We start from the raw sequence: 559,638 nt of genomic DNA on the forward strand, positions 1-559,638 counted from the left end.
TTTTCCTCTTGATCTCATCAATCACCATTTTTCCACATTGCAAGAACATCGAAAATGTGGCCTTTATCCACTGATTAGAACATATCTTCAACAATACCCATGCATTCCATAGTCCCCAATACAACATAATCAACTTCTCTTTACAAAACTCCTACTCCTAAAAGAGAATATCAGCCCAAAGGGTTGCATTACTAAGTAGTATCATTTTTCTCTTTAATGGAGGAATACAAATTCATCTGATTCTGTGTGAAGTGATTCTTCCTTTTCACTTCAATCCACTCTTGGCCATCTTAATTGTTGCACCTTTCCACTACACAACCTACCTCATCTATTTTATCAACAACCTCCAAACGTTCAAGGGTACTCTCCAATTCAAGTACCCTCTGGGATGGATTCGTTATCAAACAAAGGAGCTTCACAATAAATGCCTACTTTGACTAGGATTTCGGGAGATGTTAATGGCTCTTAATAGGAGGAGAAGAAACCTTCTTTACCTTTGAAGAAACATGAATTTGATCTGGATATTTGAGAGTATTAGGAGGAATGATGTAGTGCTGAGCTTCAACACCAATCCACCAAGTTGTCTTGCTAGTGGTTTGAGCCCTCCTAGAACACCATTTATGACAATGTGAAGTTGAATGTTCCATAGAGAAACACACCCTACATATGAAAGGAATTCCTTTCATAATCCACAGGTTGCTTCCTACTCCTAGAACCCACCTTTAGTAAAATTTCAGCAGGAAGGCCATTAGCTAAGTCCATTTCCACATAGATGTGGGTACATGTGAAATTTTGATAGCTAATAGTTTCTATGGAGGAGCAGTGATACCTTCTAAGACCATTCCCAAAGGCCTTTAGACAATCTAGTTTTGAAAATTGAATAGGAAGATATGGAAGCCTCACCAACAAGAATGCAGTAGTGAAAATTTTTACGCATGGGTCAAAATATGGAAATGAAGGCTTCATACATAGAAAATTGTTGGACGTATGTGTTGTTGTGGTTGTCATTGATATCAAACTTGTTGTTTTAGATAGTCGTTGGTCCAGAATACATGCGGTGTAAAGATATATTGATGTGTTAGTGTTGCAGTTGTTCTATTGGTTATTCTGGAAGTGTTTGGGTCCAGAATGTGTTACTGATGCTATTTGATGTTGTTATCTTCTTTGGTTATGTTTTTGGTATTATGGAAGAGTTGGTTTCGTGGTCCAGAAATGTCTTTGTGTTCTCACTATGTTGTGTCATTATTCACAATCAGTTGTGATATTCTATGTTAAACCTATCTTTGGGTCTGAATATGATTTGTGGAACATTATTTTAAATGTTATGAGTCTCATTGTAGTGTGTGGAGATCCAAATAAGAGTTATTTGCATTGGAGGATATGTTTTGACCATTAATAGATTATATGGATGCTTTGCATGTTGGTATGTAGTTGGTTATGTTCTGGTGATTTTAGATCAATGGATTGATTATTGGAAGATCTATTTTGGTCCCCTCTTTCTCCTGGTGTGGATCAACATGTGTGCTTTTGGTTCAAAAGGTATATTTTTGGTTTAGGCTAACTTGGTTCAAGATTTGATGATCTATAAGATTGTATATAAAGGATGTATGTGATTAATTTGTAGGGATGGGAATGTGTGAAAGAGAGAGGAAGTATGTGATGTGAAGATAGTAAAAGAAATTCAGTGAAGAGAAGAGAAGAAGAGTTGTGATTGAATGATATGTGAGTTGTTTGAGACTGTGACAGAGGTATGAGATAGAGTGTTGATAATTTTGGTCAAAGTTGTCTGAGTTGACATTTGGTCGCTTGATGCAGAGTTCAAGGACAACTTCATGATTAGGAGATCCTTCTTTTCAAATAATTTTTGTATCTTTCCCTATTGCAGTTAGCTTCAAGTTTGCAAGTCCTCTTTTTGTATTTTTCCCCAAAAGTAGTTAGCCTTGGTTTGCAAGTCCGGAGCAATGAGCTCATTCATTGTAATCAAATATTCATAGTAGATTTTGTGGGCAATTGCTCATCGTGGTTTTTTCCTATTTGGGTTTTACATGTAGAAAATTTTGGTGCTCAATTGTTCGATATGTGTTGTTGATTAATTATTTATGTGTTGCATTGATTTTTGTTTAAGATTGATTCACCCCTCTTTGTCTTGCCTTGGGTTCAACAATTGGTATTAGAGAAAGGTTCCTCTTGAGTAAGCTTAACCGCTTGCTCGGTAGATTCGGTATGGCGCAAGACGTGCATTACAAGGTTCTGATCTTTGATGGTACAAACTTTATGTACTGGAAGGAGATAATGGAATCATATTTGGAGACATTGTGGAAGAGAGTATGGGAAATCATTCAGATTGGATATGCACCCCCATAGGGTGGTCCTCAAACTTCAGATGAGATAAAGTTGAAGGAGACTAATGCAAAAGTGAGATCTGTAATTTTTTAGTTTTATAAGTGACTCGGTATTTGGAAGAATAAAAGGATTGAAAGAAGCTAAAGTTGTGTGGAACAAGTTGTGTTTGGCATTTGAAGGAGATATGAAGACAAAACAAGCTAGGTTGATGAATTTGAAGCAGACGTATGAATATCTAAGAATGCTTGAAGATGAAGGTGTTGAGAACTATATTAATAGTTGACTGGTCTTGTTGATGGTAGTAGAGCTACCGGTGGACATTTGGATGAATGTGATGTTGTTCAGAAGATCTTGCTAACCCTATCGAAATCCTACAAAGCAACAAGGTGTGCCATTCAAGAAAGCAATGACTTGAGAAAGTATACTATTGACCAGTTTACCAGTACCTTAGTAGCCTTCAAAATTCTAGAAATGGAGGAAGAGAAAAGAGAAAAGAAAGAAGCAACATTTAATGTTTCAAAACATGATGATCTAGAATGCACTGGAGATTTGGATGAAGCTGAAGAAAAATTTGTGAGAAGATTGCAGCAAGGCACTCGAAAGTAAAAAGGCAAGTTACCTCTAAAATATTTTTCTTATGGTAGAATTGGACATTATTCTTCTCGCTGCACTTACAAGGAAGATTATAAGAGACTGGATGATGATGAGAAGAGAAACAAAACTAGGAAGCACAACTTTAATAGAAGAGAGAAGAAGGGCTTATGTTCTATAGAGGAACATACATTTGAAGATGATATTAATGATGACTTGAATGAAGAATCTTTGTTTTTAGCAATTAAAAAAAAGGAGATTGCTTTGGAGAAATCAGAAGAGGAGAAGACAATCAAAACTGCATTGCATGCCAAGGGGCAAAAGCATAGACCTGTCTCACCCTTTGGGCTAACTGGGCGCAGTCTGACCGAACTGAGTTCAACTAAACTGAGTTTGGCTGAACTGAGTTTGACTGAACTAAGTTCGGCCAAATGATATTTACGCCGTGTGGCACCTATATGGTGCCAATAGGTTGGTTGAACTATTTTTGATATAAACATAGTTTGGCCGAAGTATCCTAAGTGTCAGATGATGTGGTAGCAAAATGACCATTTTGTCTGCATTTCTAAAACTTTTCACATCCGCTCTATTTTTTGTTAGGCATAATTTTTTTTTTCAAAAATCTGAAAATACTTTTTTGTAGAGCTCAAAGTTAGGAATTTGGACATATAATTTTTTTCTTATTTTGATCAATTTTAATATTTTTTATTTTTTAAACATTGCAAGTAGGTTTTTAAAGTTCAAAAAGAGGCTAATTTGAAATTTAAAAAAAATATTAATTAATATTAAAAATAATTAAAAATATATATTTTTCAGTAGATGAGAGAATCTTCTCCAAAAGGGTATATTTTTTTTTTGATAATGATAAATTTAGTAAACAAAAGGTGATGTCGAATGAAAACTACCAAATTCAGCTATGTTGGACTTTAAAATATTATTACGAAAAAAATATACATCAAAATTTAATTTAATTTTTTCAACACTGCATATATATGTCCTCTATTTGAAAAATTAAAATAATTAAAAAAAAATTCGTTTTCATTTTTTTTGGTGACACCGACTAGAATCCCTAGTTTTTCAACAATAAAAAATATGTCTTTGAATATATTAAAAAAATATCATTTTTTTTTCAAAATTGATAAAATAACAGACATAAATTTCATTAATATTTATACATTTGATTACTTGACATCATTTTTAAATTCAATTTAGAAATGTCACTTTTATGTGGTCGAAGTTAAACAATTTTAGTTCTATTGGTCACTTCCTTTATAAAAGGGTGAGACAACATTGTGCTTTTACCCCAAGTTAGAACCAAATACATGGATTATTGACTCTGGATGTTCAAATCATATGATCGGTGATAAAGATAGGTTTATTAATCTCAAGAAATATGATGGTGGATCAATGAAATTTTCTAGAGCAAATGGTGCAACTATTCGAGCTATTAATAGTGTTCTTATTAATGGTAAGCATAAAACTGATGATGTTTATTATGTTGAAGGATTAAGACATAGTCTATTAAGTGTTAGTCAGATGTGTAGAAAAGGTTGTGAATTTTTGTTTAGTGGCACCGAATGTGTGATTAGAAAAGAGAAGATTGGTAAAAGGGTTGCAGAAGGAGTTAGAACAGGTAGAAATGTATACTACACCAAGGATAAGAGAGAAAGAAAATATCTTCTACCACAGAAGGTGGAGATTGTTTCAGTGATTTCAAAGAAGATAAGTGAACCAAAAGAGAGAAAGGAAAAGGAATCAAATGAAGAAGAAGAAGAAGATGAAGACTCAACAAAAGTTCCTGCTAAGTATGTCCAGAAGCATCATTCAAAAAATCAGATAATTAGAGACAAGACAAAATATGTTTAGACAAGAAGGAAGACTACAGAAGCTCAAGAACAAGCCAATTACTATTTTCTATTAATGACTAAGCCAAATAATTATGAAGAAGCGAGTAGAGATGAGAATTGGGCAAAAGTAATGGAATAAGAACTAAATTAGATACAAAATAACAAGACTTGGGAACTAGTACCTAGACCAATGGACAAGACTGTAATAGGAACTAAATGGTTATTTAGGAACAAGATAAATGAGCAAGGACAAGTTACAAGGAATAAAGAAATACTGGTATGTAAAGGATATTCTTAGGTTGAAGACATAGACTTTGAATAAACTTTTTCTCTAGTAGCAAGGATGTAAGCTATACATATGTTTCTTACATTTTTTGCTTACAAGAACTTTAGAGTTTATCAAATGGATGTCAAATCAACATTTTTAAATGGAGATATAGAAGAAGAGGTATACATTGAGCAACCAGATAGGTTCAGACTGACATAAGACTCAGATATGTTGCACAGACTAAAGAAAGCATTGTATGGACTCAAATAGACACCCAGGGTCTATTATGCAAGAATAGATAGGTATTTGTTTCAACAGAATTTCGGGAAAGGTACATTAGATAGTAATCTTTATTTCAAGATTGATGGAGATAAGTTATTGATTGTTATAGTTTATGTTGATGACATTATATTTGGAGGAAATGATAGCTTATGTAAAGAGTTTGCTAAAGAGACATAGATAGAATTTGAGATGCCAATGATTGGTGAGTTATGCTTCTTTTTTGGGTTGCAAGTTATTCAATCTGAAGAAGAAATTTTTATTTCACAAAGCAAGTATGCGAAAAAGATGTTGAAAAAGTTTGGTTTTGATGATTGTAAACCGGTTACAACTCCTTTAACTATTGGATGCAAGCCGAGAAAAGATGACAAGTCTCGAGAGGTTGAACACAAGAAGTACAGGTTGATGATTAGTGGATTGTTGTATTTGACTATGTTCAAAATAAATATCATGCAAGTTGTTTGTCTGGTAGCTAGGTTTTAGACAAATCTAAAGGTGACACGTGAGAAAGTTGTGAAAAGAATTTTAGATATTTGAAAGGTATTATGGATTTTGGACTTTGGTACATAAAAGGTGGAGATTTTATGTTGAAAGTTTATATCGATGCAGATTGGGCTAGAAAGTGTTTATGAACGAAAGAGTACTAGTGGTGGTGCTTTCTTTTTAGGAGACAAATTAGTCTCATGGTTCAATAAGAAATAGGATTTAGTTCTCCTATCTACAGTTGAAGTAGAGTATATTGCAGCAACATCTTATTGTACTCAAGTAATATGAATGAGACAGACTCTTAAAGATATCAAGGTAATATACGATGAAGCAATTCCTATTATGCGTGACCATACAAGTGCAATAAACATTTCGAAGAATGCATTCAAGAACAAAAAACATTTCAGTCAAATATCAATACTTAAGGGAGAAGGTTGCTGAGAAGGAAGTTCAATTGGAATACAATTCTACAAAGGAACGGGTTGCAGATATTCTCCATAAGGTATTGGCAAATGATAGATTTGAGTTTCTTCGGGAGAAGCTTGGGGTTATTGCCCCTCCTTCTAGCTAGGTGCATTTTGGAGATGAATCTCTCCAGGGGGAGCCTTCATGCCGATTTCTTTTCCTCGATTGATGTTGTGACTACTCTCAGGGGGAGTAGTGGAGTGTGTCGTAGTGTTGTGGCCTTTGTCTTTGATGGTAAAGTGGGGGAGATTGAGCAGTTTTGGGGAGAGATTGTTGGAGCAGTTATGGTAGAGATTGAGCAGTTTTGAGAGATATAGTAGTTTTTGTAGTGTTTCATATAGAGCAATATTGTTTTAAAGGTTGGTTGTATGTTGAGTTTAGTCAAGTGTTGCCATTAATGACAAAGTGAGAGATTGTTGGAAGTATGTGTTGTTGTGGTTGTCATTGATGTCAAACTTGTTGTTCCAGATAGTTTTTGGTCAGGAATGTCTATGGTGCAAAGATATCTTGTTGTGTTTGTGTTGTAGTTGTTCTATTGGTTATTCCAAAAGTGTTCGGGTCTAGAATGTGTTGCTTCAATGTTGTTATCTTCTTTGGTTATGTTTCTGGTATTATGGATGAGTTGGTTTTGTGGTCCAAAAATATCTTTGTGTTCTTTGGATGACGTGGCATTACTCATACAGATACCCAGTTGTGATATTCTATGTAAAACCTATCTTTGGGTTCAGATATGATTTGTGGAAGGTTAGTTAATATGTTATGGGCCTCACCGTAGCATGTGGAGATTTAGATAAGAGTTATTTGCATTAGAGGATATGTTTTGATTGTTAATTGCTTCTATGGATGCATTGCATGTTGGTATGCTATTGGTTATGTTCCAGTGATTGTGGATCGATGGATTGATCATTGGAAGATGTGTTTTGGTCCCCTCTTTCTCTTGGAGTGGATCAACATGTGTGTTTTTGGTCCGGAAGATATATTTTTGGTTCAGGCCAACTTGGCTCAAGCTTTGATGATCTATCTTGTATATAAAGGATGTATGTGATTAAGTTGTAGGGATGAGGATGTGTGGAAGAGAGAGGAAGTATGTGATGTGAAGATAGTCAGAGAAATTCGGTGAAGACCAGAGAAGAAGAGTTATGATTGAATGATATGCGAGCTGTTTGAGACTGTGGAAGATGTATGAGACAAAGTGTTGACAGTTGTGCGAGTTGATGTTGGTCACTTGATGCAGAGTTCAAGGACAACTTCATGATTAGGAGATCCTTCTTTTCAAATCATTTTTGTATCTTGCCTTGTTGCAGTTAGCTTCAAGTTTGCAAGTCCTCTTTTTGTATCTTGCCCCAAGAGCAGTTGGCCTTGGTCTACAAGTCTGAAGCAGTGAGCTCATTCATCGTAATCTCATATTCATAGTGGATATATTTTGTGGGTAAGTTCTCACTGTGGTTTTTCCCTGTTTGGGTTTTCCACATAGAAAATATTGGTGTTCAATTGTTGGATATGTGCTGCTGATTAATTGTTTAAATGTGCTACATTAATTTTTGTTTGAACTGATTCACCCCACCCTCTCAGTCTTGCTTTGGGTTCAACAAAAATCCACTTGAAAGATCCAAGGGCCATTCTCCAACACCATCTCCATTTCTTCCTAAGAATCAAACTCCACAATAAAGAATCCTTTGACACATGGAAATATAATGACTTCCACTAGCAGAAATTATTTCCAACTCTCCATGACCCATGCATGCAAATCACATAGCTTTGGCCATGTCTTTGTGAAGCGACATGTCAAGGCATGGTCCATTAAAAATTCCTCCCTATCCATAGCTAAATCATCTAGACAAACTTCTAGGATTGATAAAGTAGGACAAATAGGAAAATGGGAATTGTGCTTACTAGTTGTATCAAAGTGCCTATTTGAAGGAGCCGTGTCCACCATGCTCAAATCTTGGGATCCACACACAGAGGCTCTTTAAATTTTTTTTCTAGGGTTTGACTTATGGGTCAAATTAGGATAATCTTCCTTCACCAAAGACTGCTTCTCCTTATCCACTAAAGCCCTGTTCGCTTGTCCCTCAATGGGCCTACAAACCCCTGTCGAAGAATGTGCAAAAGTGCAAGGCAATATCATCTATTCCCAGTCCCGGAAGGGGCAAAGCCAAACATCTCCCTCCAAGCCCTTGTCTCGTCTTGCACCACCATTAAACCAAGACTTGATCCTTGAAAACCTTGAATTTTCATGCTTGATTGACATCCACGCCTTAGTAGAAGAAGACAGTAGGGCATTCCAAACACTATTAGATTCAACTCTATTGCAAACAAAGGAGCGCATGAAAGGAGAGGAGCAATAGCAAACCATCAGGCAATTTACTTTGGGAAAATATTTATTGGGAAAGTAGTTATGGATTTAGATTGTCTAGCCTTGGATTATGATTGGTTTGGCAAAGATTGTTTGTTGTGTGAGAAAGAAATAATTGTTTCTTCTTCATAAATGTAATACCATCTTGAATGCATGTCCAAATAGCAATAAATAAACAAATACATTTGTTATAGATAATTTTTGCAAGGTTATGTGAGGTGTTACATAAAAAGAGGAAATGTTATCTTAATGAATTTAATCACACGTATGATCATCATCAAAAGGATTATATAGCACATATATTACTTGGAAAGGATTATATAGCACATATATTACTTGGAGAATAAAAGAACTTGTAACCTAATTAAGAACTAATTCACATAATCTTTTTCATAACTAAAGTAATTGAATTAAGAAACATTTTATTTTAAAATATAAAATTTAGAATGACATTTAAACTAGTATATAAATACTTTAACAACAATTTCTTTACAAAATTTATTTAAAAAAAAAAAATAAAAATAAAAAGATTCATCATTAAAGTAAATAACAAAAAAAAATTACATTATAATGAGTATAATGAATCAATTCATATAATTTTTTTTTTCACTGCTACATTTTTCTTCTTTCTGTAATAGATCACTAAATATGTTAATTGAATTAAAAAATTGATAGTATATGAAACTGTAGAAAACGCTTGAAACATGAAAACTCTTCTCATTATTCATTCATTTCTAAGGTAAATTCTTAATACAAACCCATGTATGTATGGTGGAATTTGAATGGCTCAGGAAGTTCTATATCATTGCAAACCTGACGTATCATATTACCTTACGTGTTGCTAGGTGGTTATTTGGAGACCAAACATTGCTTTCGCTACTTGCGCACCACTATTTTGGAAATCATTTATCGTCTCGACTCAACCATATTCAATATTCCTTTTGGACGCTCTAACAGTCTTAACAGAAATGTTTATTCCATATCATACGGGAGGAGCTTCATTTTAGCCAGGGAATCTTTATCTTCGATAGCATTACAAATTTCAACACGATAACATTGTTTCTACCCAGCATTTCAAAAATTCAGAGTGCAATTTTATATTTTATTCGTTAAGTTGCATCAAATTTTACCTGTGGTGGAGAATTTGCCACAAAATATAATGAAAATTGGCGGTACTTGCTCCCTGGGGCTTACCTGCATTAATTGACGGAAAAACTTTACACAGATGCGGAAAGAATTGGAGAAAACCTTCAATTATTTGCTGGATTGAAGGATGTCTGTATTATGTAGAATACAGCTGCCCTTTGTAGGTCCAGGTCAGTTCATGACGCCGCTAAATCCTATGGTAATTCGGGGTTCGAAACCTGGAAAGTGCAATTTTTGTTTTCAGGGGTTGCATAAGAATGGAATGATGAGAAGCAGGGTTGAAGTGAGAGGACCTCTGGAGAAAATTGCAGTTCAGAGGTTGCCTCTTGTGTCGATTAAGTGTGTTATGACTGCGGGGACTGCTCTTGCAGCGGCTGCAACAAGCGGATATTTACATGCTGCGGTCACTTCTACAATAACAAACGTGGCGATTACAGCGGTTGCGATTGCTTCTGGTGCATGCCTTTCCACAAAGATCGATTGCCTGTGGCCACGAGGGGAGCAGGGACCAGGTATTTTTTAGCCTTCAAATTGAAGGCCTGCAAGTAAATCTTAAGGTATTGAAGATTTAATAAAGTTTAATAAGGTGTAAAATTTTCTTGAAGCTAATAATAGCTGATTAATTCGGTGTGAAAATTGCCTGGTCGGGGCGTTAAGCATTCTCTTTTTCTTTCCGTGTAGAAGAGATTGTTCAAAAGTAAACAGCCAGCATTGGTTTGTAGAAGATATTGTTTAAAATCAAACAACCAGCATGTTGTTTTTAGAAGAAATTGGGTTGTTTGTTGTTTTGAGGTTGGATATTTTAGATATTTAATAATATTTTTAGATAATAATGGAGCACAATCGGGCAGCATTTTTCTCCCAACATTCGTTTTCTTTAGATATTAGGCATGATAGAAAGATATTTGGGAAGCTATGTGAAAAATTATATTTTATCTTGTTAGCATTTTAATTTGTCACTTTCATAATAACACAAAATGGAATAATGTGTGAGGAAATTCTCTCTTCAAATTAGCAAGAGAAGCTCTTTGATTTAATTTACTCATAAATTCCGAAACAAATAAACTAGATTGCTACTTATGCACAATATACAGATCATTTTTTAGAGGTTTTGCATGAAAATACAATGATTGAAAACGATATAGACCTATGCTTTCGATCTTGGAGGTAAGAGGACAAGATTGAGAATAGTACTTATCTCACCACAAGGTTTTCTGTTTTAGAGTTGAATTAAATAAACAAAACACTAGTCAATGGTTAAAGCAGAGGCCAATAAGTTAGCATTAACAATAGAATTGATTTGACAAAAGAAATGTTCTATTAACAATAAGCAACACGATGTGGGATCAAGGACAATAGTTCTTGTAAGCATACAAAGGTACTGATAAAGACCAGAGGACAAATGTCAGGCAAAGTTGAATACGATCTTTTTATCACTGCCTTCTCGAATCTCAATACAATAAACCAACTTTAAAGCTGATTGGGAATTCCTACAGCATAAGCTTCCCTAAAACTTCCCCATTCTATGTGCACAAGGAACTTATTTATAAGATCTCTAAAAAAGCCGCTAGGGAAAAATAATAATAAGATAATGTTTGAAAGCTACTTTTTAAAGCAAAGCTCGTCCTTATCTTCTATACTAAAGAATTAATACACTTTTTAAGACAACTAATTTTAGAATAATTAAATATTTATGTTTTGCCGAAATTATGCTCTCATCTTTCCTCAAAATAAATATGGATAAAAAATAGAAGAGTTACAAATAACTATTCTACATCATCAACTTCTATCTTTGTATCTAAATTTGAATCATTTGAATGTTCTCAAGAATTTGATAATTGTATATTATACCTTTATTTTGTTTTGAGTGACTTGGCACTTAAGGAGTCATTTCCCCGATAGAATTTAATCTAGGAACTCTCTAATTTCGGTGATTGGAGGTTTTTGAGCTGAATCTTCCTTATTCAACTGCTAGTGCAAGCTCATGTACAATATTTGATACACTGGCAACTTTAGCCTGTCTGTTTTAATTCTCAATCAAGTCATCATTGATTTATCCATAATGCTGATAGTGAAGGTTGATCCTCCTAACTGAATTAGGACTAACTGTTCAAAATTGATATTCATTGCATCTTGTTCATCCTCAACAAATGCAAAAGGCAAATGTGTAAAAAAAGATAAAAGATCTTGTGCTCCAAGCTTTAACTTCTCTACATTCTTCTTAACTATTCCCAAAGTAGCTTCTTTCTACTCAAATAACACTTGACAATCAGCAATCCATTTTGGAATTTGATTATTTTCTATATCAACTAACACCTTCAGTTTCATCAACTTATTGATACCTCAAAATTCCATGGGCTCTAAGTAGGTCAAACACCGTTACATGCTGAAATATTGATTGTTATAGAACATTCTAACTCGGTAGACCTTCAAATGGTGCCTCAAATCTCTTTCCATGAGTTGAACAAATCATCAACTATAGTCAAGTCATCAGCATATAAGTTTCCAATCCATTGCTGAATTATTCTCCCATGTGACACCAATTCATTAAGTTGTTGCCTTTGCTGTCCCCCTTCCAGTCTTGGTGGTGAGCTCATTCCTGCTTTTGACAGTATTCACAGCATGAGCAATGTATGCTTTCAATACCCTATTTCCTGCCTTCAATTTTGATTTCACATCATCATATTGTTCGATCATTTCCTTTACATTTTTAACGACCAAATGTAATAAACCAATCTCCCTCATCTGTTGGCAAGACTAAGATTAGTCCCAGAAAACTGAAAATCAACGACCTGCATTTCATGAATATTTTTATCAACAAAGGGTATGGTAGTCTGGAAATTATATGTTTTTTCATCCTTTGTGAACCTTAACAAACTCATCATTAGTTTCCTTTTTATTAAAAGGGTTATTAGAACTCTGACCTTTATCAAGATCCAAGCCTGATTTGTTCTCATCTAACATGTTAGAACTTTTAACAAACTTTGCTTTTCTATCTGACTCACTTTTATATTGTTCTAAATCATGTTGTAAAGTCACTAATTTATCTTCTAAAACCATACATTCTTCAGATTTAGACAAAAAATTCGAATGCATTGCCTCTTCCCTTTTCTTGCCTTCTTCAATTTCACTTTTTAGATTGATGATCTTTTGGTTGCTTCATCAAGTTCCCATTTCAAAGTCTCATGTTCTTCCAATGCTGAAGTCTTTTGCTGTAACGTCCTTCCTCAATTTCTTAATTTCTTCTAAGGCACATAGAAGTTCTGCCTCAAGATTTACTTCTTCTTCAATATCCTGCAAAAGCTCTTCATCACTGAAATCTGAGTTAGTAGGTCCAATTGCCATGAATAAAATCTCAGAATTAGATTCTTCACTACCCTCTGGGTGTGACATTTCCTCCTTGGTACATAAACTCTTTTTCTTCTTTGAAAGCTCCATTTGGTATTGTATGATCGATCTTTACCTTTCCTCGTCTTGCTCATCTTCTTGATCATCTTTGGTGTAAGGACACTTGGCAGCAAAGTGTCCAGTTTTCCCACAGTTAAAGCATTTTAGAGATTGTTTCCTTCTTGTTCTTTTGAAACTCTTTTTTAGCTTCTTTACAAGCTCTGCAAGCTCTTCATCTGCATCACGTTTTGACTCTGAAGTTTCTTCCTTTGCCTTCTTGGTTGCTTTGAATGTAGTTTCCCTTTTGGTAATTTTTTCATCAACAGTTCTTGTAATGTCCCCTTCTTAGTTCTAGACTGATGGATGGAGTCTTCGCCTATTTTGGAAACCTGTAGGCTAACCAGAGACTAAATTAGGGTTTCTGTCTTCAAGAAGATTTTCGAAGCAGTGTTTGCAAGATTTTTACAGTTTGCTCTCTGGATTCTTTCTGGGTTTTTCATGAGCTTCAGGATGGTATAACATGCATTCCAATCAGAGAAGATTCCTGAATTTACTATTTTTAGTAAATTGCGATGGCTGTCTGCTTTATAGGGTTTTCTTGGGTTTTTTGAGAGCTCTAGCATGGGTTGACATGCAAATTCATCGAAGATGATTTTTGGACTTACTATTTTTAGGAAGTCAAGGCGGCTGCTTAGAATGTGTTCTAATGAAGTTTGGAAACACTTACTATTTTTAGCAGTATGCTAATTTAGTCAGTGCTATTTTTAGTAATCCTGTTGCTGGTGGTTCTTTCTGACAATTTAGTTCAGTATTATTTCTTTGGGAATTTTAAAATGGGTAAGGTTTTTATTTATTATTTTTCATCTAAGTTATCGGTTCTGGTTCGGATTCAAGTTCAGATTCGGGTACGGATTTGCGGATTTGACAATTTTTTTTTTTTGGTACGGGTATGGGTTTGTCCGTACATATATATATATTTAAATTTTTTTTTTTTTTATATATATATGTTCAAACTTCAAACATCAAAATTATATATGTTCACAGTTCAAACATACAAATATGAAACATACAATGTAACTTTCCCATACAATGATACATGAATGATAACAGATAAATCATAAATCATAAATCTATAATTGCCAATGCCAATAAATATTCTGACATTGATATATCGTAAATCATAAATGTAATATCATATTCATAATTTCAATTTGCAAAAAAGATAATATTCAAGTTTCAAGTTTCAAAATGTGAAAATGTCATGACACAATAAAGTATAAAGTTAAACATTCAAACTACAAGCCATCTATGGGATTTAAATTCCATATTCATCTTCATCTGAAGCACCCAACCCAAGCCCAAGATCATCAAGTGGTTCAAATTCAGCATCAATTGAACCAATATCAAATGGAATGCCACTCCCACTAGCTACGTCTCTCTCAAATTCCATAACTGCCTCGTCTATAGAGACTTGGCAAAGTTGTGCAACTATAGCATCTAAATCAGCACACTCAGGGGCTAGATCCCAATTCCTTGTTACACCCTCACTATATCCAAGGTCCTTATGTGACAACAAACGAAGGTTGGAGTGTACGTAGACCAAATCCTCAACTTTCTTTGCACCCAAACAATTACGTTTGACTGAGTGGATGAAGGAGTATGTACTCCAATTCCGCTCAGCTGAAGATGAACTTGCAACCTGTTAAAAGTTAAAACATAATTAGAAATTTATAAATTAAAATTATAAAATAAAAATATGATAGCATCAAATGGAATTGGAAAACTATAAAAATAAAAAATAAAAAGATACATACTTGGGAGTTAAGTTTAATTGCAAGAGGTTGCAAGTAAACGGAGCCTTGACCATGTACATACCACCACTCATCAACATCCATCCCATATCTAGCATTAAGAGCTACAACATCATGATTTTTTGCAGATACAAATTGGCCAAACTCCCTCAAGACAATATTTCTTGTCTCCTCATCTTGATATATCTTTTTAAAGGCAGCCCTATAGCCAGAAGCAACCTCTGCATCTCTATATGGTGGCACCCTCCTTGGTGTTGCAAGCATCTCTGCACTATAAAATTTTGGCATCAAAGCAAATGCTAAGAGATGTCAGGGGGTGGTCATCTTGTTCCAACGGTCAACAACAATTTTCTGCACAACTTTGAAAAATGTTTCCGTTGGGTCATTTTCTTTTCTATTTATTACTTCTTTTATTTTTTCCACCATGCAATCCATGCCATCATAAATCTCACCCAAACATGGGCGATTAGTATTAGCATACCTGATCATGCTCATGATGGGCTCAGTGAAATTCAAAACATATTCCACATCATCCCACCATTTCTCACTAAGGATCAATGCTCTTACTTTTAGAGCTCTTTCTGCGTGGGACTGCTTCCATACACTCCACAAGCTGTTGATGACCATAGAACTCAAGGCGTCTCGCACCTTCAGAAGTTGTCTTAAGACGAGCGTGTGAGATGCAAATTGTGTTTCAGCAACCTAACATGACATAACAAAATACCCAACATATATAAAATGTATGTCTATAAAAAATACAAATTTAAAACTAAAAAATTAAAAAATAAAATTTAAAATTAGTAATTATAAATTACCTTCAACTCCAACTTAGAGAAGGTCCTGAAAATGGCTTGTGACATATGATGATTAGTAACAAACATTTGAATCTCCTCGCCCTCCGCATATAGTTTTTTCACCCAATCAATTTGTGTGCCAAGCTTTTGCATGATTAAATTGACTGAGTGTACTGCACATGGTGTCCAAAAGATGTGGCCATATGTAGCCTCCACTATAGTCCTTGTTGCCCTACAATTTTGAGCATTGTCAGTGACAACTTGGACAACATTTTGAGGCCCCACCATGTCAATGCATTCTATCAAGATATTGGCAATGAAACTTGCATCTTTCACTTGCCCCTCACAATCCACTGCTTTCAAAAACATTGCCCCTTTAGGACACACTGCTATAACATTGATCAATGGCCTATTTTTACAATCTTTCCATCCATCAGAAACAATGGTCACACCTGTTTCTTGCCATGTATCTTTGATGACCTTCAACTGTGACTCTACGGATGATTTCTCCTTTGCCAATAAGGTGGTTTTGACCTTTTCATACCCTGGACAAACATAACCAGAAGGTGTATTGCAAAGAGTATGCACCATGTCCCGAAAGTAAGGTGATCTAACAAGGTTGAAAGGAAGCCCATTGCCATAAAGGCAACGTCCAATTTTGGAATCTGCAATCTCTCTCAGTTCATTTTTGAAGGCAAAATCCAATGGGCCTCTTTTCTGTGAAGCTACAACATTCTAATTCTCTACTGCATCAACTGGTGGGTTTTGCATGAAAGGATGTGAACCAGCTGGTCTTGTGGAGCCAATGCTACTAGAAGGCCTCTTAGACATTGAGCTTGGATGGACAAGAGGATGATCAGTCTTTGCTTTGCTACTTCTCCTATCAGCTTCCTCTTGTTCTCTAATATATCCCAAAACTAGAGCTTTTGACAGCCCCCTGCCATCTGATCCCTTACAAAATTTTATTCCACGCCTAGGGATGAAACAAAGGTGGCCTTTCACTCGAAAGTATGAGCTGGTATACTCAGTGCCACAATGGTTGCACTGCCAAACAAAACCCCCACCACCAGACACTGGCTTGATCATTGTTGTATAATGCCAAAGTGGTGAATCTTGATCAATTTTAAAGGGGGTATTTTTAGTTCGGACATTTGCAACTGAACTAGAGCTTGCACTTACACTTTCAGTTCCAGCCATTATGTATGACTATATGAATAATGCACCTAAAATGAAAAGAGAAAGCACAACATTATTGAAAAAAATTATTAAAATTTCGGTATTATAACCCCATACTATGCATACAAAGTGTAAAAAAATATACAATACTTCTTTAAAATTTTTTTAAAAAACTTAAAAAACTTTAAAAAACTTTAAAAAACATTTAAAAATTTGAAAAAAACTTGGAAAAATTCTTGAAAACTTGAAAAAAATTTAGATTCACTTACCTATAATGGCCGAATCTTCCTTCTCCAGTGATTCCTATGCCTTTGATGCGTGTCTCATACCTTCGTAGTTGTCACCTTTGAAGAAAAATACAAAAACTAAGAAACCTGATTGTAGAGAAAAAATCTTCAAAAATGCAAGTAGAACGGGTTGAATGCATGAAATGCATCATAAAGGGGCGGATTAGGGTTTAGATGCTAAAATAAGATTAAAAAATTTGTTTTGTAATTGTTTTTATTTGTTTTTAAACCCGTGGGCCCCGTTTTTTGGAACCCACGGGCTTGGGTTCACCCGGGTCCTCCTGGGCAGGACCCAGGTGGGACCCAGGTTGAACTAGGCTCGGACCAGGATCGGGCATGGACCAGGACTAGGACCCGGCCATTTTTGGCAAGAACTGGTAACTGAGTTTTTCATAAGGCATTTTGGGCAAATATTTTATTAGCCTTATGCAAAAATAATACATTTAATATTTTTGGCGTCCAAGCTAGACTTGGAAAAGGTAACTCATTTTGATGCCAAGATGGGGGGGTTGTGGTTCATTAAAAAGTTAGTTTTTATTTTACCCAACTGTGGCACCCAAGTTGGAGGGAAAATAAGTTTGAATTTCTGGGGGCTCAAGTCTATAAATAAGACCCTTCTCTCCATTTGGTTGTGCTGGATTTTGATAACGAAGTGCTGCGGAAATGTTTGTAGAATCTTGGCTTCAGGGTTGCGTGCCCTCCTAGCTTTATCACAGTTTCAAGTTTGAAAGACAACTCCTAGCTGTTTGAGGAATTTCATACAAATATTTCCAGTGGTTTTCAGAGAAGATGTAAAATTCCTTACTAGAAACTGGCTATGTATAAATGTGTATATCCAGATTATGCAGAAGAGTATTTTTAATTTAACCAGATATTGTAATGCCTATGAATTTCATTAGTACAACCCGTGCATACCCAAATTAACCTTCATAGCATTGATTGAACAATCATCATCCACATTCAATGATATTAGATTAGTGTTTCATGGGATTAAGTGTTTCATGGTGCACCTGTTAGTTTGCAGAGTTGTCAGTGTCAAACTTTGCTGTTGTAATCCTCCAGAAATGTCATCGTATGCTCTTTGGTTGGCAGCGTGAAAGACTTCTGCCACGCGATGATCACTGTATGCTGTTCGCAATCCTCCCATGAACGGTATTGTATTTGCTATTGGCCCTCGTAACCACGGTGCACAAGACGATAGAGTCGCTTCCTTTGCGTTTGGAGATCACTCCCATCATGGCATAGGATATGTATAGTGCGTTAGACAATCACCCCCGTCACGACACATAATATGTATAGTGCGTTGGACAATCACCCCCGTCACGACATAGAATATGTATGGTCTGAGACTCATGCCGTTGTAGCACTCCCCAACCCATACCAACTCGACTCCACTCTACTGCTTACGCAGCCTCCACCAATACTCGCAAAGAATGACAGCACACACAACACCCATATACTTGCGGGGTCACGATGATCGTGTTCTGCAAGAGTCTGAGGAAGAATGTAGCCTGCGTGTCGTATTAACCCGTATCTTCCACCAATGCCGTTAATCTTCCACCGGTGTGTAAGACACACACGTCTCTGCAATTTCCTTCCCAAAGCCCACGCTAATACATTACACCTTGATTCACCATTTCAATTCCAATAGGCCAGTAATGGCTGGCGAAAGGAATGATTCAACAAGTGTTGATATCATGTAGTTATCCAACCTTTACTTCCAGGTCTTCTGTTTATTAAAAATCTCATGCCTCTCCTTATTTGCCAATCCTTATTTAAAGTACAAAAGCGGGTAAAATTCCCGTAGGAAAACCAACTCCCGCAAGATTAAATAATTAAATAATAGTTAAGCAAAGTATTTAGGCAAACTAATATTTAACTTTAATCTTTATTGAAAAATCAAAGAACTCTCATTATAATATATTAGTCAACATTAGAACTAATATAAAATAAGGGAAGTTCACTTTATTCATAATTAATACCAAATAGTATTAATTTGACGGGGACATCACAGTCTCCCCTGCCTCGTGTTGCTTGCCCTCAAGCAACTCCAAAACTTTTTCATTTTCCCAGGTGGCATCATCCTGAGGCAGATTTTTCCATTTGATGAGATATTCCCTGATAGTTTTGTTCCGCAATTGCTTGTCCCGTGTGTCCAAAATTACTTCTGGAATCATTTCTAGCTTTCCTTCATCATTCAAAGGAGGTAAATCTTCGGAAACTGACGCCTTCTGCCCCAAAGCTTTCTTGAGACAAGATACATGAAATACATTGTGTATCTTGCTATCCACTGGTAAATCAAGTTCATAGGCTATTGCACCAATCTTCTGAACTACTTGATATGGACCATAAAACCGAGGTTTTAATTTTTCCGACCCACTACGTTTGAGAGAAGATTGCCGATAAGGTTGCAACCTGAGAAATACCAAATCTCCCACTTCGAAATGGCGTTCAACTCGCTTTTTATCTGCATAGAGTTTCTGTTGATTCTGAGCACATTTCAAATTCTCCTTAAGAGCTGATAGAATTTCTTGGTTTTCTTGAAACCAATCACGAGATTTGGGTACATTGCTCTGCTCAAAAGCAAGGTCAAGAAAAGAGAGTACATCATAGCCATATAACGCTTTGAAAGGAGACATACCAATTGACATATGAAAGGTAGTGTTATAGCAATATTCACCCAAATATAACCATCGAACCCAAGCCTTCTGATGACTGGCTACATAGTTACGAAGGTAACCTTCGATCCATTTGTTCACTATTTCCGTCTGTCCATCGGTTTGTGGATGATAGCTGGTACTATGATTCAACTCTGTACCTGTCAATCTGAAAAGCTCCCCCCAAAATATACTCAAAAATCTGCTATCCCTATCATTGATTATAGTCTTTGGTAAACCATGTAAATGGAAGATCTCTCTGAAAAATAACTCTGCAATCTGAACTGCTGTAAATTCTGTAGTGATAGAAAAGAAGTGCGCAAATTTAGTTAATCTATCAACCACAACAAAAATACAATCTTTACCTTGGGATCTCGGTAAACCTGTGATAAAATCCATTTATATACTTTCCCATTTTTGATCTGGTGTAGATAGTGGCTGTAATAACCCTGCAGGGTAAGTTTGCTCTGCTTTATTTTGCTGACAAGTGGTGCATTCCTTGATATAGCGTAAAACATCATTTTTTAATCCTTTCCAAGTGAACCTTTCTCTTACCTGTCGATACGTTTTGAAGTATCCAGGATGCCCTGCTAGAGGTATATCATGCATAGCTTGGAGGATTTTTGCTTTCAACTTCGAACTTGGAATTAAATAAATCCTGTTCTTGTAATAGATAACATCATTAACAACTTTATATTTGTCATCTTGTATATTACCATCTAGCAAATCATATGCAAAAGAATCCTTTGAATATTCAACTAGCAATAAAGATTTCCAATCAGATGTTACTATAGAGAACGCATTGATTTCAAGCCTTCTAGATAAAACATTTGCAACAATATTATTTTTACCCTTTACATATTCAATCTCAAAATCATAAGCTTGGATCTTACTGATCCATTTTTGTTGCTTGTCATTTAAATCTTTTTGTCCCAAGGAATACCTCAGACTGTTATGGTTTTCACCACAAATCTGCTACCAACCAAATATTGTCTAAATTTTGTTAATGCATGCATGATTGCCAACATTTCTTTATCATAGATAGACTACAATTTCTCAAGTTTATTAAGTTTTCTACTTTCATAGACTATAGGATGTTTGTTTTGCATTAAAACTGCCCCTATTCCATCACCAGAAGCATCACATTCCAACACAAAAGGCTGATTAAAATCTGGAAGAGCAAGTACTGGGCAAGAACTCATTACCTCTTTGAGTTTCTCAAATACCTGTTGAGCTTCCTCAGTCCATCGGAAAGCCCCCTTTTTGGTAAGATCTGTCAAGGGTGCCCCAAGTTGTGAAAAACCTCTGACAAATCTCCTGTAATAACTACATAAACCAAAGAATCCTCTTAATTTTGTAAGATTCCGTGGTGGTGGCCATTCCAAGATGGCTTTTATCTTTTCTTGATGAACCTGTACCCTTGTTGCATTAATCATATGCCCTAAATACAAAATTTCAATCATTCCAAATTCACATTTAGAAGCCTTTGCATATAGTGATTGAGATTCCATAATACCAAGAACTATGTCAATATGTTTCAAATGCTCTTCCCAAATTTTGCTATAAATCAATATATCATCAAAGAACACTAGCAAAAATTTCCTTAGTTGTTTGTTAAAGATATGATTCATACAGGACTGAAATGTTGCCGGAGCATTTGTTAGACCAAACAGCATAACCAAGAATTCATAATGACCATAATGACAGCGGAAAGCAGTTTTATGAATGTCTTGTTCTCTTAACTTAATCTGATGATACCCTGATCTCAAATCAATTTTAGAAAAATAAACAGCACCATGGAATTCATCTATCAATTCATTAATTAGAGGAATTGGATACTTGTTTTTGATTGTTTTCTTGTTAAGAGCTCTATAATCAATACACATACGAAGAGTTCCATTCTTCTTTTTGACCAACACTACAGATGATGCAAAAGGACTAGAACTAGGTCTGATATGCCCCATATCCAATAATTCCTTAATTGTTTTTTCTATTTCATCCCTGAATGTTTTAGGGTGACTATAAAGAGTTGTGATAACTGGTGATAACTGGTTTAGCACCCCCTTCTAATTCAATAGTATGTTCAAATCCTCTATCAGGTGGGACTCCTGGAGGAATATCACTAAAAACCAGATGATGTGAATCTAATACTTTTAATAAATCATCTTGATAAGATTTAGATTCATGTTGACGTGTTTTTTAGGACAGCGTCTAACACAGAATAAAGTTGCCTAACGGTCACTTCACTCTCTCTTGATCAAAGTACGATTGCATGCTAAGATTGCAAGAAGTTCAAACAATCGACTCCAAGGTTCCTTTATGCTATGGACGTGACTCAATTGGCTGATGTGATTGCTGGTAATCCAAGGGGCCTTACGTTTGCATCTTTCTTTCACTTCTTTGCTGTGGCTGGAACTCCATCATCGGATATGACAATTTTGCGATGCTGCTGCTTCTTCGGGACTAAAATGAACTGAAAGTAAAGGGGAAAGGGTTTAGGAGGATCTAAATCTACTCCTAAGGGCAGTGATAACAATGAATAGTGCTTTGGTGGACAAATTCCAAATAAACCAAGCTCTGCTTCGCGAAGATCAACTACAGCTCCACAAGAACCGGTGCAATCTTTTGGAGATGGTAGAGGATTTTCAAATCGAGAAAGTACATTTGAATACCCAAAAACGACGCAATCCAAACGACTATCCACAATCAAACTCAACACAAATTTAGGGGCTTAGACTAACTTTACACTGCAACTTACAATCAGCAAGATGCAAAAAGTATGAACCATGGAAATTCATCAGACACCATTACATTCTCCATTGAAATCAAAGCACTTCACTATTTCAATCTAAGTGAGGAAGGTGAAACCATGCAAGCTTTGAAAAAATAATTTAAGTGGACACCATCAGAGAACAATGTTTCACTGTTATTATCTCAAAACTTATCACAACAATTTCATACAAGGCTCCCTCCTCCATTACAAATGAGGGGGTCACCCCCTTATATAGGCCTCAAGCTATGATTACATGCAAAAACCCTAATTAGGGTTTACCCTAAAAGATTCTCCACTCAAGATGCAACAAGGTGGGAATTTCCAATTAATAACCCATCATGCCCATATACAATTAATTCAAAAGTACCCAAAATAGCATCCATTGCGCATTAAATACACCACCTCCTTCAAATTCGCCCAACATGCGTTGAACATTCATCCATGCAAAAATCACCCCATTATGTCATAAATGATCCATCATTTCCACATGCGGCCGCTGCATGCAAAAGGAATCTGCCATAAATTCAACATGCAATGATCGGGTCGCCATTTGGTCAAATATTCTGGTAATGAATGCGCCACTCTACTGCCACGTGTTCAATAGATCCTTGCCATGCAAGTGGACCCCGCCGTTGTATATCCGCTCCAGCGCATCTGGAATTGTTGGAGAGGGAAAATTCGATTTAGGAAGAATTTTCCTGAAGTCTCTTCAACTTTCCTTGCTCAGAGAAGGTTTTTCATCAATTCTGCACATTTCCTATTTTTTAGGAAAATTTCCAAATTAGGGTTCCACGGTCCAGGAGAGAGAAAATTCTCCTACGAATCCAAATCTGTAAAAAGTTTTGAAATTTGGATGTGATTTGATGCCCGGGAATGGATTTTTAAAAACTTTTCCTGGGGGAAATTTCTTGTTTAGTTCATCCCTGATTCCTTCCTTGCCTTGGAAATTTTATCTTCAATTCATCCTTGGATGTGATTTCTTGTTGTGGAGGAATTATCCTTTGGAAAGAAATTTGTTCCTTACCCTGAGGAAGGAAATTCTTCATACCTTAGCCAATTTTCATGATTTCCAAGAACTCTGTCCTTTCTTGGAATTTCTTCTCCTTGGGTGCAATTCTTCCTTGATGAAGGAATTCATCTCTCTGTGCACTGTCCATGAGAAGATCATTTTAGCGCATTCCTGTGTTCCTAGGCGACATTTTACACTTGGTGGGGAATTCTTTCAATTCCATGGATTCATTGCATCCCTCTATCTGGCGCTCCTTCTCTCACTTGGGCGCTAAAACGCCTTGGTCAAGAACTCTTGCAATTTGCCTCTTTCCCCATGCACTCTTCATTTTGGCGCCCTCCACAAGGTTGGGGCGGAAATTCCTCCTGAGGAAGGAATTCATTGTTTTGTGAATTGTCCATGTCTTCTTTTCAACATCCCTATTTTTTAGGGATCTTCCTAAAATTTAGGAGTCAGGTTCATTGGATGGAGAATTTCACCCCGATTTCGAATCTATAAAATTTTCCACACTTGGTCGAGATTTGGTGTCTAAAAATAGCAAATTCGAAAATTCGCTCGAGGGGAATTTTGCTTTTTATTCCTCCTTGACTCCTTGGATTCCATGCCTTTGGCAAAATTTCAATTTTTTAGCTTGGGTAGAATTTTCGCCATCCCAAGGATTCATGGATTTTTCCTCTCTCCTTGGAAATCTCATTTCAGTGCCCGACTCCAGACTTGGGCACATTTTCACTCTGTCCATGGACTCGTGGATTTTTCCACCTGTGAATGCCTTTTCCATTTTGGCGCCTTAGTCCAGTCTTGGGCGCATTTTCACTTTGTCCATGGACTCGCGGATTTTTCCACCGGTGAATGCCTTTTCCATTTTGGCGCCCCAGTCCAGTCTTGGGCGCATTTTCACTTTGTCCATGGACTCGCGGATTTTTCCACCTGTGAATGCCTTTTCCATTTTGGCGCCCCAGTCCAGTCTTGGGCGCATTTTCACCATGTCCATGGATTCATGGATTTTTCCTCCTGTGAATGCCTTTTCCATTTTGGGCACAGACTCTCAGTACTTGACCCATTTCTAGGTTTCTCTGTTTGCTGTCTGACTTTCCGGAATTAGAATTGTCTGTGAATGCCTGATCCTTGTCGCCTTGGCTGACTGACCCTGCCAGTAATAACTTTCCAAAAATAGAAACCTTCAAGGTGTCAGCGTTAGATCCCTATTCAGGGTGCAGGAATGACTTACTATAAATAGAAACTTACTAAAAATAGAAATTACTAAAAATAGTAAGTTTGATTTTTTGCAAAATGACGACATTCTAAGACTCGAAAAAATCCCTAAAAAATAGGGACTTTCTAAAAATAGAAAGTTGCTCCGTTTGGGCTCAAATTTTACTGGGAGGTTCCTTGAAGGGTCTTGATTCCAGTTGTATGTTCAGTTTCTTCAAAACCCTAATAGAAACCCCTAAATTCTAGGACAAAAGGCATAAACCCTCAAACAAGACAAAACAGGCCCTAGACTTAGCCGAATTTGCTCAAACGAAAGGCAAGCTTGACCAATATGACCCCCAAACACTTGCAAAGCAGAGAGATTGACGAGATTGCTGCGAAAAGACCCCAAAAACACAAGCCAAAAGACCAAGAGGGCCTAAAAAGTAGGGGGTCCCCATTTGCAATGGGGCAATGTGTGAAAACGTCACAACAATTCAAAGCCTGATACCTTGTTGGAGATTAAACATTTTGCTGACCATGCCACATCTCCATGTCTGAAATAGCCTCCATTCTTTTAGCACTTACGATCCTGGGACCACTGTTAGACATACCACGAAGGACTACCTTCTTATCATCAATTTTAAAAGAGAATTCCATTCTTTTAAAACTCTTTGTATATTCATCTAATGTTTCCAACCACTGTATGGCCAAAACAACATTAGTGTCAGCCAAATCAATCACATAAAAATCATCAGTAACAGTGTAATTGCCAAGGGTAATATTCAATTTAGGAACTTTATGAGTACTAGATAAATTAGTTCCACTTGCTACTCTAACATCAAATCCCTCATGTTTTTCGGTCTACAAACCACGTCTTTCCACACGTGCTGCATCTATAAAATTATGTGTAGAACCACTATCAAGCATAACAATCACACGTTGTCCATTCAAAACTCCTCTAACTCTGAAAATATTATAATGGGGAGTTCCTGTCATAGTTGCTATTACTCCTCCTTGTTTAGTACTTGTTTCTGTCTCTGTGTTCTGTGATGCCTGTTCTATGTTAGGATCAACATTCTCTTCATCCTCGTTGTCAGACATAACCTCAATATAATGAATTTTCCCCTTCCCTAAACATCTATGTCCAGGCTGCCATGCTTCCCTACAACTGAAACATAGTTTTTTCCTTTTGAGCTCTTCCCTTTCTTCTTTATCTAACCTATTTTTAGGGAAATTACTTTATTAAAAGGTTGTTTGTCTTTTTCTGGTTTGGGAGGTGGTCCTTTATTAAAAGTTTTTCCTTTTGAAGATGGTTCTAATTCTCTTGCTCTTTTGATAGTTGTTTGTAAGGTAAGAGGGTTTAAGGACTTAACCCAACCTTTGAGGGAATCAGACAATCCATCTATAAATATTACAATCTTGTGTCTTTTTGAAATTTCAGTAACTAAGACTGCCAATTTTTCAAATTCAGAAATATATTGCTCAACAGTTCTAGTTTGCTTAAGCTGAGTCAAATCCTTAAGATGTAATTTAGGATCTTTAGAATCAAACCTATCAATAAGTTTCTTAGTGAACTCAACATAAGTACCTATCAAATTATGACCCAAGGTTATTTGCCCATGATGCCACCATTCATGTGCTACACCGTTAAGATGTAATGCAGCATATTTAATTGCCTCCTCTTCCAACATAGGGTTTAATTGGAAGTATGTGTCTAATTTTTGCACCCATGCCCGAGCAGTTGTTTTACCTGTTCCATCAAAATAAGGAATGGACATTTTTCCAATTTTCCTTTGCAATTCACTGTTGTTTCCTCGCTGTCCTCTTGGCCTATGTTTCATTCTGACATCTAAATATTCTCTAAATGTCATTGTTGATTGGAATTCTTCTCCAGAACCTAACCAATCCTGATGTATTTCCTCCTGTATTTCTCTTATTGTAGGTTCATTTTCAGGCGGCTGGTTTCTAGCAGTAAATGTAGGCATAAATGGTCTAGCTGTTCCTGTTCTTTTTGGCTGATTATTGACAGACTGTTCATCTCTACCCCCATTGTTTCCCCCATTATTTTGATGTTGATTATTTTGTCTTCCATTATTTTGGTGTTGATTTATATTATTAGCCATAAATTGGGTCGTCAAGTTGGTCATTATGTTAACATTATCTTGCATATCTTGCTGACTTATGATTAATGCAGCCAATAGGTCCCTATTGTTATCCGGATCCCCCATGTTGGTTTCAAAAATAAACTCCTCGTCAGTTTCGGTGTGGCTATCCTCAATTTCAAACGGAATAGATGAACTACTCTGTGCTAAAGGATAGTTTTGAAATCTGTTTTGACGGGCCCTAGTGCTTCGGAAATTATAATTTCCCTGGTGCATACTCAACTGTGCATTAAGTTTTCATGAAGTTTCAACACCCTACAACCTGGCAAGATTCAAGTGCTCTGATACCACTGTAAAATTCCTTACTAGAAACTGGCTATGTATAAATGTGTATATCTAGATTATGCAGAAGAGTATTTTTAATTTAACCAGATGATCATTGTAATGCCTATGAATTTCATTAGTACAACCCGTGCAGACGCAAATTAACCTTCATAGCATTGATTGAACAGTCATCATACACATTCAATAATATTGGATTAGTGTTTCATGGGATCAAGTGTTTCATGGTGCACTTGTTAGTTCGCAGAGTTGTCAGTGTCAAACTTTGCTGTTGTAATCCTCCGGAAATGTCATCGTATGCTCTTTGGTTGGCAATGTGAAAGAGTCCTACCACGCGATGATCACTGTATGCTCTTCGCTATCCTCCCGCGAACAGTATTGTATCTACTATTGGCCCTCGTAACCACAGTGCACAAGATGATAGAGTCGCTTCCTTTGCGTTTGGAGATCACTCCCATCATGACATAGGATATGTATAGTGCGTTAGACAATCACCCCCGTCAAGACACATAATATGTATAGTGCGTTGGACAATCACCCCCGTCATGGCATAGAATATGTATGGTCTGAGACTCACGCTATTGTAGCACTCCCCAACCCATACCAACCCGACTCCACTCTACTGCTTATGTAGCCTCCACCAATACTCGCAAAGAATGACAGCACACACAACACCCATATACTTGCGGGGTCACGATGATCGTGTTCTGCAAGAGTCCGAGGAAGAATGTAGCCTGCGTGTCGTATTAACCCGTATCTTCCACCAATGCCGTTAATCTTCCACCGGTGTGTAAGACACACATGTCTCTACAATTTCCTTCCCAAAGCCCACGCTAATACATTACACCTTGATTCACCATTTCAATTCCAATAGGCCAGTAATGGCTGGCAAAAGGAATGATTCAACAAGTGTTGATATCACGTAGATATCCAACCTTTACTTCCAGGTCTTCTGTTTATGAAAAATCTCATGCCTCTCCTTATTTGCCAATCCTTATTTAAAGTACAAAAGCGGGTAAAATTCCCGTAGGAAAACCAACTGTCGCAAGATTAAATAATTAAATAATAGTTAAGCAAAGTATTTATGCAAACTAATATTTATCTTTAATCTTTATTGAAAAATCAAAGAACTCTCATTATAATATATTAGTCAACATTAGAACTAATATAAAATAAGGGAAGTTCACTTTATTCATAATTAATACCAAATATTATTAATTTGACGGTGACATCACAGAAGATTGGTGTGTTCTTTCCGGAGCAAAACAAACCCTACAACTGAAGTATGTTTCTATTCATCTTGGTTGGAGTTGTTATTTGATTTTTGTGGGTACGGACTCAAATTTCTCGTATGCTCTGGGCGCCTATTTGCTTGTACTCTGGTGTATTTTGGTGGAGAGATTGATTTATGGTTTCAAATCGAACTTGTTGTTGATCACCCTAGCCCATTTTCAGCATTGGAATGCATGCCCTTGCTTTGTTTCTGTTTGGTGGCGAGTTTCTCGTCCTATCTTGGTTGCCCAGCTCTCATACTTCATTTGCATTCTACTTGAGCTTATTTGGAGGTGTCACGAGTGAGTTGTGAGCATCTTGATGATTCTACAGCTGCTGGTTTTTCTGAATATCAGAATTCATTCTTCATACTTCAGGGTTGGTAACATGGTCTTTGATCTTCTAACTTCAGTTATCATTTCTCTTCAAAGTTAGCTTATGTAATAACTTGTTTAGTAGTACTAAACAATCTTTTGTTCTCATTTTTGGAAGTTAACTTCATCCCACTGAGCAAGTGGAAGTGGCTGGTTATACCGTCAAGTTTGTTATTTTCAATTCTTTTCAGTTTACTAGAATCCCCCGCTGAAAAGTAGAAGTGGCTAGTTATACCGCCAAGTTTGATTGTTAAGTTTTTCAGTAATTTTTTAATTCCCACTTGATAAGTGGAAGTGGCTGTTTATACCGCCAAGTTTTTGGATTGTTAAGCTTTCCATATTTTGTAATTTCCCACTAAAAATCAGTGGAAGTGGCTGGTCAAACCGCCAACATGTAATTCTTTCATTGTTTATGTTTCCCTCCCACTGCATAAGTGGTCGAGATGAATGTTTGCTAATGCTAATGGGTGCTGAATGTTGTGTTTGAAAATTGAAAAAAATTAAGTGGGTATATTTCAGTTCTTATCTCATAAGTAGTTAGTATTCCATGTAAATCATCAATAGTAAGTATTTTAACATCCCTAGCTTCTTCTATTGTAGAAATCTTAGCATTATACCTTGAGGGAAGTGATCTTAATACCTTTTGGACAACTTCTTTGCCCTTCATTGTTTCTCCAAGGCCTTTAATAGCATTTACTATCTCCTCCACTCTTAACAAATATTCTGCGATTTGTTCTTCATCCTTCATCTTTAAACTTTCAAATCGAACTTTGTAGGAAGCTTGGCTTGTTTCACCTTGTCATCTCCTTCATAAATGCTCTTCAACTTCTCCCAAATCTCCTTGGCTGTTTTACAATGCATAACTATAACAAACTCAGTGTTAGACAAACCACATAAAATAGCATTTTTCTTTAGGATCAGTTAAAGGAAGCTTAGGTATAGTATAACCATTTTCTACTACCATCCAAACATCAAATCCTAAGGAAGAAATATAGCTTTCCATTGTAATGCTCCAAAACCCATAATTGGTGCCATCAAATAGTGATGCCTTGTTAGAAGCTGAACCTTCTTGACAAGCCATGTGTTCTAATACCAGAATCTACTTAGACTGATTAGGTCTTTATACAAGTACCGGCTCTGATTCCAATTATAGAACACAAAAGTACTACTGAGAGGGGAGTGGGGGGGGTGGGGAGGGGGGTGAATTAGTAGTAGACAAAACTTTAATCTTTCTTAACAATTTTAAACTTTTACCAAGCTTTAACCTGAAAACTGAAAGACATAAAAGATGCAACAACTAAAACTGAGAAAGATGCAACAGCAAGAACACTAAGCACAAGATTTTACGTGGAAACCCAATGTGGGAAAACTATGGTGAGAAATGCCACTAGGATGTACTGTCCTAATCCAGCCTCACAGTGTACACTCCAATTACAATGTTTTAAGGGCACCGACCCTAAGGAGTCACCAAACCCGTCTATAAGTGCACCAACACTTTCAACCCAAAACGTTTGAGCACAAACTGAAGTTTTTGTGGCATCAACCACACAGTACATTGCAGAAGTTCAACTTCAGAACAATTGCAGAATTACAAATAACAATCCTTGAGACTTTCAAGTTTCAACAATATATTATATGAAAGATTTATTAGTCTCCTAATTTCTGATTTTCTGTATATTTAGAAGGCATCCAATATAAATGGCATTCTGTAGTCAGCACATCTATACAGATCTGTTTGTCATTCAATCAGCACATAACTTATTCTTCCAGTGATTCAACTCAGAACATATGTTAAACAAATTGTATTTCATGTGTGAACAGAAAACATTATCTGCACTTCCAGAGGAGAAACACAAACTTCTGAATTCAACTCTGTATATTATCCCCTAGACAAAAACTGATCAAGGATACAGAAATCTGAATATCTGAACAACACCCTTATTATGTGAGAAAAGATACCTTAGTCACAGGTTTTATGATCTTCAATGTGCAAACTAACTTTCCCTGACTCAATCAACACCTTTGAATGATGCTCACTGTGTATGTACAGAAAACACAGTGCCAATTTAACAGTTCACCAATCTGATGACTGCATGTCTTCTTCAATCTTTCAGCATAATATGTATCGGATCACAATATATGTTCTTCAAACTTATAACACAGTAACCTTCTCCTTGAATGAGCACTGGAACAAATTCTTACATCACAATGTGGATTGATTTCTCATTAACACACCTCTATCTTCGAAATCAACAGCATATATAGAGATGCATTTGGAATTGGATCAGTTAACAGTTGCCCACGGTTTATAACTGTATAATATTATTTTAGAGTTTGTTTGTCAACAAAACACATATTACTATTCAAAACTGTTTATAAACAGTTAAGCCCGTAAAATCCATCTTCAGCTATTTATAACATCACAAACATTATGCCAATTTCATTAGCACGCATTATACAGTTCACCCTTATTCTTTAGTCATTACACAGATTTTTAAGATGAATATATCTCTGAATATTTTTGCTGTTCTGAACGCATATAGTCTGGCAGAACCATAATACTAGAGATCATCACATGACAGATTGGTATCCAGTTGTTTTTACTAAAATGTTCCATGTGAATATATCTGCTGTCATTTACTGTATTTGTGTTCTGATTTGAGTGCACTGTATTGTTACAGATGACAGAAAAGGAGAAACATCAACAACTTAAAACGTGATTCAAATGAATCAGGGTCTATCGGGATGAATCAAAGTCTATCAGGCATCCATTAATACATTTCCATGTGTTTGCATCCAAACCCTAAGCATCAAAACACTGTGTATGCATTGAAAATATATGAAGAACCTGTAACATTTGACATCAATGACAACCTGCAACTAACTGTTTGTCTTTTCACATTCTTTATCTTCTCTTCTGCAATAAGGTTTGAAACTACTTTCAAGGTAGTGCTATTAGCATTCTTCTCTTCCTATTCAGAGTTTCTTGAACCCACTTTGTATTGCTTGTACTTAATGCTAGAAATTCTACCTCCATGGCTATAATTTCTTCAATGGGCTACTTTGTAGGAGGAGAGGTATGCACAAGAGGTTTAAGAACTGCTTTTGGCTAAATTGGAGTTGGAGCAAGGAGAGAAACTGCTACTACTTAAGGGATTGGAGAGTTCTAATGTGAATAAGTTGTAGAAATTTCACTTTCTTCTTTGGCACCAGTTTCAACCTCTTATGTCAGGAAGTTCCTTCAGCACCACTTGAAACTTTTATCTCCCCTTTCTGATCTTCACTACCAACCATGGGACATTGGAAGCTACCCCTTGACTTCTTTCAGGTATCCTTGCCCTTTGTGTGTTCTGCTAATTTCATCCCATTGTCCCCACTTTTTGGCTTCTATTGATGTATTGTTTTCTATTTCACCTTGGAGCTTTCAAGCGTCAAAAGCTTAGAGTCATCATAACTTGCCATTCCATCCATGAATGATTTGTAAATACAGTTAGTAGACATCCTAAGCCATGACCTTATAACTCGAGAATCACCACATGACGAACTTTACAAGGATATTGACTATAAATCTGACATAAAATGCAAAGTTTCAGGGCTAACATATCTCTTTGACATCTTTAGCACGGTTACCATCCTCCTACTGAATAGTAAATATTTAATAGCAGAATTTCCATCTTCAGCTAGCTGAAACAAGTTGGAATCCATAACATTGGATTCTGTGTGTTTTGCTGGTATTAAGCCTAGAACCTCTGGTATTATATTCTTCTGCTCATTACAGAGAATGTTCATCAGTAACATTCTCCTTGTGAAGAATGAGCTTTTTCTGAGTCTATTAAAAAGTTAAGATTTGAAGGCTGGAAAAGGATGGTATGTTAGTGGTCAAGAGTGTCATGCATTGTGTCTTAAAATTTGTAGTTTTAGGGCTTCAAAGCTATGATAAAATATCTTGTGTATTAGTTCTTTTGATTTTATTATTAACTGTTTCTTTATCTGCAGATTCTGTTGAGTTGGATGGAGTGGACATTACAGGCTATACAATATTCAATGAGCCAAAGGTAATCGTATCTTCAACATGGAGTCATCTGAGAAGAAGTCTAATGCTTTCACTTTTCAAATGATGTTTTGATGTATGAATATGTGCTACACTGCAGGTGCAGAAAGCAGTAACATTTGCTAGAAAAGCACATAGTGGTCAGACAAGAAAAACAGGGGAGCCGTATTTGACTCATTGTATCCACACAGGGAAAATTCTCGCTGCATTAGTCCCATCTAGTGGGCAAAGGGTAAATTTAGTTTGAGAATTATGTTTCCCTTGAACTTACATTTGTATACTAGATTTCTCTTGAAAATGCATCTGAGATACATTTAAATGCCTGTTGCACTCCATTTGTAATCTTTTACTTTTTAATTTAGACTGAACTCTTTGTAGGCTGTCAATACCGTAGTTGCAGGCATACTTCATGATGTCATAGATGATACTGGGGAAAATTTGAAAAATGTAGAACAGAATTTTGGTGATGATGTTGCAAGGCTAGTTGCTGGTGTCTCAAAGTTAAGCTACATCAATCAGGTATGTATTGAGAAAGGTCTTGTCCATTGTGCACACTTATTTATTTAAAAACATTTTCTTTCATGGACCCGCATATGTGATAGTCAATTAAAGTCATTGAGAATCTACAATCTTATTTGAACTGAACTCATGCTTTTCAATGAAATTATTGACATCCGTCTCCATATTTTTTATATATGTAAATTACTAATATGATTTTTTGAGATTTTTAGTTGTTCCTATGTGATTATTGTTTTCCATTGATTGATTCACCCCAAAATGATTATACTTCTTCTGATTTTCCTCCAATGTTGCCAAATATAACTCAAGGCGCTACCAATTTGTAAAGATCCTTACAAGATCTCCCTTAAAATTTACAAACTTCCAGTTCTGATTATTGAATGAGTTAAGTTTCAATTTTCAAATTAAATGCACAGGATCATACAAATGAATAACCAGAAACAAGTTACATTAATATACCAACTTCATTATATCTGATTACAAGTTTATTCGGAGATGGATAACAAAGTAACCAAACAAGCACCTGGACCAATCTGCATAGCAGCAATAGGGGACCTCCCTTACTATGATTGCTGATATGAGTCGATATGGCCTGCATTGGAAGTCGCAGGCATAAATGATCACCCAACAATCACCCTCAGCTAGTTGAAAGCACTCACAGAATGTAACCCCCCAGCCTTGCCTTCACCTAAGACTCACACTGGAAAGAATGAGCCAATAATCTGGAACTCATGCCACTCATAGGTCAATGGTTAAGAAATCCCGATGAATAATAGAAGTCCTGCCGTCAATAATGAAGTTGTCCAGATCAAGTAATTGTGCCGACAAATAAATTCAATCCCAATCATGCCAAGGCTATGCGTTGAAGGGGAAATCCCGTTCAACTAATACTGCTCACAATACTAGCAAATCGCACTTGCAATGTAATGAAATACAATCACACTTATAAAGCCCTTTTGCTAAGTCGGCCTCCCTAATACAAGCATTATTAATTCTAAGCAATATCAATCACCACGACTTCATTACAAAATATATGTTTGGCCCCAAATGCATCAAAACACGGTTGTATCAAAATTGCTAGAAATTGGAATCATTAAAGTTTTTGATAAAGCCTTAAGACTACACCCGATTTACAATCATTGGAATATTCCTTATTTGAACCGGCCCTTGTATGATATTTGCAATACTTTCACAAAACCACAGTTTCAATACTTATCCCAATATAACAACAAACTTCACCCAGCTGCAATAATAATTTTTAGAATAAAATACCTTTATTTACCAGAATGTATATAGATGTAAAATGCCTCATCATAGGGGGTTCACCCCGCAACGTGAGGGTTCGTCACAAGCCTAATTATCAGGCTGCCTCGAGTTCAAGACCCATACTTTGCAGGCACTCTCGCGGGCACTGTTTGCGCGAATGACCGGTTCGTTGGTGTTAATACCAAGGCAAAGAAGTCCACGGTGGAGTCTCGGTGGTAGGGAGGATGTTGACAGTGAATGAGGTGTTAATGCCTCAATCTAGTGGACGACAGTCGCAACACTCGACAGGAAGGAGATCAATGCAGAGCGGAGTGATAAGGTGGCAGAGGAGAGGTGGAAGGCGCAAGGACTACAGAGAGATAAGGTGGATGGCTTAGTGCAGTGGAGAGATAAGGGTGGTGCACGAGCACATAGATATAAGGAGATTGGAGGGATAAGGTGCATGGAGAGATAAGGAGTATGAATTCTACAAGAGCCAAACCTAGGAGGTGTTAATACCTCAGCAAAAATTGTAACCACAGGGATGGGGTCCCCCAATGTGATTCCATTGGTTCAAAGCTCTAGTCAAAAGTGTAAGAGACCCAATTACTAATATAAAAAAAAGCCTCATCATAGGAAATATCTTTATTACTAGCATTGATATGCAAATTTGTCTCCAATGGAGACTTCACAAATTTGGCACAGCTGTAGACTCCGTCACGAATCCACCCCTCTGGAAGAACTAGGTTTTCATCCAGCCCTTCTCAACTCTTGAAGGTTTTCATCTCCAGAAATCATAAAACTGTTTATCGAATTCAAGCATGCATTACAACTCCCAACAAGCCTCCTTATAAATACCTGCGGGAACCTTCTAGAAGATAAGGCCGACTTGAACGTTGGAAACTTTATTTAATAAAGTAATTATAATATTGTATTATTTAATTAAATTAATTAATATTAAGTCATCATATGAATATTTTATTTATATTTTATTAACTTAATAAGAATCTATTTAACTAAATGTCACCTTAAAAATCGGGGACATTGCACAACTATAAAAATTCTAGAATTCACAAAGCATTTATAATTTTATACCACCATTAAACTCCATATGAGCCATCGTCAATATATTATTCACAAGATAACAGAGGTCTGGGAGTGTTGTCAACAAGGGATAGGACCACTTAAGCAATTTTGGAAATCTTGCTATTCAACCTGTTGGTTCCCTGTTGACGTGCATTTTGTACACTATCAAACACAGAATAAAATACCCAAGGGTACCTTATCCTCTCTTGAGTAAAGCCTCTGAATGCTGAAGATATCGCGAAAAAGGATCAATTAGGATGACTTAAAGGTTCTTCGTTGTAGGATCTCTACATGTGGATAAGCACCAGTGGTTGTTGTAAATGCTGTTTCTTCAAGGGGCCTTACGTTTTCGATTTGTAGGAACAGGATTTTCCTAAAGCTAACAGGTTCTCAAAAAAGATCAAAAGATAGGGTTTGCAAGAGATGAATTCTAATCTAATCCTAAGAATGACTCAATGTAGGCTAGATTTGGTAAGATTCTACCAATTTCAGTATTGCCAAGGAATTACAACTCTATTGGAATTGATGCGATCTTCTAAGGTGATTAGTGATGTTTCAAATCTTCAAGAATTATAGATACTACCATAAAGATACATATCAATAGTTCAATAATGATTGAAGGTTCAAGCAATCCAAATATCTCCAGTTGACCACACAAGGCGTCCTTACAATCAGTAAGAAGCTAGTGGTTTGGAACGTGAATCTCACCAAAGATCAAGCCCAACACTTAGTCCTTCGAACTTAAATACTACTTTGACTGAGAATGATTCAAGAAAGTAAACAACCATGAAGATAGCCACAAGAATTGCAATAAAACACCATAACTTCAATATTTCATTGATCTCAAAGCCAAAATAGACAACAATTGTTTGAAATTCTTTCTTCAATACTCAATCTTGCTACAAAATAACTTTCTTCTCTCCAAAAGCTCTCTTGCTACAAAATAACTTTCTTCTCTCCAAAAGCTCGAACTATCTATCTCCTTAATATCTAATCTCTAATCTTCTAATTTCTAATTTTCTAATGACAAAATGAAAATGAGTGAGGGTATATATAGCATCCTCAATTACAATGAACGGCCCAGATCAAAAGAAGATCAACGGTTGAGATTTTGACACATAAACCCTAATCAGGGTTTGTTACAAAAAGTTCCCTTTTTAGTTGAACATTATTAAATGCATAGCCAAATATTTAATTGGCACAAAAGTCGAGGAAACATAGACCAATGATAATTAAGATGCCACATCATTTTATAACAACCTCTCTTCTAGAACCTTATTCCCCTTCCAATGTTCTTTCTTAGCATATGCAACGAATCTGGACACAATTCTTTCAATCTCAGCAATAGGAATCTTGGGAAGATTCCTCATTCGCTCCTCCAAGTGGATAACTTGATCAAAGGCTTTGAGAAGAGCCGTATCCCATCCAGGTTCGAGTTCTTTGATCTTCTCAATCAGGAGCATAGTAGTGAACATTAGATCCCGTTGCTCATCTGTGATGACATTCTCATCTTTGCAAAAGATGACCTTGACTCTTTCTTCCAACTCTTGAAGGTCCACATCTGTCTCAACTTCGATCCTCCTGCCAAGAATGGTACACAACACTTCAAACACCTTGTCCTGAATTGGATGGATGACACCTTCAACTTGATTGCATTTGGTGCTGATATCTTCGAAAAGAACCTCTTTCATTTGGAGTAGAGTTGACCACTGAAGTAAATTATGAGCTCCTCCATCCATTATCTTTTCTTGTGCTAGGATCTTCCTTGATGTTTGCCTGATTACTTGCAGAACAGGAATGATAACATCTCTAGTGTGAGCGAAAGCGGCTACAGTTATCATTAGGTTGTGGACGATCTCAAGGACCTGGATAGCTCGATGGATTGTCTGCATCATTCTTGTTGTAAATTCAACGGCTACTGTGTGGGATTTGTCAATCCAAGAGCTCATAAGCTGAACCAAGCTCTTGACTCTTTCTGCCTCGCCAACTGATTCAAGGGGAAGTGCTTGCACAGGAGACACTGCTGGATCCTGACGTCCCAGGGGCTGATTGAGGTGGCTAAAGTAACCTCTCCAAGCATCGACTTCTCTCTCAAGCTTTCTATTCTTTTCCATTTCTTCCTTAAGCTTGTCCTTAAGTGCTTCAAACGAATCGGTTGCCTCATCCAGTGCCTGTTCAGCAGTGAGTGGACCAAGCTCAAATGTTTCTACATCATACTCTTTTGCAAGAATTTCACCTTCATACTTGTCCACTACTGGTGTAGCTATCTGCAACTTCCTAGATCCTGCCTCATTTGTGATCATCTTGGACATCTTGGTGGCCCTCTTCTTCTCCGTTGCTTCCCGAGAATTTCCTATAAGACTCTCCAAGTCAATCACATCCTCTTCATCTTCAATCACAATCACCCTTGTCAATCTCTCCTTCAACCAATCCGGAATGGCGGATCTCGTCTCTCTAACTTGTATTTCTTTAAGCAATGGTTCATCTTCTCGGAGAGGGGATGTCACTTCATCATCATTCTTTTCTTCATGTAGCTCATCAACTTGGAGAGATTGACTTGATGAATGCTGAGGTGCCTGTCCCTTCTCAGGTTTATCATTTTGTACCATCGACTCCATAGATTCATCAACCTCAGGCACCATCTTCTCTTGTCCTTCAACTTGACTTGTCCTTTTTTCATGTCGAGAAGATGTGCCTGATGAGCGATCTCGATTGGCCTCATGCTTCTTTTTGGAGGGCTCTCTTTTCTTAGGTCTTTCTTTCCTCTTCGCGCCTCTAGGATGAGAATTGCCTTCACTTGCGCTTGCTCCTCCTCCTTCTGGTCTTTCCTCCAAAGTAAAAGTCATTGATATGTTCTGTTCTCTTAACTTTTGATGTTGTACATCCACCCATTTGCGAGTACATGACAAAACTGGAGCCATCAAAGCTCTCAAGTCTGAAATCTCAGGCTCGCTCCAATCTATCTTCACTGCTTTGTCTTCTCTGTCATAGGATGACTGGAGATGTCTGCCACTATCTTGAGCTTGATCGGCCACTCTGTAAACTTTGCATTTCCTGATGAAATCTAAAGGTAATCTGGAATGCATCTTTCTTTTCACTTCTAAATCACTTGAGAGATTCATCCAAAAGTCCTCTACCTGAAATTCGTGCTTGTACTTCTTGCCAGCTGTCTCTTCCATATAACCATGAGGATCGAAATTCTCCCTCGAGGCAAAGAACGTGAATGAATATAAGGCCAACTCCTTCTCTGCATCTTCCGAGGCTTGAGTATTAGGACATACCTCAACCGAATTCCCCAATATGATGGGCATGGGAACTCCATTTCCATGCTTGCGTCTGAATGCCTTTGCATAAGCTGCCAACTGTCTGGTCACCTCAAGTAGCACTATCCTGTCAGTCGGATAGCTTGGCAACATTTAGGGAGGTGAAGGACACCCATGAACTCTGATATATGTAAACTTTTGAAACTGGATGAAACAAGCACCATACCTCTTCACAAGCTCTTGTGCATCCAGAGATAGTCGATTGTGAATCCCACCTTGCAATATCCTAGTGATGTTCATCGTGAAGGTGTCGTTGACTAACTTGTAGTCACCTCTAGGAGGATGATGCAAATGAACATAAGAGTCACAAACTCTCACTTCTCCGGGTCCTCTTCCGATCACTCCTCTGTGAGGTAGCCTTGCATATTCAAAACTCCTGATCAAGGTATATATGACGTATGAGCTCATGTGGAATGACTTGGTAGGCTTTAGTCTTCTCAACTGCACATCCAGGCAATGGCTAATAATTCTAGCCCAATGAATCGTTCCTTTTCCTTGGACTATCACTTGGATGGAGTAGAACATCCACTTCTCGAAGTAGAAGGCTTGAGGAGCCCCTGTAACTCGATTGAGAAAAGTTATCAAATCTCTGTACTCCTCCTGGAATTCGATCCTATGTGGTGTGTTGGGAATCTTGCTCAGGCGAGGATGACTTTTGAGTAACCAATTCTTATTGATGATATTCAAACAAGTGTCGGAATCATCTTCGTACATTGACCTGGCTCCTTCTAGGCTTTTGTAAATCATATCTTTATGCTCTGGAAGATGGAGAGCCTCACTTATAGCCTCCTCTGAGAGGTAAGACAAAGTGTTCCCTTCCTTGGATACGATCGATCTTGATTGAGTCATAATGGCGGGCACACTTGATCATCAGCTCATGGCATTGGATTGCTGGAGGGAAACCGGCCGCCTTGATGATGCCACTTTCAATTATTCTCTTTGCAACAGGTGATGGCTTGCCAATGTAAGGGACCTCTCGAAACTTCTTCACACTGAAGTTTCCCAAGTTGGTATCTCCGATATTGCTCCACTTGGACACGATCTTGGTCTCCAACTCTTCATTCCTCTGATCTTCTTTCATGAGAGCTGGATGACTAGTAGATGCTCCCGCCTTTGGAGTCGCCATCTTGACACCTACACAACATTTCATAATGAGCGATATATTTTGAAGAGTAGCAAGGAAGATTCAAAAGGAAGATAAAAGACATCAATTAGGAAACTTCACGATAAATCTTGAGTTATCATTTCCTAATTAACTATGCAATTTTCAAAAACCAAAGTTCAAAATTCAAAACTTCAACATTGGGACTAGGATGATCTCGCCATACCTCCACTTGAGTATTAATTCTAAGAAATGATGCAAAGATAAGATGAATTTTGGCTAGGCAAAATGTAGATCAAAGCTCTCCCTTTAGCAAAATGCACCTCCCTTTAGTCTTCACAAGAATCAACTCCACCTCTTAATCTCCAACACTTGAGGTAAATTTGCTCCAAATAGACCAGATTTCGCACTTCCTTCTTGCTTTCGAAATTCGCACTTGAAGCAATGAGTGAATGATTTGAATGATAAAAAAAAAAAAAACACACCCCCAATATATAGAGCGCTCACCACCCTACTCCTCCTAGGCCGACTTGGCAAAATAGGCCTAAAAAATAAATAAAATTGCAAAAAGGAGAGGCCGACTTGGCAAAATAAATAAAAATAAGACCTCAAGCGCTCCATTTTTAATTTTCAATTAATAAAAAATTAATTTTAAATGCCTTTATAATAAAAATTTGATTTTTGAGGCTCAAAATTAATTTATTAAATGCCAATGTGTCTTTTATTAAATGCCAATTTAATTTAATTTTTTCAAATATTTCGAAGTTAGCAATTTGGCATCTAATGCAATTTTGGAGGATATTAACGCTCAAATATGGTAAAAGTGAAGAATGCCATTAATTTCGCCCTGGACCCTTGGAGAGGGACAAGAGTGAACTTTCAATTTAGGCCTTGCATTCCTCATTTTCTTGTCCAAAACTTCATCTAGGCATTTAAAATGGCGTTTTTAATTGGAGTTTTGAGTTTAATTCCACTTGATCTCTAGGAGGAAAGTGCCTTTAGGACTTTTTCGCCCTGGACCCTCAGAGAGGGACAGGAGCGATTTGTCACTTTTGGTCTTAATCCTTCACCTTTTATTTGTCAACTCTCCTTGTGGGATAAGCGATGATCTCTTTCATCCATTCCATACATGTTTAACTTGTTTTTGCAAGGCAAAATAGGTGCTCCAAAGATTTTCGCCCTGGGCCTCCAGTGAAGGACAGGAGCGACTTTTGCATTTTAGCCTAGGATTATCAAGTTTTGAAGTCAAATCTTTGTTCACCATGCTTTAGAAGACCTTTTCCATCCTTGCACAACCTTGCCTTAGCATAATCTTGGAGGGAAGTTATTGGTTTTGTAAAAATCGCCCTGGTCCTTCAGTGAGGGACACGAGCGCTTTTGAGTCCTTTGTACAAATTCTTGATCGCTTCAATCTTCAAATTACTCTAAGGCGTAGAACATCATTCCCCACTCCCTTTTGAGTCTTGGAAACAAAAAAGTTATCTCGAAATGCAAGGAAAGTGGGCACACTTAGAAATTTCGCCCTGGACCCTTGGAGAGGGACAGGAGCGAATTTGCAAATTGTCATTAAAATTTGTAATCCTTGCATCTCAATTCCACCTCAAGGCATTTTAAACATCATTTCAAACTTGTGCCTTGGCTTAGATTTGGCGAGAAAGGCTGGATATTAGGTTTTTCGCCCTGGTCCCTCAGAGAGGGACAGGAGCGATTTTGCACATTCAAGCTTATCCGTCCTTTGTTAGCCCTCCAAATTATCTTCAACGGGCTAAACACACCTTCTTCCATTCATTTCAATCACAAAACTTGCCTTGTCTTTGCAAGAAAATTGTACTTTTTAGAAAATCACTCTGGACCTTTAGTGAGGGTCAGGAGCGCCTTTTGTCATTTGGGTTGATTTCCTCCTTTGTGGACCATTCAAATTATATTCAACGGACAAATCATGCTTTCCTTGATCTCTTCCAATCATAAAATCACTTTGATCTTGCAAAAATAGTGCAAATTTGAAAATCAAGCTCCGGACCTTCAGTGAGGGACAGGAGCGAACTTTGCCTTCTAGGCCAAAATGCTTCACCTTTCATCATGAAATGTCTTTGCTAGGGAAGATTTCATCTTGTTACACGCCATGAATAAGAGTTCTAGTCCAAAGAAGGTCTAAAAATGTGTATATGAAGAATTTCGCCCTAGACCTCCAGTGAAGGACAGGAGCGAAATTACCCTTCTAGGCAAAACTCCATCATTTCATTGTCTTTAATCAAATCTGGATGCTTTATCACGTTCATTTCGTCCTCCACCATGCCTTTGATGTCTCAATTTGACCAAACGAGGTCAGGAATGACTCCAATAAGCTTTTTCGCCCTAGACCCTTGGAGAGGGACAGGAGCGATTTTGATGATTCCAACAAAATCCTTCATCATCTCGAGCTAAAACTCCCTCAAGCGGGTGGAGAAAGTCACTTGTTTTCCAATCATATCCAACACTTGGTCCTTTTTCACTGCCAGATGAGGGAAATCAAGATTTCGCCCTGGGCCCTCAGTGAGGGATAGGAGCGATTTTTCCCTTAACCTCCAAAATTCATCATTTTTTATGCCTTCAAATCTTCAAAAGCATCAAGTCACGTCCAATCATCTCTCCTGGAGACTCTGCACAAAACAAAATAGAAAAGTCAGTGATAAATATGCATTAAATAACATTTTCGCCCTGGACCTTCAGCAAGGGACAGGAGCGATTCTATCCTTTCTGGCTAATCCATCCAAAATTTAAGTCTCCAATCACTTCACAAGGCAGAGTTAGGTCATTTTCAAGGCCAGGAACCAGTTAGCAAGCCTTCTCAAAAACAAGGAATTGCACTTAGAATGAATTTCGCCCTGGGCCCTTAGCAAGGGACAGGAGCCATTTCTCTGTTTCAGGCATCATCTTACCTCCAAAATTTGATCAAAATTGACTTAGGCAAGAATACACAATTTCACCTTCAAAATGCTAACACTTAGACAAAATTTGGATTTTACCCCAAAAACCCTGAATAGACTTAACCTGAGACCTATCTGACTCTCCTGACCGGCTTATCTTACTTCAACAATCTCAATCCTAGGGAGGATGCTTAACAACCTTCAAAATTTGACTGGACTTAGCTTGAAAAATATTCAAAAGAAACCCTTAAGGTTTAGCCCTAGCCCAGACAGACAACTCACTCACCCAAAACCCTAAAAGCAGAGAGAAGGACAGGCAAAGCGAAAGCGAAAAAGAGGGGGTCCCCATTCTAATGGGGCGATGTGTGAAATGGTCACAACATTCCCCAACTTGTACTTGAGTAACTCTTAAAGATTAACCTGATCTTATATTCAAAGCTGCTGAAAGTTAGGCCAATGAACATGAAACACTTTTAGTTGTGTTTTCCTCTATACATCGGGTTTTGAAAAACCTAGGTGGGTTTCCCTTTATGACATTTACTATGAATAAACAACAAATCTATAACTCAGTGCTTTGTGGATTAACTCTCATATACCTATGACAAGGATTTGTGAATTATACCATAAAACATGTAAGCTCCTTGTAATCACTTTGATTTCAGATATGAGAATAACAAACAAATATATAAAATTTATTTAAGATCTATTATATTAAAATCAATCTTGAGGCTATGGGGGAAACAAATACCGATTGATGCCAATTCAATTTAGGGTCATAGAGTCACTATGTCACACATTTTCATTTCATAACACATCAATATGCTTCAATGATCATTCAAGAATTATCACCTTGTGATAATTAGACCTAGGATGGGCTAACAATGTGATCCTTCTTCAAAATCCATTCTGTGATAGCAACATTCTTATTATTTTTAATGAAAGAAATTATAGTGCTCTGCGAACAAAGATTAACAATGAAAATAACACAGATGCAGCAAATGTGCATTGAAGGACTTTACAATCCTTGATTTTTCTGTCCAAAGAAACACCTTGTCACAAACTTGAGGCGATACACATTGAAGCATAGTTGAACTACTCACCAAAACCAAAAACTCGCCAAGGCTTGAAAAAAAACTCGGGAAAAACTCGACAACTTAAAATTGCTTAAATTTAATTAGAAATGCATTTTTTTTGCAAAATTTAATGAGAAGATGCATCCAATGAGGCAATAAATGAGAACACAAAAGAACAAGCTGAGTTTAGATATATTTAAACGCGAAGTGAGTACAAAATCACATCCTCACGAGGAATGCTGATGGTTGAAAGCAAAATAGTAAATAGTTTTTGTAAACTAAAAGTAAATACATCATTACAATCACATCTTCCTCTTCTTAGCTCTAGTAAAAACTAGGGGAGAGGTAGAACTAGAGGGTCTAGTCCTAGTGGTCTGCTGTGGGCATGACTGTGCCTTGCTTGGTATGTCTGGCTCGGGTTGTGGCTCGTCCTCCATCCTGGATGTAGCTCCATTGCTAGCTACTCCTGGCACTGGCAATGACTCCTCATCCTCCTCAATCTCATTCGGTGTGAAACCAAATCCACCCCCCTCCTCCTCCATAGCCTGCCTCTCCAAATCATTGACATCATGCTCTATAAACAGTGGAGGCTACTCCTGTGATGTCCAATCATCATAAGGATGTATATCATCCAAACCAATTGGACCAGCTGCTGCTTCGTCTACCTTCCTTATGCACAACCGAAGATTATATTGCACAAAGACAAGGTCATTGAGGTGTTTTTGAGCTAACTTGCTCCTCTTCTTCGTGTGGATGGCCTCAAACAAGCTCTAGTTGCGCCCACAACTAGATGAACTACAAGGTTAACATAAGATTCTGAGAGCAATGTTTTTGAGATTTGGGGTATTTCGACCCCAACTTTGCCACCAAGCATTTGCAAAATAAAATTAGGTTGAGGGTAGCACCCCGCATTGGGGTTTGAGGGTGAAAAATAGAGGGGTAGAGAGATAGGTCTAGATCTTGGGGAAGATAGGAGAGAGTGAGATGGAGAGTGGTAGAGAGGGGGATAGAGGAAGAGTGATAGGGAGATAGATAGGTCTGAAATTTAGGGCAAATAAAGTGAGTGAGATTGAGAGAGCGAGAGAATGTTGATAGGAGCATACTAATCACCAAAATTTGACTGTTTGAAAATTCAAAAGATCTTCTAAAACCTAGAATTTGCATTATAACTCCTAGAGATCTGAAACCACTCTCAAACATCTTGCCAATATATACATGAAATATAACTTAAAGTATAAGTCACTTATACTTAAATGTTATATTTCATGTATATATTCTGATGAAGAGAATGAGACTGACTCGAAAAAAAAAAAGATAATTTTTTGACGTGTTTGGGCCTCTTTTTTTAATGCAGCCGAGTTTTTGTGAAAAACTCGCCAAAAACTCGCCAAAAACTCGCCAAATAAAAGTTGTAAAAACTCGCCCTGAAGAAAAACTTGCGAGTTTTTATCTCCTTGACGAGTTTTTGGCGAGTAGTCCAACTTGAAGCATGTATTCATATGTGCCTTAAATGAAAGTATGTGTGTGTTGTACAAAAAATGCATAAATTATGGACAACTATTTCTCCCAAAATAGACATAGTCATAAAACAATATTATCTCTGCCCAAAGTATTTTCAGACGACTCAAGACTATTCCCGAACCCTTACAAATGATTTTGCCTCCACTTTTTAAGGCAAAAATGAAACTACATGTTGATATGAAGGAGAAGTGTGCCTTGGGTTTGATGAATAGTGCACTAAATGCAACCTCGTGTGACATTTGGGAGTGCCCATCATCAACATGTCACAATTCAAATCTGTGTCAACTTGGAGATATTTGCTCTTGGAACTCCTTATGTAGCGGATTTTCAATCACAATTGAAGATTTCCCTTTGATTGGCAAAAATGACACAAAAACGGTGTGGTAGATACTTTTGTCAGCAATCTGGCACGTTCCTAGCATTTTGTCAACAGTTTGCAGTTGACTAGGAACACAATGTGGGGCTCTAAGGATTCCTGGAATACCCAAAACCTCTAACGCTTCTTTTCACTTTCTTCTTTTTCTTTATTACCTTCGTAGCTAGCCATTGGGGCTTGGCCATTACTTAGGAACTAATTGATAGTTTCAAGGGTTCTTGGAACACCTGGATCCTTAAATGCTTCATTGTCTTCTTCACCACTTCCTTTTTGCTCCGTTAGGGGTTCATTGGGAATCAAGAACTCTGTCGAGGGTTCTCAAGGTTCTAGGAACCACTCCTAAATATGTTTGGATCTATACTTAACCATTTCTCTCTAAAATTTACCAAATTGAAAATAGAAGTGCCTTTTTAATCCCTCTTGAGGGTGAATTTAAGATTTACAAACATTGCTCGCTTTTGCCTTGTTAGGGTTTTGACCCCATTAGGAACCATGACTTGTACAATTTGGCTCTTTGTGGTTGCTAGGGATGGTTCTAGGAATAGATGTCAGCATCAATGGTTGTTCCATGAACGTTTGGAACTTGCTGATAACTTTGTTGAAAGCCTTCATTGTAACTTGGGCCTAAATTGGAAATAGTCGAGGTTCATAGAGTTCTTGGAACACTTGATCCTTTGATTCACAAAGAGTGTTCCATTTTCATTTTTCACTAGCAACACTCACCCTATCAAGGATTGTCAGAGAGTTGGTGATCGGGGAAGTGTTGACGTGTATTTTATACACCATCATACACAGAATAAAATACCAATAGGCATCTTATCCTCTCTTGAGAAAATAGTCTCTAACTGCTGAAGATCTGCATAAAGGATCAGTTAGGTAGACTCCAAGGTTCTTTTAGTAGGGTCTCTACGTGTGGACAAGCTTTTTAGTGGTATGATGTGATTTGCTGTTTCCTCCAAGGGGCCTTACGTATTCCAAAAGTTCAAAAATTTTCTAAACTAAAGAAACTTTCAAAAATAGCAAAAGGAGTAGGGTTTAAAAGAGGTCTAATCTAGCCTAACCCTATGAATGACTTAGTATGGATGAGACTTGGCAAGATTCAACCAACTTCAATTTTGCCATAAGATAACAACTCAATTGAAATTAGTGCGATCTTCTAAGGTAATAAAATGATACTCAATACATCAAAGATCAAGGACACTACTACGAAGGTACATATCCAAGATACAATAATGATTGAAGATTAAAGGACTCAATGTATTCTCCAGTCGACCACGCAAGGCGTTCCTACAATCAGCAAGAAGCTAGTGGTTTGGATTACGAATTCTACCAAATATCAAATCTCACACTTAGTCTTTCAAATTAACAAACTACTTTGATTGAGCACGATTCAAGTAGATCAAACAACCATGAAGATAACTCAAGAAATTTGCAACAAAACACCATAACTTCAATATTTTATTGATTTCCAAGTCATCATATACAACAATTGCTTGAATTTCTTTCTTCAAAACTCAATCTTGCTACAAAATAAAATTGCTTCTAACTCTAATCTCTCTTACATCAACTATTGACTATTACTCTATTCCTCTATTACACTATTATCCAATGAAATGAAAAATGGGGGTATAAATAGCATCCCCGATTACAATGAAAGGTCCAGATTGAAAGTAAATCAACGGACAAGATCATGACACCTAAACCCTTATTAGGGTTTGTTACAAATGACCTCCTTTTTACTGAACAATATTAAATACATAGCCAAATATTAAATTTGGCACAAAAACCTAGGAGGTATCAACCAATGAGAAATAAGATGTCATGTCATCTGTAACAACCTTTCATCTAGAATCTTATTCCCTTTCCAATTCTCTTTCTTAGCATATGCAATGAATTTTGTCACGATTCCTTCAATTTCTGTGATTGGAATCTCGGGAAGATTCTTCATACTCTCTTCTAAGTGGATGACCTGATCGAATGCATCTAGAAGAGTTGCGTCCCATGAAGGTTCAAGTTCCTTCGTTCTGTCAATCAGGAGCATGGTGGAAAACATCTGATCATACTGCTCATCTGTAACATCTGCGTCCTTGCAAAAGATGATCTTGATTCTATCCTCAAATTCCTGCATATCCACATCTGTCTCGACCTCGATCCTTCTGCCAAGAATGGTACGAAGTACCTCAAATACTCTGTCCTGGATCGGATTAATCACCTCCTCAACTTGACCACATCTAACACTGATGTCTTCAAAGAAAACATTCTTCATATGGAGTAAGGTTGACCACTGAAACAAACTGTGAGAATCACCTTCCAAGATCTTCTCCTGCGCTAAAATTCTCCTTGATGTATGTCTTATAACTTTCAAGACAGGAATGATAACGTCCTTGGTATGGGCAAATGCAGCTACTGTTATCATCAATTTGTGGATTATCTCAAGAACTTGGATGGCCTGATGAATGATCTTCATCATCCTTGTAACAAACTCTATAGCCACTGTATGAGATCTATCCATCCAACTACATGTACGTTGAACCAGGTTCCTGAATCTTTCTACTTCGTTGATTGATTGAAGTGGCAATGCTTGTACTGGTGATCTAACTGGATCCTGACGTCCCAAAGGTTCATTGATGTGACTGAAATACGTCCTCCATGCACCGACCTCTCTCTCAAGCTTTCTATTTTTTTCTACTTCTTCTCTAAGCTTGTCCTTCAATGCCTCAAATGTGTCGGTGGCATCATCCATTGTCTGCTCTGCAGTGGATGGTCCTAACTCAATTGTCTGAATATCATAATCCTCTGCTAGGATCTCACCCTCATATTTGTCTGCTGCCGGTGTAGCTATCTGCAGTTTTCTGGATCCAGTCTCATCTCGAATCATCTTGGACATCTTTGTAGCCTTCTTCTTCCCTGTTACTTCATGTGAACATCCAACAAGGCTCTCTAAATCAATTGCGTTGTCTTCGTCCTCTACTACGATCACCTTAGTCAATCTTTCCTTCAACCAATCTGGGATATTCGATCTTGTCTCTTGAACTTGAATCTCTTTATGTACCATTTCTTCTTCTCTGGGAGGAGATGTCATTTCATTATCTTCTTCTAACTCATAGTCCTGGAGAGATCCATCTGACGAACCATGCTGTGCCTGTCCTTCCTCCTGCCTGTCATTTTGTACCATAGACTCCATGGACTCTTCCACTTGAATTGTTCTATTCTCTGGTCTAGAAGAAGTACCTGGTGTTCGATCTTTGTTGGCACTTTGCTTTTTCTTGGAAGACTCTTTCTTTTCTGACCTTTCTTTTCTCTTCGAACCTCTTGGATGGAGATTGCCTTCACTGGCACATCGAAGGTTACCTTCACCTGAATTCCTAGGATTAGGATTGCCTTCACTCACACTAGCTCCACCTTCGGCTGATTTCTCTTCCAAAGTAAAAGACATAGCTATGCCTTGCTCTCTCAACTTCTGATGCTGAACGTCTACCCATCTGCGAGTACAAGACAAGACTGGTGCCATCAAAGCATCTAAATCCACGACCTCAGGCTCATTCCAATCCAACCTTATTGTTTTGCTTTCTCTATCATAGGAAGACTGGATATGTCTGCCGTTGTCCTGAGCTTGGTCGGCCACTCTGTAAATCCTGCATTTCCTGATGAAATCCAAAGGCAATCTAGAATGCATCTTTCGTTTCACTTCAAGATCATCTAGGAGGTTCATCATAAAATCTTCAATCTGGTGCTCATGTCTAAATCTTTTGCCGACTGTCTCCTCTAAATGTCCATGTGGATCAAAGCTTTCTCTCCAAGCAAAAGATGAAAAAGAATACAAGGCTAACTCCTTCTCTGCGTTATCCATGGTTAAAACATTAGGACAAACCTCAACTGAATTACCCAAAATAATAGGTACTTGGACTCCATTCTAATGTCTGTGTCTGAATGCCTTCGCATATGCTGCTAACTGCCTTGTTACTTCAAGTAACACAATTCTGTCTGTCGGATACCTCGGCAACATGTATGGAGGTAAAGGACATCCATGCACTCTAATGTAAGTGAACTTGGGAAACTGAATGAACCAAGCACCGTACCTCTTGATGAATTCCTGGGCATCCTGGGATAATCTGTTGTGAATTCCACCTTGCAACGTCCTCGTGATGTTCATCGTGAAGGTATCATTAACTAACTTGTAGTTTTTCCCTGGCGGATGATGCAAGTAGGCATAAGAATCACAAGCTCTGACCTCGCCGGGTCCTCTTCCAATCACTCCTCTGTGAGGTAGTCCTGCGTACTCAACACTCCTGATCAAAGCATAGATGACATATGAACTCATGTGGAAAGACTTAGTAGCCCTGAGTCTCCTCAACTGTACGTCTAAACAATGGCTAATCATCCTAGCCCAATGTATCGTACCTTTACCCTGAACAATTACCTGGATGAAGTAAAACATCCACTTCTCAAAATAGAAGGCATGAGGTGCTCCTGTAACTCGGTTGAGCATGGTAATCAAATCTCTGTACTCCTCCTAGAAATCAATCCTGTGCGGTGTGTTCGGGATCTTGCTTAAACGGGGACGACTCTTGAGTAGCCAGTTCTTGTTGATTATGCTTAGGCAAGCATCTGGATCATCATCGTACATTGATCTGGCTCCTTCTATGCTCTTGTATATCATGTCCCTGTGCTCTGGAAGATGGAAAGCTTCACTTATAGCTTCCTCTGAAAGGTACGCCAAAGTGTTTCCCTCATTGGACACGATCGTCCTGGACTGTGGATTATAGTGACGGGCACACTCGATCATCAACTCGTGGCATTGAACAGCTGGAGGAAAACCGGCCGCCTTAATGATGCCACTCTCTATTATTCTTCGGGCGACAGGTGATGGCTTGCCGATGTAAGGGACCTCTCGAAACTTCTTTGTGCTAAAGTTCCCCAAGTTGGTATCTCCAATGTTGCTCCATTTTGACACGATCTTGGTCTCCACTTCTTCGGTCTTCTGATCTTCTTTCATGAGAGCTGAGCGACTGGTGGATGCTCCCGCCTTTGGGGTCGCCATACCTACACAACATTTCATTATGAGAATAGATTTTGCAATGAATAACGTAGATTAGAGAGATAAATTTTTAGGAAACCTTATGATAAGTCTCTAGAGTTATCATTTCCTAAAAATAACGATTGAGCTAAGGAAATTCAAAATTCAAAATTCAAAATATGACGATCAACAAATAAAGCAATAAAAATCAAATCGCCATACCTCAATAGAGAGCTAACTCTAGAATGCAAAAAGAATAAAATTGCCTAGGCAAAATCGAGGTATAAATGATCTTCAACGTTATCTCCTCAAGAAATCAATTTCGCCACCTTTGTCTTCAACGTAATCTTTCAAGTTCGCCTTTGGCGTGACCCTCAAGTCTTGGCAAATTCGCTCTAATGAAGATCTTCAAATATCGCACCACCTTGGAAGTATTAGCGCCACCTTTGGATTGAATGGAAATTCGCACTTCTTCAAACACACTTCGCACTTTCTTTGTCTTCCTCAATATCGCATGTAAGATAAGTAAAATGATTATGTGAAAATGACAATTTCACCCTCCATATATAGCGCTTGCACCTCTCCATTTATCAAGGCCGACTTGGAAAATATAGCAATTTTAAAATGATTTTTTAATTAAATAATAAGACCGACCTCCATATCAAAGCGCCCCAATCGATTTTTTTTTTTTTATGATTAATTAATAATTAATTAAATGCCTTTCGTTTTTTAATTAATAAATTTCGATTTTTAAACCAAGGCAAAATAATTAATAAATGCAAAACGCCATATTAAATGCCAATTAAATAGGATTTTAAATTTTATCGAACTTCAGCATTAAAATGAATTCAAAGAGGTTAATTTGGCACCAAAATTTTGAAAATGAAGTGGACGTACCTCATTGCCCTGGTCCCTTGGAGAGGGACAGGGGCGATTCACCATTTTTGTCATGATTCTTGCGTTTTCAACGTTCAACTCCTTCATTTCCATGTTCAAAATCGATCATCTTGTTGGGTTCTTCGAATTAGATTGCCTCGCATGTGTGCATGAGTGTCTTTAGATGTATCATCGCCCTTGTCCCTTGGAGAGGGACAGGAGCGATCCTAAAGTTTTCGCTTGAAATTCTTGCATCTTTGATCTTCGAACTTCCATTGCTAGGCGAATAACATCGTTGCTAGTCCATTCCACGCACGTCCCACTTGCTTTCATGAGGTGTTTGGATGTTATAAGGATCATCGCCCTTGTCCCTTGGAGAGGGACAGGAGCGGTCCATGTTTTTTCTCCGTTTTGAGCTCAAGTTGGTAACATTTAACCTTGGTTCATCGTTTATTGCCTTCGAAATAACGTCTTTTATCTCGTCCATCCTCGCCTTGCCTTGACTTTGAAGGAGTATAGAGTGTTGTTGATGAAATCGCTTTGGTCCTTGTCCAAAGGACAGGAGCGATATGGACTCCTTAGCTTGATTGATAACGTTTGGACGTTCAAAACTCTTGCATGTCATTCTCAAAAGACGTCTTGAACCCTTTACAACCTTGTGAAGCCTTGACTTGGCATGAACTTGAAGCAAAATGAAGAGTCTTAAGTAAATCGCCCTGGTCCCTTGGAGAGGGACAGGAGCGATATGGTCTCTGTGTTCAATTTGATGATCATTTTACGTTCGAAATCCTTGTATATCACCCTCCGATCATACCATGGACCCTCTACGATCTTGCAAAACCTTGACCCTACGTGATTCTTGCATGAGTTGGCCAATATACCTAATATCGCCTTGGTCCCTTCCTGCAGGACAGGAGCGAACTGGGTCTTAGAGTGCAAATTTCTTCAATGTGATGACCTTGGTAACTTGTGCTCGATGAAGATGCCTTGAAACGTTCTTGCCACCCTTCGTCTTGACTTGGATCGGTTTTAAACTTGAGTGAGAAGCAATATAACCACTGTATCGCCCTGGTCCCTTGGAGAGGGACAGGAGCGATCTCGCTCTTGTGGTCTTCATTCCACTTCGTTAGCTTCCAAATTTATATTCAACGGATTAGTCATGCTCCACTCCATTCATTCATGCCCTGGGATCGATTGAAACTGGACAAGAAAATCATTTATAACAAAAATCGCTCTGGTCCCTTGGAGAGGGACAGGAGCGAACTAGGCATTTCGGGACCCTTATGGACGTTTCAAAATCTTCAATTTATATTCAATGAGTTCATTTCACTGTCTTCCTTGCCACCAAACATGAACTTGACTTGATCTTGGCCTGGATTTTGCCCAATGAAGAATATCGCTCTGGTCCCTGGGAGAGGGACAGGAGCTATAACATACTTCGCCCTGGTCCCTTCCGGAGGGACAGGAGCGATTTTAGCATTCTGGGTCATTCTTCTTCATATTTGCACTTCAAATTATATTCATCTGATAAAACATCTCCCTTTGGACCTCTTCAAATCGTCAAGTCGTCGAAATCTCGCAAGGACAAAGCAAAATTGGGTTTGTAGCTCCGGTCCTTCACTGAGGGACAGGAGCGATTTTGCTCCTACAGGCCAAAATAACATGATTTTTCACATTTTAACACTTCACAAGGCGAAAACAAATCATTTCCAATGCCTAGGATCAAAATCAAAAAGGGTCAAAATTTGGCCAAAAATATTCAATCAGACAAAAATTCACATTTCATCTTCAACACTTAGACAAATTAAAGCTCTGCATCAACATTCCAATTGAAAATTAGACCATTCTGGCGAATTCATTGCATTCAAAATTTGCATCCTTCGAAAGGAAGCTCAAAAAGCTCTCAAAATGACTGGATTTTGGCCTGAAAAGACAGAAGTTAAAACCCTAAGGCTCGACCCTAAATCCAGACGACTGACTGACTAACAAAATCCTAAAAACGAAAGCGAAAACAAACGAAAAAAACGAGCAAAAAGAGGGGGTCCCCATTTGCGATGGGGCGATGTGTGAAATGGTCACAACAGGAAGCAAGGCAACTCATGCCCAAAATAGTGAAAGAGAAGGATGGCCATGAAAACGCCAAAAGGTTCGCACTTATTTGGCAATAAAATTTGGCAAGAGATCGATGATTGGGGAAGCCATATACCTTATGCTTGGAATGGTAAGTAAGTTAGGTGAAGTTCAAAATGTTGAAAGGCTAAGTTGCTAGTTTTGGTATAGGATTAGGTATAGGTACATGGTTTTGGTATATTGGTATAATAAAATTCATTTTTTCTTGGGTATGATTGTACATATTATGTGTAAAAAATTTAAAAAACATATAGAATTGTAAATACATTTGATAGTATGATACTTTATTATTGATCAATGGTAGCGATAAAGATGATAAAGATAAATGCCAATTGATCAAAATTTCAATATTATGTGGCATGTTAATGGGCTTGTTTGGGTTTATCTGGATTCCTGCAACGTGAAGGTGGTAGAGTGCTCCAAACCAAGGGAAGGATGGTATAAAATAAACTCTGATGGGGCTTCAAAGGGCAATCCAGGACTGTTGGGGCCTGGATATGTGGCGTGGGATTGGGAGGGTAATGTTGTAGCAATTAGAGCCTCAAAACTATCAGAGGGAATGAATAATGAAGTTGAGGCACGAACAACTATTGAAGCATTAAAAATGGTAAAAAAATTGGGCCTTTCGAAAATACAACTTGAAGGAGACTCTTTGATTATCATAAATGCCATTAAAAAGGGTGAATTCATGCTTGAAATTTAAACAAATATGTATTCGTTGCCAAGCATTTAATACAAACTTTCGATGAATTTGAAATTGGGCATATGATGAGGTCAAGAAATGATGTGGCTGACAGGTTGTTTAAGTGGGCATTGTCACTAAATGAGTTGAATGGTACGGTGGAGGTTTTTGAGATCTCAAGCTCGATCTTTGAATTGGTATAGTACGTTGGCATCTTCAGAATGCATTAATGAAAGGGTGTGGTGGCGGGGTGATGTGACACGGGTTGCCAGGGTGATAAATAAATCCTGTAGAGATTGCACTTGGTGTTCACAAACAAAGATAGGTGGCAATTGCAAATGCAATACAACATGGAGGCCACCTTTTCATTGATAACATCAAAGCAACTCACGTTTTTGGGTAAAATCACAAAGAAGAGAATGAAAAATCTCTTCAAATTTGAAGAGGACATTTTCATATAGATCATGGAGATACTTCTCGGTGAAGAATTCTTGATGATAGAACATAGATACAAAACATTGTGTCAATGGTGGCGGCGTGGGGGTTGGAGGTTGGCTAGAAAGAAGTCGAGTGGGTTTTGAAGGGTTGTGTGGAGAATAACTGGTTGTATGGCTTGCAATTGGTGCTAGAGCGAGTGATTTCGCGAGTAGGATTTATGCCTACGAAGGTGGCTAAGGGCACAGATGAGGAGACTCCTCAACAGTTGATGTCGTTTATTCCTTGGGCGAAGGGGACTAATAAGGATGAATGCTAGGTATAGGCATACATTGGATGAGATTCGCTGAAGCACTTCCTATGGGAGAACGAGAGCAAGCAAAAGGCAAGAGGAAGGCGGGGGTGATGGAGGAACCAGATAAAGGGTTTGAGTTGAAAGATCAATGGGTGAATGTGCCACTCAAAGTGTTGAGGACGAAATGAAATGTTAATCTCTGTATTTTTTGTTTAAAGCTGGCTTTTGGTAGTTTCATTATTGATTGTTATATGTTTTAACTGTTAAAGATATTAATGGGTGTATAGGGCAGGATACTGGGTAGGTGGTGGTAGGTTTTGGGCTCCATTTTCGGAGCAATTTTGGTGCTGTTTTTTGATGATGGAAAGTTGAGACTTTAACTTCTGTACTTTTGTTTTGAATATTAATAAAATGCATATTATTACCGACCAAAAAAATTAATTTCAATTCTATGTCATATATCATAATATTGAAATTTTGAACTATCAATTGGCATTTATCCTTCTTTCCATTCTTGTCACAGATTAAATCTTTGCCATAGTATTCTTTTGTCATTAGTTTGCAACCCACCCACCTGTAAAAAGATTCAACCTCTGCAAGGCTTACTACATAGCTTCTTCAACCACTTTAGTCCAATGCTTGGTTGAATCAAGGCCATGGATGTAATACTCATTGCCCACCAAAGACCATGTTGCTGGATGGACAAATCCATTCTTAGAGAAGAAGTTGTAATCCTCCCATTTTTAGAGGCTCTCGATTTTATAGCTAATCCTTGATAGAAATAGGTCTTGTAGCTACAAGAAATCGCTTAGAAACTTTTGTATGGAATGTTGGTCTTTCATTGTCGCATATGAATGTAGATTTATCACATGGGTTTTGCCTTAAAGTGACATCTCCAGGATCAATGGATATATTTGGTTTGGAAATTTTGTGCAAGAGGAAGTTAGAAAACATGTCTTTTTGTGGTTTGTTAATAGCTACTTCTGTTTTGTTCTCAAATGAGTTTTTCCTGCCTAGGACTATTGTGTAGGTTAGGGTTTCTTAATACATTCTTTCATGCTTAATTGCCAGGGAAGAAGCCCCAGTATCCAATTTTCTCTTTGCAACCTCATTCTGTATCCATATTCTTGTTTTTCTCACATACAATCATACTCAATCACAACTTCCTTTAAGGGCCATGTTGAGGGTATAACTGGATGGCTGTGGCACTATAAAATACCAATCCAAAATTTCTCCAAAATTTTTCTCGTCTTTCATGCCAAAACATAACCTGGAGGGTATTAATGCAAAAGCATGAGGACACATTCAGAAGACTCATTCTACTTTGGGACAAGACACCAAGTTTGTCACGAAAATAAGGCATGGAAGAAAGGTAGGATTACCAAACCACTAAAACTCCCTCCTAATATCTCTCTAAACCACTCTCCAACTTTCACTAAACTATGACAACCAATAGGGCCAAAACCGTCATTTTGGACTTCTAGCAAGAACTTGTGTTGACTTGGTGGTCAACACCTCCTTGGGGACTTGTGACATGGTTTAATCGTCTCCCATGGGTTGGGTTAAATTTGGCATTTGTATCAAGTGTTGATAGTTAGAGCTTTTGGCACAACAACAAACGATTCCAACAATTGGTATCAGAGCCTTGGGTCATGGGTCGATTCTCCCGTTAGTGAGTGTTGAAGGCTCAGTCAGTGCTGAGGGGGAGATTGTTGACTTGGTGGTCAACACCTCCTTGGGGACTCATGACATGGATTAACCACCTCCCATGGGTTGGGTTAAATCCGGTGTTTGTATTGGGCGTTGATAGTTGGAGCTTTTGGTGCAATGGCAAACGATTCCAACAACTTGTAGGTGGGTTAGACTTTGGATTAAAAATACAATTTGCATCATTTGTGGGTTAGACTTTGAACCTTGAATGCATCTTGCACAAGGCATATTGGTTGGGTTTAGACCTTGGAGTGCAATCACAAATTGCAATCTTGTGTTGCTCGACACCCATTGACAATTTACAACTTGCAAAGACATGCCAAACCTTGAACTTTAGCCTTCAAACTACATTGGACTTGGAAGACATCCCAAAATTGTAAACTTACAATGTGTGAATGACATTGGGTCCTGGACAAGAAGAGGTTCGTACCTTGGGATCCTTTTGCATTTTACATATCTACAAAATGCAATTGGACCATAGGCCTTGAACCAGTTGCTCATTGGACCTTGGAATGCATTTGCACTTTGCACGTCTGCAACTAGAAATGCTTTTTGAATGCTGGTTCCACAAGAGTTCGAACCTTGGGGAATGCTTGACATTGACAGTTGTGCAAGCATAGTCGATTCCGTGACGTTGATGCATGACCTACCTTGGACTTCAAAATATTGATATAGCTCATAAGTGCCATGTTTGATGGGTTTTTGAACTCTAGCCTTGCTACACATTGAACTTTGAGATTCGATTGCAACTTGTAGCCTTGAATGTTGAGATCCAATTGCAACTTGAAACTATGGAGTGTCAAGCCTAGTTTGTAATTTTGGATGGTGTAAGCAACTTTGTAAACAAAGCCAAAAATGCACACCAAGCCGAAAACCAACAACTTTTTCCCATGAGACAAAGCATAACTTCCTCATTTTCTGAGCTATTTGTGAGTGGTCTTGGGGATATGTTCATGAGGATGTGGGATCCAACTTGGCTATATGAAAACCTCTTGAAGTACACAAATCCTAAGATAAGTGAAATTCAACAAAGATCACTTTGAAAGTTTGAAACCAAGGAAAATGAAAATGTAAGTCAAACAAGAGAAAAGCAACTTAGAAGGCCACTTCCAATCAACATCAACATTGAGATGGGCTTAAAGCAATAACGAGACTCTTCAACTACAATAATGCAATGTAAATACAAACACAAAAACATAAAGCAAGATTAATGATGTCCATTAATAAGATAATGCTACCACATGAACGAATTCCATTATTTCCAAACCAACAATCACTTATACAATCACATGATAGAGGCCACTTCCCAACATGGAAGGATCACATTTTATAACAATTATATATATGATATTGCATTGTTGTTGAGCCACAAAATGATCCAAATACACAAGATGAGCAAGGAAATCCACCAACTACCATGCTATCTTCATGGAAGGACCAATAGGGGAATGTTATTGGCCACTCAATTGTATTGCCATTTTTGAGTGCAATAGATGCCTATACCACTCTAGGCAACCCCTGAGCTGTGGAGAAGAAGATCATGGATGTTTAATAAGATGGATTGCACTTAAACCCTAAAATAGATGATCATGCCTTTGCTTGTGCATGTATTAATAAGACGGAGGGAGAGGATGGTTTGTAAAAATGATGAACAATAATGGTGAAAGCATAGTTTTGTCATTTGTAACCTTTATATTTTTACTACAACACAATATTTTTGGCACATTTTGGAAATGACCTCCATATTAAAAAAAATTGGTCAAACCAACCTTGCGCAAATGAATTATGTTACTCTAGTTGACTCCTTGCAAGGTAGGAATGTTTTCTCGTACATGGAATTTGAATACTCCCTAAAAAGGAGGATTTCAACTCTGTGAAAGTACTAGTTGATATGCAAAATTGTTTTATGCATTTGACTTTTGTGTTATATTTACCTTCAATTTGTAGTGTATTTGTTTCTATCCATGCTTAGTACTTTTCAGGGCCATAGCAATGCAGCATTACAAAACATTGTTGAATATGGAAATCACAATGGTTCTTAATATGCTTTTTATATATAGTTTTAATAATTCAGTATTATTCCAGTCTGATTAACCAAATGCTAAAACTTAGGTTATAAAACTACAAAAAGTAAGGGTTGGTTGTTTACATCAAACTTTTTAAGGTTTTAATAAATTTAATTTTTGAAAATTCTTTTAGAGTAAGGGCTTCTCACTTATTTCCTTTATCTCTTCATTTATTTTTTATCTGCAGATCTGATTCTCACCAGCAACTCCATTTCTCAGATTAGCCTTTTTCACTATTCCTTGAGTTCTCATATACATCACATTGTACATGATATATTAATTTTGGCATTAGATATGCAATTTTTGTTTTCTTTGGTGCAAATCTGTGAATTCCATCTTTATAATTTTTTCTCATCACATTCAAGCTCATTGTGGTGTATTCAGATCCTTTTGGAATGACCCAAGGAACTCTAATCTTCGTCAGTAGAAGCTTTAGATGCAAATTGCAACATAATATAGTTGAATTCAGCAGCACGAAAGTAGAAACTATGAGGAAACTTAAATAGTGGTGTGGTTGTTAACAGTTAAACTACAAAGTATTCTGAAATTTACTTGGAAAATCCTGTAAATTTTTAGGCAGGCAAGCTAAAAAATCTTGTCAAACTAATCTGAATCCATATGCACTTAAATTGCAAATGTGGTTTCCTCAAATAAGCTAAAAAATATTACCAACGTTGAAGAAAATTTCTCAATACAAGGTCATAATCCAAGAAGCAATATTGGAAAAATAAATCTATTTGGTTATTATTGTTAATACACTTCAAAGCTTCTTAGAAAAAACTGATGAAACTTTACAAAATTCTCATATTTGCAGTTGCTACGCAGACATCGGAGGACAAATGCCAAAGAAAATGCTTCAGAAAATGGTTATCTAGCCCTTGCTGAGGTGGTTGTTCTTGGATTCATTCCTTTATGTTTCTGTTTTAAAAATAATTATTGATAATTTTGTCTTTTGGGGTATGTTTTGTCATTATTTATATGTTTTCTGAATATTAGGGTTCCATGTCTGAAATTAGGCTTAATACATGGATTACTTTGAACTTAAGAAGCTAAATCATATAGATGCTTCTAAATGTTCACTCAGATTAATGAAAGTAATCAGATTTAAAGGTGTTAGGACTATAATTTAGTCATGATTGTACTGTGGTCCTGTAATCTAAAGCCTCCCATGTCTTCTGCTAGCTGATATTGACAACTATTAATAACTATTGCAGATAGGTGTTATTGAGTGTCTAAGATTTGTGAAGGATAAGGTGTTATTGAGTATTTGAGAATTGCTGGCTTCTTCTTGTTGATTTTGATTCTGTTTCTCAGTTACATTATTTCCATTGTGCTTTTGTGTGGGTTGTTTAAAGTTGTTTTAGGTTAATGAATCTCGATTTCTAATGAAATAAATGAAAAGTACATTGCTTGGCTGTAAGAAGTGAAAGTATGGAAATCCATAACATTATAATTATGGCGTGTATCTGTTGGCTCTGCGTTTCTTGCATACTATTGATTCACACACAGATGAAGGTGTGTTGGTGAGGCAACATTCCAATTTACATTCTATTGCTAGAGCACCCTAACTCCCTTCTCTCTCACCAAATGTGGTATGACCATTGTTCATTGTTATGAAGGATCAGACACTCCTTGACTGCATTCCATGAGATGTGCACAGGGGCATACCACAATTTTCCTTTCTACTCTTTTAAAGTTGTTTTAGGTTAATGAATATCAATTTCTAATGAAATAAATGAAAAGTACATTGCTTGGCTGTAAGAAGTGAAAGTATGGAAATCCATAACATTATAATTATGGCGTGTATCTGATGGGTCTGCGTTTCTTGCATGCTATTGATTCACACACATATGAAAGTATGTTGGGGAGGCAACATTCCAATTTACATTCTATTGCTAGAGAACCCTAACTCCCTTCTCTCTCACCAAATGTGGTATAACCATTGTTCATTGGTATGAAGGATCAGACACTCCTTGACTACATTCCATGAGATGTGCACAGGGGCATATTACAATTTTCCTCTCTACTATAGGAGGCTTTCTAATCATGGATAGTAGGATGTAAGGTTCGCAAACCTTAACTATCTCACGAAATAAAATAAACGCTCAATTTCACATAAATATGGAAAAATAATGAAACATCCTCAATATATATATATATATCATGTGTGAAAGTAAATGTTTTATCCAGGATCTGAAGTACATGTATATGATCATACAAGAAATATGACTTGGCTCTCATGCCAACTAGTCACCGCAATACAAGGATATAAAAGTACAAGAAATGATATGAGAGTACAAATGACATAATCACTGGAGTCTCTAGCCACCATCAACCCAACAATCATCTGCAGACCAAGAGTTGAGAACATGGTTTAGGTGCTCTTCCACCCAAACACAAAGCATACACTTCCCCGGAGTTCTTCTTACTTGAAGAACACCCGAACCTGCACAAACAACCTAGAAAGGGCAGGTAGGATGGGATCCAGTGCATTCTTGATATATCTACATGCATATCATACAAGAATATGCTTTGATGTAATATTGGAATATGGCAGAGAGAACAAATATAAAATGACATCCATCTATTTCGATGGTCCACATAGATTGGCCAAGCATATAAACCGTAAACAATAGGTAGATTTGGAATATTATATCTACTTCCCATTGTTATACCATATTCAACAATCATCCTGGAAGGTAAATGCAAAAGACACACACAGAAAACAAATCTACTTTCCTTAATAAACATAGCATTCGCATGCCAAAACATAGACAAATCTCTTATTCTTGTTCATCTACAAAAGTTTTTGATGATTTTTTGACAAAATCGCGGCTGTTTTTCTAAAGCAGTGGAGGGTTTGACGATTTTTCCTCAAAATCGTGTTTTCAATTTGAGAAGCTGATCTAGGTGTCTCTAGCTGTAGGGAGGGATAGCTTTGTTACCCAACATTAGGTTGGAAGGATTGTGGTTATCTTGGTCATATCTAGAAGTTTTGCAGAACTAGGGAGCGTTTCAGCAGTAGGCTCATGTTGTAGAGTGTTTTGAAGAGAAGGGGGCTGCCTTCTATGCATTCGTGACCAAAAGACCTGCAGATTATGTCTTTTGTAGGGTAGTTAGAATGATGACCATTAATGGAGGGTATTAAAATAATATTGTAATGTTTCTGTAATGGTGATCTTAGTTGGTTTAATAAGTTTCCTTTCGTGTTGTTTACGATTGTTTCTTTTTAGAAACATCGTCTTGTAATCTTTTATAAATAGAGCCTTTTGTCTCTATTGTATATATCGAAATATCATTTCAATATTATGGTTTAATATTGTTTAAATTTTTTAAATGTATATATTTTTATTATTATATAAAATTTTAAATGTAAATATGTTCAATATTGTTTAAAATTTTAAATGTAAATATGTTTAATTTTTTTTAATATTGTTTAAAATTTCAAATGTATATAATAATGTAAATATTGATTAAAATTTATATATTAATATTGATTATTAAATTATTTATTGTTTTTAGACTCATTTGATACATTTTGTAATTGAATTTTGCAAAAAAGGGTGTTTTATATAAGAAATTTTAGTACTTTTAAGTTGCAGAGTGTTTGCTGAGTCAAAAAAATTGGGCTTTCTGAGTAATCCCCTAGTCTGAGTCTGCAAACTATGCATACATGTATGTACACAGGTATATACATGTATATATGCATATATATACCCAAAAGAAATTTGCATATGGGTAGCAAATTAAACTCAGAAATTACTTGTAAATACACATGTTTTTCATTCCACATGCAATCATGGCAAATAATTATCAAAGAAGAACCCACATACTGGATTTAAACAGTGAAGAAGAGCTAGAAATGATCTTAGTTGCTCCAAAACAAGCTGCTCCAAAAACCCTCAAAGCCACTGCTAAAAACCCCTCCAAAATCAATGAATTTTCTGCTCAAAATGGTGTTAGATCTGCTGGTAAAATTATTGATCAATCTGCTGTGTGTATTGCCAATAAATCTCAGAAAATCACCAGCTAAACATAGCTCAGAAGCTGCCGTCAATAATAATTAATCTGCTGTCTAAACCGTTGAAGAAGGCAACCAAAATGATAAGATTCTCGCTGTTTTTTCTTTGTCAAGAATCTGCATCAACTGGCGTCCACGTCTCTGAGAAATCATGCCAAAATTGTTGCTCAACTGCTGTGTTTCCCTTCCAAGAAACTGCTGTGTTTTTTCTTTCCAAGAAGCTGAGTGTGAAGATAAGAAAGATGCGTGGATTTTTATGAATAGGTGCTTGCCTTTTTTTCATTATTTTTGCTTTGATTTTTCTCAAAAAAATAAAAAATAAAAAATAAAAAATACAATCTTTTTATTTTCTAACTAAATATATTTTCAAAAACATAAGAAAACAATGATCATAAGCATCATTTAAAGCATAACGCACAATTTAAACTACGTATCCATGATAACACAAAATGCATAAGGAAACCATTCATAATGTAGTATGAATACAACTAAGTGAGTGTGTGAATCAGATTTGCATCATGCCAGCTATTGCCAGGCAACTAGGTCATCTCTGCCTCAACCATGTTCTTGTCTTTGACATGTTCCTGCACTCATTCACACTCATATTTGTCTTAATATGTTAGTCCATAAAGCCATAACTGTAATCAAAAGAATTTGCAACATATAATAATACATCATTATTTCAATTTCAATCCATGCATTTTTAGAGAATAACTAATTACCATTCACGCACATACTGTTATTCGTAAATTAAACAACATAAGATAAATGTCCATTAGTCCCATCCAATTATAGAATTATCGCTGCAAGCACAAGGTCGAGATGTGACATAGGAGAGTTTCCAAGAGATGTTCTTTGCACCCCTCTTGAATTGTTCAACTAGGCTCACTTAGTTTGGGCCCTTCTCTTATGGATATTATCATATCTTGTATTGACTCTTTCACAATGGTTGATGATGAATGCATCGGTCCTTTCTCATGAGATTAATATTAGGGGATTCTTTTTATCTCTATCCATATTCTTCATAAGTTGTATATTCTTTCGCAACAGGTCTTCTATTTTGATGGTTTATCTTTAATGTTTGTAATCCATGTATTTTTTTGTTCTTGCCTTTTGGTTCACCCACATTGTAGCTAGGCTTGCTTTGTGCTTTAAATTCTCTTTTGGCATATAGTTCCTTGTTGATGCTTCCTTTTCCTCCATCCACTTATCTATTTTGTTCATCCATCAACTTTAATATTATTCCTCTAGTTTAACCGAAATGATCCTCTTTTGCCACCTCATGCTCACCACTAATGTATTTATAATCTTTCTTGCAATGTTCTAGGTTCAATTTAATCAATGATTTATACAGGGGACTCCCCTAACACACCCAAAACACATGCTCGTTTACACTATATGAGGGTTACTCCACCCAAGATTCATGCATAGCATAACAAAGAAAATTGCATAGAATTTGCAAAAATAAAAACAATTGATTTTCTTATTATTCTAGAACTTTGAAACACAAATATTCAGAAATTACACTGTTTAGCCTCTTGGGCTTTACCAATCTTGCAAGAAAAACTACAACTCAACTCTAAAATGAAGCAGAATTCTTCTCAACTTCAAATTATCACTCCACTTTGAATGATCCATACCACTCTAGATGATCCACTCAACCTTGGATTGACTCTCAATGATCCACCCAACTCTGGATGCGTAAACACTAGCCCAAGCCTCCCTTTTATAGCATTCTTGTGCCTCTTGGAAATCCCACTCCCACTCTTGATGAACAACACATAGCAGTCAAGAAATGCAACACATAACCAATAGATGGCTCTTCAACTTCCCTAGGAGGGCTCCTAAGAGGTCTCTTTTGAATTTTCCAAAGTGGGTGCCTCAAATGGTGTCTTTACCCATTTTTTATGGAACCATTCAATAAATATGAGTGCATGATGCTTCCCCTTCCTTGTTCCCATGTCCAAAATGGTATTTTTTATGATTTTAGCATTATAAATGATAGAAAAAGGTCTCCTTTTTTGAAAATTACAGCTGTCTTTACACATAGGCCACAAAATATTGAATATTTTCAACCCCCTATGTCCCCTTGACACTTTCTTATAGGTACATGGAGACCTATATATGCTTGCATTTATTATTAACCATTTAAGCATAATAGAAAATAAAAATAACAATATTTTTTGGGAGATGTAGGATTGTCGTACACCCCTGGATGCTCTTGTATCAGACACCCAAGGTAGGAAAATTTTGTGAGCTTGGTCTCACAAAATGAAGTTGGATGGTAGGCTACCCTTTCAGATTGCCAACAATCTTAACAAACTCCATCACTATGATAGGTACCTCTGATTGGTTCTTCTTTCTCCTTTTCCAACACCTAGTCGGAATAAGCATCCTTTGAAAACTCTATTTTTCTCTATCTTCCTTGATTGGAATTAGCTCCACCATAAGCCAACCGCCATCGTTTTTCTTTGCACTCCTCTTCATTAATGTGGAATCTGTTCCACCATCATCTGACCTCCTCCTTCAAATATTACTGCACTTAGCATCCCTCATCTCACAACTCGACATTCCTCTTCTCTTCTTTGTGGGTTTTAACCCACCCAAGTCCAATCACATCCACCAAATGCACTCTGTAATTTCCTCTGCACTTACCATCTCAACATATACCTTTCTAACATCCTCTTGCTTTACAACCAATCTCTCTTTGTTTGGCTGTTCCATGCTCTCCATCATCCTCATGCCCTCTAAAGGACATTTCTCAACTTCTATTACATCTTCATCTACTACTACACCACCCATAGGTGCAACCTCTTTCTTTTCTTCTTTCATGCCTTCGCAAAGACATGCTCCTTTATCTTCAATTGATGCAAGCCATTTTGCCTCGACTACTGCAACCATGTCCACTGCTGCAACATTTTATCCACCTGCAATAAGTTTATCCCATTCTTCTTCAATTTGAACTAGTAAATCATCCTCCTTAGCATCATATATGTCCTCTAAAGAAATCTCTTTTTCTGCTACAATCTCTATAACCTCGTTCTCCATGCCTTTCAATAGACCTGTCCTTGCCACAAACTCTTCTTCATCTCCATCGAATATTGGACCTTCCAAGTCCTCTAGCAACCTCTCCTTTTGTGTCACATGCAAGGCACTCTACTACATCATCCTTTCTTGCAATCAAAACATAGTTAGAAAGAAAATAATCCACACCTCTATTCTTCTTTGCTTTTCTCTTTTTTGGTATCTTTTCAATCTCTTCTCTTATTCATTCACTTGCTATTGTAACTTTATAAATTCAACTCTCATTCTATCTCTTAATTTCCTCTCTCGTCTCAAGAACATGAATCCTCAGAATCCATCCAATGACGAATGCCATTTTCTTCTTCCTCTTTTCTAATCTTCAACTTCTAAAATCCTCAATACAATCAAATCCTAGTGTAAATTGCCTCACCTTCGGCGATTTGTTTACACACTCAGGGAAACTTACTCCACAACTTCTTTATGTAGTTCCTCTTGCAACTTGCACATACATTTGCGACAGACTAACATACATCTACCCTCTACCCAGCAAAGATTTTTGGAAGATACCTCTCACTTCCTCTTCCCACTCTCTCTTATTGGAGGAACTATGTGCACCTTCTACCCAGCTTCAACCTTTGTTGGAGGATAGTAACAAACTCACACACTCCACTTTCAAGTCCTTGTGCAAGATTGTCTCATGTTTGACGCTTTGTCTGCACGCTTAGGAAATTCTTCTTTGATACTAGACTTGATGCAGGGGACTCCCCTAAAACACCCAAAACACATGCTTTTTTACATTATATGAGGGTTACTCCACCCAAGGTTCATGCATAGAATAACAAAGAAAATTGCATAGAATTTGCAAAAATAAAAACAACTGATTTTCTTGTTACTCCAAAACTTTGAAACAGAAATATTCAAAAATTTCAATGCTTGGCCTCATGGGCTTACCAATCTTGCAAGAAAAACTACAACTCAACTCTCAAATGAAGGATAATTCTTCTCAAATTCAAATTATCACACTCACTTTTCAACGATTCACACCACTCTAGATGATCCACTCAACCTTGGATCAATTCTCAGTGATCCACTCAACTTTGGATCTGCTCTCAGTAATTGACTCAACTCTAGATGCTTAAACACTAGCCAAAGCCTCCCTTTTATAGCATTCTTGTGCCTCTTGGAAATACCACTCCCACTATTGATGAACAACACATGTCAATCAAGAAATACAACACATAGCCAATAGATGACTCTTCAACTTCCCCAGGAGGCCTCATAAGAGGTGTCTTTTCAATTTTTCTAAAGTGGGTGCCTAAAAAGTTGTCTTTTCCCTTTTTTTATGAAACTAGTCAATAAATATGAGTGCATGACTCTTCCCCTTCCTTGTTCCCACATCCAAAAGGGTATTTTTTATGATTTTAGCATTATAAATGATAGAAAAAGGTGTCCCTTATTGAAAATTACATTTGTCTTTACATAGGCCACAAATATTGAATCTTTTCAACACTCTATGTTCCCTTGGGCACTTTCCTAGGTACATGAAGACCTATATATGCTTGCATTTATTTTTAATCACCTAATGTAATGTCCCCTACCTGATCTATTTCAATATATTAAAATTGATTGATATTCTTCAATTAGTTATTAACAAGTGCTTATCTATTTTCCTCATTAGTTGATCTCATTCTTAGCATCTGAGGTGATTTTGTTCAAGAGAGGGTAAATTACCTTGGTATTTTATTTTGAAATGTTTTGTGCATAAAAAAAACATCAACACGTACGGAAGCCGAAAATAACATAATTGGACAAGTACTGCAGATGGAAGCGCCGATAAGGGTGAAGGACCTTCTAGAGACAATGCCACAGCTGAGAACCGCCATTTTTAGTTCCATACAAACCACTGTGCAGGCACCTTCGGGTGCGACACGGGCGGAAGTTTCGGTCAGCCGCTCTGCTGAGCCAATGTTGTTGGCCTTAAATAGTGGTCGGCATCTTGGGGTAGTAGAGATGGGAATTCTCGGGACTATCCTCAAAGACACCATTGTGGATGAAGGTTCAGGGGTGAATGTGCTGCCGGAGGATACGTGGCCACCCACATTCAACTTGGTAGGTGCAGACCAGCACGACATCAAGCCATTCGGCACCCTGATGGCCCAACCGGTGACCATCGGCACACAATCCTTCCTACTAGATTTTGTGGTACTCCCACTCAAGAAGAAGGGGTATGACGCCATCTTAGGGAGAGGGTGGCTGGTTACAACAAAGGTGAACCACGACTGGAAGAAGAACACCCTTTTCCATGGAGAAAGGGGGGCGGAAGTACACCATTGATTTGAGGACCCAGGTTGTCGGCGAGGAACTTGCGTCATTTGACTTAGATTCAGAGGATTCAAACAGATGGGAGTGGGACTCCTATGAAGGTAAAGACAAGAGGGAACCAAACGAGGAAGGAGTGCTTGAACTCGGTGGATGTTCAGAAGATGACACTTCCTCATTGAATGGACTCTTCCACTGGCAAATGGAAGACTATGAAGTGTTTCACCTTGCTTGTCACATGCTACAGATTGAGGATGAGCCAGGCGAGGAGGAGGAGGTCTTGCCATAGTACACGAAGTATAAGGAGGGAGACGCCAAAGTGAATGATGTTTCGGCGTACGAATTCTCAAAGGATAGACCAATGCGGAATGAAGACCCCACTGTGAAGGAGACAAACTTAGGAGACATTGCCAACCCCCGAAATGTTTGGGTAGGCGACAATTGGAGCCCGGTGCTGAAGGCCGCAACATTCAAAATATTCTTGGAATACAAGGACGTATTCGCGTGGTCCTACAAGGATCTGAAGGGGGTCCTGCTAGAAATGTGTGTCCATCGGATACCATTGGTCCCGGGAGCCCAACTGGTATGGAAGAGGCCACACCGAATGAATAAGAACTATGCTACCAAAGTGAATGAAGAGATCAAACGGATGCTGGAGGCCGGCATCATATTTCGGGTGGAGACAAGTGAGTGGGTCTCGCCGATTGTGATCTCACTCAAGAAGGAGGCCAATCAGATCCGCATCTGCGTGGATTTTCAGTGCCTCAACGTAGTCACCATCAAGGACCCGTTTCCTATACCCTTCACAGACAACATCCTGGAGGAGGTGGCTGGCCATGAAATGTACTCATTTCTCAATGGCTTCTCAGGATACAACCAGATTTCGATAGCTAAGGAGGACAATTTGAAGACCACCTTTGTGGTGGAAGATGGAGTCTATGCGTACAATCGGATGCCATTCGGGTTGTGCAATGCTCCTGCAACCTTCTAGAGGATAGTCCTTCACATTTTCGATAAGATGTCGGTGGGAAATTTAAAGCCTTTTTGGATGATTGGTCAATTTTTAGTAGCGAAGACCTTCACTTGGTAGTGCTAAGAGAGTGCATGGAGAGATGCCGAAGGGCCAGGCTCGCCTTAAATCCACAGAAATGCAAATTCATGGTACCACAAGGAAAGTTGTTGGGCCATATCGTTTGTAAAGCTGGACTGAAAACTGACCCGGATAAGGTACCGGTAATTGTAGAAATGGAGTCACCCATTGATGTGATGGGAGTCAAGTCATTCTTGGGACACATCGGATATTACCGGAAGTTCATTAAGAACTTTGCCCAACTTTCATTTCCATTGGACAAACTGACAAGGAAGGGCGAACTGTACATATGGGAATCGGCACAAGGGGAAGCATTCGAGGAACTCAAGAGGAGACTGGTGGTAGCACCCATTCTGGCCTATCCAAACTGGGACCGAGAATTCCATGTACACGTGGATGCCTCAAACTATGCCATTGGGGCTACACTGGCGCAAGAAGGGGGACATGGGTTGGATCATCCCATCTACTTTGCCAGTTGGTTGATGTCGAAAGCCAAGAAGAACTACAGTACCACCGAGAGGGAAGCCCTCGGAATGGTCTATGCCGTACAAAAATTTCGGCACTACTTGCTGGCGACACCCTTCACTTTCTATGTGGAACACCAGGCTTTGATGTACCTGGTAAACAAACCCATCATCCAAGGCAGGATAAGCAGGTGGCTACTGCTCCTTCAGGAGTTCATGTTCACAATAATTGTACGGCCAAGCAAGAGCCATGTCATTGCTGACCAGTTGTCCCGGATTAGGTCTGGAGAGTCGCCAGAGGGGGTGAATGATGACTTTCTAGATGCTCACCTATTCAAGATCGCAATACTGCCACCATGGTATATTGCCATCGGGGAATATCTTTCTACCTCCATATTCCCCCAAGGTATGCCACCGGGAGAATGAAGAAAACTCGTGTTGAGAAGCCGCACGTTTCAGTTGATTAATGGATTGTTGTATAAAATGGGACCCGACCAGGTGTTACGTCGATGTGTGATGGAGGAAGAGGTGCCAAGCGTTCTGAGGGAGGCACATGAGGGGCTAGCGGGAGGCCATATGGGACCAGACACTACGTCAAGAAAGGTGTTGCTAGTAGGCCTGTGGTGGCCCACATTGTATAATGATGCCAGAGAATGGGTAGTAGGTTGTGATACGTTTCAGAGAGTGGGGAAGCCGCTAAAGAGGGATTTCATGCCCCTCAACCCTTCGCATGCTCAGGAACTGTTTGAGCGCTGGGGGTTGGATTTTATCGGGCCACTCATGGCCAGCGGCGCTAGGAGGTGTTGCTACATTGTGGTAGCCACAGAATATTTAACCAAGTGGGTTGAAGCGCGGGCCCTACCTGACAACTCAGCCGTAAGTACATCAAGATTTATTTATGAGCAAATCATCACATGGTATTGTATCCCTATGCATTTGACCAACGACAGGGGTGGACATTTTGTGAACCATGTTATTAAACTCCTCACTATTGAATTAAAATTTTTTCATTCATTGGCTAGTCCCTATTACCTGCGAGCCAATGGGCAGGCCGAGGCTACCAACAAGATTCTCATGGGGGTAATCTACAAGTCGTGCGGTGTCAAGGGAGAAGACTAGGAAGAAAAATTACCTTTGGCCTTGTGGGCCTATCGCACAACCTACAAGGTGACCACCGACTAGACTCCGTTCCAACTTATGTACGGGCAGAAAGCTGTTGTGCCAGCGGAATTCATGGTGCCAAGCCTCCGCATTGCAATCGAGAACAAACTAGGGGACATGGAGAGCCTAAGGGAGAGATTCTATGTCTTGAACAAGCTGGACGAGAAAAGAATGATGGCCTAGTGGGCTACAGAGGCAGCCCAACAAAGGAGGAAGCTATGGCACGACAAGCACTTGAAACGAATGAGGTTTGCTCCAGGACAACTAGTACTGAAATATAATGGGCATAATGAGATTAAATTAGGCAAATTCAAGGTACGATGGTTAGGACCATATAAAGTCCGCGAGGTGGCAGAGAACGGGGCAGTGAAGTTGTGGACACTGGATGGACGAGTGGTTGCAGGTAGTACCAATGGGTCGAAATTAAAACTGTATCACGAGCAGAGGCAATGGACCGACCCCGAATCCTCCCTAAGAAATAATAATTAAAAAAAAATTGTACGATAGGTGGTCGTACGGGGTTAAAAAAAATAAAAATAAAAATGAAAAAATGAAAAAAGCACCATACGACGGAACGCGTTGGTGGCACCACGGACCCACCGTATGGTGGAGCCCCGCGTGCCCACTGTGCGGTGGTACGGCGTGCTCACCGTGCGGTGGCACGACGTGTCCACCGTGCGGTGGAGCCCGCGTGCTCCCGTGCAGTGGCACGACGTGCTCCCGTGCGGTGGAGCCACATGCTCACCATACGGTGGAGCCCGTGCTCCCACCGTAGGGGGAGTTATATTACCCTGCAACAGAACAATTAAAACAAAGGAAATTTTTTTCGAGGGGCAGTAGCAATTGGAGGAAAAGTTCTTGGAGGGAAATAGGCACGTGAAGCTCGTTATTCTAACCCTATTTTTTTTTAAAGAGGGCACAAAAGACAAAGGCATAATTATTTAATGGACGCCAGTGGTGGGGAAAATTGGCAAAAGCAGTTACAACAGTTATCTGCACAGTGCCGTCAACCTTTGGGAATACGAACGCTGTTTGGATCTTTCCTTCGGGTGTGAAGGTCAAGGGCGACATGGTGGACAACAACAAAAGTAAAGGGAAAAAGGTACAACCTAAAGTGCAGCAGCAGATGGCAACAAAGAATGATGTGACGATGGACACCATTACCTTCGAGGGTTTGACTGGAACAGATTGCAGGAAATGGTGGAACGAGACCCCACATGATGACCCCATGAAGACATAGCTGCGATAGACACAGGTACAGTGGGGCATCCAGATGCCCATTTTTTGTATTAAGGACTTTGAGGTGGTGTTGCAGGCCATGATTGGGCCTATGACCCACACAGGCAATAGTCTGTAATTGATTACGAGCACCGATAGATTACAGCATCCTTCGTCTCGACAAAATTTACAAGAGGTTTTTCTATTCCGGGGGTGCAAGGAAAGAAAGTGGACAAGGCCCACAAAATATCCTTGGATCTAAAAGATAAACTTCTCAAGCTCATGTGCCGTGACGACCTCACACAAACAGAACTTGATAGTCTCCAGCATGCAAGCAAAGGAAGAGGTCTGAAGAAGTCGTTCTTGAGAGAGGGGATCTGGCGGTGCCTTGTGGATGTATCGAATAGCCGCCTGATGGGAGCGAGTAGGGCCTCAAATATTTCCATGGCACAGGTACTGCTGGTGAATGGCATCCATAATGGTGTAGTATATGATTGGGCATTAGTACTAGCAGATAGGATGGAGGAATTCATGACCCTCCAACACAGGACCTTCTACATGCCCTACCACATGATTGGACTCTTCTTGGATGCGGTACGCCTTCAGGGCTCATCGGACGCACAACACTTGGCACCACACAGTTGCATACACCCTGGGCAGCCCCCTATATTTTATTGGATTCACTTGGATACCATGGCAATGAGCAGAGATACACACTCAGCCAAGAAACGAAAGCGGCAAGTGGTGGTGTCGGAGGTGGAGACAGAGTCGGAGTCCCCGTCTAGTGACCTGATTGAGGAGGTAGAAGACAAGAGCGACACATCATAGGCCACTGGGGGTAGTTTCAGATTGGTGGGTAGAGGCGCACAACAGGTGGAGGAGGAGACGGGGACAACATCTTCTACAGTAGCACAGATGGCCACACTTCCACCTCTCTCAGTTGTGCCAGCAACAGCCACACGACCCTCAGGTGAGCTACCCGAGCAGACGACTCTTTCTGGAGCGGCACTATTGGTAGTGCCGGTTCCTGGTTTTGGGTAGGGCAGGACACCCATGATTATAGTCCCCCCACAAGTAGTTGCAACAGTGGTAGCCTTACTAGAGCATCACGTGGTTGACGACAGGAGTCTCACGGCAACAGTAGAGGTTGGGGAAAGTAGTGGGAAGGTAGAAAGGGAGGCCATATGAGCAAAGCAGCTTGGAGGGAGTGGTATGCCTTCCCAGATGGATACGCCTTCCTAGATGGATATGCCTTCCCAAATGGACATGAGTGCGTGGCTGAGTCGGTACAAAATGACGCCACTAGCACCAGTTGGAGTAGCGGTCCTCTCCCCACGGCGGGAGCCAAGTCTGCACGAGATTGTGGACCTGGTCGAAGATAGTCCACCAACACGGATTGTGCAGAGTGACCACTCACCCATTCATGAGTTCGTGCTGAGTCCTAGACAGGAAGAGGAGTTGATTCCCAGGCCCCTGCATGAGGAGCCATTCCAAAGTCCTCACAGAGATGGTGTCCTAGCATCTCCGAGAGTGGAGGGCGATAGGGAATTGGAGCAGTTCCTTGTTGATATGGTTGTGGAAGCCTGATGGATGGTAGCCTCTGCGCGGTCTCATGGAGATACTCGGACAAAGGAGGAGTTGTAGCAGCTACTTGGGTTTATGAGGGGAAGTTGCACAGCACACTTCACACAATGTTTTGAGTTTGGTGGATGGCTTGCTATGGAGACCTTACAGATGTTGGAGGATTGGGGCCTCCGCGAACAGGTTGGTGAGACCAGTAGACAGTCCTTGTTGCAGCGGATAGAGCAGGTTTTCCGAGAGATCTACTATGAGTTGCGGAGGACACAGTTTATTGCCGAGAGTATCGAGACCCAGCGCCAGGAGACTTTGTTGGCACGAGACGAGTTGGTTGCTCGATCCCAGCAGTTGGAGGAGTCGCACAGAGAGCAATTGGCTTGGGAGAAGCCCTCATGCAAGGCAGAGCGCGCTACCTTGGACTTAGTGCTAGCCGAGGAGAGGTCGGCGAAGTGTGCCTTGGAGGTAGAGTTGGCAGACGCTCGCGAGGACAGGGCTTTGTTGGAGAGTCGCCTAGGTAGTGCCTTGGAGATGGTAGAGCAGAAAGATAAAGAGGTCTTGGAGGCGGCAATGATGGTGAAGATAGTGATGGAACGCCAGATGGTTGCAGAGTTGGACCTCAAGCTGCGGACTGAGCAGGTCTATGAGCTACGGGCTTGCTTGACAGCCGCACCCCGCACATTGGCACCCTCTTCATCAGGGACGCCCTTTGCACCCCCTAGTTTTTGTGTTTTGTTGTAACTTGTAACAATGTATTCCCCATTTTGTTTGTAAGTTGTCCGGAGACGACCTTGTTTTTTTGGGGGGGATGATGTTAGCGGTAATATAGTACGAGAATAAAACCATAGTTAATTAAGTAGTACTTGTCTTTGTTAGTATGGTAACCAAGGGATGGTAGTTACGGGTGCGACAGTTGCGCCTCGCACCCCCTCGGTTCCTTTATATACCATGGAAGGTCACTTGTAAAGACATGCATGATTACGAATGGAATAGTATCTCTTATATTTGCTTGATCTTATCTGGTATCTATGGCATAATTTTTTTGCATTGAGTATTCTATTTGTATGTTTTAAACTGTTCACCCAGAGGGTAAACAGACGCGAAGGGTAAATCTTTGCAGATTTGGAGCATTTCCACCTTAGTTTCTCCACCAAGACTCTACAAAATAAAATATTGAAGAGTTAGAAAGAAAAGTCAAAACATATATTATCAAATTATCAATAGTTGTAGACTTGTAAATTTGAAATTTGTAGCTTGTTAGATGCATGTGAAAGACTCCAAATATTATACCTGGTGTTTGAGTAGTTCTTTCTCTCTTAGCTAGATCTAAAGAGAAAAGATTACCCTTTTTTTCCATATAATCATCCAATTCAACCACAATGCGGTCTATCACCTCAACATTGGATGTCAACGTTTGAATGCATGTAGCGAGGCCCTTTATAACCTCTCCACTAGGACTTGAGAAGGAATCTGAGTAGAAAAAAGTAGGGTTGAGGAAGTATCCTATTGCATGGATGGGTTGGTGGAGTTGATTGTTCCACCTCCCATTAATAATTTTCCATAAGGGATCAAATTTGAGGCGGTCCCCCCTTAATAATGTTTGGTAGACTCCTTGGCCCTATCCATGGCCTCATATAGATACCCCATTGGTGTTTTTCCCCATCTACCAAGCGGATTACTCTAACCAAGGGCTTTGACACCTACAATTTAAAAATATAAAAAAGATTAAAGTTACACATTTATAATGAAAGACTTGAATTAAAAAAGTTAAATATACTATTTGAACTTTTGAAGTTACCTTCACAATCTCTATAGCTCTTTGTGCGAATAGGTTGTTGAAGCTAATGCATGCAACACTTTCTTCTTCAAGCTTCTTTGAATAAGCTGAGTCTAGCCATGCTTGACTCACAAACATTTGTTTCAAAGCCGACAATGAACCAAGAATGCTTTGCAACATTAAGAAAACTGTTGCAAGCCTTTAAACACTCGATCTTACCAATTTTTTTCCCTTGGGTGTGTTCTCTCATCATGTGAAGAACCCAAGGGTGATTGTAGATATATTTTGTAATCCTCCTTGCATCCTCTACAACTGGTGTCACCGAATCAAGTTTGGCTATTTCCTCCAAAAGAAGGTCAAGGACATGTGTTGCACAAGGTGTCCAAAAAGGTGTGCTATGTTTCTCTTGGAGGATTCTACTAGTTGTCACATTTTGCTGTATTATCAGTTACTATTTGCACTACATTTTCAACTGCCACCTCCATGACAACTTGCTCCAACATTAGAGCCAAATTGTTTGCATTTGTCATTTTGGTGGAGGCATCCACTGATTTCAAGAATCCCACATTATTTTTGCGAGCAACCAAAAAATTGATTGTAGTGTGTTTTTTCGCATCCATCCAACCATTAGAAAGAATAGTGTAGCCGTATTTTTTCCAATCATTTCTTTTCTCTTCCTCCACTTCTCTTGCCCTATTAGTTGCATTCATGAGCAACCTACAAGTACGAAATAAAATTAAGTACACAATTTTAACTTTTAAAGAAATAATTTAAATTCAACATAAATTATCATAAATTGAGTCCAAATTTTAAAACTCAACATAAGTTATCAAAAAATTTAAGTCAACTGAACTAACCTCCCACTCAAGTTTGTGTGAGAAGGCACCTTGTAGCCTTTTCCTGCAACTACCAATGGAGTAACCAAATTATGCCAATAAGGATTATTTGGCACATTGAAAGGTATGCTATTAAAGTACCAAAAATCAGCACATGCAATGTCTACATGCTCATGTGCCTCCCTATTCCTCCCAGTTGCCTCCAATGATGGCTGTGCTTCAGGTGTGTTTTTGGGCACAAAATAATAATGTATAAGAGACGGTGTTATTGGTGGTACTGATGTTGATGCTCTACTAGAAGAAGCTGAAGTGGTGCCTATGGTGGTGGTGGAGTTGCGGATATGTGGGCCACGAAGAGAGTCCACCATGCTCTGAAGTGCTTCTTCATCTGCTTCAAGGTTGACTGGGGCACCTTGAGAAGCAACTATGGCTTCTTGCATGGCTAGCTCTGACCTCTCCCTTCGCAATTTTTTCTCTTCCGTGGCTGCAAGTATGACATTCATTTCTCTTTTTATTTCCTTAGTGGTCTTAGGACAACCCCTGACATCATGCTTATTGATGCCTGCGAGATGGTATTTAAGGCAGTTTATGCCTCCATGAAATATTCTTTCTCATTGTATGCAAAAAATTGAACCAGGTTTTGGTCCTTGATAGGCATACTCCTAAACAAGATCCCTAGCTCCTTTAGGACGAGTGCCTACAAATGATGGTGGAGGCACCGACCTTGATGGGACAGACCTTGAAGCTAAACCAGATGCAGTTCACCTTATCTATTTGCCATTATATATTGACCTACACAAACAAAGTGAAAGCACAAGTTAATATTTTAATAAAAAAATTAACAAATAAATTAAATTAGTTTAAATGATTATAGATTAGTTGAAATTAGTAAAAATTTAATCTAATCTAAGATTCAAAATAAAAAGGATTCAAACTATAAAACATTGGTAGGGTTTGAAAAAATTGTGAAAACAATGACAAAATTGTCAAAAAATGGTGAAAAATCATGTTCTTGGCATTGATGTTTTTTTTCAAACCTAGAACTAGCAAAACAAAGCAAAATTAAAAAAAGAAAAGAAAACGAAAATAAGAAAACCAACCTGGAAATCCAATTTGCTTTTCAAATTCACTCAAAATCCTATTCAAATCTCCAATCTTTGGTGCAAAATAGCTACAATCAGGGTTCAAACACATCCCAAGGGTTTTTCTTGGTTGGAGGAGCAAAGAGGATGAAAAAAACTTGCCAAAAACTCTGCGATTTTTGGCCAAAAATTCGGGTGAGTCTTTGTGTGAGTAGTTAGGAGAAAAAATCGCTGAGCAAAAAAGCTTGATAGTTTTTCGCGACAGCACGAGTTTTCTACGAGTCTTGCATCTTTGCCCCTAGGTACAAAACAACTAGCTGTATGACTAGATCTAACGTTGAGTGAGGTTTTGGTTTTGATTCTTAGCTTTTCATTCTCTCTTGAAAAGAGCTATTTTTCTTGTGCAAGCATTGGATAGAGGAATTGATGATTGTTGTGGGTAGAGTTAATATAGAGTTGGACTTGTAATGTATACATATTTTAAACTTTCTAATTCAAGGATCAAGTCAAGGTAAATACCAAATGGAACAATTTTTCCCTCTTTCTTTCTTTCTTTTCTTTTTCTTCTTCATTTTTCATGTTTTCTATTTTTATTTTATTGATTCTAAATTCAAAATTCCAAAAAGAAGAAAGATAAAATCCTAGGTTTTTTGTCATCCTTTAAATTTTTTTGATTTTTATTGTATTTTCCTTAGATTCTTTCTTGAATTTTTTCTTAGTTTTTAGAATCTAGATTCAAGCTATCTCTACCAATATTTTTTTTGAAGTTACTAAGAGACTTATACCTTGATCCTTGTACTCGTTCTAAAATTGATTGAGTTCCAGAAAGGTGGTTATTGTGGGACTTGCCATGGTTGAATGTCTCTAGGAGTGCACTTTTGTGTTTGCCAAAGCAACAATGGAAAATTAAAAGTCATGAAAAGTGATAAGGACCTGGAAAGCCTGCACTTTTCTAGTTAGAACCAAAGTGTTATTTGGTAAAGATATTTGGCACATGGTTTTTCTCAGCAAGCCACCTACAGATGAGTGCTTTTGCAAAATTGGATCAAGTACAGGTGGTAGAGGGTCCTAAGGCACATGCTTTTCATATCATGAGCAGAAGTGAGTGGTGAAGTCTTGCGAAGGGTGTGCTTCTCCATCTATTGTTAGTGAAGACTCCAAAAGTGTGTTTCTGCTTCTTTTGTCAAGAACAAATCTTCCCTCGGTGTGTGCCTAGTGTTGACAGCAATATTGTACAGGAAAATAAAACTAGTTAATTAAGTTGTAATTGTCTTGGTTAGTTGGCAACCATGGGGTGGTAGTTGCGGTGCGACGGTTGGTGCTCGCACCACCTCGGTATTTTTATATACTTCCGAATGTAACTTGTGACGGACAACAATTATGAATGGAATAACATCTCTTATATTGCATTTGATATCTATGGCATTATTATTTTGCATTACGTGTTTTATCTGTGCGCTTTAAGTTATTCACCCGAGAGGGTAAACATTTGGCGCCGTTGCCTAGACGTACTTGGGAACAGAAGACGCGGATGGCGCACGGACACGATGGGCCCACCCGTTGGTGAGATAAACCCAGAGGCCGATGACGGACAAACTGAGCTCTACAATGGAGAAGACATTGCGACGAGGGAATTTTCAATTCTGCTCCAGGTGGCCATCGAGACATATGTCCGACGAGAAGCCACAGAGGTGGAAATCCCACCAAGTGCCGTGTGGACAGCGCTGGAGGCTAGCCCGGCAGTAAATCGGTTGATGAACCATCTTCCTTGGTTGCTTGCACAGGCATCGCTGGCACAACAAGCTCGCCTGGAGGAGATTGCCCAGGAAGAGTGACGCCAACAGATCCTTCAATAGTACGAAGATAGCAGCCAACGGGAAGCGGAACGGGATGGCGCCGGGCTAGGAAGGAATTGAACCTTGAACCTTCTATATTCAAATAAAAGTGTCATTGACACGAGTTGTATCTGACGAAATGAATTAATAAAGATGTGTTTTGGTTTATGTATTGTGAATTATGGAAATGTACGGCAATTAATGCCCAACCTATTGAATAAAGATAGAAATAAAAAAGCAAAAATAGACGAGTGGGATGCCGCACAGAGGGCCTTGATTCTGGAATAGCAAATAGAACATAGACAGAGGCTGAGGCAACTTGCCGAAGGACGACTTGTCGAAGGGTCGCCCGAAGGGAACCAAGGAGGTGTCACGGAGGGTGCAGAAGTTGAGGGAAATTTCTACGCGTCGCCAGAACACCGTAGGGTGAGAAGCCACAGAGTTTCTGGAGGAAACAAGGTTACGGAGGAATCTAGTCGAAGAGACTCGGGATCAGTTTAGAAACTTATCCCTTACGCCACGAAGTGAGGATCACCAAAGCGAGCCAGGAGTGGGTGCAGGTCAGAACGGAGGGGAGGACAACCGTACGGTTGTAGGTGCTACACACAGTAGGCAAAACACCGTACCTCCAGTCACCCACGTAGGACACACCACCAACGCCGGAGGGAGCGGCGCACAGACGCAGCGACAACCACCTCTAGGAAGACGACCCCCATCGATGGCGGGCAAACAAAAGTTGCCTAAATTCAACGGAGATGGCAATGATGACCCCGTATGACACTGTTGTACATGTGAGACAATATGGTCAGCCAACGGGGTAGTTGACAAAGCGGATTGGGTGGTGCAGTTCCCTGCCACCCTAAGAGGAGTAGCCATTGATTGGTACTCTGATGTGGACAAAACAAAGGTGGGAACATGGGATGACCTACATAAATCTTTTTAGAAGGTGTTTCGACTCCTTCGAGATGATAATGAGATCGTGGCAGAGATACTAAGCACAAAACAGGGAAAGCACGAAACAGTGTGAACATACAACCGACGGTTAAAAGAGTTACTGGGGAGGATGGAGAACCAGTCGACTGACGAACTAAAGAAAAGATGGTTCGTGGAAGGGTGTTGTGCATTGCACACGCTCCTTGTCGCCGACAGGGTCCCCCTTCCCGTTTTGAGCTTTTCGTCATTGTCCTGCCAGGTTCCGAGCAGAGTTTCTCGCGTCTCTTCGAGCGAGTTCGTGACCGATCCGTAAACTGATTGACGTTGAAGTAATGAACCGATGAGTCCTCCTGACTAGTCTAGCTCTCGGGCGTGAACGCCAAGAGCTTTGTTTGAAGTTTTAAGAATCGCCTTAGATAGGCGTAAGGTGGTAGGAATTGGCAGATCCCGCCAAGCAAGAGCAGTGCGCCTAAAGGTCACACGAAGACCAAAGTCAACATTTTTTTTTCGCACCAGAGCTGTAAGGCCGATTGCATAAGGTTTGTCACCCGACCTTTGTAAGGTTTGGGTGAGAGATGATTTTCGCCTGCTGATGAAAGATCGAATTGCCTGGCCAAGTGCCTTAGTATTCTGATGCCTCCTAAATCCAGATTTGTGGAACCTGGCAAAAACCTAGTAGGAGGTTCGACGTTTCATGCAAGTTTTCAAAATTGTCTAAGGGGCAGATTTCGGACCCAGAGGCCCGAAGGGGGGTCAGAATTTCACTAAGCTAATCTTGCCAAAATCGCCCAGGGGATTGAATCTTAGACCCTGGGACGAAAATTTCAAAAATGGATGCTCCCTACTTGGTCCGAAAACAATGCAAAAGTTCTTTTAAAATGTTGCAAAGATAGCTCTAGGTCCGAAAATCACTTTAAGTTCCAAATTCGGACCTTGGGGCGAAACTAGAGCCTGTAAGAGGCATGTTTTGATCCGAAAGTCGCTTCAAATGTCCATTTTTGGACCTTGGGGCGAAATGTTTAAAAACACGATTTTGCAAAAAATGCTTGAAAGCTCGGAAATCGCGAGAGTGTTCCCAAATTCGGACCTTGGGATAAAAGATTAAAATGCGAAAGTTCCAAATTCGGACCTTGGAGCAAGTTGTTTTTTTTTAAAGATGATAGAAAGGGTGCGAAATGTTCCAAGGGCTCTCCTAGCCCCGAAAATCGCTTAAGTTCCAAATTCGGATCTGGAGTAAAAAGGGCGTCGAGTAAAAAGAAAGAAGCGCGTTTGAGCTCCGAAACTCGCCAAAGCGCTTCAACCCTCCGAAAACCTTTAGGCGTCTATTTTCGGACCCTAGGATAAAACGAAAAAAAATCGTAAAAAGAATGGCTAAAGTGCTTTAGCCTCCGAAAACCTTTAAGTTCTTTTTTTCGGACCCTAGCTCAAAGATGTGAGATAATAAAAGTCACAAAAGCGCGTTTAGGTCCGAAATCGCTCGAAATCACTTAAGTCCTTTTTTCTCGGACCCTTGGAAGCAAGTGAGGAAAACGCGAAAAAAGATTAAAATGCCTCCAGCTCTGAAAACGCGAAACACTTAAAGGGACGCATTTAGTTCGAAAGATGCAAGAACGCCCCCATCCTTTGAAGTTTTTTTTTTTACAAATAAAGGCGCCGCGACTCTTGAAGTTGCGAAAGTCGTAAGGAATGGCATAGTTTAAAGGTTCGCGCAGCTTGCAAATTCGTTCAAATCCTCCGAAGTCATCGCAAAAACTCTCCAGGAAGCCTGAAGCCGCCAAAGGGTTAAAATCACCAAGTATACCAAAAACCTCTAAGCTTCGAAATACAGAGGCGCGTTGAGGTCCGAGGTTAGTCTGAAGCCATCAATAACGAGTTGAGAATCCGTAGTTTTGGCGAAGCTGTTGAAGTCCGAGAATATCTCCAAAGCGGCGAGAGCACCCCCAGCTCAGAAAGTTGCAAGATCGTTTTTCAAGTCCGAGGTTTTACCTCCCAAATAGTGTCGGTGCTCTGAAACCCGCCAAGCGCCCAGGACCCCCAGCAGGTGGAGGTCGCAAAGTTTCCAAGTTTGCAAAAGAGGAAGCGAAAGGTCTGAAATTCACCAAAGTGGGTCAGACCTCCGAAATTCGCCAGAGGTGTGCAAATCGCGAAGTGGAAGACGCGAAATTTGCAAGACTCGCAAGGAGGAAAGCGCAGTTCTGAATTTGAAAACCATCCAAAGTCCGAAAGCAAGAAGGAGCGTCCGTTCATTTCCCGCGACAAGGTTGGCTAATCTTTCGCCGTCCGCTCCCATCAGGTAAGTGCGCTTTGTTGCATATGATCATTTAGAAAATGTTTAAATCGAATGGACAAATCGTAAAATTTGATCGCAATACTTGAATTCTTGAAATTTGCATCTCTTGTGCTCATAAACATTGTTCAATCACTCGAAATTTAGAAATGCACTCTTAAGGCTTCGCTAGAAATTGCACCTCTTTTCAAACTTAGGAAAATTTTCATGTCGTCTCTGTTGAAAGTTAATCCAAAATCCAGAAGTGATAAGTATAAATGCGTAGTCAAAAATCTTCAAGAATATGCTGCGGTTAAAGTTGATCAAGCTGTTAGCTAGAAATATTGCTCCATGTCCAGACTAAACTTTAAATTAATCTTGGCCTGCTGGAGCATTATTTATTTATTTATTTTTTATCTAACACGCATTACCTTTCTTGTATCACCTCGTAATCTGCATCTGGCTGTGCAGAATAGATGCCTAAATCAGCGGTGGAATCATCAAAAACGCCCGCTGCAGCCGAAACCTCACGAGCATCCAAATCAAACATCCCGCGTAAGGTTGAAAATATGAAGTACCAGTATCAAAGGGGAGGATTGAGGGAGTCGAAGGTTCAGAGCGTCTGGGACAACATTAGTGACACTGACCTTGGCCATATTGATATTCAGGACTTCAGGAATCGGGTCTTCTCACCCAACGCATATGGCAGGCCTAGGCAGATGGTGGAAAGTGGCATCACCCAAGCAGCAGGTTTTCCTCCAGCAATCCAGAAGTATGAATTAGTAGTGGAGGCTGCTCGGCATTACGAACCAAAGTCCAGATTAGTGCTTCTGGAGAATATGACTATCGCCGACTTCTCCCCTGAGGCTATTGGTGATGCATTTGATATCCCCTTTCCAAATAATCCCACAGCTACAACCATAGACGAAGCACAAGGGGCATATGATATGAATCCAGCCCGATGCAAAGCATTGATTAACGAGGAATGGTTCAAGGAGAAAAGGCCTTCGGGCACTAGGATTGTGAAAAAGACCCCCAGGAGTGATTTTCATAATGAACATGGGGATATGGTCACCTTACTCAGCCGAGTCATGGGACTTCCTAAGTCCAGCTACTTTGAAGAGTGGATGTTCTATTTTACAGAGCAGGTCTTCGCCGGAAAGTCTAAGTTTGACTGGGCCCAGATCATAAGCGATAACATCCACACTCAGCTGATTGAGCTCGAAACGAAGAAGTACTTCACCATGGCCTCCTATTTGGTCTATATGTTCGCAAAGAACCAGCCATTGCTAGGATTGATAATGAAAGGTGAGATCGGGAATGGGCCCGGAAAGTCTATGATTGTTACCCGCAGCTGCACTACCAGGATATAGCTCAAAGGGAAAAGAACAGCCTGGCTTACGCGGTTGGTCAGTATGAACGCGTCAATGACGCCTTCACGATGTGCTTGGTTAGGCTAATGCAGGGCGGGTTGCACATAAGGCTCTCGGAGAAAGCTACTACTTTAGTGCAGAGGTATGGAGCCTGGTTCATTCAGTTCCCAAGGTTTTCCTACATCCGAATAGCTGGCTTCGATGGTGCCCCCCTTCGACTTCCACGGTATCCAACCGACAAAGTAATCCTTATGGAGGTGGCAAGGCAGTCGCGCCCCGCCGACATCTTACTTCGAGAAAGCAAGCAGGCTGGATTCGCATTTCCTATGATCATAGGCAGCCATGATGTCCATTTGAAGACCCCTACCCTAGTAGAAGAGTCCCTTGCAGAGTTGGCCTCTTATGGCCTACAGGACCATTTCCCAAGAAAATACTTCGATCATGATAATCTGGCAAAAAGGGCCTATGGTCGAAGATACAGAGCAAAGGAGTCAGTTGAAGACTATTGGAAAAATTGCTCTGATGACTACGAAGTCAGGCGATGGGAATATTCTAGGTTGAGTGTGCAGCAGATGCGACTCTTTGAATACTGTCGGGTCCCAGATCAGCTCACGGACTCAGGAAATTGCCTCCAGGTCCGAGAATTCGAAGCAGTAAGACACCTCTTGCCAGGCGTTGATTGGTCTCAGGACCCAATCATAGATTTCGAAGCAGTTATGGTAGCCCCAACAAGGTACACAGATCAGTGGTTACATCATCAGATCGAGAGGCTAGTCCATGAGGGGGTCCAGTTCACTTACCATTTGATGGGCAGTCTTGATTCTCAGTCTTCCAAAGATGAAGGGACATCTAGTACACGCCGGGAAAGAACTGAGAAACCAGAGAAAAGAAAGAAAGCTAAGGCTTGCAGAGGAACTCGGACGTCCAAAAGAACAAGAAGGGAGAAGATTCCTATAAAGAGGCCAGAGGTCACTTCATCTTCAAAAGATCCCAGTTCGTCCGACGATGCCATAGAATTGGATTGCATACCTGCTCTGCCTTCCTAGAGCGACATCGATGCATTTGAGGCCAATGATCCTCCTGCGCTTGATGTACTGGACACTGAGCTAAAAGCCCTCGAGTTGACCGAACTGGGTAACCAAATAGAAGAAGGAGAAATCCCATCCACCCAGGGGGTCAAAGTGCATGAACCTACCCAGCAGAGTCATCACGAGTTGCTACTCCTCAATACAGCCAAGGACGACTCCACCGTCGAGGGAGAACAAAGGATAGACGAAACTCATGAGCCCGAGAGAACTAAAGAGCAACCTTCACAAGAGGATGTCAGACAGTTGTTCAGTGAAATAGGGGAGAACTCAGCTGCAAGCAAAGAGCTTCCTCCCTCTTTCACTCCTCCGATGGCAGGGCAGCTACGAATTTGTGGTCAGTCGGTTGAGAACGTGGGAGAACAGAATGCTGACTTGACCCTATCATCGACTCAGACAGTGCCTCAAGAGTGGCTGATCGCCAGAGCTTAGCGTAGGGCCACCACCAAAGCACCCATCGATCTAGAGGATATCTTCTCGCGAATGGATCAAGCAAAAGCTTAAGAGAAGAAGAAACCAAGGGCATATTCTAGAGTAACCCAGGGCGAGCAAAGGAACCGCACTCTTCATATTGCCACCCTGCCCGTAGACAAGCCAGCAGATCAAATAACACTGGCAGATTATAGCATCACGACTGTCCCCATCGGACAAGCTACCAAAGAGCAAGAAAAGGAAGAATTTAAGGATTTAGTGCAGAACATACTCAGACAACTCGAGGAGATCACAGCGGAAAAGGATATGTATCGGGCCCGTGCTGAACAAGCCGAGGGATACATCGATCAGCTCCTACGGCCATTGCACAATCCCTCCGAATCTCATATTCCCCCAACGGCATTGGCACAAAGGACCACGACTGAATTTGAAGGAATTCGGGATACTGCAAAGGCCGTCAAGGAATGGATGCAAGACATCAAGAAGAGGGGAGAATAGATCCTTAAAGAGGTGAAAGAAATGGCCCTCCATCGAGAGCTCACTCTAGTCAAGTTGTTGGAGGTAAAGAGGGAATCCCTTCACATGCACAAAGTGGCAGCCTCTACCCTTCCCCTCATGAGAGCTCTTTTTTGGACACATGCGCAAATTCCCACATTGTTTGACATCCTAGATCCTCATGGCATCAGTGTTCTCAAAGAATGGTACTAGACCATCACCATGAAAAACGACGCCAAGGAAATTATTGACAAAGAAAGTGACGCATGTGAGGTAATTCTGGGGAACATTGAAGAACTAGGTAAGACCATCCTCCGATCAATGGTTTCAGGATGGATGAATGACTTGTCCGACAGTGTAATCTGGCCGGACTGGGAAGAAAGGTTGGGGACAGATAAGGTTTCTTATTCCACTGGAGACTTGAGTTTTGCTGGTCAGTTCCATTCGGACATATTGTGCTTTGAGCGCAATCGCTCCAACTGGAAGGATGGTTTAAAGCACGTGGACCAGTATCTCGAGGGCATGCAGTACAAAATTCGCCACCCTCCCATGCCTCCATTCAGTCTACTATTCCAGTTATGTATCAAATTCCAGGAATATGTTCGCAAGGAACGAGCAGCAGGTCGTGATCTATGGCAGGAATACCTGCATGGCGAGGACCAGTTTCTAGAGAAAGAGTGTGAAGTCGAAATAGAGAAAGTAGTTTCTCAAAAGTGCTTTTTTCCCCCCAAATCTTAAAATGCACTTTTTTCCAAAAAGGGTGACAGTTGACTTTTAGTCAACAAATTGTAAAACCTTTTGTGCACCTTTTTTTGTTTTGTTCCAAATTGTTGTAATTATCCCTTTTTGGGTAGTTATTGCCCATTTTGGGGTAGTTGTTGATATTTGCCTCCCATTTATGGGTATGGGCAGCAATGCTTTATGGATGAATCTGGGCCACTTATTTAGATTAAATCTAGGCCATTCATCCTTTTTGAAATCTATTTAAGGGACTGGTTTTCCCTCTTTTTTGAAAGAAGTTCTTGGATTGTTGCGAAAGCTCTGAAGAAATTTGCAGGAATTAATACAATGAATTAAGACTATTTTCAAGTTTCCTTGTGAGTGCATGGTCTCCTTCTTCACTTAATTTTGAAAGCTTTTAGTTATGTCTATTTATTTTGCATAGTAGTTTTTCAATCAAGCATCTGATGGAATCTTCACTGTCCATACCATTAGTGAATAGCTGATTGCTTTTCTTTCCGCATGGTTAATCTGGACCATTTCATGCTTAGTTCGATTATCAAATACATACTATGAATGTAGAAATTCTAATATCGTACTTGGTAATATGAAAATCTGGTTTCTCCTTTGAAGATTGCACTGAGTTTGTGCAAGCATTGTGTCTAAATGGCTGATGATGTCTAATCTAGTTTCCTGGAGGTGTCTGTCTGCTTGACTGAATTTGCTGTCTTAGTTAGAACTTACAGTTCATGTCTCTCTCTCTCTCCCTCTCTATCCTTCCTTTCTTTTCTCCCTTTTTTTTTATTTGGAAAATCTGTAGTCCTACTAAAACAGCGTCGAATTAACCAATATCATCTGATGGAAAGATCGTAAAAGTTCCGGGGAACTTATCCATAAAATTGCCAGTCAAACGTAAGTCCCCCTTTGTGTTTCCAGCATAAACACATCAAGCCACTGAGAGATCCCGCAGCCAAGACCTGACAAAAGAAACCTTGAGGTAGTCTCCTTTGATAAAACTTAGAAAATAGCATTAGAGACTTCCTTATCTCAAGAGAGAGTAGGATAATCAGTCAGCTATTCTATTCTGCGTTGGCCGTATGGAGTTTGCAGCAATGCGATTTTAGACACGTCAACAAAGGGTTGCGGTCATCCTTGAGGAGAAAGATGAAAATTGTACCGCCCACCTCATACGATGACGCGTACAACCGCGCAATGGATTTGGAAAGTGAAGGCAAAACATCGCGGAAGAAAAAGGACAAGTACTCTACAGAAGAGGAGTCCTCGGGAGAAAGCAGCAATGACGAATCATCAAGTAAGAAGGTGCAAGATCTTCAAAAGGATATGCACCGAATGTTGAAGGAATTTAAGAACATGAAAGGAAGCACGAGCGAAAATGAAGATGTGTGGTGCACTGATTGTAAGGAAGATGGCCACACAAAAGGCACCTGCCCGAAGAATGCCTTTTGTGAGATTTGTCAAGTGATGGGACACTCCATCAAGGAATGCCCATACAACATGAAAACCCGAAGTATGCAAATGAGCCAAGTGTTGTTCATTGAGCAGGCCACAACATCCACACCAGCGGGTACGGCCCAACAAACCAACACAACGACATCATCTGGAGGTTACCGGGACAACAGACGCGGCGGTGGAAGGAATAACAACAATAACAATTACGGAAGCCGTATCCAGTATGATGCCAAGGGTTGGCCAATGATCCAATGTAGGGCCTGTAATCAGAGGGGGCACTTCGCCCGTGATTGCACGAAGGAAGCCACCCCTCAGCACCTCTGCCGATGGTGTGGGCCAGGCGACCATGAGGACGCAAATTGCCCAAAGGCAGGGGTTAATCTCCTCAACATTGAGAAGGCTGAGAAGATGGGTGAGAAAGAAGTACTGGCGGTCACCCGCGCTCAGACGAAAAAGGCCACTTATCCCGACCCCCGTACGGAGGAGAGATTACGGGAGGCAAAGGCCAATATTGAACGTGAGATGACGGCCGAACAACGGAACAACGAGGTGGTGAGTACATCATCCCGTACGGAAGCTGAAAATAACATCATTGGGCAAGTATTGCAGATGGAAGTACCTATAAGGGTAAAGGACCTTGTAGAAACAATGCCACAGTTAAGAACCACCATTTTTAGTTCCATACAAACCACTGCGCAGGCACCTTTGCATGCCACACGGGCGGAAGTTCCGATCAGCCCCTCGGCTGACCCAATGTTGTTGGCCTTAAATAGCAGTCAGCATCCTGCTGTAGTAGAGATGGGAATTCTCGGGGCCATCCTCAAAGACACCATCGTGGACAGAGGTTCGGGGGTGAATGTACTGCTAGAGGATAGGTGGAAGAAGCTGGGGAAGCCAACACTATGGCCACCCACGTTCAACTTGGTAGGTGCAGACCAGCACGACATCAAGCCACTCGGCACCCTGATGGCCCAGCCGGTCACCATCGGCATGCAACCCTTCATACTAGATTTTGTGGTAATCCTACTCAAGAAGAAGGGGTACGACACCATCTTAGGCAGAGGGTGGCTGGTTACAGCAAATGTGAACCACGACTGGAAAAAGAACACCCTTTCTATGGAGAAAGGGGGGCGGAAGTATACCATTGATCTGAGGACCTAGGTTGTCGGCGAGGAACTGGCATCATCTTCGGAATCAGAGGGTGAAGGAAAAGGTGACCTGAGGGACGAAGGACGGGGTTGCAATGAGCCCAACGACGAAGGGATTCTCAAACTAGGAGAGTGCCTCGAGGATGAGACAGGGTCATGGAACGGGCTCTTCCAGTGGCAGATGGAGGATTACAAAATGTTCTAGAGCTACAGGCTCGAAGTAGAGGAACCAGAGCAAGTAACAGAGGAGGTGTACCTGCCAGAATATAGAGAATATTGGAAGGGAGACGCCCCAAACCTCGGTGACGTAGATAATCCCAAGATCATTTGCGTCGGCAACAATTGGAACCCTGCGTGGAAGGCCGCAGCCTTCAAAATCTTTATTCTTCTTCTTCTTCTTATGTACGGGAAGGAGACCGTGGTCCCTGTAGAATTTGTGGTTCTAGGTCTTCGGATGGCCATTGAAAATAGACTTGCCACCAACGGGTCCAAATTGAAACCCTACCACAAGAAGCGCATAGGGGACCTGAGAGGCCGGAAGGACACCCGAGAGTCCGGAGGGGAACCCGATAGGATGGAAGGGGACCTGAGAGGTCGAGCAGGTGACTCGAGAGGCACGGGACCAAAGCGGGAGACTCTCGGGTGAGGCAAACCGAGAAAGGGCAATCCCAGAGGCATGAAACCTGAGCCGAATCTGGACACTTAGAAAAGAAAAAAAAAAAAAGAAAAAAAAGAAAAAAAACTGTGCGGTCGTACGGGTCTGTATGACAGTTGACCGTACGGTCGATTTTAAAAATTTAAAAAAAAATTTAAAAAAATGAAGATGCCACGGTGGTAACACCGACGGTGGGACCACCGTGCGGTGGGACCACCGTGCGGTGGGACCACCGTGCGGTGGGACCACCATGCGGTGGCAACACCGACGGTGGACCACCGTGCGGTGGATACATTGCCCATGCAAAGAATAAGACACGCAGCCGCACAACGACGCAACTGCACAAACACACATGCAGCCGCTCCGTCGTCAGTGGTTCACTGTACGGTTGAATTGCGTTGGGCGTGCAGAAGGAGGACCGTATGGTGTGCACGGTTGACCACGTTGTCCATACGCTGGAGGTGTGTCCGTACGGTAAGGAGGGTGTTGACCGCATGGGAAGGTGGCTGTAATATCCCTTGGCTAGTCTGACCCTGTTTTGCTTATATGAACACCAAGGAATATTGTCAAACATTTGGCATACAATGTTTGAAGCCGCTGTAGTGAATTCTTTCTTTGTCTTCTTTGGGTTTGTAGGCTGCAAATGAAGTTATGGAAAGCTTCTAACAATGTAAAGTTGTTATAGAAATGATATACTAGCTGTTTTAGACCTTTCCACACATATGTAATGACTGAAATTAACTAGTACAACTAGTTGACATTAAGACAAACACTTGTCATGCATCCCAAAGTACACCTACAGCCATTAGGCATTTAAGCAAACAATTGGCATGAAAGCTAAATGGCTGATCAATGTTGAATGTTACCATGAATGTGGAATATGCAAATTGTATCTCCATTAAACATATGCAACCTCCAAATATTTCATGATATAATCATAATAGAAAATGATGCAATGAAGTAATGATTTTCTAATACAATGACCATAGATAGAAAACCTGGTATTTCAATGGCTGCCTTGGTATATTGGTTTGATTCTCTTCATATGCAAATCCCTTGTCAAATATATATAGCTGTTCAACCTTTCTAAATCCCCTTCTATAGAACTCCAACTACTGTAGCGCACTGTTCACGGCACTGTTCACGCGCACTGTTCACGGCACTGTAGCGCACTGTTCATAGCAATGTTCATGCGCATTGTTCACGGCATTGTAGCGCACTGTTCATAGCAATGTTCATGCGCATTGTTCACGGCACTGTAGCGCACTGTTCATGCGCACTGTAGCAGCAAGAACAAACTTGCAATCTGCTCTTAAAACCTTGAATAATTTGTTGCCAAATAAGGATGATTCACAACCAACTATAAATGTTCTTCAACAATAAACTTCAAACCCTTGTAGAAAACTTCACCAATTTGCACAAATGAAAGAACTGAAGTATTCTTTCCCACAACTGCAATAATTCAGGTGTTATTTCACACCTTCAAAATTGCTATCAATAGGAAGTTTTCGTTTCCTATGATCAAAGAAGAAAATTGCGAAAGCCCTAGGCTCCACAATAAAAATCAATCAAAATACTATTCATCAACTGGATGCTGAGAATGAACTCTTGCCTTTCCTTTTATTCTTTCCTTAAGAGAGCTCAAACACCTTCCTGGCCAATGTGGGATAAAAGATTTATTCCCACATTAAATTATTCACTTAACGCACTTTATTATATTAAAGTGACTTTATTATTATAAAGTTACTTTAGAACTTTATAATAATATTAAAATATTAAATAAATCACTTAAGTCACTTAAACTTTAATATCTCTTGATGTACTTGTCTGATTGCTAAGCCGTCTGAGCCAGGAGTTGACTCTCCCTGTTCTCCATGCGATTGGATGCTTGTCTAAAAATAGAAACCCTGAATAGTAACTTACTATAAATAGTAAGTGTGCCAATCTGAGTCAAAAAACTTGTGCAAAGGCCAAAACCTGAATCCAGATGAAGAGTAATGTCTCTAATCACCAAGTAACTGCCACACGAGGCCCTCTATCAATAATTGTTAGCCTACGAGGGTCAAATGATAGGCTAATTCTTACAAACTCTGATGCTCGCAAAATGGGGACATTACAGTGGCCGTACAATTGGAGGTGTCAGTGTTGTTGTTAATCGTACGGGGAGGTTGTATGGCCGGGGTGCCATCGGGGACATTACAGAGGAAACAAATTAAAAAAAAAAAAAAAGAAACGACGACGACCAGATTGAAAAATCATTTGATGACATGTGGAGCCAGGACGCTGAAAATATTAGAGTGGAGAAGAAGGGTTTTGACATCTTAAAATATCACAGAAATGATGTGCTGCCCCCGGACCCCGCGAGGGGTGCTGCCCCAGACCCCCAGTTTATTTTTGAGCTACAATACACTTTTTGAGTCTGGCGAAGGGCATCAGAGAAGGCATGGTAAGTGTTGGGTTGTCCCGTACTGTGAGAAAGAAGCCTGCAGCTAAGCATTGGCGGGGAAGCCATAAGCCGTAGAGGGAGATGGATTTGGAGGTTGTGAACAAACAGAGTTTGAGGGAAGGCATTGCAAGAACACGAAGTCATACAGCACCAGAGAGTTATTGAGTTCAGTTATCAACCTTTGGGGAGTGTGATGGAGGATTTGAGGTATCTCCTAGCCTTTGTGCTAGAAGGTTGTGGCCACTTCCAGGCATGAATGGTACGCTTTGAGGAACTCGGAGTATGTCTCGGCTGGACGTGAGGTTGCCTTGGTAGATGCACAGAGGGCTCGGGAGGAGCTGACCACCAGGTCGGAGGCAGTACTAGCATGAGACTTAGCTTAGTGTACCTAGGAGTTGGATGCTGAGAGGGCAGCGTAGGTGGCTATCGAGGACAAATTGGCTAGGGAGACAATATCATTTGAGTAGCAGTTGGTGGAGGCTGAGACTAAAACGCGTGTTTTGTAGACAAGTTTGGTTTAGGCACAGGAGGACTGTGATGTCGAAGGAAGCAATAATGGTGAAATCTGCACTTGAGCATTGGATGGTAGCAGAAAAGGGTTTTTAAGTGAGGACGCAGCAGGTCTATAAGTTCTGGGCTCGATTGGCGTCAGCAGTTCTGTTTAATGTCATCTCTATTTTGTATTAAGTCGTCTAGAGAGGACTTCTTTTCTTTTGGGGGGGATGATGTTGGCGGCAATATTGTACTGGAAAATAAAACTAGTTAATTAAGTTGTAATTGTCTTGGTTAGTTGGCAATTGCGGGGTGGTAGTTGCGGTGCGACGGTTGGCGCTCGCACCCCCTTGGTATTTTTATATACTTCCGAATGTAACTTGTGACGGACAACAATTATGAATGGAATAACATCTCTTATATTGCATCTGATATCTATGGCATTATTATTCTGCATTACGTGTTTTATCTGTGTGCTTTAAGTTATTCACCCGAGAGGGTAAACACCTAGCACTGCTTTACCACTTGAAAGCACAAAAAAAAAGGGAAAAGCATACATATGGAAGAAAATGATTTCCAAAAGTAAGTGTGACCCAAAGGAAGTTATAAATTTGGAAAAGGTATGTTTTTGCCATTCTTTGAGGTGCTTGAGTGGAAAGGCCGTGTTCACTGTGGATAGTTGGAAACGAAGAATTGAAGATTGCAAGGTTTTCCAAAGACTTGAAGGGGCTGCAACAGCTGATTTCAGCAGCTTTTAACGTTTCCGTTGGAGGCGTTAACGGTTAGAATCCATTGTGAAATAGTTCATCCAATCTTAGTGAAAATTGCTAGGATTAGAGGTGTTTAAGTGCAGAAATTTCAGACATTTGTTACAGATTTTTTAATGTTCGAACTCTTCTTGGGTTTGCCTAAAACAATAGATTCATATTCCTATATGATTTGTGAAGTTGTTTATCCAATTTTAATGAAAATTACTAGGATTTGAGGTGTTTAAGTGCAGATATTCCAGAAGTTTCATATCCCTATTTGAATAAGGCAGCTAGGATTTTTGTTTGTAGAATAATTTTACATGATTAGGTTGAGCATGAGTGTTGGTAAATAAGTACCCTTATTTCAAGGGTACCTTGTTCATGTGAATGTTCTTGATTTTGCACCTAGGTGAGACAATAAAGCATGGTAGTAAATTTGCTAAGTGATTGGGAGACAGTGGGCTAATGCAAGTAGCCCCTTTTTTGGATTCCATTCAGTGTAAAGAATTGGTAATAGCACTTGTACATCATAATGACCTAGAGAGAAGGGAAATCCACCATGCTTATGACCAAGTGGTATCTAAGTTTGATCACGATTTCTTTGAAGTTACCCTTGGATCGCAACCATTTGAAGAGATCCGAATTGTTGAGATGGAAGCATGCAAAAAGAAACAAAATAATAAGTTGGAGGAATTCTAGACAAAACTGGGAACAATTCAGATGTCTAAAACAATTTTCCTAATGAATATGTAATGGTTACTTGAGTTCAGATGTCAATGAATAGAACACTCATTACTGAATTTTTTATATTATTTTGACATTTTCTAATCAGTTACTAATAATACATAACTGAATGATAATTTTTTTGTTAACCCTCAACCAAATCATCTACTCATTGAATTACATATTATACAATAGTTGTTACATTTCTTTTACTATTCTTATTGAGTTGTTTGGATGCTATGCCAATTTTTTCATGTAAAAGTGAACTAAAAATTGTGTTAAAATTCAGAATGCAATCTAGGGTTTTTCAATGGTCAATGCAACATAAGTTTTAATGCAATTTGCTATGTTTCTAGTGTAGTGTTGAAAATATTCATCGCCCGTGAGAAGGTTTTGTGTATCGATAAAAACATTACTGGTGTTGTGTGTAAACTAGTGACAGAAAGGTGGAAATTGCTGGGAAATGATTTTTTATTATGCTAACATACACCATTATATATTAACTGGTGCTACATGATCTATATCAAGAAACCCTTTAGAAGAATAGTCATAATTTTATGACATGAATTGCACTCAGTCATGTGATTGTGGGTATCAATGGCATATGGTCCACATCCTTTATATTACATTTATAAAATGGTTATGGAGATATAAACATGTGCACAAGAAAATTGATCTCTTTTCCAAAGATGATAATATTTAGTCAGTATTAAAAGAAAATGTGCCATTTATTGAGCTATGAATTGGGCAAAAGTACCATATTTTAGCCTTTGGTATTTAGGTGCTTGCCATCTGACTAAAACTGTGCTTAGTGGGCTCAATTTTATGACAGATGGTGCTCAAATGGCCTACTAGCCCTCATACTTGTATCACTTATTTTTTCTGCTGGTTTTGGTATTGCAGGTGGACAATCTACGAGTTATGCTTCTTGGTATGGTCAATGATCCTCGTGTGGTCCTTATAAAGCTAGCTGACCGTTTGCACAATATGCGAACAATGTAATACTTTAAAACATATTTTAGTGGTTAAAAATTCCATGCACATATTGTCATTTGGTTTATTAGGTTATATCTTGATAAATATTAATGACATTTTTGCTGTATGCATATTTTGTTTTAGCAAGGCAATTATGTATTTGTATAAATGTATAAAATGTTAAAACTTTTGACAGACTGCGAGCTTTGATTGTGATATGCCAACCTGTTGAATTTCATGCTACATTATATAACTTACAAAATGTGCAGAATTGATGCCAACATAAGATTACATGTCTTCATAGTTCAATATGCATTTTATTTTTAATTGCATAGAATAATTTTGGTATTACCTATTGTATGCCTTGTATACATGTGTAGATATCAGTCAAGCATGTTTTTGAAAGGATCTTTTGTTGTGATCGTAATGTATTCATGACCTTTGTTTTAACATTTGAGATTGGTAGTGGTTATTGTAAGTCTCCAAACAAACTGTTTGTGGTCAACCATCACAACTACCATATTGTTTTCTATATGTAGAGTTAGGTCCACACATTCAAAGATCACCAAATCAGACCTGAGTATGCTGAAAACAATATGCATTGCATGTGGAAAATGGTCACATTTTCATATCTAATTTTTTGTAAAATTCTTTTCTATAGCAGTTGTTTCTATCATTTGTATACTAGACTACTTGAACTTATGTAATATTTTTCTTATTCAAGTATATTATACCAGGTGCAATGTATTCATGACCTTCATTTTATTTTTTGAGACTTTTAGTGGTCATCAAAAGGTTATAAACAAACTGTTCATGGTCAACCACTGTGACTAGAATATTGGTTTCTATATATACAGTTGGGTCATTCCATTCAAAAATCTCCAAGTCAGACCTGAGTATTTTTAAAACAATGCACATTGCATATATGAAAAATATCACTTTATTAATCTGTTTTTTAGTAAAATTCTTTTCTGTGGTAATTGTTTCTATCTTTTCTATATAAGAATACTTAAAAATATGTCTGTATTGTTTCTTATTCAATAGATAAAATGTTCTGGGCGTATGTATTCATGACTTTTGTTTAATTTTTTTGAGACTGGTAGTGGTTATCTGTTTATGATCAACCATTGCAATTACCATTATGTTTTCTATATGTACAGCTGGGTCAATACATTAAAAAATCTTCGTGTAAGAGCTATAAGTATTTATAAAAAACTTGTATTTTCTTATTGAAGAATGATTACAGTTTATATCTGATTCTGTATAAAATTCTTTCCTATGGCAATTGTTTCTATCTTTTATAGATTAGACTACTTGAAAATATGCTTGTAATGTTTCTTAAATTAGACAACTACATTTCTGGCATTTCTATTGATAGTTGAAGTGAGGATTCTATTTGGACTTTTGCCTGTCAAATTTTAAAGCAAGAATGGTAGTTACATAAAGCAGCATATGATGTAATTTTTAATAGATTTCCTATGCCATTGCTGACAGTAAGTTTACAATATGCACTAAAAAATATTAAAGTCCTTACAGACTGGCTTTACATAATCAACAAACACCAGACTCAAACAGAAACAACCTTTCAATTGATTTGCATGTACCTGTCAGAGACAGTGTGAGGGGGAAACCATATGATTCCACATGGTCTGAAGGAAAAGAAAAACTTGGAGCAGAAGCAATGGCCATTATGGTGCAGAAGAAAAGGTTGACTGGATGCTTCTTAGATGGGGTGGGACTGTAGGGTAAAGGTCAAGAGAGTGTCTGTACTTGCAACTCCAAGAATCCCATTATGGTGCACCACTCAAAGGCTTTGGATGAAATTTATCAGACCTAGAACCAATTCCTTAACCTTCTCCATATTCTATGCATAAGCTTCTTGACCTCCCTTTGAAGGGCATTCAGGTGCTTGACCAAGAACAACATTTTTTCCCTCCTAGCTGCCATTGTTGGGCTTTGAAGGTTGTTTCATTTTTTTGAAGGTGAGGGCTATGGGGGAGTAAGACCTACACCAACAGGTTAGAAATCACTGCACAAGGAAGATTTAGCTCTCAAAGATTAGTAAATCTTTCATTTTTTTTCAAGTTTTCAATAATCTTTTTGAAGATTTTTTAAGTTTTCTTAAGATTTTGTTAGTATTTTTGAAAATTCTTTTGAACTTTTTATACATATTAAGGGGTTAATAATGCCGATTTTTAATTTTTTTTTCAATTCTAGTGTTGTTAATTTGTAATATTTTTTATTTTAGGTTCATTCAAAATGGCTGGAAGTTCAAGTTCGATTTCTCAAAATGTAGAGTTCTTTTAAATTTGATGTATCATCACCTCTTTGGTGACATACAACAATAATTCAAATACTTCTTGGTGGTGGGAGTAATTTTTGGCATTGTAGCCAATGTGGAAAGGATTATAGGAGCTCATATTTTCAATTGAAAGCTCACTTTTGTGCTATTCCTTTATAGGGAAAAACAAGTTTGTCTTGGGCAAAAATAAAAAGGGGTTGTCAAAGTAACAACTATTGGCTTATATTAAACAACAAGAGGATGTCGACATGACAAGTAATAGATCAAAGGCTTTTTGCACATCCTTTTGCCAAGAGAAGCTTCTAGAAACCTAGTGGTGTCTCACAACTGTCTGTCTTGCATCCTTTCATGCCAATGCCACCATCTTTTGAAGAAAAGAATGTTTTGGTTTCATGAAAATGAGGCCCATTGTAGAAGGCCTTAAAAATTGAAGTGAGGCAGATGCAGATCAGAGCATTGCATGTTGCATTTATATTTATAACAATGGGCTTCCTTTCAATATTGTTAGATCACCTTTATTGGCAGGATATGGTAATGAGCCTTTGCAATGCACCTCCTGATTATGTTGGTCCTAGGTACGAAAAGGTGTGAACCACCTTATTGGCAAAAGAGAAAGTTTCAATAGAGATATCATTGAGAGTAATCAAGGATACATGGCCCAAAACAAGTTTGTCCATTAGTTTTGATGGATGGAAATATTGCAAAAATAGGCCATTGATCAATTTATAATAGTGTCCTCTAAAGGGGTCATGTTTTTGAAGGTAGTGGATTGTGAGGGGCATGCAAAAGATGCAAATTTCATTGCTAATATCCCTATAGAATCCATTGAAATGGTGGGGTTTGAAAATTTTGTCCAAGTTGCAATAGACAACGTTAAAATTTGTAAGGTAGGTGAGTCTATAGTGGAGGGTACATATGGTAACATTTTTGGAGACCATGCGTAGTTGACTCACACAATTTGTTATTGCAAAATATTAGCACACAAATTGGGTGGTTCAAACAAATCTACATTGAGGATGATGAGATCCAAGTGTTGGTGACTAATCATTATATGTCACAAGGCATCTTTAGGACCTTCTCTATTTTAGAGTTGTTGAAGGTAATTAAACTTTTATTTTTCAATATTTATTTTATTTTATTCTTGTTGATATGTACATGTATTTTTTAACATATATCTCACACAATTGTCTTAAGATGACTTGTGAAGGTGTGAGAGGCCTTGAGCACTATTTTCATCAATAGCTTGTGGAGTGTATGGAAGTGGTCAAGGACAAAAAGAGCCCAAAAAGTAAAAGCATTGATCCTAGATGATGAGTGGTGCGCTTGTGTGGAATATGTTTTCAATTTCACTTATCCCATCCTCAACATGATTAAGTATGCTAATATTGATTGCCCATGTTTGGGCGAAACCTATGATGGCATAGACTCCATGGTGGAGAAAATAAGAAAAATAATAGAAGCCAAGGAACATGACCCAATGGAAACTTTTTTTCAAAATTGTGCAAAATATTATCATTGACCATTGGAACAAGATGACCATCCCCTTACATCTTGTAGTGTTTTCTTTGTTGTCAAAGTATTATGGCAAGTAAATAATTATATTGCCAAGGAGGGTGCCACCATATAGGGATGAGGAGGTTGCTGCTGGCTATAGGGCTTCAATTAGACATATATTTCTAGATGAGGATATCCAAAGTATTATCTTGAGCGAGTTTGGCTACTTCACATCTTCAAATAATCATCATGTTTTCACTTTTCAAAATATATATAGGAAAGATGCTCATTATTGTTGGTATCTACATGGTCAAGGATCCATTTACCTGTAGCTCTTGTAATCAAAATTCTCTCCCAATTATTTATCTTTTCATTTTTTATTTTTTTCATTTTTTGTTTGATGCTATTATTCTATATATAATATTTAAAAATAAGATAATTTAATAATTTATGTTTTGAATTAATAAAATTACATACCAAATGTTGCATGCAAATTCAACATGTTGCAAGTTCTTCTTTAGCTGAGAAGAATTAGAATACAATTGTTCAAGCGCAACCATTTGGGTGCAAAAAAGAAGAGCATTTGGTCTATGTACACTACAACCTTTGTCCGTTGTCATATAAGACACCTAATACAATGAGGGCTTGACAAAAATCTAGGATCTAATCCCTCAATGTGCTGATTTAGATGCTATAGTTACATAGCTTGCCAAAGTCTCTATAGATGAGGCATCTTTTGCACGTTACATAGCTAGTGGGAGGAGTGGCACTCCATTGATTGTGGTTCAAATGAAATTGAATCAAATGCTGACCTTGATGCTTTTGATGAAGACATATATGAAGACTTAAATATTGATTTTTAACATTTTCATTGTGTAATGACATTTTGAGACTCGAGTATTTTCATATTTGGAAATTTTGAATATGATTACAAGGTATTTAAATATTCTATTTATTGGCAATAATGAGTAGTAGTGTTCTTATAATATAGATGTATTTGTATGCATGCATACATATACACATGCTTGAAAAACTCGGGAAGAAATTATCGGACGCACGAGTACTTGTGAAAAAACTTGCCAAAGATTTTTTGTTTAAACTTGCGTGATTTTTTTCAAATAAATGGCAAAAATTCATCAGAAATTGCCAAAAAACTCTTTAGGAAAAGTCATAAAAGTAATTTTAAAAACCTAATTTTTTAAAGTATTTGTTCACTGCGATGGAGGCATTGTTCACAAAGACAGAGGACATTTTTCCTATGCGTGACCTAGGGCACCAGTAGAATTGTGAATCGAAGCTGCTAGTGCTCATATTCATTGTGAATTGAAGCTACCAATATTCATTGTTTTTCAAGCTGCTGTGACTCTGTTAGGTTTTTATATTTTTATAAGATATTCATTTTAATTTTTTCTTACATATCTATATTAGATTTATAGGCTATCACATAAATGAAGAGAAGTTAGTTTAAAACTTTTAATATAATGACGAGGGATTAAAAATGGATAAAGTATATGAAAGCTATTTATTATATCAAATTCAAAATAAAATTTAAGATTTATTATATCAAATATTTAAAAATATGACAGCTAATTTTTTATTATGGATAAAATATATATGAAAGCTAGTTATTTATATTTTTATAAGCTAGGAATTAAACTTTCTAGCAATTCTCTTTAAAATGGGTAGGAATTAGGATATAGAAATCAAAGTTTACCAATATATGCCCAACAAATTTTAGAGATAAGATGTAAGATATAAAAGAAATAGAGTAATACATAAATGTTTAATACAAAGGCGATAAATAAATGAGAAGACATAATAGTGACATCCAAATTGAAAGAAGTTTGAGAAATGGCTAAAATGGCCCTTAAAACATGACCAACAATACTCATCAAACTCTCTGTGCAATGATGTAGAGAACCCAAATTTATTTAAAGGTTGCACTTGTTTATTGGTCTATGATATGTATTTACTCAAATTTTGATTTATATATGATGGAAAACAGTAATATGTTCTACAAATTCAGTGTATATGTGTGTTTTTAAGAATATTTTAAGAAATTATATATTTTCCAATGTTTGTTAAATTTGCCAAGTTATTGCTGAGTCCGAGTTTTTCAACTATACATATACATCAAATTCAGTGAATATGTGTGCTTTTTAAGAATAATTTAAGAAATTGTATATTTTCAAATGTTCGATAATTTGCCTAGTTATTGCCCATTTTTTTCCTGAGTTTTTGCTGATTCCTGAGTTTTAAAAAAATTTGGGCCACAAGAGTTATTGCCGAGTCCAAGTTTTTCAACTACATATACATATACATATAGTCTTGTACCCATAACCAAGGAATTTTTTTTCCTATACCATCATATTGGGTTTTGATACCCATACCCACACCTGTACCTGAATTGGTAACTTAGGTCTACTTCGATGGAAAATGAGCAAACGTTAAGTAGGGAGATTGAGTTTGGTATTGACAAACTGAGTCATTGTGTAGAAGATCAAGAAACAATTATTTAGGGTTCTTTAATTTGTTTCTGGTTAGGAATATTAGATCTATGCGAGTTTTAATTTTCAGATGAAAGCTATTGAAAATCAAAATTAATTTTTGAAGATATAATAATACACTTTTATATCAGTGCTGCTTGTGAACTTTTCAAATATCAATCAATGGCTAATAAAATCAGCAGGAATCCACTCTTTATTGGAGCATTGAAGGTCAGTTGTTGATGGTTCCCTGTGATTATAACATCCATGAAATTGCTGGTTCTTAATATATAAAATAATGAAGAGAAAGGAAAGAGGACTTTTTGGCAGCTTAAAAACATGCCTGTTCTAGAAGACTTGTTCAATTTCTAGTTGCATCCTGCTTTCCCATTTGTAAATGCGCATACATACTTACATATGTTTGTGTATATGTGCGCACATGCGTGTGTGTAGGTATGTATGCATTTTTTGTGTCAGGTGTCCTTGAGGTTGTGGAAGTTTGATTATTTTTACTGGAACTTTCACTCTACAGAAGTCTAGTTTTATCATACTTAATCTCAACTTCCTTGCTAGGATTCAAGGTTTTGTACTAGTTTTGGTGGAATGAATTAAGAATAAAGGATTTGGTATATATCTTTTTGAACGATATCATGTTCACATGTTTGATCAATTAATGGAGTATATTCATTAGTGATCTTGGTTGTGTCATTTTACTCCATCACAATGTTCTGTAATAAGAGCATGCCTTTTTTTACAATGGGTAGGTTTGGTTCACAGTTTTAATAAATTTGCTTGCATCTTCATAAGAATTACCTTGGGATAAAATTTCCTTTTTCTACTAATGGGATATCTTCATCTCTGTTCTTCTGATATCTGAACTTTTCCTTTTTTGTCCTTCTTTCTATACCTTTAAAGCACTATTGAAATGCCAAAAACATTTATTTACTGCTTTTACCTTGTACATTAGTAAATATAATTTGACAAGCATTATTCGATGGAATAGTATCAACATTTTAGTTTAGGTTTCACAAGAACTACTCCACTTCAGAATTTTAGGCAGACTACACTATAAATTTCCACCATTCTTCAAATTTGTGCCACTTGAAATGTCAATACTGTCTTTTGATGTATTGTATAGGATGTGTTCAGCAGTCCGATTGATGTTATAATGTTACTGTTTGTCTGCCTTTCTTGTTATATCTTGTTGTAGATATCTATAATTATGATTTTATTCTTGTCCATTTTTATTGCCAGTTATGCACTACCACCATCAAAAGCTCGAGCTGTTGCTCAAGAGACTTTAGCTATATGGTGCTCACTTGCTTCTAGGTTGGGACTTTGGGCTATGAAATCTGAGTTAGAAGATCTTTGTTTCGCAGTCCTCCAAGTGAGTAGCATTACTTATTGATAATGTCCTCTCATATGTGCAAGCAAACATCATTCTCATATTTTCTGTATTCTTTCAGTAAATTAATTGACTCTAATTTTCAGTTTTTTCATTGAAAATTGAAATCATAATACTAATTTAGGAACATGACTTCCTTTTTCTGTATTCCTTCAATAAATAGTTGAATTTAATTTTCAGTTTTTCTATTAAATTGTCATAAATAAAAGAAATGGTGTGAATTTTAATCACAATTACAAGACTTGGACATGGCAAGTTGATTTTTGACTTGGTCTTGGATTTGGCACTTAGACTTGGTAAAGACCCAGCAGATTCAAAAAGCATGAAATATAGAGATTAAATGAAGTATTTTAAGCTTTTACTAGGCATCCTCAATAAATCAACTTTAAAGGCATAATAAGTTTGTTAAATAAGTCTGTTAATTAGAAGCTACTTTGATCATATACACAAGTATACATCAATTAAATGAGTACAAAATTGGATTTAAGTTGAAGGAAACACATTTTAATTAAGTTGTTAGTTCTAGTATGGGATTGGGTACGGATAAGGGGTTTTGATAGGTAGGTACAACACTTATTTTGGTATAGTACTATTGGGTATGGCTGTATAATATATATGCATACAATTTTAAAAATATATAGAAATGAAAATTCATGTAATATATTATATTTTAATAATGACATTTGATTCTTTGATAGTATGATACTTCATCATTAATCAATAATAGTGGTAAAGATAATATTAATTTTCAATTGATAGTTCAAAATTTCAATATTATGTCATATCTCATAAATTTCAAAAAAATCCTAAGTTGAAATTCAAATGAAAATCATTATGATTACAAAATTTGAAAATAATGTAATGAAGCATTTGTATCTTGATCTTCAATCTTTATCAAGAGCATCTAGATTGAATTCATCACTTGGTTCAATATCATTTGAACCACAAGCTAATGGAATGCTACTCTCATTAGGTACATCATGTGTAAGAGCCTTGCCATCATCTACATTGTCTCTCACAAGCTCTAAAATAGATGCATCCAAGTTGCTATGCTCAGGGGTTGTATTCCAATTTTTTATTTTCTCTTATAGTCAACTGCCTTGTTGATAGGAGATGCAAGTTGAAATAGACATAGACCAAATCTTTTGCTTTTTTGCAGCCAAACTCTTATGCTTCATTGAGTGAATAAAGGAGTATGTACTCCAATTCTGTTTAGTCAAAGAAGAATTTGCAACCTATTGAAATTGGAGAGAAAGTCAATACAACTTAAAAGTAAAAATTACAAAAGAGTGGTAAAGAATGTTAAAAACTAAAAAGTATGCACTTGTGATAGAAATTTGATTGCAAGAAGTTGGAGGAAAAAATAATTTTCCTTATGGAGGTACCACCATGTATGAGCATCTTCCTTGTATTAATCTTAAAGAGCATAAATATTATGATCTCATTCTGAGATGAACTTGCAAAATTCTTTCCTAACATTATCAACCACTTCTAGATTTGAGAGGATTATTTGGAATGTCAACTTGTATGCATTAGTAAGTTCACTATCTCTATATTGTGCAATTCTTCTTGGCAAAGAAAGTATCCCTATGTTGTAATACTTAGGGGATAATGCATATTGCAAGGAGAGGCAAGGGTATGTTCATCTTGTTTTAGTGGTGATGCACGATTTTTTTCACACTTTTGAAAATTGTTTCTTTGGGGTCATTCTACTTTTATGGTATTATGACTTTTATTTTTTCTATCATGGAGTTGATGCCATCATAGATTTCCCCCAAACATGGCTGATCTATGTCAAAAAACCTTATCATAATCATGACAGGCTTGGTCAAACTTGAGATATAGTCCGCATGTGCCCACCAATCATCATCCATGATCAATGACTTGACCTTTTGGTCCCTGTTTGAATTTGATTGCTTCCAAATACTCCATTCATGGCTAATGACCATGGCACCCAATGCTTGTCACACCTTCACAAGTTGCCTCAAAATGATTGTGTGATGCTAATTGGGTATCAATGACTTAATCTTGTGTAAAATAAATTAGTACCACACGAAAATGTGAGTAATTATGGCATAATTTAAATTTACCTTCAACAATAGATTTGAGAAAGTTTTGAAGAGACCTTGTGACATATGATGGTTTGTCACAAATATTTGCATCTCCTCTCCCTTAGTGTATATAGCTTTTACTTACTCTATTTGAATGCCAATTGTTTGCATCACCAAGTTAACGGAGTGTTTAGTACATGGTGTCCAAAAAATGTGTCTGTACCTTTCTTCAACCAAAGCATCTGTAATGCCCCCTTCTCAGCTCTAGACTGTTAGGTGGATCTTTAGCCTATTTTGGAAACCCATAGGCTAATCAGAGACTAAATTAGGGTTTCCATCTTCAAGGTGGATTTTAAAGGGGTGTTTGTAGGAGTTTGGCAGTTTGCTTCTTGGGTCTTTTTGAGTTTTCAGAGAGCTTTAGAATAGTGTGACATGCATTTCCATCAAAGGAGATTTTGTAACTTACTATTTTTAGTAAGTTACGACGGTTACCCGGATTGTACTTAAAAGTTGTTTGAAGTTACTTACTATTTTTAGTAAGTGCTATTTTAGTAGTATGATGCAACACTTGGTTTCAATTTCTTACAGTCCAGTTTGAGGGGTGGTTTATTCAAGTTTCTTGGAGTTTGTTTTTGGAAGGTAATAAATGAAGTGATTTTATAATTTCAAGTTGTTTTTTGACCCCCACGCCTAGGCTCAATGACTTTAAGTTATTCTTAAAAGATGTTCCCATGTGGTCGTCCAAGTTGAGAATTATTAATAATTTTTATTAAGTTATTGGTGCACATGAAAAAGGGAAATAAAATAAAGTAAAACTTTTAAATTTTTAATCCCACATTGCCTGGAGAAGAGGGTCGATTCCTTGAGAAAAGCTGTAAAAGCAAGTTTGAGAGGCTCTTTTGGGGACGCTATTATTTGATAATGAAGTGCTGCTGAAATATTTTCAGAGACTCTTGCTTCAAGGTTGTGTGCTTCCTAGCTTCTTCTAGTTTCGAGTTTGAAAGATAACTCCTAGCTGAGTGTGGTGCAGCTTCATCCAGAGGTTGCCAGGGTATTCCAATGGAGATTTCAGTTTTGAGTGGATTTGATGTTTTCTAGTTGGTGTGGAGTGGTGTTGTTTGTTTTTGGAGTGTAAAAACCCTATTTGCTGATTCAAGTTTATTCTCATACTGTTTGGAGGTTTGGTTCAATTTTTGTGGGTACTGGCTCTTTCTTTCCCAGAGATTTGGGTGCTCCTATGCCCAAGGTTTCATGATTTTTGATGAGGACATTGATTTTTTTGCTGGTCTTATCATCTTTATTGGGATGCATTGGGATTTGTGCCATCTCCCTAGTTGCTGGTTGGTACTTGGGATTGGATGTGGAGGTTCCTAGCCTTTATGGTGTTTTTTCTTTTAGTTTGAGCTATTTCGGAGAAGAATCAAGGGAGATAAGATCATTTGAAGCTTTCTTGGGTTGCTGGTTGAAAAGATCAGTTTGCAGCTGTTGCATATCAGATTGGGTATCGCTGTTCTAAACTCTTGTTTTTCATCGTAATTTATCAGCATTGAGTTTGGAATTGTTTCTCCAACTTCTTGTATCATAGTAGTAGTGTTTTCTCATGATGCTTCAATGTTAGTCTTATTGTAATTCGCTAATTTAGTAGTACTAAACAATGTTCCTTAATTTTCAGATTTTGAAGTTAAATCTTATTACCCACTGAAAAAGTGGAAGTGGCTGGTTCACCGCCAATTTCTTATTTCATTACTTTCCAGCATTTGATATTAGCACTCTCGTTGAATAAGTGGTTGAGTTTAGTTTTTGTATTGCCCGCTAAGAAGTGGAAGTGGCTGGTTACACTGCCAAGTTGTATCCCCTTTCATTTTCAGTATGTTTTTCCAAGTTGCTATCTAATACTCCCACTAAACAAGTGGTTGAGTTTGCTGGATTTTCTTATGCTAACGTTAACGGGTGCAAATCCTTGTGTTTTAAAATGAAAAAAAATTAAAGAGATATTTCAGTGGTATCAGAGTTGGTTTTCCTACTATCCCGTGAGTTGAGTTGATAAATTTCTCTATGAGTGGTAAAGAAATTGGATGTTACAAATTAATTTACAATAGAGAGTAGAAGAGGAAACAGTTTTAGATTCCCCTTGTTCCAGTTGAAGAGACATTCTCAAAAATTCTTATAAACAGAGAAGCGACAGTTGGAAATATGTTCGAAAAGGGGACAGACTCAAATGAGACTCCTGAAGCTAGAGTAGAAAGAAATTTTGATACTCTGTTAGATATGATGTCACAATTGCTAGCCAAGCTTAGCCAAAATCAAAATATGATTCCTAATGAACCAACCAACGGAGCCAAAGTAAGCACTTCCAATAGCAATGGCGGAAATGGAAGTATCAATGGAGGGAATGTAGGATCAAATGTGGTAATGCTTGGAGGATCAACTCCTAGACCCTTGCAATTTATCTTCCTACCCAAGAAAGCACCATCGTTTGAAATTGAAATACCAATGGTTGATGAAGTGAGAAGTAGCTAGATGGAATATGTTTCTCTTCCTACGGAGATTCAAGACATTCTCACCTTGGAATATGTTTCTCTTCCTACGGAGATTCGAGACATTCTCACCTTGGAATATGTTTCTCTTCCTACGGAGATTCGAGACATTCTCACCTTGGATCACTATACGAGTCAAAAGAAAAGAAAAGGAGGTGGAAAACATGAGAATCGCTCTCCTATTCCAAGAGACTATCGGCGAGCCCTTGGAAAAGTCACCCCTACTCACTTTGATGGAAGTGACAAATGTTTTGCTAGATCGTGGGTTTAGAAGCTAGACAATTACCTGTCCTTGAGGCTGATGCCTGAAGAAGATGCTATCAAGTTTGCCACTTTGCATCTAGATGGAGCTGCTCATGAATGGTGGTATCACAGTTTGGTCACTCTTGGCCATAACCTCATTGTCACCTATAATGAGTTTACCAATAAACTCATTGAAAGATTTGACACTAGGGATCTCGAGGTGAGGTTTTGTGAACTTGCACTGTTAAAACAACAAGGTTCACTTGATGCCTACATAACTGAATTTCATAAACTTGCTGTGATGGTACCTAACATCACTAAAAAGAGGCTTGTAGCCCTTTTTTCTGAAGGGATAGAGGAACCATCGAAAGGTTGGGTGAAGGCATTCAATCCACCAACTTTGACTGAAGCAATCAGAAAATCCATAAGTATGGAGTTGGCTGCCCCAAAGTCGAAATTTCAGTCCAAGCCCTTTCCTTATAAAAAGGACAAGAATAAGTTTTCAAATCAGACCAAGAAGTTTTCTTCTAAGATGGATAATGAGCTTCGAAAAGAGATCCAAAGGAATAATTTGTGTTACACTTGCAAGGAACCATGGGCCCCGGGTCATAAGTGCTATGGAAAATGCAGTGGACACCATATGGAGGCTTATTTTGCTGATGGATCAAAATCTGAAAATTCAGAACAGCAGACTGATATGGGGGAAAGTGAGTATGAAGAGATTTTGGAGGAGGCAGAAGAAAACCAAGAAGGTGGGGGTGTAGTTGCCCAACTTTCTAGTCTACATAAGAATGAATCGTTTAGAGTCCATGAAGTGCTTGGAGAGCACCGAGTCATTGCTCTTATTGACACTGGAGCAACTCATAACTTCAATAGATGAGAAAGTTGTTGCAAAGGGATGCCTTACAACCGACGAAGTTAAAGATTTCAAAGTAATGGTAGTTGATGGTTCTACTATCTCTTGCAACCGAATGGTCTCCATTATGTCTATGCGGTTGGGAAATTTCGAAGTCAAGGATGACTTCTATGTTGCTAGCATTGGAGGCACTGATGATGCAATACTTTGCATACAATGGTTGTGATCTCTTGGAGAGATCACTCTAAATCTGCAAAATATGGAGTTGAAATTTACATCAGAAGGGAGGAAAGTAGTGTTGAGAGGGATGTCAAATGGAAGCCCTCATATTGTGTCTTTGAAGAGGATAGAAAAGCTGGTTCGTCATGGTCAAGTTGAATGGGTAGCAAAATGTTTGGTCATGCCATCCAATCCTACAAAAGGAAAGAGGCTTTACCAACTAGATATTCAAGAATTGATCAGCAAGAGGAGCAAAGTTTTTGGTATTCTACCCCCTAGGAGACCTGTAGAGAGAGGGACCGAGCACATCATTAAAATTGAAGGAGCCAAACCAGTCATCACTACTCCATACCGATATCCAAAGAAGCAAAAGGATGAAAGAGAATGCCATCAATGAACTCTTGGATATGGGGTACATCCGCCCAAGCAAGAGCCCCTTTGCTTTTGCAATAGTTCTAGTCAAGAAGGATGGGACTATGCAAATGTGCATAGATTACCGAGCTCTAAACCAGAAAACCATTAAAAATGGGTATCCCATACCCAGGATCGATGAGCTACATTAGGCTGTCTACTTCTCCAAGATTTATCTCAGATCAAGGTACCATTAGATCAGAATGAGGGAGTCAGACATTGAGAAGATAGCCTTTAGATGCCATTTTGGGCATTTTGAGTTTCTAGTCATGCCCTTTGGGTTGACTAATGCACCTGCAACCTTCCAATCTTGTATGAAAAGGATGTTCCAAAAACAATTGAGGAAGTTTGTGCTTATGTTCTTTGATGACATCCTCATTTACAGTAAGTCATGGGGGGAGCATGTCAAGCACTTGAAGGGAGTGCTTAGCATTTTGGAGTCAGAATCCTTGTTCACAAAGGAGTCCAAGTGTGTGGAATGAACGAGCTACTTTACCTTGGACATGTGATCAGCTCTAAGGGAGGTGGTGTTGATCCTGAGAAGATTAAGGCAATCTTTGATTGGCCCCCTCTAGAGAACCTTACTTAGTTGAAAGGTTTTCTCGGCTTGTGTGGATTTTACAGAAGATTTGTGAAAGGTTATTCCTAGATGGCTGCCCCTCTCACCGATCTTATAAAAAAGGGTGCATTTGCATGGTCAGAGAGAGCACAAACGGTTTTTGATAAGTTCAAATAGCTCATGAGTTCATGTCCCATGTTGGCAACCCCAAATTTCTCCCGACCCTTTGAGTTGCAGTGTAATGCTTCAGGGGAAGGAGTTGGAGCTATGTTAATGCAAGACAAGAATCTGATTGTTTTCAAAAGTAGAAAGTTGAGAGGAGCTGAATAAACATATTCAATTTATGATAAAGAGATGCTTGTAATCATGCACGCCTTGGCCAAGTTCCAGCAATATCTAGTTGGGAGTAAATTTGTGGTGAAGACTGATCACAATAGTCTTAGACACTTTATGCGTCAGAAGGATTTGAACGAGAGACAACAATAATGGGTGAGTAAGCTCCAAGCTTACGATTTTGATATTGAGTATGTCAAGGGGAAGCTGAAGAACAACATTGTGGCTAATGATTTGTCTAGAACACCACATTTGAACTCATTGGTTGAGATCACTGCTGATTGGAAACAACAGATTATTGCAGAGTGCTAAAAATCAGTTTGTTACTAGTCTAGTGGAGGGCACTTTGCATGATGAAAGGTATCAAATGGTTGATGATTTGATACACTATAAAGGTAGAATCTTCCTAGTACCTGATTCCAAGTTCAAGAAGAAGATTCTTCAATAATTTCATGACATCCCCTTGGCTGGTCATCATGGGTATTTCAAGACATATCGACAAATCCGAGAAAGATTTTCTTGGAAGGGACTCAAGGATGATGTCCTTCGCTACATTATAGTGTCCGATCTGCCAACAAAACAAGAATGAGCACACTTTTCCAGCTGGTTTGTTGCAGCCCCTACCTATTCCCGATCAGAAGTGGGAAAGTATATCAATGTATTTCATCACTGGGTTGCCAAGAGTGCAAGGGAAAGATTGCATATATGTAGTTGTGGATAGATTGACTAAGTTGCACACTTTGCCATTACCAGCTCATTTACAGTGGCTCAGGTTGTTGATCTCTTCTTCAGAGAAGTGTTTAGATTGTATGGTTTTCCGAAAACCATTGTGAGTGATAGGGATAGGAAGTTCCTAAGCATCTTTTGGTAGGAGATCTTCAGATTGAGTGACATAGTACTCACTCCTAGCACCAATTTTCACCCTCTGACTGATGGACAAACTGAGGTTGTGAACAAGTGGTTAGAAGGTTATCTCATAAATTATGTGTCAAGGCAGCAAAAGGCTTGGGTGAGATGGCTTCATTTGAGAGAGTATTGTTACAACTCTTCCTATCACATGTCGATTAGGATGTCTCCTTTCATAGCCCTGTATGGATATGAGGCACCTAGCTTTGCTGATTTGACTTTTGGAGATAGTAGAGCCCCTCAAGCGAGGCATATGTTGTAGAAAAGTCAAGACATTCTGAGATCTTTGAAGGACAACCTTCAACATGCATAGAACCAACAAAAGATGTATGGTGATCGATAACGAGTAGAGTGCACTTTTGAGGTTGGAGATATGGTCTACTTGAGGCTCCAACCTTACCAACAGTCCACTCTCAAGAAGAGTGGAGCAGAGAAGCTCAAGCCCCATTTTTATGGACCATTCAAAGTCACCAAGAGGGTTGGGGAAGTGGCTTATGAGTTGGAGTTACCTGAGATTGATAAGGTGTACAATGTTTTCCATGTGTCACGCCTCAAGAAGGCACTTGGGCACAATGTGGTATCTTCATTAGATTTACCTCCTTTGGATGAGGAGGGATAGTTGGTTATGATTCCAGAGGCCATCATTGACTCTTGGGAATGCTCTTTGAGGAGGACTCTTAAAGAGTACTTGGTTAAATGGAATAACTTATCGATTGAGGATGCGACTTGGGAGAATGATCAGATTTTGCAACATCCGGCCTTGCGATTGCTTGAGGACAAGCAATTTTTGGGAGGGTCGACTGTAATGTCCCCTTCTCAGCTCTAGATTGTTAGATGGATCTTTGGCCTATTTTGGAAACTCGTAGGCTAATCAGAGACTAAATTAGGGTTTCCATGTTTAGGGTGGATTTCAGAGGGGTGTTCGTAGGAGTTTGATAGTTTTCTCTTTGGGGTCTTTCTGGGTTTTGAGAGAGCTTCAGAATGGTGTGACATGCATTTCCATCTAAGGAGATTTTTGAACTTACTATTTTTAGCAAGTTACGACGACTACTTGGATTGTGCTTAAATGGTGTTTGAAGTCACTTACTATTTTTAGCAGTGTGATATTTTTAGTAAGTACTATTTTTAGTAATATGGTATAGCACTTGGTTTCTAATTCTGGCAGTCTAGTTTGAGGGGTGGTTTATTCAAGTTTCTTGAAGTTCGATTTTGGAAGTTAATAACTGAAGTGATTTTATAATTTCAAGTTTCTTTTTGACCCCCACGCCTAGGCTCAATGACTGTAAGTTGCTCTTCAAAGATGTTCCCATGTGGTCGTCCAAGTTGGGAATTATTAACAATTTTTATTAAGTTAGCGGTGCACATGAAAAAGGGAAATAAAATAAAGTAAAACTTTTAATCCCACATTGCCTGGAGAAGAGGGTTGATTTCGTGAGAAAAGCTATAAAAGCAAGTTTGAGAGGTTCTTTTGGGGATGCTATTATTTGATAACGAAGTGCTACTGAAATATTTTCTGAGACTCTTGCTTCGGGGTTGTGTGCCTCCTAGCTTCTTCCAGTTTCAAGTTTGAAAGATAACTCCTAGCTAAGTGTGGTGCAGCTTCATTGAGAGGTTGCCAGGGTATTCCAATGGAGATTTCAGTTTTGAGTGGATTTGATGTTTTCTAGTTGGTGTGTGAGTGGTTTGTTTTTTGGAGTGTAAAACTTAATAGTTGCTGATTCAAGTTTATACTCATATTGTTTGGAGGTTTGGTCCGATTTTAGTGGGTTCTAACTCTTTCTTTCCTAGAGATTTGGGCGCTCCTATGCCCAAGGTTTCATATTTTTGATGAGGACACTGAATTTTGCTGGTGGTCGTACCTTTTAGTTGGTCGTATCATCTTGCTTGGGCTGCATTGGGATTTGTGCCATCTCCCTAGTTGTTGGTTGGGACTTCGGAGTGGATGGAGGTTGGATGCCTAGGCTTTATGTTGTCTTTGCTTTCAATTTGAGCTATTTCGGAGAAGAATCAAGGGAGATATGATCATTTGAAGCTTTCTTGGGTTGCTAGTTGAAAAGATCATTTTTGCAGTAGTTGCATATCAGATTGGGTATCGCTGTTCTAAACTCTTGTTTTTCATCATAATTTATCAGCATTGAGTTTGGATTTGTTTCTCTAACTGTTTGAATCATAGTAGCAGTGTTTTCTCATGATGCTTCAATGTTAGCCTTATTATAATTCGCTGATTTAGTAGTACTAAACAACGTTCATTGATTTTCAGATTTTGAAGCTAATTTGTTACCCATTGAACAAGTGGAAGTGGCTGGTTCACCTCCAAGTTCTTATTTCATTACTTTCCAGCATTTGATATTATCACTCCTGCTGAATAAGTGGTTTTGTTTTTGTATTGTCCGCTGAGAAGTGGAAGTGGCTGGTTACACTGCCAAGTTGTATTGCCTTTCATTTTGAGTATGTTTTTCCAAGTTTCTATCTAATTCTCCCGCTGAACAAGTGGTTGAGTTTGCTGGATTTTCTTATGCTAACATTAACGGGTGCAAATCCTTGTGTCTAATGACTTTGACAATTTAATAAGCACCCACCATCTTTATGGAATCAATAAAGATTTTGAAAATAAATTCTAAATCGTTGAGTTGCCCATGTAACTAGCTTGGCAAAGCACCTAAATGCTCTTAAAAAGGGAGGTGAGGAAGTTTATGCATACAATATGGAGGAGCTTAATGAATTTGTTCTAGGTCTAAAAAATTTCATCCAAGGCCTTTGAGTGGCGCACCATAATGGGAATATTTGAGCTGCAAGTATAGAAACTCTCCCAACCTTTACCCTACAGTCTCACTCCATCTAAGAAGCATCCAATCATGAAATGGCCATTGCTTCTACTCCAATTTTTCTTCTCCTTTAGACCATGTGGATTCTTCTAGTTCCTCCTTCACTTTGTCCCTGATAGGTTCATGCAAATCATTCGAAAGGTTGTTTTTGTTTTAGTCTGTTTTTTGTTGATCATGTAAAGCTAGTTTGTATTAGGTTTTTTCTATAAAGCCAGTTGATTATGTACCTATTCACAACTTTTATAGTATTTTTTGGGTGATTTTGAGTATGCAATACAAACATAATAAAAATCTATCCTTTTGATTTTTTATTATAGAACATGAGGCTATTCGAGACACCATCATTTAATAAGAGATTTTTGGTCTTTTTGACTAAAAGAAATTTAGAAATCCCTACAACAACATGCTTGTTTTGTTTAGCAAAATGCAGAGATTGAACAATATGAGTACACATACATATTGAAATGACTAATATATAAAAGCATGATGGATTTGGTAAAGTAAATGGACTCGGGACAAAGCTACAATATTCAACTTTGAAAAGACTTGTAGTATGGAACTTGGAAATTTGATAGAAGATATTTAAGATACCTTAGAACACATCTTGTTAATGCATGGTAGCTTCGGTAAGATAAATGATTGAATGGGAGATAAATGAAGTCTCTCATTCAATCATGTATCCTATCGATAAACTATCAAGAAAACTTCAAGCTATTTCATTTGATAATCATTCCTCATTTATATATCAAATCTACTTAGTCGATCAATATCGATAATCATATTATAGCATGGCATATTGGTTTGCATTATAATTGTGATCACCGATGATTATCGGGTTAACCATGTATCCCGATTTATATCGGATATGTTCTTAGCAATAAACAAATAATGATTATCGAGTTGTTATCTGGTGGCAAAGTATGCACCGCTTGATATATATAACCATTAGTTAGTGATCGATATCGGTTAACTTAGACACCGATTGACATCGGTTAATATGCCACACAAACACCGACTGGCATACCACGTGAATACCAATTGGCATGAACACTAAGTTACGTAGACCCTGATTAGTATTGGGATGGTGATTAATATAAACACCGATTGATAGTATATATCAAAGGGTGCGATCAAGTAGTGTCTTGATCGGTCATGTCCATAAGACATGACCGGTCAAGGCACTGCTTGATCCTCCCCTCTTGCATATATATATCAATTGATATTTGTGAAGAGGATATTGAAATCCATAAATACTCCTCTCACCTGCCAAACAAAGAAGATAGTCAGATTTATAATAGAGATAGATAATACATAGATATAGAGAATACAAATTAGAATACATCTTGCATATTGAATTGTAAACTGAATATCATTTACACATCTCAATATACACTTAGAGGCAAGATAGATGTAATAAATTCTATTGAGTGAATAAACATTGAATTTTGGATTAACAATCACAAATACTTGGTGGGGAACAATTTCAATAATATGTAGGCTTGACAATCATCATTTGAAATATAGGTGCAAAATAACACTTTATAATGTTGTTGACGTGTATTTTGTACACAATCATACACAGAATAAAATACCCAAAGGCATCTTATCCTCTCTTGAATAAAGTCTCTAACTGCTGAAGATATCGCAAGAAGGATCAGTTAGGGTGACTCCAATGTTCTTGTAAGTAGGGTCTCTACGTGTGGATAAGCACTAGTGGTCGTTGTGATTGCTGTGTCATCAAGGGGCCTTACGTTTCCGAAGTAGAATTTCCTAAACTAACAGGTTCTTTAAAAAAGATCAAAAGAGTAGGGTTCACAAGAGATCTAGTCTAGCCTAACCCTAAGAACGACTCAATGTGGACGAGATTTGGCAAGATTCTACCAACTTCAATATTGCCATAAAATAACAACTCAATTGAAATTGATGCGATCTTCTAAGGTAACAAATGATTTTTTCAATTCATCAAAGATCAAAGACACTACCACAAAGGCACATATCCAAGATACAACAATGATTGAAGGTTTAAGTGATTCAAATTTCTCCAGTTGACCACACAAGGCGTTCCTACAATCAGCAAGAAGCTAGTGGTTTGAAAAGTGAATCCCACCAAAGATCAAGTCCAACACTTTGTCCTTCAAACTAAAACTACTTTGATTGAGAATGATTCAAGAAAATGAACAACCATGAAGATAACCACAAGAATTGCAATAAAACACCATAACTTCAATATTTTATTGATCTCAAAGCCATCATGTACAACAATTGTTTGAAATTCCTTCCTCAAAGTTCAATCTTGCTACAAGTCAAATTGCTAATCTCTAATCTCTCTCTAATTCTCTAATACATCATTATGACAAAATGAAAGAAGTGAGGGTATAAATAGCATCCTCAATTACAATGAACGGTCCAGATCGAAAGAAGATCAATGGCCAAGATTATGACACCTAAACCCTAATTAGGGTTTATTACAAATAGCCCCCTTTTTACTGAACAATATTAAATGCATAGCCAAATATTAAATTTGGCACAAAAATCTAGGAGACATAGACCAATGACAATTAAGGTGCCATGTCATCTATAACAACCTCTCATCTAGAATCTTATTCCCTTTCCAATGCTCCTTTTTAGCATATGCAATGAATCTAGATACGATTCCTTCGATCTCAGCAATTGGAATCTCGGGAAGATTCCTCATTCTTTCTTCTAAGTGGATGACCTGATCAAATGCCTTGAGAAGAGCAGCGTCCCATCCAGGTTCAAGTTCTTTGGTCTTCTCAATTAGGAGCATGGTAGCAAACATGTGGTCCCGTTGCTCATCAGTGATAACATTAGCATCCTTGCAAAAGATGACCTTAACTCTTTCCTCCAATTCCTGCAAATCCACATCTGTCTCAACTTCGATCCTCCTGCCAAGAATGGTACGTAGTACCTCAAACACTCTGTCCTGGATCAGGTGGATAACCTCCTCAACATGATTGCATCTAGTACTGATGTCGTCGAAGAGAACTTCCTTCATCCGGAGTAAGGTTGACCACTGAAGTAAACTATGAGGTCCTCCATTCATTATCTTTTCCTGCACTAGGACCTTTCTTGATGTTTGTCTGATTACTTGCAAGACAGGAATGATAACATCTTTAGTATGAGCAAAGGCAGCTATCGTTATCATCAAATTGTGAATGATCTCAAGAACCTGGATAGCCCTATGAATAGTCTGCATCATCCTCGTTGCAAATTCCATGGCAACTGTATGAGATTTGTCAATCCATGAGCTGATCAGCTGGACCAAACTCCTGACTCTCTGCCTCACCAATTGATTGAAGGGGAAGTGCCTGTACGGGTGATCTTGCGGGATCCTGACGTCCCAAAGGCTGATTGAGATGGCTGAAATATGTTCTCCATGCACCGATCTCTCTCTCAAGCTTTCTATTTTTCTCCATTTCTTCCCTAAGCTTGTCTTTCAATGCCTCAAATGAATCGGTGGCCTCATCTAGTGTCTGCTCGGCTGTAAGTGGACCAAGCTCAAATGTTTCTACATCATATTCCTCTGCGAGGATCTCACCTTCATACTTGTCCACTGCCGGTGTAGCTATCTGCAATTTCCTGGATCCAGTCTCATCTCTGATCATCTTGGACATCTTAGTGGCCTTCCTCTTCTCTGTCACATCCTGAGAATTCCCAACAAGGCTCTCTAAATCAATCACATTGTCTTCGTCTTCGATCACAATCACCCTTGTTAGTCTTTCCTTTAACCAATCTGGGATGGCAGATCTTGTTTCTTTAACCTGTATCTCCTTAGGCAATTCTTCTTCTCTGGGAGGAGATGTTACTTCGTTATCTTCTTTATCTTCATGCAACTCATTATCTTGGAGAGATCCACCTGGTGACCTTCGAGGTGCCTGTCCTTCTGTATCGTTTTGTACCATTGATTCCATAGACTCCTCTATCTCAAATGTCCTCTTCTCTTGTCGAGAAGATGTGCCGGATGAACGATCTCGGTTGGCCTCTTGCTTCTTCTTGGAAGATTCTCTTTTTTTAGGTCTCTCTTTCCTCTTCGAGCCTCTAGGATGGAGATTGCCTTCGCTTACACTTCGAAGGTTGCCTTCACTTGCATTTCTGGGATTAGGATTACCTTCGCTTACACTTGCTCCACCTTTAGCTGGTCTCTCCTCCAAGGTGAAAGTCATAGCTATGCCTTGCTCTCTCAACTTCTGATGTTGCACATCAACCCATCTGCGAGTACAAGACAAAACTGGAGCCATCAAAGCATCTAGATCCACAACTTCGGGCTCATTCCAATCTAACCTCACTGATTTGCTTTCTCGATCATAAGATGATTGGAGATGTCTGCCACTGTCCTGAGCTTGGTCGGCCACTCTGTAAATCTTGCATTTCCTGATGAAATTCAAAGGTAATCTGGAATGCATCTTTCTTTTCACTTCAAGATCATCTGAGAGATTCATCACAAATTCTTCTATCTGAAACTCATGCTTATATTTTCTACCGACTGTCTCCTCTATATACCCATAAGGATCAAAGCTCTCTCTCAAGGCAAAGAATGAAAAAGAATACAAAGCTAACTCCTTTGCATCGTCCATGGCTAGAGCATTAGGACACACCTCAACTGAATTCCCTAATATGATAGGCACAGGAACTCCATTTCCATGTCTGTGTCTGAATGCCTTCGCATAAGCTGCCAACTGTCTTGTTACCTCAAGTAACACAATTCTGTCTGTCGGATATCTCGGCAACATGTATGGAGGTGAAGGACATCCATGAACTCTAATATAAGTAAATTTTGGGAATTGGATAAACCAAGCACCGTACCTCTTTACTAGCTCTTGTGCATCCTGAGATAGCCTATTGTGAATTCCGCCTTGCAACGTCTTGGTGATGTTCATCGTGAAGGTATCATTGACTAACTTGTAGTTACTTCCTGGCGGATGATGCAAGTGAACATAGGAATCACAAACTCTGACCTCGCTGGGTCCTCTTCCAATCACTCCTCTGTGAGGTAGTCCTGCGTACTCAAAGCTCCTAATCAAGGCATATATGACGTATGAACTCATGTGGAAGGACTTGGTAGCCTTTAATCTCCTTAACTGTATGTCCAAGCAATGGCTAATCATTCTAGCCCAATGAATTGTTCCTTTTCCCTGAACTATCACTTGGATGAAGTAGAACATCCACTTCTCAAAATAGAAGGCTTGAGGGGCTCCTGTGACTCGGTTGAGCATTGTTATCGAATCTCTGTACTCCTCCTGGAAATCGATCCTATGTGGTGTATTCTGAATCTTGCTCAGGCGAGGACGACTCTTGAGTAACCAGTTCTTGTTGATGATGCTTAGGCAAGCATCTGGATCATCTTCGTACATGGACCTGGCTCCTTCTATGCTTTTGTAGACCATATCTTTGTGCTCTGGAAGATGAAAAGCCTCACTTATAGCTTCCTCTGAAAGATAGGCTAAAGTGTTTCCCTCCCTGGACACGATCGTTCTGGATTGTGGATCATAATGGCGAGCACACTCGATCATCAACTCATGGCATTGGACTGCTGGAGGGAAGCCGGCCACCTTAATGATGCCACTTTCAATTATCCTCCTGGCGACAGGTGATGGCTTGCCAATGTAAGGGACCTCTCGAAACTTCTTCGTACTGAAGTTGCCCAAGTTGGTATCTCCAATGTTGCTCCACTTAGACACGATCTTGGTCTCCAATTCTTCGTTCTTTTGATCTTCCTTCATGAGAGCTGGACGACTGGTGGATGCTCCCGCCTTCGGGGTCGCCATTGTAACACCTACACAACATTTCATAATAAGTAATAGATTTTGCAATGTATAACTATAGATTAGAGATTAAATTTAGGAAACTTCATGATAAGTCTTTGAGTTATCATTTCCTCAATACGATCGAGCTACTGAAATTTCAAAATTTCAAGATTAAGACTATGACGATCAAAATTTCAAAAATTCAAGATTAAGGAAGACTTCGCCATACCTCACTTGATAGGTAACTCTAAAAAGCAAAATAAGGAAATTCGCCTAGGCAAAAATCGAAGTTTGAAGTATCAATGTGGTCCTCCTCTAGCAAAGGCGTCTTCCTTATCAACTTCGCCAACTTTTGGGGGCCTCCAACGTCTTGATAAAGGGAATCGCACCTCTTCAAACCAAATTCGCACTCTCCTTGTCTTCTTGATGGAATTCGCACCTTGTAATTGTCTTCTCCAAATCGCATGCAAAGGATGATTGAATGATGTTTTAAAAACCATATCACACCCCCTTTATATAAGCGCTTACCTCTTCAATCCCCATAGGCCGACTTTTTTAAATAATATGAAAATAAAACCCAAGCACTCCAATTTTTATTTAAATTAATAATTAATTAATTTAATGCCTTCGTAATTAATTAATTCGATTTTTTAAAAGGCAAAATTAATTAATTAAATGTTTCATGCGCAATTTTAAATGCTAATTTTAATTAAATATTTCAAGGTTTATCGAATTTTAGCATTTAATATAATTTGAAAATTTTATTGACGCCAAAACATGGGAGATGTAAGGGGTACAAACCACATCGCCCTGGTCCCTGACTGAGGGACAGGAGCGAACTTTGCACTTTGCTCTTGAATTTCTCGCCTTTTACGTTTAAAATCACTTCCTCTACGTTGAAACTGGCATCTTCATTGGGAATCCTGAGCTTGATCGATCAATTTTGTAGATGAATGCCTCTTAAGATCATTATCGCCCTGGTCCCTGGCTGAGGGACAGGAGCGAACTTTGCATTTACTCCTTGGCCTTTGTCTTCCAAGTTGCCAAATTGATTCGTGAGGTAGGCAATGATCCCCTTGTTTGTTTCACACACGCCAAACTTCATTTTTGCAAAGCAAACTTGTCATTCAAGTGATTTTCGCCCTGGTCCTTGACTGAAGGACAGGAGCGATCTTTGAATTCTAACTCAAATTTGTCATCTTTTAACCTTCATTTCTCATTCATCACCTTTCAAATGACATTTCGGATCTTGTGTAACCTTGCTTTGATGTGATCTAGAAAAAAAAATGATGGATTTTGTGAATATCGCCCTGGTCCTTGACTGAAGGACAGGAGCGAATTTTAGTCTATGGTGCAAATCCTCCATCATATTGATATCAAATTGTCTTCAAGGCGTAAAATGATGTCCTTTATTCCTTCTTGAACATTTGAAACGAACGTGTCCTTCAAAGTTTAAGTATATTTGACTATTTCGCTCTGGTCCCTAGGAAAGGGACAGGAGCGAACTTGGGCATTTCCATCACCTTTCGCGATCTTTGCAACTTTGTTTCTCCTTGAGGCGTTCCAAACATCATTGCCCCCTTGTACTTTGGCTTGTCGTGTTTTAAACTTGGAGTTGAATATTAAATAGTCTTGATTTCGCCCTGGTCCCTGGCTGAGGGACAGGAGTGAACTTGCACTTGTAGGCTCATTCTTGCTTTGCCAACTTTCAAACTTGTTTTCAATGGACTCATTATGTTCTCCTTCATTCACCTTTGACATGGAATTCATTTCAACTTGGTGAGAAATTCTCCTTAGGAAGAAATCGCTCTGGTCCCTGGCTGAGGGACAGGAGCGCCTAGGACAACATGGACCTCACTTGGCGTTTTGTAATCTTCAAATTATCTTCAATAGATTCGTTACGCCTCCTTTGCTTGCCTCAAACTTAACACTCACTTGATCTTCGCCCAAAACTTGTCCTATAAAGAAAATCGCTCTGGTCCCTGGGAGAGGGACGGGAGCTATCACTAAAATTCGCCCTAGTCCCTGGCTGAGGGACAGGAGCGATTTTGCTTCTAGGGCCAATTTTCCTTATGATGGCATTTTCAAGTTATATTCAACTGATAAAATGTACCTCCTTTGTTCTTCTCAAATCGCGAAATCGTTCAAATCTTTCAAGGACAAGGCAATTTTGGATTTTAAGCTCTAGTCCTTCAGTGAGGGACAGGAGCGATTTTTGCTCCTGGCACATTTCCTTGTTTGCAAATTTCTTCAAATTATATTCAATGGACAGAACATGCCCTCTTTTATCTTTTCCAATTCGAAAATCATCTTGATCCTGCAAGGACAATGAAATTTTGAGAAACAAGCTCCGGTCCTTCAGTGAGGGACAGGAGCGGTTTGTCTTCAAACTTTAAAAAATTTGCCATTTTGAATCTCAAAACTCATCTAAACTTTCGATTCGCGTTCAACTGCATCTCCTGGCGACCCTGCACAAGACAAATGAAACAAATTAACAACCAAGATGCATAAAATTATGATTTTCGCCCTGGTCCCTGGCTGAGGGACAGGAGCGAACTTGTTTCCACAGGCCAAAATATCAAGATTTTAAGGCTTCAGTCACTTCACAAGGCAAAAATAAGACTTTTCCAATGCCTAGGATCAATTATCAAAATTTTCAAAATTTGGTGAAAAATTCACTCGGACAAAATTCACAATTCCATCATTAACACTTAGGCAAAATTTGGACTTGCATTCAAAATTCCGACTGAACCTAGATAAACTTTCTTGATCCCTGACAAATTCACCCTATTTCAAAATTGCATCTTACGGGAGGAAGCTCAACAATTCTTCAAAATGGACTGGACTCTGGCCTGAAAATACTAAAATGGAAACCCTAAGGCTTGTCCCTAGTCCAAACGACTGACTCACTAACCCAAAACCCTAAAAAAAGCAGAGAGAAGGACGAGCAAAACGAGCAAAAAGAGGGGGTCCCCATTTTAATGGGGCGATGTGTGAAATGGTCACAACAAATGTCTAGAAAGCTATTGCACAAATAAAAATAGAAAGCTGATTGCTACTTCTACTTTAAGAATAACTAATTGGATGAAATGTAACTGTTATTGCAAAATCTTATTCTCTAATGCTAAAACTAACACTATGCAATGTCTAATTAAGCTATAGATTGAATTTATTATAAACTGGCTTAATGCCCACGTGTCTTATGTGACAAGAGATGTAAGAGTAGTTGTTCTAGGATAAAAGTAGAGTATTCTAGAAATAGCAGAAGACTAAATAGTATAGTCTCTTTATGCTAAAAGTACAGACCACTAAAAATATGATGGGCTATAAATAGTTTCAACTAAAAATAGAAAATCTTAAAATATGCTTTAGCCTTTTTTCTTTGAAAAAGGTAACAGCTAAATATAGCACAAGCTATTTTTAACTCCTGCTGCATTGTAAACTCCTTGATCTTCCAAATTGTTCACTTTGAAGAGCACACGCTAATAACCTAACTTGTAGGTTTTCAAACCTTCTTTGCTCATCTTTCTTTGCAGAGCACACTCCATAGCATGCTTTGCCATCTTTTTTTTCCAAAAGCAAGTTGCTGATATAGGGCATGCACCTCTGGTATATTTTGTAGACTTGGAGGTTTGACATTATGTTTCTATTGTCATGATTTTGAAGTTTGAAATTCATTTCTTTATCCAAGGCATATGCTCTGATGTGTAAATGCAAGTTTTGGACTTGGGAAAAGTATCCTCACTGCTTGTAGGCGTGTACCAAAACACTAGCCTGCATATTTTTGAACTTCAATTTGTTCCCTTCTTTCTTGTGTGTACTTGACTATTAGCCTGCAAATTTGAATTTGAAGTTCCTTGCTCCACTATATGGTGCATGCCTAATGCACACTTTTTGTCTAAATTCTGTTCTCTTCAAGGAAGGCATGTGTGCATAGGTGGTGATGTGCATTCTTATGTCTTAGAAAAATTTTCAATTCTTTATTGATCTTCTTCTATTCTTTGCTATGTCAGATGTATTTGAAAGCTTTGACAGTTGACCCTGCAAAGATATGAAGGGAACTTGATGAAACAATAAAGACAAACTAAACAAATACATGACTGCTTAATTCGATGATATGGCTATGATTCAGCTTGAAATTTGACCTTACAAAACAAAAATTGTATGGTACAAGATGGCATACTGTCACATATGCCACCTTTTGTCTCACTAAAATCTGCACAATGCAATTGCAGAAACAAATTTGATTCGTTCGTCATGGTCCTGAAACTTATTTACGAGCTTTTTCCCTTTTATTTTCTACATGATTTTTATAGTCCTTGATTATACTATTAATTCACTCAATAACTAAACATTTAACCATCAAGGATTAGACTTTAGAGTGAGCTAATTCACAACGTGTTCCATACTAGGTTGCTTTAGTCTGACTTGAGACAATGCATCGATGCCCAAGAATTTTCCTATGAGGATAAAAATGTTGTCTCCTTAAGGTTTTTTCTTTCGCCACTAGGCCATGTAGCATTCTTCCTTGCATTGAATTTGTCATCAACCCTACAACTAGCTAGGAGTTTCGGACTGCTATTTTATATGCCTAGTTTGTTTATCCTTGGAATTAGGTTAACAGACTGTGCAAACCAATAACCCTACAAACTCATATAGTGCCCTTGCATTCAGTTTAAGATCATCTACAAAATTATCCCATGGTTTTAAAGAGATTAGACAAAGTTACCGGGTTCTTCCCCTTGACCCCCTGGTCTTGGTCTGGTTCGATTTGGGTCTGGGTTTGAAGCCGATATGCCTTTGGGTTTAGTCAATCTGTCAATCTGGCATGGAAATTTCTCTTGCTCCGTCGCGGTTTGGAAAAGCTTACATTTTTAGGGTTTTTGTTTTAACTTTTCTCTTTATTTTACCGCCAAATGCTTGCGATTTTCTGCTGTTACACTAGCTGCGAGCTAGTTCATATCTCGTCAAAATATTTCATATATCTCGACCGTCTGAAGTTAATATTTTTATATTTAATATTAGTATATGTATCCCGATTGTCCGAAGTTAATATATTTATATTTCTTATAGTTTATGTATCCCAACTGAAGTTAATATTTTTATTATATTTCATATAGTATATTCCTATATTTTATATTAATAATTTTTATATTTCATATATTATGTTGAATATTCATATTTTTTTTTAATATAATAATATATATTATAATATATTATTACAATATATATTATTATATCATATATGTTTTATTATTATATATTATTTATTAATATAATATTATATATAATATATATTTTTATATTGTTTTTGTACTAACGAACCCAAACCCCTTTTCAAAATTTTGTCAGACCAGCAAATTGGGTTCTCGAACTTGAACCCGAACCGGCAACTTAGAGATTAGAATACCAACTTTCATGTGAGACAACACGCCTTGGTATTAGCAATTTACTAGACATAACCTAGGAACTATAATAATCCTGGAGAAAGCTTTCAAAATCACAGCAACAAGTTAAGGATATCAACCCATGTAGTTTTTCCAAAATCTTTTATTTATTAAAACATCTAATGTAGGGTTCCATTCAAAGGCTGTAAACAAAGACTTCAGAAAATGCTTTTTGAACTTTGTTTGACATCTCAGGACATTTGAAAACAACCATGAAGTAACCCTATGTTTTAATCACTCTGAAAAGTTTGATGTGAATTTCAAATTGACCTATGTTTTCTGCACCCATTCATCTAAAACTTTTCTAGAGAATTAAACCCATAATGGACAAATAATATGCTTTAAATCCTAAAAACAAGTTTGAATACTTTAAATATTTTTTCTTGCTCCATTTGGAGACACGAAATAGAAACAGAATAGAAACCCATCTTTATTTGAGGTTTATCTGATGACTTTTTCTGCCTTTTGCATCTATCTATTATTTTCAATTTTGAACCTTTGTTTCATGGATGCGCTTGCATCTTCTTTGATAGGCTCCAAGAAAAAGTTGCTTTATAATATTTCAAAGCTATGATGATTTCTATTTTTTCTCAGCAGGATATTTATCACTTCTGAGAAACCCAAATGATTCTGTAATGATTTTCCATTCCCATCTTCCCACTAATAATAGTACTATTCCCATCCTGTGTACTTTCCCCACTATCAATTTTCATGTCTCATTCTAATGATCTTTGAAAGGGATTCGAAGCACTATAAAATTGAACTATTATAGCAGTCTTTACATATTGATTTTTTAGTTATTCATCAATTTCTTCCTTATCTTGTAAATATTATGATCACTTTCTAACTATGTATATGTCTTCCAACTCCCCAAATCTAATAGGGAGAGTGATTAAACACATTTTCAACACCTGATTGCATCATATTGAATTTTTTTACTGTTTATTTCATATTTTGTTTAATATGAATAAGTTAGACTGCATAGATATCTATAATAGAACATCCAGATGCAATACTAATTATCTTTTATTTCTTTTTACTTAACTTGTATCCTATACATCAAGATTTCTCTCTTAAACTGCATATTTGGACCTAACATGGCCTGCTAAGTTGATTAACTCAAATGATTGTTGCAGCCTCAGGTATTTCGTAATTTACGTGCTGAACTAGCAGCAATTTGGATGCCTAGTAGAGAACAGAGATATCTCAGGAGGATCATGCAAAGCACCAGGCATAGGAGATCTTTGCATGACAGTAAAGATGAGTCTAATTTGGTAAAGCGAGATGACTTCCATACTGATGATGGACATATAATTAAGGTAACAGCCTTACTGAGAAGTTTGCATTTGAGTGGAAATTTTGGACTTCCACATTTGCAGTTTCTTTTTATTTCTATTGGATCAATATTATATCCACATCCAAAACTAAAATAAAATTAAAAAAATATCATTCCCTTCATAACAGCATATTTGTGAAACTTGCAAATTTATACAATGGGAGATTTATATATCGAAAGTGAATGATGAGATAGCATATACTATAGTTTGTTTTAATGGATGAAATCATATGAATATTTTAGACTATTCCATCGATAAAATGAGGTGAGACAAAAGCAGTTTCGTTTGTATGTAATATTCTTTGCATGCTTTATTATATTGGAGTGCATTAGTTGAGTGATTATTTCAGACAAACTTTAAGAATTTGCAATTTTGGAGTATTTTGTCTTTAGTAGAATACATCAATAAATAAAATCATAAGTAATCTCCTTTTACTACAAGTTAAAGGGATACTAATTTATTTTTCTTAACTATTGAAAAGTCTTATGCTTGAATTTTTATCATCTCAATAAAAATCCAGAGGTACCCAGCTATATTGAAGGGCAATAACTAGATCAACTGCCCCTAGCATGGTTGAAAATCTCTGCAAGTTACTCGCAGGGTCGTCAGTAAAAAATAGTTGGCAAGCTACTTGCCTGAAAACTAACTGGTGAGTGCTTGGGAAAACTGAAAAATTTACCTGCACTTATTGGTGATTCCGACACAAAAAGTTGGCAACTTGCATGTGAGACAGGCCCACAGACATAAAAGTGCTGAAACATCATTTTTCTTTCCTTTATGACACTTGTGTGCTCTTGAATCTTTGATTTTGTTGCACCATTTTCAATTGATTTGAACTTGTTCTGAATTATCTTCAACCGTTTGGTAAATTTAATGATTGGATTGGAAAGGTTTGTAATTCTATTGTCATGTCCCCTCCTTGATGGTTATATATATAATCTAAACGAAGCAATTATTATATTAGTTACCAACAAATGATTATTTGAAATTATTAAATATTTATTTTATAATTAATATTTATATATCAATAATAATATTCTTGAAGTACTTAAATTAATATTATATTACACATTTAGAGTGGTGAAGGAAGTAATAACAATTAAAGATAGATTCATTATGTAGCGATCATATTAGTGGTCAGCATTAATCAGTATTAATCGTATATATTCCAGACTGATGTGCAGTACTGGGACTATTAAGTACAGCGATCCATGTGCATCATCCTACATGCTGACAGAATAGTATGAAGGTCGAATAAATTATTAGAAGGCACATATGATACGATTCATACAAAAGCTCAATTAATATATAGTGGCTGAAATGCAAGGCAAGTCGGTGATTATTCATTACGATGCAGTTAGTAATAAAAAGAAGACAAATCTGCCTTAGTCAAAAGACAAGTCAGACCCATTCATAAATAATGTAGAGATTAATAAAGAGTCTGATTAGTTCATAATAATCATAAGTCGTATTAGAAATAGAAGGGTGTGAATTATTGTAAAACTACTACTAATTATCGAAAGTCGCGATGAGATTACTATTAGTAATGTCTCCTCATAAAGGTGGTGTCTTAATTGTTGACCGATTCATTTAAAAAGAAACAATAATAAATAAACAAAATGGAAGTAAAGGGGTGTGACTGATAAAGGATACCGTTCAATAAAGTATTAAAGGAGATAGGAATTGCAATTCATAAGGAACGGAGACTACTGGGGTGGAAAAAGACTGTCTGCGTCAGAGATTGTCCCCCAACATCAGACAATGATCATACTCCCAAATTAACTAATACGGAAATAATTTAAAGTAGCATCGTATCATATAATCCTATAGAGATAATAATTGAGGTATAAAGGAAATCTTTCTAGAAATAGGAAGAAAAAGGAATGCCACGACAGGAAAGGAGAAACACAAGAGGGAGTTTGAAGGCCTTGGGAAGGCATTCACACAGGCCATGAGAGGTAACTCCCTACCCGTAAGGGAGACAGCAGGTATGCACCACTATGCTGTATGTTTACAGTATAAAGATAATAACTTTAATTAAATTCATAGTATTAATATGTGTTCACAGCATGATAATGATAACTTTAATCACTGTATGTTCACAGCACTAAAATAATAACTCTAATCAGATTTACAGAATCACAGCAAATTAATAAAACATGGTAAGATATGGGACTGAGCGCAGTCTAAACATTGGGAACAATTAATCAGAATATAGATACAGATTAATTCTGATTCATTGAAATTTCATTCATTAAGTATGCTTCATAAATGAGGCCCGATAATGTTTGTATATAGAATTTAATTACAATATTAACATGGACTGTATAATAGCAATATTTAATTCCATAACAGTGGCAGACCAGATCTGTTATGCATCAGATCTGTCTGCCCTCTTACCAGCCCCCAGATATATTAATAACTAATATTTTCAAGTAGGGGTAGTAATTAATAATTTATAGAATTGGCAATTAATAAATACATAAATTATTGGTAACATTATTTAATTCATTTAGTATTATGTATACATATACTCATATCAGAATTAGGAATAATATTTGGGTTATAAATATAAGACATCATGAACATCTTCACTTGGAAACTTTAAGGAGTGCTTGTGTATGGTAGCATTAAATAATGTGCTTGTTGAAATTAGGTTTTACCTTGGGACTATAGTTGACCTTGGTCTTTTTTGGACCCCTTAGTTTTTGGGCTATATATATGTTGGATGGAAGGGGAATTGTGAGGCCAGAAGGGTTTGAAAATATGCTCCTAAGAGACATGTCCCTTGCCAAAAGTAACCTTGTGCCCCCATAGGGGGATTTTTTGGGATGTGGATACAGGTAGGAAATGTCCCCAACTCACCCCCTTTTTTCAAATTTTTAAGAAACATCCCTATTGTGAGGTACTCACACATCGCCTCATTGCAAATGGGGACCCCACTTTTTGCTTTCTAGGGTTAGCTCTTTTAGTTTTGTTGTCGGTCGTTTTGGTGTCTTAGCCTTTGCATTGAAGGGATTGAGTTTCTCAAAGGTCATCAAGTCAGGTGGATCTCCTCAAGGTGGAGTGAAGGAGGTTAGGTCAGTTGAGTGATTAGGGGTTATTTAGATCATTCCTAGGGTTTTTGTGTACTATTTGGTCACGCTTCAAGTTGCTAAATCAAACCCTGGTTGAATGCATAGTGTCCTCCTGGGTCCTGTCCTTTACATCAAGGTCAGAGTGAACTCGCCTTAGAAGTTTGGAATGTCATCCTGATCCTGAAATGGCATAAAATTTGACTGTCTGGAAATTTGAAAGATCCTCCAAAAACTAGATTTTGCATTATAACTCATGGACGTCTTGTTTTTTTTTGTTTTTTGCAAGTCAAAACATTGACTTGCCTGGCGCGAGTCCTGGAGCTTGGACTCGGCGAGTTTTTCCATAACTCGCTTGACTCGTGAGTCAGGCGAGTTATGAGAAAAATTCACCGAGTCTGAGTCACGAGTTGTCAAAACTCACCGAGTCCGAGTCACGAGTTGTCAAAAATCGTCGAGCTTGGCTCGACTCGCCAACTCGGCAAACTTGTGGCGAGTCTGGGAACTCTGGTGATGGTAAGGCTAGGGACCTATTGATGTGTTTTTCATGCACATGCGAACATAGAATAAAATACCAAGGTATCTTATCCTCTCTTGAACAAAGTTTCCTCGAATGCTGAAGATTTCACCTAAGGATCATTCGAGAAGACTCAAGGTTCTTATATGTAGGGTCTCTATGTGTGGATAAGCTCTTGTGGTATGATATGATTATGCTAGAATCACAAGGGGACTTACATTTGACTGCCTTGAATCCTATCTGCTAGCTAGAAGATAAAGAAATGGCAAAAGATACAGGGTTTGGAGAATTTAATCTAAGACCTAGAATGCAAGAAGATGGATGAACGACTAGGTGGAGTCCTATTGGGCTAGGTCTCACCATCAAATTGAACAATTCAACACCAGCTCAATGCGATCTTCTAGGGTAGTTTTGAAGATGTTCAAATCATTACTATTAAACACTGATCATCATTCAAGTTAATGCATGAACAATAAATGCGTAACGACTTGAGATTAAGCTCATTCTATGCCAGATGACCATGCAGGGTGCACTTACAATCAACAAGAGGCTAGTGGTTTGGACTAGGCGGATTCCACGCGAGTGCATTCAACAATTTTTCTCCATTCAATCTAATTATCTACCATCTAAAATTAAAGATTCAATAAGAAACCATGCATATTGCAAGAAAGAACACATTTCACCTTAACGTCAATGAAAATGGAGTTCATTTACAATTTAGGCAACAATTTCTTGCCTTCTCCTAATCTACTCTAATTGCTATTCTATTTGCTATTAATCATTAGCTATTCTAACCTCTATGAACTAACTATTAACCTTTACAAATGAAGAGCTAGAGCTTTATATAGAGAGCTCCTTACATTTCAATGGCTCTGATTGATTTACAATCAATGGCTAGGATTACAAGATGGAAACCCTAATTAGGGTTTGTTATAACAAACTCCTTTAGCCAATGATAAAATTACATTTCATGAGAATGGACCAATAGATGTCAAGGGTAGGTGCCTCGAAGTTTGTGTTATCACTAGTGAATCGGGTACATTGAATCTGGACATGCTGAGGTGGAGCTATCTGACTGGAGGAACAGTGACTGTGATGCCACCTTGTCTTGCGTTTGTGCGTGGTCAAGGAACATTGTATTTTTTTGATATTCAATGTGATGATGATGAGAAGCTAACTTTGATTAGCTCTTCTAAAACTATTTGCTTCTTCAATGTACCTTTGCATTAATTTTGGTTGATCCTCCTTCGTTCTTGATGTACCTGATGAATAGCGTACCTCCTTGAGTCCCATGTGTTTGATGAGGCCTCCTCACGGTCGAGTCACTCCTTCTCTGGTAACATACTTCGCCTTAAGTGCTTGTAAGATCCTTCTTCTCTATCATCCTGTGATTTTTCCATGTGGTAAAATGAAGATCTTGAGGATAGCTTGCAACTCCTTGAACACTTGAAGTCTTCCAACACTTTAGAAGCACGTTGATTCCTCCACGCATTTGAGGTGTCTTTAATGATGATGGAACTTGAATAGGTCGCCGTTGTCTGTTCTTCCTTCTAGCCCGGTCTTGTTGATCTTCAAAACAAACAAAAGATGATTAAGAATACATGATATATATTCATTCTAACATGGCATTTCTTACCTTAAATCATCAATAAGAAGATATTTGAATCAATTTCCCTTGAAGCTAGGAGGAAAAGACACTTTTAGAAGAAATTCGCTTCTATACCTTAGAGAGGGTCAGGAGCGAATTTGACATTTGTGTTCAAATTCATCAACTTTACTCATTTCTACTAGCTCAAACCATGATTATAGGTCCTTAAGGCTTGGATGAGGTCATTCTTCCTTATGCAAGGTTCTTGAACCAAGGATTCCACCCAAACTGGAGGTGAGATGTAGATTTTGAAAGAATTTGCTCCTGTATCTTTGGAAAGGTCAGGAGCGAATTTGATCCTCTAAGCTCAATTCATACTTCTTTTCACTCAACCTTGTCTTAGACTTGACCTTTCAATCCCTCTCTCCTGAAGACATCATTGATTTGACCCCCAAAAAGGCCTAAAAGAAGGATTTTGCTTTGGACCTTGGCCAAGGATAGGACCTATAATGAAATTCGCTCTGGACCTTTTGGAAGGGTCATAAGCGAAATTGGTATTTTTGGATAAATTCTTCACATTTTGTGACCACAACTCACTCAAATGCATGTCTAAGGATGCTTCTAAGTTCAATCCACCTCAATCAAAGCTAGGCTTGACACAAAATTGGGAGCAAAAGAGGTTTCAAGAAAATTCGCTTTGGACCCTTTGGAAAGGTCAGGAGCGAAATTTGTGATTTAGCCTCAATTCTATCATTTCCTTTGCTCCAAATCACTTCTCAAGGCAAGACTTAACAATTATCTCCCAACAATGCCTTAGGAATCAAGATCTTGATCTCAACAAGGAGCAAAATATAGTTTTTAGGAAATTTTGCTTTGGACCCTTTGGAAGGGTCAAGAGCGAAAATTGACATGTTAGTCTCTCCGTCAGGATTCATATATGGAATATAACATTTAAATATAAGAATTCTTATACTTTAAGTTATATTCCATATATATTGTCAGGATGTTTGAGAGTGGTTTTGGACCTCCATGAGTTATAATGCAAAATCTAGTTTTTGGAGGTTTCTTTAATTTTCCAGACTTAGTCAAATTTCAATATCAGGATGACATTCCAAACTTAGCCAAATTTCAGGACATTTTGAGGATTAGGATAACATTTGAGACTCCTTAAGGCGAATTCGCTCGGTCCTTGATGTAAGGGATGGGACCAAGGAGGACATTATGCATTCAACCAAGGTTTGATTTAGCAACTTGAAGTGCGACCAGATAGTACACAAAAAAACCCTAGGAATGATCTAAATAACCCCTAATCACTCAATTGACCTGACCTCTTGAGGAGATCCACTTGACTCAATCCCTTCAATGCAAAGGCTAAGAGACTAAAACGACTAACAACAAAACCAAAAGGGCTAACCCTAGAAAGCAAAAAGTGGGGGTCCCCATTTGCAATGGGGCGATGTGTGAATACGTCACAACAGGACCTCACTTGTAAGCATGACACATTGGGTTTGCAAGAATGGTGGTTTGCAATTTTTGTGGCTTGAGGTTGAGAGAAGACATTATTTGCTTCCAATATCACCTTGCACAATTCCTTGGCTTAGATGTGTAAGTTGGTGGAAGTGAAGAGTATATGAGAGATGAAGGTTGTCCTTGCCTTGCAAAAGGAGAAGACATCTAAGGCAATTGCAGCTGTGTTAAATATTCTCCTTAAATTAGATTTCGATGTAGAAGGTTCACTTATTGGCACCCAAGTTTGAGGCTCATCTACTAGATAGATTTCTGGTTATGTTTGGTCATAAAGGGTTCATTGTTTCTCTTATTACTTTTGGTTTTGACCCTTTGCTTGAAGAAACTGCATGAAACCAAGAGAAGCATCGTAAGGTGATGATAGCAGTTAATTTTTTTTTTTTGCAAGATAATGCGCAACTAGATTACGGTAATTATATTAATATTAACAAAGTTACATAGGTGATATAGATCCAACTTCTTAGATGTTCCCTAGGAACCAATAAGACATAAAGTAGAACAGCCCAAAACCACCTCCCACCACCCACAAACCTAAACCCACAAGGCTACTATCCCAAAAAACTCAACCATACATAGTCAAGAAGGGCTGGCCACATAGAGGAACCAAGCAATGTTCAAACTGGAAACAAGCCACCAAAAAAAACTTTCAGATCCATCCGTGAGAGCCCAAGTGTGATGTTGAACCAAAATCCTCCACCTCTAGCACGCAGAGAGAATGCAAGTAAGACAAAAAGCCAGGATCCCAGGCCATCACACTCCATCATAGATTTTGTTTGAGATCACCACTTGGGGGAACCTCTGCATTCATTGATTGTTTGCTTCCACATCAATGCCCGCTAGCCTACGAAAGAAGTCTTTGCCCACTGACAGTGCTGCTCCAAACCCCAAACATCCAAATTCAAAAGAAAAGGATGTCTAGCTACTTGATCCCCTAGCTAGAAGAGTTTGGGGATGTCATCTAGCCATGGGATTCCAACTCTCGGTTTTGCAACATCAGTCTCATCTAGGAGAAATGGTGGCTTGAAGATATCATGCAATACAAGCAAACATTGGACCTTCACCTCCCTAAGATTCAACAGAGTTGCCAGAAAATAGGATGTGATGTCCGTATTGACTCAATGTCTTTTGGTTGTGGTAAGAAATGCTTAACCCAAAATCTTTCTAATCACTTCCAACGCTAACAACCCCGACTTCTAGCATACCATCAACAAACGTTGATCATAAATGTAGCTAAGAAAGACATCTCTTGACTCTAATTGGTGTGTCCATCGTTTTTACATCGACACTCTTGTCTTGGCCATCCCATTTATAGAAAGGCATCAACCTCCCACATGTTTAGACTGCTCGAAGATGGGACTTGTAGAACTATTTGTTGAGCAAAATAAATGTGAGGTCTAGTCTGTATGTGAGGGAGATATGTAACTCCTCATTAATCCTCATTAATTCTTAACACATTTGCTAAGATCCCCTCCGATCTCAAATATGCCACCAATGTATTGTCAAAGCCTCGAGCAAAGAGTTCTTACCCAACTCCTCAAAAGACATGATTCCAACCCAAAGGAAAGGACAATTTGGAAATAGGAATTAAGTTGATCTCTAATGAGCCTATTGACCTCAACTTGATGCCATTTGTTGCCACGTTGGCCCAGGCATCAACATCCATATTGGCTTCCCCGTATGTGTGTGAGATGGTAAAGGCATCAAAGAAATTGAGGAGAGCAACCACCTTGTCCAACATGCCACTTAATTTCTAATTTGGAGTGCCCCTGGTTCTGACTGCATTCACCACTAAAGCTGAATCTCCTTCCGGCTCCATCTTTGAGATGCCAAGATCTTTGCAAAAAATCAATTCTTGTGTTAATGTAGAGAATTCCACCACATTGTTGGTGCATTTTTCTAGGGGCAAAGCTAGGTGCCCTACAATCGAGCCATCCCATAATCTAACAATGCAACTTGCCCCCGATGGCCTCGGGTGACCCTTGGATGCGCCATCAAAATTAAGCTTAAACTAACCCCATTTTGGAGGCTTCCAAACAACTTGAGCTCTCAAAATTTAATCACCTTTCCCACCAATCCCTACAAACTATGGTACCCCAAGCCCCAACCATGCAAACCTCATCTTACTATCCTAGTCTGTGAAGGAAGATTGCTGATTTAGATGCAAAGTTGATCAACTGTTCACAATATTCACTAACACCGCTTCCAATTTGTTTAAAAAGGAGGTAATTATCATTTCCTTTTCTTGGAAAATATAGTCGTTTCTTTCTTTCCATACTTTGCAAACAATTAGTGAAGGACTTCCAATCTACAAACAACCAAAAAGGGTAGTCTTGTGAAGAAAAGGTCATCCCTTAAAGAAACTAAGAATGTCATTGGGCAGTGCTGTTACCCATCGCAATTTCGCACAAAGCCACTTCCAACATTCTTGCGAGAATGGGCAGCCTAAGAGCAAGTCATTCATCAATTCTTCATTATTCCAATAGAGGACACATCTCAAGGGGCCCTTATAGCCTAGGTGCTCAAATTTATCTGCAATCAAGATCTTCTCTTGAAGAGCAACCCAATAGAACACCTCTGCTTTAGGAATGCAATATTTACTCCAACATATGTGAGTGGAATCTCGGATCTGACCATTGTTCCAAGCCTACCTGCCACCTTAGACCCCTCTTTGGCGTTGTATTGTCCATTGTTGGACCTGACCCAGATCAACCTATCACACCCTTGTTGGAACACTAGAGACCTTTCGGCTAAAATGGATTTAATCTGATGCAAGATACAACACCTCTTGTTTCCAAACACTCAACGCAATCAACAGTAGTATATATTTTCTGCACTTTGATTAAACTTTTAGTCAACATAAAGAAAAATTACATACATACATTCTGAAAACAAAACAACTCTGAACTTTATTGCAAAACTGGCCCTCTCATTGGCCTCTCTTCCTCTTCACAGCCACACCATAACTTAAATCTGCACTCACTCTCATCCGAAGCCCACCTCTGCTTAGAAACTCTCTTGACTACAACCCCTTAATTGATGCCCACACTCTATATCTCCCTCGGGTTGCTACTACTCTATCCTTAACAACCCTAGCTCTATCATCAAAGCCCTCTTTTCTACTCACCACTTTGCAGCTCCACACCTCACTCTTTTTGGGTCGCTGCCTTCTCCTCTGGCCACACAAACCACACTTTTTCTTCTTCTCTTTATAAACAGTTCAATGGTTATTGTCTTTGGACCAATATCTATTCGATTTCCTTTCTTTTCTTGAATCAATGCCCTTTCCAATTCCTGGTCACTTCTATTCCATGAGGTCTCCTTTCTTCTTAAATTGTATTTGACAATTTGCAAAGGTTTTTCCTTCTAGCTGCCACCTTTTCACTTTCTCTATTAGCAAATAGTCCCATGAATTTGAATCTACCCATGCCCTCACCTTCTTCATTGTTGCTCTTGTTGTTTAACACAGATTTTTTTCTTTCTTTTCACTGCTTGATGTTTTGGAAGCTGAATTGGCTTTTACTTGTCAAATGGATTTTGTTTGTAAGTTCAAAAGATTTATGTCTCATTGGAAATACATAGCCTGCTCCAAGACTTTATATAGATTGCAAGAATACTAACAAAGGTTGTGGATTTTGTCTCTATGACTGCCAATATATTTGCTTGAAAGTTTCTTAAGTCTTTTTGAAAATCCATTTTGTGCAAATCCTGCATTTAGAGACGATGTTTCCAAGAGGCATTCGGTCAAATAGTTTATTGCTTTGTCCATTCTCCCACAAATTGCAAATGTGTCTACCAAGACACTTAAAAGGAAACAAGAACCATACGCTTTGATGGATGCTGCACCTTGCTCCAAAACATCTATCACAACCTGTAAGCAAAGGTTGAAGAATTTGGCTTTACACCTGTTGCCTAAAGTTTGCTCGACAAATCCATTTGATTCGTTCTGTGCTTCAACAGTAGTTGCCTTTGCTACTTCAATCCTTCCAAGTTGTATTGTAAGATCAAATTTATAGTCTGAGTCTTTAGACACTTCAAGTGCTTCCTCTAACATGCCTCACAACACAGTATGTCATTGAAATGTGAGCTTGGATTCAATGCAAGGTTTTTTGATCCATTTTGCTTCAATTCACACAATGAATCATGAAGATAAAAACTGGAGTAGATCATTCATTAATATCCACTCTAATGATGACAGATAACTGTGCTCAAATTATAGTGAGGGTTGAGACTACTAATTGGATAGAGAGATGCCAAAACCAAAACTGACCAAACCAAAACTAAAGAAAACAAACCAACATTTTTTTGGTCGGTGCTGATCGCCTATCCACCTGTGTGCTCCTGCACCATAATCCTATTCAGTTCTTCCTCCGGAAAACAATCAAATTTGATATCCTTCCAAAATCAACCAAGAGAGTAGTCATTGTTGATAATTACCACATAATCTTTGACGAAGCAACTCCATCGTTGTTTCAACAACGCTTTGGTTTGTTTAGCCAAAAGGATGCTATCAATACTTGGATAACCTCCCCATGAATCCTCCTAAAACAACACCGATCCACCATCATAAATATCCTACAATAGGTGATCTGAAATCATCGTTCTACATTTTTTGTAGAAAATTTCACACCCTAGACCATGAAGAAGGGTTAGATATTCTAAAAATTCTCTCATGATTTGCTCCATCTGACCCATTTCAATTATGACTCGTTATATATCTTGTAGACTAACTTTGCACCCAAAGCTTTATTTTGCCACAATTGATTGTACAAACCAACCCCTCCATGTTCGTTTAGCATACAAATTTTCTCCCAAGAGATCAGCACAATCTTCTTCTCTACAAGGCCTTGACAAAAAAATTCCTCATCTTTTGGATCATTTGCTGATTGAGTCCAACAGATGGGGTTAAGAAAGAAATTAGATAGATAGGTAAGGTTGAAATCACTTATTTCAGCATTATAATTCTCTCGAATGAGAGCCACCTTCCTTTTCATGATGTCATCTTCTTCAGATTATCCCCCAGGGGATCCCACAATTTGGTTGACCTCAACCCCTTAGCCAAGGGAAGGTCAAGGTATATTCAAGGAAGCTGACCAATCTTAAACTCTAGGTTTCTAGCAATTTCTGCCATCTCGCTTGGAGGGCTAAAGAAGAAAATCTCAAACTTATCCCAACTAACCTCTTGACCAAAAGCCCTTGCATAGGAATCTAGAATTCTTTGCATATTTATGGCCTCTCTTCTTTGTGTTCTTGAAAAGCATGGTGTCATTAGCAAATTGTTGATGAGTGATGGTTGGAACAACACTAGTCACCTGAATTTCTGTCAATAGATCATGCTCTTGGTAGCATTTGAAAGTTCTACCAAACACCTCAGCTATGATGATGAATAGGAAGGTCTATAGGGGCTCGCCCTACCTCAACCCTCTTGAGGCTTCAAAAAACCACTCCAGAGATCTATTGACTAGAACCAAGAACCTTGGGCTTGAGATACAACAAAAAACCCAATCTATCCACTATCTATTGAATCCAAAGGCTTCCAAAACTTTACATAGGAAACGAAAGTCCACTTTGTCATAAGCCTTCTTGATTAGCTTGATCAGCATGCTTGGGTCTTTATTATGATGGATGGAGTGAATGGATTCTTGAGCAATAATGACCCCATCCATAATGGACCTCCTTGGGACAAACCCTGTTTGCTTGTTTGAGATGATGTGTGGGAAGATTTTCTTGAGTTTGTTAGCCATAACTTTTGCCATTATCGTGTAAGTGGAGTTATAGAGGGATATAGGTCAAAACTCCTCTAGAGTGATGGCCTTTTCCTTCTTTGGTATCAAAGCAATGTAAGTGTTATTGATCTCCCTCAATATTCTCCCTGAGTTTCTTGACACCTTGAGAGTATCCACTAACTCCTCTCCCATTGTATGCCAACAATTTTGGAAGAAACCGACAAGGAACCCATTAGGACCAGGTGCCTTGTCCAGGTGAAATTGTTTCAAAGCTAGTTACCTCCTCAAAGGTGAATCGATCATTCAACATCCTATTTTGCTCCTCACTAACTAATTTGGGGATGTGGTTGGTGGGGGAAGCCTATGCCAACAAGTCTGACCCCTCCTTGTTATTCAACAGATTGTGGAAAAAGGAAACTACTTCATATGCCACCATCTTTGGGTCATCAATGACTAAACTGTCCGCCTTCTTTAGAGTAGATATTCTGTTAAAATCTCTTCACTGCCTTGTCACATTGTGGAAGAATTTCAAGTTCTTATTTCCCTCAACGATCTAGTTTTCCCTCAACTTCTGCCTTCAAAATAACTCCTCCGTGCCAAGAATGCCTTCATAATCTTTAAGAAGCTCTTTTCCTTTTAAGAAACTGTTTTTGTCCATGCCCTCCTTTAGCATTACATCATTCAAATCCGCCATCTTTTCTTCCAACTCCAACTTGGTCTTGAAAACCTTTTTGAAGTGTTCCTTATTCCATTGCTACAACTTAAAATTAATTGATTTAAGATTTGAGACAAAGAAAAATGGCTTTGACTCCAAACAGTGCTCCTTACCCCACCATTCTGTTATAAGGTCGAAGAAAGCTAGATCCTTCATCCACATATTCTCAAATTTAAATGGGTGTCTACATGGATTTCTGTCTCCCAATATTTCCAGTCGAATAGTATAATGATCCGACCCCAAGCAAGGGAGGATGGATGCTTCCAATCTGAAAGGAAAGGACGCAAGATCACCATGGAAGAGAAACCTGTCCTGCTTCTCTACAAAGTTCCTAAACTCAGCCTTTTGTTATTCCAAGTGTAGGTCCCATTCCTAAGCCAATTTCTATGACATTATTCTTAGCAACCCAACTACTGAAGTCTCTATGAGACTGATTGAATTTCTAAACACCACCCCTCTTGTCCTAAATAGGGAGGATGGCATCGAAATCACGACCAAAAATACAATTGGCGGAAGGGTAAGTAGTGATGAACCCATCCAACTCACCCTAAAGCTCCCTCTTCTTCATACAAGCAATGGGCCTGTTGATGTGTTTTTTATGCACCTCATACATAGAATAAAATACTGAGTATTTTATCCTCTCTTGAACAAAATACTCTCGAATGCTAAGCTATGTGATCATACGAGGTGACTCCAAGGTTTGTATTGCCCGGTCTTGACATGTGGATAAACTCGATGGTTTGATGTGATATGATGGAATCACAAGGTGGACTTACGTTGTACATGAGGCTTGAATGCTGCTAGAATGTAGGAATTTACTTAACTTGGAAATAAATAGTAAAAGGAATTAAGGGTTAAGAAAGCTAATCTAATCCTAAGAATGTAGGAGACGATGAATGACATGGTGAAACTCAAACATGCTTTGTTTCACCATGCAAGGAACAACTAGGGAAAGCTGGTGCAATCTTCTAAGGAGAGCTAATGATGTTCAAATTACTACCAACAACATAGACACCATCAATGTAATGCATATTTGTGAGTGAAAAGCAATCGAAGTTAAGCTTACGTAAAGAGTTCAGTTGATTGTGCAAAGTATTTAGCAATCAACAAAATACAAGTAGCATGAACATCCAAATTTCACCATTAATCATCCATAATAACTTCCATCCATTTAATTAACATTGAAACAAATGAAAAGCAGAAACCATGCAAATATGTTGAATCAGCACATGAAATTCACCATATCTTCAACGAAAATAACATGTTTTTTTGCAACAAAGTCTTGGCAAGAATCTCCTTTTCTCCTACTCTACTCTATTTCTAACTGCTTTCTAATGTTTATTCACTAACTATTCTCTATTAACCCCTTACAAATGAGGAGAGCAAGCCTTATATAGAGAGCCCTTTTCAAATGAACGGCTAGGATCGAATCCACTTCTATGGCCAAGATTACAAGATAGAAACCCTAATTAGGGTTTGTTACACCCATTATATAACATTTAATGCTTGACTAATGATAGAATCACAATTTTAGGACACATGACCATTGAATTCCGACCAATGAATGATGAGGTTTGGTACATACAAACTTCGAAGCACTGCCATGTGTCACTTGCTCCATCTTTGAATGAATTAGGTTTAATGTATTTGGACGTGTTGACCTTGATTGTTGAATGAAAGTGAGTTGTTGCCACCTCAGCCTGTTCCTTGAAATTCATCACAAGTGTTTGTGATTGAACAATATCTCTTGATACTCAACATTTTCAAGCGCTTGAGGTGATGATGGTGGAAGATATTCCCGAATTGCATCATCTTAATCAATTTGATCACCTTCACCTACCCTTGATCCTGAATCCCTTCACTTGAAGCCTTCATCTTGGATTACTCTCTTGTTGTATTGGTAATGATTCTTGGATTTCTGGAGGAAATTCAAGATTGTCCAACTTCCTCCTCATTGTGAATGCCTGATCCTCTTTGTATGTCTTGGTTCTTGCAACCACCTCTTGTATATCTTGACATTCTTGAATGCCTTAATGATGGGTAGATCTTTCTTCTTTGAAGGATAAATGTAATCCACCTCTGCCTTGTTGTCTTCTTCATATTCACTTTCAGGTTGGTGTTGTGTTATATCCTGGATAGTTTTTTTTTGGATTAAGAGCAATAAGAATTACCAACCAACACATAACTCGTTAAGGTTAGAAAACATATACTCAAAGCTTGCTGAAAATGCAACCCTTCTACTTTCTGATCACCAAGTGCACAATGTGGGAAGGTGAGAGCATACGGTGATAAGGGGTTTGTTAGCTCACAAATCTGTTGGAAATGATAAAGTAAATACAATACTGGGCGGCAAGCCAACCCCTTCCGCTTATCCAGCGGGAAAGCAAGAAACTTAGCGGTGAACTGGCCAAGAGAACAATACTACAGACACAAATCACTCTACCGCAATATTTCAGCGAGAGGACTGAATTACAAATTACTCAACTCAACCGCTTATGCAGCGGGAGGACCATTACAACCAACATCACTCGACCACTTATGCAGTTGGAGGACTGAATTACAATCTATCCGATGTAGGCAGCAAGCCAGCCTCTTCCACTTTTCAGCGGGATAAGAGATTACAATCTAGAATTGGTTCGTAGTACTACTACTTAACCTTACAATAAAAAGGAAAGTGAGAGTAGAAGAATAATGTTGAACATAAAAGGTAATGATCATGATACTCTTCCAGCATTAAAAACAATAGGCTGAAAATGCATAATCATCAACCTATAAACCCACTAAATTACTCATATCTCTCTGAATTCTCACTCAATTCCCCCCAAATCATTCCCAAACCAACATTAGACCAGCAACGACTAAGACAAACCAGAAGGAAGCTACCAAAACACCCCAAATTACTTGGCACACGTCCCAATGCACCCTCTAAAGCCCACGCCTAGCTAGGTATTTTTGATTTGCATTATTAAATTCAATACTCAATGAAAAGTTCCACAAACTTACAGTATGAATCGCCAGCAGCAAGAAGGATGATTGAACCAGTAACCAAAATGACCAGACACTCAGGCAAAGAGGTGTGATAAACAACGTGCTTCAGCCACAGGGAAACCAACAACTCCAGAAATCACTCCAAACTCCAAAAACATTGAAATATGCAATGAAAGTATCATAGATTACAACACGCAGCTAGGTACTATATCTCAAGTACGAAACTGGAAAGCACTAGGGAGCCGCACTACGAAGCTTCAAAGTTCTGACGCCAATCCGGAGCATAACAATGCAAATTTTCGAGATAGCCCAAATGAGAGCCCAAGGCTCATATTTATAACTTCACGCCTTCCCAAATGCAAATGCAAATGGCCCCAAACTCCATTCAAATTCACTTTCATTTCGCCTTATGTCTCCCCACCAACATGGCGCCCACTTACCTTTCCTAGGCAAGTTTGAACTTTCCTTATGGTGGCATCTTTTTGCAATATTAAACATTAAACAAAAGATGTTTAATCCTCCTATATGGCCACAAACAAATTCGCCCTTTGATTTAGGAAATAATCATATGAATATTAATTAATTATTTTTTCCCTAAGTTATCCTCAACAATTAATCAGTAACTGCAAATATTTAAATATTAAACCTTTGACAAGGAAATAATATTTAATTAAATTACTTATGACTCCACTACTGATCATTAACAGAAACCAGGATGAAGCAGAGTAAAGAAGACCAAATAACTGCTGCAAGACCAGGACCCTGTCCACTGCCAAAAATAGAAATACTCCATACTGCCACTTACTAAAAATAGTAAGTCATGAATTACTGCTCCGAAAAGCATGATCCTTGCACCCACTGACAGAGCATGGAAAGCTCAGTAGGACAACATCATCCAAACAACCAACCCCTAACTTACTAAAAATAGTAAGTTCTTGCCTCACCAACGTTTGAAACCCTAATTCTTCATTCCACATAGCCTACGGGTCTGAGGGATAGGCCAATGGACCACTAAAAGTACATCATCGAGAAGGGGACATTACAGTCTGCCCTCCCCAAAATTGCTTGTCCTCAAGCAACTGTAAGGCTAGATGTAGTAAATTCTCCTCATTTTCCCATGTAGCATCCTTTGATAGCAAATTTTTCAATTTGATCAAGTATTCCTTGATCACCCTTCTCCTCAAGGATAGCTTCACGGACCAAAACTAGCTCTCCCCCCTCATCAAGCGGGGGTAACTCAGCTGAAGCAACAACATTGTGTCCCTTCTTGAGGCGAGAGACATGAAATACATTATGAATCCTGCTGCTTGCCGGTAATTCCAGCTCATATGCCACTTCTCTAATTCTCCTGTTGACTCTGAAAGGTGCATAGAATCGTGGCTTCAATTTCTCAACTCCACTCTTCTTGAGAGTAGACTTTCTGTAGGGTTGGAGCCTCAAGTAAACCATGTCACCCACCTCAAAGATGCGCTCTTTTCGCTTTTGATCAACACACAACTTCTGTTGATTCTGTGCATGCTGGAGATTGTCCCTCAGAATCCTCGGAATCTCTGAACTCTGTTGCATCATATCCTTCGCCTAAGGGGTTCTGCTATCACCAAATACTAAGTCAGCGAAGCTAGGAGCTTCATAACCATATTGTGTCATGAATGGTGACATCCAGATGGACATGTGATAGGAGGAATTGTAGCAATACTCTCCTAGGTGAAGCCATCTCACCCATGCATTCTGCTGCTCTGAGACAAAGTTTCTAAGATATCCTTCCAACCACTTATTCACTATCTCGATCTGCCCATCAGTTTGTGGGTGATAGCTTGTGCTTGGAGTGAGCACAATACCACATAATCTGAAAATCCTTGCCAAAAAGCACTTAGGAACTTGCTGTCCCTATCACTCACAATGTTCTTCGGTAACCCATGTAATCTGAACACCTCACGAAAGAACACTTCAGCAACCTGAGTTGTTGTAAAAGAGCTGGTGATGGCGAAAAAATGAGCAAACTTCAGAGACATGTTAGAAATCATTTGGTTGCAGGATACAGTGGAGCCATCTGCTACCATGACTTTGAAGCCCTCTACTTCCTCTGCCACTAGCCCCCTCTTTGCAACAATCCTCTCATCAATGAAATTATGAGTCGCTCCTGTGTCAATGAGAGCAATGACATGATGCTTTCCAATCACACCTCGAACTCTAAAGGACTCATTCTTGTGAATGCTCGAGAGTTGAGCAACCACTCCTGTGTCTTCTAACCCAATTTCAGGCCCTTCAGGAGCCTCTTCATACTCGTTGTCCTCAACTTCAGTTTGCTGTTCTGAAATTTCAGAATCTGACCCATCCACAAAATAGCTCTCCATTTGATGCAAATTGCCCATTCCATGACACTTATGTCCTGGGGCCCAAGGTTCTTTGCAAGAATAACAAAGATTCTTCCTTCGAAGGTCTTGACGAAGCTCATCATCCATTCACGAAGGAAACCTCTTGGTCTGATTTGTAAATTTCTTATTATCCTTTCGGAAAGGAAAAGGCTTGGACTGAGTTTTGTTCCTTGGGGCAGCCAACTCCGTGCTTTGAGATTTCTTAATATCTTCTGCCAAGGTGGGCGGATCAAATGCTTTGACCCAACCTTTCAAAGGTCCTCAAGTTCTTCAGTGAAAAGGACAACTAACCGCTTCAAAGAGATGCTACTTACCATAACATAGATTTTGAAATTCAGTTACGTAAGTGTCCAACGAACTTTGTTGTTTGGGTTGAGCAAGTTCTCTAAATTTCACCTCTGGATCCTTGGTGTCAAATCTCTCAATCAGCTTGTTGGTGAAATCAGCATAGGTGGTGATCAAGTTATGACCAAGGGTGATCAACCCATGGTACCACCATTCGTGGGCCACTCCATTCAAGTGCAAGGTAGCGAACTTGATGACGTCTTCTTCCGGCATAGACCTCAAGGAGAAGTAATTGTCCAACTTCTGCACCCATGCTCTAGTTGTGCTCTTCGTGGTCCCATCAAAATGTGCCAAAGTCACTCTTCCAAGAGCTTGTTGATAATCTCTTGGGGCAGCAAATCTATTGTCGTTCCTCCTTCCTTGCTTCATTTTCTGATTCATAAATTGATCCAAAGTGAGGATATCTCGGATTTTTCCAGGGAGAGAAGCATACTCCATATAGTTGTTCCTTATTTCATCAGCTGTAGGTGTCTCCATTTTAGCTTGCTGTGCTTCTCTTGGCAGTAATACAGGTTGTAGAGGTTTTGGGACTGAACCTCCACTATTGCTCCTGTTGTTACTCCCATTTCCATTTCCTACAAGAGCATTAGAAGTGCTGGCTTCCGGTCCATTGTTGGGTTGGCTAGGGGTCCCAGCAACATTCTGGTTAAGTTTGGCCAGCAATAGAGACATCATGTCCATCATGGCATTGAATTGTCTCTCAGCCTTCTTATCAAGTGCCTCATTCTGTTCTGTAGCCTTGTCTGCCATTGAATCCACTGAATCTGCGGAATCCAAATCCTTCCCTCTGTTTCTCAATACCTCTAAAAATGTATCCTCTTGCGACACTACCGGAATCTGAAACTGTTCTCTTCTGTTCTCTGTTTTAGTATCGGATGTCTCTGTTACTCATGGAGAATTCAAACTCCTCTGAAACTCACAGGCTGGCAGGAAAACCAACTCTGATACCACTGTAATATCTCGAATAATTTTTTTTTTGTTTAAGAGAAATAAGAATTACCAACCAACATATAACCCGTTAAGGTTAGAAAACATAAACTCAAAGCTTGCTGAAAATGCAACCCTTCCACTTTCTGATCATCAAGTGCCCAATGTGGGAAGGTGAGAGCATACGGTGATAAGGGGTTCGTTAGCTCACAAATTTGCTAGAAATTATAAAGCAGATACAATACTGGGCGGCAAGCCAGCCCCTTCCATTTATCCAGTGGGAAAGGCAAGAAACTTAGCAGTGAACCAACCAAGAGAACAATACTACAGACACAAATCACTCTATCACAATATTTCTGCGGGAGGACTGAATTACAAATTACTCAACTCAACCGCTTATGTAGCAGGAGGACCATTACAATCAACATCACTCAACTGCTTATGCAACGGGAGGACTGAATTACAATTTATCAGATGTAGGCGGCAAGCCAGCCCTTCCACTTTTCAGCGGGATAAGAGATTACAATCCAGAATGGGTTAGTAGTACTACTACTTAACCTTACAATAAAAAGGAAAGTGAGAGTAGAAGAATAATGCTGAAAATAAAAGATAATGATCATGAAACTCTTCCAACATCAAAAATAGCAGGCTGAAAATGCATAACCAACAACCTATAAACCCACTAAATTACTCATATCTCTCTGAATTTTCACTCAATTCCTCCCAAATCACTCTCAAACCAACATTAGACCAGTAGCGACTAAGACAAACCAAAAGGAAGCTACCAAAACACCCCAAATTACTTGGCATGCATCCCAATGCACCCTCTAAAACCCACGCCTAGCTAGGTATTTTCAATTTGCATTATTAAATTCAATACTCAATGAAAAGTTCCACAAACTTACAATATGAATTGCTAGCAGCAAGAAGGATGATTGAACCAGTACCCAGAATGACCAGACACTTAGGCAGAGAGGTGTGATAAAAAACGTGCTTCAGCCACAGGGAAACCAACAACTCCAGAAATCACTCCAAACTCCAAGAACATTGAAATATGCAATGAAAGTATCATAGATTACAATACGTAGCTAGGTACTATATCTCAAGTACAAAACTAGAAAGCACTAGGGAGCCGCACTCCGAAGCTTCAAAGTTCTGATGCCAATCCAGTAGCATAACAATGCAAATTTTCAAGATAGCCCAAATGAGAGCCCAAGGCTCATATTTATAACTTCACGCCTTCCCAAATGCAAATGCAAATGGTGCCAAACTCCATTCAATTTCACTTTCATTTTGCCTTATGTCTCCCCACCAACATGGCGCCCACTTACCTTTCCTAGGCAAGTTCGAACTCTCCTTATGGTGGCATCTTTTTGCAATATTAAACATTAAACAAAAGATGTTTAATCCTCCTAAATGGCCACCAACAAATTCGCCCTTTGACTTAGGAAATAATCATATGAATATTAATTAATTATTTTTTCCCTAAGTCATCCTCAACAATTAATCAGTAACTGCAAATATTTAAATATTAAACCTTTGACAAGGAAATAATATTTAATTAAATTACTTATGACTCCCATATTGATCATTAACAGAAACCAGGATGAAGCGGAGTAAAGAAGACCAAAGAACTGCTGCAAGACCAGGACCCTGTCCACTGCCAAAAATAGAAATGCTCCATACTGCCACTTACTAAAAATAGTAAGTCATAAATTACTGCTTCGAAAAGCATGATCTTTGCACCCAGTGATAGAGCATGGAAAGCTCAGTAGGACAGCATCATCGAAACAGCCAACCCCTAACTTACTAAAAATAGTAAGTTCTCGCCTCACCAACGTTTGAAACCTTAATTCTTCATTGCACATAGCGTACGGGTCTGAGGAATAGGTCAATGGACCACTGAAAGCACATCATCGAGAAGGGGACATTACATGTTGAGTCCTCATGTGTCCTGATTTTGAGATGCTTGTTGTCTTGAAGTGTCATAGAGAGAACCTTGGTGAAGTCGTTCCCTTGAAGTGCATCCCTGCCTTGATGTTGCTCACAGCCAGCTGCTTTATTCTCTTCCTTAATCACCTGCGAAAACAAACAAGATACCATCAAATATACCTGATATGTACTGATTTCACACATTTTTCAAACTTTCTAATTTGATATGCATTACTAATGGGGGTGGAATGATGTTCTAATTTCTGTTTGCATTTCTGATTTCACTCACTTCAAGTCTGATTAGGGTTTTAAGTCTGAGATTTTAACAGTCTGATCGTGGATTCTTCCAAGTAATAGACAAACTTCACCATCTGTCTCAAGGTTGTGGATTTAGGCTGATCGTGGATTTCTCATGGGCAGGGATTCTTGAAGGTTATGGATTTTCTCCACCCAAGGATAGATTTGCTTGCCTCTCTCAAGTCATGGTTGCCTTAATCTCTTTCACCCTTCATCAAACTTATTCATTTGCTTGATCAAATATCATAATGTTGCACTTACCATTGCCAAGTCGTGGATTTTATCAACCGAAGGATGAATTCTTCCGTTGTGGATTTCTTCAACCCAACGTTAAATTTCTCCTTAGTCGTGGATCTTGGTGATCCAAGGAAAAATTTCACCTATGGCGTGGATATTGGTAAGTGAGGAATAATCTTGTTAACTTGTTCAATCTTGCCAACTTCAAGTGCCTAACCAATTAATTCACCCTCAATATGATATTATCCTCATTCAAATTCACTCCAAGTCAAGGATTGAGCAAGTTGAACATTTCATCTTCACTTCAAGGATCAATCTTTCCATCTCCATTCTTGAGGCATGGATTTTGGTAACTCAAGATAAAATGTCATCACTCACCACTGAAGTCGTGGATTTGAGCAAATCAAGGAAAAATGTCACCATGGTCATGGATTTGAGCAAGTCAAAGAAAAATGTCACCATGGTTGTGGATTTGAGCAAGTCAAGGGAAAATGCCTCTTTGGTCATGGATTTTAGCAACCCAAGGATAAGCATTGCAAGTGCGATCTCCACCCCGACTTAATCTTCATTTCACTTCACTTACTTCTTGTTGATTTCCTCACTCAACTCAATCCAAGGTATTCTCTTCATCGCCTATCAAGACATTTGGAAAGCGTAACTTACTTTCATCATTGCCAACTATGACCCTAAAGCCGTGGATTTTCATGACCCAAGGATAAACTCATTGACCTTTACTCCAAGTTGATTGCTTCATCATTTGACTATGTTGATCATTTCACTGTCTTTGCTTTCAAACTTGAAGGATTCAAGGGGTAAACTTATTCATTATCATCTCCATTTAGCATCTTCACTAAGTCGTTCAAGATTGTGGATTTTGTTGAGTCATGGATAACTCACCTCGACTACCGTTTGCTTTTTGATTTTACCAAGTGTTGGGTAACTTGTTTGTGGGGTTGACTTATTGTATTTGTTCTCTTCATCATCACTTAGACCTTGAATCGTCTTCATCAATTGGCTCATCTTAGATTGATCATCACCTTTGTGCTCCAACCTAAGGGTGTCCAACTGCTTGCTTGAATAAGGCTCATCACACCTAAAACCCACCTGACTTGACCTAGAGATTGCATTGTGAACCATCATTCATTGACTACCTTGACTCTCAGCTATCACTTGAGTGCATAGAGCTAAGAAGACTACAAACTAGTCTAAAGGGGAACTTGATTGTTGCTAGATTGCTTGACTTGATCACATCCTGACGATAAAGGCATTGCATCCCCTCACACGCAAAAGGTTAAAGAATAAATAAACTACTACCAAGCAAAGCAACTAAGCTAAGACAAGTATGCTACTAAGCAAAAAAGTGGGGGTCCCCATTTGCAATGGGGCGCTATGTGAAAACATCACAATAGGGCCCATAGATATTTACGGTAATGAATTGTAGACAAGAGGAAAAGCTCTTGACTTGACATCCTTGCCACAGTTTTCCCTTTGCCAACTTCTGCACTGCAACTGAGGCAAGGTTCCAAAAAATGGCCAAACCTCTCAATGCGCCTTTAGATTGAATTGAAAAAATCTTGATTTCCCTGTTGGTCAATTTGGTTTCCTATAGAATAATAAGATTTGCCTTCTCAAACTGTACCCTACGCTTGACCACGCATTTTTTGTTAGGGGCATTTAAGCCTCTAACATTCCACGATAGGAGCCTCATGGCCCTTGGGGAAGGGGGCCTTTGATCCTTGATCTTAGCAACATGGTCATTTTGATCCGCCCCTCTGCCTTTCCATCCTTGCATCTCAATTCTTGTAGTGTCATTTGTCCTTTGCCCTTGTATTTCCACAATTTGGGACAAATTTACCAGACATATTCTGTTTTATACCTAGTTTGGACTAGGAGCCCTACTGCCCCTCTTTTGCTTCTTGTTCCTGATCACAAAGATTACCAAGCAATAAATCTTGGTGCTCATCTACTAAGATTCCTTCCATGACCTCCTCTATCCCTGGATCTTTTAAGAGATTTGGAATAAATGGGCAATATATTCTACACTTGGTGAATTCTGACTTGTTGAAGCTTCCTTTTTCCCACGCCTTGGCTTTGTAGCAAACTTCAACTCTTGCAATTCTTTCATTCCCAGAGTGGATCTTGGAATTCTTTGGTGCCTCTTTATGAGAATGAGTTGATACCATAGAAACAAGACTTAAATTCGACGCGGACTCGGCAAGGCTGACTCGACATGGGACTCGGCAAAAAAATCGGTAGGACTCGGCAAGACAAGGCAAATTACCAGTTTCTAGTGAGTCTCGCCTAAAGCAAGTCCTTGGAGAGTCTCGAATTGTAATGCCCCCTTCTCAGTAAGGAGAAACCAGTGGTCCATTAGCCTATTCAGGAGACTCGTAGGTTGCCTGGAATCAGGAATTAGGGTTTCCTATTTTTGTGGAATATTGTGTGAGCCAATTGATGCTTGTCTGGTGGGGATTCTTTGATTTTGACTGTGGATTCCTTCTAGGTTTTTTGAGGGCTTTGTTAATGCGTAGTAGCTTCGGTAAGATAAATGATTGAATGAGAGATAAATGAAGTCTCTCATTCAATCATTTATCATATCGATAATTATGATGAATAACTTCAAGCCCTCATTTGATAAACCATTCTTTATTTGTATATGATCAATCAACTTAGTTCGATCAAAATGCTTAACTGTCAATTATCATTCTATAGCATAGAATCCCGATTTAATATCGGTTACACTATTTGTGTTCATCGATAATTAAATCGGGTTAACCATTGCAATCCGAGTTATTTTGGTTAACTCATTTAATGATAAAACAAACAATTATCGGGTAGACCAAACATCGATTAGTATCGATGTTAACTTATGTTTGCACCGATTGATATCGGGTGGTAGAATAAATACACACCGATTGTTATCGGGTGTTAAGGCAAGCATTCACCAATTGGCATACACCGATTGTTATCGGGTGTTAATATAAGCATACACCATTTGGTAAATAAACGCCATGTAAGGCATTGCTTGACCGTACCTAGTCTGCTATATATATATATATATATCAAATGGCATTTGTGAGAAAGGACATCAAAATTCATAAATGCTCCTCTCACCTGCCATACAAAAGAAGATAGTCAGATTTAAAATTTTAAATCAGTAATACATAGAACAAGATAATATCAAATAGAATATAACTTGCATATTGAATGTAAATTGAACATCATTTGCATGGTATCAGAGCTATAGTTAAATCGAACCTGAGGCTGTTCAATTTTATGTAAAATTCAAATCAGGCATATATTCAACATCACAATCCTATCAATGGCTAGCATTATTAGATTTGAAGACAGACTTGGAGGAGGTGATGACTTCTCCACATGGAAATTCAGAATTCAAATGATTCTAAAAGAAAATAAAGTCGAATCATTTGTAAAGACTGAAACTGAAGAACCTGAGACTGAACCTGATAAAGTAATTTGGAGAGAAGGAAATGATAAGGCTATCAAAATCATAGTTGATGGGGTAAGGAACAACATTATGCCCATTAGAAGGAAACATGAAACAACCTTCAACATGTTCAAAGCACTTGAAGATGCTTTTGAGATATCTAATGCTAGTAGAACCTTGGCTCTAAAAAGAGAAATAAATCACATAGTCATGATAAAAGGAGAATCAGTCAATGCCTACTTCATGCAAATATCTGCCCTAAGGGATGAACTGGCAACCCTTGGATATGAGATCCAAAGCAAAGAATTAACCCTCATTGCTCTAGATGGGTTGCCTAGCATATGGGAAACATTCTTCCAAGGCATCAGTGCAAGGGATAAGTTCCCAAAATTCGATAGGCTAAAGGCTGACTATGTCCAAGAGGAATCAAAGCAAAATAAGAAAGGGATCAAACAGAAGAATATAGATGAAGATCTTCATGTTCTAAATACGAACTCAAACAAGAAAGGCAAGCAGAAGCAATTCAGGAAGAGAAAAGGTCGTCACGGCAAGAACTCCTTCAAGAAGGACCTCTCTCAGATTCAGTGTTACAGATGTGACAAATTTGGGCACTATGTTGCCAAATGTCTAGAAAGAGCTAAACAAGCCACATTTGCCAAAACAGGAAAATCCAAAAGGGAAGAGGACTCCGAGAAGTATGTACTCTATTCAACACTCACAAATCAAGCATCAAACAAAGTGAACTCCTGGGTGATCGACAGTGGCTCATCTAGACACATCACAGGATTCAGAGAAGTACTAGACTCCATCAAAGAAGAGAATGGTGAGGATGTAACTATCGAAGATGATTCTACACACCCTGTGAAAGGAGTTTGAACCTGCACCATCAAACTAAAGTCGGGTGTATCATTACAACTTAGAGGAGTGCTATATGTTCCAGGCATCAAGAGAAATCTAGTCTCAATATCAACACTGGAGGACAATGGATACAGAGTAACCTTCATGGACAACAAAGTATTGGCTTGGCCAAAGAACTTAGCCATTAAGAAAGCTAAAACAATTGGTCAAAGACAAGGCTATTTGTATGAGCTATGTACAGAGCCCAACTTAGCCCTAATTCATGAGACTACAGATACCAACGAAATCTAGCATAGAAGACTAGGCCACCTAAATTTTAGAGCTTTATCATCAATGGGAGACCTTGTCACAGGTCTACCTAAGTTAAAGCAATATCATTTAGGGGCATGCACAAGATGTGCCCTAGGTAAAAATACTAAGGGTGCTTTTCAGAATAGTACTAGGAAAACAAGTAAAATTTTAGAGTTAGTTCATTCTGATGTATGTGGACCTATGTCCGTACCTTCATTGGGGAGATTTCTGTATTATGTAATATTTGTTGATGACTACTCTAGGAAAACTTGGATGTACTTTCTAAAATGTAAAGAATCAGAAGAGATCCTTAATAGGTTTAAAGAATTCAAATCAATAACAGAGAACTACTCAGGAAATAAAATTAAAACCCTAAGAACTAACAATGGGGGAGAATACACATCATAATTATTTAAAGAGTTTTGTAAAAATTTAGGGATTAAGAGGGAGTTAACAAGACCTTATAACCCTGAACAAAATGGGATAGCTGAAAGGAAAAATAGGACAATCGTTGAAGCTGCCAAAGCTATGATTCTTGATCAGAATCTAAATATCAATCTTTGGGCAGAAGCAACTAGCACTGTTGTATATATTCAAAACAGATGTCTCCACTCTCATCTTGAAGATAAGATCCCTGAGGAAGTCTTTACTAAATCAAAACCTGATATTAGCCACCTTAGGATATTTGGATGCCCTGTCTATATTCATGTACCTAAGGAGAAAAGATTAAAATTACAGCCTTCTGGAAAAAAGGGGAATCTTTGTAGGATATAGTGAAACCTCCAAGGCTTACAGGATCTATATACCTGGTCAAAAGAATATTGAACTAAGCAGGGATGTTATCTTTGAAGAAGACTTAGCTTTCAAAAGAGCCCAAAGCTCTCTAGACCCTGAAGTCTATATCCCCACCCCTAGCATAGATAGAGATCCTACTCCTGAGCTTCAGAGGGGGAATCCTGAGGAAACCATAAGTGAAACTCAAAGTCCACCTAGAGAAAACCTCAAGAAAAGACCACTATGGGCCACCAAAACTGCAGCAGAAGCTCAAAAGTTTGTTGCTCTTTCAAGAACTTTCAGGGAAAGCAAAAGGCCTAACAAATTCACTAGCTATGTTGCCCTTATGAATGATCTCTCCAAAGCCGAACCAAACAATGTATCAGAGGCTCTTGAACATCAAGTATGGAAGGATGCCATGTCTGAAGAAGTATCAGTCCATTATGAAAAATGATGTTTGGGAGATTGTTCCTAGGCCAACTAAGAAATCTGTTGTTTCATCTAAATGGCTTTTTAAGATCAAACATGCTGCAGACAGTAGTATTGAAAAACATGAGGCTAGATTTGTAGCTAGAGGTTTCTCTCAAAGGGAAGGAATAGATTATGAAGAAACTTTTGCACCTGTTGCTAGATATACATCAATAAGAGTTGTATTATCCATTGCAGCAGCTAAGGGGTGGAAGGTACACCAGATGGATGTTATGACATCATTTTTAAATGGTGAGATCTCAAAAGAAGTCTACCTAGAGTAACCTGAAGGGTTTGAAATTTATGATGCAGAGTCTCATGTGTGCAGACTCAAGAAAGCTTTCTATGGGCTTAAACAGGCTCCCAGGGCCTGGTATGAAAGAATTGACACCTATCTCTCAGGACTAGGCTTCTCTAAAAATGATGCAGATCCTAATCTCTACTACAAAAGAAATAAAGGTGATATGCTAATGTTAATTTTATATGTTGATGACTTATTAATCACAGGAAATGATCATCTTATAGATCAATGCAAGAAAGATCTATCCAAAGAATTTGATATGAAGGACTTAGGACTCCTTCATTACTTCCTAGGATTGGAAGTATGGCAGAATTCTGACAACTTTATACTAAACCAAGGAAAGTATACCTTGGATATATTGAAGAGATTCAGAATGCTAAACTGTAGGCCCATGACCTCTCCTATGGAAACCAATTTACATAAACTTAAAGAAGCAGCAACAGAGTCACAACCCACTGACTCTACTCAATACAGACAGATGATTGGGTCCCTGATGTACCTGGTGAATACAAGGCCAGATATCTGTTATGCAGTTAATGCCTTAAGCCAGTTCATGTGTGAACCTAAGGAGATACACCTGGTTGCAGTAAAGCACATCATGAGATACCTACAAGGTACTCTAAACCTTGGTCTCAAATATGAGAAAGTTGACATAAACCTACATGGATTTACAGATTCAAATTGGGTTGGAAGTGTAACTGACAGAAAAAGCACCTCAGGGTGTTGCTTAGTCTGGGTTCAGCCATGGATCAGTAGGAAACAGTCCTCTATAGCTCAAAGCTCCATCGAGGCAGAATACATTGCAGCTTCTATGGCTGCTCGAGAGGCAGTATGGCTTAGAAAGTTGCTTGTGGGGTTGTTTGGATAACCTATGCAACCCACTATTATACACTATGACAATCAGAGCTGCATGAAACTTTCAGTTAACCCAGTGTTCCATGACAGATCCAAGCATATTGAGATCCCCTAATACTATGTGCGAGATATGGTAGACAGAAATGTAATTCAATTAGAATATGTTTGTATAGGAGATCAAATGACAGATATTCTAACCAAACCTCTTTCCAAGGTGAAGGTTGATCACTTCAGAAAAGGTTTAGGTATGATAGAAAGGTAATTTGCTTTGTAATCTGTATTTACATATCAATAAGATGTTTAATGTGTAAACTTCTTTGTCATGATAGGACATTTTGGATTTTTATCCCTTGAGTTCATATCTAAGAGGTGACAATCTCTCAAGATAATGAACACTTGTATGGAGACATTATAAGGTGACGATCTTATAATGTCCAAACCAGTTATCATGTTGGATCTCTGGTGTATCATGGATGAGCCATGAGTGTGTTGTGGTAAAACATTTATATGAAATGTTAGTTCACCTACCACAACTTGGATAAAGATGAGAATTGAATATTTTCTCATATGATTATCCTTAAGTATTGCGTGCTTAGGCAATACTGATATCACGTGTTAAGGTGATATCCTGTCATCACAAGATTGATGTGATAGACACTTTGTATCACGTGTTTAGGTGATACTTCATATCATGTGATTAGGTGATATGATCTCCTAGAAGGTTAGATTGTGTAAAAGAATGCTAAATATCATTTGAATTGTGATGCTTGATACACTGCTCTCATTTATCTTACCTAGCTAAGAGGGAGTGTTAATGCATAGTAGCTTCGGTAAGATAAATGATTGAATGAGAGATAAATGAAGTCTCTCATTCAATCATCTATCATATCGATAATTATGATGAATAACTTCAAGCCCTCATTTGATAAACCATTCTTTATTTGTATATGATCAATCAAATTAGTTCGATCAAAATGCTTAACTGTCAATTATCATTCTATAGCATAGAATCCCGATTTAATATTGGTTACACTATTTGTGTTCACCGATTATTAAATCGGGTTAACCATTGCAATCCGAGTTAATTCGGTTAACTCATTTAATGATAAAACAAACAATTATCGGGTATACCAAACATCGATTAGTATCGATGTTAACTTATGTTTGCACCGATTGATATCGGGTGGTAGAATAAATATACACCGATTGTTATCGGGTGTTAAGGCAAGCATTCACCGATTGGCATACATCAATTGTTATCGGGTGTTAATATAAGCATACACCGTTTAACGCCATGTATTATTATTATAGCGAAGGGGCACGATCAAGTAATGTCTTGATTGGCCATGTCTAAAAAGACATGGCCGGTCAAGGCATTGCTTGACCGTACCCAGTCTGCTATATATATATCAAATGGCATTTGTGAGAAAGGACATCGGAATTCATAAATGCTCCTCTCACCTGCCATACAAAAGAAGATAGTCAGATTTAAAATTTTAAATCAGTAATACATAGAACAAGATAATATCAAATAGAATATAACTTGCATATTGAATGTAAATTGAACATCATTTACAGGCTTCACAGAGGTATAACATGCATCTTGTTCAGAAGTGATTTCTGAACTTACTATTTTTAGTAAGTTGGTGGTAGCTGACTGGATTTTGAGGTTTTTTTGGGTTTTCTGAGCTCATTCACGAGGTTCTACGAGCATGTTTTTCGGAGTTGTTTTCATGACTTACTATTTTTTGTAAGTGTCATCTTAGGCAGTACTATTTTTGGCAGTCTTGGGCAGAGCTCCAATCCAGTTCAGATTAGTGATTTCCTGCACTTTAGTTCACAGTTTGATTTGGCAGTGATCAGTAGTTGATTTATAATTGATTAATTAAATATTATTAATTTATCCTAAAGTTTGATATTTAATTATTTTTACTGATCAATTTTGGAGGAATGACTTAGGAAGGAAAAAATTATATCATTTATCCTAAGTCACATTTTATTTCCTAAGTCAAGAGGGTGCCCAAAATGAAGTCATTTCACACTTTATAATGTTTTCTCATGTTCGAACTTGTGTACCTTGGTAAAGTTCGACTAGGAGGCCTGAAATGGGACGCCATGTCTTGAGGGGGTCATGTAATGAGATGCAAATGAAATTAAACCGAATTTGGTGCCATGTTCATTTGAATTTGAGATTCAAAAATCTATAAATACAAGGTTGTACGCCTCATTTTGATCATCTTGGTGAATTTATATCTTTATGCTGCCCAAATGGTGATTGAATCCGAGCTTCAAAGTTGTGGCTTCCTAGCTTGCACAATTTCGTACTTGAAATACAGTACCTAGCTGATTCAGTGTGTTGTTGGAGTCATTTGAGAGTGTGTTTTCAGTTTTCAGTGTGTGTTCAGTGTTTTCTGTGTTGCTGGTTTGGTGTGGCTGAAGCGAAGTTTTGTTCATATCTCCCTACCTGTGCGACAGATCATTCTGGGTAACGGCTCATCGGAAGCATATTGGTTGGGTGATTATTCTTCTATTTTGGTGTGGCTTTTGGAGTGAGTTTGAATTTTTAGCAGCAAGTCAAACTTCTAGTGCTGGCTGCACCTATTTGGAGGTGCCTCAGGTTGCGTTCTTGCTCTTTGTTGGCATTTTTGGTGCTGGTTTATGCTCTTATATTGGTCACCTTGGTCATATCTTCCATTTGCCTGTGTTCGTGTGTGATTTGGAGCTGTTTTGAGGAAGTTGTGTCTCTCTCAGTGTTGCTGGTCCATTTCTGGAGTTGCTGGTATTTTACATCAGATTTGGTTATTTGTGTTTTAGCTTGTATTTCTCTGAGTTCCATTGTTATGTTTCCTAGTACTTCATTGTAATCATCATTGTAATCGGGTAAGGGGGCCCTTGGGCAGAAACAGAATTTATTTGATGTTTGAAGAGGTCAATTTAATTTAATACTGCACCCTTCAGTCAATGCGTGGTAAAAGAAGCCTTATCAGGAGGTAGTTGAATCTGTTTTGGTGCTAGCCACAGCCTTAGAAGACTTGATAATTCCTATTGCTGCCTTGGTGAAGTTGTGGGCTCTCCAAATTCAATACCAGCAGTCTAGAATTCAGTAAGGTAATTGAAGCTAAGTCTCAAGTAAAGGCAGAGTTTGGACCTTTCAGATAAATCGATTGAGACAAGTAATCAACATACAAGACAAGGAGTCAGCAGATAAGACAAACACATGGGCCACTTATTCTTTGGTGCTATAGAATTGGAGTTGATTCGATGGAGCTAAGACAATTTTTTTGGAAAAAAGACAAGCAGTGACCATATTTGTCTTTGCTAAATACGTTGACTCTTACCAAAGGGTTGATTGACACTCTTCTCTACCAGCAGCAAGTCTTTCAAGGCTGAACATGGTTAATTAAACTGATTGATGCTGGTCAATTGATTTGACCCTTTGCTGGATGCCTTCCTTCCTCCTGATAGTTATTGGTTTTGAGTGTAGTTGCAAGCTGGAGTGTAAGTTTATCAAATCATTGTGGTCGTGGGAGTTCTCTGGGACATTTGAGAAGGGCCTTAAAATGGTCTGTAGCAGCAGGTGTTGCAATTTTCAGTATGTACCTGTGCAACCTTCGTGGTGTGCAGGCTTGACATAGCTACAAGTGACTTATGAGAAGAATTACAAGTGCAGATATATCAACAAGAGTTGTTTGGAGTCTAATGAATGTTGTGAAGGGCTATTCCTTAAGCCAATCTGTACAAACTCTTATGTCATTAGTGTACAATGTATTCATACGAGTCAGAAAATTCTTTTGCAAACTTAATTGAATATCCATAAATTCCTATGCATTAAACATTAAGACAACTATACACATTGCATAGTGGCAACTGAAACCAATAAACCTCAATCATGCAAACTGTTTGACATCATTCCAGTAAACTGAATCAAGGAGAAAGGTGCAAAAGTTTGCCCTTTCTCCGAGTTATCATCTAGAGGAAATTATTAGCCTATTTTATTCCTATGGGCTAATTAGATTGATGCAAGGGAATAAATTAATTAATTAAATGTTAAATAGTCCTAAGTCCTTGGGATTATTTATACTTAATTAATTAGTAGTTGGTCATACTTTATTTTATAAAGTGACTTTATGATAATGTCAATGACAAATTATAAAGTAAAGTCACTTTTGGAGGGAAAAGAAAAAAAAGAGAAAGAAATAAAATAGAGTATCACTTTTGAAAAGGAAAAGCATTATAAAAGGAGGAAAAAGTGAAATGAGGATTCATTCTTGAGTGTTATTTTCAAACAAACTTTTCCTTGAGAGCTTGAGAGCTTTAGCTTGCAGGTTTAGTAAACCCTAGGACAGAAACCCTAGAGGTTTTGGCTATTTGGACGGAAACCTAGATCAGCCCACTTGGTGAATTCATATCAAGATTCACAGTTGCACATCATTGATCAGTTTTCATCGAGATTTGATGATCTATCTCACAGATTTTTAGAGGGTTTGTTATTTTATGTATGGAGGCATTCCGGGTATGTGTTACTTGATGGCATTAGCGATTTTCTGATTTGTAACAGCAGCATGTGTTTGTAAACAGCAATACTTTTATATATCAAAAGAATACCATTGGCTTATTTAGATTCTTTGTATTTCATTGATTGATTTCCTTGAAAATCTATATTGTTCATCTTGCATATTCAATCTGCATGTTTGCATGTCGTAACATTACATTATGATGAAACAATACATGAGTAAAAACGAAAACCCAAATCAGATTTGAAGCATTATCCAAGTCCGGGATATTTCATGCCATTAAATTGAATCAAGGAGAAAGGTGCAAAAATTTGGATCAAATCAGAGGTAGCATCTTACATTATAGTCAGAAATATCGAATGAAATTGCTATAGCTTATATTCATGGTTAATTGTTTATTTGTATAAAACTGGATGGTTCTTTGCCACTTTAGAATAGATTTGTAACTTTAGAAGGTTATGTTGCCAAGCCATTAGTAATTTGTTTCAATCTTGCATTTTCATTCATTGGAGAGTTGTGCAGCTTCCTGCCAATTAGTTAGTGTCTCAATCACTATATACTTTCACCTTGCTCACATTGGGATCTTGGTGATTTGAAAGTATACAATTTATTCATAAATTTGTAGAAATAGAAAACTCAGTTTGGGGACATAATAGGACACCTTGAAGTCACCCTGGTTGACTGGGGGATGCTAGCAAACCCCAAAAAGAGGATACATCCTCAAAATTGCCAGAAAGAAGGGACAGGAAGGGACATTGCCTTGGAGCTCCCAAGTCCAATGGATGTCTAGGACATCACGTAGACTCTCAGAAGACTTTGGTGAATGAAAATTCATGGCCAGCAGCCAGTATCTAATCACCAGCAAACAAAACTGGCAAAAGTTAATTTAAATAGCTGGCCAAAGGTTGCAAGCCATTGCATCAAGATTTGATTGTTTGGTCTAACTCAATTCAAGAAAGACAGGCTGAGAATTTTCTGATGATACAATGAAATGATTCTCCTTGAAAGTGTAGGTCCTTTAGCAGGTTAGTTTGCAGATGGATTCTACTTGGGTGGCAGTTCAATCTACCCCAACTTGACTAGTTGCAATGCATAGAAAGTAGCATGGGCTATCCTAGAAAAACCAACAAAGTGATGGGAAAGGCCTTGTCATGGACCACTTTAAGGAAACTCTCATGGTGCAGGGTTCTATGGTCTGCTAAAAAGACGTGGTGGAGAGCAGTTTTTTTGTTACAGTTTGTGGTGATTATGAATACGAACAATGCATATGGTGTTTTTGATCTCCTGCAGGCACTGGTCACCGTCAACATTTTGAAGAAAATTCACTAGATATTAAATGGTTGGCTTTTCTTTTAAAGTTTTTCAGTTGTTCTAAGTGGAACCAATTTGGGCTACTTTAAATATATCCTACCACATCTTTGCTAGAATCTGTGGTGACATTCAAATTAATTATTATATATATTCTGTAGTTGGTGTGCTATTACTAATCTATGATCAATGTAAAAGCTGGCTTATCCAGTAGCTTTTTCTGCTGCTTTGCATTTCTCTAAATGCATGAGCCGGATTTGATGTATTTTACTCTATCTTTTTAACAGAATGCCTTTGACCTTAAAAGAAAAATCTTGACAAAGAGAACTATGTCATATGCAACATAATCTTTCTTCTGTTCAATTTAAGTTATGCCTGGTTTCCAAAGGAGTAAGGATAATAGGAAATTTAAACCTAAATCTTTGGATTAATTTCTCTGTGTAAACATTGACACATATGTTCTGATTGTTTAGTGTTAAGTATTATGCCAACAACCCAGAGGTTTATTGTATATATTTTATTTCTTAAATTTGATTTTTTATTAATGAACTTAATTTTCTTTTGTGATCTGCAGGAACTTATACAAGCAGTTCCACCTTTTGAATTATTACTTGATCGAGGAAAGCGGAGTCACATCCTAAGTAACTTTGCAAAGAATTCTAATGCTGAAAGCCAGAAGCCTAAAATTGTCCGTGATGCTGAAATTGCCATTGCATCTCTTACTGCTTGTGAGGAGGCCATTGAGAAAGAACTGGTTTTATCAACATCGTATGCTTAGAATCTGGACTACACTTTTTCTAGAGTATAATGATGAACTTATGCTTCTAGTTAAAATGACAAATATTCAGCTGGATATACAGAAATAGATTTCAGCAGTCTGTATTTTCTTTTCTCCTTTTCTGGGCATAAATTTGAAAGAAAACATCGTGCGGGGGAAACAAATTGAATAGTTTATTGGCCTCTTCTTTTGTTGTAGGTACATTCCAGGAATGGAGGTAACACTCTCCGGACGTTTGAAGAGCCTCTATAGCACATATTGCAAGGTGTATCCTTTTGAATGTTTTATTCATTGCAAGTTTTAGTGAGTACTTTGAACTTAAGTTGAACTTTATAAGATCTTATTTTAGAGTCTATAATATTCAATAGCCACACATGGATAAGTCATGCAAGAGAGGCCCCAGAAAGCATGCACCATAACTTTTACTATTAGTGTCCTAAATGTTTCATTTTTTAAGTGTCAAGTTAGCCTCTATCATCAGAAGTGCAGACGGAACTTATAAACAAAGTCTGTTGAGAGATATTTTTACATACTGTTAACTGTTATCAAGTTGAATCAATGAATTGAGCATGTTTCTAGAAAATCATAAGCATTTCAAACTTCATATTTTCTCGGTTCCTTAATAACCATCATGTGAATTCAGATGACAAATTGGATTTTATCAATGATTTTAATAAGAGATTGTGTTCTGGGATCCATGGGCATTAAATGTATAAATGTGATGTTGCTATGTTAGCAAGATGATTCTAGATATTTTATAACACTGGAGTTTGACCACCTATTGCTTTTAACATTCTTCAGTTTTTTATTTGTTTTTCATTTCACCCATATTATTTTTAACAAAAATTGACCAATTTCCAAAATGAATTATAATAAATTACTCACACAATTTAAAACTCATTTTTAATGATGGAGGACATGACTGAACTCTCATGTCCCGCTGTAAATAATTTAAATCAATAGCAATAAATTTGAAATGAATTATTTTCTTCCTTGGCACACCTCTAGGTACTGGAGTCATTTATGTTATTGTTTCTTTCATCTTATTTTCTATTTATTTAGATATCTGTGTAGTCCTTGTCATGCATCTGTCTTAATATTTTTGGTTCTATAGTATTCTTCCTCTTGTCTATTTTCATCTTTCTACCATTTCCCTCTGTCATTTTCTCCTCTATGCCATTCTGCACATCTCCTAAAAACTGTTCATCTTGTTGTCATTTTGTGCTTTGTCTTTGTCCAAATTTGATTGGATATTTTGTCTATACTTTTAATTTTTCCATTGTTTCACAGTGCACATCTTGCTCCTTGTCCCATAATTCTCTCATTGATTTGCATCACTCCTTTCTTCACTTTCTTGATGTTTCAAATTTCAGTTTTAAACTTCTCTTTAGCTGCCATGCCTGATACTTTTCTGATATACATTCTCCATCATCTTATTGCTTGTTTTTGTAGTGCACCTACTAGGTACATTGTACACTTACGAATATATTTGTATTTTGAAATAAAAAAATAAAAAACATAATTTATAATATATAATATGATAGTTTGAGAATGAACGAATTGGTGATATAGGTTATTCATATGCATATCAAGGGCTATGTTTTGTAGGATGGGTCTCTTCAAGGTGTAAGGTGACATCTTGGTAGGAACTATTAATAACTAATGAGGCATAATCAGGTGCATTACATGCTTTCCAGTTTTGGAAAGGCTTTACACTCAAAGCACTACGAGAATACATAAACAAATCTGACTTTGATAAATGTATAGAGTAGTAATCCATAGAATTAGGCTCAATCCATGCAAGGCATATTTTGCTAGACATTTAGTATCCCACAAATTAATACTTCGATTGCATATACTTGAGTATTGCAGACATGAACTCCAAGAATCCCTTTGAGAACTTGGATTCAAAATCCATGTAGATTTCCAAGAATCAAGAGTAAGTTTTAGGACATTTTATTTAGAGGCAAATTATTTTGTAATAAGGGTGCTAGTAGTGTTCAAGTTGTAGTTTCTTTTGATCTTGTTGATTGATATATTCGAAAAGTTAGTGAAATTGGTTGGCTATTGATATTGGATTGGTTCATGGTTGGAATATCTTTGACATTTGTTTGTACTACTTTATCATCATTGAAATTCATTACATAAATTAATGTTTGTTTATCACAATGTTCCATGGGGGACATATCCGTCCCCTCCAAACCAGGCATTTTTTAAAATGAGGACATTCCAAAGAGCAGAGACTTGGGGGAAATGCCCCCCTATTGTTTCAGTAAGAATCGTTTCTGGGAAAGAATTGGCAAACCAAAAGTTTGGATTTAAAAAAAAACATTAACAATTGTAGAAAAAGAGACAAAAATGACTTTTTTTTAAATTGTAGGCATTTCCGTAGCATAGAGATATAGGGAAAAAATAAAAAAGTGTTTAACCCACAAATTGTAGAAAATAGGTTTTTGTCATTTATATTCATATTTCTGATTACATTGCATGTAATATCCCCTGCAGTTATTAGACTGAACATACAAGGAATATTCACAAATTGTTGGCTGTCAACCTGCTGTTCTAACTCACAGTCTTTATAACCTGCGTGTTATGCGGTTTTTCTAGGCTGCAGGTTAACTTGTGTGTTATGCTGTTCATGGCTCAAGGAATATTGTCAAACAATTCATTTGCAAACTTCTAGCTTACTGGTTGTTTAACAGTCTGATATGTTCTTATTAAACTGATTATAGATAGCTTCCAATGCTTGAGAATCAACACTTCAATGCATAAATTATCATCAAGATGCTTAAATGACTCTTTGGGACCTTAATCAATGCATAGAGATGAATTTTCAGTGTCAAATATGCACCTACAGCCAAGTGGCACTTTGACAAACATTTGGCACGTAAACTGACATCATTAAAGACATATCAACAAGTATTGATCTGCAACTTATTCTCTTTTATTCATAAAATAATTGGTTCCATTCAATGACTAAACAAGGGCCAATTACTTAGCAACTCAACAATGACTTCTCAGATAATCTGAAGACACATGACAGCATTGATGTATGCATACAACTGATAATTACAAGGGAGAATTGATGCCAAAAGAACCTGATGAAATCGCCTAGCTTGGCAATTAAAGAAGCAAGCGATATCACAAATTTTGGAGCCTTCAATGAACAAAATCGACCCTCTCTCCAAATCGCCCCTGCCACTGTCATAAGATTTGATATTAATTAAATTTCTGCTCCAAACTCTCCTCTTTACTTCTGAAAGGAATCTCTGACCACCAACAAGCAGATTGCTATTCCCAAATACCAAGTTCGATGCCTATCCAAAGAGCAATCAGCAAAATCAAACCAATGGAGGTTGCAGTCTGATTTGTTTTCAGATCTGCAATACTCCTGCAACAACACTATTCCTCTCCAAATGTTCTCTATGACGTATCGCCTTATGCTCTCAAAGCTAGCACTGACCTCTAGTGAAGGACTTAGAGCTTCAGCTAAGGGGTAATGGCAAAATTGTGGGTTTGAAGGATGGAGCCCAATTTGTTTCAGACCTGCTCTACGGGCAGCAATCTCCCAAATTCCACCTTCAATTGGTCTTCTACTGAAATCACCTTTCTTTCCCAATGAGAATCGATGCACCAATATGCCGAATATGAAAGGACTGAAAATACCTCAAAGATGTCTACCATGAAATTCACATGAACTCAATAAGCACAATGTGAAGGACTAAGATTATCCCTCACTCTCAGCAGCAACCCCTCGGAGGATCTCTCACCACCTCAGTTATGCAAATCATAGGGAGTTTTTGTTCCCAAATGATTAGTCTGCAAAAACCCTTGGCTACACAAGTCTACACAAGAGAAAATATCCAATTACCAATGCCCAACAATGAGGCTGCCTCCTCTATTTATTCTTTTCCCTCAAGAGGTTGACTTCTTTCTAGAAGATTCTTTTCTAACAAACTCATATTCTCTTATTACACTTTATTATTTTATTACACATTAATTAATTTAATTGCACTTTAAAATATTATTACATTATGATTAAAGTGCACACGTCACAACATACGTGTAATCTCCTTATCTCACTGTAAAATCTTGTAGACATAAAATATGAAGCCACAAATATCTGCCAAGTCGACCCCCTAATTAATCCCCTTGGCCTATGAGGGTCAAATGATAGTTCAAACACTTCTGCGGACCGATCCTCATGAAAATGGGGACATTACGTTGCATTGCACAAAGCGTACTTCATAGTGCATAAATAATAACTACATAATGACAGATGACAAAAAGTCAATTACAATATAGTTTGTATAATGTTAACCTATAAACTAAGTACAAAGTTCCAAAAGATCAAACATAGACAATGACTCTTGCAACTATCAGAAAAATGGGAATTATAGAAGTCAAACATGAAAATTCTTTACACAAAATAATGTTATTTCTCTATTTCACTCACTTATGCAATCATAGATTACATATGCCAATACATAGGAATTGTATCTCCTATATTTTAGGAGAACTCCCGTAACAAATCCCTTACATCATGGGATAACAAATAACCAAATGATAACAAACACATGTAAATATACAAGCTCTTAAACAAACTAACAAATACTTTTCTATGTATCTTATAATTCTAACAAACATGTGAACACTAACAATAGTTTTCCCAACATCCCCCCCTTAGTATGAACATGGTAAGAAATCACACCCTTCATTGCAGTAAGCCCAACTCTTGTGGATCATGATCTTGATTTAAAATGAAAGGTACCTCCCATCAACCTTGTATGGTTTTCACACAGGCTTATCACAAACCTGGACATGAACATGAACCCACCAACTGTCCACCTCGTGTGGTTTTTTGGATCCTCCCACAAACACTTTCAAGATCCATGAACTGCATTACACTAGTGCTTTTGTTCATTACAATATGTTATACTAGGAGGTTACATAAGAAAATAACCCACACATAGCGATTGTTGATTATTGTGCCACTCGATCTCCAATAACAGAGGAAATTTTTAGTGCAGCTAGAGATGGAATATTGATGTTATATTCCCCCCCATTATGTGAAATTTTCAATTATTACAAACATGGAAACACACACATAGAAAATGAAATGCCACCAGAGCTGATAAGCATTCCCGTCATTGGTGATTGACGAGAGGATGCTGATTGCCCTCCTTCCTCCTTTGCCTCCTGCCTCCAATTTTGAAGTTCGATTTTGTTAATTTTGAGAAAATAACATATTCCCCCCACAAAATGGACGTCGTATACAAGCGATAATGCACCCAATTACAATTAAAACAATTTTTATTTTATTTTTAACACTTATATTTAGATAGACTATTGTTTAGGTCCATCATAGATTTAGTCATAGCTGGAATTAAGGTTCTCTCCTTAAGAAATTAATCAACCATAGGTGAAGGTTTTTGATCCATGTTGGTTGTCACAAAGCTGGGAGGTTGAATCTTTGTTTTTGATTTTTAATGACCCTTGCGGTACTTCTTCAATAGTAATATCAGACAACTTAATAGTAATAAATATTAGTTTTGACAACTTAATTATTTAATTTACCTTTGCCCTTTTTTGATGCCAATTAGCTAATGGAAAAACATGGGAAATAAGCTAATGGCCACAAATTCATTTACATGCCAGAAGGGGACATTACATAAATTTAGCCTTTGAGGCTCAAGTGTGGTCTTGCTAGGTGTCCTAATCTTGGATAATCTCAGATTTCTATGTGCTAGGAGATTGTGGTGATTACATTTATCCAAGTAGGCCTTATGCTAATATCATGTAGCATTTGGGTTTTCCATGTGGCAGTATTTTGGAATTTGTGGGTTTTTACATGTAAGAAGTTTACACCAAGGTTCATTTGGGAGAAAACTGTTAACATTTGGATGTCAAAAATTCTCAATATTATGGTGTATAATAAAATCAAATTTAAAGGGAGGTTTGATGCAACAAGTTACAACAATCGAGAAAGTTGCTTTGATGATCTTTCATGTTTGAGGTCTTTATCAATTGGGGCTTTTATCCTTGTGGAGTTCACAAGTGAAGGAAAGGTGATAATAGAGGATTGTGGAGAACAAATGACATAAGAAAGGGGAGATGAAAGGTTTTGAAGATGAGTTGGAGAATGAATAGGTGGTGGGGTGGAAGGAATTTCAGAATTAGCTATTGAGGCAACATCCTTGGGTGTGGTGGTGAGTGGTTTAAAGGTGACCTAGATAAAGATAAAGAAGGATATGAAGTAGGAGAAGTGGGAAAAGAAAAAGTATGAATAGGTGACATGGCTAGAAGTTCTAGATTTGCTCACAACCAAGGAGGAGGCTTCATACTCTTTCTTGTTACTGATTTGAAATTTTTGAATCTTAGGCACTAAATCTGCATCACAAGAGGTCTTGAGTTGTTTTTGTTTCTTTCTTATCACCTTCACTACCTCTAGCAGCTGTTGTGTTTGTGCTTGAGGCTGTTATGATATACAAACTGATATTTTAACCTTATCTTTTGAAGCTTTCTGAGTAACTTTTTCCTACAAATATCTTTTACTTCGGCCCATCATAGGTTTAGTTGTAGCTGGAATTAAAGTTCTCTCCTTAAGAAATTAGTCAACCATAGGTGAAGGTTGTTGGTCCATATTGGTTGTCACAAAGCTGGGAGATAGAATCTTTGATTTTGGTTTTTAATGACCCTTGCAGTACTTCTTCAATGGTAATATCAGACAATTACTTATTGTCACGAGACTATACTCTCTTCTTTCCTCATAGTCATTTGCACAATTATCCCAATAGTCTTTTATTTTGGGTACATGTTGGAATCTACTCACCAATCTCTCGAACATGAAACCCTTGAGATCATAAGCACACTTTTCCGTAGAAAAGCTTGAAATTGAATTAAGCCACTTTCTTGTTGATACACATAGAGTCTATGTTACTAGGTTCACTACGTTCTTGGACATACTTGTATTGAACTCTTCTAGGTATGGGTCCTGGGTTGGGTATGGCTAGGGTACATACCTGATGTTGATTCTTTGGGTATAACTTGGTATTATGTTTCCTTCATTAATGTCTTAAGATACACTTGGATTTTCTTCTACCGGCATTAAGTTTGGTTTACCGGTATTAAGTATCAAGTTTGATTAAGTTACCTAGAGTCAACATTGTGCAAAGTTATATTTGAAAAATATAAGAATTCAATTAAGAAAACTATAGTTGAACTCTATAAAAATAATTCATAAATGGTTTCCATAATAAATTGTCATTTCCTCCTAGTCCATTGGGTATAGGTGTGAGGCTAGTGCAATAGTTTTGTTTTATTCAAGATGGAGGTTGAAATAGTAATAAGAAAGCATGAATAGAAGCAGTAAGGCAGCTAAGGCTCATAAAACTAAGTGATCAAGACAGGAAATAAGTACTCTCCCTAGGAGGAGATTGAATGAAGTAGCCTAGCCCTTTCCAACTTGCATTTAGGATCTCCTTTGTCCTTTTTAGATCAGTGGATTGGTATACTCCAATACACTGAGACATCCATTTTCCATGCCTTAATCAATTTCAGCTTTCCCTTTGCATCTGTTCTCCATTTTTTTCTCAACTGATGCATTGAAAATCTTCTTTCATTGGCTCTACAAAGACACTAACTAGAGATAACAAATACAACACCTGACCAAGAGAAACATGAATTTGGCAGTGATTCCTGATTTGACTTGAGAAATTGACTCAATATGAAAAATTTCATATGGGTACAACAGAAACATAATAAAATTTATAGCTAATGGATGCTGATCGATAGAGGTTGTGTATTTGGGCAATGATTACTAGTATGTTGATTCATCTCATTTTTTATTTATTTTGTGGGATCTAAGGCATTGAAGTTAGTTATCATCTTCCCTGCCAATGATGCTCGGTTCTAGAACTCATAGCCAGCTACTCCCTTGGGAGCTTCAGTGATAGTCAGCTATCACAAATTATTCAGAAAACTATTTGGTTTTTGAGATAATCTCCACTCAGGAAAACTATTATGAATTTTTTTGAGATGAACATTCCTCTCTAACTCTGTGTGTATTCCAGATATCTCCACTAAGGGGTTGGCTATGCCATATGCTTCTTAAGATAGGGAGTGATTGGATCCATATTAAATCATCACATTGAATTCTTATTTACTATGATTTCCTTAAATTCCTTTTTACAAGTAATGGTATTAGTCCAACTATATACAATAGTTGGTTAGTCAATGTTGTTGTCTTTGTGCTATACTTGGCATGCAAATTTCCTAAACCAATAGTACTATTCCCAGTAGTTATCAAGGATATTGCAAAAAATTAGAGTATGGTTTACAAAATAACTATGAATGTTACTGATCAAGAACATTCAAATGTAGATGGTATATTATCTTTGTTTTCTATGATTCGTAGTAAACTTGTATGTCCTTTGGGTTATCTGGTTCTTATAGAAATTAGGAAGGTTAATAAATTATTCTTTGTTAATTAGTGTTAAAACTTTATTTTTTAAAATTTCTTGTAAATGGGGCATTAGTAGTTTACCTAGGGAATAATTAAATGTTAATATCCTCAGATTGAAATGGCCTATATAATCAATAATATTTCTATTAACATCCCATTTCCTTCCTTTCTTGTTAGATGAAACGAAAAGGAGTGTCAATTGAGCACATCTATGATGCCCGAGCATTGCGTGTCATAGTTGGGGATGGAGGGGGGAAGATGCATGCTGCTGCTATTGAGTGCTGCTATAGCCTTCTCAATGTTGTTCATAGGTGAAGTACATGAAGATTGGTACCTTCAATTTTTTATATCAGCATAATTTTAAGGGAAGGTCTTTTGCTATTTACTTGTTTGAATGATCGTTACCAAATTTAAACATAGGTTCAAGGGAAAGAATTTTGTTTCTACATCTTTTTTCTTTTAAAACATGATATTCTCTCTTGCAATACTACAGGTATTGTATTTAATACATTTCTAAAGTACGAAATATCTTGTGCTAAACATTTTACTGTATAGTCAAAATGAAGTGTTGTATTTTCTAAGCTAAGTATGATAAATAGTGCTCATACACACATCATCCTAAACTTGCTGTTGTCTTACATTCTTCTATCCTTCTTGTATTATGGAACATCATTGTTTCATTTTGGTATATCATTTGTAACTGAAAATATGTATTGTGCAGCCTTTGGACTCCATTAGATGGTGAATTTGATGACTATATTGTGAATCCCAAACCTAGTGGTTACCAGGTAAATTTAGCATCAGTCTGTACATTTGAATTTTGTTCTTATTTCTACATTTACTAGTTTCATTAAAATTGTTCTTTGTATCCAACAACTGCATTTTCTCTCCCTTTTGGCTTAAATTGAGAGACAATCAGTACATATTGTTTGGTAATTTTCATATTCAGGTAACATATTTGTCATTGTAGGAAGTAAATTGGTGCGAATACTACCATGAACCCAATTTAGAATTTTTGTCAGATATGCAATAACGGGTTGGGCTTTATATTTAGTGATTTAGGTATTGATTGAAAATGAAGATTATATTAAGTGTTTTAGGCTTTCATTGTTTTTTACGTTTTTGATTATGTGCTTCTAAAATTGTCATGTGATAGTATCTAAGATTGAATCTTTCTTTTATCTTAAATTTCTTAGCATTTAATTTATCCGTTTTAGGACAACCCAAATTAGAAGATAATGTATGGTAAAATCATTCATCAAATTCCAAGGACAAGCTCTTTGACATCTAACTAAACCCGAAACCTAAAGCTATAAGTAAAATTGACAAATATGCATATGGTACAAGATTTTAAAGAGAGTTTTTGCATAAATGTAAATATCTAATTGGCTTTGTCTTTGCCCTGGAAACAAGCACTAGACTGTAAATAGTTAAGACTTATGACAAAAAATTTAGATTTTAAAGGAGGGTGAACTATGAAGCACGAATAGATACATCTTCTTATTGGCTAAACAAGAAACACGTGTGTGGTTGCAACACAAATATTTTAACAGAAAACTGCCTCAACTTTCTACTAGGTAAATTAGAGATCAGCGTATCTATATTAGCAAGAATGGTTAAATAGACAAATAACACAAAATTGTAGAAAATAAATTGATAAAGTAGCATACAAAGCCACTACTTAATGAATAAGAAACATCAATTCAAAGTTTGACAAAGTTTCTCAACTCAATTTACTTAATGGAATTACAAAACATGAAAAACAATAACTTATGCTGAACAACATTTTCTAAAGCATAAGTTAGGCATCAACTCTTATTGTTATAAACTTTTTGTTCAACACACTTATTTGTAAGCTCATCAAGGGCAGCTTTAAGGGATCAAATAATAATAAAATAATCTTAACAAAGCCCTAGTTTAAAGCATCCTTAATTCCATCTACTACAAATAGAAAATTAAAACCCTTAAATAACCTAAAATAGCCTCCTTCGTACTTTAAATCTGTTTTCTCCTTAATAGAGGTGAATTGGAATGAAGGATAAACATGATTCATTTTTTCTTTAAATCACTTAACTTGGGCACTCATCACTATCCTTTCGTTGTTTCTATAAGGCAGTAATTTTAAGTTAGAAGGTGGAGTTTCTAAACTTATTTGCCATATCTTAGATCAAAGTGAAACTTTTAGGTGTCTTGGCCCTATTTAAAGTTTTGGTTAGAACTTTTGACTTTGCCATCATAAAATATGCCGAAGTCTTGTTTTGTAATCCTTTAGGGTTAGGTGTGGGTTTATAAATTTACTGCCACTTTTGTTGTATTTTTACATTGGTTCTGTGTTAGCATTTTAATGTGCACATTTCAGTGCAATACAAAAGAAACAAATGTGTAGTTAAATTGCTCTTTGAATTATAAGGGTAAGCTCCTTGTGAATAAAAAATTAACCTTAAATTGGATGATATGTACTTGCAAGTTACAATCTTTACAATGGTTTTTTGGGGTGGTTCATGTTGATGCTGAATAAAACATCATCTTGGTTTTGCCTAGGGTTAAATGTTAAGACACCCTATTAACACTAAGCAAATAGCTTTATTCTTTTTTATTTTAAAAAATTCTTACGACTGCATACTTGTGTCGTTAAACAAGAAATAGAGATTGAGCAATTAAATAAACATAAAGTTGCAAAAGCATGCATAAACATGACCTCTATGGTTAAATTAAATGTAGGACTTAGTAGAAAGGCACAAGCTAAACCTTTGAGCTGACCTACTGTACAATTTTTTTAAAATTCATCAAAACAATTTAACCTTTTGCACACATAAAAAGTATTTCAATAAACATTTATAAGCAAGATAGACATAATAAATGCCATCAGGCAAATAACTAATTTAAGATAACAATAATATTGAATACTTGATGAATAGAAACTCTAGCAATATGCAAGCATGAAAATTACCATTGGTTATCTAAGTGCAAAAACCACTTATTTATATTGTTTTCAAAGCTATATATGAAAATAAATGAATTAACCTAAGTCAATTTCTGTCCTAATAATTGATTGCTTGCATGAGTTCAAGCTTTATTATAAATTAATCTTATCCATTAATTTTACTATTACATGTGCTTGTTTGTTCAACTGATGATTGAAATTATTATATTTATCTTGTAATGCTCACATCTTTTGCATGACAAGGCATCTATAGATAAATGATCTATGAATAGCTAATTTTCGGCTAAAAAAGGTAAACACCAAAAATAATGTAAAGCTATAGATGGTTTAATTTAGAATATGCTCCCCTATTTAGAAATGATGATGGCTAAAAATAATAGGACACTCTTTTTAGCACATGTAAAACATAAATCTCTCGAGAAGTGGCTCTAGAGTTGATTTTGGTGAGTCTTAACTGTGTTGATCATAATGGAACTCTAAAAACTTTGGTGATTTAAGCTTTTGAATCTAAAAAATTACTAAATTGCAAGCAACTCAATTATGATGAAAAAATGGTAAGAATCTTGATGTCCTTTCTATGTTCTAAAACCTCATTTGAGATTACTTTGAAAATAGAATTTTGACTTAAAAAACATACCTAGCTCTTCCAAAGTTATAAATGAACATATTGGGACAAATTCTAACAATGTCAAAATTTTGTCGAGGCAAAGCCCCCTTTTGGTGCTTTAGGCATCTTTCTACCTATCACCTATAACTAATCTTAGAATTCTTCTAATGGCCCCCTCTTGAAATTTTTTCTCTATTTTATTCCTCTTTCATCCTCCATATCCTTATCAAATGCTGGAAGTTGCAAAAATCCTAAAAGGTTATAACTTTGGGAGTGCTCATAATTGTCTGATATCCTTGCAAACCATGAACTATTGGATGCTCATGGCTTGTTCAATATCTTGTTCCTACCTCCAAGTTTCCTTGTGCTCTTTGTTCCAGATATTGTTTGTAATGTTCTCTTTCTTATTGCAAATGGATTCTTGGAGTTTGGAGAGAGATTATTAAGTATGTTCCATTTGCTTGATATCATATCTCTATGGTTATTCCAATGCATACTAGACACAACAGTAAAATATATCTTTATTCGCACATGAAATTATTACAAATTAGAAGACCAAAGATGGTCGGCTAAAGATTACGATTGATCTGGCTATACAATCCTAGTACCTTCCTTAGCAACACACAACATATTTAAAGGACCCGACGGTTGCCAAGAGGAACACAACCGTCAACCAATGGACACATAACTACCCAAGATTGACAACCCATTTAATACAAGTAATTAATACATTGGCACATAAAAATATTATAAAACATAACAATAGGCATTTTATGTCGGCTACACAATTGTAATGCTTGTGAAGTCAATTTAGGAGCTTGTATAGCGAGTGAAAGCTCACTTATGTGCTATAAGTGGTCATGGGATTAGAATATGTGAAAGTCAAAATGGGAAGGGGTCACCAAAAAAAAAAATATGGCATTCATTAAAAAACAAGAAGAAGCTAATGTTGTGAGTGAAATAGAAAAATTAAAATCTCATCTTATAGCAAGGAAAATGTCAATAAAAACACCTACAGATTCAATAATGGTCTCCCAACATCCATTCTTGGAGACATCCTCTATCCAAGAAGAAAATCCCTCTCCTTGCAAACGAGGCCCATTGGTGAAGGCATTTCAAAATGAAACAAGAGACATTAAATAGGATGAAATTGCATATTGTGTTTATGCCAATGGTCTTCCTTGCAACTTGGTGATATCACCATATTAGCAAGAAATGGTGGTGACAATTAACAATGCACTGTTGTCGGGAATAATCATTATGTTATGTTGTTATATTATGTTTATGTTGTCATCGGTAATAATAAGTTACGGCGGTAAGTTAGTTAGCCGACGGGTATATAGTTGGAGTCGCGACGGTTGTGTCGCACCCCTTCGGCTGTCATATATTGTACCACCTCCGGGTGTTGGAGGACATGTAATGTTGACGACAGATTATAATATGAACATCTTTTGACATTAATGGCAAGCTTATTCTGGCACTTCTTTTGTATTTGCACTGTGCATTGCTGTTCAGTTTCTGTATTCTCCCTGTTTACCCAATGAGGTAAACATTTGGCGCCGCTGCCGGGGATCGAACCCGGGTCACCCGCGTGACAGGCGGGAATACTCACCGCTATACTACTAGAGGTAAATTGGTTGATGAACCATCTCCCCGATTGCTAGCACAAGCATCGTTAGCACAACAAGCTCGCCTGGAGGAGATTGCCCGGGAAGAGCGACGCCAACAAATTTTGCAACAGTACGAGGAACGGGAAGCAGAACGAGATGGCGCCAGGTCAGAGGCATTTGAACCGTGAGCCATACGGGGCGGAATAAAGAACACTTATTGTAATAATTATGTCATATTGTTGGCATAAACTTGTCTTCCACATTATGAATGAATAAAAGTGTTCTACTTTTTATGCCATTAAGTATATAGAAAGCTGTCTGGGAATTAATGCCCAATACACTGAATAAGGACAAAAATAAGCAACAATATATAGATGAACGTGCAGTAGCCCAACGTGCCTTGATCCTTGAACAGCAAGCGGAAAGGCGACAGAGGTATAAGCGAAGAGAGGAGGAACGCTCCGAAGGGGACGGTGAGGCCAGCGGCCACCCACGGAGTCGGGAGGAGTTACTTGCGGAAACCCGCCGCAGGATAGAGTGTACCAAAACTCAGTTGAGGGAGTTGAGGGACTTGCCACACACACCAGAGGCTAGGAAAACTCCAAGGAGTGGGAAGGAGGCAGGAGAGGGAGAAGACACCGGGGCTGCCAGGAGTGTTGGAGGGACACCGCGGCACGGCGGTCAAGCATCCCTTATAGGATCTGACCCATCCGGAGTAGGACAACAACCACCAGTAGTAAAAAGACAAGGCATGGCACAAAAACAAAAACTTCCAAAGTTCCATGGGGATGGGAAAGAAGACCTTGTCCGCCACTGTCGCACTTGTGAAACAATTTGGGGAGCGAATGGTGTTACCGATGAGGACGAGTGGGTAACACAGTTTCCTGCAACCCTGAGGGGCGTAGCCATCGACTGGTTTTCAAATACGGATAAGGCTAAAATTGGCACATGGCCAGACTTGAAGAAGGAATTTCAAGCAGAGTTTCGTCTCCTAAGAGACGATAATGAGATCGTACCCGAAATCTACGGCACGAAACAGAAAAAGGACGAGACTGTTCGAACCTACAGCCGGCGGCTCAAAGAGCTGCTAGGAAAGATGGAGAACCAGCCGGCAGACGGACTGAAAAAACGGTGGTTCGTGGAAGGTCTAAAGAAATCCCTTAGATGAAAAATGAAGATAGTACCTCCCTCTTCATATTCCGACGCCTATAACAGGGCAATGGATTTAGAAAGTGAACAGAAGACGTCCAAGAAGAAGAAAAATAAATCCTCATCGGAGGATGATTCCTCTTCTGACAAAAGTGATAGCAGTGATGACGACTCTAATCGGAAGGTACGGGCTCTCCAGAAAGATATGGAGCGAATGATGAGAGAGATAAAGGCAACCAAAGGAAGCACAAGCAAGGGCGACGAAGGGGAGTTATGGTGCACGGACCGCCGTACCGACGGACACACCAAGGGGTCTTGTCCGAAAAAAGCATTTTGTGATATTTGCCAGATTGCCGGACACCTTACCAAGGAGTGTCCGTACAATATGAGGACCCGTAACCAACAGGTTCTCTTTACAGAACCATCTGCGTCAGCCGGCACGTCCCAGCCTGCGAGCAACAACGCCTCGTCTGGCGGCTATCGAAACAACAGGCGAGGAAGAGGTAATAATAACAATACGAACAATAACGGAAGCCGTCTCCAGTATGACGCCAAGGGCCGGCCAATTATCCAATGTAGGGCCTGTAATCAGTGGGGGCACTTCGCCCGTGATTGCACGAAGGAAGCCACCCCTCAGCACCTCTGCCGTTGGTGTGGGCCAGGCGACCATGAGGACGCAAATTGCCCGCAGGCAGGGGTTAATCTCCTCAACATTGAGAAGGCTGAAAAGACTGGTGAGAAAGAAGTACTGGCGATCACCCGCGCCCAGACGAAAAAAGCCACTTATCCCGACCCTCGTACGGAGAAGGAGAGATTACGGGAGGCAAAGGCCAATATTGAACGTGAGATGACGACCGAACGACGGGACAACGAGGTGGCGAGTACATCATTCCGTACGGAAGCGGAAAATAACATCATTGAGCAAATCTTGCAGATAGAGGTGCCGATAAAGGTAAAAGACCTTCTAGACTCTATGCCACAATTGAGGACTGCCATCCTCACCAATGTGCAAAGCACCGCATCGTCGAGTGCACCACAGGTAGGGGTTCCCGCCACCACTACGAAGAGTACACCACAGGTGGAGGTTTTCGTCAGCCCTTCGACTGACCCGATGTTACTAGCCGTGAGCAGTGGTAGACACCCAGCTGTGGTAGAAATGGGTATCCGTGGGACCATTCTGAAGGACACCATTGTGGACGGTGGATCTGGGGTGAATGTACTACTAGAAGAAACATGGAAGCGGCTGGGGAAGCCCACCCTATGGCCACCCACATTCAACCTGGTGGGAGCGGACCAACATGGCATTAAGCCACTCGGCCTGTTGATGGCCCAGCAAGTGACAATTGGTACGCAACCATTCTTGTTAGATTTCGTGGTCATTCCCTCGAAGAAGAAAGGCTATGACGCCATCCTGGGGAGAGTGTGGTTGATCAACGCAAGGGTAAACCACAACTGGAAGAAAAATACACTTTCCATGGAGAAGGGAGGGCGAAAATATACCATTGACCTACACACCCAAAATGTCGGCGAAGAGCTCGCCTCTTCCGACTTGGAGGACTCTAATAAAGGGGAAGGGGGTCCCGATGAAAGTAAGGGCAAGAACGCGATGGAGCCGAACAGTGAAGGGGTGCTAGAATTGGAGGGATGTTCTGAAGATGAGGTATGCTCGACTAACGGGCTCTTCCACTAGCAAATGGAGGATTATGAAATGTTCCAAAGCTACAGGCTCGAAGTAGAGGAACCAGAGCAACCAACAGAGGTGTACCTGCCAGAATACAAAGAATATTGGAAGGGAGACGCCCCAAACCCTGGCGACGTAAATAATCCGAAGAGTGTCGGCAATGATTGGAACCTTGTGTGGAAGGCCGCAACCTTCAAAATCTTTATTCTTCTTCTTCTTCTTATGTACGGGAAGGAGACCATGGTCCCTGTAGAATTTGTGGTTCCAGGTCTTCGGATGGCCATGGAAAATAAACTTGCCACCAATAGGTTCAAATGGAAACCCTACCACGAGAAGCGTGTAGGGGACCCGAGAGGCCGAAAGGACACCCGGGAGTTCGGAGGGGGACCCGAGGGGATGGAAGAGGACTCGAGAGGCCGGGCAGGCGACTCGCTAGGTATAGGACCAAAACAGGAGACTCTCGAGCGAGGAAAACCGAGAAGGATGAAGGGCAATCCCAGAGACACGGGACCCGAGCAGACGACTCTCTAAGACATCTAAATTAGGAGAGGAGGGAAAAATAAATAAATAAATAACGTACGGTCGTATGACAGGGGACCGTACGGTCAAAAAAAAATAAAAAATTAAAAAAAAAGAAAGAGAGGAAAATGGCCACCGTACGGTGGGACCACCGTGCGGTGAAACCACCGTGCGGTGGAACCACCGACGGTGGCACCACCGTGCAGTGGAATCACCGACGTGCGGTGGAATCACCACCGTGCAGTGAAACCACCGACGGTGACACCACCGTGCGGTGGAATCACCGACGTGCGGTGGAACCACCGACGGTGGCACCACCGTGCAGTGGAATCACCACCGTGCGGTGAAACCACCGACGCTGACACCACCGTGCGGTGGGAGCCACCGAAGGCCGCGAAAAATATAAAGCGCTGCATGAAGACACCGCCGCGCAAGGTTAAAACGCCGCACACCGCACAACACTGAACACCGCCGCACAGCAAGGGATAGAGGAGGAGGAAGACGCACCGCACGGCCCGATCAACACGCACAACAAGGGTTACGCGTAGCAGCCGCAAAAGGAAAAAGAAAAAAAAGAGCCACACAGCCACAACGACCGCCACAGGTAGACCAAGCAGCCACACAATCGGAGGTGCCAGTGCTGTTGTTGACAGTACAGGGAGGTTGTATGGCCAGGGTGCCATCGGTGACATTACAGTGCCAAAAAAAAAAACAAAAAAAAACGACGACGACCAATGATTCGCTGGAGTTTGAAGCCAGGACACTGGAAATTCGGATTGGAAAAGAAGGGTTTTGACATCATAAAATATCACAGAAATGATGCGCGCCATGGACTTTTGTGGGCATCTGAAGGTTGTAAATTGGTGTTGGCGGCGGGGGCGCTGCCCCAGGACCCCGCGGGGGCGCTGCCCCTCGACCCCGCTGGGGGCATTGCCCCCAAACCCCCAGTTTATTTTTGAGCTACAAAATACCACGGGAAGTGTTGTGCTTGCTTGTTCGTACTGCAGAGAAAGAAGCCTGCAGCTAAGCATTGGCGGGGAAGAAATAAGCCATAGAGGGAGACGGATTTGGAGGTTGCGAACAAACAGAGTTTGAGGGAAGGCATTGCAGGTCCGCACAGTCGTACGACAACAGGGAGTTATTCAGTTCAGTTTTTAGCCTTTGGGGAGTATGATGGAGGATTTGAGGTGTCTCCTAGTATTTGTGCCAGCGGATTGTGGCCACCTCCAGGCATGACTGGTACGCTTTGAGGAACTCGGACTATGTCTCGGTTGGACGTGAGGTTGCCATGGTGGATGCACAGAGGGCTCGGGAGGAGCTGACCACCAGGTTGGAGGCACTAGTCGCGTGAGACTTAGTTTAGCGTACCCAGGAGTTGGATGCCGGGAGAGCAACACGGGTGGCTATCGAGGACAAATTGGCTAGGGAGACAATATCAATTGAGTAGCAGTTGGTGGATGCTGAGACTGAAAAACGTGTTTTGTAGACAAGTTTGGGTTAGGCACAGGAGGATTGTGATGGCAAAGGAAGCAATATTGGTAAACATGAGGACTATACTACAACGACTAGTAAACATGCACCTTCTAGTTTCACAAGTCTTGGGTATGAAAACACGTGCACCACCTTATTAGCAAAAGAATTCTTTTTGTAGAGACATCACTCAAACCAATTAGGGATTCTTGGATTTAAATAGGAGTGTATTATTATTGATGGATGGAAAGATTGCAAAAATCGACCTTTAATAAATATTATTGCAGTGTCCCCCAAAGGTTTAATGTTTTTGAAGGCGGTTGATTGTGAGAGGCAAATTAAGGATGCAAAATTCATTTCTAAAAGCCTTATTGAGTCCATAAAGATGGTGGATCCTAAAAATGTTGTCCAAGTCATCACGGACAATGCAAAAAATTGTTGTGTTGTAGGTGCTTTGGTTGAGGAAAGGTATGTGCACATTTTTTGGACATGAGGCACCATACACTCCCTTGATGCACATTGCAAGCAATTGGCACTCAAATAGAGTGGGTGAAATGTATGTACCACAAGGGTAAAGGGATCCAAATGTTTGACTAATCACCTTATGACAGAAGGAATTTTCAAGACTTTCTCAAATTTAGATTTTTGGAAGGTAAATTTAATTCATGTTGTGATTACTTATATTTTAATGTGTTATTAATTTGTTTTTTACATGATCCTATGTTGCTAAGAATCTATTTGTATCACACACGATCATTTGAGATGACTTGTGAAGGTGCAGGAGGCATTGGGTGCCATGGTTATTAGCTACCAATGGAGTATTTGGAAGCAATTTAAACTTAGAGAGGGACTAGAAGGTCAAGTCATTGATCCTAGATGATGATTGGTGGGCTTGTGTGGCTTGTGTGGATTAGAAGGTCAAGTCATCGAACCTATCATGAGTATGATCAAGTTTACTAATATAGATTGGCTATGTTTGGGAGAAGTCTATGATGGCATTGACTCCATTGTGTAATATCCCAGATAAAAAAAAATTGTTTTAAGTGCAATAAGGATTACAAACAAACACATAACCCGTTTTGTTAGAAAATATAATCTCAATACTGCTGAAAGTAACCCTTCCACTTTCTGATCACCAAGAGCCCAATGTGGGAAGGTGAGAGCATACGGTGATAAGGGGTTCGTTAGCTCACCGATCTATCGGAAATTATAAAGCAAGTACAATACTGGGCGGCAAGCCAGCCCCTTCCACTTTTCAACGGGATGAAGATCAAGAACTTGGCGGTAAACCAGTCAAGGGAACAAAAGCATAACCAGAACTAAATCACTCTACCGCTTATGCAGCGGGAGGACTTATGCATAAAAACTATCACTCAACTATAGATTTCAGTGGGAGGACAATACCACTCCACCACTTATTCAGTGGGAGGACAGAAGTACAAAGAAATTACAAACACTAAGGCAGCCCAGCGAGCCTCTTCCACTTATGCAGTGTGGATTACAATGAGCACTTAAAGTTCAATAAGAGGTTAGTACTACTAACGAATGATACAAGATGATTACAATGAAGTACTACAACATTCAATCATAGACTAAAACTGATTTCAGGCTAAAACATAAAAACAACAATTCTGATATAAATACCAACATCTCTAGAAATGGGCCAGCAACATAGAAATGCACATAACTCTTCTGAATCAGCTCCAAAATGCTCACGAAATCAGGCGAACAACTGCTATGACAAAGGCGAACCAACCAGGAGTTCAAACCAGCACCAAAATAACCACACACAAATGGCGTGCAAACCAAGGCACTCCAGGAAAGATACGACGAGCTGAGAATTTCGATTTGCTCTTAAAAAATCCAATCAACACCAAATCCAACACCCTTCCAGAGGAATGATTGTCTCTCCAATATGCTTTCGACAAGCCTCTACCTAGAAGAAACGGACACTCAAGCAGAGAGTTGTGAACAGAAATCCTCTTCAGCCACTCCAAACCAGCAACATAGAAAACTCACCAAAACTCTAAAACTGAAAATCCTCACACCAAAATCAACTCTCAATCACACCTACCAACTAGGTACTATATTGCAAGTACGAAACTGTGCTAGCTAGGAAGCCTCAACTTCGAAGCTCAGTTTTGCTCTCCATTTCGGCAGCATAACAATGCAAATTCTTTAGATGATCCAAATGAGAGCCCAAGGCTCTTATTTATAACTTTTTTGCTCCCTAAATTCAAATGCAAATGCGCCCAAATACATCCAAATTTTATGCCACTTCATTACACCTCCCAAGGGTGCCCAATTAACATTTGAAAAATATAAAATAAGTCCCTCAAGGATGGCATCCCCTTCCCTTAGGCAAGTTTGAACTTTGCCTATGATAACAACTTGCAAACAAGACATTAAGTGATGCTCATGAAATAATTCGATTTCCCTTATGCCATTGACTTAGGAAAAAATGATAAAATCACTTGAATAAAATAAACTTCTATTTCTCAAAGTCGTCCAAAATAATATAATTAATTATTAACCTTAGAATGCAGTGTTAATATTTAATAAATCATCCTGCAAGCCAAATACTGCTCAAAATCCAAATGAATTGAGGACTGAAGTGTCGAACCATCCACCGAACTGAATTGAATCTCTGAACCACCCTGCTATAAATAGAATCCCTTGAACTGATACTTACTAAAAATAGTAAGTCAAGCAATATAGCTCCGAAAAACATCATCTTCGCACCTAGTGACAGAACATGGAAAACTCAGTAAGATAGCACCATCTAAACAGTCAACCCCTAACTTACTAAAAATAGTAATTTCATGCTGCACCACTATTTGAAACCCTAATTCTTCATTCCACATAGCTTATGGGTCCCTGAGATAGGCCAATGGACCACTGAAAGCACATCATGGAGAAGGGGACATTACAGATTGACTCCATGATAGCACAAAAAGAGAATGGCCCTAAAGAAAAAAATTCCGAACTGTGGAAAAATCATTCATCATCGTTAGAACAAGATGAACACACCATTGCATCTCCTTGCATCTCCTTGCATATGCATTCATCATCGTTGGAACAAGATGAACACACCATTGATCTCCTTGCATATGCATTAACTCATAAGTACTATAGCATAAAGATACTATCTTTGCCAAGGAGAACTACATCATATAGAGATACTAAAGTCGATAATGGGTTCAAGTTGGCATTTCGATGAATCTTCTCCAAAATGACCCGTTCTAGTTCTGCCCTTAAATTTTCAAATTCGACCTATAGGCATTTTGTCAAACAGTTTGTGTGGGAGTCTGATTTTTGTTTTTTGAGTTTTGACTTATTGTTTGAGTGCATATGTTGTCATTAAAGTACATGTTAAATGCATACAAACCACATATTGTAGCCAACTGGGAATGACTCGGATCTTAAATTCAAAACAACTTTTGAAATAGCTATAAATCACTGTAATTTTCTGAATCCTCGAGATGCAAAACAACAAACTGAATAGCTTCCCCTTTTGGCATAGGCTTAAGTGATAAGTAGATATCTAACTTATGCACCCAAGCACGTGCACTCATCTTGCCACTACCATCAAATGTAGTCATAGTGACCTTACAGGTAGCCCTATTTAACTCATTGTTCTACTGATACAGTCTAGGAGCTCTATCATTGCGGAACCTCATATTCTCTCTACGCTGCATACAATACTGGTGTAGTGGGAAAGCATCTCTAACATGAGCCGGGAGACATGCCCATTCTTCGCTGGCTGCCTTAACTGTATCCTAAAATGCTATATTATCCCATGGATCAGCCAATGGCGGTTCATCTCTGGGAGTGAACTGAGGAAGCATGGGTCTATTGGCTGTCCTAGTCTGAGCTCTGTCACGCCTGGGTGACATAGATGCACTACTTAGAGATGAAGGGGTCCTACTGCTACCACAACTCCCTGCAGCTAATACTGACCGGCTGTGACTGTCTCGTCTACCCCTGTGACGTCCCAATTCCATTCTGTCCAAAGTGTTATTCAGTATGTTAAGAGCCTGAACAATTCTTGGTTGTGCATCAACCAAGTTCCTCATAATTTCATCAGGATCAGGGGGATTCCGTCTTTCCTACCTAGGAGGGCTCCAATTACCCTCTGGAATGTCACCCATATCAAAATCTAGATGGCTCTATGTAATGTCCCCTTCTCAATGATGTGCTTTCAGTGGTCCATTGGCCTATTCCAGAGACCCGTAGGCTATGTGGAATGGAGAATTAGGGTTTCAAACGTTGGTGAAGCAAGAAGGTTGGCCGTTTGGATGATGTTGTCGTACTGAGCTTTCCATGCTCTGTCACTGGGTGCGAAGATCATGCTTTTCGGAGGAGTAATTCATGACTTACTATTTTTAGTAAGTGGCAGTATGGAGCATTTCTATTTTTGGCAGTGGACAGGGTCCTGATCCTGCAACAGTTCTATGGTCTTCTTTACTCCGCTTCATCCTAGTTTTGTTGACGATCAGTATGGGAGTCATAAGTGATTTTATTAAATATTATTTCCTTGTTCTAAAGTTAATATTTAAATATTTGTTTTTATTGATTAAATGTTTTGAGGATAACGTAGGGGAAAATAATTATCTGATATCAATGTGTTATTTTCCTAAGTCAATGGTATAATATGTGGTGGCAATTTGGAAGGATAAAACATCTCATGTTTTATATTTTTTATGTTGCAAAAAATGTCACCAAAGGTAAAGTTCGAACTTGGCCTAGGAAGAAAGGAAGTGGGTGCCATGTTGGGTGGAGACTTGAAATGAAATGAAATGAGTTTGAGTTGAGTTTGGGCGCCATTTGCATTTGAATTTGGGGAGCATGAAGTTAAAAATATGAGCCTTGGGCTCTCATTTTGCTATCTTGAAAAATTGCATTGTTATGTTGCTGGATTGGCGTATGAACTTTGAAGCTTCGGAGTACGACTCCCTAGTGTTACGAGTTTTGTACTTGAGATATAGTACCTAGCTTTGTGGTGTATTTTGTGACATTTTCAGTATTTTCGAAGTGCAGTGTGTTTTCTGGAGTTGTTGGTTTCCTTGTGGCTGAAGCAAGTTTTCGATCCTACCTCCCTGCCTGAGCGACTGATCATTCTGGGTACTGGCTCAAACCTTCTTTTTGCTATTGGCGAGATATCTTGTAAGTTTGCAGCACAATATTTTGAGTTTTAGATTTTATATTGCAAATTGAAATATCCTAGCTAGGCGTGGGTTTTGGTGAGTGCATTGGATTGCGTGTAGGGTGTTTTGGAGTGTTTGGTAGCTCTTCTTTGGTTTTTTCTTAGTTGCTGCTTGTCTAGTGTTGGTTTGGGAGTGATTTGAAGTGAATTGAAGGAGATATGAGCAATTTAGTGAGTTTATGGGTTGCTGGTTATGTATTTCCAGCCTACTATTTTGGTGTTGAATTAGTTTGATGATCATTATCTCTTGTGTTTAGCAATATGCTTCCACTCTCTCTTTCCTCTCTATTGTAAGGTTAAGTAGTAGGACTACTAACCATTTTGGATTGTAATTTTCATATCCTGCTGAAAATTGGAAGAAGCTGGCTTGCCACCTATATCTGATATTTTGTAATTCAGTCCTCCCGCTACATAAGCGGTTGAGTGATATTGGTTGTAATGATCCTCTCGCTGCATAAGTGGTCGAGTTGAGTAGTTTTGTAATTCGGTCCTCCCGCTGAAATATTGCGTTAGAGTGATTTGTGTTTGAAGTGTTTTTCTCTTGGCTGGTTTACCGCCAAGTTCCTTGCTTTCTTGCTGGATAAGCGGAAGGGGTTGGCTTGCTGCCCGTTATTGTATTTCAGCAGTTCAGCAGTTTATCTCTAACGATCCCCTGCTACCGTATGCTCTCACCCTCCCAATGTGGGCTCTTGGTGATCAGAAAGTGGAGGGTTCCTTCCAGTTGTTTAGATTTCATTATTCTAACCCTAACGGGTTATTTGTGTGATTGTGATATTGCTTTGAAAAAAAAAATAAAAAAAAATAGTGGGAATATTACACCCTGTGCTCTCTTGCAGAAATAAAACCTGTATATCTCTCTTCTACCTGGATGCATAAACCCCACAAGATGGCATGACTATGCTCTGATACCACTGAAATGACCCATTCTAGTTCTGCCCTTAAATTTTCAAATTTGACCTATAGTCATTTTGTCAAACAGTTTGTGTGCGAGTCTGATTTTTGTTTTCTGAGTTTTGACTTGTTGTTTGAGTGCATATGTTGTCATTGAAGTACATGTAAAATGCATACAAACCACATATTGTAGCCAATTGGGAATCACTCAAATCTTAAATTCAAAACAACTTTTGAAATAGCTATAAATCACTGTAATTTTCTGAATCCTACTGTTGCAACATTCCGTCAAACACTTTGCATGTGAGCAATGAGTTCTGATTTTCTGAATTTTCTATGGTCTGATTTTTGATAGATTTCAATGTCAAGACATTTATATAAACACGGGAATGATAGTCACATCTCAACATAAACAAATACTAAACACCCAGCATCAAGTCTGATTTTATTTATGTCCGATCAGATCTGTTTACAACCAGATAAATTCATTTCAGACTTCAACATCACATAAAATGGACATATGCGGAACTGGGTGTTGTAGGAAACTTTATGATATTTGTTGCCACTAGTGTGCTGATGCAAAGGGGCCTCCTAGGTGTCCAGTTAAACCCTTCAAACCTGCCGCAGTCCACAAACTTCCAGCATTCCCTCAAACAATTCGGCTGCTGCTGCAATTTCAGTCTTCTCATAAACATGGCCTTGGCCAGCTTCTACAGAAAATTCTCTTGACATAGTCTACCTGCCATTGCAAGAGTTTTGACCCAAAGGAAATTGCCTTCCAAGGAAGTCATGGGTTGGTAGTTGTGCCCTTACTGAGATAGACCATGATTCAAGCATGGACCAAAGAAGATTAAATATAAAAATCGTGCCATTATTGTGTGGTGTTGAACTCCCATAACATGCGATACTCCTATTTAGAGAGCTCATAAAATCTGCAACTGGGAAAGTTTTGAATCCTTTTCAACTGGCCGTTGGAATAAAACATGGATCCTACGGCAATTCCGTCAAGATTGGAGACTCAGATTTTCGTCCAAAATAATCATCAAATTCCGAATTTCGCACAACCTTGGCCCCCTAATCTCAACTTTAATCTGCAACCAAATAACCTGTAAATGCTTCTTCTATGTGCAATTCGAAACCCTGTGTGGATTCCGACCTCCAATGTAATGTCCCCTTCTTGATGATGTGCTTTCAGTGGTCCATTGGCCTATTCCTGAGACTCGTAGGCTATGTGGAATGAAGAATTAGGGTTTCAAACTTTGGTGAGGCGAGAACTTACTACTTTTAGTAAGTTAGGGATTGGTTGTTTGGATGATGCTGTCCTATTGAGCTTTCCATGCTCTGTCTCTGGGTGCGAAGATCATGCTTTTCGGAGCAGTAATTCATGACTTACTATTTTTAGTAAGTGGTAGTATGAAGTATTTCTATTTTTGGTAGTGGACAGGGTCTTGGTCTTGCAGTAGTTCTTTGGTCTTCTTTACTCCGCTTCATCCTGGTTTCTGTTAATGATCAGTATGGGAGTCATAAGTAATTTAATTAAATATTATTTCCTTGTCAAAGGTTTAATATTTAAGTATTTGCAGTTACTGATTCATTGTTGAGGATGACTTGGGGAAAAATAATTAATTAATATTCATATGATTATTTCCTAAGTCAAAGGGCGAATTTGTTGGTGACCATTTAGGAGGATTAAACATCTTTGGTTTAATGTTTAATATTGCAAAAAGATGCCACCATAAGGAAAGTTCGAACTTGCCTTGGAAAGGTAAGTGGGTGCCATGTTGGTGGGGAGACATAAGGTGAAATGAAAGTGAATTTGAATGGAGTTTGGCGCCATTTCCATTTGCATTTGGGAAGGCGTGGAGTTATAAATACGAATGGAGTTTGGCGCCATTTCCATTTGCATTTTGGTTATCTTGAAAAATTGCATTGTTATGCTGCCGGATTGGCGTCAAAACTTTGAAGCTTCGGAGTCCGGCTCCCTAGTGTTTTCCAAACTTGTACTTGAGATATAGTACCTAGCTGCGTTCTGTAATCTATGATACTTTCCTTTCATATTTCAATGTTTTTGGAGTTTGGAGTGATTTTTGAAGTTGTTGGTTTCCCTGTGGCTGAAGCACGTTTTTTATCACACCTCTCTGCCTGAGTGACTAGTCATTCTGGGTACTAGTTCAATCATCCTTCTTGCTGCTGGCAATTCATATTGTTAGTTTGTAGCACTTTTCATTGAGTATTGAATTTAATAATGCAATTCGAAAATACCTAGCTAGGCATGGGTTTTAGAGGGTGCATTGGGATGCATGCCAAGTAATATGGGGTGTTTTGGTAGCTTACTTCTGGTTTTTTTTAGTCGCTGCTGGTCTAGTGTTGGTTTGGGAGTGATTTGGGGTGAATTGAGTGAATATTGAGAGAGATATGAGTAATTTAGTGGGTATATATGTTGCTGGTTATGCATTTCCAGCCTGTTGTTTTTGATGTTGGAAGCGTTTCATGATCATTATCTTTTATGTTCAGCGTTATTCTTCTACTCTCACTTTCTGTTTTATTGTAAGGTTAAGTAGTAGTATTACTAACCCATTTTAGATTGTAATCTATTATCCCGCTGAAAAGTGGAAGAGGCTGGCTTGTCGCCTACATCTGATAAATTGTAATTCAATCCTCCCGCTGCACAAGCAGTCGAGTGATGTTGGTTGTAATGGTCCTCCCGTTGCATAAGTGGTTGAGTTGAGTAATTTGTAATTCAGTCATCCCGTTGAAATATTGCAGTAGAGTGATTTGTGTCTGTTGTATGGTTCACCGTCAAGTTTCTTGCTGTCCCACTGGATAAGCGGAAGGGATTGGCTTGCCGCTCAGTATTGTATTTGCTTTATCATTCCAGCAGATTTGTGAGCTAACGAACCCCTTATCACCGTATTCTCTCACCTTCCCACATTGGGCACTTGGTGATCACAAAGTGGAAGGGTTGCATTTTCAGCAAGCTTTGAGTTTATGTGTTGGTTGGTAATTCTTATTGCTCTTAAAAACAAAAAAAATTTATTTGGGATATTACAGTGGTATCAAAGTTGGTTTTCCTGCTAGCCCGTGAGTTTTAGAGGAGTCAGAGTTCTCCATGAGTGACAGAGATGTCTGGTACTACAACAGAGAATAGAAGAGACAGCAGTTTCAGATTCCGGTAGTGCCGGAACAGGATACATTTTTCAAAGGTATTCAAAAACAGAGGGAAGGATTTGGATTCTGTAGATTCAGTGGATTCAACAGCAGACAAGGCTACAAAACAGAATGAGGCACCTGATAAGAAGGCTGAGAGACAATTCAATGCCATGATGGACATGATTTCTCTATTGCTGGCCAAACTTAACCAGAATGTTGTTGGGACCCCTAATCAACCCAACAATGGACTGGAAGCCATCACTTCTAATGCTCCTGTAGGAAATGGAAATGGGAGTAACAACGGGAGCAACAGTGGAGGTTCAGCCCCAAGACCTCTACAACTTGTATTCCTACCAAGAGAAGCACAACAAGCTGAAATGGAGATACCTACAACTGATGAAATAAGGAACAACTATATGGAGTATGCTCCTCTCCCTGGAGAGATCCAAGATATCCTCACTTTGGATGAATTTATGAATCAGAAAATGAAGCGAGGAAGGAGGAACGACAACAGATTTGCTGCCCCAAGAGATTATCAACAAGCTCTTGGAAGAGTGACTTTGGCACATTTTGATGGGAGCACTAAGAGCACAACTAGAGCATGGGTGCAGAAGTTGGACAATTACTTGTCCTTGAGGCCTATGCCAAAAGAAGACGCCATCAAGTTCGCTACCTTGCACTTGGATGGAGCGGCCCACGAATGGTGGTAGTGGTACCATTGGTTGGTCACCCTTGGTCGTAACTTGATCACCACCTATGCTGATTTCACCAACAAGCTGATTGAGAGATTTGACACCAAGGATCCAGAGGTGAAATTTAGAGAACTTGCTCAACTCAAATAGCAAAGTTCGTTGGACACTTACGTAACTGAATTCCAAAATTTATGTTATGGTAAGTAGCATCTCTTTGAAGCAGTTAGTTGTCCTTTTCACTGAAGAACTTGAGGAACCTTTGAAAGGTTGGGTCAAAGCATTTGATCCGCCCACCTTGGCAGAAGCTATTAAGAAAGCATGGAGTTGGCTGCCCCAAGGAACAAAATTCAGTCCAAGCCTTTTCCTTTCCGAAAGGATAATAAGAAATTTACAAATCAGACCAAGAGGTTTCCTTCGCGAATGGATGATGAGCTTCGTCAAGAGCTTCGAAGGAAGAATCTTTGTTATTCTTGCAAAGAACCTTGGGCCCCAGGACATAAGTGTCATGGAAAGGGCAATTTGCATCAAATGGAGTGCTATTTTGCAGATGGGTTAGATTCTGAAATTTCAGAACAACAAACTGAAGTTGAGGACAACGAGTATGAAGAGGCTCCTGAAGGGCCTGAAATTGGGTCAGAAGACAGAGGAGTGGTTGCTCAACTCTCGAGCATTCACAAGAATGAGTCCTTTAGAGTTCGGGGTGTGATTGGAGAGCATCATGTCATTGCTCTCATTGACACAGGAGTGACTCATAATTTCATTGATGAGAGGATTGTTGCAAAGAGGGGGCTAGTGGCAGAGGAAGTAGAGGGCTTCAAATTCATGGTAGCAAATGGCTCCACTATATCCTGCAACCGGATGATTTCCAACATGTCTCTGAAGTTGGGAAATCATGAAATTAGAGATGATTTCTTTGTAGTTAGCATTGGTGGGCCTGATGATGCAGTCCTCGGGATTCAATGGTTGAGATCTCTTCATGGAGCTGAAATTCATGTCTGAAGGGAAGAAGGTAGTATTGAGAGGAATGTCACATGGTGGACTTAGAGTTGTATCTTTGAAAAGGATGGAGAGGCTGATCCGCCATAACCTGGTGTAGTGGGCAGCAGAGTGTTTGATAATGCAATCAAATCCATTGGTAGACAAGGGCATCTATTCCCCAGACATTCAAGCATTGATCACGGACAGAAGTAAGGTCATGGTTATGCCCTCTGAACCACTAAAAGAGATTAGAGCTATCCTGAAGATATTTAGGCCTTGATAACCAAGAGGAGTAAGGTGTTTGAGAACCCACCTCCTGGCAGACCTCCTGAGAGAGGTGTAGAACACATCATTGAGCTTGAAGAAGGAGCTAAGTTGGTTATGACTACTCTTACTGGTATCCTAAAAAGCAGAAGAATGAGATTGAGAAAGCAATCCAAGAATTGCTTGACATGGGTTACATACGGCCAAGCAAAAGCCCCTTTGCTTCGACTGTTGTTTTGGTGAGAAAGAAGGATGGGACCATGCGCATTTGTGTGGATTACAGGGCCCTGAATCAGAAAATTATTAAGAATCAGTATCCTATCTTGAGAATTGATGAGCTCATTGATGAGCTACATGGTGCAGTGTTCTTCTCTAAGATTGACCTGAGGTCAGGGTATCATCAGATTAGGATGAGAGCTTCAGATGTGGAGAAGACCGCTTTTAGATGCCACTTTGGGCATTTTGAGTTCCTAGTCATGCCCTTTGGCTTGACGAATGCACCTGCCACATTTCAGTCATGCATGAACAAAATCTTCCAGAAACAGCTCATGAAGTTCGTACTGATATTCTTTGATGACATACCCATATTCAACAAATCTTGGAAGGAGCATTTACAACACTTGGTGAAGTGCTAAGCATACTGGAATCCGAATCCTTGTTTGCCAAGGAGTCCAAATGTGAATTTGGAATGGAAGAATTGCTCTACCTTGGTCACATTATCAGTGCAGGTGGTGTGAAGGTAGACCCTGAAAAGATTAGAGCCATCATTGATTGGCTTCTTCCTGAAAACATAACACACTTGAAGGGATTTTTGGGTCTGTGTGGCTTTTATCTGAGGTATGTGAAGGGATACTCTCAGTTGGCTGCCCCCCTCACAGATCTTACAAGGAAAGGAGCTTTTGAATGGTCCGAAAAGGCACAAACAGTTTTTGATCAGTTTAAGGGGATCATGAGTTCCTGCCCCGTTTTGGCTTTACCTGATTTCACCAAACCTTTTGAATTGCAGTGTGATGCATCTGGAGAAGGTGTTGGTGCAGTCCTCATGCAGGATAAGCATCCTATAGTCTTCGAGAGTAGGAAGCTGAGAGGATCTGGAAGGTTGTATTTGATATATGACAAGGAAATGATTGCCATAATGCATGCCCTTGCAAAGTTCAGGCAGTACCTGGTGGGGAGTAAGTTCATTGTTAAGACTAATCATAATAGTCTTAAACACTTCATGCATCAGAAGGATTTAAATGAAAGGCAGCAGAAGTGGGTGAGTAAGCTACAGGCTTACAACTTCGATATTGAGTATGTTAAGGGAAATAACAACATTGTTGTTGATGCCTTGTCCAAAACGCCTCATTTGAGCTCACTATGCGAGCTTACCGCTGATTGGAGGGAGTTGTTGCTTGCTGATTATGCCAAAAATCAGTTTGCAACCAGCATTATAGAAGGTATTTTTCATGATGAAAGGTACAAATTGGTGGAGGGGTTGATTCTATACAAAGGGAGGATCTTCATTGTGGCCGAATCTAAGTTGAAGGAGAAGATTTTGAAGACTTTCCATGATATTCCCCTTGCTGGTCACCAAAGTTACTTCAAAACATACAGACAAATCCGAGAGAGATTTTCTTGGAAGGGACTTAAAAATGATGTCTTGAAGTACATCAAGGAGTGTCATACATGCCAGAGAAACAAAGATGAGCACACTCTGCCAACTGGTTTGTTACAACCCTTGCCCATTCCCAGTCAAAAGTGGGAAAGTATATCCATGGACTTCATTACTGGGTTGCCACGGGCTCAAGTGAAGGATAGTATTTATGTGGTGGTGGACAGACTAACTAAGTTTGCTCATTTTTTCGCCATCACCAGCTCTTTTAAAGTAGCCCAGGTTGCTGAAGTGTTCTTTCGGGAGGTGTTAAGATTACATGGGTTACCGAAGAACATTGTGAGTGATAGGGACAGCAAGTTCCTAAGTGCTTTTTGGCAAGGATTTTCAGATTATGTGGTACTGTGCTCACTCCAAGCACAAGTTATCACATGTCCATCCTATCACATGTCCATCCGGATGTCACCATTCATGGCACTATACAGTTATGAAGCTCCTAGCTTCACTGACTTAGTATTTGGTGATAGTAGAACCCCTCAGGCGAAGGATATGATGCAACAGAGTCAAGATATTTTGAGGATTCTGATGGACAATCTCCAGCATGCATAGAATCAGTAGAAGTTGTATGCTGATTAATAGCGAATAGAGCGCACCTTTGAGGTGGGCGACATGGTTTACTTGAGGCTCCAACCCTACAGAAAGTCTACTCTCAAGAAGAGTGGAGTTGAGAAATTGAAGCCACGATTCTATGGGCTTTTCAGAGTCAACAGGAGAATTGGAGAAGTGGCGTATGACTTGGAATTACCGGCAAGTAGCAGGATTCATAATGTATTTCATGTGTCTCGCCTCAAGAATGCTCTGCGACACAATGTTGTTGCTTCAGCTGAGTTACCCTCGCTTGATGAGGAGGGAGAGGTAGTTTTGGTTCCTGAAGCTGTCCTTGATTTCAAGGAATGTTCTTTGAGGAGAAGGGTGATCAAGGAATACTTGATCAAATGGAAAAATTTGCCAGCAGAGGATGCTACATAGGAAAATGAGGATATTTTACTACATATAGCTTTACAATTGCTTGAGGACAAGCAATTTTGGGGAGGGTGGACTATAATGTCCCCTTCTCAATGATGTGCTTTCAGTGGTCCATTGGCCTATTCTTGATACCCGTAGGCTATGTGGAATGAAGAATTAGGGTTTCAAACGTTGGTGAGGTGAGAACTTACTATTTTTAGTAAGTTAGAGGTTGGCTATTTGGATGATGCTGTCCTATTGAGCTTTCCATTGTTTGTCTCTGGGTGCGAAGATCATTCTTTTCGAAGCAGTAATTCATGACTTTCTATTTTTAGTAAGTGGCAGTATGGAGTATTTCTATTTTTAATAGTGGACAGGGTCCTGGTCTTGCAGCAGTTCTTTGATTTTCTTTACTCCGCTTCATCCTGATTTCTGTTAATGATCAATATGGGAGTCACAAGTAATTTAATTAAATATTATTTCCTTGTTAAAGGTTTAATATTTAAATATTTGCAGTTACTGATTAATTGTTGAGGATGACTTAGGGAAAAATAATTAATTAATATTCATATGATTATTTCCTAAGTCAAAGGGCGAATTTGTTGGTGGCCATTTAGGAGGATTAAACATCTTTGGTTTAATGTTTAATATTGCAAAAAGACGCCACCATAAGGAAAGTTCGAACTTGCCTAGGAAAGGTAAGTGGGGAGACATAAGGCGAAATGAAAGTGAATTTGAATGGAGTTTGGCGCCATTTCCATTTGCATTTGGGAAGGCGTGGAGTTATAAATATGAGCCTTGGGCTCTCATTTTGGTTATCTTGAAAAATTGCATTGTCCTGCTGCCGGATTGGCGTCAGAACTTTGAAGCTTCGGAGTTCGGCTCCCTAGTGTTTTCCAGATTTGTACTTGAGATATAGTACCTAGTTGCGTGCTTTAATCTATGATACTTTCCTTGCATATTTTAGTGTTTTTGGAGTTTGGAGTGATTTCTAGAGTTGTTGGTTTCCCTGTGGCTGAAGCACGTTTTTTATCACACCTCTCTACCTGAGTGACTGGTCATTCTGGGTACTGGTTCAATCATCCTTCTTGCTGCTGGCAATTCATATTGTTAGTTTGTAGCACTTTTCATTGAGTATTGAATTTAATAATGCAAATTGAAAATACCTAGCTAGGCGTGGGTTTTAGAGGGTGCATTGTGATTTTTGCCAAGTAAATTGGGGTGTTTTAGTAGCTTACTTCTTGTTTGTCTTAGTCGCTGCTGGTCTAGTGTTGGTTTGGGAGTGATTTGGGGTGAATTGAGCGAGTATTGAGATATGAGTAATTTAGTGGGTATATATGTTGCTGGTTATGCATTTCCAGCCTGCTGTTTTTGATGTTGGAAGAGTTCCATGATCATTATCTTTTATGTTCAGCGTTATTCTTCTACTTTCACTTTCCCTTTTATTTTAAGGTTAAGTAGTAGTAGTACTAACCCATTCTTGATTGTAATCTCTTATCCCGCTGAAAAGTGGAAGAGGCTGGCTTGCCGCCTACATCTGATAAATTGTAATTCAGTCCTCCCATTGCACAAGCGGTCAAGTGATGTTGGTTGTAATGGTCCTCTCACTGCATAAGTGGTTGAGTTGAGTAATTTGTAATTCAGTCCTCCCGTTGAAATATTGCAGTAGAGTGATTTGTGTCTGCGGTATGGTTCTTTTGGTTGGTTCATCGCCAAGTTTCTTGCTTTCCCGCTGGATAAGCGGAAGGGGCTAGCTTGCCACCCAGTATTGTATTTACTTTATCATTTCAGCAGATTTGTGAGCTAACGAACCCCTTATCACCGTATGCTCTCAGCTTCCCACATTGGGCACTTAGTGATCAGAAAGTGGAAGGGTTGCATTTTCAACAAGCTTTGAGTTTATGTTTTCTAACCTTAACGGGTTATGTGTTGGTTGGTAATTCTTATTGCTCTTAGAAACAAAAAAAATATTATTTGGGATATTACATCCAATGAGTTGGGTTTCCGTCCAAATTATAACTACCAAGGGTTTTCGTCCCCAGCAAATTGCCTTGCAAATTGCAGGATGAAAGAGTAGCTCTTCAAGAATAATTGATCCAAAGGTGTGTTTTTTATAGTTGATTCTTTCCTTAATACCATTCGCTTTCATTAGGGATTATGCGATCCAAATTTAACTAGAGCAACTGAGCCAAAATGGTAGTTCGGCATCCAAGTTGGATGAGTCGACTTCAGCTACAAAGATTGGGCGCCGTTCATCATTAATACCAAGGTTTGGAGATCAAATAATCAATCGAGCCTTTTGGTTTTGCCGTGGAAATAAATATTTTTTGCTAAATATTAAGAGTATTGGCAAAGGTTTTATAAAGTCTTGAGATCATTAGTGCCACACAATTCCTTAACACCGCATCCAATCACAGGATAGGAAAAAATGAAAGATTTAGAAGCACAACCCATAGTTGCGGTCTCCAACAAGGTCCCATATCGGCCCCACCAAAAACAATAAGAAGGCTCTTTTTAATATAAAGAAATTATTAATTTAGTAATATGCCAAGGGAAATTTATTTATTAATTTTATTCAATATATATTTATCCCTTATTTATAAATATTTGATGTTGGAATAAATAATTAAATAAAATTTATATTTATTGACTTAATTATTTGGGGACATTACATTCTCAGATCTGGAAGTTGTAGATAATGTTAGGAAAGAGTTTGGCAAGTCCATCTCAAGACGAGATCATAGTATTTGTTCTCGTCAAGGCCAATACAAAGAAGATGCTTGTATATTGTACATGGTGGTGCCTCCATGGGAAAGATTGTTTGTTCCCCTAACCTCTCGCAATCAAGATTCTATCACAAGTATTTTTTATTTTTTATTTGTTAACACTTGTAGATTTTAGTACTTTACCATTCGTTTTTTGCATTTTTATTTTTAAGTTGTGTTGATTTTCTCTCCAATTTCAATAGGTTGCAAGTTCTTCGTTGTTTGAATGGATTTGGAGTACATACTCCTTTATCCACTTAGTGAAGCATAATTGGTTAGCTGCAAAAAAGTTAGAGGACTTGGTTTATGTTGATTCCAACTTGCATCTTTTTTCACATGAGCAAGATGACTACAAGGGGCAATGAAGCATTGGGACATAGCCCTGTGTATACCAACTTGGATGCATCTATTGCAGAGTATGCTAGAGTCAATATAGATGATGATGAGACTCTTATTCATGATGTGGCTAACGGGAGTAGCATTCCATTTAATTGTGGTCTAAGTTACCAAGAGGGTACTGGTACGGAATCGCGGGTTCGGCAAAAAATATTTCCTTGGGTATGGGTTCGGGTATGTCCTCACACACACACACACACATATATATATATTTTAATTATATATATATATATATATATATATATATGTTCAAACATAAAAAATTTATATATATGTTGAATGATTGTTTAGATGTATGAAATGCATCTTAAGGGGCGAAATTAGGGTTTTTTAATTAAAATTTGTTACTTTATGACCAGTGGGACCCATTTCTGGGAACTCATGGGCAGGACCCACAGAGGACCCAGCCACGTGGGAGGAACTCGGGGGGAATCCATGGAGGACCCGAAAAGAATCAAAACTCGAAAGGAATCAGGACCCAAATCCAGCCCTGCATCTTAGCTTGTTGTATTTTGAACCAAACTATGACCTTGATCTAGATCCTTTTAATGAAAATTGAAGACAATTATACAAATTTTTTATTGTATTTATTTCAAATTTTGTAATTGTAATGATTTTCATATGAATCATTTGAGACATTTATGATAAAAGAAATAAAATTGAAAATTCTGAACTATCAATTGACATTTATGTATATCACTATCATTGACCAATGATGAACTATCATACTATCAAAAGTATTTTCAATTTTGTCTTTTTTATTTTTTTTGCCATGGTTTTAGGGTGATGCGCCCTCGACCACCTAGGATGCATCCCGAGGGAGAGGACATGTCTCTTGTCTCAGAGACGTGGAAAGAGACATTTCACAAACTAGGAGATGTTGGTGGGAGAGGAGAGGACATCTCCACACGTTTCTGGTAGGAAAATTTTGAAAAAACCTAAAACGCAAAAATGTAAAAGCCAAAAAATGTGTAGGAAAGAAAGAAGAAAGAAGCAAGAATGAGTTTTAATGACGTCCACGAGACCCAACGATGTAAGGGACCCACAAGCTCAAATTATCCCAGTTTCAAGTTCCTTTCCATGCTAGATCTTCTCTTGTGAATCTTGATTAAGAGGCTCGTTGTTTTGTGAAGTCTTGACTCTTCAAAAAGATCGTTCAGATTGTCCACTTTTAATTCATTACCGAATTGGTTGCAAATGTCTTCATATGTTGTACACTCCATAATGAAATACCATTCTGTTTCTACTGTCCTCTTGTTGCAAAACATGCACATACTTTCTTCCCACTCTTCTTTTGGCACCTTCCATCTACCAGTTTCACATCTCAAATGGTGAGATCCGGTCCTTAATTCTGCAATTAGAATTTTGGCCTTAGTGTTGATGGCGGATCTCAAATATTCTTTTTCATCATGTGCTCAAGTAGGGTTGAATTCTTTAATATAGTACTGTAATGGTGGGAAAATGATGAGTGATGGATCAAGAGGAAAACAACCCTTTCCCTCAAAGAGAGATGAGAGTTTCACTATTGATCATCCTTCAAGCACTTTTCACCATTACATTAGGAAGATAAGGGATGAGATAATTCACTAGATTCAATCTCCACACAAAGATGATAGATTAAATTTTGAATGAATTGAGAATGTTAGGATGATCCCCTCTTCCTTTATTTGAAATGAAAAGGAATTGATTAAATTATATAGTGCAAAAGTGACATAATCGATTATAACTTGAGATCGGAATATGGGATGAAGTTGTGCACTTGGATTTGGCAGTAAAATGTCGATACGAAGTTGCCCTGTGAATTCGATGAAAAGTTGTCCGGACCGTGGCGGGAATGTACATAGTTCTCCAAAAAATCCACGAAACAAAAAGGGTTTTTCCGCCTCTACAAATGAAGCCCGAATCCAAAAGTACAGCTACGCACTTGCAATGACACACAGAAAAGAGAGGGAAATGTGTTGGGATTGGGGGTTTGCTTTTAGGTCAAACCCCAGTTTTGGAATTAACCAAGTAATGAAAGAAAGTACTTGCAAGTAGATGTAAATGAAAGACTGAATTGTAAATCACCTCAAGGGAGGTTGTAGTAGCAATGTTGATAGAAATGTTTGTGTGGAATTGAATGTTGAAAGGGATCTCCTCTTCAAAGGTTGAATCCTTGACTTGAATGCAACACCTAGCCTTGAAGGGAGACTTGAGAATGCTCAATGTTGGAAAAGAATGCTTGATCGCTTATGCAACTTGAATCTCTCCAACTTCGACCTATCCAACTTATGCAAATGAGAGAGCGAATGCCCCCTTAAATACATGTTTGAAGGATTTGAATTTCGTCACGAGCCGACATTGGAAGAGTTTTCTTGCTCACTGCACAACCCACAATGCATGCTCTAGGAAGGTCCTGCCCCAAAATAGGGCAGGGACAAGGGCGCCACGCCCTTGTCCTACCCCTTTCACAAGGATAGAGTGCGAACAGAGTGATGTGGAGGCCAAGGAAGAAGCTGTTTCCACAAGCCGAGCGATCTCCGATCTTCGATCAGGCTAGAGGATTTGAGTTCACATGCATGAGGACCCTAATGCAGTCAAAAATTGCTAGGGTCGCAATTTTATGACACTACGAGTACGCTTTTTTCTTGCCTAGTTGGTTTATCCACATGGCATTCCTAAATTTCTCTAAGACCCACTTTTTTATCTCCCCTTTATTGTTGGGGCAGTCTTGCAAATTTATGTCCCACTTGTTATTTTGTTTCTTCCAAGTCTTTTTCCTATGACTTAAGTTTTCTTCAACAATCAAGTTGGGCTTGTTGTCCTCATTTTTGGATTTTCAAAAATGTGACAATCCCTACAAAGTTTTGCTTAAATGTGTTGTTTTTGTCTTCAAGGCATGCTTTACGAGGTACAAAACTCACATTTGTTAGTGTCAAATCATTGGGGTGTGTCTTTGCCATCATTGTCCAAGTTTTGGTGAGTTTTGGTCTTCTTTTTCCTAGCTCTTTGTGCAATTTCAGGTTTCAGAGCAGTCACTACAGGTTGAAGATTTTACTTTTAAGGAATGCTTCCCGAGGCAAAATTTTTGCTCCTTGATGAATCGGATTGATCTTCGGCCCATCCTCGATTCACATTTCAAATTTCATCGCATTTCAAGTTCGTTTGCTATGTCTTTCCTTCAATTTTTGGTTTTTTCTTCTTGACTACAGGTGGGAAATTTTTTTTCTATTGCAGGTTAGGAGTTTTCTCTATGTTTTTGTGTTGTAGGGGTTTTATCTAGCAATTACAAGTGCACTTTATTTAAAACTTGTAACTTGTATCTTCCTTTCTATTTTCCTTTTCCCTTTTTGTCTTTTAATTTGTTGTAGGAACTTTTTAGTCAAATTGCAAGTGAATTTAAAATTACAAGTTTAATGAGAACTTGTAACTTCTCATAAAAGTTCCTACTTTGTGCTTTTAAGTTGTAATTGGGGTTTTATTTCCGTATTACAAGGCTTTTAAAGTTTTTAAAGTGATTTTATAAATTGTGTCTTACTTGTAATGAGAATTTTATTTCTCTATTACAAGTTTTTATATTGTTATACTTTTTAGTTGTAATAGGGATTTTATTTCTCTATTACAAGTTTTATTTATTTATTTATGTTGTGTTATTTTAAACTTGTAATGGGGATTTTATTTCCCTATTACAAGTTGTTTTGCTCTTTCTTTTTGTCATTTCTTTCCTAAAACTCGAATTTTCCCAAGTGAAGGAAAAAGTGATGCAATTTAAAACTTGCAAAGGAGTTTTTAAAACCTGATTGCATCTTTGGAGGGCACATTTTGCTTGTAGTTGGAGATGAAGAACCCGACCTACACTTTTCTTCCCATGAATCCGATTTTGGTGGCATTCTTCCCCTAAATCCGTTCCACATTCAAGCTAAATTGTTAGGAATCAATGCTAGTTGCCACGTTTTCTACCAAAAATGATTTGGGCAAACATGTAAGGCGTTTTGGAAGACGTTTTTGAAGACATTTTTTTGCTGGTTCTTTCCACATTTTGGGTGCTCCTTTTCCGTCATTTTTGCTACATTTTGTATCCAGCATTAATGCAAAGTGTTTGGCATCAAACGTGAATCTTCTTTCCATGTCATTTTTGAAGGAGGAGGTTGAATCAAACTTCGTTTTTGGCTGCCAAGGGTTTTCAGCATGTCTATTTATGGAGCATTTTAGTTCTTCCCAAGCTCATTTGTTTTGGTCTAGGGCATTTGACCAAGCAAAAATTCGAGTTTCTAAGTGATCTTCCCAAATGGATAAGTTCTTTGAATGCAAGTTGTAAATGTGCAAGATTTTCCCCTTTCATTTTTCCTACTTGTATTCGGGTTTTCAAAACCCGATTACAAGTAACTGTGGTAAATGTTGACCTTCCCCCTTTGGTAAAAAGAGTTAATCTTCTTTTTACAAAATTTACAAATGTTGAAGAATTGCCATGAGACTCATTCATTTGATTTCGGGATTTACAAATCTAATTACAAGTTGAAGTTTTTCCCTTTTTCCAAATTGTGAAGCTGAAATATTCCTTCCCATACATGTACATGGTCATCCAAATTTGCCATCTTCTCCATCATGTCAAAATCCCTTTCTCACCATTTCATCCATTCATTTCACTTTCATCGATTTTTCCCTTTTAAAGTCTACTTGCGGTTGGAATTTTAAAGCCCGATTGCAGTTGTGTCTTCATTTGCAATCTGTCTTCTAGAACCCGAAATTGGTCCAAAATGCACTTAAAAATCCAAATGCAAGTGCTAACTTGTAGCTACCCATTACACATATGAAATTGCATGTTTGTTCTCCGCAATTGTAAGTTAATGCTCTTGTTTTTTCACACATGTAATGCAGTTTCCAAAACCAGAAATTCACTTGTGAACCCATTTTTGCATCAATTTATCCCTTCCCTTGTCAGTCTTGTTTGCACACACGACCTACCAAATCAATGGATTAAGGCATGGGCCTTATTTTGCAAGCAAATCCCAAGATTGGAGGATGATTCAAAGAGAGAACAGCAACATGATGGAGCCACACAAGAAGATGGATAAGTAATATGAATGATTCAGAGCACAGAATGCTTTCAAGATAGAGATAGGTTTCTTACTTGAGCCTTGCAAAAGACTTCCCTCCTAAAAAGCTGGTACTACCCCAAGCAAGAAGATAAGGTCAAAGTTCGTTGGCCAAGGACACAAAGATCATTAAGGATGCAAATTCTTGTTCCGATTCAAGATGTCTTCACCAATCCAAAATATTTCAAGCTGCATGAAGATCATCACAGACAAAGGATGATGCAGTTTGAGTCGTGTCCTTGAACACTTAGATTAATTATGCATTTGTAATTTTGTTTTGACAAATTACATGTAATGTCAAATTTGTAATTTCAAGTGTCACTTTACTTGCATTTTTGTAAAATGTAATTACATGTAAAGCAACTACAAGCTGAGTTAGATTAGGATTGTAGTTGGAATAAGTCATGGTGGCTGAGAGAATTTCTCAAGTTAGTTAGGATCCTCCCACCTTTTTCTCAAGGCTCCTCTCCTATAAATACTTGAGGGGGTCTATTGTAATTTTTATCTTTTTACAATGCAACAAAATTCTGCCAATTTGTATGTGCACTGAGCTTGGATGTAAATCAAATTGCTTTCAATAAAAGAGGCAAGTTGTGTCGAGACTTTGTGCTAATTCAAGTTGTTATGTGACGACATTTTTTGGAGTTGATTGTGTTTTTTGTTCTATTGTTCAAGAGGGATTTAAATTCAATCTTGTAGACTTTGAGCTGCTAATTGCATTTGGAGATATACGTTTGGTTTTCAATACTTGGTCTTGCAGACTTTGAGTTGTTTATCACATTTGAAGCTAGTGTAGAAAGCTCAAGCAAAGGGGGTAACTTGCAGACTTTGTGCTTCTTTTATTTCTTATGTTTGTGCATAAGAGGTGCATCATGTAGTTAGACTTTGAGCTGCTACATACTGTGCTTGGTTACCAGAGAATCATCTAAAAAGGTTGATAGGAGAATAGATAGTTGAAGACTTTGAGCTTTCTTTCTATTTAACCGTCCCGAGGAAGTGACAGAGGTCTTTGTGCTTTCATGGAAACTTTGCTTCCCCTTATGTTCCAAAAATCCTACAAAAAAATCTCATTTCTGTATTTTCTGTTATTTATTTCCAATTGCTATTACTTTTCTGTGAAGAGAAAAGAGTATAGTTTTTCTTGAAAGAAGAAGAAAGACTGTTGTCTCACCCATATTAGATTAGTTTAGTTTGTAGATAGGGGGAGCCTTCCCTAAATTAGGAGAGTATCATACTCACACACTGTGGTTGAAACCACAATTTTGCACATTCCCCAGGTGTACAAAATTTTCAACCAACGGGGCCAATGGTGCTTATCCATACTTTCCACCTTTTTTTTTGTTTGTGAGATGGGTTTGTGTTTGTGAGGGTTTTTTGCCACACCACGTTGAAGGGATTTCGAGAGATTTTTTTGCCACAACTCCACTAGAAAAAGTCGACAGGGTTTGTTTGCGATGACATTTTTTATAAGGAAATCACAGGGTTCATTGGCTATTATGCATGAAATTTGCAATCTGGCAAACTTTAAAGAAACTGACAAAATTCGTTAAGTTTGCCAAAATTCGTATGGCAAAAAGGGCTCACAGTTTTCTTATCAAAATTAAAAAAATACGTGTTAAACAATGTTTTTCAGATTAAACATATAGTAGCAGCTGTTGCTGGGAATAATCATTATGTTATGTTGTCATATTATGTTTATGTTGTCGGTAATAATGAGCTACGACAGTCAATTAGTTAGTCGTCCTGAAGGGCAGTTGGATGCGACGGTTGGTCGCACCCCTTCGGGTATTATATATTGCATACCGTTCCTTCTTAGTATCATCATGATAGTCATATCTGGGTTTAATGTTATAAGCATTTGATGTACATGGATTGTTGAATTAATACAGAGACTGATTATTTAATATATTTACATTATGTTCTGTGCATTTACTTTCTGCATTTAATCGTTTACCCGTATGTGGTAAACATTTGGCGCCGTTGCCTAGACATACTCGAGAAAGGAAGGAGCGGATGGCGTACGAACACGATGGGCCTACCTGTCGGTGAGATTAACCCAGAGGCCGACGCCGCGCAAACGGAACAATCGTCGTGGGACGCAATGTGATGGCAAGAGGCAAACGGGAAATTGAACCCTATAATAATCCCGACACAATGTTGAGATAAATTGTGGCCGAAAGGGAAAATAATAAAAAAGAGTTTTTTTTTTTTGTGTACATGGTGTGTGCTTGTTATGTACGGAAGTGATTTATGCCAAATATACTAAATAAGGACAAAAATAAAAAGATACAAAGTGACAAATGGGAAGTGGCACAAAGAGCGTTGAATCTTAGACAGCAAATAGAGTGAAGGCGTAGGCTAAGGCAGCTTGCCGAGGGACGACCAACCGAGGGTTGCTCGAAGGGAACCCAAGAGGTGTCACGGAGGTTGCGGAGGCAGAGATAGACGAAGAGAATTACACTCTCTACACTGTCGTAGGGTTGCCCAAAGGGAACCTAGGAGTCATGGAGGGTGCTAAAGGAGAACTCTACGGTTCGCCAGAATACCATCGTAGGGTAAGAAGTCGTGAAGAGTTGGTGGAACAAACAAGGCAATGTCTAAACCTGATTGACGCTACCAGAGACCTACTAAAGAACTTGTCCATTTCGGAGGACAACCGTGTTAATGTATTAGTAGCTTCTGCAAGATAAGACTCTCCTAACTCATTAATCTCCTCTATTCTGTTATTAGTTTACTCATTCATGCTTTATGTTTATCAGACTATAACATTGATCATAATTATGATATTGATATTGGATAATGATGGATTAGATTGACGACTGTTGTGACGTTTTAACACATCGCCCCATTGCAAATGGGGACCCTTGCTTTTTTTTCTTTTTAGGGTTTGTTTTTTTTGGTCTTTTAGGGTTTTGTCTGTTGGCCTTTGCATTTTGAGTGCTGTCGGGGAGATCAATAGGATAGCAAGTCCGGCTTAAGTGATGTCCTAATCCTGAAATTTGGCTAAGTCTGAAAGTCCTGATCCTGAAATTTGACTAAGTCTGGAAACTGAAAAACCTCCAAAAATTAGATTTTGCAATATAACTCCTGGTGAAACCACTCTCAAACATCCTGAAAGTATATATGGAAATGTCACTTATACTTAAATGTTATATTCCATAAAAATTATCCTGATAGAGAGTTCAAAAGGTCAAAATTCGCTCGTGTCCTTCACTGAGGGTCCAGAGCGAAAAGCGCTCCTGTCCCTCTCCAGGGGACCAGGGCGAAAAACCTAATATCCAGTCCTTCTCGCCAAGTTTGGACAAATCTAAGCCAAGGCGCAAATTTGAAATGATGTTTAAAATGCCTTGAGGTGGAATTGAGATGCGAGAGTTGCCAATTTGATGTCAATTGGCAAAAGCGCTCCTGTCCCTCTCCAAGGGACCAGGGCGATTTTTACAAAATCTACAAATCTCCTTCCAAGATCACGCCAAGGCAAGGTTGTGCAAGATGAGAAATGTCTTTTGAAAAGTGGTGAACAAGGAATTGCCTCCAAAAATTGACAATCCTAGGCTCAAATGTAAAAGGCGCTCCTGTCCTTCACTGGAGGACCAGAGCGAAAATCTTGGGAGAGCCTATTTTGCCTCGCAGAAACAAGTTGAACATGCATAGAATGAACAATGGGGATCATTGCTTACCCCACAACGTGAATTAGCAATTTAAAAGATAAAGATCAAGGACAAAAGTGGAAAATCGTTCCTGTCCCTCACCAAGGGACCAGGGCGAAAATGTCTTAAGGCACGCTCCTAAAGACCAAGTGAATTGAACTCGAAGTTCCAATAAAAAATACCATTGTGGATGCCTAGGATGAGGTTTTGAACATGAAAGCAAGGAATGCAAGGCTTAAAATGCAAGAGCGCTCCTGTCCCTCTCCAAGGGACCAGAGCGAAGTTATTGACATTCATTATTTTTTGCCTTATTCCAACATTGATATCCTCCAAATCGCATTAGATGCCAAATTTGCCAACTTCGAAATATTTGAAAATATTAATTAAATTGGCATTTAATAAAAGGCGCATTGGTATTTAGTAAATTAATTTTGAGCCTTAGAAAATCGATTTTTTATTATAAAGGCATTTAAAATTAATTTTTTGCGAAATTAAAAAATTAAAGGTGGAGCGCACAAGGCATTATTTTGTCTTTATTTGACAAGTCGGCCTACTCCTTTTGAGGTTTTATTTATTGTTTCACCTTTTATTTGCTAAGTCGGCCTCATGGGTAAGTGGAAGGTGAGCACTCTATATATTGGAGGTTTTTTTTTCACAATTCAAATCATTCAATCATCCTTTCAAGTGCGAATTTGGAGAGCTAATTGGAGGTGCGAAATCTAGCTGGAGTGGAGCGAATTTCTACCAAGTGTGGAGACTAAGGAGGGCGAAATTCATATTGAAGGTTATTGGAGAGGCGAATTTCTTGCTAGATTAAAGGATAATTTCCAGATTTTTGAAGGCATTTGAAGGCGAATTTCCAGATTTTGAAGAAGCTAGTGGAAGGTGGAGTTCTTTTCCAAGCTAAAGGAGGCACAATTTGTTCAAGAGAAGGCTTTGATCTACACTTTGCCTAGCGAAATCTATTTTTTACATCATTTCTTAGAGTTTAAAACTCAAGAGGAGGTATGGCGAAATCATCTTGACACCCTTGTTCAAGGTTTGATTTTTAAGACATTTGTTTTGGAAAATCTAAGTATTACATGGTTAATTAGGAAATGATAACTCAAGATTTATCATGAAGTTTCCTAATTAAAATTTTGAATCTTCCTTTTAAGTTTAAATTTTAGACTTCAAGATATATTACTAATTTTGAAATGTTGTGTAGGTATCAAGAGGGCGACTTCCTCCAGTCTAGCATCGACAAGGACGACCTTCTTTGGACTAACGTCGTCAAGGGCGACTTCTCCAATCCAGTATTCCAAGGCGAGGTGCATCATCATCCTGCAAATCAAGGACACAAGAAGTCAAAGCAAAGGGTTCGTTGAAAAAGCAGATAGTTCCAGAAGAATTAATTAAGGCTAATTTCTCAACGTTACCAAATTGAGTATCAACCAAGTGTCAAATGAGGTGGCATCCTAGTCATCACTTCTCCAGTCGGTGTGGTCCACCTCAGCACGTCCAGATTCAATGTACCTAACTCATGGGAGGTGGCACAAACTTCGATGTACCTACCTCGGCTATTCATTGGTGGAATTTTTCAGAGAGGACATGTGTCCAAGCAATACAATTTTATCATTGGTCAAGCATTAAATGTTATGTAATGGTTGTAACAAACCCTAATTAGGGTTTTCATTGTAAAATCTTGGCCATTGATCTCGAATTGATCTAAGCCATCGAATTGTATTATGGACACTATATAAGCCCCAGCTCTTCATTTGTAAAGATAAATAGAAGTAATAGGAAGGAGTTAGAAAGTGGTTAGAAGACAGATAGAGAGTAGTTAGCTAGTTGATAGAATAGTAATTAGAGTAGAGTGGAGAGAGAAGGCAAAGATTGTTGCCAAGATGTTGTTGTAAGAGACCTGCAAAACTTCATTGAAGAAATGGTGAAATTTATGGGTCAATTCGACAATTTGCATGGTCTTTATACTTCTCATATTTGATTTCATGTTATTAGATGAGTGGAAGAAATGTGCTTGATTGATGGTGAAATTCGTATATCCATACTACTAGCAGTTTGTTGATTGCAGACTTGCCTTGCGTAGTCAACTGGAATCGTTCAGCCTAAGCTTAACTTCAATTGTCGCTTCTTCATTGATATCTATGCCTGCAGTGATGATTTGAACATCATAAAGCTTTCCTTCGAAGATCGCACTAACCTTGTGGAGATGGTCCTGCGATGTCAAAACAAGACTTAGTTAGAATTTCATCAAAGATCATTCATTGCTCCTACATTCTTAGTATTAGGATTAGATCCTCTCCTCGCCCTCTTCTTTTTTTCCTTTTTCAAATCAAAGCTAGTGAAATCTTGTGTTCTAGAAATATTCAAAGCAGATCAGATATTCAATCATCAAATGTAAGTCCCCTTGTGATTCCAGCAAATCACATCATACCACAGAGAGCTTATCCACACGTAGAGATCCTACAACGAAGAACCTTGGAGTCATCTTGATTGATCCTTTTCCGCGATATCTTTAGCAATCAGAGGCTTTACTCAAGAGAGGATAAGGTACCTTTAGGTATTTTATTCTGTGTTTGATATTGTACAAAATACACGTCAGCAACGACCTGCTTAACTATGTTAAGCGTCAATCTAAATGCTATCGGGTTACTACCCCGATAGCATGTTAATGCCGATATGAATCGACATTAATATGCTATCGGGTTAATAGCCCGATAGCATATAATGCTAACAGCTATTGTTATTGTTTTGATCCATTATCATATGCTTTGATACCAATTCATTATCGGGTATGTTTTAGATCTGTTACAATTAACAAATGATACCGATTCATTATCGAGTATGTTTATAAGCACTGTTACCATTAAACAATGATACCGATTCATTATCAGGTATGTTTATAAGCACTGTTACCATAACAATGATACCGATTCATTATCGGGTATGTTTATAGCATCAGTTAGTTATGAATCGGTTGATGGTTGTAAGAGTCACGACCAAGTGACATCTTGGTCGGACATGTCTAAAAAGACATGTCCGATCAAGGTGCCACTTGATCGTGGCCATCTTACTATTTATACTTAATTCAAATTAAAGGAGATGACATGGAAATCGATACATGTTCATCCTCCTTACCTACAATAAAAAGACAGATAACAATATTAGTGTCATAGTCATAATATAAAATAAAAAGACACCATCCTACATATAACTTGTCCATTAAATTGGAAATTACAATACTTTTACATGGTATCAGAGCCAAGTTGATCGAACTTGAGGCTATTTAATTTCGTGAAACAAATTTAAGAACAAGTTTATACTACATCACATTTCTTCAAATGGCCAGTGCTATCAGATTTGAAGACAAACTCGGAGGTGGCGATGATTTTTCAGCCTGGAAATTCAGAATTCAAATGATCCTAAAGGAGAACAAAGTGGATTCGTTTGTTCAAACTAAAAATGATCAACCCGAAAATGAACCTGACAAAACAGCATGGATTGAGGGAAATGAAAAGGCAATAAAAATAATAGTTGATGGGGTGAGAAACAACATAATGCCCATCATAAGAAAACATCAGAAAGCCTAAAAAATGTTCAAAGCTCTTGAAAGCACATTTGAGGTATCAAATGCAAGTCGAACTCTAGCATTAAAACGAGAAATAAATTATATCACCATGAACAAAGGGGAGACAATCAACGCCTACTTTATGCGGATATCAGTTCTAAAAGATGAACTTGCAACTCTGGACTACGAGATCCAAAGCAAAGAGTTAACACTTATTACTTTAGATGGGTTGCCTAGTGGATGGAGCACATTCGTCCAAGGCATCAGTGCAAGGTCCAAATATCCCAAGTTTGAAAGATTAAGGGATGATTGTCTCCAAGAAGAATCAAGACTGAACAAGATGGGAATGAAACACAAGAATATAGATGAAGACCTACAAGTTCTAAACACCAATTCCACCAAGCAAAACAAGAAAAAGCAGTTTAGAAAGAGAAAAGGTCATCAAGGCAAGAATACTTCAAAGAAGGACTTATCTCACATTCAATGTTACAGGTGTGATCAATTCGGACACTTTGTTGCAAAATGCCCGGAAAGAACTAAGAAACATGCCACATTTGTCAAAGCAGGAAAGACTAAACAGGCAGATGACTCCGGGAAATACGTATTCTACTTAGCACTCACAAGTCAAGCTTCTAACAAAATCAACTCATGGGTGATTGACAGTGGTTCATCCAAGCACATCACTGGGTTTAGAGAAGTACTGGACTCCATGACAGACGAGAGTGATGAGGACGTAACCATCGGAGATGACTCCATACATCCAGTCAGAGGAGTAGTAACCTGCACCATCAAATTGAAGAGAGGCATAACCTTGCGGCTTGAAGGAGTACTATATGTCCCCGACATCAAAAGAAATCTAGTCTCTATATCGGCACTGGAAGATAACGGATACAAAGTAACATTCATGGACAACAAAGTATTGGCTTGGCCAAGGAACTCCTCCATCAAGAAGGCAAAGACCATTGGACAGAGACGGGGCTATCTGTATGAGTTGTGCACGGAACCCAATCTAGCCCTAATCCATGAAGCCACTAATGCAAATGAAGTTTGGCATAGAAGATTAGGCCATCTAAATTTTAGGGCTTTATCTTCAATGGGAAACCTTGTCACAGGTCTACCCAAGTTAAAGCAAGATCATTCAGGAGCATGCAAAGGATGTGCCCTAGGTAAAAATATCAAAGGTGCATTCCAAAATAGTACTAGGAAAACTAGTAAAATTCTAGAATTAGTTCATTCTGATGTATGCGGACCTATGTCCGTATCCTCTCTAGGGGGATTCTTGTATTATGTAATATTTGTTGATGACTACTCTAAGAAGACTTGGATCTACTTTCTGAAAAGTAAAGAATCAGAAGAGATCCTCTCTAGGTTTAAAGAATTTAAATCACTAACTGAAAACCACTCAGGAAACAAAGTTAAAACCCTAAGAACCGACAATGGGGGAGAATACACATCAGATTCATTTAAAGAATTTTGTAGAGATAATGAGATTAAGAGGGAGCTCACTATACCTTATAACCCCCAACAAAATGGGGTAGTGTTGACGTGTATTTTGTACACAATCATACACAGAATAAAATACCTAAAGGCATCTTATCCTCTCTTGAGAAAATAGTCTCTAACTGCTGAAGATTCGCGTAAAGGATCAGTTAGGTAGACTCCAAGGTTCTTTTAGTGGGGTCTCCACGTGTGGACAAGCTCCAGTGGTATGATGTGATTTGCTGGAATCACAAGGGGACTTACATTGAACTTCCGATCTGCTTTGCTGGACACAGGCTCTTACTAACTTAGATTAAAAAAAAAAGAAAAAGGATAAGGGCGAAGAGAGGATCTAATCCTAATACTAAGAATGTAGGAGCAATGACTTGACCTTTTGATGAAACTCTAACTAGGTCTTGTTTTGACATCAATGGAACATCTACACAAGACTAGTGCAATCTTCTAAGGGGAGCTTTATGATGTTCAAGTTATCACCGCAGGCATAGATACCATCCAAGTTGATGCATATCAATGAAGAGGCAACAAATTGAAATTGAGCTTAGGCTGAATGATTCCAGTTGACTACGCAAGGCAAGTCTGCAATCAACAAACTGCTAGTAGTATGGATGTACGAATTCCACCATCAATCAATCACATTTCCTCCATTCATCTAATTATCTACCATCTAAGATTGAAGACTCAACAAGAAACCATGCAAATTGCAAGAAAAACGACATATTTCACCATTACTTCAATGAAAATGGAGTTTGTTTACAATCAATGGCAACAATTTCTTGCCTTGTCCTCCTATTCTACTCTCTAACTACTTTCAACTATTTACAAATCTCTCTAATTCTATCTAAAAATCTCTTTCACTCTAATTCTCCTTTTACAAATGAAATGTTTGGGCTTATATAGTGCCCACAATACAATTTGATGGCTTAGATCAATTCAAGATCAATGGCCAAGATTTTACAATGAAAACCCTAATTAGGGTTTGTTACAACCATTACATAACATTTAATGCTTGACCAATGATAAAATTGTATTGCTTGGACACATGTCCCTTCTAGAAAAATCGACCAATGGATAGCCGGGGTAGGTACATCGGAGTTTGTGCCACCTTCCATGAGTTAAGTACATTGAATCTGGACATGCTGAGATGGACTTCTCTGATTGGAGAAATGATGACTAGGACGCCACCTCATCTGACACTTGAAGCTTGCTAGATATTTAATTTGATGTCGTTGAGAGGCTATCTTTGATTAACTCTTGTTCTAACTCCTTTTGTCCTTGATGTGCAGGATGATGTACCTCGCCTTGGAACGCTGGATTGGAAGAGGTCGCCCATGTCTTGGCTTGATCGTCCTGGCGAAGACCGTCCTTGATCCGGCTTGATTTTCCTTGAAGAGACCTCCATTTGACGCCTACACAACATTTCAAAATTAGTAACATGATTTTGCAATACATAACATAAATTAGAGAGCAAATTTTAGGAAACTTAATGATAAGTCCTTTATTAATCATTTCCTAAAAACAACTGAGCTAAGGCAAAACAAAATTTCAAAATTCAAAATTAAGGCAATGACGATCAAAATTTGAAATTAAAACAAGAGATCTTGCCATACCTTACTTGAGAGCTTAACTCTAAAATGCAAAATAAAGGAATTCGCCTAGGCAAAATTTGAAATTCGATAGTCTTGATGTGATCTTCAAAAGAACGTTCCTCTTATCAACTTCGCCACCCTTCAAGCCTTGGACGTGATCTTTTCTTCAAGTTAGCAATTTCGCCATCTTTGATATGTCTTTGACGTCCTAGGCAACTTCGCTCAAATAGAAACTTCAAGTTCGCCTCTCCTTTGGATAGTTACTAGTGCCTTCTAGCTTGAAATGAAATTCGTTCCTCCTTTGCCTTCTCCAAGTCGCATATGAGAGATGATAAATGATGATGTGAAAATGAAATAAACTACCCCTCCCTTTATAGCGCTCACACCTCTCACCACCATTTAGGCCGACTTTGTAAAAATAAAGCAATTTAAATGATTTTTAAATGAATAACAAGGGCCGACCTCCATAAAACAAATAAATACCAAGCGCTCCATTTAATTTTTTAATGAATTAATAATCAATTATTAAATGCCTTCATTTTTAATTAATAAATTCGATTTTCTTACAAGGCAAAAATAATCAATTAATACCAAGCGCTAAATTTAAATGCCATTAATTAAATATCGATTTTCCTAGCATTTAAATAAATTCAAAAATGCGTTTGAGCGCCAAAATTTTTAAAAAACATGGAAAATATGTACCTCATCGCCCTGGTCCCTGACTAAGGGACAGGAGCGATCCATCACTTGGTCTTGATTTTTTGCACTTTTGACGTTCAAAGCCTTTAACCTCACGTTGGAATTGGCATTTTCGCTAGGATTTTCAAACTTGAGTGACTTGTCTTGCAAATAAATGTCCCTTAGATGTGATATCGCCCTGGTCCCTTGAAGAGGGACAGGAGCGATCCTGAAGCTCTAGCCAAAACGTGTCATCTTTCATCCTTGGTTCCTCGTTCATTGCCTCTTAAAGGACGTCCTTGACCTTAGCTATCCTTGCATTGTCTTGATTTTGTCGGAACATGAGTGTTTTAGTAAAAATCGCCTTGGTCCTTGTCCAAAGGACAGGAGCGATATGAGTCCTTTAACTTAATTGATAACACTTTTACGTTCAAAACTCTTGCATATCATCTTCAAAAGACACCTTGTACCTTTTACCCCTTTGCAAAACCTTGACTTAACGTGATTTTTGAAGGAATTAGCAACTATAATCAATATCGCTCTGGTCCCTTCCTGAGGGACAGGAGCGAACTTCAAGTCTTTGGGTTCATGCTTGCGTTCTCCAACTTGCAATCACCATCATCGTGCAAAATAAAGTTCCTTGATCCTTCGTGATCACTTGATGCTTGATAAACTTTCAAATTTTAAGCCTTCATAAGAATTTCGCTCTGGTCCCTTGGAGAGGGACAGGAGCGATTTTAGCTCTATGGGCCTTATTTCACTTTGTCACCTTCAAAACTTATATTCAACGGGTTCGTAATGTGCTCTTCTATTCATCCATGCCTTGAGATCGGTTCAAACTGTGCAAGAAAGTCATCCACAACAAAAATCGCTCTGGTCCCTTCCTGAGGGACAGGAGCGAACTTAAGCATTTTGGTCCTTTGTTGACGTTTGATAATCTTCAATTTGTCTTCAACGGGTTCGATTGACCTCCTTTCTTGCCTTCGAACATAAAATTTGCTTGATCTTTGCCTAGATCGTACCTTATGAAGAATTTCGCTCTGGTCCTTCAGTGAGGGACAGGAGCGAATTTGACCCTCTAGGCAAAACTTCATCATCTCATTGTTTTTGATCAAGTCTGGATGCTCTATCATGCTCATTTCGTCCTTCACCATGCCTTTGATGTCTCGATTCGTCCAAACAAGGTCAGGAATGGCTCAACTAAGCATTTTCGCTCTGGTCCCTTGGTGAGGGACACGAGCGAAATTTGACTTGTCGCACTCTCGATCAGGACAATTTTAATGGAATATAACATTTAAGTATAAGTGACATTTCCTTCTATGTTTCTTCTTTCTTATACTTTAAGTTATATTCCATATATACTTTCAGGATGTTTGAGAGTGGTTTCAGACCTCCAGGAGTTATATTGCAAAATCTAGTTTTTGGAGGTTTTTTCAGTTTCCAGACTTAGTCAAATTCAGGATCAGGGCATTCCAGACTTAGCCAAATTTCAGGATCAGGACCTCACTCAAGCCGGACTTGCTACCCTGTTGATCTCCCCGACAGCACTTCAAGTTATATTCATTTGATAAAATGTACCTCTTTGGACCTTCTCACATCGTCAAGACGTTAAAATCTTGCAAGGACAAAGCAAAATTGGATTTGTAGCTCCGGTCCTTCACTGAGGGACAGGAGCGATTTAGGCAATTAGCACTGTTATGGACGTCCCAAAAATCTTCAATTTATATTCAACGCATTTATCTCATGTTTTTCCTTGTTTTTGAACGTAAACTTGCCTTGACCTTTGTCTGGATTTTGCATAATGAAGGAAATCGCTCTGGTCCCTGGGAGAGGGACGAGAGCTACAAGGTACCTCGCCCTGGTCCCTTGGAGAGGGACAGGAGCGATATGGTCAATATAGGTCATTCTCCTTCGTTTTTGCATATCAAATTATATTCATTTGGCAAAGTATCTTCCTTCGGACGTCCTCAAATCATTAAACTTTCAAAATCTTGCAAGGACAAGGCGAAATTGAATTTGTAGCTCCGGTCCTTCACTGAGGGACAGGAGCGATCTTCCCCCTGGAGGCATTTCTGTGCTCATGAAAATCTTCAATTTATATTCAATGGAAAGATCTCGCCGTTCTCCATCACTTCAAACGTAAAATTTGTCTGGACTCTGCAAGAATGATGAGATATTTGAAAACGAGCTCCCGTCCTTCACTGAGGGACAGGAGCGATTTTGCTCCTACAGGCCAAAATATCATGATTTTACACATTTTATCACTTCACAAGGCGAAAACAAATCATTTGAAATGCCTAGGATCAAAAATCAAAAAAGGTCAAAATTTGGTCAAAATTACTCAATTGGACAAAATTCATGTTTCATCATCAACACTTAGACGAATTTAGACTCTGCGTCAACATTCCAATTGAAAATTAGACCATTCTGGCGAATTCATTTCATTCAAAATTTGCATTCTAGAAAAGGAAACTCAAAAGCTCTCAAAAGCGACTGGATTCTGGTCCGAAAAGACGGTAATTAAAACCCTAAGGCTTGACCCTAAATCCAGACAACTAACAAACTAACAAAACCCTAAAAAAAAGCAAAGCGAAAACGAACAAAACGAGCAAAAAACATGGGTCCCCATTTGCAATGGGGCGATGTGTGAAAACGTCACAACATCTAGCGCCACCTTGAATAAATGTTGAAAAACATTTCAGAGATAAAGACTCAATCGACACCTAGAACCTCTGGAAAATTCAACCTAGCTCATCAAGAGATTAGAAAATGTACTCAAAGTAGAAGGAGAATCCTTAACCATATCTAGACACTTAGTCTTTGATTACCCAGGTGTGTGCAAGTGTATTCATTCCTCTCGACAAGACAACTATGACTTTCAGGTTCCCCTGTGATAGGCTACGTAGTATATCTGAACTTCAAAAGCATCCTGGATAGAGCCTCGCTGCCAGTCAGACGTCCATAGTCCCGACGAGGTTATCGCCGCAAGCTCACGAACATTGCTCCATTGCCAGCCAGGCGTCTATAGCCCCGATGGAGTTACTCGCATATTCCCTTTAGCCAATTTTGATATTTCGTTTCATTTCACTTTTCTCTTCATTTTTTTCTTTCATTTTCTCTTTTTTTTTTCTCTTTTTTCTCATTTTTTCCTTTTGATATTGCTTTTTCTCTTCGTCAATTCCTTTGGCTTGTAAGCAGTGAAGCTTACTGGGGTTTGAGGATTGCGGTGGCGCTGAAGCCAGATTTTAGATTTTTCACCAATCACAGCTTTGCCTAAAAACCATAATGACTCGGAGTCTATTAATGTGTGAAGATATAGTAATCAACAGATGTCGGCATCAAGACACAGAAAATGATTCCCTTCCAAGTCAAATACAGGTCCTGATCAGATGATAAAGCTGAAGAGGAACAACCTCGGATTCCGAGCACTTCATGAATAGATATCTAAGAAATGAGTCTAACATAAGATCCAGGATATTGCCAGGGTGCGGGCAACAACACAAACGCCCTTCTCACAAGATGGAGGCTCCCACTCAAGACACCTAAACTAAAGCAAACCGACCGACAAACCGACCCAAAGCAAACTAAACTAAAACGCACACCAAAAGAAAACAACTAAACTACCTGAGCCACACTAGATCATGAGTCAAATGACTCAAGGCAAATTAAGAACAAGGCTCAAAAGACCTCTAATCTAAAAACACAAAAAGAAAACCTACTCTAAACCTATATACAAGAGTCCTAGACTCGACACGACTCAAAGAAGCAAAATATGTACATGACTTTACATGATTTCTCAGGTTGTGCAACAGGAGCATGGCAAACGTGATGGTTCTCAATCGGGCAAATTCATCCTTAAATACAAAAAGGCAAACTCTCACCATGCACATCTCATACTCAAGCAAGTTTTCACTCAAAATGATCAACTGAGGTAATTCGTTAGGACCATGATCAATCCAGATGCAAGTTGTTTTCCCAAAATCCCCATAATCAAAATCATAATAACTTTCAAGGCTAGGACTAAGGAAAGAGACAACCTGGCGTATTTCAGGCTCAGACGACATTGTATTGTCGGAAGCGAGGTCACCAACTGCTTCAGGAGGTCGCCATTGATGACGAATCATTCCACGAGTATCCACAACATATTGATCTTGATTAGGAAATTCCTCTTGAAACAAGCTCAGCGCCCCTTCGAATAGCTCAAGATTCTCTGTTTTCACTGAGATATCTTGCATAAACCAGGCATCTTCATGAAATATTGTTAGCATATCTTCAAAAATGAGAGTCTCCTTGATAGATTGAGCTTCAAACATCTCCTCTAGTGGATCAAAGATAATCTCAGGTGACCTTTCTTCTTCAAGTATAGTCTCGGGAGGTCGAAGTTGATGATGGATCATATCACTCCCAGTAACTTGCTTATCTAGAAAAAATTTTGGCAGTGATTCCATTTGTGTTTCCTCTGCAAAATCTTTCAATGCTTCCTCAAATAGCATAATGGTGATAAAATCTTCAAGCGCCCCTTTGAATTGTTCTTCATACCTGGGCTCACTTATGATAATTTGTAGCTCTTCACTCAATATCTCAACTTGATTGTCTTCTTCAATGAGGCCATTCGAAAACTCTTGCAATTCAATTTCAAGGATCTCCTTTTGTAGCATAAGTGAGAATTCTTCAAGGAATGAGTCGTCCTTTCCTTTAGTTGCTTGTTCAACTCCTGGATCTTCCTTTATTATTGCTTGAATATTCTCAACTGATTCTTCAACTTTTGTTTCATAGTATTCCTTTTCAGGTGCAAGGCATGGCAGGCTATCCATTGTAATACATTGATCATCAGGTGCATTGGTATTGTCAACGTACACTTGATCCTTCTCACATTCAGATGTTGGAGCAATGTCCTGTTCATAGGTTCTCCTAAATTCGGCTGCGAGATGTGCACCCCAAGATCCATTCATGATACATTCTTCCTCGGACAAAGTTGGCATTCCAAACTGGTTTATGACTTGATTGATAGCCATTTCACATACTAAGCAAGTAAATTCCGAGTGAGGTGAGTTGTGAATTCTACACCACAATGGTAGCAATATGTTTTCCAGACGCATTTCACCATCCAAAACGAGTTGACTCTCGATCATCCACATGAAGCTTAGAAGAGGATCTTTAGTCTCTGGGACACTGAAGTTGCCTTCTTCCGTTTCTGGCCTTGGGACATCCCAAAAGAAGATTTTTCCCTGTGCTGCCGATTCCATCCTTGATAAGTACTTCAAGCAATGCATTTCATCATGTTCCTCTGTCTCGTGAACTCGACACTGCCCTGGTCTTGCAAACTCGGACAATCTACGTGGATAAAGTTGTGTATCTAACCTCCACCAAAGTTCAGGAAAATCAACTTGTTGCTCCTCGTGAAACTGTTGTCGCTCCATTGAGAAATCCTTCTTTTTGATTTTTTGATTTTTTGATTTTTTTGGATTTTCTATTTTTCACTTTTTTTGGATTTTCTATTTTTCGCTTTTTTTTTGGATTTTCTGGAATAAGAGAGATCTTGAATATCTCGGATTCAACTTGAACGTTCAACTGGTTCCAGCTTGATTCCTTCTTGCGTAAGTCCAACTAACGATCCAGCAGTCACCTTCCTTCGAGTGTTTGAGAAAAAGCTTTCCACTGATCTTCCTTGGATTCAAGAGTTCGTGTTCACTGTCAAGCGCTTCTCAGGATCTGACGTTCAAATGCTCAGCCCTCCTTCTAGCGCCAATTCTGTTGTGCGCGGGAGGAGGGACAAAAGCTCTTGAGATAACCTCCGTAAATTTGAAGTGATAGAATCTGGAGTTCACGTACAAGCCCTCCTTCTAGCGCCAATTCTGTTGTGCGCGGGAGGAGGGACAAAAGCTCTTGAGATAACCTCCGTAAATTTGAAGTGATAGAATCTGGAGTTCACGTACAAGCCCTCCTTCTAGCGCCAATTCTGTTGACGCGGGAGGAGGGACAAAAGTCCTACACAACTCCTTGCGAATGTGATTATCTATGAACAGCTTGATAATGATCGAGGCATGATAGTACAAGCCCTCCTTCTAGCGCCAATTCTGTTGACGTGTATTTTGTACACAATCATACACAGAATAAAATACCTAAAGGCATCTTATCCTCTCTTGAGAAAATAGTCTCTAACTGCTGAAGATTCGCGTAAAGGATCAGTTAGGTAGACTCCAAGGTTCTTTTAGTGGGGTCTCCACGTGTGGACAAGCTCCAGTGGTATGATGTGATTTGCTGGAATCACAAGGGGACTTACATTGAACTTCCGATCTGCTTTGCTGGACACAGGCTCTTACTAACTTAGATTAAAAAAAAAAGAAAAAGGATAAGGGCGAAGAGAGGATCTAATCCTAATACTAAGAATGTAGGAGCAATGACTTGACCTTTTGATGAAACTCTAACTAGGTCTTGTTTTGACATCAATGGAACATCTACACAAGACTAGTGCAATCTTCTAAGGGGAGCTTTATGATGTTCAAGTTATCACCGCAGGCATAGATACCATCCAAGTTGATGCATATCAATGAAGAGGCAACAAATTGAAATTGAGCTTAGGCTGAATGATTCCAGTTGACTACGCAAGGCAAGTCTGCAATCAACAAACTGCTAGTAGTATGGATGTACGAATTCCACCATCAATCAATCACATTTCCTCCATTCATCTAATTATCTACCATCTAAGATTGAAGACTCAACAAGAAACCATGCAAATTGCAAGAAAAACGACATATTTCACCATTACTTCAATGAAAATGGAGTTTGTTTACAATCAATGGCAACAATTTCTTGCCTTGTCCTCCTATTCTACTCTCTAACTACTTTCAACTATTTACAAATCTCTCTAATTCTATCTAAAAATCTCTTTCACTCTAATTCTCCTTTTACAAATGAAATGTTTGGGCTTATATAGTGCCCACAATACAATTTGATGGCTTAGATCAATTCAAGATCAATGGCCAAGATTTTACAATGAAAACCCTAATTAGGGTTTGTTACAACCATTACATAACATTTAATGCTTGACCAATGATAAAATTGTATTGCTTGGACACATGTCCCTTCTAGAAAAATCGACCAATGGATAGCCGGGGTAGGTACATCGGAGTTTGTGCCACCTTCCATGAGTTAAGTACATTGAATCTGGACATGCTGAGATGGACTTCTCTGATTGGAGAAATGATGACTAGGACGCCACCTCATCTGACACTTGAAGCTTGCTAGATATTTAATTTGATGTCGTTGAGAGGCTATCTTTGATTAACTCTTGTTCTAACTCCTTTTGTCCTTGATGTGCAGGATGATGTACCTCGCCTTGGAACGCTGGATTGGAAGAGGTCGCCCATGTCTTGGCTTGATCGTCCTGGCGAAGACCGTCCTTGATCCGGCTTGATTTTCCTTGAAGAGACCTCCATTTGACGCCTACACAACATTTCAAAATTAGTAACATGATTTTGCAATACATAACATAAATTAGAGAGCAAATTTTAGGAAACTTAATGATAAGTCCTTTATTAATCATTTCCTAAAAACAACTGAGCTAAGGCAAAACAAAATTTCAAAATTCAAAATTAAGGCAATGACGATCAAAATTTGAAATTAAAACAAGAGATCTTGCCATACCTTACTTGAGAGCTTAACTCTAAAATGCAAAATAAAGGAATTCGCCTAGGCAAAATTTGAAATTCGATAGTCTTGATGTGATCTTCAAAAGAACGTTCCTCTTATCAACTTCGCCACCCTTCAAGCCTTGGACGTGATCTTTTCTTCAAGTTAGCAATTTCGCCATCTTTGATATGTCTTTGACGTCCTAGGCAACTTCGCTCAAATAGAAACTTCAAGTTCGCCTCTCCTTTGGATAGTTACTAGTGCCTTCTAGCTTGAAATGAAATTCGTTCCTCCTTTGCCTTCTCCAAGTCGCATATGAGAGATGATAAATGATGATGTGAAAATGAAATAAACTACCCCTCCCTTTATAGCGCTCACACCTCTCACCACCATTTAGGCCGACTTTGTAAAAATAAAGCAATTTAAATGATTTTTAAATGAATAACAAGGGCCGACCTCCATAAAACAAATAAATACCAAGCGCTCCATTTAATTTTTTAATGAATTAATAATCAATTATTAAATGCCTTCATTTTTAATTAATAAATTCGATTTTCTTACAAGGCAAAAATAATCAATTAATACCAAGCGCTAAATTTAAATGCCATTAATTAAATATCGATTTTCCTAGCATTTAAATAAATTCAAAAATGCGTTTGAGCGCCAAAATTTTTAAAAAACATGGAAAATATGTACCTCATCGCCCTGGTCCCTGACTAAGGGACAGGAGCGATCCATCACTTGGTCTTGATTTTTTGCACTTTTGACGTTCAAAGCCTTTAACCTCACGTTGGAATTGGCATTTTCGCTAGGATTTTCAAACTTGAGTGACTTGTCTTGCAAATAAATGTCCCTTAGATGTGATATCGCCCTGGTCCCTTGAAGAGGGACAGGAGCGATCCTGAAGCTCTAGCCAAAACGTGTCATCTTTCATCCTTGGTTCCTCGTTCATTGCCTCTTAAAGGACGTCCTTGACCTTAGCTATCCTTGCATTGTCTTGATTTTGTCGGAACATGAGTGTTTTAGTAAAAATCGCCTTGGTCCTTGTCCAAAGGACAGGAGCGATATGAGTCCTTTAACTTAATTGATAACACTTTTACGTTCAAAACTCTTGCATATCATCTTCAAAAGACACCTTGTACCTTTTACCCCTTTGCAAAACCTTGACTTAACGTGATTTTTGAAGGAATTAGCAACTATAATCAATATCGCTCTGGTCCCTTCCTGAGGGACAGGAGCGAACTTCAAGTCTTTGGGTTCATGCTTGCGTTCTCCAACTTGCAATCACCATCATCGTGCAAAATAAAGTTCCTTGATCCTTCGTGATCACTTGATGCTTGATAAACTTTCAAATTTTAAGCCTTCATAAGAATTTCGCTCTGGTCCCTTGGAGAGGGACAGGAGCGATTTTAGCTCTATGGGCCTTATTTCACTTTGTCACCTTCAAAACTTATATTCAACGGGTTCGTAATGTGCTCTTCTATTCATCCATGCCTTGAGATCGGTTCAAACTGTGCAAGAAAGTCATCCACAACAAAAATCGCTCTGGTCCCTTCCTGAGGGACAGGAGCGAACTTAAGCATTTTGGTCCTTTGTTGACGTTTGATAATCTTCAATTTGTCTTCAACGGGTTCGATTGACCTCCTTTCTTGCCTTCGAACATAAAATTTGCTTGATCTTTGCCTAGATCGTACCTTATGAAGAATTTCGCTCTGGTCCTTCAGTGAGGGACAGGAGCGAATTTGACCCTCTAGGCAAAACTTCATCATCTCATTGTTTTTGATCAAGTCTGGATGCTCTATCATGCTCATTTCGTCCTTCACCATGCCTTTGATGTCTCGATTCGTCCAAACAAGGTCAGGAATGGCTCAACTAAGCATTTTCGCTCTGGTCCCTTGGTGAGGGACACGAGCGAAATTTGACTTGTCGCACTCTCGATCAGGACAATTTTAATGGAATATAACATTTAAGTATAAGTGACATTTCCTTCTATGTTTCTTCTTTCTTATACTTTAAGTTATATTCCATATATACTTTCAGGATGTTTGAGAGTGGTTTCAGACCTCCAGGAGTTATATTGCAAAATCTAGTTTTTGGAGGTTTTTTCAGTTTCCAGACTTAGTCAAATTCAGGATCAGGGCATTCCAGACTTAGCCAAATTTCAGGATCAGGACCTCACTCAAGCCGGACTTGCTACCCTGTTGATCTCCCCGACAGCACTTCAAGTTATATTCATTTGATAAAATGTACCTCTTTGGACCTTCTCACATCGTCAAGACGTTAAAATCTTGCAAGGACAAAGCAAAATTGGATTTGTAGCTCCGGTCCTTCACTGAGGGACAGGAGCGATTTAGGCAATTAGCACTGTTATGGACGTCCCAAAAATCTTCAATTTATATTCAACGCATTTATCTCATGTTTTTCCTTGTTTTTGAACGTAAACTTGCCTTGACCTTTGTCTGGATTTTGCATAATGAAGGAAATCGCTCTGGTCCCTGGGAGAGGGACGAGAGCTACAAGGTACCTCGCCCTGGTCCCTTGGAGAGGGACAGGAGCGATATGGTCAATATAGGTCATTCTCCTTCGTTTTTGCATATCAAATTATATTCATTTGGCAAAGTATCTTCCTTCGGACGTCCTCAAATCATTAAACTTTCAAAATCTTGCAAGGACAAGGCGAAATTGAATTTGTAGCTCCGGTCCTTCACTGAGGGACAGGAGCGATCTTCCCCCTGGAGGCATTTCTGTGCTCATGAAAATCTTCAATTTATATTCAATGGAAAGATCTCGCCGTTCTCCATCACTTCAAACGTAAAATTTGTCTGGACTCTGCAAGAATGATGAGATATTTGAAAACGAGCTCCCGTCCTTCACTGAGGGACAGGAGCGATTTTGCTCCTACAGGCCAAAATATCATGATTTTACACATTTTATCACTTCACAAGGCGAAAACAAATCATTTGAAATGCCTAGGATCAAAAATCAAAAAAGGTCAAAATTTGGTCAAAATTACTCAATTGGACAAAATTCATGTTTCATCATCAACACTTAGACGAATTTAGACTCTGCGTCAACATTCCAATTGAAAATTAGACCATTCTGGCGAATTCATTTCATTCAAAATTTGCATTCTAGAAAAGGAAACTCAAAAGCTCTCAAAAGCGACTGGATTCTGGTCCGAAAAGACGGTAATTAAAACCCTAAGGCTTGACCCTAAATCCAGACAACTAACAAACTAACAAAACCCTAAAAAAAAGCAAAGCGAAAACGAACAAAACGAGCAAAAAACATGGGTCCCCATTTGCAATGGGGCGATGTGTGAAAACGTCACAACAGGTAGCAGAAAGGAAAAATAGGACTATAGTTGAAGCTGCTAAGGCCATGATCCTAGATCAAAACCTTAACACAAATCTCTGGGCTGAAGCATCCAGCACCGTTGTATGTATACAGAACAGATGCCCTCACTCCCATCTTGAGGACAAAACTCTTGAGGAAGTATTCACTAAGACTAAGCCTGATATTAGCCACCTTAGGATATTTGGATGTCCTGTCTATATCTATATACCTAAAGAAAAGAGATTAAAACTAGAACCTTCTGAAAAAAGAGGATTGCTTGTAGGATATAGTGAAACCTCCAAAGCCTACAGAATCTATGTACCTGGTCAAAGAAATATTGAACTAAGTAGGGATGTAATCTTTGAAGAAGACCTGGCTTTCAAAAGAGCCCAGAACTTCATAGAACCTGAAATTTATGCACCTACCTTTAACTTAGATGAAAATCCTGCCCCTGAGTTTCAGAGGGAGAATCTAGATGAAACTGAAAATGAAAATGAACACTCACCTAGAAATCTCAAGAAAAGACCACTATGGGCCACCAAAATAGTAGAAGAAGCTCAGAGGTTTGTTGCTCCTTCTGGAACCTTCAGAGAAAGCAAAAGACCTAATAAATTTACTAGCTATGTTGCTCTTATGAATGATCTATCTAAAAACGAACCTGACAATGTAACAGATGCCCTTAAACATCAAGTATGGAAGGATGCTATGTCTGAAGAGTATCAATCCATAATGAAAAATGATGTATGGGAAATCGTTCCTAGGCCAACTAAGAAATCTGTTGTTTCTTTTAAATGGCTTTTCAAGATCAAACATGCAGCAGCAGCATTGAAAAGTATAAGGCAAGATTTGTGGCCAGAGGATTTTCTCAAAAGGAAGGAATAGACTATGAAGAAACATTTGCTCCTGTAGCCAAATATACCTCAATAAGGACTATACTAGCCATTGCAGCAGCAAAGGGATGGAAGGTACATCAAATGGATGTAAAGACAACTTTTCTTAATGGAGAGATATCTGAAGAAGTATACCTAGAGCAACTTGAAGGGTTTGAGATCCATCATGCAGAATCTCATGTGTGCAAACTTAAGAAAGCTCTATATGGGCTCAAACAGGCTCCCAGGGCCTGGTATGAAAGAATTGATACATATCTATCAAAACTAGGCTTCTCTAAAAATGATGCAGATCCTAATTTCTACTACAAACAGAATAAAGGTGATATGCTAATAATGATTTTATATGTTGATGACTTATTAATCACAGGAGAAGATCACCTTATAGATCAATGCAAGAAAGAGCTATCCAAAGAATTTGATATGAAGGACTTGGGATTCCTTCATTATTTCCTAGGGTTGGAAGTATGGCAGAATTCTGATAACTTTGTTCTAAACCAAGGCAAGTATACATTAGACATCTTGAAGAGATTTGGAATGCTAAACTGCAGACCTATGACCGCTCCAATGGAAACCAATCTTCATAAACTTAAAGAAGCGGCAGCTGAATCACCTTCTACTGACCCCACTCTATACAGGCAAATGATTGGGTCTCTTATGTATCTGGTAAATACAAGACCAGATATCTGCTATGTAGTAAATGCCTTGAGTCAGTTTATGTGTGAGCCAAAGGAGATACACCTGGTAGCAGTAAAACACATTATGAGATATTTACAAGGCACCTTAAATCTTGGTCTCAAGTATGAGAAAATTGATCTTAATCTACACGGATTCACAGATTCAGATTGGGCTAGAAGTGTGACTGACCAAAAAAGCACCTCTGGGTGCTGCTTCAGTTTAGGATCAGCCATGATATCCTGGATCAGCAGAAAGCAGTCTTCTGTAGCGCAAAGTTCCACCGAGGCCGAATACATTGCAGCCTCCATGGCTGCCCGAGAAGCAGTATGGCTTAGAAAGTTGCTTGTGGGATTGTTTGGTAATCCGATGAAACCTACTATCATCCATTGCGACAATCAAAGTTCCATAAAGCTTTCAGTGAATCCAGCGTTCCATAATAGATCCAAACATATTGAGATCCCATACCATTATGTATGAGACATGGTAGACAAAAATGTGATCAAATTAGAATATGTTAGTACGGGAGATCAGACTGCAGATATTTTGACCAAACCACTTTCCAAAGTGAAGGTTGATCACTTCAAAAAGGGTTTAGGTATGATAGAAAGGTAATCTGCTTTGTAAATAAGATGTTGAAAATGTAAACTTCTTTTGTCATGTTGAGACATTCTAGGTTTTTACCCCGTGTTCATATCTAAGAGGTGACGATCTCTCAGATTATGAACTCTTGTATGCAGACATCATAAGATGACGATCTTATGATTCTCAAACCAATTATCATGTTGGATCTCTAGTATGTCATGGATGTGCTATGATGGTGTTGTGGTAAAACATTTGAATAAAATGTTTGTGCACATATCACAACTTGGATAAGATGAGAATTTAACCATCCTCATATGTTTATCCTCAGTATTGCGTGTTTAGGCAATACTGATATCACGTGTTTAGGTGATATCTTGTCATAATAAAATGATGAATCTTTTATATCACATGGTTGGGTGATACTCTATGTCACATACTTAGAGTAATGTTTTATATTTGTATCCTATGTTCTGATGGTACTTCATATCATATGTATAGATGATATATATTCTTGGAGACTTACATTTTTTGGAAAAGAAATGTGATGCAGGTTACTTTATCTTCCAAAAGCTAAGAGGGAGTGTTAATGCATTAGTAGCTTCTGCAAGATAAGACTCTCCTAACTCATTAATCTCCTCTATTCTGTTATTAGTTTACTCATTCATGCTTTATGTTTATCAGACTATAACATTGATCATAATTATGATATTGATATTGGATAATGATGGATTAGATTGACGACCTGCTTAACTATGTTAAGCGTCAATCTAAATGCTATCGGGCTATTAACTCGATAGCATATTAATGTCGATTCATATCGGCATTAATATGCTATCGGGGTATTAACCCGATAGCATATAATGCTAACAGCTATTGTTATTGTTTTGATCCATTATCATATGCTTTGATACCGATTCATTATCGGGTATGTTTTAGATCTGTTACAATTAACAAATGATACTGATTCATTATCGGGTATGTTTATAAGCACTGTTACCATTAAACAATGATACCGATTCATTATCGGGTATGTTTATAAGCACTGTTACCATTAACAATGATACCGATTCATTATCGGGTATGTTTATAGCATCAGTTAGTTATGAATCAGTTGATGGTTGTAAGAGTCACGACCAAGTGACATCTTGGTTGGACATGTCTAAAAAGACATGTCCGATCAAGGTGCCACTTGATCGTGGCCATCTTACTATTTATACTTCATTCAAATTAAAGGAGATGACATTGAAATTGATACATGTTCATCCTCCTTACCTACAGTAAAAAGACAGATAACAATATTAGTGTCATAGTCATAATATAATATAAAAAGACACCATCCTGCATATAACTTGTCCATTAAATTGGAAATTACAATACTTTTACAAACCGGAGGGAAATGACCAAAGGTGACGGTACGGCCAACGGTGTCGAGGGAGCACAAGGGTACCGTACAGGAGGCAATTTGTTCGGTTCGGGGTCAACAACCTTCTTCGAAGGACGCATGAGTGGAGGGTTAGGTGCAGGAGGTGGAGGCGGAGGATCACCACGTACAAGCACACAAGGCACCAGAGGAGTGAGACCTAGCGATGGGATGGCAAGTAAGCAGAAGTTGCCGAAGTTCAACGGCGACGGGAGGGAAGATCCTGTCAGCCATTGCCGCACTTGCTAAACCATATGGTCAGTGAACGGTGTTACCGACCAGGATGAATGGGTAACACAATTTCCAGCAACCTTAAGGGGAGTGGCCATCGACTGGTACTCAAATATGGATAAGGCCAACGTCGGCACATGGCCCGACCTGAAGGAGTTCGGGATAGAGTTCCGCCTCCTCAGAGATGACAATGAAATAGTAGCAGAAATCTATGGCACAAAGTAGAACAAGAACGAGACTGTCCGAGCCTATAGTTGACGACTCAAGGAACTGTTGGGGAAAATGGAGAGTCAACCAGCGGATGGGTTGAAAAAGAGATGGTTCGTGGAGGGACTGAAACACTCCATCCGAAAGAAGATGAAAATTGTTCCACCAACCTTGTACGAAGATGCATATAATAGAGCGATGGATCTTGAGAGCGAGACCAAGACATCCAAGAAGAAAAAGAAGAAGGATATCTCGTCTGAGGATGATAACTCTTTCGAGGGAAGCAATAGCGATGGCGAGTCCGGCAAAAAGATGCAAGCCCTGCAAAAGGACATGTTGAAGATGATGAAAGAGATGAAGGTTATGAAGGGAGGTCCGAGCAAGACCGACGAAGGGGAGCTTTGGTGTACGGAATGTAAGACGGACGGCCACATGAAAGGCTCCTGCCAAAAGAAGGCCTATTGTGATATATGGCAGTTGATGGGGCATCCCACCAGGGAATGCCCCTACAACATGAAAACACGAAACCAACAAGTATTGCTTACGCAAGAACAACCAACTACATCGGGCATTACTGGCAGCTCCCAGGCGAACAACAATGCAACATCAGGAGGCTACCGAGATAACCAGTGGGGAGGACGAAACAACAATAACAATTCAAGGAGCCAGATCCAATACGACTCCAAAGGCCGACCGATGGTACAATGCAGAGCGTGCAACCAGTGGGGGCACTTCGCCCGAGATTACCCGAAGGGAGAGGCCACACAATATTTGTGCAAATGGTGCGGACCGAGAGACCATGAAGACACCACCTGCCTGAAGTCCGGTGTCAACTTGCTCAATATCGAGGAAACCAAAGAAGAGGAATTGCTGGTCGTAACCCGCAACCAAGCGAGACACACAATGTGCCCAGACCCGGAGATGGAGAAGCGAAGGGTATGGGAAGCACGGGAATAAATTGAGAAAGAGATACGAGAAAGGGTGAAGGCGAAGGGTACGGCGGGTACTTCCAGCCGACCGAAGGCGGAGGAGGCTATACTAAATCAAATTTTAAAACTGGAGGTGCCTGTGAAGGTACACGACCTCCAGACGATGCCTCAATTACGAACAACGTTGCTAAATAATCTCTCCCAACCACATTCCAATACCAACCACCGCACAATTGTTCCTAGGGGGTCTGCAATAGACCCCATGCTGTTGGCAGTTAACACTGGAAGGAACCTAGCCATTGTGGAGATGGGTATCCTTGGCACCGTTCTAACTGATACCATCGTCGATGGTGGATCAGGAGTGAATGTTCTTCCAGAAGAAACCTGGCGGAAGCTGGGGAAGCTGACGCTGTGGCCATCTACATTCAATCTACTGGGAGTAGATCAGCATGGAATCAAACCCATTGAGACACTAATGGGCCAGCAAGTTACCATCGGGACGCAACCCTTCATACTGGACTTCGTGGTAATCCCACTAAAGAAAAAAGGGTATGATGCGATCTTAGGGAGACAGTGGCTAGTGGCAGCCAAGGCCACCAACAACTGGAAGAAGAACACTCTGTCTATGGAGAATGGAGGAAGGAAGTTTATCATAGACCTCGGGACACAGTTGGTTAGTGAGGAACTGGCATCATCTTCGGAATTGGAGGGTGAAGGAGAAGGCGACCTGAAGAACGAAGGACGGGGCTGCAGGGAGCCCAACGATGAAGGGATTCTCAAACTAGGAGAGTGCTCTGAGGATGAGATGGGGTCATTGAATGGGCTCTTCCACTGGCAGATGGAGGATTATGAAATGTTCCAGAGCTACAGGCTTGAAGTAGAGGAACCAGAGCAAGCAACAGAGGAGGTGTACCTGTCGAAATACAGAGAATATTGGAAGGGAGACGCCCCAAACCTCGGTGATGTAGATAATCCCAAGATCATTCGTGTCGGCAACGATTGGAACCCTGTGTGGAAGGCCGTAGCCTTCAAAATCTTTATTATTATTCTTCTTCTTATGTATAGGAAGGCGATCGTGATTCTTGTAGAATTTATGGTTCCAGGTCTTCGGATGGCCATTGAAAATAGACTTGCCCTCAACGGGTCCAAATTGAAACCCTACCACAAGAAGCGCGCAAGGGACTCGAGAGGTCGGAAGGACACCCGAGAGTCTAGAGGAGGACTCGAGAGGCCGGGCAGGCAACTTGAGAGGCAGGGGACCAAAGCAGGAGACTCTCGGGCGAGGCAAACCGAGAATGATGAAGGGCGACCCTAGAGGCATGGGACCCGAGCTAAAGACTCTCGACAATTAGATTAGGGAAAAAAAAAATAATTGAGAAAAAAAGTGGTGGTGGAACCACTGTGCGGTGGGACCACCGTCGACTGAGGTCACCGGCCTCGGAGGGTGTTCACCTACTGTACGGCCACTACCGTACACCCGCACGACCAAACAGTATCCACCGTACGACCTTCCCAGACACCGTATGACACCAAGCTTCGGGTGACCCCAGTCGCGGTACGGCTCAGCCACCGTACGACAAACCACTCCATTGTACGACAGATAACCTCTGTACGGGCTCGGGACATTACAGTCCGTAGGCCTGAAGGAGCACAGCGACAGCAGTGGTGGTTTAAAAGAGGGTGAAAGGAAAAATACCACGGCACGGCAGGGATAAACGGTGGTGATGGGTGGTAAAAAAAAAAAAACGACTAGATTTAAAATCATTCAATGGAGTCTGGAGCCAGGACGCTGAAAATATTAGAGTGGAGAAGAAGGGTTTTGGCATCTTAAAATATCACATAAATGATGTGCGCCATGGACCCCGCGAGGGGCACTGCCCCTCGACCCCACTGGGGTGCTGCCCCAGACCCCCAGTTTATTTTTGAGCTACAATACACTTTTTGAGTTGGGCGAAGGCATCAAAGAAGTCACGGTAAGTGTTGGGTTGTCCCGTACTATGAGAAAGAAGCCTGAAGCTCAGCATTGGCGGGAAGCCATAAGCCGTAGAGGGAGACAGATTTGGAGGTTGCGAACAAACAGAGTCTGAGGGAAGGCATTGTAGGCACGCGAAGTCATACGGTACCAGGGAGTTATTCAGCTCAGTTATCAGCCTTTGGGAGTGTGATGGAGGATTTGAGGCGTCTCCTAGCCTTTGTGCCAAAAGGCTATGGCCACTTCCAGGCATGAATGGTAAGCTTTGAGGAACTTGGAGTATGTCTCAGTTGGACGTGAGGTTGCCTTGGTGGATGCACAGAGGGCTCGGGAGGAGCTGACCACCAGGTTGGAGGCAGTAGTAGCGTGAGACTTAGCTCAGCGTGCCCAGGAGTTGGATGCCGAGAGGGCAGCGCGGGTGGCTATCGAGGACAAATTGGCTAGGGAGACAGTATCATTTGAGTAGCAGTTGGTGGAGGCTGAGACTGAAAAGCGTGTTTTGCAGACAAGTTTGGTTTAGGCATAGGAGGACTACCATGTCAAAGGAAGCACTAATGGTGAAATCCGCACTTGAGCATCGGATGGTAGCAGAAAAGGGTTTTCAGGCGAGGACGCAACAGGTGTATGAGTTCCATGCTTGACTAGCGTTCGCAGTTCCTGCAGTTCTCTACCTTGGTTTTGTTTAATGTCATCTCTATTTTGTATTAAGTCGTCCGTAGATGACTTCTTTTCTTGGGGGGGATGATGTTGCTAGGAATAATCATTATGTTATGTTGTCATATTATGTTTATGTTGTCATCAGTAATAATGAGTTACGGCAGTCAGTTAGTTAGTCGTCCCAAAGGTTAGTTGGACACGACGGTTGGTTGCACCCCTTCGGGTATTATATATTGCATACCATTCCTTCTTAGTATCATCATGATAGTCGTATCTGGGTTTAATGTTATAAGCACTTGATGTACATGGACTATTGAATTAATACAGAGACTGGTTATTTAATATATTTCCATTATGTTTTGTGCATTTACTTTCTGCATTTAATCGTTTACCCGTATGTGGTAAACAGCAGTGCTTTATGATAACAATCAATAAAACCCGTAGCTTTCATGTTTGTGGACTTCCATACATTTCAATGTTTTGATCCAATTTATTTTTTAAAAACATAAACATTGTTTTAGTTTTTAGTATGTTAAAATTTAATGTTTTGAAATATTTAGTTTAGATTATTATTATTATAAATATATTCAGTATTTAGGATATTAAAATTATAATTTTAAATATTAAAATAAATTATCAACATTATTTAAATTTTTAGTATGTTAGAATTTAATTTTTTTAAATATTCAATTTATATAATTATTATTAGCATATTTAATTATATTTGACTTAAACTTTTAAATGCATTTATATTTTAATATTTTTAAATTTATGTAAAGCAAACTTAATCACAATTTTTTTTTCTAAATTTTTTACCCTTGTCAAATTTCATCCAAATTTTATTGTTGCCAAACATGAAACGAACTTGAACCTTGCGACTTAGAGATAAGGGATATTAAACAAACCCCAACATAGGAGCTTTACATTATCTATGACATTTTTGTGATGACAACTTGTTGCACTTAATGCAATTAGTGATTACATTTTCAGATATCATTATATTTTGAAATTTTGTATAAATTATTAAATTATATTTAAAAGAAAGAATTGGCATCTCCAAGTACCCTCGTCTCCTCGTTTGAAAAAATAGTCGTACCGGTACTGATACCAGTCTCCAAGTACCCTTGTCTCTATGCAACCTTGTTTTTTGCATGTATATATATTATATATACAGCCATACTCAAACGTACCATACTCAAGAAAAAAAATTGTCTTACAAGTGTACAAAAATCTTGTACTCATATTTGACTCTGTACTACAACCAAAAACCGCAAAGTTGATTTGTGAACAATTAGCCAAGTTTTCAAATTGTCTTGAAGTCTAATTGGTAAATATGGGAGATCTCCAAAGTTTTCCAAGAACTTTGCAGAGTTGTTCATGGCAATGAGTTTGGTTGGTCTTGGTGACCTTCATGTTGCTTTTGAAATTGATTTCCAACCTTTTGGGAGCTCTTTAAAATTCTTGGAAATGTTTGCTACTTTTAGAAGTTCCCTCAGTTCCCTCTATTCACCATCCTAAGTCATGTTGGTATGGTCAGAATCATTTTGATACTTTTTGAACTTGGGCAAATAATTGAGTTATTAAATAATTAATTCACTTAAGTTGTGGAATGTTGAAATATTAAAAAAGACAACTTAGTGTAATAACTTGGTTAAAAGGTATTAAACAATGTTTCAATTTGGAACATTGCAAAAAGGATTTTTTAACAAGGAAAAAGGGATCATTATAATTTGTTATTAATTTTTTCCTCCAAGAAAGTTATAAAAGGAGGTTGAGAGATGATTTGGAAGGTTAGCTATGATTTTTTTAATTTTTTGTTGTTGGAGAGAACATAATCTCTTCCAAAATTTCTTGAGGATGAAAAGTCTCCTGGAATTGCCAGTTTTGGGGATGGAACCCCCCTAGCTGGTTGGAGTGGTTTCATATAGAGATCACTGGTGAGTTGTCGAGTGATGATTTAGTTTTTGATTGCATTGATGAAATTTTTTCATGTGTTTTGAGTTACTAATCTTCTTGTTGTTGTGAAGAGCTTTGTTGAAGTTTTTGATGAGATTGATGGGTGATTTGAAGGAATTTATTGTTGTTGGGTTGTACCCTTCCTAATACAAGTTGTACACCTTCATATTGTTTGTTCTTTTCTGATAGAATTTTTGAGTATTTGGTTTTGTTTATACGCTGTATTGGATGCCATTCATCATCTTTGTAGGCTGTAGAATCCAGGAAAGGGCGAATTAGTGATATAAGAGGGTCATACTGGGATTGTTTCGGGATGCCCCTTGGTTTGGGGACAACTTGGGGATTTTGGGATGTCCAAGGGACCCCAAAGGAGTCTCCCAACCATCCCATTGACTTAATAAAAAAGTAAATATTTTAAAAATTGAAGTCTTTTCGATTTGCATACCACAAACCCTAACCCTAATGGTCTATGGGCTCTACCCAAATCCTAAGCACGCACAAAAATTTTATAAATAGGCATCTAACTTCTAAGCCTCGTTTCAAGTCACCCCTAAGTTTAAGAATTAATAACGACTTAGTGTTGCAAAACATAAGTGATAAATTGTGAAAATGACATTCACCATGAAGGTTTGTGTGGTTTCAAGCACTACCCCTTGACCCTACTAGAGGCTCTACCCCCAAACTCCACAAGGGGTGCTGCCCCTTGACCTCATTAGGGGTTCTACCCCTAGACCCCCATGAGGGCCACTAGCCTTAAATTTCTGCTATGGATTTGCCCCCAAACCTCCACCCACCATTATTAATGTTCAATGCATTCATGTTTAGTAGTTTAAACTCTATTTAGTATGCCAAAGTTTCATTTGCAATTTTTGTACTTATCCTTTACATTTTCAATAATTAATTTTTCAAGTACTATATGTATTTTCACCACCCCCTTGCTGCCCCACCATCCCCAAACTTAGGCCCTTGGACTCCCATCGCCCACCCCCTTGTCAAGAAAATTTGTGGAACATAACCTATTATTTAAATTTGACATACATCTATCCATCTCATATCACATTGCATCGTTTAAACAATCACATCTCATTTCAAATTCAGATTGCATTTGAATTACACTAATTTAAAATTTTAACATGAAACACTATCACATGTAAAATTGAACTTTTCTTCTAAGATAAATCTAGCTTGATGATAAGTATCACATACTGATCAAAATCATTATACGAATCTTGATGATCTTAAATATCCTGTCACATTAGCATATTAAATAAACATTTAAAATTGAGGTTATAACTTAGCTAAAACAGCACTGCCCCTAGTAAACACCATATCAAATTAAAATGACTATCTACCAATATGGAAAGATCCAACATGGCAAGCATCATGAATCATCAAAACAAAGAAGTGAATACTACAAGCATCATCATGTAGCAGAATATCACCAACAGGATTGGACCAAATACGGGAGTACAACAGGGGTCACAAAATGTGAAAATCCAACAAGGGCTAAGACACTATCAGGAAACCCACAAATTCATATCAAGAAGTACCAGCTAATCTATGCAAGTATTCAAATTTCAGAATAACACCCACCACATACACACATCATAATCCAAAAGACACCAGTAACACAGGCCAGAATTGTTTAACACAAACAATCAACAACTGGCAGCAATCAATCCATCAGATCCACGAGTTACCAAGATCACAAACAAATGCAAATTGGTTGCAAGAGGACCTTTGGAGCTCTGTGTATCATTTCATGAGTAATTGGAAGAAGATATTCTTTTTTCTTTAAACTTCTAGAAGCAATTATTTGTCATCAAGTGATATCTGGAAATATATTTATACAAGATTTCCCTTTTGAGATTTGATGCCCCTTTGATGTTATATTGGTGACTTGATCCCCTTATAAATTTGATAATGTTTTCATGGGGTTTACGAAGAATCTTGGTCGTGATTGATCACAAATCTCCTTGAACTAAAGCCTGATCAGAGGTATAACCAGCTATATAGAAGAGATTTCTATAGTTTTTTATTTCTTAAAATATCTGCATCTTTACTGCCTGCTATGTAACAGAAGATGTTCATAATCATCAATAGAATAATATTAAGTGTATAAACTATGGGCTGTGTTCTTAATAATGCATTGTTGTCACACACTGGTAGATTGTTTAATTTTGAGTTGTTAAAATTATCATCTTTTTCTACAATTTCAACCGATATGAGAGAAGCTTGAACTTCAAGGTTTAAACTGTTCTGCACTTGTGCTTGCACTCTTCAACCCTTCATTCATAGTCTAAAATATGACTGAGAAATAAGTACATCTCTGGGAACTCTAAGGCAGAGATGAAAATGTTTGATTATATTTATAATTGTTTAGCATTTTCCACTATTTGTTCACCCAGTAATTGGTATCAATGTTGATTTTCTTAATGCAGTCTCTTCACACTGCAGTAAAGGGACCTGATGGATCACCTTTGGAAGTACAGGTCCGCACACAGGTTTGTTATCTTTCCTATATGAGATGGTATGGGCTTTGGCTATTACCATGGCTTTAACAGTATTATGTCTATGAATCTTTTCACATGCATCTTTGAATTTGTAGAATTTAGTATTTACTATCTAATACATTTGGAATCAAGTTAATACTAATTTTTACATGATATGTCAAGTGTATGCATGAATCTGCGGAATATGGACATGCGGCACACTGGCTTTATAAAGAAGCTCGAAATGCAGGAAGATCCATCTCCTTCCCAGGTAATGCTAATAATTTTGCCCTTCCAGAGGGAGATGATATCATAGGAAAAAGTACCAATCAAGAAACAGAGAAAGATGCTGATAAGGAAGGGTATCTAAGTATCAACTCTATAAGAGTAGGCCATCCTGTTCTCAGAGTTGAAGACAGTCGTTTACTTGCTGCAGTAGTTGTGAGGTATAGAATTTTGAAGGAAAATAATCTTTTGTGCTATCTATTTTTGGAATGTTCTTTACACTAACAGTTTCATTAAATGATCAGAGTAGATGATGGTGGAAAAGAACTACTTGTAGCCGTGAGTTTTGCTCTTGCTGCTTCTGAAGCTGTGGCGGCAGGCAGGTTGAGCAATCAGACAAAGCGATGGGAAGCTTATGCAAAGCTTTACAAAAAGGTTAACATTTTTATCTTTTTTTTCACCATATCCAATCCATCTATGTATTTGACTTAATTTTTTTTTATAGAATTCTATCTACTTTCAAAGCTAGATTAAAATAAATTATTGGTTGAGATATTTCTCCTTTACTTTTTCTTCTTGTTTTTGTAAAAAGTTTGCAGGAAAAATATAAAGGTTGAGAATTGATCCATTTTTTTTTCAATAATCACATGCATATTTATTTATTTATAGCTTTTCTCTTTCTTTTGAAAGCTTTTCCTAAAAAATGGAGTGGTTCTTTTGTCCACTCTGTTGATGCATTTTTTATGACATCTCGATCATAGAATAAAATACCAAGTATTATATCCTCTCTTGAACAAGGAAACCTCAAATGCTAAGCAATGTGATCAAATAAGGCAACCCCAAGGTTTACAATGTGAACAATGCAACTTTATGATGGATAGACTTGTTGGAACCGTCAAAATTTGCCTGAGATTTTGCCTGATAATTGTCCATGTTCCCCCCTTTGATGTGTTAGGGTTGTGCAATTTTTGTCTATGTAATGTCCCCTACTAGGTATATGCCTGTTTAGCAACAATTACCTAATTTCAATACATTCATAGCTCAAATTGATTTTCTTAACTAGGAGACAATTTCTATCTAAACTTAATAATAGTAAATCTGAATCAAATACTCATCATAATGCTTAATTAATTATTCATAATTTCATAGATCAGAGATAGGGCTTGAAGCTTACCTTATATTTGGAGAGTGGAGACTCAAATAAGATAACCTACACCAACAAGGCACACACCTACAAACATATTCATTCTTAACTAGTTATAAACTTATAATCTATTCTGCTGTCACAACAGAGAGGGAGAGAGTATATGAGGCATGAAAGGATTGCTTGGATCCGTTGTCTACCAAGCCCAAGGAATGGTTGCTTCTAACCTCCTTGCTAGACTTGGTGGCCCGTATTGCTGCCCTTTCAAGCTTTTATACCGTTACACACATCTCCATCTTGGTGAGATTGGCATGGGAGGAGTAACTCGTTCCTTGACTCCATGGGTTCTTATGACCACATGTGATCCCCTCGTCACCACTGGAATACTCTCCCATCCTTCTCACACATGATGGTCTTAACAAACACTGTTTCTAATGAATTACTTTATGCTGATTGTATAATGCCTATTGTAAGATTTAATGAATTTTCAGTACAGCAGTGACTTTGATATAAACTGACAATACAGATTTTCTGGCATTCCATAATATTATTTGTGCAGCCTCTAATGTAATTAGACATTATCAAAGACTGATAGGAAACCCTCTATAATCATGACGTATGTAATACAAGACATATGTTGACTAACCAATCGATAATAATGGATGGCTGACCTTTCACGGTGATTGCTGATTGTTTTCTATTACTGGCAATAGTCTCCGCCTTCTATATTCCTTCTGATTACTTACTTCTTACTGTATTAACTTAAGAGTTCTTTCTGATTTACATTCTAATATTATTATTTGTCTGGTAAAACATTATATATATATGTAAAGTATGACTGCCATACATATTGTAGTTTATCTTAATATTACTATTAAATTGCAGTTTATATCATAGAAGCAACAATCTGGAAAAAAACGCGATTATACCCGATTAATCGTTGATCGGGTGTCTAGCTGATTAATTCCCCCCAAAAATCGCGTTTTAATCAGTCAACGCGGTCAACGATTTTTTCGGGTATAATCGGCAAAAAAACAAACATATTAGACGCGATTAATCGGTAAAAATCGCCAGCGCAGAATAATAACCCACAAAAACCCTAAAAATCCTTGCGAAAACCCTAAATACGCCGCGAAATGTTAGAAGATGTGAGAATTTTTATAAATACGTGGAAGTTGTTTGTAAATTAACAACGGAAGCCACTGCGGGGTCACGTAATAGCTTGATTAGAAGAGAAGACGGAAGCCATTGCGGGGTTGCGAAATAGCTCGACGGGAAGAGAAGAGGCACAGGAGCTCGACGAGAACGGGAAGAGGTCTTCCGCCATTGTCAGGTTTTTACACGAATTTTTTAATATTGAATGACATCCAAAGTTTTATGTGATTTTCTGTATTTTTTATGTGATTTGCCAAAAATATACAGAAATAAATATTAATAGATTATTAATTTTCCTATATTAATTTTATGTATTTTATAGAAAATTAATACAAAAAATAGAGTATTTATATGCAGAAAAATAGACTATATTAAATAGAATTTTTTTATGTGATTTTCTGTATTAATAGAGTATTAATTTTATGTATTTTATAGAAAACTAATTAAAAAAACTGAGTATTTTTCTGTATATTTCTTTATTTAATATAGTATTAATTTTTCTTTATAATTTTTTTGTATTAATTTTCTATATTAATGGCTGTATACAGAAGTAATTATATATTTTTTGTATTAGTATAGAATCATAGATTAATGCAGAAAATATATACTCTATTTTCTGTATAAATTTATACAGAAAATGTAGCCACTATAAAAAATTTATACAGAAAATGTAGCCACTGTAATTTATACAGTGGCTATATTTTCTGTATAAATTTTTATAGAAAATAAAGTATATATAGGAAATTTATACATAAAATATTTTTAAAAAATTTATGTATATGTTTTTGTATATATATTTTTGCTCTATTTTCTATATAATAAAAATCATATTAAACTCCATTTTCTTTATGAATTTATACAGTTTAAATTGTACAGAAAATAGAGATATATTTTTTATAAAATTGGGTAGACTACCACAGAAACCCTACCGCTCAACCATATCACTTAAGAATTTCCTTGTTTTAGTTTTTTGTGATAGAAAACAATTCATAAGTGAAGGAACAATTAGGATTCATAATACATTTGGCAGTTACTATACTTAAGCCCCAATCCTTATTTCCTAATCATCAATCCTGACAAAGGATGGGGAATTACTTGTCATAGGGCGTTTAGGAACCAATCTACTTAACATGCTTATGAAATTGTGTCTTTATTATGACTTGTGACAATATGAAGTCTTAGCTTTGCCCAACTAATATTCTATTTGATCTTGATTTTGATATAACTTTGCATGGCATCCTCCTCCAATAGTCATTTTACTCTTCTTAACACTACTCTTACATCTACCTTACATATCATTGATTCTTAAAGTGTCAAAGGTCTAATATAGGTGCCCATATAATTGTGTGTGACTTCTACTATTAGTTCTTTGTCTTGATGTCGTAAATTTATGAATTAATGTCACAATTGTTTGTGGTCATCTACTAGATTATGTATTGAGCAATGATTGAAGTATACCATTGGTGTAAACTTGAAATTCAATTACATTTAGGTTTCCAATTTCCCATGTCAATGTAATTAAAATGCAATTATTATACACAGGCCCAACCCTAGATCCCTCAAAAGTTTAAGACTGAGCGTAATGTTTTTACAGATCTGATTCTTGATCAAAATGCCACGTCAAAAAGACTTTACGTGGACACATTGCACAGCAGTTCCTGGTAGCACGAAGGTTAAGTGCAATTGGTGTCTAGAAGAGATCAGTGGTGGAATTTATCATTTCAAATGGCATTTGTCCAAAGAACAAGGAAATAACACCGTGATATGCAAAGCATGCCCTGCAAATGTCTCGTATCAGGCAAAGCAATCTCTTGACGGGATTGCTGAGAGTAGGGCCAAAAAGGCAAGAATTGGGGTTGAACTAGGTTCTAGTTCTGCAGATCCCAGGACAAAGCATTTGGGTGAGGAGGATGGTGAAGATGGGAGTTTCAGGGAATGTGGGTCAACTCCTAATTCTATAGCACGTGGACCAAACACAAGTGGAGGAAACATTAATACTTTCTTCCAACCTCGTACTACACCAGGATCACAAATCACTTTGGAGAGTAGAGGATGGAGGAAAACTGTCACTGAACAAGCAAAGAAGGCAATTGGTAATTTTTGGTACTCCTCTCACATGGCATTCCATGCTTTGAGAAATCCATATTGGCAACCCATGGTAGATGCTATTGCAGCTGTAGGACCTGGGTTTCAAGCCCCATCTTATGAGTCATTGAAGGTTGGTATGTTGAAAGATGCAGTAGACGATGTTCAAGATGTTGTTAAACAACATCGGTTACGGTGGGCTAGAACTGGTTGCAGTATCATGTCAAATGGTTGGACAAATAGAAGGATCCGAACTCTCATTAACTTCCTTGTCTCTTGTGAGATTGGCACTGTTTTTCTAAAATCTATGGATGCATCTCATATGATGAAATCCACAAATGCATTGTTTAAGATGTATGACGTGGTAGTTATGGATGTAGGGCCACAAAATGTGGTTCAGTTTATCATAGACAATGCTGCTGCTCGTGTTGCTGTAGGGAGACTTCTGACAGATAAATACCCTTCTGTGTTTTTTACACCATGTGCAGCACATTGCCTTGATCTAACCGTAGAGGACATTGGAAAAATAGAATGGGTTAAGGCAGCCTTTCAGAAGGCTCACAAGGTTACCAAATTTGTTTATAATCACACGAAGGTTTTGGCTATAATGTGCTCTTTCACAGGAGGCAAGGAGCTAGTTTGACCAGGGGTGACAAGATTTGCAACATATTTCCTTGTATTACAAACATTATGTGAACAGAAAGGTAATTTGAGGCGAATGTTTGTTTCAGCTGAGTGGATGGAGTCTGGCTTCACAACTCAAGCAAATGGCATAGCAATGGCAAAGTATATGTATTCTACCACCTTTTGGGAATCAATTGAGCAGATTGTAGAATTTTCAGAGCCTTTAGTAAAAGTCTTGAGACTAGTGGATGGGGAAAAACCCCCCATGGGATGTGTATGAGGCCATGGATAGGGCCAAGGAGGTGATAAGGAGTAAGCTGGAAAATAACAGGGATGGGTATATGCCATTGTGGGACATAATTGATAGGAGATGGGATGGATAGATGCACACTCGTCTCCATGCTGCAGGATACTTTCTCAATCCTTTGTTATTCTATAAGACTGACTGCTTGGAAATTGATGCTGAGATCAAACAAGGATTTTTCAAGTGCTTGGAAAAAATGTTTCCTGACGGAAAAATTTGATGCGGCTATGGTAGAGTTGGAAGTGTACAAGCATGCTAACGGTTTTCTCTCTTCTAGGGCTGCTATACAAAGCAGAAAGACTATTCAACCAGGTAGACTATAAACTTTTAAGAATCTCTTTATTTTGCCAGCATGCTCATTAAGCTCATTAAGATTATAAGATATTATTAGTCTTACAATATCATCTCCATCTGATGTGTTTTTCAGCTGCATGGTGGGCTTCTTTTGGAGATGAAATACCAAATTTAAGGTGGATGGCAATGCGCATTTTGAGCCAACCGTGCAGCTCATCATCTTGTGAGCATAATTGGAGTGTTTTTGAACACATGCATTCCAAAAAACGCAACCGCCTATCACAACAACGGCTGAATGACTTGGTATTTGTTCATCACAACCTTCGCTTGAAGATAAGGAAAGCTCAAGGTGAGAATATTAAAATATAATTGCAGTTTTTGAAATTCTATTCACTATTCACTATTCATTGTGTTTTTCACTTGTAAGGGAAACACTAATTTCTACATGGGCAAAATCAGGAACTATTGAGGATGGCTTGCCAATTGACCTCGATGAGATATATCCAGAGTGTGAGTTGATTGCTGCTGAAGATGTTGATGATGATGATGGTGATGTTTATGATGATGATGTTTATGATGATGATGATGTTGTTGCTGATTGTCCACTTGAGACTGACGATTTTGATATCATGAGGCAAGCCAACTTTGCTCCCCAATGGATTGATCGAATTAGGACAGGCTCTCACCCAAGAGCTTCATCATTAGAGCCTCCTGCCCTCTAGCATGTCATTGCCTAAATTTGATATTTTGGAATTTTGTGCTTAGTTTACAAGTTGACTTTGTTCAAAGTCACAAACTATATTGTAATTGACATTTTGACATCTATCACCATCTAGATATTATTTATGGTGTAGTATATTTTGTGCAACGTAATTGGTGATATGAACATAAACAACGGAAATCTATTTCCTGCAATTCATGTGTTCAAGTGTCTATTTTATTTGCCTACAATATCTCTATGCTATGGAAATACCTTAATATATATAAAAAAAGTAGTTTTTGATTGTTTTTCTACAATTTTTTACGTTTTTTTGTAAATCCGATTTTTTCCCGATTTTTTGAAAAAATCATATACTTTTGATTTGCCGATTAATTCCCCAAACGATTTTTGCTTCCTTGGTTTATATTACTATTAAATTCTGCATAAGAACATCATTAGGCTTCATATATTCAGCATACATATTAAACATATTGCCATGCACACCACCAAGAACAAGGATGTTAGTGCCTGTAACTTATAACAGTTCTGATCTGATCTGATCAATGGTGAGTCACTGAGTTACTGAAGAGGACTGGTGTTGTGTCCTCCGATTGAGTGCTGATTCCTTGATGATTTACTCTGCCTTTTTGGTTCTATATTTATTGCTCCATGATGCCGATATTCTGCTTCACTGTTCTTATATTCTTCCCTTCATATCTCCTTCCCCTTAATACGCATTGAACATAACTAATATCAAGAGTTATGTCCCTTCAATGGGACGGTTTTCTCCTACAGCCACATCCTTTACCAAATAACATTAATTTATATACTTAGCATTCCTTTCCTTTAATCGCACCTTCCTAGTAAACCAATTACCAATCGGTTGCTACAAACTAATCGCACCATTTGGTTTGTTCTCATTCCTTTCTGATGTGGCAACCTCGTATTTCTGACTTGTATCATCGATGTTGCTTGACTTTGATATGTCTTAGTTTATTAAATAATTGCTGCCTTGCCCTCATAAATTAATCCATATTTTAATCGCTGCAGTTCTAATAAGTCAACCATGAAGTTGGCTTATATTCCAATAATAGATGCCAAGATGGATTAAGTGAATGTCAAATCATTGATTGAATTCTTGACTTGATGTGTAACAGAATACAACCTTACCTTTTCTCTCACTGTTTTCATTACTATGTATTCAGCCAGCATTGAGACTTAAGTCTCTTCCTATTCATTTGTTCGGATTTGGGGACATGACAGTCTAAGTATCAAATGTAATGTCCCCTTTTCCTCAATGACCACATGAGAGTTGATTAGCCTATTTCACATCATTCCGATAGGCTAATTAGGAGATATAAGGGATGATATGCTGGTCACATCATTAATTTCTATTGGTGGAAAAATAAAAGGTGGAATATTATTTTATGGGATATCATATTATTATTTGGTGAGAAAAGTTAATTTATGTTATAAAATAAAATTATAAAAGTAAAGTGACCTTATTTATAAAAATGATAATAAAGTCATAAAGTGACTTTATAAGAAGTAAATAAAATAAAGTGATTTTTAATCCTACATTGCGAGTAGAAGTTCACCAACGGTTTGGGAAGTCTTTATAAAGGAGCCTCGTCCTTCTCCAAAGGGGACATTATGTGATTGTTTGATACTTGATATTTCTCCTTAGTTGCTGGTGTGACAGTGACAGCCATTTCTGAGGACGAAACCCCTTGGAGATTTGTAGGTTGGACGGAAACCCAACTCTACTTGTGAGGTGGATTCATTTAGAGTTCATCATTGAGCTTATTTACAAAATTTTGAGCAAATTTGTGGAAGTTCCAGCGAGGGATTGGACACAATAATGGAGCCATGTTGTAGGTTGAAGGTTATATGAATTTATATGATATTTCTAGCTTCGGCGACCTTTGTAGGGCATGTTGGAAATGATTGCAAAATTGGGTATGTGTTGCATGTATTGTTTGTAAATTTTTGAGTAATTGCAGCATCAAATGCTATTGTAATAAGTGCCAAAATTTACCATCCCAATATTAATATACAAGGGTCTACATTTCCATTGTCAAAATTCTGTTATTTTCATTTATTGCACGTTCTTATCGTTGCATGCACAAGAATATTCAAGATATGAAATAAACACCAAGCATATATCTAAACAAATTCATAAATTCCATCAAAATTCAGACAATAGGATATTTCAGTGGTATCAGAGTTGGTGATCTTGCCAACCTGTTAGGGTTTCAGCAGTGCATGTCAGATTTTGCAATTGCATGTGTGTCGAATGTTATTTATGGCGATTTGGTGAATACCTAGATGATTGCATGTCAATTTAGGAGCAATTTATGAAGAGGTTTACCATTGCATGTTATTTCTTAGCAGTACTGGTTAGTGGATTTGTGTTGCATGTTGATTCTGTGTGTTGGATGTTTGTGGGTTTTGTTACATGTCACTAGGAATGATTAATTCAGCATAGTTTCTTGTCATCTTTTGGGTACAAATTCAGTTTGAAATCAGTTTTTTCAGCCAGATACAACAAGTTTATAAAAGGTCACAACAATGGGTAGAATTATAGATGGAAGATTGCCATTTACTTTCCTTCTGAAATCAATGTCACATACAACAATTGTAAAAAAGGTTACAACAATGGATAAAGGTGGTACAAGTTCATCAAGGAAGGATAGAAGGGATACTATAAGTCCATAAAGAAATGATCGACATATGGACGAGTTTATGAATGGTATGAAGGACTTCTTTCAAGCATTTCAAAAATATCAATCGGATATGTTATTATTGTTAGAGAAATTGCTTTTGGAAGAAGCTAAGAAGATGGATAAGAGGCATAACAATGATGAACACATTGAAGTCACTAATGATGAGCATATAGATCATTCAAATGCTGAAAATTCATTTGAATAAGAGGCACAGGAGCAATCCATTGAGGATTGGTAGGTGTGGTTTGATAAACACGTGATAGAAGATGGAGATGTTGATCACCCGCAATCTGATTTCATGACAGCAAGTAAAGAAGAGCATAAGGTAATAAATCTAACTCATGGTAATGCTGATGACAACTTGTTTGTGCATGAGTTGGATGGGAGAGTTGTTGAGGAAAGAGCTATAGACCAATCAAAAAACCAAGTTGCAAGAATGTTTGACAGAGGACAAATGGCTGAGGGATGGAAGACACTTTTCAAGTGGATGCTTCATGGGAAAGATCATCTTGTGCTTTGACATCATATCATGAGAAGGATAGTTCCTTGTTTGAGTTTGATGCTGCCCCAAAATCAGAAAGTTCTAATTTGTTGATTAAGAACAATGATTCTTTGATGAAGCTTGATGCTACCCTAGACATAGAAGAACCTGATTTTCTCTTTGACAGTACTTCCTTGATTGGGTCTGGTGCTACCATAAGCTTGGGAAGATCTGATTTCTTGTTTGGGAAAGATGATCAGATCATTGTCAGCGATTGCTTCATTGATTTTGACACTGTCCTAAACTCAAAATACTCTAATTTTCTGATTATTGATAGCAGCATTTCAGTTAGGGCAGTTGGCATCCATGAAGTAGATGGTTTCCAGTGGAAGTGCAGTGGCACACCTATCATCATGACAGGGGTTCAAGGCAACTTTGAAGTTTTTCATTTTCAGCTAGAGCCATTTCTTGAAGTAGCATTCGGTAAGGAATCTTTCACCATGAAGGAAGGAGTGTCTAGAAACACTAAGGTTGTGCATGACTTCAATTTTAATTTGTTGTTTGGCAATCACAATCTCTTTCCCTTGCATAACCATGAGATTGCTGCCACTTCACATGAGGATGATGGTACTCACACTTTGTGCAAAAGAATGCATGGAAAAAGGAATATCTGTTTGCATCAGGAGGCATGCATGATCGACCTTCAAGATAAGAGACATCTTCTTGGAAAGTGTGAGTTGCAGATAAGTCGTGAGATTTTAGATGGGTATGATTGCATGAGGAATTGGGGGATTGGCATCAAGGATGTTTGATACTTTTCTTAAGTGGGAGTTTGACGAGTTGCTCCACAACTCAAGGCATGGTGAAATTTATATCAGAGTAGCGCAGCGGATTGGTGGAGCAGTGCTCTTGAGGTTGATATGGGATCTAGGCATTTGGTTTCAGCATGCAGGTGCAAATTGCTTGAGGGAAAGCAATCTTCGGGAAGGGAGGACTGTAATGTCCCCTTTTCCTCAATGACCACATGAGAGTTGATTAGCCTATTTCATGTCATTCTGATAGGCTAATTAGGAGATATAAGGGATGATATGCTGGTCACATCATTAATTTCTATTGGTGGAGAAATAAAAGGCAGAATATTATTTTATGGGATATCATATTATTATTTGGTGAGAAAAGTTACTTTAATTTATAAAATAAAATTATAAAAGTAAAGTGACTTTATTTATAAAAATGATAATAAAGTCATAAAGTGACTTTATAAGGAGTAAATAAAATAAAGTGATTTTTAATCCCACATTGAGAGTAGAAGTTCACCAACGGTTTGGGAAGTCTTTATAAAGGAGACTCGTCCTTCTCCAAAGGGGACATATGTGATTATTTGATACTTGATATTTCTCCTTAGTTGCTGGTGTGACAGTGACAGCCATTTCTAAGGACAAAACCCCTTGGAGATTTGTAGGTTGGACAGAAACCCAACTCTACTTGTGAGGTGGATTCATTCAGAGTTCATCATTGAGCTTATTTGCAAAATTTTGACCAAATTTGTGGAAGTTCCAGCCAGGGTTTGGACACAATAATGGAGCCATGTTGTAGGTTGAAGGTTATATGAATTTATATGATATTTCTAGCTCGGGCAACCTTTTGAAGGGCATGTTGGAAATGATTGCAGAATTGGGTATGTGTTGCATGTATTGTTTTTAAAAAATTTAGTAATTGCAGCATCAAATGCTATTGTAAAAGTGCCAAAATTAACCATCCCAATATGAATATACAAGGGTTTACGTTTCCATTGTCAAAATTCTGTTATTTTCATTTATTGCATGTTCTTATCGTTGCATGCACAAGAATATTCAAGATATGAAATAAACACCAAGCATATATCTAAAAAAATTCATAAATTCCATCAAAATTCAGACAATAGGATATTTCATCAAAGTCTGAGCTCCTAGTTGTTTTTCGTTAATTTTTGTTATATTCTCTCAGTGACCTATTGAGAAGGTCATTTGTGCCTTAGTTAGACCTTGAGCCCATTATGATGTTGTTCGACCAGCCCCGCAATGTTAGGATTTAGACCGTGTCACCGGCAAATAATTTTCCTTTTGCCTAATGTTTTTATCAGCTTAATATTCCCTAAGTCCTAGTCTACAACCCCCCTCACCCTTAATTAAGTCGCAACAATTGTGCACGTGTAGAATTGGATAACTTAAAGAATCATGTGCCCTACACCCCCATAGATGATAGATGAAAAATGAAAAAAGGCTTAAGACTTGCGGACTTGCGAGGTAGTAAAAAAGTAAAGAAAATTGAGTGCAAGGATTCACCCCACGCTTCCTTAGGGAAAAAAGAAAATTTGCAAGGGAACCTGCAGATATGCGGGATGGTAGAAAGTGTATGCAATCTTGTACCCCGCACTCCTGCACATAGAAAAGGAAAATTGCAATAACATCTGCAGAGATGCAGGGTGATAAGGAACAAAGGATATAAAGCACAACGACACTTACCCCGTGTCCCTGCAAATAAAAGGCAAAAAAAAATTTAAGACCTACGGATGTGCGGGGAAGACAGATGCAAAGCATTTGAGGTTAACATTGATACCTGTTGATGTGTTTTTTATGCACATGCAAACACAGAATAAAATACGGAAGTATCTTATCCTCTCTTGAACAAAGTTCCTGACTGTGGAAGATCTTGCCGAGGATCAGTCAGCATAACTCCAAGGTTCTGTTATGTAGGATCTCTACGTGTGGATAAGATCTTTGTGGTATGATGTGATTTTGCTGGAATCACAAGGGGACTTACACTTGATGACCTAAACGTCTGATTTGCTTTGAATATTACTGGAAACACAGGATTTCACTAGCCTAGACTTTTTTGAAAAAAAGGAAAAAAGGATGAGGGCAAGGGAAGGATCTAATTCTGACACTAAGAATGTAGGAGCAATGAATGATCTTTGGTGAAATTCTAACTAAGTCTTGTTTTGACATCCTAGGACCATCTCCACAAGATTAGTGCGATCTTCGGAGGAAAGCTTTATGATGTTCAGATCGTTGCTACAGGCATAGACACCATCAGGTTGATGCATATAAGTGAAGAAGCGACAATTGAAGTTAAGCTTAAGCTGAATGATTCCAGTTGACTACACAAGGCAAGTCTGCAATCAAAAAACTGCTAGTAGTATGGATATACAAATTTCACCATCAATCAAACACATTTCTTCCACTCATCTAATAACATGAAATCAAATCTAAGAAGTATAGAGACCATGCAAATTGTTGAATCGACCCATAGATTTCACCATTTCTTCAATGAAGTTTTACAAGCCTTTTACAACAACATCTTGGCAACAATCTTTGCCTTCTCTTTCTATTCTACTCTAATTGCTATTCTATCAACTGACTATTCACTATTTCTAACTATTCACCTTCTAACTACTAACTAACTATTCGCCTTTACAAATGAGGAGCCAGGGCTTATATAGTGCCTCAATACAATTCGATGGTTCAGACCAACTTGAGATCAATGGCCGAGATTTTACAATGAAAACCCTAATTAGGGTTTGTTACAACAAACTCAATTCTGGTCAATGAAATAATTGCATTATTTGGACACGTCTTCTTTGGAATATTCGACCAATGGATAACCGGGGTAGGTACATCGAAGTTTGTGCCCTCTTTGATGAGTCAGGTACATTGAATCTGGACACGCTGAGGTGGACCAATCCGACTAGAGGAGTGATGACTAGGATGCCACCTTGTCTGACACTCGCAACTTGGTAGATATTCAATTTGATGATGTTGAGAAGCTAACTTTAATTAACTCTTCTGGAACTGTCTGCTTCTTCAACGAACCCTTGCTTTATCCTCCTTTGTCTTTGATGTGTAGGATGGATGGTGTACCTTTCCTTGAAATGCTGGACCGGAGAAGGTCGTCCCTGATGATGCTGGACTAGAGAAGGTCATCCTTGTTGATGCTGGACTGGAGAAGGTCGTCCTTGTCTTGGCCTGGTCTTCTTTCAACTGCAAGACAAACCAAAAGATGATTAAGGACACAATAAATTCATTTCAACATAGTATTTTACACCTTAAATCATCAACAAGAAGACATCAAAATGAAGTTTGTTCAAGATTCTTTCTAGGGATAGGCCCTATAAGAATTTCACCCTGGACCCTTTGGAAGGGTCAGGAGCGAAATTTGCATTCCTGGCTCAAATTGTTCTCACTTTGCAACCGTACTTGCTTAGATACATGCCCAAGGACGCCCTCATTCTCAACCAACACCAATCTTGATGCAAATTTGGGGCAAAAGAGAGGTTTTTAAGAATTTCGCTCTGGACCCTTTGGAAGGGTCAGGAGAGAAATTCACTTTTTAGGACCAAATCTATCATGTTTCCTCTCCAAAATACCTTCCAAGGCGAGCACACACTAGTTTTCGTTCCTCCAGAGCCCAGGGATCCGCGCCTTTACCTCTATCATGAGCAATTTGAGTGAAATTGGGAATTTCGCTCTAGACCCTCTGGAAGGGTTAGGAGCGAAATTCACCTTTTAGGTCACAACTCTTCATTTTCTTCACTTCAATTCATCTTCCAGGGCAAAGTAACATCATTTCAACCTCAACTATGCCTTAGGACTCCTAGTCTTGACTTGACCCAAGGAGGAAATAGGTAGATGAAGAATTTCGCTCTAAACCCTTTGGAAGGGTCAAGAGCGAATTTCAATTTTTGCTTGCTTATTCACACTCAATCTCACTTCCTCCACTTCACTTCATTTCAACTCCCTCATATTGAATCCACTCCTCAACTTGGCAACATTGGTTTGACCCTCACAAGGCCCAAAAAGGAGAATTCACTCAAAAACTTAGCCAAGGACAGGACCTATCCAGAATTTCGCTCTGAACCCTTTGGAAGGGTCAGGAGCGAAATTCTCATTTTAGCTCAAAATTCACACTTTTGAAGGTCAAACATCTTTTCAAGGCATTCCAAATGGCTTCTCTCACCCTAGTCTAAGCCTGACTTAGCACAAAATTTGGAGGATAAGATAGTTTTTAGGATTTTCGCTCTGGACCCTCTGGAAGGGTCAGGAGCGAAAATCTTCTTTTAGGCTTATTTCCTCATTCTTTCAACTCCAATCCACCTCCAAGACCAAGGACACATCGCCTCACTCCAATCTAGGCCATAAAAACCAAAACTTGACTTGATTTGCAAGGGAAAAAGGGTGATCCTAGGAATTTCACTCTGGACCCTCTGGAAGGGTCAGGAGCGAAATTCACCTTCTTGGCTAAAAATCCTTCATTTTTTCAATCCCACTCTTCCCTACAAGATACATTTCATCATTTTTCATCCAAGGAACAAGGATTGAAGCCTAAGCAAGGTCAAAAAACTAGGTTTACAAGGAATTTCGCTCTAGACCCTTTGGAAGGGTCAGGAGCGAAATTCACACTTTTGGCTCAATTCCTTCAAATTTGATAATCATTGATAAGTCAAAGTCATTCCTAAGGACCTCTCCCATCAAAACTCGCCTTAGTCAGCACTTGGCTTGGCACAAAATTGGGAAAAAAGGTGATTTAGAGAAAATTTGCTCTGGACACTTTGGAAGGGTCAGGAGCGAATTTCTTAATTTAGGCTTATTCCTCCATCATTTCAAGTTGCATTCACCTCAAAAGGCTAGAAAACATTTCTCCTCTCACATCCAACCCAAGTTTGACTTGATTTTGCAAGGGAAAATAGGTGGTTGAAGAATTTTCGCCCTGGACCCTCTGGAAGGGTCAAGAGCGATTTACATCATTTGGCTCAATTCCTTCAAACTTGATAATTATTGACCATTCAAGGACATGCCTAAAGACACCTCTAATCTTGACCCACACTAGACTCCGCATAAATTTGAGGGAAAAGATAGGTTTTGAGAAAATTCGCTCTGGACCCTTTGGAAGGGTTAGGAGCGAAAATCTCATTCTTGACCAAAAATCATCATTCTTTCAACTTGAAACTTCATTGCAAGGTAAAATCTCATCTCTCTTCACCCTACGAACAAGGTTTTAAGCCTAAGAAAGGTCAAAAAGTAGGCTTGTAAGGAATTTCGCCCTGGACCCTTTGGAAGGGTCAGGAGCGAAAATTCCTTTCTTGGCTAAAACCCTCATTCCTCAATGCTATCAAACACTCTCAAAGGCAAGATCATGTCCATTTTCCCTTTCAACATGCTTTGGACATCACAATTTGGTCAAATAGGGAAGGAAATGAGGTCTAGGAGGATTTTCGCTCTGGACCCTTTGGAAGGGTCAGGAGCGAAAATCATGATTTGGGCTTGATTCTTCATTTCTCCAACTCGAAATCACCTCAAGAGGCAACTAAACATCATTCTTCACCCAAGGGATAAGGTCTTAAGCCAAAACAAGGTCAAAAGAATAGGCTTGCAAGGAATTTCGCTCTAGACCCTTTGGAAGGGTTAGGAGCAAAATTCACCTTCTTGGCTAGAATCCTTCATTTTTTCAAGGCTTTCACACATTTCCAAAGTCCAAACACGTCCATCCTTCCTTTCAAGATGCTCTGCAAATCAAAATTTGGTCAAACTAGGGAGGAAATGAGCTTTAGGAAGATTTTCGCTCTGGACCCTTTGGAAGGGTCAGGAGCGAAAATCTCATTCTAGGCTAGATTACTCACTTTTCAAACTTCAAACCACTTCAAGAAGCAAACTTAGATCATTTTCCACCTGAGGAAGAAGGTTTCAAGGTCAAACAAGGTAGCAAATGAAGTTTATGATGAATTTCGCTCTAGACCCTTTGGAAGGGTCAGGAGCGAAATTCTCCTTTAGGCCAAAATCTTGTTCTTCAAAATCAATCAACTCCATCTCAAGGCAAGAACATACCAATTCATTCCCCAACATGCCCTAGAAACCAACACTTAGTCAAAATTTGAAAGGAAATGAGAGCTACAAAGATTTTCGCTCTGGACCCTTTGGAAGGGTCAGGAGCGAAAATCATGTTTTGGGTTGGATCCTTGACTTTTCCTATTTTCATCCTCTTTGGGAGGCAAACATAGATCTTTCCTCATGCATCTCCACCTTGGTCTTGACTCTTGCTAAAGGAAAAATGAGTTTTTTCAAGAATTTCGCTCTGGACCCTCTGGAAGGGTCAGGAGCGAAATTCATCTTCTTGACTAAAATCCTTCATCTTTCAATCTTGACAAGGCTAGAACATTCAAAAAAAAAACTTTCAAACATGCCTTAGGAACTAGAAATTTGGCCTTGATAAGTGAGAATTTGAGGTCTTAAAGGATTTTCGCTCTGGACCCTTTGGAAGGGTCAGGAGCAAAATCCCTATTCTTGGCCAAAATCCTGACTTCATTTTCACATTTCTTCATCCAAACAAGCGTTTTTACCTTCATTCAAGCCTGGGAATGCATTAGTTCTAGGTTTTGGTCAAAGTTGAATGTCTCATGGAGAATTTCACTATGGACCCTTTAGAAGGGTCAGGAGCGAAATTCGCTTTGGACCCTTTGGAAGGGTTAGGAGCGAAATTTGACATTTTGGACTCTTCGTCAGGATCATATAAGTGACATTTCCTTATATCTTTCTTCTTTCTTATACTTTAAGTTATATTCCATATATACTTCCAGGATGTTTGAGAGTGGTTTCGGACCTCCAGGAGTTATATTGCAAAATCTAGTTTTTGGAGGATTCTTCAGTTTTCCAGACTTAGTCAAATTTCAGGATCAGGACATTCCAGACTTGGCCAAATTTCAGGATCAGGGCATTCCAGACAGCCAAATTTCAAGATCAGGACATTCCAAACTTCATCACTCACCACCTTGACCTAGCTCGGACCTTCAAGAATGACACTCACTCACCAAGCAAGACATAATTAGCAACAAGAGCAAAACCAGGCCCTAAGGAAGACTCTCAAAGAAACCCTAATTCTAGGGCCCCAAAGACTCACCTAGCTCAAGCAGAGCCTACTATCCTAGTGATCCCCTTGGCGACACTCGAAAAGCAAAGGCTAAAAGACAAAAACCCTAAAAGACCTAGAAAACACACCCCAGAAGGCAAAAAGCAGGGGTCCCCATTTGCAATGGGGCGATGTGTGAATACGTCACAACAATACCCTGCACTTTCGCACATGAAAAGGTAAAAATAGTTTAAGACCTGTGGAGATGCAATGAGCACAAAAAGTAAAGGCCAAGGGTGTTGTTTCTACCCCACACCCCCATAGGTAAGATGAGATGCAAGAATTGTAAATGCGGAGATGTGGAGCATTCATTGTGAAAAGAAAATGGGCCCGAGGTTGCTAAGGTGGCGATGCCACAGGGACAAGTGTGATAAGGTGGGCCAAGTCGCAATTGCCACAGTGGATGTCGACTGTTCAACTAGCTAAAAGTCAAATTGGATACAACCAATCATAGCCATCCACGGTGTATAGATGGCAAAATCTACGGCTCAAATTCAAACATGAGCACAGCTACCAAATTCAAACCATTGGCGTGAGTTTCATTTATGAGGACAAGACTGGAGATGAATTGCAACGTGGCCAAAATAAATTCGATGATTAAGGAGTCACTTCTCGCTTTGCATTCAAGAATTTTAAGGCGAAGAAGAGCTCTGTGACAACATAGTGAATTCAAGGTGACCATGCTGCTAGGGTTTCAGTAGAGCAATCAAACCAATAAGTGTGCTTATCCTCCTTGTGCAGCAATTGTGGTAATTATTGTTTCTTATGTGCTTTGTGTTCTGGTTTTTTGAAGAGAATAGAATTAGAATAGAATCCTAGTTTATCAAAATTCTCACAATGCCAAGAAGGGAGAGCCATCCAGTAAGAAAGAGAAAAAGGTACCAAAGGTCATAGAAATCCCCTCTAAGCCTAGTGTAAGGTGTAAGCCTAATGTAGGGCCTAGCATAGCTCCCAGTGCCAGTTAGGTTGAATCCAAACCTAAAAAACTTGGGGCACCCAGAAAAAGAAAGGACCCGACCTCTAGCTCTCAAGAACCATTTGATGTTCCTTTTCTGAAATAGGATTTAATAATAATAATAAAATTAAAATATAAATAAATAAATAATAAAATTTAATATACTATAATTACAAGTTAATAAAGTTTAATGAAAAGTCAAGCGGCATGTTATGAAAGTTGTGACTCCCTCAAGCATGAGATATAAAAGGGAGAAGAGTTCATTTGAAAGAGGACAAGGAGGAAGGGGGAAAAGAATGGAGCATAGGAATTAAGGAAAGGTAAATGGAGAAGAAGGAATGGGAAGTAAACAAGGAAGTGATTCTCTCAAAAAGATAGAAATAATGGAGGGTTATAACTCTTTCAAAAGGTAATAATAACGAAAGGTTGTGTCTCTTTCAAAAGGTGATAATTATGAAGGTTGTGACCATTTCAAAGAGCAGGCATGGTGAAGAGATGTGACTCTCCCTCCCATTGGAGGATATAAAAAGGAGAAGGTCTCATTTGAGGAGGACATCCAAGGCAGATCAATTTGGAGAATAATTTATTATTCTCAAAGGGCAGCAATGAAGAGTGATGACTCATTTCTTACGAAGATGTGTGACTTCCAACAATTGACAATATAAAGAAGAGATTAAGTCAATTGGTAAGGGGGATTTGGAGGAATCATCCATTAGATCAAAGAATACAAGAAAGTCAATGGATCAAGGGAGAAATATCTAGTATTAGAATTAATAAGGGAGAAAATTAGCAGAATTTGATATTTACAAGGGCAGATTTAGGGCAATCCCAAAAGGGAACATTACAAAACAAAACCCAAGAAGCCTAGGGCTTTGCACAAGAAGAAAGAATTAACCCCTATAGAACAAAAACCAACAACTAGTGCAGTAAGGGAGGACCCTATGGCCACTACAGAGCAACCAACAAAGGAAAAGGAAGATAAGAGGTCACACTATCAAGGCATATTGGATGTCTTGCCTGAGTTGAGTGCAGAGTGGAGAGAAAAGGGACTATTTATGGATAGATGTGCACATTGTGGGAGTGCTCAAATACTAGTCTCTAGATGGGACCTTTTGACTTATTTCTACTGGAGAAGAAATGAGCATGTCCCATTGTGAAGCCCCTGGTCTCTTGACCTAGCAAAGTTAATTGTACCTGATGTGTTTATAGAGCTAGATTTGATTAGCTTTCTAGATGCAAATTATGATTATGCAACCATAACCGTTAGAAAACATGATAGCACAATCTTGGTGGACGTAAATAGAATGGCAGTTGTGGAATGTTTTGGCTTGATGATTAGAGCCAAACAAGTGACATACTAAAAATAGATGTGTTCTCCAAGAAGTTTGGAGATCATCCAAGAAATCCAAAAACACTTTCGAAAATGTCACAGTGATCCATACTGCTAATTGAGCTCATTGCCAAAAATAGAAATCCCAAAATATTGAACTTGCATCCTCCAAGAAGTTTGGAGCTCTCCCCATCACACCTAAAAGCTTACAGGAAATCACAGAAATTGGCCAAAAGCACATGAAACAATATTGTTAAAAAATGGGGACATTACACTATGAGAAAGAAAATCAGAGATTTATATTCTACATTCTAGAGAATTTGTAAGTAATACACATAAATGTCATGATCAAGTTATATTCATGAATATTGTTAGTGATAAAAACGAATATATCTATTTAAACAAGAAGAATTTAGGCTATACAAGAATATTTGGTCAATGCTAGATTCCTTCAATTGCCATCATTATTTTGGCTAGTTTGAGGTCTAATAAAATTGATGGCCCATAAAATGGTGTTGGTAAACATTTATAGGCTTTTTTATGTTAGGATCAGCTGTACTGCTATCAAGAATCTCAGGCTTTTCACTAAATTTTTGTATATGCATCTAATTGTCACTTTCTGAAGTGGAAGAATCTTAGTCTTGTTTGTAACATTATTGACCAATCCATCCAAAAATATGTATGATGTTAATAAAGCTTACTGTTTCTAAGGTATGTTAAATTCATAAACTGCACAATTAGTTTTCAAATTCTTATTTGGTTAAGTAAAGATCATTCAAATGGTTCCCCTTAATGAAGATAATATTTTTAAGAGTAAACATTTTCATCTAATTCTCTCCTTAAAAAATAGGCTTTTTCATTCAGCCAATAAGTTCTTTTGCCAAATGCCCCCTGATAATATTCTGCATATGTAATGCAGATTATTTGCATATAAACAAAATAAACATAAACTCAATGAGCATATTTATCTACATGTAGATATCACCTCGTGAACATAATGATAGATCTCATCTTTTTTTATTTACAATAACCAATTTTTAAATTGTTCTTCATTCTCTATTTAGTGTTTAGTACTCCATTGCATCCTATATCATTCTTGTCTTCATGGTGTTAATGGAACATTTTAATCTTTGCATTGGATTTGGTTTTTTTTCCAGGTGTCAGAAAAGTGGTGGTTTGCACCTGGGCATGGAGATTGGAGCACTTTCATAGAGAAGTATGTTCTTTGTCGAGATGGGATTTACCATAAGGTATGTAAGACTGGGTATGGCTGTATTTTTCTGAAATTTGAGACCCAGCATTTTTTCAGTTAAAATGGAAAACGTTGACAATTTAAAATATTCAAAACAAATTTTGAGAGCTAAAGATTATGACAGTGATATTTGCTTTTTTTTTGCTTGCTTTGGTTCTGTAGACACATCTCATTTTTCTCGAAGCTTGCTCAGATACTATTGCATCATAATGGTATTACTTTAGAATAATCATATATTTTAACGTATAATGCCACGAGATGTAACTTGACACACCTTTATGCAATGAAATTTAAGAGGATTCTCAAGATACTGTTGGGTCAACTATGTGGATCTAATACTATCAAGATGCCATATGAAAATCCTATCAATTCCAAGTAACAGTGGTGATTAATGAAAAGAAATGTGGATAGAAACAAAGAAAGCACTTACAGTTTGATCTTCATAAGAGGCAAAAGTCGTCAATAAGAGTGATAACTACAAGCATATTTAATGGATTTTAACTCATCTTAAAGCGATGGTGATGTTGTACCAGTGATGAGTCAAATGAACAACTAGTTAGTGAACATTCATAGTACACAACAAGAGACAAAACAAAATGTTTGAAGAGACAGAAACACAGATTTTATTAATTTGCATAAAGATTTCAGATTACGATCATGTTACCCATTCATAGGAAGATTAAAACAGTATATGCAAATAGTCTTTACAACATGAATCCAACCCTATCTTTGACTTATTAAACCTTAAATAGTATGAATGATTCATTCAACTTTTTAAAATGTATGTCAGTAAACCTGCATTTGATTCTGATTTGTCCAACACCCAAGTTGAGTATAACTGGGATATTTAATTGGGTTTTGGGATATTTAATTTGATGTTGTTATGCCTTGGAAACTGTGTCCAAGTCTGCCAAAAAAATTGACAATCGAAGTCAGATCCAAATACTGAACAGAATAGGGTACAATGACTCTCATTTTTTTCTATATATTTGCTACTATGGCTGGTACAATCCTCAAACTTTCCTAAAATTTTTGTAACAGTTTTCATTGCCCATTGACAAATTAGTATTGCTTCAGATCTTCTCCAAATGAATTTTGCAACTTGGACCAGATTTTACGCTCTTCTGTTATAAAATTTTATGGAGTTACCCCTGCCTTGTTGAAGGCTCTTAATTCATTTAGTATTTGGTCACCCATGTGTCTCTTTTGGAACTCCTGAGTAGGTTTTTTCTCTTAACATTTTTCCTTATATCTTCATATTCACATTTGAGCTGATCATACCTTTTGTTAGATAACATAAGACATAATTTAGAATGCACTCTGCGATATAAATAATTTTACTTCATTTAATGATGTAATTACACCACAGTAATTATATATTAAAAGTAATGTACAATCACTATCTTGTAGCATTCCCTTCAAAATAAATAGAAGCCAATTTCATTAAGATGTGTGCTATTCAAGTGTATCAAACTCCATACTCATTCTTCCAACATTTGGTATCAAAGTGAGAAGCCCTAAGAAGAGCATGCTGATCCAAAGTGGGGAAGCTCTTGAAGAGGATGCACTGATAAAGAAGGTTGAAGGGAGAAGGAAAGAGAATTACTGCTATCAAATTGCTGCTATTTGTTGTGCATCAAATCGCTATCACTGCCAAAAGGAACAAAGCCATATGCTTAGATACTTTTTAGTGTTTCGTCAGCTCTTTGTGAGGACTCTTAGTTAAATCTGATGAGAGGCTTAGGGCATGTTCCCATGCGGCTGCTTAGCTTATTAGTTATTTTGGCTAGCAGCTACTACTCAATTTTTTTAGGAAATATTTATGGAGCTGGTGGCCCCATGAATATTTATTTTTTTACTTATTTTTAAGCAGATATCTTAAAATTAGTATTAATAATATTAGAAATAATTTGCGCACTTAAAATTTTGAAATAAAAAATTGAAATAAAATGATAAAAAAAAGAAGAAGAGGGAAACAAATTTGTGGAGCCACATAGTATTTTGGCAATATGCAGTTGCTACTTATTTCCAGCACCCCCTTTTTCTTCACAGCTTATTTTCAATTCCTAAATAATAGCCACTTCACTAGAATAGCAAAAGATTCTAGATTATTCCTTCTCACAATTTTAAATTTGCATGGGAACACTCTAACTGCTTAAATTTAAGCAGAAAATAGACTTAAGCAGCCGCATGGGAACAGGGGGTTGGATAAGGCCCATTATAGTGTAAGTTTTATAGGCTACGAAATGCATCCCCTACGGTCTTCATTTTTTTATCAAATTTCCAATTAGTGTTATATAATATTATTTTTTGTTGATAAAATAGTCGATATTACTATTTTACGACTTCTTAAAAAATTAATATTGTTATGATTTTACCCGCAAATCTTTAGGTAAGTGGGATCAGATTTTGAATTCTAATGTTTCTGCTGAAGGTAGATTGTCGTTTTGTTTTATTAAACTAGTCCTAGATGTTTGTTAGTATAACTAGTTTCGTAGAAAGCTTAGCAATTTGATTGATGTTATTCGTTTTCCATATTATGCAGCAAGACCAATTTCAACGTTCACTTCCAACATTCATCCAGCTTTTAGATCTTAACATAGAAGAAAATGAAGAATATTGGAAAGTGATGTCTACAGTTCTAGAAGGAAAGGAGGTTGATATTGAATCGTCATCTTCTAATTGCTCTGGAAAGTCAAATATCGGTACACCTGTTTCTGCTCTCTCAACAACAACGCATCTTAACAATAAGGCAAGTCAAATCAGAAGTAGGCCTCTAAATGTGACTAGATGGAATTACCAAACTGAAGTCTCAAAATGCAGATAAGAGATACAAAACTATATGAGGGAATTTGCGGGACTTCGAAGTACTTTATAGACTGATCTAGGGGTTGCTTATTTAGTCTGAAATAATTTATTTTAGTTATTAATATTGAATTTGCCAGGTACGTCTTCTGAGATCAATGCTTGAATGGGAGCAGCAATTGCGCAATGAAGTTGTCTTTGGCACAGCTAGTGCATCGATTCCTGCTGTTCCAAAGTCTGCAGTGCTAACAGAGGTTGCCATTATACGATGGCCACATGGGGAAATCATGCGACTGAAATATGGCAGTACTGCTGCTGATGCTGCTAGAAGATTAGGACTGGATGGAAGATTTGTATTTGTTAATGGCCAGATTGCACTTCCCCACACACAGTTGAAAGATGGTGATGTGGTTGAAGTAAGAACCTGATTGCATTGGGCACACTCAAACAGGGGCTTGGATTCAAAATTGATAGTTCAAACATGAAGTACCTACAGAAGAATATTCCAGGCTCGTCAAGTCCCAAGTTTTCAAACTGTTTGGGCTCTCTTCAAAAAAATGAGAAATTGATTGAAAAGCCCACAAGCAATATTTCGTTGCACGTGTACACTACAAATTTGTCGACAACTATCACCATCATAGATGGATGGGAAAGGAGATTGTAAGTATGGTAGTCATCTTGTAGATGATCCAATTCAATTCAGTCATTTGTAAAGCATTTCCACTTTTTAGGCCCATTTCCTTCATTCAATGTGATAAAAATATTAGCTTGATTACCATGCTTGCTTGTAAAATTTAAGAGTGCTCACTCCTGGAAGATGAACTTTTTGTTAGCATTATTATAATCGATATTATTGAATCATTTTATTTGGTGCTCACATGGTCAAAACAATGCATGAATGCTTTTGACCTTATTATTGAATATTCTCCAGATGATCACTTTGAAAAAATTCACGATTAGCAAGACCCTGAGTTGAATCGCATCGCCTCCAAGTGTTCCTAACAGTAATATAATTTTCAATTCTGCCTATGTTTAAAACTGAAATGTAACAGTTAATGGATAGACAAGTTTGGTGGAGAGGGAGTTTGTTTGATCAATTATGTAATAAAATTGCCCTTGTATGCTGATAATCTTATTTTAATGACAAAATCAGCAGCAGATTTGAATGAACACTTGAAGGCTCTAGAACTTTTTTGTCATAAGGCAGGGATGCAAGTGAACACTAGCAAAACTAAGGTCATGATCATTACCTTGAATAGAAAGAAGGTTCATAGAGACTTCGTTTTTGAGGGCAGCCCATTACAAATGGTCAATGAATATAAATACCTTGGCCTTGACTTCCACAATAAACTCAGTTGGGAAACATGTAGAGCGAAAAGGATTCAAGGAGAATGGAAAGCCTTATACTCATTGCAAAATAGATGTAGAATAGCTGAGCTATGAGACTGGAAAACTAAGAAGACTTTTTTTGGCCTTCTTGTGGTTCCAATGGTTTTATATGGTTGTGAGGTTTGGGGAATCAACACTTCAGAGAGTAAATGGAGGTAGATAGAGAGATTACAAAAACATTTAATCACAAATAGCCTCAAGATTAAATCATCTATTCCTTACGAGATTGTTCTAGCGGAAGTGTGGATTTTTCCTATTGAGGAGGCAACTATGGTCTAGTTACTAAGTTATCTAAAAAAAGTAGAAAAAATGGAGATACATTGTTAGCCAAAAATAGCAACAGAAAAGAAGCTAGAGAGAAGGAAGAATACATGGATGAAGCAAAACATTAAATGGATGAATAAATGGGATATTAGCATAAAAGAATGCCCAAATAACAAATAGGAAATAAAAAAGTATGTGCGAGGAAAGTTTAGAGAAAGCATGTGGATAGGACAACTTGGGAGAAAAAAATAATATTATATTAAACATTTCAATCCCACACATGACCATACACAAAAGAATTACATAAGAATGGATATAAAATGGAAAGCAAAAATGTTAATTGCTCAAATTAGAACTAGCTCACATCAACTTAGATGTGAAACCGGAATAGGATGATACATAAAGAGGAGTGGGCAAATAGAAAATGTAGATATTACACCCAAGGGATAGTGGATATAGAATGGCACTACATCATGGAATGCCCAGCTTACAAGGATATCTGGATCCACTACATTGACATGCTAAATTTGTCTAAAAAAGAAAAGATAATGAGTCATAGATTTCTTGATTAAGTTACACAATCTAAGATACAAGATGTAGAAAGAAAATGAAAAGGAGGTTTAGCAGACAACTCTTTGGTCTTTTGCATACTCTTCTTTGTTGGCTACATGTGGGTCCCATAGGCTATTTAGCCTCATGGACATTATTAGAAGCATTCATTCATTCAATCAATCTTTTCAACTCTATGTAAGGATTGATCTATTTGGAAAGAAATTTAAATGGTAATCGTTTCAATTCTTCGGACATGAACACCTGGGGCTCTCATAATATTACCAAGCGGTCTTACTTCTTTGAATTCCTAGCAAGGAGCTTCAGCTTCGTTTCTTTGTTATGAGGGTTTTGGCATGGGCTCTAGTAGGGTTGTCTAACCTTCATTCTCACATCAACGGTTTAATCCATGGAGAAAGCAAAGGACAAAAATTGTCCTTCCCCATAGATTGTGTACCGGTGAAAAATGGTTGTCCATCTTGTTATTTTTTCGATCAAATCACATCAACGGTTTAATCCATGTACAAAGCAAAGGACAAAAAATGTCCTTCCCCATAGATTGTGTATTGGTGAAAAATGGTTGCCCATCTTGTTATTTGTTCTAGAGCTAACCTCGAAACAAATTTTAGGGGAGAGATTTAGTTGTTGAACATTCTAATTTCAGGCCTCTCAAAATTCTAGATGGCCATTTCAAATCACTCTCAATTTTTTTACAATAACATAATTGACAAGTCTCTTACTTATAACTAATAGTTCAGGTCCCCACATAATCAAATATGATACCACATCAGCATGTTTTTTGTTGAGGTGTCCAAAATGACCCCAAAAAAAATATGACTAAAAGTTGTGCACCAAGTCATGTTTTATAGGTGTGCTAATATGGCATCACATGATTTGTTACTTTTTAGATCCAATGAAATTTCATTCAATTATGAGAACTTAATGATCAACATTAACAAATTAAATCACAACTACTAGTTCTTTAATATAAAAAATATTGAACATTAAATCAACAAACGCTATAACAACTCTTGGATCATCTCCTTTAGTGGGATCAATTGATGACTTATGGCCATCTTCCACTTAGGATAGTGGCTATCCAAGGAGTAGAAACCCATGGTCAAAGTATCTTTAGATGTACTAATCAATAGAATAGCTTGCTTCACATGAGTTTTCCCTATAATTAAGACACTTTTTTAGTGGGTTGTTGATCATCATATATAAATTATCATGTCAATTCTATTAGAACTTTCTAAAATATTGTTTAACATATTTGTATGTGTATTATATGTATATAATGTTTATAAATAAAAGCAAATATAAAGGAAATGTGCAACTAGTGGTAAAAATTTGCAAATAACACATAACTAAGACTACAACAAAGTATTTAACTTATAGAATACAAATACAATGACTACTTCAGCCCATACTAATACCTTTTTAATTTATAAGAAAAATCATATTTTCCCTTCATCTTATTAATAGGTGGCTCATATAAATTTTCTACTATAAATATTTACTCAAGAATGTAGTCTTAACATTTACTTGAGCCAGTTTTAAACTAGGTCACTCTAGAAATGGCAGCCTATTGGTGGCTATGACAAGGCTACTCAAAGGGCTGAAAATAGAGGGAATGCCCCTATTGATTGTGAGAAGATGAACACCTCTTCTTTGGTTTCAAGTTTAAATGCTTGATCTCCTCCTTGGGTGAAGAGAAAAAGCTTAGAGCTTGTTAACTCATGCTCAATGAAACAAAAATCTTTGGAACAATTTGGCTTTAAACCACCTTAACTTGGGGTTGGGTGTTTGTAAGTTCTGATGTCTTTTGTTGTTCATTTGTTGTTCGTCTTGGTTGTCTCTTGTTGTTTTGTAGTGCTTTCTAATCTATCATTTTGATCTATCCTTTTGTACAAGGGTCAGGGCCCTTTCAAAACCCTTGCTTTTTTAATCAAAAACATTTATTTGAGCTAAATCAAATAAATGTCATAAGTATTGATAACAATATTCTAATGAAATTCAACTTAGCTAAAATGATATCACCAAAATCTATTCCCACTACTTGGGAAGTCATACCTTTCTTGTACCTCTCCATTGATCCATCTACTCTAAAATTATTCTTAAACACCCAATTGTAATAAATGGGATTCCTTCCACCAAGAACATTAACCAAGCCCCAAGTCTTACACTACCACAATACCAACATCTCCTCATTCATGAAACCTCTCCAATATTTTTTCTCACTAGAAGATAGAGATTCTCTAATATACTTTAGTTCATCATTAGTACAAGTTAGAGAGAAGTCAATAAAAATATGGTGGATTATAACTTTAAGGTAAATTTTTAATTCCTTGTAGATAGTCTAATAGTTAAATTGATGGAGACATTTCTATGTTTGTATTATATTCTTCTTCAAATTTTACACCAAATGTGTCTACCTTCTCTTTGTCCACATTGTCATGTCCACCTATTTGTTCATTTGTAAATCCATCTTTATACTTTATCTTGTGTTAAAAAAGCATCATTTAGATCTCTAGCACCTTTGGCTATTGCTTCTAAATAAACCTTTTATTACCTTAATATGGAATCCCTTGAATATAGAGAATTTAATGTCATTGGATTCCAAAGTTAGTAAGCTATCACATTTTCATCATTACCCAATAAAAATTCTTTAAATCCTTGAAATCTAACTTATATCATTTTTGCTTGGCACATGAACAAATGCCTTAAATCAAAGTACTCTCAAATTTGTTACAATAATATTTTTACCTATCCACATCTCATATGGTGCCTTATCCTCAAATAAAAAACATAGATATTTTTCAAATAGCAAGCAGTATTAACGACCTCGGCCCAAACTCCTATTCTAGAATAGCCACATTTAAATACTGTTGGCATTGTGGTGTCATTGATGTCAACTGGTATGTGAGATTGATGAGAAATGTTGTCATTGATGTCAACCAGCATAGCAGGTCACCGGTAAGGAAGAGAATGGCATCTAGCATAAATGATCATTGGAGTCACTGGTACACAAGTTAGTGTTGACTTGTGTTGAAGACATGTATTAGAGACCGGTATGGTATAACAACTGGTAAGTGGTATGTTGCCAATTGGCGAGTGTGCAAGCAGGGTGAGCTTATGCAGAAGTGCCAACCGGTATGCTATTGGATGTTGGATGATTGGATGTGAAACAACAAGACTCCCATTGGATAAAGATGCATCACTAGATGATGATAAGAATCACAGAGAGTGTGCCCAACTAGATCATATGTGCATGTTTGAAGATGTGCCTGCTCTAACAGGGAAGCCATATTGGTGCAATGCCAGATGTAGATGACAAGGATCCACTCCCACCGGTAAGTGGAGCTTATCTCTTATTATGCATGGAATGCGTCATAGTCCTCCGAGATAAGACAAAAGAGTAGAAGGAAGGTGATTGAAGGCTCACACCGGATCAATCGGTGAAACACTAAGTTGCCTTAGGTGCATGAGATCAGAGATATGCATCAGATCAGCCGCGTAGACATGATGTGTTGTCGACATAGAAAAGGAAGGATAGATTTGTCACTTTGACAAACTAGTTGATAGGAGAACCGGTCTATTGATGAAGGCGGCAAAGTTGAAGCAGTTGTAGACAGAGAGTGCAACCAGATTGAAGATGGAGAAAGGTGTTGCCACAGATACAGACAGATGGAGATTGTTGAAGGTTGATAACATGGTGTCATCAAGGTGGTTATCGATATAGATGTCCATCGGTAAAGCTGACAAAGTGACAAGTGAAGGGTTGTTGTGTGATGAAGTTGAGTATGTTGTGGTTTGTCGTGTGAAGTGATCGGTTGAGGTGTTCCACCAGAAGAGCAGCAAAGTGCAAGGTTGAAGGCAGGTCAGTTAGGGTATAACTGGCAAGGTTTGTGAACCAGTAGATGAACCCAGTTGTGTGGTTAGTCGGTAATCTTGTCTAAACTGACTCAGAAGACTCAGCAGAGGTAGATGTCGACAGAGACGCCACGTGGAGTCCAAGTGTCAAACCAATGGACCATGCATTATCGGTGAAGTAGGCGGTGACTGGTCGATATTAATGTCGATAGCGTGTTTCACAGGTCGAGACCAGAAGATTGTGGCTCAAGACTAATCAGAGGACAATGATCTGATTTGATGACTTCATGATCGAGGTCGAGTGTCCAAGTGTTGATCAAGGTAGGTGAAGCTATCTGCGTGATCGCTTCATAGGTGTTTGACAAGTGTAGACCGAAGGAGATGTCATGTTTGCCAAATAGGGCAAACGTGTTCTGAACGCAGCAGGATTGGTGGTGTTTGATTGATCTGTTGCAGGTGGTTGATCTCTGGAAGGAGATCTAATTGGATTTGGTTTGCCTCGGAGTCGATGAAGAAACCCTAGCGCGCTAGAAGTTTGAATGTCATTTTGACGAGAAGGCATAGTATAAATATGCAGATCAAAGACCAGATATGTTACTGCTGAATGAGTGAGTAAAGTCAGTGAAGGGAGTAGAAACCAAAGAGTTAATCAGTCAACTGCTCATCAACAATCGTAGAGGAGACTGAGTGTGTGAGAGAGAACCGGTCAGAAGAGTTCAATCGACAAGAGTGAGGTAACCAGCAATCTGTCATTAAGTCTGACAGAGGAGTGCATTGGTGGTTATTGGACTGGCAGAGAAGAGCCAAAGAAGATTGCAGAAAAGAGAAGAGTGTAGAGAGAATCAGTGAAGAACCGGTAAGCTGAGAACTGGCAGTGATTAGATAGAAGACAACTGAAAGAGTAGGGTGGCTAGCAGCAGTGTGATATAAGAGAACTGACAAAGAAGAAGAAAAGGCTGAAACAGTAAGGTTGCAATAGAGAGTGAGTTGCACAGCAGGAGATAAAGTTGCAACAGAGAGAAGGTGAGCAGAGAACCAGCTGAGAATTGGATAGAGGTGAACCAGTGGAGAGACTTGCATCAAAGTTACAAATTTCGTTTGTAACAAGGAGATTACTTTTGTATTTGAAATATGTTATTGTAATCACTGAGTTGGAGCTTAGTGCAGGGGTTGGTGCTCCTTGTGTTGGTGCCCTAAATGTTGTAATCGAGTGTTTCATTGTGAGGCTGGATTGGAGTAGTAGTCTCCAACAACATTTCTCACTGAGGTTTTTCCCATCCTGGGTTTTCCTCGTACCTATGGTGTTATGTGATGTCCCTTTTGTGTGTGGTTGCATTTGTGTCATCCTCCCATCTAACAAGTATGTTTGTTTTATGTTAGATCTATTAACTGATATACAAACATAGGATAGAAAAGGGAAAATTTTGGAAACCACTGATTCACCCCCCCCCCTCTCACCCCCCCCTCTCAGTGGCATCTTGTGTTCAACAAATACTTAAACCAAGAAGTGTGGTCATGCTTATCTTTTAGCCAATTCATCCTATTTCACAATGTGTAGGTATTGTCTATTGCCAGGAATAATCATTATGTTATGTTGTCGTCGGTAATAATGAGTTACAGCGGTCAGTTAGTTAGCCGACGGGTAGGTAGTTGGAGTCACGACGGTTGTGTCGCACCCCTTCGGGTATTATATATTGTGTACCTTTTCTTCAAAGTATGATCATGTTAGTTGTGTCAGATGTAATGTTATAAGCACTTATTGTACATGGACTGTGGAATTAATATAGAGACTGGTTATTTAATATATTTCCATTATGTTCTGTGCATTTACTTTCTGCATTTAACCATTTACCCAAGAGGGCAAACATTTGGCGCCATTGCCTAGACGAACTCGGGAACAGAAGACACGGATGGCGCACGGACACAACGGGCCTACCCGTCGGTGAGATTTACCCAGAAGCCGACAACGCGCAAAGGGAACAATCGTCGTGGGACGCAGAGCATGATGGCAAGAGGCGAATGGGAAATTGAACCTTGTAATAATCCCAACACACTGCTAATATAAATTGTGGCCGAAAGGCAAAATAAAAATAAAAATAATAAAAGTTTTTTTGTCTACATGGCGTGTGTATGGAAGTTACTTATGCCCAATAGACTAAATAAGGACAAAAATAAAAAGATACAGAGTGACGAATGGGAAGTCGCACAAATCGCGTTGAATCTCAGACAGCAGATAGAATGAAGGCGTAGGCTAAGGCAGCGTGCCGAGGGACGACTGGCCGAGGGGTTGCCCGAAGGGAACCCAGGAGGTGTCATGGAGGTTGCGAAGGCAGAGATAGACGGAGAGAATTACACTATCGTAGGGTTGCCCGAAGGGAACGGAGAAGGAGTCACGAAGGGTGTCGAAGGAGAACTCTACAGTTCGCCAGAATACCACCATAGGGTAAGAAGTCGGGAAGAGTTGGTGGAACAAACAAGGCGATGTCTAAACTTGATCGACGCTACCAGAGACTTGCTAAAGAATTTGTCCATTTCAGAGGACAACCGGAGGGAGACAGCGGAAGGTGACGGTACGACCGAAGGTGCCGAGGGAGCACAAGGGTACCGTACGAGAGGCAATTTGTTCGGTTCGGTGTTAGCAACTTTTTCTAGAGGACCCACGAGTGGAGGTTCAGTTGCAGGAGGTGGAGGATCGCCAAGTACAAGCACACAAGGAATTAGAGGAGCGAGACCCAGCGGTGGGATGGCGAGTAAACAAAAATTGCCAAAGTTCACAGGGGAGGGCAAGGAAGACCCCTTACGACACTGCCGTACATGTGAAACCATTTGGTCTACCAATGGAGTAACAAACCAGGATGACTGGGTACAACAGTGCCCAGCCACATTACGAGGAGTTGCCATAGATTGGTACTCCGATGTGGACAAGCAAAAAGTGGCCATGTGGGCCAATCTACAGAAGGAATTCACGGGGGAGTTTCGGTTACTCCATGATGACAATGAAATTGTAACAGAGATATACAGTACCAAACAAGGTACCAGGGAGACAGTACGAGCATACAGTCGGAGGCTGAAAGAACTCTTGGGTAAAATGGAAAGCCAACCCACAGATGGATTGAAGGAATGATGGTTCGTTGAAGGGTTGAAATCCTCCCTACGAAAAAAGATGAAAATTGTACCCCCAACATCATATGATGATGCCTATAATAGGGCGATGGACCTAGAGAGCGAATACAAAACATCAAGGAAGAAGAAAAGCAATAAATATTCATCTGACAATGATGAAGATTCTGATGGGGAAAGCAGTAGCGGTGGCGAATCGAGTAAAAAGGTGCATGCTCTCCAAAAGGACATGGAACGAATGTTGAAAGAATTCAAAGCCATGAAAGGGAGTACAAGTAAGATAGAAGAAAATGACGTGTGGTGTACCAACTATAGGAGTGATGGACACACCAAGGGGTCTTGTCCCAAGAAGGCTTTCTACGACATTTGTCAGATTGCGGGACATTTGACAAAGGAATGTCCCTACAATATGAAAACCAGGGGCCAACAAGTTCTCTTCACGCAAGAGCAGCCGGCCGTCGGAACTTCGCAAACCAACACAACGGCATCATTTGGAGGTTACCAGGACAACAGACACAGCGGCGGAAGGAATAGCAACAATAACAATAACGGAAGCCGTATCCAGTATGACGCCAAGGGCCGGCCAATTATCCATTTTAGGGCCTGTAATCAGTGGGGGCACTTCGCCCGTGATTGCATGAAGGAAGCCACCCCTCAGCACCTCTGTCGTTGGTGTGGGCCAGGCGACCATGAGGACGTAAATTGCCCACAGGCAAGGGTTAATCTCCTCAACATTGAGAAGGCTGAGAAGACTGGTGAGAAAGAAGTACTGGCGATCACCTGTGCCCAGACGAAAAAAGCCACTTATCTCGACCCCCGTACAGAGGAGAGATTACGGGAGGCAAAGGCCAATATTGAACGTGAGATGACGACCGAATGACGGGACAACGAGGTGTCGAGTACATCATCCCGTACGGAAGTGGAAAATAACATCATTGGGCAAATATTGTAGATGGAGGTACCCGTGAGAATACAAGACCTCCTGGAGACCATGTCGCAACTAAAAATGACTATCTTAAACTCTGTACCTTCACAGGTGAAAACGAGGGAGGTTGTGAGCCCCACAGCCGACCCTGCGTTAAGGGAGGTCCTAAGCCCCACAGTCGATCCCATGTTGTTGGTAGTCAACAGCGGACGCCAACCGGCAGTGGTAGAAATGGGCATACTAGGGACTACCTTGATAGACACTATTGTCGATGGTGGATCAAGAGTGAATGCTCTTCCAGAAGAAACCTGGCAGAAGCTCGGGAAGCCGACACTGTGGCCATCTACATTCAATTTGCTCGGAGCAGATCAGCATGGAATCAAACCCATCAGGACACTGATGGGCCAACAAGTTACCATCGGGACACAACCCTTCATACTAGATTTTGTGGTAATCCCACTCAAGAAGAAGGGGTACGACGCCATCTTACAGCAAAGGTGAACCACGACTGGAAAAACAACACCCTTTCTATGGAGAAAGGGGGGCGGAAGTACACCATTGATCTGAGGACCCAGGTTGTTGACGAGGAACTAACATCATCTTCAGAATCGGAGGGTGAAGGGAAAGGCTACCTGAGGGATGAAGGACGTGGCTGCAGGGAGCCCAACAACGAAGGGATTCTCAAACTAGGAGAGTGCTCCGAGGATGAGACAGGGTCATTGAATAGGCTCTTCCATTGGCAAATGGAGGATTATGAAATGTTCCAGAGCTATAGGCTCGAAGTAGAGGAACCAGAGCAAGTAACAGAGGAGGCGTACCTGCTAGAATACATAGAATATTGGAAGGGAGATGCCCCAAACCTCGGTGACGTAGATAATCTGAAGATCAATTGTGTCGGCAATGATTGGAACCTTGTGTGGAAGGTCGCAACTTTCAAAATCTTTATTCTTCTTCTTCTTCTTATGTACGGGAAGGAAACCGTGGTCCCTGTAGAATTTGTGGTTCCAGGCATTCGGATGGCCATTGAAAATAGATTGGCGACCAACGGGTACAAATTGAAACCCTACCACGCGAAGCGCCCAGGGGACCTGAGAGGCCGGACGGACACCCGAGAGCCCGAAGGGGGACCCGAGAGGATGGAAGGGGACCTGAGAGGCCGGGCAGACGACTCGAGAGGCACAGGACAAAAGCAGGAGACTTTTGGGCGAGGAAAACCAAGAAGGATGAAGGGCGATCCCAGAGACAAGGGACCTAAGCCAAAGACTCTCTAGAGAACTTTTATAAAAAACTGTACGGTCGTACGAGACAGTTAACTGTACAGCAGGAAAAAAATTGTGAAAAAAACACCACCGCACGGGGCCGTACAGCAGATGACCGTACGGCTGGAAGAAAGAAAAAAAAAAAGAAGAAAGATGTGAGGCCATCGTAGGTGGAACCACTGATGGTGGATGCCACCGAAGGTGGATGCCATCGTGTAGTGGTCAACCGCACACCCAGCATAAACCCCCGCACACGCCGCACACAACCCCACACAAATCCGCGTAGCTGCTCCGTCATCATGGTCTGTCGTACGGTGGAGGGGTGTAGGCCGCACGGGAAGGTGGTCGCACGATTGGAGGTGCCAATGCTATTGTTGACCGTACGGGGAGGTTGTATGGCAGGGGTGCCATCCGGGACATTACAATGACAAAAAAATAAAAAATGATGACGACCAAATTTCAAATGATTCGCTGGAGTTGAAGCCAGGACACTGGAAATTTAGAGTGGAGAAGAAGGGTTTTTGGCATCTTAAAATATCACAGAAATGTTGCGCACCATGGACTTTCATATGGTTCTGAGGGTTGTAAATTGGTGTTGGCGGCGGGGGCGCTGCCCCTCGACCCCGCCCTATACTGCGACTGGGAGCGCACCTGGGGCACTGCCCCAGGACCGGTCGAGGGCACTGCCCCTCGACCCTGCTGGGGGCACTGCCCCCAGATCCCCAGTTTATTTTTGAGTTACAATACACTTGTTGGAGTTGGGCGAAGGGCATTAGAGATGTCACAAGAAGTGTTCTGGTTGTCCGTACAGTGCGAAGGAAGCTTGAAGCTAAGCATTTGGCAGGGAAGCCATAGACCAAAGAGGGAGACGGATTTGGAGGTTGCGAATAAACAGAGTTGCGGGAAGGCATTGCAGGTCCGCGCAGTCGTACGACAACAGGGAGTTATTCAGCTCATTTATTAGCCTTTGGGGAGTGTGATGGAGGATTTGAGGTGTCTCCTAGCATTTGTGCTAGCGGATTGTGGCCACCTCCAGGCATGACTGGTACGCTTTGAGGAACTCGGAGTATGTCTCGGCTGGATGTGAGGTTGCCTTGGTGGATGCAGAGAGAGCTCGAGAGGAGCTGACCACCAGGTTGGAGGCAGTACTAGCGTGAGACTTAGCTCAGCGTACCCAGGAGTTGGATGCCGAGAGGGCAACGTCGGTGAGGACAAATTGGCTAGGGAGACAATATCATTTGAGTAGCAGTTGGTGGAGGCTGAGACTGAAAAGCATGTCTTGCAGACAAGTTTGGTTTAGGCACAGGAGGACTGTGATGGCAAAGGAAGCAATATTGGTGAAATCCACACTTGAGCATCGGATGGTAGCAGAAAAGGGTTTTCAGGCGAGGACGCAGCAAGTGTATAAGATCCGGGCCCGACTGGCGTTAGTAGTTCCTGTCGTTCATCTCTATTTTGTATTAAGTTGTCGAAGTCGACTTCTTTTCTTGGGGGGATGATGTTGCCGGGAATAATCATTATGTTATGTTGTCATATTATGTTTATGTTGTCATTAGTAATAATGAGTTACGACGGTCAGTTAGTTAGCCGACGAGTAGGTAGTTGGAGTCGCGACGGTTGTGTCGCACCCCTTCGGGTATTAGATATTGTGAACCTTTTCTTCGAAGTATGATCATGTTAGTCGTGTCAGATGTAATGTTATAAGCACTTATTGTACATGGACTGTGGAATTAATACAGAGACTGGTTATTTAATATATTTCCATTATGTTCTGTGCATTTACTTTCTGCATTTAACCATTTACCCGAGAGGGCAAACATTGTCCTATATCAAATGATACCAAAATGTTTGTATAAGTCTTCAAAATTGTTAGAGAAAATTTTTTTGACACCATTATTTGACCGTAACACATTGATTTTCTAATTGGTGTGTCTCTATAAGTGATTTAAACTCCTTAAGCTTTTAGAAAATCTCACTATTTCTTAAGAAAATACACCTAAGGATTTCTAGAACAATGATTAGTGAAAGCGACATAGTATTAAGACCTATCAATTGATTACATATTGACAAGACCAAAAACATCATTCTAGATCACTTCTTAAGTCTCCTTTTCTCTAGTGTCCACTAAATAAAATATCATCCTATTTTCCTTCTAAAAACATAATTTTGATGAAACTCGTGTCGAACAACATAATCTAAAATAACTCTCGCCATATGCTAACTAAGGATTTCAAAAATATTTGAACCAAGGGAAAATCCACAATAGGGTTGATGGTTAGATTCAATCAAAATAAGCATAAAACATATAATCAAATGCAATAGAAACCATTATACCTTCGTGTGAAGCTCTCTTGTCCTCCGATTGAGCCTTTGATGAAGTAGAGAAGCGCCCTATCTCCACTTGATTGGATTGGCTCCGAGATGGGATGTGGATTGATCTCCACTACACAACAAAAGGATAGGATAGGAATGATAATGTTGATAGATGGATTGGCTAAGTGTGGAATGATTTTGGCATTATGATGATATGAGTGGATGATTGCTAAGAATACTTGGACAACATAATATTACTAACTTGATGGATGAAAATGAAGGGAAGGAGACCCCAATTTATAGATTGGAGGAGGCCAAAATGGATGGCCAAGATTGATTTGAGATGAAGGGCTAGGATTGAAAGAAAGAGTGGGAGAAGATTGTGAGGACAAAGTGTGGAATTCAAGATATTTGTAATAAAGACACTTCTTGTCTCCACACCTCTCAAGGTACATGGGGAAGAGCTCCCAAATACATTGGAAAGAGAAAAAGGAATTACAAATTCCTTGGAGAAAGGGGAGAGGAATTAAAAATTCCAAAATAAGAGGATGTATGGGAAGGCTAAATGGTTGAGGAATTAAAAATTCCTTGGGAAGAGGAGGCATGGGGAGATTCAAAGAATTTGAGCTTCTTTGAAAGGATCAAGGTGATTAGGGATGTGAAAATGATTAAGGAGATTGATTAGATGATTTAATGAGTGATTGGAGTGCAAGTGGGAAAGTTATGTGACATGAGGAGAGAGAATGAGTGGAGGAATATAAAATTGAAGAATAATGGTAATCATGCTTTTAAAAGAATTAATTAGACTAAGTGAGGATTAGAAGAAGTGATTTGTAGGAATCACATGATTAGATTAGTTAATTGAAATTAATTAACTAAGCAGGGTTTAGAACAAATAAATGATATTTGAAATGATTTTAGAAGAATGGAGAATAATTGATTTTGATAAATTAATTATAGGACTATAGTGATAAATTTGATTTAATTAATTTTAAGAAGAAAGGGACCAATACAATTAAATTAATTAATTATGTTGACATGCTTAAATTAATTAAATATTAATTAAATTAAATTTAGATGTCTACGTTTTTTCCCTCTTTGATATAGCATCATGAAGTGATGTTATATCAAAGAAGAATAAAACACAATGGATAGAAAAAGGATAAGGACTAGTAGCATGATGCCCCAGTCATAGGTGAGATGAGGAAGGATGACGAGGAGGTAGTGGTATGCCCCCTCGAGAGGACATGTGGGTTCCAAGAACATGGGTGTGCTCTCGAAATGGATTAAAGGACTAGAGGATTGAGGATGAAAGAATGTAAAAAGGATAAGGATGATGAAGGGGGAATAAATGAATTGAAGTCTCCAAGATAAATGGATGAAATGAGATAAGTGGATGAGATTTTGTGTTGTGTATATATGGAGAGAAAACCTAGTTTTGATATTGCCATGGATTATCCACACCACTAATTATAGGAATCAAGATGTTGTGAGGATCCAAGATGTGGACTAGACTCTCAGATAATTGGTATCCCTTGCACGCAATTGCGCAAACGCCATGATGATGTAGATACGGGACTACAAGTTTGTACAAGAGAGACCCACAAACACGCCATACCACAAAAACATTCCATAGAATACACCCACCCACAAAATACCAAGATATAGAATGATTTTGGCAGTTGTAGATAGGGGTAGTCGTAGGACAAAATGATGTAAATCAAAGCAAAAGATCAAATCATGCAAACAAAATGCACAAGACCAACCGACATCTCTTGCCAAGAGTAGGACATGGATCTGGATAAACTACCGGACATGGGAAGGATACATCCGGATGGGCAGGTGATGGATTTGGATAAACTGCCAAACATGGGAAGGATGCATCTCAATGGGTAGGGTGTGGATATATTGATTGATGAGAAAAGATAAGATGGTTGTGCAGGGTGTACAGATGGGAGAATTGATACTTGGATTTGGTTAACACGTCATGGATGGGTGTTTGGATTACACGCAAGTCAATATAAGCTCAGGTTGATGGGAAAAGTTCAGTGTGATGGGGAAAGCTTAGTGTAAATGGGATAAAGCTCATTTTTAGTGTGATGGAGATCATAAATGGATTGGACAATATGGGATGGGGATTATGATTGGATTGGATTGGATTGGATTGGATGAGAGGAGCATAAATGATTTCATATGATAGGATTGGATTGTGGATATAAGATAAAGGGAGTGGGACCAATGACAAGGGAGAACCAAGGCTTGGTCATGATAGGATAGAAGAATGAATGGGACCAAAGACGAGAAAACCTAGGCTTAGTAGAAAGATGGAATGAATGGAGAGATTGATTGGATAGGAGATGGATGGATTAAGTAGATGGAGTGATAGGATATGGAGGAGTAAAGCCTGAAAGATAGGTGGAATGGGGATCCAAGAACTGTGTTGCAAAGGAGTGCAATGCCCCACATTAGAAGATAGTGCAATTAAGGATGGAAGAATGGTGGATAAAGATGCATGAGATGGAAGAATAGTGTGTATGGTATATGGATGGTGGAGGAATTTAGGCTTGCATTTTCCAAAGCATGCATATAGATTATTTTTCCTCTAGCATGATCAAGACTAAAGGTAGGAAGGATGGGGTTAGATAGGATGAGGAATATGAAATGGAGGATATGGATAGGATAGATGGATGATATGGATGGGATAGTAAAGATCAAAGAGAGGAAATGAGGAGGGACTTAGATAGGATGCAGATAGTGGATAAGGAATATGGAAGATGTGGATGGCAGGATGGCATAGATGAAGCTTGCCCCCAAGTGTAGACTGCAAGGGGATGGGGGAATACACATGATCTTATTTACCAATTTTTCATCATGGTACTTACCCAAGGTGCCACAAGAAGTGGTTTTCACCATTGGATGGGTTTTTTTACTTTTTTATTAATTTATTTATTTTTAATTTTTTTTTGCTTTTTCTGAATTTTTGGAAATAGTTTGGATGGATATGGATGGGAATAAGTGGATTTGGAAGATAGTGGATGGAAGAAGGACTCAAGCATCTAGTTTCGTGGATAGTATCCCTTAAAGATGTGCTTCATTGAACCAATATAACTGGAGGTATGCTCGTAGATATTGGTAGAAATAGATGGGGAGATGAAATGGATGGAAGATACAGGGAGATAAGGATTTATACAGAAGCTTGAATTAAAGGGATGGGATTATGGAAAATGGATGTTGGATGATGGATGGGGTTGTGGAAGACATGTGGATAAATAGATGGGGATGTTGGGAAGATCAACATTGGCACACACCCTGAAGGGTGGTGGAGTTGTGGAGAGGATTATAAATTAGATGGACGATCAAGTGTGGATGAGGACCCAAAATAGATGAAGGGGATGAGGGACTTAAGCTAGTGCATTTTGGGACGTAAAGACCCAAAATGGATTTTGAAGATGGAGGGCTAGAGAACTTATGAGTGGAGGGAAATTTTGGATTAGCAAGTTTGTATGCCAATTTGGATTTTACTTTGAGATGCATTTCTTCTATGAGTAGCTTGGGAACCCACATAGTTTTTGTTTTTTTTTCTTCTAGGGCCTTTGTGGCCTTTTGGATTTTTCCATCTTCTTTTGGATCATACTTTTCTTTTCTTGAGCATGTCTTTTTGATGGGACGCATTGATCCTTGGATTTTTGTTGATTTTGGGCTTTATGCTTTTTATATTTGGCATCCAAATTGCTTCCAATAGCAATGGTGTGGGTGCATGAAGATGGATGACTTAGAGGATGTTGGAAGGAATTCAAGGATGTGTTCCTTCGTTGATCTTTCTTAGGGATCAATTGAGGTGATGGAGTGGTGGATGGAGGGATGTAAGGACCCAAGATGGATGGAAGGGATGAAGGGTTTGACTTTGGAACATAAGAACCCAAAATGGATATGCATGAGGAAGGAATGGATTTTAGGGCATAAGGACCCAAAAGGGGTTTGAAAGATGGGTGATGGAAATATTTGGATTTAGATGGAGGGATTTTAGATTTAGAAGATATGGAAGGTATACCAACATCTTGAACATGAGTTGTGTAGCCAAGGCCATATGAACCATTATTTTATTTGACTTGAATGGGTTCCAATATGCCTTGTTCATGGAGGCCTAACCCTTTCCCTTGATAATTCATTTTTTCACAAATTCTTTTTCCAATAGGATACTTATTATTTTGGAAACAAGATGCGAGTCCATTTTGAGGGGGATGGGATGTAGAAGGGATTGTAAGCTCTTGGAGGAAACTGAGTGGATGAAGGTGGAAGAGCCAAGTTGATAGATATGGGATTCATGGATATCTTGGATAGGGGTGATGGGATATTGTGTGGGAGTGGGATCTTGTGGGGGATTAGGAGGAATATTAGGATCTTGAGATGGATTGGTATCATGACATGGAGATGAAGGAATACTTTGATCTTGACTTGGGATGGGATCATGTGGTTGAGTGAAAGGGATAATTGGATATTGAGATGGAAGGGAATTATGGGAAGGAGTGAAGGGTAGACTTGGATTTTGAGATGGAGAGGCATCGTTAGATGGAGGGATGCTTTGATCTTGAGGTGGAAATGAATTTATGGTAGCATGCTCTGGAACATGCGCTTGACATGTTTGTCGTTGTGGGGATGGTGTGATGTCGAAGGATATGGATTCTTCAACTCGAGTAGATGGGGGGATGGTGGTATCGTGAAGCTTAGGGATTTGAGGGTTGTCTTGATTTGGAGGGGATGGAGGTGGATGGAGGAGTTGGGGGATTGGGAAACTTTGTTTGAGGTGGGGATTTTGTCTCCTTTGCTAGTATTTCTTGGATAAAACTACGAAGAAAGGACTTGGAGGATGAGGATGTGTGGATTTTGGAGGATGAGGGTTATGTGCAGGTTTAGGATTAGATGGAATTTTGGATTGGGATATGGATGAGGGAGAAGATGGAGATATAGATGTTGGATAGGAGAGGCATGTGGATGAAGGATAATATGAAGACATGGATGGGGAATAAGATGGATTTCCCTTGTCAAAGGTAGGGGAAGGATAAGGGATATGAGATGGAATGGGATTGGATACAATGTGTTGAGGTGGAATGGATGAAGATATGGTAGATGGATGGGAGGTTATGGGATTAACTTGGTAAGAGGGATCAGATGGGCATGATTGATAAGGTGATCCTTGAACTTCCATAACCATTTCTTCAAACCAACCCATGATTTTTGAATGTGGATTTTGGGTAGCCAACTTTTTCTTTTGACAATTAAAGGGTAAAGTCAAGATGATGAGAATGGGAAGACAATTTGGGATTTGATGAATAGACTTGATTGAGGAAAGTGGTGAGATGATGTTAGATGAAGATGAGGACTAGGACTTAGCAACTTCAAATTTGATTGAGAAATGATTGGACTCAATTTGATTTTCTTAGATTGGATTGGGTTGGATTGGATTGTATTGGATTGGTCCTTGAATTAGGGAAATATTTATTTGATTAGGATAATATCTTTTTCCTTGGATTAGGAATTAGATGAGGTGTGAAATTGATGATGTGGACCACAAATCAAGGTGACAACCACGCTCAGTAAAATTTAGACCTTTGGATTAGGATTAATTGATCAAGCCTTCTTCTACTTGGGATAGCCTTTCATTCCTAAGAAAAAGAGGGTAAAAGGATTAGGGATTTGATCAACCCAAAATGATTAAGAAAAGGTACTTGGGGGAGATTCTTTCCCAAGAACAAAAGCTAATTGATTGATTGATTAAAGTTAAAGGTCTAAATAAAACTTTCACAAAGTATTGACCTTAGGATGAGGTTGATTGATTGATTGATGATTGGATAATTTGATTGATTAGATTGATTAGGCTTGATTGGGATTTATTAGGTCGATGTGCTAAGTCCTCAAAGGTGGAAGGAAAATGATTATGAAAGAATAAATTGATGAGAAGAAGAAGAAGGGGAAGGTTACCAAAGACTGGATTGATGATTAGATAGATATATTAGTTGGGGATTAATGATTGTTTGGATGGATGAAAATTCATTAGAGGTTTGACTTGAGCGGAGGGGTTTGACAGTGACATAGTGAAGATTGAAGGGTTTGGTTGAATGTTTGGTCAAGTTTTGGATGTTATCTACTCTTGGCAAGAGAAATCAAACAATGACAATCACATTGGCCAAGGAAACACTTTATGACAAGCGTAAAAGTGAAGGGGGCCTAGATTAGCCCAAATGAAATTTCACTGGTTTTGTACAAGATGAAGACATTCATCAAACATACAACTTAGACTAGAAGATGAAAACCATTCAATAGGCCTCTCACACAGGTGATACCTCAAACAAGCAAACAAATAGAGATTTTGGTAGCACTAGCTCCCCCTTACAGTGCACTCACTTCTCGGGCATACCAAATTCTCTTACCCCAAAGATCCGAGGATTTATTATATGGGGAATTCCTATCTCATCTTGAGTGGGTACATGAGAGGTAACTTCGGGGTACGATCCGCATCCCCTGCACTATGAATGTGGGATTTTGGGCTACTAAACAAGGTTCTTAGTGTACTTCTGAGGGATCACCAATCCAACGATGGATTCTTGAAGCAAACCACTTAAGCCTCTAACTAAGCTTATCGGTGCAAAGGGGGCCTCCACATACGTCAAATTCACTCAGCACTTTAGGTGCCTAACCAACATATTTATATAGCAGCTCAGAAAACTCCCTCGAGATCACGTCGGGAGAGTCGATATCCCTAACATGTCCCAATTCAAACTACCCTTGTGAGCTGATGAAATCCCTAATCAAGAATAGTCCTCAACTACAAAAGAAAAAAGTGGGTGTTGTCAATCACCTTTCTCATCACCCAAGGTTTGCGGAGGTGAGGGGAGAGGATAATAGGTGTGATGGTGGGTCCACCCTACACAATGTGCAAGTGTGCCAAACACAAAATACACATGTTCTTTTTAGGCCCAAATGAAAGATTTTTGCTAATCTAGAATGCAAGAAAAGAAACTAAATCTAGTGGAAAAGATGATAGTCTTCAACAAAACATCCTGCAAAAGAGTGTTAGTAGTCTGATTTTATGTCTTGGATATGCGAAAAAGTTGCAAGGACAGAGCAAAGTTAGCAAAATTTTGAAATAAGCACTTACAACGGAGACGTTGAAGTGCAAGCGCAAATGTTGAAATGTTTGCACATACGTTGACTGAGGCCCTACACAAAAAAAGTTAGCATGCAAATTCAAATTTAAAAAATTGAGAGAAGGCAGGATTAAATGGAGACGCTAAAGTGCAAGTGCAGACATTGAAATAGTTGCACAGATGTTGATTGAGGTCCAGCACAAAAAAAAAAAAAAAAAAAGATTAACCTGCAAAAATTCAAAATTTTAAATTTAAAAACAAGCGGGAAAAGTATCCAAGCAGAGACATTGAAGTATGCATAGACGTTGATCTGTAAAATTAATGCATGTGCATACATTGATCTGTGTATTGACGTATGTGTAAACATTGATCTGTGGATCAGTGCATGCGCAAACATTGATCTGTGGATCAACACATGTGTAGACATTGATTTGTGGATCAGCGCATGCGCAGACGTTGATCTGAAATTTTTAATGAAAAAAATTCAAAAAAAAGTTTAGCGAGAAAATTTAAATTTAAATGAAGATGTTGAAGGAATAAAGTGGAGATGTCAAAACAGCATAGCGGAGATGCTGAAATGCACACATAGATGTCGATCTGCTAACCTACGAGGCAAATGCTTAAAATACAACAAAAAACATTAGCTAAAAGGGACGTGGATCCCATCCGATGTGCCAAAATGAACCAAGGGAAAATCCACAAGAGGGTTAATGGTTAGATTCAATCAAAATAAGCATAAAACATATATTCAAATGGAATAAAAACCATTATACCTTTATGTGAAGCTCTCTTGTCCTCCGATTGAGCCTTTGATGAAGCAGAGAAGTGCCCTATCTCCACTTGATTGGATTGGCTCCAAGATGGGATGTGGATTTCTGTCCACTACACAATAAAAGGATAGGATAGGAATGATAATGTTGATGTATGGATTGCCTAAGTGTGGAATGATTTTGGCATTATGATGATATGGGTGGATGATTGCTAAGCATACTTGGACAACATAAGATTATTGACTTGATGGATAAAAATGAAGGGGAGGAGACCCCATTTTATAGATTGGAAGGGAAAGGAATAGACAGTTGAGATTGAAGATGAATCAAGGGTGGAGATTGAAGGAAGGTGGAGACATGGATTGAGAGGACAAGGTGTGGAAACCAAGAGATTTGCCATAAAGGCATTTCTTGTCTCCACACTCCACAAAGTGCATGGGGAAGAGATCCTCAAGAACCTTGGGGGAATAAAAAGGAATTTAAAATTCCTTGGGAGAGGATAAAGGAATTAAAAATTCTCGAATAATGGATTGCATGGACAGCATAATATTACTGGCTTGATGGATGAAAATGAAGGGGAGGAGACCACAATTTATAGATTGGAGGAGGCCAAAATGGAGGGCCAAGATGAGATGAAGGGTTAGGATTGAAAGAAAGATTGGGAGAGAAATGAGAGGATAAGGTGTGGGATTCAAGAGATTTTCCATAAAAGCATTTCTTATCTCCACACCTCTCAAGGTACATGGGGAAGAGAAAAATGAATTAAAAATTCCTTGGAGAAAGGGGAGAGGAATTAAAAATTCCAAAATAAGAGGATGTGTGGGAAGACTAAATGGATGAAGGAATTAAAAAATCCTTGCGAAGAGGAGGCATGGGGAGATTCAAAGAATTTGAATTTTTTTGAAAGGATCAAGGTGATTAGGGATGTGTAAATGATTAAGGAGATTGTTTAGATGACTTGAGTGATTAGAGTGCAAGTGGGAAAGTTAGGAGGATGTGAGATGAGGAGAGAGAATGAGTGGAGGAATATAAATTTGAGGAATAATGGTAATCATGCTTTTAGAGTAATTAATTAGACTAAGTGAGGATTAGAAGAAATGATTTGTAGGAATCATATGATTAGTTTAGTTAATTGAAATTAATTAACTAAGCAAGGTTTAGAAGAAATAAACGATATTTGAAATGATTTTAGAAGAATGGGGAATAATTAATCTTGATAAATTAATTATAGGACTATAGTGATAAAATTAATTAAATTTAATTTAATTAATTTTAAGAAGAAAGGGACCAACACAATTAAATTAATTAATTATGTTGACAAGATTAAATTAATTAAATATTAATTTAATTAAATTTAGATGTCTACAATATCTATTATATTTTACCTAAGTATTGATATCGCAAAAACCTTGAGTTAGGTTTAGTAGCATTAGTTGAGTTACATAATGTTGATGCATCTAGACTAAAGAGTGTTTCATGTATAATACCTTTAGCTATCACCAAATTTCCAATATCCAACTTGCAACCCTTCTCATCAAAGGTATCATCTTAGAAATATAAATAATATTTCCTATCAAACCTAGAATTTAAAAAATAATAGATTTTTCTCACTCTTGCATTTATGAAAGACAGTTTTAACTTTTCTCAACTATATAAATATATTTGTTATAAGTAAGGAAAGGATGCCCTTCTTAACACCCATTCTTATAATTCTAGTCCCTATGAGGAGCCATTTTGTATGATGCTTTCATCAACCAAGAATAATCTCAATAATGTCAATATATACAATATCATCACTTTACCTTGCTCATTAGTTTTAGAGAATTTATTAGAGTAATCAACCTTTTTCTTGGACTTCAACTTCTTTATGTGATTTTTGCTACCATAATTCCATCACTTCCATTTGGATTTATTAGGAGATATAGACCTATCATCCTTCTTGGACTTATTTACTCAACCCTTCTTACCCCATCTATCCTTTGGTCTACCCCTTACAACCAAGGAGTTACTTGAGGAATTGTCTATGAAATTTATTTCAAATAGTACACTTAATAGGGTAAGTGCACCAATATGGGGGACCAAAAGGGGGTTTGAAGTGGCCATTTTTTCTAAAATCAGGAAAGCTTGATCTTGGATCAGGAATTGAAGATAGTTACGCTCAAAATTTGAAGATGCAATAAGAACAAGAATTAGAGTTTTATCAATCTGCTTTCTAAGTTACTTCTTTTTTAATGGTGGAGATTAAGGGGTTCAAAAAGGGGTGCACACAAAGTGGTCTTATTTTTATCAAATAACATAACATAGCATTGAAAGGAAACTTGTAGCTACATAATGATAATTTCCACATTACCCATAAGAGAAATCTATGCAAATAAGTATTTAGAATCCATACACAAGAATAAAAATGCTCATCAAAGATGATACAAGATATACCTTGGGGAAACCCTCAAAAGGGAAAAACTCAAGCTCCAAAAACATCTATACTCCATGTGTTATTTAGCAATGCAACATTACAATACATCTTCAGAGTTCTTCACAAACACTTTTGAAACACAAGCACTCCATGTGAACAAGCATCTGACCACATATCCCATGTCATACTTCAAACCCTCACAAATGTTAAACAAGAGATGCTCTCAACCCCTTAGCTAAAATGGCCAACAAACTCACCTTAAACAACTATCCCTTTGGCTTGTTTTGTAGAAACAAGCTCCCACAAAACCACCAAGTGGTATAACATAAAACCATGTAACTAATACCATGAGATTACAAAAGCATTGACCCAACATTTAATATTGTGTAGTTTATTAATTAATTTTCTTCAATATTAAATAAATACATTTCATGTTATATACAACACATAAAGTGACCCTAAGAATGTTAACTCATAGTGATGCACTGTCATCTAGCTCCCCCTAAGTGCACCACACATGTAATAATAAATTAAACATTATAAATATTATGCAAGGTGTACAACACCTAATTCTTAACAAGCATCTTGTGTGACACCCATAAAATGTCAGCTTTTTTTAATATTTTAAAAATTATTTCAGTGAAAAATTAACTAACACCATGTAGTTTATGCCCACTTTGTTTGCTAAATTTTTAGTAAATATATGATTTTTAATAATATTTGAGGTAGACACATCTTGAAAAACAAAAAATTGAGTATGCTCCCCCCTAAAATTTTAAAAAACTAATCAAATTTTTTTTTTTTTAATAGATGTAGAATGGAGTCTAGTTTCTAAAAATGTAATTTGTTTCAGAAACATATTAACGAGTAAAAAGTTATACCCAAAATACCACATAGTAGTTTCTGACAAAAAATGGACATACAAACAAAATAAATTAAAGATGAATACCTTAACATACTCAAAACAAGAAAAAAGTTACATGGTTAGAAAACTAAGAGAGCTTAATGTCATCATGGTATTTTTTAACTTACTAAAACACATGCAAACCTAATGAAGAGCACACTTGAAAATGTGTGAAGTTTTTTTACAATTTGAAAAAACACATCTTTTGGTGTTTAAATGGTCGTCATGTTGCGAAAATAGTTTCTCAACCTTACATTTACATGAGGTTACTCATTATAGTAAGTTTTCGTTTGAGCACGAAATGGTGTGAAATTCTCCCCGAAGCTTCTAGTTGGCTAGATAAGCATTTCAAAAAGTTATGTCACAAGATCGCAACTAGATTTGAAGATATTAAAGTTTTCATTTTTGGAGGGTGCAATGAAAGGTTTAAATTTAATTTTGAGGACTTCAGAGTCTCTGAAACACCCTGAAAAGTGGGCTTAAATGGTGTAGCAGATTATGAGACAATAGAGCACTTTGCGAGCTTTCCAGCGCTTCAAATAGTTCGTCAATAAGACAAACAACTCACAAGTTATGGCCTCCAGAAGTTTGTACTCCTAAAATAGAAAATATAAAATGCACCGGACACATAAATGAGCTGTAAAAGGGAGGGACACATGTTGATGTGTGTTTTGACACATCATAAGGCATCTAGATTGGAGACAAGGTCAGCTATATCTTATTGGGTGGTTTTAGCCAATAGTTTTGTAATACCGTTTGACGGTTTCTTGTATTGTATCTCTTATATAGGAGGTGTGTGAGATAGAGGTTGTGTGTAAGAGTCTTATGGCTATTGAGTTACCTCTAAATTTCTGATTAGTGGTACTCCTGCAAAAAACTTGTTCTACAAGTATATTGTAATCTATTATTGATTGTTGAATAATATATTTTAGAGGGTAAAAGTACAAAGCTATGTCACACTTTTATAAAAGAAATAGTCAATCTGGATTCAACTTTTAAATTAAATCAATAAAAAGTGAAATATATGTTTTGTATTTTGAAATGATGTAAACTAATAAATTTGATATTTTTTTGTCTATTTTATGTTTATAATTTTAACATAAAATTAAAAAATTATTTGAATGTAGTTTTTTATGAAGTAAACACTATAATTTAGTTGTTGATAAAATATTGAAATTGAAGTTACACTCATCACACTCTATTTAGTTAATTTTACCTTTTTCATTTTATTTTTTGTGTATATTGATAACTTGAAACTTTAGTGTATAGATATTTTTTTACTATTTTTTATAAATATATATTTTTCAATAAATTTGAAAAGTTGTGTGTGCTGAAATATAACTCTTTCCAATTCCCACCACCTTTTTTCTTAATTATTTATCCAAATTAAAAAAGAATTATATCTTCTTGACATAGATTTCTTTTCTCTACTGCATCATATTTTTTTCAAATTTTTAAAATAAATTTTAGTATTTTTCCTTGACAAGATAATCAACCTTATATTTTAGTGTTGATGACCTACTTTCAATAAAAATAAAATATTAAATATAAAAACTAATTAAAATATTAAAAGATATATATTTTGAAAAATTCACTTATAGATCTATTAAAGCGTATTTTTACATTTTAAAAAATATTATTTATAAGAGTAGGAGTTGTTGAAACATTGAGTTTTTTTATTTTTTTTGTAATTAGACCCAAAGTGACATAAAATATACATTTGGTAAACACTTCTAATTGAGAAATTTGTGTTCCATATACAACTTAGCTATAATGAATATATATAGACCATATGTTTGACTAAGATTCATTTTTAACTATAATTACTTAATGTCACTTGTGTTGATAGGTTGGTCTGAAACATGACATGGTTTTGTGCTTTTACCGTTGATTTTCTTTTGGAGTGTGGGGTTTTCTTCCCAAAAGGGTTTTCCCCACGTAAATCACTGTGTTGTTGTGTTGTGGTATGAATGTTATTATGTTTATTTTTATTAACTTTCTATAACGGTGGTAACAATCTATAAAAAAATCTACATTACCCTCCTCTCAAGGTTAGTGTAGGAAGTTGTTCCGCTATTTAACTTCTTTACAAGTGGCATCAGAGCCTGATCACCTTTGGTTTCAATTGTGAGTTGTTGGTTTTTTTGAACTAATCCGGATTTGAGTGGGAGCTTGTGATGAAGACACTTTTTTATTTTGTTGCGGGAATTTTTAGATGACAAATTCGTCAAGGAGAATAGAGGTGGAGAAATTTAATGGTAGTAATTTTGATATGTGGAAGGTGAAGATGGAAGATCTTCTAATAGATCGAGATCTATGGGATGTTGTTGATGTGAATGTCTCAAGACCTGCAGATCCTACTACGGTTTCTCAGTATGATGTTATGGACTAAAAAGCTAAGGTTCTAATTAGATTGTGTGTGGCATACTTTGTTCTGATCAATGTCCACGAAGAGAACACTACAAAGAAGTTATGGACTAAGATTGGTGAGATGTATCAAGTCAAATCTTTATTAAATCAGATTTTCTTGAGAAAGAAATTGTATTCCTTGAAGATGGAAGAAGGTGAACGAATTGCAGACCATTTGGAATAATTTAATATGTTGGTGGCTCAATTAGTATCTATTGGTGTTAAGATGGACGAAGAGGAGAAATGTCATATCTTGCTTTATTCTTTGCTTGATTCATGGGATTCTCTTGTTATGGCTATCGGTAGTACTTATGTTGTTTTGAAGTCTAAAGATGTGGTGGGTGCCCTACTTGGTGAAGAGATGTTGATGCAAAAGCATCCCTGGTTCTTGACAATCTTGCATCACCCAAAAATATTTCTTTTCAGTTTCTTTGTTCTTTTTAGCAATTTTGTTTCTGAGAGTTACTGGATTCCTTGACGTTGATCATTTCTCTTGCGGAGCTAGATTTGAACTTCATTCTTGTTCATCTTTCTTGTTCTGGAACCGTGTTTCATTTGGATCTCTTTCCAGCAAGTTATTGCTTTTGGATTGGCTGGCAATTTTTTGTTTTCTCGGATGCTTGAGCTTAACAGCTAGTTGGTGTTCTCGGACCTTGCGGAGCAATTCCTTGATTTGTGGAGCTAACTTATCATGTGTGGGATGATCTTCGATGCCTGACCAACCCTCTTGTTGGTCCACACTTCATGGTGATTCTCTTCTGGAGGATTTTCATCTCATCTTTGGGCCAACCTATCTACACGTTTCATTTTCCTTTTTGGGGGGAATGTGATCTTTCTTGGCTGACCCGGATGTTTTTGGATGCTATATAATGATGTATTTGATCGTAGTAGATTATGAGGAGGAATATAGGATAGTAGATGGCAATTTGAATCCAATGTTTGCTTCCAGATTTATGCATATGGATGTATTTTTGTAATAAGGCAGTTGCATGCATGTAAGCCGAATATTACTGACAATTTCATTTGAATCAATGAATCGATCCATGATTCATGCCTGATCTCTCTCTCTCTCTCTCTCTCTCTCTCTCTCTCTCTCTCTCTCTCTCTCTCGTGTTGTATTATGTTGTTTTGATCTTGCTACATGGACCAGACTTCCTCTTTGGGGATTCTCCCTGAGGTAGACCATCATGGTTTTCCTCTAGCCCTTGCAAAGTGAGGGACTCACTTTTCATTAACCCTGAATGTCTGATGCAGGAGCATCCTTGGTTCTTGGAAATCTTGCATCACCCAAAAATATTTCCTTTCAGTTTCTTTGTTCTTTTCAACAGTTTTGTTTCTGAGAGTTACTGGATACCTTGGCATTGATCATTTCTCTTGTGGATCTGGATTTGAGCTTCATTCTTGTTCATCTTTCTTGTTCTGGCACCGCGTTTCATTTGGATCTCTTTCCGGCAAGTTATCACTTCCGGATTGACTGACAATTTTGGTTTTCTCGGATGCTTGAGCTTAACAGCTAGCTGGTGTTCCCAGACCTTGCGAAGAAATTCCTTGATTTGTGGAGCTAACTTATCATGTGTGGGATGATCTTTGATGCCTGACTGACCATCTTGTTGGTCCACGCTTCGTTTCTGAAAGATTTTCATCTCATCTTTGGGCCGACCTATCTACATGTTTCATTTTCTTTTCTTTGGGGAATGTGATCTTTTTTGGGCAACCCGGATGTTCCTGGATGCTATATAATTATGTATTTAATCGTAGCAGATTATCAAGAGGAATATAGGATAGTAGATGGTAATTTGAATCCGATGTTTGCTTTCAGATTGATGCATATGGATGTATTTTTGTAATAACACAGTTGTCTGCATGTAAGTTGAATGTTACTGTAAGTTGCATTTGAATCAATTAATTGATCCATGCCTGATCTGGAATTCTCTCTCTCTTGTGTTGTACTGTGTTGTTTTGATCTTGCTGCATGAACCAGACTTCCTCTTGGGGGATTCTCCTATCTATGGTTGCACCAGATGTGAAGGAAGGTATCCATCAGTTCGAAGGAAGCCCTAACTGTTCGAGGAAGACCTAAGGAAAAAGGTAAGAAGAACGAAAAGCGCAATAAGTCCAAATCCAAAGGGAGATCCAAATCTCCTGGAAAGTCTAAATTCATATTTTGGCATTGTGGTAAACCGGGATACATTCGTAAGGACTGCAAAGAAAAAAAGAAGAAAAAGAAGAAGTTTGATTCTGATTTTGAGTTTGAGAAGGAAGATGGTGATGCATTCATTATAAATTTGGCTACTCATGTAAGTAATGATGCATGGTTAATTGACTCAGGTGCATCTTTTCATATGACTTCCAATAAAGATTGGTTTTCTGAATATGAAAAATTTAATGGAGGTAAGGTGTACTTGGGTGATGATTCACATTTAGACATTGTTGGTCGAGGTAAAGTTAGAATTAGGTTTCCTAATGGTAGAATAAAAAGGATTAACAATGTGTTGCATATCCTTGGATTAAAACAAAATTTACTATCTATGAGCAAACTGATGGATGCGTGTGTGCAGGTAGTCTTTTCTGATGCAAGATGTAAGATGATTAAGGGTGTTATGGTGATTGCTAGAGGTGTTAGGTTCGACACTTTGTATAAGCTAGAGGCATACACTATTGAGTGTAATAGCACTTTTGTAAAAATAAAATTTGTGGATACTTTGTAGGAAGACTTGAGGGTTTCTCCTTTAGCGGATGGACATGGCTTTTGGGTGCCTGAGGGTGCTCTTTCTTTTGAAGAAAAATTACCTACAAAGAATACTATGTTATGGCACCAGAGACTTGGCCACATTGAAGAAAAGGGTCTAAAGACCTTGAAAAATAAAAACCTTGTTGAAGGTTGGAATGATTGTAATCTTAACTTTGATTTCTGTGAGCATTGCATTTATGGAAAATAAAACCACATTCAGTTTTGCTCGAGTTCTCATAAATTTTGTGGTGTTTTGGATCTTATTCATTCTGATGTGTTTGGTTTTGTAGATGTTCTGTAGATTGAAAAATACACATATTATGTTTTATTTATTGATGATTTTAGTAGGACATGGGTATACTTTCTAATGAGTTGCAGATTGGAAAGAAAATTAAATGTGAGGACTGATAATAATAGTGAATTTTTCTCTAATGATTTTGATAGATTCTGTAAAGACTGTGGTATTAATAGATAGAAGACAACGTCGTATTCTCCACAACAGAATGGGGTTGCAGAAAGAATGAACAAGACACTTATGGAGAATGCTAGGATTATGCTAAGTGGTGTTGGTCTAGAACAAAAATTTTGGGTTGAAGTTGTTGCGATTGCTTGCTACCTGATTAACAGGTCTCCTACATTAGCTCTTGTTGATAAAATTCCTATGGAAGCATGGTCGGGTCACAAGCCTTCATTGACACATCTTAGATTTTCTGGTTGTGAGGCATATGCAAATGTGCCAAAGGAGAAACAACAAAGTTGGAGAACAAGGTTGTGAAATTTATTTTCATCGGTTACAGTTATGGTGTGAAAGGATACAAGCTTTGGGACCTTGTTACATAAAAGGTAATTCATAGTAGAAGTGTTATTTTTAGAGAAATTAAGTCTCCTTCTTTTATATTCTAGCCAGAGAAAACTAAGTAGAAAGATATAATTCAATTCCCTTCTACGTCTGAGAGAGTTGAATCAAGACCCCTTGATAGGCAAGAAGTTGAGGAGAGCTTGTCTAGCTCTGAATCTTCAAAAGAGGAAGAAGAACCTCCAAGTCAGCTTGTTCGAGGGTCTATAAGACATAGACAACAACCTGAAAGGTATTCACCTGATGATTGGAGATGTATTGTTGCTTTGAATACTAATGTGGATGAGCCTAGATCTATAGAAGAGACATTAGGTATGAATGATGTAGAATTGTGAAAGACTGCTATGGAAGAAGAAATAGCAGCTTTGAAAAAGAATGATAAATGAGATCTTGTACCATTTCCTGAAGGACAAAATCTTGTTGGTATCAAATGGGTGTTCAAGAAAAAGATTGGTTCAGATGGAAGCATTGAGAAATATAAAGAAAGATTGCAAAAGGCTACTCTTAGGTTGAGGGTGTTGATTATGGTGAGATATTTTCTCCTATTGCAAAAATGGCATCCATTAGAATTTTGCTTTCGCTTTTTGTTGCTTATGATTTAGAGGTTGAGAAAATGGATGTGAAAATTGCCTTCCTTCATGGTGATTTGGAGGAGGATATTTATATGACACGGCTAGAGCACTATGTGGTGATAGGTAAAAGCAATTTGGTCTGTAAATTAAAGAAATGTTTGTATGGCCTCAAACAGAGTCATAGGATGTGGTACCAAAAATTTGATACATATGTGTTTTGTTTGGGATTTGAGTGTTCTAAATTAGATCATTGTGTTTATTATAAATCTGATGGTGATCATTTCTTGTACATTGCATTGTATGTTGATGATATGTTATTTATTAGTAAAGGGAAAGGTATGATTTCAGAACTAAAGTCTTAGCTCACTGCTAAATTTGAAATGAAAGATCTTGGTGCAGCAAAACACATTCTTGCACTAGTACATTTGGAGCGATTTTCCAACGAGCATTTCCGACAAGCTATGGAATTTGTTTTGTTTTGTCAAATTACTTTTTTCTTTTCAAAAAATACCACATGTTCATCGGAATTCTGACGTGTTAAAATTTCCCGTCGGAATTCAGATGAAAAATTGACGAACATTTCCGGCCGGCTATGGGATTTCTTTTGTTTTATCAAATTTTTTTTTTAAAAAGTATTCCTTGTGTTCATTGGAGTTCAGACTTGTTGAAATTTCACGTCAGCATCCCGACGAACATGAATTTTATTGATCGGCATATGTTGGTCCAATGATTTTCACAACCTCTTGATTTCTTCTTACTCATCGAGATAACATTAGTCGATGACCTCTCTTCCTGCTAATCAGTGTGAGTTATCCCACTAGTCTCATCGGGCATCGGGATAGCTTAAAATGTGTTCAGGCAATGAGCATAATTTCCCCGATGTCTTTTCCCTCGACGTAGCTCCTCCCGATACGTTATGTCTCTTGAGCATAAACTTTGACCCTTTATCACCGTAACATTTGCTGATGCGTTTTACTTTTGCCAGTGTCTAGCAGGATAAGTCGTACCGATAGCATCATCGACTATCAGCAATACAAGATTTCTCCATTGCTGCTAGTGTGCGTTCTGCCGATGGACTTCATTGGTGTGTATTATATCCCGATCACATGCTTCTACTTGTATATTACCATCGGGTTGACTTTTGCCAATAGCGCAAATTTTATATTTTAACATCAAAATTCTGACGAACACGTGGTATTTTTTTTTTTTAAAGTAATCACGTGCCATCAGTATACGTAGGCTTAGGGTGCGAAAATTAGGAGGAAGCAGGCACAATTGTTGTAGATAGATGCTCGGCAACAATTGTACAAGAGGTTGGTCCTTTCGTTCTTGTCATCAAGATTTTTTTGCAAGTTCCTTTGCTTTCCTTGCATTCTCTTGTTCACTTTGTTTAATGGTATCGACTTTGGCAAAATATGGATCCTCAACCTCCTTAACCTCTCCATTCTGCGGTTGCCAGTTATAAAGACAAGTCGCTGGACATACCAATCTCCCTAGTTATGATTCACTATATTTTTGTCATCAAAATATTTAGGTCTTAAAAATATTTAATATCATCTGAGATTGACCTGTCACAAGGAAATCCATACATCCGATAAATTAGCTTTATTATCCATTCCTCAAATTTGATATAATTTAATCTTGTGTAATGAGAATCCCAAACAAAAGTCCATAATTGAATAGGTTGCTCCTCCCCTTGGTTTGTTTCTGATGTTAAGCTTCAATTCCTCGGTCCACATACCCCTAAAACGTCCATAGAATAAGATTAAATGCATCAATAATGAGTAAAACTTAAAATTAAGGCAATTATTAGGGCACAATTGCTGCAGATAGATGTTCGGCGGCAACTATACAAGAGGTTGGTCCTTTCATTCTTGTCATCAAGATTTTTGTGCAAGTTCCTTTGCTTTCCTTGCATTCTCTTGTTCACTTTGTTTAATGGTATCTGCTTTGGCAAAATATGGATTCTCAACCTCCTTAACCTCTCCATTATGCGGTTGCCAGTTATAAAGACAAGTTGCTTCATAGCTTCTAGAGGGGTGAACAATTCTCTGCAACTGTAAACCCTTCCAACCCTCAAAATAGCCCTTTGTATGGAAGCAACTTATATACAATTATTTAGGACTCTACGAGTAGTTGCTTGTACAATTTTCCCCACTGAAAGGGTCTCTTCATTTTCTCCAGTTAGTAAATAAAATTCCTCATCCTAGGATGGCTCTTTATATGGTGTTCGCCAATCCTTAAATCCATGTACCAATTCAATCTTTATTTTAGTAAGAGTTTCTCGCTTTTTATTGGATGTGTGTTGTTCCACACTTCTAGCATATTCATCAATATCTAGGGCCTTTAACACATGGAGATATTTTTTGACATGTTCAACTGCCATTTCTTGTGTTTCCTCATTCATATCATCTATATGTTGTCCTGCATCTTCACAGTATACATCCTCAGCCATTTTTTTAGCTAGTTCATATGACTCTGGATGAAATCTAGTATCATCCAATGGATCCATAACATGGTTCCTAGAAGTTGCTTGCCCGATCCCTCTAACCCTTAAAAAACCAACAAGATTTATAAAGACAAGTCACTTCATAGCTTCTAGAGGGGTCAACAATTCTCTGCGACTATAAGTCCTCAAAATAGCCCTTTGTATGGAAGCAACTTTTATACAATCATTTAGGACTCTACAAGAAGTTGCTTGTACAATTTTCCCCACTGAAAGGGTCTCTTCATTTTCTCCAGCTAGTAGATAAAATTCCTCATCCTGAGATGGCTCTTTATATGGTGTTCGCCAATCCTTAAATCCATGTACCAATTCAATCTTTATGTTAGCGAGAGTTTCCCACTTTTTATTGGATCTTCGTTGTTCCATACTTCTAGCATATTCATCAATATCTAGGGCCTTTAACACATGGGGATATTTTTTGACATGTTCAACTTCCATTTCTTGTGTTTCCTCCTCGATCTCATCTATATGTTGTCATGCATCTTCACAGTATACGTCCTCGACGATTTTTTTGGCTAGTTCATATGACTCTGGATGAATTCTAGTATCATCCAATGGATCCATAACATGGTTCCCAGAAGTTGCTTTCTCGATTCCTCTAACCCTTAAAAAAATAATAGCATTTATAAAGACAAGTCACTTCATAGCTTCTAGAGGGGTCAACAATTCTCTGTGACTGTAAACCCTTCCAGCCCTCCAAATAGCCCTTTGTATGGAAGCAACTTTTCTAGGTCTAAGGCTAGCTACAAATTGTAGAGGAGAAAACATCCATTCATGTGATGTTGCTAGGTTTATGTCAACACCAACTTGGTTGGTTACTATAATCATTACCTGTTTGACAACTTCATACTTATCATCTGAACTAAGGAAATGTTCCAGTGAATGAAGCTTCAATGATAATATCTCTTTGCCAGGACCACATAATGTTGCAACCATGGCCAATGGATTCAGAAGATACCGACCAAGAGCCACAGCATGCCTCACAATCCCATAAATTTTTCCCTACACATTAAATTCACCATCATAAAACACAAGGCAAAATGAGTCCTAATGGATATTGGTTCTATCATGCAGAATCATTTTGAGTTGGAGGCTTGAAATATGAATAATTTATCTCATTTTATTTGTTAGTTGTGTATTTTGTTATGGGTTAATTGAAATCTGGGTATTGTATAGAACTTTAAAAGAAAGTAGAATCTAATCAAACACTATATTTCATTTGATGTTATCAATAATTTTGACTAGTTTTCTTCATAATGTGTATCTTGTATAGTTTATCTTAATATTGTCTTTCTTGTATCTTGTAGCAGTTTTGGAAGAATTGTCATAACTTTCATTTGAACCGTTGGATCTTTTTATAAATTGGAGGATAAGTCTATAACAATGATATCAAGAGACTAACCAGAGCGATTGGCTTCATTACAAGGTAAGGGAAGCCTTTTTTATGTTTGTCTTCCTCAAAGTATGGTTGGTGTCTATTAAGTTGTTGTCTTGTAAGGGTGTTTTGAAGATTGAGAAGAGACTTTTGATGGGTATTAATCCCATTGTTGTCAAGTATGCCTAATTGGAATTGAATGTTTCCAAGGTTTATGTGCATTAGAGGGAAAATGATTCCTGAGATTGTCACTTCAATTAAATAATTATTGAAAACTTTGAATTGCTTGCTTGTAAATGAATGCTTTAAATAAAAGGTTACTTTATTATAAGTATGATTTCCTAAATAAGATTACTCTAAAAACACCTAATTAAATTATTTTTAAACAATAGTAGACCAATGCCTTCACCCTTCACATAATGTTGTAGTTAGTCTTACTGAATTTAACTTTTATTTGAAAGACCAATAAGACAGAATGAAGTTTGACATCCAATCATTCAAACTGATAATCAAACTGAAACTTAACCCAAACTATAATGCTTATTCCCTCTCCTCTCAACCTATCTCACATTGACACTTGTCATCTTGGGATTGGGTTGAAAACCCTCACATAGATTTGAAATCATTCAATCCTGACCCTTGTTGAGATTACTCAATCTCAACCATCCATTGCTCCATTTTTCCTATAAATAGAGCCCATTTCTTCATAATCCAGATCCTGAAAACTTGTATGCATTTAACCTATAGGCATTTTAAGAGAGCATTTAGCATAGCAAACTCATGTATTGTCATTTTGGTTAAAAATATATCATTTTAGCATCAATAGCATAATATTAGCTTTTCATTTCATATTTGGAGCACAATACTACAATCTCAATCCTCCATAAGCATCCATAGTGCAAAAAGCTGCTAAAAGCTACACTATTTTGGAACTTGGACAGGAGAGGAACAAGGGAGAAGAATCTAAGAGCATGTTAGGAGGTATTTGGAGATGCCTCATCATATTTGCTTCCTTAGTTAAATATGCTTTCATGTTTTTAGTATCTCTCTTGGTATGCCTTTTTAGATTAGTTTTTGATTGACTAACACTAATGATTTTCTAGTTTCTTGTGTTCTTTGTCATTGACTAACCTTGTCCATATAGGAGGGCATCATTTGGTGAACCCGACGTGAATCGAACACGCAACCTTCTGATACTATAGTGTAGCCTGCACCACCAGATCCGTCTCTCCATGGAGGCCTCATCGAACCCCCACTCCCTCCTGCATCCCCTGATCTCTCCCGTCGTAGAGGACCCATCACACCCCCACTGCTCTGCGCCCTCTGCGATCGCTCTGATCTGGCCTGCTGCATCTGAGAATAGCTGAGAGCTTGCTGACTAACTGGCACAACCTGCTCATATAAACCCCGCCAGTACTCTATCTCTGCCTATGCTCGTCGCATCTCCCTCATCACCTCCCCTATAGGACCCTGTGCCCCTACTCCAACTCAGACTCTCTCCTGTAGCTCAGCCAATCTCTCAACTACACTATCCCTCTCCCACAGCACCACCGCCAGCTCTGCCTCTCGTCCAAATTGTTCTTAGCGTTATTGTTCTTACAATAGTGCTATTGTCCAAATTTCAGCGCTTTTGGACTTGTTTTGGCGCGTTTGTCGTTAGTTTGGCGCTATTGAAAACTTTCAGCGCTTTTGCCTCTCTGTCTTTCCCATTCTTTAAGCGCTTTTGTGTTAAATAGCGCCTCTGTTCAAACACAGACTAGCGCTATTGTAACAGAGTGTCGTAAAAATCACCTTGTAACCAAAAAAGTGAAAATTTTAGGCTTGTGGAAGCCCCCCCTTGGACATCGATTTTACTAACACATTGTTGTTTCTACAGGTTAAAACTCACCATTAAAAACCACAAACTTGTCTTTTGGTGCATTAAAACTTGAAAAAAACAAAATTGTATTGCTTTCTAGTTAGGATAACTTGTCTTTTGGTGCATTAAAACTTTAAAAACACAAAATTTTATTGCTTTCTAGTTAGGATAACTTGTCTTTTGGTGCATTTAAAACTTGAAAAACACAAAATTTTATTGCTTTCTAGTTAGGATCACTTGTCTTTTGGTGCTTAAAATCAACAAACAAATTTGATTTCCTTGTATCAAACTAAAAAGATTTACAATCCACACTTCAAATTTTGATGCACATAAAATACACAATCCATTTGTTTTGATTTTTGCAAACAAATTTTACTTCAAGCAAATGTGTTTTTCATTAAATTGACCAGGATTTCCAAATTCTAGATTACAAAACATATTGCCTTTGAAGTTAAAACGAACACCATGGCTGTTGGAGCAACATCTCCAAATAGTTAGATCACATTGCAATGATGGGTTAAAAAGAACAAGTGTCTTTCATGCTTGGCACAATTGTGCAAAAAAGTCAGTCGAGTGGTCATACCTCTAACACACACTATCCTCTCCCTTGGCTTTCGTGGTCCTAGGTGCAAGAGAAAAGTGTTAGTAACACTCAAAATTTTATCTTTTTAAGAGAGGCCTGCCAAGGGATCGATACTCTTGGGAACGACCTCGAGCAGTAAATCCTTCGAGCTGCTATAGAAATCAGGTGAGAGCGAAAGCTGTAGCCTTCGGTATAGCTATTCCTACAGTGTAACTGGCCGAAAAGATAAATGGGCCCCACCACCAGTTACAAGGCTCTTAAGTGAGTCACTGCAGAATAAACTTATGTCCAAAAACATCGAACATGACTAAACACCTTTAAGTAGTAGCCCACCCATTCTATTGATTGAGGATATTTGCGATATAATTTAGTGCAAGAGCATAGATGGTTTTTCTCCCAAGATACTCACCATACATATTTCCTTAAGTAGAAACATAGCTTTTTGAAAAGTCACTTGTGGCTTGATAAAAGTGGTGACTCCCCCATCATAGGGATCATCTATTTGTTATGTTCGTGCAAGACTTAGTATATCACATCCTTACCTACCACAGCGAAATTCATAAGGTATGTAATACCAAAGTCGAAGAAATATCAAGATGTGGGCTAAATTTATCACAACTGGCCATTTGACCTTAGGGATAAAAAGTGTTTGAAGTGTGTTCGTTTTAAAGACCAAGTGCAAATTGAGCCGACTTTAGGCTTTGGAAATACACCTTAAAATACATCTAAAGGAAGGGTCATATACAAGTCCAAAGATTGGGTTGATCTAGACCCATACTCATTTGTGCCTTTTAGGCAACATTCTTGTGTTTGTGTGCTTGCTTTGTTTTCTTGTCAAAGAAAAATCAGAAAATCACTTTCAAAAACCAAGTATTCATCAAACCAAACATTTCTCAAAACAACCAAACACATTAAAAACAAAGTATAAACAACAAAGAGTCAAATTTTATGACCATTCTTCAAATCTTACAAAAGAAGAAGCGTCATCAAAATATCAACTTGAAAAGAAGACCATTAAGCTCAAAGGCTTTGATCAAAAGGAGGAAGTTCTTCTATATAAATAGACAAATCTTTGTCTCACATAGAGTCTTTCTGCATCGCATGCGTCTCTACCTTCAAGGCAAAACAAACGAATTTGATTCAGAATCATTGAACCGCAGAGCTTTTATGCAATATAGAGCTCTGGGTTATCACAAAAACCAAGGAGGTAAGATTAATCCCAACTTCTTCCCAAACATCTGTATCACATATAGCGCAGCTCAAGAAATACCACCAACACCCGAAAGGGAAGAGGTAGAGTTTGTCCCATTTGTAACACAAAGTTTTTATTGAAGTTGAAAACATTCTCATCCATCATCACTTCATCCTCATCAATCCGTTCCAACTCTCAAAACATTAAGAGGTTCTTGTCCCAAGATTCCTTTTTAGATATTGCTTGAATCAAACACATCACATCACTTTTTAGATTGTTTCTACATCTAGGATAAGCTCATCCTAAGAAACACATCTACACAGGTTAAAACTAGTTCATGAGTGAATCCTCTCATTACTAGGTAGTTAAATCTGTAACACATCTCAGATTTCTCTACACCTTATCACATCAAAACTTATCAAACAAGCAAGCAATTCAAAGAAGGAATTTCGGTTACATCTACCTTCAAAGTGTTAGAGATCTACGTACAACACACTTCACCCACCATCAATCTTTCATTTCATCAAAAACTCATCATCATTTTTTACACAACTTCAACAAAGACTCATAAAGCAAAATGGCTCAAACCCAGTCACAATCAAGGCAATGAGAAATAGAAATGGAAGAAGAAGAAGAGGAAAATCTCAATGAATTTCAAGAAGCACTTGGAGGAAATGCGAATGACGAAAACCCAAGTACTCCTCCTGCAACAATAGAAAGGGCCCAACATAACCCTCTCTTTAATAGACTATTTGACGAAATACTCAAGAGCAATGCGGATGCTCACTTCTTAAAATTCACTCAAGAAGGAGCAAAACTCCCCTCTGACTTTGATCTTGCCCAATTAAGACAAGCATCATAAAGACAAAGTCACCATGAAGAGGAAAGAGGTAGAGATCCCATCAGATATAACATTCCTCGAGGTAACCCACCACCTCCTCCTCCAAATGAAATGGAGATGTTGCGGCAACAAGCCGAGAGTCTCGCCCAACAACTTCATAGTGGTGTCAAGACCAATCAATTCTCACTCAACGGCATTTGTCCCTATCCTTTTGATAGGAATCTTTATATGCCACCCTTTCCCCGAGGATTTGAAACACCCAAATTTGAAAAATATAGAGGAAAAGGGGATCCCCGCGATCATGTCAGAGAATTTCATTCTGCTTGTCTTGAAGTAGCATATGAAGACACATACCTAATGCGCCTTTTTCCCCAAAGCTTGGGAGGAACAACCACATCATGGTTTTCCCGATTGCCAAGTGGCATTAGAACATTTGAGGAACTCATCGAGAAGTTCCTAGCCCATTACTCTCATAACATTGAACGTGACATCACCATGGCTAATCTGTACAACACCAAACAAAAACCAGGTGAACTATTCTCAGTATTCCTGCAATGATGGTACCAAATGTCTAGCAGACATTCTCTTCAGTTACCTGAATGAGAACTAGTGGAAATATTCATTTCCAACTTAAACGAAGAAATGGAATTTCACCTGGATGTCAAAGACACAGACTCTTTTAACGATATGATCACCAAGGGTTTGAAGTGTGAACGGGCACTCATCAAGAAAGGACTCATCAAAATCTTTAATGAACCAAAGGATGGTCCTCGCCCGCGCTTCAATAGTGATAAACCAAGCTTCTGGAATAAAAACAAGAATATCGTCAACAATGGGGTTGTGGATGCCCAAACTATTCAAAATACACAACCTGTGGTTCGGTTTGTAGGACAAAATCCTCCACCTCAGAATAACACAAATGTTCCTTCCAATCAAGGTCACATCACATCTCATGATGAACTAAGACCTCGTCAGCAAAAATAGAAACGCACATACACTCCCTTAGGGGAACCCATTGAAACTGTCTTACGATAACTCATTTCTCAAAATTTGGTCACTCTACCTAAACTATCAAACTATGAGCCTCAAGTCAAACTAGCATGGTGGAGAGATACTAAACACTGTGAATTCCATCAAGGGAGAGGACACAAGACAAGTAATTGTCATCGATTGAAAGATCTCATTCAGGATCTTATTGATCGAGGAGAAATTGAAATAGAAGGACATGACCCAAAAACAACAAATAATGATCATCTAATGTTCAAAAATCCACTTCCATCACAAGATCAAAGGGGTCCTTCCACTTCTAGGCGAGGCACTGATACCACTAATTATACACAAGCTGCGTATAATTACACTATAAATCATTTGTATGATGCCAGTGAACAAGTTGCAACTATAAGCTTCAAAAATCCCAACTCAAATTGCAATGTTGTTACGCGTCGCGACAAGGTCACCATAAAGGCAGCTCCACAAGGCACCACGTCCATCCCAAAGCAGTACAATCTTGTGGAACAATTAGACAAAACCCCTACGCTTATATCCATTTTAGAGCTTTTACGCCTGTCCCCATCTCATAAAACTATCTTGGATCAAGCACTCCAAGAGGCGTCAGTCCCTGCAAATCTGAATACAGAACAATTTCAAGCCATGGTTGGAAGTCTAAAGTCATCACCTTGTCTCACTTTTTCTGAAAGTGACAACTCTTCTTTCCAGCAACCTCATAACACTTCGCTACATATTGAAGGCTTTATCAACCAACATAGGATCAAGCGAGTCTTGATCGATAATGGAGCAGGCCTGAACATTTGTACACTACAATTGGTCATAGCATTGGGATATGCGGTAGAATCAGTGGATCCTCATAAGAAGATCACAATCAAAGCCTATGACGATGCAGAGCGTTCATCCAAAGGAGTTGTGGTACTACCAATCCAAGTGGGCCCTGTGGTAAAGCACATCATCTGTCAGGTTCTAGACCTTCCTCTGCCATACAATCTATTGTTAGGAAGACCTTGGATACATGCCATGCAAGTCGTTCCATCTACCTACCATCAATGTATCAAATTCCCACATAACGGTGTAGAGATCACAATCTTGGGTGATGCAAATCCCTTTGCATTTTGCCATAATATCAGCCACCAACCAGAGAATACTATTCCTAATAATAGAGAAGCCATTTCCTCCACATCATATATAAGTCCCGCCTCTTTTGCTAGTTCAAACACCACTATACCCAAGCAAAAAAAGCTTAAGATGAAAATAGCAGAGGAAGGTCTCGGGGAATACAACTTGAGTCAACTCTTTTGTGTGGTACAAATGCCCACTTCTCCTAGAACACATGGTAAGCCATAGTAGTTACTCCAGCCACCACTAATCACGTCAACATGTGCTTTGATGTCTTTCATCCTTGGAAAGAGTCAAGAGGAAGAAACCCAAGATGAGGACCTAGCAGAATGGATCTACAAAGATCCCATCACCACTGATATACCGCAAGTTAAACTTCCTACGGATCAGTATGGAAAAGGTCTCTTCATTATGCAACGAATGGTATATGATGGTCAGAGTGCTTTGGGATATTGCAAACAAGGACGACATGAACCTCTGCTACCAGAATTAAAGCCCAAAGGTAATACAGGCCTAGGCTTTGAGAAAGAAATCTTTCCTAAACTCATATTCAAAGGAAAACCTAGCAAACCATCATGTCAGCCTACTGCAAAAAGGACACCTTTTATCATTAAAGTAGCTTCAAGCACCATCCCAACTACCCCATCAAGGCTCACAACCCCAACGCAACCATCACCAATGCCATTCATTCCACTAACTGAACCCGTAATCCAATCAATAGTACCATTAGTAGCAACAACTGTGTCAGAACCTGCAACAGCATCCATGGCACCAGCAATTCCAGCAAAAACCACTGAGTCAACACTATTGGTACTCCCCACACTAGATCCTTTTATCTCCATTCACCTTCCTGTAGCACTGATCACTACAAAGGTACATCAACCAATCACACCTGCAGTGTTTAATTCAAAAGACATCCCAGTATGGTATAGTAATCGGATGCTGGAAAGTGACTCAGAGACCGACTCACATGAATGAGAATTTGATTCTGTATAGCTTAATACTTCAAATGAGGAAGACACATCACCACCTCCGCCATGCAAAGACATCCCTGTTTATGGAGAAGCACAGATAAAGACCACTTGGGTTCCTGAACTAGAAACATCATCCACAGACCCTATGTCTCATCCTATGCCTGATTCTGACAGGGAGAGTACCATTATCGACCTTCACCATAATGTCTTAACCCTCACTGATACATCTAACGAACTTAACCTAATCGATGGAGTAATGCCCATTATTCACCCTGAACTCATTGAATGGAACCAACCAAATCCCCCATGTCTTGATTTCTTCCAAAACGATGAGGCTATCATTGACTTTTTGGAATTAAGGGATAATCTACCAAGCGGGGATCACAAAGCTGGATTCGCCATTGAGCTTAATAGTGCAGCATACTTTGGGGCGGATGCCAAACCTTTCAGCTGCAAAAATATAACAATAAAACATGGATCTTCCAGTGAAAACCACACTGTGGCACTATTTGATCTGACAAAAGAAAAAAGAAAGAGCGTATTCAATGGTGAAAACCTTTCTGAGGCGCCTAAGGATGAAGGGTTTGACATTCTCCCTGCTAGTACACAACAGGAACGATCAACGATTCTCATCAAGGAAACCAAAGAATACAATGTGGGGACTCCTAAAAATCCTCATCTCATATATCTGGCATCTCTTCTCACTCCAGAGGAATAGCCTAAATTTATAGATTTCTTTCAAAAGCGTCAGATCAACTTTGCATGGTCATATGCAGACATGCCTGGGCTTGATCCTAATTTAGTCATGCATCACCTCACAGTAGCAGAAAGAGCCAAACCTATCAAGTAGAAGCTTTGTAAGATGCATCCTTAGATTGCAGTGCTAGTCAAAACAGAACTCAAGAAACTCTTAGATGTTGGTTTCATTAGACCAATTGATTATGCAGATTGGATCTCCAACATTGTGCCTATCGGCAAACCAAAAGGGGGCATCCGCATTTGTACTGACTTCAGAGATCTAAACAAGGCATGTCCTAAGGATGACTTCCCCCTACCAAATATCGACATCATAGTGGATCTGACAGCAGGACATGCCATGCTTTCACTCATGGATGGCTTTTCAGGATACAATCAAATAAAGATCGCACCAGAGGACCAACATAAGACAACCTTCACATGTCCATGGGGCACATATTGCTCGAATGTAATGCCTTTCGGTCTCAAGAATGCAGGAGCGACCTATCAAAGAGCAATGACCACCATCTTCCATGACATGATGCATACTATGATGGAAGATTATGTAGATGACTTACTAGCAAAATCACTTACCAGAGAAGGACATCTCCACATCTTAGATAAAATCTTTGATAGACTGGAACAATACCATGTTTGACTCAACCCAAAGAAATGTGTCTTTGGAGTGACCTCCAGGAAGCTTCTAGGACACATTGTCTCAAGCAAAGGTATTGAGGTCGACCCAGCAAAGGTTAAGGCAATCATGGACATGCCACCTCCAAAGAATATCAGTCAGCTAAGGACATTACAAGGACGGCTTCAATCCATCTAAAGATTCATTGCACAACTGGCTAATAAGTGTCACCCATTCACACACCTGCTACACAAGAACATCCGCTTTCAATGGGATGCTTGATGCCAACAAGCATTTCAGACGCTTAAAGACTATCTCATGAATCCACCATTGCTGATGCCACCATATCCAAGTAGACCATTGTTACTATATATCTCAGCAACAAGTACAGCATTGGGTGTACTACTGGCACAACATAATGCAGAAGGAAAAGAGTATGCTGTTTACTACATCTCTCACACACTGGTGGGCTATGAACTCAGTTACACACCTATTGAGCGGGCTTGTCTAGCAGTAATCCTGGAAGCTACTAAACTGAGGCACTATCTGTTAACACACAAGGTACAACTCATTGCAAAGATTGATCCACTCAAGTATTTACTCAGCAAAGCAGCATTGACAGGTCACTTAGCCAAATGGGTGATGATTCTAAGTGAATTTGACATCGAGTATCTAGACCGTAAAGCTATCAAAGGTCAAGTTATTGCAGATCAATTGGCCGAGGCACCACTCATAGGCGATCATCCTCTCATTTCTAATTTTCCAGATGAGGAGATATTCATGCTCACAATAGCACAACCATGGAAACTATACTTTGATGGTTCATACACTAGGCATGGCTCGGGGGCAGGCATTCTGTTTATCACACCTCAAGGTGACAGCATCCCAAAGTCTTACAGGCTCACATTTCCATGCACCAACAACATAGCAGAGTATGAGGCCTTGATCACAGGACTCAGATTAGCCATACAATGGAAATTACAAGAACTGCAAGTATATGGCGACTCACAACTAGTCATTCGACAAGCAGCAGATGAATATCAGACCAAGGATGATAAACTTATGCCATATAAGCAAATGGTGGACACTCTAAAGACATCATTTACTACTATCACTTTTGAGCAGATACCAAGAGATCAGAATCGAGCTGTTGATGTTATGGCTACCATCGCATCTCTCCTAGATCTTCCACAAAATTCAACACGCTACGAGTTCTAGGTAGAACAGCTTTGGATTCCTGCTTATGATATCCCCGAATCCGAAATGATATGTCACCTTGTTGGTTCTGAATCCCCATGGTATGGTGAGTTCTACACCTATCTCCACGATCACACCCCTCCTTCCAACCAATTGAATAACCAACGTAAAACCTTCATTCGTCAAACTGCTCAATATACCATTATTGCTGAAACCCTATACCAACGTAGTCTTGATGGTACTCTCCTTCGATGTTTGGAACAGGATGAGATAACAAAGGCCTTGGAAGAGGTACATGAAGGAATATGTGGAACTCATGCAAGTGGTCCTTCACTAGCCAAGAAACTCATGCGAACTGGATACTATTGGCCATCCATGGAAAAAGATTCCTACTACTTTGTCAGAAAATGCAAGAAATGTCAAATTCATGGTGACCTGATACATGCACCAGCACAGGAACTACAACCAATCACAACACCATGGCCTTTTTGTCAATGGGGTCTTGACCTTGTGGGTAAGATTCATCCATCTTCATCCAACGGCCATAAATTCATTATTACCACCACCGAATATTTCACAAAGTGGATCAAAGTTGTTCCACTTACCCAAGTCACCGGCAAGCAGATCGCCTCGTTCATCCTCAACTACATCATCTGCCGGTATGGTGTACCCATGTCCATCATCACAAATAACAGTCTTCCTTTCAAAAATCAGGATGTCCGTGAACTTTGTGAGAAATTTCATATCCAACATCGCTTTTCCACCCCCTATTACCCACAAGGCAATGGTCAGGCCGAAGCATCCAATAAAAACATATTAAGAATCCTAAAGAAGACAGTCAATGATGTTGGTCGTGATTGGCACGTTCAATTGAATCCAGCACTATGGGCATATTGAACTAGCATTCGAACCCCTACAGGGGCAACTCCTTATTCATTGGTCTATGGTGTAGAGGCTATCTTTCCTATTGAGGTCGAGATCCCATCACTATGAGTTTCCTTGCACAATCTCATCGATGATGAAGCATACAGAGTCTCGCGCCTTCAGAACTTAGAGTTACTTGACGAGAAGCGACAAGCTGCATACAATCACCTCAAAGCCTATCAGCAGCGCATGAGTAGAAGCTACAACCACCGAGTTAGATCTCGTACATTTGAGGTAGGTGATCTTGTTCTACGAGAGAATCCTCGCAACCAACCAAACAAAGAACATCAGGGCAAGTTTGAATCAAATTGGTTGGGTCCATATGTTGTCACTGTTGTATTCAGGTCTGGGGCATATCAATTGGCTACATCAGAAGGAGAACCACTCGCAGATCTCATCAACAGCATGCACCTCAAACGGTTTTATACCTAAGCTGTACAGAGCATCAGGCTCCCCTGCATATCAGAAAATACCAAAAACATTCAGAAAATGTCCTAAAGAAATACAAAAACATTCAAAAAAGTAAAGAAAAATCATGCATCCAAATGGTGAACAAACCACTCCAATGGCACCTTGGGTAAGTACAATGGTGAAGACCTGGCACACAGGCACCAGTCGTAAAGAAAATGGCTCCAGTATCTTTTAGACTCGTTGCGATCACATTCATACATACACACATCCATCTAATCATGGCTTGTTATTTGATCTGTAATCAGCAATAGTACTTCATGCATCTTGCATCCCACTTTTTCATAGTCATGACTAAACTTGGGGGCAATACCCTCTCACTCTAGATGATGGAAGTGGATTCTACATTACTTATGATTCATTGGCAAAAACATTCAAAAATGTCTCACAAAAATCCAAAAACATTCAAAAACAATACAAAATCCAAAAACATCGAAAAAAAAACAATCGAAAATCAAAACAAAAACATGACAACACCTTGTACATATTCATCCGAGCAGATACAAAACAAACATTGACACAATACTCACATAATGACCATTTATCAATCAAACCACACAATCAACATCAACACTCAAATCTATCTTTAAACAAGGATGCATCCTTCCTTATCAACACAAAGACAAAAGGGACGTTTTCTTTGACAAGAAAATTATGTTAAGCTATCAAATACTTGGTTGATTTGTGAGTACAATCATTTGTTTATCTATATCAGGATCTTTCAACATTGTTTTATATCATTTGCGCATTAATTCTGATGAAGTACTGGGGCATGTACTAATGGTGTCTACGTGGGAAGTTCACTACGCTACATGATCTTATGCCAAATGCAGTCATAGATCACTACGGCTTGCTGACTACAGCATATACCTCAACCATATGGGTATGAACCATTACCAAGGATCCTTATTCTTTATTCTTTATATATATTGTTTGTTTGCAGGTACAATGTTCATCCTTTGGTTCCTCCCTATCCAAATTGGATAAAGGTTTTCTTTTCTAGTACGGTATGCACTTGTCTCAGGATATGATCAGCCTAAGATCAAGGAGGACAATCTAGGTCATGCATGAATAGAGATAATCCTTTTCTGTTCCGCAAGCAATACTCTGGTCGACTTGACCCTTATATCAAGTCGTTTGTATTAACTTTCTATATAAAATCCATGTAAGGAATACTCAGGTCATCTTGAATCATTATGTCAAGATGCTTGTATTCTCTTCCAGCATTTTTAAAAAAAAAGCTCAATGATGAAAATAGAGCACTATGGATCGTCATTCCATCTCATCTGTGTATATCTTGCATTCCGTCGCATATCACCCATCCATCCATTCATTCATATGTAGGCTTTATCAAAGTGACCATTAAAGTTGATCTTGGATACAATCACGACCGAGTACTCTGATACATCATCAATGCATCATGCAAAGTCTTAACAACCTTGCATTCCTCATGGTCATATCATCATCGCATTTAGGTGCATCTTGCATTAAGTCCATTCATGTCATTTTTTACTTAACATTGCATATAGTTCATTTTTTTACATTAGTTTTCATTAACCATATGCATCATTGCATCAATCATAAATAATTAGATTCATTGATGGGATAAAATTGTCTTTGATTGTTTTAAAATCATTCACTATGCATTCATTTAGTGTCAAAATTATCCATCATTATTTCATTATCCTTTATCATTTATCATTGCATACATTCATTTATAATTAAAAAGTGCATTCAGTCATCCAGTTATTAAAGTATCTTATTAGGCTCATTTTAGGATTCATTTTACATTACATTTACCCATTTTTAATTGCATTAAGGTGTAGTTATTAAAACCATAAGTTATAGTATCATCACATTATCATTTTTACTTAAAACATATTTAAGCATTTAGAATCATAAACCCATTTGTTTCCAAACATTGGTTCATACCATTATATATATCCATTATACATATGCATTTATTTAGGCATTATCATATGAACATTTGTATTTTACATTTTGTTTATCCATATTACATTCATCTAAACACATCTTGATGCATACCCATACAAAAATTCATTCATTCACACATTGCATTAACCTTATCTCATCATTATCATTGCATAGGAAACACCAAAATCTTGTTCATGAATCATCATAAGCATACATCATCATCATGGCATTACATACATAAAGCATTACATCAAAAATCAAACAAATCATCCATATATAAACCTGCATTCATATGTCAGTATCCCACATCATAAATCATCATAAAACATGCATATAGGAAACATCTCATCAAATGCATACATGAACACATATCCATCTAAGCAATAACTCATCATCCTACATAACCATCCATAAAACATCAAATGCATATCATCACCAAATGGGATCTCCTCATATATATCATCTCATATGTCAGAGTACAATGAAGTTTACAAAATCAGCTACCAAGAGCCATCCAAGATACAGTCCAATAAATAAACAATGATACAATACATATATGCACAAAAATGCTCTCTCAAATGCCACTCTGGCCAGATGTTGTACCACCACCACCATCGCCACCTGCTCTCTCACTGGTGCCTACACCACCAGATCCATCTCTCCATGGAGGCCTCATCGAACCCCCACTCCCTCCTGCATCCCCTGATCTCTCCCGTTGTAGAGGACCCATCACACCCCCACTGCTCTGCGCCCTCTGCGATCGCTCTAATCTGGCTTGCCGCATCTGAGAATAGCTGAGAGATCGCTGACTAACTGGCACAACCTGCTCATACAAACCCCGTCAGTACTCTATCTTTGCCTGTGCTCATCGCATCTCCCTCATCACCTCTCCTGTAGGACCCTGTGCCCCTACTCCAACCTAGACTCTCTCCTGTAGCTCAGCCAATCTCTCAACTGCACTATCCCTCTCCCACAGCACCACCGCCATCTCTGCCTCTCATGCAAATAGCTGCACATTCCTAGCTGCCACCTCCTCCTCCAAATCCTCTATCCGGGTCTGCAAGCGTACTATCGTGTGATCCCGTAGATCTCCAGTGGCTCCCTCCCCGGTGTCCATCGCCACCTCACCTGTACCAGCCTCTCCAGTAGTCCCCTCCCCTCTGTCCATCGGGATCTCTCTCTCCATCCCTCTCCCACTCAGCTGAACTCCTCCCTGTATCAATGGTCCCTATGATATCTGTAGAGGCAGTCCACCTCTCCCTCTCCGCTGACTCCGCATCCCCAACCCACCACCTACTCCTCCTCCTCCACCTCGTCCACCTCCTCCTCCAACCCCTCCTCCATCTCCTCCACCTGCCCTAGGTCCTTGACCTCCTACTCTCCTCCGTCTCCGTCCCCTCTCATCCTTAAAATCTGGGATCGGCTCGGCTGGATCCAATATCCGTAGGATCGGGTGCGCTGCCCAGTATTGCATGTACTCATCTATCACACCTGCATCCATGACCCTCGGTCGTATATCCCATGGTCTCGCCTGCAGTGTCTGGAACTTTGCTAGTGCCTGATCATGTGGTAGCACTGGACCCCATGCATACCTCTCCCTAATCACCCGAGCATACTCTCCTGATCCGCTAGGCAGTCCCTGCTGCCGTCCAAACTGCTTCATCACTCTCCCAGACACTTATCTCTCTACATGGTATGAGGTCCTCCCAATAAGGAATCGAGTCATAAAAACATACGGTAGTGCCTCTGCGTCATCATCCCGTGGCTCACACTCCAAGTATGGCCGCCATATCACTGCCTCTAGATCGTCCAGTGCCCGCCGCCACCACTCTAACTTCCCCAGGTGGGGCTAACTCATCATACTGCTATACATGAACATGCACGGCTGGTCTATCGCCTAGAATCTCAGACTCATCGATCGAGTCACTAGTAGCTACTCCCAGGCCCAAATATGTAGCAGCGTCATGCCCACTGCTAAGGAACCCCTCCCCCAATACACCACCTCATGCAGCTCCTAATACATGTGCGCCAGCACGCACGACCCCCATGCAAATCAGGTCCCCTCGGTAACCATCATCTCGATCACCTGTCCCCACCTCACGGCCAACCCATGTGATCGCCTGTCTGGACAGAGTATTCCTCCCACGCTACCTGCTAAAACTGTTGAAAGAGGCTCATATAACGCCGCTATCTCCTCCCAAGCAATCGAGACATCATCAATGAAAACATCCTCATCAAAAATCCTCTACACCGCAAGAGTCCCCCAGGATCTATCATATGTAACTAGCTCCCCTCGAATTGGAATCCGTAGGATGCGCCACACATCCTCCAGGGTCATTGTCATCTCCCCCTATGCCAAATTGAAGGTGCACGTCTCGTTGTGCCACCGCTCTGCTAGTGTTGTGATCAGACCGTGATTCATACGAATCATGGGCATGTGCATCACCTCATATAGTCCCGTCGAGGCAATGCAATCGATCTCTGCCTCTGTCAATTAATCCCGCAACTCTTGTGTCGCAGGATGGCGCTCGCGTAGCTCCTCCTGCACATGGACATTCATCAAATCACCATCAGTTGTTTGTTTTCAAACTTTCTCAAGTTTAAACCTCGACTATCATCAGATACTTTTATCAAGTATCTTCGGGTCTCAATAGGTAAGCAATCATGGCCACCTAGACTTCAACGAGTATTTATCCTAACAAATGACTTAAGTCTCATCAGGCTGCTATGGTTCAAAACAACTCCCAGTTCACCTCGCCATCCACCCATCATTGGCCTCGAGCGACTCTTCATCCAAACTGGGGCATATCTTTATCCTACTGCAAAAGCGTTATTTTACTATCAAAGCACTAGTTTCTTAACAATAGCACTACAACCCTAACAAAAGCACTCAATCAGCTATCCGATAGCACTAAACCTATAAATGCACTCAAACAACTATGCAGTAGCGCTAATACAGATCCATAGCGCTCAAAAAGCCTTCAATAGCGCTTATCCATCAATAGCGCCTAAACTTGCCTATAATAGCGCTAAAGAAAATCAAAAGCGCTCAAACAAAGAGACAATAGCGCCATTACGGCACAATAGCGCTAGTTAATGGAGCAAAAGCGCCAAAACCGAAGTTCCAACGCTCTTGCTTCGACCCGACTTGGACTCAGCTAAAAACATATCAAAAAAGCCTAAAAATTAAAAATTCACATTTGTGTACCGCTGGTCCATAGTCATCTGGGCGCTGGAACCGTCGGACTCGCTTGAATCTGTGCTCGACTATCAGTATCGGCATCCTAACTACTGCTCGCGCTACCAAATATCCTTATCAGAGCTCTCGTTTCACACTAGTCGCGCTCACAAATGATCCTGCTTTCACCCCATTTATACCCTTCGTCGTCACCGTAACTTCCTCCCGCTCATCGCCGTGGTCCCCGTGAACTTCCTGAGCCCCTCATTTCTCCATTTTTCTCCCATTTTCTTCTATTTTTCACTCGTATGGCTAACTTCTTCTCTTTTAACACCATGCCAATTTTCATTCTTTTTTGAGAGATCACCTGATTTTTCGAAATTTTTCGACCCATCTCTCGAGGGGGCATACCACCCATTAAATTTACATTTTATGGGGCATTTCTTCACACCAATTTTTCTTTCTTTGAAATGACGCGATAAATCGCACTGTCTCAAAAAGGGGCAAATGTAGTCACACAAATCTGTCCAGCTTAATTAAATAAATATTCGCTATTTATTTTATTACAAATCCACTAGCCACCAGTTAATTAAATAAATATTTAATTAATTCATCTCCAAACATTCTCTTATTAATTGAATAAATTATTCAATTTATTTTAATTAATTCATTAAAACAAAATTCCAATCAATTAAATAAATAAAATCTATTTATTTCATTAAATCCCCCTATTCCTCTTTTAAATAAATTAAATAAATTAACATTTATTTAAATCATTATCCCCTCTCCACTTGCATTTTTCTACAAATGCAACTTGCACACATTTATTGACATAAATGAATTTTTATTTTAATAAAATCTTATTTTTCTTCACCCACCAAATCCACTTGCAAATCTAATCCCCTTCTAGATTCTTCTAACCCCTTCCTAATTAGCCTAATCCATCCCCTAATTATTGTCACATTCCTAAGCAAAATGGAGTCACTTCTCAAAGACTCCAAAGTCTTTGAAAATCATTTAATGCTTTGTGTGTTCAACATAATAACCCCCAAAGTCTTCCAAGACCACTAATGGCTCTTACATGACCATTTATTACTCTTACATAACCATTTATAGTTATTTCAAACTTGTCTCCCCAAACATTTATTGTTTTGACCATATTCATCCATTTCACATTTGCATAAGAATTTATCCATTGGATAAAAGCTTTATTCTTTGAATAAAGAGTTTATTCATTCAACCAACCTTGACTTTAACTCCCAAGGTCATGTCAAGCATTAAATGCTTATTCCTTCTCCTCTCAACCTATCTCACATTAACACTTGTCATCTTGGGATTGGGTTGAAAACCCTCACATGGATTTGAAATCATTCAATCCTGACCCTTGTTGAGATTACTCAATCTCAACCATCCATTGCTCTATTTTTCCTATAAATAGAGCCCATTTCTTCATAATCCAGATCTTGAAAACTTGTATGCATTTAACCTATAGGCATTTTAAGAGAGCATTTAGCATAGCAAACTCATGTATTGTCATTTTGGTTAAAAATATATCATTTTAGCATCAATAGCATAGTATTAGCTTTTCATTTCATATTTGGAGCACAATACTACAATCTCAATCCTCCATAAACATCCATAGTGCAAAAAACTGTTGAGAGCTACACTATTTTGTAACTTGGAGAGGAGAGGAACAAGGGAGAAGAATCTAAGAGCATGTTAGGAGGTATTTGGAGATGCCTCATCATATTTGCTTCCTTAGTTAAATATGCTTTCATGTTTTTAGTATCTCTCTTGATATGTCTTTTTAGATTAGTTTTTGATTGACTAACACTAATGATTTTTTGGTTTCTTGTGTTCTTTGTCATTGACTAACCTTGTCCATATAGGAGGGCATCATTTGGTGAACCCAACGTGAATCGAACATGCAACCTTCTGATACTGTAGTGTAGCCTGCACCACCAGATCCATCTCTCCGTGGAGGCCTCATCGAACCTCCACTCCCTCCTACATCCCTTGATCTCTCCCGTCGTAGAGGACCCATCACACCCCCACTGCTCTGCACCCTCTACGATGGCTCTGATCTGGCCTGCCACATCTGAGAATAGCTGAGAGCTCGCTGACTAACTGGCACAACCTGCTCATATAAACCCCGCCAATACTCTATCTCTGCCTGTGCTCATCGCATCTCCCTCATCACCTCCCCTGTAGGACCTTGTGCCCCTACTCCAACCCGAACTCTCTCCTACAGCTCAGCCAATCTCTCAACTGCACTATCCCTCTTCTGCAGCACCACTGCCAGCTCTGCCTCTCGTACAAATAGCTGCACATCCCTAGCTGCCACCTCCTCCTCCAAATCCTCTATCCGGGTCTGCAAGCATACTATCATGTGATCCCACAAATCTCCAGTGGCTCCCTCCCCGATGTCCATCGCTGCCTCACCTGTACCACCCTCTCTAGTAGTCCCCTCCCCTCTGTCCATTGGGATCTCTCTGTCCGTCCCTCTCCCAATCAGCTGAACTCCTCCTTGTATCAATGGTCCCTGTGATATCTGTAGAGGCAGTCCACCTCTCCCTCTCCACTGACTCCGCATCCTCAACCCACTACCTCCTCCTCCTCCTCCTCCACCTCCTCCAACCCCTCCTCCATCTCCTCCACCTGCCCTAGGTCCTCCACCTCCTACTTTCCTCCGTCTCCATCCCCTCTCATCCTCAAAATCTGGGATCGGCTCGGCTGGATCCGATATCCATAGGATCGGGTGCGCTGCCCGGTACTGCATGTACTCATCTGTCACACCTGGATCCATGACCCTCGGTCGTATATCCCATGGTCTCGCCTGCAGTGTCCGGAACTGTACTAGTGCCTGATCATATGGTAGCACTGGACCCTATGCATACCTCTCCCTAATCACCCAAGCATACTCTACTGATTCGCTAGGCAGTCCCTGCTGCCGTCCAAACTGCTTCATCACTCTCCTAGGCACCTGTCTCTCTACATGGTATGAGGTCCTCCCAATGAGGAATCGAGTCATAAAAACATACGGTAGTGCCTCTACGTCATCATCCCATTGCTCACACTCCAAGTATGGCCGCCATATCACTACCTGTAGATCGTCCAGTGCCCGCCGCCACCACTCTAACTTCCCCAGGTGGGGCTGACTCATCATACCGCTATACATGAACATGTATGGCTGGTCTATCACCCGGAATCTCAGACTCACCGGTCGAGTCACTAGTAGGTGCTCCCAGGCCCAAATATGTAGCAGCGTCATGCCCACTGCTAAGGAACCCCTCCCCCGATACACCACCTCATGCAGCTCCTGGTACATGTGCGCCAGCATGCACGACCCCCACACAAATCGGGTCCCCTCAGTAACCATCATCTCGATCACTTGTCCCCACCCCACGGCCAACCCATGTGATCGCCTGTCTGGACAGAGTAGTCCTCCCACGCTACCTACTAAAACTGCTGGAAGAGGCTCATATAACGTCGCTATCTCCTCCCAAGCAATCGAGCCATCATCTATGAAAACATTCTCATCAAAAATCCTCTGCACCGGAAGAGTCCCTTAAGATCTATCATATGTAACTAGCTCCCCTCGAATCAGAATCTGTAGGATGCGCCACACATCCTCTAGGGTCACTGTCATCTCCCCCTGTGCCAAATGGAAGGTGCACGTCTCACTGTGCCACCGCTCTATTAGTGTTGTGATCAGACCGTGATTCATACGAATCAAAGGCATGTGCATCACCTCATATAGTCTCGTCGAGGCAATGCAATCGATCTCCGCCTTTATCAATCGATCCCGCAACTCTTGTGTCGTAGGATGGCGCTCGCGTAACTGCAACACGCATAGCTCCTCCTGCACATGGACATTCATCAAATCACCATCAATTGTTTTGTTTTCAAACTTTCTCAAGTTTAAACCTCGACTATCATCAGATACTTTGATCAAGTATCTTCGGGTCTCAACAGGTAAGCAATCATGGCCACCTAGACTTCAACGGGCATTTATCCTAACAAATGACCTAAGTTTCATCAGACTGCTATGGTTCAAAACAACTCCCACTTCACCTCGCCATCCACCCATCATTGGCCTCGGGCGACTCTTCATCCAAACTGGCGCATATCTTTATCTTATTGCAAAAGCGTTATTTTACTATCAAAAGCGCTAGTTTCTTAACAATAACGCTACAACCCTAACAAAAGCACTCAATCAGCTATCCGATAGTGCTAAACTTATAAATGGGCTCAAACAACTATGCAGTAGCGCTAATACAGATCCATAACAATCAAAAAGCCTTCAATAGCGCTTATCTATCAATAGCGCCTAAACTTGCCTACAATAGCGTTAAAAAAAATCAAAAGCGCTCAAACAAAGAGACAATAGCACCATTGCGGCACAATAGCACTAGTTAATGGAGCAAAAGCACCAAAATCGAAGTTCCAGCGCTCTTGCTCCGACTCGACTTGGACTCAACTAAAAACATATCAAAAAAGCCTAAAAATTAAAAATTCACATTTGTGTACCACTGGTCTGTAGTCATCTGGGCGCTGGAACTGTCGGACTCGCTCGAATCTATGCTCGACTATCGATATCGATATCCTAACTACTGCTCGCTCCTCCAAATGTCCCTATCAGAGCTCTCGTTTCACACTAGTCGCGGTTACAAATGATCATGTTTTCACCCCTTTCACCCCATTTATACCCTTCGTCGTCACTGTAACTTCCTCCCGCTCACCGCCGTGGTCCCCATGAACGTTCCGAGCCCCTCATTTCTCCATTTTTCTCCTGTTTTCTTCTATTTTTCACTTGTATGGCTAACTTCTTCTCTTCTAACACCATGCCAATTTTCATTCTTTTTCGAAAGATCGCCTGATTTTTTGAAATTTTTCGGCCCATCTCTCGAGGGGGCATACCACCCATTAAATTTACATTTTATGGGGCATTTCTTCACACCAATTTTTTTTTCTTTGAAACGACAAGATAAACTGCACCGTCTCAAAGAGGGGCAAATGTAGTCACACAAATCTGTCCAGCTTAATTAAATAAATATTCATTATTTATTTGATTAAAAATCCACTAGCCATCAGTTAATTAAATAAATATATAATTAATTCATCTCCAAACATTCTCTTATTAATTGAATAAATTATTCAATTTATTTTAATTAATTCATTAAAACAAAATTCCAATCAATTAAATAAATAAAATCTATTTATTTAATTAAATCCCCCTATTCCTTTTTTAAATAAATTAAATAAATTAACATTTATTTAAATCATTATTCCCTTCCCACTTGCATTTTCCTACAAATGCAACTTGCACACATTTATTGAAATAAATGAATTTTTATTTTAATAAAATCTTATTTTTCCTCACCCACCAAATCCACTTGCAAATCTAATCTTCTTCTAGATCCTTTTAACCCCTTCCTAATTAGCCTAATCCATCCCCTAATTATTGTCACATTCCTAAGCAAAATGGAGTCACTTCTCAAAGACTCCAAAGTCTTTGAAAATCATCTAATGCTTTGTGTGTTCAACAAAATAACCCCCAAAGTCTTCCAAGACCGCTAATGGCTCTTACATGACCATTTATGCCTCTTACATAACCATTTATGGTTATTTAAAATTTATCTCCCCAAACATTTATTGTTTTGACCATATTCATCCATTTCACATTTGCACAAGAATTTATCCATTGGATAAAAGCTTTATTATTTGAATAAAGAGTTTATTCATTCAACCAACCTTGACTTTAACTCCCAAGGTCATGTCAAGCATTAAATGTTTATTCCCTCTCCTCTCAACCTATCTCACATTGACACTTGTCATCTTGGGATTGGGTTGAAAACCCTCACATGGATTTGAAATCATTCAATCCTGACCCTTGTTGAGATTACTCAATCTCAACCATCCATTGCTCCATTTTTCTTATAAATAGAGCCCATTTCTTCATAATCCAGATCCTGAAAATTTGTATGTATTTAACCTATAGGCATTTTAAGAAAGCATTTAGCATAGCAAACTCATGTATTGTCATTTTGGTTAAAAATATATCATTTTAGCATCAATAGCATAGTATTAGCTTTTCATTTCATATTTGGAGCACAATACTACAATCTCAATCCTCCATAAGCATCCATAGTGCAAAAAGCTGTTGAGAGCTACACTATTTTGTAACTTGGAGAGGAGAGGAACAAGGGAGAAGAATCTAAGAGCATATTAGGAAGTATTTGGAGATGCCTCATCATATTTGCTTCCTTAGTTAAATATGCTTTCATGTTTTTAATATCTCTCTTGGTATGTCTTTTTAGATTAGTTTTTGATTGACTAACACTAATGATTTTCTGGTTTCTTGTGTTCTTTGTCATTGACTAACTTTGTCCATATAGGAAGGCATCATTTGGTGAACCCGACGTGAATCGAACACGCAACCTTCTGATACTATAGTGTAGCCTGCACCACCAGATCCATCTCTCCGTGGAGGCCTCATCGAACCTCCACTCCCTCCTGCATCCCCTGATCTCTCCCATCGTAGAGGACCCATCACACCCCCACTGCTATGCACCCTCTACGATCGCTCTGATCTGGCCTGCCGCATCTGAGAATAGCTGAGAGCTCGCTGACTAACTGGCACAACCTGCTCATATAAACCCCGCCAGTACTCTATCTCTGCCTGTGCTCGTCGCATCTCCCTCATCACCTCCCCTGTAGGACCCTGTGCCCCTACTCCAACCCAGACTTTCTCCTGCAGCTCAGCCAATCTCTCAACTGCACTATCCCTCTCCCACAGCACCACCGCCAGCTCTGCCTCTCGTGCAAATAGCTGCACATCCCTAGCTGCCACCTCTTCCTGCAAATCCTCTATTCGGGTCTGCAAGTGTACTATCATGTGATTTCGTAGATGTCCAGTGGCTCCTTCCCCGGTGTCCATCGCCGCCTCACCTGTACTACCCTCTCTAGTAGTCCCCTCCCCTCTATCCATCAGGATCTCTCTCTCCATCCCTCTCCCACTCAGCTAAACTCCTCCCTGTATCAATGGTCCCTGTGATATCTGTAGAGGCAGTCCACCTCTCCCTCTCCACTGACTCCGCATCCCCAACCCACCACCTCCTCCTCCTCCTCCACCTCCTCCTCCAGCCCCTCCTCCATCTCCTCCACCTGCCCTAGGTCCTCAACCTCCTACTCTCCTCTATCTCCGTACCTTCTCATCCTCAAAATCTGGGATCGTCTCGGCTGGATCCGATATCCATAGGATTGGGTGCGCTGCTCGGTACTGCATGTACTCATCTGTCACACCTGCATCTATGACCCTCGGTCGTATATCCCATGGTCTCGCCTGCAGTATCTAGAACTCTGCTAGTGCCTGATCATATGGTAGCACTGGACCCCATGCATACCTCTCTCTAATCACCCAAGCATACTCTCCTGATCAGCTGGGCAGTCCCTGCTGCCGTCTAAATTGTCTCATCACTCTCCGAGGCACCTGTCTCTCTACATGGTATGAGGTCCTCCCAATGAGGAATCGAGTCATAAAAACATACGGTAGTGCCTCTACGTCATCATCCCATGGCTCACATGCCAAGTATGGCCGCCATATCACTGCCTCTAGATCGTCCAGTGCCCGCCGCCACCACTCTAACTTCCCCAGGTGGGGCTGACTCATCATACAGCTATACATGAACATGTATGGCTGGTCTATCACCCAAAATCTCATACTCACCGGTTGAGTCACTGGTAGGTGCTCCCAGGCCCAAATATGTAGCAGCGTCATGCCCACTGCTAAGGAACCCCTCCCCCGATACACCACCTCATGCAGCTCCTGGTACATGTGTGCCAGCACGCACGACCCCCACACAAATCGGGTCCCCTCGGTAACCATTATCTCGATCACCTATCCCCACCCCATGGCCAACCCATGTGATTGCCTGTCTGGACAGAGTAGTCCTCCCACGCTACCTGCTAAAACTGCTGGAAGAGGCTCATATAACGCTGCTATCTCCTCCCAAGCAATCGAGCCATCATCTATGAAAACATCCTCATCAAAAATCCTCTGCACCGGAAGAGTCCCCCAAGATCTATCATATGTAACTAGCTCCCCTCGAATCGAAATCCGTAGGATGCGCCACACATCCTCTAGGGTCACTGTCATCTCCCCTTGTGCCAAATGGAAGGTGCACGTCTCGCTGTGCCACCGCTCTGCTAGTGTTGTGATCAGACCGTGATTCATATGAATCAAGGGCATGTGCATCACCTCATATAGTCTCGTCGAGGCAATGCAATCGATCTCTGCCTTTATTAATCGATCCCGCAACTCTTGTGTCGCAGGATGGCGCTCGCGTAACTGCAACACGCATAGCTCCTCCTGCACATGGACATTCATCAAATCACCATCAGTTGTTTTGTTTTCAAACTTTCTCAAGTTTAAACCTCGACTATCATCAGATACTTTGATCAAGTATCTTCAGGTCTCAATAGGTAAGCAATCATGGCCACCTAGACTTCAACAGGCATTTATCCTAACAAATGAACTAAGTCTCATCAGACTGCTATGGTTCAAAACAACTCCCACTTCACCTCGCCATCCACCCATCATTGGCCTCGGGCGACTCTTCATCTAAACTAGCGCATATCTTTATCCTATTGCAAAAGCGCTATTTTACTATCAAAAGCGCTAGTTTCTTAACAATAGCGCTACAACCCTAACAAAAGCACTCAATCAGCTATCTGATAGTGCTAAACTTACAAATGCGCTCAAACAACTATGCAGTAGCGCTAATACAGATCCATAGCGCTCAAAAAGCCTTCAATGGCGCTTATCCATCAATAGCTCCTAAACTTGCCTACAATAGCGCTAAAGAAAATCAAAAGCGCTCAAACAAAAAGATAATAGCGCCATTGCGGCACAATAGCACTAGTTAATGAAGCAAAAGTGCCAAAACTGAAGTTCTAGCGCTCTTGCTCCGACCCGACTTGGACTCAGCGAAAAACATATCAAAAAAGCCTAAAAATTAAAAATTCACATTTGCATACCGCTGGTCCGTAGTCATCTAGGCACTGGAACCGTCGGACTTGCTCGAATCTATGCTCGACTATTGGTATCGGCATCCTAACTATTGCTCGCTCCTCCAAATGTCCCTATCAGAGCTCTCGTTTCACACTGGTCGCAGTCACAAATGATCATGTTTTCACCCCTTTCACCCCATGTATACCCTTCGTCGTCACCGTAACTTCCTCCTGCTCAATGCTGTGGTCCCCATGAACTTCCCGAGCCCCTCATTTCTCCATTTTTCTCCCATTTTCTTCTATTTTTCACTCGTATGGCTAACTTCTTCTCTTCTAACACCATGCCAATTTTCATTCTTTTTCGAGAGATCGTCCGATTTTTCAAAAAAATTCGGCCCATCTCTCGAGGGGGCATACCACCCATCAAATTTATATTTTATGGGGCATTTCTTCACACCAATTTTTCTTTCTTTGAAATGACGCGATAAACCGTACCATCTCAAAGAGGGGCGAATGTAGTCACACAAATCTGTCCAGCTTAATTAAATAAATATTCTCTATTTATTTAATTAAAAATCCACTAGCCATCAATTAATTAAATAAATATTTAATTAATTCATCTCCAAACATTCTCTTATTAATTGAATAAATTATTCAATTTATTTTAATTAATTCATTAAAACAAAATTCCAATCAATTAAATAAATAAAATCTATTTATTTAATTAAATCCCCCTATTCCTCTTTTAAATAAATTAACATTTATTTAAATCATTATCCCCTCTCCACTTGCATTTTCCTACAAATGCAACTTGCACACATTTATTGAAATAAATGAATTTTTATTTTAATAAAATCCTATTTTTCCTCACCCACCAAATCCACTTGCAAATCTAATCTTTTTATAGATTCTTCTAACCCCTTCCTAATTAGCCTTATCCATCCCCTAATTATTGTCACATTCCTAAGCAAAATGGAGTCACTTCTCAAAGACTCCAAAGTCTTTGAAAATCATTTAATGCTTTGTGTGTTCAACAAAATAACCCCCAAAGTCTTCCAAGACCACTAATGGCTCTTACATGACCATTTATGGCTCTTACATAACCATTTATGGTTATTTCAAACTTGTCTCCCCAAACATTTATTGTTTTGACCATATTCATCCATTTCACATTTGCACAAGAATTTATCCATTGGATAAAAGCTTTATTCTTTAAATAAAGAGTTTATTCATTCAACCAACCTTGACTTTAACTCCCAAGGTCATGTCAAGCATTAAATGTTTATTCCCTCTCCTCTCAACCTATCTCACATTGACACTTGTCATCTTGGGATTGGGTTGAAAACCCTCACATAGATTTGAAATCATTCAATCCTAACCCTTGTTGAGATTACTCAATCTCAACCATCCATTGCTCCATTTTTCCTATAAACAGAGTCCATTTTTTCATAATCCTGATCCTGAAAACTTGTATGCATTTAACCTATAGGCATTTTAAGAGAGAATTTAGCATAGAAAACTCATGTATTGTCATTTTGGTTAAAAATATATCATTTTAGCATCAATAACATAGTATTAGCTTTTCATTTCATATTTGGAGCACAATACTACAATCTCAATCCTCTATAAGCATCCATAGTGCAAAAAGCTGCTGAGAGCTACACTATTTTGGAACTTGGAGAGGAGAGGAACAAGGGAGAAGAATCTAAGAGCATGTTAGGAGATATTTGGAGATGCCTCATCATATTTGCTTCCTTAGTTAAATATGCTTTCATGTTTTTAGTATCTCTCTTGGTATGCCTTTTTAGATTAGTTTTTGATTGACTAACACTAATGATTTTTTGGTTTCTTGTGTTCTTTGTCATTGACTAACCTTGTCCATATAGGAGGGCATCAGAAATAAACATAAGACAATCAACTGATTACATATAGCATAACGTCTTTTCACTAGTTTGGCATTTCCAAAATATAACCCTGGAGACAGTTTTATTAAAATTGCTCTGTAAAACAAGACCATCACTTCAAAGGCATCTACATGAATTATTCAAACGGAAACTAATATTCAAACTGAAACCTAATTCAAATTATAATAACATGAGATGGCACATTGAAACAATCTAACTGAATAGATTTATCACAGGGAACTAATCAAATAATTGAAAAGATAGATACCATCAGAGATGCAGAACATGTGATCTTTATATTGAAATAAGAATAAGATAATAAATTGGCTTCAGTATAGTGTAATGTCGTTCGCCAGTTTTGGCATTTCTAGAAAACAAACTTCAAAAGGACTTTCATAAAATACATCTTGAACAGAATAATCATGAATGTCTTCTCATCAAAAGGATCCCCTATAAATAGATGATGATTTAGTTTCAAAATGAAAGGGCATGCCCTGTCATTTGGAATTAACCTAGCTAAGACTTAAACTCCTAACTAAAAAATAACTGACTAAAACTAACTTAACTACTAGACATATTACATAAAAGCATTGAAGATAACATTTTGAAATATTTGAAAACAATTTCAATCCCCAAGTATCTCACCACATTTCTGAATATGCTCCAAATACCTTTTTGATTTGTAGGTGTCTACATCATGGATCAGGTCCCTGACAAGGATCTCCCATGTGACGAATTTTTCCATATGTGTAATTATTTCCTTCAAATCAATTCCATCTAATCAGGCAACATTAAGGGCAACACTGAGTAGATTTTGGCATTCTAAAATCCACTTGTCTTTATCCTTGATTTCTCCCCTTTGATTAATTAGCATTGGGATACCATGCTGGACTATATCTTTACATTCATCATATTCAGTTTGTAACTTTGCATCAAATTTGTCATGTTTTGCAAGAAGCCTTTTGATCTTCTCAATTTCTTTAGCATTTGTCCCTTCTAAAGTCTTGTCATGTAGTCTGGTTCCCAATCTGTTCTTTATCCTATTATGTGATATAGCATTGTTCATATTCTTTTGAAAAACAATCGAGAACTCTTCCAAATATCCTTTCAAATTTTCAAATCTTTTATTCAATAGAAAAGAGGCAGTATCAACTCTTACATTCTGCATTTGTTTAAGAATTCTTTGATTTTCTTGTTGCAGCTCTTCACATTTCTTTTTCCATTTCAAATTATCGGGGGAAAGTATCATTGGCATAGATTGTCCACTTATTTTTATGGTTTCCTCATACAATCCTTTGTATTGGTCTCTTTCCCTTACTGTTCTAATTATTTGTTCTCTGTTAAACTTTGAAATATCGACTCCAATGTCTACTGAAACAATGGGATCAATTTCCCCAACTTTCAATTTCATCATATGGCCAAATGCTTAATCCACATCAATAATTTTAGGCCTTTTATTTGGAGGATACAATGCCCATAGCAGTAAGGCTTCCTCATCTTGATCAAACCTGGATCCAATAAACACATCATTTACTCCTTGAATGTCCAATTTGAAATCCTTGTTGTCAAAGTGTAATAGACTATCAAAAATAAAAGATGCACTCAAATCCCATCCTAGAAACATAATTACTTCGGCTTCCGCAAGTAATTGCCTCCCTTTTTGGGGAGTCTTTGTAACTAACTCTACTTCTATATCCTCCTTTAACCTTTTCAACAACTCTGCCTCATTTTTTAGGTGTTATATGTGGGATAGATTCCCTCAACCTTTTTCCTTTGAAATTATAGAGAAAAGATTTAAATTCTTTAGATTTCACAAATATATCATCTGCTACAAAAGCATAATATTCTTCTAACCTTGAATCTACATGAATCTCCATCTTAGTCACAATTTGCTCATTTTCATTTGGTTCTTCTTCTTGTTCCTTTGCCCAATATATAGAAACAACTTCATGGTCATCTAGTTCACTTTCTGACATCTCTTCTTTTGTCTCCATTTCCATCAACCTTTGTTTCTTTTCTTTTGGCTCTCTATTCAAATTATCAATTACCACTTGTGCTTCTACATCTTCCATATTTCTAAAGATGTCTTCTGCTTCCAAACTCAAGTGCAAATAACCTCCTAGATTTTGTCTTTTCTTATAGGAGTGGATGTACCCCTCCAGATCATAGTTTTTTCTTGCAATATATTCAAAAAAATTATACTCCTCCATTAACTTTCAGTCAATTATTTCATATTCCTTTGTAGAAACAATAGTGAAATCTCCAAAACTAAGAGTTCCAAGCAAGAAAGTCTGCTTATGTTGATCTCCAAAGTGTTTAGCATTTGAGACACTTAATTGTCTTACAATCTTCAAATATGTTATTCTATCAGGAACACATTTTGGTAACATGTATGGGCTTCCTTCAAATCCATAGATCCTAAAACAAGTAAAGTTCTAGTGCACGTACCAATCTCCCCAGTTATGATTCACAATTTTCTTATCATCAAAATCTTTAGGCCTTAAAAATGCCTTAATCTCATTTGAAATTGATCCATCACAAGGAACTTTGTACATCCTATATAATGGTTTCTCTATCAACTCTTCAAATTTTATGTTGTTTGGTCTCACATAACGAGAGTCCCAAATAGAAGTTCATAATTGAATCGGTTGTTCCCCCCCTTCCCTATTTCTGGTATTAAGCACTAACTCCTCAGGCCACATACCCTTGAAACGTCCATAAAACAATACTAAATGCATCAACAATAAATAAAACTTGAAATTAGGGCTTTTTTATCCCTAAGGTTCAGGAAAGCCTCATGTAATTTTTCTACCAAATAAGAGGCGTAACCAAATGGTCTGGGCTCATACATTTGGATATTTGAGGCTAAGACTAACGACCTAGTATTCATTAGATCAAGTACCTCAACTCCTCCTAACTTCCCACAAGACATATAAGTATATTGTAGGTAATGTTTTAATAACTCAATGTTGAATGGTGGCCCATCTTGTTTTGTCATTATACATGCCTCCTTCTTATGGATAGCTAACTTCCACCTAGTATATGTTGTATTCATTCTGATATATTCTTCTTTCAATTCTCCGAAAGACAAGGGTTTATCAAGGTTGGGATCCAGGTTAAATACTTCATTCAGTGTACCAACAAAAAAAATAATAAAGGCATCTCCATTGGGCCCCTGAATATACCTCCTCGCAGAATTATAGTTTTTCACTAATGTTTCTAGCAATTTCACACTTACAAACACATTTGGGACAATCAACTTACCCAAATTGGTCTTCCATGGGTTGCACAGTGGCATTTCCTTGTCTCTTCTCAGGTAGTGAAACGAGAACAATTTGTATCCTCTCACTTTGGTCCACACATATTTGACATTTTTGTATTTATCTTCCAATTGGTCCCTCCTTGGAAAATGTTGTTTCCTCGATCATTTAGACTTAGGGCCTGGTGCTTGCATTTGTTGTATCATATCTTGGTTCAGTCTCTGAATCGAGGCTTCCTCTTCTTTTTTAGATTTCTTAGCCCTAGATTCAGAGCTTTTTGTCGCTCTTTTCTTTCCTATCGAACTCGAAGACTCCATTTTTGTAATCACATTTTTTTTCTCTCTCTTAGGAATTCAATTATCTATTCTATCAATTGCTTTGTTGTGTAAAAATTGTAATGATGATCCTCTCATAAATCTACCTCTAGTGAAACATAAATAAATCTACCCGATGCAAGCATTTAATAAAAGCTCATTGTTTCAGTTTTAAATTTTGATACGACAACGGCTCATAAGCATATGTCTCTCTGATGAAACTTCATCTTTGGCGCCATCAACAAAATCCCTTTTCCTTTTAGAAAATTTATCTTTCTTGTCGGGGTAACATAAGCCAATGACACTCCTTCTGCTTTATCGGTATATGTCAACCCGATACTATCATAGGGCATCGAGGTAACTTCAAATGTGTCATGGCGACAAGCATAGTTTTCCCGATGACCTTTTCCTTTGGTATAGCTTTTCCCGCTACATCATGTTCCATCGCCATAATATTTCCTAATGATCTTCTGACCAATCACTTCATCGAGCATCGGGGAGACTCAAAATGATACATCCCGACTCCTTTGGCTACATTGCTGATCTTTCTTTGTTATAACCTTCACCGATGCACTTTTATCCTTGGTTGTGTTCATCGGGATAATTCTTATAGATAGCCTCAACGGCTTTCAACGAGACAATATTTTTCCTTTGCCGCCAGTATATGTTTTGTCGATGACCATAATCGGTATATGTTTCCCCAATCTACCTGACTTCCTTGGCTCCTTGGAAATGATCGATATGACTTCCACCGATGCATCTAGCTTCAGCTTATCATGCTTATACATCGGTATATGATATCCCGACCATGCGGTACTCATTTTGTCTAAGTGTTTTCATCAAGATAACTTTGGCCGATAATACAAGTTTCAATTATTTTCAACTTTTACTTCATCTTATGGATACAAATGTTTATAATCTTCTTAATGGATTCAATATAAACTGAACAAAACTTCTAACGCACATAGGAGCTTTGTTGTTTCTTGCCATGATCTCTAAGATTCTTTTTGAAATATACACTTGGGTAAAATATACATATCATGTAATGCTTATGATGCTCAATTATTGGTGCTGATTATATGTATATATTTTGTCTGATTCTGTCATCCTTGGTGGAAATAGGTAATTGACTGCACACATCATCAACCCTTTTGTTGAGGACCTTGCACTTTCTAGATAAACAAAAGGTAAGGAAAAAAATATATACAATGATTATGATGTCTGCATATTGTTCATGTTGTCTACTATGTAATTTTTAGCATATGTATCATGTAAATTTTAGCTAACATAAGATAAATGAATTACATATGCAGTAACCTGAACCCCTTTGACGAGAATCTTGCATAGTGTCATGGAACGACAGGTATAAGTCAATACACCCTATAGAAACCATTTATTAATTGCTTGTTTTCTCTTTAATAATAAGCCAAGTATTACAACAATATTTTGTCAAAACTTTGAATTTTTTTCTCATCGAAACCACATGTTATAGCTCATTCCACCTTCTCAACCCTCCTATATGCAACAAATCTAATACAGTTATCAACACTTGAGGCCCTAGTTGGTCTTATTCAAATTTTAATCTGAACATCAACTTTAGGGCCAACTTCATCATTTGATGGAGTGTAGGTACCACCAAATAGGTATTTGTCATATCTGTCTTCCTCGAGTGAGGGAAATTCAAGAAGAGGAGATGAAAGTTGGACATGTAGTGCATCAAAAACAGGGAGATCAACTAGAGGTCAAAAGATTAGGAGAAAATTCAATAAACGCATGCAATTTTTTCTTGCTCAAGAGGGGTCATGTTCTTATGATAACGAGAGCATAGGTGACATCGAGGTGCCCTTGAGGTACAAACATCTACAAAAACAATGGGTACCCAAGGAACTTCCTCCAATAAACATTGATTTTTTTGTTAACGAGAGGATATATCGCATAGCACCATCATCATTACATGGTTTGGGCTTATTTTCCATGGACGGCATAAAGGTTTGTTACAACAAAGTTGTTGAATTGATGGAGTATGTCGAACCTTGTTACAATTATAAAAATTGGATGCAAATTGTTCGATATAAAAAAAGTATGCGTAGGTATGCACTCTCAATGAATTATATACAACGAAAAGATAATGATCAAAGTAAAAGAGTGGCTATGTACATTGACAGAAGGCCAAAAGTAGTAGGGAATATTGCAGGTTTTATAAATAGTAGATGATCTGGGTCAACTAATAAGCAACCCAATTGCATATTTGAGGCACGCGAGGGAAATCGTGTATTTGTATGTGTGATAAAATCAATAAGTGCAGGGGAAGAGCTTATAATCGATTACAATTTGAATTGCATAGATACAAACAAAGTTACTATCATGGGGGCGGTACATACTGTATACCATTTAAACCAACCTTCAATTAATAACTCCAATATACCATTTTATTATTAAGTTTTTTTGCTAAATCTATTGGTTTCATTTCGCTAATGTTTTTTTTAATATTTAATCTTTATCACGGGGCAACATTCATCCGACACATAGCACAGACAGGGATGTAGCTCCCAACACTTCTACCCAACAGGTAAACCTCATTGTAATTGTACAAATTAGATAGAAGCAGCATGTTATATTATTATGTTCTCTTCTTAAGAGTTTTCAAGTAATTTTGATAATGTTACTAATATTCTTGTCACGGACGGATGTTCGAGGAAAGGAACCTGCATTACCCGATGACAATACAACGAGGGACTCACTATTATGCGCTGATGACATCGCATATCTCACAAACCCTGTTGCAATGATGAGAAAGATCCAAAAAAAAGTTAATAGAGAAATTATTGCTCTGGCATACCAAGTCCCTCAAACTGATACAATAAAAGAGAGGTTGCAACAATCGATGCAGAGAGCACAAAACATGCAAGTGAGCAATAATGAAATTTTAATTATAACATAAGTTCAAAAATGGTTTATATTTTATACTCTTTTATTTCAGGAACTAAAATATGTACGTGTTGTTTTTACAATAATTATTGCGTCCTCATCAAGCTAGTGGCCATGATCAGGGTACTCCAGGTAGTTCAGATGATGTAGATGTTCCATACATTAAAACTACTGCTTTAAAAAATTGGTCCTAGTTCCTTATTGTGCTCTCGGTGGTCCTGCACCACTATTTTATTGCTCATATATTTAATGTTTTGTATATTTAATGTATTATTTTTCAAGTGATGTCCATATTCCTGTGCAAATGTCGCCTTATTAGATCCCATCATCCCCACCTATATTGCCAACTACAATGCCAACAACATGCAGCATGCAAACATCCAATGGTGCACATCATACTGACCTCGGAGTTGGTAAATCCCTCTTATGCTCTCTCTTTTGTTATGTATTTATTTCCCTTGAAGTGTTCTTTCTTGGGGGCATTTCATAGTGGATTCATTTTTTGTAGCAAGACATGTACATGAGGATGCAGAGGCCACTAGTGGCGATACCATAGCAGCATTTCCTGGATCTTCCCGTATTGCTAGTACGGGAACGTTACCGGTCACATTTGTGGTGACCAAAGATTTGCTTCCCATAAAGATAGAGAAGGTTCCATGTACTTTAAAATTATTATGTTATATAGAGTAATTGTAATTTACTTATTGATCACTCATTTTGGACTAATCATCCCATGATTTGTTTGCAGAAAATGATATTTTTTATAAAAATCTTAATGAAATTACATTGGAAATCTTCGGGCCCACCATACGTAAATGGTGGAATGAGCAAGAAAAAAAGTTAAAAGATGAGCTCATAAACCGTTTGGTTGGGTTTTTCGGAAATGAATATTCGAGAAAAGCAAGGTCCTTGACCAAATTGGCAAACATCTAAAGTATGTGAGGGACAAATATAAGACACATTTAGAGAAGAACAAAAAGTATGAGCATCCCCCCATGATTCTAGAGAGGGAGTGGAAGGACTTGATTTTGGATGCAAAGGAGAGAGTTGAAAGGAAAAACGGAAATACAGCACCGGGCAAAAGAAGGTATGTGATACTATTAAGAATGTAATTATGTAGTAATTACTCTTTATATTTATATAATCTAACATATTTCAAACTTTTCATAGACTGCTCGACACATCAAAGGAAACTAAGGCAAGACTAGAAAAGCATGGGCAACACAAACTTGGCTCTGGTGCTTATATGAAAGTTGTTGCACGAATTGTAAGTATCAATAAATAAAATATCGCATCGAAATAATAAATTGCAAACAAATTTTTTAATCATTAAATAATACAAGCAAAATTCGTTTATTAAGAAAAAAATATCAAGGCTCTAAATTCAATAGAGTTCCCACAGAAGATGACATGAAAATTGCCTTTCAGGAAGACTATAGAGTCATGGTTGAACATCTAAAAGGATTGAGTGGGCAAACAGAAGAATCTAGTGCATCTATCAATCATGTAAATAAGCTAAATGAAAATTATTCAAAATTGAATTCTTGAGCAATAATCTATTCGATGTTAATTTTCAGCATAATGTGACTATATTTGTTTTAAATAATCAAGCAATCATAACAATGCACATGACATTAGAATGCAACCTGCATAGGGTAGAACACAACCTGCACATGATGAAGGTCGTGGTGTGCATCCCAGTACTAGATGTATTCACGTGCTAAACAATTTTTTTTATGTAATGATTATTACAATTAAACATCTTTAATTGAAATTGGTGTAGTAATTAATGTAACCTTTTTTGTTTTTATTTTAGAGAATGTAGACTATGGTGAGCAAGTTGAGCATGATCCAGGTAGACAACATCAAGAACATCATGGGGCCCCACCAGGTAAAGAGGACCACTATTATTCCTTTAAACGAATTTAATTGCAATTGATGTATTGATTAATGTAACCTTTCATTTTTCAACTCGAGAGGATTTAGAGGTTGTTCAGGATGTTGAGGATGAGCATGTAATGATTATTACAATTAAACATCTTTAATTGAAATTGGTGTAGTAATTAATGTAACATTTTTTGTTTTTATTTTAGAGCATGTAGACTGTGGTGAGCAAGTTGAGCATGATCCAAGTAGACAACATCAGGAACGTGATGGGGCCCCACCAGGTAAAGAGGACCACTATTATTTCTTTAAACGAATTTAATTGCAATGGGTGTATTGATTAATGTAACCTTTCGTGTTTCAACTCCAGAGGATTTAGAGAGTGTTCAGGATGTTGAGGATGAGGCTAGACAAAATGATCAGGAAGATGATGTGAGCCCATCAGATAAAGAGCACCCTTGTAATTTTATTTTAATTAATGAAATACTTGTAACAATAATAATAAAACTCATGAATTTAACCTGTTTCTTTGTTATTGCAGTGGACCCCCCTTTGCATACGCATCTTCATCGTGAGTATAGGACTAGGCATACATTAACTAGATCACAAGCAGAGGGTAGAAGAACTGAAGAGGGGACAAATGATGAAGACAATGATCGTCCACTTAGTCTTTACCTCCAAGATTCAAAAAGAAAGAAAATTAAAATGATTGTAATCTTATTATATGTTAATAACTGGATTTTATGTGTTAATGAATGTTAATGAATGATATGTGTTAATGAATGTTGATGAATGATATGTGTTAATGAATATTGATGAGTGTTATGTGTTAATGAATGTTACGTGATAATGAATGAATGCTACGTTTCATTAATGGATGAAAGAATGTTAGACGTTAACGGGGAATTTAGAGTGATATTAGGAGAGGGGGGGAATGAGCTTCCACCTTCATGTGGTTGGCCCTATTAAGTAGAGAATATTAAACTATTCTTGAAACAAAGAGAAGTTCAATAAGGTAACGCACTTTTCAATATTTCATTATGCTCCAGTGTTAATCTTATTGATGATAATCATCTTGTTTGTAGGTTACATATTCAGTGTTGCGGGTTGTGAACATGCTTCTACGAGACAGTTCTCATTACAAGTGAATGCATGCCTCATTGGTTTTGTGAGTTTATTTTGTTCTAGAATAGACACACTATCTCTGTTCATTCCTTAACATTTGTTCATTTTGTTTTAGAATAGACATATTGCCTCATTTTGTTCATTCATTGTTCATTTTGAGTTTATTTCTCATAAAAGTTGATCATATCTCCATGTTGCATTGTCTAATCTCAAACTTACTATCATGTGCCTCTGTATTTAGAATCTGATTTCTATCACAATCCTTATTCTTCAGTCCTCATTGCTAGTCTACAACACTGTATCACCATTGTACTACCTCTGTGCATTCCTTATGACTTTTACATCTTTGAATGCCTTTGAGTTATTTTTTTCTTTGATCGACTTGATCTTCTTATCTCTCTATGACTATACTTTGTCTTTGATTTGATTTACGACAAGGCTTTTATGGACTACAATTGGCATTGATGGAATCTCCTTGTATTTCCCTTAAGTTTGGGGCCTTGAAATGGAGTATACGCCTTATGATGGCACTGTCTACTCTGTGTTCAACAATATTCTCATGTCTCCAACTTAGATGATTATATTTTCTGACTAGATATATCTTTTTAAGTGATTTTTTTGTTAATCATTATCTCCTCGAGTTGTGTATGCCTAAAACTAAAATATTATTCTTGATAGTCTTGTTGCTCACTATTTTTTAGAGTTTTCCTTAGGCACATGCACTATCACATGTTGCCCTTTAAACAAGGTCTAGGACTCTACCTAACCTTACACTGTTATACATGACTACATATTGAGTTCTAGGTCTCTATCTTTATAATATCCTCCTTTGATAGTATTTTTAAACAACAATATGACTATCTATATGACTATTTATGAATGTTTCATGTACTGGCTGCAAGAAATTTTTGGCATTTACTATTATGATTCCTTATGATAAGTCTTCTTGCATGAATTCTTGTAGCTATTTCATCTTTATCTTCCTGATAATGAAGTACCTACTACGCTTAATCCTTTGTAAGCTCACTGATATTAATGTTGCTGATATTAATCCTTTGTAATCGACAAAAGTCAACCCGATGATAACACTGACAAGTAGAAGCATGTTATCGGGATAGCATACACCGTTTAAGTCCATCAACAGAACACACACTAGCGAAAATGGAGAAATCTTGTCTTGCCGATAGCTGATGAGGCTATCGGTACGACTTATCCCGATGGACACTGGCAAAAATTAAAATGCATCGACAAAGGTTACGACGATAAAGTGTCATCGGTGTAGACAAAAGTAGTCAGGATTTTCTTTTTTAAAATTTTGGGGAAGGTCGGAATTTAGACAAACACCACAAGACAATCGATGATGTTGTCATACCTGCGACAACAAAAATGTAGCATGATGCAGCCTTGTTCGTCATCTTAATCGTCAAAATTCTGACAAATCCTTGAAGATGGTCCATTGGCAAAACACACACTAGCGACAATGGAGAAATCATGTCTTGTCAATAGTCGATGAGGCTATTGGTAATACTTATCCCAATGGAAACTGGCAAAATTAAAATACATCGGCAAAGGTTACGACGTTAGAGGGTCATCGACAAAGGTTACGATGATAAAGGATGCAACGAGGTCAAAATTTCAACGTGTCCTGGTCAAACAAGCATGTCACCTAGCGGCAAAGGAGAAATCTTGTCTTGCCAATAGTTGATGATGCTATCAGTAAGAGTTGTCCCGATGGACACTGCCAAAGTAAAAATGCATTAGCAAAGGTTACGACGATAAATAAAGGATCATTAGAAAAGGTTATGGTGATAAAGGATGCAAGGAGGTCAGAAGTTCGATGTCTCCTCGTCAAAAAAACATACCACAGGTGCATAGAAATTTCCAACGTGATGTCATTTCATTTTTGATGTGAAACCCGTCATCAGAATCACCAACGAAAAAATAGCGACGAAAAAATATGTCAAAATTTTGACGTTTAGTTATCTAAATTCCGACGAACGATCATCGAAAAACTGCTCCAAATGTACTAGTGTTGGGATGGAAAATAGAAGAGATAGAGTGAATAGAAATCTATGGCTAGGCCAAAGTAAGTATGTGAATTTAGTTTTATGGAGTTTCAACATGCAAGATTGTAGACCATAATGTGTTCCTTTTGTAGTAGGAACAAAATTATCTACTTTAGATTGTCCTACATCCCCATCGAAGATGGAAGACATGAGCAGAGTGTCTTACTATAGTGTAGTTCGAATTTTGATGTATGTTATGGTTTGAACTAGACCAAACATTGCCCAAGCAGTAGGAATTCTTTCCAGATATATGTTTAATCTTGGTAGAGTTCATTGGGATGCAGTCAAAAGAGTCTTTAGATATTTGAAGGATACCTTAGAGTATTCTTTGCATTATCATGGTAATTTGGTTGGAGACATGATTTCCCTTTGTATTCATGGTTATGAGGATTCAGACTGATAGGTGATGTTGATAACAGAAGATCCACTTGTGCTTATGTGTTTTCCTTATTTGGTGGTGCAATTAATTGGATGAGTAAATGACAGGTTGTGGTTGCTTTGTCCACTACTGAAGTAGAGTATATGGCAGATACTCATGCTTGTAAAGAATCTATTTTTCTTAAGAGACTATGTTCAGATATTAGAATAAAACAAGGAGAAGTGATAGTTTATTGTAACAGTCAAAGTGTGATCTATCTAGCTAAGAACTTGACATTTCATGCCCGAACCAAACACATTGATGTTCAATATCATTTTGTCAAAGATATGGTCAAAGATGGAAGGGTGAAGCTAGTTAAGGTAGAAACTTTAATGAATGTTGCAAATGCTTTAACTAAGGTTGTGAGCATAGAGAAGTTCAGATGGTGTTCATAGTCTATGGACCTCATGGCCCCTATCAATTGATTTATTGTGTTGATACTCCCTTTACCCTTGCAAGTTGTTCGGCAAGTGGGAGAATGTTGGAAAAATGGTGTCCTAATCTTGCATTTACATGAGGTTACTATTTATAGTAAGTTTTTGTTTAAGCATGGAAAGGTGTGAAATTCTCCCTAAAGCTTCTAGTTGGCTAGATAAGCATTCTGTTAAAGTTGCGTCACAAGATCACAACTAAATTTGAAGATACTAAAGTTTCCATTTTTGGAGGGTGTGATGAAATGTTTAAATTTAATATTGATTACTTTAGAGTCTTTGAAATGCCATGAAAAGTTGGCATAAATTTCATAGCATTTTATGAGGAAATAGAGAACTTCACGAGCTTTCTAGCACTTCAAACAATTCGTCAATAGGACACACGATTCACAAGCTATGGTCTTCGAAAGTTTGTACTCCTAAAATAGGAAATATGAAATGCATCGAACACATAAATGAGCTATAAAATGGAGGGACACATGTTGATGTGTGTTTTGACACATCATAAGGAATCTAGATTGGAGATAAGGTTGACTATACCTTATTGGGTGGTTTTAGCCCATGGTTTTGTAATATGGTTTGACGATTTCTTGTATTGTATCTCTTATATATGAGGTGCATGAGATAGAGGTTGTGTGTAAGAGTCATATGGCTATTGAGTTACCTCTAAATCTATGATTAGTGGTACTCATGCAAAGAGCTTTCTCTGCAAGTATATTGTAATATGTTATTGATTGTTGAATAATATATTGAGTTGCTTTTGGAGTGTGGATTTTTTCTCCCGAAAGAGTTTTCCCCACGTAAATCACTTTGTTGTTGTGTTGTTGAATGAATGTTATTATTTTTATTTATGTTAAGTTTCTATAATGGTGGTAACGATCTGTAAAAAAAATTCATTACCCTCCTCTCAAGGTTAGTGTAGGAAGTTGTTCCACTACTTAACTTCCTTACACATCCAACCATTTGGGTTGGACAACCAAGGAAAACACAAATGTGAGTGTGTTATATGAATGCATTTAAATAGTGCAAGTGCGTTATAACACATTAGCGTTATGTAAACACAATCATATAACACTAGCATGTTGTAAAACGTGTTAGAGAGTTTAAATAACTAGAAGACAACTCAGAGGGGGGGTGAATCAGTTGTCACCAGATTACAAAAACCTTAAGCAATTAAAACATTGTTACCAGAACACATAAGATCAATACCAGAATACATAAACCAATTACTGAAATAACAAATATATCAATTAAGCACAACCAATAATTAGAGAATAAATACCATACACATGACACCAAGATTTGTACGTGGAAAACCCGGTAAAGGGAAAAACCACAGTGGGAAGCCTACCCATGGTCAGATAATACTTCTGTAGTAAGTATGTGATTACAAATTGAGGGGCCTGCACTTGCAGGAAGGCCAACAGCCTAGAACATACTACTCATTAGAAAAGGAGTCTCACTAACTACATAAAAATCTAGACTACAATCTGGAAGTAAGAATGAACTGCAATGATAGCATCTCCTATGCCTGAGTACAGTTCTGGTTAAGCTCAATACCGAAGGACTTAATCCTCTTGCATAAACCCAACTCAATCACTAATAATCAACCAAATCCTTTGCATGAATGATTAATACATTATTCGCTCCTATAGCATCCTCATATATTATCCCTTACATGATCTACAATGAGATCTTGCAAATATTTATATACAAACCCTCGACCTTAAACAATTAGGTCGGCCACTAGATAATAAAACATGCCAGCCTGAGACCAAATAAATAATATACAACCCATAAAACATCCCAAAAACACATCAAGAAGACCAATCAACACCTTACATTAAGTCGGTCCATAACCTAGATAATACCAGACTTAATTTAGGTCCACACATGCTAAAGCAATGATCCCAATCAGCCAAGTCTCGAACACGATCACCATTAGCATACTGAATCTCTACTAAAAGTTGCACCAACACCACTTATGCATTTAACATCAAAAGATCTTCAATCAAGCTTTGTTAGTGAAAGCCTCACCGGATCAACAAACTAGGCTAACCAGCATAAAAGAAAGAATTTGATCATCAAATCAAAACCAACTAATTGAACATGTATCAGAGTAGCATGAGTATCATATCTAAGCCAATCCAAAATACCAAAGCATACCGGAGAGTACCGGATCATCATGATCTAATCCAGCCAGAAACCAAACAATTTATCAGGACCAAAAGGATACCAGTAAATAGCCAAAACAACTAGTGTTGACATCAATGAAAAAATATCAAAGCAACATATAATCAATTCCTCCAAATGGCCAACAAAATTCTCATGCTATTGTGAAGAGAATACATCTCTCCCTCACTTTCTCTATCTCCCACTCTTTCATGTTTCTCTATCCCCTCTCTATCTCTCCTTCCCTCATTCTTTAGGGTTAGGGCTTACAATTGATGATGGAGAGTTGAGGCTTTACCTCTCCCTCCCTCCATCCTTTCCTCTCTACCAGTAATTTTCTCTCTCCATCTCTTCTCTCTCATCATCATCCCTCTATCCCTCCCTCTCTCCCCTCTCTCTCCTTTCTCTAGGTCACTACATCTCCCTCCAACCCTCTATATCTTTTCTCTCTATGTCTCTCCCTCCCTCCCTCTATATCTCTCCACATCTCCCTCTTTTCCGTATTGCCTACCTCTCTCTCCCCATCTATCCCTCTCACTTATCTCTCTCTTCTATATTTCTCCTCTCTCCACCTCTAAGTCTCTCACTTCTCTACTTCTCTCCCTCCATCTTCACCTCTCTCATTGTAAATTCTCTCTCTTCTAAGATTCTCTCTCCCTTCACCTATCTCTCTTCTCTCTAGGTCTCTCATTCCCTCCTTGTCTAGCTCTCCCTTACTCCCTCCTTACCTTTGTCTATTTATTCTCTCTCTCTCTCTCTCTCCTCTCTCCCTCCTCTTATAGGTTTTTACCGCTCCCTACCTATATCATTACCCACTTTTGTCCCTCCCCCTCTAGGTCTCACTTCTTTATCTCTACCCTCTCTAGTTCTCTCCCTTCGGTTCCACCTCTCTACCCCTCTCTCCTTACTCCTCTCTCTCTCTTTTTGAACTTCTCCATCTCCTTCTCTTCTCCCCAATCACCTCTCCCCACTCTAGGTATCTCTCTTACTATCTATCTCTACATCCCTCCCTTTTTACCCCTCTCTCTTTGTCCTCGCTCCTCTTCTCTCTTCCCCCTCTCTAGGTCATTACCTCTCCTTCCCTTGTACAGAGTTTAGGGTTGATGGAAAATGTATCTAGGGTTTAAGGTATTGGTATATGGTTTAGGATATAAGGTTTAACCCATTGAGTTGAGGTTGTAGGGTTTATGGTTGAGGGTATTGGGTGTTGATACTTCCCTCTCTCTCTCTCCCTCTCCCTCTCTTGTCTTTTTCACAATTCCTCTCCCCCCTCTCTCACTCTCTTCCTCCCTCTCTCCCTCTCCACCTCTCCCTCCCTCATCCTCATCTCTCTCTCCACCCTCTCCAATTCTCCCCCTTCCTCTCTCCCTCTCTACCTCCTTACCCCATCTCTCTCTCTCTCTCTCTCTCTCTCTCTCTCTCTCTCTCTCTCTCTCTCTCTCTCTCTCTCTCTCTCTCTCTCTCTCTTGTTCTCTATCTCCCCCCTCTCTCCATTCTCTAGGTGATTACCTCTACCTCCCACTCTCTCTCTTTCCCCCTCTCTAGGTCTCTACCTACCTCTACCTCCCACACTCCCTCTTTCCCTCTCTCTAGGTCTCTACCTCCCTTTTCACCTCTCTATCTCTACCTTGATGTCTCATTACCTTCCTCTCTCTCTCTCCCCCTCTATCTCTATCACCTCTCTCTCCCCCTCTAGTTCTCTCGCCTCTCTGTCTCTCCCCTCTAGGTCTCTCATGTCTCACCTCTCTCCCCCTCTAGGGATCTCACCTCTCTCCCCCTCTAGGTTTCTCACCTTTCTACTTCCCTAAATATTGATCCTACCCTTTCTCCCTCCCTCTCCTCTCTCTCACCTCTTTATTGATATCCTATCTCTAAGTCTCTTCCTCACTCCCTCACTCTCTTTTTCTTCTCCCTTTTTTTTATCTTTACTCTCTCCCTCTCTAGGTTGTTACCTCTCCCTCCCACCTCGCTATTTCTCTAGGTCATTATGCCTTGGGATTCTACCCTCTCTAGGGTATAGGGATGATGGTGTGGGGTTTAAGTTTGAGGGTATTGGATTTACTATTAAGGGAATAAGGTATACAATTTAGGGTTTGAGAGTAGAAAGCATATAGGGTATAGGGTATAGGGTTTAGCTCAAAAGGTTTATGGTTGAGGGTATTAGTAAAGGGTTTGGGGTATAGGGTGTATGATTGAGGATTGAGGGTTGAGGGTATTGGTCATAGGCTCAGTGGTATCGGTATAAGTTTTAGTGTTTAGTGTGTTAGTTATATGGTGAGGGTATTGTTTATAGGTCAAGGGTATATGGTTTACGTTTGAGGTTATAAGCTATAGGGTTTAAGCTTGAGGGTATAGGGTTTATGGTTGAGAGTTTAGGGTTGAGAATTGAGGGTATAGAATATAGGGTTTAGGGTTTAGAGTATTAACTTTATGGTTGAGGATATAAGGTATAAGGTAAAAGGTTGAAGGTATATCATGTAGGGTTATAGGGTCGAGGTTATTCACATAAGGTTTAAAATTTAAGGTTGAGGGTATTGGTAATAAGGTTGGTAATATTGGTTATATCTTGAGGGTATAGAGTTTATGTTTGAGAGTATAAGGTATAGGGTATAAGGTTGAGCGTATTGGTTATAGGGTCAAAAGCATATAATGTAAAGTTGCAAGGTAGTATAATTTTTTTTATATACATCATGAGGCCAAACCATCAGTACCAACACATTTGGGTGGGTAGGTTTATGCGAGGCATGGTCCTATTTAATAATTTAGTTCTCTCAAATATTCCTGACCACACTATGTTGACACTTTCTCTTAAGAGCCCTAAGCATAAAAAACTATCAAAATTTGATAGGCTATTTATTGAAATTTGTGGCACATGCAAATTTTATGTCTGAACATATAGGCTAATGTAAGGTACCTCTACATTAACCTTTCTCATTTTTTCAAGACTCTAACCTAGTTGACCATGGAAAAAGTTATTATAATGTTTCAAAAATCATCAAATGTGTTCAATCTATAGCTAAAAGGTAGGATAAATTTTGTTATGTGCATTGTGGGTCCACACTTTTAGTGCCAACATATCCTAGTGGGCAGTTTTATGCTAGGCATGGTCCTGTTTTACATGCCATCTATCCTAAACGCTCTAGCATACATTGGGTTAATGCTTTCTCTTAAGAGCCCTAAGTGCAAACATTGTCAAACTTTTGTAGGAAATTTCTCCAAATCCATGTCACATACAAACATTCTATTTGAACCTATAGCTACATGTACAGTCCCTCTACAATAACCTCTCTCAATTTTTGAAGACTCCAATCCAATTGGTTGTGGCAAAAGTTCTTCTAATGTTGCAAAAACCATCAAATGCATACAATGTAAAGTTGTAACGTACCATAAATTTTTTTCTATGCATTTGTGGGGTCAAATCATCATTGCCAACACATCTAGGTTAGCAGATTTATGCTAGGCATGGTCCTATTTTTCACCCCATCTTCCTTGAATGTTCCAACCTACACTATGCTGACACTCTCTTGAGAGGCCTAATTGCAAAAAATATCAAATTTTCTAGGAGCTACTTCTCATAATCCATGACACATACAAATGTTTCTTCTAAACCTGTAGGGTCATGTAAGGTCCCTCTACAATAACCTCTCATTTTTTGATGACATAATCCTATTGGTCATGGTAAAACTTTTTATGCTATTGCAAAAACTATTAAATTTATACAATGCAAAGTTGTAAGGTAGCATAATTTTCATTCTGTGTCATGTGGGGCCAAACCATCAGTGCTAACATGTCTAAGTGGGTAGTTTTACACTAGGAATGACAACTCGCAAATATTCCTAGCTACACTACGTCATCACTTTCTCTTGAGATTCCTAAGAGCAAAAAATTGTCAAACTCTAATGAATTGTTTCTAGAATCTATTGCATTGTAGCGTCGTAAATTTTAACCTTGTACAATTCACACCTCATATTTGTGCTCCTACTTTAGTGTGTCCCATCTTCATTCCCCCTAGGCCCGTTTTGGCCCCTTTTTACTCCAAATTTGATGTCACCTAATTACACATCTAAGTGTACCCCATCACAGGCCTATGCCTCCTAATTTGATGGTTTGTTTGTCCTATTTTTGGAGGATAAGGGTGTTGCATCACCCCTGTCTGGACTAGAGTACCCCCATCGCCTTGGTCCTCCCTAATCATGACCCATTTCAAATATGGGTGGGAATTTCCTCTCCCTGGTGGATTTTGATCTCCATGGCTACACTTGATCATTGGAGGTCGGCCTAATTGGTAGTTTACCTAGGGAACTCTATAAAGACATCCTATCAATTCATTTTGACATCTACTCTCTATCCACAAGATACCATAACATTCATGCATTTGTCACCAAGCATTTTCAAGCATTCAAGGTAGCATTTCATCCCACCATATCCTTCAAGCATCATTGAGAAAATTCACATAAATCTTCATGCAAGCATGTGTGTTTGATTAGGTCATTCATGTTCATGTGTTTGTCATGTTATTGTGTTCAACATTTGTGATCACATCTAAAGAGTATTACATCATCAAATCTTCTATCAACCATTGCAAATCTGACTTATATCTTTCAATATTTACTTCAATATTTACATTTCCTACTTCAATTCAACTCAAAGTTAATTTCTAAACTGGGGTTTGACCCAAGGAAAACCCTTATCCATAAACCTTTTCTCTCTTTCTGTGTGTAGTAAATTGATGCAGGTGTTGCGATCAAAGATTCTGATGGAATAGACAACAATAAATAGGTTCAACTTTTACATGTGCAAAAAAGTGAAGGACCAGGTAGCCATGCCACCCTAGTCCCCAAAATTCTACTCAATCTTCCAACAATGGATCTTGTGTGTCTTCCTAATATGAAAAACATCTTGCTTGTCTGCTCAAAAATTGTAGGACCAAGTGGCTCTACCCTTCTGGTCCCAACAATTCGGCTTGGATTTTTAGCTATAGGTTTTGATCCAATTTCTCTTCTTGAATCTCTATCTATGGCTCTGTGAGAAGTTTGGAACATTCTATTGTCACTGTTTTGGTTCAGTTCTCCATTATTTTTCCCTAGATCCCACTTTACAATTCAAATCCAATTTCAACTCTCTAAAAGGGGAAACAACGAATAGGTAAATCCAATTAGTATCCCAGCCCTCTTCTCTAATTGAATTGAGGTTAGATCTATTGGGTTTACATACCCCTTTTAAATGTAAGGTTGATCTTGTGAAATTAGTGGTCTTACTATCTTAATTTATGAAACCCTAATTTCACCCACCTTGGATTTTGGTGGACCCGACACTTCTTACATTGCATTATCTCTGATTCTCCTTTTCAAATCTGATTTGGGGTGTTTCAAAATGGAATTCACTAAATCTGATTGATTTTCTATTTCACATATGATTACATTTCTTCTTAGTTACATTTATCAAAATCATGTGTTGGATAATGGTTTATTTCACTTTACATTGCTTCTTTTCATTCTTAGTACTCTTTCATATGGCATCATTAGAGTTTCAAATGTATTCCCTACTTGCAAATTATTTCTCAAATCTTTTATCCACGTTTTATTTTGTTTTATGATGATATTCTTAATAAAATGTATTGCATATGTAGATCACATAAAATCTTTCATAGATAATGTCAATCCTAGAGATGACATTAAAAAGGTTAACACTTGTACCTCTCCTAGGGTATCTCATGAGAATGAGTCTAAAAGAACCAATATTCCTATCAATGATATCTCCAATAGAGAGAAATCATTGAAGAGAAACATGACACCATATTCTTCTCATATACATATTTTAGTGCAAGGGGGGCAACGTCAAAATGTTGGTGTATCAATCTCTCTAGATCCTCCTCATTCCCCTCGAGCTTATCTTGATCATCAACTTATTTGTGGGAAAGATGATGTTATGCATTTTATTCATGATATTTATCCACACATAACATTAAGCAGAGATTAAGCCTTAGATGATAAGGATCCTTCTTCCCAAACTACCAAAGATGACATGAATAGTGATGATAGAAAGGAGAAATTTCCCTACAACGGATATCACTTTTTCATCTAATTATCCCTTTGAACCTTCTATGTGTCCTTACACTAAATTTTTTGAATAAATTCACAATGAAATCCCTTCTCTTTCACAAATGGGAACATCTTATGAAGTTGGATATGATATGAAATCAAAACAAGGCTATAGAGGACAAGGATTTGGAAAAAATGAATGACGAATTATGATCCATGTAGACCCTCCCACACAATTTACTAAAGAAGGCCTAGGATATCCTAATTCTCAAACATCTATAAAGTATTCTCATAAGTTTCAAATGCTTAAGGAGTATTTTCCAAGACATAGAAACTATTGTCTATCCAGACATACTTCTTCATCAAATAATCCTCCCCCTTCTTTTCAAATTCTTTTGCCTCAAGAAAAAAATTCTTTGTTCAACACACAACATGACTTAGAGGGGGGTAAATCAGTATGGAACTTTAAAAAATATTAATTATAAACATCACCAAATATCATAGCAGAAATAAATCAATCATCAACACATTAACATCAAGCATCAACACATAAACACCAAATTTATGTGGAAAACCCAAATAGGAAAAAACAATGGTGAGAATATAACTCACAATATGAATATGAATATGAATGATTACAAATTTTTAGGCTCACTGCCAAGAAGCAACAACATCTGATAGACTTGCAAGGATAAGGTGCACTGCCTTAGGGCAAGATACAAGGACTTGCACAACTGAGATTCACTGCTTCAAGGCAAGATACAAGTTGCTACTGATGAGCTCACTATCAATCAACAACAAAGGAAATAGTAGAATTGAAATTGATAAGGATCTCTTGAACATAAAATTATCCTTGAACAATTGGATCAAGAAACCAATGTCATCACAAACATCTCTGATAACCACCAATGTCACAAAACATTGTCTCATTGAATATATCACCTTCAAATCTCTAATTTTTGCACTCTCAAATCATCTTGCACATCGTTCGCGTACACTTCTCATCAATTCACACACAATCCATACAATAATACACTCAACTCATACATTCACACTTCTTAAATATGAGATAGATCATTGAAAAACTAATTGAGGGTCGACCAAAAATAGAATAAGAATTATTACACAAAATAACCACCCAAACCAAAAAAACTCAAAGTGATCCACTCCAAGAGAAAAAGGGGACGAAAAAACATCACAATATATCTTTCTAAGATGAATCCAACAATCCTCACACTCTAGTACATTTTCCAAGATGCTACCAGACATAACATGTAGAAATAAAAATTAGTTGGCCAAAGAACATCTTCTTATACGAAATACCTCACACAGATCTCAACGTGCCATGGTGAGAACCATAACAAAATTCTTAACACATTCTCCAATGCATATCCAAACCAAAAGAGTATGATCCAACTAAGATAAATCAATTAGACACACTAAAACATAAGACAACTAAATATCTCAAACATGAACAACAAAGTTCTCTCACAAAACAAAGAAACCGCAAGAGAAGCACACTGAGAATATTATACAAGCCATAAAAACACATCCACCAAACCACTACACAAATTACAACATATCTAAAGGTCACCGAAGACTTTCCGAACCAATCCGACTAACACACTTACTATCAAAGAACATATATAACCATCCAAACTGAAATGCCACAACAAACACCAAAAATATCAAAGTCAATCTGCAACAACCAAGAGCATAACTAGGTTTGACATCAATGACAACCATACAAGCACATACTTCCAACAATATCCCCCCTTTGTCATTGATGGCAACACTTGAAACATTTGATCAATAATTGCATAAATCTCACAACAACTCTCTCTCCAATATCACAACTCTCTCTCCCCCTTTGACATCAAAGACAAAGGATTTTGCATGGCATACTAACCAACACATACCATTGCTCCCCTTGAGAGCAGTAACAATATGAATCCAGGAGATAAATAATAAGCAATGAATCTCCCCAAGGAAAGATGCACCACTATAATGCATCTAGTTAGAAAAGGAACAAGCAATAATGCCTAGTTTCTATCAGAGATATTCAAAAGTATCATTTGCCAGTGCCTTAGTAAAAATGTTTGCTACCTATTCTTTTGTAGAGAAATATTTCAATCTGGATTCCTTCTCTACAACCTTCTCTCTCAAGAAATGAAAATGGATTGAAATATGTTTTTTTCTTGAATGTATTACTGGATTCTTTGAAATGTTTATAACATTGGTATTATCACACATGATAGTGTTGGCATTACTAATATTGACAAAACCGGTTAATCCACTGAACCAGTATATTAGCTGAGATTTGTCATTGATGAATAACACTGACTGGTGGAGTGGTGTATCTCAGTAGCAAAGGTGATGGCTTACAAACAACATGGAAGTAGTATCAGAGATAGATGATCAAGGTTCAATCAGTTCAAGGGAAAACAGAATAAGCCAACCGGTATGTCATTCAAGATGATCGGTGTTAAAGTCAGATCTTCAAGTTGGTTATTCTAATGATGATGTAGTCACTACAGGTGACTTAGGCAAGAGGGCTTGAGGTCCTATGCAAACCGGAACTTCATTAGCAAATAGGAAAAGAGGCTTGATGGAAGTACTGCAAACCAGCAGCTAAGGATGAATCGGCAGTGAAGAGTGTAGTGGTATATTGGTAGGCCGGTGAAGCATAAGGAAGATAGGTGGTCACCTTAAATCTAGGAGCGGTGATCGGTTACAAAGATGCGATGGCAAAAGGTGAGTTGGTCAGTTTGTGATAATGCCAAACTAAAGGTTAGTGAAGTCAACTTAAGTCATCATGCAGTTAAGCCATGATTTCTTGGGGATTTTCTGGTTCGCAGGTTCGCATTTAAAAGACTGAACTTGACCCAGAAGTCGCTATTTTTGGGGGATGCGGTCACAAATTTGGATGAGTAGTTGGTGGAATTGTTGCAGGGAGCACAGAGAAAGAGCGGGAAGAATTGAATTTGAAATCTATCGAGATTCATGATTGCATTGATTAAGGAAACACCTGAAGGTGACGACAGAGGGAGTATAATGTGTTTTGAGTTCATGCAAAAAAATTTGATCAAAAAATTTGCAAAGTGCAAATCCTATGAGAGGCGATCCAACGTGCAGAGTGAAGAGTGAGGAAGTGCTAAGTGATTTAGCAGAGAAGAGTGTGTGTGAAGTAGACCGGCAGAGTGTAGAGCCGAGGGTATGAGCAGAGTATCGACAGAGTGCAGAGCCGAGGGTATGAGCAGAGAACTGGTGTAGTGCAGAGCAGACACAACTGATGTAGTCAGAGTATGAGATTCATTGTGATCTGATCAAGCTATCAGTAGCTATTCCAGCAGATCAGCTTCCTGTTGCTTTCTAACCATTGCAACTCAAAATCCCTTAACCGGGTGGACTTTAACAGGTCCCTTTGTAAAATCCCTTAACCGGATAACATCTTAATTGATGATCTTAAGTCCTTTAACAAGTCTACCTCTAACAGGGTAAAGGCACTAACAGGACTTAAAGAAAATCCCTTAATCGAGTGGCACCTAATAGTGTCTTTGTAATCTCCTAACAGGGATGGCTCCTCATCGAGCGTACTCTAGAAGAGTGCAAATTTTGTGAGTTTCTACTCACATCGTGATTTTCTCCCATTTGGGTTTCCACAAGGTAAATCTTGGTGTCATTGTGTATCTTTTCATGCATGCATGTTCTCCTGCAATAACTATTTGTATTATGAATATTAAGTTAGTGTAGACTTGAGTAAAAAGGTTTTAATTTTGTAAAACCAGTAAAGCGTTGATTCACCCCTCCCCTCTCAGCACCGGTTGGGACTAACAATTAGTATCAGAGCATTGGTCCTTAGATTCAGAAGAGCTTAACAGCTTAAGGAAAGATACAAGATGATGAGAAAGGAGGTCTCTAAGTTCTCTAAGGAGAATTACACTTTATGGTGTGGTAGAATGAAGCTCTACCTAAGAACCCTAGGAGATCAATACTGGAATCATGTAAGCATAGATTACAATGAAACTACAGGGGTTCTCACTGCAGATCAGATCAAAGAAAGGCAAGACAACACTCCAACTATGGATGTGATTTCTAGCACTCTATCTGATAATGAGTATGGAGAGGTTCGAGATCTGAAAATAGCCTATGAGATGTGGAATAAGCTGAAGACTATTTATGGGGGAGATCCTCATGTACAAAAGGCTAAGGTAGATAACTTAAGAGGCAAATTTGATGAGATGAGGATGCAAGAAGGAGAAAATATAAAATAGTATAGCAAAATAATAAAGGATGTGGTAAATTCCATTAGAAGTGTTCGAGGAAAGATTGAAGAAGATGATGTGGTTAGCAAAATCTTGAGAACCTTGCTACCACAATATGTCATAAGGGTTTCTGCAATTCAGGAACTCGGATCCTTGGGAACAGTTAGTGTTTCACTTGACTCACTGATCGGTAAGTTAACTGCCTTTGAACTAAGCAACTATGATAATAGTATGCCAAATATTGATGCTTCCTTCAAAGCTTCCATGATACCTGCACCAACAAGGAGAAAAAAAGAAACTGGAAAAAGTTCTACTAGAAGAACCGGTCATACTCATGAATGTGACAACCTGTTATTTGAATAATACGAACAAGATGAGATTGAGGCTCTATTAGCAAGAAGGCTGCCAAGAGGAAAAGGAAAGTATAAAGGTAAACTTACCTTAAGTGTTTCTCTTGCAATAGAATAGGTCATATTGCATCTAGATGTCCTGGTAATGATAGGAAGGATAATTTAAGAAGCTACAAAGACAAGAGAAAGAAGGAGTGGTATCTTGCAGAGGGAGAAGTTACCGATGAAGAATCAAAAGGACCTGATGGAGATGGAAATGCATTTCTAGTGGTAAAGGAAGATAACATAGAGGAAAGTGATATGGCACTGATCTCTAGTTAAAACTGGTCTAGAGACTAGGTAATTGATAGTGGATGCACTCGCCATATGACTGGTGACAAAAATAAATTCTTCAACATGGAGGAATGTGATGGAGGATCGGTGAGATTCGGCAATGATGCTCCCTATGCAGTGAAAGGTAAGGGATCTATAGCCCTAAATGAGAAAACAAATTGTGAAGATGTTTACTGGGTAGAAGGGCTAAAGTATAGTTTGTTAAGTGTTGCACAACTTAACAATAAGGGTTACCGGTTATAATTTGATGAAGGAATATGCAAAATAATAGATAAATTAGGAGGTCTGATTGCTACCGGTAAACAAACTAGAAGTAATTTGTTCTACCTAGACACCACTGTAGGAAGTTGCCTAATGGAAAAGGTAGAAGACAGTTGGTTGTGGCACAAAAGACTGTCATGTTAATTTTGATAGCATAGCAAAAGTCAGTAAATGAAGTGTGTCAGAGGTATGCCTATTATTATGAAACCTAAAAATGCTATGTGTAAAGAATGCCAACTAGGAAAGTTGACCGGATCTAGTTTCAACAACAAATCTTATTCATTTGAGAATGTGCTAGACTTAGTTCATACAGACTTGTGTGGTCCTATGAGGACCAAGAGTTTCTATGCATACCAGTATTTCATGTTGTTTGTAGATGACTTCTCAAGAATGATGTGGGTTGTATTCTTGAAAGAGAAGTCTGAAGTGTTTCACATGTATAGGGGACTATGAGACAAATTTCTGCACCCAGAACACCTCAGCAGAATGGGGTTGTTGAAAGAAGGAATAGAACTTTGATTGATTGTACGAGGAATATGATGATATAGAAGGATATTCCACATATCTTCTAGAGAGAAGTAGTAAGCAATGTTGTGTATACCTCAAACCGGATACAGTTGAAGAAAGGGACAAATAAAACTCCCTATGAATTATGGTGTGGATACTCTCCCAATGTGAGCTATTTCAAAGTATTTGGAAGCGGGTACTATATCAAGAGGGATGAGCAATCCGAAATGTTTGATCCCAAGAGTGATGAAGGAACCTTCTTAGGTTACTACACAAAGAGTAAAGCATATTGGTGTTTGAACAAATTGACTGGTAAGACTGTGGAGAGTTCCGATGTCAAAGTAGTTGAGTTCTCTGAGAAAAATGAACAGGATAGCAAGAGTGAACTAGAGGATTATCAAATATTTGAGTTCACTGTATCGGTTGAACTTGTTGAAGAGAATCTTGTTGTAGCAGCAAATGAGGAAGCATGTGAAGTATAACCTACGCAACTAATAGAAGAAGCTCCAAGAAATGAACCGGTACTAGCAAGGTATGTCATAAACAATCACTCTGCTGACAATATCATTGGTGACAAAGATGATGGTGTTTTGACTAGAAGACGACCAAGAGAGAATACCTGTCTGCTCTCCAAAATTGAGCCCAAAATAGCAAAGGAGGCTCTAAAAGATGAAGACTAGATCAAAGCCATGGAGGAGGAACTGGAGGAGATTGAGAAAAATGAAACTTGGACTCTTGTGCCCAGACCAAAGAACAAAAATGTGATAAGCACCAAATGGGTGTTTAGAAACAAGAAATGGATGAAATCGGTCAAGTAGTAAGAAAAAAAATGAGGTTAATCTGCAAAGGGTATGCTCAGGAACAAGGTTTGGATTATGGAGAAACCTTTGCACTGATGGCCAGGCTGGAAGGGGTCAAAATATTGCTTACTTATGTTGCTTACAAGAAGTTCAAAGTTTACCAAATGGACGTAGAATTGGCATTCTTGAATGGTATTTTAGAGGAAGAAGTGTACATTGAGCAACTGGAAGGATTTGTATCAGAAGATGGAAGAGACATGGTATGCAAGTTGAAGAGGGCTTTGTATGGGCTAAAACAAGCACCAAGGGCTTGGTATGAGAGGTTGCACTCATATCTGATGAGTATAGGGTTCATGAGAACCAGTGACAACAACAACTTGTATTTGAAAACCAGAGAAAAAGAAAAATATCTAATTGTAGAGATTTTTGTAGATGACATCATCTTTGGGGGAGATGATGAGATGAGCAAAGGTTTTACAGATGAAATGAAGTGAGAATTTGAAATGTCCATGATCGGTGAAATAAAATTCTTCATATGTCTGCAAGTATCTCTACTAAAGAATGGTATATTGATTAGCCAGACTAAGTACATAAGGGAAATATTGAAGACTTTTAGAATGGAAGATTCCAAACCTGTTGGAACTCCAATGGTTATAGGTTGCAAGCTCTCCAAAAATGATGAGGCTAATAAAGTAAATGAGACACTTTACTGATCCATGATTGGTAAGTTGCAATATGGAGTACACAGTAGACTGGATATAGCACAAGTAGTTGGATTGGTTGCTAGATCTGCTGCAAATCCAAAAGAGACTCATATGGTGGCGGTTAAGAGAATATTTAGATACCTTAAGGGGACTGATGAGTATGGTCTTTGGTATCCACATAAGGGATATTTCAACTTAAGTGTCTTCATCGATGCAGATTGGGCAGGGAACATTGATGACAGAAAGAGAACTAGTGGAGGTGCATTCTTTCTTGGAGACAAGATTGTGTCATGGACAAGCAAGAAACAAAATTGCATCTCTCAATCCATAGTTGAGACAGAGTATGTGGTTGTTGCAATCAACTATACACAGGTAGTATGGATCAAGAAAATATTGGAAGGTATCCAAGAAAATGTGACTAAACTTGTGGTGATTCACTGTGACAACACCAGTGCTATCAACATATCCAAGAATTTGGTGATGCATTCCAAGATAAAGCATATAGCTATCAAATACCACTACCTCAGGGAACGGGTTCAAGACAAGGAAGTAAGATTGGATTATATACCAACAAAAGAATAAGTGGTTGATATCTTCACCAAGCCACTACCGAAGGACACCTTTGAATATCTCAGAGGTAAGCTAGGGGTAATACCCCTACCTACATTAAATTAAGCGAAGAAGGGCTCTACATCAATCTGGTATGCTTTCTTTATGAAGAATTTCTAAGACTAGATTGATAACTGTGGACTACTCCGGTTAAGGGGAGCAATCTTGTTAGTGTATTAAAATACATCTTTGGCATTATTGTCAAAGGGGGAGATTATTATAGTATTTGAGTATTGCTGAAGCAGTGGGTTGCTAGACGTGGTTAGAGTGGTCTGATGGAAACAGAGTATTGCTAGTGTTAGGGAGAGATACTCATTACTCAGAGAAGAAGTAATGACCAGTACAGAAATAAATAAAGAAAAAGAAATGAAGAAAGTACATGCAGGAGCAACTTATAAGAAAGAGTCTAAATTGTTGCCATCAATACCAAAGGGGGAGATTGTTGGCATTACTGATATTGACAAAACTGGTTAATCCAGTGAACCTATATATTAGCTAGGATTTGTCAATGATGACTAACACTGACCGGTGGAGTGGTGTATCTCAATAGCAAAGGTGATGGCTTGCAAACAACATGGAAGCAATATCAGAGATAGATGATCAAGGTTCAATCAGTTCAAGGGAAGACAGAATAAGCCAATCGGTTTGTCATTCAAAAAGATCAGTGTTAAGGTCAGATCTTCAAGTTATTATTTTGATGATGATGATGGTCACAGAAGGTGACTTAGGCAAGAAGGCTTGAGGTCCTATGCAAACCGAAACTTCATTGGCAAACAAGAAAAGAGGCTTGATGGAAGTACTGCAAACTGGTAGCAAAGGATGAACCGGTAGTGAAGAGCGCAGTGGTATACCAGTAGGTTGGTGAAGCAAAAGGAAGATAGGTGGTCACCTTAAATCTAGGAGCGGTGATCGGTTACAAAGTTGTGATGGAAAATGGTGAGTTGGTCAATTTGTGATAACCCCAAACTAAAGGTTAGTGAAGTCAACTTCAGTCATCATGCAGTTAAGCCATGATTTCTTGTGGATTTTCTGGTTCGCATTTAAAAGACTAAACTTGACCCAGAAGGTGCTATTTTTGGGGGATGCAGTGACAGATTTGGATGAGTAGTTGGTGGAATTGTTGCAGGGCGCACAGAGAAAGAGCAGGAAGAATTGAATTTGAAATTTATTGAGATTCATGATTGCATTGATTAAGGAAACACCTGAAGGTGACGAAAGAGGGAGTATAAAGTGTTTTGAGTTCATGCAAAACATTTTGATCAAAAAATTTGCAAAGTGCAAATCCCGTGAGAGGCGATCCAACTTGCAGAGTGAAGAGTGATGAAGTGCTAAGTGATTTAGCATAGCAGAGTGTGTGTGAAGTAGACTGACAGAGTGCAGAGCCAAGGGTATGAGTAGAGGACCGACAAAGTGCAGAGCCAAGGGTATGAGCAGAGAACCGGTGTAGTGCAGAGCAGACATAACCGGTGCAGTTAGAGTATGAGATTCATTGTGATCTAATCAAGATATCAGTAGCTATTCTAGCAGATTAACTTCTTGTTACTTTCTAACCATTGCAACTCAAAATCCCCTAATCGGGTGGACTTTAACAGGTCCCTTTGTAAAATCCCTTAACCATGTGACATCTTAATTGATGATCCTAAGTCCTTTAACAAGGCTACCTCTAACAGGGTAAAGGCACTAATAGGCCTTAAAGAAAATACCTTAACCAAGAGGCACCTAACAGTGTCTTTGTAATCTCCTAACAGGGATGGCTCCTCACTGGGCGTACTCCAAAAGAGTGTAGATTTTGTGAGTTTCTACTCACACCGTGGTTTTCTCCCATTTGGGTTTTCATAAGATAAATCTTGGTGTTATTGTGTATCTTTTCGTGCATGCATGTTCTCCTGCAATAACTGTTTGTATTGATGAATATTAAGTTAGTGCAGACTTGAGTAAAAAGGTTTTAATTCTATAAAACCAGTAAAGTGGTGATTTACCCATCCCCTCTCAACACCAGTTGGGACTAACATATAGGAATAGCTTCATCATACACCATTATGATATCCTTAAGAGACTATTTCATCACATAACTTAAGTACAACAAGATGTTTTCACAACATATTCTACTTTTGTTGTAGATAACGACACTAATTATTGCTTCTTACTTAATCGTGAAACCAATTTGTCTCCCAAAAATAATGCACCACCACTAATACTTTTCCTATCATCAATACTTTTGGCACAATCAACATCTGTGTATGATTTCAACATGAAATCTCTATGCTTCTTGTACCAAAGACCAAAATCTTGAGTCCCTTTCAAGTATCTGAAAATCCTCTTCATTGATTGTTCAAGTGATTTCTTTGGATTAGTTTGAAATATTGCAACTAAACATACAACCTGCATAATATCTAGTTTAGAGGCAGTTAGATATAACGGTACTCCAATCATAGATATGTACTACATCTAAAGATGTATCATCTTTTCCTAATTTATGACCAATAGTTAAAGGGGTAGTAACGGGTTTACAATTCTCCATATCAAACTTCTTTAACATTTGTTTGGCATATTTAGCTTGAGAAATAAAGATTTCATCTTTCAACTGAGTAACTTGTAGACCAAGGAAAAATGACATCTCACTAATCATTGACATCTCAAATTTCTTTTGCATGTCATCTGCAAATTCTTGCATAAATCATTGCTTCCTCCAAATATAATATCATCAACATAGACAACCACAATCAACAATTTAATACCTTTAACCTTGAAATAAAGATTGTTGTTCATATTTCTATTCCTAAAGTTTTTTTGAAGAAAATATATGTCAAATCTAGCATACCGGGCTCTAGGTGCTTGTTTTAGTCCATACAATTCCTTCTTTAACCTACAAACCATATTTTGATCCTCTAATAGTTTGATCCATTAGGTTGCTCAATGTATTCCTCTTCTAATTCTCTATTATGAAATGTTAACATCCATTTGATGTACCTTGAAATTTTTTTATAAAAAGAAAGAAAGGTCCTTATAGCTTCCATCCTAGCTACTAGAGCAAAAGTTTCCTCAAAATTAATACCTTCAAGTTGTGAATAGTCTTTACATACCAATCTTACTTTGTTCCTTGTAACTTGTTCTTGTTCATTTAGCTTGTTTTGAAACACCCACTTAGTTCCTATTGTTAGGACCCAGAGGCAACTGAGAAGGGGGAGGGGTGAATAAGTTGTCTATTAATTTCAACCCAAATATAACTTAATCAAACTTCATACTTAATACCGAAAAACCAAACTTAATGTTGGTAGATAGATTAGCAGTTAATATTAATACCGGTGAAACTCAATGCATATTACAAAAAGAGAAACAACATCCACAACACATAACACAAAGATTTATACGTGGAAACCCTGTAAGGGGAAAAACCACGGTGGGAAATCTTACCCACAATTAGATGATACTACTATAGATAGTATGTTTATACAAATGGGGCCTACACATGCAGAAAGGCCAACTGCCTTGAGCTCACTGCTCAATCACAAAATAGGAGTCACACTGACTACAATTGGATGATTAAATCCAATGATAATGTATTGCTCAAAGTAGCATCTCCAATGCTGGATTCAGTACCGATTAAGCTCTGATAATCACCTTCAAACCTTCCTCGAACCTTCTCTATGGTCTACTCATATGATCTTCAATATTCGCACATACCATGTTACAATACCATAACCATATATCGTCTCTCTATCTTATCTTTTATCTCATAAATGAGATCTTATATATATACCAAAACCTAAGACCAAATGTGTAGGTCGGATCACTAAGAATATTGCAATTAAATCAATTTACAGATAATTCAAGATGTGATCCATCATGTCGGCTCAATACAATTACAACAATATCCAATTAATTAAATCATCTCCATAATGTGTCGTGCTGATCTGGGATAGATAATGCATGTCGGTCCATAACCTAGACCAAATTGCCGGTAACAACAAATATGTCAACCCGTTTACACCAATAACCAAAATACCAAAACCAAGTGTCCAAACCATGTCTTCAACATAACCAAGTGATCTCTAGATGATAACAAGTCATCCTCAGTGTCGGTGAACAATATAACCTGTCGGAGAGTGATATACCAGTGATTGTGCATAAGTCACTGAACTTGTCGGTGAACATAATGTGCCGGTTCAACATAACCAAAGATCTCCAGAAGGATAAGTGTTGACATCAATGACAAAACCAATGCAACATATCCATAATACCAACATATCCATAATACCAACACCTATCACATTCTTGTCTACTAGTTTGAGTACTAGCTCCCAAGTCTGATTCTTCTATATCTGATTTAGTTCTTCTTCCATTGATTTTACCCAACTTTGTTTGTTGCTTTCTTTTTCATATGATTTAGGTTCTATTAGAGAAAAAAAATAGTAATTTTCTTGCTCACTTACCTCTGTAACACTTATCGTTTAAACTCCATTGTTTTTAAGTCCAATTATCTAATCTTCTGAATGACTCTTTTGCACATATTTTGCTAGGTTTTTAATCACTTGTTCAAGTTCTTCTTTTTCCTCTTCAGTTTCATCTATTTGTTTCTTATTGTTGTCTTTCGAATCTATCTTGGTTCTTCTCTTCTATAGACAAAAATAAATATTCTTCATTTGAGTCCTCACCATATTTATCCTCAAATGAATGTATCTCCATAGAACATAAACTCTTTTCCCTTTATCTCTATCATGTCTTTTTTCTTAAAATCTTTCCTTCTGTATCTACTTTTCTTTTCATCATCAGTAGGATTCTTGTAATCTTCCTTATACATATATTTTGATGAATAATGACCAATTCTAACATAATTAATATATTTTAAGGGTAACTTACATTTGTACTTTCTAGTTCCTCTCTTCAATCTTCTTGCAAAGTACACTTCAATCTCATCCAAGTTGTCACTTATTTTCTATTCATCTTATGATATCCTTGAAATATTAAATGCATCTTCTTTCTAATAGGTATCTATATCATCCATCTATCCAATTTTAAAAGTAGACAATGTTTCGATGAGCTGATCAATCGAGTAGTTATTCAGATCATGACATTCTTCCATCACAAATTTCTTTGGTTCGTAGGGTTTAGTCAATGTAAACATTATCTTCCTTATAACATCACCTTCTTCTAAAGTTCCACCGATATCTTAGATAGCCTCAACAGGTATCATTCACTCTGTGTATGTGATTCTCAATGCTTTCATCATTTGTCATTCTCAAACATTCATACTTTTGTTTCAAATTAATCAACCTAGCTTGCTCTATCTTGGGATCACCTTCATTTGCATAACACAACTTATTCCATATCTCCTTAGCTTCTTTAAATCCTTTAACTTTATTGAGTACAACATCACTAAGACTATTGATAAGTATTGTTCTAGCTTTCCCATTTGTCTCCTAAGCCTTAAGTTCATTTAGATTTGTAGGTCCATTTAGAGGAGGTGTATAACTAGTTTGAATAATATCCTGAATTCCATTCTACAAACTTTCCAAGTAAGATTCCATTATATCCTTCCAATAAGGGAAATTTTTTCCATCAAACATTAGTGTCTTAAGATAAATTTCATGTTCCATTCCAGATCTACCTCAAGCGATTAAGCTTTTCAAAGAGGAACCAATGTTTTGAAACCAATTATTGAACACATGACAAGACTAAGAGGTGAGGTGAATCAGTGTGAAACTTTAAAACAAATTAATTATAAACATCACCAAGTATCATAGCAATAAAAAATCAATCATCAACACATTAACATCAACCATCAACACATGAACACCAGATTTACTTGGAAAACTCAAATAGGGAAAAACCTTGGTGAGAATCTAACTCACAATATGAATATGAATGATTACAAAGTTTTAGGTTCATTGCCAAGGAGAAACAACACCTAATAGACTTGCAAGGATAAGGCACACTGCCTTAGGCAAGATACAAGGACTTGCACAACTGAGGCTCACTACTTTAGGGCAAGATACAATTTGATGTCGATGAGCTCACTATCAATCAGCAATGAAGGAAATAGTAGAATTGAAATTGAGAAGGATATCCTAAACATGAAATTGTCCTTGAACAATTGGATCAAGCAACCAATGTCATGACAAACATCTCTGATAACTACCATTGTCACAACACACTATCTCAATAAATATATCACCCTCAAAGCTCTGAATTTTGTACTCTCAAATCAGCTTGCACATCATTCACATACACTTCTTATCAATTCACACACAATCCATACAACTTTGCACTCAACTCATACATTCAAAGCTCTGAATTTTATACTCTCAAATCATCTTGCACATCATTCACATACACTTCTTATCAATTCACACACAATCCATACAATGTTGCACTCAAGTCATACATTCACACTCCTTAAATATGAGGTAGACCATTGTAAAACTAATTGAGGGTCAGCCAAAACATAATAAGCATTATTGCACAAAATAAGCCACCTAGACCCAAAAAAAACTCAAAGCGGTCTACTCCAGAAGAAAGAGGAAACCAAAACACATCACAATACATTTTTCCAAGATGAATCCAATGATTTGAACATGCTAGTACATAATCCAAGATGCTACCAAATGTAACGTGTAGAAATAGCAATCAATCAACCAAAGAACATCTTTTGATACAAAATACCTCATTCAAATGTCCACATGCCATGGAGAGACCCATAAAAAATTCTTAAAACATCCTCCAATGCATATCCAGACCAAAAGAATATGATCCAACCAAGATAACTCAATCAGACACATTGAAACATAACACAACTGAATGTCTCAAACACGAAACAACAAAGTTCTCTTTCAAAACAAATAAACCACCAGAGAAGCACATTAAGAATACTATACAAGCCATAAAAACATATCCACCAATTCATTACACAATTTGCAACATATTTGGAGATCACCGAAGACTTTCTAGACCAATTTGATAGACACGCATACTTCCAGAGAACATAGATAACCATCCAAACTGAAATGCCACAACCAACACCAAAAATACCAAACTGAATCTGCAACACAAACCATAAATACAACAACCAAGAGCATCCTCAGACCAGAATCTATTTGGATTACTAGATTTGAAATCAATGATAACCATATAAGCTCATACTTCCAACATCCTTATCCTTCAAATAGTGTAACTTGTCCTACATTTCAAGAGATAAGACCTAGTCATAGTAATAATCATGAAAAAATAGCTACAAGAATCTTTTGGAGATTGAAGTATGATAAGCATGTCACATTTTCTTTCAAAATAATAAGAACAAAGAAGGTGATGAGTATGTCTTTTTCATCATTGTTATTCTCATTCTCTTGGAAATTGTAAAGCTTTTAAAGAATTTGTCCAAGACCAATATGATCAAGCTCGCATAGCTCTTAAAACTAATCTTAGAATTTTTCTTGGTGAAGAGGTAGTGTCTTAGCACTCCATTCACCCTATTATGTTGCTCCTTACCCTTGACATTGGTAGTTTAACTTTATTGGGGCTCTTTTTCATGTGTGATGATACATCTTCAATTCCAATCATACTTGGATAGCAACACAATTCTTCCTTGTTTCCTTTCTTGGGGGGAAAATATAATATATTCAATTCTTTCTCTTTTTCAAACATTGCCTCTTCTTTTGAGTTGTATTTTTAATAACTTGATATCCCTTCTCACATTGAATTTTCCTTCATGTGAATACATGTGTGTCCCTTGGTTAGGATCTATTCTTTTCTTGGAGTGGTACATCTTTTATGTATAATCTCTCTTTAGAAGGAGTGTAATCATTCTCTGTGTCCCTATTCTTGTAGGACATTGATTCTATCTCCTATCCTTTCTAAAGATCCACTTTCCTATGATGAGTGGTGTTTTCTTATCATATGATGTCATTCCTTGTGTGAAGTTGTTTATTTTCTCAAGGATTGTCTCTTATGAAAGAGGTGTGTATCCTTGAGTACAACCTCCTATTCATTTGATGATGTATGTCTATTATAAACAAACCCTTCACTTAGGGTCAAACGTGTGTTATCCTACATCAAGAATTCCTTTACCTAGCAATAGGAGGAAGGTGTGAATTCTTGTTCTCCTTCCATTCTTTTGGTCAATGATGTTATTTTCATTCAAAATCTCCTCTTAAGGGTAGATGTCTTTGACAAACGATCTTTTCCTCCTCCTCCAAAGGATTTATGTATATTATTTCCTAAAGGATATCTCCTTGGTGATGAAGGTGTGTTTCCTTATTTTTATCTTCCATAAGACATCAACATACTGCTATGTTGACATCTTAAGGGGGGGGGCATACATCGCGTCCTCCTTGTACCATAATTTCGATTCAAATTATGGATTTCCTAGCACAATTCCTTTCTTGGTTGTCCTTTTGTATGTCTTATATGGGTTATTGAATGCTTGAAACCAGAACTAACTCTTAGACGAGATTATTCATTCCCAAAACCATGCGTAGTCCTTTTGTATGTCTTATATAGGGTGTACATACTAGAAACCAAACCTAAATATTAGACAAGATGTTTTCATTCCCGAAACCAGACATATTGTTCTTCAATTGTATGTCTTATACATGTTGCATACTCGAATGTAGACCTAAAGTCTTAGATGAGATGTTTAACTCCTGAGACCAAATGGTGGCATATGCAGTAGGGTGAGTTCACTAGCATAACACAACATGTTAGACCTTTCAACTCTTTTGTTTTCAACTTATTTAAGGTAGGTTGACTAGCATAATACAACTTGCTAGACTATTCAACACCCTTGTGCAACATTTTCAAGATGAGTGGAACTAGTTGTAGCATCCTAAATTGTACTCCCTTACAATTTCATCCTCATTTGGGCCCTCACCTTGGTGTTTTTGTTATGAGGCCTAATTGGAGACTTGACTCTACTCGTACCATGCATATTTGTCATGTTTTTTACCTTGCACTTCATTTTTCCCTTAATTTTTGGTACCTTAATGGTCAAGACTAGGGCATGGCACCCCAATACTCCCAATTAGGACCTATTTTTGGGCCCCTTAATGGTCACAATATTTGGGCAGGAATCCTGACCCCATGTCGGCTCATGTCAAAAAATTAAGTTGTTTGTTCACGAGTAAGTATAAAAGGATGTATACCCCTCCCATTTTGATATATCTAAAAAAGCAATCACACATCTATCAAACAATAAAGAATTCAAATTCAAGTGAGCAAGCAATCAGTTTTCTTTCAAGAATTGGAGTTGACATTCATGTTCTATGTTATTGAAGACTTCATGAAACCCTAATTCTGTGTGGAGACAAACAAAACTTCACAATGAGGTATAACATTTGTGTTTTAGTCATGATTAAACATCTCCCTCAAAAGGAGAACATTTCCATTATTGCAATTCAATCATATTTCATTTTTATTTCATGGTTAATTCTAAAACTATGGTTTGACCCAAGGAAAACCCTTATTCCCAACCTATTTCCCTTTTCTAGTGTGTGCAGGAACAGGTACGGTGCAACGATCTTCAGAATTCACTTTATTTTCAGTGATGAATTGATACCTCATTGGAGTGTGAAAAATGCGGAGGACCAGGGTGACAATTTAGGTTTATGGCATGCATTTTCCATCAATTCCTACACATTTACCCTAATTTTAACATTTTCACAATTCAACTTAAAATAGGGCAATTGAAATCAAATAACCAGTAAATCTAATAGAATTCTCAGCCCTTATCCTTGCTAGTTTGTGGCTAGATCCATTGGGTTTACCCCTCTTTCAATGTATTGGTCCCTAAGTAAATTTTAGTGACTTCTTCCTTCCATTGTGGAAACCCTAATTTTTCAACAATACACTAGCATGTTAGACTATTCTGACTCTCCTTCTCTACATGAATCATACAACATAACACAACTCGTTTTCTTGTGATTATTCATGTTCTCATGGATCAGCTAGAATAACGTAGATATTGAACCCAAGGTAGGACTGGGAGGGGGGCGAATCAATCTCAACCAAAATTAAGGTAGTAACTCACAACACTTAAACAACAACACGTAATCAACACATCAACACCAAAATTTTGTATGTGGAAAACACAAAACAAGGAAAAACCATGGTGAGGATCAACTCACAAAATATATCCATTATGTATATCATATTATAGTGAAAGATCTCACTGCTTTGGACTTGCTAACCAAGGCTAAGTGCTCTTGGGGCAAGATACAGAAAAGACTTGCAAACCTAATGCTAACTACAACAAGGCAAGATACAACAAATTGATTTGAAAAGAAGGATCTCTTGATCATAAAGATGTCGTTGAACTTTGCATCAAGCGACCAACATCAACACACACAACTCAAACCTCCTCTATCAACACACCGTCTCATATTTTTGTTACAATCTCAAACAACTTGCATATCATTTGAACACAACTCTTCTTCATTGTTCTTCACTAAATTTCACTAACTATCTTCACATCACATTCTCTGCCATATGCTTAACCTCAACTCAATCCATTATTTATATACAAGATAGATCATCAAAACTAGAATAAAGTCAGCCTGAAACAAAATACACCTTTCAAACCAAAAACACACACATTGATCTACTCTAGGAGAAAGAGGGGACCAAAACACATCTTCTTAAGTCTGATCCATCGATCCAAAAACATTGGAACATTACCCATAGCATAGCGTGTCCATATAGACAATCAACAGGCCAAAACATATTCTCCAATATAAATTACTCTTATTCAGATCTCCACACGCTACAGTGAGACCCATAACACATCGAAATACCTCCCACAAATCATATCCAAACCAAAAGGTGGGATTAACAGAAAATAACACATCTAGCAATGAAACAATATACTACAACATTCAGAGAACACAAATATATTTCTAGACCACAAAACTCACATATCCATGATGCCAAAACATAGTTAATTAAGATAGCAACATCAAGCAACAACAATAACAATTTGAGGACCTGAACACTTCCGAAACAACAAATAGAATAACTGCAACACCAATGCAACAATATATCTTTGCACCATAGACTTCTGGATCAATATTTATCTGAAACAACAAGTTTGACATCAATGACAATGATAGAAACACAGACTTCCAACAACAACTTGCTAGCTTGTGAATTCCACAATCTCTCTTACTTTTCTTCTCATGGATCGCCTACCATAATGTAGCTTGTAGTGCCTGCCAAAATACCCTAGAAAAAATAAAGCAAACTAACATACTAATAGATAATTAAAAAAAAAAAAAACATTATCTGAAGCTACACATATATCCATCTACTCAAATGAACTATTTTTCATTACAATAATATGCACATAGCTACATGGAAAATAAACATATTCGCATGTATTATCAATGCGTGCGGGAATAAACAAAACATCACATTTATCTTCCCTAAGGTATCTCAGTGTCATTACTTAAACTATCAACATAAGCAATAACATCATAGTCACTATCACAATTCAATGCATTCTAATTATTATCATTTATTCTTTCCATACCACATATGTAATGTTAATTCTAACCCTTCTATCACAAATGCATAAATCAATAATGCAACTTTAGTCAATTTCCCATAAGATTCATTTTAAGAACACCAAATCCAAATGTTCTTACTGCCATTAATTTTGTTCCTTCAAACATCATTAATCCATTACAAAAACACATTATAAATCCTTTCTTAATTATCTTAACATCCACACAATACCAAGTACACTACAATATTCCAATACTTTTATTTCTATTAATGAAACAAACTCAAGATACACTATGATACATCATATGATCTCTTACAAATGTCATAAACCATATCCTAAGCATCATCTACAAATACATATCCATTATCCAATTACATCAAGAGCATATCTCTCAAGAGCATCTTATAAACACATTAATCATCATGATATCCACAATAACATATGTCATATGATCAAATACATCCATCTGCTACAATATCCACCCATAAGTTGAAAGCACATGAATCCACATCCATGCATGAAGCATCCAATGAAGAACATCCCAATGGAAGAAGGAATCAAACCACCCGACCATGTGGAACCAAAGGAACCACTCCCCATGCTAGGAGATGACACAAGGTCCCACATGCACTATAGACCTAGGTTGACACCTAACAACCAAAGAGACTCGACAATACCAATGACGCAACAAGAGATGACTCAAGCACAAGCTAGATCAACACATGGATAATAATAAGATAGAAACTCCTAGAGGTGAACCAATAAATCAAGGACAAGATCAATAACCAAGGGCCATGGACAGATGTAGGAGTGGAGTGTCATCACATGCTATCCTCACAAAGAAGGGAACCACCCTGATAGACATGTCTTTGCATGCCATCCTCACAAAGAAGGGAATCATCTTGATAGACATGTGGATCCATCTCAACCTATGAGAGAACAAGGCAAATTGACTTGCCATCACAATGGCCTTTCCAAGCTTATCCTAAAACATCCTCCCTAGGACTAAGTCTTGGGGCTCATATCCATTATTATCTGGATTAGATGAATCTCGATTACCCAACCCATCTAATTAATTGTTAATGTTATCAATTATTTAAATCCAAGAAAACTTTCAATGTGTGCTGGTGGTCTAGACTCTAAGCATCCTTACAAGGAACCTCTTAGCAGCCTATCTCTCACAACCCCCGTTATCACATGAAATTCCACTCCCCCTAACCATGTTCCAAGACCTCAAAACAACAATAATAACAAGGCTCATAAGCAACATCAAAGAAGAAATCATATAACAAGAACAACCAGTAATGCAACTCAATTACCAAAATGCCAACAATGCCAATATATACAAATAAGAGCCTCAAAAGATCTCATACACCAATTAGCCAAATATAAGCATAAAACCATCCAAATCAATCACATATTAACATAAACCCTCAACAACAAGGCTTATCAAATCGTTGGAGCAAAGAATAACCTCTACAACAAGGCATCTCAACTTGATGGATCACATCATAAATATCTCCTCTACAACAAGGTATCTCATCTTGCTGAAGCAAATAACAACATCCTCCACCATAAGGCACAATTCACCTTGTCGGAATTATTAAACAATAAAAAAATAATCAATTCTGAACATAGACAGCACTGGAAAATCTCAGAAAACATCATCACAAGCCTCTCATATGAAAAATGAATTGAGAAAATCAACCCAGACTGACAAAACCATCAAAACACAAGGAAACGAGGCAGAATCGTACATATGCAAAACATAATAGTGCATACATCAAATACTTTAGTGCTTATACCGAACACTATAGCATTTTTAACAGGTTAAACAACACCTTTATTAAGGGTTTTAACGCATACATAACATACTAGCGCTTTTGTTTGACGAAATAGCGCCTTCACATAATCTAGCAGTGCATCCGATGTAAAGATCAACACATTCAATGAAAACATTAGTGCATTCAATAGAATAGTGCTTATATTCAGATGAACTCAGAGATGGGAAAGGAAAAATGTGACAAGAAAGATAAAATCATTGACACAATATACTGTTCAAAAAATACATTCAATAGGGACACTTAGTCAATTAAGAACCAAAGGAATACACCAAACTCAAAATAAATTCAATCTATAATGAAAATTGGGAAAACACAGAATAAGGCTTCCGACAAACTCAAATATGGTGAACTTCGTACATGGGCCATACCAATTCTTCAAGGCCACATAGCATAATCAAAAGACAAGCAAATGATCTAGAAAGATAATTTTTTCTCAACATCTCAATCCACAAAAATATAGAGGCTCTACTATCTCACGATTATCAGATCATTCACAGATTAATACAATGTCATTCACGGCACGAGTAAAACCAAAAATAAAATTCCAAATAGATATTTTCCCCAAACAATATGATAAAACTATAATATAAATGTATTAATCTATAGATTCCCAAAGTTCTCGAAGACAATCTTTCCAACAAACACCATGCAGATAATCTTTCATGGAAAATAAAATTACAGAGGCAAAGATCAACCAACCTGGATAATAGAAGTAATGGCAAAATGAAGCTAATGAAGTGCAAACCCACAATCAAAATCAAAGCAAAGCCAAGCACAAAACCAATCTCCAAATCTTAAGCCAAGAAATCAAAATGCAGAAGAAAACTCCATAAATGCTAACTTAGCAAAACGCATAGGCGACCGAATAAATAAGAATTCTTTCAAAAACTATAGCCAAAAGTAGGCCAATCAAAATATTCCAAAATACAATATAATCTACCTACACCACCCAAATATGACCTTTTATTTTTCCAAGGCTTTTTAGCCAATAATCATAAAGGTTAGGTAAGATATATTATATTTATTACCCACATGCAGTAACAAGAGATATAATATAATAATATAAAAGCCAATAAATAAATAATAACCAAGCCCAATAAAATAAACCAAAGGGGCTAATAATAAATTAAAAGCCACAAATAAAATATAAACCACTAACAAAATATAAACTCATAATTAAATAAAACCAAAATAATTTAAACAATAAATAAATATCAACTAAATAATTAAACAATAAATCAATTAAATATTAAATAAATAAAAATCAATTAAACCAAATAAATAAATACGAACTGTTAAATCCACAAGGCATTAATCAAATAAAAAGAAATTACCCAATAATATTTAATTAACCAAACTACAACAATTGATTGAATTAACATTAATAAACTATATTAATCTTGCATTAATTAAATACTCACAATGGCACAAAAACACCACAACTCAACATTCTAGCATGATAGCTCGCACCAAGGCAACTAACTGACAAGGGATGACAACTTAAACCTAGAGTGTGTAGAGGGAACTCATGCCATCTCCATCAACTTGCCATTGGGACTAAGACATGCTCAGACCTATGAAGCCAGGTGCAGTCAATGTCTAGTACCTGCAATCCTACAACCACCAATCCACGAGACAACATTAACAACAATATATCATTAATCCACAAGCAAGTGATAGAGAATCGCAACGCCATACCCCGCTTACAATGAGTGATGTGACATCATCCCTATCATGAAGACACTAGAAGACAATTGCAGTCACTTAGCGTTAACTCAAACATCATGATCATAAAATAGGTTATCTTAACCACAACATCGTCAAAATATCATGAGTGATATAATCCATCTAGATATCAAGTGCATATAGAGATCATCAAATATGAATCCATCATAATAATAATCAAGGATAAATGTCATCATCCACATAAACCATCATATATCATATGTCCATATAAAATGTCTAGCATCATCATAGCATCTGAAATATAGATAGAGTCATAATCATAAATCAAAACATCATATAAGAGTCTAGATAAGTCCATCAGTGCATGAATCAAAAGATAAGTCGATGAATCAAAAGATAAGTCAAGGAGGGGCACTACATAGCTTGCTAGTTTATGACATCCATGTTCTCTCCTTTCTTTTCCCCGTGAGTTCATAGCTTTACTACTTGTAGGATCATGGTTCATCACTCAATGCATGATATTTCTCTTTTCATGTGACCACTTGTGTTCTTGTAATAACATTCCGAGAATGAGATTAGTGGCTGATAGATTTTGACTATTGAGGTCTCTTCAACTAGTTGACTTGGATATTTTAGTAGCAACCCCTTTGTTGTGTGTCTTTTTTCTTTGTTTACCTTTGTTTGGCTTTATTTTTTGTCTTTGACTTGTTTTGTGTGTGTCCTTGTATGTGATTGCATGAGTTAAGATCCTAAGATTGGGGGTTTGGTTCCTCGAAATTAGCGATGTCTTATCTCTTTGTGATCTTGCTCCTACTTGCTCCTCTCTCTCATCCTCATCTTTCTACTTTACCGATAGTATTTGCATAGGCTCATGCTCATGTTCAACCCAACAATAAGAATAATAACTCTAATTGAAGTCTCAACCCAAAGTTTGGACATTCATTTGGTAAAGTCACTATTTCCATAGCTAGTGTTCATTTGATTGTCAACCCAGGGACGTAATACTTGAAATGGGTCTGCACTATATATGCACTAAGTTCCTGCAACAAATATTCTGCATTACTGCAGCAACTAACATTATGCGGAAAAGATAAGCAAGAATTGAAACTATAGAAAGGCTATAGGAAAACTTCTGCATAAATTCGTAAAAGCGATACTGGATAAATTCAATGCTGATAAACATAAATTACTTCGTTTTGGTTTGGCTACAGGAACAATCAGTGGATCTATTTCCAATGGTTGTAGGAATAGTCAATGCAAGAACATCTACTGCAGCTAAGGAAAGAAAACTAATCTTAACAAATGCACAAGAACACTCACCAAGTGGGCCCCCTTGGATGAGTGATACCAGGCTTCCCAAAAACAACTCTAAAAGCTCAGAATAACATGTTTTTATTCATCGTTCTTTGGAAGTCATTACATGATTCAATATGAAAAGAAACTCAACAATACTTATGAAAAAACCTCTGCTCTATTTTTTCCTTCTCTTTCTATCTAACCTCTAAGAAGATAAAGAGCTTATTATTAAAAATAAATCATCTGCAACAGACAACACAAATCATGCCGAAAAGAAGAGGCGAATAATTGATCGAGAAAGGAGATAGATGGAGTTATGCTACAGGAAATGCAGATCTAAACCGAACCACAATCATAACATACTGTGGCGGTATTTACAACTTCAATGTCTACTTAAGTTAGACATTGGTAGTATCGCTTGATTGCTCCTCTTATGCCATTCCTTACGCTTCTCTTCTTTTCTGTTGTTCGATCTTTAGTCATCTTCTTGAGTATCCTTTCCTTCAACTAGCGTGATAGACAAACATCCACCGCAGCATCATTTATTCCCTGCACTACAAAAGAAATAACATACAAGAACATGCATACACATTTTATTTAATCAAGACATCTATTAATTTCACATATGATATTTCCCTAAACAATCTGCATGGCAACATGAATAAATCACATGGCTGCAGGAATAAACTGGCAAAGATAAAACATGATTTAATAGATTTTAGTTAACATATGGAATACATATAGTAAACTTCCAATACATCACTACTACTATGCAAATCAAAAGATGACAAAAGCTCAAGAGTTTTGAGGATAGAAATATGACAATATCTCAACTCATCAGCTCCCATTAAAGTGGGGATTAAATGTAGCGGCATAAATTGTAACCTTGTACTTGTAATTCACACCTCATATTTGTGCTCCTACTTTAGTGTGTCGTATCTTCATTCCCCCTAGCCCTATTTTGTCCCTTTTTTACTCCAAATCCGATGTCACCTAATTGCATAGCTAAATGAGCCCCTCTTGGGGCCATGCCTCCTTTTTTGCTGGTATGTTTATCCTATTTTTGGAGAAAAAGGGCATTGTGGCACCCCTATTTGGACAAGGGCACCCCCACCACCTTCGTCCTCCTTAAACATGACCCATTTCAAATATGGGCAAACATTTCCCCTCCCCAGTGGATTTTGATCCCCATGGATACACTTGGCCATTGAAGCTTGGCCTAATCAGTAATTTACTTATGGAACCCTATATAAAAACATCCTATCAATTCATTTTGACATCCACACTCTATCCATAATATACCATAGAATTTTCAAATTCATCACCAAGCATTCTCAAGCATTCAAGGAACATTTCATCCCACCATATCCTTCAAGCATTATTAAGAAAAGTCACATCAATCTTCATGCAAGCATGTGTGTTTGACTAGGTCACTCATGTTCATGTGTTTGTCATGTTATTGCATTCAACATTTGTGATCACATCTAAAGAGAATTGCATCATCAAATCTTATATCAACCATTGCATATTTGAGTTATATCTTCCAACATTTACTTTAGTATTTACATTTCCCACTTCAATTAAATTCAAGGTTAATTCCTAAATTGGGGTTTGACCCAATGCAAACCCCTATCCACAACCCTTTTCTCTCTTTTTGCATGCAGGAAATTGATTTAGGTGCTACGATTGAAGATTCTGATAGAGTAGATGACAAAAAATAGGTTCAACTTTTATATGTGCGAAAAGTGGAGGACTAGGTAGCCCTACTGCCCTGGACTCAAGAATTTTGCCTAATCTTCTGACAATAGATCATGTGCACCTTCTTGATCTGTAAAACATCTCGCTTGTCTACTTGAAAGTGGCAGGTCTAGGTCACCCTACCCTCCTAGTCCTAACAATTCAGCTCAAATTTTTAGCTACAGGTTTTGATCCACTTTATATTCTTAGATCTCTGTCTATGGCTTTGTGTGAAGTATATAACATTATGTTATCACTATTTTGGTTCAATTCTCCATCTAATTATCCTAGATCCCACTTTACAATTCAAATCCAATTTCAACTCTCTAAAAGGGGAAACAACAAATAGACAAATCTAATCAACATATTAGCCCTATTCTCTAATTGAATCATGGCTACATATATTGGGTTTACAATCCCCTTTTAAATGTAAGATTGATCTTGTGAAATTGGTGGTCTTACTATCATAATTGATGAAACCTTAATTTCACCAACCTTACAAGCACACACAAATGTTGTATGAACCCATTAGGTCATGTAAGGTCCCTCTACAATACCCTCTCTCATTTTTTGAAGACTCAAATCTAGTTGATTGTGGCAAAAGTAATTTTCGTGTTGCAAAAACCATCAAATGCATACAATGTAAAGTTGTGAGGTAGCATATTCTTTGTTCTATGTGTTGTGGGACTAGACTATTAGTGCCAACACATTTGAATGAGCAATTTTACACTAGGAATGGTCATATTTTGCACCACATCTCTCTCAAAAGTTCTCAGCTACATTATGTTGATGCATTCTCTTGGGAGCTCTAAGTGCCAAAAACTATCCAAATTTGATGAATTGTTTCTCCAAATCCATGGCACATACAAACATTTCATTTGAACCTATATGGTCATGTGGGGCCCATCTACAATAACCTCTTTTTTTTTTAAGACTCCAATCGAATTGGCCATGGTGAAAGTTATTCTAATGTTGCAAAAACCATCAAATGTATTCAATGTAAAGTAGCATATTTTTCATTTTATGTGTCGTGGAGATGAACCATTGGTACCAACACATCCCAATGGGAAATTTCATGCTAGGCATGGTCTTGTTTTGCACCCTAGCTCTATTGAAGGTTCCAACCTGCATCATCTCAATGCTTTCTCTTAAGAGCCCTAAATACAAAAAATATTAAAATTTCATGGGTTGTTTCTCAAAATATATGGCACATACAGGCATTAAATCAGAACTTATAGACGCATGTAGGGTTGTAGCATAGTAACCTCTCATGCTTTTCAAAATCTATGACCTATTTCAAAATTGTGACAACTCTAAAGTTAAAAAAAGGTGTCAAATGCAATAAGTAACAAGTTGTTGGGGCATTATTTTCATTCTTCATCTTGTGGGGAAAAACTAACTGCACGAGTACATTGAAGTGGATGAGTGAACACTAAGGGAGGCCTTATTTTGCGTTGCAATTTTTCTATTAATTATGGGATACACTATTATGATCATCATTATGTGACAATGAACTATTATGTGGATTAGGGTAGTTGTAAAGATATCCAAGTACACACAGAACTTCACACCTCAGAAAAATGGAGTTGTTGAGGGGAAGAACAAAACAGTGGTTGAATGTTCTTGTAGCATGCTTCAAGGTAAAAATATTTCTAATGGTTTTGGGGCTAAAGCCATTAATACTGTTATTTATTTAAAGAATAAGATTCCAACCAAAAGTTTAGAGCTTAAAACTCCTTTTGAAGCATTTCATGGTTACAAAATAGAAGTTAGTCATTTAAGAATATTTGGTTGCAAGGCATTTGCTCATATTCCTAAGGATGAGAGAAGAAAACTTGATGCAAAATCAATTAAGTGCATATTTATTGGTTATTGTGATGATCAAAAAGCATACAAGTTGTTTGATCCTAGTTCACATAAATTGCTTGCAAGTAGAGATGTGGTGTTTCATGAGAATGCAAATGAAGGTAATAATGCTAGTATATGGTTGCTTTTGATAATGATGATCATGTCAAAATAGATAGAAGTGTTGAACAAGAACATGAACAAGAACAGGTGCAGGTGCAGGTGCACGTTCAAGAGTAGGGTGAAATTGGCATGGACACTTAAAATAGTCATGGTACACCACAAAGTAGTAAAAATCTGAGGAGGTCATCATGTCAAATTCAACCACCTATAAGGTATTAAGATTATGCATTGATGACTCATGCAATGAATGTTGTAGAAACTTAAAGTTATGAAGAAGCTAAAGAATATAAAGAATGGAGAGATGCAATGAATGAAGAATAAAACATGGGAATTAATAGAACTGACTGAAAATAAAGTTCCCATAGGATGCAAATAGTTATACAAATCCAAGTTTAATGTAGATGGAAATATTGATAAGTACAAAGCTAGATTGGTTGCTAAAGGCTATTCACAAAAAGAGGTAACTGACTATGAAGATACTTTTGCGCCTGCAACTAAGTTGAATACAATTAGAGTAATAATTGCATTATCTACAAAACACAATTGGAAAATACATCAGTTAGATGTCAAATCTGATTTTATAAATGGCTAGTTAAAAGAAGAAATTTATTTGTAGCAGCCTGAAGGGTATATAAAGAAGGGACAAGAACATCTGGTTTGCAGGTTAAATAAATCTTTATATGGTTTGAAACAGGCACCAAGATCTTGGAATGTGAAGATTGATACTTTCTTTTATCAAAAAGGATTTGTGAAAAGTAAAAGTAATCCTAACTTGTACATCAAGAAAGATGAAAATGAGAATATTGCTTTGATATTTTTGTATGTTGATGATCTCATTATATCTAGCAATGTGTCTAAATCAATTGAAGACATTAAAAATTAGTTGTCATAGGTATTTGAGATGAAGGATCTTGGTGAATTGTGTTACAACTTAGGTATTGAAGTATGGAAGGAACCTAGTATGACATTGATCACACAAAGCAAGTACACAAGGGAAATTCTTAAAAGATTTGATATGAGTGAATGTAAGGCATTGTATACTCGATTAGAATGAAATTCTAAATTGTGATGTGATGATGGAACTAATAAGGTGAATAGAACAATTGGTGGGTAGCTTGAACTACCTCACCACTACTAGACCATATATATCATATTCTGTCAGCATCTTGTTGGAATCAAGGATCACTGAGAGAGGGGGTGAATCAGTGATCTACCGGTTATTGAATTTTCTAACTTAACTTTAAACCACTAGAAGCATAAGCATGAAACTGAAATGCAGAAACATAAAACAATCAACCACAAAATCATAACACTGAGATTTTTATGTGGAAACCCAAATGGGAAAAACCACAATGGGATTTTAACATAATATTATTCCACTATGGCCAGTAGCAAAACAATATTACAATATGGGGAATACACAGACATTCAGGCACACTGCCTAGAGCTCACTACTCAAATACAATAAGGGATATAACCTTGAAAGGCTCACTGCCTTACTGATCAACTACAAAGATGTATTACAATGAATGAACTCCAACATAACATCTACAATTCCTGGATGTGTTCTGGTTAAGTGCCAAACACACTGACTGTATCACTTTGACTGCTTTACTATGTTTTTCCCTTTTCTCTGTCTCAGTCAATTATCGGATCAAGAATGTGCATGTGAAACTATGCTACAAATGATTCTCTATCACCACTCGCTCGCATACAATCATACCATACATCAAAAAGATCTCCCACACCAGTCTTATATATTTGTAGTCTCAAAATAGATCATTTATCAAGTCAGCTTGCTAATGTAACGTGTAGTCTTATGTCGGCTTGATCGGATCACCAAAACGATGATAAAATGATGTATTTATGTCAGCCTGATCATCCCATACACGATTCATGACACCACAATCACCAGAAAGCTTCCAGACCAAAACTGCTCTATTCAACCTGAAATACCAGTTAACTGGCTACCGACTGACATCCACTTTCGGATATTAGGATCCGTGATTACCGGATAAGAATCACAAGAAGATTCACCATCAATGACAACCCTAAACCAATAATGAAGCATCAACAACCACCAAATGAGTGTCAATTGCCAACAATCTCCCCCTTTGGCATTGATGACAACACTTGTGAAAAATGGCTAAGTGTTGAAAAACTTGTACACCAGATCAAAAGAATTTCTAAGGCTCCCCCTTAGGCAAAGAATTCTTAAACCTATAAGTACATTCTTCTAACTATACATTTTTCACCTTTACTCTCCCCCTTTGACAACAATTCCAAAGATGGGGTGTTGCCCAAAACTGATATACAGAGATACCTATCGGAGACTTTACAAGTACTTGAAGATGTCAACACAAATGGTCTTCAAAAGTCCTAGGTGAGTGTCCCACTCACTCTTCAAGTTGTCCAAAACTATAACATATGCACTAAAAACATATGCATGAATCTCCACATCCTGCAGTTCAGATGGAATAGGTTGTCCCATAGCCTTCAAACAATCTACCATATTGCTTAACATGATGTCCAACCAAGGGGCAATCAAGTTCTGGAGTTCACCACCTCTTCTCAAAATTTCGTCGTTGTCTGCATCCAGGCTCGAGATCTAATCATTAAGAGCCATTATCTACCCTTCAACATTGCTGGTCAAAGCTACATTGGGATCAAACAACTGTGAAATACCAGCTAGTTTACCTTGGCATACACTTATTTGCTTGTCTATATCTACAGTGAATTTGGGCAAAATTAGACAAGACATATAATTTACCGCCTTTTGTCAATGCATCTGAAATAATTTGCAGACCTTTATTCAATCTTACTATATCATCTTCTATCATTTTTTGGAATGTTTGCATTCTTACATCCTTAAATCTATCCAAAAATCGTTTAGTAGTAGATTTCTCCAAAGAATCAAAATTTACATTTACATTGTTAATCAATTGTAACAATCTACTAGAGGGGCTAGCATTATGATCTAACTGCACACTCGGAGCCACCTTCTATAACACATCAAAATAAGCTTTTTATCTTCTGACTCTGATTTGACCAGATCTTGACTGGCTTGAACACGAATAGTTGCTGCAAGTATTAGCTTCTCTTCCAGAGACATTTGTCCAAGATCTAAAGGACCATCAAGATTAATAGAGATTTGGGGTAGGGTCCTTATGACTGGAGGAGTGTCAATTGTTGGATCAACAACTCCTTTTACTTTGTCTACTTTTGCGACCTTCACCTTAGCAACATCCCCTATATCTTGCGCATTAGTGTTGCCACTTGGTGCAGTGTCATCCTTTTGAATCTCAGGGGCTACTTCAATATTGTCCACCACCAAAGGATTTGCACTATTCTCAGCATAAAGGGTTGTGTTTCCTTGGTCTTTCGGATGTCCCTTAGTCTGAGTTTCATCCTTCTGATTACCAAAAACACCTTCCTTTACTTCCGGTTGAGAAGACTTAATTGCATCTTTATGCAAAGGATCATTCATCATTATTCTTCTCTAGATATCTTCAGTCTCCTTTCTCACTTCTTCCACCTTGCCATTCATCAACCTGTTCACCCTATTTTTACTTCTAAATTCTTTCTTGTTAGCTTCCTCAATGAGCCTTTTGGCTTCATCTTGGGATACACAGGTGCAAACATTCATCACTTTCCTTCATTTCCTTAACAATCTTACTAGCTGTTAGCCTCCTTGCATCAATAATGTTATATAGATCCTTATGGATGCTCCGCTCCAACTCAATCAAAGCTTTGATAAAGCTATGTAAATATAAAACAACAACTTCTTCAACTTTTCTTTGATCTACAAGTTATCCAGATTTTCATAATATACTACAAGATTCTCTAGGTTTCCATCAACAATTATCTCACCAATCAATTGGTTTGTTGTCAATGGAGGAACAAATGTGTATTTACCTTGTTGATTATCAGACTCAAGATCTTTGTCAAGTTGAGTTCTAGTCTTTCTTCCTCTGTGAGGTCTTCCGGTAGGGGCAGGTTCAGATTTAGCTTTCTTACTTTGTTTGGGCTCCATAGAACTGCAGCTTCCTCACCACCCTTACAAATTCACCTTTCTTCTTATCCTTGTCTGCTTCCCCATCTGACTCAGTCTCAGAGGCCACTAGAGACACAACAAAATAAGTCTTCTCAGGCTTCTCTTTTTGCTTCATAAATCCCTTTCCGGATGGACTCTGTCTTTAAGATGGTGCTACAGGATCGGGGGCAAACTTGGTTTCCTTTGGTGTATATTTGGAGGGAACCGGGTCGGCCTTAGGCTTCTTGGACTCCTCCTTAGCTTGCATCTGTGCATGTTTCTCTCTGGCCTGCGTCACCTCCTCCCAAGTGAATTCCATTTGCACAACTACTTCCTCAACCATCTTAGAAACTTTCCTCTTCCTACCAGGTGCAGTGAACTGCCTATGCAACTCAAGGTCCTTCTCCTTAAAAGTGACAAACCTTTCTTCCTTTTCATCTATTGGTTGACTCAACATGTGTTGAGAATAAACATATAGAGTAGCAACATCAACTTCATAACCCATAGGAAGAATCCTCACAGTCCTTGGTTCAACTGCTTCAATTCGGCATTGGTCCTTATCAACCATGAAGCAAATTGTTTCTTCATACTTCTCTACTATCTCTTTTGGAATTCTTTCTCTACTCTTCGTTGTGACTTGAAAAGTTTTGAAATAACCCCACAGTGTAGATATCCTCATTATGGCATCATCAATCCCCAAAATCCCTTCCTGGATTTGCATAGCAACTGACTTATCATAGGCCCATTGGACCTTTCCTTGAACATCGAGGATTTCATTCATGAAATATAGTGCCAAACAGATGATAAGGGTGCAAAACTTAAAGGTGTGCTTCTTGTCTTGTTTAATTTTCTTCAAATTTCTTAGCAACTCATTCAAGAGAACAGTACATAAGTCATACCTCTTGTCTTCCTTCAACATCTGATAGGCAGAGTATATGGTTGTATTGGAGACAGAGTTTTGTTTGCTTTACTAGTATACTTTATATCCAACCACCATTGATGCAAACTTGATGTCATGCTCCAGAATATCATTTATGTCATCGCTCTACTATCAAATTGGGAACCAATGGCAACAATCATAGTGTTGTTTGATATTTTCCTCGGGCTAGGAAATTCACCGGATGTGCTCAAACAAGTCATGACCTAGATTGCTTGCTTAGTGATCTTGTGAGGCTTATCCAACCACATAAATTCATCATGGATTATGCTGAGTACTAACCAGATCCATTCTTTCTCATAAAATGTTGGAAAATGCATGAAATAAGAAAAACCCTTGTCTGCAAATGTTGATATTTCGACTTGAGATTTCCCAAGTTGTCTACCAGATGCTTGTTGTACAAGGTCATCATATCAGTGTTCCTGAGTTCATCAAGATCACAATGGATATATGTGCTTATGTCTTCATTGTGAAGAATGTCGTAGGGTATAGAGGAAAACGCTCCTTTGGGATCATCCTCGATAGATTTGAAAGGATGTTTCTTGAAAATGGGTCGAGCTCTATCCTTAATTTCCACAACAAGTGGGGTAGCAATTCCAAAAAATGAAGCTAGTGAAAACCTAGGGTTTGCGGAAACTAATAGCTTGAAACAGATAAATACCTCAATTCGCAACCAGGCGCTGGAGTTCTCTTTAGGATCGCTATAATCATTGTTTAGATTGACAAATCACTCTTCTCTTCTGCTATGCACTATTCTCTTGATCGCATTGTGACAAATGAAGCTTTGAAATGCCCTTTTAACATTCAAAAACCTAATTTTTCATTGTAATAAATGTTGCAACCGGTTACCTTGATTTTCATGGAGTCGCTTACTAGAGCATCAAATCTTCATTGAAACTTCCGGACAACATCTACATATATGATTTAAGCCTTCTGCAACCTTCCAGAATCAATTGTAGATCACTAAAGAGGGGGTTTCTTAGAATTTGCATGAAAAGTTCCCCCAAGGCAAAAAGCCCTAGGTACCAAATGAAGATCCCGCGTCGGATTCAGGTGCAGATCCACTGTCTGCTTTAGATTCATATTTTCTAACCCACATCTTCTCATGCTTGTCTTTGATCTCTTCTATCTTTGCCTTGCCCTTCTCATCTGATTTGTTCTTGTCTATCAACTATTCTTGCTTCTGAAATAGTTTGCAATGTGATCAATTTTATTGCATGCACAAAAAATGACATTTTGCATCAGTTTGAAGTTCATTTGATTTGGTCTCATCCTGCATTGGTTAGAGATATGTCCAAACATCCCACAAGAATAGCATCTCTTGTTTTGGAAGTTATTCATTATTGCTCTACACATGTTTGACTTGTGACTAAAATTATTGCATATGAAACACTAATCGGTAAAGGTAGGAACATTATTCATTCCATTATTCATCCTACTTCTGCATTCATTTGCCATATGATCAAATTTATTGCAAGTAAAGCATCTACCATTGAATTTATGAGCATTAGGTTGTCTTACTGAAGGATTCTTGGTCTTTTTTTGATTAGGTTTTGCATTGTTTTGTCCAGATCTGAAGGATTCTCCTTTCTCAAATCCAAGTCCTCGCATGTCTATCTCTGACTTTCCAACATCTCATCAAGCCTTGCTGAGCTAGCATTGAATTTATCTTTGTATTCATTTGTAGTAGCTAGTTCATCTTTTAAGGCAACAATCTGTCTTTCAAGTTCTTGACCATTATTCCTTAATTGTGTCAGCTCAAGCTTCAACTGGTCATTCTCATAGGTAAGCCTGAAGCATTCATCTGCCATTTCCTTCAATGATTGTGTTAAATTCTCTTCATTCTTCTTCTAGTCCTCAATCTCCTTAGTCAGCCTCATCACAATGGATTGCATCTCATTCTTTAATGAAACATTCTCTCTCTCAAGCTTGTCGACTTCATCAACTTGACCTTGATTTTCCATGATTTGATCTTCTTTCTCCTTCAGCTTGTCCATTAATTCCTTCCTCTTGTCTCTGGAAGTATTCACTTGATCCTTCAAGTCATTAATGAAATCATCAGCAACATTCAGGTTTCTTTTCAAGGAATTGATCTCATTTCTTGCTACATCAAGATCCTTAAGTGCCACATCGAGCTGTCTCTGAAAATTGGAATCCATTGATTCAATCTCCCGAACCTTCCTCAAGCGGTTAGGATTCCTCAGAGGAACTAGGCTCTGATACTAATTGTTGGAATCAAGGATCATTGAGAGAGGGGGGGTGAATCAATGATCTACCAGTTATTGAATTTTGTAACTTAACTTTAAACCACCAGAAGCATAAGCATGAAACTGAAATGCAGAAACATAAAACAATCAACCACAAAATCATAACATCGAGATTTTTACGTGGAAACCCAAATGGGGAAAACCATGGTGGGATTTGAACCAACAATATTATTCCACTATGGCTAGTAGCAAAACAATATTACAATATGGGAATGCACAAGCATTCAGGGACACTACCTAGAGCTCACTACTCAAATATAATAAGAGCTACAACCCTGGAAAGCTCACTGCCTTACTGATCAACTACAGAGATGTATTACAATGAATGAACTCCAAAATAACATCTACAATGCTTGGATGAGTTCAGGTTAAGTGCCAAACACACTGACTATATCACTTTGACTATTTTGCTTTATTCTGCCTTGTTCTCTGTCTCAGTCAGCTACCGAATCAAGAATGCGCACGTGAAACTACACTACAAATTATTCTCGATCACCACTCGCTCATATACAATCATACCATACATCAAAAAGATCTCCCACACTAGTCTTATATATCTGCAATCTCAAAATAGATCATTTATCAAGTCGGCCTACTAATGTAACATGTAGTCTTATATCGGCTTGACTGGATCACCAAAGATAAATGTGGATCACCAAAACAATGATAAAATGATATCTTTATGTTGTCCCAGTCATCCCATTCACGATTCATGACACCGCAATCACCGGAAAGCTTTCGAACCAAAACTACTCTGTTCAGCCTGAAATACTGGTTAACTGGCTATCGGTTGACATTCGCTTTCGGATATTAGGACCCATGATTACCAGATAGGAATCACAAGAAGAGTTGCCATCAATGACAACCCTAAACCAATAATCAAGCATCAACAACCACTGGATGAGTGTCAATTGCCAACACATCCTTAGTCAATTTATGGCTAAGCCTTGTGAAAGCCATTGGGGAGCAACAAAGAATGTTCTTAAATACCTAAAAGGAACAATACATTTTGGTATTGTGTATACTGATGAATGTGATGTTGAGTTGGTAGGTTTTTCTGATTTAGATTGGGTGGGCAATTTCGATGATAGGAAATACACAACAAGATATGCATTCAACATAGGATCAGGAGTCATCTCATGGAGTAGTGAGAAACAACCAACTGTTTCTTTGTCATCAACAAAAGTTGAATACAAAGCCTTGACCACTGCAACTTGTGAAGCCATTTGGTTGAGATAGGGTTATTTTTTGCTCATCCTCTGTGTTCTATTTTTTATTTATTTATGAGTGAAATGTAGGCCAATTAATTTATCTTGATATTAATATCATATATATTTACTCATATGATTATTTTAAGAGTATTATCTACCACTTTATTTATTGAATTAAATAAAAGTATAATTCAGAATAGATAATTGACTATATTAAAATAAATCTTTAATCATATAATGAATTTAATATCATATTTATTATCTATTATAGATTTATATTCTACTTTTAATTGTAATATATAAATATTCATATTTAATCATATCATATTATCTACCATTTTATTTACTTTTTATTATATAACTATATTCATATTATTTAACTATATATTTTAAAATTGACTAAAAATACATAATTATTTTGTTATAATATTTAACATAAATATAAATTTTATATAATTATTATTATTTTTTTTAATATTAATTATATATTTTATTTATTTTGTATATTTATTATTTTAATATATAGATTTTCTTATAATTTTTGTGAACATGATCATATCATTATACTATAACTATAATTACACCTTTCCACCTCTTACTATCACTATAGTTGCACCTCTTGATATAATAAAAGAAGAGAAAAAACTCTAAAATATCATTTTCCATTTTCTTCTTATTTTTTATCAAGTTTTCAGCAATAATGGCAAAGGTTGAAAGATTGAGAGGAAGTTAAGTAAACAAAATACAACGTAATGCTAGTATCTTATAGCTGAAACGGTTTTATGGATGAAAAATCTTTCAAAAAAATATAGTAAAATTTTTCCATCATAAATCTAAATAGAACAAAATACCTAAAAGATAATGTTAGATAATATTGAATAATCTCTTTATAAAATATGAAATATTCTTTTATTTGAAAAATAAATTAATATGAATAAAAAATCCTCTATAATACTTAAAAATAAATGTTAGATAATATTGAATAATCCCTCTATTAAACATGAAATATTCTTTTATTTGAAAAATAAATTAACATATAATAATTTATATTTCCGTCTTTGACCATATTGAATGTATGGTTCTCTTCTAATGAGGCTAATTGTGAAGGCCGACCTCTAAAAGGATGAGATCCGACAGAAAACCGCACACCCGAAAAAGGATTTTTTTCCGTCCTAAGCATTATAATCACCTCCTCAAACGTGGAATGACATCAACGTTTGCTTCTTCCTTAGGTTAACATACAGTGAATACATTCGGCCATCATACCAAAAGCTGCAAATCGGACCAAATTGCAACACAGAAGTGAATTTATGGACCTAAATAGCTGAAAATTTCAGCTTCCATACTACTAGGTGGAGGTCTTTGTCACATACTATCGGATTGAAGAGCATAGAGACTGAAAAACATAGCAAATTGAAGCATACTTTTATCAGTAAAAATGTATTGGATGAAAGGAGGGTGTAAACACAGTTGTCAGCTGCAAACATTATCGTATCTGTGTCCACAGATCATTTCTCTGTTTTCTATGCCAATGTTATTGGATTCAATCAGGTTAGTAACTAATTTTCACATAAATTTGACTATAATTTTTGAACTTATTGATGAATTTTGGATATTCAATAAAATTCTATGCGACCCAACATTGTTACTTCAATTGGGCATTCCTGTTGCAGTTTTTGGTTATACAAAATTGAAATTTTGGTGTTCTTGATTAATTTGATGGGCTTAGTTGGATGTATTATGTAAGCAAATGTTCTGGCTTTTGAGTTAGTTTCCTTAATTAAATGAATTTGAAGATTTGGCTTGCTAAGGGGATGTTAGGGTAGTTTGTAATGATAATCAGGGGCGCCAGTAGAAGTACGGGCGCTATTCAGGTTTAAATTGCCCCATGATAGTAAAGCTGTCAAAAACTCCACCGAACGTGTGGTGAAGTTGTGGAATATTGATTATCATTCAATTGTGCCTCCTGTTTACACATCTAGCGTTATAAGGCGGCCCGAAATCTCACTCAATTAATACCATATGAAAATTGGTTTTTAAAGAATTGGGTCTTTTGCTGGTGATGTTAATAGTCATTAAGGGTTTTGTTGGTTGTAGGCGTTTGGCCTTATTTTTTATATTAAATTCTCTCACCACTTGTCTAGATTTAACTTTTTTTCCATTATTTGAGTATCTCATCTGGGTACAGGTATGCCTAGTACTCAGTATCAATAGGTTTTTTGAGCCTTTTCTGATGCCGAAGAGGATCATTTATATCATATGCCTCGTAAGGTACAACAACTACATTAACCCAGATAAATGAACCCATTTTTGTATGTGGCATGAGCCTGCTAGATTTGAATCTGTATCTTCTCGGTGGCACGCAGGCCCAGAAGCCATGGCTTCGTGAAGCATAAAGGTCGTTTTGTTGTTGAATTTTGCTTAATGATTAGCTTAAGGTTTCAGATGGTTTTACTTTGATACGGAATCTGTAACATGATACACTGTTTGGTTCGCAGAAATTATCTTAAGATTCCCTTCTGAATTTTTGTGCCCTTGTGCTTCTTATCTTTGTTGTTAATGCAGGCTCTTTTGTTTATTTGGTTTCCTAAAGGGAGAAATTGAATATACAATCTATTGTGGAAGAGTCTTCTTGATTGTAAGATGCAATAATAATGCATCATTGATTTTCCTTCGCTTTTGGATTGGAACTAGCCAATTTTGATGAAGTGAATTTATAATTTTGTATTAGATGTCTTAAATGACAGTCATTAATTTCTTCAAAGTCATGCAATACTTCTAGTTCTAGGTACCCTCGTCGGGAAGATTGTAGCCATTGGTTCATTAGGTTCTGAAGTTTAACCTGGTCTCAGTAACATGATGTTAAAGGTTGTAGCCCACCTGATGGGAACTAAACTGGGTTTATTTTCCCTTTGAGCTCTACAAATTGCCACTAGGTCCTAGCAAAATGAACGAATTTTCTTTTGCCTACTGAAATATTAAAATCAAGTGTAAAGCTAAGCTGATAGTTCTTGATATATAAAAGGCCTGTTGTGAATTAAGTGATTCTGGACATAACAAAGTGATATGGATCGACACAAACACACAAAACTGCTCAGAAACAAAATTGACGACACCACCAGCTAAAATTAAAATATGCATGGTTTTTCTGGATTTTCAAATCTAGGAGCTCTAATCACCCAACAAACTTAAGGTCATCAGGGGAATTAAATAGCTTTAAGGAGATCATAGGTATCTGTATTGTATTTAAAAGGGCATGATGAAGCTGCCTGAGTGAGGTATAAGGTGTGGATAAAACGTAAAATATTTTCTAGGTTGTCTATGCAGGTTTAAAAGAAATAATTTGTGACTGAGCTGAACCCTCACCTCCTAACCTCCAACCTTTATGTACATGTGAATATTCAGATTTGTCAAAAATTATCCTACCGTGCAGTAAGATTACCGTTCATATTGAATCATTTTAAAATATCTCTCCATTGATTACTGCAGGCATCCTTTCCAATCCCATGCAAGTATCTTGTGTATGTTACAGCCCAAGAACATTGAGATCATCAAGGAAACCAAATAGCTTGAAGGAGCTCATATTCATCTCAACAGAATGTAGTTTACTACACCTTTGTAATGTAAACGCTGAAATATTTTCAACAATAAGTAAAAAGCCTATCTTCTAGTTGATTATCCATGTGTGCTCAACACACCACCTTTTGAAGATAGAATACAAGGACCAACAAGGAATGATAGTTATGATATCGAGTATCAAAGTTATGTCCTGAAGTAAGTGAAAGTCATGTCCTGAAGGAAGAAGAATTTCAGATTGTGGTGTAGTGCTATAAGAAGATGCAATGTGTATTAAAGATTACTTAAGCTGATGATTTGACAGACTAAGCCTCAAAATGGAACATAAGTTATGAAGTTTTCACGATATGGTTATGAGATGCAATGTGTTTTCAAGATTGGTCATTGTTATTTAATGCTGTTAATATTTTCAGTCTAACTTACCTGTTCACTCTGATTACCCCTGGATCTGTGTCTAATTCATACCTGGTCCACTGTGGGTGTGGACAGGAGTCTGCAGAACCCAACTGGGTTCATCTGGGTACACTTTGAAGTGTGCCCGGGTGGTGTCTGCCATGTCCAGGGAAAACCTGTGGTGAATTAGGTGCTGTTTTATTTTATTTTACTTCTATTTTTTTTTTTATCTGTTTTCTTTTTCCAACAAACATCACTATACTGTTAGGCAGCCGAGAAGAATGTGGTAGGAAGTCTATCATTCCCTGGCTTGTCCTCCAACTTACTTCTGCAGCCAATGACGGCCAATGAGTATATACATAAAAATGATGGTGTTTTAGTGTTGCTATTATCATTGGTGCTAGTGATGTTTTAAGTTCATAGGCTGCTCTTTCACTTTTATCTTTTATAATAAGTTTTGGATTTGTACAGCTATTGGTGATTTTGGTATTTTGTTGTAAGCCTTGGAGTATTACCTGCTGCAATTCTCCGTAAAAAGCAAAAAATATTAATTATGCACACATGCTTTACTTTTTGCACACATTTATTTGAAGGTGCTCAATGTTAATTATTTACAATTCTTTACATTTAATTATCCTTTTAAGTCCTAATTTACATCTATTAACATATACTTAGTCTTTAAATACATGCTGTGACATTTAAATGTGTGCTGTATGTGGTCTTAGTAATAATCATGTGTTTGTTTTTTCTGCTTTTGAGGTTACAGCTATATTATTGGGATTATTTGAAGTTGAATATACATACGGTCTTGCATAATGTATATGGTGACTCACCCAGTAATATATTATATGCATGTTATGAAGTATTCTGAACTTAATCTGTCTTTTCATGCTGGAAATATGTATATATTTATGATTTTTATATTTGTTTTCTATGGACATCCCAAATGTGAATCCAACACCTCCCCATCCACACACAAAAAAAAAACTGCCAACCCAAACCGTTAACCTTGTATTCAGTGAGTATGGCCATAAGATGTGTGTAGGGATTTGTCAATTTGCGGCAGGAGTTGAGGAAGGACATGGAGCGACAAAGCAGTATGCCATGGCTTAACTGGAAAATGATGGTAAGCCTCAGATGGTGCAGAGTTGCAGACCATATGGTTTGAAGCCCTATGGGAGACTGATGATGATTACATTCCTTAACCATCTCATTGGCATCAGCGATGACATAATCCATGTAATATCCTGTTTATTTATTTTTTAAATATACCGAACCCTAGCTCGAAATCATAATAGTTTGCACAAATAGAATACTGCTAATATCAAATCCTAGCACAATCGGTAGAGATTTGCACAATTAAACATAATTTGAAATCCTTATGGCTTCTTGATGAGATCAATTCAGAAATTGCAGTAAATGGTTTATTCTATAATCAGATTTAATGTTGAGAATTCAGTTCAGAAAAACCAAATTAATTCTTTTAAGCAGCTGCTGTTTCATCTCAAATCTACACTGATCTATCTCTTAGTGAAATGCCTTTTAGATGCCTCAAAATCTGCTTGATACCATCCTTGGAATACCATGACCAGCTGCTTGTTGAAAGGATATTTTAATTCAAACTGAAATTAATCAAATTTGTACAATGACGATCTCTGCATGAAATCACTCTAAGGAATTGCAGGTTTTCGTCCTCCAATTCCAGATCTAAAGGGTTTTCGTCCACAAGTTAATTGAACCAAAGTTCCATGCTCCAATAAAGAGTAGAAATCAGATAATAGAATGCTTTCTCAATATGCCTCCTTCTTACTTGGTTTCTGTTAAATAGATTTTTCCTCCCAAGAGTCATAACCCTTCAAATGCCTCTTGATTAATATTAAAATAAATTTTAATTATAATTTCATTTTGTAACATTACTTGACCTTTTTGGAAGTGGCTGCTTTGCACTTGATCTCAAGGACTTCCACTTTCTGTTTCTCTTTTGTTTATAACTGCAGCTTTAATTTCTTTAACTCCACAAGTTCCTTTTGGTGGCTTTTGAGTCTTTGACAAACACGATTTATATGTGGCAGATACTTCTATTTTGTCCTCATTTAATTTTTACAATCCCCTTTAACATTCTTTTAATCCTTCACACACTGCCTTATAAAATATTCAATATTTCTGAATATTTTAATCTCAAAAGTTCAAAAGTACAAAACTAAATTCAATAAAGAGCACTTGTAATCCCTGAATAGGATTACCAAACGATTTCAAGGGTTTAGTCTTGGTTTAGTTTTGAAGAGGGGACATTACATTCCATCTTCTATCCAGCGCTTAAGTTGCATCCCATGCTAAACCACTGCAGTTTCTTTTTACACGTGTACATAGCTACATGGGAGGCAGTCTATTATAGAAAACCTTTCAATTACAGATTCAGAGATGATATTAACAAGATAGTATGTACATTAGCCTAATTCTAATTCTACTTTGCAAGTTGGCAGTCCAATAACACTTGAAATCAAGTTCACATGCATTATCTAGAGCTTTATGTTCAGTAATTGTTGGCTCAGTCTACTCAGTGGATTTTGTTATTAGAAAGAGATGAGCATTATCAAGCAATGACCACAGAGGCACATACCTGCTTTATGATTTCTTATTATTTCCTCCACATCTGAAATATTTCCAATTTGATGGTTGGGTCCTATGTGAAGTATTTACAACTGATGCATTAAGGGATTCTGAAATCCGGAGATGTAATATTTTTCTCTCTGACGACCCATGGTATCTGGAACTTTTTGAAACTGCGTTTTAAATCTGAGTATTGCTTTCTAGAAACTATGAAGAATAGAAGTCTTGTATATTGTCCATTTAGGTGTTCATTCTATTTGATCACTATTGTGCTTGATATTTGCAGGCCATCTTGTTGTTAATGAAGTTTTCAATCCTTAAAACAGATTTAAGCCTGTAACACTCTTCATAATATCGTATGCAAAATTGAAAAAAACCTTCAGGGTACATGGCAGATGGCATCAGTCTTCCAACATGTGTGGTGTGTATGGAGGACCTTGGGGCCAATGGTGGACCTGCGTCTTTAACTTGTGGTCACAATGGTTGTCTAGAGTGTTTACAAGAGGTTTGATTTTCTGCATTGGTTATGATCTCAATTTTGCAAGTTGACTTCTTGAGATGCATCTGAAATGTTTCTCATTTAGCTGTAAATGCACATTTGTTCACTCCAGAACGTGGCCAAATAACGAAGGCTACGTGCATACACACAAAGTTTTGATTCTCTGAATTAATGTAAATAGTTTTCAATAATAGAGTTCTTAATGAGTCCTTTTTTCTGCTTTTATCCTGAACATTTTCTTCATCAAACAGCTGCAGTTGCGCTTGGATGTACCCTTTTGTCCCCTTTGTCGTACACCATTTGATCCTAATTTGAATCTTAGATTGAACATTGATTTGAATGATGCACTGGAAAGAATGAAGAAAATGCCACATGTAGAGAGATATGCAGCCTCTCAAATAAATTCATTCAGTGAGTCAAAGAGAGGCCTTCCATTGCCGAAAGAAACCGGCCCCTGGGTACAAGTATCAGTTTCACAGAAAGGACATTCATCTTCTGTTGATCATGCCTCATGTGATGCAAATTCTGATATCAATAGAGGTTCTCAAGCAACAATGCCAGAAACCCCCCCGCCCGAAGTAAATTTAAGGAATATTATAAGTGGTTTATATACAATTGTAACAGGGAGAAATATATCAGATCCCCATCAAGAAGAACCAGGGAGAAATATATTAGCTCCTCATCAAGAAGAAATACCGGACACTACATCTGAGCTATCATCTGAAGAAACAGACATTACTACATTGTGGCCAGAAGTTAACTTGCCAAGTGCACCACCCATCCTGCATGTAGATGAGGATGATAGTCACATTATTCAAGCAATTTTGGAAGCAGAGCCACCTCAGTGGGTTCCTGATAGTTTTGCTTTCTGTTGTATGCGCTGTGAGGCACCCTTCAAGCCACTTGTTTGTGGAAGGCATCATTGTCGTTTCTGTGGAGGAATATTTTGCAGAGCATGTTCAATGGGAAAATGCCTGTTGCCTGTAAAATTTAGAGAGCGAAACCCACAAAGAGTTTGTGATTTGTGTTATGAGAAGTTGGAACATTTGCAGAGTTTCTTGATAAAGTATGTGAGCAATGCTTCTCAGTTAGCAACACATGATGTCATTGACTGGACCTGTCTGAGAGGATGGGTGAATACTCCTTTGGGCTTGTCAATGGAGCAGGAGATCTACAAGTCGAGCAATGTTTTGAGACATTATTGCAAGGTGCATATTCAAAACCTACATGCTCCGAGGCAGATGAGTATCTCATTGCCTGGCAGTAATATTTGGATTCTAAACATGAATCTGTTCTGTCCATCTGATGCATTTCACTTTGGTAGCCTATTACTTGTTGTGAATTCTGAAACATTGCCAGTTGTTACAGATTGCGAGGCTGAAGGCAGAAGGGTCCATACCTGTTTGTGTTTTACAAGGAGCTAAAGGATTGGCAATCTTAACAGTTGCAAAAGCTGGCATGGTTCTCACCTACAAATTAGGCACTGGTTTAGTTATTGCTCGACGAGAAAATGGTTCCTGGTCAGCACCATCAGCAATATTGTCCTTTGGTTTAGGTTGGGGTGCACAGGTAAAGATTGTCGCACATACATATTTGGGTGATAGTTCCCATTTGATTGAAAAAAGGTTCTTTTTAAATTACAGTTGGTTTGATTTTTTATTTCATTTTTACTATGTGCAGGTTGGTGGGGAGCTTACAGATTTTGTTATTGTGCTCCGCAATTCTGCTGCAGTCAAAGCCTTCAGTAGTCGAATGCATTTCTCTTTTGGAGGTGGATTAAGTGCAGCAGCTGGACCATTAGGTAGAGCTGTAGAGGCAGATCTCCGAGCTGGAGATGAAGGAATAGCTGCCTGTTATACATACAGTTGTAGCAAAGGTAATTCCAGGCAGTTCGTACCTGTGGATTATATCTGTTTTGTTTAACATATCTGAAGAAATATTTTTGGGATCAAAGGTATCCTTTCTTTTTATAATTATTTTGTAACTCATATTTAGTCATATAGATCTATTCCTGATCAACTAGGTTCCTGTTGGTTATCGATGTTGAATGATTTTTAAGATTTAGATACGTATGTTGTTCGAATGTCTGATGTGAGCAAGTCCCTTCTCTAGGCAGAGGAATGTTTGCAACTCTAACTTATATGTTAGGTTTTTCTTCTTTGATGCTATACATTATGGCAAGAAGTAAACAAAATACATTCAAGAAATTAAAAGGACGTGTTTAATCACAAATGTTTAGAATGGCATTGGAAATGTGAAGGGATGGAAAAAGAATGGAAGAAATCAGGAGATGGTTTGTTCTGAAACAAACAAACAGAGCTGATACTTTTTCACTTAGATTTAATAGAAAATTGGGAGGAAAACTAGGGATTATGATGTAAAGTTAAACCATAAGTGAGAACAAGAGGCAATCTAGGGTTCTTTTTATCCTCGTACTTTTTCATTGTAGTTGTATGTACTTTTAAGTCCCATTGACCTACTCGAGGATATTAAATTTTAATGACATCCATCTTTGATAAATCTGGTTATTAGGGTACATCAACCCTTGTGACATCTTTCAAATTGTAGCAATGCTTCTTTTTCTTTTGCCATTAGTATAAATCGTCCTTTCTGAATTCCATGTGTGCTAATGAAGTGTTCCTTTTCTTGAAAGTCTCCCTGTTTGTCTTGTTTATGAAACCAAAAAACCTGTTAGAAATATGGAAACACTGGATGTTGCTATTCCCTATCTCACACTAAGATCAAGGATGTCCCAGGAGATGTAAATTGAAACTTGACTGTCTACTTTCTCTTTTGAATACACTTCAGCATCAAGAAACCCTTCAACCTCAAAGTAAGATGCACTGCCAACTACATCACCTAGAGTTAGCCGGCCTTTAATACAATGTGCTTACCCCAATGGCCTGTTTTGCTTGTTGAACTTGAAACTACATCATCTTTAAAATAAGTATGCTAAATATTTATTGCAATTTATGAATCTTTGTTACTCTATGCCTAAATATATTTTTTCTTATATTTGTCTTAGTTGTAACTTGTGACTACCTTTTAAAAAATATATTTATGTGTCAAGATATATTAACCTTATACTATATATTTTGTCTTTAACCTTGACAATGCTTTGATGCAAATAAATTTTGCTAAATTGTCAAAGGAACGCAAGCAAAAATGACAGTAAAACCTCTGTTTCTTTTTACTATTCATCAATATCTCCCTTAGGAATATTCTCAGAGAAGGCTGTTTGGGGCACAATCAAATACTATTCAGTTTGAACATCCTTTACTTATTTAAAGGAATAACATATTTTTTTGTTTCATACAGGTGCTTTTGTTGGATTGTCACTAGAGGGAAATATTGTTGCTTTACGATCAAAGACAAACACACTATTCTATGGGGATCCATATCTTACACCTACTGATATTCTCCTCGGTTCAGTGGAAAGCCCAAGGGCAGCAGCACCTTTATACAATGCTTTGAATGATCTGTTTCAGTGTTTGGAAGGATGATATATACACCTGTAAATCTGTAAATTTTTTAAAAAGTTCTGTTTAAGCTCTTACAATGTCAATAGCTGTACAAGATGTAAGAAATATTTTTAGTGGTAATTGCAATGGCGAAATGCCATGAGATATCACTGATATTGTGCCCTTTGTGAAACAGTTGCTTGAAAATATAGTTTGATGTTACTGCCCATTGAAATTGCTTGGAACCTGCTTTCATTTGAAGCGGATGTGCAATGATATTACAGTTTACTTTTATCTGCAGTGTCCTGTACTAGTCTGGCATTTTTACAATTTGTTAGGTAAATTGCTGGACTGGGGGAATATTTCAATCGTCCTTAACTACATGAAATTAGATTGGAGTGCAAGATGATTTTCAGTTAAAAGAATACACGAGGGAATTTCAAAAGTTTTTTTCTTAAATTGTCTCATAAATTTCTCATACTTGCATGAAAAATGTTTCCTCGGTATGAAGGTTTTGTCAGAAGTTGCAAATTCCGTTTCTGTTCTGCACATAGCGTTCAACTCAGTGTGCATATTTGTGCGGGATTTAAGAAATGAAAATAATTAACAATAGTACTCACATGTCCTGGAATTTGCTGACTGACTGATTTCTAAAGTTTATATTCCTTGACTCATTTTTATGTATTGAAAAATTGCTGACTTGCAGCATAAAGCATGATCTGCTTATATCAAGCATAAAATTATCGCATTTGAAATGTTTTTTTGTTTTTGTTTGCTCTTATGATACAGTGCTGTTTTTTGAAAAATTGCCGACTTGCAGGTTAAAGCATGATCTGCTTCTATTAAGCATAAACTTATCGCATTTGAAATGTTGATTTTTTGTTGGCTAAAAGAGCAATTCTTTGATCTTAAAAAAACACATTTCAATTATAAGTATCAAAGCTAAATACTGCAAACCACGATTAGAAGTAAAAATTCAAAAAAAACAAAAAAACATTTGTAGATATAAAAGTAATCTAAGTCGAGAGGTGTTCTAAGTAACATTATGTTTATTTTATGTTTTTAATCACATGGCCGATTATATTCTTGAAATTAAATATAATTATAAACATCTACGGTGCATTAAATAACAGTTTTTTCAAAAAAGTAAAATTTATTTGAAAGTAAACAATGCAGTAAAATAAAATAAAATAAATCTTAATTAGATAAAATTAAATAATGCTTATATGAACAAAAATAGTTCATCAAATGGAAATAAAAAGTAAATAGATTTAAAGTAATATGAAAAGCTATTAAAGTAATAACTTTTGAAATAAAAATAACTAGCAATTGCATCTTGGTGTGCAATGGGTATGCTGAAAAGGTGTAGAAGGTCAATTTAGGAAAATTGTTGAATTTGTTTTTAACGTACATTTGTGTAATATGTGAGGTCAATTGGTAGGTTATCAAATAAATAATGTTGTTTTTGCAGTAAAGGTCTCAATGGAGATGTCATAGCTTCAGATAAACTATGCATTCAATTATAGGGATCCATCCATGACTAAAAAAACTCTAAATCAAGAAGATAATGAGGCTCCATTACTAATAAGTTCATGTTAGTTTTGCGATAGAGAGAGAGGGAGAAGAGAAAGAGAGAGTGAGGAGATAGAGATAGGGATGGGGCATAGATAGAAGAGAGAAATATTGTGGGAACATGAAAGAGGGAGAGATAAAAGGATAAAGATATAGATATGAAGTGCTATAGAGAGAGAGGTGGAGAGATATGGAAAGATAATGAGATAAAGATAGAGGGGGAGATAAAGGGAAAAAAATGGAGAGATATGGAAAGATAATGAGATAAAGATAGAGGGGGAGATAAAGGAAGAAATATGGGGAGATTAAGATATAGAAGTATAGGAAAAGGGAGATGAAGAGAGATAGATGGATAGATAGAGTGATGTATCTATATATGGAGGGGAGAGAGAGAGAGAGAGAGAGAGAGAGAGAGAGAGAGAGAGAGAGAGAGAGAGAGAGAGAGAGAGAGAGAGAGAGATCAGAAGAAAAAGTGAAAGAAATAGAGATATATGGGAAGAGAAAGGGAGAGGGAAATAAAGAAAGAGATATCTAGGATAGGGAGGGAGTAAGATTGGGAGATATTGAAAGAAATAGAGATAGATTAGATAGAGTGAAGGAGATAAATAGGGAGAGATATAGGTGGGGAGGGAGAGAGAGAGATATATAGATTGTGGTATAGAGAGATAGAAAGGGAGAGAGCATTGCCATTTAGTAATGGGTACACTAAAGAGTTGTGGAAGGTCTATTGAGGAAAAAATTACTCTATGTATTGCATTTATTTGTACAACATATGAGGTCAATTGGTAATAGTTTTAGAATTTGATATTTTTTGTGCAACAAAGTTCTCAGTTGAAAAGTGATAGCTTAAAAAGAACTCTGCATCCACTTCAAGGATCCAAAGACGTGAGATAATTAAATCTCTAAATCAGAAATATAATCAACCTTCATTATCAATAGGCTCGTGTTATATTTGCAACAAGGAGAGGGAGGTATAGAGATAAAAGAGGAAGAGATAGAGGGAGGGAAAGAGATGGAGAGATACATATGTAGAGAAAGAGAGATAAATATGTAGAGATGGAGAGAGAGACAAAATGAAAGAGAGATATCTAGAAAGATAATGGTAGATGTGGAGAGAGAGAGAGAGAGACAGAGAGAGAGAGAGAGAGAGAGAGAGAGAGAGAGAGAGAGAGAGGGGGGGGGGGGGATAGAGCTATATAGAGCGAGAAAGATAGAGAGTTAGAGATAGTGTCATTGATAGGGAGGGACAAACAAGGGCTCCATGTATATGAGGGAGGAAGAGAGAGACAAAGAGGGATATATATATACAAAGAAGGGGAGAGAGAGAGAGAGAGAGAGAGAGAGAGAGAGAGAGAGAGAGCCCACAATTGACAAAGCATTCTCTTATGGTGATTTTTATTTTTTTACATGGATTGAGTCTATTAAGGAATGATTTTTTTTGTCATCTTTGACTTTCAAAATGTTGTTAAAAGAATTAAGTGAGGTTCTTCCTTTGTCTATTATTATTATTTTTTAGTTAATAGATTATTATTTTTATTATTCTATTACTATTTTATTATTATTATATTCTTATTATATTATTAATAGTATATTTTCATTATTATATTATATTAAATGTACGATGTTGAAACCCTAAAGCATCTTGAAATAAGAAAAGTTGTGCCTGTGGTTAAAAACCTCAAATCCTCGTAGATGGATTCATGACGTTAGAGCATATAAGAGGAAAGACGCGTTGTATGAACGATTTGATTCTGAAGTTTGAGGAAATTATTTACCTGTTTCAAGGAGCTACTACCTAGTTTGAAAAGATGATTGTTGGGAAGGACAATCTGCGAGGCGGGCCGGACCTTCAAAGCGGTGTCAGGTAAATAATTTATCGTCCAACCTTCGCGCATTATTATTTCTCAGAGTTTACTGTCTCATCATAGCAAGTTTTGACAGTCTCGAAAAACTGTTGAATGTCTCCACTTACATTGGATACTTCGTACTTATACGCAATCTAACTCTGACAATTTTTAATGCACGTCTCTTCATACGACAGCGGAAATATCGCAAGTTAAAAGGAAACAATGAAATACAAACACACGGTTAAAAGAAAGCAAACCACGTGGTGGAATCTTTTCGGTGATCAAAATTATTGGCCATACAAGATTAAACTGTGACGATTTGTTCAATCGTCTTGCACAACCTCTCCTGAAATTTGAACCATTGATTGATTTGCAAAGTGAATTGATAAACTTCATAAAGGGTACGCCTTCGACGTAATTAATAACATAAATAAAGTAAAAGATGTTAAGAGATATCATGTTTGAGATGTTTATTATTATTTTTTAAATTTTATATTATATTTATTAAAAGATTAGTATTTTGATATTCTTAATAAATATATATAAAAACAAAAGAAGATTCTACATTGTTTTAAATATATAATATACTAAAATAATAGTATAAAAATAAATTAGAAATAATATTAAAGAAGAGCATATAAAATAAAAATATAATGATATGATAATACAATAATAATGCAATTTTAATAGGTTTTTTTTATTTTGTTAAGAGTTTAATAGAAATATAAAAATATAATACTAAGAATATATTAAAACATAACAATTCACAATGTTGCCATTATCAATCCTTTTGATGTTGCATACAACTTGAGAGCTACATGATTTGCTAAAACAATCCAAAATCCCCCTTTTTTCTAGAGAAGACAAATTCATATGGAGGTTGAATTCACCCTAGGGGTGAGTTTCCTGCTAAGTTTGTTTATCTCTCTCTCCTAAGGGGAAACAATTTCTTGGGGTGTTGGGGGAAGGTCTAGAACTAGCAACTAATTCCTAGGATTACCTTCATCTGGTGGATTGCCCTGCATAACAGGATCCTTACCCAGGATAATCTATCTTAGAGGGGATTTCAATTCTCAAACCATTGTATCTTATGCAAGTAGGAGGAGGAAAGCCCTTCCCACCTATTACTCCATTGCACCTTCACTAAAACTCTTTGGGGCTTGGTGCTGCAAAAGATGGATTTTTCTTGGGGTATGGATAGGGACCTCCAACAATTTGTAATGGATTGATCATGCCTCACCTTGGCTAGAGCATTTCAAAAGAGAGAAACACTAGGATTTCCCATGATCTTGAAAATCCTGTTGAGGTGGTTTTCAAAACCTTTTCCAAGCTCCCCCTAGAAAACCTCCCCGCCATCTCTTGCCCTTGTCCATCCTTTCCTCCCTAATTGTTTGATGATAAAATCGCTAAGATTTGGGGTCCACCTTCCTCTTATGCCAAATTTGACAATTTGAAAAGGATGCTAAGAGGGAATACTAGATGGTGTACACCTAAGTTGGGGTGGTGTAAGTTTAACTTTGATGGTGTTGTGAGACACTCCATGGGGGAGGTAGCTACGAGAAGAGTCCTAAGAATACATACGAGGGAATTGGTGACAACTTACTCTAGGGATTTGAAGGGTTATACTAACAACCAAGTTGAAGGGATGACCTTATTTTGGGGACTCGTAGTTGGCCTCTAAATTGGATTGAAGGCCTTAGTCATTGAAGGTGATTCCAAACTCATCATTGATGTGGTTAAGGGACTGCACAATACTAACTAGTCCATTGAAGGGTTAATCAGAGACGTCCATAACTTTTTGTTGGGTTAGAGCACTTTGAAATTGGTCATGTCTATAGGGAGGGCAATATGGCTATAGACGCCTTGACGATGCTTGGCTTCCACACTGAAGGATGAAGATGATGGAGGAGGAAGGATGCCCTCCCTAATAATATTCAAATACTCTTGCATGGAGAGTCCCTGATAGTGGAGTCTAATGGGTAAATTCAATCTCTTTGGGGAGTTGGCTTTTGCAACACCTATCAATTTGTGTTGGGGGTTGCAAGTTTGAATATAGATGGCAAGAAAATTTGAATATAAAGAAGAGCAGGCTTTGGATGATGTGGAATCAATTAAGGTGGACTCCTAGGTGGAGGTGGTACAATTTTGCTGGAATTAGCAACCCTTATACAATGACATGGAGTGGGGCCCACCTTTTGTGTCTTGTGTGTCTTTTGTTTTGCTATGATATGATTTTCTAGCATCATTGTAGTGAGTTGCGTGGGACTTGGAGTAATGATGACAAGTTATTCCCTAGGGAAATAAATCCTACGGATTTCAATTTCGCTACCACTTCTTATTGCATGTTGTGCAGCTAGCACGTGCGAGGGATTACAGAAAGATATAAGAACATTTATGATTTTGATAGCCTACATAAGACTTGCCTCCACATTTACTACAATATTTCTAGAAAGAAATTCACAAATTTCTCTAGTGTTTCTTTGGTTTTTCTATGATACTTTCTTACTACTCATAGAATGGGGGGAGATCGTATGCGTATTGAGCCTGATAAGCCGAATAAGTTCAAGGATATATAAATTGTATGAAACATTTGTAGGGAGGGGTTGATGGGTACCTTGAATTGATCCAAGGGTTTGATGAAGAACTGTCATTGCAATTTGCGACCTCTTGGGTTAATAGGAGTCATTGTGGGAGGAATTTTGCTTGAAGTTAGGGAGGAAGCAATTGCGCAAGTGACTGGCCTCTCCATGGAAGACTCATGTGGCGAATAGTGAAAGTATTAACTAGTTATTCATGGGAATGAAGCCCCTATGAAGTTGCAAGGTGGATATGCGAGAGAGGAGTTTCCCGACCACTGGAAAACGACATGCTTAATGATTATGAAGTATTTTACTCTAGAAGGTCATCATAAAGTTTACTACTTTTACCACATGTTGCTTCTGAATCATTTTAGGAACCATGACACCATCTCTTTCCCCTTATATCTGTTTCACTCCTTGGAACACTCTGTCAATGAGTCCCTAGACCCTAAAACCAAAGAAAAAAGCCTATGCCCTTTCTCCAAGGATTGATTTATAAACTGTATTTGTTCCATTTGGCCTTGTGTCCGCCTATGAATATCGTGGTAATGGAAGCCCCTGCCTCAAGTGCTTCACCCCTGTTAATTGGTGCACCTAGTACCTGGACCAGACACTGCATTCGCAAACCTGAGGTTGCTTTCATTGCTTCTGCTAGAACCCCCTTGTTTCACTCCTTGGAACACTCTGTCAATGAGGCCCTAGACCCTAAAAACCAAGGAAAAAAGTCTATGCCCTTGCACCAGGGCTTGATTTATAAATTGTATTTGTTCCATTTGGCCTTGTGTCCGCCTATGAATATCGTGTTAATGGAAGCCCCTGCCTCAAGTGCTTCACCCCTGTTAATTGGTGCACCTAGTACTTGGACCAAACACTGCATTCGCCAACCTGAGGTTGCTTTCATTTCTTCTGCTAGAACCCCCTCTAGCTCAGTGGTAATTACAAAAATTGATGTTCCCAAAACCCAAAAGACCTCGACAAGCAAGAAAAAGGAAAGAACACGACCGCAAGAAGATTACTATTGTAGAAGAGTCAAGTAAGGAGGAAGAGTATGATAGGCAGTACAATAGGAATGAAAGTAGATGAAGGTCAAACAAATTGGCCTCCCATGATTCTAGGAAGGGCAAAAGATTAAAGCTTGTTGATTATGGCTCGAAAGATGAGGAGAACAGTGGAAGGAGTATGAGAAAAAATAGGACGAGGGGAATGTTAATGGTGGTGGGGATTTAGATGAGAACCCAAAGAAGTCGGTAAATAATAGTTGGGCTGAACAGGGGAACCCAATTGGGGATGAAAGATTGGAAGAGGTTGCCATGGAGGAGGATGTGAAGATGAATGTTGTGGGTGAGAGTTGCATGAGATGTTAGAGGGTAGATAGAGAGATGAAGGAAACGTGGGAGGAATTGCATAGGCTAAGGGTTAGAATCCTCGAGCTGGAAATGAAGATGGGTAGCATATGTAGATTCAACCTTTGGGCTATGCAGAGTTCAACGACTTCACTTTGTTTAGTGTAGGACAAGGTACTTGGCGATGAGGATGACATTCACAAGGAGCTTTTTAAGTTCCTGATAGAGGATTGGAACAATGCCCTACTGCAAGCGGGATAGGATGTTAAGAAGTCTAGTAATGCTTAGTGTCATATGGGCCTTTTTTTTTATTGTTTATGTTTATTGGAGCTTGGCTCCTCTGATAAACTTATTAGGTAATTACAGTATGTTTTATGTTAGCTGATGTTCTGGACTCTGGTTATTTTCTGGTTGGTTATGTTTAGTGCTTTTCGAACTGTTGTGACTATAGCTATTACTGGTTGGTTGTTGTAGTTTGGTTGTAGTTTTTGGACGCCTTTAGATAGTAGATGTTATAGAGACAACACTCTTGTTATGTTGCTTTTAATATAAAAAACAATATATTCATATCTTAATAACAATTTATTATTAATTAAAATGTCATAATATATTAATTTTTTTAAATATTAATTATATTTTTTAAAGTAGAATAATGAAAAATATGATACTTTTAGTGAACAATTGTACACATACATGACATCATGTTTAATTTCTAGTAACTTTACTCTTTCTCAAGTGTGTTACTTGCAAACCCCAAAAAATGATTTAAATCATTTATAGTGATCAATATAATCAAGAAAAATATGTTTAAAAATAGTTAAGAAAATTTTACAAAAGGAGGAAAGAAGAATGAAGAGGGGCATAAGAAAGAATTAGAAAAAAATACAATTGCTTTACATATCTCTCTATTTTTTTTTGTTTCATTTCAACCTTTTTTTTTTAATTTAACATTTAGGACTAACTATTTTAGTTTCTCTACTTTTCTCCATAATATTATTGTGTTGTATTTTTTTAAGAAAGCACACTTTTGTAGAATTTTCTTTTGGGAATAATTTAATCTAAAGTTAGAAATAAATTTTAGGAGTAAGTAATTTTACCAATGATTAGAGAGATTCTTCATAGAGGAAAGGGTATGTTTATAATATTAATAACATTAACTAGTAGTAGTGTTTATTTTCAAAATAATTTTTAACTTTATAACTTTAATTTTCAATATCTCCTAATTTTCAATATCTCAAAAATTAAAAAAATCTACTGCAAAAATTTTCAAGTATGAATATCCAAAAATAAATAATCACACCCATAACAAAGTGATGCTAAGGAGTGAACATATTTTTAAAGCGAGAAGAAGAGGGATATCATAAAAAGTTGAAGGTGATGATGTAACACCTCGCTAAGGAACCCAAAGGAATTACAACCAAAAACCACTATAACAAAGAAAACTATTTTTTTATAAGAACATAATACATTTAATAATCTTTCAACTCAACATATTACATATTACTATCAATACAACACAATAATAAACTATTACATTATTTAGTGGAAGACTTGTAAACACTATCCATACATATTCCTCTATGGGTTCCCTAATGTCTCTACTAGCAACACATCTAAACATGAACTAAATAAAAATGGGATAATTCATTCAAGGTAGTATTAATTCATTAAATTACATAACCAACAATAGTCATCTATCTTTAGGTACATTCATATTACTAAAACAAATGAACATCCTTTCATTACCTCCCATGTCCTAACATTAAACATTCATCACTATATTCATTCAAAGCACCAAATTTAATATTTCTAAGGCAATCTTTCAACATGAAGTAAGATCATTTTAACCATCACAAAATACCATTCACCTAAATGCTATTTCATCATACAAGTTAATCAAATAAATAGTCCTAATAGAACCACCTCCTTAAAGAGTGTCCCAAATACAATATCAAGTACAATTACAATTATGTTTACACTTACATTTCCAAATACATTTGATTCTAGAAGATATATAACAAATAACAACATAATGGTAGATCATATTACAACCAAAATATAAAGACATGAAAAGCACATGGTAAAGATCCATCTAGCCGCACATGAGCAAGTCCACCAAAATGTTCCCAATGGGTGAAAAAGCAATGCCACCCAACCATGTGGAACCCATAGGTCCACTTCCTGTGCTAGGAGATAGACACAAGGCCCCAAACACACAAGAAAGAAGGTTGGAGAAAAAACAAGATTACTCACAAACACACAAATCAACATCCAAGGGAACACAAGATACAAACTAGAATAATAATACAACAACTAGGACACTCCAAAAGCCGACAACCAAACATGAGAGGATACTAATGTACATGAAGGGAAGAGTGTCATGACATAAACTCAATATGGGTTACCCTGGTAGCTTGTCCCTTTCCAAACACCAGACCTTGGCCCCAATTTGAGAGCTCATGCAAAATTTGAGCATTCTCTCATATAGACAATAATGACGATCATGCAATGAATCAATACCAACATGTGCACACATATCACTCTGGGTAATGAACCAACACCAACATGTGCAGGCATGCCTTCCCAATCCCATCTCGTGTCTAAAAAATCACATAAGGCCATGGGTGAGGAACCATAAATTATCTTATTAATTTAATTCACATCCCAAAGTTTTAATTAAGGTTATCACTTGTATTGCACAACTCCCCCAATGAGTTACCTTGGCTGCAACTTTGGGCCTCGACCCCCATTGAGAGCCACTCCCCCTTAATGCATCTAGCTATCCTAACCTCTAAGATTCAAGTAAGGGAAACATAAGCATCATAATCGCAAGAGTAGCATTCATGAATCTATCCCCAATGGATAAAATATATAATCAGAAATAGGACTTCCATAGGTCACTACCAACAAGGGATACCATCCTAAAACCACATACGAATGCACAATTCTTTGAAGGATTTACATTAGGGCATAATATTGGGCCTCTATTCACCATATCCTACCCAAATTAGATAAAAAAATATAAGAAACATAACTTGAATCAACATGAATCCACTCTCAAGTTCAGATTGCACAACGGAAAGAGGACTTTCCATACAAGACCCTATCATCAAGGGTTGTCCTAAAACTGAAAACTGAAACATAATACACTAATTTATTATACAGCCAAATATAGGAAAGGGTATGAAGACACCAATCCAACCAAAATGAGACCAATCGGACGAAAATTGCACAACTAACAAGGTATAAGACCAAATTGAGCCTCTAAGATAAACCATAAGTTAAAAATAGAACCAAACTAAAAACCCAAAACCAAAATTGAGTTCCTATGCAATTGATAAATCTCTAAAGCTATGCAATTGAACTAATTTTATACACAATTGAGCTCATTTTTTGTCCCTATAACTGCATAGTTGAACCCAGGTTTGCACAATTGGAAGGGGTCAGTAGGAGAGCAAAATTGACAAACTTTCGAGACATAAAATTAAAAACAGGTAAAGACCCATTTGAGAAGGACCTCTTTCCAATCCAATATACTAAAAAAATTGACCTCGAAGACTCAAAATTGAGGTTATAAGACTCTAAATTCAAAAATCATCCCCTTAAAACTCCATTCAGAGAGGGTTTCAAACATGAAACTACAAATTTCCAACTAGAACAAAAGAACACTTCTAGACAACAAATGAAAGCTTCACACACATCATAAATTCCATTCAAACACCAAAACAAAAATAACCCTTTCCAAATTATTGAAAACCCTTTAGAAAATACATTACATACATAGGGAAAGACAACACATACAAGGTTCATACTCAACAATAAAACTAGAATTTTATAGTACCTTTATATACCATTCAAAACAAATAAATAAAACACTTTCCACACACACAACAAAAAAATATTGAGAGATAATTGAATATGGATTTCAAATTCTATATCGGGTCCTGTGAAGACAAACAAAGTTGAAGTAGATAAAAGAAGAACTAAAACTCAAATGTAATCCACAAACAACCAAAAGATATCAACCAGAAATAAAACAAATTCAACACAAGAATTTCCAACCAAAAATTCCAATCATAAATCCAAGCAATCTTCAGTGAAAGAAAAACCCACTCAACAATAGGTTCAAATCCTCAACTAATTTTCATCTTCAAAATCCTCGTAAATTTCTCCAAAGTCTTTTTACAACCAAAAGAAAAAATCCCAAAAAATTAATATTGAAAACTAATTAAAACTCTCCTGAATCCTACAAAGACTTTCCTCTGAAGAAAAAAAATCCTCCACCATGTAAAATCCCCCCAAAAAAATTAAAAAAAGAAGTATTAAATGCTGGCATTTGGCATTATAACAGACAAGGAGAGATTGTTGGCATTTCAATAAGGATATTGAGAAGGTTGTTGATGATTATGGATATAACTGATTAAGGATGTTTACTGTCTTAATATTATTATTTTGTCATTGGTGTCAAGAAATTGATTTTCTAATTCAGTATGATGTTGCCATATCTTGAGAAGTATGATTTGATGAGTATAAAGATGTCGGTAAAAGACACATAAAGAATATGATGAATAAGGGGAGAAATAAGTTATTCAATGGGCAACTATTACCAAACTAGACAATGATGAGATCATGATGATCAGATTGTTTTGATATCCTACATATGTTATTGATTGAAAGGTTAATACTATATTATGTTACCGAGCAAAGAACCTAGTCGGTAAACCCTAAGGAACCTAGTCGGTAAACCCTAAGGTTATCGCTATCGGTTAATGAAGGCAGAATGTCTACCGAGTGAAGTTTAGTATTTACTGAGTTGCAACCGAGTAATAACAGAATACATTAAATGATTACATGCATTATTTAATGAAGGAAGCTGATGAGCTGGCTATGATTAAATGATTGGTATGTCGTGAATGAAGTTTGTTAAAGAATCTATGGCAAAGGAAAACCGACAAGAAGATCTACAGCTTAGATTGAACCGCAATACCCTAGCACAAGTTCCAAGAAATGTATGCAAGTTCCAAGGCAGGGTAAAACATTTTTAGATCGAAGGATACATTGAACCTGGATAAAGTTTGAAGATCTAATGGCTATGATTGATCAAGGAGATTAAGCGGTTGGCGAATTGTTTATAAATAGGGAACTGTTGATAAACAATGTATGCGGGCAAGTGTATGCACAGGGATGCTACATAGTGATTACTGAACACAAAAGCTTGAAGATCTGTTTTGAATAACAGAGTATAGAGCCCAGCAGATGGACAAGATTAGTTCTATGTCTATATTGTATTGAGCAAATAAGAATCTGCTTTAGCATTTTAGATGTGAAGTTGCAGATAGATTTTTATTACCATTATTTAGTGAAGTGACAGAAAATCTCTTAACCGAGTGGACTTAACAGTCTTATTTGTAAAACCCTCTAGCAAGGTGACATTCTGATTGAGTGTTTGAAATCCTTTAACAAGGTTACTTCTAACAAGGTGAAGATCCTAACAGATCTAAGGGAAATCCCTTAACCGGGTCACATCTAGCAACGTGTTTTTGTAATCTTTAACAGGATTTGCTTTTGACCGAGCATACTCTAGAAGAGTATATTTCTTAGTGGGTCCAAAATCCCACAGTGGTTTTTCCCTATTTGGGTTTTCACGTTAAATTTGGTATTATGAGTGTTATGATGTTTATATGCTTTTGAGTTTGCATGTTTAGCAGTTTTGGTTATATTACTGAAGTATATGTTACCGAGGTTGAATATGATGTCATTATGGAAGATTAAGTTTATACGATTCACCCCCACCTTTCATCTTATTAGCTTGGCATCTGTACTTATCTTTAAGTATTATAACTATCAATTGGTATCAGAGCTTTGGACTCCGAAAGGAAAAGTTTAAAGGTACTTGAGGAAAAGATCCAAAGATGTATAAGAGGGATGCACCAAAGCTGAACAAGTCGAGTTTCTCTACATGGCAGAAAAGGATGAAGCTGCACCTATCAGGAGTTGGAGAATATGTTGTATATTATTTGGAGAATGATTTTATCACACCGAGCACCTATCCATTGACTATGGAAGAGATAAAAGCAAATCAAGAACATATCCAAGCAATGATTGAAATAACATCTGCATTGACCGATTAAGAGTTTAATGATCTAGAAGGCTGTAATGATGCAAAGGCAATGTGGGACAAGCTCATATCTGTGTATGGAGGAGATGAAGATGTTCAAAGAGCAAAAGTGGATAGTCTAAGAGGACAACTTGAATCTATGAGGATGAATGAAGGTGAGAACATAACCCAGTACAATACAAGACTAAAGGAGATTGTCAATCAAATCAAAGGAGCAGGTGGAACTATTGAAGAAAAGGATATAACAAGTAAGTTGTTAAGAACCCTTCTATCGACTTATGCAATCCGAGTCTCTGCAATCAATGAATTGAGGTCTGTACCTAATATGCCAGTTTCTTTAGATGCTACTATTGGTAAGCTACATGCATTTGAGTTAAGTAACTTTGATAACAGTGGGTCATCGGTAAATAAAGTTGAATCTGCATTTAGTTCTTGTCATATTGGTGAATCTGATGATTATAATGATAGAATGAATAAGTACACTAAAGGGGATCACAGTGGAGCAAGTGAAAGATTTCATAAGAACATGGAGGAAGTACACAAACTGTATGAGGAAATCAGAAAGCAAGAAGAGTTTGAAGCACTATTAGCCAAAAGGTTACCGAGAGGCAAAGGTAAGTATAAAGGAAAACTACCTTTGAAATGTTTCAATTGTGATAAGATAGGACATATGGCTTCTAACTATCCTGACAAAGATTCTACTGAAAAAAGAGATTACCGAGATGATAGACAGAAGGATAATCATTACAGAGGACACCGAGACTTCAAAAGAAGAGATAGAAAGTCATGCTTAATAGCCGATGAGGAATCCAATGATGATAAATCAGATGAAACTGATACAGAGGAAGTGGTTTATGTGGCTATCAAAGATGGATTAGATGAAGAAAGGTATGAAGAAAAAGTCCTTATATCTCACATAAATACTAATGATTCTTGGATCATAGACAGTGGATGCTCACATCACATGACAGGTGATAAACACAAGTTTGTTATGTTAGAAGACTATGATGGAGGCTATGTAAGATTTGGTAATGATGCACCATGTCCAGTAAGAGGTAAAGGATCCATAACACTTCTTGACAATGCAAGATGCAATGATGTTTATTGGGTTGAAGGTTTGAAATACAATTTGTTGAGTGTAGCACAGCTAAACAATACAGGATACCGAATATAATTTTAGAAAGGAATTGTCAAAGTTCATGACAAGCATGGAAAGTTAGCTGCTACTGGAACACAAACAAAAGGTAACACATTTCACCTTGACTCAACTCGAAATAAATGTTTGTATGCAAAGATAGATGATACCTGGTTATGGCATAAAAGGTTTTGTCATGTAAATTTTGATAATATGATCAAAACAAGCAAGAAGCACCGAGTAAGAGGTCTACTGAGTTTGGAAAAACCTGAGAATGCTATGTGCTGAGGATGCCAGATGGGTAAAATGACAAGGTCAAGCTTTACAAGTAAGTCTTACACTTCTAAGGGAATTTTAGATCTTGTGCACACTGATCTTTGTGGTCCTATGAAAGTTCAAAGTTATTATGGTGATAAATACTTTATATTATTTGTGGATGATTACTTAAGGATGATGTCAGTAATGTTTTTAAAAGAAAAATCTGAAGCTTTTCAAATGTTTAAATGGTACAAGGCAAGAGTTGAAAATGAAACAGGAAGACAACTGAAATGTCTTAGATCAGATAGAGGAGGAGAGTTCACTTCTGATGAGTTCAACTTATTCTGCAATGATCATGGTATAAAAAGACAAGTCTTTGCGCCAAGAACTCCACAACAAAATGGAATAGTTGAGAGAAGAAATAGATCTATTGTGGATTGTGCCAGAACCCTGATGATTGAAAAGAAAGTGCCACAAATATTTTGGAGAGAAGCAATAAGCACTGCAGTTTACACCCTGAACCGAGTACAACTAAAGAAAGGTACTTTGAAGACACCATATGAAATATGGTATGACAAGAAACCTAATGTAAGTTATTTTAAAATCTTTGGAAGTAGATGCTATGTACACAAGGATGATAGAAATGGCAAGTTTGATCAGAAAAGTGAAGAAGGAACATTTCTTGGTTATTCTTCTAGAAGTAAAGCATTTAAATGTCTGATCAAATCATCTAACAAAATAGTAGAAAGTGCAAATGTGAAAATTGATGAATTTGCAGAAAGAAATGATGAAGGAAATTCGAAGGAACCAAAAGATTATGATGAATTTGTCTATGTTCAACCGACAAGTCCTACCGAGAAACCTGCAAAAGGAAATGAAGAAAATATCCAGTTACCGAGTGATGAAGAAGAACATACAGAGCCTACTAAGCTTGTATTAGCCAAATATGTCAGAAGACATCATGCACCAAGTTAGATTATAGGAGATAAGGATGATCCAGTGATGACAAGGAACAAACTGAGATAGAACACATGTCTGATATCTGAATTTGAACCGAGAATAGTGAAAGAGGCATTTAACAGTGAAGATTGGATAAATGCTATGACAGAAGAGATTGATCAGATCAAGAAGAATGACACATGGACACAGGTCCCAAGACCGAAGGACAAAAATGTAATCGGTACAAAATGGATTTTCAGAAACAAGCTGAATGAAAAAGGAGAGGTCATTCGAAATAAAGCAAGATTAGTTTGCAAAGGTTATGCCCAAGAAGAAGGAATTGATTATGGTGAAACTTTTGCACCTGTAGCAAGACTTGAAGGAGTAAGAACATTGTTGGCATATACTGCTTACAAGAATTTCAAGGTATATCAAATGGATGTCAAATCTGCATTTCTGAATGGTATATTAGAAGAAGAAGTTTTTATTGAACAACCTAAAGGATTTGCTGAAGACAATAATAAAGATCAGGTATGTAAATTGAACAAAGCTTTATATGGTCTGAAATAAGCATCGAGAGCATGGTATGAAAGATTGCACTCTTATTTAATCAAGATTGGTTTTATAAGAACAAGTGAAAACAACAATATTTACATGAAGAATGATGAAAATGGAATACTGATCTCAGCCATATTTGTTGATGATATTATATTTTGTGGGAATGACTCTCTATGTAAGAACTTTGGAAATGAAATGAGCAAAGAATTTGAGATGTCATTAATCGGTGAGATAAAGTATTTTATAGGTTTACAGATACTGCAAATGAAAGATGAGATTTTCATTACTCAATCCAAGTACATAAAGGAAATCTTAAAGAAATTTGGAATGGAGGATTCAAAACCAGTAAGTACTCCTATGACTACCAATTGTAAACTATCAAAGAATGATGAATCTGCATTTGTTGATGAGACACTTTACCGATCCATGATTGGAAAGTGGCAATATGTTGTTCACAGTAGGCCAGACATAGCACATGCAGTAGGTATAGTTGCAAGATTCTCTGCAGATCCTAAGGAAACACACATGACAACAATCAAGAGAATTTTTAGATACTTGAAAGGCATTGAGGATTATGGCTTAGTATATCAGAAAAGGAATGATTTTGATTTAAAAGTTTATATTGATGCTGATTGGGCAAGCAACATTGATGACAGAAAAATCACAAGTGGAGGAGCTTTCTTTTTAGGAGAAAGACTAGTGAGTTGGCTTAGCAAGAAACAAGGATGTGTTTCATAGTCAACAAAAGAAGTTGAATACGTTGCTACAACATTAAATTGTACCAACATAGCATGGATCAAACAACTACTGGAAGGTATAAATGAGAAAGTTATCGAGCCAGTAACTATATTTTGTGACAATACTAGTGCCATTAACATTTCAAAGAATCATGTTATGCACTCTAAGACAAAGCACATCTCTATCAAATATCATTATCTTAGAGAAGAAGCTCAAGAGAAGAAAGTGGTGTTGGAGTATGTTAGCACAAAGGAACAAATAGCAGATATCTTCACCAAGCCACTACCAAGGGACACTTTTGAGTATCTCAGAGGTAAGTTAGGGGTCCTACCCCTATCTTCTACTCACTGACTGAGTTCAGTGAAAGCATCAATTCGATGACTCTACAAAATATCTTTTAGAAGTTGATGCCGATTTACACACTTTAGGATGTTTTCTAAAGGTGTACAGGAAATAATACATGGAACAGGAATTGAAGACACAAATGCTCTGACTGAGACTAAAGTTGACACATAACAACAGAAAATCACTTCATACAGGAAGAAATTATGTTTTAGTTCTTTACTTTTTGGCATTGTTGTCAAAGGGGGAGAAGACTGAGGAAAAAGCAAGACTGGAGAAGAGGAGAAGACTAATGTATGGGGGAGAATTCTGATGACAGAAGGAGAGCATTTCAGCATTTCAAAATCTCACAACAATCCGAATCAATTAGGTCAAATCAATTGGTTTTGCCATCAATGCCAAAGGGGGAGATTGTTGGCATTTGGCATTATAACAAACAAGGAGAGATTGTTTCCATTTCAATAAGGATATTGAGAAGGTTGTTGATGATTATGGATATAACTGATTAAGGATGTTTACTGTCTTAATATTATTATTTTGTCATTGATGTCAAGAAATTGATTTTCTATTCAGTATGATGTTGCCATATCTTGAGAAGTATGATTTGATGAGTATAAAGATGTCGGTAAAAGACACAGAAAGAATATGATGAATAAGGGGAGAAATAAGTTATTCAATGGGCAACTATTACCAAGCTAGACAATGATGAGATCATGATGATTAGATTGTTTTGATATCCTATATATGTTATTGATTGAAAGGTTAATACTATACTATGTTACCAAGCAAAGAACCTAGTCAGTAAACCCTAAGGAACCTAGTCGGTAAACCCTAAGGTTATTGCTATCGGTTAATGAAGGCAAAATGTCTACCGAGTGAAGTTTAGTATTTACCGAGTTGCAACCGAGTAATAACAAAATACATTAAATGATTACATGCATTATTTAATGAAGGAAGCTGATGAGCTAGCTATGATTAAATGATTGGTATGTCATGAATGAAGTTTGTTAAAGAATCTATGGCAAAGGAAAATCGGTAGGAAGATCTACAACTTAGATTGAACCGCAATACCCTAGCACAAGTTCCAAGAAATGTATGCAAGTTCTGAGGCAGGGTAAAATGTTTTCAGATCAAAGGATACATTGAACCTGGACAAAGTTTGAAGATCTGATGGCTATGATTGATCATGGGAAATGTGATCAAGGAGATTAAGCGGTTGGCGAATTGTTTATAAATAGGGAACTGTTGATAAACAATGTATGCGGGCAAGTGTATGGATAGGGATGCTACATAGTGATTACCGAGCACAGAAGCTTGAAGATCTGTTTTGAATAACAGAGTATAGAGCCCAACAGATGGACAAGATTAGTTCTATGTCTATATTGTATTGAGCAAATAAGAATCCACTTTAGCATTTTAGATGTGAATTTGCAGATAGATTTTTATTACTGTTATTTAGTGAAGTGACAGAAAATCTCTTAACCGAGTGGACTTAACCGTCTTATTTGTAAAACCCTCTAGCAAGGTGACATTCTGATTGAGTGTTTGAAATCCTTTAACAAGGTCACTTCTAACAAGGTGAAGATCCTAACAGATCTGAGGGAAATCCCTTAACCGGGTCACATCTAGCAATGTGTTTTGTAATCTTTAACAGGATTTGCTTTTAACCGAGCATACTCTAGAAGAGTATATTTCTTAGTGGGTCCGAAATCCCACAGTGGTTTTTCCCTATTTGGGTTTCCACATTAAATCTGGTATTATGAGTGTTATGATGTTTATATGCTTTTGAGTTTGCATGTTTAGCAGTTTTGGTTATATTACTGAAGTATATGTTACTGAGGTTGAATATGATGTCATTATGGAAGATTAAGTTTGTATGATTCAACCCCCCTCTCATCTTATTAGCTTGGCATTTGTACTTATCTTTAAGTATCAGAACTATCATTAAATTAATATCCCACTCAAAAATCCCAATAAAATAATATTTAAATTTTCAAAATAAAACATATATTTAATATTTATTTTCCAGCTCACAATTTATCCTTCCACCAAATAACAATTAAAAATTAAAACAATTAACAATAATATAAATATATTTATTACTAAGAATAAGAGCACTTTAAAATATTAAATTAGTTAATTATTAATATGAATATCCCACATAGGTTATTTTTATATTAATAACTTAATACATATAAAATACCACTACAAAACTAATTAGACCCCAGCATTAAGAAATAACATTTGAGCAATAAACTTACCATCCATATAAGATTCTGGATAAGAAGGAGCTTCGGACATGATGAGCTCTACGCAAGCAAGGTGGCTTCGAGTGGGAAATTTTTTCAAATTTCATGGCGAAAGACTCACCAGGTTTGGTCAGGTGCTCAACAAAGATGGTAGAGGCTCAATGGGAGACAAAAAATAGTTTTTGATTGGTTCAGGTCTAATATCTAACTCTTCCACTTGGTCGAACAATATCCCTTTGAGATCAATTAGAATAGATGGTAATAGTGAGAGGCCTGGGGTTTGGAGGGGTCGTAGTGATTTTGGATTCTTTTGAAACAATGGGACAAGACCTCATTGCTATCACCCTAGTGCTTGGCGTCCCCCGTGTTGGACTTGGGAGGGACAAAATAAGGAAAACCCTCCTCGAAGACACGATGAGGCTGATCCTTTTGTGGGGTTTCGACCTGTACGATAGACGGGTAGGCGACTGTCGAAGGATTTTGGTTATGCCAGAATGTGGGCTCCTTGTGAAGGGGACAAGAAGAAGGTAGAAATGAAGATATGGGTTCCCAAGGAAAAGAAAAATACGGGAACCGCATCCAAGGTATGTTCTCAACCGCCTTCAAATAGCTCTCTAGTTATTAATATTGATCATTCGGGGTGGAATGATGTTGTCTACTGGCATAAGGAGAAAGGGTTTTTCTTCAAATGGGTCGGGGAATGGCTGGGCTTGGGGAGAGTGAAGCAATGGTGTGCTCAAAGTTGGAATTGCAAGGTAGAGATCAAACCTTTACCAAATGCTTTTTATTTGGCAATCTGTGAAACAAGGGTGGATAAGACATGGATTTTGCTGAATGGACCATATATGATGGGAGGAATGGGTTTTTTCCTTAATGAGTGGGAACCCAACTTAAACCCACTTCAGGAGAAGATTGGAGAAGTCCCTATGTGGACAAGATTATATAATATTCCCTTTGAATTTTGGGATATGTATACTCTACAGGCCATTGGCAACAAATTGGGTAAATTTATTCAGGCTGCTGAAGGGGTTGAGAGTAAAGATTTCAGTTTGTATTATAGAATTTGTGTGAGAAGGAATATTTCAAACCCACTCCCCAAAGAGATTGAGTTGTGCACAAATGTGGGGGAGGTTGAAGAAATGGTTGAAAGGTACAACATTTGCAAATCCTTTGGGCATACTGACCTAGAGTGTTATAAAGATGAGAAAGGTAAGTTAGGATTCTCTGAGGTGTATTTGAACAAGGTGATTGAGATGGCTTTGTGTAGGGAGGTAGTGTCTGAGGATAAAAAAGAGTTGGAGAGGGGTTTTGTGGCGACTCAGGAGGATTGCATGGGGAAACATTTTGGAGATAATGAGGAATGTAATCCTACGGGGTTTTTTTGTCGGGATGATGAATTACTGAGAGACCAATTTGGTCAGTCATTTATTGTTGGACAACAAGTGTAAGGTATTCCTAATAATGTAGAGAAGATTGTACATACTCCTGTGGTTCCAACTAGTGGGAGGAAGTCAGTTTATGATTCATAGAAGAACCCCTCAGATGAGCCTATGCAAGTGAAACCAAACGAAAGGATACACGAACAAATGATTACTGTGGATGTTATTCTTACCCCCACAAAAAACTCTTCAGTGCCAGAAAAAATAGTTTATACTCCTCTTGGTGACTTTTCACCACCACGGGCGGAAGGAAATCCCTCTAAGGGATTCAAGAACAAGATTTTGGATTCTTCGGTTATACTAGAGGAGGAGATTATGTGCAGAACCCTTTTTTAGAAGTAAGATTATAAAGAAAGGAGTGGTGGGGTTCGTCCCTCGGCTGGGGGATGTGATAAGTTTTCTGAATCTAGGGCAATCTATGGAGGGGACAAATCTGGGAGCGACTCTCTTCATGAAAAGCAAAAGAGAGCAAGGAGTGATGAAGACATTGAGGAGGATACAAAGAAGGAATTTTCATTTTCAGATGGAGAGGCTAGTGTAAATTTTGATGAAGAGGATATTTTGGAAAAAAGAACTATGAGCCAAACCTGCTCAAAGATTCAAAAAACCGTTGATTGGTGAGAAGAAAAGAAGGGGGTGGATGTCAAATAGGCTTAGACTAGAAATGGCTGGTAGGACCAAAGGACAAAAGAACTATGATCCGGGAAGGGTATTAACCTTCCTAGGGGGGCAATGAAGATCCTATCTTGGAACGTCAGAGGCTACAATGCCTTTGATGAATGTCGCTTGATCAAGTAATGTCTTGATCATGAGCGATCGACTTAGTTTTTTTATAGGAAACAAAATGCAAACGGTGGAATTTGAGTTATTGATTAGATAATGGAAGAAATGGAATGGTCTTTGTATTGATTCTGTGGGGGCTTTGGGAGGTTTGGCTGTCCTAGGCAATCCTCATAAGGGTTCGGTGTCCTCTATTGGCGGTGGCTCCAATTGGAAGCTCCTAAAATTCCAAGGGGTCGATCAAGATTTGGTGTTTTATTACATCAATGTGTATGAATTTGTAAGTACCATCCACAAGAGAGAATTAGGGTGTACCCTTTCCAATGAAATCCAGAGGTTTGTTTCATCACTTATTTTTGTGGGAGGGATTTCAATGCCACAATATGTGCATCTGACAAGGTTGGGGGAGTTGGGGGCATCAAACAAATTCAGGTAGACTTTCAGAATTTTATTTTTGAAAATAATATGGAGGAAATAGACCCTAGAAAAGAATGATTTACTTGGACTAATAGAAGGTTTGGCTTCTCCAATTTAGTTGAGTGATTAGATCAATTTTTGTGGTTGGTGCTTAGGAGTTGTGCCCCTTTGTCTTTGAGTCTTTCATTTTGTCTTACTTTGGTTCAGATCATTATACCATTTCCCTTCACATTCAAACTGATAACATTCCAATTTGACCCCCCTTTAAATTTGAGATGATGGTTCAAAGAGCTGGACTTGTTGAACCTAATTGAATCCTGGTAGTATAATGCTTCAGTTGTGGCAGGTACACAGGCTTTTTGTTTTTTTAGAAACTTCAATTTGTGAAAGAAAATCTTAAGAAATGGAATAGGATTCATTTCAAGAATATTTTTTTGGACAAGGAGCATATTGAGAAAGAGTTGGATAGTTTACATGAATCAGTCATTTAGAAAAGGGATGCATGATGTTGAATTTCTACAAGAGAAGAGCCTTTTGAAAGAATATTCTGAAATCTTGGCCAGAGAAGAACAATATTGGAAACAAAATTCAAGGGAAGGTTGGCTCAAGGCTAGGGATAGAAATACAAAATTCTTCCATGCTTCAGTGAAAGCCAGAAGATTTAGGAACAAAATTTTAGAGATTAAAGATCGGCATGGGAATTTGTTGTCCAAAAGGGAGGATATCAATAATGATGTAGTTCAACATTTCTCTACACTTTTGAATTCAGATGAGAGAATTGTTAGGAACTTTGATGGTTGATAGTTCTGATACTTAATATAAGTATAGATCCAATAGCCAACAAGGTGAGAGGGGGGGGGGGTGAATCATACAAACTTAATCATCCATAAAAACATCAGATTCAACCTCGGTAACATATATATCAGTCATATAACCAAAACTGTCAAACATGCAAACTCAAAAGCATATGAACAATATAAACCTCATAACACCAGATTTAACGTGGAAACCCAAATAGGGAAAAACCACTGTGGGATTTTGGACCCACTAAGAAATATACTCTTCTAGAGTATGGTTGGTTAAAAGCAAATCCTGTTAAAGATTACAAACACATTGCTAGATGTGACCCGGTTAAGGGATTTCCCTCAGATCTGTTAGGATATTCACTTTGTTAGAAGTGACCTTGTCAAAGGATTTCAAACACTCAATCAAAATGTCACCTTGTTAGAGGATTTACATATAAGACTATTAAGTCTACTCGGTTAAGAGATTTCCTGTCACTTTCACAAAATAACAGTAATACAATCTATCTGCAACTTCACATCTAAAATACTAAAGCAGATTCCTATTTGTTCAATAAAATCTAGACATAGAACTAATCTTGTCTATCTGCTGGGCATCAATACTTTGTTATTCTAATAGGTCTTCAAGCTTCTGTGCTCGGTTATCACTATGTAGCATCCCTATGCATACACTTGCCCGCATACATTGTTTATCAATAGTTTCTTATTTATAAACAATATTCTAACCGCTTAATCTCCTTGATCACATTTCCCATGATCAATCATAGCCATCAAATCTTCAATCTTGTCCAGGTTCATTGTATCTTTCGATCTGAAAATGTTTTACCCCGCCTTGGAACTTGCACATTCACCTTGGAACTTGTGTTAGGGTAATGCGGTTCAATCTGAGCTGTAGATCTTCTTGCTGACTTTCCATTGCCTTAGATTCGTTAACAAACTTTGTCCATGACTTACCAATCATTGATCCACTCCAGCTCATCAACTTCTTTCATTAAATATCACATGTAAACATTAAATGCATTCTGTTATAGCTCGGTTACAACTCGGTGAATACTAAACTTCACTCGGTAGACATTCTATCTTAATTAACCGACTATGATAACCTTAGGGTTTATCGACTAGGTTCCTTAGTGTTTACCGACTAGGTTCCTTGCTTGATAACATAGTATAGTATTAACCTTTACATTTTACAACATATGTATGATGTTAAAACAATCTAAAACATCAAGATCTCATCATTGTCTAACTCGGTAGCAGTTGCCCATTGAATATCTTATCCCCTTATTCATCATGTTCTTTCCTATGTCTTTACCGACTACTTTATAATCTTCATATCATATTTCTCAAGATATGGCAACATCATACTGAATTAGAAAATCAATTTCTTGACATCAATGAAAAAATAATAATATCAAGATAGTAAAACATCTTTAATCAGTTATGTCCATAATCATCAACAACCTTCTCAATATCCTTATAATGTAATATTGCCAACAATCTCCCCCTTTGGCACTGATTTGATCTTTAAAAGATTCGGATTGCTGTGATTCTGAAATGCTAAAATGCTCTCCCCCATTCATTAGACTACTCTTTTGTTTTCAGTCTTCATTTCAACCTTCTCAGGTCTTCTCCCCCATTGGTAGGTCTTATCCTCCTTAGGTCTTCTCTCTGTTAGGTAGGTCTTCTCCCCATGGGGTAGGTCTTCTCCCCCTTTGACAACAATGCCAAAAAGAAAAAGAACTAAAACATAGTTTCTTTCTGTAAGAAGTTATTTCCCGCTGTTGTGAATCAACTGTGTCTCGGTCAGACCATTTGTTTACAATTCCTGTTCCTTGTATCATTCTCTGTATTATTCCGGTATTAATTCCAATACACTTTCAGAAAAACATTCTAAAGTGTATCACTCTAGCATCAACTCCCCAAAAGATATTCAATAGAGTCATTGAAGTGATGCTTTCACCGAACTCGGTCAATGAGTAGAAGATAGGGGTAGGACCCCTAACTTACTTCTGAGATATTCAAAAGTGTCCTTTGGTAGTGGCTTGGTGAAGATATTAGCTATTTGCTCCTTTGTGTTAACATATTCCAACACCACTTTCTTCTCTTGAGCTTCTTCTCTAAGATAATGATATTTGATAGATATGTGCTTTGTCTTAGAGTGCATAACAGGGCTCTTTGAAATATTAATGGCACTAGTATTGTCATAGAATATAGTTACTAGCTCGGTAACTTTCTCATTTATACCTTCCAATAGTTGTTTGATCCATGCAATGTTGGTACAATTCAGTGCTGCAACAACATATTCAGCTTCGGCTGTTGACTGAGAAACACATCCTTGTTTCTTGCTAAGCCAACTCACTAGTCTTTCTCCTAAGAAGAAAGCTCCTCCACTTGTGCTTTTTCTGTCATCAATGTTGCCTGCCCAATCAACATTAGTATAAACTTTTAAATCAAAATCATTTCCTTTATGATATACTAAGCCATAATCTTTAGTGCCTTTTAAGTATCTGAAAATTCTTTTGATTGCCGTCATGTGTATTTCCTTAGGATCTGCAGAGAATCTTGCAACAATACCTATTGCATGTGCTATATCTGGCCTGCTGTGAACAACATATTGTAGTTTTCCAATCATGGATCGATAGAGTGTCTCATCAATAGATGTAGATTCATCATTCTTTGATAGTTTGCAGTTGGTAGTCATAGGAGTACTTACTGGCTTTGAATCCTCCATTCCAAATTTCTTCAAGATTTCCTTTATGTACTTGGATTGAGTAATGAAAATCTCATTTTTCATGCAGTATCTATAAGCCTATAAAATACTTTATCTCACCAATTAATGACATCTCAAATTATTTACTCATTTCATTTCCAAAGTTCTTGCATAAAGAGTCATTTCCACAAAATATAATATCATCAACAAATATGGTTGAGATTAGTATTCCATTTTCATCATTCTTCATGTACATGTTGTTGTTCTCACTTGTCCTTATAAAACCAATCTTAATCAAATAAGAGTGCAATCTTTCATACCATGCTCTAGGTGCTTGTTTCAGACCATATAAAGCTTTGTTGAATTTACATACCTGATCTTTATTATTGTCTTCAACAAATCCTTCAGGTTGTTCAATGAAAACTTCTTCTAATATTCCATTCAGAAATGCAGATTTGACATCCATTTGATATACCTTGAAGTTCTTGAAAGCAGCATATGCCAACAATGTTCTTACTCCTTCAAGTCTAGCAACAGGTGCAAAAGTCTCACCATAATCAATTCCTTCTTCTTGGGCATAACCTTTGCAAACTAATCTTGCTTTGTTCTGAATGACCTCTCCTTTTTCATTTAGCTTGTTTCTGAAGATCCACTTTGTACCGATTACATTTTTGTCCTTTGGTCTTGGGACCAGTGTCCATGTGTCATTCTTCTTGAATTGATCAATCTCTTCTGTCATAGCATTTATCCAATCTTCACTATTAAATACCTCTTTCACCATTCTTGGTTCAAATTCAGATATCAAACATGTGTTCTATCTTAGTTTGTTCCTTGTCATCACTGGATCATCCTTATCTCCTATAATCTGACTTGGTGCATGGTGTCTTGGACATACTTGGCTAATATAGGCTCGGTAGGCTCTGTATGATCTTCTTCATCACTCGATAACTGGATATCCTCTTCATTTCCTTCAACAATTATCTCGGTAGGACTTCTCAGTTGCACATAGACAAATTCATCATAGTCTTCTGGTTCTTTGGAATTCCCTTCATCAATTCTTTCTGCAAATTCATCAATTTTCACATTTGCACTTTCTACTATTTTGTTAGATGATTTGATCAGACATTTAAATGCTTTGCTTCTAGAAGAATATCCTAGAAATGTTCCTTCTTCACTTTTCTGATCAAACTTGCCATTTCTATCATCTTTATGAACATAGCATTTACTTCCAAAGATCTTAAAGTAACTTACATTAGGTTTCTTGCCATACTAGATTTCATAAGGTGTCTTCAAAGTACCTTTCTTCAATTGAACTCGGTTCAAGGTGTAAACAACTGTGCTTATTGCTTCTCTCCAAAATGTTTGTGGAACCTTCTTCTCAATCATTAGTGTTCTAGCACAATCCACAATAGATCTGTTTCTTCTTTCAGCTATTCCATTCTGCTGTGGAGTTCTCAGTGTAGAGACTTGTCTTTTAATACCATGATCATTGCAAAATAGGTCGAACTCATCAGATGTGAACTCTCCCCCTCTATCTAATCTAAGACATTTCAGTTGTCTTCCTATTTCATTTTCAACTCTAGCCTTGTACCACTTAAACATTTGAAAAGCTTCTGATTTTTCTTTTAAAAACATTACTGACATCATCCTTGAATAATCATCCACAAATAATATGAAATACTTATCACCATAATAACTTTGAACTTTCATAGGACCACAATGATCAGTGTGCACAAGATCTAAAATTCCCTTAGAAGTGTAGGACTTACTTGAAAAGCTAGATCTTGTCATCTTACCCATCTGGCATCCTCGACACATAGCATTCTCAGGTTTTTCAAGACTTGGTAGACCTCTTACTCTGTGCTTCTTACTTATCTTGATCAGATTATCAAAATTAACATGACAAAACCTTTTATGCCATAACCAGGTATTATCAATCTTTGCATGCAAACACTTATTATGAGTTGAGTCAAGGTGAAATGTATTACCTTTTGTTTGTGTCCCGGTAGTAGCTAACTTTCCATTCTTATCATGAACTTTGACAATTCCTTTCTGAAATTCTATTCGGTAACCTATGTTGTTTAGCTGTGCTACACTCAAAAAATTGTATTTCAAACCTTCAACCCAATAAACATCATTGCATCTTGCTTTATCAAGAAGTGTTATGGATCCTTTACCTCTCACCGGACATCGTGCATCATTACCAAATCTAACATAGCCTCCATCATAATATTCTAACATAACAAACTTGTGTTTATCTCCTATCATATGATGTGAGCTTCCACTATCTATAATCCAAGAATCATTAGTGTTTATTTGAGATATTAGGGCTTTTTCTTCATACCTTTCTTCATCTGATCCATCCTTGATAGCCACATAAACAACTTCCTCTGTATCAGTCTCATCTAATTTATCATTGTCAGATTCCTCATCAGCAATTAAGCATGTCTTTCTATCTCTTCTTCTGAAGTCTCAGTGTCCTCTGTAATGATTATCTTTTTGTCTGTCATCTCGGTAATCTCTCTTTTCAGTGAAATCTTTGTCAGGACAGTTAGAAGCCATATGTCCAATCTTATCACAATTGAAACATTTCAAAGGTAGTTTTCCTTTATACTTACCTTTGCCTCTCGATAACCTTTTGGCCAATAGTGCTTCAAACTCTTCTTGCTTTCTGATTTCTTCATACAGTTTGTGTACCTCCTCCATGTTCTTCCGAAATCTTTCACTTGCTCCACTGTGATCTCCTTTAGAGTACTTATACTTTCTTTCATTGTAATCATTAGATTCATTCAGATGAAAAGAACTAAATGCAGATTCAACTTTATTTACCGATGACCCACTGTTATCAAAATTACTTAACTCAAATGCATGTAGCTTACCAATAGTAGCATCCAAGGAAACTGGCATATTAGGCACAAACCTCAATTCATTGATTGCAGAGACTCAAATTGCATAGGCCAGTAGGTTCTTAACAACTTACTTGTCACATCCTTTTCTTCAATAGTTCCTTTTGCTCCTTTGATTTGATTTACAATCTCCTTTAGTCTTGTACTGTACTGGGTTATGTTCTCACCTTCATTCATCCTCATAGATTCAAGTTGTCCTCTTAAACTATCAACTTTTTCTCTTTGAACATGGTCATCTCCTCCATATACAGATATGAGCTTAGTCCACATTTCCTTTGCATCATTGCAGCCTTCTAGATCATTAAACTCAGAATTGGTCAATGCAGATGTTATTTCAATCATTGCTTGAATATGTTCTTGCTTCGCCTTTATCTCTTCCATAGTTAATGGATAGGTGCTCGGTGCAACAAAATCATTCTCCAAATAGTATATAGCATATTCTCTAACTCCTGATAGATGTAGCTTCATCCTTTTCTACCATGTAGAGAAACTTGACTTATTCAGCTTAGGTGCATCCCTCTTATACATCTTTGGATCTTTAACTCAAGTGCCTTTAAACTTTCCTTTTGGAGTCCAAGCTCTAATACCAATTGATAGTTCTGATACTTAATATAAGTACAGATCCAATAGCCAACAAGATGAGAGGGGGGGGTGAATCATACAAACTTAATCATCCATAAAAACTTTAGATTCAACCTCGGTAACATATATATCAATCATATAACCAAAATTGTCAAACATGCAAACTCAAAAGCATATGAACAATATAAACCTCATAACACCAGATTTAACATGGAAACCCAAATAGGGAAAAACCACTATGGGATTTTGGACCCACTAAGAAATATACTCTTCTAGAGTATGCTCGGTTAAAAGAAAATCCTGTTAAAGATTACAAACACATTGCTAGATGTGACCCGGTTAAGGGATTTCCCTCAGATCTGTTAGGATCTTCACTTTGTTAGAAGTGACCTTGTCAAAGGATTTCAAACACTCAATCAGAATGTCACCTTGTTAGAGGATTTACATATAAGACTGTTAAGTCCACTCGGTTAAGAGATTTCCTGTCACTTTCACAAAATAACAGTAATACAATCTAGACATAGAACTAATCTTGTCTATTTGCTGGGCATCAATACTTTGTTATTCTAACAGGTCTTCAAGCTTCTGTGCTCGGTTATCACTATGTAGCATCCTTGTGCATACACTTGCACGCATACATTGTTTATCAATAGTTTCTTATTTATAAACAATCTTCTAACCACTTAATCTCCTTGATCACATTTCCCATGATCAATCATAGCCATCAGATCTTCAATCTTGTCCAGGTTCATTGTATCTTTCGATCTGAAAATGTTTTACCTCACCTTGGAACTTGCACATTCACCTTGGAACTTGTGTTAGGGTAATGTGGTTCAATCTGAGCTGTAGATCTTCTTGCTGACTTTCCATTGCCTTAGATTCGTTAACAAATTTCTTCCACAACTTACCAATCATTGATCCGCTCCAGCTCATCAGCTTCTTTCACTAAATATCACATGTAAACATTAAATGGATTCTATTATAGCTCGGTTACAACTCGGTGAATACTAAACTTCACTCGGTAGACATTCTGTCTTAATTAACTGACTGTGATAACCTTAGGGTTTACCGACTAGGTTCCTTAGGGTTTACCAACTAGGTTCCTTGCCTGATAACATAGTATAGTATTAACCTTTACATTTTACGACATATGTATGATGTTAAAACAATCTAAAACATCAAGATCTCATCATTGTCTAACTCGGTAGCAGTTGCCCATTGAATATCTTATCCCCTTATTCATCATGTTCTTTCCTGTGTCTTTACCGACTACTTTATAATCTTCATATCATATTTCTCAAGATATGGCAACATCATACTGAATTAGAAAATCAATTTCTTGACATCAATGACAAAATAATAATATCAAGATAGTAAAACATCTTTAATCAGTTATGTCCATAATCATCAACAACCTTCTCAATATCCTTATAATGTAATATTGCCAACAATGGTATTGATGAGATAATCCCTTAGTGCATTTCTAGAGAACAAAATGATCTTTTGATGAAATTGATTTCAATGGAGGAGCTGAAGAAAATATTTTTTAGTTTGGGCAATGACAAGGCCCTGAGGCTTGATGGCTTTCCCACTGGCTTCTATCAAAAGTCTTGGAATATCATTCAAAAGGACCTATTCGAAGTTGTAGAGGAATTGAGAGAGAAGGCCTACATGTGTAGAGATTTCAATAACACCTTCATTGCTTTGATTCTGAAAAAAAAGATGAGTTTCATCCTTTGATGATTTTCGGCCTATATCTTTATGCAATGTTTTGTACAAAATCATCTCAAAGGTTATTGCAAATTATAGGTTGAAATGGTTACTTCCAGGTTTTGTTTTTAAGGAGAAAAGTGGTTTTGTGTTGGGTACATCAATCATGGAGGGGATAGTCATTGCACATGAGGCGATTCACACAATTAGATGAGCTAAAACATATAGGATGTTGGTCAAACTTGACATAAGGAAGGCGTATGATCATGCTGATTGGGAGTTCTTGAGATTGGTGTTTAAGAAATTTGGTTTTGTAGATGTTTGGATTGACTGGATCTTCTGTTGCCTATCCACTGCTTGGTTTTCTATTTTGGTCAATGGGAGCCCTCAAGGCTTTTTCAATTCTTCAAGGGGAATTAGGCAAGGTGACCCTTTATCACGAAATTAATTGTATGAGGGAAACTATGGACAAATATTGAAAAATTTCAAGTCAAATGGTCAATTGGCATAAGTCAGAGGCCTTCTTCTTTCACACCGACCAAAAAAAATAGAGAGACATTTGTAAAATCTCGAGGATTAAAGCAGGGAGGATTCCTGGTAGGTTTTTGGGGTTACCACTCTTTGCAGGAGCAAATAGAGTGGCTTTGTGGAATAATCTTGTTGACACGTGTTGTGAGAATCTAGAAGGATAGAAAAGAAGATGGTTCTCACCTACGGGCATATTGATCATGCTCAAGTCTGTGATTTCTGCTATGCTGATTTACTCAATGATGTGCATGAAATTACCTGCTAAGATTATCAGGTTGGTTGAGCAAAAAGTGAGGAAGTTTTTTTGGAACAATAGGTAGGAACAATACAAAATTCCCTTTCTTGTGTGGGATAAGGTGTGCCAACCAAAGGATTCAAGAGGAGCAGGTTTGAGAAAATGGAACATTATGAATGAGTCTACAGGTGCAAAGATGGTTTGCAATCTTTGTCACAAACCAAATAAAAAATGGGTAAAGATACTCAGACACAATCACCTTGACTCGCTTGAGGAGGATATGATACTTACTATTCACGACCCACCTAGGGGCTCTTCAATCTGGAATTTTATGCTTGATTGTAGACATATTATTGTTGACCACATTACGTGGAAATTGGGGGATGGTATGAAAGCAAGATTATGGATTGATTCCTTGAAAGGGTAGCCACCATTGCTTGACAATATTGATAGGGAGGAACTTTAGAGGATTACTGAAATGGGATGGGGAATGAAAGTCTTGGATTATATCATCAAGGAGATTGTAGAAGGGGAAATTAAATGGAGATGGAAAGATGACAAGGAACTTGGATTGTCGTAGGAAGATAGGCAGACTTTGTAGACTATCTTGGAAAGCCAAAATTTTGTTTTGACTAGCTCCAAAGATGAGTTATTTTGGTGTGGGTCAAAATGAGGAGAATATGATGTTAGAATTCAATACAAGATTGTTAAAGGTGCAATGGAAGATAGACAAGGCATGGGGCAACTGTGTTGAATTGCTTTTGCATCCCTAAGGTGGGGACTTTCTCTTGGTTAGCCACCAAAGGTAGGATTCTAACGGGAGAAATATTGATGGGGTATGGTTTTCATGGCCCATTTACTTGTGTTCTATGTAGGGAGCATGAAGAAACGGTGGATCATTTACTTTTGCATTGCAAGTTTTCTCATCATTGTTGGGAGATGGTTCTGGGAAAATTGAATTATTCCCATCTTTTTCCCAAGACTATCAATGAGATGTTTCAAGGGTGGATAATTTCCACCATGAACTTAGCTTTTGATTGTATTTAGCAAGTGTGGCCTACATAAATAGTGTGGGAAATCTAGAAGGAGAAAAATCGAAGGATCTTTTAGGGCTGAGAGGAGTTTGAGGCTAGACTGTGTGTGAGAATTGAAAATTCCATTTCTATGTTGGTCAATTCTACAATTGCATGCCAAAACCTAGAGAAAAGGAGGTTTAGTTCCTTAGATAGTCTAATGCAAAGAAAATGGCCTAGTCTGAAAATTTTACCTACTAATGGGCAGTTTAGGGTTAATCCTAGGAGGAATGGGGAAGATGTGGAGTGGATCAAACCAGAACAAGGTTGGGTGAAGGTTAATTTTCATGGTGCTTTGAATGGGAATCCTAGACCTTCGAGAGCAAGGTGTGTTGCTAGGGATTCTGATGGAAATATCCTTGCCATAGATTCACAAAAATTGGAGAATGGGACAAATAATGCAGCAAAGGTGCAAGCAGAAACATTGGCAATTGATCTAGCAAAAAGGATCAAAGTTGATCAATTGCATCTTGAAGGGGATTCTCAAATAGTAATAAATGCAATTGCAAATGGAGGTGCCCATGACTAAAAAATTGACAAGTGGGTCAAAATTATTCGAAGAAAATTAGAAAGTTTCAAATCTTTCACTCTTTCACATTTGTACAGAAAAGACAAAGTGTTGGACGACTTGATGTCCAAGTTGGTAGGGTGATCTCGATGCCATTGATTTGATGTTGCTCTTGGTGATGTGTGGTATGGGTCTTGTTTCATTTATTTTTGGCAGCCCCAAATGTAGGGAAGGACAATGTTTTATGAGGTGGTGGAGTATGGGAGCTCAAGTATTTATTGCCTCCATGCTTTGAGGCTTCTGGTTGGATTTTGTGTTTATTCTTGCTTTGTGCACCTTTTTTTTTGCTTGGATTTGGTATAGAAACTTCCTGAAGAAGCAGCGTGTGGGTAATCTATTTCCATGGAGGCCAACTTCATCTTCAAAGCGAGTAAGAAACAAATGGCCTTTTGGGGGATAATCACAAATGACCATTTGAAGAATGTATTCACCATAGATGACCCCTTCTTTCTCATCTAGGTTAGGCAGGTTTTGGGGTATGAAGTTTTGTTGGCAAACATGAAGTATAGGGTAAATATAGACATTTCAACTATATTTTGTGTATGGGGCTTGGAATGAAATACTTTCCAAGAGGTGGAGAGAATAATGGATCTTTGTGTGAAACTATAATGGAGGGTGGGATTGGATGCCCCACTTGCATTGGTGGAGTCAGGATGAGGGTTTGTCATGACTCTTGGGGATTGGCTAGCAGTTCCCAGTTACCATCCCAATGTGCATCCTTTCTTTCCATTGAAAGCTATGGAGGATAGAAATACTCGTAGGGGCATTCTTGTGGAGGAGTGGTAGACTATACGAGATTATGTGACTGACTGGGAGAAAGTGTTGGCATCTAGATTACCGAGGGAGATGATGGACCATTCTCAGCTCAAGTATAATCTAGCGGATTATTGGAGGGGTGGCCACCCACATGACATAGGCAAGGGTTGAGGTGCACATGGTCAAGGTGCCAGAGGTGGGCGTCAGGAATGGAGATCTTGCAGAAAAGCAATGCAGAGGTACTACGTATTGATGGGGATGGTGAGCGGGCATGAAGTTTTTTCTATTGTGTGTTTTGCAAAAAAATTGTTCCTTTCTGTGTAATTTTGTTGTGGGTTCGTAGTAGCATAGATGAGTAAATTTTTTTGTAATGCCCACTCAATGGTAGGCAGGTGTAGGGTTTGATCTAGTTTTTAGATACTACCAGTAATATCATCTTTTGTATTTTGGACTTTTTAAATTATTAATAAAATAATTATTTTACCAACCAAGAAAAGAAAACATTTGAGAAATAAACCAAAACTCACAACACAACACAAAATACTAACACTAGGATACTTAGATATTATCTCAATGACAATTTGATAAGGTAAGATGACATAAACTAATCGTCCCTAGTTTGAGATAATGGCTAAGGCTAGGAATGATTTTAGGCCTTAATGCTATTTCCATAGTCACCATTGGGAATAAAGCCATGCTCAGAGTTGTGAAGCCAGGTGGAGTCGATGTCTAGTACTTTCATCTTGCATAACACAAACTTTCTTGTACAATAAATGTATACAAATTAACTCAAATCTAGTGAAGTAAAATTGTAACATTGTATGCCTCTCACAAGTGAGTAATACAATATCATTCCTTTTATGCCTAGCTACCAATATATAACACAATAAAGATATATTATAATCATCAAATCCATATTCATTAAATAACATCAGTAACCATCTATCATATCCAATAGTGTCACCTGCAACATAGGTTAGCACATCATAATTAATCATGGTAATAACACTAATAATCATACCATCATAAACCAATACCATCAGTGCAACCTCAAGTATGAATCATCATCTCAAAGTTGTTAGGGAATCATAATATAAATAATCAATAATTTCTAACATGATCAATAAGTCCTAAGTATTAAATCATCATGGGTAGTTCATCAACAAAAAATAATATGTATATGTCCACACACACACACACACCAAATAGAGTATCTTACACATAAAAGTGTCAAGCATATATCCAACATAGACAATATACCCTAATATCATCAAGTATCATCAAAGTATGAATCAAGTGCAATCGCAAACACATCTAATCCTGAAACATGAGGTTAGTAACATGATATTCTCATCAATACAATATATCATTAGAAACTATTGTATCTATAACATCATTGTTAGCAATTACAACTTGATCTCTTTAATGAATAGAATAGCATGAATATAGTTTATCACTTGATCCAACCATTAAGTAGGCATGCAAACAAAACATCACAATGATTCCACAACTAGGTACACAATGGTAAGAACTCATATCAAGGCAACAATAAACTATTACACATAATCTAGTACATTACTAGACTATCACCATCAAAGAAATGCATTTAAACAATAAATCAAACACACAAGTCACATAGACAAACAAGGAAGCATCAAACAAGATCAAAGCATCATAAAGAGATCCACATTCGAACACCTAAGAGACACACACAAAGCCAAAACCATACCAATAATGTGAAAAGTCACTAATACATTTGGGGTCAAATTCCGACGGAGGTTTTCGACGGACAAGGAGCATTGTGTGAAAATTTGATTTTTTTTAAAAAATATGCCTGTGTTCATCGGAATTCCGACGACATCAGGCATTTTATTAAAAAAAAAAAATAACGCATTTTCATTTTGATCAAAGCAATTCGAAGCAAGCGGCGACCATCTTGCCTCCCTGCCCTCCCCCGCCGGAGCGATCTCTGCACAAGCAAGGTAAGGGCAACTAATTTTTTTCCGCAATCATATTGAGACTGGTTTTTTTTTGCGAATGAATCCATTTTGCAAATTAATCACACGTCGTGTGTATGCTACCCCATTTTGCGATTTTTGTTATTGGAGCATTTGCAACTAATTTCTCATGACAAAAAACCCCCTTCGATTATGCTTTGATGGATGTCCATACCTTGTTCCAAAGCTCCTATTTTGGCACACGCAAGGAGGATGTTGGCAAGCGTTGCAGAGAAACTTTATTAACAAAATACAATAGTTATGGATCATGAAACCCTTGACCCAATAGACACTACACATGCAAAGCTTGAAATGAGTTAATAAAATGTTTTTGAACCAAATGCTTAACAATATTTAGACACGACAGTAACGAGGATTTTTACAAAAACAATCCTTAATCATACAATAAATATACATACCAGTTTGTATATTTATCAGACATGGGATACCAGTTACATAGTTGAAAATATAACAATCAATGGGAAACAAGGTAACAAGCTTTTACTTTTCAAACCTTGAAACAAAATGAGAATAATGAAAAGATACACATAAATATCCATTGTTACTGAAACCAATGCCTTTCATTCACTATTCAACGAGTCATCGACTTCCTTACCAAACTATCATGGAATGTCCAAATTTCTTCCTCATCCAAGAAGCAAGAACCCTAACTATCGTGTGTCATAGCCAGAGCTCGAGATATTGTAAATGAATTTCGATGGGATGATAAAAAAAAGTTAAGTATAATATATTCCCATTTTCTAGTGACATAAAGTGACCCATTCTTTTAATGCCTTTAGAAAGTGTTTCAAGCCCAAAGTCTTTTAGACACTATATTCAATGCCGTTAGAAAACTACCAGGCAACAATTCTCTTAGCCAATGATCAAAACCATATAACATATGCTCACATATTCAAACAGTATCACCAAATTTGATATTCTATGCAATATAAACATAGACTGGAGTAAACATATGAATGATGAGTCTTACTAATAAGACCCTTTTCCAAGTACATATTAAATTTTATCTTTGTCAGCCTATATCATATGGTAATGTATCCTTTTTCAAACCATGTAATTGTATTTGCATATGATCACTATATTTTTCTATAGCAACCAAAGTCAATGAAGATACATGCTAAGAGATGATTGTTCACTGATGTCACTGTAATGTGAATCCTGGTCATATTTCCACATGATCACTAAAACCCACCAAAAACAATCAAATGCACTATCATATTAAGACCAAACATGCTATGGTCATGTATCAAGTCATCATCATGCATAGACCAAACACGCTCTAGTCATGTATCAATTCAAATACCACATGGATACTTGAAAAGCATCCAATGCCAAATGCAAACTACCTTTTTGACACCAATGACAAAATCTTATGACAAGGGTCAACACCTTCGTTATTGTGAAGTGATAATATAACTAAAATAACATCCCATGATATTTTCCCCCCACTATAGAATTGGGAGCATCAATGTTAGATAGTTCAAAATTAATAAAAAAGAGAGATACAAGAACATGAATCCAATTTGTTGAAGAGGAAACTTCAGTAATTTGAACTCTTTTCTGATTCCATAGAATAGCTAAACGTCTAGAAGCTCCAATGATTTCATTTAGTGAATGGGTGTTCCTTTTCTAGCTCTAAATTTTTTGTTTCTTATAGGAGAATAATGTCAGGCCCACCAAACTCAATTTGAGATATAATAAGTTGACTCCTGTTAGGGGCATTTAAGTCCCTAATGTTCCAGGATATTATTTTCATGGATACTTATGAGAGCAGAAAATTCTCTAAGACTGCATTTTATCATTGAATGTAGTTTGAAGACCAATTTTTATATCTTCAAGGGTTTTCTTTCTCTTAAGTGGTGCTCCAACTTTCCATTTAGTCCTCATAATTGGGCTCTTCATTATAGCAAGAGGTGTTTGTCAAATGGTGGATGAAGAGTGTTGGAAAAAGGACGTCTCTATCTCTGCTAACACTCGATCTCCAATCTCCTTAGCCATTACTGAACAAACCTGGTAAAGGACTTCCCCTATCATAATGTTTAGCTTACCTTCCAACAATGGTTGCTTCAAATGATATAACTCCACCAAAGGGGAGAATGAGCTCCAACGTTTCAAATTGACAATAGCAATAGGAAAGGAAAGGGAGCAAGAATGAATAGTCAACCCAAAAAAGAGATTTTTAGGAAATGGATACAATTGATGACATAGATATATTGGCAATGAAGCTCTCCACACCCTTAGGACAGTTTTACAAAGATGAGGGTGGAAAACAACCAACCAAGGAAAAAAGAAATCCATCACACTAAAATCAAAGACTATACCCCATCTTGAAATGTGTGACTATTTAGTAATCCTAGAAAAATTGTGAAGGGGGTAATTCTTGATAATAGCATTTGGTACAGGTGGTGAAAGAGCCTTAGAATATTTGAATGAGCACAATTGGGGATTCTAAACTAGATCAAGACAAACTGTTATTTCTTCAATAGAAAATTCACATGCATTTGAGAAATGCCTAGAAATTTTGTGTCTGGATGATACCTCCTCTCGTTTGTTTATCACAATATGTTGAGACCACAAACCATGTATACATTGGATCTTCAAAGTTGAAGGGACAAATTTGGTAACATCAAATAATATGGATAACTTAACTTAACTAAGAATGTTGCATTATCAACAATAAAAATCCCGATCTGGTTTATAGATGCAATTTTGTGGTTGAAATTTGGGTCTCGGGGCTGACATTGAGATAAACATGACTATTTTTTAATGAGGATTTGAACTCAAAGCATTGTCACTATCACTTATGGCTATATTAGCTTTTTAAGACACTTTCATAGTGCACTTCACCTATCCTAATAATGGACTATCATGAGATTCTTAAGAATGGAAATACTCCAAACATTCATGCCCTCTATGTTGTCATTGTGGTTTTCAATCATTGTGACTACATGCTTTTCAAGGACCAAGTAGTGTTCTTTTTCATTGTTCTATTGTTCTTCTCAAGCTGCACCAACATAGTTTTATTTAATGGCTTTGTTTTGATAGTGATTTCTCCATGGCTTCCACTGTCTTTTTCTTGGTACATTCAATGCATTGCCATCTATCACTACTATTTATTGTCCTTTTACCTTTATTGAGGTTGTTCTCATACATGTCATTCACTTTGTCTATGAGTATATCTCAACCAATTCACTGTTGTAAGTAGAAATAAAAGATTAGTCTCATCTCTTTTACTATTTTAGACCTTCATAGTAATCTTTGCAATATATCATTTCCTTCCAATTATATGGAATAATGATTTTCTTTTTATGGAATGTGATGAAGGCTTGAGTGTGTCTTCTTGAACAAAAAGAGGACTTAGAGAAAGTAGATTCACATAAGGATAGGTGGATTTTCCTAAAGATGAAGGGATAAGACTTAACAAAAAGAGGACTTAGTATGATGACAAGGAGGATTCATTTAAGGATATGGTATATTCACCTAAGGGATAGTGTATTCTCCCAAGAATATGGAAAAATTATTGATTGGTGGAATGACATACTAGATCAAGGAATGATACAAGGGTAGATTCACCTAAATATAGGGTAAATTCAGCTAAAAGGGTACCCATGAGATTGTGGTACTGAGTACCTATCTATAGATGGTGTATTTGGATACAAGTATGATGAAACCATGCTTGTGTATGATGAAACAAAGTCCAGATCTCTATTATAGGTCCAACATAATCTCTATTATTTGAGACACCATTTTATTAGCATATCCAATTAGGGTAATTTATGGGTTTAATTATGGATCATGTTGTCTATTTCTATGCACTATTGAACTTATTTGGATGTATTGTGATTATTTTAATTTTGAAGTTATAAATAAATTATGTTTGTACCTTAGAAAGGGTAACTCCAATTGATGTTTGGGCAGTTTATTTGAAAACTTATGGTGATTATTACCCTATGTTATGTAATGGAGTTATTTTTACACTAAGTAATTAACTAGAAAAATGAATTTGTATTGTTGTACAAGTATGATACAATACAAGTATGATGAAACCATGCTTGTGTGTTTACATGTTTGTGCATCCTATTGAGAACCAACCTCGTTGTTGAGGAACTCAATAAATGTGGTGTTAACTAGAAGAATGGAAAACTCAAGAAGCTATGGTGACATATTGTGGCATTAGTAGGGATTATCTCTATTGATCACACCTTTCAAAGATAGTATCCCCTACTTCTCCTCATAGAATGGACCATTGGATGGCTCATAGTGGTATCCTATCCTACATTTATCTTGATGGCATTTCTGATAGTTGATATGTGGTTCTTGGTATGGGTTTCCTCTTACGCTATTATCTTATTTATATCTTTGTTCCAACATGTGAAGATTGATTTTTGTCATGCTATGATGATTTTCATGTTTGCATGTGTTTTGACATTATGCAAATAGATATGATGTCACACCATACTTATGTTTTGATATAGTGTAGGTGATGGTTACATGTTGTTGATGGTAGTGATTTGGGTTCAAAGACACAATTCCACACACACACACAAATATTTGAAGATGCATTTTATATTATTCCTTCTTAGGGGCAATTAGTGTTGGAAGATTTGCACACATGTAGAGAGGAACTCATGTTAGATACAATAGGTTGTATTTGATAACATATGAATGTACCTCATGATGTATACATATAGCTTTGGTGTGTGACATGCATGCACATTTTTCCATAAGACACATTGCTATGTGGCATGTGCCCTATGCATGTCTTCTTTGTGAGGTACGTTGCTATGTGCAATGTGGCCCTAGGTGTGTCTTCTCTATGAGGTGTATTGCCATGATATGTTAGGATTTGTAGTGTGCAGGCCACAAATGCATGCATGAGGGACTATTATTATAGTCATGTTTTTTGGGCATATAGCCTAGGCATGTCTTCTCCATTAGGTACATGGCCATGCCATGTGGGAGTTTTTGTGTTCATGCCACATATGCACACATGAGGGACTATTATTGGAGTCATGATGAATCTTCACTCTATTTAGCCACAATCTCTAGTTGTATAGTCATGTAATGTGCACTTTTAAGGATTGTGAAGTTTCCTTCAATTATTGATGATCTCTCATCTTTGTTGCATGGGCCAACAATTTTATTTTATCTTGTTTGAATTAGTTTAATCACTATTGTGAGTTTTTTGTATTGTGTAGTTATTGTGGCTATGTTTGATTTGCTATTGGAATTGAACACATTTATTTGACTTATTATTGGTACTATTTTTTCTTTCTTTCAATATTTATGATCTTTGGTAGTTTAGTGAAACTCTTGCTATTTTTAAATGTTGCCTTCTTTGTTGTGATGTGATTCCTCACCAAGATTGACGTAGATAACCTTGGATGAGTGTATATAAGGAATCAAACATTGGGAAAATTTGAGGATAGGGGTAAGTGTTTGTTGTATGGGTAGCTATGATCCACTTGTACATTCGTAGTGATTATTGACGGCTATGTCTTGGAGGCTAATCCCATTAAAAAAACAAGGGGGAAGTCATACATAATCGTATGGATCCTCCCTAGTTGTGTGTGGATTCAAGACCATCATTTCATATGGTTCTTGGTTACTTTGTGAGACCATGGCATCCTCTTAGACCAATATGTGAGCCTTGTATTGTTATCCCTACAATGTGGATGAATAAGTGTATGTTAAAATAAATGCTTTGCTTAGAATACTAAAAAATGTCTCTCAGAAAGTCTGCAACAGGCAAACTTTTAGTAAGAATTTGCAGACACAATGCTCAGAAATTCACTCAATCGGCCATTAAATACGTTCTCTATTAAGTTCAATGTTTTAAGATGAAAAAGAAGAGTTAAATGGTTTTGGTTCGATTTGCAATTTTTGTGAAGCTTTTGCACTGAAGTTTCCATAGCCTGATTTTTTTGCCTGTGAAGAAAGACCATGTCAGATAATATCAGCGAAGAACAAAATAAGGAGATAATTGCTAGATTATGGTCTAACTTGAAAAGAAAAGGTGATGGGAAATGTTATTGTCCCTGCAAAATTTGTAAGGGCTTAAAGACTAGAAGACTTCTAATCAAAATAGGTAAGAAACATTGTAGGCAACATGGTCACATTGAAGGGCTTAGAAGGGAGGGATGCTCAGGACACCCTATTGTGGTTTCCCCACCAACCTCTACCATTGTGATTAAAGGGATCTCAATCATAGAAGGGTGGATAAGGTAGCATGGATAGGGAGGGCAGGTACAAGTTTACCCACTAAGCACACCACCTCATATGGATGGCGGACTACCACATGGGGCCAAGAGGGATGATATATCCACTCTTGGGCTTAGCATGTGGACAACTTCGTGTGCCCTATCATGTTTCTCATCCAAGCCCTATTATGGTTTAACTCCAATTATGCATTATAGATATTGTGTAGTTCACATAAAATTGAAATAGTTATGAATATATGCTATCTAAACCTAGTTGAAATGGTTGCTCTATGAATTATACTTTCAATACTTGTCTAACATGACTGCAGGTTTTATCTTGATGAAAACGTTTGATTGATAAAAATCTGAATGAGGTGAAGCACACCAGCTAGAGGAATATGTGGATTGAAGAAACAAACCTGTGGATAAATTCAAACATGGCGGAATCCTAGTTGCAACTTTTGTTCTCTGTAAGCATTCAAAAAAATGTTGAATTTGTGATCTATAATTTATGTGTTTCTCAATTTGGTTGACATCTTCAAAATAGACTCAAAAACTTATTTTTAGTACTGTGTGTTATTATACTTACCTTTTAATATTCTTTAAATAAAGAATGGTTGCAGACAGCAAAGTTCCTTGCAAATAGAAGAAGCTCAGTTTTGCTTTTGTGACTTTGTCTGTTATGTCTAATTGTCAACAAAATACATAGACGTACTAAAGACGATTATGGTTCATGGTCATTTTTTAAGTTGAAACCATTATTATGAATTTTATGAATTTTTTTTTAACATTGACATGGTCAAAGCCTTAACTATGCATACTGTTCTCTTCAGATTATTATCTTACCCCACCTTTTCCATTTTAATTCATTTTAGTTTGATTCAATCTTTTAGTCAAGTTTAATGATAGTTTCTATTATGCCTTTTTAATAACAAAGATTAGATGTAGACATTTTCTTGTCCTTCTATGTTAGTGTGTTCTTATGAGGTCAATTCTTTCTTATCTCAAGAAACCTCATTGACCTACAAATTCTTATACTATGCTACTTACTACCACTGATATCTTAACAAAAGAACACAAACATGTAAGGTAAAACTTTCTCTAGAGAAGCCTGAGAAACACTGTAACTAAAATGCCTTGACCTCTTGCCAAGCATTTGATAGTTAAAAGTCTTAAATCCTGTCCAAATCATAGGATAGACATTCAAATCCTGAGATCATTAATTCCCCTAATAAATGGATCCATGGTAGAAGCCTATAGAAAATGTGTTCCACAACAGAAAGGCAGATTCAAATTCAATTTTGACATTGCTCCAAAGGACAACCCAGGTATTGCAGGAAGTGGAGGACTCATTATGGATAGTGAATGTAAAGCCCTTCGCATTATCAAGCTTTAGCCCTCCACTTTGGCATTAGGGGACTAGAGATAGAAGAACGCTCACTCCTTGTGATCAAAGGAATGCAAAAGAAGGGAGTGACCAGCAGGAGATTATATAATATTAGAACAGTATCAGTGCTAAGCACATACATAACTTTTGCACATTGTTATGAATAGGCAAAGTTGGCAAACAAACCAGCGGAACTCATCGTCTCCAGAGGTACCCTTAAAAGCAATCAAATAATTTACTAACATCATTAAAAAACTATCCAAAAGTAAACACTAGATTTCACTTATAAGACGAATAATTTCAATAATTTGAGCGAATAGCCATCTGACATCCCATGTTTAAACCTTTCCCGCTAGCATGCAAATATGTAAACTAAGCTCTAAGGACCAGGAAAATAAACAACTATAAGCAATCTATTCTGTACAATAGAAAACTAGGATCATATAGAACCTATGTTTTTGTTGTAATTAATCAGCCCTGAACAAATAAAAGAATGTGATATCATAGAACCTATTGTTTTATGCTCATAAATGACAATGGAATTCAACTTGCAATACCATTATTTCCAGAGTTTACAAAAATTCTTCCCGACTTGTTTAGATTCTGATGTTCATGAAATATGTAGGGTTGGGTGTTATTAATAGTACAAGCACATTTTCCTTCACTAAAGCCTCTGGCATGTGAAATGGGAAGTGCATACAAAGCTGGGATTTGCAAGCAGGTGGAAGGTGGACAAACTATAATACTCTACACTGGTTTGTATGTCATGGCTCTTGGTGTTGGAGGCATTAAGGGCTCTTTGCCTATTCATGGGGTAGAACAATTTGATGAGAATGATGGAAAAGAGAGAAAGTTGATATCAAATTTCTTCAAATGGTTTTTGTACAACATAAGCATTGCACTTGTAATAGCTTTCTTTCTATCATATACACTATATGCAAAATTAACTCGTTGTCTCAGATCAAATAACAGTTTGTTTGCATGACGACATTTCATAATGTACAATAATGGATTTATGCTTTCATCAAGCTTTAATTATTAGCCACTTTTCTACAAAACCTTCTTTCTGCAATCATTGACATATTTTTAATGTTTATTGTAAAATTTACATAGTGTGGAAAAGTTTTATTTACAGTTGTTATACTTATTCTATACACATCCTTTTATAATTAATTTTTTAAGTTGTATATATATTTGCATCCCACCCCGCCCCCTTTGTCATCCCCCTGTCGTCCCCAAACTTAAGCCCTTGGTATGTTAAGATATGAAAGCTCATAATAGTTTCATTTGATATGTTAATCGAGGAAAAACCTACAATATATAGCTTTTAGGATTCCAAATCCATGAGGATCATGAAGAGGTAGAAAACCCAAAAAAGAAATTGCTTATCCAAGTTTCCAAATTTGTGACAAGGAAAAAGTAGAATCTCAATCAAAGAAGGAGAATGTGCAACTCATTATATTATTCTACCTAAGTAAAAATATTACCTAATTAAGCTTTTTAATAGTGGAATATCACACTTAGGATAAAACATATCCAAGGTAAATAAAATATTACATTGATAGGCTTCTTTGGTTGCTCTAAAAGTGGTGCCTTATGAATTATGTTCTTGGATAATAAGTTTCCAAATTCTGGGCACTCTTGATAGCTTCTCGTAGAGATTGTGATTCGAAGGCTTTAACCAAACCTTTCAATGGTTTCCGTTAATGTGTTTTTTATGAACTATGCAACACAAACTAAAATAATAAGTATTCTATCCTCTCTTGAACAAAATCCTCCCAAGTGCTAAACTACGTGATCAAATGGGATGACTCCAAGATTCCAATAGTCAGGTCTTGGCTTTATATTGCAGATAGACTCAATGATTGTGATGTGATATCTGCTGGAATCACAAGGGGGACTTATGTTGCTTGGGTCAAGACCTATCCATTCTCATGTTTCATGATTGATTTACACTCCATGATTTAGGTCATCCTTGAGCAACATCTCGACTTAGCCAAATTTTGCTTTTTGTACCCTAATTCTTTAATTTTGACCCCTTACTAGCATTGCCTTAGGTTTTATTGGAATTCTTGTTTCTCTAGCATGGGCACATTTCTAGGGTTCATTCACACAAATTGCTCTTGATGAGAAAGCTAGTATCATGACCATGACTTAAACAAAATTTTAACTTAGTCAAATTATCTCCTCCAAACTTCTATGAGTTCATCGCCTTCATGCTTCATCATTTGGATGTCTTTTGTGATTGGAAGGTAATTCTTGACCACCATACCTCAATCTTGACCTATGCTATACCCTAAAACCCTAGAACCTAGTCATGTTTACAATTGAGATCTTGGTGACTTGATCACTTAATACAACTTAATCATGCAGGTCTCATCTAACTCAAACTCCAACACTTAAGTAAATCAACCCTAGCAACCAAGTACTTTGGGAAATATCTTGCAACTTGACAACATGGGTAATTATGGAGGAATGGAAGGTGAGACCTATAGAGGTGAGAGAGAGAGAGAGGGTGGGAGGAAGAGATAATGACCTGGAGAGGGTAGAGAAAGAGAAGTAGAGAGGGAGAGAAGAAGAGAGGGATGGAGAAAGAGACCTAGAGAGGGGGGAGAGAAGAAATATAGTAGAGAGGGATAGAGAAGAGAGATAGAAGAGAGATACCAATGTCAATCTTTTTCTATAATTTTTTTTTTCTGAAAAATCAGCCTATAGGAGAGTTCTGACGAGGATACTGTGCATTCAACAACACTCCTCTGTCGGAATTTTATCCTTTGGAGTCAAAATTATGACGATAGGCCGAGATCATGACGATATTCTTTTGGGGTATGAGCATCCATGGCAGCTGTCAGAAAGGTTGGAGGTGATGTCGGAATTGTGACGACCACAAGGATAGTCGGAACTTTCGACACAAAGTTTTCAACGACTTTTTTTGTCGATAGTGTGACAAAATTGTGTCGGAATTACGATGAGTTGCCATCGAAATTTTGACCCGAATGTACTAGTGAGTAAAAGTATAAATGAGATGGATATTATAGATATGAGGAGAACAAAGAGGATGAGGATGAAGAAGAGGACTAGCTCAATTGTTGGGACTTAGGTGGCAAGGAAATTTTTTTGTAGGATTTATTACTAGTGGATTAGGGATTCATGCAGGTGAGCTGGGTATCCATCACTTTGTCAGAACTTTTTTCAAACAAAGTCTCTAAGTTTGTTTCCTTTAAGGAGGCTCTTTGTAAAAGTGATTCAATGGGAAGTTTTGCATTAGTGTTGCTTAGGGGATTTATTTTCCTTGTGGCTATCCTTATGAAACCCATATTTCTTTTGGGGTTGATTTTCCTTATGGTGTGAATCCCACAATTACTAGGGATGAGTTTGTGAGCCATGACATATTAGGAAGCTTTACGGTGGTTTTGGATCGAAAAGACTTTGTCTTGTTGCCAAGCCCGAGGTTGCATCTAGGAGGCTCTAGTTCCTCTTTGGTGGTATCTCCCTCTCTTGGCTATGGTGAGCATGGGAATTTAGGTCTCCTTTTAGATTCTTCTTTGTAGGATTCTAGTTTTGATGAGGCACACATATATATTATAATTGCGATGTAGCTATTGGGAGTGTGGGCGAAGGTGAATGCCCTAGGTGTGTGAACTTGTCACTACTATTATTGAGGAGTCCCACTCTTCCACTTTGCATGAGGAATTTATTAGTGATGATGATTTAAATTTAATTGTCCTTGCATAGGTTGTGGTTGAGGGGTAAATACAAATTGCTATCACAAACTATCTTATTGCTAACTAGACTACTTGATTTAGGAACTCGCTTGTTGGAAGATTCTATAATAATTGTCTCAAAATTAATGATGTATGAAGATGGTTGCATAAAAAATGGAAACTAGGAGGTTATATTGAGGTAATTTCTATGTTGAATATTTTTTCCTTTTTTATTTTCCAATTTGGATGATTGCTCAATGATTCTTTTGGAAGGTCCTTAGTTTTCCCACGATGGCCTTTGTTGTTGCAAGTATATATTGGTGGTTTTCATTAATGGTTGTAATTGATGTCAACATATTGTTTTGAAATTGGTTCCTTAAGTTGGTAATCTGAAAGATGTGCTACAATTGATATTAAATATTGATTGATCGTGTTGATGGTGATCTGGATCTCTCTATTTACTGGATATGGTATGGAGTGATTGTATTCATGAGTATCTTGGTTCCATTCTTATTTTTGCTAAGTTGAGTAGTGCTATTTTGGGTTCAGTTCGATCCAAAATTGGAGAATGAGTAATGATATTTGTGTAGCATATGTGTCATGTTTTGGGTCCAGTATTTGTGATGGATGTAACGTATTAATCTGTTTGATGAAGTGCATTATGGTATGGTCTACTTCTCGTTCCTTTCCGCCAAAGGAATGTTTAGTGCTGTCCTATTTCAAATCTTTGTTTGTTCAACTTAGAAGATCATGTTGTCTAGATATCAGTATAAATAAAGGATGATCTGAATGAATAAAAAAAATGAATGTATGGAAGATGTGCGAAACTGAAAAAGAAAAATTTGATTGATGTTGATGTGTGAAGTGTATTGTTGCTGAGAGGCACTAGAAGAAGTTATAGTATTGTAGATTATGTCTTAGTGGTGGATTCTCTTTTCTTCATTCTTCCTTTGGCATTGAGCCTTTTTGGGAAGTGAGCCATCCTACAATGATAATTTTGGTAGCGGGCCACCTTTTATAAAAAAACACCTTAAATGGTGTTATATATTGAGAACTAACATTCTCCATGATTTTTCCCTTCTTACATTTTCCACGTCATATATTGTTTGATCTGATATGTGTGTGTGCTTTCATGTTACATCTATTCTAATTAATCCTATTGGTAATTCTGGATTTGTGAAAGAATTAAGTAAAAATTTTGTTCTCAATTGCTTCACCCCCGCCTCTCAGTTGCCCAGACATTCAACAATTGGTATCAGAGCTTTAGTTCCTTGGAAAAGAGCTTAACTACTTGAGGTAGATCTGATGGCACATAAATTATCTATTCCTATCTTTGAGGGATCCCACTATAGATTCTAAAAAGTAAATATGAGAGGCTACATGATCTCCTTGGGCTACAACACTTGGAAAGTAGTGGAAACTAAGTATGTTCAATTGGAAAATGGTCTTACCACTCTGGATGAGATTCAAGCATATGAAGAAAATGAAAAAGAAAGGTATGCTCTCTTTAGTGCTTTATCAAAGATTGAATTAACAAAGGTTATTTCATTATATATTGCTCGTGAAGTTTGGGAAAAGTTAAGAGATATCTATGAGAGAAATGACAAAGTTAAATTATCAAAGAAGCTGATAGCTAAGAATAAATATGAGAACTTGAAAATGGAAGGAGAAGACATAACACACTATTTTCAAAAGGTTGATAGTGTAGTAAATGAAATCAGAGAACTTGGCAGTACCTTGACTGATGAAGACATAATTGAGAAGATTTTGATGTCTCTATCAGAAATCTATACTGATAAGATCTATGTTATTGAAGAAACTTATGATCTGAAGAAGTTTACTAGGGAACAATTATGTGGTACTTTGTTTGCATTTGAGATAAGGAAGTTTGGAAAAGACAAATCTAAATCTGAGACAACCTTTAAAGCCTTTGAGGAAGAACTAAATGATGAAAGTTGGGATGAGATGGAAGCAAACTTTGTAAGGAAATTGAAGAAAGGTACCGACAAATATAAAGGTATGTTACCTTTGAAATGATTTAGATGTGGAAAGGTTGGTCATATAGCTACTAGATGTTTGGAAAAAAGATCAAGACAAAAATTGAGGGAAAATAAAGGGAAGTTTAATAAGAATATCTATTATGTTAAAGATGATGGTGGTATCTCAGGTGTTAAATCAGACTATGAAGAAGGTGACTATTTGTTTTTGGTAGAAAAGGATGTACCTAATATTGATGTTTCTAAGAGTGTTTCTAATTCCTTACATGCTAAGAGAGAGAGAGAAATGAATGGCTAATTGATAATGGATGTTAAAATCATATGACTGGTGATAAGAGTAAGTTCATAAAACTTGAGAAATGTGATGGAGATTTTGTTAGGTTCAGAGATGATCAAACAACACGAATTGTAGGAATTGGCTCTATTAATTTTGATGGAAAACATAATACTAACAGTTTTTAGTATGTGAAGGGTTTGCATCATAATCTCTTGAGTGTTGGGAAAATGTGCGAAAATGGTTACAATGTTGTCTTTCAGGATTGTGGTTGTGAGATTTAGAAGGGATCTAGAACTATTATTGCAACGGGAAAAAGGATAAGCGGAAACATGTATTAGCTAGAAGGAGCTACAAGACACTGTTTGTTATCTCAAATCAATGATAGTTGGCTCTGGTATAGGAGGATGTGTCATATCAACTTTGATAATGTGGTAAAGATCAGCTCATCAAGTGCAGTGAGAGATTTGCCAAGGCTGACCAAATCGGATAACAATATGTGCAAATAGTTTCAAGTTGGAAAGTAGACAAAAGGAACATTTAAAGGAAAGGAACAATCATCCACCAGATTGTTGGACTTGGTACACACAGACTTATGCAGTCCTACTAGAACAATGAGCATACAAGGTGAGAGGTATTTCATGTTGTTAATTGATGATAATTCTAGAATGTCATGGGTTGCATTTTTGAGAGAGAAATCAGAAGCATTAGAAAAATTCAAGATAGTCAAAGAAATAATTTAGAATGAAGTTGATAGAAAGATTAAGTGTTTGAGTTCTGAGAGAGGAGGAAAATTTATTCCTAATGAGTTTAACAATTTTTGTGAGAAACATGGTATTAGAAGGCAATTATCAGCCCCTAGGATACCACAACACAATGGTGTAGTGGAAATGATGAATTGAACTACAAAAGAGGAAACCAAAGAAGAAAAGAAAGAAAAAGAAAATCAAGATGCTCTGACATCTTCATCAAAAACCCCAAGATACATATGGAAGAATTACTTGGAGGATCAAATTATTGGAGATAAGAATAGAAGAATTATCACAAGAAGCAAATAAGCTCAAGAACAATTTTTTTTATGTTTATTGTCTAAGACTGCACCAAAAATAGTAGAAGAATATTGCAATGATAAAAATTGGATAAAGACAATGAGAAAAGAGCTAGACTAGATTCAGAAAAATCAGATATGGGAACTAGTTCAGAGTTTGCCATACAAGAATGTAATTGGAACAAAATGGGTATTCTAGAAAAAGTTGGATGAAAATGGAAAAGTTGTGAGAAACAGAGCAAGGTTGGTTTCCGAGGGCTACACACAGGTTGAAGGTATTGACTTTCAAGAAACATATGTCCCTATTGCCCAGATGGAGGCTATAAGGATGTTTTTTTTCTTTTGTAGCTTTCAAGAACTTCAAGGTTTATCAGATGGATGTAAAGTCAACATTTGTGAATGAAGAACTGAAAGAAAAAGTTTATATTGAACAACCGAAAGGATTTAGGTTGAGAGATGATCCGAACATTGTTTGTAGATTGAAGAAGGCTTTGTATGGATTGAAAAAAGCTCCTAAAGCTTGGTATGGAAGGATAGACAAGTATTTGATTGATCAAGGTTTTCAAAGGGGATTTGTTGATAGTATTTTTTATTTCAAAATTGACTTAGTCAAAATCTTAATTGTTGTAGTTTATGTTGATGGCATAATATTTGGAGGAAATGATAAAATGTGCAGAAGTTTTGCTAGTGAAATGAATAAGGAATTTGAGATGTCCGTGATTGGTGAGTTAAATTTCTTTCTTGGTTAGCAAGTAAATCAGAATAGCAAAGGAATTTTCATTTCTTAGTCTAAATACATTAAAGAATTATTGAAGAAGTTTGGGTTGGAGAATTATAAACTGGCGTGTACACCTATGAGCATCAGATGCAAGTTAACAAAAGATGATAAATCCCCTAAAGTCGATGCAAGACAGTACATATCAATGATTGGAAGATTGCTATATTTGACTACTACCAGATTGAATATCATGTATGCCGTTTGTTTGGTGGCAAGATTTCAGCAAGAACCAAAAGAATCACATATTGTGGTAGTAATTTTTTTTTTCAGATATTTAAAAGAAACATAAGAGTTTGGATTGTGGTATGCTAGATTTATATTTCACCCTGATAGATTATACAGATGTAGATTGGGTTGGAAGTGTTGATGATAAGAAAAGTACAAGCAGTGGAGCATTCTTTTTCGGTTCCCAGTTGGTTGCTTGGTCAAGTAAGAAGCAGGATTTTGTGTCTCTATCTACTGTTGAGGTTGAATATGTTGCAACATCTTCATGTTACACATAGATACTGTGTAATAACATGAGCTCTATAAACATATCTAACAATCTAGTACAACATTCTAGAACAAAGCATATATCTATTCGCTATCACTTCCTGAGAGTAAAGGTGTTGGACAATGAAGTAAAGCTTGAGTATGTACCTACACAAGAGCGAATTGCAGATATATTGGCAAAGGCATTGTGTAAGGATACTTTTGAGTATCTCTGACAAAAGTTAGGGGTATTACCCCTTCCTAATTGTAACTAATACACATTTGGATGTGAATTGGTGTAGCAAATTGCATGAACATTCTTTTCTGGACTGATGCTTGGAGGCTTCCTTTTAGGGGAAGCTGAGTAAGTTTCATAAGGGGAGTTTTTCCTGTCTTTGTGCTTGATGCTAAAGGGGGAGAGATGTTGTAAGATGTGATGACACCGTGGTATGATGATGTAGAGTAAGTTGTGTGTTTGTTGCTGATTGATGTTGCTATCAATGACAGAGGGGGATATTGTTGCAAGTATGATGTTGATGGTTGTCATTGATGTCAACATATTATTTTGGGATTGGTTCCTGAAGTTGGTAGTCCAAAAGATGTGTTTCCCAAAATGTTTGGTGCTTTAGAAGATGCGTTTCCCAAAATGTTTGGTGATCTAGAAGTTGTTCTATAGTTGATATTCAATGTTGATGGTGATCTAGATCTCTCTATTTACCGAATATGATATTAAGAAATTGTATTCGTGAGTATCTTGGTTCCATTCCTATTTTTGCTAAGTTGAGTAGTGTTATTTGGAGTCTAGTTCAATCCAGAATTGGAGAAGGAGTAACAACATTTGTGTAGTGTATGTGTCATGTTTCAGGTCCAATATTTGTGATAGATAAAACGTATTAATCTATCCCATGATGTTTGTTGTGGTATGATCTACTTCTCATTCCCTTCCACCACAATAATGTTTAGTGCTAACCTATTTAAAATCTTTGTTTGGCTAACTTAGAAGATTATGTTGTCCAAATATTAGTATAAATTAAAGGTTGATTTGAATGAATTAAAAAAATGAATATATGGAAGATGTGCAACACTAAAAAAGAAAAATCCAACTGATGTTGATGTGTTTTGTTGCTGAGAGGCATCAAAAGCAATCTTGGTGTTGCAGATTATGTCTCAGTGATGGATTCTCTTTTCTTCATTCTTCCTTCAGTAGTGAGTCTTTCTAGGCTGTGAGCCATCCTATAATGAGCATCTAGCAATGAGCCACCTTTTGTAAAAAAACACCTTAACCGGTGTTATATATTGAGAACTAACATTCTCTGTGGTTTTTTCCTTCTTGGGTTTTCTATGTCATATTTGGCATTCATTGTTTGATTTTATATGTGTGTGTACTTTCATGTTACATATGTTCTAATTAATCCTATTGGTAATTCTGGATCTATGAAATAATTAAGTAAATTTTTTGTTGTCAACTGATTCACCCTCCCTCGCCCACCCCCTCTCAGTTGCCCGGACATTCAACATTTGTCTTACAATTTGGGATCAAAGGCATCAATCATCAAATTTATAGTCTAGGTTCAACTATCAAGTTTATCATTGGAGAACTAGGATGAAGAGATTTTTATACTTATTGCCAATACTTTTGAGCATACTTTTTTACTAATATGGTCATTAAATTCAAGAAGCATTTTCTATTTATTTTATCTTCTGTTATTTGTTGGGAAATAGGTGTTGTACACCTTGCATAATAATGTTTATAATTGTAATATTTATTTATTTTGTGAGTTTCCCATGGACATGTAATATAATATTTATTTAATGTTCCACATGGACATGTAACATGTAGAGATTCCTTGGGAATATTCTCAAGATCACTTGATGAGTTGTATTGTAACACTGGGATATATTATATTGTAATTATTTAATAATGGGAAATGCAATTTGATAAAGTACCCAATATTAGATGTGGGGTCAATGGGGTAATTAGCCCATGGTATTTGCATATGGTTTTGTAGCACATGGTTTTGAAGTAATACCACTTGGTGGTTTTGTGGGAGCTTGCATTTATAAAAGAAACCACAAGGGTAGTTGTTTGGATAAGCCAGTTAGCCGGATTTAACATTTGTGGAGGTTGGAAGCATGGCATGGGATGTGTGGTTACATGCTTGTTCACATGGAGCGCTTGTTAATAGTTGAGGTTTCAAAGGCTTTCACAGTTGTATTGTAATGTTGTATTACTAAATAATACATGGTGATGGATGCTTTTGGAGGTTGTGTTTTTCCCTCATGAGGGTTTTCCCAGAGCATATCTTGTGTCACCTTTGATGGGTATGTTGTCTATTCTTTGCATGTGGATTCTATGTGATTATTTTCTTAAAATCTCAATTGTATTATGTGGAAATTATCATAAAGTTGGCTGCAAGTTTCCTTACAAGTGGTATCAAAGCTAGGGTTTTATGGTGTTATAACCCTAAGTTGAATCTATGAATGCATGTAAGAATGAAAGAAAAGTCAAGATATGAGGGTTTGTTGCAGGTTGTGGGGTTGCAGATTTGTGGGCATTTGTGTAGATCTATTTATATTAAAAAAAAATTGAAAATGGGTTTCCATGGATTTTCATTTTGGGGATGAAGTTTTATATTTGACCATGTGGGATAAAACTTTCCCCATGGTTGTGATCAGGGAGGCTGAGAGATGAATTTTGATATAAAATTTGACCCTATTTGATGACAGTGAACTAAGAAGCAAAAAAGTTTAGCCAATACAGTCGTATGGCTATACGAACTGGTCGCAAAGGTTGTCAAATATTAAAAAATTATTTTACTCTGCATGAAAAACCCGTAAGCCTTTTTTGAAAAAAATATTGAAAAAAAGGTGTAAGAGAAAAATATGAATAATTTAAAAAAAAATAATTAAAAAGTGTGGGGTGGTGGGGGTCCACAAACCCCCCCACGACCTATAGCTTGATAGTACGTGGTGCCGACAGTGGCATCGACCGCTATGTCGACGATCTGCCCCATGGGGAAACCCCAGGCAGGGATTTAAGCCCCCCCCACCCCTGAATTTCAACAAACAATTAAAAAAATTTATCCACCAGCTTTTGAAAAATTAAAACTTGTTTTTTATATAAAAACTAAAAAAATTAAAATGTCATGTATTGTATTTATGTCATTTATATGTCATGTGATGGAGTATGCGGGGTCAGGTCCAGGCCAACCTGGGATATTTTTTATTATTAAAATTTGAAAATATTTTATGGCATATGAGAGAAAAATGGAAATTATTTTTGATGGTATATTGGCAAAATTATTTTGGAGTCCATGCTTGTATGTGGTCTAATTGGTTGTTTTCTTTCACAAAGCATAACTCAGGCATATGATGTTGATTTTTTAACTTCTTATAGTCATTGTAAAGGTGATTCAGCATAATTCTTGTTTATATGATTGTTTTTTTTAGATTTTGTTGTTTGGGCAATGAAATGTCAACTAGAAGTGACAGTTACCTTTTCAACTTTGAGAGGTCATAACTTGAGCAAACAGATTCAGTTTTTGGACTTTAAATAGTCAACATAAAGATCTTGGAGAGCACTACACTTTGATTCAGATTTGGAGAAGGTTGGACATTATTTATTTTTTGATATATTGATTTAATCTATTTATGGGTTCTTTTGACTATGGTGACATTATGATTTTATGGCATGTTTAGTCTTGGAGATTTGGAGTTTATGTCATTGTATACTTAGTGTCGTATCTCAAATTTGTCTCATGTTGACATGGTTATCAGTTTGAGTTTGAGTATGTATGTTGCATTGGTGGGTCTACAAGTTGTGCAGTGTTGTAGGTAGTCTATACTTATAGGATTGCATTTATGGCTTGCATATGGGTTGTCTATGACCATAGACCTTTCATTGTTGATGGATATTTAGATTGGTGAATTGGTTTGGTCGCATGGTTTGTTGTTTTTATTGTCATGTTGAGGAGGAAAGATGTGGTTGCCAGGTATAGTCATGTATGGTGTTGACTATGTGATGCTTGTAGGTTGGACAATTTGAGAGTTAGATGCTTGTTTCATGGAGGTGATCATGATGCCATGGTTGTTCCTTGTGTTTAGGGACTTTAGCATGAGATGATTGGTTTTGAAAGTACTTTGATTGGTAATGATTTGATTTGGATTCCTGATTGGTTATATTGGTGTATCTCCTTGGTTGAGGATCATGATTAATTTGTCTTTTGAGAGCTCATGATGTACACTTTGAGTTCTTTGATTGCTAGATGGATTTAGTTGATTCTCATGTTAGAGGATGGTTTTATCATGATTTCATGGATAGCTTTTTTATACACTTTCAGTGGGAGCTTTTGACAGTGATAATGTGGTGGTGTAGGATTGGTTTTTGATTGTTTGTTGGCAGTTTTGTAGCTTCTTGGTTTGGAGTTCATGGTTTACTCGATGATTATCGACACTTTCAATTGTATGTGTGTAGACTTGGATGATCTTCATTTAGGAGTTATTTATCATGACACTATGAAGAGCTCAGTACTATCACAATTTAGTCGGAGCTTGTAATAGTGATGTGTAGTCACCATTGGATGGTGGATGATCTTCTTAATGCGTAGATGTTTGGAGAATTCCTTAGATCTTGTTGCTCCAAAAGGGTCTTTCACATTTGTGAGTACACTCATAGGAGATGGTGATCTTCATGATATTTTAGGATGTTGACAAATTGAGGGCTCAAGGAGTCCTTGGTTGAGGTGTGGTGTATGCTTTCATTTGACATGTTATCCTTTCTTGATAGGATGGTTGATATGTCATGATATATGCTTGATGGATAGCTTAGAGTTTTGGCATGATATGGTTATTTGATATGTTCATATGGAGCATGTTATCTCCTTAGAGGGGATGGTTAGATCATGTTGTCATGTTTATGTTCCTGATTCTATAGTTGGAGCTTTGACATTGATCTTGATAGTTCTCTTTGTATTGGGTACATGATCATTTTCTTGATTACTTTATGATGGTGCTATGTTGCATCTGTAGTTTGACATGGATTGATTGGTTACAGGTACTCATGGATACATAGAGACATAGGTGATGCTGGTATTCTCTTGTGATTAAAGACATGTGTTGAGATGGTTGATGGTTTCAACAGGAAGACCGAGGAGCATTCACTCGGTATAGACTTGAGAGGAGATTGTTCTTAGATAATTCACGATGAATTGGATGTCTTGGAGGAGCATTCTCATTCCCACTCTTGGTCTACTTGACAGTTTACTACTTGAGAGGTATTTCTCATTGTTCCTTTTAGGTGCATTATGTTTATGCTTATCTTTCATAGATATGGATCTTGAGCTATGGATAGATGGTTACAACTAGAGGATTCGGTTTGAGAGATGTTTGGCATTGGTTATCTCCTTGTGCATTTGAGTTATTATTATAATTGCATTCATTATTATTGAGTTTGGGAGATGGTTTATTGGGCTTATTCCCTTGGGATTGGGAATGGTATTAGTTTGATCTTCTTGGTTATGAGAGGCTTATATCCATGTTGATTACATGATATATATGTTTGTTTGGTCCAAGAGACTGAATATTTTTGGGTGGTGTTATGCTATTCTCCTTTGTGGTTTTATGATCATACTTGACACAGTTGGCATTTAGAGGTGTATGTAGAAGGACATGCTACAAGTTTTGATTTTTAGTGTTTCTCTTTTTGGTCTTGGTTATCTTCTTGGATGCTTGGTTTCACATTACATTGGATTTAAGTTTGTTTGGAGCTATGTGTTCACTAGTTTGTGTTCGAGTGTTGTCATGTGGGAGATGAAATGGTGGTTCCATTATCACTTTTCTTTTATTGGTTGTGGAGAACATGGGAGAATTATGGAGACTTGTGGTGGGATTTGTACTTGTAGGTTATTGTTTTACAAGCTATTCATATTGTTGTGGATGTTCCTTGATACTACATGGTTATGGTTACACTTTCTATGTGATTCTATTTTTGGATTCATTTCAGATTTTACATTGCCTATGCAATGGGAGTTTCTATGTGTAGATATGTGATAGGTATTGCACTTGGAGCTTATGGTTTCATGTTACAAGTTTAATATGTTGATAATATGAGATTCACTTAATATGTATACCTTGGAGGTATGGACAATTTGATGTGTTGGCACTTTCTATGGGTGTTGTTTCAGCTATGGTTATTGGTGTAGATGTCCAAAATTAATTAAATTAAATGTTTAATTAATTTATCCTTACTATATAATTTATTTATTTAATTGTGTTATACCTTTATGCTTGTTAGTATTAATTTAATTAATCCTATCACTATAATCCAAATAATTGATTTATTCAATAAATTAATTATCCCTTATTCCTCTAAAGTTTCCCAAATAATTATTTCTTCTAAATCCCCTTTTGTTAATTTAATTCAAATTAATTAACTAATTTATGTGATTCCTACAAATCACTCCCTCTAATTCTTCATTAAGCTAATTAATTCTTCTAGAATGCCCACTTGGCATTATTTCCTAATTTTTAATTCCTCCACTCATTCTCTCTCCTCTTGTCAAATCCTCCTACAAATCCCACTTCTCTTCTAATCTTCTATTATCCCACCTAATCACCTCCTTAATCATTTGCTAGTGGGTAATCCCCATGATTAGCTGCCAAGTCAACCAATAGCCATAAATGGCTAAGTCCTCTTGTCCCCTCCTCACCTTCCAACCTTAAATGCATCTAATTGGGTCATTTCAAGGATTTAAAAATCTCACTCTCCCATGCACTCTCACCTTCCCAAGGAATTTTTAATTCCTTTTCCCATTTCCTTTCCCCATGCAAGTCATTATTTAGGAATTTTTAATTCCCTTGTCCTCTCTCCAAGGAATGTTTAATTATTTTTAGTTCTCCAAGGTACTTGAGGATATCTTCCCCATGCACCTTGTGGAGTGTGGAGACAAGAAATGCCTTTATGACAAATCTATTGGTCTCCACACCATGTCCTCTCATGTCCTCTCAATCCATGTGCTTCCGCTCCTTCAATCTCCACCCTTGATCCATCTTCAATATTGACTGTCTATTCCTCTCCCTTCCAATCTTCAAATTGGGGTCTCCTCCCCTTCATTTATCATCTCCAATTTGTGCTATCGCATGGTATAATTTTAGCCTTAGAGTTTATCCAAGAACATCATCACTATAGGCAAATCACCACTTAGTATCCATGGCATCCATATCCATACTTTCAGCCATCATCATCCCCATCCATTCCACTTGTGCAATCTTGGAGAGCAACCCGCATCAACATCAAGGAGTGAATCCAATCAATCTAAGGAGGGGCGCATCTTTGGCTTCATCAAAGGCTCAAACCAAAGGAAGAAGGTAAATAGAGACGTATAATGGTTTTTTATTTGTGTCTGATTGAGTTATTTGCATACCAACCATTGAATCTTGCCTCCCTAATTTTCCCTTGCTTCATTTTGGCATGCCCCGTGGAACCCATGTCCCTTGTTACTAATCAAAAAATTTGATTTTTTTGTGATTTTAGCTCGCAGGTGACGATTCACCGTTTTCGCCTACTATTCAGCGTATCCACAACATTGTTTGAACGTTTCTGCAAGCAATCAATGTAACCTTTTTAAATTTGAATTTTTGACCTGCCTTTTTTGCAGGTTTCAACAATCAATGTATGCACTTGTAGATCGATGCATCCACAGTGTCTTTAGACACTCTAGTTTAAGAACTTTAATTTTAGCATCTACTTTTTGTTTTAAAGAAAAAAAAACACAAAAAATATTTAAAAAAGGATATAAAAAGAACCAAAAATAAATAAAAATTAGACTAGGTTGTCTTTTTGTTTTTCAACAATTTTTAGGCCTCTAAGTTAATTTTTTGGGTTTCTGGCGGGTCAACGCTTGCACAGACACAACAGCGGCTGCGCTGGATCAGATATCCCGCCCGAATTTTAAATTTCAAATTCAAATTTTAAAGTTTTAACTAAATCTGTGAGCATTTAATTCTCTATGTTTTGAAGCCTATGCATACACATTGACGTTTGCACTAGGCATTAATGTTGCGCAGAAGGTAACATTTGAATTTAAAAGTTAAAATTTTTTCAAATTTTTGCATTTCCCACTTTTTGTTCAGTAGGTGTGCATAGTCTCCTTCAATGTTTGTGTAGATGCTGCCATCACTTGTGGATCAGCGCCTATGTTGTATCCTTAGAGTTTTTGAGTTACTGATCAAATTTTGAGGTTTTGCAGATTTTTTCTCGCTTGTCCAAGACTAAGAATCAAACTATTAATGGTTTTTTGTTGCAACACACTTGTCCAAGACACATTTTTTCCACTAGTTTTGTTTTGTTTTGTGCATTCTAAAACCATAAACATGTGGGCTTAAAATGAACAAGTGTTTTATGTGTTTTGTGCGCTTGCACGCTTAGTGTTGAGTGGATCCACCATTACACTCAAGTATCCTCTCCCCTCACCTTCACGGATATTGGGTGTAAGAGAAAGAGTGATCAACAATGTCCTTATTTTGTTTTTGTGGTAGAGGGATATTTCTTGATTGGGAATTTCATCACCCCACAAGGATACTTTGAATTGGGACACATCAGGGATATCAACTCTCCTGACGCGATCTCGAGAGGGTTTTTTCGAGACGCTATATAAATAAGTTGGTCAAGCGGTTGAGGTGCTAAGTGAATTTGACGTATGTGGAGGTCCTCCCTACACTGATAAGCTCGGTTAGAGACTTAAGTGGATTGCTTCAATAATCCTTCGTTGGATTGGTGATCCCTCAGAAGCTACACTAGACACCAATTTTAGTATCCAAAATCCTACATTTGATAGTGCAGGAAATGCAAATCATACCCTGAAGTTACCTCTCATGTACCCACTCAGGATGAGATAAGAATTCCCCATATCATAGATCCTTGGATCTTTGGGATAAGAGAATCTGGTATGCCCAAGAAGTGAGTGCACTGTAAGAGGGACCCATTGCTACCAGAATCTCTATCCATCTGCCTAAGTGAGGTATCACTTGTGCGAGAGGCCTATCAAGTGGTTTCCACTTTCCAGCCTAAGTCATATGTTTTAAAGCATGTTTTCATTTGTGCTAAATCTGTGAAATTCATTTGGGCTACTCTAGGCCCCCATCACTTTCACAATCAGTGTTGAGTGTTACACTTGGCTAATGTGTATACTTTTCTTGATGTTTTCTTGCCAATAGTAGTTGACAATCACCCGCCTTTGAACATTCTTTTTTTTCCAAACACTTTCCCAAACATTTGAAAACCTTTCATAATCAAATTTTTGCAAGTCAAACCTAAGTTCCACACATTTTCAACAGTTTTCCTTCATGCCCACATCAACCCAACATCCTAGAAGATTAATCCATCGCCGAGTCAAAAATAAGAAACTTAGCTTGAAGAAATTTCTTAAGTGCTACAAGTTTTTGTATATCAACCGCAAGATCTTGTTGAAACATAGGACCTTTTTGCACCAATTCCACAACTATCTATGTGGTTGTAGAAATGAGTTTGAGGAGGAATCCTTAAGAGCTTGTGCCTTCATGCAAATAAGTGGTTTATCCCAAGACATTAACTTTAGTGGGCCTGTCAATTTGTCCTACCTACCTGAGAATCCCATCACCTATTGAGTCATCCTAGGGTGACCTTTTCTTTTCATCACTTCTCCTCTTTCAAAATCAATCTTTACTTCCATAATTCACCACCTAATCATCTTTCAAGGACTTAGCACAATTTTATCAAATAAATCAATCATCTTCAACCTTAATCCCCATCAATTCTTAATCAAATCCAAATCATCCAAAATCATCCAAAATCAACTAATCAATCAGCATCATCCAAAGGTTCACTTATTTGTGAAGTTTAATTTAGACCTTATCTTAAACCAATCAATCATTTTTCTTTTGTGCTTGGGGAAGAATCTACCCCAAGTACCTTTTCTTAATCACTTTGGGTTGATCCAAACCCTAATCCTTTGGCCCTATTTTTCCTTGGAACACAAGTTTGTCCCACGTAAGAGAAGGCTTAATCCATTGATCATGATCACAAGGTCTAAATGTTACCTAGCTTAGTTGTCACCTTGCTAGGGTTTCATCTTCTAATCTAATCAAACTTGTGCTAATCAACGGACTCCATCCAAATCAATTTTGATCCAAATCAAGTCAACATCAATTTTTTTTAAGTCAATCATCACCTCTTCCCATCTAAATCTCACAAAAATCTTCACCTCTTAAGGTCACTCATGTATGGTCTTAACTTGATCACAAAAATAAAATATGGTTGCCCAAAGCAACAATGATAATATGCCCGAGTATAGAGACCCCTTCATTCAAGATCCTTAGCTCGAAGAGAAGCAACTTGTTGAGCAACCCGATCTTTCTCCACGTGTCCAATCCTTCATCAATGACCCTTATAATCAAGATATGATGGAGAAATTTTTCAATAATGATGCCAATAGACTCGTGACTGAACTCATCACCCAGGGGGCATGATTGCCCACTAACCTTGATAGGACCATCCTTGATAAGCCACCCCAAGGTGACCTTGTAAATTGACCCATACTTGATCCTCTTCTTCACCCTCCACCTGCATCATTTGTACCCACAACTTCTATTCCTGCAACCACTTTGCCTTTGCTTTATGTTCCTCCTCATATTTCTAATCCCTTGGGATCATCCGCTTCTCTTCACAATAGGGCCAACTATATCAACATGAGATTACCTTTTTCTACCATAGTATGAGGGTCACAAGCTTTAGATATCTCACAACCTCCTCATTCTTCATATCAATACATTGGTGGTGGTATCCCCTCTTCATCTCATCAAATCCCCATATTTAACATGGGTTAAAATGTCCCTAATGTCCACACTCAACAACCTGACATCATCAAAAAATTTAGGACATGAAGGACCTCATAAAAAACTTTAAGGAAGGGACAAATAAGAGACCTTATTCTTTTCAAGAAATATGTCCTCATCCTTATGACTCATCCATTTCTATCACTCCATATCCACCCGGTTTTGAGATACACAAGTTCAAGAAATACAAGGGTGAGGGCTATCCTAGGCATCACGTCCTTGAATTCTACATCTTATGCCAAGAAGTCTCCTATAGTGACGTCTATCTCAAAAGACTCTTCCCAAAGAGTCTCACTGAAGAGGCCCTTGCTTGGTTCTCCACTCTACCCCAAGGCTCCATCACATCATTTCCTAATTTGGTCAAAAAATTTATGGATCATTATGCTTACAATACTGAGAATGATACTTCTATGATAGACCTATGCAACACAAAGCAGAGGCCAAGAGAAACCTTCATCAACTTTCTTCAAATATGGCAACATCTTATTAAAAGGTTCCCTTGGATGATACCAGAGCTAAATCAAATCAAGTTATTCTAATGCAATTTGATACCAAAGTTATCCAAACCATTAACTTGTCAATGCTTAACCTTTTATGTGAAAATATCCAAGAAGGGGATAGCTTTAGAGTGTATGCTCTTAGAGGATGGAACTATAAAACCTTATAAGAAATCAACTTAGAATTTCTCCTCTCATAATGACAAGCCAAAATTCTAGTCCAAAAATAAAAATGTTGTTAATGATGGAGTCATTGATGCCAAATGCATCCAAACTATTACGGTACCATCGAAAACCACCACCAAAAACTTCTTCAATGTTCACAATCAATCAAACCCATCCAATCAATGACAACCCCACAATACTACATCCATCCAAGGTTTCCACCCTCGGTCCAATAATCAGTGTGAGTACAGCCTGCTAGGTGAGCCCATTGAGGTAATCTTCCAGAAGCTTGCCAAGGCTGGTGTTATTGTTTTCCCAATGACACACCCTTTTGATCCTAGTAAACCCAAGCCCTAAGGGTACAATGAGAATGAATATTGCAATTATCATCATATCGATGGTCATGACACATGTAAGTGTATGAAACTCAAGAATTATATCCAAGACCTAATTAACAAGGGAAATATTAAGGTTGATGCTGCTAAATTTAGTAATTCAAATGATAAGCTTAAAATGTATTAGGACCCATTTCTTAAGTATGGTAAAGACAAGGCCTCATTATCTCACAAGGTCAACTATGATTATACCGACTACATCTTCGGTTTTGACTCCTTAGTGGGTCACATAGAACCTGTTGATACCTCTATCAATACCATCACCATCAAAGGCGTTGATCCCTCATCCACCACTCGTAGACCCCAGATCACCATTCAGGGTGCTCCTCCAACTCAATCCTCAAGTTGCCCCTCCCAAGCTAAGATAGTCATCCAAGGCACTCCTCCTTCCAATTATTATAATGACTGCAACGTTACCACCCGTAGAATGAGAGTGACTATTCTAGGAGCTCCTCCTCCTCCTCCTCAACCCCCCATGTCATCCACTTGATGTTATTACATCATTGATCACCTCAGGAAGACTCTTGCATAGATTTCCATTCTTGAACTTCTCAAGACTTCCCCCGTTCACAAAGAGATCCTTGAGAAAGCCCTCCTTGAATCCCGCATCCTTGATAACATAAAAGATGAACAATTTAAATCCTTGATAGGTAACCTTGTTGCATAATTTCACCTTGTTTTCACTTCCAAGGATGCACCCCTCGATAAGGCATCTCACAATAAGCCCCTTCATATTGAAGCCTTTGTACAAAAACATAAGGTTAAGAGAGTCCTCGTAGATGGTGGATCTCACTTAAATCTATGTACATATAAATTAATTAAACAATTGGGAATCTATGAAGACCTGATTGATCCATTGGGTAAGATGACAATAAAGGCATATGATGATGCAGAGAGAGTTTCTAAGGGAATCATTACCTTGCCTCTCCAAGTGGGCCCTGTTGTTGTAGATACAGTCTGCAAAGTTTTGTACCTTGATCTCCCTTACAACATTCTCCTTGTTCATCCATGGATCTATTCCCTCCAAGTTGTTTCCTCCACTTACCATCAATGCCTTAAATTCCCATTCGATGGTAGGGAGATCACTATCTGTGTTGACCTGCAACCCTCTTAGTATTGCAAACTGCTCGAAGGGAAGCATCCTTATCATTGTCTACTTAATAGGCTTTCTTTGCTTCCTCCATCTAATCCATCCAATTTTACATCAACCTCATCTGCATCTAAGATCCAAATCAAAGATAATGCCCATGGAGAGTACATCTTGCAAAATTCTCTCTACATAGGATAACTCCCCCAATCTCTTAAGTCATATGGAAAACCAAAGGAGATTAAGAAGAAAAATAAACCAACCATCAAATGTGAAAAGACTACTTTTCAATAGTGGGGTCCACTTGATGAGGAGAGCTTGGAAACAGACGTCACCTCGTGCCTATATCGAGAAGAAGAAGAACCAGCAAAAATATCAAAGCAAATGTATCCAAAAGATGGGCTATAAAGGACACGGTCTTGGACTTGAAGAAAAAGCAAGAAAAACACTCATCTCCCCAGTTTCTTACAAGTATAATAGGGGCTTGCGGTACTCACCTGTGCCCAAGATCACCATCACTAGGGCCTAGTCAAATCCCCCTTCTGACATCAAAGATTTTGATGAAGAGGAATTCCATGAAACACCTTTTGAATATTTTAATGACACATTTGATGATACCTGTGTAAACGCCATCACTCCCATCATCTCTTTTACACTATATGAGATTAAATTGATTCATCCTAAACTCATTGACCACAGCCAATGAGAACCACCTATTTTAGACATTTGTGTTGATGATGATTCTCTCTTAGCATTACTCAATATGAAAGACCTTGAGAGCCACACGATTGTCCATGGGATTCAACTTCACCCAAAAGCTTACTTTGGTATCCAGGTCAACTCTCTTAGTCACAAAAGTGAAAACAAAAAAAAAAATCAAATTCCCTTGGTGAAAACCTCCTTGAGTGGTGCAGGAGCACCCTTCAAAGGGTTCCCACCATTTGATTTTGATTGTGTTCTTGCTTCTTTAAGAAGCCATTGTAAATAAAATAAGAGCCATGTGCTCATTGGTCCTAGTTTGGGTCCTAGGTTCATGAGTCTAGGTTGAGTCTTCTTGTGGTATAGAGGGTATGTGTGCCTTTGATGTGTTTAGGGTCCTTCTTAGCATGGTGGTGTCCTTAGGATAGCCCAATGTGGGCCTAGGAGTCAAGAAAAGCAACATTGAGAAAGTTGCTCAAAAGTTGCAAAAGTTGCATGACAACTTTTCAAAGTTGTCAAGCAACTTTTCCACCTAGTAGGTCAAGATCTTTAGTTTAGCGTGGAAAACCCTAATATGGGCACACACACTGGGGAAAGGGTAGTATATGTAATTTCAAACCCTAAGATGATGGGTTGGATGTTAGTTTTGCACGGCCCAAGAAGAGTGACTTGACTGTGATTGTAATTTTGGTTGCCAGTCGGCACAAATGTAGTAAGGAAAGATTATTAATGGATTGATCTTTGAGAAAAAATATGTTGAGAGTCTTGTATGGTGTATATACTTCCATTTTGAGCATTTAGATTAGGTTTTGTTTTGCAGGTGTTGTGTGTTTGTAAATATTTTGTAAACTACCCTCTCACTGTTCAGTTTTGGACTATTTTGAGAAAATGGGTTGATAACTCCTTTCCCCATCGTGGAATCACCATGAAACCATGGGTAATAGGAGTAAAAACCCTATACATTAATTCAAATCAAGAAGGGCCCTTGAAGATGCAGGGAAGCCAACTAAAGACCCACTCCTAGGTGAGACTAGACAATGCCCGACTAGGAAGGGTTAAAGTGCAGAGGTCCAGGAGAGCAAGGAAGGTCAGAGGAGGATGCACTCTTTGGAGGAGTTGTAGAGGGGTGAGTGGAGCACAATTTGTGAGAAGGAGGAGCTTCCACCAATCTAGACAAGGTGGCAAGAACATCAAACCAACACTGTGACCTTGATAGGCCTAAAAACCCTCTTTAAAACCCTTAAAAACCCCAAAATTCACCTAGGGCAGTGTACGGACACTTGGAGGCCCAAAACAAGAAAAATACTTGAGCCCATGCCAAATGAATAGCATTCCTTTTGGGGAGTTTCACAAGCATATGCATCATTTGCAAGAGGGAGCCCTAAAAGACCGGATAGGAGGCCTAATTGGGCACATTCCTTGTAGCCCTATTTTGTAGGAAAAAGACAAAATAGTGAAATCCGTAAGGGGTTGGAAGGTTGAAACCTCTTGGGGGAACATGAATGGATGTTAAACCTTGTCTAAGACATTTCCTATCCTTGCTAGGACCTAAGAAGGTGTGGAAAAGCCAAACCCTTATTAGCCTAAGTAAGGGTTCTTTGAATCTCATGAGCATGTGAGACCTTAGGAGGAGAAATTCAAGTTATTGGTGGGTGGATTGGGCAAGGTCAGGGGAGTCCACAAGCAAGGGGAATCCTAGAGACCCTAGGGTGTGGTTAGAACACCTGCTGATCCAAGGAAAGGATCTAAGAGCATAGACTAGGCTTGTCTATCCCATTCCCTATCCCATCACTGAGGCACCTTTGGACACAAAAAAAGTAGAAACAAAGGACGTATATTCTATTCAAAACCTGGATTAGGCATTGGAAGATGGGGGACTTGACCTGCCTACCATGGTTCCATCCAATTGAGGGAAGTATCTCATGCCAATTGAAGAAACTGACACAATAAACATGCCAACAAAAGATAACCCAAAGAACATGCTCCTTGCCAAATCACTGATGGATCGGGATAAGTAAAATTTCATGAGATTTTTGAAAGAAATAAACATAAAATTTTCATGGTCCTATGTCGACATGCTAGGCCTTGATCCAGAGTTAGTGATGCACAATCTTGCAGTTAGACCTAATGCAAAACATGTTAAACAAAACATGTGAAAGATGCATCCCCAAACAGTTCTCCCGGTTAAAGTATAACTACAAAATATGTTGGATGTAGGTTTCATTAAACCCATAGACTATCCTGGATGGGTTTCCAACATTGTGCATGCCGGCAAGCCCACTAGGGGTATTAGAATTTGCATGGATTTCAGGGATTTGAACAAAGCATGTCCAAAAGATGATTTCCCATTACCAAAAATTGATATGATTATGGACCTGACAATGGGACATGAAATTCTCTCATTAATGGATGGTTTCTTAGGATACAACCAAGATCGCAGAAGAAGATCAATAGAAGATAGCATTTACAACACCATGGGGCACTTTAAGTTACCAAGTCATGCCCTTTGGCCTAAAAAATACAGGAGCAACATACCAATGAGCCATGACTATAATTTTTCATGATCTTTTTCACAAAATAATGGAATATTGCATAGACAATCTTCTAGACTAGTCTAAAACGAGAGAAGAGCACATCCCAATCCTAAGGAAACTTTTTGAGAGACTAGAGAAGTACAAGATGCACCTGAATCCCAAGAAATGTGTCTTTGGAGTTACATCTGGTAAGCTCCTAGGGTTCATAGTTTCTCATTGAGGCATAGAAGTGGATCCTACAAAGGTAAAAGCAATAATGGAAATGCGTCCCCCTAAGACACTTAGGAAACTTCGCAGTCTTTAAGGAAAACTCTAGTCAATCCACAAATTTGTTGCACAATTGGTAGACAAGTGCCATCCTTTTTCTCATCTCATGTGCAAGGATACCAAATTTAAATGGGATTGTTTATGTCAGAAGGCTTTTGATAATCTAAAAGAGTACTTGGCCTCCCCTCCCATTTTGATGCCACCAAATCTAGTCTAACCACTCCTCTTGTACATATCAGCAACATCAGTGGCACTGGGGGAATTGTTGGCACAAACAAATGAAAATGGTAAAGAGCATGCAATCTACTACATCAGTCGCACTCTTGTAGGGTACGAGCTTAACTACACTCCTATAGAAAGAGCCTTCCTTGCATTAGTTTTCAACACCCAAAAATTGTGGCACTATATGCTCAATAATAAGACAAAGCTCATAGCTAAGATTGGCCCTTTGAAGTATTTATTGTCTAAAGTTGATTTCATAGGTCTCACTGCTAAGTGGGTCATGCTTTTGAGCTAATTTGACATTATGTAGACATGAAGGATATCAAAGGACAATTTATAGCAGACCAGTTGGCTGAATTCCCTCTTTAAGGAGATCACCCCCTTGTAGTTGAGTTCCCTGATGATGCCATTATGACTATCTCTACATCCACCAAATTTTAGTTATACTTTGATGGCTCATGTACACAAAATGGGTCTGGGGTAGGCATCTTCCTAATAACCCCTCAAGGAGATTGCATACCTAAGTCATATAAGATTGTCTTTGCATGCACTAATAATATTGCAGAATAAGAGACCCTCATCATTGGAATTCAACTCGCTATAAAATGTAAGATCAATGAGATACAAGTTTATGGTGACTCCCACCATGTCATCAAACAGTTAAAAGATGAGTATTAGACTCAGGATGACAATTTTCTTCCTTATCGCAGCATGGTTGAAGACCTTAAGAAGCTCTTCATTGTTATCCAATTTGAGAAAGTCCCTAGAACAAATAACAGAGCTATTGATGCCATGGAAACAATTGACTCCTTCTTGTAGATGTCACCAAACAATCAAAAGTGTGAGTTCTTGGATGAGCAACTCCTTGTACCGACATATGATCTTCTTGAATATGAAATGGTGTGTGTTCTCATTGGTCCTCAGTCCCCCTAGTACCAAGAAACCTACACCTATCTTTGAGACAACGTCAACCCAGCTCACCTCACTAAAACCCAACAACAGACCTTCATCCATCGATTCGCTCGATATACTATCCTAGGTGATACCATTTTTCAAAGGCATTTCGATGGAACCCTCCTAAGGTGTTTAGAAAAAGAGGAGGTTGAATGGGCACTATGTGAGGTGCACAAAGGCATTTGTGAGGCACACTCAAGCAGCCTCACTTTGGCTAAGAAGCTCTTGCGAATAGGCTACCACTGAGCGACTATGAAAGAACATGCATACCACTACATTAAGAAATGTGTCCCTTGTCAGAAACATGGAGACAAAATACATGCACCTTCTCAAGATTTGTAGCCTTTTATCACACCATGGGCCTTTTCACAATGGGGCCTCAATCTCATAGGGAATATCCATCCCACTTCCTCCAATGACCATAAATTCATAATAACTGCCACTGAATACTTCACCAAGTGGGCAGAAGCCATACCACTCTCTTTCACAACTAGCAAACAAATCTCTGAATTCATCCTAAGTTACCTTATTTTCCGCTATGAGATTCCTAAGTTTATCATCACAAATAATTGAAGACCTTTCAAAAATCAGGATGTCAAAGAGCTATGCCAGAAATTCCCTATCCAACACTTCTTTACAGTCACTGGGCTACAAGAGCTTGAACTACTGGATGAAAGGTGCCTCAAGGCCTTAAATCCCCTCTAGGTTTATCATAATTGTCTGCTGTTAAGTTACAATAAGAAGGTCTGAACCTGGGAATTTGATATTGGTGATCTTGTGCTTATGGAAACCAGAGAAATCTACAAGACTGTGAAAAGAAAGGCAAGTTTGAGCCTAACTGGCTTGGACCCTATGTGATCGCTGCAAAATATGGACTAGGTTCCTATCAATCGGCCACTCTTGAAGGTGAACCCTTGGATGAGGCTATGAACATCATGCACCTGAAGAGATTTTATGCCTAGTCCTCAGAGACTACCACTTTTCAAAAATCAAAAGATCAAAAAAATAAAAAACTCAAGAAAAATACAAAAAAATGAAAAAATAGAAAAAGTAAAGAAAAATCAGTTTGTCCATCAGTGAAAACAACTCTGTGGCGCTATGGGCAAGTACCTTGGTGAAAACTTGGTCTCAGGTGTCAAGGTAATAAAAAACTAGATCCATCATCTACGTGGACAAGTTGGTTTCCCCCATCCAATAGTTTTGCCACTTTTATAGTGTTCATGACCAAATTTCACTTCACGACATATCCTTTCCCCACTCACCCACCTATCATTCATATTCCATAAATTGAATAATCTTACATGTAGTTCACAACCGCTCACCCGTGGGGATGATCAATTTAAGTGTGCAAAATTAATTGACATGACTCAAATAGTCAGATTCATTGTTTCAAATGCTCTGACATGACATGAGTAATCTTGTGATCCTCCACTATCCTCCCATTTCCTCCCACCCACCCACCCGATTCTCATATTCCATAATAAAAATTGAATATTCTGACATCATTCCCACACCCTATCAATGAGGAGGATTGTACAAACCTATTTATAAGGATATTTGTGCAGGATGACTCTCGTGCTGATTTACCATCATTCCCCCCACTTTTCTCATAGCCAGTTGTCTCCTTCATTCTACAAAAAGGCAATCCTATAACCCTCCATTCCATTCCCCTCGCTTGCTTGCAATAGTTTGACCCATTCATTTCTTCAATCCACACCATTGAATAAACCTTCCCATCCTAGTCCTGAAATGTCTAAATAAATCTACATGATGGTACAATCCCCAGGCCTAGCTTGCATCTGGTTGTCTTCTTCACTCTATAGTAAAAGCGATCTAGTGACCTTGTCCCCGCTCCTTTTATCCATCTGCATGAGATGATGAGTTCTTATCCAAAGCCGCAAATAAGGATCATCCCAATAAACTGAGCTTCATCCCATCACACTAAGCTTCCATCCCAATACGTTGAGCTTAATCTTGAATCTTGATCTTGAGATTCTTCTTGACTTGTGTGTCATCGAGACAATCATCCACACGAGCCTGATCAAATCTTTGTAGTTAGTACCACATCCATATTCATGTGTCTATACCATATGCTCTATTTCCCTATTCAATCCCATTGGTTACTCCTGCCCATCGGGATGCATCCTTCCTCTATCCATTAGTTTATCCATAATCCTAAGTCCTACTCTTAGCAAGAGATGTTAGTTGGCCTTGTACATTTTTTTTACATGATTTGGTATTTTGCTTTGATTTGCATCATTTTTTCCTATGACTACTTCTATCTACGGCTGTCAAGATCATTTTAAATCCTAGTATGTTTTGGATGGGTGTATAATGGGGCATGTCTTTGTGGTATGGCATGTTTGATGGTTCTCTTGCATGAACCTGCAACCTTGTATCTACATCTATATGGTGTTTACACGGTTGTGTGCAAGGGATATCTATTATTTGAGAGTCAGTCCACGCCTTGGATTTTTCATATCATCACGATTCCCATAATCAGTGGTGTAGACTATCCTTGGCAATATCAAAACTAGGTTTGATCTCCACATATGCACAACAACAACTCCCCTCAACCCCATTCAATCACTTTCATTTTCATCCCACTTCCCCATTATGCATTTTGGATACCTCAATTTGTTCAACTCTTCCTTTCTTCTACCTACTCCTATGTCATTGTACTATGGTTGGCACATTCTAAAAAATCATCATTTCACTACCATTTAGTTTCATAATAGTTACATATAGTTTCATAATCATTAAGTGCATTTTTCATTCAATTGCATAACATTGTTCATTAATTTTGAGACATGTAAGTTGGTACATACAATCTTGACTGTCTATCAAAATGTATCTATCACGCACATTCGCAACTGCACATTTTAGGTTCATAATAAATACTGATGTAGGTTTAATTAAATCCCATTCAAACATTAGTATCTTATCTAGTGTTTCATTTATTAATCACACTATTCAATATAAAACATTTGAAAAAAATCTCATTGCATTGCATCTTCATGTTATTTTAGGTGCATTAAATAGAATTCTCATTCAAACATTAATATCTCACATGAATAGTAAATCATCAATCATTTCATGCATTTCTTATCATGCTAATTAGTCACATTCTAGTTTGTTATATTTATTAGTGGCTAAATAAGGGTTTTCATTACATCACCCGACACATTTAGCTATCATTCATTTAGGTGCATTTCATCAATCACATCACATTTAGCACATCACAACATATAATGTGCATATAGGGCATTCATTTGCATCACATATCATAAGCATCACCATCACATAAAAATTCAAACAAATGCATAACATATAGGCATATATCATCCACATGCATCCTACATCCACAAACCTGTTAGCAACATCATATATAGTATATGCATACATACATATCTATCCATCCTGCATCACAAAGGAGTCAGATCATATGCATCATCCTCTCATCATAATCATAACATCATTATCCATCGCATCATAAAACAATAATCAAAATCTATAAGTCCATAATAAAGTCCATACATGCATACACCTTCAGAATCATATCTCATCTATATATCTCAACAAATGAATGTGTGGGTCAATCATGGTACAACAATATGTCCTCCCCGAAGGGTAAAAAAATGGTATGTCACATTTAATCACTATCTTGTGCTCTCCTAATCCTCTCCTCCTACTGCACTAGAAGGCCCACCTGGTAGTTGTGGTTCCCTCATCTCCACAAAAGCACCTAACTGGTGGTTCTATGTCCTGCGGGACTGGGTGCTCTCGGTGTATGATGTAGCCCTCTCATCTGTCAAAATTTCCCTATGGTACAAGCCCCTTTAATAGCCTGCCTCCCATCCCAAACTCTCTGCGCTCCATTACTAGCTAGTCAAATTAGCATATACCTGTACAAACCCTCCTGGCTCCAATAGCTGATGGGCAATATCCCTCTCTGAGCTTAGCTTGGATACATCCACCTCTTCCCTACCCAGTCAGGAGAGAAGTGTATCCATCTCCTCATCCATCCTCACTAGCTCTGCTCTCGTCTAACGGATGGCCTCTCTACCCCTCGCCTCCTCTAGGAGCTGATATGTCTCATCTCTCTCTCTCTTTAGAGATCTCCCACCTCCGTCAGTGTTGTCTAGAGACTCTCCCTCAAGTCATCTACCTCCCTCCTGTACTGATCCACCTTAGACTGCAGACTTGCTACCCTTGCTTTCTCCACTCCCAAGTCCTCCTCCAGACTCCCAGTCCTCCCTCAAGAAGCATCCCTCCCCTGTAGCTTTGCCTACAACCTCCTATCCCTCTCCTACACAACCCTTTCATACTCTTCCTGGGAGACCCACCCTTCTTGTGTTGGTCCCTATCCCTGTAGCTATACATCTGGGATATCCATCAACTCCATCTGATCCCCCTCTCCTCCCTCCTTCACTCCCATCTCGCCTATTTGTCATGTTGGTGGCTCAACCTATAAGGGAACCTCTACCTGTGGTACTCATTGTCCTCCTCTCTTTCCTCTCCTCTATCTCCCTCCTCCTCACCTTGGTCCTCCTCCTGCTGCAACCCTATCTGCAGGCCCATCCTCATCTCCCCCTACCACCTCATCGATCGATAGTCCTAGCTCATCTGGCTCTAGAACCCCAAGTATGCTCAGTCGTACCAGCTTGTGCACCTCCCACCAATCATTGTACACCATGGTGCATCATGGATCCTCCCTTTCCTGGTACTACTCATCCCAAACAATAGTCACCATGGTCTCCCAGCTGATCCTGACCTCCAGTGGTTAGATTGCCTGTCCCCACACCCCCACCTCCCATGTGATCCGTGGGTATAATCGCTCATAAAAAATAAGATCTTGCACATGCCCAAATTGCTGCATAGCCTTGTGTGGTGTGTAGTGCTCAATAACATATATTGATCTATCAAATAGCTAGCACTCCATCTGTGCCCATGCTAGCTGCCAATCCTCTCACCATCATCCACTATCCATGAATGGGTGTCAACAAAATAACTTCATCCCATCAAATGTGCACCTCTAGAACTACATAGCCCCCAGTCAATGATAGTGTAGCAGTCCTTTATACCTATCAATGTATGGGAACCGTCGCCTCCTCTCCAATTGACCTACCAATCGCGCCACTGCAATATGCTCCCATGCCCAGATGTGAAGCAGTGTAACTCCTGTGCCTACGTTCCAGTAATTGCAGTACAAACAAAGGTGCATGTCATGATATAGCTGCCCGAGCATCGCTACACCCCAGTAGTACACCACATAGTCCTCCAATATGTAGTAAACACACCTAGCCCATCTAATAGAAAACCCATGGCCGTTGAGGTCTGGAATCATATTCCCACTGATCAAACTACATATGAACAATACAAGGCGTGGGATGTGTCAGATCTGCATCGCTCAACCCAGGTGCATTTGTGTCCCCTCCATAGGAAGCGTTGCATACTCACACACCTGCCTCAGCTAATACTCCCCTTCATCCAACTTGTACTCAAGAATCATGCCTTGGATGGGTATCTTCAAGATCCTCCAAACATCTAGCAGTGTGATGGTGGCCTCTCCAATAGGTAGGTGGAAAGTACATGTCCTACTATCCCACCACTCCACCAGTGTTGTTATCATAGTTGTATGAGCCCTAATCCTGGGCCATCTCCCAATGAATCCTAGGCCCACTGCACTCAGGATCTCTCTCTTGTCTGCTCTGAGCCATCTATATAGCCTCATGGTTGGAGCCCAGTGCTCTCATGACATGAGTGGTCCCTCATCCTCCTACATCTAACCAATTCACTTCATTAACCTTTATATTCTATCACATTCCACCTATTCTATCATATCCTATTCTAACCTATGTCTATCCTATGCTATCCCAGGGGTGTGTACATGTCCCCTTGCACCCATTTTATCCCCTTCACATCCCTCATTTTATCCCCCTTAGCTTCCTTGGCAGAGACATTGATCCCCTCTGATGGAGACGTCGAAACCGCAACACTTGCGTGGCACCATAGGTGGAGGCGTTAATCCATAATCTCTACCCCCTTCTTACCCCTTTCACCTCGATCAACGTTTGTGCTTGTGCTAAACCACTAGTCGAGCCTCAACCCTTAGCCCTTTCAATTCCTATGTAGGTGTTACTCACCTGCAAAGACATTGAACCCTCGCGGAAACGTTGATACGATGATCAATGTCTCTGCCCCATTACCTTTTTGGCTTATTTATTACCCCTAATAAATACCCTAATCTACTAAATCACAAAGTGGGTTGAGGGTACCTACTGGTGGGCCATAGTTCTCTGGTCTCTGGTATTGGTGAACCCTCTTTGCATAGTGCTCATAAAGTGGGATGCCCTCCATCTCTCTTCTAGGGCTCTATGCTTTCCACATCTTCCAAAGGTGTATGTGACAATGACCCTTTCTTGGGTCTTGTGTGGCTTATATAGGGCCTCCCATAGCCCTGTTTTCTCATCCTTCTATCAATTCACTGATTTTGTTCTCCCATCATTATCTTCTTTTCTCATCTCCCCTTCTCTATTTTTCCATCATTTTCTTCTTTTCAAGATTTTTTCACAAAATTTCACAAATTCTTGGTGAAATTCTTGAGGGGGCATAAACCACCCGCGTCTTCACGTCGGGGCATCTTTTTTTGTCTTTTACTCATCGCCAATTTTGTCATTGCATAAAAGGGCAAAATGAAGACGTCCAAAATTAATTAAATTAAATATTTAATTAATTTATCCTTACTACATATTTAATTTATTTAATTGTGTTATCCCTTTATGTTTCTTAGTATTAATTAAATTAAATTTAATTAATCCATTCACTATAATCCAGATAATTGATTTACTCAATAAATTATCCCTTATTCCTCTAAAGTATCCCAAATAATTGTTTCTTCTAAATCCCCTTTTGTTAATTTAATTCAAATTAACTAACTAAATTATTTGATTCGTACAAATAACTCCCTCTAATTCTTCATTTAAGCTATTTAATTCTTCTAGAATACTCACTTGGCATTATTTCCTAATTTTTAATTAATCCACTCATTTTCTCTCCTCTTGCCAAATCCTCCTACAAATCCCACTTCTCTTCTAATCTTCGATTATCCCACCTAATCACCTCTTTAATCATTTTCTAGTGGCTAATCCCCATGATTAGCCACCAAGTCAACCAATAGCCATAAATGGCTAAGTTCTCTTGTCCCCTCCTCACCTTCCATCCTTAAATGCACCTAATTGGGTTATTTCAAGGATTTCAAAATCTCACACTCTCCCATGTACTCTCACCTTTCCAATGAATTTTTAATTCCTTTCCCCATTTCCTTTCCCCATGCAAGTCATTATTTGGGAATTTTTAATTCCTTTTATTCCTCCAAGGTACTTGAGGATATCTTCCACATGCACCTTGTGGAGTGTGGAGACAAGAAATGCCTTTATGGAAAATCTCTTGGTCTCCACACCATTTCCTCTCATGTCCTCTCAATCCATGTGCTTGCTTTCCTTCAATCTCCACCCTTGATCCATCTTCAATCTTGACCGTCCATTCCTCTCCTTTCCTATCTATAAATTGGGTTCTCCTCTCCTTCATTTCTCATCTCCAATTTGTGCAATATCATGGTGGTATTTTAGTCTTAGAGTTTTGATGGTATGATGAAAGAATAAGTATCCAGTAGATTACTGAGACAGGGGGGGTGAATCAGTGAATAGAAAAATTGATACATATTTCCCAAACTCAAATTCAAACATATAAAGTAAACTTATCAATGAAATACCACTGTCAAGATCAATACTCATAAGATTATCGGTTGATTGTTACAACAAATTAACAGTAAACAACATTTAACTTGTAAACATCCAAATGCTTTATTTCTCAATGCTTCCGGTTATCATGCCTTATCATAAATAGTTAAATAGTCAATCAAATCAACCATAAGATCATAACCACAAAAATATTCACCACATGACACAAGTATTTATACATGGAAAACCCAAATAGGTAAAAGCCACGGTGATATGAGACTCACAAGTTAATATCTGAACTCTTCTGAAGTTCGCCCTATTAGGAGCCAAGCCAGTTAAATCTTTTACAAAAGTCCTGTTAAGAACTAATCCTGTTAGGAATCACCTAGTTAAGGGATTGACTACAAATGTCTTGTTAGAAGCAAATACCCTGTAAGGAGTAACCTCAGTAGAGGATTTGAAAATCCAATCTAATGGACCACCTTGTTAGAGGATTTAATAAGTAACCAAGCTTGTTAGAGCTTACCCAGTTAGGGGATTTCAATTCTGCTATAATTAATAGAAAACAATAGGAGTTTCTTGATCTGTCTGAATAACACTACACTTGCTTGATCAGATCCATTGAAGCTTCTATCTACCTTTACTCAAACTGCAGACTTATTCTCCGGTTCGGCAACCACACAATCAACTGATTTATGCCAACTCTTGCCAACACTAAACAAAACAACTTCATCGACCTTAAATAAAAATCAATTAGGTCGGTAACACAACAAAAAAAAATCTAATCCTCTTATCGAGATTACAAACAAGTCGGTATAAGCATGATCGTTGGATTTCATAGCAATTTCTACACATTAATCAAGAAAACCTCAACCGCTCCTTGATTACCACTTCATTGAGCTCAGTAACTCATCATGTGCTTTGCATTAGATGAAATACACTTTTCTTTGCATTAGATAAATATTTATTGCACTTGTGTTATCACATAAAATATTTATAGGTTCTGAAATATTCATCTTAAAACCTTCCAAAATGTGCCTCATTCAAATAGCATGTGTACAATTCATATAAGTTGCAACATACTTAGCTTCAGCAATATATTGTGAAGTACAACTTTGCTTTTTACTAATCCATGAAACAAGCCTTCCTCTAAGAAAAAATGCTCCACTAGTTGTGCTTTTCTGGTCATCAACATTTCCTACCCAATCAACATCCGTGTATGCCTTCAAATCAAAGTTTCCTCCATATGGATACCATAATCCATAGTCAACAGTACCTTTCAGGTATCTAAAGATTCTCTTGGTTGCTATCAGGTGTGTCTCCTTAGGATTCTTTTGGAATCTATCAACTATACCAACTGCATGGGTTATGTTTGGTCTGTTGTGAACAACATAGTGCAATTTGCCAATCATTGACCTGTTTTCCTTCTCATCAACAGACTTAGATTCATCTTCCTTGGACAACTTACAACCTACAACCATTGGTGTCCCAACTAGTTTACAGTCACTCATGCAAAATTTCTTCAAAACCTCTTTCACATACTTAGACTATGTAATGAAAATACCATTCTTCATTTGTTGTATCTGCAAGCCTATGAAATTTTTTATTTCCCCTACTAAAGACATTTCAAACTCATTTTTCATTTCCTCTGCAAAACTGTTTGTCATGAAATCATTACGTCCAAATATAATATCATCAACAAATACTTCACTGACCATTATTTCATCTCCTTTATAATCGAGGTATATGTTACTATCATCACTGGTTCTCAGAAATCCTATCTTCATTAGATGTGTATGAAGCCTTTCATACCATGCTCTAGGTGCCTGCTTTAATCCTTATAAAGCCTTATGCAATCTACATACCATGTATTTCTCATCAGTCAAAGAATAACCATCTGGCTTCTCTATGTATACCTCTTCTTCCAATATCCCATTAAAAAATGCAAACTTAACATCCATCTGATATACCTTGAACTTTTTATGGGCTGCAAATGTAAGTAAATATATGATGCCTTCTAGTCTTGCTACTAGTGCAAAAGTTTCACCATAATCTTCTCCTTCTTCTTGCACATAACCCCCGCAGACTAATCTTGCCTTGTTGCAAACTACAACACCATCTTCATTCAACTTGTTCCTATATACCCATTTAGTACCTATAACATTCTTATTTATCGGTGAGGCACTAGGGTCCAAGTGTTGTTCTTCTCAATATGACCCAATTCCTCCACAACTTTAACCCAATGATCATCACCAAATACCTCCTTAGTAGTTCTTGGTTCAATGGTGGAGATCATGCAAGAATTCTCTCTAATTCTTCTTCTGGTTAGCACTCCAGCATCCTTATCTCCAATAATCTGCTCAGGATTGTGATTTAGTCTCACATATCTAGGAATAACATGATCATTATCTTTAGGTTCAGATTCTTCATTGTCATCATCTTCTTATGAATTTTTCTATTCCGGTTGAACTAGTGCATCAGAATTTGCTTTGCCGGTTTTAGATTTCACAGTTTTTGGTTCCAAAACTCAAAATGCAAGGATCTTCATCCTTTTTCTCTGAATTGGTTCCTTCTGAGACTTCAAGAAATTCATCCACACAAACATCAACACTCTCAACAATTCTCTATGTCTGGTTGTTAAAACATTTGTAGGCCTTACTCTTGGTGGAATAGCCAAGAAATATGTCTTCATCACTCTTAGCCTCAAATTTTCTAATGTAATCACCTCTCTTAATAAAGCAATTCCTTCCAAATATCTTAAAATAGCTAACATCAGGTGATCTTCCATACCAATATTCATAAGGAGTCTTTTCCTTACCTCTCTTTACCAGAACCTGGTTCATTGTGTAGATAGTTGTGCTGACAGCTTCTCTCCAAAAAAAAATTGCTACACCTCTTTGTATCAACATTGTCCTAGAAGCTTCAACAACTGACCGATTGTTCCTTTATACCATTCTGTTGTGGTGTCCTTGGTTTAGAAAGTTGTTGTTTGATACCATTCTCTTCACAGTACCTAGTGAATTCCTTAGAAATAAAATCACCGCCTTGATCTGTTCTTAGACATTTTATCTTCTTACCGTTCTCTTTCTCAACTAAGGTCTTGAATTCCTTGAACGTACCAAAAGCTTCAGTCTTATCCTTCAAGAATGTGACCCACATCATCCTTGAGAAATCATCAGTGAGAATCATAAAATATCTATCACCTTGAATGATTTTTGTTCTTATTGGTCCACAAAGATTTGTATGAACCAAATCTAACAAGTTCTTCGCTGAAAAGGGTTTGCTTTTGAAAGTTGAAGAAGTCATATTTCCTAGCTGACATTCTTTGCAAAGAGCATTAACCAGTTTGTCTAACTGAGGCAAACCTCTCACTGTCTTGGACTTACTCACTTTAATAATGTTATCAAAGTTTATATGAGAAAATCTCCTATGCCAAATCCAACTATCATCTATTTTAGCAATAAAACAGGTGCTAACTTTAGAATTAAGATGAAACAGGTTACCTCTAGTTTGTTTCCCGGTCGCAATCAATTCACCTTTGTTGTCAAATATTTTGCACATACCATTTTTAAACTCTAGTGGGTATCCTTTGTCATTGAGTTGTGCCACACTCAAAAGATTGTGCTTTAGTCCTTCAACCCAGTAGAAATCATCTGCACTACTCTTCCCATTAAGAGAAATAACTTCTTTACCTTTAACCATGTAGGGTGAGTCATTGCCAAATCTAACAACACCACCATCAAATTATTTCAAGGAAAGAAATTTTCTTTGATCACCGGTCATATGATGTGAACAACCACTATCAATAATCCAATCATCAATGTTATCCATCCTGGATACTAATGCCTTCTGGTCTGATATCTCTTCCTTAATAGTCACAAACATAATATCCTCACTAGCATCACCATCATATTCTTCATCAGTGATACCATTATCAATAGCAATAAGACAATCTCTTTTGCCTTTACCCTTATACTTCTTGAATTTTATCTCTCTTGTGTTCATTTTCACGATTAGGACAATTAGCCGCTATGTGACCAATCTTGTTGCATGCAAAACATTTTAAACATAATTTACCTATGTATTTACCAGTGCCTCTAGGCAACCGCTTTGCCAATAATGCTTCAAGCTCCACTAAACTATCTTCATCATCAACATCCCTGCTGGATCTAGATTCATAACCATTAATAGTATCTCTACTTTTTCTCACAGATGGGTTAGAAAGAGAATCCCTAAATGTAGACTCAAATTTCTATACACTACCATCATAACCATTTAATTCAAAAGCAATCTGCTTGCCAATGATGGAGTCAAGAGTTACCTTAGTTTTGTCGATGAACTTCAGCTCCTGAATAGCTGCAACTTGAGTAGCATATCCTGGTAGCAGGGTTCTCTATACCTTACTGGTTACTATGGTATATTCCACTTTCCCTCCTGCACTCTTAATTTCATCGAATATCTCTTTTATCCTTTGACCATACTACTGGATATTCTCACCTTCAGACATCCAAATGTCATCAAACTTTCCTCTTAGACTCTCTTCTTTAGCAATCTTAACATGTTCATCACTGCTAAAAATCTCTTCAATTTTTTTCCATACTTTATATGCAATTTCAACACCATGAATATCTACATATTCAGCATCAGACATGGAACTAATAATAGCCTCCAATGCTTGATGATTTTCTTATTGTTCTTTCTTCTAATCATTAGTTAGAGTTCTAGTAGGTGCAATATACTTAGTATCTATATGATCCCAATATTGACTTCCTAGACTCTTGATGTAAATCTTCATTCTATCACTCCATATCCTATAGTTTTCTCTGTTGAACTTCGGACATTTCTTCTTCATCATGACCTAGCAGATATTTTCCTCAGGCTATTAGACTTAGACCTTAGAGGACTTGAGATGCTCTGATACCAATTGATGGTATGATGAAAGAATAAGTATCTGGTAGATTACTGAGAGCAGGGGGGGGTTAATCAATAAATAGAAAAACTGATACAAACTTCCCAAACTCAAATTCAAACATATAAAGTAAACTTATCAATGAATTACCACTGTCAAGATCAATACTCATAAGAATATCGGTTGACTGTTACAACAACTTAACAGTAAACAACATTTAACTTGTGAACATCCAAATGCTTTATTTCTCAATGCTTTCGATTATCATGCCTTATCAGAAATAGTTAAATAGTTAATCAAATCAACCATAAGATCATAACCACAAAAAAATTCACCACATGACACAAGTATTTATACGTGGAAAACCCAAATAGGTAAAAACCACGGTGAGATGAAACTCACAAGATAATATCCAAACTCTTCTGAAGTTCACCCTATTAGGAGCCAAGCCTATTAAAGATTTTACAAAAGTCCTCTTAAGAACTGATCCTCTTAGGAATCACCCGGTTAAGGGATTGACTACAAATGCCTTGTTAGAAGCAAATACCCTATACGGAGTAACCTCGGTAGAGGATTTAAAAATCCAATCTAATGGACCACCTTGTTAGAGGATTTAATAAGTAACCAAGCTTGTTAGAGCTTACTTGGTTAGGGTATTTCAATTTTGCTGTAATTGTTAGAAAACAACAGGAGTTTCTTGATTTGTCTTAATAGCACTATACTTGCTTGATCATATCCATTTAAGCTTCTATCTACCTTTACTCAAACTGCAGACTCATTCTCTGGTTCGACAACCACACACTCAACTGATTTATGCCAACTCTTGCCAACACTAAACAAAACAACTTCATCGACCTTAAATACAAATCAATTAGGTTAGTAACACAACATAAAAAATCTAATCCTCTCATCGAGATTACAAACAAGTTGGTACAAGCATGACCGTTGGATTTCATAGCAATTTCTACACATCAATCAAGAAAACCTCAACCTCTCCTTGATTACTACTTCATTGAGCTCAGTAACTCATCACGTGCTTTGCATTAGATGCAATACACTTTTCTCATTCTTGAGACAAAAAATCATGCCAAAATATTTTGAACTTGTCTTCATACAATGACCTTACGTGTCAACATCATTACCGCTCAACATTAGATCATAAACCAACATATCCAATTCAACAACCTTAATCGGTTAGGATTTAACAAAAACAACTGGTAGGGTTTACCGATTACATAACATAGAAAGGGTTTAACCTTTTACTCCGATTACCGGTTCAACTCACAAACTTACATACTAGTTTACAATATCCTTTACAAAGATCTTCCTACTGGTTATAAGACAATATCAACAATATCAACAATATCATTACCAGTTCAATTGACATCAATGACAACATAAAATATCATTAATGCAATCTTCATGCAAATGCCAACAAGTTAATCCAAGAACATCATCACTATAGACAAATCACCACTTAGTATCCATGGCATCCATATCCATACTTCGAGAAATCATCATCCCCATCCATTCCACTTGTTGTGCAATGTTGGAGAGCAACCCACACCACATCAAGGAGCCAATCCAATCAATCCAAGGAGGGGTGCATCTTTGGCTTCATCAAAGGCTCAAACAAAAGGAGGAAAGTAAATAGAGAGGCAATGGTTCTTTATTTGTGTTTGATTGAGTTATTTGCATACTAACCATTGAATCTTGCCTCCCTACTTTTCCCTTGCTTCAATTGATTCTTGACAACTACCGATGCATTGGTTACCTTTAAGTTGAGTGTTTGTGTTTGGATATCAATTGAGATAGGACTTATCATTCATTGCGATAGATTGTGTGGCTTTTCTCTTTGGATAGCCTTTTCATGTCTAGTGGCAGCGACATGGTGGAGGGTGAGAGCATTCATGTATGAGATGGTGGTCACTTTGTTTCTTGTTGCAGGTATCTTGACATCTAGAGCACTTTGATTCCATGATGATATATGTGCTAGAAGGATTATTCCCTTGTTCATGTTGTGGTTGCTTATTGGCCCTTATGCAATGTATACAACAAGTGAGAGAATGTTGGCAAAATAGGTGTTGTACACCTTGCATAATAATGTTTATAATTGTAATATTTATTTATTATGCGAGTTTCTCATGGACATGTAATGTAAGATTTATTTATTTGATGTTGCACATGAATGTGTAACATGTAGAGATTCCTCACTTGATGAGTTGTATTGTAACATTGGGATATATTATGTTGTAATTATTTGATATTGGGGAATGTAATTTGACAAAGTACCCAATATTAGATGTGAGGTCAATGGGGTAATTATCCTATGGTATTTGCATATGGTTTTGATGTAATACGACTTGGTGGTTTGGTGACTAGATATACACTCACTGTAGACTGATTAGGCAATTAGACTAATTAGGCAAGCATGACAGTTCTAGAAAAGTGTGTAGACAAGCAAGTTTCTAGACTGACAAAATCAGGAATTTGTACGACAGTTTTATGACCCAGATGATAATTTAATAGTTGTTAGACGATATAGGCAGTTTTTCGCACGAGTTGTTGCCTAAACTCACACAATAGTTTAATGATTTGTAGATGACAATCTGATGTGTATGATGGTTATTTGTATGATAATTGTTGGTATTTTGGTATGGTTTTGTCATTGATGTCAACACCTGCTAAATACACCTACTTTGGAGATCGAACAACATTCACTGGCAATCAGTAAATTGTTCAAACAATCACCGGTATATAGTTAACCGGCAGGATATAATGTTCACCGGTACTTGCAATGACATGGAAGACACTTGGTAATGTCGAAGACATCATGTGGACACTTTTCCTTGAAGTAATATTATTGGTATATTCTTATTTGCATATTTGCTTTTACCGACAAATAGGTCCAGGTTATCTAGGGTTACACCGGCAGGTTTATCTTTTCCAGATCACCATGGCACGCTATGGAGATGATTTATTATTGTTATAAAAGCATTAAGCCGACATGTTCAATCGGTTATTGCATCAGATATTGTATTATTTGTAAAATGTTTTATTGTAATATCTTGTAGAGCTGACCTACTAAAATTGGTCTTAGGGTATGGTATAAATGTAAGATCTTATTTGTAAGTTCAAGTGTGGAATGCAAAAAAGATTTAAGGAAGGATATATGTGAGATCAAGTAGAGATATACACGAAGACATCATTTGAAGGTGAAGTTAGGTTTTTGTAGAAGCATATCAGCATTACACCGATACTGAATCCAACATATGAAGATGCTATTTTGTGCAGTACATTCTCATTGGATTTAACCATCCAACTGTAGTTAGTGTGACTCCCATTTGTGTTTGAGCAGTGAGCTCTAGGTTGTTGGCCTTTCTGCATGTGCAGACCCCTCTTTGTACACTTACTATCTGCAGTAGTATCATCTGATTGTGGGTAAGGTTTCCCATCGTGGTTTTTCCCCTTACAAGGTTTCCACGTACAAATATTTGTGTCATGTGTTGTGGTTGACTTTGTGCTTATGTTTCATGCATTAATTCTTACCGGTACAACATTTCCTGTTAACACTGTTTACCGACACATTTAACTGTCTTACCGGTATTAAGCATTAAGTTGGTTAATAAGATTTTGGTTTGAATTTATTAGACAATTGATTCACCCCCCCCTCTCAGTTGTCCGTGGGACCTACAATAATAGACTAAAGGCTAGACAACAATTTTCTAGTAATAGAACGACAATTCTCTATACCCAGACAATAATTATGACAGGGCCAGATGATAAACTGACAACACCAATTAAGACTCGTATGACAATAGGTATATAGCCAGACGATAATTCAATAAACTCGTATGACAGTGGACTGGACATAGATGATTTTCTGAAACAGATGAAGTTTTTGACGATTGATAGAGACCAAATTTTGACTAGGACTGAGTTTTGATGACTGACAGAGACCAATTTTTGACACAGATAGAGTTTTGATCATCGAGTTATTTATTGTTTTAGTTTCAGGGATGAAAACACATAAAACATGTAAGATGTATAATGACTTCAAGCACAACACGCTAACCCTACAGAAGTTGGCTTAGAGAAGAAAACCTTTGCTTGTAGACTCAGGTACACACCCAATAGCTAATCAGAATACGCCCACTAAGTCTCACACAATGGATTCTCAACACCGTATTAGTTGACTCCAAATGTTAATGGGGGCATGAAATGGCAAGTATCTTGGGAGAGTTACTATCTATCTTGCACAAAGATTATCCCCCTTTCTGAGGTGAATCAGGTAGCCTCTATCTTATAGTTCTTAGCCAGGAATTTCATTCGAAATTACCCCTTGAAGTCATCCAAGCATGATTGAGGCCTATAGCCCGACAATGTACCGAAACAAGTTGTAGTCATGTAAACGTGATTGAGACCGTGAGGCCCTACAAAAATGATCGATATGAGAGATCTCAAAGAGAAAACTCAAATAATCCCATCCTCTGTGACTTTAATCACTAGAGGCCTATTTATTATAGTGAGTTGGAATGCTCAGGTCCAGCGGTACTCACTTGGGTCATTCTGATAGGGTGATTACTTTTTCCCACTGTGAGGCTCGCTAAACACATATTTGTTCATTAACCAAATAGCAATTTAAGTGCCTAAAAATGAATTTAAAGAATACACGAAGTTGACTTGAATCTCCTCAGGCAACCTGCAAAAACAACGAATCAGTAGTTATATTGTTTTTTGTGTGACAAGCGTATTCTTTCACAAGCGTTTTGCAAAAACTGGTTAGGCTGTCAAAATCGTTCGGGCAAACAAAAAACAATCCAGGGTCAACATTGGTACCATAAAATTCAATAAGAAAAACCCTAAAAATGCAGTCTGTTTTAATACCAAAATACCATACGAGTATTCTCATCGATTCGTACGATAATTTGCAATGGACCGTACGATACCTACAATTTGTCATTTGGACCTCTATGAAAACTCGTACGAGTTTTTGTAGAAACTGTACGGAAAAAATCTAAAAAATAAAAATCTGAAAAAAAAATAAAACGTAAGCTAATCTGCGACGCCGTGGGGGGGGCCAAAAAAGTGTGTGTGAAAAGAGGAATAAGATATATGCAAGTGGTAAGACACAACACTTCAATTAAGTCATTGCATGCATAGTTAGATAGATATAATTATGAATATAAAAAACCATAACAAATCGACCTATTGCCTTCTGAAAGGTGCGAGTATAGACTTGCTCTTAGATTTGTCTAAGCAATACCAGTGACTAGACTACACCAAGATGAAGGATTTAATCTATATGAGAACAAGAACAAGTTAATTGTATGCAACCTTAAGCTAGATATGCAAGATTAAGCTAGATGAATGAATATTAAGCTAAATGAATTCCAGCAATAACAATTAAACTAAGTATGCAAAAAGCTAAATTAAGATACAATAATCTCAAAGCAAATATCTTCAATGACTCCAGAGCAAAAACTGCATAATAAAAAAAAATCTCCAGGGTGTTTTGAATGAGAGATGAAGGCTGAATTTATAGAGACTCGGAAGAGAGACCAACGATCACGATTGATTAATTCAATTCAATTTCTTTTCTAATTTTTCAAGTTATCTCAATTTTAGAAAAAGAAATATCTTAAGTTTGATTTCTTCTCTCAATTTAATTCTTTTCTTTTGTTTTCAATTTAACTCTTTCTTTTGTAGATTGATTCCTCTTTTTGTGATAAATCTCTTTTTGTAAATTAATTCCTCTTTTTGTGATTAATCTCTTTGTAAATTAATTCCCTTTTTTTTGTAAATTAATTTTTTTTTTATGATTAAATGGAAAATTTATTTATTAATTAAATATGTTAGGATATTTAATTAAATAAAATAGGATAATTGATCAAAATGATTTACTTGGAATGATTTAATTAATTAAATAAATATTTAATTAATATAGAGTGATTTATTTGCCATCTAACATTAATGATTGAAGAATTAATTAATTAGGTTCTCAAGGTTGATTTAATTGCCTTTAGTTAGGACCTTGGTGATGTTTTTGAGATTAGGGACCCATGGTTTAGGTGACCATTTTTAGGGTAATACAACTATTACATATATTTATACAAATCATAAACCTATATTTAAAGGTTGACTCAACAATCATCACTCATTACAAAGAATGTAACCACACAAGCTACTTCAATACATGCAGACCAAAACAATGTCAGCTAAGAAATAGTCTAGACCTAAATCAACACCTTGAACACGAAACATCTTCAAGAATTATGCCACAAACATCCACTACACGCTACAATCATGAATGTCGCATAACATGAACATAAACACCACTGGATCAAAATAATGATCAATACCACATACAACGATCAATGCGGACCATCAACACAAATAGAACACAATCTAGAAACATCCATAAGCATCATGAATTACCACAACAACAACCACAACATCACCACTTAGTATAGTCTTCATCATCATTATACTGAACCTCAAGAACACCAACTAAACTGACTGTCAAACCAAAAGATTCACTTGCAGACCTCCAAATCATGAACCATATTAATTGAGGACACATATGAACATCCCAACCACTTTGCCAAATCCGCAAACCAAGATATTGTAATTCTAGAGAAATACATAACAAAATCCAAAATACTAAACAACACAAACAACTAAATATCAACCATAATAATGGATCTCATAACTCAATCAAATCGCCATGTGGACCTCTTAAACTTCTGATGAATCAACTAGAGACTACTTATCTCAAAACCCTTTAATCCACAACAACTCATTTGCAACATACGGGCCAAACCAAGTCATTCAATCTGACTGCAACATTTGAACATAGGAATATGTTGACATCAATGACAACACATCATTCTAGCAAACTTCTTAGCAATATCCAACAATCTCCCCCTTTGGTATTGATGGCACCATATGAATGTGAAAAGCAATCAATGCAAAGAAAGAAATCAACAATCAACAATCTCCCCTTGAGATCATGCACACATCTCAACATAGCTCTCTCTGCGATAGGGTTTTTCACATGACTCTCTACCCCTTTGACATCAATGCAAAAGGCACATTCAACACAACATGATTCTCTCCCTTTTACAAGATAATCTTTCCCCCTTAGGCAAACACACAAATCTAAACATCTGAACCACATACTAACTACTCCCTACGAGTAGCAATCTTACTCATAAATCCAAATCACAAGATATCTCTATGAAGTCCACCAGACTGATGCAAATTTGTGCATCTTAGTTCTCATCAAGAGGCGCAATCATCCCTAGCTTCTCTTTGAGATACTCAAATGTATCTTTAGGCAAAGGCTTCGTGAAGATATCTAGAATCTATTCCTTTGTATATTCATACTCCAAACTGACTTCCTTCTCATTCCCCTTCTCTCTCAAGAAATGAAACTTGATTGATATATGCTTAGTCTTTGAATGCAACACCAAATTCTCAAAAATATTGATAGCACTTGAATTATCATAGTATATAGCAGTAGGCTGATAAAAAATAACTCAAATATCCTTCAACATCTACTTCATCCATACCACCTGAGTACAATTGTTAGCAGCAACAATGTATTTAGCTTTTGTAGTAGATAAAGAAATAACATTTTTCTTCTTACTCATCCATGAAACCAATCTCTTACCCAAGCAAAATGCACCACCACTAGTACTCTTTTTGTCATCAACATCACCTGCCCATTCAACATTAGTAAAAGTAATCAAAGTGAAATTGTCATCTCTAGAATACCACAAACCATAATCAATTGTTCCTTTCAAATATTTGAAAATTGTTTTAACAACAACAACATGACATTCCTTAGGATTAGCTTGAAATCTAGCAACAAGACATACAAAATCCATAATATCTAGTCTAGTCTGAGCTAAGTATAACATTCCACCAATCATAGATCTGTATCTAGTCTAATTTACTTTCAAAGAATCATCATCCTTTGTCAACTTACATCCAGTTACCATAGGTGTACCGACTGACTTTGAATCATCTAACCCAAACTTCTTCAACAATACCTTCACATACTTAGACTATGATATAAAAATACCTTTATCCAACTAAGCAATTTGTAATCCCAAAAAGAATTGAATCTCACCATTCATAGACATCTCAAACTCATTATGCATATCATCAACAAACTTCTTGCACAAACCATCATTTCCACCAAAGATAATATCATCAAGAAAAACTTCAAAAATCAAGATGTTATCATGATCAATCTTGAAATACAAATTACTAGCAACAATACCTTTATTGAATTCAAGATTCATCAAATACTTATCCAATCTGGCATACCAAGCTCTTGGAGCTTGCTTCAATCCATACAGTGCTTTCTTCAATTTGCAAACCATATCTTTCTCATCTGTCAACTGAAAACCATCTAGTTGCTCAATATAAACTTCCTCTTCTAGCTCACCATTAAGAAAGGCTGACTTGACATCCATCTGATAAAATTTCAAATCTTTTTATGCAGCATAAGAAATAAATAATCTAACAGCTTCAATTCTAGGTACCGGAGCAAAAGTCTCCTCAAAATCTATTCCTTCCATCTGAGAATAACCCTTACAAACAAGTCTTTCTTTATTCCTAACAACTTTACCTTTTTCATCCACTTGATTCTGAAACACCCATTTTGTTCAAATTACATTTTTATCCTTAGGTCTAGGAACAAGAATCCATGTATTATTATTTCCAATCTAGTTCAATTCTTCTTCCATTTCTTTAACCCAATTTTCATCTTTACAAGCTTCACTAACATCCTTAGGTTCAATCTTAGAAATCAAGCAATACTCTTAGACAATCCTTATCCTAGCCATTACACCTCTATTCTTATCACCTATGATCTGATTCTCTGAATGATTCAATCTCACATACCTGGGAGTCTTAGGATTTTCATGACTTTTTTAGACTCTTGAGCTCTTTCTTCTGCACTAGCACTTGTACTTTCTCCTTCATTCTCAGGCTTTTTTGGAGAAATATGAATTTGATTTTGGGTCTACACTTGCTTTCCTTTATCTGAACTAACATCCTCATCATCTGAATCATATCCGCAAGATCTCATATGTCTCTAATTGCCTTCATCAACGTTCACATTAGCACTCTCAACTACCTTTCTCAATCTCTTATTATAACACCGGTAGGTCTTTCTTTTAGTAGAATAACCAAGAAATATTCCTTCATCACTTCTAGCATCAAACTTTCCTAGATCTTGATCTCTTTTGATATAGCATTTACTACCAAATTTTTTAAAATATCTAACTATAGGAGCATGACCAAACCATAACTCATAAGGAGTCTTACTGGTATCACCTTTGATATGAACTCGATTCAAAGTGTATACTACATTACTCACAACTTCTCTCTAGTAGATATGCAAAAAATTTCCTTGAATCATCATGGTTCTAGCAACATCCTGAGTTGTTCTATTATTCCTCTCCAAAACACCATTTTGTTGAGGGGTCCGCGGAGAAGATAACTATCTCTTCACCCCGTGCTCTTCACAAAATCCATTGAACTCATTGGAAGTGAATTCACCACCTCTGCCAGATCTCAGACACTTCAAATTTAGTCCTTTCTCAGTCTCAACAATAGCTTTGGAAATATTGAACTTCTCCAATGATTCAGACTTTTCCCTTAAGAAAGTAACCCACATCATCCTTGAATAGTCATTAATCAGCAACATTAAGTATCTGTCACCCTGCAAGCTTCTCACTCAGTATGCATAAGATCCAATATTCTAGTAGAAGTATACTATTTGCTTTTAAAAGTAACTCTTGGCTGATTCCTTAGTTGGTATTCCTTACATACCAGATTATAAGGCTTCACCAACTTAGGAAGATCTCTCACTACTTGACTATAACTTATCTTACTCATGCAATCGAAATTTACATGACACATCCTTGAATTCAATCTCAATTCCGAAGCTACTCAAGATCTTACATTTCCATTCTTGAATTCCAATTCATGTCCATTGTCAACCATATGTCCAACACTCAAAAGATTATGTTTTAGACCTTCAACATACAAGACATCGTCAATGTTATGCTTATTGTAGACACCTCAAATTGTCATGTCTAATTAAATTCATATTTTTATTTATTTAATTATTTAATCGTAAGTCTTCTATTAATTAAATAAATCTTTATTTATTTAATTAATTCATTTATCTTTTTCTAAGCCCTTTCTTATTTAAATAAATACTTTTATTTATTTAAATATTTTTTCTCCTAAATTAAATAAATATTTTATTTATTTAATTATCCCCATTCTTCTATTAATTAAATGAATTTTTATTTATTTAATTAATTCATTAGCCTCTTCTATCCATGACACATGTCATTCATCTCTTAATTTCTACACCACCTACCCTCTCATCATTTAATTATTTCCTCTACCTACCCTTTAATCCTATTCAACCATTTATCTTTACACCTCTTAATCTTATTTTTCCATTTCCAACAGTGTTCTCTATATAAGAGGATACCCTCCTTCATTATAAACCCTAATCAATACGTCTAATCAATCTTATGCAATCAAGCCTTCTTGCAATCAAGCTATTAACCACAATTTATTCTTTATTGAGCTCTTGTGCACACACATAAAATCAAAGAGCAAATATAATAAACAAGATCAATGGAGATAAGAGACAATGGATATTGAAACCCTACTTGACATGTGAATGATAATATTGCTTTATTTTGATGTTTTGCATGGTGTTAGGTATCTCTATTTTTGTATTGTGGATGTTTCATTGCAGGACTTAGATTGTTTTTGGTTGGATCTTTATGGTTTTACAATAGGTTTTCATCATCATATTTTTCACTGTATACATTTTGGCATGTCCGGTGGGACTCTTTTCCCTTTTATTTATAACATTTTATTTACAGATGTAGCTTTTTTGTGAAGTTGAAAGTTAGATTTGTGATGATTCTGATTTATTCCACATCTATGACAAGTTTTTTTGCGTTTGCATTTTGTTTACGCGTCTGTGCTTTTTGTTTTTGTGTTTCAGTTTTGCAGGTTTCAAATCCTGCAACAATGTTTGTGCATCATATTTCCATGTCTGTGACCTTAAAATGCGTCTGACATCTATGCGGGATCTTTTTGTGTTTCTGTATTTTCAATTGTTGCAGGTGCAGGTTTTATAAAATCGCGTTTGTGATTCATATTTCCGTGTTTTTGCCCAAAAAGCGTGTTTTTGTCAGTTGTTTTCACGTTTTTATGTTCGTCTATTTTATAGGTTTCAAATCTCTAATTTTGGGTCTGCATCTCACCTTTTTGCATCTGTGTTTAGAAATTGCATCTGTGTTTGGTATAATTGCATCTTTGTTTTTATTTTTTGGCATCTTTTTCATTTTTAGGGTTTTTTTATTTGGTTTTTGCCTAGCCCCTTACATTGGACTAATGAAGTGATGTAGCTGTTAAAAAGAGAAAATGTTGTATTATTGAAGGCCCCCCTTTCACATTTGCATTTGTATTTTTAAAAGTTACCTAACTAGTGTTCTTGCAGGTGAGGGTAATCTATTAAAACTACTAATCATTTATTGCAGGGGTAATTGACATGTGTGTCTTTGGATTTTTTATTCTAATTTGGGTCACATCTCTTTCTCATTTGGGGTTAAAAAAACTTGTTTGAAGTGTTTGATGTGCTTTGCACATTTTATGTTTATAACCCTAGAGTTGATAACAAAAGTATCCTCTCCCCTCACCTTCCATTGGACCTTGGGTGTAAGAGAAATTGTTATCATCTTCTATTTAGGTAGGAGGTCCTACCTCCTGAGTAGCCCATAAGCCCAAGTGAGAGGGAATGACCTAATTGATAATAGGCTAAAGCTAAGCTCTTTCAAACTACAATAAATAAAAGTGTTTGTGATGAAAGTTGCAAGCAACGAGTGTTACATGCTGCCATAATGGCATTATGACTCCCTCAGTGTCTATGTGACACGTAAAACCTTGTGGAGCGTAACCTCTACAAAACTTGGAGGCCTTCCTTAATGGATCATAACACGCTACTGATTATGGCCACTCGAATAGATGCCCTTACTAAAAACAGCTTGTTTTAGAAGTCAAAAACCTTCTATTTGTTGGTATAGGAGGTTGGACCTCTAGTGTCATCCCACATTCTTACGGTTCTTAGTAGAGATACAAAGTTCACCATGGGGAGTTTTCATGGGGACTGATGCTCGGTTGCCCTAGAGAAGTGAGTGTTGTGGAGTGGAGTTAGTGGGGTCAAGCATCTAAGTATCCACGTTGAATAAGCGTAGTTGGGAAACCAAGTGAGATCCAACAACTATTGTCTTGGCCAGCCTTAGGATTTGTGCTTGCATGTTTTTATTTCAAATCAGACAAACACCTTTAGACATTGTGTCTTCATTGTCTGTTGTTTTTTCTTGTCACTAAAAGTGAAAACATTGAGATTTGGTCACATTCAACAACTTCACAATTGGATAGAATTGAAAAACATTTTCAGAATGATGTTTTTGTCAGCTTAAATCACATCTGTGTTGGAAATACATGTCTGTGCAGAGTAGAATCACGTATGGGTATCAGAGAATTATACAATCACATTTTATCAGAAAAATTGCCAACATTTCAAGAAATTGCATATGTGACAGCTTAAACCACGTCTCTGTTGGAAGAACATGTCTGTACAAGGTAGAATTGTGTCTTTGATTTTCAAACTCAAAACTGCCACTGTTATAAAAAATTGTGTCTATTTTCACTGTAACTGCATCTCTGATCAGAATTCACGTCTAGTGGTTGCTCCATCAATAGGAATAATAACTACAGTTAAAGTCTCAACCCGAAGTTTTAACATTCACTCTGTGAAGTTACTATCTCCATAACTGAATTTCATTTGATTGTCAACCCAGGGACGTATTACTTGAAATGGGTCTGCACTATATATGCACTAAGTTCCTACGATAGCTATCCTGCATTACTGCAACAACTAAAATCTATTTGGGATAATCAAGGAAGAATTAAAACACCTGAATGGCTACAAGAAAACTTTTCATTAACATAATACTCACTTAAAGAAATGCTAACTAAGCCCAAAGCTGTCAAAGAGGAATTACTCTATTTGCTTTGGCTGCAAGAACAATCAATGGATTTGTTTCCAGTGGCTGCAAGAACAGACAATGCCAGGACATCTGCTGCGGTAAAAAAGGAAAACTAAACTTAACAGAGGCACGAGATCACTCACCAAGTGGGTCCCCTTGGATGAGTGTATCCAGGCTTCCAAAATAACTTTAAGTGCTCAGAATAACATAACTTTATTCATTTCTTTTCAAAAGTCGATACATCATTCAGAATGAAAGAAGACTAAAACACTCTGCAACTTTATTTCTAAATCTTCTTCTCTTTGTCCATCTCTTTCTTTTCTTTATAATATTAGAGAAGAGGTAGAGACACTTATTTAAAAGAAAATTACAACAACTTCCTACAATTAAGATCATGCTGATGAGAAGAGGCGGATAACATTCATGAAGGAAAACAATCAGAGTTAAGCCACTAAAAACGTGGATCTACACCAAACCACAACCAAGAATATAGTGTGGTGGTATTACAAGATTAATTCTCACTAAAGTTAGACATAAATGAGTCTTGCACGCCCTGCTACTCATTTGTCGTTCCTCACACTCATTATCCTCTTCGCTGATTTGAACTTTTAGTCGCCCCTTGAACATCTCAAATTGTCTTCTCATCGTGACAGGATAACCTTCTCCACAACATCTCATTTATTCCTACAATTGAAAAGAGAGAGCATACAAGCATATACATATCTATTTTAATTAATCATAATACTTATTTGTTTCACACATGATATAACCTATGACAATCTGTATGGCAACAAGAACAAATAACATGGCTACAGGAATAACTGGTATAGCAAAACATGATTTAATGGGTTCAGTTAACATCTAAAATGCATATAGTCAAACTTTAATACATCATTACCATCCTATTATAAAAATTAAAACATGACAAAAACATATGAGTTCTAGGAATAAAAGGAGCTAATATCTCAGCTCATCATGCCCCCCAACTTAGTGTCTTGTTGATCCTCCAACAAGAGGAAAGTCTATGATTTGGGCACTAACTCTCAAGTCACCAATAGTTGTCCCTCCTGAAGCCAAATTCCAATAAAATCCCTTCATCTTTTCTATTTTGGCCCATCTAGCTTCTTCTACAGCTGCCTCATAGGGTTTGTCTATAATCCTGCATCCCAACAATGGCCACATGAGGATAGGGGGTTGGAAGATCAAGGGTAGCCAATCATTGCTTTTGATCCTACCCAAATGGATGTATTTAGGGGCTCTCTGTATAGTTGCATGAAAATTCGGCAGTGAATGAGGTTCACCCTATTTTAGATCCTCTGGAAGATTATTCCAATGTTGAATAAAATAGTCAACTACAGTTGCACTTTCATTTTCAATCAAGTGTTCATATTCCTGGAATATTTCCTCCCTCATTGGTAACACTTTATTCCTTACATCAGGCCTTGCTAATAATTTCTGCCAATCATAATACAGAAGTCGTGGGTCCTTGGCTTCAGTCCTGAGTGGAAATGGACAATCAAATTCAATATTTCTATATGCTTTGGCCTAAGTTCCCATACTAATTTCATTTTGCACCCATGACATTAATTCTTTTATGTGGATATCACCAATGTATAACAAGGGATTCCACTCACTATTAGAAGTCACAACATAGTTATGCAAATAGAATTCACACAATAAATTTTTAACAGTTGTTGGAGAGGTCTGATAAGCATCATAAAATTCTTCTGGGGTGTCTAAAGAAGGACTAAGGTCTCTAATAATGCGGTTTAGCTTAAAACTTAAATACCGCCCTTTTAGATATAAGGCATAAACCCTTGGTGGAGCCCTACATTGTATTAATTCAAGGACCATACTAGTAATTGTGTCAACTTTAGCTTCCAATTTTGCAATCTGATTATCCCTCTTTTCAATTTCCCTCTGTTGCTTATCAATAATTCCATGTAACGTAGCCCTCTCTATCTTCCACTGCCTATAAAATGTTAATGCAATAGACAAACTAGTGAGAGATGATGGAGGTCTATTAGTTGTTACCTTAGGGCATGAAATTTCTTCAGCAGGTTCTTCAAATTGTTCTGCCACATATGCCAGACTTGAAAGTTTATCAGCACCATGTTCTTCCTAGAATTTAACCTTTGTTGGACTCCCATGATCTTCTTCTGATGTTTCTACCGAAATGACCTCCACTACATCCCCTGTTGGTCAAACTTTCTGTGTACTATGTCGAGTCCTTCTTGCATATACTTTTGGAGTAGCTGCAGGAATGGTTTCTACTAGAGGCATTATTGCAGGAGAATTTCCCTTTGGCTTATGCCTTTTGGCTATAGAAGAAACCTGCGTTGCTTGAGGTTGTACCATAGTTTCTCCTTCTGCATCAATTGTATCTACTTCTTTGCCTTTCCTTTTAAAAGATGTCACTCCTCTTTGTAAATGAGTGGAGGTCTTCTCAATGTTTATTTCAACCACCACATCTTCTACCACAATCAAGGCTTCGTTGGCAACAAAAGGTTCATTTCCTACATAAATTCTAGGAGATGAGGGCTCTCCTATGTCTTTCTCTTGCATTGTTGATTCCTCTGCAACAGGAGCATCTTCAACCCTAAATTGCAATATATCTTCATATACCCCCCATTCCATTTGAGAAACATCCCTAAGAGAACGTTCTACTAACAATTTTTTCAAACCATGATGACTGACACAACGATTTCCATTCTTTCATGTTTCTTTGGCACGTATGGAAATAAGGTGGTATAGAAAATTTGGAACATTTACCCTTTAGCCATGTCGTAAATGACTAAGCAATTTGAAATGGACCAAATGTAAATTTGAATACCTTCCATCATAGGTAATGTATTTCATTATATATAATGCCACGTGGTGCCATTTTGCTGGAATAGATACCCATCTGGTTCCCTATTTGTCCACCGTCAGAGGTCCATTTGCAGGGTGTGTAAATTCTTCCTTGGCGCTTCTTGCATCCTTAGATTCAGGGAACAACTCTCCTTCCTGCAACAACCCAGTAACTTTAGCTATTCATTGTTATGTAGAAATAACCCTCAATCTCTTGATAGAAGCCTCTCCTTCATTGAATGAATGCATGAATTCAGAAGCAATTTCTTCATTGTAATCTGCTATTTTCAGAAAATAATCAATCCTCCCATGCAGCTGGAAATAATGCTAACACAGGGCATCCTACAGCAACGTGTCATGGATTACAGGTTCATGGCAGATAGGATCTCAACCCATGACTATTTCAGCTCACAAAATAATTTTCGCAGCTGAGAATGAGGGTCTAAAGTAATCTACAGAACTGAAAATATTTGCTTGATAATTCCTTACTTCTAGTTTCAGCGGCAGAATGCATTGCTCACTCACACCAAGAATGTCTCATTAAAAATAATTATGGTAGGCAATCAAATCAAGTTACTGACAAGGACATACAATTACTTAACTTGGAAATCAAACCATAAAACACCCCCCCCCCAACTTATTATGACACGTGTCCACGCATGCAGAAAGGACACAGGGAAGTGTACGCGGATTTGAAATAGGCAATAATCGTAGTAAAATAATAAATGCATAATTAATTAAAAATTAATCTATGTACATACCTGTAGTCGTGCCAATAAATGTTGCATGAAACAGTTAGCTAAATAGAAGGGTGAAATGAAATGATAGACAAAGAAATGAAGTGGGATGACGTGGATGGAATAATTATTAATGGAGAATAATATTTCCATAAGACATGGAAATATATGTATGAAATGATGCTTGAAGAATTTATTGAGTGTTAGGAATGTTCCCTGTAGAAGCTGCAGGAACCACGCCCTTAATGTTTCCTTCAGTTGTTGTAGGAACTTCTTCGATTGTTGAAGGAACATCTCTAGTTGCTGCAAGAACTTCTCCAATTGCTGCAAGAACTGATATTTGATCTTGGTTGGTGAATTGTTGCAGGAACTATTCTTTGGTTGCAGGCTTATGATACAGGTGTACTCAATGACCATTTACTAAAAGCTTGAATTGGATTGGATCAATAGTGGTCAAGCGAACTACTCCATTTTTCAAAACTTCTTCTATCTCATATGGGTCTAACCATCTTGTCTACAACTTTCCCATGGTATCCTTATATCTAGAATCATACAACAGCGCCCAGTCACCTGCTTGAAATTTATTCTCCTTTATGTACTTATCATGCTACTTAGCTCTTTGATTTTGAATAAGTTTTGTTTGTTGGACAACCATCTTTCTCAACTCATCCAAAGCATTCAATTGGTGAATACAGTCTCTTTGTGCTTCAGAAAGTGTCATAATCAATTGTAGAGTTGTTCTCAGAGTTTTGTGTTCAAACTCAATAGGCATCATTGCTTCTTTCCATACACCATTTCAAAAGGTGTAAAACCAATTGGTGTTTTCCATGTTGTTTTGTATACTCAAATGGCTTCAGGAAGTCTTTGAGACCAATCTTTTTTATGAACAACTACTGTTTTAGTAAGAATGGCTTCTAGATCCCTATTTGTGACTTCTAATTGACCATTTGCTTATGGATGGTATGGGGTAGACTTTATGTGCCTGATATTGTATTCATTAACCAATGTTGCAATCAATGTGGAAGTAAATTGTGGTTCTTGGTCATAAACAATTTCTCTTGGAACTCCATACCTAATAAATATTTCTTCATATATAAATTCAACCACTTTATTATCTCTTGCATGTGTCATAGCTCGTGCTTCCACCCATTTGGTGACATAACGAGTACATACCAGAATATAAGATTATCCATTGGAAGGAGGATCAATTGGTCCAACAAAATCTAAACCCCATTTATCAAATGGTGCAACTAATATATGTGGATATAATGGCATTTCAACAGATCTAGTAGGCCTACCCATGTGCTAGCATTTGTCACATTTCCTTGTGTATTGTGTTGCATCCTTATATAATGTTGGCCAATATTATCATGTGCTCAATATTTTAAGTGTTGTTCTTTTAGCAGTAAAATGTCTTCCACATGGCTCATCATCACATGCATGAAGGATATCATATGTTTCATCCTCTCTAACACATTCTCATAACTTGGTCAGGTCCAGTATAAAATAAACAATCAACAATCCATGAGAAGTTAAAGCTTTTCTCAACTAACAATCTTCTTTCTTTAGGAGAGAAATGAATTGTCATTTTATTAGTAGCTAAATAATTGGTAATATCAGCATACTAGGGAGTGTGTGCTTTTATAAGGAACAAATGTTCATCTGGAAAAGTGTCATCTATGGCTGTAGGATCATCCTGCTACTGAAGCCTAGAAAGATAATTTGAAACCACATTGGACTTTCCTAGTTTATCAACAACTGGAATATCAAATTCCTGCATTAACAATAACCAGTGAGCCAATCTTCTTGTAATTGAAGGTTTATTCATGAGATATATGATTGCGGTATGATCAGTATGCACAAATATCAGATATCCTATTATATAATGCCTAAATTTGTTGAGTGCATATAGAACTGCTAACATTTCTTTTTCAGTGATAGTATAATTAAGCTGAGGCCCCTGCATGTTCTTGTTGATATAATAAATTCCACTCTCCAAATTATCAATATTATGTCCCAAAATTGCTCATATGGCATAATCTGATGCATCTATATGAATTTGAAATGGTAAAGACCAGTTTGGACCCTTAAGAACTGGTGCTTGGGTTAATGCTTGTTTGAGCTTCAAGAAAGCTTCATTGCATGAGGAAGTCCAATTAAATTTCATATCCTTGGTCAAAAGAGAATATAAAGGACTTGCAATTTTTCTGAAATCTTTGATAAACCTCCTATAATATCCAGCATGACCAAGAAAAATCCTGACATCTTTTTGATTTACCAGTGTAGGGATATTTTGAATGACTTCTTTTTTTGCTATATCAACTTGTATTCCATTTATAGAGCTATGATGATTGAGAACTATACCTTCCTGCATCATCATGAAGCACTTTTCACTATTCAATGATAAATTATAGTCTTCACACGGCTGCAAAACTTTCTTCAAGTTCTTCAATGCCTCTTCAAATTCTGAACCATAAGTTGTAAAATCATCCATATAGATTTCCATGTTGTCCTGGGAAATAACTGAAAATATAATTGTCACTACTCTTTGGAAAGTAGTTGGAGCATTACATAATCCAAAAGGAAGAACAAAAAATGCATATGTTCCCCAAGGACAAGTAAATGTAGTCTTTTTTAATCCTCTAGGGCAATTTGAATTTGGTTGTAGCCACTGAATCCATCAACAAATGAGAAGTACCGCTTCGCCGCTAAGGAGTCTAATACCTGATCCATAAATGGTAATGGAAAATGATCCTTTTTGGTTTCCAAGTTCAAAGCTCTGTAATCCACACATACCCGTCATTCCTCATTTCTTGGGAACTATCACTAAAGGTGACACCCATTGACTATCCGAAATAGGATAGAGAAATCCAATATTTAATAATTTCTGCAATTCTTCTTTAACTATTTTTCTTAAAACAGGATTGATTATTCTTTGTGGTTGTCTAAGTGGTCTATAGACTTCTTTTATGTAGATACAGTGGGTACAAACTATAGGATCAATTCCATGCATGTCCTTGTAATCCCATGCAAAAGCATGTTTATGACATTTGAGCAAGTCCACAAGTGCTACTCTTTGGGTTTATATGAGTTTACTATTGATATTCAAATATTTGTTTGAATTAGCTTCCACTTTGATAGTAAATCAGTGGCTGTAGGAAAGTCTGATTCTGAAATATTTGATACTAACTCCTACAACTATTACTCTTGTTTTAACTCATTTGTCAGAATTTTATAGAGAATTGAGTCATCATCATGAAGTTGGATGAATGATGCTCTATTAATCATCATAAGGTGATTGACAGAGTCAACTCCTTCAAATTCTTCTCCCAAGTTAGGCCAAATGACTTGTTATTGATCAAATTGGGGTTGAGCAAGAGAATACAGAGCTAGAGTTTTGGTAGTATTTCCATCTGAGATAGTCATATCCCTTGACCGACATCCAATATATGCATCAACTATAGCAAGCCAAGGTCTTCCCAAAATCATTGGATATCCTTCCAATGTGGCCTTAGGAGACAGGATCATAAAGTTTGCAGGGTATTCCCAATAATCTAAAGCAACAACTATATCTTCAATCATACCATCAGGTCAAATTGTGGAGCTGTCAGCAAGTTGTAGGATTGTAGGTGTAGGTCTGAGACGAGTTATTTCAAGTTGTTGTGTAATATCCCTTGTCATGACATTAATGGCTGCTCCCAAATCTATCAAAGCATTCTTTATCTGAGTACCATTGATGACTATATTCACAACAGGTCTACAAGGATCATCATACTTAGGAATTGAAACTTTTCCTAACATGATATCAACCAATTGACCCATTACATGCACTGTTTGCGGATCTTTTTTCCTTCTACCAGACTTCTTTAGAAATGCTTCCCTAAGTGCCTTACTGTGCACGGGGACATCATTAAAAACTTGTAACAATGGAATTTTAACACATACGTGTTTCAACTGATCTATAATATCAAAACTTTGTTCCTATTCTAGAAGAATCTCTTTTTCTTGCAACCTCTAACGAAATGGAGGTATTTGCTGATTTTGAGGTAATGGGATTGTTGGACTAGAGATTTCTTGTTCTTTTGGTATCTCAGTTATAACTGGTGGGGATGGGTTAGGCAAAGTTGTCCCAGATTTGAGGTGAATATCACTTATAGATAGAAAATACGTTAGGTATTGATTAGGATCAACTAAATAAACTCATTGTTGTTGCTGAGATTTTCTATTAGGATTCGACATTGGTTGAGTGGGCACCTATGTGGGTTTAGGTGGAACAGTATTGGTTGCAAGAGGAGGCATTATTTTAGGTGGTTGTGGTTGTTGCATAGGTTGTTGATATGCAAAAGACTGATTTGTCCATGGCTGACCCTCCCTCTATTGAGGAGCAGGTTGCCAATTTCCTTGAAATTGCTGCCATGGTCCCTGAGGTGGAGACCAATTTCCTTGTGATTGCTGCCAAAGTGGAGTTTGATTGGCAAAATGTTGTCCTTGGCCTTGAGGACCATACCAATTTGGATAACTACCAAAATTTTGAGCATATGGAGATTGCCATTGATTATTTGGTGCATAGTAATTTCCACTATAACCAGAAAAAGAAAGTGGATCGGGAGGCATACCTTGTCTTGGAAAATTTGGCCTTCTTTGAGAAACATAGAAAACTTGTTCATCGTCACCTTGTATTGCCTTGAAATTGGGAACTTCAAGATTTGCAACTATTTTACATCTGCAGTCTCTTTTCCTTTGTCTACAATGGGGGCAAAATTCTGCAAGAACTGCATCAGCTTCCTCGTGCTTCTTCTTAGCTGAAAGTGTGTCCAGTTGAGTATCCATATTGTTTATGATATCCTCCTTAAAATCCTTCAACAAATGGCTAAGTTCCATTCTAGAAACTGCATTACCAGATGTTGATGAAGAAACTCCTGGCTTGAAACACCTACTCTTCTTAGAAGCAGATCTGGAATACTTCTGACAAATCTATCCAATGTCATTCCATGTTGATTGTGTTATGTCACCTCCTCCCATAAGATCTAAATCATATGTGCATTCATCGCTTATTCCTCTCAAAAATACCAACTTGAGAGAATCTTCATTTAGAGTGTTATTCTTAGACTTTTTGACACTGAATAGAAACCTCTCCAGATAATCTTCAAGACTCTCACCTTCTTTCTATGTCATTCTAAAAATATCATCCCCATGGTAGTCAATTCCTCTACAATAATCCTTGTATTTTGTGAGAAACAATCGTTTCATCTCATCTCATGTAGTGATTGTGCTACTCCCTAGACTCATAAACCATCTTAAAGATGATTCTTTCAAAGTGGCGGGAAATATTTTGAGTCTATGGGCATTTGTAGTATAATAAAAAATCCTACAGAGGACATCAAACTCAAAAAAGAATGTGTCAAGGTCCTCTATCACTAATCCATATAATTTAGAGAGAGAATAAGCTAGAATGTTCTTGAGATTAGCATTATCATGCTGATCAGAAATAGGGAACTCAAATGTTGGTGCCATAGGTGGAGGTAGGTTTTTCCCACTAGGGGGTGTATTTCCTTACATTGGGCTTTGGGGAGAATTCACTAAATGAAGTTCCTCTTCAGGAGGTCCAAATAGAAAATGGAGGTTGTTCTTAGGAAGTTCAAATTTAGGAGGGTTCAAATTTTCTGGGATTTAATATAGTGCAGCAAAAGGATTTACATCTGGGGGGTCATATGGATTGAGTCTTATATGATTAGGATGGTTGGGAAGGAATCTACCTTGAGCATATCTTCTTCGCCTATGCTTGCAGATTCATAAGAATTACTTTAGACAATCTGGGCTATCAAAAACAACTAAACTGAAAACTAAAAAGATAATAACCATAACATGTTCTTAGTTTGACACCATCCTCGACAACGGTGCCAAAAATGTTCGCTCCATCAATAGGAATAATAACTATAGTTAAAGTCTCAACCTAAAGTTTGGACATTAACTCTGTGAAGTTACTATCTCCATAACTAAAGTTCATTTGATTGTCAACCCAGGGACGTATTACTTGAAATGGGTCTACACTATATATGCACTAAGTTCCAGTGATAGTTATCCTGCATTACTGCAACAACTAAAATTTATTTGGGATAAGCAAGCAAGAATTAAAACAATTGAATGACTAAATGAAAATTTTGCATTAACATAAAACTCACTTAAAGAAATGCTAACTAAGCCCAAAGTTGTCAAAAAAGAATTACTCTGTTTGTTTTGGCTAGAGGAATAGTCAATGGATATGTTTCCAATGGCTATAGGAACAGTGAATTCTAGGACGTCTACTGTGGTAGAAAAGGAAAACTAAACTTAACAAAGGCACATGATCACTCACCAAGTTTCCCCCCTTGGATGAGTGTATCCAGGCTTCCAAAATAACTTTAAGTGCTCAGAATAACATAACTTTATTCATTTCTTTTCAAAAGTCGATACATCATTCAGAATGAAAGAAGACAAAAACACTGTGCAACTTTATTTCTAAATCTTTTGCTCTTTGTCCCTCTCTTTCTTTTCTTTCTAACCTCGGAGAAGAGGTAGAGACACTTATTTAAAAGAAAATTACAACAACTTCCTACAATTAATATCACATTGATGAGAAGAGGTGGATAACATTCATGAAGGAAAATAGACGGAGTAAAGACACTAAAAATGTGGATCTACACCAAACCACAACCAAGAATATAGCATGGTGGTATTACAAGATTGATTCTCACTAAAGTTAGACATAAATAAGTCTTGTGCACCCTACTACTTCTTTTCCATTCCTCGTGCTCATTATCCTCTTCACTGATTTGAACTTTTAGTCGCCTCTTGAATATCTTAAACTCCCTTCTCGACGTGGCAGGATAACCTTCTCTGCAACATCTCAATTATTCCTGCAATTGAAAAGAGAGAACATACAAGCATATAAATATCTATTTTAATTAATCATAGCACTTATTTGTTTCACACATGATATCGCCTATGACAATCCGAATGGCAACAAGAACAAATAACATGGCTACAGGAATAACTCGCATGGCGAAACATGATTTAATGGGTTCAGTTAACATCTGAAATGCATATAGTCAAACTTTAATACATCATTACCATCCCATTATACAAATTAAAATGTGACAAAAACTTATGAGTTCTAGGAATAAAAGGAGCTAATATCCCAGCTCATCATCTGGGTTTACTTTAACTACATCTGTGTTCAGAACAACATTTTTCAAATCTTGAAAAAAAGAAAAAAAATGGTCTTAAGTTTTGAGATTCAAAAGAGCTTCTAAGGTATTTCCTACAGGGCTTCATTATTTTCAGTCAATTAGTCTTGTTCTCACATTTGTTCATCATTTTCCTTCATTTACAATCCCTCATACATATTTTCCAAACTAGATTCAAAAGGTTGCTTTGTTGTCCTTATCATATCTTGCAAACTTGCGATAACATATCACTAAGTGGTTCCCGCATCAAATCTATCATATTAGGGTCCCATTTGGTCCTCTTTAGTCAAGGTCAACTTACCTCATCAAGAGATATATCATCTCTTTGGAATCCATGACTTGCTTTATATCACACATATCTTGAACCTACATTTTTGGACATTGCAAGACAACCCTAGATTCTCTCCATTCCATATCCTTTCTTGGTCTTCCATATTCTTCACATTTTCTTCCTTTCCTCATTTTAGCCAAGGTCAAGTTCATGGTTGAAACCCATTCCCAAAGGTCTAAAAGTGAATTCTAAGAAGCTCTAAGATCTCTCAACATGAGTACCTATGATTTTGATGGAGATGAATTTTACAACCCATTTGACAATCGCAGTAATATACTAGACAATGATAATGAAAATGCATCTATCACTTTTGCAGAAATTGAAGAGAATATCATAGATCCAAGGTTCAATAGATTGGTTGAGGAATTCATGAGAAGAGATAGAAAATACTTCTTTCAAGTCATGGCACAAAGTGGAATGAAGCTACCTTTCGATTTTGATGTGTCACAAATTATAGAAGAGGACCCCAATCAAGGAAATCAAACAAATGAAAATCCTAGAGGGCATAATGGTGGTACTAGGAGAGAGTTTTTTATGCTCTATTCACCTTCATCCTTATTTAAAAAACTAGAAGTTCCCAATACCTATACTCATGCCAATTTTACTAGGAACTCTCATGAACAACCCCGCAGTCGTCCTTTCCCATGGACAAGAACTACCACTACACATGACCATGATAATACCCAAGATCATACCAATTCATACAGTTACACTCAAGTGAATATTCAAAATCATGACACGAGGAGACCCCGTGTCAGATTTGGGGGCAATACTCAAGATCAATCTGATGATACCTCCCATTCTCATGGTCATGATGCGTATCGCCCTAGACCTACTGCTCCTCATTACAACACCATACCAAGTGGTCCATATCCAAGCTATGACTATGTTCCTCCTCCATATGAACACATTTATGATCAATACCCTACATACATGCATTATATCCCTCCTTCTCCACCCAGTGGCTTAGGCATGAAACTAGCTCAAAGAGAAAAGACACCATCCAAGAATGACTTGCAACAACAAATCAAGAATTTGCAAAAGCAAATAGTAGACATGAATACACCAAAGAAACAATACACAATGAAAGACACATGTCCTTATCCATTTGATAGAAGCATTCCAATGCCTCCATTTCCTCCACATTTTGTGACACCAAAATTTGACAAATATAGAGGCAAAGGGGATCCTAAGGTACATATAAGAGAATTTTTCACATCTTGCATTGAGGTAGTAGGAGAAGAAAATTATTTGATGAGATTGTTGCCACAAAGCTTAGGTGGACAAGCTATGGAATGCTTCTCCCAACTCCCACTTGGAATCAGATCATGGAGTGATCTAGCAGAAGCTTTTATACAACACTTCTCATATAACATTGAAACAAATGTGTCAGTGACTACCTTATGCAATACTAAGAAGAAAAATGGAGAGGTCTTGCTAGTCGATGCTCTTGTGATATCCCACAAAAACAAATGGTAGAAATGTTCACTCAAAACATCAACAAGGATATTGGATATGAGCTAAGAAAGGCTTGTTTGTCTACCTTTAAGGAGGTCATTGAGAAAGGATTGGAAACTAAGAAAGTCCTTCTTGAACAAGGCATCATTAAGATATTCAAAGAAAACAAAGAGGAATAAAATGGGAAAGACAAGCCCCACGTTTGGAACAAGAATAAGAACACAGTCAATGATGGGGTAGTAGATGCAAATGTTGTAAAACTAAAATTGACTTTCCATGGTGCAAGTTCATCTAATGCGAACAATCAAGTGAAAAGTCAAAGGCCATCAAATCCTCGAGAAAATATACTCCATTGGGAGAACCGATTGAGACAACATTCAAGAAATTGGTTGCAAACAATCTCATAACACTACCAAATAATCCACCTTATGAACCAAAGGTAAAACCTGCATGGTGGAATGATGATGAGTATTGTGAATATCACAAGAGAAAAGGACACAAAACTAGCAATTATCACAGATTGAAGAATGTCACACAAGATCTTACTAGCAAGGGCAACATAGAAGTTGATGGTCACACCTCCAATGAGGAACATGCAATGTTTAAAGAGCCATTCCCTAAACATGATAAAGGAAAACAGATAACCAATCCAATTATACTAAAATTTCCTATGATTATGACTCAACCGTTAATTATATTTCAATTGACAGTTATGTTTCTAATGTTATTATAAAGGACAAAACACCTGGAGGTTCTACCCAAAGGAGTAAAGTTGTTTTTAAAGGCATTGGACCATCTTCCTCATCCTCTAAAGATGAAACCCCCAAATGTAATGTCACAACCCGATGAGGTAAATTCACCTTGCAAGGTGTTCCATCCAAGACCACGACCTCTTCATCCACCAAAAATGAGTATGACCTTGTAGATCGGCTAGGAAAGACACGTGCCCTCATTTCCATCCTTTGAACTTTTACGCATATCCCCTTAACATAAGGCCATTCTTGACAAAGCATTGAGAGAAACCTCTGTACCCATTGATCTAAACATGGAATAGTTTCGAGCCATGGTGGGATATCTCTCCACTCCACGTTGCCTTACATTCACAGAAGTTGATGACGCATCCATATTCCAACCACACAATGCACCTCTGCATATTGAAGCCTTTATCCATAGAAATCACATCAAACAAGTCTTGATAGATGGAGGAGTAGGTCTGAACATTTGTACATTGAATATTATTAAACAATTGGGATACTCTAAACATGTTGTGGATTCAAGAAATAAAATCACCATCAAATCATATGATGATGAAGAATGCTCATCCAAAGGAACAATCACCCTACCTCTGAGTGTTGGGATAGTAACCAAGGATGTGGTTTGTCAAGTTCTTGATTTGGATCTTACATACAACATACTTTTGGGATGTTCATGGATTCATGAAATTAGAGTAGTACCATCAACATATCATCAATGCATAAAATTTCTTCACAATGGAGTTGAAGTAACAATCAAAGGTGATTTGAATCGCTTCATATATTGTAATAACCTGCGACCAAGGTCAGAAACAATAATTTCAATAAATAGAGAAGCAACTCCATCATCAACATATGTTGATCCAGAATAATTGAAAGCTTCCACTTCAAAACAAGCAGAGCTCAAAGAAAAATTCAAGGTTAAATACATGGCATATGGTGAGTATATCTTTCATGTTGATCAATTCCCACTATCTCCTAATACATTTAGTCGACAGGAAAACCCTAAAAACAATTTGCAATGCCAAGGAATTGGGTGTGAACCACCTAGTGTTGTGGCTACTAAGTTTGAATGCAAATATCCTCTAGTGGTGCAAGCAACTCTTGATATCAATAGTCCTAAGAGTGGTTCCAATAAAGAATCTCTTGAATATATCGCCAACACTCTTCAAAAGTCGTATGTTGTTACCATTTCATCCACTCATTCCATTTCAACTCCACTCCTAGACATGGATCAACAAGAATTACAAAAGCCCTTACTTGTTGGGGATAAAAAATCAATATTTGAAAAGAAAAAATCTAAAATTAAAAAATAAAGACAAGTCCTTTAGTCCAAATCAAAATAAAAAGCTATTGGACTCTGCAAAAATCAAATTCAAGGATAAAAATCCTATGAAGAAAAAAGAACAAGAGTTTATCTCCCCTAATATCAAAATAAATGGGGGTAAACATTCTAAAATATCAAGTCAAAAAGAATACTTGTTGATCCTAAGTCTCCATCATGACATGCTACTTTCACTTCTTTTCGTAATCATAAGCCTTCATAACTCATCTAATTGTTCCACACATCAATTCCCTTTTGGTGATACATCACATCAATGGACCTTTAATGGAACTTCCTTGAAGGACTTTGTTGTCAGGGATACCCAAACTTCTTTAGGTGGCACTCATATGGGCCTACATAGTTCACACACTACTAATTATACTTGAGTTCCTTCATCAAGGAAGACAATCAATTGAGCAACACATCATTCAATCAAGTAATGTCACAACTACAATCATAAGGTAAAGCCTTACACATTTGAGGTGGATGACTTAGTTCTCAGAGAAAATCCTAAGAATCAGATGGACAAAGAGAAAAAATGGAAATTTCGAACCAAGTTGGCTTGGTCCTTACATCATCACATCAGTTTATGGATCAGGTGCATATCAACTTTCAACACCAGATGAAAAACCTTTGGAAGATCCTATCAACAACATGCACCTTCACATGCTTTACACATAGCTTTTCAGACTATCCTAATATAAAAAATATAAAAAAAATCAAAGAATATCAAAAATATAATTTTAATTTTTTTTAAATGTCAAAAATACAAAAAAAAAACATAAAAAGAAAAAAATCGTTACTTGGTGAAAAATTGGCAAATAGGCACCTTGTGACACAAAAAATTAAAAAGAAATAAATTCATCCAACAATGAAACCACTTCGGTGGCGCCCTGGGCAAGTACCATGGTGAAAACTGGGTTACTGACGCCATGTGTAGAGACATTTCTCCTCCCTCCTTTAGGATTCAATATTATCCTTTCACTTTGGACACACGTGCAGCCTATCCATCCATAATAAATTTATCCATTCTCATCATGGCTTGTTATTGATCTACCTAAGATTGGTTAGCCATTCATAATAACCCTCCCTTTTCACCCTTTCCTTCCATAATAAATCAGGTCCAATCTACAGCTTGGACAAATCTTGAATCTAGTGATGGAAGTGGTACCCTGAGCATCACATGTTTTGAGGAGCATCATCTATTTCTTCCTCCTTTTCGCACACAATCTACAACAAAAAGTCATTTGCATCACCAATCCACAATAGACTTTGACAACAACATGGTTTTCAACAGTATTTGTCCTTTATCAAGATAACAACATTGTGACCAAATCAAACATGTTAACATATGCAACAAGAAACACAGATAAATTGAGGATTTAATTATGTGTTGGTGTCAAGTTTTTATTTTATTTTGATTTCATCTTTAGGTGATATGTCTTTTAGCTTTTCCAGGATGTCTCTGACTTGAAAGGCAATGGTGGGATATGTTCATCTATTTTTTTGTCTATGGCTTGTCTCTTAATAAGGCTATGGCTTGTCCAAGGATAAAGCACAAGAATCTCTTTCACTTCCATATCTTCTATCTTCCATCCCCCTTTCTTCTGTTGACCCTCCCTGAGTCCATGTAGCCTACTATCACATGACCGAGTATAATGACATGCCAAAACTATCTTCATTTCATGTAGTTTGTACCTGCATTACCACAAATTAGCATTTCATACATACATATAGATATCACAATAGCATCACATCCTGCATATATCATTGGTTAGTATCTGCATTCTCATATAAAACATAAAATATGAGAATAATAACACATCATGCATCTCATCCTGTAAATAATCATATAATATCATTATTATACATCCATCTGTATTTAGTACATATAAACCCCCAAAAAAGAACAAAAATATATTGCAGTCCATCATGTACATATCCATCTCATTAAGAATCATAAAGCATCATCAAATCGTAATAAACATGTAAAATGCATCATCATATAGAATCATGTCATTGCATCACATAATCATAAAGCATATAGAAGCATCCCATCGAAACACATGCATATAGGATGCTTAGTCCTAGTGTCTCGTGTTGATCTTTTCTCCCCGCGTCAGTCTCTATCTCATCAGTCTTTCCTAGCCTTTCTCTCTTATCAAGAGATTGTCTGAAACCCATTTCAGTCTTTCCGTCCAATCTCTCAAGGGGGCATATCATTCCTGTCTTGGGGCAACTTTCTATCAATTTTTCTTCTTTGAGCCAATGTGACAAGCTGCATTGTATCAAAGAGGGGCAAAATGTAGACACCTAAAATTGTCCTATCTAATTAAATAAATCTTTATTTATTTAATTAATTAAATTATATTTTTCTAAGCCTTTTCTAATTTAATTTATTTAAATAATCTTTCTCCTAAATTAAATAAATATTTTATTTATTTAATTACTCATTTTCTTCTATTAATTAAATGAATCTTTATTTATTTAATTAATTCATTAGCCTCTTCTATCCATGACACATGTCGTTCATCTCTTAATTTATACACCTCCTACCCTCTCATCATTTAATTATTTCCTCTACCTACCCTTTAATCCAAGCCGACCATTTATCTTTACACCTCTTAATCTTATCCTTCCATTTCCAAAAGTGTTCTCTATATAAGAGGATACTCTCCTTCATTATAAACCCTAATAAATGCATCTAATCAATCTTATGCAATCAATCCTTCTTGCAATCAAGCTATTAACCACAATCCATTATTTATTGAGCTCTTGTGCACACATAAAATATGAGAGCAAATATAATAAAAAGGATCAATGGAGATTGAAACCCTACTTGACATGTGAATGGTAATATTGCTTTATTTTGATGATTTGCATGATCTTAGGTATCTCTATTAGTGTATGGTGGATGTTTCATTGTAGGACTTAGATTTTTTGTGGTTAGATCTTTATGGTTTTACAATAGGTTTTCACCATCATAATTTTCACCATATACACTTACCATCAAGAGAAATAGAACCTCTACCACAGATTATACCATCTTTGTCATCTCCAAATCTTACTACACCACCATCATACTTTTCTATACTCACAAACTTACTCTTATCACCTGCCATATGATGAGAGCAACCACTACCAATAAACCATTCATCTTTTTCTTCAACTTTAGAAGCTAAAGCTTTCTCCTCATTAATATAGCTAGTAGAATCAGTAGTCACCAGATCATCATCCTTGATAACAATGAACACCCATTCATCTCCTAAATTTCCCTTCCTAGATTCATCATCTATCACACCTTCATCAACAAAAAAATAACACTTCTTCTGATATTTAGGCTTTAATGGCTTCTTAGAAACTCTTTATGAACACCTTGAGGCAACATGTCCTATCTTGTTGCATGAACAACATTTAAGAGGCAAATTTCCTTCATACTTATCAACTCCCTTAGGAAATCTTCTAGCAATCAGGGCTTCAAGCTCTTCAAACTCTTTTTCTTCTTCTTTGAGTGCTCTCATCTCCTTCGCATATCTGGATACTCTTGTAGAACTTTCTCCTAGATCATATTTCTACTTCCTAGAAACAGTAGCTTTGAATGCAGATTCAAAATTAGGAAGAGATTCACCAAATTTGCTCAACTCAAAGGCAACAAGTTTTCCAATCAACATGTCTCTAGTCACATATGTCACAGTTCAGATCTCCTCAATAGCAACAGCCTTGTGCTTGTAAGCAGGAGGAAAGGATCTCAACACTTTAGCAACAATCTCAGATTCTTCAAACAATCCACCGACACATCTGATATTCAACACAAGGTCATTCACTTTCTGCATAAAGGAGGTAATGTTCTCATCTTCACCCACTTTCAGTATCTCATACTTTCTCTTCAATCTCTGCAACTTAGCAACTTTTACATGGTTGTCACCTTCATACAAAGTCTCTAGCTTCTTCCAGATCTCATGAGCAGTCTGCAAATACATTACATTAGTCATCTCAAAATCGGACAAGGCACTCAACAATGCTTCCTTAGCTATAATATTGAATTTAGCTTCTTTTATCTCATCCAAAGTAGTAGGACCATTCAAAGGAACATTATACACATTCTTAGTAATCTTTCAATAATCTTCACCAATGCATCTCAAATGACATTCCATCTGGTTCTTCCAAAGAGTGTAATTCGTTTGATCAAATCTCGAAATATCCTTCTTAAAAGAAAAGGTTGCCATCTCAGATCACCTCAAGCGGTCAAGCTTCTTCCGAAGTATCTAGATATGATACCAATTATTGGCAACAAGGCAATAAACTGAGAGGGGGGGAATCAATTTTCTCACAAACTCTACACAACTCAAACTTAAATTCAGATCTGATAATGAAAATATAAATCAACACCACATCAATAACACACATAACACCATGAATTTTGACATGGAAAACTCGGTTAAGGGAAAAAACATGGTGGGAACCTACCCACAATGAGATAATGCCCTCTTGGGAGTAAATGAAATATTACAATGGGAAATGCACATGCATTTAGGCACACTACCTAGAGCTCATTGCTCAAATCACATAACAAGAAGGGATACAACCCTTGGGAAGGCTCATTTCCTTACAAAAACATTCAGATTACATCCAAAGGATCATGAACTGATAAAATAGCATATGCTCATGCCTAGTTATAGTTCAAGTTTAAGCACATAACACAAACTCTACTCTTTTGCACTTCTTCGCACTTCTTCTCTTCTACCGAAAGGTCAAAACATTATTCACACACAGATATCTATCTCACGTGACTATTACATATATTTATATAAATAATCAACCTATATTTCAAAGTAGGCTCAACACTCATCACACATTACAAAGAATATAACCACACACACTACTTCACTATATGCAGACCAAAATAATGTCGGCTAAGACATAGTCTAGACCTAAATCAACACCTCGAACATGAAACCCCTTGAATAATTACGCAACAAACATCTGCTACATGCTACAATCATGAATGTCGCAACACGAACATAAACACCACAAGAACAAGAAAATTATCAATAACATGCACAAAAATCAATGCGGACCATAAACATGGATAAAAAATGATATAGAAACATCCACAAGCATCATGAATTACCACATCAATAACCACAACATCACCACTTACTAGAATCTTCATCATCATTGCATCAAACCTCAAGAAGACCAACTAAATTGACTGTCAAACTGAAAGATTCACTTGTGGACCTCCAAATCATGAACCATATGAATTGATGACACATATGAACATTCCAACCACTCTAGCTAATCCACAAACCAATATATTGCAATTCCGAGTAATGCAGAACAAAATCCAAAATACTGAACAACACAAACAACTAAATATCAACTATAATACCGGATCTCATAGCTCAATCAAATCACCATGCAGACCTCTAAAACTTCTACTAAATCCACTAGAGATACTTATCTCAAAACCTTTTAATCTGCAACAACTCATCTATAACTTACTGGCCAAACCAACTCATCCAATCTGACTGCAACACTAGAACATATGAATATGTTGATATCAATGACAACACATCATTCTAGCAAACTTCTCAACAATATCCAACAAAACAAACTCAACTCTGATGAGCCTATAAATTGACCATATTATTTAGTGTTTTAGGATACATTACCTCATGTTTATAATGTCCTTCCAAGTCATTTCCAAACATTACCCTGGTTTTGTGAAGCATTAACTAGGATTAATGGTGTTTGATATGCATATGTGTGTCTAGATAGATGATGCTAAATGATGATAAAATATTATAATAAATAGTTATTGTTGAATGTAAAGTACTTTGGAATTATTAAAATGTTGTTTTTAAGTGATTTGATTCATTCATACAACTAGAAGGAAGGAGGAACAAGTTGGCAATTGACAGATGCAACAGTTGACTACAAGTGCAAAAAAAGTCAGAAAACCAGTTTTAGCAAAATGAGCATATCTCATTCATTTCTTAACGAAATTCAGATTTTCAAAAAATGGTATAGAAATATTAAAAGGATATCTAAAAAGGGTTTAAAATTTTTGAGTTGATTCACAATAGTTAATGAGAAGTATTCACCAGAAGTTGACTGAGACAAACTAGCAAATTTTCAGGTAGTTGTTAAGGATTGAGTTCTAATTCAACTTGGATTATTCTACCTCTTCATGAGTTCTTGTATTTGGAGATATTGAAGTCAAGGAACATTGGAGAAATTTGTGGAAACAATATTTGGTGATTCCTAAATAATTATAATATGTTTTGTACACATGTTCAGCCATGACTGTACTTTATAGTTGTAGAGTTTGAAGAGGATTAGAAATCTCTCAACTCTTGTTAGTTAATCTTTATTATCAGTCATGAATAGAATAAGTCATCTCCTTTTTGTCATAGGATAAATTAAATTTGTAATAATTTGTTGAGTTTTTAATTACTCCAACTCTCAAGCCTCAAGCATAAATCTGAGATTTTGTTGAGTTGTGAGTAAGTAGTGTTGAAAGTAGTGTTGAGAATAGTTAGTGTAGAGTGTAGAGAAAGTATCCAACTAATGTATAGTCTTTTTAATGGTGTATATGTTCAATCAACAAGTCTAATATATGTCCATGTAATATTTGATTTTCAATAAGAATATTATTTGAGCATTGAAGCTTGTCTATTGAAGATGGAATGCTAATGACATATTGAAGCAACTCAAGCAAGGGCCACTTGAGGAACTATGATTTCATCGTAGTTTAGTTTTGTGGTAGTTCAGTTTGTTGTTCATTATGATTTATTGTTAGTGATCATTTTTTAAGATATGTTTTATTTTCAGCATATTCAGTTTCACTAGTTTTAGAACAATTAGCCTACAACCACTGTTGTTGCAAATAACTAGTTTTCCTGCAGCCACAACTATTTAATTAATTTTATTTCCAGCATTGTTGTATTTTTCAGTTTAGTTTATTGTTTTGAGTTTATTTTCTATACACAACTGATACAATATCTTAGAAGGCTTTCATAGTGCATATATAGTGTTGTCTCATTTCAAGTTCACGTCCCTGGGTTGATAATTAAATGTAGCTTCTAGTTCATGAAGGGTTGCTTAGTGTGGATAAAAATCCCTAAGCTATGAATTAGTATTACAACCCCGATTGCAATTAAAAATATCAACAAACTCAACTTTCTCTGCATCTTCCAATAGATAGGTAAAATAATCGATTTTAGTTTCAATAATTTCTTTGACTATCCAAAACTTTCGAACAAAATCATCTCTCTGTTTCTGCACCAAGGGAAACCCCAACTACAATGACTTAATCTTTCTTCTTACTACACCATCTTTATCCTTGAAAATATTAAAATATTTTGCATATCTATTTAGCTCAGACTTAATAGATTCAATCTTTTCTTTGTGGTTTTCAATGGCAGCCGACCACCTAAGACAATATTTGTAGACACTAGCAGCTGCACCCACACATTTGCTCATTTCCTTTATACATTAAATCAATTTCTTTTGTGCAGCAAGACATTTTCTACTCATATCTCTCTACACTTCATCTTCAATATCTAGTTATTCTTTTTAGTATCTTTCATAGCTAATGGTTCAAGCAAAACATCTAGGAGCAAATTTTCAATAGTACTAAGAAAAATATTATTTTGGAGAAAGCAACTAACCGAAGCTTCTTCAATTCTTTCTTTATCATAATATGGTAATGATAACCATACATCTCCTATTCTCATTATGTCATCAAGTTCCTTGGTCATTTTCAAAACTTTATCAATTTCAAAGGGATCTTCATCAAGAGAACCAGAGGGTTCCTTCGGCTTTTCTTCTTTTGCAACAACTATCTCCTTCTGCTTCATATCCGATTCAACAATCTCAACATCATCAATGTTAATTCTATTTGACTTCTTCTTCTTTGGAGCTAGAGAGGGGACCTCAATAGGTTTTCTGAATCTCTTCTAACCATAGGAGGATTGTTCCAAAGAAACATGTTCAGTATCATCTAATCCAATGAGTTCATCGTAAGTATCAAACTTATCTATATACATTATACACTCTTCAATGCTAATCTCATATCCAATTCATGTTAGTCGAAACTTCCGAAGTAACACTTCTTGTTGGAGATTGTTGGATATGGTTGGTCATTGATGTCAACATATTCTTGTGATTTATTCCGATGAGATTGGGGAGATTTTCTGATTCGATTTTGTAGCTTGGTTTTGCTGATCACTGTTTTGGAAAGGTTGATATTCCCTCTGGTATATTCTAGTGTGAGAAGATCTGGTGCTGATACTTTGGGATATTGTTTTGGTTGGTCTTGTGTATCTTCATTTCAGAGGGTTCATGATTTGGTGCTCTGCAAGTTATCCTTCTTTGTGACAGTTGCTTATTGGTTGTGTTCTTGAGCTTCTAGATGTTGATAGATGAAGATTTGAAAAGTAGTGTTGGTGCAGTTGTTTCAAATGATTCTAACATGCTTGTTGGTGTTTCCTACTTGTGTCCTATTTTTTTTGGTGATTTGCATTGATTGTTGTACAATTTTTTAGTGATTTTCATCAACCGGTATTGACTTTTGTGTTATGCGGTATTTCTCATGGTGTAGCGTGTTGCGGTTGATCTTGGCATGGATTTCGGTGGAGTTGATCGTTTGGGAATTCGAATTAGGACCATGATATGATATGTAAATCATTATATTGGTCTAGTGGTTGATCTTTGTATCGTGTGATGTAATTTTGTAATTAAGGGTTGAGGTTTTAGCCAACCTTGTTATCAAGGTTTATGATTTGTATATATAGGTGAGTTATTCATGTAGTTTGGGTGTCAGTATTGTGTCTGCATTATCAGAGAGATATTTGTGTGTGAACAAGTAATTTATCATTCGGTGTTGAGTTTGAGGTGAGATTTGTGTTGCAGGGAAGACATCTGTGCTTAACTGGAACTGTAATCAGGCATTTGGAGATGTTATTCTTTCAGTTCACTTCTTCTGTATTGTAGTCCAAATCTTATTGTAAGTTAGTGAAACTTCCTTGAGGGTTGTAGCCTTCTGGGAAAATATATTTTGAGAAATGAGCTCTAGGCAGTGTGTCTAAATTCATGTGCATTCCCCATTGTAATATTTTCATATACTATTGCAGAGTATTATCTTACTGTGGGTAGGTTCCCACTGTGGTTTTTCCCTTAACCGGGTTTCCCAAGTCAAAAATCTTGGTGTTGTGTGTTGTGTGTTGTGTTGTTAATTTGCTTATCTGTCTATTGTTGCAGTTTGGTATCTCTATTATTGTGCTTAAAGTTTTATATTCTAGTGAAGACTGATTCACCCCCCCCTTTCAGTCTTCCTTCTTGGTTGTTGGTAACAATTGGTATCAGAGCTAGATCCTTTGGTAGAAGCTTAATCGCTTGAGGAGATCTGGGATGGCAGCTCAAGGTATTCTCTTTAAGAAGGACAGACTGAGGTTTGATGGAAGCAACTATACTATATGGAATAACTGAGTGGAGGTGCAACTGAAATGTCTTGGAGAAGATTATTGAAAGATTACAAATAATCCCTATGTTGTTCCTCAAAATGGACCATTTGCTCTCGATGAGGTTTAGGAAGCAGAATACAATATTAGAGCGAAGGAAGCATTGCTTAGTGCCTTGACTGATTCAAAGATGACAAATGTTATGGGACCAGACCGCACATGAGATCTAGAAGAAGCTTGAGATCCTATATGAAGGTGACAAATAGGTGAAAGTTGCTAAGTTGCAGAGCTTGAAAGTAAAATATGAGACATTGAAGATGGGAGATGATGAGAACATACATTCTTTTATGGCTAAGGTGAATGCCCTTGTCCTAGGTATCAGATGTGTAGGTGGAAACATTAAGGAAGATGAAATTGTTTCCAAGGTGTTGAGATCTTTGCCTCTTGCTTATAAACATAAGGTTGTTGCTATTGATGAGATCCAGAGTGTGACTACAGTGACAAGAGATGTGTTGGTTGGAAATCTTTTTGAATTTGGAGAATCACATGGAAAGTCTAAGACAACATTTACAGAATCTACATCTATATCCGGTAAGCAGAAGTATGATCCTGATGAGTGCAGAATATCTAGATATGAGAGAGAGAGAGAGAGAGAGAGATTGAAGAGCAAGAAAGAGATCTTGATGAGCTTGAATCACTGATTGCCTAAAGGTGCCAGTAAGTATGATGGAAAGTTGTCTTTGAAATGTTTCTCTTGTAATAAGATAGGACATTTTTCTTCTATATTCCCAAAGAGAATGGTTAAATATGACAGGCATGATAAGTTTGATAAGCATGATAGGAATGATAGACATGAGAAGCATGAGAAGTATGATAAGCCTTATAAGTCTAACCGAAAGTTTAGGAACCAGAAGAACTGTTATTATGCTATAGATGAAGGTGTTACAGATGATGAATCAGAAAGAGATGAAGTTGTGTTTATTTCCATTAAAGAAGATAGACTTGTACCTATTGATTCCACTATTTGTTTTGTTGAGGAGAAAGCTTTGGCTTCTAAGGTAGAAGAAAAGGATGAATGGGTGATTGATAGCAGTTGTTCACATCATATGACCGGTGACAAGAGAAATTTTTTAAGCATGAAAAGGTATGATGGTGGACTAGTTAGATTTGGAGATGACAAAGCCCATGTAATCCGTGGGAGAGGTTCTATTTCTTTTGATGGTAAGAATAAAATTGATGATGTCTTGTATGTTGAAGGTTTGAAGCATAATCTTTTGAGTGTTGGACAGATGGTTGACAAGGGTTATGATCTACAATTCAAGGATGGTAAATGTAAGATCTTGAAAGCCTCTAGTATACAGATTGCATCTGGAACTAAGACTGAAGGTAACATTTTTCATTTGAATGTTGATGAGAAAAGTTGTTTGATTGTTAAAATGGATGAGAGTTGGTTGTGGCATAGGAGAATGTGTCATGTAAACTTTGATTCAATGACTAAGATCTTTTATACACAAGCTATTAGAGATTTGCATAAGATTGTTAAGCCTACTAATTTGGTATGTAAGTAATGTCAGTTAGGTAAGAAAACAAGAATTTATTTCAAGAGAAAATAATATACATCTAATGACCTAGGTGGACCTACAAATGTTATAAGTGTGCAGGGTGGTAGATATTTTATGTTACTAATTGATGATTATTCCAAGATGATGTGGGTTGTCTTTTTTAAAGAGAAATCAAAAGCATTGGACAAATTCAAGATATTCAAAGAAAAGGTGGAAACTGAGTCTGGATTGAAGGTGAAATGTCTAAGATCTGACAGAGGTGGAGAATTTTGTTTCAGTGAGTTCAATTCATTCTATGAGATGCGTGGAATTAGAAGACAATTATCTACTCTTAGAACCCCTCAACAAAATAGAGATGTTGAGAGGAAGAACATAACTGTTTTGGACTCTGCAAGGACTATGCTGATTGAAGGAAATATTCTAAAGATCTAATGGAGAGAAGCCATTAGCACTATTGTTTACACATTCAACAGAGTTCACATCAAAGGTGATATTGGTAAGACTCCTTATGAGCTTTGGTTTGGTCATGTTCCTACTGTGAGATATTTAAGAGTATTTGGTAGCAAATGTTATATCAAGAGAGATGAGGATATAGGAAAGTTTGATGCTAGAAGTGATGAAGGTATCTTCTTGGGATATTCAACTAAGAGAAAAGCCTACCGATGCTACAATAAGAGACTGAGAAAGATAGTTGAAAGTGAAAATGTGAAGATGAATGAGAACCTTGGGAAGTAGATCAGAGCATATGATTATGATGATGGTCAACATGTTGTTTTGGCTCTTGTTTAACCTGAAGAACCTAATCAGAATGCTTCAGTAGAGACTGTTAATCCGGATGTTGCTTCTACCAGTGAAGATGAATAGGAACATGAGAATCAGAATAGACATAAGACTCTAAGGTATGTAAGATTGAATCATTCCAAAAATCGGATTATTGGTTATATAAATAAAGGTGTAATGACTAGAAGAAGGTTAGTTGTTGAAGAAGTATGTTTGATTTCTAAAGTTGAGCCTAAAGATGTTGTTTAAGCCTATAAAGATGAAAATTGGATGAGAGCTATGGAAGAAGAACTAAATCAGATTGAAAAGAATAATACTTGGGAACTTGTGCCTACACCTAAGAATAAGAATGTTATTGGTACTAAATGGGTATTTAGAAATAAAGCTAAACTGGTTTGCAAAGGATACTCACAACAAGAAGGAATTGATTATGAGGTGACTTTTGCTCTGGTTGCTAGACTTGAAGCTATTAGACTATTGCTTTCTTATGTTGTTTATAAATATTTCAAGGTATATTAGATGGATGTCAAATCAGCCTTTTTGAATGATGATCTAGAGGAAGAAGTTTACATTGATCTGCCTGATGGATTTTCATTGTCAGATGATGGAGACATGGTATGTAAGTTGAAGAAAGCTCTTTATGGATTAATACAAGCTCCTAGAGCTTGGTATGCTAGATTAGATAAATACTTGTTGAAATTTAGATTTACTAAATGTGTTGTTGACAGTAATCTGTATTTCAAGATTGAAAATGATAACATCCTGATTGTTGAAGTCTTTGTTGATGATATTAACTTTGGCGGTGATGATGACTTGAGCATGAAGTTTGTCGGTGATATGTAGAAAGAATTTGAGATGTCTATGATTGGTGAGATGAAATTCTTCTTAGGTTTGCAGATTGCATAGACGGGAAAAGGAATATTCATATCTGAAACTAAGTATGTGAAGGAATTGTTGAAGAAGTTTGGATTAGATGACTCCAAACCGGTTGGAACTCCTATGGTGACTAGTTGTAAATTGTCTAAAAATGATTAATCTCCAAAAGCTAATAAGAGTTTGTACATATCTATGGTTGGTGGACTGCTATATCTTACTCAAACTAGGCCTGACATATGCATGATGTGTGTATGGCTGCTAGATATCAAGTTGATCTGAAGAAGTCATGTTACTGATGTTAAGAGGATATTCATATATCTAAAGGGAACTATGGATTATGGTTTATGGTACCTGAGGAATGATGATTTCATGTTGTATGCCTACACTGATGCTGATTGGGCTAGTGATGTAGATGACCGGAAGAGCACTACTAGTGGAGCATTCTTTTTGGGTAAGAATTTGGTGTCATGGGATAGCAAGAAACAAGATTCAGTGTCCTTATCTACGGTTGAAGCTAAGTACATTGATGCTACTAGTAATTGCACTCAGATAGTTTGGATGAAGCAAATGTTGAAAGATATCAAAATTATTCATGATAAGCCTACTGTTATATACTGTGATAATTCTAGTGCTATCAACAAGTCAAATAGTTTGGTGCAACATTCAAAGACTAAGAATATATCAATCAAATATCATTACTTGAGAGAGAAAGTTAGTGAGGAGAAGGTGAAGATGGAATATGTATCTACAAAGGAACATATAGCTGAGATTTTCACTAAGCCTTTGCCTGTAAATAAATTTATCTATTTGAGAGACACATTAGGGGTATCAATCCCTCCTGATGAGAACTAGATGCATTGAGTTACATCGATTCGATAGATTTCAAAGCTTTATCTTTTATCGAGATTGATGAGTTGGTGATGCTCCTCTGCTGGAGTAGTCTGTATTTGGGGAGAGAGATTTATGTTTCTGTTTGGTTTTGAGATCTTTGGCATTGTTGTCAAAGGGAGAGAAAGGTCATATGAAAAACTGCATTATCCATTTTGATCTTAGGGGGAGTTTTCTGGTGATATCTTCTTTCTTTGCATTGACTGTTTTTCACATTCATATGTTGCTATCAATGCCAAAGGGGGAGATTGATGGTGATTGTTGGATATGATTGGTCATTGCTATTGATAGGATATATTGTTGTCATTGATGCCAACATATTCCTGTGATTTATTCTGGTGAGATTGGGAAGATTTTTTGATTCGGTTTTGTAGTTTGGTTTTGCTAATCACTATTTTGTAGAGGTTGATATTCCCTCTGGTATATTCCGGTGTGATCAGATTTTATGCTGATACTTTGGGATATTGTTTTGGTTGGTCGTGTATACCTTTATTTTAGATGGTTCATGATTTGGTGCTCCACAAGTTATCCTTCTTCGTGACAGTTATTGATTGGTTGTGTTCTTGAGCTTCTAGGCATTGACAAATGAAGATTTGAAAAGTGTTGTTGGTGTAACTGTTCCAGATGATTCTAATGTGCTTGCTGGTGTTTCCTAGTCATGTCCTATTTATTTTGGCAACCCACATTGATCGTTGTGCAAGTTTTTGGTGGTTTTCATCAACTGGTATTGACTTTTATGTTATGCAGTATTTATGTTGGTCTAGCATGTTATGGTTGATCTTGGTGTGATTTCTGGTGGAGTTTGATCATTTAGGAATTTGAATTAGGACCATGCTATGCTATGTAAATCAATATATTGGTCTGGTGGTCAATCTTTGTATCATATGATGTAATTTTGTAATTAAGGGTTGAGGGTTTAGCCGACCTTGTTATCAAGGTTGATGATTTGTATATATAGGTGAGTTATTCATGTAGTTTGGGTGTCAGTATTGTGTCTGCATTATCATAGAGAGATTTGTGTGTGAATAAGTAATTTATCATTTGGTGTTGAGTTCAAGGTGAGATTGGTGTTGTAGGGAAGACATCTATGCTTAACCAGAACTGTAATCATGCATTTGGAGATGCTATTCTTTCAGTTCACTTCTTTTGTATTGTAGTCTGAATCTTATTGTAAGTTAGTGAGACTTCCCTAAGGGTTGTAGCCTTCCGAGCAAATATCTTTTAAGCAGTGAGCTCTAAGAAGTGTGCCTGAATGCATGTGCATTCCTCATTGTAACATTTTCACATACTACTGCAAAGTATTATCTTATTGTGAGTAGGTTTGCACTATAGTTTTTCTCTTGACCGGGTTTTACACATCAAAAATCTTGGTGTTGTGTGTTGTGTTGTTAATTTGCTTATCTGTCTATTACTGCAATTTGGTAGATCTGTTATTGTGCATAAAGTTTTATATTTTGGTGAAGACTGATTCACCCCCCCCTCTTAGTCTTCCTTCTTGGTTGCTGCTAACACTTGTTCCATGAAATAATGATCTGTATCAACCAAGAATGTAATGCTATCCCTATACATTTCAATACATAATTTTGGGATCATCCTAAATTTCTTGAAATCAAGTTCTTTTGAAGTTCATAGAAATACTCTTTGCACACCCTACCTTTGCGATTCAGACTATCCAAATATCTTTTTATTTTCTTTCCTATGAGTAATTTCTCATCCCAAACAACATTCTCCTTCATTGGTAATGTTCTAATTTACTAAAATGAAAAGCATAACCTTCATTCTTTGTCAATATGATATTGTTTAATACTTGTTAACAGTTCACATAAATCATAATCCTTTCCTTTGTTAGTCATGTGATAAGAAACATATATTGCAATAGAAAATGTAAAACCTTCTTTGTTCTAAAAGTAAATCTTATAGGTAATACCCATAGCAACATATCTTACTAGGGGGTTAGTAATGGTCTCAATCTGTAGAGCTCTTTGATTCGAATTCACACCTATCAATCCTTCAAATTCTTTGTTTCTTATTGGCTTCATCATAGGTACAGTTCCATCTAAACAAAGACCAGTAACAACCTTTAGGACTTCCTTTGTGATCTGGTACGTGTTGGAATCAAGGAACACTAAGAGGGGGGGGGGGGGAGGGGGTGAATCAATGTTATGCAAATTTTTACTTTATTAATTTGTTCCTTCAACTGCTTAATACATTGAACCAAAATAAAGATGAAATAACACAAAGTAACCAACCACAACGCCATAACACAAAGATTTTATATGTGGAAAACTCGGTCAAGGGAAAAACCACGGTGGGGATGAGACCCACAAATGAGTATAGTCAAATATTAAATTTTACAATGGAATGCACATGCATTCAGGAACACTACCTAGAGCTCACTGCTCAAACAAAGAAGGGCTACAACCCTAGGAAGGCTCATTGCCTTACAAATGAGTTACATAAGGTTAGTGAAGTACATGAAGTAAATAATAACATCTACAAATGCCTCATTACAATTTTGATTAAGCACATTACACAAACTTTTCATATTTTTCCTTACACTACTCTATTCCACTATTTTGTTATGATCCAGAGCATAAATCTCTAATTTGCGCACATGTAACTATGCATAATCAATCACCAACACCTTTCACATTCACCACACACACTAGACTGATCAAATACATTGCTTACATATATCCGCAACAAGATATTAGATCAACCACATGTCAGCTTCAAGAACACTTAGCATATTATGAAACGTGTACATATTGTCAGCTAAATCCGAAATCAAAATATCAAAGCAGATCAAAATAGTTGTCCACACGTTACCATAGCCATCAAAATAAACACATGGACCACAAAAATCACCAAAATTGATCCTCGTAATCCACATAAGGATTATCCACACAAGTTGGTTGTCTTGCACTGATAAACTGAAAACCGATATATCAGAGCTTCTAACTTGAACACTAATTATCACCAGAGATTAAAACTCTAGAATGAGGTTGTCCAGACATCCATCAACTTTCAACCGGATCCACAACACAAGATGAAACCATAAAGGATGTATCAACTAAAATGCACAACACTGTCAGATGCTCTGTTCTAGCTTGTCGAATTTGAATCAATCTTGAATCTAACTATCAATAGGATCACATACAACTATGTGGATGGGTGCACTGACTTGAGTTGCCATCAATGACAACACCAAATAACTTGTGCAGTGTCCCTTGCCAACAATATGGTCTATCCAGCCAAATGCAGTCATTGTGAATTATGCTCAACACAACCTTGACCAATTCTCCATCAGCTATCATAAAAAATTCACTCTAAACATTCAAACCCTTGTGTCCTAACTCAACGACTAATTGCAATTTTTCTCTAGAGGGAGAACCTTCAAAATTCTTTATTTTTACACTATCACACTCTTCAATTTGTATGTCAACAAGCTTGTAGATATCTTTGAGACATACTACTGTAGCCGACAGTGACGAAAAATGCACCAAGACATCTCTTATCGACTCTTTCATAAATTTCTTGAATTCAAGTTGAAGTTCATCTTCACAACTGACAAACTTGTTGGAATCCATGAGATAAAAATTAGAAATACCTTAGCTCTATTGATAATAATTTCTCTTGAATACTTCTTTCCACTCCTCAAATTTGCCAATTCATTGATAACAAAATGTACATCAAAAACTTGTTGTATAACCTAGGGTTTTACCTTCAAAACCATCATATCACCAAAAGCCACTAAACATCTATCTATGTGTGAACAATCACTTTCTGAAGCTTCACAATCTACCGCATAGCAATATTTTCTGCCAGAATCTTCACCAAGAGTTTAAGTACACCAATTTATCCAACATATCAACATGTTGTGACAATGACATCGATCTCTTTAGTGGGGGGAAATGATCTTCATTGTAGCTCCCCCCGAGCCAAAGCTTCCCGACTAGTTTCTAGAGGAGATCTCTGCACTAGAGCCAGATGCAACAACATTTTCCATCAAGTCCACTTTCTTCTTTCTCCGAATATTTTTTATTTCATTCCTTACCTATTCTGCATTAATCTTCTTTACATGTTCATTTCTTTTTACTAAAATATCTTTCTTCATATTCCTACTTCTACATATTTTAGCAATATGTCGAAATTGGTTGCAATTAAAGAACTCGATATTCCTCTGTCCTGAATTTCTTGTAGTCATTCTAGATCTGCATCGATTAGCCTTGTGTCCAAAACCATTGCATAATTGACAATAACTATAAAATAATATAATTCTTCCATCTATAATCTGACTTTAGCAATCACTAGCCTTATGACCAAATCTCTTGCAAGTAAATCACTAAATATTTTGATTCATTTTATTTCTACATTCTAGATCCTTATGCCCAAATTTATTACAGGAAAAACAATAGCCATTGAATGAAGGGTATCTTTGAGAATTAGGTTGTCTGATCGAAGGTTTTCTTGCAGAACTTCTTTGATTCAAGGGCTTCCTTATTTTGTTTATTTCTTTAGTGTGTTGTTCACATTCAGACTTCTTCATCTTACCTTTATCTTTGGTCCTTTGATTTGAACATTCACTAGTTTCAAAACCTAATCTACCTTTATCTTTCAAAGATCTCTGCATACCCATCATTTCATCAAGTTTCATGGTCCTTTCCTTGAATTTTTCTTTTGTTCTTAAGGTTACAACTTCCTCAGTCACCATGTCATATATCTATGTAATCATCAAAAGAGTATATCACATATATAATGATCTATATGTCAAGTCAGCTACACATGCCTTATCTAATAAGTTGGTTTCCAAAAATACTTTACATGCTACCATATGTTTCACCCACATAGGTCAGCCAAGATATAACAAAAGTTAATGCCAATTGGAATGCACATGCTACCCATAATGCTTAATCATGTCCCAAAACTGCAGGACAAAAAACAATCAATTGATGAAATGCGGATGTCCAAACAAATTGTTCTCTTCTAGAGGAACATAGCAACTATTAGGCTGAAATGTTGAACCATGTACCTCACCTTCCAAAGATCCATAACACATACAACTTGAATATAGGTACATCTGATATTCATAAGTATACTGTCCAAACCACAAACCTGTATTTGTAACTACAAATCAAAACATGACGAACACAATCACAAAATTACCAGAGCAATAACAACATAAGTCAACAAAAAAAAATTTATTGATGCTTTTGTTGAAAGAGAATGTTGTGTATAGGCATAACAGTTTTCATTGATGTCAACATACTTTTGTTGACTTATGCTATTGTTGCTTCGATAATTTTGTAATTTTGTTCATCATGTTTTGCTTCACATTGCTCCATAGTTACATATATAGGTTCGTAGTTTGGATAGTATACTTATGAATATCATTTTCACATGTTATGGATCTTCATAAGGTGAGGTAGATGGTTTGATAGTTTGATTTGATAGTTACTTTGTTCCTTCGAAACATAACAATTTGTCTGGACATCTTCTTTTCATCAATTGATTGTTTTTTGTCTTGTGGTTTGGTACATGATTAAGCATTGTGGGTAACATATGATAGTGTGTAAAGCATTTTTGGAAAGTGACTTATTAGATAAGGCATGTGTGGCTGACTTGAGATATAGATCAGTATATATTTAATATACTCTTTCGATGATGACATAGATGTGTGACATGGTCATCAGATGTGATATGATGCGGTGATATGTGATTGAAGTAGATGTGAATGATAGAAGAGCTAATGTAGTATGTGAAGTTTGTCTACTGAGCCTAATTGGAGTTGTAATTTATGCATATGTAAGATGCAACTATAACATTTAATTTTGTCTACTTGTTCTCTTTTGGGCATTGAGCCCTTTGGTAGTGAGCATTTTGTAATATATTATAGTTAATATTATATTGAGAGTTAACCCTCTCTGTGGTTTTTCTCTAACAGGTTTCCACACAAAAATATGGTGTTCTCTTGTGTATGTTGTTGTGAATGATGTCTCTACTTCTACTGCTTATTTGATCATTCATTTCTTTCTGTTTCATTCTTATTGATGTGAATCCACAAAGTGATAATTAGGTTGATTTTAAAGTTTAAAAAGGGAATACTAATCCACCCCCCTCCCCCACCTCTTAGTATTCCAACTTTTCAACACAACCAACATCGCATAGTCTAGAAAAAGAAGTAGCAACCCTAGGAGAATTTATACCCCACAATCAACCTATGTAAGTAAAATTGTCATATGTAGTAAGGAAGCTACTTCCCCATAAATTTCCTCAAAACATTTAGGAGAAATAGGAACAAGAATAGGGGAAGAAACCTCCACTGCATTACGTTCCAAAATAAAACTAGACTGACCTAGATCTTTACCAAAAAAATTGTTTAACCTCTCATTTTCCTCAAGAGATAAAATACCATCCTCAAGAACATCTTCAATGATATACTTAGGATGAATCACTATTCCAACTAGCCTAGTATACCCATCTCCACCATCATCCCACACAACATCATAGGGAAAATAAGGGAGCCACCACGCAGTTGATAAGGAACTTGGGAGAGGGAGAACTGTTGAACACAGAGTACCACTGAGAGGGGGGGTGAATCTGTGGCTGCTAAACTTTTTTACCTTTCAAAGCAACTTCAGAATACCGGTTATTAACTTAAGCACTAAACAATCAAACCAGTAAAGAAAAAAGGAAAAACAAAGAGATCAATCACACAAATGCAACTCACAACACTAGATGTACGAGGAAAACCCAATATGGGAAAAACCTCGGTGAGAAAAGCTGCTAGAGACTACTACTCCAATCCAACCTCACAAGTAAAACACTAGACTACAAATATTTAGGGCACCAACCCCTTCTATTTTAGGGCACCAACCCAAGTAGCACCAACCCCTGCACCAAGCTTCAACTTGGTGATGTATATTGAAATACAAATTAGATATAGTTAAGGCTTCTTGTTGCAAATGAATTTTGCAACTCTTGATCAAATATCTTACTGTTGGTTAATTGTCTTTTCTCCTCCACTAAATCTCACACTACCGGTTGTGAGATTTCTCTATCTGATTCTTGGCCTCTATTATCTCTCTCTCTCTCTCTCTCTCTCTCTCTCTCTCTCTCTCTCTCTCTCTCTCTCACACACACACACACACACACACACACAGTCTCACCACACTCTGTGTCACACTTGGATGCTGCTTTTCTCTACCATACCTCATCGGTTTGCTTAACTGTTGAACTATAGTTATACCAGTACCCAATCACTGTTGGTTAAACCCTCTCACCGATTTGCTTTCTCACTTACTCTGCAACTTTCTTAGAATAAATTATAAGGCCAAAATTCTTCTCCATCCTTAATCTCTCGTCTCTCTTTTTCTTCTTTGTAGCATCAACTTTCTCTATCTCGAGCTCATATATTTATCACAAAGGTTTCCCACCAATAAGCAATTCAAAATAAGAGCGGTTAGGGTTTCCTTTTCCCGACACAATCTGCATGAGATTCGATCCAATCTGTCTTGGGTCGATCACCTATACTCTAGGGATGCATCTGTACACGTATTCCATTATCCAATGCATACTTGCTAAAGATATCATTCACGTACAAGATTTCCTACCTTGAAATCTATTGATTCATAAAATACTCAGTTGTTTCCTTTTCGAGGTCTTCTTGCAGGGTATCTGCAAGAAGTTGTGTCCACTTTTTGGCCAAAAAGTGGAAGTTTTTCCCCATTTTTTTCAATTTCATCCTGTTTGAAAAATTCAGTAATAAAAAATGTAGTGCTCAAAGTCTACTTTCCAAATATGTAATTTATTTTAATACCTAGATCTTAAAAATGAAGTTTGAATAGGCATTACTAAAACCTATAGTTTAAAAGTCACTTTTCAGGACCATAGCATGCAAATTATTTTTATAAATCCTTTTGGGAAAAGATATGTAACTCACTCACCTTTGATGAGAATATTTTTTTGTAGTTTTTTTCTGCATATTTTTTTTTTGTTAATTTTTTATTGGGCATAATCATTGTTTTGAAAAATTCTTGTATACGACAAGCATAATTTGACCTAAACTTAACATTTTTTGGTTATTTTTTTTTTTTAAATGTATAGAATTGTCTCTAGTTTGATGCCATATAATTTTTTTTCAAAAAACTCAGAGACAAAAAAGTTTTAAAAAAACTAAAAAACCATGTCATTTCGAGTTTATGGACCTCTTTCATTAGTAATTATTTTAAAAATAAAAATATTGATCCATTTTCTAAAAAAATTACATATTTCGAATCTAGATAGTCTCTACTATAATGGGTTTTCACTATTTAAAAAAATTCTGAAAATTTGGTGTTTAGATATATTTTTGAAGTCATTATTTTATATGAAGATTGATTTGACCTTCAAGTTGTAGGTCAAACCAGGTCCAAGCCAAAGGGTCGGCTCTCCAAGCCATTTCTCAAGCCAAAACCGAAGCTACAACTGAACCAAAGTTTGAAATTTTTAGAAATGGGATCCCATTTCGTTTTTTAAAATAATTAAAAACACATTTAATAAACAGGATCCCGTTTCAAAAACAAAATGGGATCATGTTTCCCTTTTTTTAAAATTTTTAATTTTTTTTTAATTTTTAAAAGAAAATAATAAATAAACTATATATACTTCTTTTTTTTTAATTTTTTTAATTTTTTTTTTTTTAAAACAAACTATATATACATGAAATATAACATTTTAGTTTAAGTCACATTTCTCTGTCTTTTTCCCTTCTTATACTTTAAGTTATATTTCATGTATATATTGGCAAGATGTTTGAGAGTGGTTTTAGATCTCTAGGAGTTATAATACAAATTCTAGATTTTAGAAGATCTTATAAATTGTAACGTAATAGGACCTATAATGTCATAATACAATCTATTGTGTCATAATATGTCTCATTGTGACATAATAGGTCCTAATGTGTCATAATAGGACCTATTGTGACATAATAGGTCCTATTGTGTCATAATAGGTCCTATTATGTCATAATACCCCTCAAAAGGACCTATTATGACATTATACCTCTTACTAGGACCTATTATGACTTAAGACCCCTTAGTGGGACCTATTATGATATAATAGGATCAATTATCACATAATAGGACCTATTATGTCATAATAGGTCCTATGATGTCATAAGACCCCTTAAGAGGACATATCATGTCATAATAGGTCCTATTATGTCATAAGACCCCTTAAGAGGGTGTATTATGACATTATACCCCCTAGTAGGACCTATTGAAGGGTATTATGTCATAATAGGACTGGTTATGACATAATAGGACCTATGATGACATAATAGGTCATATTATGTCATCATAGGCCATATTATGTCATAAAACCCCTTAAGAGGACCTATTATGACTTTACACCCCTTAGTAGGACTTGTTAAGGGGTATTATGTCATAACAGGACCTATTGTGACATAATGTCATAATACGACCTATTATGTCATAATAGGTCTCATTGTGACACAATAGGTCATTTTGTGTCATAATAGGTCTTTTTGTATCATAATAGGTCCTATTGTGTCATAAGACCCCTCAAAAGGACCTATTATGACATTATACCTCTTACTAGGACCTATTATGACATAAGACCCCTTTATAGAACCTATTATGACATAATAGGATCGATTATCACATAATAGGACTTATTATGTCATATAGGTCCTATAATGTCATAAGACCCTTTTAAGAGCACTTGTAATGTCATAATTGGTCCTATTATGTCATAAGACCCCTTAAAAGGACCTATTATAACATTATGCCCCTTCGTAGGAGCTGTTAAAGGGTATTGTGTCATAAAAGGACTAATTATGATATAATAGGATCTAAGATGATGTAATAGGTCCTATTATGTCATTGTAGAGCCTATTATGACATCATAGATCATATTATGTCATAAAACCCCTTAAGAGGACCTATTATGACTTTATACCCCTTACTAGGACATGTTAAGGGGTATTATGTCATAATAGGACCTATTGCAACATAATAGGACCTATAATGTCATAATACGACCTATTATGTCATAATAGGTCCCATTGTGACATAATAGGTCATATTATGACATAATACGACCTATTGTGTCATAATACGACTTATTATGTCATAAGACCCCTTAAGAGGACCTATTATGACATAAGACCCCTTAGTAGGACCTATTATAACATATGTAGAGAAATATAAATTGGTTGGAAGAGAGAGATGGTACGTTTAGAGAGAGTTGAGGGTTATTATGTCATAACAGGACCTATTGTGACACAATAGGACCTATAATGTCATAATATGACCTATTATATCATAATAGGTCATGTTGTGACATAACAGGACCTATTGTGACACAATAGGACCTATTATGATATAAATTGGTTGGAAGAGAGAGATGGTACGTTTAGAGAGAGTTGAGGGTTATTATGTCATAACAGGACCTATTGTGACACAATAGGACCTATAATGTCATAATATGACCTATTATATCATAATAGGTCATGTTGTGACATAATAGGTCCTATTGTGACACAATAGGACCTATAATGTCATAATATGACCTATTATATCATAATAGGTCACGTTGTGACATAATAGGTCCTATTACCTATAATGTCATAATATGACCTATTATATCATAAAAGGTCATGTTGTGACATAATAGGTTCTATTGTGACATAATAGGTCATGTTATGTCATAATAGGTCTTATTGTGACATAATACGACCTATTATGTCATAATACGGCCTATTATGTCATAAGATCCCTTAAGAGGACCTAGTATGGCATTATACCTCTTACTTGGACCTATTATGACATAAGACCCCTTAGTAGGACCTATTATGACATAATATGATCGATTATCACATAATAGGACCTATTATGTCATAATAGGTCCTATTATGTCATAAGACCCCTTAAGAGGGCCTATTATGACATTATACCTCTATCTAGGACGTATTATGACATAAGACGGGCCTTAGTAGGACTTGTTATGACATAATAGGATTGATTATCACATAATAGGACCTATTATGTCATAATAGGCCCTATAATGTCATAAGACCCCTTAAGAGGACCTATCATGTCATAATAGGTCCTATTATGTCATAAGACCCCTTAAGAGGACCTATTATGACATTATACCCCTTAGTAGGACTTGTTAAAGGGTATTATGTCATAATAGGACTAATAATGACATAATAGGATCTATGATGATGTGATAGGTCTTATTATGTCATCATAGGTCCTATTATGTCATCATAGGTCCTATTATGTCATCATAGGTCCTATTATGTCATAAAACCCTTAAGAGGGCCTATTATGACTTTATACCCCTTACTAGGACTTGCTAAGGGGTATTATGTCATAATAGGATCTATTGTGACATAATAGGACCTATAATGTCATAATATGACCTATTATGTCCTAATAGGTCCCATTGTGACCTAATAGGTCCTATTATGACATAATACGACCTATTATGTCATAAGACCCCTTAAGAGGACCTATTATGACATTATACCTCTTACTAGAACCTATTATGACATAAGACCCCTTAGTAGGACCTACTATGACATATGTAGAGAAAGATAAGTTGGTTGGGAGAGAGAGATGGTACTTTTAGAGAGAGTTAAGGGGTATTATGTCATAACAAGACCTATTGTGACATAATAGGTCCTATTGTGACATAATATGACCTATTATGTCATAAGACCCTTTAGTAGGATCTATTATGACATAATAGGATCGATTATCACATAATATGACCCATTATGTCATAATAGGTCCTATAATGTCATAAGACCCCTTAATAGGACCTATTATGACATTATACCCCTTAGTAGGACCTGTTAAAGGCTATTATGTCATAATAAGACTAATACTGACATAATAAGATCTATGATGATGTAATAGGTCTTATTATGTCATCATAGGTCCTATTATGACATCATAGGTCCTATTATGTCATAAAACCCCTTAAGAGGACCTATTATGAGTTTATACTTCTTACTAGGACTTGTTAAGGGTTATTAGGTCATAATAGGACCTATTGTGGCATAATAGGACCTATATAGTCATAATGTGACCTATTATGTTATAATAGGTCCCATTGTGACATAATAGGTCCTATTATGACATAATACGACCTATTATGTCATAATAGGTCCTATTATGACATGATGTGACCTATTATGTCATAATAGGTCCTATTATGTCATAATAGGTCCTATTATGACATAAGACCCCTTAAGAGGACCTATTAAGACATTATACCTCTTACTAGGATCTATTATGACATAAGACCCCTTAGTAGGACCTATTATGACATCTGTAGAGAAAGATAAGCTGGTTGGGAGAGAGAGATGGTACGTTAAGAGAGAGGTAGAGATGTATATATAGAGAAATATAGGTAGGTAGGGGGTAAGGGGAGGTGTATAGAGAGAGCGAAGATAAAGAGTAAAGAGTGAAGGACATGAGAGAGAGGTAGAGACATAGTTTTAGATTTTGGGAGAGAGGGGACAAAGTGAGATAGAAAGGAAAAAAAAGACAAAGAGAACTGTGACTTATATATAATTTTTATATTTCATGTATAAATAGCTTGTATTTTTTATAAATTTTAAAAACGGGATCCTATTTTGTTTTTGAAACAGGATCCCGTTTCTTAGATCTAGGTTCGGGATCCTGAAGCTAAACGGGATCCCATTTCAAATTTTGGCTTGGGATCCCAATGTGAAACGAGATCCCATTTCGATTCTCATGCGCTCCATGCGATTTGCCATTTTTTTCTAAGTGTAAAACTTCCACACTAAGTGGACACAACTTTGTGCACTTACCCTACAATCGGATTTCCTTTGCATTGATCCAAGTGCCAACTATTCCCTGATCTTCCTCTATCATTCTTTCTTCCTTGAGCCACATCAGTCAATTACAATCCCGTGATTTGTGGTTGTTTCATTAATGTCGACTAGCTATTACAACAACCATGTCGATGGAGGCTTCACCGACCTCTGCATGTTTGCCACCTGAGCTCCACATGGCGTCACAATGGTCAATCGCTCACCGACACACAGTCGATTCATACTTGACGATTTAACAAACTCATACCGGTACATCCCTTTACTAGTGATACCTTCTTCTTCTGCTAATCGATAGTGCACACTACACCGGTAACACATCTTCACCTCTAGTGGTTTGTGATAACTTTAACATTCTGCCTCTTCATAAAAAACAGACAGCCAACCTTCAAACCAGTGTATTGCTCTACCGGTTGTTACTCAACAAGTTAATATACACACAATCTTCATCCCGATTTATGCCTTATCGGTAAGCCTTCATTATGTCTGCTCACTCTCATGTGAATTGCCATCATACCGGTCACTCCTTCTTTCTTACCAGTGACCTTGCCAAACCGGTTGACATCAATGACAACTTAATGCCAAAATGCCAACAAGAAACTCTCTTAGTAGTGCCCCTAAAATAGAGAGGTGACTTAGGCTCCTTACTTGCACTCTAAGCAACAAAATCTCTTGCATGTTGGCTCAAAAAATTAAGAGGGGGATTCTCTCATAGCACTATATTCTCATTGGACCTAAACAACGTGATCCCCAAAGAAGTTAGTGGTGGGGGACCAAAATTTAAACCCCTACAAAATCCAAAATCACTAGAGGAGGCAAAAAATTCTAGACCCAAAGTCGATTTAGGGATAGACCCAACACCCTTAAGTCTTCTTTGGAGCAAGTTGTCCAATAAAAAATCATCCTTAGATTCCTCAAACAAGAGAGACTCCCCAACCATACAATCCTTGTCTACAACACAAACACCATCCCCCCTTTAGACCATAACTTCTCAACGTTGCTCGAGAAAAAAACATCTTACTAGAAGCTTCCTTCCTAGCCTCCAAGTGACACTAAGCATGCAAATGAGTTTCCAAGAGGATTTTGAGAAGTGACCTGGATCATCTTCAACTACTTCCCCATCACCGTTTGCATCCTCCTAGAGCAATCCTTGTGAACTCTTGTGCTAGAAGACTTGTTACTTTTAAACACTTCTTACTTGTTGATTTATCATGAGTCTAACTCTCTTATGGTCTATGCTAGTGACCTAACTATTTATTTTCCCTACACTCATTTGATACATCTAGGGATGATGCTCGATATGCATGATACATCATTTTTAGCTACTTTAGCTACTCATTATTCTATTGAGCCTTATGATGTATTCCCCACCTCCATATCATTTGTTTCATGTTCTCTTAATGTGACATCTTATAGGGAGCTTCAAGATAGTGAGCGTGAGCTACCTTTCTTCATGCATAATGGTGTTGTCTCTTATGATCTAACATTTCTTTATCATCTTATGCTTCTACATTGTATTTTGTTTTATTACATAATGATGTTAAACATTCCAAAGATTGTTCCAAAATATGTTAATTATTTAGTGATTCATGAAGCTTCATTGATTTATCTCACATTACAAGATGATATTTAAGTTAATTTCTCTAATTATGCTTTATTGCATGCTAATTATGACTAATTAGATGATGATCCCTTGTGGATGAACTTAGACTCAATTTTAAAAATATACCACTACAATGACTTGATTCCTTCTACTTATTGTATATTTTTACACTTGTCAATCATATTCATCCATAATCCATCTGGATGAGATACTTTTTTAATACCATCACCTATAAGGAAAATCAAGAGAGAAAAAAATAGTAACCGCCATACAAATGATAGGTGTCACTTAAGATTAGTATGAATTTATTGTTTTCCTTTAAAGCTGCCGTTTTCTTCTAGGTGTGGATGAGGATTTAAATGAAGGTATGGTGATCATGTTTTCGCAGAACCATTTCTGATCTCTGAGTTATTTTGCATCTCACCAGAGGCAGCCGCACTTTACATACTGCCACTGCATAAGGTATGCAATTTATAGAGCTTTTTTCAACTGTTATAATATGGAATTACAGTTTAATGGCGTCGTTTTCTGCTCTGTATTGTGTGTTTTGCAATAGTTTCCTCTGCCTTTCCATTGCTGTTTGACATTTTCATGAGTTTTTTATTGTATGTCGTCAATATGTGTTTATGCTTAAAATTGTGATGTTTTTATATGCAATTATGGTGTTTGAGTTAATGATTTCCTGGTTATATTTCAATGTGATTTAGGGGTAAATTCTCGGTATTTGTTTTGTCCTGCCGGCCCTAAGATTCAAACCAGCAGTGATTTCGGTTTGGAAGAGTGAAATCCTATTAGGCTGGGTCCCATGGGGGCCTGGGTTCTATTTTTATGAAAAATGCGGTCCCATAAAAAAGTAGGAGCTTCTATATTGAGGGGAAGATTCCAAATGATTGTGTAGTCCGAAATATAGGCTAAATATAGGCTAGGTCCATGGGGCCTGGGCTCTATTTTTATGAAAAAAACTGTCCCATAAAAATTTTTTTTTGGGCCTCAGGATCATTTGGAATCTTCCCTAAAAGTAGGAGCTTCTATTTTTAGGGGAAGATTCCAAATGATCTTGTAGTCCCAAATTCCAAATTTATTTATTTATTTATTTTTCATGAGACAGCTTTTTTCATAAAAATAGAACCCAAGTCCCAATGAGATCCAGCCTAATATTAATACTGTTCCTGGTGGTCGCCTAATACTAATACTGATACTAATACTGTTCATGGGACCTCCATAAAAATAGAGCTCAAACCGATGGGACCCAGCCTAATATTGTTCATGGGACCACCAGCTTCCTTCAATTTAGGAACTTAAATTTTTAAGTAGAAATGCACTCATGGGACCACCTGTTTTAAAAAATTGTTAAAAAAATATATACTATTACCCACTATTTTTTTTAGGAAGCCCCCTCCATGGGACCGCAGCCTTATTCATATTTCTTTATGGAAGATTTTTAACTGTGCTTGAGGTTTGTTACGAAAATTTTAACTGTAACTGTGGTTTGGGGGAGAGAGTCTCCTATTCATATTCTTCTTCAATTATGCTTGGGGAAATGAAAGTTTGGAAATTGTATTTCTTGACCGGGAATTTTACCTATAATTGTGTTACGGACTTCTAAAATCTGTTATTCATTTTCCTAGCTAGACAAATTTAATTTTAGCTGTGGACTGGAAGACTTGAAACCTAAAATTTATAAATCTAGCTTAAGAATTTCAATTAATTTTAAGTCTGTAACTATGATTTTGATTCATTGTTTAAGCACATAAGATTTTTTTTGACCTGAGAGAACTGAGATGTGCACTTTGATATGTGGCCTTGAGATGTGAACTTTGATATGTAACCTGAGAGAACTGAGATGTGAACTTTGATACGTGATCGGAGAGAATTGAGTAAAGTAATTGTAATCATGCACTGGAACAATGAAAAGCTAAGATTCTCTTTTCTGCAATGTGCATTGAGATTTTCGACTGTAATAAAAGTTTGAAAACCATATTTCAAGAATCAATTTTTTTCTTTTGATTATGCTTCTGCATTTCATATTTGTAGCTCAAAAAATTAAACTTCGATCTCGATTTGCAAGAGTGAAATTACGACATTCATATTTCCAGCTTAAAATTAAACTTCTATTGCTAATTGAAAGGGTAAAAGTTTAAAATTCACATTTCTAGCTCTAGAATTTCAACTATAATTGTGATTTATTGATCTATTACTTGAATTTACTTTGCATTTGCTGACCCTGAGATTTCATAAGCAGCTTATAGTATTTTAGAATTTAACTGCAATCATACTTTCGAAACTGAAAACCTAAGATTCATTTATCTGGTTTGAGAATTTCAATTTTTATTGTGCTTCAAATGGAAGGGATTCAGATTTCAAGCTTGAAAGCTTTCCCTTTATTTTGCTTTAAGAGCAGTGAAAGTCCAACGTAGAATTGAACAATAACGCTTTAGATTTTTATTGCAAAGGGGAAATCTAACATTTATTAATCTGGTTTGAGAACTTATACTGTTATTGTGCTTTCGTAGATAGAAAACCTGAGATTTGCATTTTTAGTTGAATAATTTTCACCATAGTTGTGCTTCAGAAGAGTGAAAGTCCAATATTTATACTCTAGATTGAAAACATTAGTTCAAGAATTTTCACCTTAATGGTGCTTTGGAAGAGTGAATGTCCAATATTTATACTCTAGATTGAAAACTTTAGTTCAAGAATTAATGTCTAATATTTATACCATTTATACACTAGATTGAAAACATTAGTTTTAACCATAGTGGTGCTTCGGAAGAGTGAATGTCCAATATTTATACTCTAGATTGAAAACATGACTTCACTTACTCTTTAGAAGAGTGAAATATTCAGTCTCTTAAGTCATATTTCCAAATTTGCAGAGTTTGAATTGTGATTCATATCTTAGTGAGAAAAGTGTAATATTTAATTTTGCTGTGAAAAAGAGTGAAAAATGGAGATTCATATTTCTTGCGTAACCACCATGATTTAAATTATAATTGTGATTTATTGCTTTTCAACTTCAATTTGTCTTACCAAGTTTAGATGTGAGGTTTGAACCCTGATAAGACAGCTCAAAGAATTGAAAATTTAAGCTGTAATTGTGCTTTGGACAACAGTAATAATGGATTGAAAGTGCTAACTGTAATTGTGCTTGGGTGGATTAGAATGTTTACCCTAATTGTATTAGGGAAGAATGAAAAATTGAGAATTGTATTTTTAGACCAAGAATTTTAGCCCTGATTGTGAAATCTGAAAGTCATTTAGAAGGCTACCAGGAATTCGATGAAACAGACACTTCTCAAGCAATTCTACATTGTGGTTGAGCTACTTATATTTCAACCGAATTTTTGTGTATGCACTCACCACATTTATAGCTTACAAATACAAATGGGTGAGCAATTGCGTAAAAGAGGCTGTAAGTCTTGCCTTCTATATTTTCAAACTCTCTAAATTTCAGCCTCTACACATGAATCCTAACTTTGTTATTCATGTTTGTGTGAATAACAAGGATGAACAGTCTTTAACACCTTACTAAACTAATGCCGTGTCTCTTTCTCTTGTTTGGAAAGACTTGGATATCTTTTTTTATTAAGGCAAACATCATATATTAAACTACATTTTGTTCATCCCACATGTTAAACAAAACAATTTTATTTTTCTTTAAGTTTAGATCTGATTGGGTATTTTCTCTTGCAGGCAATGGCGAATCCTGTAAAATCAAATGAATTGCAAAATCTTTTTAAATGTGTTTCTGATATTTGTAGTCAGATTGATGAAGAAATTGATGAAGCAGTTAAAGGAATAGTAGCAAGATATCCTGCACATGGTATCAAAGAGAGTGATGTCATAGCAGCGGAGAAAGCTGCAAAGAAATTCCAGGAAGCATATGATAAATTTGCTGCTTTCTGCAATTCTCGAAGGGAGTTATACTACAAACAAAAAATTGAACGGGGTGATGCTCCTACTTTTTAGATTATCTATCCAAGCTGTTTGATAACATATCTCATAACTGAACTATCCAAGCTGTTTGAGAATATATCTCATAACTGAACTATAGTTTTGCTGTGTATATGCCATCAACCTGATGTGTCTGTTAGTCTCTTAGTTTGCTGTCACTAGTCTTTTGGAGTTGTTGTCAATAGTCACAGTTCATGGTCTATCGTTTCTAGTATACTGTTGAACAAATTAGTTAGTAGTCATTTGTGTTAGCAAATTTAGAGGAGAGTTGTTGAGTTCATTTGATCTATAAATATGTACACCTCTTAATGTATAAAGAAACAGAATATTTTATTGTGTTTTCTGTTTTTCTTCCATTTTTATTAAAACAAGAATTATATATAATTTGTATCCTAGACATACACGATATAACCATAATATTTAAAAAAATAAAAATTATAGCTGTGTTTATGGTGTCTCTTGAAATTTTTTATATATTTTTGTCTCCGCCTCTGCGTCTGCGTGATCATAAAAAAATGTTTTTGATATTAATAGTAGCAAAACATGAGTGTTGTCCAAGATAGTAGGAGCAATTAACATAACATAATAACAACACCTATAACAAAACAGTTCTAAAGATGTCTTAGAAGACTATCATCATGAAAATAAGTTATTAAGTCTAACCAAGATGATATGAAACAGAAAAAGATAAGCTAAAAGGGATGAAATTCTATCCAATTTTGTATCCAACCTGATGATATACATTGGTCCAATCCTAAGTTAGGAACTTGTAAAGTTCCATGCAACTTTCATCCTCTTTGGCATTCTTTTCAATCACTTCTTGTTGGAGAAGGCTGAGTGTGGTGGTCGAGTTGTGCATCACACGAAGACGAAATCTAGAGAGGCTAGTCATTTTGCTTTCCAACTCTGTCAATCTCCCATTGGTTTTGTTGAGCTCTGCCTCCAAATTCGCACACTTCGAACAGGGCCCTACCAAAATATTTCCACAGGTCGTAGCTGAAATCTTCACACCCCCTTCCACTTCCTTGGACACCATTTCCTGGGTAATGTCAATAGGTCCATTAGTAGAGTCTGAAACATGAGTTGAGTTGTAGGCCGACTCCAAGTCCTCTTCATTTTTCTCCTCTTCGATCGTCATCATCTTTGACCCCGAATTTTCAATAATTTTTTTTTCATTTTTTCAACAAGCTTAGAAGCAAGCCTATTAGATCTCGTCGTGGTATTAGTTTCCTTCGCCACCTCATCTTCAGATCCCACCTCATGAATGGTGAGCTTGGCTTTTTTGGTAGAAGTTCTTCCTTTTTTTGGGGGAGGGGGTTTTTCTTTTTCCTTCAACAATGTCAATGTCAAACGCAATGTTTTTGTGGGTAGGGATTTCAGGAGAGCTTTGGAAAGCCCCAAGCTTCAACTTTTTGATGCATTTTTTCCGGCTAGGTCTTGGAACATCAAGGACACTTAGAGAAGTGGGGCGAATTAGTGGAAATATAAGACCTTGGTGGATGGGAATAGGTTTATGGTCTTGAGATTTGGCAAATGTTACTTCTAAATCATTTATGTTTTAGTTGTTAAAATTTGATAATTAACAAGATCAATTATGGAGTTTTGTATGCATGTGTTGTAAACAACTATATCCTTTTTGAAACATATTTCTTTATTGAATAAAACGTTGCATTCTTTCGAAGCTTCTATTAAAGAAGCTTCGGACCCCAAGAATGGGGACAAGCCGCCAATTCCGCTTCACCAAGGCCTTCTCTTATGACTTGGATTTTCCAAGGGCACAATTTGGAGCAGAATAGGGAGGGCAATGTTGTTGATAGTGAATTCCCACAAGGGATCTCTACCATGGAGCAAATCAAGAGTATCAAGATAGAGGTCAAGATGATCCTGAACCGAATTGAAAGCCTGGCGTCGCTCCTCAATGTGAAGGCCATCATTGATGAGGTTAAAGAACTGAAATGAAGGATGAACGTTTGTGATACTTAGGTTATCAGTGAATACTGCGAACAATGATGTTGATAAGGAGGAGGCCAGGGAACTGTATAAGTTCCTCTTCAATGAATGGAACATGGTCGTAGATATGACGGGTTCGCAAGTCGACCCCTTTTGGTTGGGACTTGTGTCCCTTGTTTTGTTGGTTCTAATGCTTGGCGTTTTTTGGTTCTAAAAGACTTTGGCTTTTAACTGTTTTTGTGTTGTTATAGTGTTGTAAGGGTGATGCTGATAGTTCATGCTATGTATAGGGTCACTGCCCTAGTTCTCACTGCTTTTTTAATAAAAAACATTTGATAATTAACCAGATCAATTATTGAGCTATTCATTCAAGATTTAAAATCTTATGCATTTTCAACGAGGACATGAAAACAACCATCAATTACTTAAATTCAAAGTTAGATCTTGCTTTGTTTTGAATTCATGAGGTTTTTCTAATTAATTGCAACCAATCCAACAAACATAATATATTCTTTATATTGACAATCTTAATTTAACTTGTACAAGAATATAAACAATTTCTTTTAAATATTATTTATTTTCTAGATATGTCACAACAAAGGTTGAATTTTGAATCTATAAGAAAAAAAGGGAGAGAATATCAAAGGAAATACGAGATGGATATCTCTTATTAAACATACATATGTTAATATAGATTCAAATGATATGAGGAATTTTAAACATGTTTTTTCATAAGTTTATTGATAGTTACTTTTATTTATGAACAATTTGAAATTCTTATACAATATTGGTCTAAATCCTTCTAGGATAATGATCTTCCTATATCATTACCAATACATGTACAAGAGGGGGAAAATCCAACAAAAAATGTCAAAAATATATTATGTAATCTAATAAAATAACCAACTTGCAACTTGATGAGTTAAAGAAGATTATTAATTCTTGCAATTTGATGGTGGCAAAAGACTATTTTTCTGCCTGAAATTTAAGTTATTTTATATATATATGTGTGTGTGTGTGTGTGTGTGTGTGTGTGTGTGTGTGTGTGTGTGTGTGTGTGTGTGTGTGTGTGTGTGTGTGTGTGTGTGTGTAAACATTTGGAAAAAAAACATGGGTGAGGACGAAGAGCACGGAGGTCTGCAACTAGGTTTTCATCGACGTGGACCACCCTTTCAAGATCGACGACGGGGTCCCTCCTACAAGTGGAGGAGGTGGTAAGGCTTCCTCCACAGTGGTAAGGCCCTCGATTTCCCCTCATGCTTGCATTCATTATTCCATTTTTATTGTGTCTAGTTTTACTCTTGTTTCTGCTTTGTTGTACATGTTGTTGCCCAATGGGCCAGCAATCAATAGGGCCAGACATTAATTCGCTCAAGCCATCGGTTTCTACAGTTGAGGAAGATGGATTTAACGGGAAATCTTTTAGAGATTCCATTGTTGGCTCAACGTTGCAGGTCCCTGATGAAGCTAGGTTTATATTAGTAAGTGATTCCAAACCAGGGAGTGATGGCAGTGGAGGAAACCACGGTAAGGACCCTCCCTCTCGTTTGCCTAACTTGTCCATTTTTCCTAATGAATCGATGACTAGGGCTATTGACTTAGAAAAAGATAGGTTGCAAGATATTGCTAGTTTTTTTGCTGCTACAGACATTGATAGATGCCCGACTAGGAAGTTCTTGGATGAATATTGGATGAGAGATGTGTGGATAAATATATTAGGGTTTAAATTTTCTTTCTGTAGAATGGTTCAGAAAGGTCTGCTCGTTACTTTCTTTAATGACAATAAATCTCAGGCGAAAATTCTTAAAAAGCAATTTTGGGTCGTGGGGAAAATAACATTTAGGGCTCTTAAATGGTTTTTTGATGCTAACAATGAGGAAATCATGGCTCTATCTAGCCGCCATTGGATACAAATTAAGAATCTTCCTCCCATTTTTTGGAACTTCATTCCTCAAATCGTGGAACCAATTGGGAGAATGATTAGGGTAGACCGCACGTCAAACCTGGTTCCTCACCTGGATGCTCGTAATCTTGTCTCGGTTAACCCCTGTTGTTGATATTCCTAGGTTTTTAGACATTAATCGTGGTGTTGATTGATTTACTTGTCTTGTTGAAACCCTAGGTGGTCTTAATGCTTGTTTTTTGTGTAAGAAGGAAGGGCACATTAGAAGATCTTGTCCTATTATTAATTCCAAGAAGAAGAGCTCCAAAAACCTTGTTGAGGTTGCTTCTAAACCTAGTGATTGCCCTTCCTCTTCGACTCCCAATTTGGGTGGCATCTCTCCCTTAGTAGGTGAGCTTGACTCTCTTAATGATGCTATTAATAGTATCGTTTATGACTTTTCGAGTGAGAAAGATGTAGCTCTCCCTTCTATTAATGATTATGCTATCTTTGGATCCTTCAGTGTTGATCCTCCTCCTCATTTTGTTGTATCAGAAGCCATCTCATAGTTGGAGGAATCGAAAGATATGGGCTTCCAGGTGGTTACTAGGAAAGACAAGTGGTCTAGGAGAAAGAATGCACAATAGCTCGCACTGGAAAAAATTAGGTTGCGTGGACATGTGCAGAAGTGCCCCTCCATGTTAGGCATGGAGGAAGATGTTCTTGAAACTCCTCTTGAGCGTAGCTTGTCTGATAAAATTGGTAGGCAGTCTCTAGTCAAAACTATCATTAGGAATTTTGAGGGGGGTTGATCGGGGTATCTCTAGCTTGGGGAAGACGGAGACAATCGACCCTCCTCTCGGCAATGACCCCATTTTACCAGAGTCCAATCAATTTCAAATTCTTGATTCTTAGTCTAGGCCAATTAAGGATTTGATTGATTAGGTGAACTCCTGAGAGGAGGGAGATAGCCCTCGCCTTTGTCATGACACCGATGCTACGATATCTGCCCCCCTGTGCTTAGAAAGTTGATTGACGTTGAAAATGTGGTCTATGAGATCATCCATGTTGATCCTTTGGTTGGCAGGTCAAACCCTAACAATTCCCCCACACTTGCCCAAGTTGGCATAATTGAGAATGATAACCTGCAGGATGGTTCCTCGCTGGGCAACCATGAGTCCGAAGTTGAGATAGACCTGGTTTCCAACTATTTGGTCATGAGTGGTGAGGGGGTTTGGGAGAGAGGAGTGTTGGATGAGGATATTTCTAAAATAGAGGCTAATACGAGGAGGAAAAGAGGTAGACCCCCAAGATTCAAAAATAAAACTCTCCATTACACAAGAAGTCTAACCATAAAGCTAGCATGCCCAAGTGTTTTAGCAGCTTCCAAGATGTTAAGGAAGAAAATTAAGTAGTTGTTGAGTATGAAGTGCATGTCATGGAGTGTCTGGGGGTTGGAATCTCCTGACAAGAAGTATATTGTCAGAAGATTGATTAACCGACATAGAGAACTGAATATTGTCATGCTTCAAGAAGTCAAGGCAATCATTTTTTGCATTGGATGTTAGTCTGAAATTTTTCTAGAAAGATACTCTGAAGTTTTGTACCAAACATGAAAAAGGGAAAGGGGGAATCGTGATCCTAGTCAACTCAAAATGGAGAGATGCAATTGTGTTCTCCGATGTATCCCCCTGTAATAGAGTAGTCTGGATTTTTGTTAAAAGTGGTGACAACGCATTTGGTATTTGTACAGTCTATGTCGCTAATGATTATAGGGATAGAGTTAAGTTATGGCAATGGCTTGCTTCCTTACCTGACATCCCATGGATCTTAGGAGGAGACTTTAACATGATTGAGCAGTAGGAGGATACGAGGGGAGGTTTCAAAGTGGACTGGAAAGGAGGAGAGAAAATGATATGGGATAGATTGAAATGTATGAAGAGATTGTATGACCCATTAGAGGGTACGAGATCTGCCCACAAAGGTATCTGGTTTACTTGGTGCAATTACCAAAAAGGACGAAGTAGGATTTATTCTAGACTAGACATATTTTATGCCAATAAAGACTTCTTTTCCTTTGCTCGTGATTCTAATGGTTGTCCAGTGAGATTTTGGCCCTCCTCTCTCTTTGACCATCACCCCATTATTGCCCAATTCACACTCAAAGACGATTTCAAAGGACAGGCAGAGGGCAGTAGCAAATTTAATCTAAATACAAAGTTGTTAGTTGATCACGATGTCCTTGCTGCCCACCACATTGTTAGGGCTTTTAACAGATGGAACTCTCACTCTAGTTCCCATATTGCTAGATGGAATGCCTTTGTGGCCGGTTCGCAAAATATTCTTAAGACCGTGGGCAAAAAGAAAGCCAAGGATGGGAGACATAATGAACTTATCCTCACATCCAACCTGCAAGAGGCCGAAGAGAAAATCCAATCTGACTCGAGTAATGTGGTCTTTGCCTAGTCGGTGGCTTTGGCTAGAGATAAACTCAGGAAGCTGCAACATGATAGGTCTTTAGGAGAAAGGGCTAGAGCCAGAATACAATGGCTTCAATAGAGAGATTCAGGTTCTAAATTTTTCTATAAGTATCTTAAGTAAAAGAAAACAAGGGACATAATTGATAACTTATGGGTTGAAGATAGATAGATCTCTAGTGAGGGTGGTATCATGGCATAATTTCTTTCCTTTTATAAGAAGCTCTCCACTTCCGAGGACTCACCCATCTCCATCATTGCCCGCGAGAGATGTTATTCTCTCATCCCTAAGCTCCTTTCACTTGAAGATAACCAGAGGTTAAGCCAACCTTTTTTCGTGGAGGAAATCAAAAGTGCCATTATTTCTCTACAAAATGATAAGGCCCCAGGCCCGGATGGGTTATCCATTGAATTCTACAAAGCCAATGTCAGTTGGATTGTTGGTCACTTGTTGGAAGTGTATAAGGAAGCCACTGGAAAAGACTTTCTTGGGGCTAAGATTAATAAAGGACTTATTAAATTGCTTCCTAAAGACGGGGATAAGGCCCTCATAAAAAACTGGAGACCTATTACTCTACTCAATGTCTCATATAAAATTCTAGCCAAAATGCTAGCCATCAGATTGGAAAATATTCTTCCTAGACTTATATGTAGCACTCAGACTGGCTTTATTAAAGGCAGATACATACTTGAAAATCTGATCACTAGTTGGGAGGCAATGGAATGGGCTAATAGTTCGGGTCAAGAGGCAGCTATGTTTCTTCTTAAATTTGAAAAGGCTTATGATAGGGTTGAGTGGAAGTTCCTTACCAGGATGCTTGAAGCTTTTGGTTTTCCCGAGGTATTATTTCACCTTGTTCAGGTCCTACTCACGGACGCCCATGCACAAATTGAAATTAATGGCTCTATTTCACAGGCCTTTCAGCTTAGTAGATCTATTAGGTAAGGTTGTTTGCTTGCCCCTGCCCTTTTTGTTATTTCTTCGGAAGTGCTATATTACTTGTTAAGAGATGACACCCTATCTCCTAGAATAAAAGGTGTCACTCTACCGGATAATTCTGACCTCCTTAATATTCAATTTGCAGATGATACTGCACTATTTTTAGAACTTGCTAAAAGAAATATGGACTCCTTATCCCTTAAACTTAAGATCTTTTATGAAGCATATGGTGCAAAGATCTCTCAGGCCAAATCAACCTTGCCTAGTTGGTCGAATCACCCTCTTGATTGGCTTGCTCCTTATGGGTTTCAGTGTGGGGGGGGGGGGATCCTGACAAGATTGTCAGATACCTCGAGATTCCATTCTCAGTTTTCCTATGTCTCAAGGATATGTGGAATTGGATCAAAAGAAATATTGAAAGGAAGCTTAACAAATGGAATACCCAATACCTTTCACTTGTTGGGAGAGTACAAGTTTGTCAAAAATCCCCTCTTCATATAGAATTTACTACGTATCGGTGTGGATGTTTAGTAACTACCAAATTAATGAGGTCCAAAATATTATCAAGAATTTCCTATGGTCAGACAGAAAAGGGAATAGAAAAACTCACTCAATCAAGTGGCAATGGTGTTGTATGGATAAGGCTATCAAAGGTTTGGGGATGAAGAATCTTAAAATTCAAGGGATTGCCCTAGCAGCTAAATGGATTTTTCATGCATTGGAAGGAAATGAGCCATGGAAGGTGCTTATTAGGAATAATATTAAACTGCGTGTTCCCAATATTGCTAAATCCTGGAAATCCCTTCCTCTCAGTTACCTCTTAGTTGGAAACATCTCTGTCTCTACTATGGGCTCATCGGTGTTCAAGTCCATTTGGAAGGCATGGGAGAGTGTTAGGCATAACATAGCTAACAATTGGGTCAACATGGATGATCTCATTTGTGGGGAAAGGTCTATATGGCGGAATTTATTCCACAATGGTAAATCCCTTGCCCTTACTCAAGGCTGCTCAACCAAAATTTGGGCTAATAGAGGTATTTGTTGTTTTAAAGATATTTGGTTAAATGATTATCCGATCTCTTGGGATGATCTCTCTGGTAAGTATCAATGTCCTTCTTCCAATAAGAGAACTTATAATATAATGTTTAATGCTTGTGTTGCATTGCAACTCCCCAAAAGATGTGTAACTATTGAAAACAAGTTTGTTGACCTCTCTTGGTGTGACGACACTAAGTCATGTAAGTTCAATTCTATATTGGCTTATAAATCTCTTTTGTACAATGATTGCATTCTACATCACATTAACTCTCTTTGGTATACTGACTTGACGCCCATGCAATGGGGTAAGTTGTTTAATTCAGTATGGAATACGTTGATTGCTCCCAAAAAAGAAGATTTTTAGATGGTTACTACTTATTGATAAGCTTCCTATTAGATTTGACCATAATAGAGATATGATTGTAACATATGTAAAATTACTTGAACTACTAGACATATTTTCTTTGATTGTATTATTGATAAGGAAATCTGGCTAATGTTTGGTTTCTCATTCCTATTGCATGTTACTCTTCTTGATATTGTTACGGGTTATACTAAAGGCATTAAAAAAGACAACAATTTATTTTGGAATCTGTTATCATGTGAAATTATTTGGTATAAATGGAAGAAAAGAAATGAAGATAGGTTTCAAGGTAAAGAAAGGGTCCTTACTGAGTCTTTTCGTAGATTCACACATTATTTTGTCTCTTCTCAGGTGGACTTAGTGATTCGGTTGAACAAGGAGAAGTTTCGGAGATTTCTGAGCGATGGCCATACCAGGATCTTTGTACATGAGCTCTCTCATGGCTACACATGACATAGGCTTAATGTTGATTCGCCCTTTTGGAGGAAATCAAAGGCAATAGAGCCCTGATTCGCTAGCATATGATATACTCAACTCGGATGAGAGATGACCAGAGGTTGGTCTGCACGGATGTAATTTTTCAGTTGTACATAGTATCATAATTTTGTATCTAATGAGATATATATCACTTGTTAGTCCTTCTTAGTTAGGGATCTAGGAGGGTCAAACAATAACAATCTGTTATAGTAGCATGAGTTTTTGAGGCCGATAAGACTATTAAACTTTTAGTTTTGTACCCCTGTTTTGTTACTCTATAATCAATATAAAAAAAAAAAAACATTTGCATTTTTTATTATATTCTTTTGATACTTCCAACTAACATTGTTTTAAAAAATGAAGAAACGCATAATTTTAAGAACCCAACAACTAATACTTCTAAAGATTTTTTTTATAAGTAATAGTCACACCATAACTTCTCCATTGTAACTTCACAAAGTAATTATTATTGTAAGCAAATTTGTATTAACGTCATGAGCCACCAAATTGGTTTTGCTGTCCTTATTCAAAAAGTTCAAAAATAAAATTACAACCCACAAAAAAGTAATAAACTTATTGAATAACTTATTGAATTCTAGCTTGTGCAAAGTATTAATAACATGTAATTGGCAATACCAACAACATCCGGCTATGACAAATATGCATGCTGCAAGTAGAAAGTGGTGCATCAAAATAGGCAGAAAATGGAAGGGAAAGCCATAATGTCAAATACTTTATTAAAAATGTTTTTTCATGATATTCATTTTGAGGTCCATTCAGGGTTAAACATGCCATTAAAATGACTAAAAATAGGTTCCATTAAAAATATGAGATAATGGTGGAAAATGGTCAAAATTAAAAAATAAAATATGGTTCATATTCATAATTTTAGAAAATTCAATTCTATAACATTCAAATTATTTTAACTAATTATATTCAAGACAAGTAAATTTTATACTTTATAAAGTTAAAAATCTCACATATTAACTTTATAAAATTTAAGTTTAAAATTAAAATTAAAATTAAATTAATAAGGACTTCTAATTAATGAATAAATTATTTAATAATAATCATTAATAGAGATAAGGTGTTCAAAGATTGAGTCTCATGCTCAATGCTTTTATCTATTATAAATGGTTTCAAGTTTCAATCTCCTGCTCCTTTCCATTCTTGGATGTATTCCTATGGTTCTCTTATTGGTGAGCCTTGTTTTCATCTGTATTATTGAAATTTGATGCAATTTGGGAGCTCATAAATCATGTAGATGTTGATCCTCATGGTTTTGCAACTTCATTTCCTATTCCAACTAATCTTTGCTTCTTCAGAGGAAAATTTGAATGAAATGTAATCTTGTCAATATGGTTTTGTTTTGTTCTCTGTAGGCAGCTCATGATAATATGGGTTTCTATTGATATGGTTTATAGTTGATTTCTTCAATGGAATTTAACTTTAGGGATGTCTTTTTTTGAGATTGAGTGTGTTAGCTTTCCCCTCTTTTTGTTACTTGATTATTGTGTCTATCCTCTGTTTAGTATTATATATAATATATTATAGGCTTCAACCTTTTGTCCAAAAAGAAAAAATAAGCAATTAACATTTCATTGATTACTACTATTACAGGAGTCTTGGTGTACTTGTTGTTGTAGGAATAATTAGAGATGCTAAGGGCATGTTGATAGTAGGATAGTAGGATATGCTAAATATTAGGTACAAAAATCAATAATGAAGTAGAAGTCATAGACCTAAGGTGGGGTCTTAAGAGAATTATTTTCTATGGATTTAGTAACGTTGTAATTGAAGGAGAATCAAAGTTAGTGACTAACATCACAAAGTCGTCTGCTTCCCCTGCCTAGAAGATAAAAATTATATTGAAGATAGAAACACCTTCCCAATTCGATCCTAACTGGGAAATCACACATTCCTTTAGGGAATGTATTAAAGCAAAAAATGCTTTAACCAATGAGGGATTTAAATTAAAGATTGCAAATATTGAATTAATGAGACAAACATCCCCTATCACATCAAAAATATTTTATGTAATGATAAACATAGGTTTATTAACTATGTGAAGAACTTTAATTTTTTATTTTATAATCCTTGCGGTTGTTTGGAATATCATAATATTTGCTATGAAAATTATGAGGGGTGGAATAATGATGATTGACTTGACACTATAGTTTGTTTTTGGGAGATCTTCTTAGATACTATTTCTCCTCACATTGGGAATAAGTATGATAACACCTTGGAGAGGACCTCCCACAATTATTACTACCTAAGGATGAATGAGGATGCAAGAGATTGGAACGGAGAATTAATTACACTTTACAACTCTCACGTGGCAAGGAGAAAAGAGTTTTTTTAGCGGCCTTGAGATTAAATTCCACTTTTTCTAGAAATATTTATCAATTGTGTCTTTTTTGTTTGTTATATTTGGGTCTTGGAAACTTTGTGTTCTTTAGTTTTAGCTATGATAAAATAGTCACTGGGGGCCAACATTACCATGTTGAGCTCACCTCGTATGTTTCTCTAAAAAAGAGTGCCCATGTGTGGGACATCTTTGACAAAGGATGACTAACCCTATTATTCAAAATCATGAAAGGTAGTGATGAAGACCTCTTGTCCTAGTTTATGAATAGATAGAATAATGAGAGAGTGGTGGTGGGTGGTGTTAAAATGGAGGCATCAAAAGAGTTATTTTCCCAAGTAATTGGTTTGAAGTGTGATGGTGAAAAAATGCCATCTAAATTAGAAGTAGGCCTATGGGTATATTTTGTTGTTCTTGGATGATAGTGAGAGGTTAAAAAGATACCAGAATGAATTTAGCAGAGAAAATCTTCTGCCACCTTGGGGAGCAGTAACTTATCACTTGATTGTTGGCCATATGATGGAATTGATTATGTGTTGCATTGATGTTTTGTCATTGATGTCAACACTTGTTGTTATGGTTGTTTATCGACTTCTAGTAGAAGGATTGGATTGGGAAGTTTATTAGTTGATTGTCACCGGTATGATTTGGTTGATGGAATAAGTTTGTATGGATGGTTCATATGCTTTTGAAGCATGTTTTAGTCAGTTGGTATTGACTTGATGATCAGATGCTATATTATGTTCTAGTAAGCTTGCTTTATTGGTCTGATAAGGGTTTCACCAACAGAGCTTTATTGAAGATCTTTGATGTAATGCATAAGTGGTGTTGGTGCAACTTCTAGAAGGGATTCAGGATGTTGATGGTGATTGTGTTCATGCCTTGATTGATTGGTGTCATTGCTTTAGCATGTGTGGATATATTTTAGGTCTGATGTTATCTAGGTCATGGACTGGTTTGCATGAAACGTGTTGGTAGATCCGCGGATGTGTTTCTGGGATATTTTATTGATTGGATGATATTTGTTTGGCCTTAGGCCGACATGTGTTATGATTTTATTTTAGGATTATGTAATGGATCTATTGAATTATCATTTGGGTGGCCGACCTAATTGGTTAGGTCCCAGGTTCGTATAAATATATGTAAGATCTTATTGTATATCATATGGGCAAGGAGCGAATAATGTAATAATCATTTGTGTAGAGGATTTGGTCGATCATAGTTGATCGAGTTGAGTTTATGTAAGAGGTTTTAGACCTCCGATATTGAGCTTAACCAAAACTGTAAACTGGTAATTTTGATGCTATCACCGACAATTCTTCTCTCTGGATTTTAGTCCAAATATCTTGAGGTGGTTGACATCTCTTTAGTCAGTGAGACTCCATTGTGATGAGAAGTGCACTCTAGGAAGTGTGGCTTCCTGCATGTGCAGGCCCCTATTGTAATTATATACTTTCTATAGAAGAATCATCTGACTGTGGGTAGGGTTTCCCACCGTGGTTTTTCCTCATTGAGGTTTTCCACATACAAATCATGTTGTCATGTGTTATTGTTGCATTCTCTTGTTTTTATTTATGCTTTAATGCTTAATCAATTATTCCGGTATACGATTTTAAGTGCTTTAATTCACATAATTTGTTAACAACTGATTCACCCCCCCACTGAGTTGTTCACCAATTATCCTAAAATTGATAAAGTACTTCATGTTGGAGGGTTGATTTTCAAAGGTGTACATGTATTGTTTTCTCCTTTCTAATCACTTAAGGTGTCATAAACCTATTAGTTATCCTTTCTTTTTTATTCTCATCCTTGAAAAGTGTTCTTTTGAAGGGGTTTAACCACCATTATATTAGGATTGATTTATGCCATTTATAACTACTGGGCCTAGAAAATACTCATGTGCTCAATCCTACTCCACCCCATAATTCTCCTAAGGATTGTGACCAAAACCATCCTCCTAGTAGCTCTAAGAGGAAAATTGCCTTTAAATACAATGCCCAATTTTCCTCCCATGCTATTTTTCTATGCAATGCCCTCCAAAGATTACCCTAGGATGTGACACACCCTTACTTATAGTTGAAATTGACCCTAAATTGACACTTGATAAGGGCAAAAAGATTGCTTGTGACCTTGGTAGCTTAGGCCCTAATATTGTGAGTGGCAAGAGCAAAAAAATGATTAGGTCTCTTAAAAGCATCCATGTTGCTTCCTCATCCCCTATTATTGATATTTCTAATGACAAGATAACCAAAGAGAAGAAAATCGCTTCCTTGAGAGAATTAAGGTCTACTAGGTTGGCTAAACTTTTGGCTGTTTCTAAGATTGTAGAGACCATAGGAAAAATCCGCTTGAAGATAATATTGATGAGCAATTGGAAGATTCAATATTTAATGGGGAGGAAACTAGGAGCAATGAGCAAACCTAAGAAGATTTGAACACACGACAAGACTGAGAGGGGGGTGAATCAATCTGAAATTTTAAAACAAATTAATTATTAACAACACATTAATCATAAACACATGAACATCAACCATCAACACACAAACACCAAATTTACGTGGAAAACCTTAACTGGGAAAAACCACGATGAGAATCTAACTCACAATATGAATATGAATAAGAATGATTACAAAGTTTTAGGCTCACTGCCAAGGAGCAACGACACTTGGAAGACTTGCAACGCTAAAGCACATTGCCTTAGGGAAAGATAGAAGTACTTGCACAACCGAGACTCACTACTTTAGGGAAAGATACAAACTGCTATCAAAGGACTCACTATCAGTCAACAAGTAAAGAAATAGATGAATTGAAATTGAGAAGCATTCTCCTAAACATGAAATTCTCCTTGAAAAACTAGAACAAGCAACCAACATCATGGCAAATATCTCTGATAACTTCTATTGTCACAACACGTCTTATTGAATATATCACCTTCAAAACTCTTCTCAATCCGACTTTCATACAAACTCAAATCTGCTTGGAAATCATTTGCATATGCTTTTCATCAATTAAAACACTATCCATACATTTAACTCACCCATCCACACTTCTTAAATATGAAATAAATTATTGAAAACCTAATTGAGGATTGGCCAAAACAAAATAAGCCACCCAAACCAAAAGTACTCAAAGTGGTCCACTCCATTAGCAAGAGAGAACCAAAACATATTACAATACATTCTTCCAAGATTAATCCAACATTACGCATATGCTAATACATTCTACGAAGCCGTTACCAAACGTAACATGTAGATATAGCAATTAGTCAACCACATAACATCTTCCAATGCAAAATACTTCATATGGATCTCCACGTGGCATGGTGAGATTTGCAAGTGTATGTTACTGTAAAATTTAGCTTTGGATAAATGGAATAGTAATGCTTCATCCTATAAATCTAAACAAGAGAATTTTTGTATTCTATTTGTTTGTATGATCGTTGTAAACCTTTCCTTTTAAAAAAAAGTTTTTTGGTTAAAAAGCTTTGCCTTTAATGCTTTCTGGTAAAAAAAATACCCAATTTACATAAAATCAAATTACATCTTATGAGGGAGCCGTACCTCTAAAATTCAAACTAAAATTTCTAATTTAATTAGTGATTTATCCATTTGTTAGTTTCTAGTTTGTCCTTCGTCTAGGCATAGTGAGTTAGTTTCAGGATTATTTTCAAAGGACAAATTTGTTAACCAACAATCGTCAACCCTATAGGTCCTATACACTCAATCCTAAACCCTATAGAGAGGTCACAAGGAGGGGGGGGAGAGAGTTAGGGGCAATTACGGGGAGAGGGAGAGAATGGGAGACAGAAGTATTAACCATGGGGGCTTCACTTAGTGAGACTAGGTTATAGCACGTGCGTTCATGGAATACTAAAGAATCCTCCTATTTTCAAAAAATATTGCCCTAAACTCCTTTTTTGTCACCCCCTCCCAATACACATCCTGAATTAAAATCCCCCTACTTTCACCAAATATTTAATTTTTTCATAGTTGGAATTAAAAAAGCCCCTACTTTCATCGATAGGCAATATATTGCACCCTCATTTTTGGGATATTAAACCTCCCAATATGAATGCATATGACATAATATTTCATAGCCAGTGAAGCCCCCGTGGTTTTAACTCCTAACACCCTTATCCCTAAACCTTATAGAGAGTTTATAGGCCCAAAAGCCTATGGGGTAAATTAGAAACCCTGTATGCTCAAGAGTGAAATCACAACCCTATACCCTCAACTCTGTATTCTCCATCTCTCGACAAAGATAAATGGGAAATAAAATTGAGAATGTATTTATTACATGTGGAGGAAAATATTTACAATGAAATTGAAAAACTAGGTAGAGGATAGAAAATATAATACTTATTTTTTCTTGCAAAGTTCAAGCTACCATAGGCAACAGAGTATGTTATACTATTTATCTGTTTATTTTCATAGATATAGTCATTGTATTACCCTTTCTAATTCAAGTAGATTTATAGATAAGTTTCCTACTCTATCTACTTCTTTCTCTACATCTCCCTTTGTGTCTCATTACACACATTTTTGAATCCCCCCATATCTCTCTTGCCTCTCTCTCTCTCTCTCTCTCTCTCTCTCTCTCTCTCTCTCTCTCTCTCTCTCTCTCTCTCTAGATCTCTCTTTCCTCTATCCTTCTCTAGGTCTCTCACAAGTTTCTACCTCTCTCCATTCCTCCCTATCTATAGATACTCCCATATCCCCCCCCCCTCTCTAAATTTCTTGATCCTCAAAATTTTTCAGATGCAACATGTATTCTCGTGTGGGATGTGGCTATGGAAGAGGAGTATTATTCACTAATGAAGAATCACACTTGGGATCTAGTTCATCTTTCTAAGGGAATAAATTTGGTGCGGTGCAAGTGGGTGTATCATACCAAGAGTGTTGTAAATGGCTCCATTGATAAGTATAAGACTCATTTTCATAGGTTGAGGGCATTGATTGTTTCAAGACCTTTGATCCTATTGCTAAGATGGATTTTATTCATCTTGTACTTTCCCTTGTAGCTTCATAGGGATGGTCAATATATCATAAGGATGCGAAGAGTTCTTTCTTGCATAGTGATCTTCATAAGGAGATCTATATGAAGCAGTGCCCACAATGATTTGTATAAGACTCTCCACTTGTTTGTAGGATTTGATGTTTATTGTATGGTTTCAAAAAATCCCCTTGAGCTTGGTATGAGATGATGGACACATTCCTTCTATCTACCAATTTTTTGCATCATCATTCTGATCCCAGAGTTTACACTTAGTGCTACGAGGGAGATATTTTGATATTGGTCTTGTATGTGGATGAATAATTATTATAGTTTGTCCTTCTTCCATGGTTTTGAGTGTTTAGAGAACATTAATGGATGACATGATAAATCTTAGTCTTTTTCATTATTTCCTTGGTCTTCAAGTTAGCAAAATTATGCTCTCTGAAGAGGGGAAAAGATTAGTGAGGTGGATTAGATAGCAAATACGCAAATCAAACATATAATCATATGGAATCCAAAGACATAATTTGAAATACTCAAAACAAGGACAAATGCATATACCTCACAAACCAATACCTTCTCCTTCAGATGGAGCTTGATGAAGTGAAGGCGCCCTTGGATGATGCTCCACTTGATGTGCTCCTCTTGCTTGTTTGATGTGGATGACTCTCCAATGTTGTGTACAATATGAAATGGATTTTAGGAGGATGATATGGATAAAATGATTAAGTGTGGATGAAATATGATTTGGACATGATAAGGTTGCTGAGATGATTTCCTGGGCTCAAAAGGGCAGCATAAGATTACTAAACTTAGAGATGAAGAATGAAGGGATGGAATCCTCAATTTATAGGAAGAGGAGAGGAAAAATGGATGGCTAGGATGGATTCAAGATGAAGGGCTAGGATTGTTTGTGAGCTCCCACAAGGCCCAAGACAGGGTGTGGAGACCAAGAGATATGCCTTAAAGGCATTTCTTGTCTCCACACTCCTCAAGGTACATTGGGAAGACTTCCCAAGGTATCTTGAGAAGAGCAAGGTGCACTGGGAAGACTTCCCAATGTGTCTTGAGAGGAGCAAGGGATGTAACATTCCTTGAAGAATGGGGAGGAGGAATTTAAAATTCTTCAAAAAGGGATAATCATGGGGATTGGAGGAATAAGAAGGAATTAAAAATTCCTTGGGAGAGGAGATGCCTAGAGGATTGTGAGATTTTGAAAATCTCACATTCATCTAGGAAAAGAGCTTTAAAAGCTAGTGGTTGGATGGAAGGGACAAGGAGTTGACTTTGTGGCTAATCATGATGATTAGCCATTAACAATTCATTATGAGGGGGATTAGAGGAAATGTTAGGTGGGATTAAGATTTGTAGGAGGATTTGACTAGGAGAGAGAATGAGTGGAGGGAATTAAAAATTTGAAGAATAATGTTAAGTGGGTTTAGGGAGTTTCTAGAAGACTTTATTAAGTTAATGATGAATTAAGAAGATGATTTGTAGGAATCATGTAGGTTAACTAATTAATTGAAATTAATTAGCCAAGAGGAATATTTGTGAGGATTTAATTTTTTAGAAGAATAAAGAAAGGGATTGATTTATTAAATAAATCAGTCACATACTATAGTGACAATGTTAATTATATTTAATTAATATTGAGGAGAAATTGAATTAACATAATTAATTATGTGAGGAATTAAAAATAATTAAAAATAATTATTTTTAAGTGTCTACATTTTGCCCCTCTTTGAAGCGAGGTGTGATGATGCGTTGATTCAAAGAATAATCTAATTGTTCAATTCGATTGATAAGATCTAGATTCAGTCTGGTTTCAGGAAGGATTCATCCTGTATAAGACAAAGATGATCAAAACGTCTGGTTTCAGGATGGATACATCCTATATAAGACATGATTGATCACAACGTCTGGTTTCAGGAAGGATTCATTTTGTATAAGACATGATCAGAGCATCTGGTTTCAGGAAGGATTCATCCTGTATAAGATATGATTGATCACAACGTCTGGTTTCAGGAAGGATTCATCTTGTATAAGACATGATCAGAGTGTCTGGTTTCAAGAAGGATTCATCCTGTATAAGACATGATTGATCACAACGTCTAGTTTCAGGAAGGATTCATCCTATATAAGACATGATCAGAGCATCTGGTTTCAGGAAGGATTCATCTTGTATAAGACCTGATTGATCACAACGTCTGGTTTCAGGAAGGATTCATCCTGTATAAGACATGATCAGAGCGTCTGGTTTCAGGAAGGATTCATCCTGTATAAGACGTGATCAGAATCAAAATTAAATAAAAACAACTAAAATAATTATTTTTAAGTGTCTACATTTTGTCAGTGTATAGAAGATAGAAGGAGAAAAGGATGCCCCAGCATAAAGCATGGGAGGTGTATATGCCCCCTCGAGAACTTTTTCCGAAAAGGACGAATTTTTTTTTGAAAAAAAAAGAAGAATCAGGGTGGAAGGGAGAAATGAGGAAGAAATATGAAGTAGTCGTGAAGAATTTGGAAAGAAGAATAAGATATGCGAGACCGCGGAGGAGAATGGGCCCTCACGAGGGACCATATAAGCCACAACGGACCCAATGAGGGGTCATTGTCACACACAAGCCTTGGAGCCACTCGGAGCGAAGAAGGAGATAAGGAGAGATGGATCACATTCTAGTTCATGATCATCACGCAGAGAGGATCCGAAGATTCGACTGACTGAGGAGCTATGGACCACCGATGAGTAGGTCTATCCCTCATTTGAAATTTTTGATTTTAGGTAATTTTCAGTGCTAGAAATAGGGGTCAAGCGTAGGCAAGATGCTCGCACTATTCGTCATTTTAGTTCGTGCGCTCCTAGAATAGTGTGAGTGCTCGCAATTAGCGCAGGTGCTTGCCAAGAGCTGGTCAGGGTAGGGGAATTTGGTAGGGCTATGGGGGGACCGGCGTGAGTGCTCACGCTTCAGCGCAGGCATTCACACTTTGACGCGGGCGTTCATGCCTTGACACGGGTGGTCGCGCTTTAGTGCAGGTGCCCAAGGGATTACGCAGGCGATCACGCTGAAGCGCGAACAGTCGCATTGATGAGGTTGGAAGGGGAAAACAGAGGAAAGGGGGAGCTCTGTTGGTGCAAGAGCCTGCAAAATGACATGTGCGTCACGGTTTTGGCGCGAGCGCTAGGTAAATCAGCGTGTGCACCTGGGAAGGGGGGATGCATTTTTGCTTAGCATTTTTGGCATGGGAGAAAGGGTATGGGTGGTTCGGGAAGTGAGGAATGATTTTTTGGGCATGAAAATAATGTTTTAGTTTAATTGATGCAGGTGGAGAGGGGACTGCAATCTTCAAGGGAGCATTGGCCTCCCACGATGAGTCTCTACCATGAGCTAGGTCGCGATGAGTTGGAGGTTCTAGATGCGCTGGGGTTGCATTATGTAGGCAAGTGGCCCAGGATTCAGGCACATACTGCTATGATGAGTGCATTGGTGGAGAGATGGGATAGTCAATATAACACCTTTCATTTACCGACTGGAGAGGCGACCATGACTCTATTAGATATTTGGAGGATCTTGAAGATCCTCGTTCACAGCGTGATCCCTAAGTATCAGTTGGATGCAGCTGATTTTTATCTGAGGTGTGTGAGTATGAGACGCCACTGATGCTAGATAGGAGCAGGATGCACCTGGGCCGAGCAATGGCCATTCGGCAGATTCCGCGGCTAGTTTTGGTGATTTGCGGCTTTTTGAGTGGGCGGATTCTTCCAGATTTGGGTGGACACGGATTTCCTCTGGGGTGGAGTAGATGCGTGTATTTCATGTTTCATGATGGTGTTCAGTATGCGTGGGGCTTAGCGATGCTAGCCCAGCTCTATCATGACATGCACCTAGTGACTTATAGAGAGTATGATGGTTTATCTACTGGGGTGACTCTTACACATATGGGCATGGGAGCATATTGCATTGACTCAGCCACTGGGTGCTCAGGACAAGCGGCCACGACAACCATTTGTGGACAGGTATAGGGGACTGTTGCACTACATGCAGACAACGTCCGTATGGTTTTGGAGGAGGATTCTAGATGAGTTGGTGCAATTCACATGGAGGCCATTTTTTGGGTGTGAGCGATGGAGGGATGATTGACAGCTTCACTGGGCAGGGGTTGAGATGTGGATTTTTGGGAGCTCATTCTATATCATGGAGTATTATGCTCCATTCAGGGTGGCCCGACAGCTTGGGCAGGTGCAGGATATTGTGGGGGATATTTCAGTGTATCCTCAGATTACATGGGAGGCGAGGTATTGGGGGCCTATAGTGAGTCCCTTGGGTGGTCGGACGAGCTTCCAAACATCATTTCACATAGTCTGGGATGAGCGGATGGGAGCAGGGGAGGATCCAGGCATGACAGGTGGTTATCGGAGCTGGTGGGAGGGGCCCTTGCCAGTGCGGCTTACTATTCCAGGAGTTTTGGATGATGAGGAGTTAGAGCCGGGGGTTGATCAGATGGTGGGTGGGGAGGGTGTTGACCCAAAAGAGAGAGTTGTAGTTGGGGCAGGGCGTGGTGTAGGGTAGGGCGTGTTGCTGGCGGAGAGTAGAGGAGAGTCTGGGTTGTGTGGTGGAGGGTTCTAGAGGTGGAGGGAGGGGATGGAGAGGATGCCCCAGTGGGAGAGGGTGCAGAGGCCATAGTTGGTGAGAGAGAGGAGGTTGCAGTTGGAGAGGGAGAGGCTGTGCCCATGGATATTCCTGAGACATGGGCAGGGGAGAGGGGAGGATTGTCACAGGCTAATTTTGACCGATTACAGCAGGAGCGGGATAGATATCGGGCGAGGCTTCATTTGATTGAGGATGAGCTACAGGTAGAGAGGGCTTGGGGGGAGAGCCTGGAGGTAGAGGTGGGGTGGTTGACACAGGAGATATCTGATCTAACAGAGAGTCTACATACTGCCAGGACATAGGTGGATGCCTTGAGGGCGAAGGGGGAGGAGGCAGAGAGGATGTTGGAGGAGGCTCAAACAGGTACAACTATAGTAGGGCTACGGGATGTCATTCGGTGGCAGGATACTGATTTAGAGGGATTATGGGCCAGAGTGCAGAGGGCAGAGGTAGATGCAACATGGTTGCGGGTTGAGAGGGATGCAGCCTGACAGGCATTGGTTCTTACGGGATTGGCACAAATATTTTTTGACAGTCTGCAGCAGTGAGAGAGAGAAGATAGATTAACCCAAGAGGCACACTATTATAGGGGGTTATATCATGGAGTGGTGCCTGCAAGACAACGAGAAACCTCATATACTGAGAGTGTGCGGTCTCAGAGGACCCATTGTCAGTGGCCGACTCAGAGCCAGTAAATAGGGGGATCAATGGGTTTTCGGCCACCAACAGGGGGTGTAGGAGGATCAGGAGGGGGAGGTATAGCAGAGGGGGGTGGTACAACAAAGGGGGGTGGTGAGACAGGAGGGGTGAGCTAGCTCCTTGTATTTCTTGTGTATTATATTTTGACCCTTCGGGGCGATCATTGTATCATGACAGACACATTTTCCTCCTTATATATATATATATACATGATTTGATTGATGGCAGATGATGTGTAGCATTTATTGTGATGGATTATTTTTGTTTTTCTTATGATGTCATATATGGATGTAATCATGGATGTGCTATGCTGACCTATTTTGTGATGTAGAGTGAATTCTTATATATGTATGTTTATGATGGGTTGCTGACATAGTTTTGGATTCAGGATGAGTGATTTTTTATGCTTTATGTATAGATACACATGTGTGAATGATTTATAATGTCATCTAAATGTAATGTTATATGAATTTGCATTTATGAAATGCAATCTTAAGTGGTAAATATTTTGTGGAAAATATGATTGTCTAAGAAATGCACTCTATATGATGTAAATGAATAAATAAAAAGAGGGAATATGCCAATAATAACACAATGATCTTAGATAGAAGAATATGGAATAGATGGGAAGTGGGGGAAATTGAGGACTCTGTGGGATTATTGAGTTTAGGATTTTATGGAATGATGGTGAGATTTTTGTGCACAACAAATGTGGAGAGCCAACCTAGTTTGATATTTCCTTGAGTGACTTGCACCACTGATTATAGAAATCAGGGTGCCACAAGAAACCCAAGGCGTGGACTGACTCTTTAGACAAACGGGAATTTCTTGCACACAACAATGCAAGTGTTAAGAAATGCCAATACAAGGTTGTGGGTTTGTGCAAGGAAACCCTCAAACACACTGATACCTCTTGTACACGAGAAGGTAAGTGTTGATAAACACTAGTACCAGATCATCAGATTATACAAGAGAGATCCAAAACATGCCCTGCTATAAAAATATGCCCTAGTATGAGCCTATTGTAACATACCTGGATATGGTAAACCCAGGCAGTCGTAGATAGTTGCAGTCATAGGGCAAAAGATGCAAGTCTAAATGAAAAGATCCAACAAAATCTAACCAGTCAATTCTTCCATGACCAAATGATACCTCTTGCCAAGAGTAGGACTAGGATGGGGGATTAGGTTACCAGGCGAGGGAATAAATCATCCCTAGGGAAAAGTTGACTTGTTGATTTAGGAAAATGATTTTTATGGTTTTGAAAAGTGACCTGCGGAATTGGGATTGTTTCTCAAGAGTTCTTGAAGCTTACAAATAGGCATACAAGGTCAGTTTAATGGGAGATTCCTTGTTCATGATTCAGGCGAAGACTCATCATCATACGCGTGTTTTATTAGGATGCGGAAGAGAAGAAATGTTGCGAATGGGAGGGCTGGATGGGGGGGATTTGCAATGTTGATCAGATAGACAGTGGATCCGGTTATTTACCTTGGCGCTTGCATGGAGGTTTTCACCAAGGTACTTTTCCATAGCACCACAAAGTGGTTTTCACTGGAGGGCAGATTGTTTTCTTTTTCTGATTTTCTCTTTTTTTTTGTATTTTTCTTGAATTTTTTTATTTTTTTGATTTTTTTGACAATTTAGGACTTCTTGGGGACTAGGCATAAAATATTTTGAGGTGCATGATATTCATTGGATTGTCAAAGGATTGCCTTCAGGAGTAACCAACTGATAAGCTCCCGATCGATATTTTACTGTGATTACATATGGTCCAAGCCAATTAGGCTCGAACTTGCCTTTTTTTCTCTTTCTTGGAGGTTTTTTTGATTCTCCATGAGGATAAGATAACCAATTTGGAATTCCCAGGTTCTAACTTTGTTGTGATAACTCATGCGCAGACGTTTTTGATATACCCAAAAATGGTTCAAGGCCTTGAGGTGCCTTTCATCTAACAATTCTAGCTCTTGTAATCGGGCAATTTTGTATTCTTCCTCTGGTAGGATATTTTGCAGTGATACCCTTAGAGAGGGGATCTCGATATTAAGGGGAAGGATGGCTTCAGAGACAAAGACTAGGGAATAAGGAGTGGCGCTTGTGGGGGTGCGGATGGAGGTGTGATAGGCCCACAGAGCAGGATGGAGTTGGAGGTGCCAATCACGACCAGCTTCATTGACTGTCTTTTTGAGGATCTTGATTAGGGTTTTATTAGAAGCCTTAGCTTGGCCATTGCCTTGGGGGTAATATGGGGTGGAAAAGCGATGTTGAATGTTGAATTTTTGGTAGAGTTCTTTGACATCCTGGTTTTTAAATTGTCTCCCATTATTTGTGATAATGACTTTGGAAATGCCATATCGGCAGATCAAATAGTTTAGGATGAATCTGGATATTTGTTTACCAATGGTAAAAGTGAGAGGGATAGCCTCTACCCACTTGGTCAAATACTTAGTGGCGGTGATAATGAATTTATGTCCGTTGGAAGATGGAGGGTGGATTTTCCCAATGAGATCGAGCCACCATTGCGAGAAGGGCCATGGTGTAATAAATGGCTTCAATTCTTGTGATGGTGCATGAATCTTGTCGCCATGTTGCTGGAAAGGGATGCATTTCTTCACATAATTATATGCATCTACCTCCATTTTAGGCCAATAGTATCCTGTTCTCAAAATATTTTTAGCCAATGTGAGCCCACTTGAGTGTGCCCCATAGATACCTTCGTGTACTTCGCGTAATGCCCATTCCGCCTCTTGTTTATCTAAGCACCTTAGGAGGGAACCATCAAAATGCCTTCTGAGTAGGGTATCTCCAAGAATGGTGTAACGAGCATATCAGTGGATGAAGGTTTGTTGGGTTTTAGTTAGATGTGGGGGAATGGTATTGTCTTTGAGGAAAGCGAAGGTTTCTTGGTACCAAGGGGACTCGGGACCAACGAGAACACACACCATTTCAAAATCTGGTAGGTCATATACGGGTATAAATAGTTGCTCAACCAAAAATTCACACTTCTGACTGTGTGTTGGCATCTGAAGGAGTGAGCCAATGGTGGCCATTGCATCTACAGCCCTGTTGTTAGTTCATGGGATTTGATCAAACTTGATTGCTGTGAAATGTTGTTTAAGATCTTCAACCATGGTACAGTAGGGAAGGAGTTTATCATCTTTTGTCTAGTACTCGTCATTGACTTGTTTTATGACGAGCTGAGAATCACCATAGACTTGTAACTCCTTTATTTTCCAGTGGATAGCCAAGCGTAAACCTGTGATAAGGGCCTCGTATTCTACTATGTTGTTGGTACATGCAAAGGCTATCTTGTATGATTTGGGGATGCCATCTCCTTGAGGTGTGACCAATAATATGAAGAAGTTGAGGAAATACAACACCACAGGAGCCCAAATAATCTCTGCAAGTTGAAAAACCTGTTACAAGGAGAAGCAATGAAGCAAATCACAGAAGGAAAGAATACACAGGAAAAATATGCTCTAAAACATGAGAGCTCAATAATCTCCAAAATGTATTGTCAATAATAATCCTTCTTCATACAATGAAAAGAAAGAACTCAACCTTTAATAGGTCAAGAAACCCTAAAAGGGAAAACCTAGGTTTGCACATAACAATTAATTATATGCACCTAAAGTTAGCTTAAGTGTAAAAGAGATAAAGGGAACTTAAATAATTAAACAAATAATGTTTAATTAATCAAGTAAATACCCGAATACTCTAACACCCCCCTTAAGCTAGACTTAGGGAGAAGCTAAAACCTAGAATAGCTACTGAAAGCAATAAAGATGGGTCCCGGCAACAAGGCCTGATCAGGTACCCAAATACAATGAAATCTCTATGAATTGGAAAAATAGAGAAAACCACATGGGAACAAAACTCTACTCCAAAAAGAGATGGAAAAGAATATCATTGAAGCATGAAGAACCTGCAAACTCTATCAAAGAATAACTGCTAATCTGAAGAACATCCACTGAACTAGAACATGACCAAGTAGAGAAGACTGTAATTTGTATGA

General features: G+C 37.5%; 3 protein-coding genes and 1 long non-coding RNA gene across 4 annotated transcripts; all 4 read left to right on the top strand.

Annotated features, from left to right (window-relative positions):
• The first annotated feature begins 9,495 nt into the window (after positions 1-9,495).
• LOC131056066 (uncharacterized) lies at positions 9,496-262,165 on the top strand. Its single transcript, XM_057990398.2, has 18 exons — positions 9,496-10,293; positions 32,956-33,014; positions 33,111-33,242; positions 33,389-33,529; positions 60,187-60,258; positions 95,665-95,759; positions 103,273-103,405; positions 126,712-126,894; positions 162,549-162,742; positions 162,951-163,017; positions 171,394-171,527; positions 171,938-172,004; positions 237,120-237,182; positions 237,354-237,616; positions 237,701-237,830; positions 258,289-258,381; positions 260,929-261,135; positions 261,329-262,165. Exons 1-18 carry the CDS (start codon positions 9,909-9,911, stop codon positions 261,614-261,616), a joined length of 2,706 nt encoding a protein of 901 aa, XP_057846381.1. The 5' UTR covers positions 9,496-9,908; the 3' UTR covers positions 261,617-262,165.
• Positions 262,166-382,137: 119,972 nt separating this feature from the next.
• On the top strand, positions 382,138-391,897 carry LOC131056060 (uncharacterized). Its single transcript, XM_057990389.2, has 6 exons — positions 382,138-382,615; positions 387,930-388,148; positions 388,394-389,350; positions 389,511-389,711; positions 389,823-390,018; positions 391,461-391,897. Exons 2-6 carry the CDS (start codon positions 388,032-388,034, stop codon positions 391,643-391,645), a joined length of 1,656 nt encoding a protein of 551 aa, XP_057846372.1. The 5' UTR covers positions 382,138-382,615; positions 387,930-388,031; the 3' UTR covers positions 391,646-391,897.
• A 19,878-nt stretch (positions 391,898-411,775) lies between these two features.
• LOC131859923 (uncharacterized) lies at positions 411,776-412,729 on the top strand. The gene has a single exon (XM_059214211.1). The coding sequence runs from the start codon at positions 411,776-411,778 to the stop codon at positions 412,727-412,729; it is 954 nt and encodes a 317-aa protein (XP_059070194.1).
• Positions 412,730-530,142: 117,413 nt separating this feature from the next.
• On the top strand, positions 530,143-534,128 carry LOC131056098 (uncharacterized). Its single transcript, XR_009108575.2, has 2 exons — positions 530,143-530,295; positions 533,527-534,128. It is a non-coding gene; the product is annotated as an uncharacterized LOC131056098 (long non-coding RNA).
• Positions 534,129-559,638: the final 25,510 nt, after the last annotated feature.

The sequence above is a fragment of the Cryptomeria japonica genome, chromosome 2 (genome assembly GCF_030272615.1).
Source record: "Cryptomeria japonica chromosome 2, Sugi_1.0, whole genome shotgun sequence".
Taxonomy (NCBI): Eukaryota; Viridiplantae; Streptophyta; class Pinopsida; order Cupressales; family Cupressaceae; genus Cryptomeria; species Cryptomeria japonica.

Bases quoted from the DNA above. Each gene is read 5' to 3' on its own strand.
- LOC131056066 (XM_057990398.2), top strand. From the start codon at position 9,909: ATGTCTGTATTATGTAGAATACAGCTGCCCTTTGTAGGTCCAGGTCAG. The intron at 33,015-33,110 runs GTAATCGTATCT...GCTACACTGCAG, and splicing joins CAATATTCAATGAGCCAAAG to GTGCAGAAAGCAGTAACATT. The intron at 237,831-258,288 runs GTTAACATTTTT...TTTTTTTTCCAG, and splicing joins ATGCAAAGCTTTACAAAAAG to GTGTCAGAAAAGTGGTGGTT.
- LOC131056060 (XM_057990389.2), top strand. From the start codon at position 388,032: ATGGCAGATGGCATCAGTCTTCCAACATGTGTGGTGTGTATGGAGGAC. The intron at 388,149-388,393 runs GTTTGATTTTCT...TTCATCAAACAG, and splicing joins GTCTAGAGTGTTTACAAGAG to CTGCAGTTGCGCTTGGATGT. The intron at 389,351-389,510 runs GTGCATATTCAA...CAGTTGTTACAG, and splicing joins TTTTGAGACATTATTGCAAG to ATTGCGAGGCTGAAGGCAGA.
- LOC131859923 (XM_059214211.1), top strand. From the start codon at position 411,776: ATGTGGGCTCCTTGTGAAGGGGACAAGAAGAAGGTAGAAATGAAGATA.